Source organism: Anolis carolinensis, chromosome 5 (assembly GCF_035594765.1).
Source record: "Anolis carolinensis isolate JA03-04 chromosome 5, rAnoCar3.1.pri, whole genome shotgun sequence".
Taxonomy (NCBI): Eukaryota; Metazoa; Chordata; class Lepidosauria; order Squamata; family Dactyloidae; genus Anolis; species Anolis carolinensis.
This window is the reverse complement of record NC_085845.1, coordinates 17,696,898-18,185,972: the sequence shown is the minus strand read 5'-3', so window position 1 is coordinate 18,185,972 and position 489,075 is coordinate 17,696,898. Positions and strand designations below refer to the sequence as shown.

The 489,075-nt window shown below is 39.3% G+C and overlaps 10 protein-coding genes across 26 annotated transcripts; 5 read left to right on the top strand and 5 right to left on the bottom strand.

Moving 5' to 3' along the window:
* Positions 1-5,799: 5,799 nt before the first annotated feature.
* Positions 5,800-18,811, bottom strand: dspp (dentin sialophosphoprotein). Of its 2 annotated transcripts, XM_062981885.1 has the most exons (5): positions 18,732-18,811; positions 14,126-14,215; positions 13,613-13,660; positions 9,029-9,898; positions 5,800-8,238 (listed from the first exon to the last, which is right to left on the bottom strand). In XM_062981885.1, exons 2-5 carry the CDS (start codon positions 14,183-14,185, stop codon positions 6,757-6,759), a joined length of 2,460 nt encoding a protein of 819 aa, XP_062837955.1. In that variant the 5' UTR covers positions 14,186-14,215; positions 18,732-18,811; the 3' UTR covers positions 5,800-6,756. The 2 variants fall into 2 exon arrangements, with proteins under 2 accessions (XP_062837955.1, XP_062837956.1); XM_062981886.1 differs by lacking the exon at positions 13,613-13,660.
* A 22,111-nt stretch (positions 18,812-40,922) lies between these two features.
* On the top strand, positions 40,923-54,748 carry scpppq1 (secretory calcium-binding phosphoprotein proline-glutamine rich 1). Of its 3 annotated transcripts, XM_062980847.1 has the most exons (12): positions 40,923-43,143; positions 44,373-44,446; positions 45,511-45,534; positions 47,369-47,479; positions 48,842-48,877; positions 50,154-50,180; positions 50,450-50,485; positions 50,745-50,771; positions 51,731-51,757; positions 52,493-52,513; positions 53,723-53,752; positions 54,236-54,748. In XM_062980847.1, the coding sequence occupies exons 2-11, from the start codon at positions 44,387-44,389 to the stop codon at positions 53,726-53,728; spliced, it is 375 nt and encodes a 124-aa protein (XP_062836917.1). In that variant the 5' UTR covers positions 40,923-43,143; positions 44,373-44,386; the 3' UTR covers positions 53,729-53,752; positions 54,236-54,748.
* A 7,518-nt stretch (positions 54,749-62,266) lies between these two features.
* Positions 62,267-79,367, top strand: LOC100561640 (estradiol 17-beta-dehydrogenase 11). The gene is made up of 7 exons (XM_003221292.4): positions 62,267-62,552; positions 68,090-68,197; positions 68,914-69,045; positions 71,597-71,703; positions 73,639-73,776; positions 77,089-77,205; positions 79,113-79,367. The coding sequence occupies exons 1-7, from the start codon at positions 62,343-62,345 to the stop codon at positions 79,201-79,203; spliced, it is 903 nt and encodes a 300-aa protein (XP_003221340.1). The 5' UTR covers positions 62,267-62,342; the 3' UTR covers positions 79,204-79,367.
* Positions 79,368-82,088: 2,721 nt separating this feature from the next.
* LOC100561305 (estradiol 17-beta-dehydrogenase 11) lies at positions 82,089-95,240 on the bottom strand. The gene is made up of 7 exons (XM_003221290.4): positions 94,989-95,240; positions 90,846-90,953; positions 89,264-89,395; positions 87,799-87,905; positions 87,503-87,640; positions 84,205-84,321; positions 82,089-84,058 (listed from the first exon to the last, which is right to left on the bottom strand). Exons 1-7 carry the CDS (start codon positions 95,196-95,198, stop codon positions 83,968-83,970), a joined length of 903 nt encoding a protein of 300 aa, XP_003221338.1. The 5' UTR covers positions 95,199-95,240; the 3' UTR covers positions 82,089-83,967.
* Positions 95,241-95,387: 147 nt separating this feature from the next.
* Positions 95,388-111,946, bottom strand: LOC100567136 (estradiol 17-beta-dehydrogenase 11). 2 transcript variants are annotated; one of them, XM_016993787.2, is made up of 8 exons: positions 110,658-111,946; positions 108,761-108,912; positions 107,328-107,435; positions 105,631-105,762; positions 102,929-103,035; positions 102,084-102,221; positions 100,632-100,748; positions 95,388-100,488 (listed from the first exon to the last, which is right to left on the bottom strand). In XM_016993787.2, the coding sequence occupies exons 1-8, from the start codon at positions 110,659-110,661 to the stop codon at positions 100,398-100,400; spliced, it is 849 nt and encodes a 282-aa protein (XP_016849276.1). In that variant the 5' UTR covers positions 110,662-111,946; the 3' UTR covers positions 95,388-100,397. The 2 variants fall into 2 exon arrangements, with proteins under 2 accessions (XP_016849276.1, XP_003221289.1); XM_003221241.4 differs by lacking the exon at positions 110,658-111,946 and having other exon boundaries at positions 108,761-109,509.
* A 1,337-nt stretch (positions 111,947-113,283) lies between these two features.
* On the top strand, positions 113,284-124,072 carry LOC100561108 (17-beta-hydroxysteroid dehydrogenase 13). Its single transcript, XM_003221289.4, has 7 exons — positions 113,284-113,841; positions 119,047-119,154; positions 119,343-119,474; positions 120,115-120,221; positions 121,138-121,275; positions 122,092-122,208; positions 123,234-124,072. The coding sequence occupies exons 1-7, from the start codon at positions 113,596-113,598 to the stop codon at positions 123,304-123,306; spliced, it is 921 nt and encodes a 306-aa protein (XP_003221337.3). The 5' UTR covers positions 113,284-113,595; the 3' UTR covers positions 123,307-124,072.
* A 6,554-nt stretch (positions 124,073-130,626) lies between these two features.
* Positions 130,627-161,754, top strand: klhl8 (kelch like family member 8). 2 transcript variants are annotated; one of them, XM_003221288.4, is made up of 10 exons: positions 130,627-130,852; positions 142,136-142,457; positions 144,634-145,182; positions 149,047-149,233; positions 152,671-152,814; positions 154,905-155,016; positions 156,141-156,309; positions 156,962-157,121; positions 158,453-158,657; positions 159,599-161,754. In XM_003221288.4, the coding sequence occupies exons 2-10, from the start codon at positions 142,254-142,256 to the stop codon at positions 159,720-159,722; spliced, it is 1,854 nt and encodes a 617-aa protein (XP_003221336.2). In that variant the 5' UTR covers positions 130,627-130,852; positions 142,136-142,253; the 3' UTR covers positions 159,723-161,754. The 2 variants fall into 2 exon arrangements, with proteins under 2 accessions (XP_003221336.2, XP_062837925.1); XM_062981855.1 differs by having other exon boundaries at positions 130,628-130,852; positions 144,862-145,182.
* A 5,848-nt stretch (positions 161,755-167,602) lies between these two features.
* aff1 (ALF transcription elongation factor 1) lies at positions 167,603-339,664 on the bottom strand. 6 transcript variants are annotated; one of them, XM_062981848.1, is made up of 23 exons: positions 339,473-339,664; positions 323,792-323,930; positions 317,127-317,189; positions 258,988-259,108; positions 256,257-257,165; positions 216,573-216,617; positions 215,189-215,275; positions 213,351-213,387; positions 210,279-210,330; positions 198,885-198,945; positions 198,721-198,758; positions 196,015-196,174; positions 189,703-190,635; positions 187,467-187,564; positions 185,043-185,301; positions 183,000-183,091; positions 181,572-181,635; positions 179,013-179,149; positions 177,781-177,852; positions 176,724-176,817; positions 174,452-174,495; positions 173,276-173,505; positions 167,603-171,883 (listed from the first exon to the last, which is right to left on the bottom strand). In XM_062981848.1, exons 3-23 carry the CDS (start codon positions 317,159-317,161, stop codon positions 171,762-171,764), a joined length of 3,690 nt encoding a protein of 1,229 aa, XP_062837918.1. In that variant the 5' UTR covers positions 317,162-317,189; positions 323,792-323,930; positions 339,473-339,664; the 3' UTR covers positions 167,603-171,761. The 6 variants fall into 6 exon arrangements, with proteins under 6 accessions (XP_062837918.1, XP_062837920.1, XP_062837921.1 ...); XM_062981850.1 differs by having other exon boundaries at positions 187,467-187,561; XM_062981851.1 differs by having other exon boundaries at positions 198,891-198,945.
* LOC103278894 (uncharacterized protein C4orf36 homolog) lies at positions 302,570-345,136 on the top strand. 2 transcript variants are annotated; one of them, XM_062981857.1, is made up of 4 exons: positions 302,570-302,703; positions 341,043-341,147; positions 342,818-342,975; positions 344,452-345,136. In XM_062981857.1, the coding sequence occupies exons 2-4, from the start codon at positions 341,083-341,085 to the stop codon at positions 344,592-344,594; spliced, it is 366 nt and encodes a 121-aa protein (XP_062837927.1). In that variant the 5' UTR covers positions 302,570-302,703; positions 341,043-341,082; the 3' UTR covers positions 344,595-345,136. The 2 variants fall into 2 exon arrangements, with proteins under 2 accessions (XP_062837927.1, XP_008109225.1); XM_008111018.3 differs by lacking the exon at positions 302,570-302,703 and adding an exon at positions 339,765-339,923.
* Positions 345,137-346,959: 1,823 nt separating this feature from the next.
* On the bottom strand, positions 346,960-487,929 carry ptpn13 (protein tyrosine phosphatase non-receptor type 13). 6 transcript variants are annotated; one of them, XM_016993784.2, is made up of 47 exons: positions 487,390-487,929; positions 447,769-447,888; positions 426,698-426,867; positions 425,365-425,430; positions 422,284-422,469; positions 415,996-416,089; positions 409,418-409,978; positions 402,983-403,078; positions 402,017-402,113; positions 393,115-393,334; positions 390,719-390,829; positions 388,132-388,306; positions 387,116-387,269; positions 385,749-385,887; positions 384,670-384,822; positions 384,013-384,195; positions 382,799-382,961; positions 378,850-379,273; positions 375,752-375,849; positions 374,965-375,054; positions 374,059-374,166; positions 373,656-373,787; positions 372,550-373,016; positions 371,524-371,667; positions 367,319-367,412; positions 366,944-367,029; positions 366,245-366,407; positions 365,213-365,427; positions 364,825-364,923; positions 363,841-364,205; positions 362,946-363,120; positions 361,756-361,914; positions 360,802-360,976; positions 360,476-360,686; positions 359,776-359,846; positions 359,204-359,265; positions 358,617-358,743; positions 357,893-358,027; positions 356,973-357,052; positions 355,435-355,490; positions 354,072-354,178; positions 352,798-352,934; positions 352,075-352,165; positions 351,203-351,540; positions 349,739-349,954; positions 349,042-349,104; positions 346,960-347,913 (listed from the first exon to the last, which is right to left on the bottom strand). In XM_016993784.2, exons 2-47 carry the CDS (start codon positions 447,881-447,883, stop codon positions 347,833-347,835), a joined length of 7,452 nt encoding a protein of 2,483 aa, XP_016849273.2. In that variant the 5' UTR covers positions 447,884-447,888; positions 487,390-487,929; the 3' UTR covers positions 346,960-347,832. The 6 variants fall into 6 exon arrangements, with proteins under 6 accessions (XP_016849273.2, XP_062837913.1, XP_062837914.1 ...); XM_062981843.1 differs by having other exon boundaries at positions 371,539-371,667; XM_062981844.1 differs by having other exon boundaries at positions 390,719-390,793.
* Positions 487,930-489,075: the final 1,146 nt, after the last annotated feature.

Here is a 489,075-nt window from a genome sequence, read left to right as displayed (position 1 = left end):
TTGTTTCAAGTATCAAGTTATTTCCTAGCCTCGCTCAAGTTTCATGGACTAAAGGACCTTGTCATCTCCCCTCACTTTGCTTGGCAAAGTGAGTGTTTCGGTTATTGGATTACAACTTTGGACCTTAATATTTCTTATTGGACATTGCTTTTTTGGACTAATTCTGACCTTTCCTGAAAGGTCTAATTCTGGACTATTTTCTACACTTGTTTTTATTAACTTTATATATTCCTACAATAAAGATATTAGATAGATTCTGGCCTCTGTGTATGGTTATTGGTGCTCTGCAGCCTGGGTCGTGACACCATCCTGCTGGGAGGCTTCTCCCATAATCCTACATGGGAAGCTAGGGCTGACAGACAGGAGCTCACTCTCTCTCGCAGATTCGAACCTTCAACCTTCAGGTCAACAGTTCAGCCGGCACAAGGGTTTAATCCATTGTGCCACCGTGGCTCCTACACTGCTAAACAATGCAGTTCCAGAATGCCATTTAACTGCATTAAACTGGATTATATGAGTCTACATTGTTCAATACAGTTAAATTGCATTCTGATAGCCCTTCCACACAGCCATATAACCCAGAATACCAAGTCCAAAAATCCCACAATATCTACTTTGAACTGGGTTTTCTGAGTCTACATTGCCATATATTCCGATTCAAAGCAGAAAATGTGGGATTTTATTCAGCTGTGTGGAAGAGGCCTGAAACTGCATTATATGGCAGTGTAGATGGGGCCTGCGACTCTGGAGATCAGGGTTCAATTCTCCAACCATTGGATGACTTTGGGTGGGTCACACACTCTCAGCCCCTCTCAAAACCCCATGATATAGCCTTAGGGTCGCCATAAATCAGAAATGACTTGAAGCTAGAATTTTCCACCACAGACCATTTATGGGATGTTGCCATGGCAGCTAAAGTAGTCTAGTTTAAACAAGATAATACAATAACAATGAGTTGTACAGTGCCTTTTCAAAATCACATTGGCCTTCTACAAATCCAATTCCATGCTGATAAATCCACCATAAAATGCCAGGCCTTCTTGAGGAACTGGTGACCAGAATCGAACATCAGCTTTACTTGACTCAGTCCTTGACTCTCCTGTCCCAAACCCATCCACCTCAAACCTGATGCAAACATCACTCAACTATGCTCAGCAGAATAGACCTCTTTATCTCCATGCAGCTGGTATCTGATAAACAAAGTTTGGGAGCATTTCAAATGTGGCAATAACATCAAAATCATTTTAAGTAGTATGTGCGAATTTGACACTATTGCCACAAGTGTAATTCCCCTACCCCAATCTAATTTACCAGGCATCAGGTCAAAGCTATTGACATTAAGAGCATGGTTGAATGACTTTTCCATTAGGTTTGGGATGCAGGACTAGAAGAAGTTACTTAGTTAAGTCCTGCGTTAAGTATCAGTTTATGGGATTCAGTCCATATTAATTCAGTGTTTGTGTAACTGGAGTTCTGAAAGTGTAATTGGGGCATATCTCTATTCATAGGAATCTTGTACCATCTTTGGGGCTAACTGAGAGGAGGAATTTGGCAGCATATCACCTATCTCCAATCTCCCCTATTTGGGCAAGGTCTTGGAACATTTGGTTGTCTCACAGCTCCAGGGATTCTTGGTTGACACTGATTTTCTGGATCTGGCACAGTCTGGCTTCAGGCCGGGGCATGGTACCGAGACAGCCTTGGTCGCCTTAGTCGATGATCTGCGCCGGGAACTGGACAGGGGGAGTGTGTCCCTGCTGGTTCTGCTGGACCTCTCAGTGGTCTTTGATACTGTCGATCACGGTATCCTTCTGGGGCGCCTTGCCAGGATGGGGCTCGGGGGTACTGCTCTGCAGTGGCTCCACTCATTCCTGGAGGGTCGGTCCCAGATGGTGTCATTGGGGGACGCCTGCTCAGCTCCACAACCATTGACTTGTGGGGTCCCGCAGGGCTCTGTGTTGTCTCCCATGTTGTTTAACATCTACATGAAGCCCCTGGGAGAGATCATCAGGAGTTTCAGGATCCGGTGTCATCTGTACCCAGTTGATGTCCAGCTCTGTCACTCCTTCCCATCTGTCACCAAGGAGGCTGTTCAGGTCCTGAACTGGTGCTTGGCCGCTGTGTCGGACTGGATGAGGGCCAACAAATTGAAATTGAATCCAGACAAGACAGAGGTCCTCCTGGTCAGTCGGAAAGCCGAACAGGGTATAGGGTTACAGCCTGTGCTGGATGGGGTCACACTCCCCCTGAAGGCCCAGGTGAGCAGTCTGGGGGTGATCCTAGACTCATCGTTGAGCCTGGAGCCCCAGGTCTCAGTGGTGGCTAGGGGAGCCTTCGCACAGTTAAACTTGTGCGCCAGCTGCGACCGTACCTTGGGAAGCCGGACTTGACCACAGTGGTCCATGCAGCTTATCTGTCCGAACGTGTCTCCCGCTACAACCCACCTCGAAGCTTAAGATCATCAGATGAGGCCCTGCTCATGGTCCCGTCAGCCTCACCCTCCTATCCTTCCGTAGGAAGGTTAAAACTTGGTTGTGGGGCCAGGCCTTTGAATAAGAATCAGCATTAATTACTATTAACTCAATTAATTACTATTAACTCAATTGACAGACCCAGTCTTATAAACTTGAACATGCCTATCTGTATTTTAATGCGTTTTATGAATGTTTTATGTAAGTTAATTTTTAACTGATTTATAGTGTATTGTACAGGTTTTATATGTGTGTTTTATTGTAAGCCACCCTGAGTCCCCTGTTGGGTGAGAAGGGCGGGATATAAATATTGTAATAAATAAATAAATAAATAAATAAATAAGGTTTAGGTTAACTTCATCAGATGCACTCTGGTCCCACGGACTCTGTCTGACTTTTTATGTTAATCCTTGTATGTTGTTCTTTTATGTCTCAACCTGGGATCCCCAGATGTTTTTGGCCTTCAACTCTCAGAAATCCTAACAGCTGGTAAACTGGCTGGGATTTCTGGGAATTGTAGGCCAGAAACATCTGGGGATCCCAGGTTGAGAACCCCTGTTTTAAGTCATTTGGTGCTTTTTATTGATTTATTGATTTTGGCTAACTTTTGTTATATTGTATATGTTCTGTGTTGTACTATTGTTGCTTTGTAAGTTGCTCCAAGTCCCTTTAGGGAGATGGGATGGGATATAAATAAAGCTATTTTATTATTATTAAAATAAGAATCAACTTAACACAACATTTAATGTGAAATACACTCTTTTTGTGCAAAATACTGATGTGTGTGGAGGGGGGATCATTTTTACTAAAAAATGTATTCTGCACACATTAATGTTTTGCAAAAAATAATAATATGAAAAATGCCGAGAAGAACTCATATTCTATCTGAACAGGGTGGAAAGTTTTGAAATCATACAAAGAGCTTTATGCCCATAATTTTATAGGGATTTTTTGCAGTTTCATGTGGAAATGAAAATGATACAATTTATGAATTGACACATGCAGCAAGGTACATGGGTTGGAAATAGACGGATGCTTCCATCCCCACGAAGAGGCACTAAGAATCCTTCCACTGTCAGCTGCACCCAGTGTGGACTGAAATAAAACCTAGCCACATCCTGTTAGAGACACAAGGAGCTGGAGGCAGGGAGAGCTTATCCAAGCAGAAGAAGAGCCATGAGAGGAGCAAGTAACTTCCTCACTTTCCCCACACACAGCTCAGCCACTTCCTCATCACACCCACATAAATGTTAGGAATAGCTGCCAGGAAGGGCTTCTCCCAAGGTGGTTTGAAAAACCAAGTCTTATAGAACACTAAGAAGAAAAGTATTTATTTGTTTTTTAAACTCCTCCCAAACATCACTGTGACGGTTCTCAGCAGGGTTTCCGCTTTAGTGGCTTCTCTTAAGAGTTAATAGATGACCTGTGAGTCACTAGCTTGCAACATTACCCTTACATTCTCCCCATTTTGTTTTTAAGAGGTTTTTTTATTCATTAACCATTCTTGCATCAGGATAACTAGGAACCCCTGGTGATGCAGTGGGTTAAACCCTTGTGCCGGCAGGACTGATGACTTGAAGGTTGGGTTGCTGACCTGAAGGTTGCCGGTTCAAATCTAATCCGGGGAAAGCATGGATGAGCTCTCTCTATCAGCTTCAGCTCCATGCGGGGACATGAGAAGCCTCCCACAAGGATGGCAAAACATCAAAACACCTCGACGTCCCCTGGGCAACGTCCTTACAGATAGCCAATTCTCTCACACCAGAAGCAATTTGCAGTTTTTCAAGTCACTCCTGACACAAAAAATGGGATAACTGGTTCCTTACATCTTTGAGCATAACAATTCTTGTGGCTGTTGTCATATGTTGTAGCATGCTTCCAAATGTTCTTCCTAAATGGTCATTTAGCATTCCCAACCAAGAAAAACTGGGTTTCAAATTTAACCTTAACAATAGTTTCCAGTATAAAATATGTTACAGTTCAATATTTCAGGATCTTTTGGAAGACCACTGCATTTGATTAAATATCCCAACATTTCTTCCCTTACATGGTAACAAGGATGTTGTAGTTCCTGTTGATGCTCTCAGTCACTACCTGTGCCTTCCCCGGTTTTAGCCACAGTGTCTCAACCCTCTACGTAAACAAAGTACTGGTGACTTATGATTTTGGTGGGTTATTTTTAGAAGAACCAGATAGTGCTGGGCCTTCAGAAACCACACTGGGGCTGCATTTACCTAGCTTTCCTTATATGTAGTTTATCTCAAGCAAGCATTGCTCATTAGGTGGGTGGAAGCCTGGAGGTTTGATCAACTGTAGTCTTTCTGGCCAAAACTGCAGGCCACCTCTTGCTCTGACCAATAGGTACTATGCAGAAATCTCATTTTAGATGTAAAAACATCTGGTGGAAGTTGACAGTAGCGCTACCTAAGAAAATTAGGATTTGGAGATTCCTAGAGACATGTTCTGTCGGGTTTAAAAATGTGTTAATTCATGTTTTTTCTGCTCCCAAAGGGGTTCTCCATCCTTAACCCCTATGAAAGTAGAGCTGCTAAGAATACAGGGTTGTCTTTTTATCAAAATATTAGCCTTTGATAGAACTGTCAAGTTTGATAATAAAAACAAAAAATGAATTCCTAACATTGAATATATGTTATTTCCATACTTTATAAAACATGTCAAAGTTCAACAGACTGAAAGCCAAATTCATGTCTTCATTTTTAAAGAAAATCTGAAAACCAGTGATAAGTGATTGTCTCCATATTGCTGGATTGGTGAATTTGTTATAGATAGCACTCCAAACTTTAAAGACACTATTCAAGGTGCTGGGCATATATTTGGGGTGGAGTTCACTGTTGTTTTCTGCTAGTTCATTGTATACAAACTTTGTTTCATTCACAACATTATTAAAAATATATAGTACAAAATTACCTATAGGCTATTTATAAAAAGGTGTTTAGACTTGGGTCTTAATTGGGTCTTAATTCTAAGATATTTATTTTATTTATTTACAGCATTTATATCCCGCCCTTCTCACCCCGAAGGGGACTCAGGGCGGATCACATTACACATATAGGCAAACATTCAATGCCTTTTAACATAGAACAAAGACAGACAAACATAGGCTCCGAGCGGGCCTCGAACTCATGACCTCCTGGTCAGAGTGATTCATTGCAGTGATTCATTGCAGCTGCTCTCCAGCCTGTGCCACAGCCCGAGCCCGCGCCACAGCCCGAGATAGATTATTGTATACATATATTCCAAAATCCAAAGAAAATCTGATTTCCAAAACACTTCTCATCATAAGCATTTTGGATAAGAAATACTCAGCTTGTATCAAATGTTTGTTTTATTTTCAAGACAGAGTAGAAACCAAATCAACTTCTTTTTTAAAGGGAAAAAATCATATGACAAAGTGAAAAAATAATAATTTATTTTACAATTTACACATGGGGCACATTGATTTTAGGAGTATAATGTTGGGACCACAATGTTAAAGAAGGGTGCAAAGACGACAGAAGAATGCGATTTTACCAGGCATTTCACAATGGCTCATTCATACATGCAAGCCATCAAACAATCTTGATCTTTGGTGTATGAAATTGTATATTAAATATTGGGGTTGTGTGACCTCTGCTTATCAACAATCATGTATCCATTGCACAAAAATTTAATTTAATTTAATGCTAAAACAAATTATAGTACAGTGTTCCCTCACTACTTCGTGGTTCACTTTTCACGGATTTGCTGTTTCGCGATTTTTCAATAAACTATAAAAGAATATTATAAATCGTAAATAAATTACAATTTACAGCCTAAGGAAAGGAGGAAGGAGAAGCCGAAGGGAGAGAAAAGGAGCCCAAGCGACAAGAGGAAAAGGAGGCGATTTGTCAACACACAATTGGTTGATAAAGACTTAAAATAGTGTATAACTACTAAAATAATGTATAAATATTAAAATAAATATAGTGTCCCTACTTCGCGGATTTTCACTTATTGCGGGTGGGCCTGGAACGTAACCCCTGAGATAGGTGAGGGAACACTGTACTTGAAAATGTTACTGCTCATATGTTTTATTTATGTATTAAATTTATATTCCATCATTCAGGACAAAATGGGACTAAAATTGCACCTTTTCACCTAGTGTTTTTCTTAAACCACTTTGACCTTATTTTTGTGGAGTCATGTGCTTAAGAATATTATCTTTGCTCCTATATATTCACTTGTTCACCCATTCTCTGCCATCATTGCTGTAAGGTGGATTCATTTGGTCTTTCTTCCCTTTAGGTTAGTAATCACTGGTCAAGTCATTGCTCTCACTGCCTTCACTTATGGAATCATTTTCATTGTCCATGGCTTCAGACTGAACCCTGCTGTCACTCGCCTCACTTCCTGTGGATTCATCATCACTAGTATCAGCAGCACTGTTGCTGACAGTATCATTGGATTGATTTGCTGAACTATTTTCACTCTCGTTGCTTGCTGGCTCATCTTCCCCCTCACTTTCAGTCTCTGAATTGGTCTCATTTTCACTGCTACCAGCTTGGCTGTCATTTTCTTTGCCGTTCTCAGATTCACTTTCATTGCTGCTGTCGGATTCACTCTCACTTTCGCTGCTGCTGCTATCATTCTCACTCTCACTGCTGCTATCAGAATTGCTTTCGCTCTCACTACTGCTGCTTTCGCTGCTGCTGCTTTCACTCTCGCTGCTGCTGCTTTCGCTGCTGCTGCTTTCACTCTCACTGCTACTCTCAGATTCCCCATCACTCTCACTGCTACTGCTATTTTCACTCTCACTGCTGCTCTCAGAATCACTGTCACTCTCACTGCTGCTCTCAGAATCACTGTCACTCTCACTGCTGCTCTCAGAATCACTGTCACTCTCACTGCTGCTCTCAGAATCACTGTCACTCTCACTGCTGCTCTCAGAATCACTGTCACTCTCACTGCTGCTCTCAGAATCACTGTCACTCTCACTGCTGCTCTCAGAATCACTGTCACTCTCACTGCTGCTCTCAGAATCACTGTCACTCTCACTGCTGCTCTCAGAATCACTGTCACTCTCACTGCTGCTCTCAGAATCACTGTCACTCTCACTGCTGCTCTCAGAATTACTTTTGCTCTCACTGCTGCTCTCAGAATCACCGTCACTCTCACTGTTGCTCTCAGAATCACCGTCACTCTCACTGCTACTCTCAGAATCACTGTCACTCTCACTGCTGCTCTCAGAATTACTGTCACTCTCACTGCTGCTTCCAGATTGATCTGGGCTGCTGTCTGGTTGGCTGCCACTCTCACTGCTAACTGCCTGGCCACCAGACTCATTGCCATCCTCACCACTCTCTGGTTGACTGTTACTGTCTTGCCCATTGCTCTCAGACATCTCACTCTCATTTTCTTCAGTACTTTGGTTCCCCTCTCCCTGAGATGTGTCTTCTGAGTGTTCCTCATTGCTTGCATCAGCAGAGAGATCTTGCTGGCTGCTGTTCTCAGAGACTTGGCTTTCATTGGGTTCATCCCCTTGCATGAGCTCATCACTCACACTATAAACAGAGTTGCTTTCACTTTCACTGTTATCTTTAGCACCACTGCTGTTTGCTTGATCTTCCCTGACTTCAGTCCTCTGCCTGCTGGCCTCTTCAGAGCTGGTCGTATTATTAAGCCCATCTGTGGGCATTCTGTTGTCAGGGATTGTATTATTTCCAGTTTCATCCACATTGCCATTACCTACAGTGTCATTGTTTACAGCTGTACTGTTACTTTCCAGGCCCTGCAGAACCAAAGGAAAGACAAAAATTGTCAGTGCAAGGCAAACAATAGGTGTTTTGAAGCATCTGTGCATTTGTCAGAAAAAGCATCTAAAAGTCATGTTTCCCTGTGGCCTTTTCTCCTACTAACAAATAATTTATAAGTGGGAGAATTAAAATGATGTACTATGGAAATGGGTTTAGAATAAGGCAGTTCACCTCATTCAATATGGAATCTTTTCATCTGTTAAAGCTGGCCTTCAGCAAGCAGACTGAATGCCTTCAGTCATAATAATCATAGCGGTGTATGTGTACATGCCTTCAAGTTGCTTCCCAACCAATGGTGACTCCAAAAATTTAATAACCTTTCCTTTGCTAGGAATACTCAGAAATGGCTTTGCTATTGCCTTTCTCTGAAATGTAGCCTACAGCACCTGGTGTGCCTTGATAATCTCCCATCCAAGTCCTAAACAGGTCGGACCATGCTTAGGTTCCAAGATCAGGTGGGATCTTCTAATTTTTCAAGTTTCACAAAGTGATTTTAAGCAATATTCGTAATAAATGAGTCTCTTTGCTGCCTTCAGATAACTGTAAAAGGTGAAAAAGGTGATAAAAGTGGTTTTAGGAATAAATAAGTGCATTACTCTCCTTTGGCTGCAGACAACAGAGAATAGCATAAGAACATCAAAGAACTCCATATGACTTTCCCACCCTTGAACTGCAAAAATATATGTCTCTGCTACTGTTCAAAGAGATATTCAGTAGTGCCCTACTCCCTTGCCATACACAATAACAATTGCATGCCAAGCCTACCTCGTCTCTTTTCTTTTCAAGGCATAAATTTGCATTTCCTGTGCTCATGTTTTCATCATCTTGGGTATTGAGAGAATTATTCATGTTGCCTCTTTTGCCCTCTCTTCCCCCATTTGGAATGTTATCACAACTTGGACCACTGCTCCCATTACTATGTTTTTCACTCTCATTTTCTCCAAGAATCACTGTTCCTCCTGATTGTCCAGTTCCCAAGCCATCACTGGAGCCTTCTTCATCTGTGTTTCCATCAATACCACTGCCACCTTCGAGGATGTCTGTCCAGTTTGTACTTTCTTCTTGAACTGATCTTCCCTCAGAGATATTCTGAAGCCCCGTACTTATATGCCAATATCCATCTGTGCTGTTTAGACTCTGAACTTGACTGCTCTGATATCCTGTAACATCAATATATCCTTCCTCAACTGGTTTAATGATGTTTGCATTTTCTTCATGGTTGCTCACATCATTTTGAACAAGTCCAGAAATGTCTTCCTGGGCTGTGTTGTTGGTATTCCATTCATTGCCACCAACATCCCTGTTTTCTAAGTTGTCTTTCACAGTTTCCCTTCCAATAATACTTGTCTCAGCAGACAAGTCTTCTTTACCTTCTCTTGGTCTTACATTACTAGGGTTAGTCTCAGCTTCACCAAGCCCATTTCCAATAGAATTCACAGAATGAGCATCTCTGTTGGTTACATTGGCATTGGAGAGAGCTTCTGCTGGTTTACAGTCTTCAAGGCCAACAGTACTATCTCCTCTTGTGATGCAATTGGTATTTACAAGGTTCCTTCCATGATTTTCAGTTTCATAAAAGTTCCCATAGTTTTCTGTGCCAACATGCTCTCTGTTTTGACCTGTACTTGACGCAATCTATAAAGAGATGCAAAATTAGAAGGTAGAGATTAAAAGGAGGGAGTTAAAGAGGGGAGGTCCCAAAAATAGTCCAGTGAGGACTGAGCATACTCATTAGGCTCAAAATCCTGGGTAGTGGGAAGAAGAAACAAAAGCAAAACAAAACAGGAAAGGATAGAGGATGGCATGGCTGAGTGGAGCAATGTACAAGAATATGCATCCTGCTGTGTCTCAAATTGATTAGGTACCTGGTAAGATCCAGATTTTTGCTAAGATCCAGTGTGGGCTCAGTGTGGATTTTTGGAAAAATGTCATCCTGCACTGCCTAAGTCTCTATAGTTAGATAGAAAGCCTAGAAAAGAGTTAGGGACACCTTCCCCAGTCCTATGCATGCTTTGATTAGGCTTTACTATTGTTTCCTCCTCCCTGTCCTGTTCAGAACAACCCCATCCTTTGATGCTTTAAAAATGAGATCTCTCCTAGGGCTTTGACGTAACTTCCCCAATTTGGCCTTTGGAATGTTTATAGCCCTAGAGAAGAAGAGACCCACAAGGTTGGTCGCCTTTCGATCTTCCTGCTTTGTTCCAGAGAGGACTCACTTTGTCCCCTCTTCTAGTCAAGATGTAGCTATCTAGACCTTTGTTATTTTGATCCATCTATGTGTATTAGATCAGGTTAGATTAGCTAGTTAGCTCCAAACCTTTCTATCCATCAATGGATTTCTTTTTACCTCAATAAATGCTTTTAAACTTTAAAGCTAGCTTTGCGGTCCTTTGCCATCCTGAAGACACAGAGGCTTTCTTAAACTCACTGCATAAGTCTCACTGCTGCATTTACTCTGCTATTTTAATGGGAATTTACCTCATAAAGGGGGTGATTTGAGCTTAACAGCTCATCAATTCCCAACATGGATTGGGTCTGGGGACTGCGTCATGCGATCCCCAGGCCCAATCCACACAGCCCTCTTGGGTTTTCAGGGCTCCATGAGCCTGGAAAACCAAGAGAGCACAAGCCCCTCCCCCAAACCCCCAAAATAAGCCCTTAAAATTAAAACAACTTACCCAGAATCCATTAAAGTACTTATGGAGTCCTCCGGGCACATAGAATGATGTCCTCATAGAAAAGACGCACAGGAGGGTAAATTGTTTTAATTTTTAAGGGCTTATTTTGGGGGGCTTTTGGGTGTCTGGTACCAGAAGGGCATCTAGACACCCCCACCCCTGGAAAGTACAGGTTTTGGGGGGAGGTGTGGGGACTTGAACACACATTTAAGTGAAGTCTGGAAGCACCCTTTGTTATAAGTCTCACTGATGCTCATGTTGTAAAAATCCAACCATTGTACTATTCTCTACCTCCAGCCAAAGAGGTAACTAGAGGAAAGTTAACCTGCCTAACATTAAAAATCCAACAATATTCTACATCTGATACTTAGTATCAGTCCATCTTAAGAGCCAGCCACCAGATTGAGCAAATGAAGCCTATTCAGCTTCTGACTGAGGTGCAAGGACGAGGATGTTTCTACCCCCTTCCTACCAGTGTGCAAGACTGTATGGCAAGGAGTCCTGCTTCTAACTGTTACAGCCTCAGTGGCTGGCAGGAGAGGACTGGAAACATCTTTCTCCTTGTGCCCCAGTCAGAAGCTGACCTCTTTCGCCTGATCTGGCTACTGGGTCTTAAGATGAGCTGAGGTGGAATTTATATAAGTTTTACAATCAGAATGTATAGTACTACTGAATACAGACCAGTTGCACATTTATTACTTTAGATCCATAACTGTAATATTAATAGATCCATAACAGTCATTGTTAATAACAACAATAGTATAACAAATGATTCTGGTAAATAGGGTGTTTTGAGATGTTTTGCTGCATGAGGTGTGCTTTAATGCTACTTTGGGAAAACTAGACCTTTAAGAACCAGAGTCAATATAAATTTTTGGGTTGAGAATTTCCAGTCGTATCTCTTCTAGCCAACTGATATAATCCTAAAGGTCATTCCTTGGTGACTGATATAACAAGAAAGAGTTTTGACTCCTGAACAAAACTGTACTTGCTTGGCCTCCAGCGAAGGTGGCGACAATGACTGGTGGGAGGGCTGTTTTCAGGCTCAGGGCCATATGTTGGAACCTGTGACAAGAGCTAAAAATGGGAGCTCAATTTGGCACAGACAGGAAAACCACTGTTCTTTAAATATTAGTTTTTCAGGAAGTACCAAGTTAGGCCTGGACGGAATGTCAAAATTCAAAGAACTTTGGGATCAAAACGACACGGCAGGGTGTAAAGATAGCATCACCTCACCTTTCTGTTTACTTCATGAGGGACAAACGCCAGAAGGGATTATAGCATTAGCCTGCTGCCTTGGCACAGCACTCTCTTGCCTTTTTTGAGGCCTGTTAGAGGCTCACGGGCTTATTGTAACTTAAGAGATGTGTGTTAAGAGTCTGCTTCACCAGATGCCTTGCTTAGAAAGAAATAAAGTTATCCAGGACCAGCCCACAACATTGTGCTGCCGAGGTAAAGGACAAGGTGGAGCAGTCTTCCATCTCATGCACAGAAGTTGACTGGGCTGACAGTTCAACTTTATTTCAACAATGACAATGGTAGAAAGGACATATTCACACTACAGAATTACAGCGTGAATTATAACACCCATTGGTCCCAAATTAGATTTCTGCTTATAGGGCTTTTGGAGTTTGGGACCGATGGGGTCATACCAAGATGATAGTCAGGTGGCTCTGCCCCACTCTCATGTCTCAGTGGAAGTTAGTGTCTTTCTACTCACGTAGATTTCAACATATGCCATTCTGGATATATTCAACAAGTATCTGGATGAATTCATTAACTTAATATGTTGTCGAAGGCTTTCATGGCTGGGATCACAGGGTTGTTGTATGTTTTCCGGGCTGTATGGCCATGTTCCAGAAGTATTCTCTCCTGATGTTTTGCCTATATTTATGGCAGGCATACTCAGAGATTGTGAGGTATATACCTCACAATCTCTGAGGATGCCTGCCATAGATGTGGGCAAAACGTCAGGAGAGAATACTTCTGGAACATGGCCATACAGCCCAGAAAACATACAACAACCCTTCATTAACTTAATTTACTAGGTGAGTCAGCCAATACATTGATCTGGACACATGCAGGGGCAAAGACTAAGCTGTAATCAATAAGATTGTAGCTCTTTCCTTACCAACAAATGTTTAATATGATTTTACTAAGCATGCAACTAATAGTTGTTTGAGAAGTCACCACATTCTACTCAACTATAGGGCTGTCCCTAGGAGCAGATCCTTCAAATGAGTACAAAGCTGCCCTCTTAAGATCCAAGTCTTTTTTCAGGAAGAATAGTATTCCTAATCAGCTACGTGTGTGTGTGTGTGTGTGTGTGTGTGTGTGAGCCTTCAAGTCACCCGTTGATTTTGGGTGGCCCCATTAATTACATGAGGTTTTCTTTGGCAACACAATTAAATTCCTCTGAAATGTAGTTCACAGCACCTGGTATTAGTTGATGTTCTCTCACCCAAGTACTAAACAAAGCTTACCTGCTTAGCATCCAAGGTGAGATGAGAAATGAAATTCGAGAAGAATTGTACAGGAAACTTTAAGCAAAATATTCATTACAAGATAAATGTAAAACAGACAATTCTGCATTTATAATGCAGAAAATCTGATATTACAATTCAAAATCAAGTCACATGTGCACAAAGATATTTTGCAAAGACAGACTTACCTGATTTTGTCCAATAGTATTGTTAGTGTCTTGAGCATGCTGCAATAGCTTGCAAATTGGGGGAAAAATACAAACATAGGTGAAAAGGGAATGGATATAAATAATTAGCACAGAAGATACATTTCTGTTGGACACTACAAATTGAATTTGTATAACATGATATATTAATAATCTATAAAATGAATAAAAATATTTGAACTAAAGATATAAGAGACAATAATTTAATTTGGATATTTTTCTCCTAATTTTTTTAAAATGTGCAACTTGAGTAAAACTATAGCTGTTAGGGGGAAACTGGTGCAATTTTTGGAATCAGTAGGTCAAATATACCCAGAAGTAAGTTTAACATTTGAGGCACCAAAATGTGTGTTGCCAGTGTAATCCAAGTATTTACTCATAAGAGCCACATGATGGAAACTATATACCTTTACATCACTCTACACATCTGCTTCGTAATGTGTTAATGAATAGACCTGGCATTTGTTAAAGAACAGTGTTAGGAAAAAGACTTACTGGGGCTGCCGCAACAGTTGCAACAATGTAAAGGAACACAATTGTTCTCTTCATGTTCATTGGCAGGCACAGCCTGACCTTACAGATTGGCTGCAAATAATCAGATCAGATAATGAATTTTTAATCCAACCAAACAATATTACACTTACAAAGATATACACAGGGCTGAAGGAGGGGAGGAAAATTACTGGGGTCAAGATCTCTGGAGGGTCCAAACTTTGGAGGTCCCAGACAATGAATGAAACAAACAAACAAACAAACAGTACATAATGAAATACCTTAACCTCCCATATTTTAAGATTAGATAAAGGTGAAGGTTTTACCTTGACATTAAGTCTAGTCATGTCCGACTCTGGGGGTTGGTGCTCATCTCCATTTCTAAGCCAAAGAGCAGGCATTGCCCATAGACACCTCCAAGGTCATGTGACCGGCTTGACTGCATGGAGCGCCGTTACCTTCCTACCGGAGCGGTACCTATTGATCTACTCACATTTGCATGTTTTCGAACTGCTAGGTTGACAGAAGCTGGGGCTAAGAGCAGGGGCTCACCCCACTGCCCGGATTCGAACCACTGATCTTTCAGTCTGCAAGTTCAGCAGCTCAGCGGTTCAATCTGTTGCACCACCGGGGGCTAAGATTAAGGTGTTTTATAATATCCAACAATGTGTGGCTGAGTAACATCAAAGTTTGGTTAGAAGGGTATGGTCAGGCAATAAGAAGGCAAATGTTATTAAGGAGGAAAAATGCTGCAATAAAACTACTATTTTACGCAGATAAACCTTTAAATCTATGAACTGAGTTCCAGAGAGTCTGAACCCTCCCTTCAAAACAATTAAAATACAACAATTGGGGTGTGTTTGTGTGCAGATGCATAGCTTGATTCACAGTAAATACTACATAATAGTTAATTATAAATTCAAATTGTTCTTATCAGATCTTGCTGAAAAACACAGCTTTCTCTTCTGAAGTCATCAATAAAGCTGTCTTTCAAGTACGTTGGAAATGAAATCACTTGCAGCCAGGCGTTTAGGGGTAAAAGAGAAATCTGGGGCTTTTAAAGAAAAGTTTAGAAACCAAATGTGTTGCTACTGAAGGGTATGAACAAAAGGTCAATATCTCCACAATCTAGATTTAGGGAGGACTTTCCAATCATGTATCTTGGTTCAGGCTCAGTGCCAGCTCTTAACGGCTTTGGATGTATGCTACATTTTAATGGGAATTAGAATATTAAACAAGAGTGAATTGTAGCAAAATGATGAGGAGTGGAATCATCATGTTCAGGGATCCCGGAAACAGGTCAGAATGAATGATCTTCTAGAATATTTCATTCTGTCCTCACTCTGCTGAATCTTCCATCCCCTCCAAGTTAGAAACATATAGTAGGCCCTTGTTAATTTCTGGGGTTGGGTTCCAGGATCCACATGGATATCAAATTCATGGATGCTGAAGCTCCATTATATACAGTGGTATTACAGTAGAGACTCACTTATCCAAGACTTGCTTATCCAAGCTTCTGGATTATCCAAACCATTTTTGTAGTCAATGTTTTCAATATATCGTGATATTTTGGTGCTAAGTTTGTAAATACAATAATTACAACATAACATTACTGCGTATTGAACTACTTTTTCTGTCAAATTTGTTGTATAACATGATGTTTTGGTGCTTAATTTGTAAAATCATAACCTAATTTGATGTTTAATCGGCTTTTCCTGAATCCCTCTTTATTATCCAAGATATTCGCTTATCCAAGCTTCTGACGGCCCGTTTAGCTTGGATAAGTGAGACTCTACTGTATATAAAATAGCAAAATCAAAGCTGGCTTTTTTGTATTTTTAAATATATGTATTTTCAAGTTGTTGATTAGAAGGCGTGGATACAGAAGGCTGACTGTATATGTTTTTGTAATGTTTATTTAATTAAAATTAAAGGCAGATAACAATATAACAAAGCATTAGATTACAGATGATCTGCAGCAGAAAATGAAAATGTTAAAATTCCTCCAGATGTTTCTGGACTGCAACCAGGGGCGGCCTTAGGTATAAGCGAGGGAAGCTTCTGGGTGTGGCACCAATCCCCTAGGGGGCACTATTGAGGCATGCCCGGTTCAGTGCACACAGAGAGAGAGAAAGAGAGAGAAAGAGAGAGACGGGCAAACAAAAGTTTACCTCTCTGCCTCAGAGCCGTCTTTGCCTCTGACTAAATCCCCAGCCAGCTGCTCAAGAGCTAGAGCAGCACCCAACCTGGGAGAGAGTCTCTTGCTTCTCCAGCGGCACCCAGTTCCGCTTCCCTCTTTTGACTCCCTCCAGTGAGTCTCCCTGTCTCCCTCTTCCCCTGGCCAAGGTCCGCGGGCTCCTAATGTCTGCTCTCCTCCTCTTATTCCCAGTTTTTTTTAAAACTAGCTTGGGTACCTGGCAATTCCTGGGTTATTTGAAAGGGGCATTGTTTGTTTTTTGGAAGTTAGGGTTTAAATCAGATAATCTGGAATCAGATCCTAGAATATAAGGCAGTGTAGATTCATCATGAAGCCCCTTCCATATTGCCCCTATATCCCAGGATTTGATTCCCTACACTGCCAGATAATCTGGGATAAGAAGATAATCTGGGACCAGATCCTGGAAATTAGAGCAGTGTAGATCCAGCCTGAGTCTCCTTCCTCACTGCTGCTATATCCCAAGATCCAATCCCAGATTATTTGCTCTGAAATGGATTCTATGAGTCCACACTGCCAGATAATCTAGGATAAGAAGATAATCTGGAATCAGATCCTGGGATATAGGGCAGTGTAGATCCAGCCTGAGTCCCCTTCCTCACTGCTGCTATATCCCAAGATCTGATCCCAGATTATCTGCTCTGAATTGGATTATATTAGTCTATACTGCCAGATAATTTGGGATAAGAAAATAATCTAGAATCAGATCCTGGGAATTAGGGCATAGATTCAGCCTGAGGCCCCTTTCACACTGTCCTTATATCACAGGATCTTATCCTAGATTATCTGCTCTGAACTGGATTATATGAGTCTATATTGCCAGATAATCCAGGATAAAATAATCTGGGATCAGATCCTAGGATATAGGGCAGTGTAGTTCCAGCCTGAGTCCCCTTCCACACTGTCCCTATATCCCAGAATCTTATCTCAGATAATCTTCTTACCCCAGCTTATATAGCAGTGGAGACTCATATATTCCAGTTTTAATCAGATCATCTGGAATCAGATCCTGAGACATAAGGCAACGTAGAAGGGGCCTGATTTTCATTATTAATTCCAATGGGTTTAACATGGGGGGAAACAAACCTCAATTAAAGTATCAGTTTGTAAGCTTTTTTGGGACACCCTGTTTAGAGCAAGTTCAGATGGCTTTTAATACAGGAGGATTAAAGGCATAGAAATATCCACACTGACATTTCTATGCAGGTTCAAACCAGTATTGTAAGGGGAAAAATACAGAAAATCTGGAACAAATTGGAAGCCTAGAAGAGGAGGAAATCGCACCAATTGCAGAACCTTGTTCCAAGTTAAGGAGTTTGCTGGAGTTCTCAAGAGTTTTTAGGAAGCTGCATGTAAAGGATCAGTGTAGATTGGGAGGAGGGAAGGGGACTTGATCTCTCCTCCATGCAATCGGGATAGAGGGGTCCTGATTATCCCTGTTTGCAACTAACTTGGATTCCTGGCTGTATGCGGCTGATTGCTGTAGGTTTTTTGGGCTGTATGGCCATGTTCCAGAGGCATTCACTCCTTACGTTTCGCCCACATCTATGGCAGGCATCCTCAGAGGTTGAGGTCTGTTGGAGACTGGAGAAGAACTTACAGCCCGAAAAACCTACAGTTTAGGACCTGATTGGTTTGGGGGGAGGGGCAAAATACTGTTTGCTTACACTTGAAAATTACCTAGGGCCGGCCCTGACTGCAACCTCCAACATCCTTCACCATTTTAATGACGCCCAACCTTTGTTGGCTGAGGCAATAGTTTGACTTTGGCCCCTTCCACACAGCTGTATAAAATCCACATTGAACTAGATTATATGGCAGTCTGGACTCAGACAACCCATTTCAAAGTAGATATTGTGGATTATCTGCCTTGATGTTCTGGGTTCTATGGCTGTGTGGAAGGGCCCACTATCAAATGAGAAAAGCAGCCCTGCATCACTGACGAATGAAAATAATATAATATTCCTCATTATTAATGATTCAAGTCTTTTTCAGTGCAAAGCCTCACTTGCTGAAAGTAGCAACCCACTTAATATTTCATATTTCCCATTTCTAAGATGTTAATTGATGGGAAAGGACTGAAGTTAAAGAATGTTTTGTCAGGAGAGTGGAGAAAAGAAATATTAACATAAATGCTTATTTTACATTAAAAGCTAAATTCAGTTCTTACAATTGCTTGTCTAATGGATATTTTAACTGAACTGAATGGGAGGAAAAACTGGTCACATTTCAACCTTGCAGTGATCCAAGTAATGACATGCAAAGCACTTTACTTTTAAATTGGACTCAAAATTAGTCCACAAAAGCTTATGCCACAATAAATCTCTTTTATTGACATTTCTCTTGTTTTAAGAAAAATAAAGCAGCTCACGGTCAAGTTTGGAGATTGCTTACCTTGATATCCGAGCAAGCAACTATCTTTGAGATCTCGAATCACTGCAGCGAAACCAGTGGGCGCTTTGCTTGCCACCTTTGGACTTGCTGAAATTTAAACTCTGCTTCAGTAAAATACTAACCAATCATTGCTCTTGGGGTACTTGCAAGACGTCTCTTTGGTGGTGAAGTACATATTAACCACCCACGTTTTCTTAACAGAACAACTGGCTCTCATAGCCCCCAAAATCACCTTGGTTCCAGCATGACTAGACTGCTTTCTTTCGGCTTAATTAAAAAGCTCACATGAAGCTAGTTTAGCCGCTCTTAAATATATAGAATCAGATGGCTAAAGTTATCAGCAGTGCTTTCAGACACGGTGACCCAGACACTTCTTTCCCTATTGTGGCCTTCAACGTTGCAATCTCCCACTATTTCCACTGAATATTCTTTCTTTATGAAAATCATGACGTACTTGGGATGGGCATTAGTTGGACAAATAGTTAGGATCAAGAATTGCCTTGTTGATGTGTCATGATGTATTCAAATCTTTCTTATGCAAATTGTTTGAAAAGTCATTAAAGTGCAAGAGCAGGTGGATTTTTTCAGTTGATCAATGAAACCTATTTGTACAGGAATTTTTTTTTCCGTGTCAGAAGCAACTGCTTCTGGAGTGAAAGAATTGGCCATCTGCAAGGACGTTGCCCAGAGGATGCCCAGATGTTTTGATGTTTTGGCCATCCTTGTGGAAGGCTTCTCTCATGTCCCCGCATGGAGCTGGAGCTGATAGAGGGAGCTCATCCGCGCTCTCCCCGGGTGGGATTCAAACCTGGCAGCCTTCAGGTCAGCAACCTAACCTTCAAGTCACAAGGCTTTTATCCCCTAGGCCACCAGAGGCTCCACTGTACAGGAAATAAGGTGCCTACATTCCCAGACCAGCCTTTCTAACCATCTCTCAGATATGTTGTCTGTAACTTCCATCAGCCACAGCCAATAATTATGCTTCACATTACACTATGTAACAAAATTCGAAATAAAAATTCCTTTCCTGGTTTGAAAGTGTTATTCCTGTTTAATTGTATGGTACTTACTTGGAAAGTAGTTGTAATACTCCAGAAACATTGTTTTTATGGCTGCCACAAACTGTGTTGAATTGGTTGAGACTCAATGAGATATTCATTGAAAAACTATAGCAAAATGTGCTACAGGTTGTCCTGCAAAAGCAAAGTTTTTGCAGCTTAATAAACTTTTTAAATGTTTTTTATGATAGAACCAATTAGAAAATGACATTTATAATCCAGGAACAAAAATCATGTTATAGTTGGGAAGGGCCATGCAGAGGGCAGGGCATCTATCGGGGACAGCCTATGGTCTGGGGTAATAAAACCCCTTGTCATACTATGAGTAGTGCTCCTACTCTTTTGTTTTTTCCCCACCCCTTTCTCATTGATCCTTCTCTTCCTGCAAAAAAAGAAAAAAGAAAACCAGGGAATATCCAATAGAACCCTAGACTGAATAAGATTTTTCTCTAGATAGGAAAACCTGTTTGATGAGAAATTTCAAGCAACTGTTTTTTGAGTACTCTTCAATGTACAATAATTTGACATCTTGTGTTACTTTCTGATGTTTAAACATGTCTCTTTACATGTTGTTCTTTGCATTTTGTACTACCCTGAAGAACGCATTAAAATACAATGACTGAGATTGAGCATCAGAGGGTACGATGTGTAATTTTATGATGGTAGAGCTTTGTCGCTAGTGAGATACGCAATTGTGTTTTGCAGCAATATCTCACATATCTTACTGTGCAGCCAGAGCTTCCATATCACAACGTTCCCTGGTGGAAACATGCTCTATTGTTCATTGTGATCTATTGTGATCAGATGTGATCAAATGTGATCTATTGTGATCAAGCATGACCTATTGTGCATCCTATTGACCCTTGTGCAACAGTCACACTGGTCATATAATTTGTTCAATGGTCTCAGAGACATGGTGATACCTCCCCTACCCACTGAGAATACAAATGTTGTGCAACATTTTGATTCACAGTCATACAATTATTAAGTCATTTTACGGTGACATAAAGAATACCTAACAGGATTCAAAGTGCTATTTATAGGCTCAAACCCATTAGGTTTTTAAATAATTAAACTTCACTTCATATTATCTTGAGAAGTTTCTTCATCATTCATGTTTCCTTTCTTGGCAACCTGGCAATCATTCAGCATTTCCTTTTGCTCATTTTCCTTTTCTTTGTACTTTAAAAAAAATCTCTTTTATCCTTTATCTTTATATGATCTGGATACATTCTTCACTTCAAAACCTGCCATTTTCCAGTGCAGTTCTTGTGAAGAAACCGAGATGTTAGAGATAAAACCTGAATGAGGGCATTGGTATAGATGTCACAGAAATAGACCAGGCAGCTGGCTGTAAAAACAGACATGATGGGTAAAAACTGGCTAACTAGGAGGCATCATAAAATAATAACATCATGATTTCATTTTAACTGCTATGATCCCATCCTGTGGTATCCAGTTTAGAGAGTGGTATTTAGAAGTCTCCGCCAGACAGCTCTGCTTCCTCACTAAAAAAACAGTGTGTCCTTCATTTCCACAGGTTCTGCATCCACAGCTTTAACTGACCATAGCTCAAAAATATTCCAAGTAAATTCTAAAAAGCAAACCTTGGTTTTGTCATGTGCTGTCCACAACACTGGGCTACACTCTGCTGTAGTCTCCCACCATTTCACATATTCTCAGGTTTCCTATGTGGCGGAATGAAAATCACGCGTAGTTCACATTTGGCCAGTTCACACACTGTCTTGCCAGAGAAATGATATGCCACACAGATGATCAGTAAAGAACAAGAAGTTTACTCCTCAAAATGCAGAGCAACATATATACAGCCATATGAACAGTTGCATTGACTTACACAATGCCCTTTGAGAGATTCAAATGGTCCTTAGATGTCCATGTAAAATGTCTTCTCTTTAGCAGCCCAGGAGCAAAACTCTCTCTCGCTGAGCTCCTCCACAGAAAACCAAAAATTGTTGCCAAAAATCCCAGGCTCAGTTAGCTCCCTGGGTGTGACCCAACCAATCAGCTTTGTGCTTTCATTTTCAGTTAACACACACACCAATTGCTTTTTACATGTTCCAACATACTGTTGCCATTTTATATGAGGGATGCAATTTTACTATACTATGAGCATCCACAGATTTTGGTATCCGGTTTGGCTTAGAACCAGATTCCAGCAGATACAAGGGTAGCACCCCAGGCCTGAAGCCACCTATGACTATAGCAGCACACAAGAGTCCAGAGAAAAGGCAAACAATTTATTGCAAAAATACACAAAAGATATTTGGCAAACAAGCAAGGATAAGGAAATAAGGTGTAAAATCCAAAAAAGTGAGCACTCAATTGTCTCTGGTGAATCTATAAGCAAGACAGTCCAAAGATCGTCCCAAAATACAAAGGCAGCTTTGTATATCAAGCAAAATTTGAACAAGAATACAAAACAATAACATGAAGAACTTTGAATCCCAAAACGAAGACTTGAAACAGGAACTAGAGAATCCAGGCCTAGCCATACTTGAAAGCCATGTTGCCTAAACTGAAATCAGAGTGTCTGTTAGCTCCTAATAAACAGACATGAAAACATTATGTCTGCCCTGAAATTTCTACTTCCCACTACATTCCTTATTTAGAGAGGATGATTCAAATGCCTGTGCCTAGCCTTGAGGTTCAGAAGCAATTACATTATCGGGCCCTGCATCTTTGCCTGCATCTCTATCTGACATGGTTTCACTTTCTTGGACTACATCAGAAGGAATCCTAGGAAAGCCCACAATCCGGTATGACTCTAAATCATCCGGGAACCCATCATCCCCTGGCTGTTGTGATGCTAATGAGCTACAACAATTAAGAGCACATTGTACAGACTGCATGATCCCAAAAGATGTTGTCATGGCAGTTGAAGTGGTATTGTAGTGCTATAATTCTGTAGTGTGGAATAGTCTTATGTAAGATGGTCATGAGAACTAGGAAAACTTTTTTTAAAAAAATTAGCAGGCAGATAATATGCACCCAGTAGCTGCATCACTTGCCATTGTTCCCACTAGGTCTCATGTGTAGTGTGGTTGTACCCATAGGAGACATGCTTTTTGAGGAATTTTTTCAGACTACCTGATGTCCAGTGAAAGGCCCCAAATACCTGAAGAGTTCTCTTTATCTAACCCTATTTACACCTCTGCCATGGTTTGTACAAGAGGCTCAGAAGATGTGACAACAATCAAATATATATATATATATATATATATATATATATATATATATATATATATAGAGAGAGAGAGAGAGAGAGAGAGAGAGAGAGAGAGAGAGAGAGAGAGAGCGAGAGCATATGGTCCAGACATGAGGAAACTTGTCAGAAATGTAATGCTGACCTTGGAGCATAACATGAGAAACAACCCTCAATGATATCCTGATTATATGTCAACTGCACAGTCATATAAGTTGGATAATATTTTGTGGAATACTGGGAAGGTGGGAAAATGTGCCATTCATCTCCAAATGGTTCTAACCAGGATATTTCTTTGGAAGAGGCCTAAATAAATAAAAAAAATCAATGCAGTTGAATTTTAAGTATAAAACATCTGCTTGTCATCCAGACTATGGGCAGAGTGTGGTCAAGTCCATAACAATTACTGGACCACACAATTCTTTTGCTGGAAACCAAGATATCGAGTAGCAAAATGGTACCTAAGAGAATCCTTGTGGTTGTGTTTTGTTCCCATGAGATACAGTGAAGAAGGAATGCATGCTTCCCTTGCTATAGGGTGAGCTTTCAAGGAGTAAAAAATATTATTAATCAAGAATTTTATTAGAAGGCTATCCTCTGACAATATCTATAAGCAAATACCAAATAGGTAAATGAAGCAGAAAAAGAATCACCTTATACATAATTTTTTAAAAAATTCTCAGGTTAGGCAACCTGGATAATAATTTTCAATTCTCTTGTGGTTTCAAACTCATTCAGTTCAGAGCTAATCAAGCATTATTTTGATGGGATCTCAGCCTTCAGTCTGTTTCAGTAATTCATTTATTTATAATTTCTCCCCGGCAAGTGCCTTATTCCTGAATCATCTCACAGTAACTGAAATGAGGTAAAGCCAACACCAGACACAATAAGAAAAATGAGTCGACTAACAAAAATGGGGGGGAAAGGAAACATCAGTGCCCACAAGCTCTTTGTTAATCTGTAATAACCCATATAAATGCGATAGTAAATCCACATGAAGTCACATATCATTAATAGCATGACTAACTATGATTTCTAAAGATGATAACCGTCCAACTGGATAATCTTACTTACATCACTTCTAAGCTATTTCTCACTTAAATAAAGGCTTGTCTATATGAACTTTAAAAAGTTGGTATCGACCCATAGGCACAACAATCCAGACACACAGCATTCTTGGTGATTTGCCTGCAATGCAGAGAACTGGCTGTCTGCAAGGATGTTGCCCAGGGGAAGCCTGGATGTTTTACCATCCTGTGGGAGGCTTCTCTCATGTCCCTGCATGAGAAGCTGGAGCTGATAGACAGGAGCTCACCCTGCTCCCCGGATTCAAACCACCGACCTTTTGGTCAGTAGTCCTGCTGGCACAGGGATTTAATTCATTGCGCCACTGGGGGCTTCTTTTAACCCAGTTACTTCCAGTCTTTTAGCCATGTACTAAAGGGCCCTAGGTGAACATTAACCCAGGACTCATCACTTTGATACGTTAATTTATTTTTTACAGAGTACTTTTTCTTTCTTTTTTTTTGTGAATGTCTTTATTAGTGCTTTTCTCCCGTTGTGATACGTAGACATAGTGACAATGAGATGGACAAGACTACATATTGTATGACGACCAAACAGAAGTTGTGCTGACCCAAGTGAAATAAAAAGTAAACATAAAAATACAAATAAAAATAAAAAATAAAAGGAAAGGAGAAGAGAGAGGGGAGGAGATAGTATTATTATAAAGATATAATAATAATAATAATAATAATAATAATAATAATAATAATAATAATAATAATAATAATGCCTCAAGTACCACCTCCCAGCAGCAAAGAACTGGTGGGATCACAAACCTGCAAAAGTATTGGAAAATGAACATGCAAAGATACTGTGGGACTTCCGAATCCAGACTGACAAAGTTCTGGAACACAACACACCAGACATCACAGTTGTGGAAAAGAACAAGGTTTGGATCATTGATGTTGCCATCCCAGGTGACAGTCGCATAGATGAAAAACAACAGGAAAAACTCAGCCGCTATCAGGACCTCAAGATTGAACTTCAAAGACTCTGGCAGAAACCAGTACAGGTGGTCCCGGTGGTGATGGGCACACTGGGTGCTGTGCCAAAAGATCTCAGCCGGCATTTGGAAACAATAGACATTGACAAAATCACCATCTGCCAACTGCAAAAGGCCACCCTACTGGGATCTGCACACATCATCAGAAAATACATCACACAGTCCTAGACACTTGGGAAGTGTTCGACTTGTGGTTTTGCGAAACGAAATCCAGCATATCTATCTTGTTTGCTGTGCCATACAACGTCGTTGTGATGATAATAATAATAATAATCAGAAGAGAGAGAAAGAGAGAGAGAGAGAGAGAGAGAGAGAGAGAGAGATAATATATATGTGTGTGTGTGTATAGATAGATATCTGTATATATAAAAATATATATTAAAAAAAATAAGAGCGGGTTACCTAAGATGTCCTATGAATGGATACATAAGGACGTTAATATATATATACATTTCTATATATAAACATGGGTATATATATATATATATATCACATTATACAGAGTACTTTTTCTTCACATTTACCATCTGAAATCTAAAATCGTCTTGCCCAGCAACAATTATGTATCATGCAATCCACTGTTTGTATACCTAGGAGAAATAAGCCACCATACTAAATAAACGCAATGGATAAATTGCAACAGATGGAAACGTTAATTCAAGGCAGGTGTCTAAACAGAAGAGTAAGGTAGAAATCCAGGGAACACTCCTATAGGATACTTTAAAGCTGTGTCATAAGCAGAAGTCAACATCTTTTGGGGTTTGTTTGCTATAATTATATTCTCGTTTGTCTAAATATATTAGTCTGTGTGTAGTGGGTCAGGAAATGATACCACACACTGATTCAAAGCTTGGAAAGTGGTACGCCTAATGTCAATAACACTCCAAGCCATAATTTGTGTTTTGAATTATACCATTACATTAACATTCATATGGGAGAGAATGCCAACGTAAAGCCCCAGAAGGGGAAATGTAGCATGGAAAGGGTTGTATTTTACTGGCTAATAAGGTAAAACTATCTTTGATTTGATGAAATAATCTGCTGAGCTGTTTTTGACTTACAAAATATTTGTATGCCTTTTTGGTTAATATTGGTTTATGTATAGCATTGATATTTGTGGCAATTTATGTCAAGCCATTCCTTTGTAAAATGCATGTCACTGTCACCTAGGAGTGCAGGGCCCACCATAAAAGTGATGAAAACACCAAAAAAAAAACAAAAAACGTTTTCTATTAGGAGAGCTTTCTAGGAATCTTCCAACACAATTCTGTAGTCAAAAGAAGATACCACATTGAAAATGCATGCATGATTGTTAGATAACCCAACATGGCCAATCTGTAGTACCTTTCCAATATCAGCCTACAACAAGGTCCAGCTTAGACATTTTGTCTAAGCTGGACCTTGTTGTAGGCTGATATTGGAAAGGTACTACAGATTGGCCATGTTGGGTTATCTAGCAATCATGCATGCATTTTCAATGTGGGATGGTTTATGTAGTTAGTTTTGTTTGTTGCTTTGTAACCTGAGCCAAAGCTGCATTCCAAAGTTGATGGCACCATTTTAGGGGTTTTGCATGTTAAGTGGGAAATGGAAGTATACTTCCTGGAGACATACAGGAAGTTACATACACCTTTAGAATTTGGGGTATAAAAGGGGACACTTTCTTTTGTTCTCTCTCTCTTGATCCTGCCATGCAGCCAGCTGTTACTTCTTGCTAAGACATATGTGGTATCCTGATGGAGATAGGCCCTGCATGATCCTGGCCTACTATATTTTGTATCCTGAACTATATTCTTTGAAACTAATATGTTTTATCTGTATGACCATCATCATACAAGATTGTGAGTAAACATACTTTTACTATTTTACTTTTAGTGTCTCTGATGTTTTTTTATGTGCATGACTCTTTAAAGAGAAAGGGAGGCTGGCTATTTTGTTTTCCTCACCTCTGCTCACATAAACCCCTAGTCTTCTGTGTTTTTTGCTACTCTGCACCAATATCTAACCATATTGGTATCATAATCTTAACAGGTTATGATCATATTTTCTAAGACTTCCTATGTTCTTTGACATATTTGTCATTGATGCTTTTGCCTTAATAAAATCTCATGAGCTTATTGCCTCTAAATCCAAAAGGAATCTTTGCCTTTGGCAAAAATCTGTGCCACTTTGGTCAGACTTCACCTGGGAGACTGTGTCCCATTCTGGACACCACAGTCAGAAGAATGTTCAAAAGCTGGAATATATCAGTGAAAGATGACAATGGTGGTAAAGAGCCTGGAAATCAAGTTCTGCAAGGAACAGTTGAAAAAGCTGGGTTTATTTAGCCCAGTGGTTCTCAATCTTCCTCATACCGTGACCCTTTAATAAAGTTCCTCATGTTGTGGTGACTCCCAGCCATAAAATTACTTTCATTCCTACTTCATAACTGTAATATTGTTACTGTTATGAATCGTAATGTAAATATCTGATATGCAGGATGTATTTTCATTCACTGGACTAAATTTGACACAAATACCGATATGTATTTGAACACTGGTGGGGTTGGGGGGGGGGGTTGACTATTATTTGGGAGTTATAGTTGCTGGGATTTATAGTTAACCTACAATCAAAGATCATTCTGAACTCCACCAATGATGGAATTGAACCAATCTTGGCACACACAACTCCCATAACCAACAGAAAATACTGGAAGCTTTGGGTGGGCATTGACCTTGAGTTTTCAAGTTGTAGTTCACCTATATCCAGAGAGCACTGTGAATTCCAATGAATGATGGATCTGGACCAAAATTGGTATAAATACTCAATATGCCCAAATGTGAACACTGGCGGAGCTTGGGGAAAATAGACCTTGACATTTGGGGTTGTAGTTACTGGGATGTATAGTTCACCTACAATCAAAGAGCCCCTTGAACCTCATCAATGATAGAATTGGGCCAAACTTCCCACACATAACCCCCATGACCAACAGAAAATACTGGAGGGATTTGGGTTTTCTGATGATCTTTGGTGACCCCTCTGAACCCCCCCTCACAACCACTTCAAGGGTCCCCACCCCCAGGTTGAGAAACTCTGATTTAGCCTGTAGAAGAAAAATCTGTGAAGTGATATGATAGCCATCTTCAAAAAACCAGCTGTTCCATGGAATTTGGTCATGTTTCCTTTCTGCTTTCCAGTGACCAGAGTCCAAACTAATGAATGCAAATGAAAAGAATGGTGATTCTAGCTTACACACTAGGAGGACATTTCTGATGATAATGGATTGCCTCAGGGGACATTTACATTATGGAATTAACTCAATTCGACACCACTTTAATCACCATTGCTTAATGTTGTGGGATCATGGGAGTTGTAGTTTTAAGTCCTTAGACTACTTTGCCAAAGAATGCTGGTGTCTCACCAAACTATAAATTCCAGGATTCCATAGCATTTAGCTATGTTAGTATAAATGATTTCAAGCTGCATACATTTCACAGTGCAGATGCACCCTTAGAAGATGGGGGACTATTCTTGGCTGGAGGTTTCCACTCAGTGGTTTGATGGTTATCTATAAGAAATACTTCAGCTATGAATTTCTGCATTGTCAGTGGGTTGAATTAGGTGGACCTTAGTGTCCTTTTCAACTCTATAGTTCTATGATGGGACTTGGAGTCCAACACATCTGGAAAAAGACTGAGAAAGCTGCTTTAACTGCTGCATTACATTGTTTATCATCTGCGTCTTACGGAAACTGGGCCTAGATAGAGAAGCAGAAAACGAATAGCTAGTGGAAGAGGTGATGAGTTGTTTTATAAAGTTACCTTTTTAGTGCTTCACAGGGTCAAAGAAGGTGTTCAGTCTAAATAACTGCACTCATCCCCGTCATTATCTGTCTGGCAAAACAATACTCTTGTGGGAAGTGACTGGCTTTAAATAGATAAACCGCAATGGATTAAACACAAAGGGGGACGTTTCTACTGCAGGTTGTTTTGGAAATGAGACATAACAGTTCCAGCCACACACACAAACACACGCACAAACACACAGAATATATATACATATGTTTGTTTGAAAAGGAACCTATCAGAAGACTAAGACAACTGTTTAACAGTTTTATTCATTTTTAAATGTGATTTCAACTGATTTGTTTCAATAATTGTATGTTTAATTCAATTTTTATTTTTATATTTTTTAGGTTTTAAACTGTATTGTTTTTAAGGTTGTGGACCATTTTGGGTCTTGATCAAGAGAGAAAAGCAAGATACAAATAATAATGTGAAGGGGGAAGAGGAAATGAAGCAGTTTTTTTCCCCCAAGAATAAGATGAAAAAACTGGAGTCACTTATTTTCCTCTTAAAGCTAGTGGCCACTTCACTAATGTACGTACATTGCTTAAAGGTTCAGTTTATCAAAAACATGTTCTCAAACATTTTCAGCTGCAGAGCCCTTTTCAAATCAAAGGTTTCCCGTGGAAATCCAGGACACTGAAACAGATCATGATTTACCAGAATCGTACAATCCTACAAAGCACCCCTAACAGATGGCCATTCAGCCTTTGTAGTAGTGATGATGATGATGATGATGATGATGATGATGATAGGAACAACCACAGGGGCCATCTAGTCCAACTTCCTTTTGCCATGCAGGAAAAGCACAATCAAAGCACCCCCTGAGTGGTGGGAGAGAAATAGGATTTAGGAAGCAAGCAAGGCTAGGGGAAAAGTAGTGAGGAAGGTGAGAAAAAAGGCTTTCGGGGGCTAGAGAGGTGAGGCAGTAAGGTTTTGGGCAGCAAGGGAGGCAGGTTGAAAAGATTTTTGGTGGTGAGGGTGGTTGGGGGGAGAGGGAAGAGAAAGAAAGAGGAGGCAAAGTTTGGAGGAGGAGGAAGAGAGAGGAGGGAACCACGGAGCCCCGTAGTATGCTTCATGGAGCCCCAAGGGCTTCCTGGAGCACATTTTGAGCACCACTGATCTATAGGATTGCCACCTCCTGTATAATCTGTAGCATACATTTATGTTAATTCGAGGATGTTTACACCAGCCAACCAGAACTCGACTGACAATTGTTACCTAGAGGACCTTTTCATTGACTGCCCCAAGTTTGTGGAATGACCTGTCAGAGGAGCTCTGACAATAAATGAGCTAAATGAGAATTCAAGACACAATCTTTTCTGGCAGGCCTTAACTTTACATTATATTTGTATTGTATTTTAATCCTTGTATTATGTATTTTAATATGCTATATGTATTTTGTGGTAATGTATTTTAATATATGTGTTTTATAGTAATTTGTTTTAATTATGTTATACCCTGTCTCAAACCAAGTGGAGAGGCATGGAAGAAATAAGAATGATTTTTAGTTGAAATAGTAGTATTAACTATTACATTAATATGATATAAATACTTATATTATCAGCTATAACAAGTGTGGAAATCATAGAGGCCTACAAATGCTTTGCACTGGAGTGCCTAGGTCCCTTTTACACCGATCAAAATGCAACAGAAATTGGCATTTAAGTCTCCATACCTGTAAATGTCCAAATCTTTGCAAATATTCATTAAACCTAGAATAAACATGGATAATCAGATTTATTCCTGGTTGAAACAGATTAGCCTGGAGCATCATTTGGATGCCCCAGGCTAATCTGTTTCCTATGCCACATTACGTGACAGTGTAGATGGAGCCCTAGATATTCCTATGGAGTTTTCCCAGGCTAAAGAATTAATGTGTGTGTGTGTGTGTGTGTGTGTGTGTGTGTGTGTGTTTATTTTCCTAATTCATGTGAGTTCTGTGATCCCAACCCGAGGGAATGTGGAGAGCTGGCTACATTACTAAATATGCCCATCCATTGCTTCCATGCCCCAAACCTGGCCTAGGCTCTGCTCTGATAGAAAAGGCAGGTCTTCCAAGCTTCATCAATTTTGGGGTGATCATGTGAATATTTCTTCACTGTTTCATTGTCGCTGCTTGAGAATATACATCCCTTATCTATCTCTTATCTGCCTTGTCCCTGCAAGTTTCATCCAGTTCAAACTTTGTTGATCACCTATGTAAAAATACCACACACCTTTTACTCTCCTTGCATGAGTATGTATGCCACCATTTACAAGCTGTTGGGGTTGTCTGTGCTGGCCTTGAAAATAATGACACAATAGTCGTTGTGGTCGTCTTTAAGGAAATTGAGTAAATACCACTTTCTTTCTAAAGATATTCCCTAGGGAACAGCATCAGTAGGGAAAGAAGTACCATATAAGGATTTCCTTGTTGTGCATTGAGTCACCACTAGAGGAAAAGCCAAGATCAATGGGGCGATTATAGTGTAGCAACTCCCACATCTAGGATTCAGGAAGCAGCATCAGCAGTCTCTCTGAGTTTGTCCAAGCTTATAAAATTTATTTATTTATCATGTCAAAAGCAAAGTACAAGTTGTAATATATTTGAAAACACAAAGTTAAAAAAACACAACAACAACAACTTGGCATTATGTTAAATGTCCTTTGACCAGTCGCTGGCCACTTGGAGTGTCTCTGGTGCTGCCGTAAGAAGATCCTCCATAGTGCATATTGCAGGGCTCAAGCAGCATTGTAATAGGTGGTCTGTGGTTTGGCTTATAAAATATATACTATATATTTACTTATACTAGTAAATATTTTCAGACATGACAGCTCAATAGCATGTGCTGTTCTAAAATGTATATATTTGTTTAAATATTTCTGCCTTTGAAAGAAGTATATAGCAGGAGGGAGGGGCAGAAAGACAGATATCAGTCTGTATAAAAAGGATTTTTTTTTTTGGTACCACATTATTTTGATTCATTTATCTAAGAACAGGGGAAAGTCCTAAATATAGAGTAAAGTCTAGTTAACAGGTGGGCGGGCTTAGTGTGGCTTCGGACCAAGCCCTGAACATTTTGCACAGCACAGACATCCTGTTGACACAACGGAGAGATTCTCTCTCAAAGCACATAGTATTTATAATAAGTTGGGATTCTCAGGCAGTAAACTCTAAACATCTAATTTTCTGAGAAAAGGAAAATAACGTGCATGCTGTTCTCTTCAGTGTGGTGCATATGCACCATGTCCTTTTTTAGTTGCAGTCTTCCGTCGGGGAATAAAGATATGGAAAGTTCTACTGAGAAACAAAATAGAAAGTGTCCTCTGTGTAGGTGTGCTTTTCCATAGCCTTGTTCCACTTCCTAGTGTCATATTCTGTAGTAAAACTATAACTGAGCCAGAGAGCCTTTCCTTTTTCTACAACAATTGTTAAGGAAATGCATTTCTTAAAAATCAAATTTCTTCTGGGTCCTACTGTGAGGTATAAATTTAAGATCCCATTTATCCCTAATGTGTGCCTCTCTTCTAATCCCAAGGTTGGACCTACCTTTGTTTGTTTGTTTGTTTATTGATAGTACTTTCCTGCCAGAATTTACTGCATTATTTCTACAGTATAGATCAGGCATGGACAAACTTTGGGCCTCCAGGTATTTTGGACTTAGGCTCCCACAATTCCTAACAGCCGGTAAGCTGGCTGTGATTTCTGGTAGCTGAAGTCCAAAACACCTGGAGGGCCGAAGTTTGCCCACGCCTTGGATAGATGCATTTTGGGACATTTTAAAAGTAGCTGAAAAAGCAGATGGGAGAGGATTAAATTAGGATTAAACAAAACTATCTCTGTCAAATTGGGACAGTTGGGGCATGTGTTTTAATTCTATTTAACCTTTGTTCTAAGATGCCTTAGGTCCCTTTTTGGAAGCAAGGTGGACTATAATCAGATGGACAATGTTGGGATTGTGATAAGGCTTCTCCATTATGGAGGATCTTAAGGCTTGGACAAATTCATACTGAGAAAGCATAACATATAGGTTCGTACAGGGGGACATTACACAGCCCAACCAAAAAAAACCTTTTGTTGGTGTCTTGGTTTTTAGGCCTGTTCCTAAAGTTATTTGGGATACTGATTCAGAAAACTAAATCGAATAGACTGCAACAGCTCTAGTTTCTTAGAAATAGATATCATGATTTTCTGTGGGCATATGTTCTGGATCTCAAATACTAGAGCTGGTAGGGGGAAATTGGTGCCACTTGCAGATGGAATACACCCAAAATCAGGTCTAACATTTGAGGCAAGAAAATGTGTGTTGGCCAGTGTTATCATACAGTTTTATGGGAGTCAAAGTGGTGAAAAGGAATTCCATCCAAATAAGTGAGTATGGTTTCTGTACCTTTGACGATTGTGTTGAAGATAGAAATTGAGCAAGTGTTACTTCTTATCTAGTTGCACAACACCTGGTGAAATGTCTCTTTCTAAAACAACTGTTAAGGCTATATTAACCACCTGCAATTTTCAGCTCTTGCTACCCTAATAGATGAGCAACACCAGAGAAGGAACATGCATAGCCTTCCTTGGCAGAGAGTTTCAGAGACTAGGAGTGGCCACCAAGAAAACCTCACTTGTTTAGCCACTCAGCATATCTCTAAGGGCAGGGGAACCAAATAAAGAACAGACAGTAAAGCTTTTAATACCCATTCAACCTCGAATGAGAGAATATAGTGTTTCGAGAACAATTTCAGTTGATACCGAAAATTGAACAGTGGAGTCAGCAAAGATGTCCTACCCATCGTCCAGAACCAGCAATGACAATAGTACCACTATAGACCAGTAGATACAGTGAAGATGTCCTAAAAGCTAGCCCCAACTATCAAGATGTTATCCATGCAGTCCCACCCTCCCCCACCCTAATTTCTTAACACTTATAAAACAGTTCCCTAACGAAGCATCACGGAGCCCAGACTTCTGCCTGTTAGTCCCTGATCGTGAACTGTTTTAGAAGTGTTAAGAAACAGGAGGGGGGACAGTGAGAAATAGTCATCTGAGCTCATTATTCATGTTAAGACAGTAGAAAGTGGGGAAAACACATGGGATGTGATATGTCAAACTTTCCCGTGTTGAATCACTTCAGTGACATAGAATAATGGGCGTTTCTATGGGTGAGCTCCTAACAAGCATTTTTCTCCCACTATCCTGCTTCATGAGCCTGTCATGGTGATATTTTTAAATTAATAATACTGAAATTTTGAGATATCACCACTTTGTTTTACCTGTTATTTCTCTTTCATTGTAATTTTGGCTTTCAAAATTGTGCTACTGCTAGATTTTAAGATTTAAGCTTCCGTCATTGAGAGTGGTGGTGGCGCAGTGTGTTAAAGCTGTTCTAAAATGTATATATGATTCCCCCACTTTCGCCAGATCCGTCTGATGAAGTCCAGAGTCGACTTGTTAAATTTTGAATATGTTGAATTTCCTAACCGTTTCCACAGGCTAAAAAACATATAGATCAGATATGTAACACTACAGTTAGATTCAGAAACTTCAGACATAGGCATAGTTGGTGTGTTACTCTTAACTGGCCCAACAAACTTCTGGCCACCATCCAAACCTAGACACCCATGTTCTAAAGGCTGAAAACAGGGAGTTTGTCATCCATCATCTCATACAACACAGACTGAATCCATGTTGCCTGATCTGCCATTCACTTGATCAGAGCTAACTCTTTCCTGTTGCAATTAATTTCTCATCTTTTCACTCTCATCCAGCCCATTATCCATACCAGACACCGGTCCAGAATCAGAATGGCCTACTTGTATGTATGTAGCTGGGAAAGAAAGATAAAAAGAAAAAGAAGGGTTTGAATTACATGAGTGCCTCAATACTTCTGTATTTGGGTGCCATTAAAGGGCAGTGAATCAGTAGCCAGTGTGATGTCATAATTTGAGTGTTGGACCATGACTCTGGAAACCTGGGTTCAGATCCCCACTCCACCATGGGTGACTTTAGGCAAGTCACGTTACATACTTACATGCTGTCTCCTCCCCAGACACAAACGTGTACACAAACAAGCACAACAGGCAAGCATTGTAACAAACATTCCCCTGAGATACATAGATAGGCACACACATGCTGAAGATATACAATCTCTCTCACAGATCAGTTATACTAATCACACCACTCCTCATAGGCACTATCCATGCTATTTTCTTGTACAAGTAAAAATAGTTTCCTCTGAATGAGAAGAAGCAATTTTCCAAGCCACCCCTCCCCTAATGTGTTAGTTCTCAAATGGGTAGCATGATGTAGAATCATAGGGTTGGAAGAGACCTCATGGGCCATCCAGTCCAACCCCTTGCCAAGAAGCAGGAAAATCGCATTCAAAGCACCCCTGACAGATGGCCATCCAGCCTTTGCTTAAAAGCCTCCAAAGAAGAAGCCTCCACCACACTCTGGGGCAGAGAGTTCCACTGCTGAACAGCTCTCACAGTGAGGAAATTCTTCCTAATGTTCAGATGGAATCTCCTTTCCTGCAGTTTGAAGCCATGGTTCCACGTCACAGTCTCCAGGGCAGTCATCTCTGTATCCAACTCACCATTTTTTTCTTTTTTGCTGGAACAAATTTCCCATTTCTTACTAAATGGATGGAATTTGCCCTTTCCCTTTTATAAGGAGGCTCAGAGCTTCCTTGGAGCAAGTGAAGGAAGCAGATTCAGTTCTGATCTAATGCTGTATCCACACTGCATATTTAAAGCAGTTTGATGCTACATTGACTGCAATGGTTCAATGTTAATGAATTCTACGATTTGTAGTTTTGTGATATATTTAGCCTTCTCTGACAGAAAGCTCTGCTGGCACAACAATCTACAAATCCCAGGATACTATAGGATTATTATTATTATTTACAGCATTTATATTCCGCTCTTCTCACCCCGAAGGGGACTCAGGGTGGATCACATTGCACACATAAAGGCAAACATTCAATGCCATAACATAGAACAGAGACAGAGACAAGACGCAGGCACGGGCTGGCCTCGAACGCATGAACTCTTGGACAGAGTGATTTGTTGCAGCTGGCTTGCTTTCCAGCCTGTGCCACAGCCCGGCTGTGGATGGAGTTATGGCAGTTAATGTGTCAAACTGCTACAGTTCTGAAGCGTAGTCTCTCAGTTATTTCCAAAAGCATTCACTTCCTGAAGCCCAGGAAAGAAGAAATTATCAAATCAAATGTTCTTGTCTACCCATCTTATTTCTGAACTGGTGGTAATTTCTATCTTTGCTACTTGTACTTGTTAGTTTCGGATGTTCCCAAGTATGATATAATATAATTTCTCAAATTATAACCTGCAAGTACATTTTATGGTTAAAGTATTTTTTCAAGAGTTGTTTGAAGGAAAATAAGAACTAAATTAAGGTGCATCCACATGTACATACGCCTCTATCCAAAAAAACATCAGTCTTGATTAGGATACCATGCAATCTATTGAAATAAAAATATAGCAATAAAAATGGATGTGCAACAAAGAAAAGACATGTTGAGACAGTTGGAATAAAAAGTGTTTTTTAAACGTTATAATGCAAATCACAAACCAATACATCTATATAATCAGGAGATAAGATGTATTTTAGTTGGCACACGAGTTCTGTTTCTCTGTAAACAGTATATCGATCTGGTTTCTAATGCCCTCTTCTGGTCTCACGATGTATAACACTCAATAGGAGAATTTGGCCAGTTCCTCATGTGTGACAGTTCGATCCTTTTTTCTCAGACACTTACAGAATATATGAGTGTGATTATAGGGCTCTGTGGATTAACATCATCCTACAAGAGCAAGGAAGAGCATATGTCAGGTGAAATTGTGGGATGGTTGATTGGTTGATCAAGCATTAGTATACTTAAAAGGAAAAGAGGAATCCTGCCGCCATCTGACCAAATCAGAGTCTGGCCAAAGATCAGGGAGCAATGAAACTTTTGGTTCTCATGGATGCCTCAGTTTTTTAAACATTTTTTAAAAAGTAATACAAATGTACCAAGAAATGCAGTGCTGGGAGAGAGTTCTAGAAATGTCATGGGCCACCATAAGACCAAATTACTTGCAGTGAAAAGTAATGTGCCCAACTTTTAGTGAAGTGTCGCATTTTGCCCTGAGCAAGGAACACTCTTCTTTGCATGACTTCATATGGCATCATACCCTTGTTTGTATGACATACCTATCTCTTGTGGATATTTCAGGTATTGGTGCTATGTAATGAATGAGAGAAATTATAGAATCATAGAATCTTAGAGCTGGAAGAGACCCCAAGGGAAATGCAGGAAAACACAATAAAACACCCCTGACAGATGGCCAACCAGACTCTGCTTAAAACCTCCAAAGGAGGAGACTCTACTACGCTGCTAAATAGCTCTTATTGGATTTTTCCTAATGTTTATGCGGAATCTCTTTTCTGGATCAATTTCTCTATGTCCTAGTCTCTAGAGCAGCAGAAAACAAGCTTGCCCTCTCCTCAATGCATCATCCTTTCCAATATTTAAACATGGTTATCCTATCTGCTCTCAGCCTTCTTTTCTCCAAGCCAACCCAGCTACTGAAGCCATTCTTCATTGGACTTGGCTTCCAAAACTTTGATCAATTTGGTTGCCCTTCTCTGGATGCATTTTAGCTCGTCAACATCCTTCTTGAATTGTGGTGCTCAGAACTGGACACAGTAGTCCAAATGAAGTCTGACCAAAGCAGAATAAAGTGAGACTATGACTTCTCTCGATCTCAGCACTAGACTTCTATTGATGAAGCCTAGAATCACATTGGCTTTTTTTAGCTGCTCCATCATACTGTTGACTCATGTTCACATTACAAAGGCTGCCATCTTATAGTCATCTGTTCACCAAAGACTATGCCCCAATGAACTCAAAAGAGGCTGACTTTGACGTAACAGAATGACCACTAGATCTCAAATTTTATATGGTCCAGATGTGGACCAAACAAAACTTTTGGACACTGCTCAGATCCTACATTTTTGAAATATCAGTGGTAGTGATCATGATTTCAGATGAAAAAGAGAACAATGTGTCAGTGTTTTGTTACACCACAGTCCCCATGCCATAAATTGGACTGCAAATTCCAAGATATTCTCTAAATTATTTTGAAAGAATACTACTGAGCCCTCTGAGAAAACAGCTTAACCAACTGTTGATATCAGATGGCTAACAATGTGATGAGCTGTTAGGTATTTTTGTGGAATTGGGAAATTACTGCCTAAGCCAGAGGATAGTGGTGCAATGCAAACCCTCCCAGTACTTTTAATGGGTTTCACATGCTGTCCTAAGGGATAAGTTAGAATTTTCTTTAGGTAGGTGTTTGTGCTCTCCATCAAGAATATCTAAATCCTAAAAAACCTGCAAATCCCAGGGTTTCATTTAACGAGTCCATTGGCATTAAAGATGACACAATGATCTCTGGGGATTGGTTCCCGAACCCCCTGTGGATACCCAAATAGTGGGTGATCAAATCCCGTTACTTGCTATCACGTAGTAAAATTGCATCTTTTATATAAAATGGCAAACAAGTCATATGAATGATGGAGTAAGTCTCAGGATTTGTGAAATGGCAGGAAGCTAAACATCAGTGGAGCATATGGGAAAAGGCAAAATCAAGGATTTTTTCTGATATTTTTTCCCCCTGAATATTTTTGAGCTGCCATTGGATGACTGGATAGATGTAAAACCCATGTATATGGAGGGTTGTATAGTGTATTGTGTGGGTGCATGTTACAGCATGTTAAAATGGGAAGACGAGTTGAAAGGATCATGGCATGTCTATTTTGGAGTCAGAATTTAGAAGCACCAGTTTTGTTTACTACAAATCTCAAAATCACTTAGCCAGTATGGCCACTGGTGATGAAGATTGGGGGTGGAGAGAACTGTAACTTTCTCATGCTCTACTTGGGATGTGGTTGGGAATATAGTCAAATGAATGTTGAAAGTAGGTGGAGGTTTGAGGAGATTATCAGAATGAGGATGATTTTGCTAGTTCTAATCTCATTCACTCCAGACAACTGTGTATTGTTTCGATTGTTCCTCAGAGAAACACGGCATCTATTGTTATTTATGGGAAGTTGTCAGTGCAACCCATGCTGAAAAGATTTGAATTCTACCCATCCCATCTAATCTCTTGAGCTTAGTTATTAGTTGTAAATGCTGCAGTAGTAATTTTTGAAACCACTGCCAGCTAGTGGTTTCCATTTTGGTGGAATGACAACCCCTTTTTTGAATTTTAGTCTGAACTTTAAAGGAGCTATCTAAATCAGCTCCACCTGAACTTCAGGAAGAACTTCCTCGCTGTGAGAGCTGTTCGGCAGTGAAACTCTCTGTCCCGGACTGTGGTGGAGGCTCCTTCTTTGGAGGCTTTTAGGATGGCCATCTGTCGGGGGTGCTTTGAATGTGATTTTCCTGCTTCTTGGCAGGAGTTGGACTGGATGGCCAATGAGGTCTCTTTCAGCTCTATGATTCTATGTCTATTCTATCACTGGCCCCTATCTTCAAAAGTAATTTTATACCATGGACAGCTCTTAAAAAGTTCAAATTGAAATGCAGAGTAGATTTCCCAGACCCACTAACATGGGAACCATGGATTACCACTATCAGAAACCCATCAAGTGCTTTCTCCCAGTTTTTTTTTTATCACCAGGAGTTCCTTGAATAGAAGACATGGTGGAACTCAAAATATATTTTGAGGTGATGAATATAATTGAATCGTTAAAACCAATGACATTATTAACAGATAATGTTAATGTCAAAAACAATGACATTATTAACAGATAGAGAATCATTTTGGAGAAAGCTGTCTTTTACCATTCTGATATGTGTACTAGTTTCATCCTAATTTAAAAAAAACAAAGGTAACAATTCTCATTCATGTGTCAAAATAAAAATAAAAATAAAGGTATTGTATAGTTGTGGATTCCATTTTCACTGCTAACTACGCATAGCAGAATCCAATGCTGGTAACTAATGTCCATGGAGCCTGGAAAATTAGGATAAAAAAGGCTTTGCCTCCTTGCCCCAAAATCAAACAACTCCTCCTTCCATGCAATCTACCTTTGCCTGTCACCTAACTTATAACCACTGCATTGCATGCTTCCTTCTCCATCAGTTACCTAAATTCTATTGGCTAGTCTCATGTAAACAGCCCCAAATGCCCAAAAGGCACCAGATCTTTTTTGATTTTGGAAACTAAGCAGGACCGGCCTTGGTTAGAACTTGGGTGGGAGGAGGCCAGTAAATATCAGGTACTGTAGGCTATATTTCAAACCTGGCAAAATCACCTTTGGTATTCATTGCCTAAGAAAACCCTATGAAATTTGTGGGCTCATTATAATTCAACAAGTGACCTGAAGACTTAGGATCTGGGAAATGGAGTAAGGCTACAGCAGGGCATACTTACAAGTCAGTGTACTGTTAAAATGTGGCAGAATGTTTGAATTTTTAGATATTTATAAAGTATTTTCAAGCTGTGGCTAATTAAATCCATAGATGCAGAAGCCATGGATACAGAAAATTGCTTGCAATCTTCTTTGAAGTTTGCAAACAGCTTGAGACCTATTTTCTGCACAAAAATCCTAAACAGCAAGCAGAAAATGCTGCAGTTGGCAGTTTATTCAAAACCCACACTTTTTGCCTAAAAATAACATTTTTTTTACAGGAAACAGCATTTTCTGCATTTCCTGATATATTAGTTTCTGTGTCCAAACATGCTGTTTTCTGTACAAAAATAAATGTACAATTTTGCACATAATAATTTCCAAATTTCAAAGATTCACATCAGTTAGAATTCTTGTCACCAGGTTCCCAATAGTCAAGAAATGCATTTTATGACATTTTACAAAAAAATGGAAAATTCTTTCCTGAACCTTTTTAGCCCCATAACCCTGAGAAACATCAAGAGAACATTATTTGCATCACCACCTTTTTGGGACTCTTACCCAAACCCATTAATCCATGCTAGGATTCACTAAGAGTGATCCTGTCAATATTAGGAAAGTTGACTTTTTTGTCAGGTTACCAGATATGGTCAGGATAACTCATAGTGATAACCTCCGTCATAAAAATTGAATTGTAAGAAACCCACAACAATTGGGCTCTATTGGATTCACTAAGAGTTACCTGCTAATCTTAGAAGATTCACTACACTGAAGTGGTTTGAACTCTTTTGAAACTGATCTTTAAAAAATGAAGAAATTTCAGAAAAGCTTTTAGGAGCATGTGGAAGGACCAGTTCTTGAATCCTACATAAATATAATAAATCTCATAGGTGCATTAAACATGTCAAAATATGACACCTGAGTTAAAAGTTTATGGGGAGGAGTAGCAAAAGGATCAGCCATGTGGTAGAGTCTCCTTCTCTGGCTGGATGACCATCAGTTGGGAGGGCTTCCTGCCAGCAGAAGAGGATCAGACTGGATGGACCTTGTGGTCTCTTCCAACCCTATGATTATCAACCTAGCACAGTCAATCAATCAAATAGTTTATTGTACTATCCCAAGACCATGTCAAAAGGGTACAGGTGCAGGATGCACAGAATAGTACCCTCAAAGCAAACAAGAAGCAGAAGATAACAAACATAGGCGAGCTTCATGCTCACACAAAGAGCAAAAAAATATCGTGAATTATCAATAGTTATTAGGGGCAGGTCAAATTAACCCCTTGAGTCTCTGTAGCAGTTGATGGCAATTTTATCTAGCTCTCTCTTTCTGATCTTTTTTGCATAGCTAATTTATATGTTACATAGTCATTTGAGTCACTTAGCAAAAACTGAACTGTTTCTCCAAGAGAGTTGCCATTGTCTTTTATCAACAGAGGTTTCAAATATATTTTGCTTGAGATCCAACCCTATGATTTTATGAAACCAACTGGAAGATTTGCTTGGGTTCACTGTAATGCTGAAGTTCTTGTCATGGCAGTTAAAGTACATGCATTTTTAATTTGGATGTGCCCAAGGCCTTTTCAACTCCACAAAATAATGTAATAATTCCACTTTAACTGCTAATTTTGCTGTTTAGAGAGGACTACTGCATTTCATATTCGGCCCTTGGTCATAAATGAAGACCAAGTGGAGCGAGTGGTCAGTTTTAAGTTCCTGGGTGTCATTGTTAAGGAGAATCTGACCTGGGGCACTCATATGGCATCGTAGGTTAAGAGAGCCCAGCAGAGATTGTACTATCTGAGACAACAACTGAATGAAAAAATGCTGGTGACTTTCTACCACTGTGCTATAGAGAGTGTCCTAACCTACTGTATCTGTGCATGGTTAGGTAACTGCACAGCGGCAGATAAGAAGGTGCTCCAAAGGGTTACCACTACTGCAGAAAATCATTGGTTGCCCTCTCCCCTCTTTGGAAGAACCTTATAAGTCCCTGAAACCTTAGGAAAACTCAGAGCATTTTTAAGGATCCATCTCACCCAGCATATTATTTTTTAGAATTATTACCATCTGGCAAACCATACAGGTGACAAAGACAAGGACAAACAGACTGAGTGATAGCATTTATCCTACAGCTGTTACTATATTGAACTCCATGGTTTTGCATTGATGTGGCATTGAGGGCTGTGTGGTGGTGGTTGGAGTATGGAGGGATGGGTGTGTTGTTTTGTGATGTGTGTTGGGGAAAGCATTTAATTTTGTTGTAAAATTTACAATGACAATATAGTTATTATATTCTATTCCACTGGCTCATCAAATTACTGACCACAGAATTCCATAGAATGCAGCCATGATAGTTAAAATAGACCGATATTTCTATAATTGTGTAGCATGAATGTGATCCTGGTTATTCCAACTAGCAGAATAAATAATTTTGGAAACACTTCCACTTTCAGAGGGTACTGATGGTGAATTCAGCTTTAAACACTATAATGGGAAGATATTCCTAATTTTTAAAAGTAACTTTTAAAACTTTTAAAATGTTTTGTGGTCTTGTTTAGAAATTCTCACATCAGCTGTTTCATGCTGCCAGCAAACATATTGTTATAACAAAAGTTTAGCCCAAGGAATTCTCCTGGTAAACCACTCAAAACCCTTAATCCAGCAGGAATTAAAAAGGTTGTGAATCACTAGATCTGTGGGTGTTGCTCTTTTCTTCTCTTCTGAATATATTAAGCCCTTTCCCTTATCAAGATGGTATATAAACACTAGCTACTCTCATAGAGTTCATTGGATCAAATTGATTTGTTGAGTCTTCTTCAGCTGGTTGTGACACAAAGCCAAGGTAAGAAAAGGACACGAGTACAATTTCAAGTACGTGCCTAAGGGAAGGCACAGGAAAAGTTGAACTATCACTCATTTTCAGAATTCTCTACTAGATTTTATGTTGTTGGGGTATTTTGGTTAATAAATGGTGTTACTTTAACCATATTCTGCTTTGTTACACATGTCCAGGTTTTCATCTGTGAAATGTTGGAGGGAATGAATTGGTTTCATTCGGTTGCTTTGCAAGTGTTTTCAAAGGCATTCTCTTTGCAGAGGGAGTCAAGAGTATTGTGTGTGCCTATTCCTTTAGTTATGAAACAGGGCTTCCCAGATTTAAAAAATGTCATTAGATGGATTCAAATTGATAATTTTTTATGTGTATATGTGTATGTGCATGGGTGTTCTTGTACAAACATGCCTGCCAGTGTTTCACTGACTTCTCTAATAGATTCCTGGGTGTTTTGTGATTGCTCTCCTATACTTTGCCCGTTTCTTTTCTCAAAACCTCTCCTCAGAATTATGTTATAATCTCCTATGGTAGGTCCACAGATCCAAAAGGAGTTCTCATGCAGGTATTCTGGATTTCCACATTTCCATGATCTGAAAATAATGCTGGTCCGTATAATCTTAGGATTAAAGGTTCCCATCAGCATCCTCTTTCTACAGTTTTGTGATTAGACTTCTGATATTTGTACTAGAAAAGATAACTAAGATTGGTTTTTTTTGGTTACCAAATGGTTACTGCACATGTTATTATTTTTAGAAGATTGTAGAACATTCCCTGCCCTGGGATTGTTCTACAATGAAATAAAAGACATAAGTTTTACAAATAAATTAATGCTTATTTATAGGTAAACAATATATGCATGTGAAATGAACAACCAAGTCAGTTTAGACTTGCATAGGTAAAGATAAAGACATTTTGAACTTTCCAGAGACCACTTCTTCTAAGAGGCATCAAGGATTACCTTTTCTTTCACCAACTGCCACTTTAAGTGAGGAATTGCTATACTTCACCATAGTTTGCAAATGTTACAATTTAGACTATAATTTCCAGGATTTCCCAACTGATGTTATGTTGGTTGGATGATTCTGGGTGTTGCCATCTAGAAAAGTAACTTTTATGAGATTTGGAAAAAATAATCTATGTATCCATGGAATATACAGAGGGAATCTACTGTAGCAATGAGACCAGCTTTTGGAGGCTGGAAAAACTATCTGAACTGTTTCTCAATAATATTGTTCTAGGTTTCTCTACCACCATGAAGCTGCTTGTTCTTCTTTCCTGCATTCTGGCTGTGGCAGTTGCTGGCCCAGTTCGAGTAAGTATAGTAAAGAGGAATATGGGCAAAAGTGTCAGACCAACACTTACTAATCTCACAGTGACAACAACTTCATAATATAATTTTCCCCTGCACAATTAACCTATGAAGAAATAATTTTTAAATGACATAGAGAGATATGCAAGAGAGGTAGCCACAACAATTTAGATTTCTGTATACAGTATCTGGTGTTTTTTCTGAATTAACTACCAAAATATCAGCTCTGCACTGAAATTTATAAATAGACATATGCACTTCTCCCTGAAACCCAGGTTAACAGGTGAGGGCTAGTCCCACCATTAGGTGAAGTGAGATTTGGGATGTAATGAGATGACACCAAATTATCCACTATAGTAGTTATTGTTATTCATTTTCTTGGGGAGGGTCCAACTTCTCAAAACATCTGAGCAAGCCTCTCTGTAATTCTTCTTATTGCATTTATTGCAAAACCACAAAGATCCAGGGCAGAAGACAACAACAAGGAAGGCAGAAACTTCAGTGGCTTCAGTAATGAGAAAAGGACTAATGTCTATTACAGTTGGTTCCCCTGCCTTTTGTTCTAACTCTGGTTCATCTTCCTAACTATGCCTCAGTTAGGCCCATGCCTAAGCCAAGTTCCCTATATTGAACTAATCTATTTATCTAAAGTGATCCCAGAGCATAAGGTCCACAGAGTTGGTGTCAAAGATGTAAACAGCTTCTCTCAGACAGCCAACACTAATGTTATTGCTTCAGTGTTGCATAAGTCAAGGCAGGTTTTACTATTGCCTTGACTCTCCCAATGTTTCACACAACTCTCCCAGTTTTGACTCCAATTTAGCTTTATATTAATTTGGAGAGGCCCAAATTATTGAACCCTAGCCCTCAAATGGGTTCAACTCCTTTAAAGCTTATATTAAAGCAAGGAGCAGATTCACTATCCTACTCATATAGTGGCCCAGTTGTTCTGTTGAGAAGTGAGCTGAAGATCAAGAGTTAATACTAGAAATAACAAGAGTAACAGGGAGGGAATGAGGAATCAAATAGAAAGAAACATGCCTAACCCTATTTTCTCTGTTTGACAGAGGTCAGCAAGCTCCAGTGAAGAGGTAAGCCATCTCTGTATTTGAAATGTAGTATGGTAGAAGAAATTTGATAACCATACATTTCTTCTTCTGTCAGGAAAGGTCTTCAGTTTCAGTAAAATGTTTCCAGGAAATTGTAAATATATGAGAATTCTGTTTTTTAAGTCACGGGAGGGGGAAAATTGCACAGCCTTATGTGTTGACGAATAGCAGGTCTAGCATTCCTCATCATTGGTTATGTTGGCTAGTACTGCTGAGACTCGCAGTCCAACAACAACGCCTTGAGGACTACATAGTTCCCATCTGTACCATAAAGTATAAGTCTCCCAAGAAAGCTTGTACAAGGAAATAAAATGCATATATCAAACAGTACAAAATTAAAACTAACAGTTTACAAATTAGCTTAAAAGCATGATAAAATCAAGCACAACATACACATTTGAAAAATCAGGTTATAGAGGGTGGTAATATTTTTTTCCTGATAGAGGAAATCCCAGAGATGTGAAGAAGTATTATCTCTCGCACCTTCCAAAGATGGGGCTACACATGGGAGACTACAAAGTAAAGGATATAAAGCTGTCTCCAGGAGCCACCCATATGAGTTAAGGTGATTTAAAGATCTAAACTATAACTTTAAACTTAGATTAGAAACAAGAAGGCAACTTGTGTATAATTACCAAAATTCAAATAAAAATTATGATAATGACAACATCAACTGTGTAGTGGATTTTAGAAAAGGAAGTGAAGTGCTGAAGTTTATATATAGTTTTTAAAATAGATATTTTCGTGTGAGGGTCAAAATATTTTCCAGGACCTCTGTGGACAGGCCTGTAGCGAGGGGGCGGTTTTAGGGGTTCAACCCCCCCCCCCGAAATTTTTCAGGTTTTAAAAAAAACCCTGGTTTACTCATGAATTTTAACTGGTTAACCAAATCCCCATGCTAAGTCTATGAGACGCAAAACATTAAGAGTCCCTCCAGGCACTATTTCAAGCAGATATTGACAGGTTTGTAGCGGGGAGAGGTGTGTGCTAGGGGTTCAACCCCCCCCCCCCCCGAAATTTTCAAAACCCGTCCCGAAATTTTTTTCTGGCTACTGCCCTGTCTGTGGATACCAACATTTGTGGTATATAATGGCACAAGTCCCATTATATACAATGTTGGAGTAAAATATTCTTCCCTAGATAAAATGGCAAACACATCAAATAAATGCCACAGAAAGCATGAAGGTTTGTGAAATAATGAGAGACTATTGCAGGCTATTTCGTTTCAATGAAGTGCACAGCAAATGGCAAAATCAATATTTGTTTTTCAAGTTATGTTTAGTTGAATCTATGGATGTAGGACCCATCAATACAGTTGGGTAAACACAATAAATCCTCAGGAAAGGCAGTTCCGCCTTTGAGAATGGAGTGGAGGACCAGAAAGACATTGGGAAACCATCCAACAATGGGTTGTTGTATGTCTTTCGGGTTGTGTGGCCATGTTCCAAAAGTATTCTCTCCTGACGTTTCGCCCACATCTATGGCAGGCATCCTCAGAGGTTGTGAGACATCCAACAATGACCTATTGGGGAAATGGATGGTGCCATTTGGGGAAGCCCTGAGGGCCAAATGGGGATCTGCATTAGTCTAAGGATACATAGTCACTATTCTTTCTTTAAGGCAAGCCTTATATCAAAAGCATTGTGTTACTCTAATCTGAATGTAAGAAATGTGCAGTCAACCTTATTCCTTTATGCTTCAGAGGTTTATGTCTGTCTTAATCTTTCAAGTCTCTGGTTTGTGAGAATTCTCAAACTGCTTTACGATAATGGTTGATTTGGAAGTGTAAGAATAACATTCCTCTCTGTTTCCATAGCGTCGTCGAGGTCCTCAGCCTATGATTCCCCCTATGTACCCACAGTTTCCACCTCAGTTTCCAGCTCAGTTTCCACCTCAGTTTCCAGCTCAACCAAACGTTCCTCCACAGGTAAGGCTATTAAGAGAGAGAAGTAACATGAAGGTCTGTATTTCTAACAAGTACTTACTTCTTTCCCTGTGCCATACAGTTGGTCCCACCTACTGAAACTGGTAATTGTGCCACTGCTCATATCACCCTTTGATAAAACACAAGAAAAAACATAGGATCTGAATCACAGAGCTAACAATGCACACATCATACAGAGTCAGTAAGGAAGGAAGAAAAAGAGAGAGACATAATAAATCAAGATAAATTCGTAACAAACTCGGGCTGGATCCACACTACCATATAATCCAGATTATCCCATCTGATAAAACTGATTATCTGCTTTGAACTGGATTATATGAGTCTACACTGCCATAGAATCTAGTTCAAAGGAGATAATTTGCATTTTATATGGCCTCACAAAAAAGTCGATGTTGTATAACCAATATTTTAGCCATACAAGTTTTGTAATAATACGAATGGTACAATAATATATCTGTGAAGTTGACTTTGTCATAAATTGGTTGACAATTGGTATAAACAAGGCTACACTTACTGCGTTTTTGGCTAACACCTGAATCCGCGAATGTACTGTAGTATTAAAGTAGAAATTACATAGTTGCTGGTCCTTCAGGTAAAAAACGAAACCTTAGATGCACAAGTTTGGGTTAGATGAACTCTTGCCATATTTACCATATTATTACCATTAGATGAGATTCAGAGAACAAACAACTTCAAGGCTTTGAGGAATGTACAGCTTCAGATGTTTTTGACCTATAAAACCCACCCGCTGAAGGGGAACTATGGGAAGAAAAGACAAAAAACATCTGTAAACACACAATTGCCTAATTCTATCTTAATTTAATAATCTAAGTTTGAATTTATAATTATTTAAGCATATTGGTGTATGATGAAGTTTTTTTCTGAGAGATTCTTCATTTTTAACATTTATGCGATCATATATGTAATCCTCCCGATGGAAGCAACAACTTAGATTGTTCAAATAGGAAAGAAAATTTCACTTGTTTTTCTTTTTGATGAGTTTACTAGAATCCACAAAAACCTGGGGTTTAAAAAATGGAATGTGGAAGAAAGTTAAATTGACACATTTCCCCATCCATACACAAAATAAGAACTTTTCTGCATCAATCTATATTGCAACCACCCTCCCTCAAAAACCCCCCCAAAAAACCCCCAAAAAATCAAAAAACAAAACCCAAGTAATTTTAATGAAACTGACAGTTGGCAAAAATGTTGCTTTTTTACAGCTTCCATCGATTTCCCATCTGAGCTGAGCAAAGCATCAAATTTCAGGAATATGGATAATATTGAAAATATTAATTGGAAATAATTAGTATCATGGTTTCACTTTTTTTTCTTTTACAGATGATACCTATTCCCATTCCCTATGATCCAGCTCAGGTAATTTCTAAATCTCTTTGTAAGAAGTACTTTGCGAAAAACCTGCAAATGGGGCAGGTCAACATTATGACCTCTGTTATGTCCCAACATATAAACTCCCATCACATAAACTTATCCTCTCCACCATCACTCCAAGATTTACAGGACCTCCCTGTCTATTGTCACTTGGTTAGAGCAATAGAGTGGTCTACTGTGCCATTCCAGGTCTTTTTGGCTAGCTCCCACCAGCATGTACCAGCATAGTTAAGCTTGCAACTGGATTAATGAGTGGCTGCCTCTTTCCACCCCTTACAATTGAATTAGGTTCCAAAAATCACCTGCAATGGTTGATGTGAAGTAATCTAACCTGATATAAGTTGGCTGCTCTTGTTTTGGTCGCACGTCTTAGATGCTCAATAATGTAACTTGATATTGACAAGCTGGAATGCAATTAGAGAAGGACAACCAAAATGGTCAAAGGTCTGGAAGCTAAGCCCTATGACGAGCGGCTTAAGGCGTTGGGTACATTTAGCTTGGATAGGAGGGGACATACCAACCATGTTTAAATATTTGAAAAGATGTCATATTGAAGAGGGGGCAAGCTTGCTTTTTTATTTTTTATTTTATATTATTTATACATTTTGCTGCTCCAAAGACCAAGACACAGAGCAGTGGATTCAAACTACAGGAAAAAGAGATTCCACCTAAATATTAGGAAAAACTTCCTGACAGTAAAGGTTGTAAGAGCTGTTCAACACTGGAATACGCTGCCTTGAACTGTGGCAGAGTTTCATTCCACCACATTTTGCTTGTGGATTTCTGCATGGTAAAACAGGGTTGGACTGAGTGACCATTGAGGTCTCCTCCAATTCTATGATTTATGGTGCACTTTGTCCTGGTATACACAACATTTAGTTTGCTTTCCATGTCAGCTGTTCGCTCCTTGTTTGTTCAGTTCAAACTTTCAATTATATTTGGGTTGAACCATTAAGAAAAGATAAGCTTAACTGAGAAAAAAAGGTGAAACCTAGAGAGGAATCCAGAAAAACTAAGCACTTCTAAATTTGAAGAAATCCTGCTGAAAATTTCAAAAGGCCAATTTGTGTTGAATAATGTGATTCAAGGAGCCCCAAGGGTAAACAAAATAATACACACATAAACACAACCCTAGTAGGGCTGGCACAATGTTTTATTTTTAAAGTCTCTTGTAAAAAGAAAGCCAAAGAATGACTTTAACAACATTGAACCCATATTGGGAAGCATGTATGATTGATTAAATATTGTCCCTTCTATTTAGAATGCTACTGGTGGTATCCCACTCCCGGTAAGCTAATTCATCTAAGTTATCTTCTTGGTGTTTTTAGGTTTTAGTAAGTGTAGTGTAGTAGTTTGAGCATGACTCTGGTGTCCAGGCTTTTAATGAAGATAAATATTCATTGATTAAATTAAAAGTGTATATGCCACTTTTCCACATATAAAATTCAAAGCAGTTAAAAATGTCCTTAATCAAACAAGCCCATTTCACTACATGTGAAAATTGTGTACATCATCAGTTTTATCACATATTTTTCCTTTCTTCTTTTCTCTTTCCAGGGACCATTTCCTGTAAATCCTGCAGTTCCTTTCCCGGTAAGATTACTATTCTCTGCTAAGAAACATTTTTATCACATTAAGTCTAAATGCAAATTCAGGATCTATGGAATTTATCTGAGCACCTGAGTTGTAAATTTGTGGATTAAATTAAAACTGTGTATGATACTTTTCCAAAGAGAAATCAGTATTCAAGGTAATTCAAAAACTGGCTTAACCAAATGAGTCCTCAAAGCATTGTAGGAAAGTTGTGTGCGCTATCAATTTAACCATACATTTTCTCCTTTTCTCTTTCCAGGGACCATTTCCTGGATATCCTTTTCCGGTAAGATTGCTGTTTTCTACTGACCAACATTTTTATCATCTGAAGTTTGAAGCAAACCTAGGTCCTATAAACTTTACCTAAACACCTCAGTTATAATTTTATATTTGGGGAAGGAAAGCCCTCTTCAAGAGTAAGATTCAATTACCGGTTTAGTCAGCTATTCTGTGTAGAACTTGGATAATTTAATCTTTTCTTTTGTCATGACTGAGTCTTGAGCCAGTCATGGAAAAGGATCTTATTGCACATAGCTGATAAAGCACAATTACTGCAAGATCAAAGCACCTTTTGATAAGGTTTACTGCATGACATCATGTACCGTATTTCCCAGAGGTGCATTACATTTGAAGGGTGATCAGATCACCTCTTTTCATTAATGCTAAAACCCATCAGTGAATCCAGCATTGTTTTTGTTCTGGCACTCATTTTTCTGGGATTATTTACTTTTACTGTAGCCCCAAGTGAAAGAAATGGAGAAAGGTCTTGCAAAAATGCTGAAACTGTGCAACTGTGCAATTGCGGAAAAAGAAAACAAAACCCACAATGTACATGTCCTGGGTAGGGCAAAACAAAGCTATGCAATTGCAATGAAAGGCATTGCTCCAATAATTAAATGTTTTCATTTGTTTAAACAACACATATGCCAAAAGACAATAGCTGATGTGATGATGCCCAAAGATCATTTATTTCTTTTTGCTACTTGGCAAAATATAATTATGAAGACTCACAAATAGCCTTTCAGACAAGACTCAGTAAATACAGCACAAATTGTACTTTCAGTACAAATTATCTGTTACTTCATGGGTAGAGAGGAAAGGTTCACAATCACCGTTTGTACAGACAGGTGACTCACTGTAGTGTTGTGATCTGCCTCTTTTGTTCATCATATTGTACTGTTGATTGACCTATACTTTGAGACTTCAGAATATTAATTATTTTTTCCTTATCCTTCCCCTTTTTAGGGCGCTTATCCTGGATATCCTTTTCCGGTAAAACATTGCTCTGTATCATCTTTAGCCTGAAGGAAAACTTAGGCCCTAGAGTATTTATCTGCCTGTCTCAGTAGAGTTGGACAATTAATATTTCTGGGATGAAATATATGTATTGAGGAAAGGAGCAAAACTAGGGAGAGATTCCCAAAAGGGAGTTTGTCATGGAGTCAATATGATATGGTTTCTTCCCACATGAATGCCGTCAGGATAATATGGGTTGGTAATGTTCAGTTGAGTAGCACACATGTCTTTTTGAACACATTCACTCTAAATCACTGGTCTGGAGCAAAAAAATAGCTACAAAATGTGAAAAACCAACAGAAATGCTACTGCTCCTGCCTCTGGTAACTGTAGATTGGTTAAAAAGTGGGAACAATAGAAGAACCCTATTAAATCAGAGCCTCCAAGTCCATGTGTCCGGCTGTGACTCAGTGGAAAAACACAGGTCCCAATTTCAATTGCTGATAGGAATGAGTGAGACTCTTGAATGAAAATTTTGAAAGCCACTGACACTATGATGGAGTAAGAGTCAATGTTGGGCAACCTTTATGTTCTCTAATGGATAACAAGGATTAGCAAAGCCTTTCACCTAATAGTCTCTTTTGGCTCATATGTGTCCTTTCCAGCTGGAGACACTCCACTTGTCCATTACCCACATGACTTGAATTAGTTGAATTGAATTAGTTAAAGGTTTCCTTTAATGATCTGAATGTAATGTTTTGTGCATTTCAGGGCTTCCCACCAGTTTTAGGGGTAAGTATTTTATTTATCTGTAAGTACCAATACCATTTGCTATAACAAGTACAATGGCATTTTGAGCCAAACCATTTTCTGGACAGACCACTAGTATGACACTCTGCTGGTTGAGAATGATGGGGATTGTAGTTCCACACATCTTAATTAGGAAAGGCTGGTATATGAAACAGAAGGAAGCTCAAATTTGAGCTTCCACAGTATGTCTCAAATCTTTGGAAACATGGAAGTTGTAGTTTGACAAGTTCTTTAGCCTTCTCTGCCAAAGAGTGCTGCTGCCTCACCAAACTACAGTTTCCACGTTTCCAGAATATGTCCATTGAAGTTGTATCAAACTACATTAATTCTATGGTGTAGAGTAGATGCACTTTTAGTAGATGGAAGGAGTCAATGCTGGCAAATTATTTTCTAGTGTAATCTGGTGTTGTATTTTTGTAATTAATTTTATTCTGAAGAAACTGAAGTCATTGACAATATCAAAACTAATTCAACCGAAATCATGAATTGTATAGCTTTTCTTACAGTTTGTCCAACTAAACAGGAGCCACCTCAAAGGCTATGAGCTGAATTTTTCCCTTGAAGAGAGTGCTCTTTAACAATTTCTAAAGACCATGAATTGTTTATATTTGTTTCTGAAATGTCATGCCATGCAGTGGTCTTTGAAGTCAAGCATTTTAGCAAGCTGGTTGCAATTGTCCCTGGTTAAATATAAGAATATTCTTAGCTTTAAAAAAGCTATGTTTTTTTTTCACTGATCAAAAAGTGGGATTGTTGAACTGTGTAGAAAAGCTATTTACTGGTCCTTGTAGTTTAGAAACTGGGATAATCAGCTGCTTCCATAAAAGAAACATGATTCACAGTGGGCTAATGTTCTCCCAAATAGATATTCTCCCAAATTGATTTTAATGATTGTTTTTATTGATGTTGATGTTTTTTACTGGGATAATTGTTTTATTGCTTTGTTACTGTTATTTGTTTGTTTTATCGGGCCTGGCCCCATGTAAGCCGCCCCGAGTCCCTTCGGGGAGATGGGGCGGGGTATAAAAATAAAGTTATTATTATTATTATTATTATTATTATTATTATTATTATTATTATTATTATTATAACCCACTAATCAGACACCTTTGGCAATTGAAGCAGGTAATGCTGTGTATGTATTCATAAATGAAGAACACTCGATTAAAATAACATTACTTTTCTTCACAGAAGTAACATCCCAGCAGATACACCCTCTTGGTATGTACTATATTTTTTTTTTGAAAATTCTTTATTAGCACTGTTCACAAATTCTGTACACTTTTACTATTGCCTTATAAAATGTAAATGCATTTTGGCTAAATTATGATCTTATTTAGAAACAATAAAGGTGAATCACACAGAAGCCAAAAATTATGGATTTATAAGTCTAACAGAAGCTTATAGCACCCTATTGGAGAAGTCTATGATGAAAGAACAAATTTATGAGAACAATACATGATACTGCTATGTACTGTTCAGGTCACTGGTTCATCCTGTTAAGCAGTGTCTAACTTGATTGACAGTGGCTTCCAAATGTGTGCATTTTTTGCATCCCTTGGAAATGTCAGGAACTGAACCTGCACTTTTTGCATGCAAAGTGCCCATTCTACTGCTGAACTAAAGTCTCCTTCCTGAAAACACCATGCCATACTGTTTAAATAGGAAATTGCTTATTGTCACATCTGATTTTATCTTCTCAAGGTAATTGGGACCAAATGTGAAAGATGTCTTTCAAGCCAGCCTGCCTCCCTTTAACTCTTCTGATGCAGTCTTCAAGACCCATGTGAAAGTATCTTGAATGGCCCTTTAGGAAACTCCATATGACTAAAAAGAATTGTGATTCATTTTTGACAATATAATACATCTGTAATTGCTGATACATATTTCACCTAAAGCTATGTAAAAGCATCAATTTCCCAGCTACATCATATTGGGAACATTAAGCATAGACGACTTTAGAGAATCCTGTTTGCCTTATGGAGTTACCTTTTATTAACATCAGCATGGAATATTTTATAATCTTCTATCACTTAACCTCCTGCCACATGATTTCCTAACACAGGAAATATAGACATAAATGCATAGGTTCCAAGCTTACTGATCATAGATTAATTGCCTCACTAATAAATTTAGAATCTAACAACTGTTTTATTGCTTACTGAAAAGTGCTATTTTTTCCTTTTAACAATTGCATAAATAAATAATATAAATCAACTTATGTGTATGTCACTTTGAAACTGAAGTTAGCCATAGTAATAATCTATTTGAATAAAAATGTACTGTTCATTAATGAGGGACCTCATATCTTCCAAACTACTGCACCGATTACTATGAAATTTGAACACAACATAGCATTCAAACTTCCATGTGTTTTAGGTCTACTCGCACAAACCTGACCCACCTGAGAAAGGTAAAATCATACCCCTAAGCAACGGCCAATCAGTCTCCTCCTCCCTTAGCTACCGTCCTAACAGACAGATTTCTCCTTAGCAATGGCCAAACACTCCCCTCCTCCCTTAACAACTGCCATAACAGACAACTCCTCCCTTAGCAATGGCGCAAGCAATGGCCAAGCAGTCTCCACCCTTTAGTAACCGGTGTGGGCGGGGCCACAAGGGAAAGCTAGGCCCGCCTCCTTGCCACTCATGAGGAGTTATGTGAGGCTGAGGCTCTGAAGCCTAGCCATAGAAAGGGTGTCAGGAGCAACTTCAGAAACTGCAAGCAGCAAGGATGCTACTCAGAGGACACCCGGATGTTTGATCATACTGTGGGAGGTTTCTCTTTATATATCTGTGGAAGGTCCAGGATGGGAGAAATAACTCTTTTCTGCTACAGGCAAGTGTGAATGTTCCAAATGGCCAACTTGATTAGCATTGCATAGCCTTGCTGCTTCAAAACCTGGCTACTTCCTGCCTAGGGGAATCCTTTGCTGGGAGGTGTTAGCTGGCCCTCATTGTTTCATTTCTGGTATTCCACTGTTTTCTGAGTGGTGCTCTTTATTTGCTGCAAGAAATGTTGCAATTGACCAACTTGATTAGCATTGAATAGCCTTGCTGCTTCTGGTGTGAGAACTGACCATCAGGAAGGATGTTGCCCAGAGAACATCCACATGTTTACCATCCTGTGGGAGGCTTCTCTTTATATATTTGTGGAAGGTCCAGGGTGGGATAAAGAACTCTTTTCTGGGTTTTTTCATTGAACCAGGCTGGGCCACAGCAACGTGTGGCCGGGTACAGCTAGTTTCCAGCTAAATTTCCCAAGTTCTTTCTGCAATGACATAACATTAGAAGTATATTTTGCAGTCAAAAAGATCTAAATGAGGCTGCATAATAGGCAGAAATGCTCCCAACAACTATAGGTTTGATTGTTTCATATAGTTTCTAGCATTCTTCCTTTATATTTATCCACTAAGTCAGGATTCAAGATGGACTATCCCTTCTAGGCAACGGTACTCTTTGGATTTCCCTATGCCTCTAAGAGCAACCCAAAGCTAGCTGAAACATGGAGAAAACAAGATATGATGGCAACAATGATCTGTGCCATTTATACCACAAAGAAATAACTGGAGAATGAAATCATCTAATCTGCATATACCTGCAGATTAACTTAGTAAGCAGCAGTCTCCATAATGACCACCAGCACCACCTTTAAACATACATTTATTAGCCCCACAGTGAATTAATCATGGAACACTTACTGGTGAAACATGTTTGTATTTTAGTTGTTTTCCATTAAATCTTCCCAGTCTGTGATGCTTCCAGGTTGACTCAATGTCATATTACCTACAGGCTTTTCATACCACAATGACATCCAAAGAGTGACAAAGTTAACAATCAGTTTTGTATTACAATCATAGAAGCTTGGGAACAGGTTTTTAAAATGCTGGTGATATCAACTAAAGTCATCTTATGGAATCCAAAGAACAGCACGACTTTCTGTGCTGTTTTCTGATCACTTCAGGACTTTATCACATGGAGGTGATAAACAATCCTAGAAGCAGGTCCATCACATTTGATCCCTATTCCATGATGCTGCATTCAACCCACTACTGGCTTGCCATCGTCCTGCAACAAACCTGTTCCCTACTATAGATGGGTGAAACCTGTGAACTTCCTTGGTATAATGATTTCCAGTCACATGTCAGTACAGAAATACCACCAAAGGATGGGGTTGTCCCCCTCTCCCACTCTCCCCTCACAGCAATGAATGACAAAGTTTTTAATTTTTTACCATACTTTGCTGACATTGCAAATTTGTTCTAATCTAGGAGATATGGCATAGCTTGTATATTGCCCTTCTCCAAAAATCCAACTCAGAATTACCAGCAGAGCAGAGAATGCATTCTCTAGATTAAGCAGTCAGAGATCCGCACAAAAGTGATCAATCAAAGGAGTCCACCTGGAGAAGTCTGAGAAAATCATCTATGATGAAGCAAAGGTCAGCTCACATGGGAAACATCAGCCAAAGATTCAGAACCATAAAGATCCCTGAAGATCGAGTTTTAATGAATCAGATATAAAGTGAGAAACTTATATGCCAAAGTATGATACATAAAAGAAGACTATACTTAGGGAAAAGAGAAAATTTGAAGGAAGATCTTCAACAATTTAAGATATTCAGATGACACTGTACTACTGCCTGAAAATAACAATGACTTCAAATGATTGCCGAAGAAAGTCAAGGAAGAAAATGCAAGGAAAATTTACAGTTAAACATTAAGAAAGTCAAAATAATAACGACAAATGATTTACATAACTTTAAGTTTGACAATGAAGACATTGAAATAGTTACATATTTTCCCATACCTTGGCTCAATAATTAATCAGATTGGACGCTCCAGTCAAGAAATCAGAAGAAGGCTAGGACTATGAAGCTATGAAAGAACTAGACAAGATCCTGAAGTGTAAAGATATATCATTTAATAATGAAGTTAGGACAATTTAATAAGTTTAATAATGAAGTTTAATAATGAAGTTAGGACAAGTATAGTGAGAGATGAGGATCATGTGATAAGGTTGTAAGGAACTTAGCATATGCTGATAAATCTGTGCCCAGAAGTGGGATATTTGGGGGTGGCCTGCAGTGCATCACATGAGATACTAGTTAGAAAAATCCTATATTACTAGGAAAAGCACCCTAACCGTTTAGTATAGTTTTCAGAATTGCCCAGCCCAAAAATTCACTTTTCCAACTTCTGAGAATTAATTATCCCATTATTCCATCTACACAAAAACAATTTCAAGAACATTGAGAAAAAAGATTGCTCCAGTAAGAGAACGTAACTGGCACAAAAAAATTTATTGCAATACATTATCAAGCTAGGATATGAACTTCAGTCTTCTCACTTGAAACTATATCTCACAGGTTCTCTGCATGTATCCAAAGACACATCTTTTCCTCATTAGTCTAGAGCAGTGGTTCTCAACCTATGGGTCCCCAGATGTTTTGGCCTACAACTCCCAGAAATTGCAGCCATTTACCAGCTGTTAAGATTTCTGGGAGTTGAAGGGCCAAAATATCTGTGGACCCACAGGTTGTGAACCACTGATCTAAAGCAGTGTTTCTCAAACTCTGCTCCTCCAGGTGTTTTGGACTTCACCTTCCACAATTCCTAACAGCTGGTAAGCTGTCTGGGAAGTCTGGGGTATGAAGTCCAAAACAATTGGAAGAGCACAGTTTGAGAAACACTGGTCTAGAAGATACATTTATTTTGTCCTTCTGCAATAATAGTAAATGACACATAGGTGTTCTATAGTTTGTTTGTTTGTTTGTTTTAAATTAAGATACACACACATTATGGTAGAAACCCCCTAGATGCAATTTATCTGAATCAATTCATGTGATAAGGAGGTTAAAGTACATGAATACGATCAATAATTTGCTAAAAAGTGCTACAGGAAATAATGTTGCAATCATTGAAACAAAGTTGATAAAGAGTGTTTTCAAAACTGTTAATACATTAGAGTCTCACTTATCCAAGACTTGCTTATCCAAGGTTCTGGATTATCCAATGCATTTTTGTAGTCAGTGTTTTCAATATATCATGATATTTTGGTGCTAAATTTGTAAATACAGTAATTTCAACATAACATTACTGCGTATTGAACTACTATTTCTGTCAAATTTGTAGTATAACATGATGTTTTTGTGCTTAATTTGTAAAATCATAGCCTAATTTGATGTTTAATAGGCTTTTCCTTAATCCCTCCTTATTATCCAAGATATTTGCTTATCCAAGGTTCTGCCGGCCTGTTTAGCTTGGATAAGTGAGACTTTATTGTATGTACTATGGTCATAAATGAGTGCAAGTTAGATATATAGAAAGCACATTTCTGCCCTTTAAGGAGAATCTCTGTAAAATTTAGCAGCACCAGATATGCAAATATCACTTGCTTTTAAAAATATACATATAGAAGTCACATGTCTGCTAATTTATGAAAATGTCCTGCTTCAGGAGATTTTGTTGTTGAATTTAGAGCCATGGACCGTGGATAAGAGGATCCATGCCTGGTGAGCAATATGCTAAAAACCAGATAGACCAGGACAGAGAAATTAACTCACCAGTTGAAGAAAAGCACATAAGTTTATTCAATTTGGACAGAAGAAATGCATGTACAGCAATTTTGCCTCAAAATATAGAAGCATAAGCATACAGAGAAATACATGGTATCTAATACATTTCAATTCTGATAGCTATTCAGACTTCCCATTTCCTACCCTGATTGGCCAGAAAAAAGGCTGGGTAGGATATATGCCAGGATTGATTGGCAGGAGAGAAGGGCAGCCAGGGATTGGAGTTAAGGACCGGTCAGCTACAGAGCTGCTCCTCTGGGATGGCACAGTCTAGGAAACACAAAGTAAAATATGTTAATAGCTTTTGATGAGCTCAAATGTCTAGTTCCATGCCAAACAAAGATAGGAGCTTCAGAAAACAAAGGTGTAAGATGTTGATCTTGGGTACTCAAATCCTTGGCTGTCAACAAAGTAGGTTTAACACATGCACATTATAAATCCCTCTTTTTAGGCAGCAGCCTCTCAGCTTTAAGTGAACCATATAGCTAGACAAACAGGTTTGGTTTTACCTAGTCTGGTAGCATATCACCTATCTCTGAATATACATGAACAAAGTGCCTGGTTAGTTGTTTTGACTTGGAAAAAGGCCCAGAAGTGTTTGTTTAGCCTTCCTGTTCCCAAGGAATCATTTTGCAGGGTCATGTAGAGTTGGCTATCTTGATACATTCTATAAAACAGTCTATACATTTCAGATTTATTAAATAGATACAGTATATAAAAAGATAAGATATATAGAAAGTCATGAAGAATAGCAATTTATTAAACACTTAGATATGATAGCTGTTGCTGTTTTGGTCTTGACCTGATGCTTTGAACCTGCTCAAGTCTGGAAAGGGTCTTAAAAAAGGAAACAATAATATATTTAGTACTGAGCCCTTGTGAACTATAAATCTCTGGGGGGGGGGCAGTTACTGTGGTTCGATAACCATTTTTGTAAGCAGGGGTTGCTTAGAAAAGGATCCAAGAATGCTCTCTTCTCTGAGGCTGCCATGATCTTACAATGATCTTGGATATCACGTTGACACAAAAATGGGCCAAAGTTGTTGGGATTATCTTGATAGCTTGATGCATCCCTGCTGAGGAAACACAGACTGCAGAACTGGAAAGGGATGTTTTAAAGCTTTGGAGAAGGGACTGGATCCATACACAATATTATTGCCAAAATAGCATGCTAGGGCAAAGGAAGACACTTACATTGTCATTTCAATGCCAGACAAGAAGATTGTGGCCTGTAGTTGAGGTGTCATTCTGGTTATACAAGGATGAGCCTTATTTCTGTCTTTTGAGCAACAAGATGATTGCCCATCACCTGCCATGATTTAATGCAACATTTCCTATGATGTCTATTGTGAAGGATTTGTGCTCATTGGCTACAACTGATTTCTTATTTGCTGGAAACTTTGTGCAACAAGTAGTCTATAGCTTGGGTAATGGCTCTGATTCAGGGGCCACCACTGTCATTAGCACTTCAAAGCCTGATGGATCCTCTCTTTTGCTTTGTAGGATCCAACCTGAGCAGAATAATTGTTTGCATAAGAAATTGGAACAATTCCATCAGGCGTCAACCCAGAAGCTAATGAAAGGCCTTCTCTCCATTGCAACTACCACTGACCTGTCCATGGAAATAGAGAAGAGGCAGTATCTGTTGGATTTAATCCCCTCCCACCACTTTCCCTTGCAACTTATGTTCTAATTACATTTTTTTAACCTGGAAGCAGGAACTGTTCTTTTATTGTTCTTTATTGTTCTTTTAACTGCAAAGTGTCATCTTTCTCTCTCTCAGTCACATAGTAGTTTCCAACTCTTTGTGACCTCATGGACCACTCCACACCAGAGCTTCCCAAAGGCCGTCGCAGCCCCCAGTTCCTTCAAGGTCAAGCCAGTCACTTCAAGGATACCGTCCATCCATTTCGCTCTTGGTCAGCCTCTCTTCCTTTTTCCTTCCATTTTCCCCAGCATCATGATCTTTTCCAAGCTTTCCTGTCTTCTCATGATGTGGCCAAAATACTTCAGCTTTGCCTCTAGTATCCTTCCCTCCAGTGAGCAGCCGGGTATTATTTCCTGGATGATGGACTAGTTGGATCTTTTTGCAGTCCAAGGCACTCTCAGGATTTTTCTCCAGCACCAGAGTTCAAAAGCGTCTTTTTTCCTTCGCTCAGCCTTCCTTATGGTCCAGCTCTCGCATCCATAGGTTACTATGGGGAATACCATTGCTTTGACTATGCGGACCTTTGCTGCCAGTATGATGTCTCTGCTCTTCACTGTTTTATCAAGGTTGGCCATTGCTCTCCTCCCAAGAAGTAAACGTCTTCTGATTTCCTGGCTGCAGTCTGCAGTGATCTTTGTGCCTAGAAATATAAAGTCTGTCACTGCCTCCACGTTTTCTCCCTCTATTTGCCATTTATCAATAGGTGTAGTTGCCATGATCTTTGTTTTCCTGATGTTTAACTGCAACCCAACTTTTGCACTTTCTTCTTTAACTTTGGTGATAAGGCTCCTCAGCTCTTCCTCATTTTTGGCCATCATCTGCATACCTAAGGTTGTTAATGTTTCGTCCAGCAATTTTAACTCAGGCCTTAGAATTGTCAAACCCCACACGTCGCATGATGTGTTCTGTGTTCAAGTTGAATAGGGAGGGTGAGAGTATGCAGCCCTGCTGAACTCCTTTCCCAATCTTGAATCAGTCTGTTGTTCCGTGATCTGTTCTTACTGTGGCTACTTGGTCTTTATACAGATTTCTCAGAAGACAGACAAGGTGACTTGGTATCCCCATACCACCAAGAACATGTCACAGTCATATATATTAATAAATAATAAGGAACTGTAGTGCACATTCATCCTAGAGAATTATTTTCGTCTAATAAAGGCATTTGATTCCTAAGAAAAAAAAGATGGGTTGTAAAACAGGCAAATCTACATTTTTTCTGTTTCACAATGTTCTGAAGCTCAGTGCCTTCCAGATGTGTTGGATTTCAACTCCCATCATCCCCAGCCAGCTGGGAGTGGTAGATTTGGACAAAAGGGGCAGGGAGTCCTGGGGGACACAGCATGGAGATCTTAATGAAACATGTCTTTCATGTGAAGCAAAAGCCTGCCTTGGTTGCTTTTTGTTTCTAAATATAGGCAACAAGGAAATAGGCGTTTCATTTCTCATGTAAATCAATAGCTGGATATGGTACAAAGTCTTTCCAACTAGAAGCAGAGTTGCAGAGCGGAGCGTGCAGCTGGAAGAAAAATGAATATCATATTTGATCTCCTCCAGGTTGTAGTCATCATAATCTACTCCTATTTGGAGGCCTTAGTAAAGCTTTTCATCCCCGTGAAGAGAAAGTCTGTGAGTGGCGAGACTGTGCTTATTACAGGAGCTGGACACGGCATCGGGAGAGTCACGGCCTACGAGTTTGCCAAGCGTCAAAGCAAACTGATTCTCTGGGATATCAACAAGGTATAAATCATTCCACTTGCAGAAGGAGAGAGGGAACAACAGGAGAAAGAGAGGCCACTATAGGGGTGGCGAACATAGCAACAAGAAGAATTTTTTTTAAAAACAAAACACCCCAAACAGTCTTAGATGATTAGAAAGATTTACACTGAGCTGTTGAACAGCACATGATTTTAGTAGGGTTTATTTCAAAGTAAATATGCTTAGGATTGTCCCCTGTGTCTGGTTTTAGTAAAACTATAGCTTCTGTTTTCAGTGGGGAAAAGAAAAGAGGCAAGGTTGCCTGCATGCAGTTTGAACTTATACTTCTTTACCCTGTTTTTAATGTGAGATTAACCTATTATATAAGGTCTATTTTATGGATTTTATGTGTGAGGTGGCAGTCATCACATATTATTTTGTAGGACTGAGTAAATATTTATTTGCCTGCAAATTGTGTTTTGCAAAGTTGCCTTTATTAAATGTGTGTGATGGGGGTGGAGAAACTGCTAATAAAAGCCAGGACATTGTGGAGTCCCAACAGCTTAGAGAAAAGCCTTAAAATAGTTTGGATTTATGTCTTCCATAAAGTTTCTAAAGCTTACAGATGCAGTTCTGCTGAACTGAGAGAAGCTTTGTTTTTTTTAATGTAAATGATTCAGGAATTTTTTAAAATGTGTTTTGACATGGATACAGTAACTTATGTTTGTGGATAACATTATGTAACAACATTTTTTTTAACTTTCTGGTTTGAAAGTGTTATTTCCCGTTGAATTGTGTGGTTCTTACTTTGAAAGTAGTTATATTCAAGAAACTTCATTTTTGTGGCTGCCACAAAGTATGTTGAATTGGTTGAGACTCTACAAGATATTAATTTTAAAAAACCATAGCAAAATATGTTGCAGGATGTACTTCAAAAACAAAAAATTTTTCAATTTAATAAACTTTTTCCATGTTTTTATAATAGAACCAATAAGGAAATGACATTAGTAATCCAGGAACACACATCATGTTACATATGACCTGGACATGTTAAGCAGATCATTGGAGACTGAATGATATTTCCTTAGTGAGAGCGAATTGTTAGATTTTTTTCCTCTTATTTCTTTCATGGCAATTTAATTACAAGATATTGCTTTAAACCATGTCTGAGTAAAATTGCATATCTCCTGTGATAAACAGAGCTTTGTGCAGTAGAAGAGAAACAGTGCAGTCTAAAATTAGTTTGGAATGTAGCCTTGAAAGTCTACTGCCTCAGTAGATAGGGCTCAATACGCAGGCAAAATTAACTAATGAATATTCACTTTCATGCCCCAGGAGGGGCTTATCACATTAGTCAGGTAAAATGTCCCACTTTGCCTGGTTTTGCTAGCCCTGGGGCAAATCTGTGGCTCCATACGCCACTCCATTGTTGTACTGGTGGGAAGTGTCCTAGGATGCTAAAAAAGCCCTGTGTGATGAGTCATAAGTAGCCATTTTCTGTACATGGGTCGTATGAAGTGGGTGGAAGGACACATGAAAGGGAAACATACAATAGGCATGTCTTAAGAAAGTGGCCTCATAATACCTAACCAATGGGGAAGAGAGGGAGAGGTCTTGTGGCCAGGAATAGGGAATACATATTTTTGTTATAGAACTGTATGGTGTGCCTCTGTGTTCAAGGGACAGCAGTTTTGTAATTACAAGTTAAAGAGAGATTATTTTACTTTGTTCTTAATAATTGTTTACCAAATTGATATTTCTAACATTCCCCAAAATTTCACATCTGCAAACCAGGTCACACGAGGCCAAATAACATTTGAGTATATTCAAGTTGCAAACATTATTAATGTGGAAGAATATACCAACTGGGAGAGGCTGCAGCAGCTTGATTTTGCCTGAGCTTAGTGGGAAGGGCAAGACTGCATCGCTTCTCCCCTCTTTCCCCTACTGAGTCAGTTAGTTTTGAACTTTGGATTGAGTTGAAGACAATTGAAGCAAATTGAAAACAAAGGGAGGAAGTGGAAAGAAAGGTTGATCATAGAATTTGGCTGGAGGGCCCAAACAGAGCATCTCTCTGAGAATCCTTAGGTCTTCTAGAACAATTCTGGAGAACATGGAGCGAACACCTCTCTGGAACCCTGTAGGTCTTTCAATGTGATTCTGTGGTCAATTTCTGGTGGACATTATCATGAAGAACTACGGATGATGAAGCAAGCATGAAAGTGGCTGGAACATCGGTGGCGACAGAAACCCGACGAGGTGTTACTGTCCGCTTTCAAGGCTTTTTGCAGGTCCTACGAATCAGCCGTCAAGGATGCTAAAAAATCTTACAATTCCTCCTTAATAGCCTCTGCTAGATCACGCCCAGCTCAAGTATTCAATATCGTTCGTGCTTTGACCAGTCCGGCTCCCTTAGTCCAAAACCCAGCAACCACGGCTCTTACAGCAGAGGCATTCCAGAAGTTTTTCACTGATAAAATCACCGTGCTTCGGCAGGAACTGCCCCCTACAGCTGATACCTTAAGTGAGCTTGAGACTTTGTGGCCGCTTAGTGGGCCTATCTTTGACCGATTTACTCCGCTTGACAAGGAAGATGTCGCTAGAATCCTGGCTGTTGCAAAACCAACCACCTGTTCCCTTGATCCGTGTCCCTCCTGGCTGGTGAAGAGCTGCCTGGAAGGTCTACTCGATCCGTTGAGTAATATCATCAATGGCTCTCTTGAACAGGGGGTCTTCCCGGACAACCTAAAAGAGGCAAGGGTTCATCCCTTGCTAAAGAAGCCTAGCTTGGATCCCATGACCCTTGCCAACTATCGTCCTGTCTCCAACCTCCCATTCTTGGGTAAGATGATAGAGCGGGCTGTACTGGGACAATTGCAACAATTTCTGGATGATACAGCCGGCCTGGACCCTTTCCAGTCAGGCTTCCGCCCTGGCCATGGGACAGAGACAGTCCTGGTTGCCATTACAGATGAACTTCGTCGCCAGTCTGACAGCGGCGGATCAGCGCTACTGGTACTTCTTGACCTTACCGCAGCGTTTGACACCGTTGACTACGATCTAATGATTCACCGTCTCGCCATGTCCGGAATTCGCGGTCAGGCCCTCAATTGGTTCAACTCATTTCTGCGAAACCGGAGCCAATGCGTGGAGTATATGGGTCAAGTCTCTGACAGATCTCCCCTCCTATGTGGGGTACCCCAAGGTGCCATTCTCTCCCCTCTTCTCTTCAACATCTACGTTAGACCCCTTGCTAGTTTGGCTCGGAGTTTTGGCCTAGACTGCTATCTATATGCGGACGACACCCAACTCCTTCTGCGCTTGGAGCCTGGAGCAACGTCAATACCAGACAATCTCACCTTATGTCTGGAGGCTCTGTCGAACTGGCTACATGCTAGTAGACTGAAGGTGAACCCGGCGAAGACTGAGATTCTCTGGCATGGCCGCTCAACTGGTCTGACCCACTTGCTACCCACCTTCGATGGTGCTGCCCTATCTCCTTCGCCTTCCGTTAAGAGCTTGGGTGTCATTTTAGATTCGCAGCTGACAATGGAAGCTCAGGTCGCTGCTGCCAGCAAACAGGCCTTTTTCTACCTATGACAAGCAAGGCAATTGGCACCCTATCTATCTGATGAGGCTCTGGCAACAGTCATCCATGCCACGGTCACATCTAGGCTGGACTATTTCAACACCCTGTATGTTGGCCTTCCGATGTCCACGACCCGGAAGCTCCGTATTGTTCAGAATGCGGCAGCCAGGCTACTCACAATAACACCCATGAAATGCCACATAACACCAGTGCTGCAGCATCTGCATTGGCTTCCAACTGATTACCGTGGTCTATATAAAATGCTAGTCCTGACTTTTAAAACTCTTTACGGCCAGGGCCCATCGTATCTTAGGGACCGTCTCTCCTTCTCCCATCATCGGAGGTCGCAATGACCATCCCAACGAGACTTACTCTATGTACCGGGTCCTAGAGAAGTGCACTTGGAGAGGACCAAGCGCAGAGCTTTTTCTGTTTCTGCCCCTGCCTTATGGAATGCCTTGCCGCCCTATATGAGAGCCATGCGTGAGTTGGGGCCTTTTACCCTAGCACTCAAGACATGGCTCTTTACTAGAACTTTTATTCTATTTTAATTTTTATCAATATTTGTATGTATGTATTTTTATCCTTTACAATTTTATCTTGTAAATCGCCTAGAGCATCGTGGATGGAGGGCGATTAATAAGTAATTTAAATGATGATGATGATGAACTAAAGATTTCCAAAAAGGTGTTTTCTTAGTTTTTTGTGATTTTCCCTCTTTCAGAAGGGGAAAGGGGCTGCATCCCCAACCCCAGTAAATGTTGAAGGCTTACTATATTAACATTTTTGTCACAAATAGATTTTTGCAACAATATTCTCTTCTCTTTTTGCCATCACTATTGGCAAAAAGAGGGAAGGAAGTTAAAGTGTTGTCTTCCCCAATAAGCTCAGGCAAAGTTCTCCAATCTTGACCACAATCTGATGTTGCTTGTCCACGTTGTTCACATTTTCATCGATGAAATGTAGGGTGCTATATCATTCATCATTATCCTTTGCTGCTAAGCAACCATTTGTTTGATGGCAAAGTACACCACAGCTGGACAACCCTAGATAAGATCAAAAATGCTATACTGGTCCTGTACTGTCCCTCAAGCTAACTCTCCGGTGCCTAATTCTTGGTGAGAACAGAGTTGGAAACTTACAACAAAAGGTGTAACAGTAAACAAAAAACGAATTTAATTGTATTGAAGATCAATACCCTAACTCCTCCTTGGGTCTGATTTACAAACAAATATTTGAAATAACAGATGGAAATTCAGAACTTAACTGGGTTTTTCTTGATTGCTTCCTAATATATCTTCTTTTTAGCCTCTTCTCTGTGTGCTTTATTTGGCTTTGTCTTCTGTTAACACCTCTTGTTAAATCTCTCTTCTAAAAACTGTAGACTGGGGCCCCTTCCACACAGCTGAATAAAATCACACATTTTCAGCTCTGAACTGGAATATATGGCAGTGTGGACTCAGATAAACCAGTTCAAAGCAGATACTGTGGGATTTTCTGCCTTGATATTCTGGATTATAAGGCTGTGTGGCAGGGCCTTTGGTTCCTTAATACTTAAAGCTTGTTTCTCCAAGTCTCAAACTTAATTTCTTCAGTCTTTGACCTCTTAGCTTTCACTGAGTTTCCTCACCCTTAGAAGTGGAAGATATTGCAGCCTCTAGCTTCCTAGGCACCCTTAGACTAACTAACTGGCTGCAAGAAGTTGTAGAGGAGGACTGTAATCTCCACCTGTGGGGGGAGTTCTTAAAGAGACAGGGTCTAATTAAGATTCCCTGCAACAGAAACTATTAAAAAGGGAACTGAACCCCTTCTAACTAAGAGGATAACTGAGGCTCAATTTAAAAAAAGTTAAAAGCCTCTATGGGGGCATGACAAATAGATTTTGGGCCAAGTGCCTTGCTCCTGTTAAAACCTTCATATTTATATAAAATTATATATTGCTAAGTGCTGGCAAAAGAAATGAGCAGTGTTTCTCCTTTCCCACAAGTAGCATGGTGTTGAGGAAACTGCTGAAGGATGCAAAAAGTTGGGAGCCAAAGCCTATTCTTTTGTGGTAGACTGCAGTGTGAAGGAGGAAATTTATGCAGCTGCAGAAAAGGTGAGCATTATGCAAATATACCTGAAAATGTACCCTTACTGTGGATGGAAAGAATATTCAAAAATATTTTTAATGGAAAGGAAGTTTCTTGAATGTCTGGAATTTCAGATGGTTCCAGATTACATCTATAGCAGGGATGGGGAAAGTGTCCTATGGACATATATGTGGCCTCCAGAGATCAATACAAATTCCTATACCCAAAATATATTTAATCATGTAGAACACCAAATTCCTGCAAAACCAGCATCTTTAAAGAAATTTATGACCCTCAGTTTTACTGGCCTGTGATTTAGTTCGCTTTAAAAGAAATGCCACAAATCCTATTATCTTAATACATAGCCTATACTCTGGATAAGATGCCACTGTTTGGACACGATATAGAGAAAGAGATTGGCTTCCCACTGCCAAGGGGATCAAACAAGCCTGTACCATTGATTTATATGTAAACATATCACACAGAAAGCAAGATTAGACTTAAAATCTTACAGGGAATTCTTACTCACATGCTATTGTTTTGTTTTAAGGTTGGATATGGACAAATATAGAGTCAATAAGTACATGTATTTGTGTGTGCTTTCAATTTTTGCCCCATCTTTCAGTCTGGGTAAGGTTCACAAGATAACAAGTCAAAACCAAATGTATAACTGAAAGACTAGTCAATACATATTTAATAATTGATAAATGTTTGTAACATATGTTTTTTTTTAATTGTAAAGGTTAAAAGAGAAATAGGAGATGTTACTATCTTGGTGAATAATGCTGGAGTGGTGGCAACAGCAGATCTCCTTTCCACCAAGGACGAGCAGATACAAAAAATATTTGAGGTCAACATTCTTGCTCATCATTGGGTAAATATTAGGCTTGTCTGATCGATGGAAAAAATGTTTCAATTCTCGTTTCTAAAGTAGGGGGTGCCGGCTCTTCGATATAGAAATTATTTCTTAATTTTTCACCCAAAATTTTTGGATATTTCCGAAAATTCGTAATGTTTCTAAAATGGCGGACGCGCTTGCGCAATCGCCAAAAAACAGGAAACCGGGGGGGACTTTTCTGGGGGTCTCCCGCCCTCATTTCTTGAGCTATTCTCATCAAATTTGGTACAGTGGGAGAACACATTCCACACTCTTTGCTCAACAAATTGCAGAATGTTTCCTGTCTCCTATGATTTTTGGCGAATTTTCATAACTTTTTATAATACACTATTTTTCAATATTTAAGGAAACCTGTTCCTGGTTTGAAAGTCTTATTTCCTGTTCAATTGGGTTCTTATCACTGTAAAAGTCCCTCTTCTACTTGTGTAGACTTTGGATTAGAAATGCAGCACACGCCAAGCAATGCCTTGACAGGATTGGCAACGTCCTTTGGAAACTATAAATTACTGTGGACCCTCTATTGAATCAAATCAATGTCTGACTTTGTGATTGCAGAACTAAAACTCAGCCCAAGGCTTGGGAATAGAAATGGAGTGTGAGGGAAGCAATGCCTTGGCGGGTGCCCCACGTCCTTTGGAAACTATTTCTTCCAATGTACCCTTTAGGTTTGAAAACAATGTGTGTCTTTGTGATTGCTGCAATAACACTCAGCCCGGGGGCTTGGGATTACAAATGGAGCGGGAGGGAAGCAATGCACTTGCAGGAACGCAGACGTCCTTTGGAAACTATTATTTTCAAGTCCCCCCCCCTTTCAGGATTGCAAAGAAGGGCTGATGTGGTGATTGCTAAATTCCAAAAAAGAAAACAGAAAGGCAAAGGGACTCCCTCTGGAGTAGAAAAGTAAAGCACCCCAAGCTCTGCACTTGCAGGAACGCAGACGTCCTTTGGAAAATAAAAGTTCCCGAAAGCCACAGCAAGGACTCTGCCACAAGCCCCAAGCCAATTTCCCCCCAAAAAACACACAATATCAAACCAGCAACAACAGACAGACACTCTACCCCCTATAGCCAGAACAGTCACTTAGCCCTCTCTCCCCCAAGCAAGCAAGCAGCTTCCCAGCGCGCGCAAACCATCCTCTCTGCTCGGTATCCTAGCCCAGAATGGCTTGGCTCAGTTGGGGAGGGGATTTTTATAGAGATCCTCCACGTGGAGGCGGAGGACGCTAGCCCCCACCTTTTTCAGCCATCGTGGAAGTCTCTGATTGGCCAGGGAGCGGTAGCCATGTTAGGCTGCGCTAGGCTCCCATTCATGTTAGGTTGCAGAAACAAAAAAAAAAATTTAAAAATCTTTTTTTAAAAAAAATATTAAAAAAAAATTTTGGAAGGAAAAAAATTAACGAAAATTTTAAGAAACAATTAGAGAATGGGCCAACGATGGTTCGAATTACCATTGCCAGTTGTGCCCAGGGAAAACGTTTCAATACTCATTTCAAAAATCGAGAACAATCCGAAATAATTACGAAACGAGAAACATAACGAAAATTTGGACAACCCTAGTAAATATCACTCGAGTATTTTAATGCTTTAACTACAACATAAAAATATGAATACAAGGATGTGTCCAGCTAATCATATTGCAGATTAACAAACTGAGAAAAATAAACCAGAAAACAAACCACAACATTTTAATATAGGGCTCATCCAGACTGAGATTTGATGAGTGTTATTCCAATGTTGATTGTTGTTGTTTTTCTAGTCGACATATCTTGTGTTTATTATGGGTGAATTCCGAGAGCAACTTTTAAAATCCAGGGCAGGAGGTAGAATTTTTCTGATTCCTGAGAAACTCCAGAATTGGCAGAGGTTAATTTTATGCAAAAAGCAAAGTTTATTTTCACCATAGCTATGAGAAGGCAGAACAGCCATACACACCCGTACTATGCAAATGGCTGCCGCAAAAGCATGTCGCAGCAAACAAAGAATAGCTTATCTAAAATTGACCAATGGCTGAGGGTCTTCCTCACCTTCCACACCTACTTTGGCACAAGTGATACTAGTGACTTAACTCGTTTACTCTGAGCTTTCTTCTCTCCTTAGAACTTTCTCGAGAAAGGCACCAGCTCACAGGAAGGGAGGGGCACAGGCCCTGTGCTACAGTACTACTTTGGTTCATGCAAAATGTTTACATGGTCTATATAAAAGGCTAATATGATATATGCAGAGGCAAAGCCATATATGCAAAAGTTTACCATTTTCTGGCTTATGTTCCCTTCACTTTTGGGGTAAACACCTCACAGAAAACCCTGGACAGAATGGTTATTATTAGTGTCTGGAGGACTTTGCAATTTGTAGCCCCAAATCCCAAACTCTAATATTACAGTTGCATAATATAAAACTAATAAATGATCTAGAATTAATGATAAACAAACTACTTAGGAAACTGCGAATGTACACATTTTAAGAAAAAATACCAGATATTATGGCATCTAAAGGCAGTTTTCCCTCTTTCTTTTATTATGTTTTCCAAGACAATAAAAGCATTCCTGCCAGCAATGATGGAAAGTAACCACGGCCATATTGTCACAGTTGCATCTGCTGGTGGGCATGTCACAGTCCCTTTCCTGGTGTCTTATTGGTATGTATGAAAGAAAGCTCCCTAACAGGAAAGGATGCTTTAGTCCTTGGCCCTTTGACTAAGAACGCAGATTGAAATATTAATTTGTTAAATAATGATATAGAAATAGACACAACTAACCCCTGTTGCAAAGATGGCAATAGAGCGTTGGTTTTATCTGATATTGGGTACTACCACTTACCATTAAAATAAATTATACATTTGTTATGTCACTTTTCCATAATGGATTTTCTCCCATAAGAAATGACATGAGAGAAACAATTGCAAAGCACAGCAGTGCTACACATTTAAAATAACCAGGGTGGAATATAAAATAACCAGGGTGGAATAAAATAACCTTGTCCTGGGTGGAAAGGAGATCTGCCATTGCCACCACTCCAGCATTATTCACCAAAATAGTAACATCTCCTATTTCTCTTTTAACCTTTAGAATAGCCCGTACTCTTTCTTCTACATCGATATGACTGCGTAATAAAATCTTATGTCAGAAAACATTATTATTAAAGGGAAACATAATTGATCCTTCGCCTCTTATTAGTAATGCTGTCCCTTCATGAATAAAAGGATTATACAATGGAATGATGTTCCTGTTGCTATTTTAATTAATTAATTAATTAATTAATTAATATACCGCTCTTTTCCCCCAGGAAAATTGTTGCATGACTAAACTTTGTTTCTGGCTTACAGAGCCCTAAAGAAACCAATCATGTTTTTGAACAAGATTTTTGTCCAGAGTATGTAACATCGTGGGTTTTTTTTTTCTGCCAGAGGTTGAGTACACAGTTATGCTGCCCTGGAGACTAGGGCCCACACTAGGGTTCAAATTGCAGGAAAAGAGATTTCACCATAACATTAGGAAGAACTTCCTGACCATAAGAGCTGTTCAACAGTGGAACTCTCTGCCTCAGAGTGTAATGAAAGCTCCTTCCTTAGAGGTCTTTAAACAAAGGCTGGGCAACCATTTTTCAGGGGTGCTTTGATTGTGCTTTTCCTGCATGGCAAGGGATTGGATTAAATGGTCCATGTGGTCTCCTCCAACTCTACTATTCTATGATTATATGATTCTATGACCTAGGACCTCATCACATGGGCAGCGGGGCAAATGTGTCACCCAGCGCCCTGCATCACACATCTGTGCACCACACGCCAGAAAGCATACCTTTCTGGTATGTTCTTGTGCTGTTCCCATGATTTTTAATCTTAACATAGGTAGTCTCCTGTGTTCAGAATTCCGTATCATAGAACACTTTGCTGATGCAGCCCTGCCAGAAGGAGCTGCTTCCAGCAAAGGTTAATTATAGAGTTTCACTGAAGATTCCTCAAGTTTAAAAAATCTAAGGAAAAAGATAGCTTTTTAATGCACGATTTTACCACTTTAACTATAGTCATGTAGTGCTAACTCTTACAAAAGTGAAGAGCCTATCATAATAAACAGTTTTCTGCTGTAAGTAATATGTATGTTAATGACAGCTCTCTTCAATTTTGTTATCTGTCTTATCTACCGTAGCAATGTATTAATCAAGTTTCTAGTACAGTAGAGTCTCACTTATCCAACACTCGCTTATCCAACGTTCTGGATTATCCAATGCATTTTTGTAGTTAATGTTTTCAATAAATCGTGATATTTTGGTGCTAAATTCGTAAATATAGTAATTACTACATAGCATTATTTCGTATTGAACTACTTTTCCTGTCAAATTTGTTGGATAACATGATGTTTTGGTGCTTAATTTGTAAAATCATAACCTAATTTGATGTTTAATAGGCTTTTCCTTAATCTCTCCTTATTATCCAACATATCCGCTTATCCAACGTTCTGCCGGCCCGTTTATGTTAGATAAGTGAGACTCTACTGTATTAAAACTATACATTTCGCATATATATTAATCAAGGATTAACTTTAATTTACACCGAACGTATTTCCCACCCCCTTAGTTCAAGCAAGTTTGCTGCTGTTGGATTCCATAAAGCCTTGACTCAAGAACTGGCTGCACTAGGAAAAGATGGCATCAAAACCTCATGCCTTTGTCCTGTTTTTATAAACACTGGGTTTGTAAAACAGCCAAGATCAAGGTAAGCTACAATGGTAACAGCGCCACTCACCTTATGGTTAAACTTCTCTACTACAGGAGTGAATAAAATGCAAGCCCAAAGCCTCCTAAAATGTTGTAAAGAATAAGGAAGATGTTCTAAAGATTAAATAATGAATGTGGATAATTTTTCAACCCTAAACCAGCTCAAAACCACTGAAAAATGCAGCAGTTTTGCTTACCCCTCCAGCCTCCCCATATATTTTAGAAATGTACCAGATTACAGATCCTCTGAAGATACCAGCCACTGGTGCAGGCGAAACATCAGGGGAAAATGCTGCTAGAACATGGTCATACAACCTAGAAACCACACAAAACTGCACTGCTAGATTACATGTGGGCCACAAATTGACCATTATGTGTCAGAATTGAAACTGGATCTGATATCGATAATTTTTCTCCCAGTGTTTTTTCAAGTGTTTGGCCCATGTGGATGGATGGCCAAAAAAATCTGGATAATAATAATAATAATAATAATTATTATTATTATTATTATTATTATTATTATTATTATTTAATGGGAGGATTGATTAATTGGCATAGTCTGCTAGTAACGCAAAGGTGAAAATTGACCCCCTCGCCTCTGCAATTGCCCACCCCTGCTCTAATACATGAAGTTTTTGGAAAAACAGCTTCTGGAGATCATAACTTTTAGAAAAGCAAGATCTTTCAAAGAGCCAAAAACCCTTTAGAGTAGAATCTTCTCTTGTGGTATACAACCAAATATAATTATGCAAGGCAATGGTTTCATTTGTTAGACTGAATAACTGTTTACCTCTGATCTATTAGAAAAACAGAGATTTTGCCAGTGCATAAAAAACAACAGTATTTCAAAAGTGCTTTTAAGTGCCATATATGTGTATGTGTGTGTGTGTGTGTGTGTGTGTGTGTGTGTGTGTGTGTGTTCTCCCATAAAACAACTTGTTTTATATCATGGACTTGGATAAAAATAACATATTTGGTTTACTCACAACCTTTATGTGTTCAGCATACACAGGTACAAACCTTATCAGTCCAGTTTCATATATGTTTGAGATAATTCTCTGTGCCATCTGGCCAAAGCATCTCTCTTGTTACTAAACAGCTATCAATAGGTCACATAACCAAAAGGAGAGAAAGCATATGTAGCGCCTTCTATAATTTCTCAGGAACGGTAGAGTAAAGAAACCTGCATACTAGACCATAATACAGAAAACAGTAAGCAACAGGGGCAGAAATAAACATTACTAGAGAAGGCTTGAAGGGGGTTGTAATTTCCAACAGAAGTACTGTTTAGATTTTACCTTTCCTTTGTATAGGCCATGTCTTCTGCCAAATTAATACTGGCGAAAAGAAAATCGTCAACAGCTTAGTTGTAATGCAGCTAAAATGGTGATGTCTGTTATGCAACTGCCAAAACCACTGGATGTCACCCTTTGTTGTGGCTCAGCCTGTCAATGACTTTGACGATGAGGAACGGGGAGTTCAGCTGTTTGCAGAGGGGGCTGTTGATTCAGGAGAAAGCCAGGTGGATGATTCACAGGCTGACATGAGAACCTAAGGGAGGATGGAAGATTCTCAGTCAAGTAATGATAAGGCTGACCTTCCTCTGGCCTCGGAAGAAAGTAGAAGTGAGGGAGAGGGCTCGTTAGACAGAAATGCTCGTTTGGAATTAAGATCAAGATTACATTGTAGTGTGAGTGCACAGGAATGCGTTTATGTTTTGTCAAGAAGGTTAAAGGGAATGCAATTGGGGAAAGCCTTCATTCAGGAAAACTTTGTTTATGGAAAGGAAGCTGCAGCCAAGAAACCGTGTTTGGGAAGTTCATGTATTCAAGCCGTGTTTGGGTTTCTTTTGATATTTTTGTATTCAAGCTCCTTTGGACTTAGTGTATTCTTTTGGATTTTACCTATTATAGGTGACTGCTTGGACTATATTATAGGATCACACTTGCTAGTGACCTTTGCTTATTGTTTCTACATTTAACTGCATTTTGCTACCTTTCTTCAATAAACAGAAAAGACTTAAGCCTGTTGTGGTGCAGTTTGTGTGCTAGAGTAAGGTGATTCAGTCCTAGGGTGCGACACCCTTGTGCAAGTTCTGAAAAATATGAAATTGTTTCAGGAACACAAGTTCTACAGATTTAATGGTTCTATTAGATCCATATTAAAATAGAAAGCAATTGCTGGAATCCGTTTGGGTAGTCCCAACTAGACTACTTCCACTGAATACATTGTTGCATGGTGAGATAAGAGATAGGTAAATATAATTGACTGAACTGCTCTGCTCTAAGGACTAACAGTAAGATTCAAATGCATAAGGATACAAGTTGGTACTCAGTTAGCTTGTTAGACTTAAGCTTCTTAAAAGGTCAACTCAATGAATGTTATCCTTTGAATAGCTGATTCCCTTCTCATATCATCAACTACATTTGAAACTCTTAAAGGTGGTCCTATAAAGTGGGTTACCATTTTTTGCACTACAATTCTCAGGATCCCTTGGACAGTGCAGCCAGTTACAGTTCGAAACAGTAATATTGATTGATGAGTATCCCTTATCCAAAATGCTTAGGACCAGAAGCGCTTTAGATTTCATACGTGTCCATAATTGGGGGTCCCTGTATTTGCATCTATGTACATAATGAGGTGTCTAGAACCTTATACGCATTGCATGGAGATGATTTTATGCAGTATTTTTAAATGATATTGTGCACGCAACACAATACATTCAACCCAAAGCAGAGATGTCACTATTTCAACCACTCATGTGAATCATTTCAAGCTTGCAGTATTTTAGATTCGGAATTCCAGGTAAGGAATGCTCAAACTGTATTTCCAAACTCTGAAAGTGGATAGCAGCAGGAAAGGAATGAAGGCTTCTGCTGTCCTTGTGAAATTTTTCAGTCAATCCCCATTCCACTATGTTTCCATCACCTCCACTTCTTTTATATTTTACCTGTCAATAGCTAGAGATGGAAGAATAATTTGGGGTGAGGGGTGGGTTGGAGTGAAATAGTAGTGGCCTGAACATAGTGTCATATGATAGGAACTGTCACCAAAAGTAACAGTCCTGATGCAATGTCATTTTGCCTTAAATTTCTGTGGCCTCAGTCTCATAGTTTACTGCAGTCCTTCTAAACTGAAATCTTATTCCTCAAAAATGTGGAACTAATCATTATAATAATATAAAATGTGAGCTAATAATTAGAATAAATATTCTGGTAATTAAATGTAATTATGTTCTCAGCACCAATCTAAATCTACCACTTTCCTATGGAGCACAATTTTGTCAAGAGCGTTTTTTGCTTAATTCCAGATTGGTGCCTATCCTAGAGCCCGAGAAAGTTGCAAATGCACTCATGGATGGAATACTTTGCAACCAAAAGATGATTTTTGTTCCACCATTTGTGAAATTTAATCTGCTGTTGGAAAGGTATGTGTAGTAGGCCAAATATGAGACCTGAAAATTTGTACTGTTAATTGTGTGTGGGATTCTTTTTAGAGATATAAAGAGATGTAGAAATAATCATAATCATAAATGAAAATATGTGCCATCTATACACCTAATAAAAGTGAAAATTGGTATGAGTGTGGCTGGGATGTCCACTTACACAGACAAGCTCTTGCCTCCACAAACACTCAGGACACAACAAAGGTCATCCCTCAAATGACATTGCAAGTTATAGTGAATACCACAAACATGTCTAAGAGCCCTGCAAATGTCCTCCACAAACACCATACTGTCCACCACCCAAGTGAAGGCTTTCATATGGGGACAATTTCATCCTAGATTTTATGGGATGTGGTTTCCTTCACCACAGGCATCCCAGTGTTTCTTACTCTCTCCATTGGTGTGGAATTTGCATGATCCCATCCACTGCCTCTCCCTTAACCCTTTGCTATTCTTTTCTATGGCACACAGCAAACAGAGCAATTGATCAGCAACTGAACATTCTAGAGAGGTTTGGGGAGAATTCATCATGATTTATAGGAGTTGTAGATACTGGGATCACCTGCAATTTAAGAGTACTTTGAACTCCACCAACAATGGACCTGGAACTAACTTGGCACACAGAACCCCCATGACCAAGAAAAAACACTGATGTCTTCGGGGAAAATTCACCCTGATTTGTGGAAGTTGTAGTCCACCTACATCCAGAGCACACTATGAACCCGAACAATGATGAATCTGGATCAAACTTGGCATGCATACCTGATATGCCCAAATTTGAATACTGGTGGGTTTTGAGGGTAATTGGCCTGGACATTTTGGAGTTGCAGGTACTGAGATTTATTGTTCACCTGCAATCAATGAGCACTCTGAACTCCACCAGAGATGACATTGGACCAAACTGGGCACACAGAGCCCCAAACTTGATTTGGGGGAGTTGTAGTTCACCTATATCCAGAGAGCACTGTGAACTCAAATGCTGATGGATCTGGACCAAACTTGGCAAACATACCTAAAGAAAACTTACCTTCCTTTCTGGGAGTTGTAGTTCGCCAACAACCAGAAACTGTGACCTCCACCAATGATGGACCTAGACTAAACTTGGCACACAGAACCCCCATGACTAACACAACCTACTGGAGGGGGTTCAGGAGACTGACTCACCATAGTTGGACTTGTAGTTTACCCTACAGCCAGAGAGCACACTGACACCTACCAATGATGCATCTAGAGCAAACTCTTAACATTTAAGAGTAATTTGCAAAAGCAGAACTGAGCAACTATTAGTTGCTGTGGGAAAACACAGGAAAAATACGATGGAAGGTTTGTGTTTATGTATTCATCTTTCCAGTCTGGGTAGGAAATGCAGGTAGTTCCATAATAGTACTGTCATCATAACGGTGTAATTGTGTAGCCACACAATTGTAACCTTTTCTTTTAAAGAACAATTAAGGAGCAGCAGGAAGAACTAAAATATTGGGGTAATGGTACTGTTGTGTTTTAAATGCAAGAAGCAAACAAAGGAACAAACACCACTGAAGCCTAAAGGTAGTGATAGTGCAAAACAGTGTATTGCCATGCCACTACTTTACTTAGTATGGGAGGAGTGGTTTCAAGTGGAAGGACCCAAAATGACTGACTAGTGTAAGAGCCTCAAAACAAATTGCCAAATCATGTATGTGTAACTATGCCAAGGATGAGGAATCTGTGGTCCTCCATATGTTATTTGTCTTTAACTTCCATAAGCTTTAGCCATCCTAGCCAATGGTCAGGCATGATTAAAGCAACCTTCAGCAATATCTGGAAGAACACAGGTTCCTCTTCCACAATCTAAGCCAATCTTGATGGTTTCATATTGTTATAATTTGATGTTCATGTATTTCTTACAGAATTCTACCTGAGCGTGCCTTGGTGGCTTTAAACAAGATGCTAAGAATAGACTTTGATGCAGTTGTTCAGGGTGAGAAAAAAAAGGATTAAGTTCATCAGCGCCTTCTGGGGATATCGAGAAGATCAAGAGTCAGCTCATCAGAAATTTGATTAATTCCAGGCTATCTGCAATGACACTCCTTGGCACACTTTCTGTGATTTGCAAAAGGAATCCCATGCACTTATTTTAATATATATTAAAAGTCCCAACGCAATATTGTGAGAAGCATATTTCTTCCTTGGTACATAAAAAGTGGGCTCTTCCAAACAGGGAAAACAAGTGAAAGTTTTCACAAGAGAGCTCCTTGCCTGGTGCAGATTTGAACTTTCCCCACATCCAGAAACAACCTTCATAATATTTATCTTTTTCCCAGTCCCTGTAAAAGGCAATGGGCAGGAGGACTGGAAAAATAAATCACCATTCAGATTTCAAAAGACTGCAAGTAACTTGGCCAATCATAATTCTGATCTCCTTGGTGTCTTTGCTCATTTATTAGTCTGATGTGGTCATGTTATTCATAAAGGAACACAATTCTAAAAGTCCTCTGTGTACACCATATGGGAATGTCTGTGCTCCCTCCTTAAGAAGAAGGAATGGCCAAGAAATCCAATATTGAATGATACAAGCCAATTAGATGTTTTTGTTGTTGTAATATATTTTGAATTAAAAAAAAATAGATGGGCATAAAATGTTGCTACTGGTGCCAGGAATTTGAATAGTCACCTGGGACAAACTGAGACTGTTGTACTTTGATCATATCATGCGAAGACATGACTCATTAGAAAAGACCAGAATGTTAAGTAAGATAGAAGGCAATAGGAAAGGGAGGATTGAAATCCAGATGGAGTAACTTGGGTCTAGAAGAGCTGGGCAAGGGTGTTGATCTTAGTGTGTCTTAAAATTGAAGTTGACTTGATGGCAGTTAACAATTCATGTGGCTGTTATTTTTTAAAAAAAAACAACTAAAGAACAAATACAACAGCCATAAACAAAACTAAATGTGTCTGGTAGAGCCCGCAATCATGTAGTAAAGGCCATTGATAGTACTGTAGTTTTCCCAGGTGCCTGGTCCCTAAATGTCAGCAGTCTAAAGAAGAAGCAAATACATCTTGAATATTGACTCTTGAGATTATGCATCTAAACATGCCAAAACATAATGCTTGTTCCTGCCTTCCTCTTCACCCCTGCTGCTTCATATTTGCCTCAATACATAGTAATTATTTCTGAATGAGTTGCAATCATTCTGTAAGTGCAATCCCTGCTGAGAGGTTTTTTAAAACTTAAGCTATTTTTGGCAGTGTACTAAAAATGCAGTACATTTGTAGCCAGTGTAGAACAGTCTTTTGTGGAACAAATGAATGCAGCATACAGGGGGTTAGACAAGGGCAGAAGGAAAAAGGTTACCAAACAAATACGACAAGATGCTACCAAAGCAAAATATGTATATATTCATCGAATTATGCACAGGCCAGACAAGTAATGCACCTATGCTTTCTTTTAAAGAAACATGTCAGAAATAATAAGAGGAATATCCAAGGTAGTCCAAAGATGATCCCTACCATTAGACAGAGTTCTGAACAGGAATTATGTTCTCAGATGTAGTGAAGGATACTCTCTTATTTCCAATACTGAACCAAGATGGCAGTCTAGTGAGCTTTTATATAAAAATGACCATGGAATATATCAATGGCCCATCTGGCCCAGCATTCTGTTTGCACAGAGGCCAAACTGTTGCTAATGGGAAGCAATAATATGCTCCTGCTTATGCTGCCCAGTATATAGAAGAGTTCTAATATCTATCACATTACATGGTTACAGCTCTATCATTCAACTTAACTGCTATACCTGCACACTTGGCATTCTTGGATTTGTAGTTTTGTAAGGCCTAATACCAGAGAATTTTAAATACTTTCTAAACTGCAAATCCCAGCACTCTATACAATGTCATGACAGTTAAAGTGGAATAAGAGCATTATAAAGTGTGTTGAGAGATGACTATGAATAGCCTCAACCTCCATGAGTTTGTCCATTCCCCTTGTCCAAGCTGGAAGCCACTCCGACAGTCTGAGGAAACAAAATACACCTTCTATTGATGTTCTCTGTATATTTTTTATTAGTCATCAGTCTCTTACCTTTCAACTTCACTGGATGACCATATGTTCACGCAAAGAGAGGGGTTCTTCTTCTGCACTCATTGTGCATACAAGTTATACACTGCAATCTTTTTTATAGGTGAATTGTACATGTGATGGAAAGCGGTGCCATCTTCTTCCTCACTTCAGTCAACAAATGTTTGAACTAGCATTGAGTTGTGCAGTGCAACACAGAAATGTTACTGTCAAAGGCTGGTTCTATATACAGTAGAGTCTCACTTATCCAACACTCGCTTATCCAACGTTCTGGATTATCCAACGCATTTTTGTAGTCAATGTTTTCAATATATCGTGATATTTTGGTGCTAAATTCATAAATACAGTAATTACTACATAGCATTACTGCCTATTGAACTACTTTTTCTGCCAAATTTGTTGTTTAACATGATGTTTTGGTGCTTAATTTGTAAAATCATAACCTAATTTGATGTTTAATAGGTTTTTCCTTAATGCCTCCTTATTATCCAACATATTCGCTTATCCAACATTCTGCCGGCCCGTTTATGTTGGATAAGTGAGACTCTACTGTATATAGATTTGTGGGAATAAGTTTTGAAGAGTTTCTTGCATATGATATTTCTAATTGTTTTGATCATTCTCAAATGTGGTGTCCTCCAGTAGTTAAGCTATTCCCAAACAATGTGGGTGGAAATGATGGGATTTGTTGTCCAGGAGAATCTGGTTTGGGAAAGGCTGTGTAGTGGACTGTGGTTAAGAAGGTCCATGCCCGGTGAGCTTTTGCTTAACCAGATCAGCCAGGACAGAGAACAAAGCACTCCAGGTTTGAAGGCAAACTTCCAAGGTTTATTACAATCTGGCCAAAAGAGATCTAAGTAGTGGGCCACTGCTTGAAAATGTACAAGCACCTCTTCACAGTAAAATACAAGATATTTTATACACGTTTGACAGCCATTCAAACTACCTGGGCCTCCTCCTGATTAGCTGAGAAATGGACCGGCTAGGATCCACACAGGAATTGCCTGGGCATTTCTTTTTCATCACAGACAGGATCTCCATGGTGGGAAGAAAACATTTGATTACTGGTTAGTTTAAAGGTCCAATCCATTGCAGAGATGCCTCCATGGAGGGCATGAAACTGAAGAGAACGATGATGTGGATATGCAGATGATTCCTTGATTGATTTAAGTGTCCAGTTCCAAAAAGGCAAAGGTGCAAGGCACTGAAGACAAAATGTGGTAATCCTGGGTAGCCAGAGGCTTGGCTGTCCTGTTGAAAGGCTAGTTTATTCATCTTCTCTTCCGTGGAAACTATCAGTTTCTAGTCACATTTAATCAAATGAACAATATCTCATATATACACAGAGGAAATTGTAGTATCACATCTAGATGATGAAAGGGACCCTTTTCATAGCTCAATGACCTCTGTTATCATAAGCTTATGCAAATAGGGAGGATTTGGGAAATGGATGCTTTCATAGTACATTTGATGTAGTTTTATACATTTAGGAATTGATACAGTACACAATTATATCATTTAGTACATTTATTAAGGGGATTAAATATGATATAGTTCGGGATACAGTTGCTGCTGGGTCCTCCTAGAGCAGGGGTCCCCAAACTAAGGCCCGGGGGCCGGATGCAGCCCATCGAAGCCATTTATCCGGCCCCCATGGCACAAGGGCAGAAGGGGGTTGGGCTAAATGACCCAAAAGGTCTCTTCTTCTCTTAAAGCCCTTTATTATTATTATTATTATTATTATTATTATTATTATTATTATTATTATTAATTAGAAACACAACAAGATGAGTCCACAGCAGACACTCTGCTGGTTGTTGTATTGGATCATACGTCGGACACTTCCCAAGTGTCTAGGACTGTGTGATGTATTGGCAAATAATGTGTGCAGATCCCAGTAAGGTGGCCTTCTGCAGCTGGCAGGTGGTAATTTTGTCAGCGCCAATTGTGTTTAAGTACAGGCCAAGGTCTTTAGGAACTGCACCCAGTGTGCCGATCACCACTGGGACCACCTTGACTGGCTTGTGCCAGAGTCTTTGCAGTTCGATCTTTAAATCCTCATATCGTGTCAGCTTTTCCAGTTGTTTCTCCTCAATACTTCTGTCACCTGGGATTGCAACATCGACAATCCATACTTTGCTTTTTAACACAATTGTGAGGTCAGGAGTATTGTGTTCCAAAACCTATTATTATTATTATTATTATTATTATTATTATTATTATTATTATTATCATCATCATCATCATTAACTTTGAGGCTGGGTGGCCATTTGTCAGGGGTGCTGTGCTTGTGCTTTCGGTGCACAAAGGCAGAAGGGGGTTGGACTAAATGGCCCAAGGGGTCTCTTCCAACCCTCTTTATTGTTGTTGTTGTTGTTGTTGTTATTTATTATTGCTTGGTGGCCAACTATAGTCTGACCCTCCAATGGTCCGAAGGATCGTGAACTGGCCCCCTGTTTAAAAAGTTTGGGGACCCCTGTCCTAGAGTCTCTAGAGGCTTTGGAAAGGTAAAACTTTAAAAAAATTAAAACATATATCTTGTTTGAAGTCTGAAATGTCTAGATTACTTTGGGGTGGAAGCAGGGGTTATGGTGGCTCGACAACAGCTGGCTTCAATTTTATCCATAATTAAAATTTGACAACATTAAAAGCGAAAATAGAAACTGAATAGACAAATCAATTTCCTTAGTTTTCCGCATCCTTATAGGTAACAACATGATCAAATTTAAGATTAATTAGCTTCCAGAGAAATGCAACTGCCCGGTCTGGAAGCAACCTAGGAGGGTAAGGAAGAGAAAGTATTAACATGGCTCTTCTAAACTGAATTACAAAAAAGGTAAATTAAGGCAATATTTCATTAGTTCTGAATTATTAAATAGGAGGACATAGCAAATTATTGTTTTTGGTCACACTACTACTTACCTATCCAGCATTAAAGTGAACTTGAGAAATGGTGGAATGAAAATCATCCTCTCATTGGTTAGTACGCCCTTCATTACTTGTTTTGCAACATCTTCTGGCTCCATAGGTGGCATTAACCTGTATTTAAACAAGGCCATTGCATATAGTATTGCTAGGATTTCATATTATTATATTGACACAACGACATTGTATGACACAGCAAACAAGATAGATATGCTGGATTTTGTATGACAAAATCACAAGTCGAACACTTCCCAAGTGTTTAGGATTGTGTGATGTATTTTTGGATGATGCACGCATATCCCAGTAGGGTGGCCTTTTGCAGTTGGCAGATCGTAATTTTGTCAATGTCTGTTGTTTCCAAATGCTGGCTGAGATCTTTTGGCATGGCACCCAATGTGCCCATCACCACTGGGACCACCTGTACTGGTTTCTGCCAGAGTCTTTGAAGTTCAATCTTGAGGTCCAGATAGCGGCTGAGTTTTTCCTGTTGTTTTTCATCAATGCGACTGTCACCTGGGATGGCAACATCAATGATCCAAACCTTTTTCTTTTCCACAACTGTGATATCTGGTATGTTGTGTTCCAGAACTTTGTCAGTCTGGATTCGGAAGTCCCACAGTATCTTTGCGTGTTCATTTTCCATTACTTTTGCAGGTTTGTGATCCCACCAGTTCTTTACTGCTGGGAGGTGGTACTTGAGGCATAAGTTCCAATGAATCATTTGGGCCACATAGTTGTGCCTCTGTTTGTAGTCTGTCTGTGCAATTTTCTTACAGCAGCTGAGGATATGATCAATGGCAGGGGCGGCCCTAGGTAATTTCGCTTTGTAAGCGAACCTAGTGGCTGCGCCCCTCCCGAAATTGCGCCCCCACCCCCAAGAACCCGCACATACCTCCAGCGGCGGTGGCAGCGGGGAGGACCATCACCTCCCTCTCAGGCGAAGGCCTTCTGCGTTCGCTGAGGAGGAAGGCAATGGTCCCCACTGCCTCCCTCCTTGGCGAACGCGGAAGGCCTATCTGAGACTTGGCTTTTCTCATGAGTCCTCACGAGACCTCGCGAGAATACCTAGGCCTCAGTAGCCCTTTCCCTTTTGTTGAGGGCGGAGGCAGCAGCGGGACCAACGAGAGAATAGCTAGGCCCCAGATAGGCCTTCTGCATTCTCCGAGGAGGGAGGCAGCGGCGGTGGCGGTGGGGACCATCGCCTCCCTCCTCGGCGAAGGCCTCATCTGAGGCCTAGCTCTTCACCAAGAAGGGAGGCGATGGTCCCCGCCGCCACCTCCTTCCTCAGTAAATTTACACAGGGGCGCTATCGAGGCCACGACAGCACCACCCCCCCCCCGACGTGCGCCCGAGGCGGCTGCTTCAATGGCCTCCACGTTGCACCGGGCCTGATCAATGGTTTCATCAGCTTCCTTGCACAGTCTGAATTTTGGGTCATCAGCTGATTTTTCGTTCTTGGCTTTAATTGCATTTGTTCAGATGGCTTGCTTCTGGACTGCAAGGATCAGGCCTTCTGTCTCCTTCTTCAGTGTCCCATTCATGAGCCATAGCCAGGTCTTCTCCTTATCAGTTTTTCCTTCAATTTTGTCAAGGAACTTTCCATGCAAACTACAAACTAGAGCTGTCAGCTCTAGTTTGTAGTGCGGTTTTCTTGTACTGGTTTTTTGTCTGTTGTGCTTTGAGGAGTTTCTGATTTTTGACTTCAATCAAAGCAGGTTCTTCACGTTGCTACATATTCTGCCAGGGCATGTTCTTCTTTGACTGCTTGTTTTACTTGTAAGAGTCCTCTGCCATCAGATCTTCTTGGCAGATATAGCCAGTCAACATCACTGCGAGGGTGCAGTGAATGATGAATGGTCATGAGTTTTCCTGTTTTTCTGTCCAAATTGTCCAGTTCCAACTGTGTCCAATTTATAATGCCAGCAGTATATCTTATGACAGGTATGGCCTAGGTATATTATTATTATTATTATTATTATTATTATTATTATTATTATTATTATTATCATCATCATCCTTATTGATATCCCACCTTTCTCCCCATGGGGAATCAAGGTGGCTAACATCTATCCACACTAAACACCCTTTTGTGAGTTTGTTTGGATTGGGGTTGGGAATTGTTGGAAGCTGCCTGTGGAGTCCGTTAATTCTGAGGTTTTGGTCCAAGCCAAGTTATAAGGGGACGAATATCTGGGTCTACAAAAACCCTTCTGCTTTTGATTCCCCACTTTTATAGGACAGGCCTTAGCACATACAGTCTCCTAACAGAGGTTAAATCTCCGAATGTAATCAGGGTATGGGTGGAATAAATATCCCTCCGGAGCCATTTTAGGGAAGTGATGCTAATCTCCTCCAGATTCATATGTAGGAACTGGCTTACTGATATCAAGGAACCCCATCTCCCTCTATTCCATTTGGACTCTAGGATTTCCACTGCTAGCATCTTTAGTTGTAGAAACCTCTTTTTTGAGCTATTTTCCCAATGGCGAGATATAAACACTGTGTAAGAGCAAGAGCCAGAATTCAAAGCAATACAAGAAAAACTTAAAAGAAATGAGGAGTTGAAGACCTTTAGTTCTCCAGATGGCTTCAAATCAAAGACCTTAACTTACAGAAGTACCAGTCAGCATGAGGAGTTATGTTAAGAGTTATGAAGCTATCATCCAAAGCATACCGAGGCAAGTTCCCCAATATATGGGATTGTTTGAGTTGTGTGCCTTCAAGGCCTTTTTGACTAATGGCAACTAACACTAAAGTTGAAGAAGGCTTATTTTACTACATCTTCCACAATCCCCTAGCTCACACGATCCAATAAAATAGGTTTTCCAGGCTTTTATCATAACAAAGACATGAGAAGAAGATAAATAAAGATATTGGGTACACTATAAAACTAATGCTAATGACACAACTTTAACTACCATGGCTTTATGCTACAGAATCATGAGAGTTGCATTTTAGTGAGTCCTTCAGGTTTCCATACAGTTTCATCTTAACGACATAACATATCCTAACATCAGGAGTGTTATTCTAAAAATGTTAGAATAGGTTTATTTGAGGCAGGAAATAAAATTGCAAACTGGGCATCAATTTATATAAAATTTGGGACCTTATGTCCCAGCCATCTTGGTTAAAGAGAATAGTTGATTCATAGCATCTAAAATACTGCAGGTTGTCATTCTCTGAACTATATGACAAAAAAACAAAACAAAACAAAACAGGAAAATACAGGAACTACAGAGAAATACTTATATAGCTGTGGGTTTTTTTTTCAACGCTAGTGTCCCACTAACCTTACCTCGAAGATGGATTTTTGACAAAGTCACTGTTTATAAACATAGGACAAACACATGATGTTTTAACTCCATGCTTCCCCAATGCAGCCAACTCAGCTGTCAAAGCTCTGTGAAAACCGACAGCAGCAAATTTAGATGAGCTAAAAGAAAAATAATTGAAACGTGATTAGGTAGTGTGAGTAATAATGTATACATAATGTGTGGTTGAAGTGGTGTCTTGAAAATGTAGCTGGACTGCTTTGACTGGACTGAAAAAGACATCCTTTTGGGTGACTGGGGATATTCTTGTCACACTTACCAATAAGCCACAAGAAAAGGTGCCACTGTATGGCCTCCAGCAGAAGCCACTGTGACAACATGACCATGGTTATTTCTCATCATGGTTGGCACAAATGCTTTTGTTGTCTGAAAATAAAAAGATTGGGAAATTAACTATCCATAGAAAGTAACTGTTTCTTATATTTCACTAAAATAAGAATTACAACCATATTATGACCGGAAAGCAATATATAAACATTATAAAATAAAACAATATTCTTTGGGTATTTTATACCATTATGGCACTATGATGCCACTTTGCCTATCCTATGGAATTTTGGGAATTTATGAGATATTCAGAATTCTAATTCTGTACTATACTACAGAATTCTAAGTTTCCCATGCATTCTGGGATTTGTAATTTTATGAGATGCTTAGATGTTGCTAATGTTTTTGCTTGAGCTAGAGCACCAGAGCACAAGGCCAAGATTGAAAAATCAGCTGATGACCCAAAATGCAGACTGTGCAAGGAAACTGACAAAACCATTGATCATATCCTCAGCTGCTGTAAGAAAATTGCACAGACAGACTACAAACAGAGGCACAACTATGTGGCCCAAATGATTCATTGGAACGTATGCCTCAAGTACCACCTCCCAGCAGTAAAGAACTGGTCGGATCACAAACCTGCAAAAGTATTGGAAAATGAACACACAGAGATACTGTAGGATTTCCAAATCCAGACTGACAAAGTTCTGGAACACAACACACCAGACCTCACAGTTGTGGAAAAGAAAAAGGTTTGGATCATTGATGTTGCCATCCCAGGTGACATTCGCATTGATGAAAAACGAAAGGAAAAACTCAGCCGCTATCAGGACCTCAAGATTGAACTTCAAAGACTCTGGCAGAAACCAGTACAGGTGGTCCCAGTGGTGATCGGCACATTGGGTGCCATGCCAAAAGATCTCAGCCGGCATTTGGAAACAATAGACATTGACAAAATTACGATCTGCCAACTGCAAAAGGCCACCCTACTAGGATCTGCGCGCATCATCCAAAAATACATCACACAGTCCAAGACGCTTGGGAAGTGTTCGAAGAGTTTTCAGGCCATCTTCAAGGGAAGCCTTCCTTTCTGTCTTCCTACTAGTCAGCTATAAATCCAGGAAGCTCCCACTTATCTGACATGTTAGGAACTGGACCAATGTGAGAAAATGGAATCAGCTGAAACAAGACTAAAATTAGATGATGCTGAGATAAAAATAAAATTTGCTTGACTTTCTGAGCTGTAATGTTACAGCTACTGACCACAATCAATTCCATAAAATCAACACACTCTGTAGTGCTTGTGGGAATTGCAGCTCAACCTGAGCCATGCAGTAAATCTGAGTACAACTGCATCCATTGATGGTCAGTTTAGTTTATTACACGTTCATTTGCTCACCAATTTGGTCTTACAACAGGGCTGGACTAACAACACAAAACCTTTTAACAGTTATTACCCAATAATGAGCAAGAATGTTGACTTCAAATGTTTTTTGAATGTCACGGTCATCAGTGGACATCACATCTGTTGGAGATACCACACCGGCATTATTCATCAAAATGCTCACGTCACCAATCTCTTCTTTGACCTTTAAAATGAATTTAAAAAATAGATTAAGGAAGGGTCTATCATACTTGGAACAGGGTCTATAAGCAGTTGGCTGTAAAACAGCCCAAGGAGACAGAGCTATCAGGGAGGGCTAGCTGTGCTGGAATCTGTTGCATAAATTGCAGACAATTGCAAAAAGCCACTTGACAGGGCTTTTTTCAGTCAGCATCTATATTGCCTTATAATCCAGTTTCTGAATGCCGATTAACTGCATTGAACTGGATTATACAGCAATGTAGACTCATATAATCCAATTCAATGCAGTTAATTGGCATTCAGAAAGTGGATTATATGGTACAGTGTAGATCCAGCCTCAGGTGAGCATCCTCTTGTTGCTTACTTTACTGAGAGTGAGGACAACATCAATCTAAGCCAACATATGGGAACCCAAGATGCATAATTATACATTAAGACTTCTGGTCTTTCTTAGAAGGGCAAACTTGAAGGTGTGGGAGGGTGCTAGAGCATTCTTATTTGACACTCTAGCTCAGTTCTGTCTCCTATACAGTTCAATTGCTTGGAGAGGTTATTTGGGATTTGGTGTCACTCACTGATGTTGAGGATGTCCAGAAATGTTAATATTTAGGTATTACAAAATTTCATATAATGTAGAAAATATAATACAATTCATATTGACTTCAGAACTCGTGTTGGGTTTATATTTTCGAAGGGGGGGGTCTATTTTTGACAATATTTTCTCATATCCAAAATATAGCAGCCCCTCTCTCTCTCTGTATGTGCGTGTGTGTGTATGCATGCATGTAAGTATTATTGAGATATCTAGTTATAACTTATATTTCCAGAAAATGATTGAAAGACTGTGATATGAGCCTGATTTGGGTTTACAATCCAACAGGAAGAGTTTTGACCACTATCACTGGTAAGTTTAGTGAGTACATGTGGGACATCCTTTTTGGAGCCTTTCTCTAAGCTGTAGAATTTCCCCTAATACAATGGTACTCAACCTGTGTGTCCCCAGGTGTTTTGGTCTACAACTCCCAGAAATCCCAGCCAGTTTACCAGCTGTTAGGGTTTCTGGGAGTTGAAGGCCAAAACATCTGGGGACCCACAGGTTGAGAACCACTGCTGTAATAGGAGGCAACCCCTCCACCCCGTCCCAGGTGATTTTCTCGTTCTGCTGAGAGACCTTTAAACATCATCATCAAAAACAACAAGTATTTGTAACCATATAGGAATCTATTAATGGTAGGATTGTTCTTAAATATTTATTTTTTAATCAATAGGATACTCTGTTTTAATTCATGGTATGCGATACCTTGGTTCCCAGGTTGGGAGAAAGGCAGGTTAGATAGATGAATAGAAACAAAGAGATAAAAGGAGAGGGAGGAAAAGTGAGAAAGGTCAAAAGGTAGACACAGGGATAGATTTATTTTCAAGCTTTGGAAGGTTTTTCAGAATTTAAGTCTTACTTTCTCTGCAGTTTTGTAGATGTCCTCTTTTTTGCTACAGTCCACCACAAATGCATGTGCAGTGGCTCCCAGCCTCTTACACTCCTCAGCCGTTTCCTCAACACCATGCTGCAGTTGGAAAGAAATCACCATTGTCACCACCACAATCAGCATTACAACAACAATAATATCAATTTATTCTCTGCTTCCACAACATGAAACATAAATCTTATGTATTATTTATTTCAATTGCCTTTCCATTACCCAAACATTGGGGATGGGATACATGCTGACAACCTCAAAATGGACTTCTGCAATGCACTTTATATTTGTCTACCTCTGTACCAAGTTGGAAAACTCCAAAGTCCATCTTGCAAGCAAGGTTCTTGCCTTAAAGGTGCAAGTATAGAGAGCATGTAGTCTGCACAACAGTTTTATACAACCAGGTCAATTGTTCAGTTTGACCCATCTTTCTTGTTTCTGGTTGGCTGAGCTCCAATGATGTGGCTGGAAATCCTCTCCCAGCCAGCTGGGGAAAGCTCTGTGGATGGAGAGGAATCTGAAAAGAGTGCTGCCATTCAAGGCCAGCAAGGGTCCAGGAATTATTGATCCCAGGCCCTGGAGAACAATGGCTGGGCTGGGTAAACAAAGATGTCTATTGAGGAGCTATCACAATCTTTTGCCATAGTCTTTGCCTGGGGCTGAGAAGCATTCTTAGTTAATAGCTCTCTGCGGCCTGAACCAAGCAGTTTATACCGTTTCTTATATTTGGCACATTTAAGAATAAGGAAAAGTAAAGGTATAATTTATATATTCTAGATTTGAGAAATAAGATATATATATATATATATATATATATATATATATATATATATATATATATATATATATATAATGCAGAAATAAAATATAACAGTTGTTATCTTGGTTTTTCCTGGGCTGCCTGGAGATGATGAGACTATGACTTTCCCAGGCTACCCAGATGTTCGAATAGCATGGGAAGGGGATTCTTGCTGCTGTTAGTCCTGTTGTAAGGTGGCCAAGACTTAACCCCCTTTATACCATTTCAGCATGATGTCCTTGCCAAACATATTTATTTATTTATCATATCAGAAGCAAACCAAGGATACAGTTGTAATTTATTTAAAAATACAAAGTTTTAAAAACTTGGCATTATATTAAATGTCCTTTGACTAGTAGATGGGCACTTGGAGTGCCTTTGGTATAAGAAGGTCCTCCATAGTGCATGTGGCAGGGCTCAAACTGCATTGTAATAGGTGGTCTGTGGTTTGCTCTTCTCCACACTCGCTTGTCGTGGACTCCACTTTGTGGCCCCATTTCTTACGGTTGGGTCTGCATGCCAAACTATAAATCCCTAACTATAAATCCTCTTTTATGTAGGGGGAGGTGGATAGTGGTGTTCAATAACACATCTGTAGCTAGCATCTTCAGAAGTTCTGAAGATGCCAGCCACAGACTCAAGTGAAACTTTGGGAGAGAATGCTACTGGAACATGGCCAATCCAAAGTACAAAGCGTTGACCTTTAAAGCCCTCCATGGTTTCAGTCCAGATTATCTATAGGTTCGGCTTCTCCCATACAATCCGTCCTGCACACTTAGGTCATCTGAAGGGTGTCTAATCCATCCTGCCAGAACCCAACTGGTAACCATCACTCAGAAGACCTTTTCATCAGCAGCCACAAGAATGTGAAACCTGCCAGAAGAGGTTCAGCTGTTGGAATTTAAGACTCAGTTGAAGACCCATCTCTTCCAGCAGGGCTACCCGATCAATTTTAAGTTGTGAATTTTAACCTGCATTTCATCAGAGAGACTCTGCCCTTGTGACTCGGGTCAAATAGAAACAACTGAGCATGTGCTCCTCCTGTGCCTGTTTGACAGGGACATTCGATCTAGATTCATCCTGCCTTTGGTATAAATTATCCAGGCCGTTCAGGACAATTTTACACCAACCTGCTGCTCTCAGATACCAATCCAGTTATAACCCATAATGCTGCCAAGTTTTGTGCAGCAGCATTTAAAATCTGCCAGGTGATGACTGGTTCTAAAGGTTGACAATCTAACTATCAGCTAACTGAAATGTAAATCAGTTCCTCCCACCCCAGTCCCCTGTGCCCTGAATGTTCCTACCCGTACATCAATCTCCCTTCCTCTCCATTTCTTCCTAGTCCCTTCCCTTCTCTAAATGTTTTAGCTTTCAAAATATCACTGTTTTCTAGCCTTTTAATGTACAATGTTTTATGAGATTGTACCCCATTCTCCTTATGTTGATCTATCACCATAATAAAGATTTTTGTTTGTCAGTGTGGTTTAGGTAATATTTTAACTCTGTGTATTTTGTTGTATGCCTTTGAATAGCGTTTTATATCTTGTTTTAATTATGTTGTATACCGCCTCGAGCTGCAGAATCATAGAATCATAGAGAGAGGTGGGTAATTTGTAATTTTATTATTATTATTTTCATGGAATTCAAGGATCCATACTGGCCAATCCCATTTCCAGGAAGGAACGAAATGAGAACAAATTGTATATTTAGCTTATTTTCTTGTGGACATTTGGGGAAAGCTATTACTCTATCTATGCTTCTATTGTGATATCTTTGAGAAGTAGCAAGAGACTGAAATAAAGTACAGCCTAAACAGCCTATTTCTGGCCCCGATCCTTTCCTATGCAAAGAAGTGTATATCTTGACTACATGCAGCCCTCTACATTTTCTTGTTTAACTTCTGAGGATTTGACTAATCATGGATTTGATTAATGTGTTCTCTGTGTAAATTGAAGGTACTACAGGCCAACTCTTTGGTCAATTCCCATCAAATTCTAAGATCTGTAGTCCTCAAAAAGTAAATTTCTATCTTCTGGATATATGTTTTTGTAAGAAAATTGAGAAGCAGAAAAACAGAAAGTAAGAGAAAGTTTCAGCATTAAAATATTTTACTGAGGTCAAAGTCAAAAAAGCTTAAAGATTAACAGGTAGACATAGCTGGATAGCTCTTCAGGGGTTTGCCTTTTGAGAAGTAACAAATAATTATTAATATATTAACTTGTTTCCATAAATACTTAAAAAGGAGTCTGTTTGCCAAAGCATAGGATTTTCCTCAGCTGTTTATCTGATATCAGAGCTCTTTATTTTATGACTGGTCATTGGAAGGTGAACATGGGCTTAATTTGCAGGTATAATTGCTAGCTTATATGGGAAACTTGCAGACCGAAAGGTCCCAGGTTCAAATCCCGGGAGCGGAGTGAGCGCCCGCTGTTAGCTCCGGCTTCTGCCAACCTAGCAGTTCGAAAACATGCCAATGTGAGTAGATCAATAGGTACCGCTCCGACGGGAAGGTAACAGCGCTCCATGCAGTCATGCCGGCCACATGACCTTGGAGGTGTCTACAGACAACGCTGGCTCTTCGGCTTAGAAATGGAGATGAGCACCAACCCCCAGAGTCAGACATGACTGGACTTAACTTCAGGGGAAACCTTTACCTATGGGAAAATCTCACTGTGAGAGTGCAACTGAGTTGATTGTAGGGAATAGGAATTTTCAGATGAATTTTCATTAAGTTTAAATTCGAATGAGGTATTCATCTTGATGCTTTGCTTGTGAATTGCAACTTTTGGAGAGCACAATCTAATTTACACCCAGCCATGGAAACCTGCTAGGTGACCTTGGGCAAGTCCCACTCTCTTGGCCTCAGGAGAAAGCAATGGCAAACCATCTCTGAATAATTCTTTTCAAGAAAACCGTTTGGTCAAGGACACATTTGCATTATAAAATTAATGCAATTTGACACCACATTAACATCCGTGAGTCAATGCCATGGGATCATGAGAGTTGTAGTTTTAAAGAAAGTCTTTAGCCTTGTTTGTCAAAGTGTATTTGGTGTCTCAGTAAACTTCAACTTCCATGATTCCACTGCATTGAATCATGGCAGCTAAAGTGATGTCAAATGACATGAATTTTACAATGCAAATGCAGTCCAAGTCACTATAACTCAGAGCTAATTGGAAGTATCATAACAAGAACAGCAAGCAATGCAGGATTCCAGAAATACTATTTTTTAATTTACAGTGTTAATTCTCAAGTAGAATTACTATATGACTCTTTAAGGAACAAATGTCAAACTGCATCTGCCGTTGTGCTTCTCCTACCTTATTGATATCCCACAGAACTAAGTTGCATTGACGCTTCGCAAATTCATAAGCGGTGGCTCTTCCAAGTCCATGGCCGGATCCAGTGATGAGGACAAGTTCTCCACTGATAGATTTTTTCTTTGCAGGGATGAAGAGTTTGACAAAGGCCTCTAAATAGGAGTAGAGGGTGACAAGGAGAAACAACGGGATCTCAAACAAAAGATACATTTTCGTCTATTGCTTTTTGGCACTGTGAGCAATCTTCAGCTCCTGTATTTGGATACTGTTATTCATTTATCAGACATCGAAGCTTACAGGTTGTCTCTCCACCACATGGTTTTTAAGCTTGGATCAAGCTCAAATTACTTGGTTTGTAAGGGATACGTTGGTTTTCTACACAAGGTGTGGAACATTTCAAGGGAATGCTATTGTGGTTTGGCAGCCTGTTGGAACTTCATCAGGCAATATTGCTTAACAGTATTTTTTTTCCTTTTGCATTTATCAGTTGGATTCAAGGAAGAGGTAGATGTTGTGATGTTAAATGGGTGGGGAGCAGTGATTAAATTTTGCCTGCAAAGCTCTAGCCAAAACTGAATACAAAGCCAGAATACAAAGCCAATTAACATTAGAATATGCTGAAAATAATAAAAGTTATTGAACTGAAGAACAGCCAAGCTGGGAGAGGTTACAGCAGTTTGCTTTACCCTGAACCTACAAGAAAGGGCAAGATTCTGCCCCATTCCCTGCTCTCACAGAATGAAATGAGTGCAAAATATTTTTTCACTTTACACTTAGCTTGAAGCAATTGAAGTAATCTGAGGACAGAAAGGGGAAGAAGAGAAAATGTGCATTCGAAAAGCAGTTTAAAGAGGCAATGAGAGAGAGAAGATTACTTGAGATTACACTGCCAAATTGGAACAGTTGGAAAGTACAAAATTAGGAGCATGCTGTAGCAATGAAGCCCATTTATGACATTACTATTAAAACTGGCAGAGCTCTGTGTTCTCTATTGTTTGTAGTAACTGAGAGAAACAACAATGGTAAATGTTTGCTTTTCCTTTATGTAATTATTTGCCTCCCCGACAAATGCCCATTGAGGTGGCACAATGGGTTAAACCCTTGTGCCGGCTGGACTGCTGAACTAAAGGTTGATTTGCTGACCTGAAGGTTGCCGGTTCGAATCCTCGAGATGGAATGAGCTCCCATCTGTCAGCTCTAGCTTGCAGGTACATGAGAGAAGCCTCCCAGCAGGATGGTAACTCATCCAGTCGTCCCCTAGGCAACGTCTCCATAGACGGCCAATTCCCTCACACTAGAAGCAACTTGCAGTATGTTCTCAAGTCGCTTCTGACACAATAAAAAAATGTAATTATTGCTTGGCTTTCATTTTGGAGATCAAATAGGAGCATAGAGAAAAATAATTCCAGTTGGAGAATCTTTTTTAATATTCTCTATGAGGTATTTAACGTGACAATCTGGAGAATGTCTGATTTATAGAAAATGGAGAAATTTGCAGTTAAGTCATTAAACAACTAGTGAATGCTTGTTGTCTTGAATATTTATGGGCCAGAACTGTGTATAGCTCCAGGCCTTCAGTGCCCATTACTGATACATCACTGCTGTGTTTTATTTGTGGTAAATTATGCAGCAGATGATAAATGACAAAGATGCATCCAGTATTTTCACTGAAGGGTCCAACATCTCTTCATAGCTAATGGTAGACCTAGATCCCCAAACTACTTCTACTTAAAACTACCAAATTCAGTCAGCATGGGTGTCTAAATAGGAATTGAATTGGTCTGGTCTGCACACCTTCCAGGGTAAGATCAGTGGAAGATGGATTTCCAAGTGTTATATAAGGAAGAAGCAAATAAAGAAGACCTATTACCAAAATCAAATTGCCAAGCTAATGCAAAAATATCTAACATCAGGTGTATCTACAAAGTACAAATAATTCAGTTTGACGCCACTTTAACTGCTATGACTAAATGTGAAATTATGGGGGTTGTAGTTTTGTAAGGTTTTTAGCCTTCTCTGCCAAATGAAAATCGCTTCTAGCTTCACCAAAATAAATAGTCTGTTGTACTTTGAACCTTAAAAAAATCTGCTTATTCATGCTTCATTGGTAAGAATATTCTCTCCCTCCTCCCAGTCTCTTCATTCATGCAATATATATTCAAAGTACATTTTAGAGGCTGTATTCAGAAAGCTAATAAGTCTATATAGTACAGAAGATTTTAACTATTGTCATCTCCAAAAATAACCAACCTGAAAATAAGAATCCAGTTTCATTCATAAGTACATAAAGTTTGAAATGTTTACAGGTCTATTATTCAAAATCACTTTTAAAATCTCAGAGGTTAATCACATTTATTTTAGCTATCATCACATCATTTGGGGGTGTTCTTTGCTATTATGGTGAAACCTGTTTTGAAAGATGATGAATCATAAAGCTTTGTTTGAAGATTTGCCAAAATCATGCTTAAATTCAACACCTAATCTCTGGGAGGGATTAAAACCACCCTAGCAATTTAATTCCTATATACTTTCAACTGCTATAAGTTTCCAAAACATGGCTTTGTTCTGTTCTGCCATTGACTAATCCCAGAAACTTCTACTTTCTGCTTTCTTTTGCTTCTGAGAATCTTTATGTATTTTCCAGGAATGCCGAATAAACTCATTTCTTCAAACAGAGTGAACTTCTCTGCCCTGATCGATCTGCTTTTAGGCTGCACTCTCAGTGGCAAGGGCGTTATAAAATTCCATATCTTCTGAACAATTCTGATGTATTTTTTTTGTAAAACTTGCAAATTTTATCCTTGAGATTAATAATTTTTAAGTATGTTTTCTTCTTATCTGTGATATCGTCTTGTTGTATATACCTGGGTTGTGATTCTGTTGTTGTATGCCAATAAAGGCCGTGTTTGTGTGTAGGTTTCACTCCAACATCCCTCCCAGTGTACTTTAAATATCAATGCAGTATAAATAAGCTGGCTTTGGGAGAAAGGTGAGATAGAAATTCAATAAATAATCAACAATCTACATTTGGAGAGATATTTGGGTGGCTCCAAAGCTTTGGAACGCACTCCCAGAAGAAATCAGATCAGTTCCTACCCTTCTGTCATTTAGAAAAGGAGTAAAGACCTTCCTGTTTGAAACAGCCTTTAATTGAATTTTAACTGAGTCCTAGCACTTTATGGGCACGTGGGAATCTTAGCGGGATTTTAATGTAATTTTATTTAAGTGTTTACAAGATGGATGATTCTATGGAGCATTACACAACTTTGTGGTCTGTTTTAGCTTATGGTTTTATGGTTTTATGTTACTTTGCATATTTTATTTCTGTTGTGAGCCGCCTTGGATCCATTGCGAGAAAGGCGATATAAAAATTCCCTAAATAAATAAATATGCAAGTGTGACAACACAGGCAGGATGATATGCAAAAGAATAGCCAGGATCCAGAAGCATGGCAGAGTTTCTGAGTGGGTCTGAATGTTTTTTTCCACAGCGTGGGAGATAAACCTTGCTTCCAGTGGCTGAGAAGAGTTTGCTGCTGCCTGCTTTATGGAGACAGAATGGTTGTTCATTGAGACTGGCTAAAAACAGCACCATCTAAGCTGAAACAGTCAACATTATATCCAGCTAGGTTCATTGAGGGCCCTTTCACATTGCCTTTTATCCCAGGATCTGATCCTAGATTATCTGCTTTAAACTGGAATATATGAGTCCCCACTGCCACATAACTTGGGATAAACACATAATCTGGGATCAGATTCTGGGATAAAGGGACAATGTGGAAGGGCTCTAAGATAATTAATCTTGGCTATCCCCAGGACTCCAATATTTACATATTATCACTACGCGACTGCTTAAAATGTCAGTGATGATGAACAGGAAAGTGTGGTTTCTGTACAAAACTTCTGCATGTATGCCATCTCCATGCCAACATCATATCTGTGGTTTCCATGCATTTTCCTTCACAGCAATGTGTGGAAAAGGCAGCTGAGGAATGCAGGAAGCTAGGTATCGTTGCATGCATTTTTGTCATGACATTACTGCCACAATGTACAACATAAACATTTATTTTACAGTTGTGTTTATTTACTGGACTTTACTACATCATTCAATACATTGATGAAAAAGCTGCAAGAAATCTTTCTAGGGCATCTAAGCTCTCATCTAGAACAGGGCATCTTAAACTTTTTCCATTCATTACCCTTTTCTGGCCAAGTAATTTTTACACAACCCCAGTTATATAGGTATATAAAATAAGTATAAAATCAAATATTTACTGATAATAAATCAGCATTTGCAAGGTTTGCTAAATAGGCTGATTTTTCCTCTTATAATAAAGTATAAATGGAGCATTTTCGGCAGAGTCAATTGTAAACACTGCATGTTGTTCTTATCAGATTTTTTGGTGACTCCAACATTGAGCTAAGAGGACTGCACATGAGGTTGGGACCCACAATTTAAGAAGGCTTGGTATAGCACTCTGGAATACCTTACATTTTTTTCCCTAAAACACAGGTGGGAATCAAGTGGCCTTCTGGATCTTTTTGGATTCAGCAGTTTTAACAAGCATAACCAATGATGGGAAATGGTGGGAGTTGCAATTCATAGAATCATAGAATTGGAAGAGACCACAGTCTACAATGCCATATAATCCAGCTCAATACAGTTAAATGGGACCCTAGCCTCTGGAGCAGCAGAAAGCAAGCCAGTTGCATCGTCAGCATGACATTGTTTCCAATGTTTAAGCATGGTAATCACGTCATCGCTTAACCTTCTCTTTGACAGACTAAATTACTTAGCTTCCTAAGCCGTTTCTCATAAGGACATGGTTTCCAGACCTTTAACCATTTTGGACACTCTCCTCTAGACATGTTCCAGTTTGTCCCTGAATTGTGGTATTTGAACTAGGCAAAGTATTCTAGACAATAGTGAGAATATTACTTTCCTTGATCTCTAGACAATAACATCAATAACAATGGATCACAAAATTTCCAACTCTGCTCTAAAGCGATTGAATTAGAGGTTTTCTTTGAAAAAGAGAAAAAAGAAACTCATAATGTCTCTGTTAAGAGAGAAAAACAATATGTGGATCACAATTATTAAAGTAAGAGATAGGGCATTATCACAGTTTTAAGAAAAACTGAAATTTCCATTCTACAAATATATACAGTGTGTGGGAGGTTATTTTCTAAGAGTTTCATGGATAGGACATTTCTTAATTGTTTTGATTATTCTCAAATTTGGTGCCCTCCAGTTTTTTCAGACCTGAGAAATCATACAACTGCCCATTGAGAGGGGGGGGCAATGGGAATTGTAATCCAGTACAACCTGCTTTGGGTTCAATTTTATCCTTATTTAAAATATGAACATATTGAAGGCTAAAATAAAAACTGTATAGACAAATCCATTTCCTTAGTTTTCCTCATCCTTGTAGCCGATAACATAATCAAATTTAATTTCATGTAGTCCCCAGAGAGCTGCAGCTGCCCGATCTGGAAGCAATCTGAGGTGGAAGAAAGCGAAAGTGTTAACATAGTTTTTCTAAACTGAATTACCAAAAAGGTCAATGAAGATAATATTTTATGAGGTTTGGGTTGTTAAATGGCAAGACATAGCAAATGGTTATTTTTTGTTCACAGTACTCACCTATCCAGCATTAAAATGAATTTCAGAAGTGGTGGAATGAAAATCATTCTCTCATTGGTTAATATACCCTTCATTACTTGTTTTGCAACATACTCTGGCTCCATAGGTGGCATGATCCTGAATGTTTAAAAAAGTCATTGCATTTAGCACTGCATATAGTATTGCTGGAGTTTCAAATTAGCAATGGGGACACTTAAAATTCATGAACATGCAAAGATGACAATTGAGAAGTAGCTACGAACAAATTTGTGTTCTATACCAAATACAAGTATCCCTTTCAATCAACTTAGTATACTGTACACATCCATATAAATTACATAAAGTCCACACAGAAAAATATTTTTCCAACTCTCAAATATGTCATAACTCTTCTAACAAGGGGCACCTAACAGCCCTACAAGGAACAAGCCTTTTAGCTCTGAAATAAAGGACATCACTTATAACAGCGGTTCTCAACCTATGGGTCCCCAGGTGTTTTGGCCTACAACTCCCGGAAATCCCAGCCAGTTTACTAGCTATTAGGGTTTCGGAGAGTTGAAGGCCAAAACATCTGGGGACCCACAGACTGAGAACCACTGCCTTATAATAAGGGGCATTTGACAATAACCAGCTGCAATTAATGTGGGGTAGTAGAGATCATGACATTCTGCAAAATCAGGAATCAAAACTCAAATTCCTACAAGAAAAACTTTACAGAAATGAGGAGAGATGATAGGATTTGCAAATCTTTAGCTTTCCAGATGTCTTCAAATCAAAGACCTCAATTTCCAGAAGTCCCTGCCACCATGACGAATGACAAGGAATGATTAAGCTATAGCTTAAAGCATACGGAGAACTATATGTTTCCCAACACATGAGATTGTTCTTATGTGTCTTCAAGGCATTTCTGTCTAATGGCAATTGACCTGAAAGTCAGGGAAGTTAATTTTTGACTGCATTTTTCCAAAATCCCCTAGCTAACGCAGTCCAGTAAAACAACTTTTCCAAGCTTCCTTCCTAACAACCAAGACATCAAAACAAGACAAATGAAGACCTCAGAAGTTACAATAATGGATCTTATGTATCACAAGCAAGTTTAATTAGCCCTCCTGACTTCCATGATGTTTCATCTTCATCACATAGTATATCCTAACATCAAGGACATTATTTTTAAAACTTTAAAATAGATTTATTGGAAGGAAGGGGGGATAACACTGTAAACTGGACATCAATTCCAATAAAGCCTGGGGCTACTTGACTCTCCAGTTGTTGTTGGACTCCAGTTCTTCTCAGACCCAGCCATTCTGTAGGTTGAGAACTAAAGGGAATATTGATTTTCTAAAATCAAAAGGAATGCAGGTTTGTCCTTCCCTGAGCTATAGGACCAAAGGGACAGAGGAAAGGACAGGAGCTGCTGGGAAGACTCATAAAGTTAGGATTTTTTAAAAAAATGCTGGTGTCCCACTTCCTTACCGTGAAGATGGATTTTTGACAAAACCGCTTTTTATAAACATAGGACAGACGCATGATGTTTTAACTCCATGCTTCCCCAATGCAGTCAGCTCAGCTGTCAAAGCTCTGTGAAACCCGACAGCAGCAAATTTAGATGAGCTGAAGAAGAGGAGGAGGAGGAAGGAGAAGAATTCAGATATTATTAAGTAGCATGCAACAATTGTACATAAAATGAGGGCAATGGGGGATCTTGAACATATGGGCACAGTGTTTTACACCATCAGCTCTGCTAACAGAAATGGAGTGGAGTTACAGTCTTATTAATGCTTTTAAAAATAATAAATTTAGACCATCTGTAATCATGTGGAGATAAGTCTAACATAGAATCATAGAGTTGGAAGTGACCACATGGGCCATCTAGTCCAATCCATTGCCTTGCAGGAAAAGCACAATCAAAGCCCCCTGACTGATGGTGATTTAGATGAGAGCTGTGGACCAACAATATCTGGCAGTTTGACCAATCTTGTTGAACATGGTACATTTCACATTTACTCCCCAATATTTTCCAAATGAAAACCAGGCACATGTGGCTAAGCAACATCAGTGTGTGGTCAAAATAGCAAACGTGATTTGTCAGTAAGAACAAACAAGACAGGAATGAAAGGAGTGAAGATGCCGTGTATACCAAAATATACTGCTCATACATAGATACATACATGGGATTTTCTGAATCATGTGTGAACATAGAGAGTATCTAGGCTCATTATGAGAAGACAACAGGCATACAAAATCTCAGAAATATTTCCTATGGTTGCACTGGAAAAAGCATCCCTTTGGGTTTCTATTAATACTCTTGTCATACATACCAATAAGGCACAACAAAAGGTATCACTATATGGCCTCCAGTAGAGGCCACTGTGATAACGTGACCATGGTTATTTCTCATCATGGTCGGCACAAAGGCTTTTGTTGTCTGAAAGTAAACAAAAAGTGGGGGGGAAATAACTGTCAGTAAGAAGCAACTGTTCCTTATATTTGACTGAAACAGTAATTAAAACCATATTATGACCGAAGAGCAATATATAAAGTAGTAAAGGTTTCCCCTGATGTTAAGTCCAGTCGTGACCGACTCTGGGGATTGGTGCTCATCTCCATTTCTAAGCCAAAGAGCCGGCGTTGTCCATAGGCATCTCCGGGTCATGTGACTGGCATGACTACATGGAGCGCTGTTACCTTCTTGCCAGAGCGGTACCTATTGATCTACTCACATTTGCATGTTTTCAAACTGCTACGTTGGCAGGAGCTGGGGCAAACAGCGGGCGCTCATTCTGCTCCCGGGATTTGAACCTGGGATCTTTTGGTCCGCAAGTTCAGCAGCTCAGCGCTTTAATACACTGTGCCACCAGCCCCCCCCCCCCCAAACAATATATACATGCTGCATTATAAAATAAAATAGAATATTCTGAGGATGTATCCAGTTAACATGATTATAGCACTTTGATATCACTTTGACCATCCGATGGAATTTGTGGAATGTATGGGATGTTCCAAATTCTTTGCAAGTAAACTGTAATTCTCATGAAATCTTAGAATTCCTTAGGGTGGAACTAATGTGAGAAGTTATAGTTGTATTATCTGCTATAAGTATGCAGCATGGATACATCCTAACTCAACTTGCCATATGTGTTGTCGAAGACTTTCATTGCTGGAATCAAAGGGTTGTAGTGTTTTCCGGGCTGTATGGCCATGTTCCAGAATTATTCTCTCCTGATGTTTTGCCCACATCTATGGCAGGCATCTTCAGAGGTTGTAAGATATATATATATAAGGAAGGCTGAGCGAAGGAAGATAGATGCTTTTGAACTTTGGTCCTGTGGAAAATCCTGAGAGTGCCTTGGACCGCAAGAAGATTCAACCAGTCCATCCTCCAGGAAATAATGCCCGGCTGCTCACTGGAGGGAAATATATTAGAGGCAAATACAGGGCCGGCCGGAGATATTTTTAAATGTTAAGCGGGGGTGCTAAAAAGCGCCCCCGCCACCGGCCCCGCCTCCCACGCCCTGGCCCCGCCCAGCATGCCCTGGCCCCGCCTCCCACGCTGTGTGGGAGGTGGGGCCAGGGCGAATAGTGCTGGGGGCGGGGCCAGAGTTGGCCCCGCCCCCCGTCCAGCGTGCCCTGGCCGCGACCAGAAAGTAAGGGCAAAATGGCCTATCTGTGCTGTGCACCGGGCGATCGGCGGCCGCGACCAGGAAGTAAGGGCCAAATGGCCTATCTGTGCTGTGCGCACGGGCACAGCACAGATAGCCCATTTGGCCCTTACTTCCTGGTCGCGGCCGCCGATCGCCCGGCGGCCGCGACCAGGAAGTAAGGGCCAAATGGCCTTTCTGTGCTGTGCGCATGCGCACAGCACAGATAGGCCATTTTGCCCTTAGTCGACAAACTAAGGGCAAAATGGCCTATCTGCCAGTGCGCATGCGCACAGCACAGATAGGCCATTTTGCCCTTAGTTTGTCGACTAAGGGCAAAATGGCATATCTGGTTTCAGCGGGATTGAAGCCCCGCGCGGCCGCGCCAACACCGGAGGCGTCGGTGGCGCTACGGGCCGCTGTCGACGCCTCGACAGCGCCCCTAGCGGCCAGCGCCCAAGGCGGCCGCGTCAGCGGCCTCTTATAATCAACCGGCCCTGGGCAAATATGAAGTATCATGAGGAGACAGGAAAGTTTGTGAAAGATCATGATGCTGGGGAAAATGGAAGGAAAAAGGAAGAGAGGCCAACCAATGGCAAGATGAATGGATGGTATCTTTGAAGTGACTGGCTTGACCTTGAAGGAACTGGGGGTGGCGACGGCCGACAGGGAGCTCTGGCGTGGACTGGTCCATGAGGTCACGAAGAGTCGGAAACGACTGTGCGATTGAAGAAGAAGAAGAATATATACCGCACAACCTCTGAGGATGCCTGCCATAGATGTGGGTGAAACGTCAGGAGAGAATACTTCTGGAACATGGCCATACAGCCCGGAAAAACACACAACAACCCTCAACTTGCCATATTTTGTCACTCAATTTAAATGCACATACAATAAGTATTCACATATTTAGAAGAGTGCATGAGGACTCAGGCTAGGAATGAGGCTATACGTGGTGGCCCGGGCACAATGCAGACATAGATTGGTTATGGAACCTGGTCTTAAGGATCTCTGGCAGCATTTAGGGTATGGCTTGATCTGCCTTCCTGTCTTCCTAGGACGTAGCCAGCTGTAAATGCAGGAAGCCCCTCTTATCTCAAGGGTTAAGGACTTGACTGCTGTCAGAAAATAGAATCCATTTAGAAGTAGAACCCAGTTTTTTTTTACTTGCAAATACAATACTAAAATGAGACAATGATGAAATAAAATTAGTTTGATATTGACCATAACCAATTCCATAAATTCAAAACACCTTGTAGTATTTTGCGGGAACATTCTTGTTCAACCTGAGCCATGCAACAATATCACATGTTCACATGCTTGCAGACTTGATCTTACAACAGGGAGGAACTAGCAACACAAGACATTTTATCAATTATTACCCAGTGATGAGCTATAATGTTGACTTCAAATATTTTTTGAATATCATGGTCATCGGTGGACACCACATCTATCGGAGCTACCACACCAGCGTTATTCATCAAAATGCTCACATCACCAATCTCTTCTTTGACCTTTCAAATGAAGTGAAGAATATATATTAGGGAAGTGTTTATCATGCCTGTAAAAGGATTTTTTCTTCTGTAAAACCAAGGAGACAGAGCTATCAGAAAGGGTTAGATACAATGGAATCTGTGGCATAAGTTTTAGGACTATGGAAGAAAGCCATCTGGCAGGGCTCTTCTCAGAAAAACATGAACATGCTATGCTGATTGTCAGGATGTCAGTAGCAGCTTGGAACGAGCTGCTCTGTCCACCCCATGACATGGTTGTTGATGGGGGATGCTGGGAGAATGGATAGGAGCACATATGAGATAAGGCTGTCTGGACTGGGGGAAATTGAAACTGTAAGTTAGTGCCGGTGGGAATGGAATGTAGTTGGTGGGAGTGGGCATGGCTTAGCAGAATGATATACACTGAAATTAGTGGGAACTATTGAGAGCTGTCTTTCTATTGCCTATGGTAAGATGGAAAATAAAGCTGTATCGAGGATTTGTCTTTGTGAGCGTGCTTTTATTCCAAGAGTTTCCAGGTTCTGACACTGAACGCTATCTACATGTTCTCTTGGCGACTGCTCTACTGAGAATGGGAACAACATCAACATAAACCCACATGTGGGGTCCCAAAATGCAGAATTGTACATTGTCCTTCTTGAGGGACAAACTCAAAGTGGATGCATTCATTTAAGGAAGCCACCACATTCATTTTCAAGACTTGAGTGGAAGAGTTAATGCCTGAGAACTTTTGGTGACCCCATGAATTTCATGGTTTTGCCGGTTCCTGCCCACAGCACCTGATATTCTTTGGTGGTCTCCCAAGAACTAATCAGCTTGCTTAGCCTCCAATATCAGACACGTTCTGGTGCCTTTAGGGCAGGGGTCCTCAAACTTTTTAAGTGGAGGGCTGGTTCACGGTGCCTCAGACTGTTGGGGGGCTGGACTGTGATGAAATAGTTAAAATTAGGATTGTTGTTGTTGTGTGCCTTCAAGTCGTTTCAGACTTAGGTCAACCCTAAGTCTAAAGATAAGGACAGGGGCTAGGTAAATGACCTTGGAGAGCTGCATCTGGCCCACGGGCCTTAGTTTGGGGACCCTTGCTTTAAGGTATTTAGGTCCTACCTATAATGTAGACTCTCTCTTCTACTACTACATTCTACTTAAGTAGAACTACTTAAGCTTAAGTTACCACCTCAGTTTATACTGTTTAAGTCCAGACTAAATGAAAAACTGTATCTTCTAATATAATGCAGTGCATTATATGCCTTAAATTGGACTTTCCTGGAATCGTTCTAGTGCACTGATTTCAATTTTAAAATGCTGTAGTGCGCATTGGCAGCATGCATTTTTGGCCCACCACGATCTCAGGTTAGTTTGGAGCTAAATTATATGGTTAGCCTTCTGATAGAGATAAAGAGAAAGAGGTTGATAAAGAGATAGAGGTTGATAAAGAGATAGAGCTAGAAACAAATACAGAGCAAAAGACAGAGATAGAAACAGATGCAGACAGAGACCAAAAAAGAGCTAGACAGATAGATATCCTTTTTCAAGATTTGGGAAATCGTTCAGAACTTAAGTCTCGCCTTCTCAGCAGTTTTGTAGATATCTTTCCTCTTGCTACAGTCCACCACAAATGCATGTGCCGTGGCTCCCAGTCTCCTGCATTCTTCAGCTGTTTCCTCAACACCATCCTGCACATGGAAAGCAATTACCATTGTCAATAACAACAGTTCAATCATATATATCCTGCCTTTTCATGATGCTGGTGGACATTCCATGATCTTGGTGGAAAGCTATTGCCCTTTGTCTAGGATGCTATTGTCCAAACCTTATGAGACCTTCTAGAAACAGAATTTGAGCAAAATAAGGTACTAAACAGCTTGTTGCTGGCCCAAGTCATTTCCTAGGACACAGAGTGTATATCTTGACTATGCACGACCCTCTACATTTGCCAGCTTAGCTTTTGAGGATTTGACTAATCATGGATTTGATTATTATATTATTTCTAGAAATCTCGAGGTTCTTCAGAGCAACTCTATGGTCAACTTCAATTGGATTTTAGGATCTGTAGTCCCAAAAAATAACTTTCTGCCTTCTGGATATATGCTTTTGTTAAGGAATTGAGTAGCAGAAAAGGAGAAAGTAGAATAATTCTTAACCACAAAATACTATATGTAATGAACACATCTATAGTATGAAACGCTTGAAGATTAACAAATAGACATAGCTGATCCATCAGAAATATATAGTACTTCAAATGTATATGTCAGCAGTATTAAGCTGTGAAATTACAATTAAGAAAGCCTCAGAAACAAATCAGAGTACTGAAGAGCATAAAATTCATTCCCCTGGTGACAGCAATAGGAATGTAGACCAAATGATACATTGACATTGAGTATATGTGTGCAATTGATGCAAGAATTCCCTACTTTATATCGAGTTGGCATCATCTCCCTACTTTTTTGAAAAACATTTCAGCATAAAGTTTGAGAAAACACATAAGAAACTTTCTGATGGCCACAAGCCATCAGAAGTGAAAAATGTCAAAAAAACAAAAAAAAACAAAAACCCAGCACCTGGGTACCTATAGAGCATAGAATTAATGCAGTTTAACAACACTTTAATTGTTATGCCCCAATTCAATAAAATCCTGGGATTTGTTTGTTGCTGAGACCCCAGCATTCTCTGGCAGAGAAGGCTAAAGACCTTGCAAAACTACACCTCCCATGATTCCACAGCATTGAGCCAACGCCAGTTAATTGGTGTCAAATTACATTAACTCTACAGTGTAGATGCATCCAAGGGCACCATATGTCAGAGTCAACGAAAGAGCAACTACTCATAACAAGAACAAGCAGTACATGTTTGCAATAATATTTTTAATGAGAATATTAGTTCTCATATAAATACTGTATATTGAAAATAGTATGTGGTGCTTTTCAAGACAAAGCCCTTCCAAAGGGGATCATAATACAGAACAAATTTTGAACTGCATTCATAGATGTGTTTCTCCTACCTTATTAATATCCCACAGAACTAAGTTGCACTGATGCTTTGCAAATTCATAAGCGGTGGCTCTCCCAAGTCCATGGCCGGATCCAGTGATGAGGACAAGTTCTCCACGGATAGATTTTTTCTTTGCAGAAATGAAAAGCTTGACCAAGGCCTCTAAATAGGAGAAGAAGGTAATAAGGAGAAACAACGGGATCTCAAACAAAAGATGCATTCTCTTCTACTCCTTCTTGGCACTGTGAGCAATCCTCGACTGTTTGGACATTGCTGTTCATTTATCAAACATTGCATGTCCACCCCAAGGTTGTCAAGCTTGGACAAAGTTCTAAATACTTGACTAATGTGTCATTTCCCATCACAAGATTTTACATGTTCCAAGGGACTGCTGCTGTGGTTTGGCAATACATTTGAACTTTACAGACCATGTTGCATAATGGTATTTTTCATCTTCTGTTTATCAATTTCATCTAAGGAAGAGGCAAGTTTTGTCATGTTAATTGGATGGAGAGGTGTCATTATTTTTTTCTCTGCAAAGCTCTTGCCAAATTTCATTGATTTGTGGCAAATTGATGATAGTTAATTGATCTTCCTATGTGTTTTGTACATTTAAATCAGAAATACTAAGTATGATATCTTTTTTTTTCTAGAACTTGGTTATGTTAGGTTAGGTTTCGGAGTTGGAACATATCATCAAGATGACCTTTTCATCGGCCACCCTAAACTATAGAATGACTTGCTGGAAGAGATTTGACAGCTAAATGAGCGGTTAGAATTTAAAACAAAATTAAAGAACTATCTCTTCCAGCAAGGTTCTTCAGGAAAATTTCACCTATGAATTTAAAATTAGATTTTATTGGAACGAATGATTTTAATTTGTTTTTATCTAATGTCTATGTCTTTTAATATAAGTATTTTAATTATTTATGTTTTATCTATGTATTCTAACTGTGTTGTACTGTCAAAGGTCATTCACAACATGCACCCCTTGCGAGTCATGAAGAGAGACAGGTAAAAAATATTTCTATTATTATTACTATTGTTGTTTTTGTTAAAGCTGACTATCTCAAAGTTTGGAGCGACTACTAGACCCACCCCGCCACTCCCAGATCAACTTGGTAATGTGGAGCAGTTTTGCCACCTTCACCTAGTTTGCCACTGCTAGCTATTCTTAGGATTTGATCACATGAGGCAAGTGGATGGCATCTCTAGTAGGGTATCAGTGGAAGGTCTCTGAGTCATCCAACTCCCTGCCTTTATCTGTCCTTGGAAGCACCTCAAGGTTTCAGCACCCATTGTTTCCTCAGCCAGGACCGATTGTGAAATTCCAGCTGAGAGGTTTAAACCTATCAAACCCTGAACCTTGCCCAAATTCATTTCTATTAGAGAACATAACATTTTAGAGAAGAGACAAAAACCCCTTTAGAGTAGAATCTCCTCCTGTGGTATAAAACCAAATATAATTATGCTAGGCAATGGTTTCAGTTGTTAAACTGAATAACCAGCAATATCCAAAGGTACTCTCCCATAAAACAACTTGTTTATATCATGCACTTAACCCCCAGTGGTGCAGTGGATTAAACCGCTGAGCTACTGAACTTGCACCTCTGGAAGCGGGGTATGCTCCTGCTGCTAGCCCCAGCTTCTGCCAAACTAGCAGTTTGAAAAATGCACATGTGAACAGATCAGTAGGTACTGTTCCAGTGGAAAGACAGGAGTGCTCCATGCAGTCATGTGGGCCACATGGCCTTGGAGGTGTCTACGGATAACGCTGGCACTTCAGCTTAGAATTAGAGATGAGCATCAACCCCCAGAGTTGGACTTAATGTCTGGGGAAAACCTTTACCCTTACCTAAAAGACAAAAATGAAGTAGACTTTGATAGAAATATCATATTTGGCTTACTCATAACTTTAATGTGTTCAGCATACACAGGTACAGTTTCAAATATCTTTGAGATGGTTCAATGTGTCAGATAGCCAGGGCATCTCTCTTGTAACAAAACAGCCTTCAACAGGTCACATAGTCAAAAGAAGAGAGAGAAAAACATAACTTCCAAGAAACCATAGCGTAAAGGAAGCTGCACACCAGAACATGCATACAGGAAACAGTAAGCAACAAGATAATAGACAAACATTGCTAGAGAAGGTGTAATGAAGGTTGCCATTTCCAAAACTTTCCCTATGCACACAAAGAAGGCAGACACGGAAAATAGCCACAAGCTTCAAACTGAGAAATGACGATTTATTACATTTCCTGCCAGGCCAGGGAATCAATCACCTGCAACAGCAGTCGCCATGTCTCCACCAATTAGGGTGCAAATCATAAGAAATCAACGCCTGGAGCAGCAAAGGTCCTTTTTAAAAAATTCCTGTCAGTTCTTTATAATTTCTCTGTATGAATCCGTTACTTTATGTCTGATTTAAGAGTGCTATCTTTCCAAAAGACCCTTTTGGCCGTTGAATAAACCTCTGATCCTTCATGCCTCTTGTGTCTAAATTTGATCCTTCAGAGCCTAAGCATGCTGGGACCCTGAACCCACGATTCTGCAGAGCTGAAATCACGTATCACAAATGCACCACTTTTTCCTTTTCACAACCAGCAGACCCATTCCTCTGCTTTCTCCAAATGCTTTTTTGGGGGGGAAACTTCACAATTCCAACTACTCACTTATGTGACCCCAACTTTAAGAAGCTTTGATCCAGAGGGCTACAAAGTTGGTCGAGAAGAAACCTTACTTAAGGACTTGCCAGACAGCTTCTTGTGAATGATGTTGTGGCATGAATGTCATGTTTGGGGTTTAACACAGCACACTTTGGGATTATCAAGAATTAACAAGCATTGGTTCCCTTATTTGGGGAGCACATTTATGAATGGCTTGGCCATTCCTTTCTATTGTAAATTTATTTTCTAGCTAGTGTTGAGGATGCACTGCAACTTTGGATTCCATTGTTGTACACATTACTCAGATGCATTTGTGATGTGCCACTCCTACCTTATTGATATCCCAAAGAAATTAACTGCAGGATGCATTCTTTTCTACTGCTTTTTGTCACTGGGAGCAATCTTCAACCTTTTGGAAACTGTTTGGAAACTGTTATTGATAGAGCTTACAAGTTGTATCTCCACCACAAGGATGTTAAGGTCAGACAAAGCTAAAAATATTTGACTAATGGGGAATGAACTGACTTTCTACACAAGATTCTGCATGTTTCAAGGGACTGCTGCTGTGATTTGACAATATGTTGAAAACTCACAATGTTGCTTGACAGCATTTTTCCTCTTCTGTTTATCGGTTTTGATCTAAAGAGGAGGCTGGTTTTATAATGTTAACTGGGTGGGGAACTGTGTTTAATTTTTGTCTGTAAAATTTCCATTGCCATATAGCAAACTGATATTGATCTTCATATGTGTTTTGTACATTTAATCAGAATAAATAAATTATATATATTTTTCACAGCTGGATATGGTTACGTTTTGGAGCTGGAATATACCCATTGGTGAGCCATCCTGATTCTGCTAAAAAGGTGGGATATAGGGAGAAAGAGAAGGTGAGAGCAATATTCCAGTTGGATGACTTCAGCCAGACTTGGATGACAGGGGTTTCAAGGGCAAACCATTATCCCAAGAGGGCAGTTTACCATTCGGTAAGTTTAATTTTTCACCCCAAAAGATTTACTTGGTGAAGGTTAATAGGCTTTGGGGGAAATCATCAGAATCAGGAAGCTTGAGGTTTGCAAAAAACAGCTGAGACCACATGTGCCTACACATCACAGTTTCTCCACCTCTGTTTTTGAAATAATTAAACCAATCAGTCTATATGCAATCTAACTGGGAACTGCAAATGATGCCACCAGATCAGTTCACTTTACACCAGTTTTAGAAAGACTCATGAGTGGCTGGTTATTTGCTTTTGATTCTGGACTAGAAGAATACAAAGTGTTTGTTTCATTCTTGGTTAATTCTCAAATTTTGTGAACCAGTACTCCTGTTAAATTCCTTCTTAGATTGTAATCCTTTTTTTCCTTTTGCCATTTCTCTTTTACTAAACTAGCAATGAGAAATATGTGCCCCTCCAAAATATTGTTGAATTACAAGTTATAGTATTCCAAGGCAACATAGTCAATTGTGAGACATGCCAAAAGTTACAGACCAACAACACCTAGAGGACTTCAAAGCTGGCCCAGAAGAAGTCTTGCTCAAGGGGTGCATATACAATGTAGAATTAATGCAGTCTGACATTACTTTAACTGGCATTGCTCAATGCAATGGAATCCTATAAGTCTTTAGACCTTTCCCTCCATGAGTACCCATGCCTCGCCAAAATACAACTGAAAAATTCCATAACATTGAGCCATTATGGCAAATTGCATAAATTCTACATTGTCAATGCACCCAAGGCGTTGCTAGGGAGCTTCCTATTAATGAAGTTGTGAGGCCTACCTATATATAAGTGACATTAATTCTCAAGAATTAGCAGGTGTTAGTAGCCCTGTTTGGGAAGCACATTTACAAATGGTGTGGCTGTTCGTTTATGTGGAAAACCTATTCTCTAGCTAATGCTGAGGATGTGCTGCAACTTTATATTTCATTGATGTTTGTATGACTCATGTACATTTTCATAATATTGCATAATTATTGCAACATACTTTTATCTTATAAAATTTTCTCACACTGAAAGCAACAGTACCACCCATCCCATGTGGGCAGCAGCATCTCATTTGACTATTATTTTATTGTGTACTATTGTTTTCACACAGAAGGTTATAAGCGGCATTTGGGTCCCTCTGACAAGCCAAGAGCTTCTGCTGCCAGGACATATAACAGACCCTCGCAGTACAGAATGTTTCAGTGTAGAATACCTCAGGAAGGAACAGTATTACCTGTCCTATTGACACTCCTCAAAAATGCCATCATCTGTATGTATTCATGTTTGGAGGCTCTGGTAAAACTTTTTATTCCAAAGAACAGGAAGTCTGTCTATGGAGAAATTGTTCTCATCACTGGTGCTGGACATGGACTCGGCAGAGCAACAGCTTATGAGTTTGCCAAACGCCAAAGTGTGCTGGTCCTTTGGGATATCAATAAGGTTAGTAATTTTTACTGTTTACCTTCTAAATGTTGTGGGCAAGAGATCTGCAGTGATGCCTGTCCGTAGTCCACTGGGGATTCAGGAAAGTATTTCTTGCAAGCACGGATTCTGTATGTTGGAAATAGCTATCATTTTGCATGTATAAAAGGGTGTGATTTCTTAATGGGGATAATGTTCCTTGTGAAAAAGATAAACAATATTGTCCCTTTAAATTAGAAAAGGTGTCCTCCTTTCAAGTTGTTGATTTCTACATTTTGAATTAATGGTGTACATTTCTCCCCTTGTTTCCTGGTGCTGTGGAGAGCAAGATATTTAAACTGGGCCACCTGTCAAAAGAAACCTAACCATTGCTGAAAATTCCCAATGAACAAGGGCAAAACACATTCAGCTGCCTTTATTTCCTCAATTCTTTTTGCAGTTAGCACTGTGAATCATAAAACCCAGTTTGTAGTGTTTAACAAGAAAGGGTGCCCCTTTTTAAATGGATTTCCCTTCCCTCCTGCAACCCAGTGGAGTATTTAAAATTGTCTTGTACTGATTCATGCAATTAAAACGAATGGCTGGGGCACTGTTATTTATATTACTTAGGCAGTGGTTCTCAAACTGTGCTCCTCCAGATTTCATATCCCACAGTTCCTAACAGCTGATAAACTGGCTGAGATTTCTGGGAGCTGAAGTCCAAAACACCTGGAGGAGCACAGTTTGAGAAACACTGACTTAAAGCAATAAGAATGCCATGAACATTTCTCACTGAGTTGTCAATCTTGTCTCCTTTTGTAAATGAAGAGTCCTCAAATCAGCCAGCAATTCCATAACTCAATAAATATTTGACTAAAGTATTGAAAATCACATATCCCCTGTGTTTTATGAACGGTACCATTTTTGTCACATCCCTACTTTGAAGTAATTGAAGGAATGGGTATAATATCAAAAGAGATGGGAAGGAGGTGAGAAATTCAGATTAAAAAGCACCCCAAAGCACCACTGGCTGAATAAATCTTGTTACAGTGGCAATTTTGTGATACAATTTCTTTCATGAATAGGAATTTTGTTGCTTTTCCCATACTATCTGGAAGGTTGGCCATTTATGTACTATCAAAAGAGGCTACAGAATTGCATGTGCTTGTTTATATAGCTTAGTTATAGATACAAGGAGCCCCTGGTGGTGCAGCGGATTAAACCACTGAGCTCATCTTGAACTTCTTCCAAAAGTATAAATGCAGCATCATTAGCCTATAGACAATAAATAACTGCTCTAGCTCATGTAGTATCTTATGTAGTATTTAAGGGTGATTCTCGCCTTCAATTTATGTAGCATTTTAATGATTTATATAGTACTAGCTGTGCCCTGCCACACGTTGCTGTGGCCCATTGGAATTGTACTGAATAGCTCCAGTTTTGGGGTTTTTTTTAGGCCCTGTGGAGGTTTGTGACGTGATATTTTGTGGTTTCAACCTCGAGGCGTGGATGATGGACTGTGTTGTGAAATTTCGAGGTTGAGGGGTGTTTAGTTTTGTTGTTTTGCTTGGTGCCAGGATTCCATCACTCTTTTATATATATAGATTTTAATGCTGTTTTTCGTATTGTATTTAATAATCTGGTTTTTATGTATTTATTGGTTTGTCCTATATGTGAAAGACCTGTGGTCTTCTCATTGAATAAACTCTATTAATAACTGTTCAACAAGATTCTGAATAGTATCTGTTTTATTGTTCAGATGTATATCCCAATATTGAAAGGAGCTGCATCGCAGTATTGTATAACAATCCGCAGTCCACATGTGCCTTCCTGAACCTTTCCCAAAGACCACTATAGTGAGTCCTTGGTATCTGCTGGGGTTTGATTCCAGGACCCTCCCATGGATACCAATGGCAAAATCCCAAATCTAAATCTTCTTTTTGAAATAAAAACATAATATTTTCAAGCCATGGATAGTTGAATCCATGAATGCAAAATCCATTGACTTGGAGAGCTGACTGTATCTTGGTTTTTGACTAGTGATATTAATGCACTTATTAGTGTGAAATAACGGCGCTCGCTCCATGCAGTCATACCGGCCACATGACTAAGGAGGTGTCTATGGACAATGCTGGCTCTTTGACTTAGAAATGGAGATGAGCACCAACCCCGAGAGTCGGATACGACTAGACTTAATGTCAGGGGAAACCTTTTACCTTTACCTTTACCTTAGTGTGAAAACTTGAATATAAATGTGTTATATATGTATTCAGCCGATCTGGATAAGGAATAGTAGAACAAAATCATCTACATGTATCAGAACATTACTTGATTCCAGGGTGAGAAGAAGAAAGAAAGGAATATCATTTCTTGCATTAAAGCATACACACACAATAGTTAAATAAAAAAGACAAAATCTCATTGCATTTCTTGAGAGACTCCATCATGTTCTGTGAGTTGTCCATTAAATCCCACCCAATTGGCATTGTTAAAATATAGCAATCTTTTATCAGTGTTAGATTATCTTCATCCAAAGGTGGGCTCTGTTTACTGAATCCAAGGCTGAAATCAAGTCTATAAAAACACAAACAAATATTTAACGATCCGAGTGTTTGTGTCTATGTTTATTTTAACATTCAGTAAATCCCTGTGTGTATTTCTGTGTCTGTGTGTATTTTAATCAAATGATAAAGACTAAATAGTCTGCTGTACTTTGAACTCTACAAAAATCTGTTTCATTGGTATGAATAATCTCTTCCCTGCAGCCTCTTGATTTATGCAATATATGTTCAAAGTACAGTTTAGAGGCTGCATTCTGAAAGCAAATTAGTCTAAAGTTCCTAGGATTTTAACAACTGACTTTAAAAAAAATCACCAATCTGAAAATAAGGATTCTAATTCATTAATAAGTTTGGAAATTTAAAGGACCTAGGAGTCAAATTCACATTAAAAGTATCAGGCTAACAGCTCACTGTTTCGCCTTTGGCAAATGTCATTCAGCCCATCAATTGCAATTGCTCATTGCTATTCAGATAAAGCCTTTTGGAATATGATCAGAAAGAGAAATTTGTTTGAAGATTTGCCAAAATCTTGGAAATGTGTAACACCCAATCTCTGAGAAAGATTAAAGACACCCGAGCAGTTTAAATCTTCTATATTTTCAGCTGCTAATAACTCTCCAAAACCTGGCTTCATTCTTTTCTGCCATTGCCTTCTCCCAGAATCTTCTATTTTCTACTTTCTTTTGCTTCTGAAAATCTTTATGTATTTGCCAAAATCCTTCTCAGTGTAACTTAAATATCACTGCAGGATAGATAAGCTATCTTGGATCTCACGTTCATAGAATGGCGGGATATAAACTCAATAAGTCATCATCATCAAGTTTTATTCCATGCTTAGACCAAAGGTCTATCACATATAAGGCAAACAAATAAATACATGAAATTATTAAATACAATAGAAAATACACCATTAAAATCCTATATAAATTATTAAAATGCTTCATAAATCAATGGTGAGATATGTCCTTAAATTACTACGTAAGATACTACATGGACTAGTACCTGCATATTTATAAACCAGGAAAAACCAAGTATATATAGCATTATTAAAACTTAAGCAGGGAACACCTTGGATATAAACAGTCATTATTAAATAAAAGCATCCACAGCATAGTCAACTGCAATATCAGGAATTAGTCTTGCCCGTATTTTCTGTGCTGCCAGGGCAAAATGAGACACCTTGTAAGTAGCCATAGGGTTAGTGTCAGCCAAAAGGTAGAAAATCTTTTCTGACACAGTATAGGTTTGAAGGGGATAAAGAATAGGCCCCAGGATTTTAGTTCTTGGCTCAGAATACAGAGGGCAGGAAAACAAATAGTGAGACAAATCCTCAATTTCCGGGGGCCCACAAACACATAAATGAAGAGCCAAAGGAGTGCCCATGTATCTACAACCAATCACCGCTGTGAGCAAACTTTGAAAATGAAGGGCCATGAAGGGTTGCCTAAGTTTGGGAAATGTGATCCTAGTCAGGTATGTCATGGTTTGTAAAGGCACTGTGCTGTGTGTGTTAACTGGAAAATGAAGTGCATGAAGCCGATTGGCTGAGCCTGCAAAGATCTGGGGATTGATTTGATACTGTTTCTGTTCTGCTCCTGCAGAACCAATTTGGACAACTTTTCAGTGCTGATTGAGTACTGCTGGTGGGAGAGCAGTGTATTCAGAGGTCTTGCTGTTTTGGAGGCCTGTTTGTTGCTGAGAAAAGAGGGAGAAGAACCAGGACTGTATTCTTCTCTGAAGCAGATTTGTAGACTGAGAAAGTGCTATTTATGACTATAGACTTCTGTAAGTGATAAGAGGGATCATTGTAAATACTACTGTTTTTTGATCTCTTGGAATCAGTAAAGTTCCTGTATTTTTGTTCTGCAAACCTGAGTGGCATGCTATTGTTCTATGCGTGACTCTGGATCGTGGGCAAACATTAAGAGCTTCCATTTATTATCATCACTCCGCTACAAGGTAGATAATAATAAGTTTGTAAAGCCTGAAACAGTGGGAAAATTTGTAGTTATAAATAGTCTGCCTAACCTGGTGATCACTGTGATTAAAAATATATTCATGGTGCTTCTCCCTTGAGTTCAAGATAGAGAGCTTATCAGACAGAGTGGGGTGAAATTCAAGCAGCTTCTGACATCTTGTATTTCAGACTTTGAAGTTTGCTAGCTGTTTAAAACATCCCTTGGGGAGAATGCTGAAGAATCTTTTAGACTTCTCCAATAATTAAATCGGGTGAAGTGAACACATGATCTAATGAGGGGGAGACCAATCTCTGCCCGGACCAAGTCAGCTAGGGTGCCTGGTGGGATTCTCAGTAGTTTCTTAAAAAATGTGTTCAGGTGGGCTTCCAGTTTCACTGTCTGAGACTCAAGGACCCAGAAAGCAAAGCAGAGTTTCTGGGTGGACTTGAGTGTTTTTCCCACAGAGTGGGAGATAGACATTGCCTTATGGAGACAGAATGACTTTTCATTGATATTTGCCTAAGCTACAGCAGTCATCATTATATCTGGCTGGACTCTATAACTAATCTTGGCTATCATCAAGATTCCAATACTTACATTCTATCACTATGTGGCTGCTTAAAATTTCAGTGGCGGTGACCAGGAAAGTGTGGATTGTGTGCAAAACCTTTGCATGTTTCTATCTACTTGCCAACATCATGGTTTCTATGCCTTTTCCTTCATAGCAAGGTGTGGAAGAGACAGCTGAGGAATGCAGAAAGTTGGGTGCTATTGCACATGCATTGGTGGTGAACTGCAAGAACAGGGAGGAAATCTATACAGTTGCAGACAAGGTAAAACATCAATAGAACGAATACATGCTTTTCCCCAAGCCTGTCAATGGGACAGACCTCAGGCAGCATGGTGAGATGGCAGGAGGGGCTCTGTCACCTCTTTGCAGCTTGCTGTGAGATGTCCAAATATAACTTAATTTCTTTTAAACATCCCTAATTTGTAATCGCCCTCTCTCTCCATTTCATAGGTGAAAAAAGATATTGGAGATGTTAGCATCTTGGTGAATAATGCTGGAGTGATAACCACAGCTAAACTACTTTCAACAAAAGATGAGCAGATTCAAGAAATGTTTGATGTCAATGTTCTTGCACATTACTGGGTAACTCACTAATACCTGAAGTCTGAATTTGAATATAAAAACTATAAATGCAATCTTATAAATACAGATGTTAAGCAAAGATAAGCATCAGACTTTTTCAATTCAAGATGTTTGACAACAACTCCTGCCAGCTCTATCCAGCATTGTGGAATCATAGTACATGTGTACTAAATATAACCTTGTTATTTAATGGCAGCTCCATATTACTGCAGTGAAAAATTTGAGGATTACTTAATGAAAAATAGATATCATGGGGATTAGGAGGCTGACAGCCAGTAATATGTAGCTGGGTTCAAGTGAACTCAAGCAAAACACCAGTAGAGTAGCCTTAGAATTTGGAAAAGTAACTTAAAAATAATTAAACTTTCCAGAATCCTTCAATCAGTAGACCAGTAGATGGGGAATTCTAGTAGTCATGTTGAAAAAATATTCCCCCCAAACTCTGAAGTATCCAACCAGTTTGATGTAGCATACATCCCAGTGCCCACACTTCTTCCAGATCACCCCACTCACTGTCATATCTTTCTTTTGCAATCTGAACATTTGTATCATGACCTAAATAAGAATGGGCATATTTTTGATCAAGCATTTTAGATACTGACTTCTGACTTTGTTCTTTTTGTTTTTATCTGTATTTAAGACAACCAAAGCATTTCTACCAGCAATGATTAAAAATAATCACGGCCATATTGTCACAGTTGCTTCTATTTCTGGACATATTGGTATTCCATTCACAGTGACTTACACGTACGTATCATGTCATTTTTTTCTCTATTAAGAATATGCTGAAACTCAGATGTGACAGCTATTGACTTCCATGTCAGAAGGACGAGGATTCAGTACCTTGGATAGCTCAATTAAATTTGGATAAAAACCTCGAGATGATTCATTGCCTAACTGATATGACAGCTACCAATTGCCATTGAGATCCACCACATTAATAGGTCCTGGATTTGCTCATGGAATAAGGATAAGCAACTAGAGGCTCAGAGACTAAATCCTGATCTTGTAGGTCAGTTGCTCATTTAGTCAGCAAAGTAACTTCTGATCCCAAAGACATACTGCCACAGATAAGATAGAAAAGCTCATTTCTTTGAATGTTAGAGTGTACCTGCATGATACAGTTATATGGCTCAGTCCTACAGAATCCTGGGATTTGTAATCTGGTGAAGTACATAAAATAGTCATCTGTAGATTTTTCATGGTTCCCAAGCTTTTTTTGATTATGGAAACCTTACTAAGACATTTTTCTCATGATGGGGACAGCAAAGTCAGTTCCAGAAAATCTCAGCCTTAGGGTTGCCATAAGTCAGAAACCTCTTGAAAGCAAACAACAGCAACCACCAGGGATACAATAGCTGAAATATTACGTTTTCTGATAATTCTCCAGTTGCCGCACTATTGGGTCTGATCCCTGAGTTCATGCATGTGTCTCCCTCTCAGTTTCACTGCCTTTCTAGAGCAAAACTGCTCTCTCTGCAGTAATTAAGGAATGGAATAAAAACTTGAGGATGACTGGGGAGTGTGAAGCGTGGAAGGAGCCTAGATAGGAGGAGTTGGGAATTGGGGGTGAGGCGTGCAAAGGGAAAAAATTTAGTCTGGGTAGAGGGTTCTGAAGTAACTTTTCTCTTGATAATGGATATCGTTTTCTTTCTTTTTTTAGGTCAAGCAAGTTTGCTGCTGTTGGGTTCCACAATGGTCTGAAAGAAGAGCTACGGTTTTTGAGAAAAGATGGGATCCAGATGACATGCCTGTGTCCCTCTATTATCAATACTGGGTTTTTAAAGATTAGCAAAACACTGTAAGTAAGGAGTGAGTGGGCAAATTTCACATTTAAAAAAACTATGAGATTCTCTGATTGAAGAAATTTCTTGGAGTTACAGTTTTAAGAATCCCCCAAGAGTAATTAATCACTATTATACGTACAATCTGAGTATTTTCTTTGAAAATCCAAAATCTGAAATGTTCCAAAATCCAAAATTGCCTACATGGATAGATGAGATGGTGACACCTTTCCTTTGTGATGGTTCAATGTATGCAATCATTATTTAAAAATATTGTACATAAAGTTATCCTCAGGTTGTGCATATGCAAGGTGTATATGAAACTCAAAATGTCATATGTAGATTTGGGTCTCCTCTCCAAAATATTTCATTATGTATATACAAATATTCCAAATTTTTTTTAAAAAATCCAGTATCCACAGCACTTCTGATCCCAAGCATTTTGGACAAGGCATAGTCAAATTGTACTTTTACAAAAACGTTATTTTCAGCTTCTCTTTACCAAAAGTATCCAAAGTAGTTACTTTTTAATTATGGTACTTTCTGAAACATTTCTTAAGAAAAAACTAAACACTGTTACAACTACATTGTACTAGGATTGGAATCATCTTTTATTATGTTACCATCAAAGTGTAAAGTTAATACATTCCCTTGTCTTTCGGTACTAGCCATAACTAGCTATAACTTTACTGATTGACTGGAATCTCTATGATATCCAATGCCAAAGCAATATTTGTGTGCGCTAACCGTGCATTACATTCATAGTAATAGTTAGCTGAAGTTTCTGAATAAGGCATAATAATTTCATATATTTCTCCTCTATATATCTTCAGAATACTTCCTGTGTTAAAGGCTGAGGACACAGCCAAAGATTTGATGGAAGGAATACTTACGAATCAGAAAATTGTTTTCTCTCCACCTTGGGCAAAGATAATTGTAGTTTCTTCAAAGTAAGTATGCGCCATAGAAAATCAGTTATGTTTATTTGACTATAAGCTCAGGATTCATATTTGTGATACAAATGAATTACTAGGCATGAATGGTGGGAGTCTAACCCATCATGTCAAAGAAGGATGCATAATACTGCAGTCTCTACCAGTTGTGCATAGGTTGAAGTTCTAGATCCCCTTAATCAAGAGCCAGAAACAACTACGGGTAATATGTTGTTTCCAACTGCTAGGATTAAATCAATAGATATGCAGATGTTTAGATGCATAATTGAATGTTTTGCCCCAGGTTGCTTTGTACAATGCAAAAGAAAAAAAGGGTTCTAATTAAAGTCACAATAGCTTTGGTGGTTTTCAGCACTATTGTGACTTTAATTACATCCTTTCTCTTTTGGAAATAATAGTTTTTTGTCCAAGTTAGCAAGATATTACTTATCAATTGTTTGTCACTGTCCCTTACACACTGTGGAATTGCTTCCCTCAAAATGCATATTTGAATGACTGGTTTCTTCTCATTGGTTTATTTAATGGGAAAATAATGTTATTGTGTTATAAAAAGAAACAATAAAAGCAATGAGATGAAAAAGCAATTAGACTCCAACTGTGCCACCCTCCTCTCCAAAGTAAGGAAGATGAATTGAATAATTACAGTTTAAATACATTTCATCGGCAATGCTTAAACATGTTGAACAAAAACAATAAGAGGGAGAGACAAAAAAGAGAGAAGCTTTCAATTAACATTACATGGGATAGCTGCTGAACAGAACCTACTTGTAAATAAACATTATAAAAGTACCAGCTCTGGTGAAAGTCATGACCAGATAATACAGCACTTTATCAAATGTCACATAGAACCATTGCTTTAATACCACTTTTCAAATGATTGTGGGAAAGGAATTCTCCAGTAATATTAATTGGTCCTGGTATGGAAGCAATTCAAGATGAATATTACAGGGTTTTGTAATGTAATCTTGACAAATTTTAAATACTTTTCATTACATTATAATTTTAAAAATGATTTCTTCTAGGTTTCTGCCGGAACGTGCTTGCAATGCCATTCTGGATACGGAAAAAAGCAACTATCATAAGCTGTTACAATGAACAAAATACTAGTTAATTCCACACATTACTTGACAACAACATACAGTATATGATTTTCCAATTTCACCTTTTCTTTCTATGAACTAATTCATTTTTATTTCAAAGTTACAATTTTTCAGTGAACAAGATGACAATCTCATGGGTTTGCTGTTTCTGTATTAAAACAGTATTATATGGACAGAATTGAAAGAATTTAAAGATTTCTACAAGAGAAGAATGGTTCTTGAAACTAAATGACCTAGCAGAAATGGTTTTTAGTTAGATGAAAGAAAAATCATTGTGTTTTTAAATATATTCTAACCTGTTAATAAGAAAGAAGAAAATGATTTAACAACTGTAGATTTTGAGAATTAATATCAGTTGTCTATCAGAAGAATTGTAGCATGTAATTTGCTAGAGAGTAGGGGTGAAGTGTTCAGAGTCAGCAATATATACAGATGAGAAGATTGGCAGACATGCTTAAGAAAAGAATGGCCTTTTAGGGATCATAACCCTTTTAAGGAGAGCCAAAAAACCTGTTTGAGTAAAATCTTCTCAAGTGGTATACAATCAAATGTAAATATGCAAGGCAATTGGCTTCAGGTGTTAGACTGAATAATCTTTTGCCTCTGATCTGTTAGGAAACAGAGAATATGCCAGTGCATAAAAAATAGCAGTTCTTCAGAAGTGTTTTTTAGTGTCCAAAAATATATCTACTCTCCCATAAAACAACTTGCTTATATTATGCACTCATGAAACAAAATAAAGTAGACTTTGGTAAAAAATATCATACTTGGTTTACTCACGGCTTTCATGTGGTCAGCATACACAGGTACATAACTTATCAGTCAGTTATAGATATGTTTCAGATAGTTTCTGTGCCATCTAGTCAGAACATTTCTCTACAATAAACAGCAGGCAAGTGTTTGCAAGTCTGCAATCTGAGCAGTCCCAAAGTCTAAATAAGTCTGCTCTGTGCTCATCTCAGAGCGGATCACATGGTCTGTAGCCCCTCGCACAACTTCTCAGGAAAACATAGAGGAAGGAAATAAAGCTGCACAACAGAACATACATACATACAATAAGTAAGCAACAGGATTATAGATAAACAAATCACTAGAAGAGGCTTGAAGAAGGTTGTAATTTCCAAGTTTATCTACCATATATCTCTTATGTAAATCAACCTCATGTCTAAGGACTTCATCAGATGGAGCTGGGAAAAGCAGGAGAAATCATCTCCTTTATGTGAAATTCCATCCTTAAAGAAGACTGAGAATTTAATTATCCCCATCACACAGGATCGCCTTCTCCTGCTTCAACTATCCGCTTCAAGGAGACCCAAGGCACTGTTCTTAAGACAAGATACTACTTCTGGGTTCCTTTACTTTCCCTCTCAATACTGTTACTCTAAAGGAGACCTAGGGCACTGCTCTAACTTCCTATACTTTGTTTTTTAAAGGAACAAATAAGTTTAAAAGCTAGCAGTTGTGAAATTTTGAAAGCCTAGATTGTGGTATTATAAAGGAGAAAATGCAGTGAAAGTAAAGTCGTGATATCGTACAATTGCGCTATTCCTTAGGATTACATTCTTTTTTAAAAAAAATTACTGCTACAGGCTCATGGGGAAGGATTTTCTAAAAGTAGTGGAGCATAGGAAAGGAGACTACCTGTAGGGATGCCATTCCTCCATGTCACTGAATCAATCCAACAGGGGCAAGTCTGGCAGATCCCATGACAAATGTTTTAAGCACTTTCTCCCGTTTCTATGCGCATCAGGAGCTCAGAAGATGGTTTCTCCCCGTTTCTCCAAACTTCTGACACAGTTCACTGAAGAAATGTCACAGATGACAGCCAGAAGTCTGTCTGCATCATATGATGGGCTCCATGGTACTTCGTCTATTAACTGGTTTAGAAGTGTATAGAAACAGGGGGGAGGAGTCACTTGCATGTGATGAAATCCCCAGTTAAGGGAAGGTTTGAGAGCCAAAATTATGGATTTTGATATGATTCATGGATAAGTCAAGGGTCATTCTATAGAGAGGAAATGCCATCTCAGAGGACCATGTGTCCTGTCACTGCCATCATCTTCCCACACTGCCACAGCAGAGAGAGGAGAGGGGAAAATCTCTTTTTTAGGTTATTCCAGGATGGACTAAACCCTTGCCTTTTACCAGTCTACTCAGAGAAAAGGATGGTTCCTTTTTTGGTAAGAGTTAAGATACAATACTCACATTGATCCATGAAAAAGTTGTCATAGTTTTTTGGAGTTGATTTTTTTAAAATCTAAAAACCAGGCTCTTAGTTTAGAAGTGCTTGTACAGTAGAGTCTCACTTATCCAACATAAACGGGCCGGCAGAACATTGGATAAGCGAATATTTTGGATAATAAGGAGAGATTAAGGAGAAGCCTATTAAACATCAAATTAGGTTATGATTTTACAATTAAGCACCAATACATCATGTTATACAACAAATTTGACAGAAAAGGTAGTTCAATATGCAGTAATGCTATGTAGTAATTACTGTATTTACGAATTTAGCACCAAAATATTATGATTTATTGAAAACATTGACTACAAAAAAGTTGGATAATCCAGAATGTTGGATAAGCGAATGTTGGATAAGTGAGACTCTACTGTACTATTTTTCTTTGTTTCTGGGTTTTATGTACAGTTTCCAATTATACATCTCTTTTTTAAATAAAGAGTTTGACATCTGAAAATGCAGCTTTGGAAATGATTTTCTGAGCATAAAACATTTAAAAAGAAAGGGGCAAGGGGGAAAGTACTAAAATAACAGTGTTGTGATGCAGGAAAACACTTGGGCCTTCCACAATCCTATACAATGGAGTAGGCAATAAATCCTTCCAGATGTTGTTGGACTACAACTTCCAGCATTCCTAGACATAGATAGGCTGGAGTAGGGAAGTGTAAGCATTCAATTAACACATGGAAAGGAGGGAAAATGCTATGCAAGAAAAACAAAAAATAAAGATTAATAAAGTTTCTGTTTCCATGCCAGTTTCATACAAATAAGGCAGAGAAAGGACATACACAAGAAATACATTTTTTCCCCAGCAGAGTGCATATGAGGATTTTCACACTGTCAGCCAAACTCAGTATCAAATAGGTTGTTTACGCTGGGTGAGTTCATTGCAATGCTGCACACGTTAAAGGCACTGGTATTTAATTCAAACAAGCCACATTCAAAGACAAAACTATCCTCAAAACGACTTTAGTATATGCAGCTGTGATTCTGAAGAAAATGTTTCCAGTTAATAAAGAAACTTCAGTGCTGGACATTGCCAAAATGGGATACCCCTGATACTTCATATTTTATTACAAAAGCAAGAACACTATGGCTTAGAACCATATTAGATCAAAAAATAACGCTCGGTTTTGTGGATCCTCATCAATTGTCCAACATCTGCACTGATTTCATCTCAGAAGTTGCGGCTATCACCTTAAAGGGTCATGACAAACTGATCAGAGGTGCATCTACACTGCAGACTTAATGCAGCTTGACACCACTTTAGCTGCCAGGGCTCAGTGCCATGGAATCATGGAAGTTGTAATTCTGCAAGGCCTTGAGCCTTCTTTGCTAAAGAGTGCTGCTGGCACACCAGCCTACGTTTCCCAGGAGTCTATAGCATTGAGCCATGGCTGTTAAAATGTTGTTATACTGCATTAATTGTAGAGTGCTGAAAATCCCTTAAAGAAACCTTACAAGGCAAGGACTTGCTGTCTTTGTGCTTCACTGTTTTGACAAGGGGAAAGAATTTAGATGCAAAAATGCAACATTATTCTTTGAACAGACTGTATAAGGCTTTCCAAGCCATAGCAGATGTCACATACAAAAGTATGTTTATGAGCTAGATCAATAGCTGTGCATTCTGTTCAGTCTGGAAGGCAAAGGGAATTTAAATCATTCTAACCATATGGGAAGAAGTCTAGGTTTTAGGACAGACCAAATGTTTTGAAGCAAACAAATGAGAATATCTCTTTCAACGTGGGGAGATTTCTGAAATTAAATCTGGGATGGGGAAAGGAGTATGATTGACAAATGGGGTTGCAAACAGTCAGAATAATAACATTTAATTTCATGTACACTGCAGAGCAGATTTGTCCCAACACCAGCACTAAGGCAAAATAATAAAAAAAAAAAGAGAGGAGTTACTTTAGAAAATCAAGCTTTTCCTGTATGCTCCACTTCAGGAAGATGATCAGGGTCTATTCAATTTTTCACAGTCTCTAAGCACACTTGTGGGCATTGCACTGTGATGGATAGACTTAATGTTTCCAACACATTTCTTCTTACATCAGTTTCTATTCTTCTGTGAATTAAATAGATAAAGGCAAAGCTATGTCATAATAAACAGAGAGAGACAATAGAAAAGGTTGAGATGCATGCCATCTGTGTTTAGCCTGGAACAAGAAGCTATTCAAACAGAAATGTGGATTGTTCCAGTGTGATTTGAGTGATCTGAGTGTCAAATCGTCACTCAACTATAGATGAACCTGAGTCAGTCACACTCTCTCAACCTCAGAGGAAGGCAATGACAAACCTCTTCTGAACACATTTTTGACAAGAAAATCCTGGACACGATCATCATAGGGTTACCAACTATCAGAAATGATCTACAGATCTACAATAAACTAGAACTTCTTAGAATAACCCTTTGATGTTAACTGAAGCTATTGTTCTTTTCAAAATCATACTGTTATGGGATTTCAGCTCCACTGAAACTGTGGGTTCGGGGCCCAGTGACAAGTTTCCAGAGAATCAGATAAGACACAGACGGATTGAAGGCAAAATCAGAGGCTTTATTATTAATGGTTAGAGAGGATGTCAGCGGAGACAGCACTCCAAATAACTAATATGTTAGGTAAGGTAAAAAGGTTTTCCCCTGATGTTAAGTCCAGTCGTGACCGACTCTAGGGGTTGATGCTCATCTCCATTTCTAAGCTGAAGAGCCGGCGTTGTCCGTAGACACCTCCAAGGTCATGTGGCCGGCATGACTGCATGGAGCGCCGTTACCTTCCCGCCGGAGTGGTACCTGTTGATCTACTCACATTGGCATGTTTTTGAACTACTAGGTTGGCAGGAGCTGGGGCTAACAGCGGGCGCTCATTCCGCTCCCGGGATTTGAACCTGGGACCTTTTGGTCTGCAAGTTCAGCAGCTCAGCCCTTTAACACACTGCGCCACCACCAGGGGCCCAATAACTGATATACCCCAATGCAAATATGCTTGGGTGTTTGTGAAACTGCCTAAAAGTCATCTGTGGACGTTAGCTCAAAACTCGTCTTGACTATTGAGACCTTATGCAGAAAGGATGGGGGAGGAAGGCATACAGCAGCTGAGAACCCTCTGGAGTAATCTCAGCCACCACATGTCTTGTCCTCTTCCCGGCATAAGGATGGTGTGAGCAGCTCTGTCTTTATGCTGAGGAAATGGCTTCAGGAGGGCATGCACTGGTTGAGAGCCCTCTGGGGTGCTCTCGGACGTCGTCAGCCTCACTCTCCTTCTGGCATGATGCCAAAAGGATTGCCCAAATATAGAGGGAGGAATATTGGGAAGGAGGATCGGGGCAGTCGCAAACATGTCTCATTTTCTTCCCGGCATAAAGATGGGATGAGCAGCTCTGTCTTTATGCTGAGGAAATGGCTTCAGGAGGACATGCACTGGTCGAGAGCCCTCCGGGGTGCTCTCGGACGTCACCAGCCTCACTCTCTTCTCGGCATGATGCCGAATGGATTGCAAAATATAGAGGGAGGAATATTGGGAAGGAGGATTGGGGAAGTCGCAAACATGTCTCATTTTCTTCCCGGCATAAGGATGGGGTGAGCAGCCCCGTCCTTATGCAAGGAGAACAACCTGAGAATGACCCCTCCCCCCTCCTGGCCCCATCCTCTCCCAGCCGGGCCCACAATACGGCCACAAGGCAAGAAAATTTGCCCATGCTTGGTGTAACCCATTGAGCCATCGGGGGCTCCTTTTTGGAATAGTAAAAACACACAACAAGAACTCTATTAAGACCTCAAATTCCAAGTAAACATATGACTTTCACTCAGAAGAAACAGAGAAAACTGGGAGTTTTCCATCAAAAGGAGCTTCAAATTACAGTTAATGCATCACTTGCAGAAAACTGTGGATGATTCCTGGAAAGAACAGTTCCAATAAAAATAGCTGCCAGAAGTTATAAGCGCCTGGGGAAACAGTGGAGTATGTGAGAACACTCTTAAGGCACGGAGGAGTTGTTATTCCATTTAGTAATAAATACAAGGATATAATTACACCACGTAACACAATTTTTGCTCCTGGGTTATAAAGGTCAATTCTAATTGGGTGTATCACAAAAACTTGGAAAAAGTTTACTACCCAACAGCACTGGCAAAGAAATTGAGGGTGCATGGGTTGTTGGGAATTGCGGGAGTTGAAGTCCAAAACACCTGGAGGGCCTCAGTTTGCCCATGCCTGGTATACACTGCAGAATTAATGCAGTTTGACTCCACTTTAACAGCCATGGCTCAATACTATGGAATCCTGGGATTTGTAGTTTGGTGAGGCACCAACTCCCTTTGGAAGAGAAAGAGAAAGAAATTTGTAAAGCTACATCTCCCAGGATTGAGGGTGCATCTACACGGTAGAATTAATGCAGTTTGACTCCACTTGAACAGCCATGCCTCGATGCTATGGAATCCTGGGATTTGTAGTTTGGTGAAGCACTAGCTCCCTCTGGAGGAGAAAGAGAAAAAACCTTGTAAAACTACATCTCCCACGATTGAGGGTGCATCTACACTGTAGAATTAATGCAGTTTGACTCCACTTGAACAGCCATGCCTCGATGCTATGGAATCCTGAGATTTGTAGTTTGGTGAGGCACCAGCTCCCTTTGGAAGAGAAGGCAAAAAACCTTGTAAAACTACATATCCCAGGATTCCATAATACTGGTGTGTAATAATATATTATTCCTAATAAGAAAAATACAACTTCAATCATTTAGTATTATTTCTACACATCCATTGGAGAGGAAAGAAGCATGTATCTTATTCTCACCGCCATCTCCAGCTCATGCCTTACCATCATCCTTGATACTGACAAGTTGCACCCAAATGCACTACTGTGGCTTCCTTGGCTAAGGAGGCAATAAACTACAGTTCCCGAGATGCTCTGCCCGCAGTCCACTTCCACTTTCAAACTGCGCATGCGCTTTGTTACAGTCGCCTCTCAGAAACGCTCGAAAATACGCATGCGCAGTTCATTCGTTTAGCGGCCTTTTAAACCCCCTCCCCTTTCCTTCGCATCGCCTCAATTTTTCTCACGCTTTCCAGCTTCCATTCGGTTTTGTACTTCAACTCCCAGAAAGCTCCGCCAGTGTAGCCAACGGTGTGGCATTCTGGGAGCTGAAGTTCGGAAATTATCCGAACGCGTTCTATTTAACGCGAGTGCGCCTGCGCGGCGAGGTTGCTCGCGCTCTGAGCGTTTATCAGCAGCTCCTCGGCAGTCGCGGCTCGGCGGATGCAGGGGAAGTAACGGCTGGTGATGAGAAGGAAAGGCGGGGCTGGGTAAGATTGCCAAAGCATGTTTTATTCGGAAAGCTTCAGTTTCCTGTCACCTCAGAGCTCTGGGGCTTTTCTGTGTGTGAGAGAAAGGCGGGAAAGCACTCTGTACATGCTCAGAGTCTCTGCCATTTGACACTATCGCGCGCTGTATGTATCCTGTACACATTTCCCCACATATTAGGATTGATGTTCCTCATCTTCAGTACAGCTTTCCAAAGCATAGCCATTTAATTTGGGTTGGTGTTATGGGGAAGAGTATGTCTTTATTTTCGTTACTTTGTATCCTTTCCAAAAATGGCATTTGACTAATAATGGCAATTAACAATATGCAGCTAAAAAACATTAATTCACAAAAAGGCATTAAATACCATGATTAAAGACCCGTTGGGTTAAAACATATTGAAAGAAGAGTTTCAATAAAAAGGTTATACACAGTATGTCTTCATGATTGCAGTTTAAGCCTTGAAGAGAGATATAATAATAATTATTATTTTATTTTTATATCCCTCCATCTCCCCGAAGGGACTCGGGGCATACGATTTGTTGTCGTCATTGCCGTTGTGGTTGTTGTAGTTGTAGTTGTTGTTGTTGTTGTTGTTAAAAGCCTGCCTAAATGAAAATGTTATAAAACAGGATTACTGGTTCTTATGAAGGGTGAAAGCCCTTTCCAGCCTTTGTGCCCCTGGTTTATTATTATCGTGTTGAGAACATACTGCAAGTCGTCTCTGGTGTGAGAGAATTGGCCATCTACAGAGACGTTGCCCAGGGGACACCCGGACGTGTTACCATCCTGCTGGGAGGCTTTTCTTGTGTCCCTACAAGCTAAAGCTGACATGCGGGAGCTCACCCTGTCTTGTGGATTCGAACCGGCAACCTTCAGGTCAGCAGCCCAACTGGAGACCTAGGTGGTGCAGTGGGTTAAACCCTTCTGCTGGCAGGACTGATGACTTGAAGGTTGGGTTGCTGACCTGAAGGTTGCTGGTTCGAATCCAACTCGAGGAGAGTGTGGATGAGCTCCCTCTATCATCTCCAGCTTCATGCGAGGACATGAGATAGGCCTCCCACAAGGATGGTAAAAACATAAAAACATCCAGGCATTCCCTGGGTAATGTCCTTGCAGATAGCCAATTCTCTCACACGAAAAGTGACTTGCAGTTTCTCAAGTCACTTCTGACACGAAAAAAAGCAACTCAACCTTCAGGTTAGCAGTCCAGTTGGCACAAGGGTTTAACCCATTGTGCCACTGCAGGTCCTGATGACATTGGACAGTAACTCCCATCTTTGGCATCACTGTCTGGGAGTATTTTAATGGGATTTTTTAAAATACTGTTTATATTTAATCCTGTTCTGATGTTTATATATTTGTATGTTTTAAATTGTATTCTGATGCTTTTATCTTAAGCCAATTTGAGTCTCCTGCAGGAGAGATAAAGCAGGGGAATAAATATAAATAATAATAATAATAATAATGCCTTACTTTGAACTGCTTCAAGGCTTACTTTGAACTGTTTCACCTCACCAGGCAAATTAGAGATGCAAGGCTCACCTTGTGTTGTCAAAGGCTTTCATGGCTGGAATCACTCTGTTGCTGTGAGTTTTCCGGGCTGTATGGCCATGTTCCAGAAGCATTCTCTCCTGACGTTTCACCCACATCTATAGCAGGCATCCTCACAACCTCTGTAACTGCCATAGATGTGGGAGAAACGTCAGAAGAGAATGCTTCTGGAACATGGCCATACAGCCTGGAAAACTTATATCAACACATAGCTCACCTTTATATATGTTCCATAATAATAATAATAATAATAATAATAATAATAATAATAATAATTTATTTGTAAACTGCCCTATTTTCCCAGAGGGACTTAAGGCGGTTTCCAGAAAAAACTGGCAAATATTCAGTGCCAAAGTGAGCAACAAAACAGATCAAAACAACAAATAAATAGCATCAATATAAACTTAAAAACTTAAGTGACAACCAAAGAATAATTGAAAACACATAAACCTCATCATACCCATTTTCATAATAAAGAACTAAATTAAGGTGCAATTAAATGTATAAAATGATGAATGATGCTATATAAAATAACTAGCTGTGCCCGGCCACACGTTGCTGTGGCGTTGTCTGGTGGTGTCTGTATTTTGTAGGCAGTGTGGAAGAGGCCTAAGTGAGCCCTGGGCTGAGTGAGTTGCTAGGAGACCAAGTGGGCAGAGCTTAGCCTTCTAACTGGCAGCAATTGGATAAAAGCAATTATTCCTCTCCCTCTAATTAGGACTTTATTTTTCTTTTCTTTTTGTTGTATCAACCTAGAGGCATGAATGAGGGGTTGTGCTGTCAATTTTCAAGGTTGTGGTGTGTTTAGTTTTGTTGTTTTGTCGGTAGATTGCAAGGAAGAAGTTAGGGTTTTGCCCCTCTTGGGTCTTCCTTATTCTCCCTGCAGGTTAATCTTTTTGTTGTTTATTCTTCAGAATGAAATAGTTCAGGAGACAAGAGGAGGGCCAAATGGAAGCTATGGGTCTGAGAAAGAAAGCAAAACAAAACAAGATGCTATATGAAATGAGCCAAATCAGGCATGGGCAAACTTCGCCCCTCCAGGTGTTTTGGACTTCAACTTCCACAATTCCTAACAGCCAGTAGAGTTTGGAATTGTGTGAGTTGAGGTCCAAAACACTTGGAGGGCCAAAGTTTGCCCATGACTGAGCCAGAGTTTATATTTTATGGAATGAAGCAGAAATGGAGGGAGGGTATTAAACCGAAGGGCAGATGTCTTCATGGGAGAGTGGGATTAATGTGGAATATTTTGTTAAAGGGAGGAGGGGGTAACAACTGCTCTGAGTTCACATTTATAATATTATTTGATTTCCTACTAATAGTTTGTAGTGATGTCCAAAGTTTTTTCCTGTACAATTCAATTCTTTCCTCTTTTCTAGTTGCAGTGAAGAGTTATTTACAGTTAGTTGCATCTAAAACCATGACGAAAAGCTAGGCATTCTTTTTCCATGAGAAAGGGCTGGTGGCATTTAAGCTTCTCAGGGACAACTTATTTAGGATTCATGATGCTTTTGTATTCACTGTCTGGATTTGCGCTGTGGTGTTCACTCTCTGAACACTAAACAGGAATTTTAAAAATGCTGCTTGGATAAATTATATGCAGAGGGCATTGGTGCTTAAAACAAACATTCTCACAGCTCGGCAAAGGCATCCAAGTGTGAATACATAATGTCAGTACCATCAGTTTCAACACAAATAGTTCTGACTTCAAGCTGCAGTGAAATATCATGTGGCTAAGTAAAAGCCTTTTTTTCCTTCAAAAATCCCATTTCTATGTCAGATTGCTGGCCAAAATGCAGTTGCTGATATCCCATGTTCCACCAGTTTTGTGTCCATTGCTTGAGGTCCCCATGTGTTCCCTTTTAAGGCCATGAACATTTTGGAGCCAAGGTATTTGGAAAATAGCCTACAGTCATTCATTTGGATCATTCTGAGTGTTTTATGGACTCTGCTACTATACTACAATCTTATAATTTGTATGATGCTGGGAGGTCTGGTCAAGAGCTAATTTTACACCATTCTTTTGTAATTTGTAGAATTGATAGTTGAGAGAGAGGGATAATTGGGGGAAAGGAATGTTGTTACTTTTGTTATGGTGCTGTGGTTGAAAATGTAAGTTAATAATTTTTTTAATTAGTTACATTCCTGTGAGTTGGGCTTTGAGATTGGCCTAGCCTTTTTGACCTTCTATTAGAATTGATCCGTACCTGAAACAGACTTTCAGTTGTGGCTCCTCATATGTGGAATTTGCTTCCCCTTAGAAACACTTGGCTGCCTGTTTTGTCATTCTCTGAATCAGTCCCACAACAGACTATTGATATTTTTTGCAGCCATCTGTATATGATTATAATAATCACTGTTTTTATTTTGCAGGTTTTGGAGGTTTTTAAACAGAGGCTGGATGGCCATCTGTCGGGGGTGCTTTGAATGCGATTTCCTGCTTCTTGGCAGGGGGTTGGACTGGATGGCCCATGAGGTCTCTTCCAACTCTACTATTCTATGATTCTATGCATGTTCCCGGTCAATGGTTTTGTTTTGTAAATTGCCTTGTGAGGTTTGTGCTGAGAGTTAAAGATTTATTAAATAACATAATGTTCAACTTCTTTGGCAGCTGTTCTACATGCCAAGTTCAGGATGTGAGCAAATGTCATTTGATGGTGACACTTGTGCACACACTTGCTATTCTTTGGTATGCTGCTGCTGCTCAGTTGTTTAGTCTTCTCCGACTCTTCGTGACTGCATGGACCAGTCCACGCCAGAGCTAATATAAATATCTGTTCTAATGAGGTGGATATCAAGCAGCAGTATAGAGCTAGAGAGGCAGAAGATCTGATTCTCTGCCTAGAGACATTGGGATTGTTCTGTGCTTCTGCCATGCTATATTCCTCTCCTCTGTCTTTTGTACATACCAGTGCATAAGTAATGGATATAGACACTGCAGCAAAGGAGGACTGTGTTTTTGTAACTGCACTAGTTTGTACTCATATAAACTGTATGCATTTATTTCCCTTCTTTAAAGCTGTCTGTATGGCTCGTAGTATGTATAGTTCATGGTAAGGAGAGAGGAGGATTTCAGCACTTGACCATGTTCGCTGTTTTGCATACATACACAACGCTTTTTACATGCAGTTAGGACCCATTCACTAACTGGGATTTCCAGCTGCATGAAGAAATGTAGGGAACCTAATCTGATCAACATAAGTTGCAGGACAGAGTTTGCTTCTGTTTTTCTCCTCACCTGCACAAGCATAAGTTGTTTCAACAGCAATTGTTTCCTGCTTTCATGAAACATTAGATTGTAAGCTTCTTAATGCATACATCTGTTTAGTGTATTTGGGGTTTCTGTGGTGCTCCATATATACTGATGATTTCTTTAAAAAACATGTTACTGTTGTGTGCTTTCAAATCAGTTCAGTTCCAGCTTGTGATGGACAACCACAGGGTTTTCTTGGCTATATTTGTTTGGGGAGGGGGAGCACTGCTTTTCTCTGAGCCTGAGAGAATGTGAAGGTTGGGTTGCTGTGGACAGTCCCCATCCAATGCTCAAATCACTATACCATGCTGTCTCTATATAATCTGAAAATTCCTCTGGAAGCCTCCTTTAAAAGTACTTTGACCCATTCAATTCCTCAGGGATTCTTTCAATACCAATACAGTAGAGTCTCACTTATCCAACATAAATGGGCCAGCAGAACGTTGGATAAGCGAAAATGTTGGATAATAAGGAGGGATTAAGGAAAAGCCTATTAAATGTCAAATTACATTATGATTTTACAAATTAGGCACCAATTTGTTGTTTTACAACAAATTGACAGAAAAAGCAGTTCAATACACAGTAATGTATTTATGAATTTAGCACCAAAACATCGCAATGTATTTTTTTTTACTTTAAACTTTATTACGGTCCATGGACTCACAGCTATTAAGTGAATAACATACAAGAGTTTACAAAATAGTCAAACCAGGGAAATTGCTAAACAAACACAAACTACACTATCGCTTCTCGGCCTTTTGACTAAAAACATTGACTACAAAAACATTGACTACAAAAAGGCAAACTGGGTTGGATAATACAGAACATTGGATAAGTGAAGGTTGAATAAGCGAGACTACTGTAGTTTCATAATGTAGAGTATAGTTGCTTATCCATTTTTGTTGGTCTGACTTTTGCAGATTTGATTAAAATGTTCTCTTTTGGAATCTCCAGTGTTCTCCAGTGTGACTTCTATGGTTACCTTCTACCATACGGAAAGAACTAGAGAAAACACTTCTCTAGGAATCTGTAGGTTCTCTAGTGTTATTCTGATGTCACCTTCTGGCATGGTAGAAGATCCAGGGATTCCTAGACAGATGGTCTTTCATGTAAAAAAAAAATGCAGTTTTTATTTGCTATTTTTACAATCCTGCACCCCCAACCCCAGATGGTACAACGTATCCTTATAGTATCCCCTCCCTCCAATGGATACCAAAATCCATGGATGCTCAAGTCTCATTATAATCAATAATATAATATGGTTTTGGTTATATAAAATTGCCATATCTGAGTTTGCTTTTTGGAATTGGAGGGGGGGGGGGGGATGAGAATATTTTCAAGCCCTGGATGGTGGAAACCGTGGCTGTAGAATCCATAGGTACAAAAGGCCAACTAGATGCCCTCCCCCTCCCCCAATGAGCTTTCTCAAAATACAGCAGAGTCTCACTTATCCAAGCCTCGCTTATCCAAGACTCTGGATTATCCAATGCATTTTTGTGGTCAATGTTTTCAATATATCGTGATATTTTGGTGCTAAATTCGTAAATACAGTAATTACAACATAACATGACTGCGTATTGAACTACTTTTTCTGTCAAATTTGTTGTATAACATGATGTTTTGGTGCTTAATTTGTAAAATCATAACCTAATTTGATGTTTAATAGGCTTTTCCTTAATCCCTCCTCATTATCCAAGATATTTGCTTATCTAAGCTTTTACCTGCCCATTTAGCTTGGATAAGTGAGACTCTACTGTAGTCACAAACTGGATCTCACAGTATAAATGCCAGGGTATTTTGGCTAGATCCTCTGTGACTAGATTTATCTGTGGGTTTTTTTTAATTTACTATTGTTAAACTGAGAGACTACAAGACTAGGCAGTTGGTATAGCAATGGGAACGAACACCTATGAATTTAGTAATTGACTCCTTACTTAGTGATGAAAAGAATGCCATTTTTAGTTGACAAAGAAAAGGGATTGTACTCTGTTTGAGAAAGGAATGGAACACTGCTGCATTGTTGAAAAACAGCTTGAACTTTTTAGTCTTAGCATCTTGGAGAAGTTTCAAGTGGCTAAAGATCATTATTCTAATGTGCAGAGATCAGATTAGAGGAGAATGGGCAACTTTCCAATTCCAGATTGGTGGAAGAAGTGTTCAGCTGCCTTTTGAAAGGAGAATACACAGATCATAAGATGCTGAATGGTGTATTTAAAATATATTTGAAATGATCTGACTGCATGCTACTAACATAAATATTTATAGGACAATAATGACCTACAGGTCTCATGACATGGAACCTGACAGTTTCCTAAAATGCTTTTAGGTGAGATAATAAGTAAAGTGAGATATTCTTAAGTCATTTTGAATGACTTGTTAAATATCTAGTTGGCAGGTTTTAGTTTATTTTTAGAAGAATATAAAATGGTCTCTCTATCATAGAAAAGTCTGTCTGAAAATAAAATGTAGAAAGTGTTCTCATTTTAATGTTGTTCGGAGCCCCGGTGGTGAAGTGTATTAAAGCACTGAGCTGCTGAACTTGCAGACCGAAAGGTCCCAGGTTCAAATCCCAGGAGCGGAGTGAGCGCCCACTGTTAGCTCCTGCTTCTGCCAACCTAGCAGTTCGAAAACATGCCAATGTGAGTAGATCAATAGGTACCGCTCTGGTGGGAAGGTAATGGCACTCCATGCAGTCATGCCGGCCACATGACTTTGGAGGTGTCTACTGACAATGCCGGCTCTTCGGCTTAGAAATGGATATGAGCACCAACCCCCAGAGTCAGACATACTGGACTTAACATCAGGGAAAACCTGTTATGGTTGAGCCTTCTGGCTCCGATACTAGGAGACGAGGTCGTAAGACTCCTCGAGAATCAGACTCTTTTGAGGAGCGTGAAAGGAAACGGCTCCGGGACTTATTTGCAGAACCAACAGACGAAGACTCCTTTGAGGGTTTTACCGAGGGAATGGAGGAAGAGATGGTTAGCTCAGAGGAGGATGACATGGAATGGACTCGTGTGAGGGAGGATTTGGGTGTCACTGGCAATGATAGTATGGGAGGCGACTGGCGGGTTGCAGGATCGGACCCGTGGACGGGCTGGAGGGATGGAACGGGATCCACAGCTGGGGATGCTGTGGGGCATAGTCAAAGGTGTTTTAGTTCTGATGAGGATGATGATGAGGAGGCACCTGGAATTAGGATAGCAGCTGACAGCGATGAGGAGTTATGAACTGGCATAAAATGGGGTCTAGAATCAATGACTAATTGCGTTGGGCAAGGTAATCTGGACGAATGCTTGGGCTCTTGTTGGGCAACTTCCTGAAGACGGATGTGGTTCGTTTGCTGGATACGTAAGTTACCAAGGACACTGGGCATAGACGGCGGGAGGAACTGTGTGGGCTTTTTCTGTGCAACTTGTGTTTAATCTTGATAGCTTGGACCTCCGTCGTCTTTTTGACGGACATTATTGCCAACTCTGGATTGACGCTGGACTGACTGACTGACTACGACTCTGGACTAACCCTTCTGTGGCTATCGGTGGAACTTGTGGAACCTTAGACGTCTGCGTTTGGCTTTCGACCTCGGACCGGATTGGGACCCTGCTGACCGTCGTTACCCTGATTGATGTGCCTGGACCTGGTTTTCGCCCGTTGCACGGAGGAGCAACAGCCCAAGTTACTTCTGTAGCTCTTGAGTAGCAGAGGGGAATCTGCTGCTGGGTTTTGTGTTCATTTTGACCTTTTGTTAACCAGTTTTTGTTTGTTTAATTGCCAGGCTGAAGTAAGCACCATTTATTTAATCCGGTTTATTCTTTTGAACTGTTTAAACTCAAACGAAGTTATTTTTGTTACTTTTCACACTGAAGACAAGTGTTTGCTTAGTCCTTTGTTTCCTACGGGCAATTTTTAGTTCTGTAACCTCAATAAACTGTGTTGTATTCTATTTGGAGCGTTCTGTCTTTGACAAAACCTTTACCTTTACTAATGTTGTTCAGGGTGTGTTTAATTTTTCATGTCAATCATTTTACAAGTATTCAGAATATACAGATACAGGGTTTTTAATTGTTTGGGGTCAGTGTTCATTTTCTTTTGTTTTCTTGTATGTCTTAACATACTTGTTATATGGAAAGAGAGGATGGATATAACAACTTACTACTATTAGTACTGCTAGTACTATTTATCGTATTTAAAGTGTCCAAAACGCTAAATACTAACTGGAAGTTGGGAATTGAATTGTGGTTTGTTTGATAATGTTTGATACTTCACTTATAGTGAAGAATTAGTATAACTGAGACACGAAGAGGAGGAAAGAAGGCAGTTTTCATTTTAAGTGAATCTTAATGTGAAGTGTCAAGACTAAATGTTGGGCCTTCCAAGATGGTGAAAGAGATAAGATTATTCTTTATATGTATAGGTCAGTACAATTGCCATTCTGATCTTCAGTCCTTAAAGGGTCTTCATATGTTTTCTTACTACAGTTGATTTATAGAGAAGTAGTTAGGCCAAAAAAAATGACAGAATAATGCACTTTGGGTTAAAAGCACTAACCTTGTAATGGGCATATACTGGTAATCCTTAAGCTTTTCCTGTTAGTCATCCTCTCCCTTTTGGACTCCTGTTTTAAAATAAATGGGTTGCTCTTGTTATGCTTTTTGCCTATATATGAAGAGATATGCCAATTTTAGGACACATCCCTGAAAGTTTGGATATAATTTTGGGATGGCTTAAAGAGTTTTGTAGAGTAAATTAATCTTTACATATTTTTTGTACACTTTTGGTTTGGAGTGGTCTGGGCAAGATTAATATAAATATTAATTTCCATATAACCACATGATTGCTACATCCTATTCTGTTTCTTGGGCTGTATTTTCACTGTGGAATTCAGTTTCACATCACTTTAGCTGTCATATCTCAGTGCTATAAAATCATGGGATTTGTAATTTGGTCAGGCACTAGCACTCTTTGGAAGAGAAGGCTACTGATTTTGTAAAAACGATAACTCCCATAATTGTATTGTATAGAGACATGGCAATTAAATTTGTGGCTGAGTTGTGTTTGTGTGCTGATACATTAATGGTTTTATTCACCCCAGGAAAGAAATGTTTTGCAGCTTAAGTATTGACTGTAAAAATACTAACAAGAATCTTGAGTTATTTAAGATACTCGTTTATAGCATTTTGATTTAAATCCAAAAGTTTACTAGACAGAGAGACAGCATTCATACAAAGAAGGACACTGCTTTTTAATGACCTTTTTCCTGAAGTAATTGTAATAAGACTAGAGAGAGATTCAAGATTTGTGTTACTTGCCAATAGATCGAGAACTCTGATTATTTACCACAACTTTTCCTTCCGTTTATTTCATTATCCATTTCTTCTAGCATCTATTTACTTAAGCCAGGGGTCCCCAAACTAAGGCCCGGGGGCCGGATGCGGCCCATCGAAGCCATTTATCCGGCCCCCACAGCACAAGGGCAAAAGAAGGTTGGGCTAAATGATCCAAGGGGTCTCTTCCAACCCTCTTTTATTATTATTATTATTTTATTATGACACAGCAAACAAGATAGATATGCTGGATTTCATATCACAAAATCACAAGTCGAACACTTCCCAAGTGTCTAGGACTGTGTGATGTATTTTTGGATGATGTGCGCAGATCCCAGTAGGGTGGCCTTTTGCAGCTGGCAGATCGTAATTTTGTCAATGTCTGTTGTTTCCAAATGCCGGCTGAGATCTTTTGGCACGGCACCCAGTGTGCCCATCACCACCGGGACCACCTGCATTGGTTTCTGCCAGAGTCTTTGAAGTTCAATCTTGAGGTTCTGATAGCGGCTGAGTTTTTCCTGTTGTTTTTTGTCAATGCGACTGTCACCTGGGATGGCGACATCAATTATCAATTATTATTATTATTATTATTATTATTATTATTATTATTATTATTATTAACATTGAAGCTGGGTGGCCATCTGCCAGGGATGCTTTGCTTGTGCTTTCGGTGCACAAAGGCAGAAGGGGATTGGACTCAATGGTCCAAAGGGTCTCTTCCAACCCTCTTTTATTATTATTATTATTATTAATAATAATAATAATAATAATAATAATAATAATTGCTCAGTGGCCAACTATAGTTCGGCCCTCCAACAGTCCGAAGTATCGTGAACTGGCCCCCTGCTTAAAAAGTTTGGGGACCCCTGACTTAAGCTGTTTGTGGTAGAAGTACTGGAAGACATTCTTTTGATCCAAAAGTATTGAGTGATTTAATGTAAACTATTTGCTGTAGCATTGGGCAAATCTTCTAGTTGTCTGATCCAACCTATTGTAAGACACGGCAATGTTTTTTGTCATATTTTAAGCATCTGGGCTACAATTTACTGGGCTTGTACATTAGTTTCTACAAAGGGGCAAACTAAAAATGAGTAAAGTATTTCAGACAATATGTAATGAAGACTTCTACCGAAGAATCATTTTTTTCTTCCCTACAGTAAATCAGAAAGTGACGATTACACTCAGGACTGGATATTTAATCTGATTTGCTTGGCAAAATGTCTGCCTTGGCTCCTTATAGAGATTGACAACAGATTTGGAAGGAGATAGCAGCTAATGGCTTCTGACTGTATGGTCCCAGAGCAAGCAAAACATCGTGTGGTTAAAGGGAAAAGGCAGCAGCAGTATGAAAGGTCGCCTCTGAACAGTGATGCGGAAGAAGAGACATTTGTGTTTGAAGCAAATGAAGCCTGGAAGGATTTCCACAGTTCTCTCCTTCACTTCTATGAAGCTGGGGAACTTTGTGATGTTACACTAAAGGTGATTATACATATTTCATATTTATTTGTTTGCAAATTATGAATTTTTACATCAATTTTCTCTGTGTCAGAACGTGTTTTTGCTTTTTTACCAGGTACTGTTGGCATTTGGGAATTGGCATTGTGCCATGATTCTTCACTTTTAAAAAAATTGCTAAAGAGTTCTGCAAGTTTTGCAGAACAGTTGGTATGTGTGGGAAGCTGTGACTGTTATGTAATTATGGTCATGAGCTCAAATGAGAAGTCATTTCCCTTAGTTCAGAGTTGCATACTTGTATAGCCCACGGTGCCAAATTTAACCCACTCAACTGGCATAACTGATGTTGTCTTGAATGACTGTTTTGATATTGTGACTTAGAAAAGTTCCTTTGGGAGCTACTGCTGCCAGATCTGTCCAGTCAACATAGCCAGTGGGCATAACTTTTCTGAGTTCAGGCTGTGACATGTGAAAGCCTGGTTCTAGTATTCTAGCTGTATGACTAATATGGAAAAAGAATGTGGGGTTGTGATTATTGAATGATCCAATGTTCCTGGGTGGGATCATGGGCTCCAAAAAGGCTTGGGAGGTATGTATGTATGCCACATGTGCCACTGTTCATTCATACTTGCATTATCAAATTACCTTAATTTTTAACTTTTTTTCATCCAGGGTGGCTATGCAATAGAAAGCAAACCATTATTGTCTTTATCTGATGAAATATCAGTCTGTTTAGTTTATGTATATGTATCGGCCACTTGTCACTCATTGATAGATAATCAACCTGTGTACATTCAGACCTTTCTGTGGGTCATACTGTACAGCCAAATCTACCCATTTTATAATTTAGAGATCTTGACTGGATATAATAACTTCTGTGTGTTTCATGGCAGTACATTTTTTAAAATAATATGCTGCTCAATTCCTTCCTTTAGCTTATTTTAGGAAGCAACTCTCTTGGATAACTGTGGCTATAAATAATTAAGATTATCTGATTGAGATGATGGGCTAAAACGTCTAGTAATAAATTGCAAACAGGAAATAATAATTTTAGTGACAGCAACTTCATGATGTAGGTTGTGAAACAATCACTAAATATTTCATGCAGGCAATAAAAGTAGCCCAATTGGAAACTTATCTCAACAAGAATTTTATGGTTGTGATAGATCTAATGATGCTGTTTCCTTACACACCATGACTTTACAATCTGCTTATCCTCAGGAGAGTATTTCTCATCTCTGATTTTCAAAGAAGTTTTATGCTACTGTCAGGCTTTTTAGTCTTAGCCATAATTTTAAATTGTTATATGTCATTCTTCAAATCCTATATCATTTCAAATCAAAGATTAGTTTATTGGCACAATACATTAAATATTGTAAAGGGAAACTATGGTTTAAAACTATTTGCAAAACATTTTAAGGAAAACACACTGCTGTGACTTTAATGCATGTTATATGACAGTACACATCTAATGGAAAACCGTAATTTTCTTGAAAATGGCAGATTCATGTACTCAGTGTAACATATTTAATTTGCAAACTGTATCAATGGCAGTTTGTAATAGAAAATCCAGAATAGACATTGACGATACCTTTATCTGAAGTTCATTGGCAAAGATGGTGAAGAAATATTCTGCAGAGGGAAATGAAAGTGATGTTGTTTACAAAAGATTGCAAGTCTGCATCTGATGGTTTTAAGTGTTACATTCAGAATGTTTTTCATATAAGCACAAAGCAATGTCCCCACGTCCACTTCTCAAGAGAGAGCAAGGAATTAGCATTGTTTACAAATGTGAAATATAATCTGATTACATAAAATAAAAATATACCAATGTTAGTGTCCTGTTAACTTGGCAATCTTGGATTTTAAAACTCCTCTGTGTCTCTGGCATCTTGTTCTAAAACTTTTAAAAATTCTTCTAGGATCCTAGATTAAAGATCTCAACATTTGTTGTTAATCTTTTTGAAGAGAGGGGACATTGGCTACTTTGAGAATCTGTTTAAAGTTATGGTCTCCCTTCCTAGAAAAATCTACTTAAAACACAATTTTGACAATAACAGGAAGGAAAGTGGAAGAAAATATTTTTATATTTGTGCCTCCTCGTGAACTCCTATAAGCCCAAGAAGGACAGGTTGGTAACCTTTGGATTAAGCAAAAATAGCTCAGCTTCCACTAAGACAAATGTGTGTTTTCTCAATAGGTGGGGTCGAAACTGATTTCCTGTCACAAGCTTGTGCTTGCTTGTGTTATTCCTTACTTCCGAGCCATGTTTCTTTCCGAAATGGCAGAAGCCAAGCAGTCATTAATTGAGATCAAAGACTTTGATGGTGATGCCATAGAAGATTTAGTCAAGTTTGTGTACTCATCTCGACTGACTTTGACAGTAGACAATGTCCAGCCTCTCTTATATGCTGCCTGCATTCTCCAGGTGGAAGTGGTGGCCAAAGCTTGCTGTGAGTACATGAAACTGCATTTCCATCCTTCAAATTGCCTGGCAGTGAGGGCTTTTGCAGAGAGTCACAACCGGGTTGACTTGATGGACATGGCGGATCGCTATGCTTGTGAACATTTTGCTGAAGTCGTGGAGTGTGAAGACTTTGTGAGTGTGTCACCTCAACATCTACATAAACTGTTGTCTTCAAATGATCTGAGCATTGAGAGTGAAAAGCAGGTTTATCGTGCTGCAATTAAATGGCTCCTTGCCAATCCACAGCATCATACTACGTGGTTAGATGAAATAATTGCACAGGTAAGAACTAGATGAGTATTTGGGGGTAAAGGATGAATCCATGGACATTTCGTTTTTGTATTCTCTGTCCAGTTGAAGTTAGAAGTACTAGCAGTAATGGCATTTTGAATACAAGAAATCCAGTAATTTCTCAAACACTAAAATAGACTAACTTGCACACATCCGCTTCTTGTCATCAGTACTTGAAAATTGACAGCAGAATGCAAGAATTGTGTCTCTTGAATGAAATTGTACTTGTGACAATGCATCTCAATTGAAGTCTTTGTTTTGGAGCAGTCCTCAGTTATCATTGTGCATTTATACTGTAAATGGGCCATTAGTTTAATGTAAATGAATAAAAGCTGTAACACTCAGAGCAGGGGTCCCCAAACCTTTTAAACAGGGGGCCAATTCACGTTTTTTATTTTGAACTATGAACAAATTCCTATGCACACTGCACATACCTTATTATGAAGTAAAAAAACAAACAAAAAGGGAACAAATACAGCCTCAATGTTAATAATAATAATCATCATCATAAAAATAATAAAGAGGGTTGGAAGAGACCCCTTGGGCCATCTAGTCCAAACCCCTTTTGCTTTTGTGCAACAAAACATAATCAAAGCACCCCTGACAGATAGTCACTCAATAATAATAATAATAATAATAATAATAATGGGATCTGCACACATCATCCGAAAATACATCACACAGTCCTAGACACTTGGGAAGTGTTCGACTTGTGATTTTGTGATACGAAATCCAGCATATCTATCTTGTTTGCTGTGTCATACAATGATAGTAATAATCCATCATATATATCTCGTTTGTTGTGCCATACTCTGTCTTTGTGTCAACAACAACAATAATAATAATAATAATAATAATAATAATAATACCATAATTAAAATGGTTGGAAAAGACCCCTTGGGCCATCTAATCCAACCCCCTTCTGCCTTTGTGCACCAAAACAATCAAAGCATCCCTGACCAACATAATTCAACCACCTACTAACACAGTTAACCTATTTCTATAAGATGTGCCTCTGTATTCATTTTGGAAACTGCCACTGGATACATTCTGTGCAATACAAAACGAAGTGTGCCATTTTCCCCAATGTACATTTAATGTGGTACCTCAAGCAAGGTCTTAAGTTCCTCTGTGGCAGCGGTGGCTGGAAAGGAGCGCACGGGGCGGGCAAGGAGGCAGGAAAGGTGAGTGCCTTTCTCTTCTTGTTTGCCCAGTGCTTATGTTCCTTGGCAACAGCGGCAGCGGGAAAGGAGCGCGCAGGGCGAGCGAGGAGGCAGGTAAGGCGAGTGGCTTTCTCTCCTTGCCCCGTGCACTCCTTCCTCGACAGCGGCGGTAGGAAAGGAGCGCGCGGGGCGAGCGAGGCGAGAAAGCCACTCACCTTCCCTGCCTCCTCGCTCGCCCTGCGCACTCCTTCTTCGGCAGCAGCGGCGGGAAAGGAGCGCGCAGGGCGAGCGAGGAGGCAGGGAAGGTGAGTGGCTTTCTCTCCATGCTCGCCCCGTGCACTCCTTCCTCGACAGCAGCGGCGGGAAAGGAGCGCGCGGGGCGAGCGAGGCGAGAAAGCCACTCACCTTCCCTGCCTCCTCGCTCGCCCTGCGCGCTCCTTCTTCAGCGGCAGCGGCGGGAAAGGAGCGCGCGGGGCGAGCGAGGAGGCAGGGAAGGTGAGTGGCTTTCTCTCCATGCTCGCCCCGTGCACTCCTTCCTCGACAGCAGCGGCGGGAAAGGAGCGCGCGGGGCGAGCGAGGCGAGAAAGCCACTCACCTTCCCTGCCTCCTCGCTCGCCCTGCGTGCTCCTTCTTCGGCGGCAGCGGCAGCGAGGCGAGAAAGCCACTCACCTTCCCTGCCTCCTCGCTCGCCCTGCGTGCTCCTTCTTCGGCGGCAGCGGCAGCAGAAAAGGTGCGCGCGGGGCGAGGGAGAAGGGAAAGGCCGTTTCCTCTTTCTCTTTGCCACACACATCTTTCTTGGCAGAGGAGGAGGGAGCTACTGCCCCGCGGGCCGTATAAATAGCTCCGACGGGCCGCATGTGGCCCGCGGGCCGTAGTTTGGGGACCCCTGACTCAGAGTAATGTCACTTTATTATGGCACCTGTTGGAGTATTTCTGCAACCTGACAACTATTTGTTTGTATGGTTCTCAAGAAAATACTCTCTTCTAATGGACACGGGATATAAATTTATCTTATGTGTGCATGGCTGGATTTTTCATCCACAGATAAAGATAAGGGCATTTGACTGGTTATGGTTGTTGTTGATAATGATGATGTTTATTTATAATCTGTTTTCTCTCCACAAGGAGGCTTTTACAGCTTCATTAATTTGACTTTAATTTGACTACATTAGTACGTAAGTACAGTAGAGTCTCACTTATCCAAGCTAAACGGGCCAGCAGAAGCTTGGATAAGCGAATATCTTGGATAATAAGGAGGGATTAAGGAAAAGCCTATTAAACATCAAATTAGGTTATGATTTTACAAATTAAGCACCAAAACATCATGTTATACAACAAATTTGACAGAAAAAGTAGTTCAATACGCAGTAATGTTATGTTGTAATTACTGTATTTACGAATTTAGCACCAAAATATCACGATATATTGAAAACATTGACTACAAAAATGGCTTGGATAATCCAGAGTCTTGGATAAGCGAGGCTTGGATAAGTGAGTCTCTACTGTACTAGTACTGCCTTCTATCAAGGTCTGCAACAGGAATATAGCTCTAGTGTTCATGTTTGGTATGTGATGGCACAAGTCCCAAACTGCTTCATTAACATAACTGGCCTTTACAAAAGAGGGCCTTCAACCAGAAATGGTTGAATACCTGGTGTAGTCAATTTCCTCTAGGATTTCCATGTGCTGTTCTTATGATTCAGGTTGTCCAGTGCCTCTTAACCCTTTTGACATGTCCTGAGCCTGCTCTTGTAACCTCATGAAATATTTTCAGCTTTGCAATATTCCAATCATCTGGCTATTGAACAAAGCAGAAGAGGCAATAATAATAATAATAATAAAACTTTATTTATACCCCGCCACCATCTCCCCAGCAGGGACTCGGGGCGGCTAACATGGGGCCATGCCCAAAGCAATACAATATAATAAAATATAAAACAGCATATAATAACATAATTAAAATTAATACAATACATAATAATAAACATCACATCAAGAAATCAAGAAACAGTCAAACAAGAGCAGGCCGCATGAACACAAAGATAAAACCCGGAGTGTGAGGGACAGAGGGGTACTCCAATGTGTACAGGGACATATGAGAGTGGGGCAGTTTAGAGGATAGATGTTTGGGGGGAGTAACACCGAAATATATAACAGAAGTTACTCACCAAAAGCACAGCGGAAGAGCCATGTTTTCAGGTCTTTCCTAAAAGCTAACAAAGTGGGAGCTTGCCTGATTTCAGTAGGCAGTGAGTTCCATAGTCGGGGGGCCACAGCAGAAAAGGCCCTCTCCCTTGTACTCACAAGGCGGGCCTGGGATAACGACAGTGGTGATAAAAGGGCCTCCCCGGATGATCGTAAAGATCGGGCAGGTTTATGGAGGGAGAGACGGTCACGGAGGCAAGATTTCTTTCAAATAGAATGAAAATGATTAAAAAGAAACCTACACTCTGTCACATGGCTAATTCTTCCCTTTTAATTTCTGCAGCCATTTTGAATGGATAAACCAATACGTCCCCCAGTTGATCAAGTTGCAAGGCGTATTGCTAGTGAAGCCATGTACCTTTAGTATGAGACAGTTAGAGAGGCATTATCGTTTCTTTTAGTAGCTTTGAATATCCTGCATTGCACCTACACATTAGTGTAGGACTTAATAATTTCCACTTCATTTAAATACATTATCTGTCTCTAGGTACGCCTGCCTCTGTTGCCCATTTGCTTTCTTATGGGAGTGGTGGCAAAAGAAGAGATTGTCAAACAGAATCTAAAATGTAGGGACTTGTTGGATGAAGCAAGAAACTACCACCTTCACTTGAGCAGTCATACAGTACCAGATTTTGAATATTCTGTCAGGACTACACCGAGGAAGCACACAGCCGGTAATACTTTAACTCATATTTTTTTGAAATCTGTATGTTCAACAGTGGGACCGGTGTGTGCCTAGTAGATTAATTTCAGTTAACCATTTGTTTCCACCTCTCTATTCATGCCCCCTCCCCCAGTGCTGCTTGGTGTATGCCTGTGATAACTGGATTTTGGGGGGGAAATGACTTGTTCTGAAAACAAGGAATGGTGATAAAGTTTCAGTGGAGACACCTTTTTCCCAGGATAACTCTTTCAGGAATGAATTTCCCTTCTGAGTGGTAGATTTCTCACACTTCCTGTTGTCTCACCCCTGTTCTTAACTATGAATCATTTGTAAGTCAGATGTTTGTAACTCGGGGACTCCCTGTACTCAGAAAGGTGGGCATGAAAGTGTCAGAGTTTGATACTTTGATAAGCAGGAATAGCTGAGCTATTATGAGTTTTCTTGTGTGAACCAAGCTATCAGATTTCTTTTTGTCTAATTGAAATATACATCTAAAAGACAGTCATTATGGCACCACACATCTGCATTTGCATTTGATTGACCTTATACAGGGTGGACAACTATTGGGTGTTGTGAGCTTTGTTGGCCCATAAAGAGACCTTAGTAGTCTCCCCTCTTGTCAGTTCAAGCCTTTTCTCATAATGTTCCCAACATATCCTGAATGCGTGGAAGTAAATTGCCATGTTTGCTGAGAGACTCTGGCTATTTTAGGCTCAGGTAAATGACTAGGTATGTGTGAAGAAGCCAAGAAATTGCCCAGGCATGTCCCCTAGAGTACATTATGGAGCCAAATTTTTCATAACCTCTAGGGGGCATTGAGGAGGTATTGTCGTTGGTATGCATGAATAGATAGGGTTAGTAACATTTAAAAGTGATATTATCTTTTACAATTCTACATTCAAAGCTGAACTGGATATTTTTTGTCAACTTTTAAATCTGTGTTATAAAAACATTGGCTTAATTTGAACAAAGTTTGTTTGGGTAGAATTATTCACATTGTACTCTTAGTGTTAAATGGCTATAAGGAAAATAAGTCAGCCAAACAGACTAGTTTCTGCTACCTATTTATTTGTCAGAACATGTTCATTCAGGAAGGGTGAAAGTATTTTTATTTGCTTATGTTGATTTTTTGTTTGTCTTTGCTTGACTCATAAACCAAATATGTTGCTTACAGTTCATGTGCAGTTCAGGACCTTGTATTTGTAACACAAAATAAAATGTAAACTAAATTCCATTTCTATTTATAATCTGAATAAACTGTAATATCCCCAATGTGATATTTTTTATGCTAGATGAAATTAAATATAATATGCTTTATATTTCCCAAAGTAACAAAGTGATTTTCAGTCTGTAAAAGATACTAATCCTGCTATTTTTCTACCCAATTTTCCATATGTTAACAAGCAGTTTAGAGCAGCATTGGATAGTGAGATCCAAGTTGAGGGTCAAGCCTGGTGAGAAAAGAATCCAATAATTTCCAGAATATAACTTTCAAGTTGAAGCAGAAGCCACCAAGGACTTTTATTTAATTTCGGTTGAAAGTTATGCCAGCTGGCGATAGTTTGCCAAAAATAAACTGAGATACGTAACATAGCAAAGCATGCACTTTTATACAGTTTTCAGGTTCAAAATTCCCACTGCCCCTGGCTGGACTCAGCCTTGCTGTGATGAGGGAGATGGAGGTGTGGCAGCAGGAGAAACAAAGGCAAACATATGTTGATGACAGGATTATTGAGTGACCCTATGTTGGGTCCTTTGTCAAGCGGTCTGGCGAGAGCCTCAGGGCCCTGCAAGCTGGACCTGGATATTGATATATTGATTGAAATAACAAGTCTCTTGAATGAGAGTCTGACACCTGAATGCCAGTCCCATTGTCAAAAGAGCAGCAGTATCGGAAATCTTGATTAAGATTTAGATTAAGATGATTCAGAGTCCAAGGAGGGAGATGGCTTTGCCTGGACAGCTGTGGCTTACCCTTGTCTCCCCGCGGAAGGGGTAAGCCTTTTTTGGTGAATGATTAGAGTGTCCAGAGGTTTCTTCATTCTCAAATGGTTTGCCCTTGCCCTCTGAGGTTTGAGAAGAAATTCATTGTTTTATTTTCCAGAGAGTGATCATGGTAATCCATACTTGTAGTACATGGCCTGAGGCATCCTGATAGTGCTCAGGTCTGAATGGTGTGCTGGTCAAAAGTTCACATCAGGGTCGTAGTGCTTCTTTTATAAGGGGCAAGGTATCATAAAAATAAAATAAATTTTATAGGAGACACATGTGGGATTCACAGTGGGGAAGAAACACTAGACCCAGCATCCCCATGTGTTGGGAGTGAGACGCAGGTAGTCCCATGTGGCGTTCAAAGGGCTCCGATCTCCTTTGTGTTTCTCATGGGGGGAAAGAGAGGAATCCCAGAGGTTCTCCAGGAGCCGAGTAGGCAAAAGGGCTTTTTTGGGGTTCCCCTAGAACTGGGAGATGGCGCAAGGGATACAAAGGGGTTCATGCAGGAGGGGGAAATTAATGGCAAGGGAAAGCTTATAAAGCATAATGTTTGCTTGGCTAACCTTTAGCCTAGATATGTAAATGTTTCTCAGCTGAAAAGGGAGTCCCTTTTGTTTGTGAGTCGTTGACTGACTGAGATGGGAAACAACTAGAAGTATGTTAATTCTTTGGCCGAGGTGTGGCTCAGATGGAAAAAGTCAAATAACATTTGTGATATGTCTTCCAGTAATAAATTTGTTACGTTCTGCTATAAATATATGAAATATAGGACATAAAGCCTTGATTAAATGTACACACTATCTAACATGGGAAGGGTCCTTGTTGTTGTTGTTAGTGCCTTTGCAAATTGACCAAGAGTTAACCCTTATTATCCAGCCTGATGTCCTTGTCCTTAGCAAAACTATAAATTACTTTCTTTTATTGAGGGGGGGGGGGTCACCTTCGACTTCACATACTGTATATACTCGAGTATAAGCCTAGTTTTTCAGCCCTTTTTTAAAGCTGAAAAAGTTCCCCTTGGCTTATACTCGAGTGAGGGTCCTAGCCAGCCTCTATTCAGGTCAGCTTATACTTGAGTATATAGGTATTCAGCATTGGACAGTCTTATCTTATTAAAGTCTTATTATTATCTTAAATTACAGTTTTATATAAATATTCAAAAACATTTAACCTACGGATGTCTCAAATAATGCAATTTTATTAATATCTATTTTTATTTTTGAATGTGACACGTAGTTGCTGCATTTGCCACCTTTATCTTATACTCGCATCAATAAGTTTTCCCAGTTTTTATGGTAAAATTAGGTGCCTCGGGTTATATTCGGATCGGCTTATACTCGAGTATATACGGTATATTCTGCTTTGTTGAAGAAACAAGGAAATAATGTTCTTCCGGATTCAAAATTTACAGGAATTTCATGTCACTACCTTGAACCACTGCATCTTTCTTATTAGGTGTCCTTTTCTGTGTTGGTGGTCGAGGTGGATCTGGTGACCCTTTTCGCAGCATTGAATGCTACTCAGTAAACAATAACAGTTGGTTTTTTGGTCCTGAGATGAACAGTAGACGGAGACATGTGGGTGTCATCTCTGTGGGAGGTTGGTAAAAAAGACAACTTTGGTTTAAGATGTATATTTCCGAGTTGATGCTTCAGCTGTTCTGTCAATTGGAATTCTAGCCTTTATATATAAAATGACCCAAAAATAATTCATTTCTTGAAATGAAAACATATAACATTTTGTTTTCCTCTCAAATATAAGTTTGGTATTCTGTTATTAGAGATCAGCCTTCTCCAGTGCTAAAAATAATGACTAATCTAATAACCATAGTAACTCACAATGAATTTGTATTATGAAGGATTTACTCCCCAAAAATAGGATGACATATTTATTTAATATTCAGTGTATAAATATCAAAGATTACTTTTTTGTGAAGTTGCTTTTGGCTCCCAGAACTTTGAAGCATTACCTGTAGCTGAAATTTGATAATAAGCATTTTGGCTAATGTTTTGAAAATACTTGAACTGGTGAATCTTACTGGTTAGGTATCCATCATTTCACCCCTTTTAGCACTAATTTCACATAGTTTTCTTGGTCTCTCCCTACCATCATCCTGAATGTGTATCTTCACACACTGCTGGTTTAATATTAATTTTGTAAAAATATACAGAAATCTTTAATTGCAATTGAGTTTTCTTGCTTCCTTTTTAGCCCTGTAGATTTTTTCTGTGCCTAATTTTCTAATGGAAAACCAACATCTTTGCTAGTGACCTACTTTACAACATTTCATACCATGACTTTCCAATTAAAGAGAATACCCGTGGCACCTCACTGTGAAATTAAATGCATTAAGGCTAATCTGTAAAAACTATATGGAATAATGTGTAGGCAGTTGTTTTATAAAGAGAACTAAGACCTCAGGAGAACCAAAACCTGAACACTTTAAGAGGTCAAATGCCTACAAATTAGAGAAGTCATTAAATGATGGGGTGGGGGATATCAGAGAGGGAACCAAATTCATTTCTGCTCACAGAAAATAGCAAGTGTGGACCCCACAATTGAGAAGGTTCTCCACAATGTCATAATCAGTCTCCCTTTAAATTCTAGGTATAGTGGTATGCATGTGAAATTCAAAATTAGTCTGTAAATGACAGAGACATAGACATGATTTCTGTAATTGTAACAGTCTTGTTTAGATCAGAAAGTAATTGGAAATTGTGTTCTTTTAATTTAATGGTTCTCAACCTGTGGGTCCCCAGGTGTTTTGGCCTGCAACTCCCAGAAATTCCAGCCAGTTTACTAGCCGTTAGGATTTCTGGGAGTTGAAGGCCAAAACATCTGGGGACCCACAGGTTGAGAACCACTGATTTAATTGAAGGAAATAATCAGTAGGATACAACATATGCCATTAGATATACCTGGTAAGGTTTTATAGCCTGAAATATTTTTTATTTATTTATTTTATTTATTTTTCAAACTTATATGCCGCCACTCTCCTAGGGCTCGGGGTGGCTTACAAGAACCGGCTAAAATCAACAATTTAAAAGCATCTTAAAACATCTTTAAAAATATCTTAAAAACATCCTAAAAGCACCTTTTAAAACATCTAACAGAACTCAAAGGCCTGCCGAAACAGGTGTGTCTTACATGCCCTGCGGAAAGCCGACAAGTCCCGCAAGGCACGGACTTCAGGTGGCAAGGTGTTCCAGAGAGATGGTGCCACTGCTGAAAAGGCTCTGCGTCTAGTTGCTGTTAGACGCAAGGCCTTAAAACTGGGGACTTCCAACAGGTCTTGGTCCTCAGAACGGAGGGATCTCTGGGGTTTGTAGGGAGTGAGGCGGTCCCTCAGGTACATCGGCCCTAGACCATGTAAGGCCTTAAATATGTGTGTGACCCTCCAGATAAAGCTGAATTGCAACTGCTAGCAGCCCTAGGTATTATAGATAGTGGTGGAGAATGCTGGGAAATACAGTCTTTAACAATATCTACATGATTCCCACCCCTGACAACAGGCTGTAATATTCCCACCCCTGACAACAGGTTGTTTGTACTTACACTATCCAGACTACTTAACTACTTAAGTGATACCAGCAATGTAGACAATTGTATAACTCCGAGCAATAGGCAGATGTATTCTATATTGATAGGTATACTAGTTTGTGTGATGACTACATCATTCTGTTTTTCAGGTAAAGTGTATGCAGTAGGCGGGCATGATGGAAATGAACACTTAGGCAGTATGGAAATGTTTGATCCTCTGTCAAATAAATGGATGATGAAAGCATCAATGAATACTAAAAGGTTAGCTAAATCTGGATTGGACCTTACCTATAAAAAATAAAGAAGTCAATGTGGATTACTGAACACCCAGCAAGTAATTAGACTTGCTCATTTTTCTTCCAGTTTAAAATAAAATGGAAAACACCAGAAAAGAATTGGAAACTGAAACTAGGACATAATAGTAAAAAAGAAATGAAGAACAAAAAAAGATCAACTAGGAAGAAAAGCAAGAGCTGTCAAGTTGTTGCCTGAAGAAAAATAGATATATCATCTCTGCTATAAAGCTGAAAGCTTCAAAAATCTAAAAACTATTAACATTTTCAAGAATCAAAGCTATTCTGGAGTTTTTTTTAGCAAAAATTACTCCACAGATTACATACGGAATAAAGATATGGAACTTGCTAGAAAAAAATTACTTGCGTCAATGTAAAGTCTGTTTTTTGAAATTCTGTTGTCTGAACAATACCAATAATATATTCTGATTTTTTCTTGGTATTTTGACACATCTTTGAAGAAGTTTATGATCTAAAATTTTACTGAATGGATTGATATCTTATGAATGATTTTTCCTTTTTCCCCTTTTTTCCTTTTGTGTTTGTCTTTGTCATTCCCTCTCCCATTCCCCTTACCAATTACTTTTTTATATCTTGTTTTAATGTTAAATTTTAATGATAGTTTATAAGCATAGTCAACCCTCCACATTAGCTGGGATTAAGGGTTCCAGGCCCTTGCAAAATGGGGGGAAATGTATTTTTTTTTTAAAAAAAAATTACCTTTGAAAACATCTCTAGTTGCTGTAGTGTGTCCCTGTTGTCAGTATCTGCCAGAAGTTAACCACAGGTTTGTGCCGGAAGACCTACAATGGCTAGAGAAGAATTCTATGGTCAACCTCTGGCAGAGTTAATTATAGGTTTGCAGTGGAACACCTAGAGACTTGAAGGAGAGGACATATTACTTAAACCCATGGATAATCAAATCTGCAGATGTCAAACCTGAAAATGTGGACTGACTGTAGTCTGGTTTAATAAGATGCTCGAAATCCTCAGTATAAGATGGGATAGTGTACTAGCTTATAAGTGTTATGGATAGATTGGTTGTCGCATAATGAATGATATAGTCCATTAACCCAGCTTTGTTTCTAATAGGAGAGGAATTGCTCTTGCCTCGCTTGGAGGCCCCATCTATGCCATAGGAGGCTTGGATGATAATACTTGCTTCAGTGAAGTGGAGAGGTACGACATCGAATCAGATCAGTGGAGTGGAGTTGCACCTATGAATACACCTCGAGGAGGAGTTGGCTCTGTGGCTCTGATGGTAAGCAGTTATTTTTCTTAGTTGGGTTAGAAGTCCAGCACTGTAAGAAGGTGTGAGGTGCTCCTTTTTCCCCCCAGGCATATTCAAGCAGGGTAAGGGTGTGTGAAAGCCAGCATTTCTGGATGGGTTGTCACAGTCTTTGCTTCAGATGATGTCTCAATTCTGGGTAATTACCACAGGCAAAATACAAAATTAAATTCTGTGATAAATTTATTAGATTTTCACCTGTTTGTAAATTTCATCAGGTAACAATATGGGTATATATATTAGTAAAGTTCAAATTTGGATTATGTGAAACAAGCAGCCCATTGGCAATTCATTTCAAAAACTGTGACAAGCTTGTCAATGAATCTGAGTGAAAGTTTTCCTTTTTTAGGTTTTTGATATTTGTGTATGATTGTGGGTATGTGTCTTCAAGTCGCTTGTTGAGTTTTAGCAACTCCATGAATTTGATGGTGGTAATTAGGCTTTGCCAAAGTCTTAACTGGGGACAGACATTTGCTATATAACAAAGGAGTTGTACAACAATAACTTCTGTTGGGGGATTAAAAGGGACGGGAGGAATTGTTTTTGTTTCGATAATGGTTTCTAATTCACTTTCTTAGGCCCTGCTTTCAGATGTAAAGTTCTTTTCACCCTTTCCTCCTTTCAGAACTATGTATATGCTGTCGGTGGGAATGATGGTGTTGCTTCCCTTTCCAGTGTGGAAAAGTATGATCCTTACCTGGATAAATGGATAGAAGTAAAAGAAATGGGCCAGCGAAGAGCTGGCAATGGAGTTAGTGAGCTCCATGGCTGTTTATATGTAGTAGGTAAGTAACCCATGGAGATGACAGTATTTTCCAGAAGCTCTGGTATAACCTGAGCATTCGAAGAAGTCACATCTAATTGTAATGACTGATTTAAGGTTTTATTTCTTTAGTATTGGGATATGGCTGTAGACAGTCATTTTCCTTCTTGTATATGTGTGGTGAAGCTGTTATGAAAAGCAAAGAGAGCACCACTAGATTTGAGTAATCTTATTAACCTTGATGTACCTTCTCCCAAATCATCTGAGTTGCAGATTAGGCTTAACTCTATAAACCTTGGGTGGTTTACCAGATCTCAGAATGCAGATGTTGCTTTTTCTCCAAGAGAGACATTGTTTGCTGTAATAAAAAGTTTATGGATGATTTATAAAGCTTCAGAGTACCAACATTGAAAATTTTAATAATTTCAGCCAAGTATGTAGGGTAGCAGTATGTAATGCAGGCATGGGCAACCTTTGGCCCTCCAGGTGTTTTGGACTTCAATTCCCACAATTGTGAGAGTTGAAGTCCAAAACACCTGGAAGTCCAAAATTTGCTCATGCCTGATGCTGTGCCTCAGAAATATATGAAGTGCCTTTATAAGCTAAGGACAAGATTGACTTGCTGGAAACAAGTCCAGAGTAAATGTATATGCAGATTGTTAGCAAATTCATTAATCAGCATAATTGTCCATAGCTAAAGAAAAGAATAGACCAACATTGAATTAAAGAAGAGGCACTTGAGTTAACAGTGCTATGGAGACTGGGTGTTAGAGGCCTTTGTAGACATCATTTTTGGTATAGAAATTGAATATTCATTCTAAAAGCATTTCTAAAATGGCCTTCTTAGCTACTCTCGGTTGTGAAGATCTAGAGGAAAGATGCTACAATTTGAAAAGACGTTTCATCTCCAAATAATGTATCCCCTGTGAAAGTCATACCTACCTTAATGGGTAGAGCCGATTCAGATCATTCTATATTTTGAACAGCTGGTGCAACAATAGCAAAATATTGTTTGTTTACAAGCTCAATTAAATGTTCTATGCCTTGTAAACTTTTTCTAGGAAATGCACATACATATCCTAAGAAGTACAAACGTCTGTTTATGAACTATGATAGTAGTGGAAGATCTATGCTATTTATTAATGAATTTTCAGTTGAATATTGAGATATAATTTAAATATAGCCTGCCATTTCTGATAAGAGGGGGAAACCAGTTCATGATAAACTGGTATACTGTTCTGAGTTCAGAGTCCTTTACCAATAGAGTGAATAGGTTCATACGCACATGCACATACACATTTACCTAATCTACCATACTGCAACTGCTTTTTTCCTATGTATGTCTTTATGTAGGTGGCTTTGATGACAATTCTCCACTTAGCTCTGTTGAACGATTTGACCCTCGCAGTGGAAGCAAGTGGGAATATGTAGCAGAGCTCACAACTCCTCGAGGTGGAGTTGGCATAGCAACTTTAATGGGGAAAATTTTTGCAGTGGGAGGACATAATGGAAACGCTTACCTGAATACAGTGGAAGCCTATGATCCTGTGGCGAACAGGTAATTTGAGATTTTTGCTCGTTCTATGCTAGATCAGTACATAGAGAACTGACAGTATCTGACAATAGCTCAAGGATGTTCCAGGGAATTACAGAATTGGCTCATGTTAGCTGTCTCTGCTAAATATAAAATCATTCTGTAACTGTCACATCTAGCCCAGGGGAGAGAAGAGAATGTGCCTTCCACAGCAGTCAATTTCCTTGTTTTTTTATTTTTAACAATTGCTCTGAAATGGTCCCAAATGTCATTTAGGGAGCTCGTTGGGATTTTCACCACATTTTGAAGCCACTTTATGTCCCATAAAAGGCCTTTTAAAAACTTCAATTTATAGACTGTGACCCCTTACAGAAAATATATTATGTGATGAATGATAATGAAATCCTAATAGTTGGAAAATATTGCACTGTATGCAACAAACACATAGAAATGTATGACTATTTGAATAAATAAATAAATATAATAATACTTCCATTTGTGTCCTCTTTTTCAAAAATGTTTCTCATGGACATAACATTTTGTGGGAGGGGATAAAACATGGCAAAAATGTTTCCCATGGCAAAAATGTTTCCCAGAGAAAGTCCTCTCACTTTCTCTTCAGACAAATGATAAGCAATCCTGATTTAAAATGCATCTTGCTTTTGCACAATCCCAGCTATTGTATGTATAAACAAAATGCCAATTTCTGCATATTTTTGTCTTTCAGTATGAATGTTTATCATTCAAGTCTGTACTGATCTAGACTGTTCTAAATGAGTGGTGCTGCAGAACCCTTAAAAAGCCATGAAATTGAATAAAAGTGATTTTCAAAATTACATTTGTTATAGAAGAGTAAATTTATGCATCTCTCTTACATGCTAAGCTTTTTTCACTTATGATATCAGATACATTTGATGAATGGTGGTTTGCCATTGTTTGACATTCTTCCTTGTTTTTCCTTTTAGATGGGAGCTTGTGGGTTCTGTGTCTCACTGCAGAGCTGGAGCCGGAGTAGCTGTCTGTGCTTGTCTTAGCAGCCAAATCCGTGACATGGGTCATGGGTCCAGCAATGTTGTGGATTGCATGTGAATTGGGGAAAGCCAGAAATCACTGCGAAATGTTACAGGACTTGCCGACTATAATAAGACACTTTGAACTCTTGTACATGTATGTATAAATAAATAGTCCAAAACATTTTTATATGACAAGTTAGGGTTGAGTGGCAGCTTTTTCCGAAGCAGGAAAGGTTTAGGAAAAAATTGAAGAAAATGTCAGCATTTGTTTAAAATATGCTGCCTTCTGTGTTCATTGCTGAGAACTTTTGATCTTCAACATCTTGTAACTTTAAAGGATATTGGAAAAATAACCAACTGCTTTTTTCATGTGACTGTACTTTTCCTCAGGTAAGCTCTCAAAAAATGCTTATATTTAAAAACAACATTTAAAAACAGTCCTCTGAAGAACAGCTTAAGGCTTGTATATGTTCAGTTCAGAACTTTTTCCTCCATGGTTGCACTATGCAGACCTAAAGTAACCCATTGTCGATTCTTGAAAAGAAAACTGATTTTTGGAGAATGCTTAGGAGATTTGATTGTTGGACAGAAATAGCAGCTGTCAGCTTGGCTGATCTTTGGTTTTTCCAAAACTATGTTATTTTGGTTCATTTGCTCACTTGAATTAATATGGCATGAGAGTACCACCATATGCTTCTTTATAAAAGCAAACAAAGTGTAACAGAAAATTACTGATTGCTGAGGAAATAATTTCATCCTAATTATGTATAAATATAACAAGTAATGCCAGAGAGATTTCAACTGCATATTGTCATCTTTGTGTTTTTATTGTGTTTATTGGTGAGCAGTGCAGCTGTTAGACTTGCAAAGTTTGTGTTTTGTGCTGCTCTATTGTCAGAATTCTCATGTTTCTTTCCCCTATGGGCATTTGCCCCAGCCTTGGCCAGAAGGCTTTCTTCTTTGTAGCATGAAAACCAAGCCTGTGACAATCATTCAGCAAATCACTTGAAAGGTAGTAATATGTGAAGTGTACCAGCCCTAAAATGTCCGTGGAATATCTACGTTATTGGCTTTAGAAAAAAACTATCACAAGTCCTTCCTGAAATTGTTAACCACCTTTGCTCCCACTGCTGTAGTGCCAGGCTATTGCTGGTGCTTATTGGTAGGATGGGGTACTTTTGTGATATCCCTGTAAGATGCCAACTGTGTCCCCTATGTAAATATCTTCCAAGTTCTGGGTGGAAGACTATTGTAGGTTGAAGCTGTGGCCATATGCTCAAGACTTCTGCAGAAGGAACTGTGTATGCAGAAGCTTATTCCTCACCAGCCGAGGCCAGTTGGCCCTCTTTCTGTTTGGACCATTAAGGGTTTGGAGTGTTGCCACCACAGGAGAAGAAGGGATGACTTCTGTCAGTGTTTTATGTGTCATTATTACTTGGAGAAATCACTGCACAGATTCTGTGCAGATTTGATGAGAATGTTCTTAATAGGAAGTTAAATATTTTGTTTCTGTTTTCAAAACTAATATGCTTACTTTGATGTAGCAAATCCTTCCTTGTTACTCTCATTCAAAACATTTTTTGTCAAAACTACTCTGTATTTCATTTGTTCTTAATGCGCAACCCATCCAGCTGTGTATGGGAGAATGTGTATCACTTTGTTTTACAAACAAGCAAGATAGGCCCTTTAGGACAGGAGAAACCTCTAGTGGCAAAAGCTCACAGGCCAAGAAATACGGTAGAACATACACAACTTATAAAGGAAACCATGCAGATAGATTTGGGTGGTGCAGAGTTGTGCAAGAAGATCATTATTTCACATCTCTCAAAATGTTCATCAAGGCCCGGGGAAAGATTTACCTGACCAAAGCTTTATGTCCAGAGAATTTTGGATGAATAAGAAAGAACTGGAGCACAATAGGAGCGTACAAACATTGTGCTTCTTGGAGAAGAGTAGGGTTTTTTTCTGTGTGTATTACTGTCACAAAGCCCACAGATGGCTACCTTACATTTGCACTTCTATTTGTGTGAGGCTGATATCCAGTGGACAAAATGAAATATTGTGTTGTATAGAAAGGGGGAAATTTGTAATAAAATGTGTTAATTGTTTGACCTTGTGTCTTTTATTTCTCTGTTGAGTGGAAATTCAGTGTAAATAGATTAAAGATGTTGGGGGGGGGGGTCAGATTTACATTTCCAAATAAACTACACATCATCTGTGAAAAATAAATATTTATCTTCAAAGTTTTTGTTTTGGAAAATCATTGGCCCTTTTCCAGTTTCAAATTTTATTTCTTTAACCAAAATGCATTTGTTTAAACCAACTAGAATAAACCCACTGAATCACATTTTGCGTGATAAATTGACACTATAATGGAGCCCCCAGATGGCGTAGTGGACTAAGTGACTTGAAGGTTGGGTTGCTGACCTGAAAGCTGCCAGGTTCGAATCCCACCTGGGAAGAGTGTGGATGAGCTCCCTCTATCAGCTCCAGCTCCATGAGAGAAGCCTCCCACAAGGATGGTAAAAACATCAAAACATCCGGGCGTCCCCTGGGCAACGTCCTTGCAGACGGCCAATTCTCTCACTCCAGAAGCAACTCCGGTTGCTCCTGACACGAAAAGAAAAAAAAAACTAATGGCTAGTTCCAAGAAAAATTATGATTTGTTTTTGCTAAGGTTTTCCCTTTACCAAAATATATTGGTGAGTATTTAAGGTATAGGGTTAGCTACTGAGAGAGAGAAACTAATTTTTCCCTCGGATCCTGTAGGATTCATTCATCAGCATGGGCTATGCTTCATTTGCAGCACAGTAGTAGTGGCAAGGCTATGTAGCCTTGTAGTTGCCCCCTGGCTCTTCCCTCTTGCTATGCTTAGCAGCACTTCGTTCAGAGCTCTAGCTCTTCAGGAATGTATCCCTTATTTCCTTAGTCTCTGCTTTCATTGAGCTTATATTAGCTCTTTTCAGCTCCTCACAATGCCTTAAACATGTTGGATTTCTTCTTCCACTGTCATTGTTGTTAGTCCACGGAGTGAAGAAAGCTACATACAAATAACAAAAGGCATCTTCAGTATAAATGGATGAACCTCAGAGTTGCATAGTCAATCTATTTGAGCACACTTGTGATTTTGAGCCTGGTGCCAATTTTAAAAATCTGCCAAACTTAGTGGAGGCAGACCGTTTCCCTCAACCTTGTTGCTGCGGGATACTGTTGCCTATATCATCAGATGATGGGTTTCCTTTAGGCATTTGCATGGCCACTGTATACATCTTTGCTTTAATCCAGCATGGTTCTTATGTTTTTAGGTGCCCCTGTTCTTTGTGTTTGTCATAAGTTCGGAATCTGGTAAACATCTGTTCATACAACTAAGAATTTGAAATGATTGTGTAATTGCAATTTCCATTTTTGCTTCACAGGTAAATTGCTTTGGGTTAGTTTTCTCATAGCCCTAACTGTGCTGGGCACACCCACAAAAATAACATCAAACAGCTACAGAGTTAGGTGTGTTCAAAGTTTACGCTTGGCATGCTCTGTGGACTTGCTTCCAAGGAGTTGCATAGCTGAATCTTGCAGTCTTTGAAGCCTCTGATTTAAAAAAATCCAATGCTTGTCCTTTTTGGATATAGACTGCAAGATTAGGTGGATCCCTAAGCTGACACACTTTGTTCTCGCATTCCCCAGGTTTTGTAACAGATATAATTGCAGTACCTGTTTATCTAATTACAATGCACTTATTCTTCCCCATATCATAAGATCTCTGGGCAGTTGCTGATTGAACTCATTTGGAACAGTTTTAAAATATAGGACAAATTTAAATAATTTAAACATTTATGTATACACTGAAGTTAAAAGATGGTTGGACAAATCTGAAAGGCTTTTATTTGAAAAAAAATTATAGCACAAGGCAGCACTTTTATGTCTGCTTAATAATTAAACTTTCTCCTATATCTGAATCATATTTAAGTGTTGTCCTTACACTGTTTTTGGGGGGAGATTTCCAGATGTTGATACTGTTGGTACCCTTATCATTGGCACAATTTTGCCCACTCCATTTAGGAATCAAATTTGCATCTCTAGCAAGCTGTACTATGCAGTTTCTTCCAGCAGAAGGCAGGAAAGAGCCACAGCCTGTCATTTTCCTCTTAAGCAAAATGCTACATTCTGGTTCTGAATCAGGAGTGGCTTATAACAGGGGAAGCTCCTTTTGGCCTGAATCCCAGCTTGGTCTAGCTACAAAACTGCTGCTCATCATCAACTGGAAAGTCCTGTGGCTCCAGTGGGGACTCATAAATTTATTCAAACATAATCTTCAGTAGGCTAGAAGTTTCTGATGCAGGATAAAGCCTTGGAGGGTTTCTAATGTGTTGCAGGCTGTCAGTATTTGTCCTTTTCAGCTGCCAGAAAATAGGACTAGTTTTCTGGAATGTAGTAAAGATTTGGAGTTTAAAGGGTGTGAATCTGCTTTGATATATTCATTCACATGTAAACCCACTTTTACAAGATGAATCTATAAGGTCACCTACAGAAGCAGTTCTAATTCAGAGTGCCTCTGTAGGTTTTCACTTCTAGGGCATGGGTGCAGAGCGACCTGTACTCGTAAGTACCTTACCAGAAATGAGAGATAGCAAAAGCATAATACAGTGTTCCCTCGCTACTTCGCGGTTCGCTTTTCGTGCCCTCGCTGTTTTGCGGGTTTTTAATAAACACTAAAATAATAGTATAAATCATAAAATAATATTATAAATCCCTCTTTCTACTTCCTTTCTAAGGAGAAGCCTAAGGAAGGGAGAAAAAAGGAGGATGAAGAAGCTTTGATTTTGCCTCACAAGGCAGTGGTAGGAGCACACATGCACGTGCTTGAGCGGTGAGGAGGGGACAGAGACGCCACTTGCAAACAACACAAATATGTGGTCCCTACTTAGCAGATTTTCACTTTTCACGGATTGTCCTGGAACATAACCTCCACGATAAGTGAGAGAGTACTGTAGTGTGTGGTAAGAGGAAATGTCTAAATATTTCAGAAAAGCCATTCATGCATAAGGCACTAAAGTAATCTTGTAAGCCTTCTTTTTATTCCAGCGTCTCCAGTTACCTCTGCATTGTGTATGTATAGGACAAGCTTTTTCAGTTGATATGCAACGGATACTTGAGTGCAGATATTTTACCCTTCCCTGGCTTATGTGCAGGGCTGATTTCATATGGAAGGCACGTGGAAGTAGGGTTTTGGACTTCGCAGTCAATTTCATACTCGGTTATAATGCTCTTGTCTTGAGAGAGCGAGTCAGTCTTTGTATGGAATGGGTGTAATATCTTGTCATCTTCCTTTGCCAGGATAAATAGATTAGAAACAGTTGCTGGCCAGTTACTCTACAATCTATATTCACGTTTTGGCATTTGGTAGAAATGAGGCTATTGAGGAAAGTGTTCTACTGCACATTATGTTTTCAGCTGTAGCTTTTGAATTACTCCAGAGGGCTGCCTGGGATTCTTTTTTCAGCCAAGATTACTAACATATGGGCTGGAGTGATAGATTACATGCAGTATGGATTGTGGTTGAGAAAGAGGCGAGCCTGGGCTAGTACACAGCGACTCTTAAATGTACGCTATTCAATGATGGCTTGTTTTCCATGGAATAGTTTATTGCTTTTAAACAGATGAACTTAAAATTATTGTAATAAAAGACTATGAAGTTGGAGCACAAGGTGTAGAGGATGGAAATAGCAAATTGCTTATTCCAGGAGTCAACAGGAACTATATATATATATTTTAATTTTATTGGATAATAGTGTGTGGTGCATTGTAAAATCAGAAGAAAGTAGTTGTTTTTGGATATGGTGACTCTAGACACTGTTGTTGTGCCCCTTTGGGACTTATGGTGACCTTAAAGTGAACTTATCATGGGGTCTTCTTGGCAAGGTTTGTTCAGTCATGTCAATATCTAAAACAAGCCCTATAGAACAAAATCATGTGTCTGTTCAACCTTTGGAAGCCCTGATGAGATATCAATCATTGGCCAATGTGTAGCACTTTGCTGGTCCTTTCAGGGTATGTCCACAGGTATTATATTGGATATTTATTTATTTCAATTACTTATACCCGCCCTTCTCACCCGAGGGGAATCAGGGCGGCTTACAAGTGGCAATTGATGCCGATAAAGCTCCATTTCTCTATCACTCTTGCAATCTATTGGACACATGTATCTAGTAACTCACACCTAATTTTACTAGACAGTTTCCAATGAGTTAATTAATGGGAACTATTCCAATCATCAAGTTATTGTGTTTAACTGGACAAGGATGAATTGCAGGAAATAACTGGTACTAATGCCTCCCTTATTTCCAAGGGTGCAGTACATAGAAATATTTTTAAATCAAAAATTACTCAAGGTTAGTATTTGCCTAGATCAATTCTGTGCAAGCTTCTGGGAGAAAATAGCTAAAGTGGGCAGTATGATGGAACTGGCACATCCTGATTGTACAGTTATTCCTGTGTATTTCCACAAACAAAAATATTCTAATGTTAGCACACATGTATCTCATACTTTTGTAAACCATGCTCAACTGCACTGCTTTATTATTATTGAAATTATTGGAAAACACACGTAGACCATTACTACCCTAGAGGGCCAAGATCCTATATTGGCTACTAAATTAAGAATACTTTAGTGCCTTCCCAACCCCTCAAAATCTTGCTGTACCAAGCAGCTGCTGCAAAAAAAGTTGGTTTGTTCTCCTGTCCATAGGGGTGTAGTTTCCAACCTCTTTTTCTCCAGTGATCTCTAGTGTATCAGTCAGAAGCAGAATCCCTATTGTAGTTTCACACATCAGAGATTACAGGCAGATGGGAATGTACCAGTCCCTAGAACTGATCTCCATCACTCGCAGCAGCTGCTGCATGATCATAAATACAGTGCCTGAGTTACAAACATCTGCCGTACAAACTACTCATAGTTAAGAATGGGGGTGAGACAACAGGAAGTGAGAGAAATCTACCTCTCAGAAGGGAAACTCACACCTGAAAGTAATCCTGGGAAAAGGATGCCTCCACTGAAGCTCTCACCAATCCTTGTTTCCACAAAAGCCAATTTTTTCAAAATCCAATTATCACAGGGACAGAATGTGAGGTGAAATCTTCTGAACGGACACAGACAGCAAGACAAACACCACAGGGGTATTAACCCTTCCCTATGCTATCCAAGGCTTAAAACATATGTTTGGCTGGAGCTACACTTTAAAAATGTACTTATTCCAACTGACATACAAATTCAACTTAAGAAACCTACTGAACATATCTTGTTCGTAACTTGGGGGCTGCCTGCGCCATGAAAATGAATTGGCTATAGATGTCTTAACTGTAGAATATGCATCCGTAACTGCAATAGTGAAACCTCTTGTAGAGGCATATTTCACACTGATCTCCAGATGCTGGGCAGAGGCGCTGCATTACTCTGTTGCTTGCTTGGCATTGTCTTGGTTAACTATTCCAAGGGGTCATTTCCTGCAGTGAAATTCAATTATTTATAACTTTCCTGTGGAAATTTGGGTTGATTTATTTCCATCGAGGAGTTGTAACATTTCCATACCTGCCTTGTTAATCTTTGTCAGAAACAGTACTACTCAACCAAAGCGGTATCGCGTGATTTGTCATTGCCATATATGCTTGTAATGAGTACAAACTTGGAGGCATGGAGAAGCAGCAATAGTATATTTTTGTGACTTGGCCTGGAGCACTAGCCATTGAAGATTTCCTCAGCCAGTTGTAGTTTCACTAGTTATGTTGGATATGCTATGTTGTTTTGAAGCCCCGCAGAGCTGATGGCGTCCTTCACTACCCTGCCAATATTTTTTTCTTCCTTTTCTTTTTGTGCATTTTGTTCTTGTACAGGAAAACCAATATGGGCACTGCTTCCACTATTAATAAAAGAGTTTTAAAAATCAAGCAACTTGCAAAAAAAAGGCCATTTCATTTAATATTTTATTACCCCACATGAATTAAACAAATCAACCTGGAAATACCACCAATATACAGGGAAGAAAAAAATGTTATTTACAAGATGGAGACACAACACCCCATAATAAATTTAAATGTACAGATTTTTTAATAAAGAAACCAAGGAAATAGCAAGGGGAAGGGTGAGGGAGAAAGGGGAATTGCCCTTTTAAAATTAAATTGTCAAATTAATTTAGCTTTCAGTCCACATCTCCAGTGACAATGGAACTTGAAAATCATTAAATAATAGCATCTGAGACATATAGAACATTGACAATTTAAATACATTAATTATTATAATTCTAAATAAATATCGGGCGAAGGAGGCTGCTTTGAGTGTTCAGCTCCATTGACCTGTGTTTAAAATGGCAGAACAATTCATTTCTTGCTCCTTAGATAGAAAGCTCCAAATTCCTGCACAAAATTAGTGGAAGTTCCATCAGTGATGAAGTTCTCTTTTTCTCAGATCATTCATTCAGTTGGTCTTTTGTTATATAAACTCAAAGAGGAAGAAAAGCCAGGTACAGGCTTTCTAAATATGATCCCTATCGACCAACTGCTTAGTTGTAATTGCACATACAATAAAAAGAAATTGCAGAATGTATAGGAGAGTAGGGTTTTCATAGAAGGGTCATTGTAACACCTGTAAAAATTAAAAGTGATCCTGTGCTCCCACTGGGGATTTTTTATTTATTTGGCCATCCTGGTCATCAACCAAATCTGATTTTTTTTGTTTTTGTTTTTGTTTCAGGAGAAACCCATGGGCATTGCTCATTTTGGCATCACTCAATAGGGATATAAAACCAGCAGCACTGAGACAAAGGCTGCTATCTGAATCTCAATCACCATTCAGGAACCAGATGACTGGTTAGAACAGGGAGCATCACAGATCATTATCTCTTGGATAAAGTGCTCAACAGGCAGACTAAAGTGGGTCCCTTGCCAACTGGAGATTGCTAATTTCAAGATATATTTTAACAGAGCAAAAGCAGCAGCAATAAGGTGCGTGGGGTGAAGAGAGGGAAAGTCCTGAGACTACAGAGGTCAGTTGGCTGGGAGAAGCAGCGAACCTGATTAGCAAGGTAAAGAAATGTAAAGTATGTTTAGTGTTTGGTGGCTACTTTGCCAGACCAAGGAGTTTGAAAACGTAAGACTTGGAAAAATGGCTTCCCCTCCCATCTTGAGAAAGAAAAGGCAGACAAAAATTTAACCATGTAGAAGGCATAGCATCCCAATTTGTTCTTTTCTCCAGTTCGTGACTAATAAATGTTGACAGTTATTCCGATTTCATTTCCTGTTTACAACTGCAAGATGCATTATACCTCTGTTTTACATATGGACATACAAGAAAAGCTTTGGGATGGAGAGGGGAGATCCATCTATCTATCCAATGGGTGTAAAAGAACTACGGTTCCCAATGCAAATGAACTGCAGCACAAGAGGAAAGCAAAATGAAAGCAATATTTTGAATGCGTGCCACTTCAAATTGTGTCCTCTGATTTTTAAAAAGATTTTCACAGCAGTTATATCAAAGAGAGAGATGACATTATGGACCCTACTTAAGGTTTAATGTTCCCCAAGACCATCTGTAAGACCTGCTTGCTTAATGCTACGCTCAGAATACATTCCAGGAAAATTTCATCTTGAGATGAGGAAAATAACCTTTCGGAATTGCATTTAAGCAATTCCCAGAGGTACAGAACAGATCCTGCTAAACAGGAGCACAGCTTCAATTCCATACAATGGGCAACTTTGTTCTTAAATGGGATGAACACACAATGACTAGATATAGACCTTGGGAGTTAGGAAAAAAATAAAAAAAAACCCGGTACCATACTTGAGAACAATTTATTTGGAAGATATTCCCATTGTTCTGTCTTGACTGGTCAGTTGACAACAGAAACTGATGGGAGGGTTTAAGGCACCACTGAGGAGGGAACAAATAAGTTCTTTAATCATTATTACTCTAAATTAGGGAAAGAAGACAGCTTTGGAGTGGAGCAGTCTTCAAGGCACACTCTTCTGTTGGAAATGCTATAACCTATAGAAGGAAGAGAATTTGCTTGTGTAAACCAACGACAATTGCTGGTTTCTTACTCTAGATCGGGAGATGAGGTGGTTCAAAACAGTTTGGGGAAATGGAAATGTTTTAAAAGGGAAGATATATTGGATCTTCCACCTGCCAGCATAAATTGAAAGTAGTGCAGCAATAGACAAAGGAAAGCACTGCTATCTATGAGGGCTATCCAGAAAGTAGGCTACGTTTTGGATTTTAAAAAGATCAAAGTATAGGATAAATAATTTACCATATGCAGCTGAAAGACACATCCCAAAACTACAATCTCATGTAATCCCCATTTAAATTTAGCCACGTTTCTTATAGATAAATGAGTTTGAAAAGTACTGCACCAGTAAATTCCCCGCTTGTGTCGTCAGCTCTTCCCCCTTCTCCCTTCCTGCAGCGTAGCCAAAACGCTGCACTGCCAGCCACGCCCCCATTGTTGGAAACAGAGGAGAGAGGCGGCAAATTTACTGGTGCAGTACTTTTCAAACTTATTTATCTATAAGAAACGTGGCTAAATTTAAATGGGGATTACATGAGATTGTAGTTTTGGGATGTGTCTTTCAGCTGCATATGGTAATTTATTTATCCTATACTTTGATCTTTTTAAAATCCAAAACATAGCCTACTTTCTGGATAGCCCTCGTATCATTTCAGAGAAAGTGGATTGCAATGACAAGCTGCAATGTTTCTCCTTTTTTTAAAGGATCCAAATCGGAAACATGTAGTTGTACACCTAGTATTGACCTTTCTGGTAGTCCAGTCCTGCTTCTTCCAAATATAAAGGTGCAAGGGAGCCTTAGAGACTTCCTCCTTCAGCAACCTTGCAACTCTAAACTGTGCTTGCTTGACAAGGCCTGGTCTAAGACTCTTTCACTGAAACACTTTGTGATGCCTCCACTGTATGGACCAAGAATAGGGAATATGAAAAAAACAGCATTTTTATGAAGTACTTCATGCTGGTGGGTTGCAAGCAATTCCAGTTCAGTTCTTTAGTGCAGTATTGCTCAATTCATTTGCAGGGTGAACTAGCCCACACGGCAACTTGCCGGCCCATTTGGGGGGGGGGGGGATGAACATCACCTACACTGCATCCTCTGCTCACTGTGGCTTCTGGTAGGCAGCCCAGCATTCCTGTTTCTTTTGTGAAATCTGCCCATGCTCCCCAAGAACATGCAATATCACAAGAAAACATGACAACTGAAACTGCTGTGCTGTGGCTGCCACACAGAGTAAGAAAGATGGAGGGAAGGAAGAGAGAGAGAGAACCCTGGGAATTACAGCTAGGGAAGCCTGTGTAGGCCTACTATGGGCCACACACCAACCAGCAAAGAAAGGGGGCATTATTAGTGCAACAAACAGCTACGGGTAGTAAGTGAAGAGCCATTTTATATTTAAAAAGCCAAGAAAAGAGGGGGAGAGGGAGTTTGCATTCAAGCAGAAGGCAAAGTTGTGCTGATGAAGGTCTCCCCTTTCCTCCTTTCTGTTCCCTCTGTTCATCCCACCCTTCTGGAACCAGAAGGCATTATGACAAACTTCATTTTGGTTTTCCCTTAAAACAAAAAAGCAGTGTACGGCGGTGGGGAATTAATCTTACACTGGGCCCACAAACATCTTTACATCAATTGAGGTGTTGTGGAAAATTCTTTGGGAGGCGGATTTCCTTCTCACCGGCACTTCTTCATGTAGATTGATTACGTAGTTGGTTTGGTTTTCTTTTTGTCTTGCTGGTTATTTATTTGTAGAAATGTTCATAGACCATTGACACAATGAAACCATGATGAGGGGAAAAAGAAAACAAAAAATAAGAAGAGAAAATTGCACTTTGTCCATTGAAAGAAAGAAAGGAAGGCATCCTCCACTTTGAGGCCTCTTCTCCACTTGGCACCAGAAAAATGTAGTCTTTTTAAAAATGTTTTCCAGTGGTACCAGATCTCTACCATCATGCTTCATTCTACCTTGTTCCAGGTGCTTTTTTTGTACTCAACCAGTCCGCCAATAAGGCTGTTTCTGAGGCATTCAAAGTGCAAAAGAATCCAAGGCAAGGTTGTCACGAAGCACCGATTAAGGCTTATTTGGTTCCAGTCTCAGCCACTGCAAACCCTGGCGGGTGTAGTGTACCAGTTCGATCATACTGCTGTTCAATGAGAGGTTGCAGGCGGCAGCGTTGAGATCAGAAAAAAATTCTGAAAGAGAGGAGGTGGAAATGAAATGTTTGCTTCACACCTGACTTCATAACAGTTGATACTCATTTACCAATACTCAAAGAGTTGGTTGTTGGGGGGTTAACTCACTAATAAATAAATCAACAGAGATTTCCCCATTGCTGTGTGTAAGGTTACCAAAGGGAAAGAATGACTACACATTGAGTACTGGGGAGGTAAATGGGAGGGAGGAAGATGCTGCTGGTCTGGGCCTCTAGCAAGGAAATGAGACTGCATTCCCAGATGTAGGGCACATACATTTCTTTCCCTTTGGAACAAAGACCGTCCACTTCCTCTTCTGATTTGGTTCCCTTTCCCTACCCACCAGTAAGGAGTTCAAGCAGGGACTAGATGGTGCCCGAAGAGTTAGAAAATAGTTCCCTATGCCCTTTGGCCAAAAAGAATCATGCACTAGACATAAGGTGTATCCACACTGCTGAACTATAGCAATTTGACACCACATTAACTTCCATGGCGGAGTGCTATGGAATTCTGGGATTTGTAGATTTCTAACATATTTATTCTTCTCTGATAGAAAATTCTGACAAACAAACAACGAACTACAAGTACCAAGATTCCATAAGATGGAGCTATGGCAGTTAACAAGGTGTCAAACTACAATAATTCTGCAGTGCAGAAGGTCTAAACATCTCAAATCAAGTGCTGGTTAGGGCTGAATCAAATTTACGTAGGAAAAAACGTTTACTACAGGTGCAATAGCAGCAACAGTAAAACAGAGCAAAGAGTGAAAGCAGCCAAGCATTGATAAATATGCAGGGGGTGTGCTCTAGCAATTTTTTGCCAATCAGCACTGGTTATTCTGGTGGCCTAGGAGATAAAAGCCTTGTGACTTGAAGGTTGGGTTGCTGACCTGAAAGCTGCCAGTTTCGAATCCCACCCGGGGAAGAGTGCGGATGAGCTCCCTCTATTAGTTCCAGCTCCATGTGGGGACATGAGAGAAGCCTCCCACAAGGATGGTAAAAACATCAAAACATCCGGGCGTCCCCTGGGCAACGTCCTTGCAGACGGCCAATTCTCTCACTCCAGAAGCAACTCTGGTTGCTCCTGACATGAAAAAAAAAATATTCCAATGCTACCTTGCATTTACACAAATGTATGCTCATGCCCTCTTTGCATTGCAACAATATCTGCTGCTTATACTGATGTGAAAATGTGCTTCTATCTTGTCTTGAATCTGTCAGCACTTATTCATCTAGCTCAGTTTACAATCTACTTTGCTTGGCAGCAGCTCTCCATAGTATCATACCAGTCTTCCTTCTCAGTTCTGCTATGGAGTTATGGGGCCTTTCCAAATGGAAAAACAAAGTTTCAACATGCTGCATGCACAACTGACACATGGGAGCCAATGCTTACTCTTATTCCTCCTGGCCAAAACATCAGCTTGTTCCCAGAGATCATAGGCATAGAGAATATAGGAAGTGATGTTGACAAAGGAAGAGGTGATGTTTGGGATATAAGGAGGAACGTTGATGGAAGAGCCAATGCCACCACTCCCGCAGCTGCTGGCAGTTGAGCCCGTCTGGGAGCTTACAGAGCCGGCTGGAGAAGGCATCGGGGAAAGAGGAGAAGGTGTGCCCGTACTCCTGGAGGACAAAACACACAAAAGTAATGTTATCATCACTTCTAACTGACTGAATTCTAATGCAGAGATAGAAGAGGAGGGTATCAAAGCAGGTCTACTGAGACAGAAAGCAAGAAGGGGCCTCACGTGCTGCAGAAATAAATGTCTGTTTAGGGAAGGGGAAAACTGGAAATCCGGGGATGAAGTAGAAAACCAATACCATTTCCTGTAAGAAGGTATTCTGTATGAGGAGCATCATATGCAGCAAAGTTGTATCCTATTTATCTGAGGAAACATCTACTGTGCTTTATTCATAAGATGCAGTTAGCATTCTGTTATTCAGACACACAGACTGTCCTCTGTCTGCTGGCTTTTTCAGTGAAGACACTTTATGAACAATTATCACTTGAGAATCTGGGCAATAAAATGTCCTCTCTTAACCAGTCAGCATGCAGCCCTAACAATGTGGAACACAGTCCTTTTACCCCCACCAAATAAAGTGTGGCAATATCCAGACATTATTTCCCCAGTAGGTTCACACAACTCTAAATGGGAACTTGAAATAGTTACTTTTCGGAACTACTATTTCCAGAAGTACTGCCCAGTCTCATGGATTTGGGGAATTCCCTCCTGAGAAAGTAACTTTTCCAAACTCTCCTCAAAGGCATATGGTGTTCTCATTTATGAAGATGGAAGGTAAGAGTTTTAATGGAAGATTGCAATTAATCTTCTGTAAGAAGAATTCATTGGAAATAATTCATTGGAAATCAGAATCCACTTTAATGGAGTAAAGGACTGCCAGTTGAAAGTACAGTTATGAGTTTCAAGTCTAAAGAGCATCAGAAACTCCTGGTACAGTGTTCATTAAATCAGTTAAAAACTCATTTAAACTCAGAAGATAGAGCTTGAATCTTCCAATTGAAAACCCAAATTTCCCTTTTTTAAATAATGTGTGCATTAAGTCCTACCTTGCGACACACGGGGAAGGTGCTTGAGTGATTTTTGAAGAACTCTGCAACAAGAAATGAAATTCTAGTTATTTCATAATTAACATCAGCATAATTAACATCAATTAATTACTGACCAGTTTGAAGCCATCTTAGAAAATGCCAAATGTAAATCAAATATGTATCCAAGATACAAGGAAGTGAAAACATAAAACTTCTAAGGCAGAACAAGCTTGTCTGTTAAATTCAGGTGCCAGATTTACATCTTATTCCATGACAATCATTGCCATAGTCATTGCCACTTCTTTATTTATTTCTACCCTGCTGTCCTCCCAATAATAAACTTTAAAGCCATAAAAAATAAACCGTTAAAAAGAACAACAAATAACATAGAACATGAAAGGCCCTTTCCCTCTGAGCATTCAGCCGTCCAAGGTCTGCCAAAGTAGAAAGATTTTTACATGGCTACATTCAGGAGAAACAACCTTGGTCTGATAAAACTCCAGCTTATCAAACCTTGGCTAAAATCCTACATCAGAGAGGCACCTGCAAAGTTTCCTGCTCTCCCCACTCTAACAGATGTCAACCCTCAAAAAAGAGAGGAAAATGAGCCAATTCAGATGACTAAAAAGTAGCTGAATTTTGAAGAACTCTGCAACAAGAAATGAAATTCTAGTTATTTCATAATTAACACCAGCTTGACCAGTTTGCATGTTGAAAGCTTTGAAGCCATCTTAGAAGATGCCAAATGTTAATCAAACATGTATCAAAGATACAAGGAAGTGGAAACATAACGTAATGAACTTCTAAGGCAGATTAAGCTTGTCTTTTAAATTCAGGTGCCAGATTTTATTCCATCTTATTCCACGATGGAGAGCAGCTTCAATTTCAAAGATTGAAGTGCATCCCCCTTCACATCTCCACTTCTAAGCATCAACACCAGATCCTCCCAGGGCTTGACATCTTCCAGAAGGAAGTTTTGGACAGAGTGCCCTGTCCAGAAAGAGATATATACTGGGCCCTTGGTATCCATTGGGGTTCGGTTTCAAAACCCTCTGTGGATACCAAAATCTGTGGGCGTTAAAGCCCTATTATATGCCATGGCACAGTAAATGGTGTCTCTTATATAAAACTGCAACATCAAGATTCTCTTGAAGGAATTGCTGTGGACTATTGAATCTGTGGTTACAGAAACCATAGGTACAGAGGGCCAACTATATGTGCATTTAAGCCATGAATATATATGCACACGTCACTAAAATTACACCTCCTATGTGTTGTGCCTGTGCACGCTCCATTTTTCTTTTGTATGCCTTAATGCAAGAGTTCTGTCATGTGCCTTAATTCAAGTCCTCTTATGTATGCCTTAATAACACAGTTTCTTAAGTACAAACTTGGAAATTATAACTTAAAGTCTATCTACATGTTCAAACCAGGATCAGTTCTGCAATCTTGGTTTGTATTTAGAATTTAAATAATGGTATTCTAGTTTGAGTGGAGCCCTGGTGGCAAAGTGTGTTAAAGCACTGAGCTGCTGAACTTGCAGACCAAAAGGTCCCTGGTTTAAACCCCGGGAGTGGTGTGAGCGGCCGCTGTTAGCTCCAGCTTCTGCCAACCTAGCAGTTCGAAAACATGGCAATGTGAGTAGATCAATAGGTACCGCTCCGGCGGGAAGGTAAAGGTGCTCCATGCAGTCATGCCGGCCACATGACCTTGGAGGTGTCTACGGACAACGCCGGCTCTTCGGCTTAGAAATGGAGATGAGCAGCAACCCCCCAGAGTCAGACATGACTGGACTTAATGTCAGGGGAATCCTTTACCTTTACTATTCTAGTTTAAATGGAACTGAAAAGCAATTTTCTGTTACCACTAGCCCTGAAACACCGCTTAAGGCTCATGAAAGAAGACAGGACGAAACGAGAGAGGAAAGCATGCACATTCTAATAAATCAAGGTGGGTTTGATGAAATTAGACTATGATTATTATGTCTGAACCAGAATATACTCAGCCTGATGTGACTTAGAGTAGCCACACAGGAGAAGCCACACATTCATGTAAGATTGCTGCTATCCTGCAAAAAGAAACCATTTACTTTCCACAGATGGGAAGCTTTGATTTTGCATCAATTTGCAGCTCCCAGGATTGCAACTCCACTGCTTATGAGCACAAGCCACTCGACCACAACAAATCACAAGAACCCATTCAAAGGCCAATTTCCTTTTTTAAAAGGTTTGAACTTGTATGAGCACTAGCTTCCCCTCACCACTTCGAAATTAATGCTTTTATCCTGTACCTTGAAGTGTTCATTAAGGGTCCGGGAATACTTTATTGCTGTGTCCTTTTTGTAGCGAAACATGGCCATGTACAGAATGGCTTGGCAGCGCATGCTGTGGAAACACAATGAACACAAAAGACATGAGGTTGCCTTACAATGATTCAGACGATTGGTCTATTCAGTTTGGCACTGCCTACGCTTGAATGCGAAAGGTATCTCCTTCTGCCACTGCAACTGGAGAATCATTTAAACAGAGGTGTTGCTGGTGGGAAATGTGAGACCAGCAAAGCAAGAAGTCTGCCATATATTCAAGGGTCCTTCTCTTAAGAGTCTTTTTCCAACCATACTATCTGAAATTCATCCAATTCAAAACAGTTCATGTAAAGAAATCATGAACAATCCCATTCTATCATTGGAACGCTTGGGAAGAGCATGTTTTCTTAGTTCCATAGGTGGATTGAGCTCAAAGTTCTACATGATGCATTCACAGAGCTTGGAAATGTTACCTTTTTGAGCTACCAGAAATCTCCAATGTGTGTGATAAGAGATTCTGGGAGTGATAATCCCGAGAAATAACTTTACCAAGTTCTATCAGAACCTAGAGCTTATTTAAGCCAACTCAGTGGAAAAGTCTGCATCACCTTCACACAAAGAGAAAAAAGAGTACAATTATGTACTAAGCTTTTCATAATGAGTTTCACATATGTTTTTACACTTTTTTTTAGAAAAGGAATACAATAAGATAGGGCATGCCAGTATCTTTGTACCTGTGCCATTCTAGTACCCACCAACCAGCCAAATGCCATGTTGGAAGGAGATTATGAGAGTTGCAGTCTAGGTCATTTTGTTAGCATAAATTTGGTGAAGTCACAGTACAAAAGGAAAGGAGGAGGACAGAACCTTTCCATGGCTAGGCTAAAGGCTTTGCCCATTCATATTTTATTTTAAATCACCATATACAAGTGTGTGTGTTCATTAAATGTGAATGAAAGAAAGCTCCCTACAGCTACCAACCATTCTCTTGCATGCTTCTCAAATTAAAATTAGGTTCAAAACAGAACAGTGTCCCACTCACCAAAACACAATGAAGATTTTTTCTGGCGTGGTTGTTGAAGAATCAGCAAAGGATTTTAATGTCATTACGAATCTGTAAGAAAACAAAATTAGTGCTGTTTTTAATAATAACAACAAGTTCTTATTTACGTAACCAGTAACCAAAACAGCCCCTTTCTTCTACAGCCACGTCGATGTAGAGGAAATAACTATTGGTTTGGATCTCCAGAACATGTTATTGGCATCTACATTTCACATCTTGTACTTTTTAAAATTTCTCCTCATTTAGATAATTCACATTTAGCTGTTACAGGTGGGTGGAGGGAAAGTTCCTAACTGTGACTCCTCCAAGAGTAGAAAGAAAAAAAAAACATCTCAGGGCCTTTTGGGGGAAGACTTTGTTCCTCTAAAGCAAAAAATGAATAAAAATGTGGCCTATGGCTTTTATGCACACTTCAGGACCCATAAGTTCAGCTCTAGAACTTTAGCAAAGTAGCCTAAAGCCTTGTTAAACCACAACTCCTATGATTCCATAACACTGAGCCATGACAGTTAGAGTGGTATCAAACTACATTAATTCTACAGTGTAGATACACCCTAATAACAAATTAAGCATTTCACATAATTTGTATAGATGTATTTTCAAAATTTGTATCACACCACTTGGTACTAAACCTCTCAAGATACAAGACTTGAAACATAAAATGTGAACCATGGAAAACAGCCATGACCTGATAAAATCTTCAACCGAAGCCAGCTCTTTATATGAACGGCCAAAATATGTAACAGATTTTTCCTGCTTTATGGAACCTTCAATACAAATTAACTGGAAAAAAGAATAGCCAAATTTCGCTGGAGTGAACAAAAGTATTTTGGCTCCTCATAACATGAATTGGCGAGCTGCTTCTTGGAGCAGCACACGGTGTAGATCCAAATTACTGGCACCAAGAGAGCTGAACTCAGCCTCAAAGTCAATATAACTGGGATTGGTTCTACTCGGCATATCATTTCACTCAGTACTACTGGCTATGGGTGGCAAATGCTATCATGGGTTGAGTGCAAGAATTTTTCCAAGAATCCATAACATGATCCTTATGATTGGCAATAACAGGTAATGAACCTGGACCTTTTCTATGCTCTTAGCTCAAGTAACAAACCCCATGTGCTAGGAGACTGGAGGACAGGCTACAAATGAAATAACAGTAAGGCTTCACTAGTCCCCAGGAAGTTTCACAGAAAGTGATGCCCACTTACTTGATGAGTTCTATGGTATCTGCAAATATGCTGTAGGCTGACTTTGGTAAGACAGGATCAGATTCCAATGAAATGCCACATTCAATGAAGGACAAGGCAGCATCCAAGTACTTGAAGGCCTTTCCAACTTTCTCTGTCTGCAAAGGAGAAGTGCTGGTCAGTTAAGAGGCACCCAGAAGCTTTTCTGTGTAGTTTATCACTTAGCTGGAGTTCCAAAATCCTCCAAAAGCTGAAATTGGCCACAGGGGTGGCTGGGACAGTGATAGCTTTGCTTTTGAATGGTTCAATGTAAACAAATTTATTTAAAACATTGCATAAAATGACTTCAGGCTGTGTATTTAAGGTGTATATAAAACAAATGAATTTCGTATTTAGACTTGGGTCCAATCTCATTAGGTACAGTAGAGTCTCACTTATCCAACATTCTGGATTATCCAACGCATTTTTGTAGTCAATGTTTCCATTACATCATGATATTTTGGTGCTAAATTTGTAAATACAGTAATTACTACATAGCATTACTGCATATTGAACTACTTTTTCTGTCAAATTTGTTGTATAACATGATGTTTTGGTGCTTAATTTGTAAACTCATAACATATTTTGATGTTTAATAGGCTTTTTCTTAATCTCTCCTTATTATCCAACATATTTGCTTATCCAACATTCTGCCGGTCCGTTTATGTTGGATAAGTGAGACTCTACTGTATATGCAAATACAGGTATTCCAAAATCTGGAAAAAAGAATCCAAGATACAAAAAATTCCTGGACCCAAGAATTTTGGATAACAGATATTAAACATGTACTTCTTCTAATCATGAGAAATCTTATTTGCATTTTAAAAGGAAAATAAGGGCCCAGGAGCTCTTAAAAGAGACTCTACTTTCACAAGTGAATGAGCAAAGCCTGGGTACAATGCTGTTATAACCTTCCACTGCATCCAAAATACACAGGGATTAGCACATGCAGAGAGCATTTCCTTTGGCAAAAAATGGACTTCAATCAGTCCCACACTTGTGAGTGTCATTGTACTGTGCAGTCCTTAACAAAAGGACAGCTGATTGGTTCCATTCCAAGAGGAAATAACAGTTGTAGTACACAATGGAATAAATATTATCCAGTGCTTTCTCTATCAAAAAGCCGGATCCCAATATTTTGCCCCACTGCAGAACAAATAGAAAACAGAAAACAGGGGGGAAACTACAGCTTAATTTACACTTGCTCCAAAATATGAAGGGTTTAAAATGGACTCTATCAATTCAGAGGCAAGGAGAAGGAACACTTCTGAATGTTTCTTGGAAGTTTTTAGACAACCCTTACAAATTAAACAAAACTGGAACACCAAAGGGAAATATTCTAGGACAGTCTACTGCCAACTGTGTTAACTTCCTCTTTGCAGCATTTTTAAAAATAATAACTGGTTTGATTTCTACCTACCTGCTATTTGAAATGACAAAGTCCACTGAACTATCTCATAGCTTTCCTATTATTTTAAATATTTGGATCCTTTCACCAAACAGTTCTCAAAGCAGTCTACGCAGTGATATTATGCAATAGTAAACTTTGCTCTGCTGTTTTCAATCTATGTATTACTACTTGTTTTTTTTGCTACTTTAAAATTTTTTAAAATGTGTATCCCAACTTTTTGCTAGTACTCAAAGTACTAGCAATGTACTAGAAATGCAATTAAAATGAAACAAAATACAGTGAAAAGTTAAACATTATAAAGACCAGACCGTGCAAAGTTGTTAGGCTGAAAATAAAATGTTGTTTACAGAACATCATCACGTTTCTGTTTTGCATTTGAAACAACCTTGAGAATTATATTACACTGCCTCCCTATTTTTTCCACATATAAGATCTGTGATTGGGAGATAGTATGTTTTTGATCAGGGCCATCCAGGGTTGTTCTTGTTATTAGTATTGCCATATAAAAACCTGCAGCAACAGTATGATTTCATTTCAGGTGCATTCTCTCCATACTGCTTGCTTTTCTGGGTTGTCTCATGGTGACACCTGGTTTGACTACTGTATGTGTGAAAAGGATCTAGGAGTCTCAGTAGACAACAAGCTGAACATAAGTCAATAGCGTGATGCAGCAACTAATAAAGCCAATACGATTCTAAGTTGCATCAATAAAGGTATTGCGTCTAGATCAGTAGTTCTCAACCTGTGGGTCCCCAGGTGTTTTGGCCTACAACGCCCAGAAATCCCAGCCAGTTTACTAGCTGTTAGGATTTCTGGGAGTCAAAGCCCAAAACATCTGGAGACCCACAGGTTGAGAACCACTGGTCTTGATCAAGGGAACAAATATCTGCTATGAATGCTTTGACTGTGTTTTCCTGCATAGCAAAATGGTTTTGCACTGAATGGCCCTTGCAGCCTCTTCCAACTTTATGGTTCTACAATACTCACATTCATTTTAATTAATAGTATCACTATACCCTTAATACACTTACGTCATTATATTTACCAGCAAACTTTCTGGTAATCCCAAGCCAATTTCCTTCTTAAACAACTGCTATTTTTTGAATCCAGCATGAAGACAAGAAACTTACCATTGCATCAGCTTTGTGCTTCAACCTTTTGGCCTCATTTAAGTGAAATTCTGCTGGATTTTGTCTAGAAAAAAAACCATGGGCATGATTTTTTAAAAATAATTAATAAATAAAGGACTAATGAGTGTACAAAGGCATGCACACTGCAAAGGCTGAATTTTTAGTCTGATATTCAGTTCATATGCAGTAATGACATGGATTCACACATACTTAAAAACATACATTTTCTTTTCATAAAAGTGTGGATGTGGTGTATGGTTTTAAAAAGTTCCCCTGTATACTATAAACTATGTGCAAGTGATAGGGCTATGTGCAGTTTCTCCCTTCAGTGGAATAAATGTCAATTTTTGAAATAAATGTGGGGCATTAAAAAGCAGCCTTCCAACTTGGCACAATCATAAAAATGTGTGGTGAAGAAATCAGAAGATGACTACGACTTGGAAGGGTAGCTATGAAAGAACGGGATAAGATCCTGAAGTGTGATGATACATCATTGAATACTAAAGTTAGGATGGTTCATGCCATTATATTTCTCATCTTGATGTATTGTGCTAACAGCTGGATAGTGAAGAAAGCTGATAGGAAGAAAATAAACTCAACCCTTCAAACTGGATTCAGTAGAAAGGTCTTCTCCTAGATAAGCTTGTGAAGAGGAAAAGTCAGAAAGTGGCCATGCCATATGATTTGAGATACATGCTGAAGAAAGCACATTGTTTAGAAACACACAATGTTTTAAGTTCCTTGTTATTTTAAGTTACATGAAACATGTACAAAACATTCAGAGCCATGTTCCAAAACATCCTGATATGTCCTGTTTTGTAACAGCCATAAAAACAGAATAAGATTCAAAGAACAAATGTGATATACAGAGTCTGGAAATAGTGTACTATATTGGTTGGTTTGTAACATATTGTTATTTTTTTATATATCATATCCTTTTGATAACTGCTGACACTGTGTTTTTAACAATTATATAGTTGGAATACTTGCTTGTTTATGGTAGAAGTTCATATGATGCTTATAGCTAAAAAGTCTCAGTTCAATCCATTCATGAACCTTGAAAGCTTTTAAAAATCTTTTCACTTCTCATTTATTTTAAATTAGATAATTTTAAATTATCTAATTTAGCTTGATTAGAATTGCTACTAAAAATATAAGCAGCCTTTTAACAAATTGTCATATGATTAATAACCACAAAAGTGTAATGATGTATAATTAAGAATCTGGTAAATATGAATATGTGAAAAATAGCGGTTATATTAAAGAGACAATAAGGGACAAAAAGGTTTAAAATTAATTCTGGATAACTGCTTATCAAATAATATTAATGCAGGATGGTTTGGACAGAGAGTTATTTACAAGAGAAGGGGAAAAAGGTAAGTAAGAACTCAAAAAGATGACACATTCAAGTCAGAAAGTTTATCTTACTTGTATGGCTTGCATTGAGGTTTTGTTGGCTTGGAGGTACCATTTGGCAAAGAAGGCACTGGGAAAGGGTTTGGAACATCCTCTGCAGATCCCTGGGAAATCAGAGAGGAATGATGTCAGATCATTATGCTCAAAAAATGAGATATAGATGGAGAAAAAACACTTTCCAAAACACACATGCATTTTATACATCCATCCTTCCCATTATCCCTTTAAACAATAGAGACTAAAGGAAACTTAGTTTACAATTATGCAGCATATGAGTACTTTTCTAGATTCACGAAAATATTAAGTTGTGTTTTTCTTGACAGAAATGTCCAGAGTGAATAAAACAGCTCAATTTTGTTGGAAATTAGGCAAGTGGGGTTTATATATCTATGGAATGTCCAGGGTGGGAGACAGAACTCTTTGTTTGTCTGTTTGAGGCAAGTGTGAATGTTGCAATTGGCCACCTTGATTAGCCTTGCAGCTTCAAAGCCTGGCTGCTTCCTGCCTGGGGGAATCCTTTGCTGGGAGGTATTAGCTGGCCCTGATTGTTTCTTGCCTGGAATCTCCTACAATCCTTCAAGCAATCCAGGCCACATTTAAGTGCAGGGTTTATTTCTTCCTTCCATTTGACATTGTTCCAAGGAACTGGGTTAAAAATAGTTTTGAATATATACATCTGTACTTTTTTCATGTTAGGAACATATTGAGAAACTGTAAGCCACTTCTGGTGTGAGAGAATTGGCCGCCTGCAAGGACTTTGTCCAGATGTTTGATGTTTTACCATCCTTGTGGGAGTCTTCTCTCATGTCCCTGCATGGGGAGCTGGAGCTGACAGAGAGAGCTCACCCGCTCTCCCCAGATTTGAACCACTGACCTGTTGGTCAGCAGTGTGCCGGCACAAAGTTTTAACCCCCTGTGCTACCAGGAGCTCCTACATCTGTACTAATCTGCGCTCTACTTACCAATGTGTGTCTTTCAACAAAAATATAGAACTGTATCAAATATCAGTTCTACCTAGTTACCTTGTGTAACTAACAAAGTTCATTTCAAAAGATCTAATCTAAGTTATATGTGTGTTGGATTAAACCCATTACTTCATTATCAGGCTAATCTTAATAGTCATGATTTTGCAGGTAAAGCTAGAGCTTCTAATAAAAAAGTTAAACACTGTTTCATCCTACTAAATAATCCCTAGAAGAAGCAAAGAGATGCTCCCAGGGCTTGAAGGTCTGCTCTAGCTACTATTGCCCGGTCCTCAAAGCATGACTACTCTGGAAAATGGAAGCTCTGATTTAGTGGTCTATCATGGTCAATAGCTACAGCAGTCTTTATGAATTCATATAAATAAGCCATCTAAACCATCACCATATCTTGTGGCAATTAATTCTGGAAGTGGGTTATGTACTATTTAAATGTTATGGAACTATGTATCTTGTGCCACATAATGAAGACATTTCGCACAGCTCTCTACTATCACTTTCCCCTCCATATCACATCAGCAATGTTGAGTAGTGGTTGCCAGGTGAGCAGCATGCTGAACTTATTCTGTGCTTTAGTCTGATGTTTTAAAAATCTATCCAAGGTGCAGAATCATATTGCCAAAACTAGCCATTCACCAAAAGGGAAAAGATCACAGATAGACCTGATTTTTATATGTCATTTGACTTAAAAAGAATGACCCACAGGATAACTACACTGAAGAATGAATGTACCACTAACTGCCATAGCTCAATATTATGGCATCACGGGAGTCACAGTTTATAAGGTCTTTAGCCTTCTCTGCCAAAGAGTGCTGGTGCCTCACCAAACTACAGTTCCCAGGATTCCATTACATCGAGCCATGGCAGTTGAAGTGTTGTCAAACTGTATTAATTCTACAGTGCAGATGCACCCTAAGAGTTACTGATTTGGATGGAAATGCACATACAGCAAAGGCAGTTCTCAGACCAATTCAGAAACAGGTATTTTCAAGCTCTGCCACCGCTTCACCTCTGCGGCTGAAAAGTTGCTTGGTCACTACGACGCATAATGAGGAAATGTGTTTCTATAACTTACTTTGTTGCTTTTTGAGCTTTCGGAAGGCTTCCCCTCCAGTCTCCTGTGCTTGGAGGAGGATGACAAATCTTTGCGGCTTTCCTTGCTCTTGGCAGTGCTGAGAATGAGATTGGAAGGCTGGCTGCAGGCACTGCTCTCTCCCTTTGGCCTCTTGTGAGCCGTCTTGGCTGGCTTTTGGGCAGGCTGAATGGGAGACAAGGGTGGAGGCGGAGGCAGTGGCATCTCTTTTCTTTGTGTCTCTGCAGATGGCTTCAAAATCCTAGAGAGGAGGAATCAAATCACTTTTGAGCCACCCAGAGTAGTGTAAAGTGTGTGTCCACGTTTAAATGCACAACACGCACTGTTCAGGCTTCATCTTGAGTAATGGGGGCTTGAAGTGGGGACTTGGGGACTTTCTGCTGATTCATTAACAAGATGCAGAAGTAAAAGCTTTTCAACAAGATGCAGAAGTAAAAGCAGGCAAACACATATACACACAGAGCATTGCACATTTAAGTTTGCTTTTAAGGGAAAACTGAAGCTAAATGATTTCAGAATCTATAGGCTTATTAAGGGTGTGATTAGTTTCAGGCTGCTGGAAGCCATAACCATTTGTTCCCTATTGTGGCTGAGATCCAGAGAGCTACTTTAAGTGCAGCTATAAATTTAGACAATTTGCCGAGTTTTCAAAGCATTTGCTCTGAAAAGCAGCTACCTTTCCAATGCACTTGCAACAACTAGAGCTCCGTGCATAAAGGTAAAGGTTTCCCCTGACGTTAAGTCCAGTCATGTCTGACTCTAAGCCGAAGAACCAGCGTTGTCCGTAGACACCTCCAAGGTCATGTGGCTGGCATGACTGCATGGAGCACCGTTACCTTCCCAACGGAGTGGTACCTATTGATCTACTCACATTGGCATGTTTTTGAACTGCTAGGTTGGCAGAAGCTGGAGCTAACAGCAGGCGCTCACTCTGTTCCCGGGATTTGAACCTGGGACCTTTCGGTCTGCAAGTTCAGTAGCTCAGTGCTTTAACACACTTTGCCACTGGGGCTCCATGCATACAGGGCTGTTAATCAGCATTTGCAGAGGAAGAGAGCAATGGATGAGAAATGTGTTGAGTCTCCAAACTTACAAAGTTTATCCAATTTGTGTGTATCACTAAACAAAAACTGCAGTCAGAAAGCTCTCCATTTATGAATTTCACAGGTAAAAAGTGTGCATGAACACATGTGCATGACAATGTGTATCTTTTTCTCTTTCTTTGAAAATGTGCACAACTTTTGTTGGGGGGAGGAATTATAAGTTCACATAGACTGAAACTGGCATGAGCTCTAGGATAAAAAATAGAGGACTGATAAACTTTTGTTTGATTGATTTGCATCTCTTTTTGAAGGAGCAGAAGCAGGAGTGAGGGAAGGTTGCTATACTTAACATTTCAGTGGTGCTGTTTGACCTACCTAAGTGCATGCACACACATGCTCTCTTTGTGGAATGGGCAGGAGCTGCCAATGAAGCAGCTGTTTGGCATATTTTCCTCTTCTGGCTGGAGTTGTTGGCATGTGCCTCTAAGTCAACCCTACCCTAGAGTTCTCTTGCAAGAGTTATGCAGAGGAGGCTACCACTGCCTTCCTTTGAAACTGGGAGAGTACAACTTGTGCAAGGCCAGTGGTTTTCAAGGGCTGATAAGACATTTGAGCCCTGGAGTCCAAATCCAGTGCCCAAACCACACTAGATGTATCTGACTGTGCGAAAGAACATAAATGCCCACTCCAAAAATGTAGGGTTACCTCTCCGGGTCAGGTTTGAGTTAGGGTTAGAAAACAACAAGAAGCACCCTTTACTGCAGGTCTTGGAAGCTACAAAGTACTTCTGGAGGAATCTGGGGGAAAGAGTTGTCTGAACAAATACAATGTTACTAGCAAGGCAAATATTGGGCAATTCTTTTGCAATGCATATATTTAACAGAAGTGTTTGGGAATTCTGGAAGCAACAGCATTATGACCACCAGCAGTTTTTAAACATTCAGAGAAGTCAGATTGCATCAACAGTTGAAGCACTCAGAGATGCCAAACCTGAGACACTATCACAATGCCTATGTTTTACACCAGCTTCTCCTGGATCCTCCAGTACAGTCCCCCACACCCAACAAAGTATGATCTCTCTAGGATGTTTCCACCAAAAGTTACCATAGAGTCTTATTGCAGGACAGAGAAAATTCCCAGAAATATATAGGTCCAACAGCAAAACTCTATGTATGGGTTTTGAAAAAAGTAATTGTTTTCAATAGTGCTTGCTATTCATAGTTTCCTGTTTGCACTTTAAGTTCAGGGATCTATACCCTGTGGATAAGAGGAATCAGGAAAAAAAAGCCAAAGTACAAAAACAGACCATGTTGCACCAAACTGATTTTTAAAAGCCTTATGTTACCAACAGCATCAAACTCACTTGATTTTACTGGAATCTTTGTGACCTGATGATGAGAATGATTTGGTTTCTTTATCCAGCCTGGCTTTTTTCTGATCATTTCTCTGATGATCTTCCTGCTGATGAAAAGACAAAACACAAAGCTTGGTACTGAGGAATGAAGTTCCCATCCATCTCAATCAACACACAGCAGAAGAACTGCACAGGACAAGGCTTGTGAAATGTTGTCCAATGCTGCCATTATAAAAAGCAAAAGGAGTAATGGACTGTGGAGAGGAAAAGGAGGACCACCAGTCCCTCCTGCCTTTGCAGGCAAAAGTGCCAAGTGGCAACAAAGATCTCTTTTAGTGCCATTGTCCTCTCTTCATTCTTAAGAAGGACAACAACATTGAAGGAGATTTTTGTAGCAGCAGCTGGAAAATGTAATCTGTAGAATAGAAGGGAGCATTAGAAATATCTGTGTTTTTTGCATTTTCATAGATGTCCCACATTCTTAAACCTGACTGTGGAGGACTGACTGTACAAAACAAATTTTCCCTTTCCTTCCCTTGACCCCCCACTTTCCTAGTAAATGTTTTAATAACATTTATTTGGAAAAGAAAAAGACATATGGACTAAAACATAAATCAGGAAGAACTTCCTCATGAAAAAGTTGTTCAAAAGTTTACTATGGAAGATGTTGGTCTCTCCGAAGCTGAAAATTTTAAAATAGAGGTCAGATATCCATCTGTCATGAATGCTTCACCTAGAGATTCTTAAACCCAACTTACAACACTCAAATTCTGTGATGGGAAGCCAGAGTCCAACACATCTGAGGCCACCACCTTATAGAAGGCTTTACTAATCACTGTCCTACATGATTTCACAACAATGATAATGTTATAATAGAATACAATATTATACTACTAATAATACAATATAATAATATTAATTATATATTAAATGTAATATTACTAATAATATTACCATGGAATTATGTAGTACAATATAGTAATTTAATTGCTTATATTGTGCTATGCTAATAATATATTGTATGTACATTTGATTTGTAAGCCGCTCTGAGTCCCCTTCGGGGTGAGAAGAGCGGGATATAAATGTAGATAAATAAATAAATAAATAAAATGATAACTTCTCAGGGATATAAATAGAGATTCTTGCACTAGCAGAGGGTGGGACTGGATTGCCTCTGGGTTACCTTCCAAGTCTGATTCTATGAAATGTCTGTAAATAATTTATTTTGGGATCCACAGGAAAGAGAAAATCACTACCTCTGCTAAAACCACACGTGGCAACATTTTCTGATCCATCACAGTTCAAATAAGCCTGTCACTAAATGTATGTTTGGATATAAAGTCGATGGTGAGTATGAATTATACAAAGGGAGCAGAGAAAGGGAGTGAGGGCAGGAGAAGGAAAGAAGCTACAATGCATCAAGTTCCTTCTGGCCAAGCCATTAATGCTTTTGCCAAAAGAAAACAGCACACCAGGGATTTAAACCCACATGGATTCCCCAAACACACTTCAACAGGAATCAGATATGAGGGGAGGGAGAGAAAGAAAAATAGATCGAGATGGATTTTATGCATACACTCCCAGTAGAAAAATGCCAATATCTGAGCCAGGACTGGCTCAAGAGTACTTGAGAATATCCTGTAAAAATTCAAGGAATCAACTCTCATAAAATTCATAAAGCCAAGTAGCAATCACTAAAGGGATGGTTAGATTTTACTACTAAAGTGACAACTCTGTTTACTTGTTGTTAAAACCAGCACATTAACAGATGATACTGGTTGTACTTCAAAATATTTGCTCAACAGCTGCACATTTTCAACCGCTCAAATTCAATATATGTTCTTGTAAAGCAAGACAATATTTTTGACACAACACTCTTCTTGTTTGTGCTTTATACCTTAAATCCGAAACAACGCCACTATGAATTGTGTCCAGTTCCCACTTCCTTGACACCTTAACACTAGGAATAACTCTGAAAACTTCCTATGTCCTCTCCAATTTGTAACCTACGGAGTCAAATGAACCCCAGCAATCATTGGATCTTTGCATGTTTTAACATTATTTGATTTCAGCACAATTAAGAAGTTGAGAAGTGACATGACAGCTATGCTTAAATATTTGAAAAATGTAGTATTGAAGGTAGTAGCTAACTAATGGAAAAGATATTCTACTTTAAGTTTAGGTTTTGATTCCAATTCTATAAAAATGTATAAAAAATATGAAATCTTCTGGAGGGAATAATCACCTTCCTCTTTTTGAGACACTTGCTTGGCATATCCACACTCCTTTTGTTTGCATCCTGCTTGCTCATAGTGCTGTGGCTCCCTCTGCTTTGCAGTCTTTCGGGGCCAGTCCCCTTCCCAGGAGGTTGTGGGATCCGTGAGAGAAGAGCAAGTTCAATTTTGACCATAAGCGAGGGAGGGAGCGAGCTATCCCTCAAGGGCGAGAGCAACTTCTTATCCCTGATAGGCAAGAGAAACTTGTCTCTGTGACTGTCCTCTCTTACCACAACAGAGCCTTTAGTGCCACTGCTACTTCTGCTGGCGGTAGTAACTCTGGGGCTTTCGCTTAAGGGGCTGAGGGGCAACTGACCCTGAGTGCTGACAACCACATTGTCTTTTGCAGCATCACGGTTTGAAAATGATTTAACAGTAGCCTGGTGCAAACTTTTGTGCTTCTTTTTTTCCGAGGCCTCCGGCACAGTCGGTTTGAGCTCCTTCTTCTCCCCTGACTTAGGCCTCCCTTTTGTTTTCACCTTGGGCTTGTCTTTGGAAGACTGGTCCTTGGCCCCGTATGGGCCAGGGGGCTCACTTTCTACCGTCAAGCTTCTCTTTGGCTCCTCTGATACCGTAGTTTTGATGGATTTCCGGGGCTGTTTGCTTCCCACAGTCTGGTGGAAAGGCTCCTTTGTGTGGACCGGAGACTTTGGGCAGCTTGACTTGGTAGGGAGGTGTACCTCTGCGCCAGGCCGGGGAGGTTTGTTGCCAGTTTTGGAGTGACTGTCTTCTGGCGGAGGACATTCCCTTTTGCTACTGCTGCTGCAATTCCCAGTGCTGAAAGTTTTCTCTTGTCCTTTGCCCTCCGGGAGGCTGCTCCTGCTATGTTCATCCTCAAGCACACTTTCATTGGGTCTTAGCCAGTTTTTCAGCTGCCATCGGTTGGATGCTTGTGGATCGGGCTGTGGAGGAAAAAGCAAAATCAATTTTGTGCCCAAAGAAAGATTCAATGAAACGTTCTACCATTTCTATTCTTCCACAGGTCTTAAGTTCTTGTTTTATGCTACATGAGAGCCAAAGAACCAGTAAAGGCAATCCCCACTCAAAAACGTCCCTGTAATCCTAGGCTCAGGCAGAACATTTCATTTCCCCAGTTTCTCTGCTCTTTGCTATCTTTAAGTCTCTTGTTTTTCCAAATGACATCTACTGTACTCTTTCCTCCCTGGCTGCACTGTATGAAGATCTCGTGCAATGCAACTTCTTTTACAGCCTTCAAGTCTTCCTTGTTTCCATGCTCAGCTGTAACACGATTTGTAAACAAAACCTAAAATGAAACCTTCTATGGTAGGTTATCTACATTCACAGGGATGAGAGGCACAGGACCTCCACAAAAATGGAAAGTACACTAATAAAAACCCATCTTTTAAATACCTAAGAAAACAGCTCTCTAGGAATATCTAGGTTTTACAGCATGACTATTGCCAGCTTCTGGAAGATGACCATGCAATCATGCAGGACGACATACAAATGCCTAGCGAAACATATTAATCAAATCCACAAAAAAGTCAAAGCTGTACATTTTTCTTTTCAGATTGCCCATTGTCTTGCCTTCTCTCCCCTTCCCCTGTAGGTTCCTCTGTGCTCAATTTTAGTACTGCATGCTACTTATACTCTGAAAAGAACCATACACTTCAGTTGTATTAAATAATCTACTTCTTAAAAATAATATTTGAACTCCTTCTTCGTCAGTTAAAACATCAAGCAAGCCTGACTGCGTTCAAAAAGCTTCCTCTTGTTGATATGGTTTGCACATACAACTACTATATCTCTAACTGATGTGACTAGTATTTCTGTTTCTGAATGTGGGAGAATAACTCCTCCCAGCTTGCCTCTATCCTTAAAGATTAAATGGCCCTGCAAGGAAGCCTATAATTTTTCAGAATAAAGACACACAACATAGTCTGCTGGATCCCACAACTGAGCAACCAACAGAGGAATAGGTGCCATGGCCTTCAGATTGCTTGTTGTTTAGTCCTTACTTTGCTCTCTTATCCACCATGTTGAAAGTGACACATAAGACTAGGCATATGCTTGCTAAACACTTGGCTTCACTAAGGACCCCACTTACTCAGCCCCAGAGAAAGTGTAAGCCCTTGCACAACTTTTAATGGTAATGTAGTGCCCACAACAGGGTAACAACTTCATGGCATTATTACATGATTTTCTAGAAACAAAGGTCTTGATGTGAGCAGGTGACATAATCATTTGATAAAAGCATGATTTATAGCAGAAACTTTTTGCTGTTCTCAACAGAACAGCAAAAAGAAAAAGAAAAAAACCTGAAGAACCAGATATCTTTGTGTTTTCTCTTCCATGGAAAAAAGTAAAGATAAATTATATGGGGAGGGCAAGGGAGTGCTTCTGACATGAAACATACTGTTATACATGGTAGTTGTGTTCCTGGGAATTGCTTTTATAACACAAAATAGGGTATCAGGGGAAAAATAATAGGGGGTAATTCTTATACCATAAAAAATGGAAACCAGCCAAACATGTTTCAGCAAACGTTTCTTCAAAGCTAACAATATGCACATATGACCAGGCAAATCTTGCATAACCAGACAAAAACATTTTCAATAGTCTAGAGACTTGAAGGTTTCTTCCAAAATGCATCCAGGGTTGACTTTTTTCTATAACCAGCATTCACTTTTCTAACATTTTGTTAGCCAGACTTACAGATCTATGCTTGCTCGCTCACCTGCCGCTCATCTCCCTCCCATCCCCAATCTCTAAAAGGTTCGCCACCACAACAACTATGCATTTCAACGACATTGGCTTATCTGTCCTTCCCTCTTCTATTTTTTTGTTGGTGTACATGCATCATTAATAAGAAATGCTGGAGGCAGCTCCTGTTTGTTTTTCTGTTGTAGGTAGGCACATATGGAAGCAGTAGGGTCAGCTAAAACTGAGTCTTGGAACAAGCAGGTTATCCAGGTCAAAACATCACACCAGAACATATTACATTCTGTCTCACTTAAAAGGTAAGCAATACAAAACAAACAGGTCAGGAAGAGGATTATGTTAAAAGACTTGCCCTGGCACAACAAATTTTCTATATACACGGATGATACCGCATGGGCAAGATTTCAGACATATGAGCCCAAGTCCAAACAAGTTTTGGTGTACCAAAAAACCCATTGTTATGTGGCTGCACACATGTCTTTTAAAGGTCATACTGCATTGATTATAATTTGAAATATATAAGCTAAATGTTCTAGAGGTGATTAATTAAAACCATTTCAAAAAGAGATTTTCTCCATTCCATGGTTCCTTTTCTTAACATGCCACCAAGCCTAACACTGTCATGAATGACGTAGAAAACATTTTTGTTCCTAAAGCAATCTCTAAAATGCCTGCTCTTGATTATGAAACACTCAGTGTTTTCTCCTATTTTGCCTTTTCAAGTAGGTCAGCGGAGTCCTCCAAAACCCATGAAGCCAAGCCAAGTGAAACCACAGGGAGTCCAGCCACGTCTCAGAAGAAAGAAAGAAAGAAAGAAAGAAAGAGAGAGAGAGAGAGAGAGAGAGAGAGAGAGAGAAAGAAAGAAAGAACGAAAGAAAGAAAGAAAGAAAGAAAGATGAAACAGGAAGGAAGAGCCCTTCCTATAGGCTAAATGCTTCAAGCAGATTCTTGGCAAAGCTCTATATTGTCTTTCCAGAATTAAAAATCACAATGCACAACTCATATGTATGTGTGTGCGTGCCTTTCAAGTCACCTATCAAATTATACTAACCCCATGAATGGTTTTGTAAGGCAAGGAATACTCACTCAGGAGTAGCTTTGCAGTTCCTTCTTCTGAAATATATCCTATAGCACCTGGCATTTTGGGTGGTTTTCCATCCAAATATTAACCAAGGCTGACTCTACTTCCAAGATCAGACAGAGTCTGATGCCTTTAGGGTACTTAGGCTGTCTTTTAGGCACAAAATAAGAGAGGACAAAGATGCTCCATTCATTCATCAAAACAGAATTTAGATGGGGAACCTCTGAATTTCTTACCAAAATATGTAATAGAAATTTTGATTTTATCAGTGTTAAATTTTCTGTCTTTGGTTTGCATCTAAATAACAATGGGATTTCCCAAAGTTTACAGTTCATGAGCAGCAGCTCATCATGTGCCAGAAAAGACTGTTTTATTTTACCCTGCAAAAAATGACACTGAGAAAAATGGAGCAATCTTTCTGGTGAACTGTAACCAACTTACTACCTCAAATGGAAATGAATATAATGGAAATGGAGCATGCTTATTTCTCTGCCTAGTTGGGAGGTGGTTTTTTTATTTTAAAAAAATAACACCAGCAATGTGGGGATGATTAAAGAAGGCTGGAAAAAACACAATGTTTTCATATTATGGTGCAGCAATTTGACTGGAATAACCAATGCAATAATGTATTAGCTGGAAAATAGCAAGATTCTGTGCAACCAACCTAGTGTACCTGTGTGTACCTGCCTACAACAGGCAAAATACACAGCAGCAGCCTCCAGAATCCCCTATTGAGCACATGCAAACAGTAAAACAGAAATAAAAGGGTCAAATAACCAGCTATTCCCAATGAGTTTTTTTTTAAAAAAACAAAAACAACGATCTATAAATTTGACGCGAATGGGAATGATAGGAAAAATGAAGATCAAAAAAAGCCATCCCTGATGTATTCTGGAAGAAGACTTCAGATGGTATCTAGAAGATTTATCATGCCGTCTATGAAAAGGCCTGACCAGCACCTGGGTATTTTCTCCAGAAATTGTATTACAATTGTTAGAATGAATTGAATGCACTCTGGACATAACAACATTTTTTGATTTACAGGGAGAAAGGTGGGATAAAAATAAAGTAAAAAAAATAAGTAAGTGTATTTGAATCAGGGTGCTTTTAATGCAGTTTTCCTGCTTCTTGGCAGGGGGTTGGACTGGATGGCCCATTAGTTCTCTTCCAACTCTATGATTCTATGAATGGCTATACTGCAGCCTTGTCTGCACATTTCCCACCATGAGACCTGATGGAACTGGCTGAGAGAGGCTTTCATGAGTTGGTTGTAATTACATGTGCTGAGCGTGTTATGTGCATAGCAGAAAGAATGTCACACGTAAAATGCCCAAGCTCAAAATGCACTGTGCAGAGCAGTGCAAAAGGGTTGACAGCACAGTAGGACAGAGTGACAACATCCACTTCAAAGAATGGTTATCTCAAGCAGAACGTCTTAAACTTTTTCCACAAATGGCTTCTTTCCACCGGATAATCTTTTACGTGATCCCAAGTATATAGGTATATAGTAAAGGTAAAGGTTTCCCCTGATGTTAAGTCCAGTCATGTCTGACTCTGGGGGTTGGTGCTCATCTCCATTTCTAAGCCGAAGAGCCGGCGTTGTCTGTAGACACCTCCAAGGTTATGTGGCCAGCATGACTGCATGGAGCACCGTTACCTTCCTGCCGGAGCAGTACCTATTGATCTACTCACATTGGCATGTTTTCGAACTGCTAGGTTGGCAGAAGCTGGAGCAACAGCGGGCGCTCACTCCGCTCCCGGGATTTGAACCTGAGACCTTTCAGTCTGCAAGTTCAGCAACTCAGTGCTTTAACACACTTTGCCACCGGGGCTCCCTCTATAGGTATATAAAATAGGTTAAAAGATCAAACATTTACTGATAATAAATCAGCATTTGCAAGGCTTGCTAAATACAGTAGAGTCTCACTTATCCAACACTCGCTTATCCAACATTCTGGATTATCCAATGCATTTTTGTAGTCAATGTTTTCAATATATCATGATATTTTGGTGCTAAATTCGTAAATACAGTAATTACTACATAGCATTACTGCATATTGAACTACCTTTTCTGCAAAATTTGTTGTCTAACATGATGTTTGGGGGCTTCATTTGTAAAATCATAACCTAATTTGATGTTTAATAGGCTTTTCCTTAATGCCTCCTTATTATCCAACATATTCGCTTATCCAACATTCTGCCGGCCCATTTATGTTGGATAAGCGAGACTCTACTGTAAGCTGATTTCCCCATTTTATGAAGTACAGCTGAAGCATTTTCCTCAGAGTCCACTATAAACACTGAACCTTGTTATTGATAGTTTTGTTTAAATGGGTGCTGTTTACTATTGCCAAATGTTTCATGACCCTGACCCCAACATTGAGCTAAGAGGACCCCATTTGGGTATGGGACCCACAGTTTAAGAAGCAGTGCCTTAGCTGACTGCAAATGCTAAGATGAGCTCTGCATTGGCAATGCACTTTGAACAACTCACATACTCAGAACATGGACACCGTACCTCAGGTGTGGAGGTTCTTGTTGGGGGACCATTTGCTTCACTGTCACTGGAGCTGCTCTCGCTCTCAGAGTCAGAGGAACTGTCCGAATCGCTCGTGCTCGCAGACTCTGGGCTGCTGGAATGTGCCAATGCCACGCTCTCCGGCTGCGATGGTGGGGCACTGCAAGCCAATACCATGAGACAAAATTAGAAACAGGGAAGGATCATCTTTCCGCACTCCCCCGCTCCACCTGACACAGCACTGCTAAGAACTATTCAGCCAGTATCATTTAAAATAGCCTGTCATTGTTCATTGAAAGACAAAATGGTTGGGAGGTAGAGACAGATGGACGGAAGCACACTTAGCAACAGATAAGGGGGCTTTTCTAAAAAACCTGGAGAGACAAACTAAGAAAACTTGGAATTTTATATGAAATTAATTTAGCCATACTTGATTTTTTGTCTTTTCTCCCTTTCCAGGCATATTGTAGCAGCACAATTCAAGCAACATTACAAGTATAAGTTTTCGATCTCTACTACATTAAATTAGCCAAATGAACATTCCCAAGTTCAACCAAACTCTATTGCAGTCTAGTTATTGCCTCAATGACAAAAGTTTATGATTCTTCTTGTTTGCAGAGATGTGAGAAACCCACTACACACTGCTATTGGTCACCCAATCAAAATTTTCCATGGATAGCTATGATTTAGAGCATCTAACACATGATTTAAAACAGCAAACACACAATAGCAGTTACATGCCATTTAGAGATTTCTGGTAAAGAGTAGAACAGTATGTAGTTCTTCTCGCAATTATAAAAGTTAAACATTTGCTTTCGCTGTGCACTGCAGTTTCTTTTTTAAAGTTGCAGTCTTCCTTGACTGAGTTCAGGTAAACATACACCCGATTACAGTCTTATTCCATTCCCTCCCTCCTTCCCGGTTCTCTTGATGGGCTTTCCTTGTGTTTCTCGTTCACTGTTTGAAACATTTCAACTGGACAGATTAAACAAGGCAGCATTTCACAGTATTTATTTTAAACAATCTGCAATGTTATTAAAGTTAATGAGACCAGATAAGGAACAGCACCAGAAAAGAAGAAAACTTTGTGTTTAGGTACACAGTGCTCAACACAACAAAATCACAGGCTGAATACCTTGGTTTTCTCTCCCCCCACCCCACATATTTTACTATCTATACTCAATCCAAAATCAGTTTTAATACTCAGATTGAAATGACTTAGATCAAGGTTACTTGAAGGAGCTTTTAATCATTATTTTACTGTCCATCTTTTATAGTTTTGATGCACTGCCCAAAGAATTCTGGTTTCTGGATGCAGTCAATCAAATCAAGCCAGCCAGATTTATGAAAAATCACTTTTTCATAAAGGACCAATACTGAAATATTAACTGTGAATTTTATTCCATGGTAAGTTAAGCCCCATGAATATAAACAGAAGTAGACAAGAATTAATGTATCTGTGAATTGGGATTTCAAAAAAGCATAACTCGCTGGTGTCAGGGTGGAAAGGGTGCAAGTTAAAAGTCCCACAGCTGTGAAGTTCATTTTGTGGCATTGGGCCAGACTCTTAACTTTCAGCTTAACCTATCTCATGGCAGTAGTTTGCAAGGTTACCTCTAGGGCAATCCAAGTGGGCAGGCTGCCCTGATTTCTTTGCAAGATGGGCAGGAGAGAAATGGGAGAGGTGAATAGTAATGACCCCATTCTAAAATTCTCAGCAATAATAAAGAACTACTATACCACTTCAGACCACACTGAAAAACATGACAAGATTTTGGCTGATGTCTCACTAATAATTTGTACTAAGAAGACTGTACGGTGACTATTCTTTTCCTGCCAGGACTTGTGCTTTAAAGAGACACAGGAAAGGAACAAATTCAACTACAGAGGTTTTCAAGACAAACAGGGCCAATGACAGAGAAAGGTTAGTCTGGTTGTTTTCCTGCGTAATAAGTCTGAAGGTGTTGAGACCCTTGTCATAAAGCAGATGACAACATTAGAAGTTAAATGGCAAAGCCAACTACGCTATGGTTTCTATGTTGAGAATTGGGCTGGAGGACACAGCCTGTTGTCCTTCTTCAGCTTAACTCAGAATTTCAACATTGTGCATGCTTCTGAATATAAATGATCGGTGGGACACATACAAAGGTAGCCTGTTACTTTCACAGAAGCCATACTGAAGGAAACCAATAATTCTTGGTCAATATTTTCTCTTCTTAGTCTTTTTATTAACATATGAAGGGCAAGCAGTGCAATGAAACACCATCCCACATTTGACAATGTATGCCAACAGGAAATCAGCCCATCTAATCTGCAAAATGTTTAGCTAGTCTGATTGTCCTGCCATTTTAACTACCCACTCTGAGTTTTTTCCACAAAAATTTCTGTTTATGTACATCAGAGATGGGCAAAGGTTAGGTTCATAAATTGCATATAGCCCCAAAATTATCACCTCCCTGACATTTTAGGCTCCCTGAATCCCAGTTTTGCTCAAAAGTTGGCCAATTACACTCGTCATAAGTCTCCAGCAGGCTCTCCACTATGTTTCAAAATCACAAGTGATTTGGGGGGGGGGGGGAACACCTCCCAGAAATGGCCAATTATCTCTCCTGGAAGTGCAGCCATCCAACTGCATCAGTATGAAAAACATCAGTATGAACCCACCACCCCGGTTATTAGTGGCATTTCTTGCCAAAGAAACTGTACCTTGGAGGGGTTGATGAGGAAGATGGCTTGTCGGAAACCTAATAGTGAAGAAAACAGAAAATTGAAGAAGTTATTTGACTTAGATTAGAAAATAATACAGAGCAGAAAGAAATTAAAATGGGTATTTTGTGCATTTTGTACGATATGAAGTTTTGTATACACACACTGACTTGGTCATCATCACCATCTTCACTGTCACTGATCTCAAGATCCTCACGCAATGTTCTGAAAGAGAAAGATGTGATCAATGCAGTATTCAAACTTGAAACTGGAATATCGTAATCTCTCTTTCAAGATCCCAGAATCATCTGTAAACATGTTTTTTTAAATTTTAGATCTGGTACTCAATCTCACCTCCAAAGTTTAAGTACGTATACATTCAAAATACACTCTGCTTGGAAACTATTCCCTACTCAGGCTCAGCTTGGTCTGCACATGGTACGTTTTGCTGGAAAAAGTTGTGTGTTGAATATCAGTTGCACTTTTGCAGCAAAAAGGCCAGGCTGAACCAGCTTGTCTCTTTAAAAAATGAGTCTCCAACTGTCACGACCCAGGCTACAGAGCACCAATAACCATACGCAGAGGCCAGATTCTATCTAATATCTTTATTAAGGAAATATATAAAGTTAATAAAAGCAAATGTAAAAGTTAGTCCAGAAGCAGACCTTTCAGGAAAGGTCAAAATTAGTCCAAAGAAACAATGTCCAATATGAAATATTAAGGTCCAAAGTTGTAATCCAATAACCGAAACACTCACTTTGCCAGGCAAAGTGAGGGGAGATGACAAGGTCCTTTAGTCCATGAACTTGAGCAAGGCTAGGAATTAACTTGATACTTGAAAACAAGGCTTGAATCGTGGCACAAGGTAACAAGGAACAAGAACAAGATCCGTGGAATTACTTGGTAAAATCCGTGAAACAAGGCAAGGTTTAGTCCTGAAAGGCGAGGCAAGGTCCGTAGGTAAACAAGGCTGGGAAACAGGAGCGAAGGCTTGAAAACAAGAACAAGGCTTGAACAGGAACGAGGCTTGGATCGGAGCGCGCTGTCCAGACACAACTCGCTCCGGAGGCTGACGAATTGACTCCGCAAAGTTACTCCGCGGGTAAAACACCTATATAGAGTCTAACTTTCCCGCCGAGAGCAGTTCTCTGGGAACCAGAAACGAAAGCTAATCTCTGAGACCAGATGTTTGACTCCTTAAAGATTCTCATGGAAAGCAGGCTTAATTGGCTAAATTCTTAGCAATTATTCTAGCACTCCTGCGCGAGGCCGCTTCCAAACCTCTCTGTTGTTTACAAAACTCATGGCGAGAAAACACAGGAGATGTAGCCTCAGTGTTTGTTTGACATACTTCTGGAACATAACCCTCTTGCAGGTGCAAGGTTCCCAGATCTGGCTGGGAAGAATCTGTCTGGGAAGAATCCAGTTCTGACTGGGAAGGTAAAAAACCCAAGTTTTCTTCTTCATCAGGCATCACAATGTCATGAGCAGGACTACAAGGCCCATGGGTCATCACACCAACTTACAGAAGCCAATATGGATTATCTGGGATGGTGCTGGGGATATAAGTGTTGGAGGGAAGTTTGGAATGTGCAGTAAGAAGAAAGGAGAAAGATTAGGAAAGAAAGTAAAGAGGGGCAGGTAGAAAGCATTTGGTTGTGAGGAGTAGAGGGAGAAGAATGGGACAAGGATCAGGAAGAGGCGGAGGAAGCCTAGAAAGAAGAAAAGGAAGCAGAAGCAAGGGGGTCTTCATCGAAGGGTCTCTCTCTCTCTCTCTCTCTCTCTCTCTCTGCTCAGCAACTTCTGCAGTTATTGCTCCATGTGATTGATATTAGGACTTTTCCTCAGACCTGAACACACACACAATGCAACCATACTAGGAAACCCAACACCAATTACTGTCTCTCAAGTCAGGACAAGCTCCCCTTCCTCATGCACACACACACATATTCTTATCACAAACCTCAGTACCTAATATTATAACTTTATTTATACCCCACCACCATCTCCCGCGGGGACTCAGGGCGGCTTACAATGAGAATATGACAACAACATAGCATACAATACACACGATCCACTAAAACAATGAGATTTAAAAACAGTGTACCTAAAGATTAGAAGGGCTCCTATAACATGGATGCAAATAGAAAAAAGTTCTAAAAACAAAATTGGGCTAAGTGGAAAAGGATATAAAGATGACTGAAAATATTGCCATACAAGAATAAAATTAATGCTGGTTCTGTTCTTGTTTTGATAACAGTAAAATAGGAGGTTTTTAATCCTAACAGTTATCCTGCTTAGGCTCAAATGAATTTGCAATGGCAAATATTTATTTTTCCAGTTACACACCACAAATTTTGTTCAGAAAGTACATCCAGCCACTTCTGAAGGCACTGACGTATGACTGCTTTGGGGAGGGATTCTGGCAGCTGCTTGATGCCAAACAAACAGTGCTTTCGAGAGCCAAATGTAAGTGATGGATAACCAAGTCCACGTGAAACCTCTAGAATAACTAGTTTCTAAACCAGTTAAGAATTTGTCTAACCTACCTTCCTTCCTCCCTCCTTCCTGTTACTTCCCCAATTTGCACTCCAGGTTGAACAAAAATCATCCACTATTTATCTCTGTGTGCATGTTTACAATTTCTAGGCCCCAATTTCCAGCCGAAACCTACCATACAGTCAATCTGGAGGACCTAGAAAATGTCTAGATGACACCTTTCTAGCATTTCTAGATCCTCTAGCAAAACTCCATAGTCAACCTATAGACCAGTGGTTCTCAACCTGTGAGTCCCCATGTGTTTTGGCCTACAACTCTCAGAAATCCCACCCAGTTTACCAGCTGTTAGGACTTCTGGGAGTTGAAGGCCAAAACATCTGGGGACCTACAGGTTGAGAACCACTGCTCTAGACTGATGCGTACAACAGAATTGTCCTGGAGGGCCTAGAAATGCTAGAGAGGTGTTCTAAAAATTCCTGGAGAGAACACATTTTCTCTGGACATGGGTAAGTGTCACATCATTTATCAGTCCTGGAGATATGGGAGGCTGTAATTACTCCTCCCTATTTACTACATTTGTTTTCCCCTTTCATGGAAACTCATCAGTGATGCAACCAAGAGCTCAGGAACAGCATTAGTCCACTATCTAATAGCCTGTACTCTTTTCCTGCTCTGCCTGGAAATACCACAGAGTTAATCAGAAACCTTTTTTTCATGCAATGTCTGAGTTATGGCCTCCATTATTTTAAGCCACCCAACTGGAATCCAAGGCTGAAGCTGGGATCTGAATTGGGGACTTTGGCCTCACAGCTTTGTCTCTTAGCCTTGGAGCTACCTTCGGATGCTCTCCAATTGTTACACCTCCCATCCTAGGAGGACTCAGTTTCCCTCCAACCATATGAGCCAACCCAGTTCTGTGGGATAGGCAGGGTGCCTGGCACAGTTGCTGGCAATGCAATCAGCCCCTTGTTAAGCCCCAGTTAATGTAAACACAAGCTAATGAAGTCTGGACCTTTGGCATTTGTGGTGTACAATGGATTCTCTTATGTAGAAAGGAGGAGCTCTATCAAGGGATTATTATCAGCATAACCACAAACCCCAGAGGGCAATCCTATATATATTTACAGAAGTCTAATAATAAGGTTCTCAAAATGAATGTCTCCTTTCGCCCTGGATCTACAATGTTGGTTCATACAGTATTATGCAACAGCAAGCACACAGTTGCCAAAAAATAATAAGCACACCGGACAAATTTGGAAAGCTACAAAGAAAGACAAAAAGCAAATTATAGTTATTTGATTTCAGAACCAACATGGATAGCAAATACATGGATGCAGGAGTCCCAATTAATAAAATGGTGGAAACAAGTCTCAGTTGCCAGGCACTAATTCTTTAAACACCCAGAGATGTGTTCTCTTTAAGCTTTTTCTACATCCTCCAGAGCAACTCTATGGTATGCTCTGGCAAGAAGCTCAAGACACCGTTTTCAGGCAAGGAAAACATGGTTCAAAATCACACAAAAATCATATTACATGAAAAGACCAACTGTATTATGAAACATGAAACCAAATCTACTACTAAAAAAGAAATCAAAGCATAGTTTTACGTTTCAGGAAGACGTCTGAGCCTAAAATAAACTGCTATTCAAAAGAAAATGACATTATGTGGGAAGACTACATCTATTATCCAAAGATGAGACCATTTATTTTTCCATTATCTTATGAAGAGTTTCTCTCAGAATAATAGACAGATACACACTGCCTCTATTGGCATATTATTAATAGCTTCCGGATAGACTATTAATAATACAGAATGAAAGTGATGTTACCAAGTAGGAAAGAAAGATAGACAGTTAAAGCTCCACAGACAAGACACGTCTTTTACTGGATACACAAGAAGAACACTTCCCGAGCAAAAGATTTTAATAAACTTTAAAGTGACATTCTGTATTCTTTAACAGCTACTTACCTAACTATATAGTGAACCATTGATATTTGCCGAGGATTGGTTCCAGGATTTCCTGTGCATACCAAAATCCATTGATGCTCAAATACCATTATATATAATGGTGCAGTAAAATAGTATACCTTATGGCAAAATCAAGTTTGCTTTTTGAAAATTTGTAAAAAACATTTTCATGTTATGGATGGTTGAATTCATGGAAACAGAATCTGTGGATATGGAAGGACAGTTGTACTGAACTAACCAATCTCTCTTGACTCAATTTGCCACAACACCCCAAGCCTGATATTCACACATACACATCTTGTGGTCACCAGCAGAATGGATGGACCTTCTTCCCACACAATAAAGTATGTTGGGAGAAAGTTACGATTGTGGCAATAATGGCACAATTGTGCCTGAGTAGCAATCCTGAATACAAAACAGTAACTGCGTACTTAAGCATTTGATGTAGAATACTGGCTCATCATTCATTTATGGGAAAAGGAGAGATTTAATTTAAAAACCCATACTGCCACTTCCATTTTTTTTTAAATCCTTTTCTTTTATTTAAACATACTGTTCAATAAATGCCACTCAAGCTACTTATTCAACTCTGCCGTCAAATTCGGCTCAGTTCTGGGCGCTGATAGCAGTTTGCATTTTAGATGTTTGGATTCTGGACTATATTGGAAGTGACTTTTTAAAAAGAACAATGGCAACACTGCAAGGGGGAAAGCATGTAGTTATCTCCGGAAATAAAGTTGTTTAAAAGGAAGAGGGATTTATTCACAGAATAGCCCCTAAAATATTATACAAGGTGTTTGAAAAAGAACTCCCTATTCACCACTGAAATTAAATGGTGAATAGGGAGTTCTTTTTCAAACACTTATTTTAGGAGCACCCTAATTGAATGAAGAAGTGTGTTTTCCAAGCAAGCCTAGCCAAAGAGAATGAACTCACCACCTGCCCTTTTGAACAACAAGACGTACTTCCATTCCAGCAAAGCCAGGCGCTAAGCTCAAGGACCAAACTCCAGAATGAAAAACCCTCTGGGAACCCCACATTTGCTCTGCGAAGCTTCCTGCTTAATTTGAGCACACAGATGCAGAGGGATTTCAGCTTCTAATTAAGCCACACAAGTGCTGCTTGTTTTCAGTCTGCTACGCTTTGTAATGTGAACAACTCAAGGTGGCTGGGCTTTCAGACGGTCACGTGCATGTGAAAAGAAAGAGCCGGAGCTAAAGAAAGAGTACCATTGTAAGGAGCAACAAACACACACGCACATCCATTAGAGCTAAATTCTCATTAATTAAAAAACAAACAAACAAACACAAGACCCAGACATAACTCAGTTTATAGTCCAAAAGAGATTTATACTCTTTAATACACAAGTCTTTGGGAAACTGACACTACTTCAATGTTTTTTTGCAGCCTAATAGGACATTTTTTATTAATTGCTAATGAAAAAAAATCTTTAGTGCTAATTGCAAAAAGACTTTTTAAAAAACTGGATCTGTTATATACTAGGAAAGAACCCACCAGCCAGACTGATCTTTTTTTCCCCTAGCCTGATTTGAGCAGCTAACAAAGGCTAATGATTCATAGAAAGATGCAAGCAATCTGGGCTTGAATGGATGTGGAAGAATTTACCTTCAGCCAACAATTACAGTGTGTCCTCCAGAACCATGGAATTTGCATCCACAATTTACACTGCCCACAGCATCACATCCTATACATAAAATATTGGGGATGTGAACACGGACACACTGAGACATCCAAATGCACATCACCAACACTTAATATTATGGGATGCAATTTTTTTCTGGCATCTGCACCGCATCCTGGAACTGAACGCCCATCGAAAAACATAGAAGACAAAATCAAGTTCACAAATAGCCACAATTCCACATTTTCTTGAAAGATATTTTTTACAGCTATGTTTTTATGCTGCCACCAATTTTGGCAGTATTCTACAGAGCAGCAAGTAAAGGTTGCAACACCTGCTATGGGGTTCCATGGGATATCACCTCATTTTACCTACTTTATGTTTTTTTCTACAAGAATGCATGAAAAGATAAAGCTCATTCACACTATACTATGATTCCACTGTACCTGGCATGACTCCATTCTATGGAAGAGAATAATAGAATCACAGAATCTTCCGAGACCTTGTGGGCCTTCTAGTCCAACCCCCTGCCAAGATGCAGGAAAAGCACAATCAAAAGGACCCCAAACAGATGGCCATCCAGCCTCTGTTTAAAAGCCTCCAAAGAAGGAGCTTCCACCACACACCAGGGCAGAGAATTCCACTGTTGAACAGCTCATATGATCAGGAAGTTCTTCCTAATGTTCAGGTGGAATCTCCTTTCCTGTAGTTGGAAGCCATTGTTCCATTGTGTCCTAGTCTGCAGGGCAGCAGAAAACAAGCTTGCTCCCTCCTCCCTATGACTTCCCCTCACATATTTATTCATGGCTCCTCTCAGCCTTCTCTTCTGCAGGCTAAACATGTCTAGTTCTTTAAGCCGCTCCTCATAGGGCTTGTTCTCCAGACCCTTGATCATTTTAGTCACCCTGCTCTGGATACATTCCAGCTTGTCAACATCTCATTTCAATTGCAGTGCCCAGAACTGGACACAGAATTCCAGGTGTGGTCTGACCAAGGCAGAATTGGGGGGTAGGAAGACTTTCCTGGATCTAGACACTATACTCCTATTTATGCAGGCCAAAATATGATATTGTTGGCTCATGTTTAACCTGTCCATGAGGACTTCACGATCTTTTTCACATATACTGCTATCGAGCCAGGCATCCCCCATTCTGTACCTTTGCATATCATAAGGGGTTTGTTGCTTGCTTGAATATTCCAAGTACCCTTCCTTAAACTACAAATCCCTGGATTCCATAGGATGGAGCTACGGTAGTTAAAGTGGAATAATAATGCTATAATTCTCTAACGTGTATGGGTTCCTGGTGTAGTACATGGTATAACTGGAAAGACCTCATTTCAGTCATAAATTACAATCTACAGCTTCAGTACTTTAGCTATTTGCAACCACCTTCTGCCTTCCCAGAATGTTAGCTGCAAACATTCAAAAATGCTATGTAAAATTCTGTGGCCAAGATACAAACACAGTTGATGAGATGGATGCAAAAAAGACAAAATATATGGTTATGCCTTTTTCTTTTTACCACATGAGGATGCATTTATAAAAAGTTGTTAATTACAGAAAAATGTGGAAATTTCAAGTTTCCTCCTGCGTGCACACACACACTCCAAATGTGCAATCATACAGCACAGGGTAAATTCCAGAATCCTAAGTATAGACCCTGAAAAATCTTGCAAGTCAATACTTTAAAAAACCTGCAGGTTTTTAGTTCTATGCTAACAGAACTCTGAAGGATTAGAGGAGACCTGGAAGGGTTCAGAATTCAATGACTCATAAAATAAATACTGTCCTAAATATCTCACTTCAGCCTCCAAAGTAGCTTCAGTCTTTACTTTATCTTCCAATAATCCGCTTCCAAGCTTTTATGGCAGAATAAACCATCTGGTAGCTTTTCAAATGATCTAGACAATAAATTTCACAATCCATGACTACTTGCTATTTTGGCTGGGAGTTATAGGAGTTGCAGTTCAAAAGTATTTTTTACTGCCAAGAAGTAACTAAAATGTACTCTCCTGTACCTTAAAGCTATTAGACCTGGTCCTATCCTTTAGGTCCACCGGCATCACAGATACAACTGGGAAGGATATGGGAAAGTGTCTCTCAGTAGCTTCCTCTAGACTAGAGTTTTAAGAGCTCAAATTCTTTGTCTAATCTAGATAATTTATTATATTATATTTATTTTTTCATTCAATCCATAATCATGGAACCCTTGTATATTACTGTAGAGTTGCACTGGAAGACCTAGAAAGTTCCTAAAAAGGATTCCTCTCTGGAAATCTCTAAATCCTCCAATGCATTTCTATGATATGCTGTGACCAGAAGTGAAATCATTCAATGATATTCTGTCATATCCACAGTTTCATGGAAATATGGTTCAAGCTGGGGGTCTTACTGTATATCTTGCTTTTCTCATTATGTAGGACCCCATGCGGCCTACAATGTTTTGAAAACATGATATAGTATACAGGCAGTTCCTAAGTTATGAACAAGATAGATTCTGTAGGTTTGTTCTTAAGCTGAATTTGATTGTAAATCAGAACAGGTTTCTTACACGTGGTTATGATTTTCTATGCGTGAGCAGATTGTGAATTGTAGATGGCATATGTTCTGTGTCTCAAAACTAGAAATAACAGGGAAAAACTGATGCCATTCTTGGAATCAGCAGGTCAAACATACCCAGAAACAGATCTAATGTTTGAGGCACCAAGATGTGTGTTGGATTATGGTATTTACACAAAGGTTTCAAAACAATTAAAGATTAATACAATTAAAAGCAAGATTTTTTTTTTTAAAAAAAATAAACACTGATAATGATTAAAGGTAACACTGCCACAACCCTTTCCTGCTACATAGGGGGGCAACCAAATCCCCATTGAAAGGGAATTCTACAATCTGTGATGTTGGTGGGACTAAGAGAAAGCCTGAAGATCTTAAAACTGGGCAGGCTCATACAGGGCAATACAATCTTCCACACATTTGTATGCATCAGTCATACACATTCTTAAAACCAATTTATGAATAGTGCTTGTTTACACAGAGTCAGAATTACTGCTTTTAAAGACCATTACAGCTCAAAAAATCAGTGATAGTGTACTGAAAAGAAGCAGAAAGTATTTACAAACAGAAGCATGGCAAAAGACAGCACGATATGCATCATGAATGAGTAAGCTTGTGATATGAATGAAAAGGCTATAAATGCTTCAGTTAAGAGAAAAGAATGAATTCAAATAGCATCAGTGACATGTTAGCCATGGAATATAAATACTGTAAATAAATAAATAATTCGAATCTGGAACAAGCTAAACTATATTAAAAGCTACCCTAAAGGTACTAGATCATAACTGATCTTGGAAGCTAAGTGGAGTCATTTTTGGTTAGTAAGTACTTGGATAGAAGACCCCCCATTGAATATCAGGTACTGTAGACTATATTTCAAAACAAGGAATCAAAAAACCACTTCTGAGTATTCCTGGCCTACGAAAACCTAATGAAATTCATAGTGTCACTATAAATTAACAGGCAACCTGAAGGGATGACAAAATATGTACGAATCAGTCAAGACGTATGGTTTGCAAATGTAATAGCTGTTTTCCTGTTGGTTGAAGACTTGTTTGATCGGGTCTATTGTTGAAAATATATAAAGAGGATTACCTGGATTAACACAGAGGTATGAATTTCTAATAACTGTGGTAGGTAAACAGAGCATCTATATTCATATGCAGTGAACCGCTAAAAGCTAGCATAATGGGCTAAAATAGAGTGTTTTAAAAATAGGAATACTTGGTTTTACATCTATGCATATTTGTCTGAACAGCCCTTGAAACATAAACAATATTAGTCATGAAAGTACAGTTGGCTCTCCACATTTACAGGTTTGACATTTTCTGATTTGGTTAGTATTTACTGATAGTTATTGATTACAAAACCAAAATATCTAGACATCCTAGTCCATCTCTCCATCTCTCTCAGTGCATCACAATTGAACTTGGAGTTTTCTATCAATTCTTTGGTGTTCTTGGCAATCAAAAAGATTCTACAAAGGACAATAGTTAAGGATTGGATCATTTCAGGGAGTTAAAAGAAGAAATAATCATTTTTGGTTTTGTGGGCAACCCATCAGATGTACCTTAATCTATTCTCACTAGTTTCGAGCATCACTAGCTCTAACGCAATGATGATACCTAGAAAGAGCGTAGCAACTCATGTAAAACACTTAACCACAGAGATAAATTATGAGGATTTGCTGACCAGCGAAGTCAAGCTGCATGCACCTCTTACAGCAACCAGGCAAGATGAAGCCTGCATCTTTGCTTAACACAAGCCTTGCCAAAGATTTTAATCTTTAAGAAGAAGAAAAAAACCTTTTTGGAACTACAAAATGAAACAGAAAATATCAGATGGCATTCTATGGAGAAAGAGCAATCTAGCAAAGTTTGGTAAGAAGAGTAGCAAGCTGAGGCTTTGCATCAGTCCAATTTTTAGTCATTTTTGTGAGATTTGTTGGATGTCTGTGAACTGTAAATTCAGCACATGTATCCAACTTTGCCAGGGCAGGATTCTCATTTATTTGGGGGTTTTTTTTCAATTTGAGAAGCACGTGTACATTCTCATGAGAAAGGGTGACACCATCTGGGGAAAAAGCCCTAGGCCACACTGGCCATGTGCAGCTGGATGCATATTTCTTGAGTTGTGGCCAAGTTCACTATGGAGACCAGTTAGCAAAGCATCTAGATCTCAGAAACATCTGTGTAATTCTCTCAGCAGGAACCTTCATCTAGAAAAAATCATGATGATGTCTCATAAACTCAGGACAACTTTGATAGAGCAGATCTTAAATTCTATTTGCCACTATTGGCTAGCCCCTGACTTGCTAGTCAAAATCATAATCTCAAATCCTGCAATTCCAAGACCCTCAGCAACTGATGCCAACCACTACCTCCTCTTTCTCTTTTTTGCTTACAAATGAAGACATGCAAACATACTTAGTTCTTTTGGTGTCAGTCTAAGCAAACACAAGTGAAGATCTATCTAATCCAACAATATAATCCAAGGTAACCCATATCAGATCTGCCTAACCAAATATTCTAATGCCATCTAATTTATACCAGATTTATCTAATCCAAAGTAATCCACAACAGAACTCTTTAAATTCAACATTCTACCATGATCTAACCCAGTGTTTCTCAAACTCTGCTCCTCCAGGTGTTTTGGACCTCAGCTCCCACAATTCCTAACAGCCAGTAAACTGGTTGGGATTTCTAGAAGCAAAAGTCCAAAACACCTGGAGGAGCAGAGTTTGAGAAACATTGATCTAACCAATACAGATCTATGTATTGTTTAGTTTCTCCTCTGGCCCTAGCTCTTGAAAGCCTTATGCCAGATGTCTTCACCTGTTACCAGATCTATTTATAGCACAAAAAAGTTGTCAAAATTAGTGTATTGACTTACGATGGTGTTTGCTGAGAAGTAGAAACACTCTTGGAAGGTGCATCATATTGCTCTGTTAAAAAAAAAAGAAACATGTTTTAGGCCCCATGAACAGTGAGGGATTACAATTGTACCATAATCAACTGAATAATATTGAATATCAACAATATTTAGAAGGCCATAGGTTCCATAAACATGTCATGAAGTAATTTTAGGATGCAGATGAACTGCTTGAAGCTACATTCAAGCAAGACTTAGATGCTTTACTAATTCTATTGGTTACTTTCCAAATATAGTAGAGCCACTGAATTAATAGCTGAATGCAGAATCAACATGAGACACAATCCCATTGATTTAATAGTTCTAGTCGAGTTGGGATTAACAGGAGAATCCATATACATTGAGTGTGTGCCTCTCAAATTGGAAGGAGTACCTACTAATCATGGGCCCAGTTACGGTCTCATCAGTTTATTTCGTGTTTTCGTACCATTTTGTTCATTCGGAATCCACGAAATAGTACAACCCCCTCCGGAATGGAAATATCAGCAAAACGGAAAAAAGTGGAAACAGTAGAAATTTGGTTGGCTGATTTTCAGCACTTCTAGGCCCTGGCAGGCCCTGGCTGACAGGGCCTAGTGCAGGCCCTGGCAGGGCCTACAGCCAAGTGCTCGATGCTTGTAGGCGTGGCAGGTAGGTCCTGGCTTGCAGGGCCTACAGCTGAGTGCCAGGCACATTGCATACTCTGATGTAGGCTCTGGCAGGCCCTGGAACTTTGCCACCCGTGAGCCAAACATCTTCATTTTTTTCAGACCTTGGATGGAAAAGCTCATTTGGATAAATGCTCCTTTTCAGCGGACGGAAACAGAAACGAGGCCATATGAATGGGGCAAACTGAAACGGATAGCGATTCCATACAAATGCACGTGACTAGTACCTACTATCTCATAGGATTGATGGATAGTGTAGTGTAATGGTAAGAGTGTTAGATTTAGGAGATCAGGATTCTCCATTTATCAAACTGCCCAAATCTGGACCAGTAATTTTTTCTCTCTGCCTGACTTATCCTACAAAGTTGCTGTGAGAATAAATGAAGTTGGGAAGAGTCATGTATGCTACTGGGAGAAAGGTGAGGATATAAAAGCCACTACATAAACAAGAAGGGAATAAAATGCAAAATGACCTTGAAAGAATGGAGAACTGGGCCAAAACTAACATGTAAAACTACAAAGAAAGAGAGCTACACTTCAGCCAGAAGATATCCAGTTTTCTTCTGTGCTGTTTTTGTGGATGTATTTATTCACAAATAGGGGCTCAAGGATATCGATTCATAGGGTGATGCAGTTGGGGAGCAGGGAGATTAATGTGATTTCAGGCTTTGCTGAAAGAACCACACAGATTCTCCACAGGAAGCAATAGCTCCACATTATTCTTCACCAGCCAGCTCTCATCTGGAGTACTTTGCACTGCACTTCAAGAAGAATGTGGACAAACAGGAATGGAAAATACATTCTGTGAGGAGTGTTTGAAGGAACTGGTTATTTTTAGTTTGGATGAGGGGAAACTCAAGAAGGAAATGAAAGCAAATACTTCAAGAGCCATCACAGAGAAGAAGGCAAAGACATGTTCTAAATCCTGAGGAGATAATATATTTAATGGGCTTGAGACGTAGCAGGACAGATAATTCTATGACAGGAGCAACCTCTAGAAAATAAGTGTTGTTTGGTGATGGAAATCATTGGGTGCATCTATACTGAAAAATTTATGAGGTTGACTCCACTTTAATGGCCATGGTTCAATGTTATGGAATATTGTGTTCTGTAGGTTGAGGCACCAGCACTCTTTTGCAGAAAAGCCTAAAGAGGGATGTCAATTGCTGAATTGGAGGAGGAGGAGAAGGAGCTCAGATATGGGAGAGGGAGGAAATGGGGCAGGGCCCTCACTGGTTGAGGCCTTGGCATGTCCCAGCCAGGTCAGTGACCCCTTGGGATGCAGAACATTTTCCCAAAATAAGGGGCTGTCCCTTAAAATCCAGGACACTGGCAAGCCTGCTCAGACTAGACCTTTCCACTCTCTTCCTGTCTGATCTTTGATGGGGAGAACATGTTACAACACGACTCCTTTCTATCCTAATCTCTTTTATATTAGTTTAGAAAGAACCAGATTATTCGTATGCAATAGCAATAGCATCCTCAATCAGTGTTCTTTCTGTCGAGGATTCTCAAGTTATTTTTCTGCCCACAATTTGGTTCTTCCAAAACTCACCACCCTAAGATTCTACCAAAACATTTGGAAAAATGTCCTGGCAGTGGAAAATGCTGCTCCGGATTATGGTGGGGTCTCCATCTCTGGAGGTTTTAATCAGAGGTTGGATGGTCATCTGTTGGGAGTGCTTTGATTGTATTTTCCTGCATGGTAGGAGGTTGGACTGGATGGTCCTTGGGGTCTCTTCCAACGGTGATTCTAAGATGGGTGCCTAAAATGGGCTGTCTTTCATGAGCCTTCCCAAGAGAAACAAGCTCATTCCATCTTCTATACGGCATCCCCTCAGATATTTAAAGACGGCTATCATGTCGCCTCTCAGTTATCTCTTCTCCAAGCTAAACATGCAAAGCTCCCTAAATCATTCATCGTAAGGTTTGGTTTCCAGACATTTGATTCCATACTACTGGCTAAGGCTGCTAGGAGATACCACATAGCAGTATATACAGAACTATACAATTCCCATCTCTATTCTGGAGAGATGGGTAGCTTTGCTTCACTGCATGGTGGCTGTCTGCTGTTTGGTATTTCCTGCATTGAACTGAAACTGGACTAGGCAGTCTGCAAGGAACTTTTTCCAATTCCATGAATAATCCCATTTGATGGATTTACAAATTCCCTATCTGTAAATTAATGAATAAATGATTTCAGAAAGCGCTACAGCTATTCTCTCACATGCTGGACTGAAACCACTAGGTACTGCTACTGCATTGCCAGCTTCACTTGGGTGTAACTTGAATGGGAATTTATGTGCAGTTTCTGCTTAAATGAATGCACACTGTGAAGAAGCATAAAACAACATCTGAGTAGTTAGGCATTTTTCTTCTTACTTACTCTGGCTCTGTGTTACTGATCCACCATGCTGGGTTTCCTAGAAATAAGGGAAAAATGAAGATTTATGTGTTTTGTATTACCAACTGAAACTCCACCAAGAATTCACCAGATGTACTTTATTAGCTCAGTACTTTTCAGTTGCAGGATCTCTATCTCCAATACAGGTTTAATAATGACAGCTTGCCTTAAGATGGTTGTTGCAAGCATTTTACCATTATTTATACAGATTGGGCACCCTATACTCAGAATGCTAAAATCTGAAATTGTTTATGTAGTTGGCTGAGACAGTAGCTTCTTGGTTTTCTAATGGTTCATGTAAACAAACTTCATTTCATGTACAAATTATTAAAAAATATTGTATAAAATTACCCTCAGGCTCAGTGTATAAAGTAGATACTAAACAGAAATCAGTCTTGTGTTTAGACTTGAGTCCCATCTCTAAGATATTTCATTATGCATGTGTATACAGATATATGAAAATCCAAAACATTTCTGGTCCCAAATATTTTGGAAAGGGGATATTCAATCTGTACTAGATTGTCACATTTTAAGACAAAATACAGAAGTCCCTGCTCCAAGGAGCATGAAATCTAAAATCTCATACAAAAGAATCACTAGAAGAAGGCAAAGGGGATGGAAACATGAGTGAACAGACATTATTTTGACTACACACAGTTCTGCTTATTTATTTTATTTGAAGGATTTATAACACTCACCCTTTAGTGGTGTTTCTGCAGAAATAGTAGTTAATATGGACTAACAGGTTTGTTAACGGCTCTAATACAGAGATGGGCAAAGTGCAGCCCGTGGGGCTCCAAAGTAAGATATCTAAAACCCTCGTATCAGATTACCCTTCAAAAATTCAAGAAATATTTTTCTTGATAATATTTTATCTCAATACTCAATACTTCATTAACCCTTTGCCTCCATTTTAGCCAATAAAATGGCTTGACTGGATGGTCCTGGGTTGGTTTGGATGTACTTGTGGTCTATTCAAACTTTGTATTGTCATTCTATGATTCAATATTCCGCCAATTTTGGACAAATGGTTGAAAATTGGCCCTACACCTTCTATTGAGATGCCCATTGCAACTGAAATAGAAAAGCAGATTTTGAAAAGGAATTTCAAGGTTTGATAGTTCCTTCCTCTGAAATATAGATCCTTACCCCATACATTTCAGAGGTTTTTTGAAAGCAACCCCTCTGGGGTTATTCCTTGCTTTCAAAAAACCTCTGAAATGTATGGGGTCACCATAAGTTGACTGCACATACACACAAGGAAAAAGAGGTAAAGCAAAATTCTGACAAGCCATTCTAGGCATAAAAGCTAGCAAAGGGGATGGACAGAATGATTCTGGGTGGTAATAGAGCTGAGATAATGAAATAAAGTGGTGTAATGGAGTTATTGTTGAAGATCACTGAACATTATACAGAAATGTAGGCTTCCTGCTAAATTATTATTATATGCATCTACCTGAGGACAGTATGAAATCTACTTTCATGGTGTAAAGGGAAAATCTTTCTGCTCTGAGGAAATTCTCTTTTCACACCTTCTAACCATAAACTGCATGCTTTTATACTGCAACCTAAGTTGTATGCAAATTGAACAGAAACATGAAGAGTAGAAGATAAGAGACACATGCATCTAGAGACTGAAACATATCAAGTCAGAACTAACAGGCGCTCCCAATTCCCATGGAAACAATACTCTTCACAGTCATAATGGTATGGATTTTTTGGTTAAACTTTTTTTCCATTCTGAAAATTGAAATATCAGAAAAGCATATATCTCAATTGAGTGGTCCTAAGCAAAGAAGGCGCAAATAAAACAAGATTACCTTTGCAGGAAAGGGAAACTTTGACGGCTCAGCTGTGCTAGGTGTATGGATGGCTGTCAACAGAGGTGGCCATGAATGGGTCATTTCCTAGGGAAGGAAAATATACGGTCAGGTCCTGATCTGTGCTTCCTGTCCCACTTGCCACTGAGGCTCCAAAGGAGATTACACATAGTGGGAAAACTGTGACCTGGTTTTGCTCCCTGATGATTCTTGTAACTATCACTGGAATACAGTAAGATCCCTACATCTGTCAAGGATATGTTCCTAACAAGACCATGGTTGCCTCAAACAGCAGATACAACTCATTAAACTTCTGGTCCCAGAATATCATCAAAAGTTGCCCTGCAAGTCCTCCAAATTCCTGGAAAGGTATGACATGCTTTGGGTCACCCAGTAGATTTCCATGGCTTAGTGGGAATTCAAACTTTGGTCTCCAGAATCCAAGTCCAGCACTCAAACTACTATACCATTCTGTCCTCTAATACTGAAATATTCCTTGGGTAGTACTGGCACTGTCTCTATATTTGCATAAAACAACATAACAGAATTTCTGAGAATTGTGGTTAATTAGTAATGAGTAAGTTTGCTGCTGCTCGCCTCCTGGTTACTCTCTTTCTTGACATCTTCTGAAAGCAGCTAGTAACCATGGAATATAGTAGCAACAGAAATTTAGTGTTACATTGTGACCTGGCTTGTGTCATCTTCAATAAACTAGGTTTGGTAACTATCAAAAGCTTGACAAGACAAGCCAACACTAAGTTTTCTACTGTCAGTATATTTCTGTATATATTTATACCTCTGACCCCCTTAGGGGCTGAATACTGTTGTCTGCTTCCAATTCTGCTAATGTTTTACTGCTTCCATTTGCAAAATGCATCCTTGTTGTCGATAGGACAGAAATATAGCTTAATTTTTCCTATGGATGGCTAGCAAGCCTTCTAAAAACAACAATCTACGAATCTTGTGGAATATGTTTCTGGTCAGACCATGACTACCTGAAACCAAGTATACAACTAAATGCCCACTAAATAACCTGATTTCTGTACCAAGCATACTCGTGTTGAAGGACATAGAGATTTTCTAGGTCTTCTAACACAACTTTTTAGTAACTTCTGAGGAAAGCATACCTTAGAACCATGGAAGGAAATTCTTAGAGATGTCATTTCGTCCAAATGTGGGTATGTAAAATCACAATTATGCATTTAACAGTTACAGGGATCTTACTGTATCCAGTATGATTAGCACATACTTTGAACATTTGGGGGAATAATAAAATAACCTCTGCATTCACGCTCAGGAGATCACAGTGGAACTTGAAAAAAGTAATTCTTCTATGTTTAACATGCTTCTATGTTTAACATATCCTCACCAGTGGTATACTCACCTTTAAAATTTCTTCAACACAATGGACTTCATTGGAGAAAGATTGCTGAAAAACACCAGGAAAAAAGGAATTATTTCATGTGATCTGGAGAAACTGCATGAAAAGAAATCTACACTTTGATTCAAATACTGGCTTTATTTAAATCATGTAATACAGTAGAAAATGTGGGCTTTGTGGATACTGATAAAACCGGCTTCATCGAGGGACTGGATTTCCTTGTGTTCTCAAGAGACAGTCTAAGCACACACCCAAAGCATGGAAGACGATCCATTTCCCAACAACTGATCGGGCTGTTGGCCAGATGGACTTGTTGAAACTAACTTGTTCTAATAGGAATTCCCAACCATCAGGGAGACAAAAAGAACCACAATGCCTCTTAAGATAGTAGCTCTGTAACTACCTTTCTCCTCTAGATGGGAAGTGTAAAAAAATCATCCCAAGAGACTTCTCCTCTAAGGAATAAAACCAATGTGAGCGAAACACATTTTCTCTTTTCTCTTCTCTGTCAAGACTTTATGCCACACCCATACCCATTGCTTTGTTAGAAAAGCACTTAGAAATTCAACCTTTGTCCAACACACCCACACGAAGCTTAAATGCTGTGGTTTTCTGCAGAGTAATTTTCGCTCACAGTCAAGAAGAAGGCAAGCCTCGGCTAGACTTGAGCATTTTGATCCAACATTTAGCTAGCAATTTCAACACTAAGAAATAAGATACAGTGAGATAGATCCACAATTGGGAAAGAACTAATAAACAGCTTCTTTGTAAAAACAAACAAAACACTGATGGTAGCCTCCAATGTAACAGTAGAGATCTTAAATTAAAATCTGGTGAGCCATCTTTCCATCAGTGTGCAAACAGAAGAATGAACCCAATGGGTTGCTGTGCATTTTCTGGGCTGTATGGCCATGTTCCAGATGCATTTTCCCCTGACGTTTCATCCAACATCTATGGCAGGCATCCTCAGAGGTTGTGAGGTACCTCGTGACCTCTGAGGATGCCTACCATAGATGTGGGCAAAACGTCAGGAGAGAATGCTTCTGGAAGATGGCCATACAGCCCGGAAAATGCAAAACAACCCAGTGATTCTGGCCATGAAAGCCTTCAACAACACAATGAACCCAATGTCAGTAGGAATGATAATTAGCTTCTTATATCTCTATTCCCCAGTATCTTCCTTTGGAAGCACTATAGAGACCCCAATTTTTCTAGATTTTATGCAGTCCATCTCCCCTTAAATATCTGACTCTTTCTCTCAATCCCCACCATTCCCTGCTGACACTTTTCTTCAACTTCAGCTGACCTTTACAAAACAGCTAATGGGGGAAATCCTTGCAAAACCAGTGCTGCTACATCAGAGTAGCATCTGAACTTTACTTGTGTTTGCAACTTATTTTGTTCTATGTCATATAGAAGCTCAAAACAAGTGTTTCCTAAACATACTTCTATCTATAAATTAAACTGGAGATAACAGAAAATACTTCAATATACTGTTCTGTCTACAAAACTGACAACAGCAAACATAAAGTTTTTTTTAAAAAAATTGCAAAAACAAGTTGGAATGAATGCAAAAATAGAAATATGCATGATAACAATTTGCACAAAATAGTACATTCAGGAGCCTTCTAATGTTGACAGCTACATGATCTGTTGGGCTCAACTAAGTGTACTCAACAACTGTTTGAAATATTCATTTAAAACAAAAACAAGACAGATTCAAAATATACTACCAGATCACAGTGCTTTTATTAAAAATAGCCACTAAGATGAGTACAACTTGTAATGAAGTTCTGCATATTTGAATGCATCCATCCTCTTCTAGAATTCATGATTTTAAGTGGTTTAAGAAACTTCAAAAGAGGAAGAATATACCTGGCTAGAATAGGAAATGTCAAAAGAAGCTGTCTGATAATAATCAGATTAGCAAAAAACTTATTTTCCCCTCCTCTGCGTTCTTCCTCAACAGAACATAATTTATTTTGGACAGGTGATATTTTCCCTTTTTATCATCAAAACTCTGCCTTTGTTTCTGTTACTGTCTGCTTGTAAAAAAAGAAAGGCAAAGATTGGCCAGCAGCACTTCAATAGTACATGGGGTCTCTGAACTTTTGCTAAAGATCCCCATCTACTGCTTTCATAAGTATATACAGTAAACTTTCAACTGGAACTCCAATAACTGGAACTCTTGAGCAACCGGCAAGAAAATCAAAGAAATTATAGTTTAAATTTTAAAAATCTGTTTTTATAAAATAATAAACCAGTGTTGAGTTAAGTTTGCCTTTATTTGTCTTCATTTGCTTTAAATTATTTATTTGCCACTTTTATATTCCGCCCTTCTCATCCCGAACAGGACTCAGAGTAGCCCTACAATAGCCAACAATCAATGCTGCACAAATACATACAAATAAAATAAGCAAATACATTAAAATCCAAACAGTTTAAAGCATCAAACATTAAAAGCAGTCAATAAAACCACACTGTCCAAAATCATAATCCAGAGCCATTCCATTCGTAATTGCACTATTTCGTATTCACTTACTGCACTGATTGAAAGTTACTGACCAAAGGCTTGGTCCCATAGCCACATTTTTAGTTTTTTCCTGAAGGTCAGGAGGGTGGGAACTGATCTAATTTCACTGAGGAGGGAGTTTTACAGCCAAGGGGCCACCACTGAAAAGGCCCTGTCTCTCGTCCCCACCAACCACACCTGTGACAGAGGTGGGACTGAGAGCAGGGCCTCCCCAGACGATCTTAATCTCTGAGGTGGATCATAGAGGGAGATACGTTCGGGCAGGTAAGCTGGGCTAGAACCGGTTAGGGCTTTATAGGCTAAAGCCAGCACTTTGAATTGTGCCCGGTAGCAGGCTGGCAGCCAGTGGAGCTGACGTAACAGAGGGTTTGTATTGCTGCATTTCAATATTAATATCAAGTGAATGCAGAGTTTATTGTATGGTATATATACAATGGGGCATAGTATTAGTTAGGCCTATTTTTAATAGTAACTCTCAAGCAGCCAGAAACAACATTTATCCAGCATCTACCAATCCCTCTGGATACCAATTATCTGAGAATCTACTCTATGTAGATTTTATGGTTTAGCTAAAAGAAGACGGGGTAGGGAAGAAATCTATGTATTTAATTATGGATCACCCTATATTTTGATTGGAAGAACTAACAATTCTACAACATGGACAAGGAAAGCTGACAATCTGTTTTTCAGTATATAACATAGTGCTTATCAGAAACTCAGAATCATCTTCCTGCTTATCAGCTCATATTACAAGGAAGGCTATTTTTAACCTTTTGGGCACAAGCACTACTATTACTTCTCTTTCTTTACTTACCCAGATTTCTTGAATGAGGCTTGCCTAAGACCACCCAGTCAGTTGCCAACTAAGCTGGGACTTGAACTCGGGGCTTCTTGGCTGCCCTCTCTTTCCCTTAACTGCTTGGTGATACTAGGTCTTTCGAGTCTATGAATAGCCCTTAAACAAACAGGAGCCCTCTCTTGCTACAGAGCAATGCCTACGACAAATAGACTGTCCTGTTTACAACATGCCCTAAACCGATAAAATTGCCTGGATTCAAAACAATTTGCATTTCACCGCAGAAAGAAGGTGGAGGCGAGTTTCTTCACTATGGAACCATTCTCAGTTAAAGCCTCCTGATTTCTTATTTATTTATTTTTATCAACTTGCAGAACCAGTCTATAAAGGTAGAAGACCTGCTCAGAGGACATGCCTTAAAGCAGGTTAGATAAAAAAGAGGAGATAAAGCGGCACCTTTTACGGGATAAACAATTTAGGATGAATGCAGACATACAGAAAGGCAGAATAGAGGGATCGTATTTTAAAAGATCTGAAAAAATGTACAAAGCAGTATTTGCCGAAATGTGTTTGCAACTGGTCTCGATTTAAATCATTGCAATGCTGGAAAAAGTTTCCTCTTTCTGCCTTTCTCAATAAGAGAATTTTAATTTTCATAATGCCCCCTTTTAAAAAGAGTTAAATGCTACGGTGCTGCAAGATAGTGGTGGTGTGTGTTATCACATCACATTAACCCATAATTTTGTTGCTAAAAAAGGCAGTCTGGAAGAATTAAGGACCACAAAATTGTTTGGGGTGGAGGGACTACAAACAGGTTCAGTGCTGCACTTTTGCCCATCCATGGTTTAACATAACATTGCCAAGCAGGAATGAGCCACAATGAGCCCCAAGTTTGTGCACTCCCTTTCCTCCTAAAAACATGAGAGAGAGGAGCAGCTGAAGAGCTTTCACCTTGGCTACTGATTACTCGGGCCTTGCTGGGACAATAGTTAAAAGTTAACTGTGCTTAACAATTATTGCTAAAACAAACCAGCTTCAATAACTACAGCTTGGAGCTGACCTGTTTGACCCTAACTAGAGTTTGTTCATCAGGGCAATGCAGTAAGACTTCGAGATTCATGGAGGAAAGGTTCCCAGCTAGACTGTGGTTATCTGAAATCACAGAAACGACTGAATACTAATAAATAATATAACCTCAAGCATACCATAGAGTGTTGTTGGAGGACATAAAAGTTCCTGGAGAGATAATCTCCAAAGGATGTATATTACAGAATCCCCAGAAATACCATTTCCCACCAGAAGTGGATAAATGAAACTGTATGTTTGGATTCTGCAGATAATATGGGTTATTTATTTATTTATTTATCGTGTCAGAAGTAAACTGAGGATATAATTATTAAAAAAGGTAAGGTTTCCCCTGACGTTAAGTCCAGTCGTGTCCAACTCTAGGGGTTGGGGCTCATCTCCATTTCTAAGCCGAAGAGCCGGCCTTGTCCATAAACACCTCCAAAGTCATGGAGCCGGCATGATTGCATGGAGTGCCGTTACCTTCCTGCCAGAGCGGTACCTATTGATCTACTCACATTTGCATGTTTTCTAACTGCTAGGATGGCAGAAGCTGGGGCTAACAGTGGGTGCTCATTCTGCTCCCTGGATTCGAACCTGCAACCTTTTGGTCCGCAAGTTCAGCACTCAGCGCTTTAACACACTGTGCCACCGGGGGCCCTTGTCGGATATAGTTATAATGTATTTAAAATGTGTTTTTAATTTTAATGTGTTTTAAATGGATATAGTTATAATGTATTTAAAAACACAAGCAAAGTTTAAAACTTGGCATTATACTAGATTTCCTTTGACCAGAAGCCGGCCACTTGGAGTGCAGGTAACAAACCATGGATAAGCAAAAACAGTAGCACCTCCTAATCACACAGCAGAAGGGAAGAGGAACTTGCTCCTTCTCATTCTCAATGTGTAAATGTGGCAAAAACAACTAAATTAAAATGATACAATCATAAAAAAAATAAATACCATACTATTCCTACATATAAAATTGAACTGTATTGTCACGTCTTAGACAGTTCAGTTAGCAAATCTAACCATCTGCTGTGGTTAATGGGATTCAAAGAAGGGAGAGAGCCTGCATGACAAAGTAGGAGAACAAGTTGAGAAACAAATATGATCTCAAGAGTTTAGACTGAAATTCTAGATGAGATTAAATTTCTGTACATATGCTTCCCCACAAAGCTTTGTTACTTTAAAGCAGCTCACAACCAAATGCATACAGACCAAAGAATCTGGATATTTTATGTCAATATGTACAGCCAAATGTAGCTCATCCAAAAAGGAAGGCAACCCATTTCAACCTTCAGTTTGTTAAGACATCCATGACAGGGATGCACAATCTTTTCAGACCCAAAAGCCACATTTGATACATCTTGTTTACAAAAAGATACTACTTATAATAGGATCAGGAAATAGTTTAGAAACAAGAAATAGAAACAGTATGTTCATTCTCTTTTTCCAAGAATATGAAAAGGCTTCCACTAGCAATTGAAAGTTTCCATTTTTGGGGGTTAACTGTTATATTATTCTGAATACTACATAAAACAGTATTCAGGTCTGACATAGAATCATAGAGTTGGAAGAGGCCATCCAGTCCAACGGGCTATCCAGTCCAACCTCCTGCCAAGAAGCATGAAAATCAAAGCACCCCGACAGATGGCCATCCAGCCTCTACTTATAAGCCTCCAAAGAAGGAGCCTCCATCACACTCTGGGGCAGAGAGTTCCACTGCTGAACAGAAGTTCTCATAGTTAGGAAGTTTTTCCTAATGTTCAGGTGGAATCTCCTTTCCTGTAGTTTGAAGCCATTGTTCCACATCCAAGTCTCCAGGACAGCAGAAAACATGTGTTACCTGGTTTGTTTTCTTGTTTGCCATGTGAGGAAGATTACTGCCACTCTCATTTTACAAACAAGAATTGAAGTCCAAACAGACTAAGGCCACCCAGCCAGTTCACACTGAGATGCCATCTCCCAGGGCCAACTCTGAGGTTACACTCCAGTGGACCACACACAGACCTAAAATATCCTCCAGCCTGTAACGTACTTCCTATGTGGGTCTTGATGCTGTGCAATGTGCCCACAACTACTATGGGTGGGCTGTGGCATCTCACTGTGAGGATGTCGGAGCATATAATTTTGTCCACTCTGAGGTCTAAGGAAGCAAAGGAAATGATGGCATGTGGAGTTGTTCATTAAATGACCAGGAATATGAAGGTACATAATAGACTAAAAGAGAAACTAGTGTTCTTCTCCAATAACATCATGTGTGTATACACATATTGTGGAAAAGGTGGCTTAAAGGTAAAACCTGAACCAAGTTTAGCATCAAGTCAGGAGAGTGGGGAGAGCACAATCTGGCTTGGGAGGAATACCAGAAAAATGTTGGGAGAAGAAAGGCTGGAATTCCACTTTGAGTCTCCTTTGTGGAGAGAAAAATTGGGGTATTCATAATAATGACCTCAGACGGCATTTGGAAACAATAAACATTGAAAAAATTACGATCTGTCAACTGCAAAAGGCCACCTTACTGGAATCGGCATGCATCATCCGAAAATACATCACACAGTTCTAAACACTTGGGGAGTGTTCGACTTGTGATTATGTGATACGAAATCTAGCATATATATCTTGTTTGCTGTGTCATACGATGTCTTTGTGTCAATAATAATAATAATAATAATAATAATAATAATAATAATAATAATAATAATGTGGTGATTGTAAATACGCAAATCTGTTGACACTGTCATGGAGCTGTTGTAGCACCTTCTAAACATGAGCGGAAGATGGGAGGAAGGAAAGACAGAGTCAGCCCTGGTTAGTACTTGGATGGGAGGCTGCCAGTGAATACCAGATACAGCAGGTTACATTTGAAAGGTAGGAACTGGCTAACCACCTCTTGACTAGTCCTTGCCTAAGAAAAACAAACAACATTTATACTCAAGTGGTGAATTGCCATTGGCTTCTTCTGAAATACAGCCTATGGTCTTCATTGATCATATTCCATCTACTTCAGTGGTTCTCAACCTGTGGGTCCCCTGGTTTTTTGACCTACAACTCCCAGAAATCCCAGTCAGTTTACCAGCTGTCAGGATTTCTCAGAGTTGAAGGCCAAAACATCTGGGGACCCACAGGTTGAAAACCACTGATCTACTTGGTCATGTTCAGCTTCTGAGATCTGGTACCTAAATAGCCAAGTGTTTGCACACTGCTTCATGTACATTTTGCTTTCTTAATCCTTGGAGATAATTTGTAGTTAAGGACTTTTAGAAGACTCTTGTCTTCTGTCTATATTTCTTTAATAGCTTTCATGGGGCTGTTTTCAATGCAGAGAATTTAACTACCTTGGAGACCAATATTCTGTTGAGAGAATAGATATAAATCTTTTATATAAAATAAATCCAGTATCCTGTAAAGGGATATTATTTCTATATTTCAGGTGGGAGCATGAAGCAGAAAGAACTAGCTTATCTAAATGCAAAGGGATATTGTGTAGCACCTTTGAGATTGACTGAGAGGGAAAGGTTTGTAGCATAAGCTTTCATGTACTGAACCTACTTCACTAGATGCACAGAGTGAAGTGCTTATGGGCAAAGATTTACACCCATACATGAACAGGTGTGCTCACAAACAGTAATAGAGATGCAAAACTTGTGGGTATGTTGATGAGGAAAACAAGTTCAGTTTTACCGTTGGGGGACAAAACCGGAAGAAAAGACATTGCCTAAAGCCAAGATGAATAGATAACCAACCATATGCTACAATAGCCTTTTGCGCTCTGATCCAGATTAACGTGGCTACAGTTTTGAATTCTAATTTATCTAAAGTGACCAAATTAGACAGACAGAAAACCTTTATGGGGTGCTTCTCATTCATAGTTTATTCTCTTTGTTTCTATACTCCCTAAACACACTTCCAAGGTTAAATTCACTAGATGCATTATTCAAAAAGGAAACACTTCTAGGATTCTGAGATAAACAACTGTGTTTTTTTTTCTGATTTAAGGTCAAACCAGAAGTGATGCTGCTCCATCTTCCAGCCTTTGCAATTTATCTCCTTCACTTGACAATGATAGCAATGAGGAATATTTAATCATTTTCCTTTCACATTTCATTTACTCAGGGTCAAGTTCTACACACACACACACACACACACACACACACACACACACACACTCATATGCATGTATATACCTGAAATTAGCCTCAGATATCACAAGATTCATTTCCAAGTTATCTTGATTAGAATAGCACTAAGTAATATGATTTTTGTTCCTGGGTTATAAATGTCATTTTCTAATTGGTTCTATCATAAAACATGGAAAAAAACATGGAACATTCTGCAATACATTTTGCTATAATTTTGCAATGAACATCTCACTGAGTCTGAACCAATTCAGTATAGTTTATGACAGCCACAGAAACAAAATTTGTGGAGTATAACAACTATTTTCTAAGTAAGGACTGCACAATTAAACAGGAATAACACTTTCAAACCAGGAAGAGTTTTTTAATTTTTTTGTTACAATAGTGTAATCTTTCAATTAACTAGATTGACTCAAGACACCGGATGTTCATTTCAAATGTCCAAAGTCATCGGAATAGCTAAGAAACCATAGTAATTTCAAACATCACTCATTTTAGATAGACCTTATATTTATTCCTAACCTTTATGAGAAAAAGCTATTGTTATGTTTAGACTGTCATGCAAGGACTTGAATGCTAAGAGTGAAAGCTTTTCATTTTCATGGATTGACACAGACAGAGACAACATCTGCATATACAATATAGGTTAAAATCCATGCTTGTCTGTTTTTATAAAAAATTCAGGCCACCCATGAGATAATGTATTCAATACTAAAACTAAAACCAAAAAACACATGAAGTGACACCTCACTGTCAAAACTATTGAGATGCTAAGGCTGTGAAAAGTAAAAATTCCATGCAGGACACTCTTGCTGCAAAATGCTACCAGTCAAAATGAAGCTAAAGCAAGCACATGTACACCAACAAACAAATGTAAATTAATTTGCTGCAAAGAGGCTTAATGGGAAATACCACTTTAATTGCATTGGGTGCTTTAACTTATTATTTTACCACTATAGCTAAATGAAAATTTAGCTGAAGACTGTTCCAACTTGATTGGTGTTAACTATGAAATGTTTAGTTCTGGTTGTGTTTAATTCTGTTTTAGTTTTTGCATATTTATATATTTAAATTGTATCCTAATGTCTTTATGTCAAGATGTTTTGAGTCCCTTTTGGGGAGATAAAGTGGGGTATAAATAAATTTAGTAACAACAACAACAACATTTAAAAAACTTTTGGTCTAAAACTCAAGAGTGTACTGATCCACACAAAGCCTGAATTTGACAAATTATTCTTTTCGATCCAGCCTGAAGATAGATTCCAGAAATTACTGTTATCCACCATGCAGATTGGAGATAATGGGAATTGCAACCCAACAGTATTTGTAGTTCCAAGGTGGGGGAAATGTTAGAGGATATTTTAAAGTCAGACATCATATCCACAAACTTTGGTATCTAAATTCAAGTCCCACATTCCTGACTAAATAGAACAAACTGCAGCCTTCCAGATGTTACTGTATTGCAACTCCCACCTGTTCTAGTAATGATGTCTAATGATAAAAGAATTGAAGTCCAGCATCTGAAGGGCCACAGAAAATGATACGGCAGGTGCATTCAGCCTGTGCGCCTTTGAGTTCGACATATGTGTCTTTCTAAGTCTGAAAGCAGAATTTGTGAAATGATCTGTTTCAAAACTAGCATATTTCCTGAAATAATAGTCACCATGACATAATAGTCACACCCACATTTTTGGGGTGGCAAAATTAGTATTTTGCTGTTCCTTAAATAATAGTCACACCACACACCTGCTCTTTTGGAGCTACTGAATTTTTTCACCATGTAATAGTTGCCACAGTGAAATAGTCACACTCCTTTTTTCAGTCCAAAAGAAGGGGAGTGCTACTATTATGCAGTGAAATATGGTACTTTGGGAAGCTTTTTGATGGGGCATAATGCATTTATCAGAAATAAATATCACGTAAAACTAATGTCTGGATATTTTCCCCATTTTAATTCAGCACAGGGGAGGGAAGGTCAGCCACCACTGATGGTATCGCTGCCTGTGGAAATTCATTCCTGCTTCACCCACTTGAAGCAGCCCTAAATTGGGTAAAGGAAGACTTTGCAAGCTGAATTTCCTCCATAGCTTGAGTAAGAACGCAATCATCCTCCTTGCCCCTCTCTAACTATTTCGGTTGCCTGGGAAGGAAGAAAACAACCTCCACAACACTTGCACATAATTATTTCAATCCAAGAATGCAAGTTGTGGGAGGGAAACAAAAATATGATCAGATTTTCAGGGGATAAAACAGACACGGAACCACCAGTGAAAAGAGAGGAAAGTAATTTTAGGGCTCAAACGACAAGAACACAGGATTCAAAGCCAGTTGGCTCTGCCTCTGAGTGCAAAGGGGTTATGGGACCTACAATGCAATTAATAGAACAGTACAGCCCTCGGGCATCTCCTTGTGGAATTCTGATTTGAGCAGATTTCAAAGTGTGTGGCTATATTTATCAGTACCCTGCCAGATCACTGAGTAACAAGGACTTCTGCTTAGTTGAGAATTTCAGCACCGAGAGGTTCTGAGATAAAAGATTATAGAAGAAGGGCCATAATATATCATAGCAGATACAGTGATGAAATGAGACTTGAGAGATTGAGTCTTATTCCTGTCATTCTGCACTGAGCCATGAAACATTGCTTAAGCCTGTCTGTCTGTCTATCTATCTGAGCCTTTGCTCCTTTACAGGTTTGCTGTGAGGATAATGTAGGGAAGAGGATAACCACGCATGCCACTTTTAGTGTACTGGTATCCTCCAACTGTCCCCATTTGCAAGGGACAGTTCTCATTCATCCTCTGTTGTCCTCCCACTTCTCAACTGCTTTTAAAATGCAGTTCCAAGTGCAAAATAAGTTTTCATTCAGTTAACTCAGCAGAACTGAGAAGAGGGTTTTAATATTGTGCTTCCCAGTAAGTTCAGGCAAAAGCAAACTGTTACAAACTCTCTTAGCTTGTATGTTCTTCCTTACTAATAACTAATTTTCCCATTCTAATTCAAACATTCCTTGGCCACATGTGTCCCAGCTTCCATTCACAAAATGTTGGAGGATATGGAAGTGCAGAATATAAACATAATTAAATACAGACTACGTATGAATAAAAAGGGCCCCTGGTGGCACAGTGTGTTAAAGTGCTGAGCTGCTGAACTTGCAGACCGAAGGTGCCAGGTTCAAATCCCAGGAGCGGAGTGAGCACCCGCTGTTAGCCCTAGCTCCTGCCAACCTAGCAGTTCGAAAACATGCCAATGTGAGTAGATCAATAGGTACCGCTCCGGCGGGAAGATAATGGCGCTCCATGCAGTCATGCCGGCCACATGATCTTGGAGGTGTCTACAGACAACGCCAGCTCTTCGGCTTAGAAATGGAGATGAGCACCATCCCCCAGAGTCAGACATGACTGGACTTAACGTCAGGGAAAAGCTTTACCTTTACCTATGTAAGAATAAACACGAATATAGATCCAATAGCTCATATCCTACAATTCCTTATTTCGGTATGCTCTTCTCCTCACCTGGCAGGTCAGTTAGCATATAAAATGCTTCCTAACCAGATACTAAACAAGCACACATTTACCACAACTCTCCGACATGAATGCTTCATTATGATAGCTATCATCCAAGATAACTTTCACTCGTGAGCTTGTTTTTGCAGTTTCCCACATATGGAGAGTCTAAAGTGGCTCTGGGTACATCAACACTGTAGAATTTAGAAAGTGTGATAGCACTTTAACTGTTAGGGCTCACTGCTATGGAATCACAGGAGTTGTAATTTTACAAGCTTTTAAAGCAGTGGTTCTCAACCAGATGTTTTGTCCTTCAACTCCAGAAATCATAACAGCTGGTAAACTGGCTGGGATTTCTGGGAGTTGTAAGCCAAAACACCTGGGGACCCACAGGTTGAGAACCACTGTTTTAAAGCCTTTTCTGCCAAAGAGTACTGATGCTTCACCAAACTACAATTCCCAGGATTCCATAGCAGTGAGCCATTGCACTTAAGTGGTGTCAGACTGCAATGATTCTGCAGTGTAGATGCATCCTGGGTCACACAGTGGGTTCCATGGCTGAGTGGGGTTGGCTAAGTTGTAGTCTTAATACTCAAACCACCGTGCCAGCTAAATAAATAGGGAGCCTTTGGGCATGGGCAGAGTACTAAGTTGCAACAAGATTCCTTCCCATGCTGTGGATTAAGAAAACTGGGCTTATTGGGTTTACTGGCAAACATGAGCCCTTTGCACCTTCTTTTAAGGATTTATGTCTCTGCCTAGGACCACCCAGGACTCCCCTGAACTCAAGTCTCTCCAACAAGGAAGTAATAATACTGACAGATTACCTCCCAAAGCAGCCGAGGGGATTAACAAAGCTAATGATTATACATCGCTCTCCAGTTTATGTCTGGCATGAACTAATGCAAGCTCAGCACACTCCATTTCTCCAACAGAAGGGGAGGACTGTTTCCTACCTCCCCCTCCCAACATCACCCAGAAAGATAATTCAGGCCAGAGAGACAAAGATTTCCAGGGAATTCTTCCCTCCCTTTCTTCCAATGACACTGGATGACCCCCCACTCACCACCCAAGTATTTTACATGAAAATGCTTTTTAAAACAATGTCTGCATTGTATACTTGAAGGGTAAAATGCTTGAAGGAAACCAAACATGCTTTTTCTTTTCAAGATTTTAAGCGCTTTTCTAAGCCACTGATAGAAGACTGAGACCAATCTATACTACTGGACCATCTTTCTCCCTCGTCTATTTTTCTTGTCTTCTCCTTTTGCTTGTTTGGAGAACTAAGAAATATGTGGAAATCAGTCAACTTCACGGCAGAATGGCTATTCTATTCTATAGATTTACATAGAAAGGTGATTTAGGGAAGACTCTGGAGATGTTTTGAACAACAACCTCATTTCTATTTAAGAGCCAGATAAAATTTCTGGAGCAAAATTTCTGCAAATTTTCAGTATACATTTAAGAAAGAATTCAGTTCCCGAGTTTCTATGTTTTCAAAACACTGGAAATGTGTGCTTTCATTCAAGAAGCTGGTTTATAAATATCTGTAACGAAAACATCATTCTGGATAAAAGGAATTATTCATAATACATCCTTTGCATGAAGTTCATTGTGCCACTTGCATAATTTCCACACCTACGGTTTTTCTCTTTGACTTTCAGAACAGATATTTATTTATTTACAGTACATTGCTTTTGGAAAGAAAGCAAAAATCTAAGACTATCTGCTTCGTGCTTTAACAAAAGGTACAACTTCACATGTATTTCCAGACCAAAAAAATAAGACATTTATCTGTACATTTCTCTACTATTTTTATACAGGCAGTCCATGAGTTACAAACATCAGCATACAAACAACACATAGTTAAGAATGGGGGTGAGACAACACGAAGTGAGAGAAATCTGCCCCTTGGAAGGGAAATTCACTCCTTGAAGAAAAATCATGGGGAAAAGCTTTATCATCAATCCTTGTTTCTACAGCAAGCCAATTTTTTCAAAATCCAATTATAACAGGGACAGAAAGTGAGGATAATACTTCTGGTACAGGGGCTCAGACAGCAAAACAAATACCACAGGGCTGTTAAATCTTCCTTGTGCTATCCAAAGCTATCTATCTATCTTTAGCTGGAGTTATACTTTTAAAATGTACATGTTCCAACTTACAAACAAATTCAACTTAAGAAGAGAACTACTGAACCTATCTTGTTCATAATTTGGGGACTTCGTTTATACAAATTCCATCTGCCCAATTCTACAATTGTATTTACCAACTAAAATTTTCTTTAAGTACTTTGTGGCAGGTAACTGTCAAGAATCTGGAACAATGGCATTCGGCCAATTAATAAATGCCCATCCCTTGCTGATTATTACAGTATTAGTGGTGACATACAAAGCAAATTGCAACTTCCTAAAAACCGAAACTAAGTTTCAGAATGGAACTCATTCTGAAAATCAGACAGCTTCAAGAAGTCAAGAGCCACAAGGTTTGACATTTCAACTCATATCTGAGAAACAGTTTTGTTTTAAGCCATAAACTGAGCTTGGAAGGAACTGGGTGTAAAAAGCTAATTATTTGCAATCAATTCCTTTTTTTTTTTGTTCTCACAATGCTACACCTTTCTCAAAACTCATGAATTAAATGACAACTGACAACATTCCCAGTCTTTCTGGCTGCTGCAGTGAGAGAGAGAAATTGAAACATTTAATGAATTAGAAAATGTTACAGGTTAACAAACTGTATTAATATGAATATAAACATCATATTAATTCTTTTATGTGTGGCACAGACTGTATCCAACCGACAAACTGATTCATTTTAAAAGCCCCAACAGTTTGCTCTGTTCCTTTTTCCAGTTATCAATTAAGTGCAGAATTACTGGCAAACACTACAGAGAAAGTTAATTATGATATGAAACCCTTAATCAAAGTTTCCCAGACATTTAATAAAAAAAAGTCTTCAGAGTGAATCAACCTGATTCGACTTTGTCTGAACCCACAAATTATCCAGTCGCAAGAAGCCAGCTAGATACTCCATTTTAAAAAAGGTTCATTCTATTCTGTTTTACTGTTAACAGCCATCAGCCAATAAACATTTTCAAAATAATATATATCAGTAAATTCTGCTGCTTTCCTTCTCCAATCACCATAAATGCAGACTGTTCCCTTGAAATGTCTTTTCAAAAACTCCATTCGATTATCAGAGATAGAGCAGCATATAAATAAAGTTTTGTTGTTGTTGTTAATCAGTTTCCTTGATTTTCCTTGACCAATTTCCACTCTCCTAACTTTACAAGGATACAATCCTGAGAAAAGGATTTCTTAAAGGAACCGTCATTTACCATACCACTTAACAATCAAAAGAAAATATTAACTAGATTTAAACTAAGCGAATGCATGATAGTGTGACCCATTTCCAACAGTGATGCCACATTATTATCATTTGTGCCCACAGTGGAGCAAAGTAGCTGTTTTCGACATCCATGGTCTCAAGTGGTTCTTGCAAATATCGGAAGATAATTGCTTTAACTACTGAAGGTCCCAGACATTCCCTCTTTTTGCAGGTGAATAACATTTTACTGCACTACAGTAGTTTAATAACATGGAAGCTCTAAGTATGACTTGGACTAAAACCATTTTAATGAATGTGAAATTTTTAGTGCACACAATCCAAACAACTGTGCATCTAATCCTAACTGCTTGAAAAAGCTCTGAATGGGTGTTACCCATGCAACAGTCATCCACTGGTAGACTGATGAACAGATTTGTGTATGACTCGATATCCATGGATTTGGTATCCAATATTCATTTATTTATATACACACACCTCAAAAATGTCATCTCTAGGTATTTATAGGTATTGCACTACAATTCTATGGTCAACCTCTGACCCAAGCATACGATATCACACTGGAGGACCTAAAAGTGTCCTGGAAAAGTGTTTTCCCTATGAGTTTTTAGATCCTCCAGTACTAAACTATGGTATACTTAGGACATAAATCATGCAACTCATTGAAAATAACAGGGTTCCCTAATATCAACAGTTTCAGTCCTCTAGAAGGACCATATTATCAAGGGATTTGGAGGCCCTACTGTATAACTATAGGAGCCCTTAGTGGCGCAGCAGATTAAACTGCTGAGCTGCTCAACTTGCTAACCGAAAGGTTGGCAATTCGAATCCGGGGAGTGGGGTGAGCTTCTACTGTTAGCCCTAGCTTCTGTCAACCTAGCAGTTCAAAAACATGCAAAAGTGAGTAGATCAATAGGCACTGCCTCGGTGGGAAGGTAATGGTGCTCCATGCAGTCATGCCAGCCACATGACCTTGGAGGCATCTATGGACAACGCCAGCTCTTTGTCTTGGAAATGGAAATAAGCACCAACCTCCAGAGTCAGACACAACTAGACTTAATGTCAAGGGGAAACCTCTACTTCTATCTACTGTATAACACAGAATGATGATCTGCTGTTTAGAAGTGCATTTCTATATATATAAAAGAGTGATGGCATCACGGCAATTCACAAAACAACAAAAGTACAGGCCCCCCAACCTCAAAATTTGACAACACAACCCATCATCCACGCCTCAAGGTTGATACAACAAAAAGAAAAGAAAAATAAAGTCCTAATTAGAGGGAGAGCAATAATTTTTTTATCCAATTGCTGCCAGTTTAGAGGGCTAATCTCTGCCCACTTGGTTGCCTAGCAACCAAGGGACAGCCAGGTTTCAGTTAGGGGACAGGCTGATTGAGGCCTCACTTAGGCTTCTTCCACAGATTATCTAATTTGCACTGGATTATATGGCAGTGTAGACTCAAGGCCCTTCCGCACAGCTATATAACCCATTTATAATCTTATATTATCTGCTTTGCACTGGATTATCTTGACTCCACACTACCATATAATCCACTTCAGTGTGCCTTTTATACAGCTGTGAAGAAGCAGCCTCATATAATCCAGTTCTGAGCAGATAATATAAGATTATCAATATACAGTAGAGTCTCACTTATCCAACGTAAACAGGCCGGCAGGATAAGTGAATATGTTGGATAATAAGAAGGGATTCAGGAAAAGCCAATTAAACATCAAATTAGGTAATTGTTATACAAATTAAGCACCAAAACATCATATTATACAACAAATTTGACAGAAAAAGTAGTTCCATGCGCAGTAATGCTATGTAGTATTTACAGTAGAGTCTCACTTATCCAACACTCGCTTATCCAACATTCTGTTTTATCCAACGCATTTTTGTAGTCAATGCTTTCAATATATCATGATATTTTGGTGCTAAATTCATAAATACAGTAATTACTATATAGCATTACTGTGTACTGAACTACTTTTTCTGACAAATTTGTCGTCTAACATGATGTTTTGGTGCTTAATTTGTAAAATCATAACTTAATTTGAGGTTTAATAGGGTTATCCTTAATTCCTCATTATCCAACATATTCGCTTATCCAATGTTCTGCCGGCCCGTTTATGTTGGATAAGTGAGACTCTACTGTACTGTATTTACAAATTTACCACTAAAATATCACAATGAATTTAAAACACTGACTACAAAAACATTGATTATGAAAAGGCAGACTGCGTTGGATAATCCAGAACATTGTATAAGCGAATGTTGGATAAGTGAGATTCTTCTTTAATATGAAATAATTACTGGGATAGAATAATGCAGAACAATATAATCTCTAAAACCAGGACAGTAAATAAACAGGGGAATTCCACACAGGAAACAATCAGGGCCAGCTAACACCTCCCAACAAAGTATTCCCATCATCAAAGTCTGGAAAATCCTCTGTTTTCTCAGGGCCACAGACAGTAGAAGCACATAAAATATCGCAAACAACACCACTCTGAAAACAAGGGAATTCCAGACAGGAAACAATCAGGGCCAGCTAACACCTCCCAACAAAAAATTCACTCAGGGAGGAAACAGCCAGGCTTTAAAGCTGCAAGGCCATTACATCCTAATCATTTTTCCTAATTGCAGCATTCATACTTGCCTCCAACAAACAAAAAAAACCAATCAGAAATATTGTATATTCACAACCTTTAGGAAATAATATCCCCTGATGGCGCAGTGTGTTAAAGCACTGAGCTGCTGAACTTCTGGACCGAAAGGCCACAGGTTTGAATTGGGGGAGCGGAGAGAGCCCCCACTGTTAGCCCCAGCTTCTGCCAACCAGAAGTTCAAAAACATGCAAATGTGAGTGCATCAATAGGTACTACTCCGGCGGGAAGGTAACGCCGCTCCATGCAGTCATCCCACATGACTTTGGAGGAGTCTACGGACAACGCTGGCTCTTCGACTTAGAAATGGAGATGAGCACCAACCTCCAGAGTAAGACACGACTGGACTTAATGTCTGGGGAAAACCTTTACCCTTTACCTTAACTACCACCAATTCCTCAATACTTTATTTCCCATACCACCAGACTTCGCCACAGCAACGCGTGGCCGGGCACAGCTAGTTTTTATATAAAAAAGCTCACTAAATCATAGTCTTTTTATTGACTGAAAATGTTCTTTTTAACCAAGTTGAGAAAATAAATTGTCAAGAGACCTTTGTAAACATTAGTACCTCTTTCAACGGAACATCCAGCAAAAGTCAAGAATCTCACTTAACAATTTCATGCTCTTCAGAACACTTTAGCTAGAAATCTCTTTACTGAACCTATTCCATTTATTGCACAGAAGGGACCCTGGGGCTAAGTGGCAGGGTTGGGAGGCTTAAAGAAAGGGTATGGAAGCTGCGGGGAGAGGATATGTAACATGATTTTTGTTCCTGGGTTATAAATGTCATTTCCTAATTGATTTTATCATTAAAATATGGAAAAAGTTTATTAAACTGCAAAAGCATCAAGCAGAAGATTTTGCTATAGTTTTTCAATGAATATCTAATAGACTTCAAGACACTCAACAAAAGGGGTGTAAGATCTATGGTCAGCCCAACACTAACATTCCTAGAAAAGGGAAATTTTCTTCCCATGAAGATGTATCAGCAAAGAAAATAAGGAGGTGGGCCATCCAATGACTAGGAAGGCAGCTAACTCAGAGCTTTAGCTTTAGGCAAAATGATTCTTCTGTACTGGACTGATGTAACTACTCTGCCCACCAGTATAACAGCCAATAAAGAGTAAATGTTTCTTTGTTTAGTTTAGGTGTTAGTCAAAGTGGTGGTCCATGGACCACTGCTGGAGCACAAGCCCATCAGCTGGTGGTTCCTGGAGCATTCCCAGGAAGGAAAGAAACAAGCACAGCCAATGGGCACACATACAGTATCATGGTTATAAAAACATTGCAGTATAAAAAGGTAAATGGAAAAGGTTTCCCCTGACGTTAAGTCCAGTCGTCTCTGACTCTGGGGGTTGGTGCTCATCTCCATTTCTAAGCCTAAGAGCTGGCGTTGTCCGCAGACACCTCCAAGGTCATGTGGCCGGCATGACTGCATGGAATGCCGTTACCTTCCCACCGGAGTGGTACCTATTGATCTACTCACATTTGCATGTTTTTGAACTGCTAGGTTGCCAGAAGCTGCAGCTTACAGCGGGCGCTCACTCCGCTCCCTGGATTTGAACCTGAACCTTTCAGTCTGCAAGTTCAGCAGCTCAGCGCTTTAACACACAGAGCCACCGGAGGCTCCATATAGCATCATGGTTATAAAAACATTGCAGTATTATTACATTTTAAAATACAGGCCAGAATTCCCTTAGGGATTTATGTATTTGTAACTGAACCTAACACACCTGTAGAAAATAGAATTGTGCAATTCTGCAGCATCCGTAATTCAGCAAGGGGTTGCTATTACATTACTATAAAGTGTCTGTTGCACAAGACTCCGTGTCCCATGTGAATGGTGCACATTTGAATCTGGTGTATACTGGGACCCAATGAACAATAGGACACTTTTGCCGGAGTCCCATTATGCATCTTCACAACTCACTAACTGGGTTCCTTAGCAACTCTGCTACATAGCTGTATGCATGCACATATGCAATGGAGACTACAATAGAGAATCCCAACAATGGTTTATTCTGTGAGTTGGCAAAGTGTGGCATTCCCTGCTCCCCACTTTTCTTCTCCTCTCTATACCCCTCGCGTTTACATCTCTGAAAAGCTGGATAGTTATATAACTGCCTTGCTGAATCAGACCCATTTAGTCAAGCATTGTTTTCAGAGGTTACTGGCTAGAGGTTTCTAGAAATATGCAAGCAAAGGCCAGCGATGCTTTTCTATTTGGCCTGCAATTTGCCTTCATAGGCACATGTATGCAATGACATCAATACACAGCAATGAAATGAATACACAGGAGAGCTGGTAATCTCTGATTTATTTATTTTAAATGACTAGGGAGCCAAAATTTAGGAGGGAGTTTACAGATTAGGTGTAGAAAAGGGCACTAAATCATATAGATTTGATGTATTAATATAGATCCAGCACACAGAGCATTCATACTGGTTGATCAGTTTCAAAGAATCTCAGAGCAGACTATTATGTATACAAATTCACTGGTGACTGCAGGGAGTTTGGAGGGATCTATACTCTGAGGAAATGATCTGAGCAAAATAGAGTCAGCAAAAGATCTCTGGGATTACTGCTACCGTAAGGTAGAGACATTAGGACAATAAACCATCCTGCATTCATTATTGATATGGCTTCCTTTCCTATTAACAGGAAACCACTTTTGTCAATATTTAACTGTCCCTTTTACAGATAACTTGCTTCTTTGCAGTGAAGGAGGAAACAAGAGGCATAAATAGCTAAATGGGATAAGTCTCAGCATTCTTGCAAAGGCAACTTTTTCCAACCCAGCCAGCCCCCTGACTCAATGTATACACAGTGGGACCTGGACTAACATTCAGTGGAACCGGCAAAGTCAGCCAGTTTTTACATAGAATCATAAAGTGTGTCTTTTGCGGTCTGAAAGGTAGCACAGCAAATCAGGATTTATAGCTTTAAACCTACAGCCACAGATGTTTGCTTTAAAATCCAAAGAGAACCTGGGAGGCTTATACCTGGATTTGTTTTGCTTTCCTACAAGCTAAATTTGCAACAGCTTCATTTGTTTAATTATGCACATATAAACATGAGATGAAAACGGATTGGTACAACTAACATAAATCCAGACACAATTCAAAGTGCTGGCTATGACCTATGAAGTCCTATATGGCTTAAGTGAAGCATACTTGAACGACTGTGATCTCCTAAAATGTACCACAACCCACCTTTTTAAAAAAGATCTTTAGGAAAGGGCTCTGTCTTATCCCAACACCTTCACAGACAGATTTGGGGAAAGAGCAATTTTAGTAAATGCCCCCAGTCTATGGAATTCCCTTCCATGGAAGGCAAGATTGCCTTTGCCCTTTTTTTGTGGCAAAGATCTTAAGTTAGAAACAACAACAACAACAACAACAACAACAACAACAACAGACCTTCTTATTTTAACCAAGTCTTTAACCACCAACTGTCCAATTCAGCACATCTTTTTGTTGTTGTTGTCGCCATTATCATCATCATCATCATCATCATCATCATCATCATCATGCCTTAACTACCTTTTAAATATTTTTAAATTAGTGTTTTTAATATGGCTATTTAACTGCTTTTTAAATTCTTGTATAATCTGTGTGTTGTCGGAGGCTTTCATGGTCAGGATCACAGGGTTGTTGTATGTTTTCCGGGCTGTATGGCCAAGTTCTAGAAGTTGTGATCCTCACAACCTTTGAGGATGCCTGCCATAGATATGGGTGAAACGTCAGGAGAGAATATTTCTAGAACATGGCCATACAGCCTGGAAAACATACAACAACCCTCTTGTATGATCCATTGTCTTAACGACCTGAGTTGTGACTCATTTTGTGAGCTGCCCGGGCAAAGAGATATCTCCTCTTTCTCAAACTCCACCACAATTGGGGTAGAGGGTTATAGGAGAATTTGCAGATTAAGGGATGCAATTTAGTCACTGGCTCAACTCTCAGTACAGTATTTCTTATTGAATTTCTCTACAAGGCAAATGAAGGAGCAGCCACCAAGAAGACTCCTTCTCATATCCTCACCAAATGCTGATTGCACCAAGAGAAAGTCCTCACCCAAAGGGTAGACTCATTTAGGGAAATGTGATATTTCAAATAGCCTGAACCTAGACAGTCTGTGGGACAACCTAACAGCCTCTAGTCAACAAGACCATGTGGGCTGTTTCTTCCCCACCCTAATAAAAAGCCCTGAGACCTTTGGGGGCAAAGTTTCAAACCTATCCCAGTCCAGTTGTTTCCCTCAGTGTAACCAGTATAAATGTTTGTTATAGAGATAGCTGCACTTTGGCTGGGTTAAGCATCCAAAGAAGAAAAGCATGGAAATGCTACTAGTTCCAAGCAGCCAGTCCAGGGAATATTAGTTTTGAAAACTGCAAGTGCCACAAAACAAGTGATTTTTCTAAGCCTGGCCTCCCAGGACACCTTTGCTTCAAGAAGGCACCCAAAAGCCAGACACTTCAGAGCTGAAATCCTTCCTGAGGACAATGACTTCCTCTGACCTCTCCCCTACCTCCAAGCCACTGTCTACCTGAGCACTTTATACACAGTAACAACAAGATTTCAGCTCTGATTTGATCAAGATAAAAACACAAGTGTTGTGCAATATCAGATCTTTCTAGTCTGGCACAGTGCTCCCATGTGGCGAATTTGATGCCTAGGAAGTCACCAAGCTAAACATGAATGCAACAGCATCCTCCTCACACAACCACAGGTATTCAGTGGTATACTGCCTCTCAGCAGGTTTCAGTGGAATGATACCGCTCATTCAGGAAGGAAGGTGTGTGCACGTGTAGTTCAGTGGGTCTTAATTTTTTGGGGATCATAAGCCTCTTTGAGAATTTGATGAAAGCGATGGGACCAACTCCTCACAAAAATGCATGTGAATACGATTTCCAAAGAAACAAAACACAAAGCTAAATGGGTTGGGGGAGATTTTTTCTTTCTTTCTTTGAACCTGATTCACAACAGTTTAAGCAACCCTGGTATAGCCCATTATGACTAGTAGGATGAAGAACTCTTGCAACAAACTTTAATAACTAGCAATATCAATTCTTAGTTTTGGGAGAAGGAGAAGGTGTAGTTGTTACTTTTTTCTTCCACAGGGAGATCTACCCAATGCCATCCTTCTTTTCATTAAGATGCCAAGCAAACTACAAATACCTTCAGTCTTCACTTTATTTTTTAAAAAAGGTAAAGGTTTTTCCCTAACATTAATTCTAGTCGTATCCGACTCAGGGGGTTGGTGCTCATCTCCATTTCTAAGCCGAAGAGCCGGCGTTGTCTGTAGACACCTCCAAAGTCATGTGGCTGGCATGACTGTATGGAGCGCCGTTACCTTCCCACCGGAGCGGTACCTATTTTTCTACTCACATTTGCATGTTTTTGAACTGCTAGGTTGGCAGAAGCTAGGGCTAACAGCAGGAGTTCACTCCGCTTCCTGGATTCGAACCAGCGACCTTTCGGTCTGCAAGTTCAGCAACTCAGCGGTTTAGCTCACTGCACCATCAGGGGCTTCTTTTGTTTATTGACCAGTTGATTAAAATCTATTTTTATAGGCCTTTCCCTCTCTCTCTCAGCAAAATGCTATTTTGCTATGGCAGAGATTGACTACTGTGATCAAATACTTCTGATCAATTTTAGTTGTACTCTTTTTAAAATCTATGTTGTGAGCTACTTGAATTCCATAATGTGGGATATAAATAAATGAAAATAATCACAAACATTAAAAATGAACAAATGCTTGCCACCACTTTCCAAGCAGTTTTAATTGGGTATTCAAACTGATATATTACAAGTGGTACATTTCCAACCAAGAGAGATTCAGAGCAGCCACTACACTTAAAAAGAACGTTATTTCATGTTTCTTGCCAGTCATTCACTCCAAGAAGGCATTTCAGCTCCAATTCACTTCATGCTACTAAATTCTCATTAGAAAGTGGTTTGGGGCGGGGTATTTTTGACTCAAAGAAAGGCAAAGACAACACCTTTCTCTACAAGTCTTGCCAAGAAAACCTGATGTTACCTTTGCCTCTTTTAAAATGGTCTAGGAGTCTAGAAATTACTAAAAGCTGCAAGAACACTGAAAGGCAAACATCTACTTTTATGTTTCAAGTCATACTAAAACCTTCACCACACAACAAGATGTAATAATAGCCCAAGAACCAATGACTGATCTACCCGATAACAACGTAGGTCCCTGTAAACCTACTCTGCTCTGGCCATCACTGGTTTTGATGCAGCCTTAGACTAGTCACAGTTGGGCACTAAGTAAAATCTGAAAGAAATTAAACTACATAATACACTACTAATAAACCATGGGCCTTGAATGATATGTAGCATGCACAGATCAGCTGCATGTGTTTTGGAGACAGATAGCACTTGTCACTTACAGTATGTGATTAAGTGAGAAATAATCCGCATGACCTTTGAATGTAGAGTAATCTCAGACCTTATTCCAGGGATGATGATTTGCATTTTTAAAGCTTGGCATGCCTCTAAAAAGAATTGGAACAAAATTATTCTCTAACTCCTCACAAGCAGCTCATGAAAATACAGAAATGTATTTCTCTAGTGCAGCATTCAGAGGGGTCGCCAAAGAGCATCAGAAAACACATATTTCTGATTGTCTTAAGAACTCAAATTCCTCCAGTATTTTCTGTTGGTCATGTGGGTTCTGTGTGGGAAGTTTGGCCCAATTCTGTCGGTGGGGTTCAAGGGGCTCTTTGATTGTAGGTGAACTATAAATCCCAGCAACTACCACTCCCAAAGGTCAAAGTCTATTTTCGTCAAACTCCACCAGTGTTCACATTTGGGCATATTAAGTATTCTTGCCACGTTTGGTCCAGATTCATCATTGTTTGGAGTCCACAGTGCTCTCTGGATGTAGGTGAACTATAACTCCAAAACTCAAGGTCAATACCCACCAAACCCTTCCAGTATTTTCTGTTGGTCATGGGAGTTCTGTGTGCCAAGTCTGGTTTAATTCCATTGTTGGTGGAGTTCAGAATGATCTTTGATTGTAGGTTAATTATAAATTCCAGCAATTACATCTCCCGAATGACAAAATCAATCCCCTGCCAACCCCACTAGTATTCAAATTTTGGCATATCGGGTATTTGTGCCAAAATTTGGTCCAGTGAATAAAAATACATCCTGCATATCAGATATTTACATTACAATTCATAACAGTAGCAAAATTACAATTATGAAGTAGCAACGAAAATAATTTTATGGTTGGGGGTCACCACAACATGAAGTATATTAAGGAATCGCGGCATTGGTAAGGTTGAGAACCACTGCTCTTACGCTTTACAGTAATACATATGTATGTTCAACAGCATATACAAAGATTCAAATGATGACCTGAGCTATATCAACACTGTAGAAATAATGCATTTTTATTCCATTTTAACTGCCATGGTTCAATGTTAAAGAACCCTTGGGTTTGTAATTAGTGAGGCACCAGCAAGAGAAGACTAAAGACTTTGTAAAACTACAGTTCCCAGTATTCCACAGCAGTGAGTCATGGGAGTTACAATGGTGTCAAACTGCATTAATTCTGCAGTGTAGATGAACCCTTACTGTCAGTGTCATATGCCAGAATTCCTAGCAGACCCAGATGAAAAGAAATTAGGATGAGGCATGACTGTAAACCTCTGCATTCTGACAGTAGTGGTAAAATCCATGCAATAAGGTGAAAAACAACCAGTCCTTTTCAACTGTCACAACTTTTAAATACATGCTTTCAAAGCCATCAGTTATTCACACAGTAAATCTGAAAAAAAGCAGGGAGGGGTATGGTTCAATCAAATGGATAGACAAAACGGCTCCCAGAGCACAAAATCAAATAAACCTGCATGCATTTTATTTAACTACCAGTGGAAGACAAAAGTCCTTAGAGATAGGAAGCTTGTGAATAATTGATAAAGCAACCATTTATTTATCTGGTAAAAGACAGCCCTGTCAGTGGGAAAAATAAAAACAAAGTAAGCATGATCACGTAAGTCCCAGGGCACAGGTAACTTTGGTATATGAAGATTGAATATTTTCAAAATATCATCTGAAGTTGGAAAAAAAGGAAAACATATAATGGGCAGTAATTCAGGTTTAAATAAACACATTAACTGTATGTAGCTCATCCGCTGGGTAGCCAGGCAATTTCAGAATCTATCTAATGAAGCTGTTTTTAAACTTTGCACCTTTCCTCAGGCCCAATAAAATAATTATCCTGTAGTAACATTGCAGGAAACGAAAATGTAGAGAACTGGCATGTACTAGAAAACTGGTGTTAAGTACATCTGCACTATAAATTAATGCAATCCTGGGATTTATAGTTTGGAGAGTCCTGGGATTTATAGTTTGGGGAAGCAGCAGCAGTCTCTGGCAGAGAAGTTTAAAGACCCGATAAAATACAACATCCATGATTCCACAGGAAGCGGCAACCAATGATCAACTTGCCAAAGCTCTTCTCAAATCTAGAACTGGCCCTATGGTCTTCCACACCAATGCCTCCCCAGGAAGTTTTACGAATTTTGGGAACACCGACAGGTGCATCATTTCTATCAGCTTTTCACCCTACAGATTCCAAAACACTGTCAGCAAGTATCAAGAAGGGGGCACACACGAGAGCAGCCCAAAAAAAGAAAATTGTCTACTATTATTCAACCTATTGGTCCTAGGTGAGAAGATACAAATGGAAGGAAGTCCACACTGGTCAGACCAAAGGCCTATCTTGCCCAGCATCTGGTTTACCAAACTCACCAACAATATGCTTTTGGGAAGCTGCAAGCAAGAGATAAGCCAAGGGCAAGCCACACAGACTGCAAAGAGTGCATGGTGGGGAACACATAAAAGTGGCAGGAAATCCACTTTTCATTTTGAGAAACTGGTATTTTATAAAATGTTGAAAGAGTGCATAACAGCCCTGCAACTTATTTCAAAGGTGAAATGCTACACCAAGTGGTTTCCATGAAAGGCAATCTTGGGTGGGAAAAAAAGGCAGTCTATGGAACTGAGGGTAAAAAAAAACAGTCATGGGAACGACATGTGTCAATGGAACCAATTGCCTAGAGATGTGAAGGAAGCTTCTTCTTGGACTTCTTCAAAAAAGAGACTGGACATCTATGTGTTGTGGATGCTTTACATCAAGATCCTACATTGAGCATGAGGTTGGACTCAATGGAAGTTCCTTCCCATTAAGGCTTGGAAAGAAAATTCTTTATTCAAGGCCTCTGTTTGCTGAAGGAGAAAGCTTTGCTATCATCTTCTAATCCAGAGGATGAGTCACTAGCAGAACCTCCCATTTTCTCACCTCAAAGGTTTTAAAAAGTCAAGTGGGAGCCAATTAATAATACAGTCATCTTCTGGGTTTGGGAACTAACCAAATACAGGTAGTCACATTCTTTATGAACTGGCTTTGGGTTCTTGTTCCAAAGTTGTCCAACAGCTTTCCTAGGGCCCCTCCACTCAGCCATATAAGCCAGAATATCAAGGCAGAATAAACCACAATATCTGCTTTGAACTGGGTTATCTGAGTCCACACTGCCATATATCCCAGTTCAAATCAGATAATGTGGGATTTTATTTAGCTGTGTGGATGGGGCCCTAGTAAGAGTGATTTTCAGCCAATAGGACTCACTTGGAGCTATCCAAGGATTTGTTTTTTTCCTATACTCTGAATAAGGGGGTTTCTGTCACAATAATTTTAGGTATGACCTAGCTTTACCTATCTTAACTAGAACTCAGCTGCGACTTGACTTCCAGTTCGAACCTTAGGTATCATACAATGAAAGCAACCACCATAATCTGCCACCAATTTGGTGCTATTACATTTTCTGAAATTGGATAATATTATAGTTTACCCCCCCAATGTATTTATTTATTTACTATATTTATACCCTTTCTCTAACCCGAAAGGGACTCAATGCCTTAAACACATAAAATTCCAAAAATTACAGTTAAAATTAAATTAAAACAAATTAAATATTTTAAAACGTTACACTCCATAATTAAAATCACGCCATCCATAATCGTAGTCCAAGCAATTCCTGAGTCATTTCACATATTCCCAAATCTGTTATTGCACTTCACTATTCACCAAAAGCCTTATCCCACAGCCAAGTTTTTAACCTTTCTTTGAAGGCTTCGGGGGGGGGGGGGGAGCTGATCTAATATTTCTCGGGAGAGAGTTCCACAGCCATGGGGCCACCACTGAGAAGGCCCTGTCTCTTGTTCCCACCAATCGCACCTGTGAAGATGGTGGGACCAAGAGCAGGGCCTCCTCAGATGATCTTTATCTCTGAGATGGTTCATAGAGAGAGATACATTCGGACAGGCAAGCTGGGCTGGAACCGTTTAGGGGTTTATAGGCTAAAGCCAGCATTTTGAATTGTGCTCAGTAGCAGACTGGCCGCCAATGGAACTGATATAAGCAGGAGGTTGTATGCTCCCTGTACGCCTCTCCAGTGAGCAATCTGGGTGCTGCCCGTTGGACCATTTGAAGCTTCCGAATAGTCTTCAAGGGCAACCCCATGTAGAGTGAGTTGCAGTAATCTATTCAGGATGTAACCAGAGTGTGGACCACCATGGCCAAGTCCGACCTCCAAAATCTTCCCCTAAAATGATAACTTGGAAACTAAAACTAGTTATCTCTGTCTCATCAGATATCCCAAGATGGGCATTCTTTTTCAAAAGAAAGTTATACTAAAATTATTTCAGGGACCACAACTACTTTGTATGCACATTACATATTTATTGTACACACCTGGCATTTTTTTTTTAAAAAAAATCTTCTTTCCCTTATGCTGTGATTTTCCTACTCTCAAACCATTATGTTCAGGAGCTAAGAATCTTGCTGCCAAGTTAAGCTTAGCACTAAAAGTTCTCCAGAAATGAAAGATTTCCACAGTTTGTTGTTGCTGTTGTTATTTATTTTACTTGCTTTTATACCTAGTTTGTCTTCCTGGCAGATATAGTACTTTCTGCCACAACAGCCAGAAGCTCACACATTTTTCTGGAGTTTGGTGCCAATGGAGTTTGGAGAAGTGCATATGCTTCAATTTGTCAATTATCTGTCAATGTCTTGGGAAGGTAAGAAGAGGAAGGAAGGAAGGAACGAAGGAAGGAAGGAAGGAAGGAAGGAAGGAGGGGCATGGCTCAGCCCATCCTTGTTTACCAGCCAGGTAACTTCTCTTCTACCTGTTTGTTTAAGCGAGACAGTCCCTTGAAGCAGTCTATTGGCTATTTATAAACAACAGCACAGAAATTCAACATCTGGCTGTAGACCTCTTAAGTAACCTTCCTTACTTTCCCCAGCCCATCCCTGAATTACTACTCCCTTTCAGAAAATCCTCAGAGCCAAACCATATTTGTGCAGGGACCAGGACAACTTACCTCCGTGAACATGTCTTGCCGCCTCCCTACATGGCAGGAGAGGTTTCCTGTTTTCATACATTCCCTTGTCAGCTGTGCTCAGTGTCAATAAGGTTAGTGCCTTTTGTGCGGGCGGGCGGCTGGAGAGGGAGCCCTGACAGGAAAGAACTTTTTAATCTCCTTCCTCACACTGAGCCATGCGAAGGCAGCAGCAAGCAAGCGCTCCCAGGCACAAGTCCCTTGGCTGCTCTCCTAAAAAAACGCTCCCTCAAGTACAGGGTTGCTAAGCAATCTGCGCCGTGGTGTGTGCCCCCACGCAAAACACTCTCCACTGCGCCTTGTGCGTTCGCAATTGGCAACATCCTTCCCTTTGGCAGGTTTGACTTGTGCAAAAGACCGTACAGAGAGTTGTTCAAATTAGAATAAAATATACACCGGTGGAGAGGTTTCATCTGTGCTGTTTCAAACTTCTAGTTTGATACAACAGGGAAAAGAAGCATTAGCCACAAAGGAAGAATAAGGAAGAAAAATGCAACCCAAAGTCCAATGGGAATTACATACAAAAGCAAATACATCAAAGCAGTGGGTTTTTCTCTCTCTAGGCACTTAGGTATGTCAAACCTGCAGTTTGGTAGGGTTTCTAAAGATTAATTTGTACAGCCTTCCTCACTTTTTGTAATACTATTCCATAAAAGTAATGCACTATTTCATAATGGACCGGTTGTAATAAATCCATTAATAACAGCTTTCCTCTGCAATATTGAAATTATAGTAATTTCCATTAGAACTGTTCCCTCTCTATTTTTTAAAAAATATTATTTTCGATTTGCACATACACATAGATGTTTCTATTTGTGCAAACACAAGAATGCAAACAAAGTTTTTGCTGCTGTTTTTATTTACAAGTACTGGAGTTCACACATCATGTATTGATCAATAATAATGTTCAAAAGATGCTTCATAATTTAGGCAATTACACATCAGAAATTAGCATTTATTAACAAAGCAAAGCAGCCACGTTGCTGAGTTGTACACTTAATATGGTAGAATACACTGGCTTGAATCCAGTTGAGAGTAAAACATACCTAAGACCATTAATTCTTTCTATAGGCTTAAGCTGTGTCTGTGCTGAATTAAGGATAATGCCTGTTACAATACTAAAAGGAGGCAAAAACAGGTCCCTTATGGCATATTTAAAATCTTGTTCAGAACCATTTTCCCCACCAGATGTTCAAGAGCTGGAGTCACATACACACACCAAGTTTACACAGAGAGTTCTGTGGCACCTTACCAATGAACATAGTTTAGTCTTTAAGCTGCCACAGAAATGTACAAACTTGTGGCTGGTTGGTACAAGCAGTTCTTGTTCTCTGTGCGAACCATCTCTTCACAGGCAGACAGACAGGGAAACTTCTGAAAACTAGCATTCAATCATCTCTATGGAAAGCCCTGTAGATAACACCAGCTCTCATGGTATTTTTCTCTCTAGGATCACAGGCACTTAATATTGACCTGCTCAAATTTGGTTAACAATTTTGTTGTGCGCCTTCAAGTCATTTCTGAACTCCACCAACCATAAGGTGGATTTATTCTAGGAGTTCTTGCTAAGACTGTTCAGAGGGCATTTGCTTTTTCCTTCTTCTGAGGCTGAAAAAGTGTGAACTGACCATGGTCACTCAGTGAGTTTCATGGCCAAGTTCTTCTGCAAGAATATTTGAAAAACGATTTCTGCAGTGCTTCAAAATATAGAAAAGTTACAAAGAACTAGGAAAGTACTTCAAAAACATATGCTTTTCAAAGAGAGACTTTCATACCACTCTGTAAACTATGAGATGGCCTAAAACCAAAGATTGTGGTGTATACAGGCAGTCCCCAAGTTACAAACATCTGACTTACAAATGATTAATAGTTAATAACAGGAAAGGAGAGAAATCTACCCCCTGGAAGGGAAATTCACTTTTGAAAGCGTTATCATGGGGGAAAAGGTGTCTCCACTAAAGCTTTATCACTAATCCTTGTTTCCACAACATGCCAAATTTTTCAAAATCTGATTATTATAGGGACAGAATCTTCTGAACAGGTGTGTGTGTGTGTGTGTGTGTGTTGCAGTTACACTTTAAATATGTGCCTGTTCCAACTTACATCCAGATTCAACTTAAAAACAAACCTACAGAACCTATCTTGTTCATAACTTGGGAATCAAAGTTATGAAGCCAAAACTGTCATCTTACCTTCACAGACCGGGAAGTGGTATTGAATTCCTGATTCCTCTTTAAAATTGGTACTTTGAATTTTGCTAAAACTTTGCTTTTCAATGGTCAATGTTTTGCTATAATCCCCTCAGGAGCCAGTTGAGATGGCTATTATGTATTATCTAGCACTACCTGTAAAACCGATACTTTTCTTGGTTTTCCAGGCAATTGTCTGGAAAGTTACCCCAGCATCTCAGCAAATTACTAGAAAAGATACCACTCCAATAAATTTTCTAGGTCTTCCAGGGCGACTCTATGATAACTTCCAGAAGTTATTTATTTCCACACTGTTTGCTAGAGCACCAGCTCTGGACCTCTGAGTCTGCACCAGGATAGTATTGTGCAATATCCTTCCGTATGTCCGATGAGAGGAAATTAATGGAGCAGAATGGGAAAACTGGCAAAACATAACAGTGCCATTGCTCAAGGAAAGCTCTGGATGCCAAAATAACTTGGCACTTCTACTGGCCAATTTCTCTGGGCTCAGTCCTGCCTGACTTGTCCATCAGGAGCCAGGCTGAGGTCGGTTTCACTGGAAGAACAGATATGCTAACAATTATTAGTTTCTACGCTGTTGTTTCAACAAAGACTTTCAAAGAAGTTGACAAAGAGTTTTAAAGTGCAAGCACCACTCCCAAACACACACACACACACTCAATCTACAGATAGGACTCTTTTTTCCTATCTTCCAGAAAATGTAGTGACATATAGCGGTTCACAATGCACCAAAATTGCTTGCCTGTGGCATTTATTCTCTTATGTTTGTTCCAATATTGAACTTCTGTTGTTGCATCTAACATTCATACTCTGTAAGACTCAGGGCCCTTCCACACAGCTGAATAAAACCACACATTATCTGCTTTGAACTGGAATATATGGCAGTGTGGACTCAGATATCCCCATTCAAAGCTCATTGTGGGATTTTCTGCCTTAATATTCTGGGTTATATGGCTGTGTGGAACGGTTCTGAGTTTCTTCTCTCTTGACGCTCTTAACTGCAACTGATAATATTCAGAAACTCTTGTTTTTTAAAAAAATGCTGAGCTTCTGGCATTAGCAGGATGAGGAGGTAACAAGCTAAGGAAAAGACTTAATAGTGGGGTGAATTCAACAATCTGGCTTATGCTGTTTTACAGTGGAGTTTGTCTCTTAAAAGCTTTTTCACAATACACACTTGTAGAACTATGATTCTATTTTAGCTGTGATGATGGTGCCCGATGAAATCCAGGAATTTGTATTTGTGGTGGTAGAGCTCTCTGCCTGTGAAATATAAGCACCTCTCACTAAACTATGGCTCCCAGTATTCCATAGGATGAAACCATAGCAGTAATAACGGAACCATATTACTATAATCATATATAGTGTTCCCTCCCTACTTTGTGGTTCGCTTTTCGCTCCCTCACTGCTTCATGCCTTTTTTCTGACAGGTGCGCATGCGCAATTGGTGCCAGTTTCCCTTTTGCGCATGTGCCCTCCCTCTCGTCGGTATCCAGCTGGATTGCGGGCACCGGAGAGGAAGAAGTGCAGGAAGAAGGCTTGCAAAGGGAGAAAGGCTACCTAACTACTAATATAATGTGTAAATATTGAAATAAATATAGTGCCCCTACTTTGTGGAATTTCACTTATTGCGGGTGGTCCTGGAATGTAACCCCCGCGATAAGTAAGGGAACACTGTAGTGTGGAAGAGCCCTTGCTCTCCGTGCAAGATTTAAGCAGGAATAAATCCCTTTCCAGACACCACTCAGCCATTTCCCACTAAATGCCAGGCACTACTTGAAATATTAAAAGGGGCATTTAAAATGTCTCAGATTATCCTTATTTCAGGTGTCTTCCTCTCTCCTCCTGCTCTACAGGAACACTATCTCTTGTTCAGCTGAAACACAGACTTAAAACAACACCAACCTCAACACTTGGAAAGAGAAAGATAAAGACAGACCAGCATCACTGAATCTTTATCTCACTGAAGGTTGTGGCATTTCACGTCATTGTTCTTTGCTCATTGACATGCACAGCACCATTCCCTGCCACCCCAATTTTCACAATCTCTATTGTTCACCACATTACTGCCTCCTTGGAAACATTTGCCCATCATCTGCTCTGGAGTATTGCTCAAGGTTTTCCTGCTGGTTCTTGCTGGCCTTTCATGTCAGTGCAAATTCCACTAATGCACGGAATGATCCAACAGCTTCCTATTAGGAATTCTAGCCTGCATCAAACTGTGCTCAATAAAACCAAAAGCCAAGTAAAAGAACAGGAGATCTTTTAATTTTTTTTTCATTTTTATGCCTGGGGTTGCAAGATGTTCCTAATTTAAAGGAATCATTATTATTTTAAAAAAGGCCTTCTACATCTCAGAGCAGTCACTATTTCTGCTGTGTCACAGAACCAGCTTAAATGTCAGTGTGTCCACAGAGATCAGATTTCTCATGGCAGTTCGTTACAATTTCCCCAACTGACATATTCAACTTGCTATACTATTCAATAGTGACTGTACCATCTGATACAATTTCCAGGTTAGTTTTTCCCAATTTTGCCAGTTAATGCCTTGGGTAGATCACAATGTTGCAAGCTTCAACTTGTATTGAAAAGCAAACCCAAAGCAAAGGAAGCAGCTGGCTTATGTTTATCAAACCTAAAGACAAGTATAACAGAAACTGGAATGTGTGGCCCTGCAGATACTGTTGGACTACACTTCCCATCATCCCTTATTATTGGAAACAATGGCTATGGGTGATGGGTGCAGCAGTCTAACAACATCTGAAGGATGACGTGTTTCCCCAAATTGAGAGGAACATCTCATCCATATTATTGAGGACATTCTATAACAAGTGCCAGATACACCTGCTATAGTAAACATAATTAATATACCATAATCAGAGTTGGACATTCTTATCTTAAATTACAGTTTTATGTAAATATTCAAAAGCATTTAACTTACTGATACCTCAATTAATGTAATTGTATTGGTATATTTTTTGAAATTTACCAGTAGCTGCTGCATTTTCCACCCTTGTTAGTTTTTTTGTGGTAATATTAGGTGCCTCGGCTTATATTCAGGTCGGCTTACACTTGAGTATATACGGCACTCTATGTAACACAAAAGTCCATGCTTTGCTAAGTGTGTCAACCTCTATTATGTTAGACTCAATTTTGTAAAAACATGCTATGGATTCAGATTTTTTGGGGGGAAAAAAAACAAGGCTGGGCTGTAGGATTCTGGAGTTTTGGATCCCAAAAAGTGACTTTCCCAAAATTTCTGGAAACAATTAATTGCTGTCCAAAAACATGTGGAAATTCCAAAGTCATTGATCCTCTGATTGATAGGTAACAATCATGGTAGAAAAAAAACCTAATACAAATATTTTATTTTAAAAAATGTTGCACCCATCACTCTTAACCATTTTTTTAAAAAAACCTGCAATCCAGTGGATGCAATGCAATTGAAACTCAGCACTCTAAGTCCAAGCATGGATTTAAATATTGGGACTGTATACTGCTTAGCCTTTTTTTGTTTGTCTTTTTCTCCAAAAGGAATGATATCATCCCAGATTTTCCTCCATGCCACATTTGGAGCATTTTATCAAGATATTCAGTCGGTAGAGAAATAGCCGCAAAAAAAGCAACACAATTGCGAAAACCTTTTGGCACCATACCGGTAGAATACTGCCAACAAACATAGGATGTATAACATAGAAAAATATTGTTTAAGTTTGTCTTCCTTCTTCCTGCATTTTACCAATTAAATGACTCTGATTTAAAATTCAACACGCTCTGTTCACGATCAATGCCACTTACACTGAAGCTTCTAGCCACAGCTTTGGATTGTCATCCATCACAACAGGAAATTAATTACAAAATGTGTCATTCAAAAAGCAGATAAGCCAAAAACTTGGTAAAAAGCTGAGCTGACTGTAAAAATAGTCAATTCTAGATGTGTGGGAATATGGTGGGGAAGCTTAATAAAAGCCTCATTATTCAATATTCTTCCCTTTTATTTTACTCTATCATGAATCTGTCATGATCTATGGAAGTACTTTTCACACTGTTATTCCACTTGACACAGGGCACACCTACACTAACTATTTAATGCAGTTTGGAAGTGATATTGAAGAAAGTGGTTTCACTGTGCAGAGGATTACACAGGAAATCCTGGCACCAGTATGAGGCCTGGATGGGGATTACACAAACCACAGAGCACTGGTGTGCATTCTTTCATGAGATTTTGTGGAAGTTTGTTGTCTGACTGCCACAGTTTTAAGTTTGCATTACATGGTCAGTGTCGATGGGGTCACAGACTTCTGTGATGGTCTGGCCTTTTTATGTGTACTTATTATGTCCTTATTATGAGCAAAAGTACATAATTACACCAAAAAGAAAGCAATTACTACTCTGCTATGATTCATTTGATACCTATGGGCACTCAACTCCTCTGTGCTTTGTTCACCCATCTTAAAAATGGAAATAATTATTGGGACATGATTGTGGACATACCCAAACAGGCATAGGGGATTTTCACCTGGGAGAGTGCTACCCAAAAACCACACACCCTAATTAAAAAAGAAGCAAGGAAAACCCCTTCTGCTGTGCTAAAGAGTGTTATGACATATGTAGCAAAATAGATCAATAGAACTTCTCCACCCTTTTCAATTTAAATTTCAATTCCTGTCAAGTATATTTTCTTTTTTTCTCTTCCTCTCCATATCCCATATCACTACTACCCATATTTTTATGTATCTACTTTGGCAAAATCTTTAATGAATATATATTTTCAAAAGTATAACAATTTCTGATGGTGGATTTCAAACGTCATCACTCCCTGATGGGCATTTCCATAGTTTAAAACAATAGTTCCCAATCTTTGATCTTCCAAATGTTTTGGACTTCAGCTCCCACAATTCCTCATGTTGGTCAAAGTGTTTGGAGCTTCTGGAAGCTGAAGTCCTAAATACCTAGTGGACCAAAGATTGTTAAGCACTGATTTGGAATAATTCCAAAACGAGAAGCAAAGAGTATATCTTCTAGGAATGTGTGGTCCATTAAAAATGGTTCAAAAGTTATTACAAAACTGGGGGGTGTTGGTGCTTCATTTCTAAAGTGTTTCTAAAGTATAGTTAGTGAAAAATTCACTACTATAACGAGAATAATGAAATTCTGTTACTATTTTGTTATAGTAATTGCGCATAATAACTATAAATGGGGAAATTCCAGGGGCTCCTTTTTCCCTCATTTTTACCACTATTGGGGTGAAACTCACTACAATGGTAGAACACATTTACCACTCTTAGCCCACCAAATTTCAGAACATTTCACTTATCCATGGATTTTTGGAGAATTTTCAAAGTTTTCATAAACAACATAATAAAGAATATATGTTTTTTGTTTGAAAGTATTATTTCCAGTTTAATTACATAATCCTTACTTTGAAAGTAGTGGTTTTACACTACTTTGTTTTTCCACCAAAAACTTTGTTAAATGGGTCAATGATGATGTTAAATTGATGGACTGGATAGCAAAATGTGCTATAACATGATGCCCCTCATGCAAATACAAGATTTTTGTAGTTTAATAACCTTTCACCATGTTGTTATGGTACAACTAATTAGGAAATAACATTTATAACCCAGGAACAAAAACCATATTGTAGAAACCATCAACATACCCCCAACAGATAGCCACCCAGCCTCAGAATAAGGTGGTGGACTGGAAACTATAGCAAAATGTGCTATAACTCAATGTTCCTCGCACAAAGACAAAGTTTTTGCAGTTTAATAAACTTTCACCATGTTTTTATGATAGAACCAATTAGGAAATGACATTTATAACACAGGAACAAAAATCATAATTTATTGGAACTCTGGCTGGCTAGGGAGAGGCAAATCCCTCTGATGTTGAACAGTGCACTGCATTCAGGGAAATGTAGTTTATGGCAGGACATTTTGAATTCTCTGGCATAGGACTCTTCCCTTCCCAAACTACAATTCCCAGAGTTCTGTAATCTTCCTAGAAAACACTGTTCCCTCTTTTCCCCACTCCTAATGCCATTAATTTACAGAAGAAAGGCAAGACACTAAAGCAGTCTTTGGCTTTGCTTCTGGCTTTGCTTCCAGCTTGGCTTCCTTGCACTGAATATAAAACTGACTTTGGAGCTTTCAGAGATTTACAAAACTAAATCGAAAAAGTAAGGGGTAAGTTTCATTTCTTAATTTTTTGGTGTGGGCCATGCCCACGTATTGTATATCACTTTGTAAGAACTAATTTAACAAATTTGATCCGAATTACGAGGACTAATGAAAAATGCACACTTCTAATATCTACTTCTAAATATGGGATGGCCTGAGAATGTGGTTGTGCAGTGCTGTGTGATCATAACGGTAGACACAGCAAACTGCATACCCATATTTTACAAACGAAGTTATTTATTGTAACTGGATTTCACATGGATCAGTTTTGCTGTCTGGCCACTTGAATGCTTGATGCTGAAAATGGCAATCTGCAACAGCAGAAATACTTGTATAGGTTTAGTTTCAGTGCAAAGTGAGTCATAGCGCAATCATCCATGGTGGATTAATTGACTCCACAGTAAAGCCGACTCCTCTGTTCAGATGGAGAGGCTTAACTTGTCAGTGCTGCCGTGAGCAGAAGCCGTCAACAATTAATTCACAGCTGCAGGTGACACACAAGCCTCAAACAGTTAAATGAGCCAATCAGCATTTGACGAAAGATGTGATGTCAACGGAGATCACTAGAGGGGAAAAGTGCTTCTTTTTCTTCTCCCTGGCTTTCATGAAGAGTGGAGAGAGAAATCTCAATGGTTTTGAGATCCAAAGGGCCTTACATTCCCTTCCAGGCACTGGCATCATTCCTAGCCTAATACCTTGACTGCAAAACTAGGGAATTTTTAAGCTGCAGACTGAATCCACTCTCTTCCTGATGGAGTTCCATCACATACTGAAAACAATTCTGTTTTGGCAGCATTCGAGCCTTACTGCAGCTTGTATTTATCTACCACTTCCTTTTGTTTTTCTTGCTATTTTGTAGCTTGCCCTGCTGCTTTGTTTGCTTGATTATTTTACAATTACAGTTTTGACTTACAAATAAGCAAGAATAGAAATATCTGAGCTAATGGCAAAATTTATCCATGCCAAACCTCCATTCTGTGTGTTTAGCTCACTCTTAATTAATTTGGATTAATCAATACAGAAGAACTACAGCTGCATGGACATGATATTCTGAAATGATTGATTCTATACAACATAGAGAAAACTGCCAAACATTGCACACCAAAACAAACAAAACCCAATAATGAAATGTCTATTGAGTAAAACACAAATCTATACTGGGATACATTGGAAAACCACATCTGGCTATCTTGAATAATAGATGATAGGCGCCTAAAGAATATGGAAAAAAGGTACTTGCCAGAAGTGATCAGATCTTTTCAAATTCTGGAGAGAAAAACTATGCCTACTGCCATTCTGCTCAGACCCTTCTGCCATCAACTTCTCTTTCCACCCCAATTTTTTTTAATCTTTCAGTAGGTAGTGTTTTTTCCTAGCAGGAGACTTAACTATTAGGCAAGGAGACTGCTGTATGTTTTTCACCCAAACTTTTGGGATTTATGGTTCCAATTCCACATGGAAAAAGGTGCTTCTTGCCAGGACTTGAAGCCCACAGTATTGCTACTCTCAGGGAAATCTGTGGGTCCTAGGAGTGGGAGGAATGAAGCCTCAATGCCCTTGGACTGAAAGGAAGGGTGATTATCCATCCCTTGCATTGGGTAGCAATTGATTCTCAGCCTGCAGTACTCTATTAAAAGCCAGCTTTCATGCAACATATTCAAACTGGATGATCATTGATTAACAACCCATCCTCCAAGTTGTTGATATAAAGAGACCTCAATAAAAAAGGAAAAACTTAACATTTAAACCAACATTTTTGGGGGCAGTATAACAAAAGGATAACCAAAACAAGCCATTTCACTAACCTCAATTGGTTCAGCAGGTATTTTCAGTTTGGGTAAATTGGTCTTGGCGTTTGCTTTTAAAGTGGTTATCTTCCCATAGGAAGGTTCATGGTATTCCTTGGGAAGAGGCTTCAGCTCTGGAGACTCATCCGGCGCCTGATCTTGACCATCCATTGGCCGGACGTAGGCAGTCGGTTTCTGCTGTATTATTGCACTGGTTTTGGAGGACAAGGATGAGGGAAATGTCTGGGAGGAAGACTGGGTAGCAACAGTCACAGCAGCACTCACGCTGTCCTGGGTTTCAGTATCACACGTTCTAGCCACCGGCTTCTGAGGAGGAGAGCTTTTCTGCCCAGGTTTTTTGCTGCTGTTGCTGCTGCTACTACTCTGAGGCCTGGAATTGAGACGCTGGCCGGAATGTAGAGGCGACAAAGGTGCAATAGGGGAAGACAACGTGGACAACAGGGGAGAAAGATGCAAAAGGGAAGCTTGCACCTCCCGTGTGATATCTTCATCCATGCATCTTTCGCTCTTCTGCTGGCGCCTGCTACTTGGGATTTCTTGAGTCTTGTAGCTCAGCTGTTGGCTTTGCCTCTGTTGGCTGGGCATCCCCCCACTTTGTGAGGCTGGTTCAGTCCTTGAGCGGGCTTTTTGGTAGTGCACAGAGTTTCCTGCTGTGGGAGCACTGGAAGGAAGGGGCCCCAAGGGCTTGTGGTGATAGCTGTTGTTCTGGAATGAGGGGGGCAGGACGCTGGTGGTCTTTTCAGGGAAGAGCGAGCGGTCTGGCTTGTGCGGAGGGATCAGAGACATGACACTCTCCGGGATCCCTATGTAATTCTGCGGGGACTTGGCGGCAATGAGCTCCTTCATCTCTTCATAATCGCCAAACATTTTTTGAATTCGATTGGATAGCTCGTCTGCTTTGTGTATCTGAAATGGTAAAGCAGTCAAGAACAGGAGGGTTGGAAACAATGCAATAGAGGAAGCCCTTGCAAACATCATGAGCAGAGGAATGACAAAAATACCATAACATTACTGGTCCATCTGACTAATAAAGGAGTCTGATCTAACAGCCACAAAGACGCCCACTGAGTTGTTTTAGGAAGCTGCCAATTGTTGTAATTCGCAGTAAATATTTTTGAAAAGCTGAAATGGAATGAGGTGAAAATTACTCCATTTCCTCCCACAGTCCAGAAGGCCACCTTCTCCTTGAAAGATTGCACTGCTTAGGGAAATGAAACAAGGGTCATAGGCAAATATTTACTGTATATACTTGAGTATAAGCCTAGTTTTTCAGCCCTTTTTTAAGACTGAAAAAGCCCCCCTCGGCTTATACTCGGGTGAGGGTCCTGGTTGGCTTATATTTGGGTCAGCTTATACTCGGGAATATATGGTACATTTATTATTTTCCCCTATTATTATCGGTATTATTACATTTATTATTTTTCTCTATTATTGTTGCTACTATTACATTTATTTTACTCTATTTTTTATTATTATTAATACATGTATCATTTCACTCTGATCTTAGTATTATTATTGCATTTATTATTTTACTCTATTTATTATTAAATGTATTATTTTCCTGTATTTATTATTATTATTACATGTATTATTTTACTGTATTATTATTAAAATGATATATAAGCACATTTACATTGAAGAAGATGAGAATAATGATTTAATCAGAGTTGGACAGTCTTATCTTAAATTTGAGCTTTATGTAAATATTCAAAAACATTTAACCTACTGATGCCTCAATTAATGTAAATTTATTTCTGAAATTTACCACTCTCGGCTTATACTTGAGTCAACGTTTTCCCAGTTTTTTGGTGGTAAAAGTGGTGCCTCGGCTTATATTCAGGTCGGATTATACTCAAGTATATACAGTATATATATTGGCCTATTCATAAAGGAGGATGATATCATAAGTTGAAATAAACTTAAATATGTGTACAGTGCTTACATTATTTTTAATGAGAATTTAAAAAGATTATCATGACTATTACTACAGTATGATTTCTGGGGAGTATATTCCAAGATTTTGCACGGACATGCAAACCCTAAAGAAATGAAGGACATCTGGTCAAAGAATAACAGAGAGTTGTACTGGAGAACGTAGAAAGAAGAGAAGTTGGATGTAGATAAATGAAACTGTGGATACCGGACCCATGAACTTGGGCATCAGTTATTTATATCCTGCCCCTTTCCCTGTTTGAGACCAAAGGTAGCTTACTACCATTGAAACCAATATAGTTAATATTACCAGCATACAGAAGTTAAAAGGCAATCAAACTATCATAAAATCCAAAACCAATTAAAACCAACAACAACAACACAACAACACCACATTATACAAGGCCTGAAAAATCAATTAAAGATCAAGGCTGCCCTACAAGACCTCAAAAATGGTCAGGTTCAACAGAGGAGCATGGTCAATTGAAAATGATTAAACTGCTAGAAAGCAGGAGCAGATCCTCTTTTTTGCAACTACTACTCACATACCACTGTGGAGCAGCAATAGTTGAAATGGAAATCTGTCTAAGCCTCACTACTATGCTTTGGAATAATTCTGATTAGCCCCAGCCATCATGGCCACTGCTCAGCAGTGATGAAAAATGAAGTGTGAAACATGCAGAAACGTACAAGGATGAGGGCTTGCTCTAACTCTAGAAAGAACGTAATTGATGGTATAAGGACCCTGCTGTGGCCTACCCTTCAAATTGTAATGCAATAAGATATGCCTAGATACCTTGTAAGGTTTTTCAAAGAGGGGAATGGCCGCAGGGAACGTCTCTCTTTCTTGGTGAGCTTCCTGATTCCTTCTCTCTTTTGCTTGGATGCGGAGCAAATTCCTCTGTTCATTGTACAAGCTGTTGGAGAAAAGAAGAGCGGAAAAAATTACTGTCTGGCACCTCTATCTCTTATATAGTGGAAGTTCCACATTTTCAACAGAAACACTTTTTAAAACTGGAAAATAAAGCAATTAAAGAAAGAAAGCAGGAGATTTGACACAAAACACAGTGCCTAGACTTGTGCCTACAGGCATGCAGTAATGCCACATATAAAGCAATTAACCTACTTGCAGACAGAGAAACGTTTTAAGTAGAAAAAAATGCATGTATGTATGTGTTTAATGTATACCCCTCCAATCTTTCACCTGCCACAAAATTTCAGATTATACCTGCTGGCGACTATGAAATTACTAATACAAAAGTCAAACCACAATTAAACCACTGATCTATTTTGAAAAACACATTTAAAAGAAACTCAACACCCGCTATAGAAAGCTCCATCTGCCACAACGTATTAGAAACCAAATGCCTCTTTAAATAAAATAAATAAATAAATAAATACAAACACCACCAAGCCTTTTTTTCCAAGATCCTCAGTGCAACTGTTTAAAAGCAGAAGTGGTGGCTCATCTACTCTCGCCATCACATTCTTCATTTCTGTTACCAGATGGATCCGAGAGATTAGGGAGAGACAACTCCCTCTTCTGTTTTGGAGCTTCCAAAAGGGAAAACAGGGGATGTGGAGGCACTTTCCCCCTTTAGACACTGCTTTATAGAAGACGCATAGTGCTTGGGGAAAAATTGCTCACAAGAAGTCTCTACAATTTTCCTGGTTCAAATAGCCATAGGGTAGGGAGAAGGACAGCAATGCCAGTTCCTAGCCTCCGCGAATAAGTGCCCTCTACATCATGGGTGTCAAACTCATTTTCATTGAGGGCCACATCAGCCTTATGGTTGCCGTCAAAGGGCCATTGAATCCATGGACAGAGAATCCAACTATAATTGTTTTACATAGTGGTCGGTACTCTTTCGTTTGTAATTGAATGACAACTACCATAACTTTTGATTATGAGTCAGGTGGACTGGGATAATGGGAATTGTAATCCAACAGCACTAGTGGCTCTGAGGTTGGGGAAAGGTTAGAAAACATTTTAAAGTCTGGAATCATATATCCAAAAGCGTTGTATCTAAATTGAAACCCTACTATCCTGACTAAACAGAAGAAATTGCAGCCTCCAAGAAGTTACTGTATCACATCTCTCATCAGCTCTAGTCATGAAGTCTAATGCTGAGTAATACAGGAGTTGTAGTCCAGCATCTGAAGGGCCACATAAAATGACATGAAAGGCTGGAATCGGCTGGTGGGCCATGAGTTTGAGACATGTGCTCTAAATATATTTGACTACAATTCTCAACTGCATCATCATGGGTAACCTGGCATACAGCATAGTACAGTATGCTGTAGTCCAGGCATGGGAAAACTTCAGCCCTCCAGGTGTTTTGGACTTCATCTCCCACAATTCTTAACAGCCTAACCAGGAAGACACCAATGGAAGAATGATTATGGTCGGGTTGTTCCTGTCCAGGAAAGCCCACAGCTGTCTGAACAGAAAAGTTCAGATGCATCTAGGACAGTGGTTCTCAACCTGTAGGTCCCCAGATGTTTTGGCCTTCAACTCCCAGAAATCCTAACAGCTGGTAAACTGGCTGGGATTTCTGGGAGTTGTAGGCCAAAACACCGGGGAACCCATAGGCTGAGAACCACTGATCTAGGAGTATTCCCAAATTATGCACCATCTGCCTCAAAAAGTTGTTATTGTGAAGCCAGCTTTTTAAAATCCCCAGGTTTTTAAATCTGATATCAAGATTTCATGGCATAGGGATACAGCATCCTAGTGGAAGTGCGGATAAGTAAATTTTAAAAACACCTTTTAACTTGAGAAAACACCAGTCTTAGGAATCTCTAGGTCCTCTGTAGCCATCTTCCACCAGAATTGCATTGGTGGATCTACAAATGCCTAAAAAAGTGTTCTTTCTAGGACCCCAGGTCTTCTAGTTCAAGTCCATAGTCAATATCAATCAGATGTTTACCACAGAATTATGCTTAGGGAACAAAAGAGAACATATTAATCAAAATTGCAAATAGTCTAATCTGAAAAAGTTTAATCCACAAATGTGGATGGTCAACTGTAATACTGATCAGCTCCATTTTGGCCGTATGTTTCTCTGTGTGTTATTGCTGACCTGACTGTGTTTTTCCAAATTTTGTTTTTACCTTTGTATTAAACCACCATGTTACAGATGGCTCAGAAGTGCTAAAATTTTAAAAAATACAAATGAGTCATAGTAATCGCCCCTAGGAGCAACAATAAGGGCATCTAAGAGAGATGTTCCCTGAAAATGTCTGTGGAAATGACACTGGCTTCCCCACAGCTCAAACCCCTTCTATCTTGTCCTTCCCTGACTCGCTCCACACCCTGCCAGTTCGCATCTTGCTGAGACCATGAAAACTGGAGCAAATCCATTTTCCCAAGGAACAGCGACTTTGGGGGTTTCATGCTTGGATTGAATTTGGAGCATTATTACCCACAGTCACGCACCAGGAACAGGGGAAATAAACTACTGTCTTTCCAATGATTTTCTATGCAAGCAAGCTCCTAAAAAGCCTCCAAATGTTGATTTGTTCAAAAACAACTGCTGTGTGAGAACCAGAGCCTTTAAACCAACCATTATTATTCTCTTATCAATACAAAGCAGAAAAGACAGATGTGCACGGCCAGAGGACAACAGTGTTATGTAAGAAACCTGGCTGCTCTCAAATTGATCTGTATCCTTCTTCCAACTCATACAAACCAACTTAATATAACAAGGAAATAATCCAGCACCAGCCCCATTCGTTTCACTCGGTCTGAATCAGATGATGTTACTAGAGCCGATGGGTGCATCTACACTGAAGAATTAATGAAGTTGGACACCACTTTAACTTCCAAGGCTCAATGCCATGGAAGGCTAAAGACTTAGACCATAGCATTGAGCCATGGCAGTTAAAGTGGTATCAAGTTGCATTAATTCTACAGTATAGATGCACCCAGTCTCTCCTAATTCTCAGATATGTCAGCAGGATGAGGGGTAAACCAAATATTTTACACAATACAACACTAGTGCTTCATACTGACTGAAAACTGGAAAACATTTTATGACTGTGTAGATTGTGTTTGAAGGAAGTGTTGGTTGTCACACAAGCAAGTAGCAATCAATACCTGTTAAATATTTTCCCTTCTAGATTGCCAGCAGGGTCATTAATGGTTCGAGAGTTGGAGACTATGCTTCTGGAGATAAGGGTTCAATTCCCTGCAATGCCAGGGAAATCCAGTGAGTGACATGTGAATAACACAATTTCAGCTCCAGAAAATCCAGTGAAAGGGTTACCATAAGTCAGAAACAACTTGTGGGCTCACAACAACAGCAACAACAATCCTTAAAGGAACAGGCAATATCTCTAATTTTCACATTGGCCAACTAATATGGTACAATATTCAGGCAATGCGCTCAAGTTCTGACCAGTTCAGCGAGAAATATCCCTAAGTGGATTAAAGATTGTAAATAATTCACAAAACAGGGGAAACCTCACTATGTCATTTCATTCCAGCATCACCTAACAAAATGTGTTATTGCTTTTGTCAGATGGCTTACACTCAATCAGCTTATTATGCCAATTTGTTTGTGCCACTGACAGCTCCCTTTACCTGTTCAGAGCATTACACTACACCAAAATGATAAACACTACACCAAAAGATAAACAGGATTGCAAGATAAGGCACCGTCCATTGGCTCTGTCATCCACATATCAGCAGTACACACTTGTTACAGCTACAATGAATTTAAAACAAGAGACATTTGGGAGTGGATGGGAAAGAAGAGCAGGAAACACCAAAACGCTTCTATGTGGGGTGTAGCTTTGATTTAATTATCCATTGTGTTTGCATTATTGCTGTTCATAAGGTTTCTAATCCAGAATTCCTTTCTTGTAAATGAGACAGATAAATAAAAAAAACACCAATCCAAGTGGCAACATTAATTCTGAAACTTTCCTAAATGGAAGTGCAAACTCAGAACCATCTTACTGGGACAAGCATTAAGCTTAAAATAAGCTATCTGTGCAACAATACCATAGACCATTCCAATCAAAGTAACTACCATCCCAAGCCAACTGGAGATGTCAACATTTTGAAAAAAATTTGAAGCCATGAGGGAGGAAATTCCTGGGAAAAAAACAATTTTGGGGGGAAATGGAAAAAAATGTTGTATTAGCACCCATTAACGGTTGAAAGTCACTTTGTTACTTCAGGAATATAAAGTGCACTCTCTAGAGTGATACAACATAGAGACCAGGCATTTCCAAAGTGATGCAATGCAGTGGTCACCATTCATTGTTGTAACAGACTCAAATTAAGTATTTGAGTCTGACATAAACCATAACCTTCTATGCCTGGCACTGGCTATTGAGTGTCTTTGGTGCCGGAGAGCTAAAGCATCACTCCATGGACTGATTCTTGGTTTCTGGGTCACATAGGTACTTCAGGTATATAAAGTCTGGTCTGCTTTGCAGCCCAGATCTGGTCACCTCAGGCTTTCACATCTTTGGTTCAATGAAGAAAAGCTTTTGGGGACAGCATTTCAATATTGTACATAAGGTGGAAGGTGTTCTCAGATACTGGATCAGGGAGTGCCCAAAAGAGTTTTCCCAATGTGAATGTGACAAATGGGTTCAAAAGTGGCATAAATGCATCACTACTGGTTGTGGCTATCGTAAATAGAACCATGTTGCAGACAAAAGAGGTACCTTTCACACATATGTAGCTGCATCATGTTAAAAAAGGAGTTATAACCCCATAAACATTACTTTCCACATGACTCTATTCACATCAGGAACATCAAAGGTTTTACCCATTTATGAGGAGCATGCCAAAAAATCTATTAAACACAGATGAAATAATCAACTTTACTCCAAAGTGCCAAGGTGATGTAAAACATCATTTCATAAAAAAGAAAAACAATTCAAAGACCAGGAATTACAATGATGTTAGATACTGTATGCAAGTGCCTGTAAAATGTTTAATTCCTAAATATTGCCATGTTCTGCTGTACTCCTTCAGGAAATGGAAAACATAATGCCTGTCAAATCTGGCAGTTTAAAAACTGAAATTATGCCTTAGACACATTAACATATTAAATGGATTTGAAGACAAGCAAGTGAGGGGGAAGTGATAAATAAAAGAGGAATAATAAAATCAAAATTAGGCATAACCAACATGCAAGGTAGAACAAAGGATGAGAGATATTTTCATTCCAAATCAAATCAAATTCATTTGTGTTTCTTGTAGGTATGTGGAATGATGTAAATAGCCCTGAGGGATCATATCCAAGAACTCTTCCAGCACTTCACTAACTTGTTTTTGGGTTTATATTAAAAATCTAAGGTTGTTATTCCATGTCATAACACCAACAGTGACATTAAAATTCAAACTAACAGCTGCAATTGCATGAGTCTTAGTCAAGTGCATTTCAAGAAAACTAAAAAAAAAACCAGTTTAACATTGCAGAAAATTAAATAAATGCGTGCTGAATTGGAACTTGGGAAAGCTAAATTAAGTTCTCATTCAGCCTGCTGCCACCAGTGGATTACCCTGATTTGTTAAATCTGTTCATATTTAAAGGTAAAGGTAAAGGTTTTCCCCTGACATTAAATCCAGTTGTGTCCAACTCTGGGGGATGGTGCTCATCTCCATTTCTAAGGCAAAGAGCCACTGTTGTCCGTAGACACCTCCAAGGTCATGTGGCTGGCATTACTGCATGGAGCACTGTTACCTTCCCACTGAAGCAGTATCTATTGATCTACTCATATTTGCATGTTTTCAAACTGCTAGGTTGGCAGAAGCTGGGGCTAACAACAGGAGCTCAGCCCATCTGCGGATTTGAACCACCAACCTTCTGGTCAGCAAGTTCTACAGCTTAGCAGTTTAACCCACTGCGCCACCACAGCCCCACTCATATTTACAAGAACCTTAAAATCTCTCTGGTTTTTAAATGCTTTTAAGGTTTAGTTTTTTTTAAAAATGAGGAAACGTTTTATTCCAATCACGTCATACATTATCTGCAGTAAAGAAGAGGGTGGATAATATATTCATCTGTGATGTATTTCCGTTCTAGAACGCTCAGTAATTCTTGCTACTAAAAATTAAAGTGAACACAACTGCAGGAAATCATGAGCCTTAATCAGACTCTTTCCTCATTAATGCTACAATCTCCTTGCTGTGAGAAGCCTCCAATTCAACTTTTTCAAAACCAAGAGTGGAGCTTTCCTTGCAACGTTTTCCAAAAGGTCAGGATGGTTTGTTTTTTTTTTCTGTAAAGAGCAGTAAAAATTGCCTCCTGATATTCATCAGAAGATTAGTCACACAGAATCCAGTTCTGCTTCTCACTAAAATCTTGATGGGGAAATGTATCACAAAAGGCAACCCATCCTGCCATGTGCCAGCTCAGTATTTGACGCTGATGTGAAATGAAGCACATGTCCCTGTCCTACCATTTTTTTAACCTTTCTACATCTCTTGCCTTTCCATAGGCCTTATTTAGACAACAGCCTTTCGTGCTCTTGACCCTGTAACAGAATGTCTTTCTAGCAAAATAACGGTCTTCTCTTACACAGCAGATGTGCTGATTGTCAATATCCTCTGACTGGGAAATGCCATGATTATTTCTTGCCCTTGCTACATTTTTTTTAAAACCCTGCTCTCCTGATTCTTCTTTATATACAAGAAATGTTTTAACCTGGATCTTGAAATATACTTGAAAGTTCACATTTTAAAACCTCTACATTGAAAAGGCTCAGCATTTCACTAAGCCTTGGGATCTCTGTTGCATGCCTTCAAGTTGCTTCCGACCTATGGTTGCCCTAAGGAAAATGTGTTTCCTTGATAAGATTTGTTCAGAAGAAGTGTTTTATTGCCTTCCTTTGCAGCTGAGAGTGTATGACTTGCCCAAGGTCATCACGGGGCTTCACGGCCAAATGGGGATCTGAACCTTGGTCTACAGGAACGTAATCCAATTTTCAGACCACTACACCATGTTGACTCTTCTTTTTGGGAACTAGGATAGTGTACATAACAATAACAAATAAATATTAAGTTACAGTAAGAAAGGGAATGGAGAATATGTGGTTCTACTTAAGTTGTCTGGCTGCAACTGCCATCAACATCATTATTGGTTATGCCAGTTAGAGATAATGTGAGCTGCAGTTCGTCATCACATGAAGGACCATATATCCTACACAGAATCACAGGGTTGGAAGGAGCCATAAAGACTATTAATTTGAGCCACCTTTTTTTGAATCTAGAAACTCCAGCTAAAGCATCCTTAGCAATTAGCTCTCTCTAGCCTCTGTCTGAAGATCTCCATAGGAAACCACATCTCTAGGTAAATTGTTTCTTTCCCAAAACTGTTCTTACTATCAAGAAGTTATTTTATTTATTTATTATTTATTTACAGCATTTATATTCTGCCCTTCTCACCCCGAAGGGGACTCAAGGCGGATCACATTGCATACATAAAGGCAAACATTCAATGCCATGACATAGAACAGAGACAGAGACAAGACGCAGGCACCGTGCTGGCCTCGAACTCATGACCTCTTGGTCAGAGTGATTTGTTGATTTGTTGCAGCTGGCTTGCTTTCCAGCCTGCGCCACAGCCCGGTCCTATTTCTTATCTACTCTCCTGCAACTAAAACCCTAAGACCTAATCCTAAGTCTTAGCACAGCGGGGCCCTGGAGCCGGGCTTAGCCTGGGTAAGAGTGAGCAGCTGCCTTCAGCCCCAGCTCCCTGCCCACCTAGCAGATCAAAAATAGAAATGTGAGTAGATAAACAGGTACCACTTTAAGCAGGGAGGTAATAAAAGGTGCCCATATGGACATGCCGGCAATTCGATCGGGAGGACATCTAAGGATGACAAAACTCCTCGGCATGGAAGATGGAGCCACAGCATCCCCTGGAAACACAGCCTCCAGATGCCACAAATGAAAAAGATGGGGAAAGCCTTCACCTCTGTTTATGTATTGTCTGTTCTTGTTAATTGTATAATAGCACTGACTGTTTGCTGTATATATGTTCTGTAATCTGCCTTGAGTCTCCTCAGGAAGATAGAGCAGAATATAAATAAGGTATATTATTATTAGTATTGTTATTACACCCTCTTCTTGGTGACAGCCCTTTAGATGTTTAAATAGTGTAATCATCTCTCTTCATATGTTATATTCTGCATACTTCTTTTTATCCTTGTTGTCTTTCTTTGAACCCACCACAACTTCTCTATAACTTTCTTAAAATTAAGTGCTGCAACTGAACACAGCACTCTAGATGAGGACAAAATAGAGAGAAGCTATTACTTCCTTCATCACGGCCACCTTGATACTATGAATGCAGATTAAAATCCCCATCTCCCCTTACTCTCCTCTAAAGAACACTGACCTGCAAGGCCGTTTCAGGAGAGTTTGCAAAATGTATTTTAAACTACTCAAAGTCTTCCAGCTAGAAGACTGCAACCAGAGAAGACAAAATCAAAACATTCACTAACATCCAGACCCTTAAACCTATTCCTGATACAAAACCTGCTGAAAAGGTGTGAATGACATGTTGTGCAGGAGTCAGGTACCATTTATCACCCCCAGACCACAAGCATGTTCCAGAGGAAGGCACTGTGTGTGGAGGAAAGGAACACTTAATTTCCTTTGGCTTCTTTCACATGTGCTAAATGGTTAGAATTAGGAATGGTTGATGGGGAGTTTTGCAAGAAGAGAAAGACACCTTCTAGATACTAGTTCATTGTTTTGTCCCCCAAATGAGAGGCACATCAAGCAGGCTTCCAACTAAGATCTTTCAGTCGGATTGGTACAATGGGTTAAAGAGTAGGAGCAACCTGATATTATATCTCAGCAGGGCTGTTCAAAAACAAAACAGAGCGAGACAGAGAGCGAGATTGAGAGAGAGCGCTAGCACAGAATACAAAGGAAGGAATGTGCTTACACACAGCCAAATTGGGAGGGTTAATTAGCACATCAAAGGTAGGAGACAACAAAGGAGAAAAATCTGCAGCAAGCCTTCAGCTTGATAAGAGAGTTGCAAAGATCAAACATTTACCAGACTGTTGCCTTTTTATTTTGTATTCTTTTTTCCTGGCAGGCTCCCTGACCAGCAGAAAGATGAAGTTTCCTTTTTCTACCGTCCCCATTTCTGATTCTAACTTCATCTGCCAAATCTCTGATTGTCTGGCAGCCATTAGGAACATTGGAAGGAGAAATGGGGGACAGAAGCAGGCAGATTGTGCAATGCAGGTTGAGTATCCTATCTGAAATGCTTGGGACCAGGTGCTTTGAATTTGTTTTTCAAATTTTGTAATACGTATATGAGGTACCTTAAAGAGGAAATCCAAGTAGAAACATGACATTCATTTACGTTTCATATACACCTCATATACATAATTGATAGGTAAGTTTATTCAATATTTTAATGCTTTTGTACATGAAACAAGGGATGTGTACCCAGAACCATTCGAAAACAAAGCCACACATGCGAGGTACCTTATTTTGAAATTTCAGATAAGTGATGTTCAGCCTGTATCACTTTTAAGGATCAAGCTAGACTTGATTGAAGCAACATTTGCATGGCATTCTATGCATCAGATGGAAATGAGAGTGAAACTCATCTCTTTGCCCAATATCTTGCTGGGTTGCTTTAGGCACTCTTCTTTAAAGAATCACTCCAGTATCACAATTGAAAATTCAAGATGGAAATTGCTCAGATGAGTAGATTTCCATTCTTGGGCACTCTAGAGATTTTTTAATTACCACTACCATTCTTATGGGATTATCATGTTCATCATTGATGGCTAAGTATGATTGTCTTCCAGAGGTAGAGTCTTGGTGGTAATTCTATAAATGACTGTGTAGACCTATTCTGGATCTGCATGGTCTTTGGCATGAAGGATATAGATTTCCAGATGGAAGGCAGTCACAAGTATTTGCTTGATGCGCCTTTTGCTTAGCACATTTCTCCCTTTTGCCCTGAATTTGCACCAATGGGATGGCAATCTCAACGAAAAATGCCCCACAGATCTGGAAGAAACCACCTTGGCTGAGACTGACCTGAAGCAATTGAGGACACTGGGGGCAGATTTGATGCCCCATTGCGTGCATCATGGCTTTATATAGACACGTGAAACTTCATATGGATAAATGGCAGTGCCACGTGTTGAGTGTAGCCTTCAATATTCCATGGACAGCACACACTGCTCTTGAAGACAGCACAAGAAATGTAACATCTGGATAGTTATTATTACTATTGACTACATTATGAGGGTTAGGCTGGTGTAGTAACATGAGTTGGACTACACCTCTGGAGATCAGAGTTAATTCTCTAACCAACATGGTTAATTTAGCACTTTCTCAAGGAATCCTACAGAGAATTTTGGAATTTGTGATGGGGCAAGAATGGGAGAAACAGCATGTTTTAAGCACTGCATGATATTCTGGAGACTACAGATTTACCTTTGCCTTCTTTTGAGAAAATATGACTTGCCCAAGTTCACTCAATGAGTTTCCATGGCTGAGTAGGGATTCAAACCCAGGTCTCCAGAGTCATTTTCCAATGGTCAAACCACTACACCAACTCATTTTAGTGGGTTCTCCACTAAAAACCTATTGAGCAACCCCATCACATTGGTAGATTAACTATAACATGGAAGGAGTTTTCACTGTGTTGACATTATCAAAAGTTTTTCTTATCAGCGTTTAGTTTAGTTTTTTTCCTCCCTCACATCTCTATTTAACAGCCATGATCATTTTCCATTTTCTGATTTGCTATAATCTATTCCTCATAAACATTTATCTGAAAACCTTTTTGAAAAGGACAGACAAGTAGGCATGTTGTTAGACCTGCTGGCTGCGTATTAATAAGTAGGTTCAGCTCCTCTGAAAGTGAAAAGGTTACATCTTTTAAATATCAAACTGATAAAAAAGCTGCCCTGCACTCTCATGAAAAACATTAAGGTCAATTCAGATAAAAGCAATAAAAATGGGAATACTGTGGGGCTTTTTAAAAATGTGCATAACATCTTAGTGTCAAGCAACTAGTTGGATTTTCTTTTCACATGTATCTGAAAGATAACTACTTATTTTTTGTATTATCCAATGCGTAGAGAGATTGAGAAGAATGTCCTTGTCCCATTAACTTAAAAATAGTTTATGTAAGTGAAAGCCTTCTAATCAGAGGAACATCCAGTGAAAGTGAAGTCAATAAATTCTGCTGTGTGAATACTAATTATTTAAATTTCAAGAAGTTTGTTGTGGCAATCTAAAAATCCCATATTTAGTTTAATGGATCATATACTACTCCTCTTACAGTTGTTTGGATACGAAGAGCCATTTTGAGAGGCACCACACAATTTAATATATACTTGAACACACACGCACACACCAATTGCTCCAAGAAAAATACTGTCATGTAGTAGAGTCCTCCTGAATATTCCTTATGTAGAACTACATAATGTACTCCTGGAAACTGTTTATGCAACTGATGTTCCAGTACAAAAAAACTGGACATTGGACCTACAATAAGGTCAATTACATAAGCATAGCCCTTTGCTGTTTTGACACCTGTTAAAAATGCAAGTTAACCAACAGTTTAAAAACCATGGATGCACAACAATATCATTTTTCCTTCTCTGAGAGAACATGCCGTCCTGCCAAGCAAGTATTTGCAGAGAGGAGTGGAGGAAAAGGCAGACAAGCAGATCAGGTTCCTTGATGTTAAAATTTAATACACGTATATCAGATGCATAAAAAGTCAACACTCAGGTTATATCACTTTGGCACAATCTAGCATAAATAAACAGACAAAACCCAGAAGCCTAGGCTCATTTGATAAATGTATGCAGATACGGAGAAGACAGATCCTGGCATTAACACCACCACCTTGATGTATGGGAATTTAAAAGCCCTCTTTGGCCTCTCTTTCCAGCAGCAGGCCAATACTTTCCTATTTAAACATGCCTTTAACCTTTAACTGGCTGTGGTACAAGGATATGCAATGGATGCACTGTTTTTTTAATATAGTAATATGTAGTTAATGTATTTTTAAATTAATGGGTGATTTTAATTTTATTGTTTGTTTAATGCTTTAAAAATATTTTGGCCACATTTTGTTTATTTTGTTTTAATTTATACTGCAGAGCCCGTGATGGTGCAATGGATTAAACCCTTGTGCCGGTTGGGTTGCTGGCCTGAAGGTTTCCAGTTCGAATCCGGGGAGAGTGTGGATGAGCTCCCTCTATCAGCTCCAGCTCCCCGAGAGGGGACACGATAGAAGCCTCCCACAAGGATGATAGAACATCAAACATCCAGGCATCCCCTGGGCAACATCCTTGCAGACAGCCAATTCTCTCACACCAGAAGCTATATGTAGTTTTTCAAGTCACTCCTGGCATGAAAAAAAATCTTATACTGCAAACCACTTTTGCAATTTTGAGGGAAAGTGGGGATAAAAAGTGAAGCAAAATGTGCAGTCTATCCCCGTCTCCTGTACGGGTTTATCACTGTTGCCACAAAGAGGCCAAATTTGTATCTCCTACACAAGGAAATAATTCACATTCATGGGTACTTGAAAAAGTACAACAATGCTGTCATGTTTACCATTACAGTACAGTAGAGTCTCACTTACCCAACATAAACGGGCCAGCAGAAAGTTGGATAAGCGAATATGTTGGATAATAAGGAGGGATTAAGGAAAAGCCTATTAAACATCAAATTAGGTTATGATTTTACAAATTAAGCACCAAAACATCATGTTATACAACAAATTTGACAGAAAAGGTAGTTCAATATGCAGTAATGCTATGTAGTAATTGCTGTATTTACGAATTTAGCACCAAAATATCACGAAAACATTGACTACAAAAATGTGTTGGATAATCCAGAATGTTGGATAAGTGAGACTCTACTGTAAATGCAAAAGCTACACCTTCCAACTGATGTTGAGTAGCTCACTATCAAACCATTAGGAAAACAGAAGTGGGGTTGTAATTTTTGTCTTACTGAGACAAGCTGTAAATTGCCTTATGGTGGGGTTTAAATGGTAGATTCAGACTAGGAAGGCATATTTTCAAAACCCAACTTGACCATAAAACTCACTGGCTGATCTTGGACAAATCATTCTTTTCCAACCCTGCCTGCTTTACAGGGAATGGGAAGAAGGGCCATGGAGACAGTCCTGCCTTCCTTGAAAGAGTGGTGTGATATAAACAGAACAAGAATCAATAATAATTGACAGCCTTCAGCCTCTTTATCTCAAGCTACCCAAAACAGCTGATCTTTCAAACCCAGCCCTTGACATACTTACATTTTTATTTGATCAGAGATAACAAGTTCCGGTTTTATTTTATTTTTTTACCTGCCAAAACAGCACACAACTATTCTTTGTCTTGCAGCTGTTGATCTGTCAAACTTCACTGCCAATACAATGACGGACACATTGCTAATTGCTAGAAACGATCCGTGAGAGCAAGAAAAGTATGCTGCTAACATACATTAGGACATCCTCATGTTTGCATACACCATGCAGAGAACAGTGGCTTCCTGCCATTGCTCTTCTCCGAAATCAGATTCTAAACTTCGTTAACACCTCTGAAGTTGTTAGCCACTGGAAATTGTGCATTTCCTTTCCTTCTGCGAGATGTCAACAAGAGTATCAGCTGCAACTATTGCATGCATTTACAACTGTATAACCACATAATTTTCTCACTTTTCATAATCAGGGTTTTTTGGGGGTTTTTTTCATGTCAGGAGCAACCAGAGTTGCATTCTGGAGTGAGAGAATTGGCCGTCTGCAAGGACGTTGCCCAGGGGACGCCCGGATGTTTTGATGTTTTACCATCCTTGTGGGAGGCTTCTCCCATGTCTCATGGAGCTGAAAGAGGGAGCTCATCCACGCTCTCCCTGGGTGGGATTCGAACCTGGCAGCTTTCAGGTCAGCAACCCAACCTTCAAGTCACGAGGCTTTTATCCCCTAGGCCACCGGAGGCTCCAGAATCAGGGTGGTAAAGTGGTTTGGGTGCTTTTTTTCTTGACTTAGTAGAGAATGAGATACAAATACTGGCCTCTCAAAGTCATAGTTCAGCATCCAAACCACAGAATCAGGGTGGTAAAGTGCAGTCTGGCAGTGCAGACTCATATAATCCAGTTTAAAGCAGAAAACCTGGGATCAGATCCTGGAATATAGGGCCTATCTGGAAAGGTCCTGAGAGTTCAAAATTTGCTTCTTATGAGACTCATAATGATTTCCATCTTTAGACACTGATTGAAGACATTTATTTCAAAGACTGAATTGCTGTGAATTTTCTGGGCTGTATGGCCATGTTCCAGAAGCATTCCCTCCTGACGTTTCACCCACATCTATAAAAGGGAGCATAAGGAGAGAATGCCTCTGGAACATGGCCATACAGCCCAGAAAACTCACATCAACTTAGTAATTCAAGACATGGAAGCCTTCCACAAGACATATTTCAAAGACCTTCTAAAGTCATAACAAATCTGTTTGCTTTTTCTAAAACTGCTGTAGTATTTGTTGCACTTTTGTTTTTTAATTATTTTAATCTTATTATAGTATACTTTTATGATACAGTAAAGTTATATATGGGTCAAAATACAATAGAAATAAATATCCTGCCTCCATCCAAAATGTATATTTTTGGATATACGGGTTTATGTGTCACCCTCTTGATCAAGGATAGAATCCTTCTCACCAGGATATTTTTGTGTGCAAACTGCAAATGTAATGAATGAAATCCATTCCAAATGTACAGATCCCATTTGTTGTGTTTTTCTCTATGGCAGAAACTGTAGTTGTGACTTACTGATAGCAAAAAAAACTGCAAGACACGAGTTTCTAAGGTACAGACACAGATAACCACAAATGCTTCAGAGATAAATATCTGCTTCACAAGGTACAGTAAATGGTTTTATCTGATAAGCACTTCTTCTTTCCAAAAAGTACTGTTGCATTCAGGGGGAGTTATATCACCCTTATGCCTACAAAAACTGTTATGAAATAATTTGGATAAATCACTTACATTTTTGCTGCTATAAACAGATGACTTTGCAGATTAACACAGGTCAACCTATTGCTCTGCATTTAATTTAACACTCAAAAAGGTTTCAAAACATTTAATAGGACTATTTTCTATAGTTCATGCTGACTGTACTATGTACTTTATTTCACTGTAATCACTTAAAAGATATGACACAAAATGGAGGGTGACACAAAAAGCAGGATGCACCTGATTTAGCAATGAGAAAACACTACCTTAAAGGAAATTATCTAGCCAACACAATCTGCTCTCTCTAGGAGCAATGACTTTCTTAGTTCTTCCTTTTATATAGAACTAGTTTTTCTGTCAAATTTGTTGTATAACACGATGTATTGGTGTTTAATTTGTATAATGATTACCTAATTTGATGTTTAATCGGCTTTTCCTGAATCCCTTCTTATTATCCAACATATTCACTTATCCAACGTTCTGCCGGCCTGTTTATGTTGGATAAGTGAGACTCTACTGTATATTTATAATCTTATATTATCTGCTTAGAACTGGATTATATGAGGCCCCTTCCCTTCTATACAGCTAGATAAAATGCACACTGAAGTGGATTATATGGCAGCGTGGAGTCAAGATAATGCAGTTCAAAGCAGATAATATAAGATTATAAATGGGTTATATAGCTGTGTGGAAGGGCCTTGAGTCTACACTGTCTATCTGTATTTTATAGACAGTGCGGAAGAGGCCTAAGTGAGGCCTAACTCTGCCTGTCCCCTGGGCTGAGTGGGTTGCTAGGAGACCAAATGGGCGGAGCTTAGCCTTCTAACTGGCAGCAATTGGATAAAAACAATTATTCCTCTCCCTCTAATTAGGACTTTAATTTTCTTTTCTTTTTGTGTTATCAACCTAGAGGCGTGGATGAGGGGTTGTGCTGTCAATTTTCGAGGTTGTGGGGTGTTTAGTTTTGTTGTTTTGTCTGCTGTCTTTTATAGATAGATAGATAGATAGATAGATAGATAGATAGAAAGAAGATGGAATCATCTGCATGCAGAATTTGTCTCTTGTTGAGTGTCTTCAATTAATTTCCAATTTATGGCCACCCTAAAGAGAACCTATCAAGGGAATTTCAGTGACTTCCCAAGGGCTTTTCAGGTCAAGGAAGGATCTGAACCCTGATCTCCAAAACCTACCAATCAGCTACAGCCCATTCCTCACAAACTGAAGAAAGGAGACATTTTCTGGGGTCCTCACATTGTTTGTACCCTATGGGAACACAGGAATATATCAGTAGCCTGTGTGATTGGGACCCTATTTCACATGCCTGGATGCACCCTCAAAAGTAAAAACCATATGGCCACAGCAATGCATACAAGCCAAATTAGCTCCAGATTCATTACTCTGCTCATTTCATACACTTCCATTTTCTCCCTCAGATACTCCAGAATATTTCCTTACAGAGTTCTAGTAACACTGATGCTACTATATTCTCTAAGAATTAGAAGTGTCTTTCCATACATAACGCACACAAATGTCCTATCAGTTGCTTCTTCAAAGGCCTAGGCTCAAGTTCCACTGGCAAGCTCTCACCACATTGGGACCTTGCTTCTCAGTTCCTTTCTAATTACAGCTGGTCTTCCATGTGCAAAGGGGGTTAAGGGAGCAGGGTTCCAGCGAAAGTAGAAAAACAATACACTTGAACCTGCTGTGGCAGCTGCCAGCTATTTTACAAAGCAGAAGTAAGAGCTAGCTGAGCTTGCAGCCTCCTATATTGCAATCTCGTGCCATTTTTAATAGGGACTTACAAGCCTCACCACAAATCTTTTGAGGCTTGCAAAAAAAGACTACAAATACAAGTCCCTATTAAAAACAGAGCAGCTGTAGTGGCAGTGGCAACTAATCAGTTAACAAACTGATCTGCAAAAGTGAAATAGGCAAATGTGGAGGGGTGATTGTAGTGGCAAGCCAGTAGCAAGTCTCATCCACTAGAAGCAATTCTGCTTCTTATTTTGAACTATCAAATACAACTTAAAAGTCAAGACATGCAAATACAGTAGAGTCTCACTTATCCAAGCCTCGCTTATCCAAGCTTCTGGATAATCCAAGCCATTTTTGTAGTCAATGTTTTCAATATATCGTGATATTTTGGTGCTAAATTCGTAAATACAGTAATTACAACATAACATTACTGCGTATTGAACTACTTTTTCTGTCAAATTTGTTGTATAACATGATGTTTTGGTGCTTAATTTGTAAAATCATAACCTATTTTGATGTTTAATAGGCTTTTCCTTAATGCCTCCTTACTATCCAAGATATTCGCTTATCCAAGCTTCTGCCGGCCCGTTTAGCTTGGATAAGTGAGACTCTACTGTAATGTTATTTGTTTGTTTGTTATCCGAGGCTTCTCCCAGCACAGGATTCAAGGCAGCTAGCAACTCTAAAGAGTTACCCTGGAGCAGAAAATCCATCTAGCATGTGGTGCCTAGGATCATATCTATGCTCTCCCCAATCCAGATATAGTAGAGTCTCACTTATTCAACACTCGCTTATTCAACGTTCTGGATTATCCAACGCTTTTTTGTAGTCAATACATCATGATATTTTGGTGCCAAGTTCGTAAATACAGTAATTTCTACATAGCATTACTGCGTATTGAACTGCTTTTTCTGTCAAATTTGTTGTATAACATGATGTTTTGGTGCTTAATTTGTAAAAGCATAGCCTAATTTGATGTTTAATAACCTTTTCCTTAATCCCTCCTTATTACCCAACATATTCACTTATCCAACGTTCTGCCGGCCTGTTTATGTTGGATTAATGAGACTTTACTGTATTCTCAGCATTACCTCCCAAGGCATCATACATAAATTCTAAATCAAACATTCAGGTCTTTTCTTTAGCATAGATTTAATCTAAATACATCCACAGAATCACTTTAATATTTATGCTGACTTTTGTTGTCATATCACATACCCACTTTAAAGCATCTAAAGTATCCCCCTAATTCCTTGTAACTTCTGATAGGAGAGTTCTTCTCTCTTGAAACACAATCATTTTGACATAAGACAATAGATGATACTGAATGATAAAAGAATGCAGTTGGGTCACTATTCTGGCATTGTATGAGATCCAGTATATCCTGTATTTAAAAATTACAAATGTGACATGGTATTTCGCAAGCGATAACATCCAATCTAGATAATGCACTCCTTTTAGAAGAAAGATGAATTTCTATTCATGCCTCAGTTGGAAATAAATTCCCTGAATAAAGCAGCATTGCCTGCATTAGTTCACCAGGGATTCACAGAGAAAATCGTTTCCATGCACTGCATACTCTGCCAAAGCAGTTAACATAGAATTATGTCTCATTTTAGAAATCCACAAAGCAAATCTTTACATTTCAAGGTTATAACAGCACAGCCTTTCTTTTCCAGAACATTAAAAAAAATCACAATTGTAAGAATTCAACATACATTAGCCAAGATGCAAAATCCAGTTCCCAGAAATATAGATTTCTACTAGCAGAAGAACTGTATTATTCTCGTACAGAAACTTTGTGAGAACTGCCATAACCATTAAGAACAACATTATAGGGAATGTACCCTTCTCTTAAATTGGCTCCATAAGGCACAGTGATTCAGGAATAGCAATAAATCTTACCTAATAGAAAGCCTCAAGGGAAAAGAAAAGATGATGTCTGGAGTCTACCAATGGAAACTAAACCACTTTTCAGGATGGGAAGGAACACAATTCTAATTAATAAGTGTCTCCCAAGTTTTAATTGCAGAAAAATATTTAACTTTCTTTTAATATACATACAATTTTCAACATGAAAGCAACTGCTCTCTAGGATTTCAAGGAGGGTTTTTCCTAGCTTCAACTGGAGTTCTCTCATACAGACTGGTGGTCAAGTATTAACCAGGACCAAACTTGTTTAGCTTAAAAAATCCCAGATAAGATCAGCGTATTCAAGGTGGGATGGCAGTTATTTCTATCCCTTTTTCATCTATTTCTACTAGGTGATCCATGCATTCATTTATGCAGCTTAACCCTGACAATCAGAGAAGATTAAATACCTCTTTTCTGCTCTTTCACACATAGTAGGCGTGACATTCCTAACGCCAGCCCACAGCTGTTTCCTTGCTGCTCTGCAAAGCTCTCAACTAAGCTGGCGACAATGGGAGAGCGGAGGGAAGAAGGCGATTTCTACATCTAAACATGTTCATGCCTGCATGTGGAGATGTGCACGTCCTAGGAATAAAGTTTGCATGCAACCTGCGGTCAAAGGCTTGAGGCTTATGGAACTCAGTCTGACACAATCTGACACAACTGAAGGAGTCCTGTCATTTATCACGTACACAGGCACAGGGGATGAGCAACAACCTTGTGCTTTTCTCTTATCTACACTTTAAGATCCCCAAAGACAGAGTAGTGGATTAGGACTCTGGGAGACTGGGGTTTAAACTCCGTGGCCATGGAAATCCACTGGGTGTCCTTGGGCATTAGAATGAATGCCGCTTGGCACCACTTTAACTGCCATAGTTCAATGCAATGGTCTTGCAATCCTGGGAGTTGTAGTTTCACAAGGTCCCTAGCATTATGTTCCAAAGAATGCTGATGACTCAACAAACTACAAATCCCAGCATTCCATACCATTGTACCATGGCAGTTAGTGATGTCAAACTGCATTAATTCTACAGTGGAGATGTACTCACAACCTCTCAGCCACAGAGGAAAGCAAGATCAAACTCCCTCTACAGAGATCTTGCCACAAAAAGAAAAAGAATAACATGATAGGTTTGCCTGAGGGTCACCATAAGTTGGAAACAACTTGGAAGACACACAGCAACAAAACCTAAGAACCCACGCAAGCCATAGTAGGCAGGAGGAGGAAGAGATAAAAACTCTTCTTGGTAGCAAAACACAGTAAATATAGTAAGCTTTCCAAATGCCAGCCATTACATAAACTAAGTGTACTTCCTTAGTTTATCCCAATTATTGCTCAGAATCTACCCTGCATGGCATTTTCTCCACCATACATTGTTTATCCAGTTTTATATATGTATGCTGTTTAGAGCTTGATCCCATCACTGGTGTTTTGCTTATAAGATAAGATAATGTTTTTGGTTTGGATCCGAGATCAATTTCAACAAAAATGATATGAACTTTATCTTAAAAGAAGTCCACCAAATGCAATGACATTTACTTTCAAGCAAACATAGAAGACACTGTGTTGTTGAAGGCTTTCATGGTCAGAATCATATGGATAGATACCTTCATAAAAACTACAACCATCACACAAGCCAAAAAAGAAGCACAATCAAAGCCTTGGCAGACTGTGCAAAAAGAATATGTGAAGCCAACCTCCTCCAAGGTGAACTAAACCACCTAAATTGGGCATTACAGGCCAATGACTCCACCACAGACATCTGAAGAGCTGCAAGGCCAAGAACAAGCTGTGAGAGTAAAAACAAAGATCCACCCAGAGGCAAGGTGTTCTTACCATACTGACTGCATAGGAAAGCTGATGAAGAAAGACCCAATAAGAAAATCCAACAAGTGCTATGTTCAGCAAAGGACAAGAGGGATCCTCTCACCTCTGCAGGAGTCTTCCATATGCCACGCAACTGTGGACAAGTCTACATAGGGACCAACAAATGCAGCATTGCCCAACATGAATCAAGGAACATGAAAGGCACTGCAGACTCATTCAACCAGAGAAGTCACCATACCAGAGCACTTGATGAACCAACCTGGACACAGCATATTATTTGAGAACAAAGAAATGCTGGACCACTCTAACAACTATCATGTCAGACTACACAGAAATCCACAAGCACATGGACAATTTCAACAGAAAGGAGGAAACCGTGAAAATGAACAAAATCTGGCTACCAGTATTTAAAAAAACCTCCAAAATCCGAACAGTAAATAAAGAACAACACTCTGAAAACAGAGGAATTCCAGACATGAATCCATCAGGGCCAACTAACACCTCCAAACAATTGATTCCCCCAGGCAAGAAGAAGTCAGGCCTTGAAGCTGGCAAGGCCATTAATGCTAATCAGGGTGATTAATTACAACATTCACACCGGCCTCCAACAGACAAGAGTTCTTTCCCACCCTGGACCTTCCACAGATATATAAACCTCCCTTGCTTAGTTTCCAATATACCTCACAACCTCTGAGGATGCCTGCCATAAATGTGGGTGAAACGTCAGGAGAGAATGCTTCTGGAACATGGCTTACAGCCCAGAAAACTCACAGCAACCCATAGAAGACTGTTCTGTAAGAAATATACATTCTCTGTATATGTATCATGTAATGTAGTTCCTCCCTACAGTAAAGTGAACCATCAGAACAATCTTTAATTGGGGGAGGGGAAAACAGAAAGGAAAGGGTATAAAAACAGAAAAACACCAACAATAGCATGAAAAGAGATACAGTGTTTCCTTACTTATTGCGCGGGTTAAGTTCCAGGACCACCCGCAATAAGTGAAAATCCGCAAAGTAGGGACACTATATTTATTTTAATATTTATACATTATTTTAGTAGCTATACACTATTTTAAGTCGTGTATTGATAAATCTCCTCCTCCTCCCATTGCTACTTGGGCTCCTTTTCTTTCCCTTTGGCTTCTCCTTCCTCCCTTCCTTAGGTTGTAAATTGTAATTTTTTATGATTTATAATAGTCTTTTAGAGTTTATTGAAAAACAGCAAATCCGCAACAAATGAACCGCGAAGTAGTGAGGGAACACTATACTCCAAAATCAAAAGCACTTTCTGAAGACTAGGACTGGTCCGAAAAGCAGAAGGTTACTGTGCTAAATTAGATTTAGCCTTCCTTTTTGTTATGGAGATAAGATGCACCAATTTTTGCATCTACCTCTCTCCCTTATTCAAAATAACATGAGTACAAACAATTTCTACTGGTTGGTTGTCTTCACAGCAGCATTTAATGACTGTGTCTCATCAAGGCACTTTTTCTCCCTGAATTTAAACATTAAAAGGGTAATTACCTTTAAATGCTTTTAAAACAGAAATTACAGAGGCAAAAAAAAAGGATACGTGTTCGTTTTCAACATGAAAGCAAAAATAATCACGCTATCACGCATAAGCACTTTCTAATTATTTCGATTGCATGTTCTTGAACCTCATTTTCCAGCAATGATTTGTGGAGATCATTTAGCCTAGCTAGAAATCTCCCTGGAAAGGAATCACCTTTCTTAACTTGCTGCTGTGTTCGGTAAATCAGTATTATCAAAACCAGGAGAGAAATATCCTACAGACATCAAATCCCATCTGATATTGGAAGCTAAGGAGGATAAACCTTAGTTTGCCCTTAGATGGGAGATCCAACAAGCACAAGGTGCTGTAAGCTATATTTCAGAGGAAGGCACTGGCAAAACCACCCCCGAGTATCCTTTGTCTAGACAACCCTATGGGGGTCATAGAATCATAAAGTTGGAAGAGACCTCGTGGGCCATCCAGTCCAACTATGTCAAGAAGCAGCCAAATCGCATTCAAAGCACCCCAACAGATAGCCATCCAGCCAAAGGAGGAGCCTCCACCACACTTCAGAGCAGAGAGTTCCACTGCTGAACAGCTCTCACAGCTAGGAAGTTTTTCCTAATGTTCAGGTGGAATCTCCTTTCCTTTAGTTTGAATCCATTGTTCCGCATCCTAGTCTCCAGGGCAACAGAAAACAAGCCTGCTCCCTCCTCCCTATGATTTTCGCTCACATATTGATACATGGTTATCAGGTCTCCTCTCAGCCTTCTCTTCTGCAGACTAAACATGCCCAGCTCTTTAAGCCACTCCTCATAGGGCTTGTTCTCCAGACGTTCATTTTAGTTGCCCTCATCTGGACACATTCCAGCTTGTCAACAACTCCCTTCAATTGTGATGCCCAGAATTGGACTCAGTATTCTAGGTGTGGTCTTACCAAGGCAGAGTAAGGGGGTAGCATCACTTCCCTGGATCTAGAAACTATACTCCGATTTATGTAAACCAAAATCCTATTATGGGTCGCCATAAGACAGCAGGCAACTTAAAGGTGCACTCACATATAGCCATTACCAAGTTAAAACAGCATTGGATGTAAAATGAAAACCGTAAGTTTAATGTCCAAAGTCGGGAGATGGCAAAGTATTACCACCCAGAGGTTGCATGAAGCCTCCATACAGTTTTCTGTAGTCACTCAAAAATATTTGTGGGTACAATGTTTTTAAAAAAATATAATCCTTTATATGTATCATCACAAATCATTATCTTATATATTAATGCCTCTCCCTAAAATGAAAACATTAGAACCAGAAATAATAGTGTGGTATTACGTTTCTTTTAAGAAAAATATGGAAATTGCATCAGAGGATTTTTAGGACAGTAAAATTATGCATTTTATCCTTAGCATAGTTATGTGCAACATCTAAGCTAAACATGATCCACTAATAAGTCCACTGTAATCACTAAGTGAGTTATCCAGAAAATAGGGTCCACACAGACCTAGGAAGCCACAGTACACATAACTACAAGGTAGAATAATACTTGGCTGGGTATAAAATGCTAAAAATGTCTGCCTTATCCTAATACCTATGTCCAAAAGCTTCACTTTAGTGCCAATAAGCAATATCTCACCCTCAAACAAGGGGAAGGGGAGAGAAAGAACAGCTTTCAGTTACTTCCCCCCTTGCCTAAAGGGCATATAAGAACAAATTTATCTCTCTACACTAGTTTCTGTTCTCCATCTGAGCAATTATGTTCTGATCAATTTAGCTACCTTCCTCCTGGCTATGGCTGCTTTCTAGCTTTTTCGTCAGCTATAAATATAAAGAACATCAGCATTCATTTCCTGTCCGAAAGGCATCTGGGCTGCACAATGTTTATACAATGGCAGTTTCCTGAGTAGGTAGCATTTCAAAACTTTTAAAACTGCTCTGGTATGAAACGCGTTCTGAAATTCTACCACAATAACATTGCTCCATCCCATTCTTAGTTCAGCTTATTCTGCACAGTTCTGCCTGATGCTCAGCAACTATCCAGCACATCCCCAACTGTATACAGAGACATTCAAATTCAATCGCAAAAAACAGTGTCATTTTACACAGGTTAATAGAAATAACTTTTGAAAATGGATTGCGTTTATAGACATTTGCACATTTGTTCCCACATAAATTGACACCATGGTAAACAAAAGCTTTGTCTCAAAAACTGAGAAATGCTTCTTGCTGCAACAAAGTTGCTGTGCCAGTTTCCTTTAATTAGGTGCAAACCAAAAAACCATCTCAAGTTAGGTCACACTGACACATGTCACATGTATGTTAATTTTATCAATATTTGTATGTATGTATTTTTATCCTTTACAATTTAGCTTGTAAATCGCCTAGAGCATCTTGGATGGAGGGCGATTAATAAGTAATTAGATGATGATGATGATGATGATGATGATGATGATGATGTAAGCCTCTGGCAAAGGCCTTGTTGTTATCACAGACCAGAGACAACACAAATAAAGCCAGAACATGTAGGCTGCATTGCTTTGGGCACAGTTGGTTAACTCCAGACACACTTTTGCCTGCAGCAAAAGAAGCATGGATTACTTTCATCGTTAGTCAAAACTTCTCCTGGTCTATTATGAGCTTGCAAGGCACATACCACATGGCTTTGCAAATTACTCCACTTAAGTTATCAGCCAATACACACTTATATGACTCGTAGTGGTCTTACGGAGCAGAGAATGGGGCTGAGACGACAAGAAATGAGAGAAACCTACCCTTAGGAAGGGAAATTCACTCCTGGAAGAGATATCATGGGGAAAGGTGTCTCAGCTGAAGCCTTATCACCAATCCTTGTTTCCACAACAAGCCAAATTTTTCAAAATACAATTATCACAGGGACAGAAAGTGAGGTGAAATCTTCTAAAAAGGGCCACAGACAGCAAAACAAACACCACAGGGGTGTTAACCTTTCCCTATGCTATCCAAAGCTAGCTAGCTCTTTCTCTCTCTCTCTCTCTATCTCTCTCTCTCTCTCTATATATATATATATATATATGTATGTGTGTGTGTGTGTGTGTGTGTGTGTGTGTCTGACTCTGGGGGTTGGTGCTCATCTCCATTTCTAAGCCGAAGAGCCGGCGTTGTCGGTAGACACCTCCAATGTCATGTGGCCATTACCTTCTTGCTGGAGCGGTACCTATTGATCTACTCACATTGGCATGTTTTTGAACTGCTAGGTTGGCAGAAGATATATAGTAGAGTCTCACTTATCCAAGCCTTGCTTATCCAAACTTCTGGATTATCCAAGCCATTTTTGTAGTCAATGTTTTCAATATATCGTGATATTTTGGTGCTAAATTCATAAATATAGTAATTACAATATACTGCTTATTACTGCTTATTGAACTACTTTTTCTGTCAAACTTGTTGTATAACATGTTTTGGTGCTTAATTTGTAAAATCATAACCTAATTTGATGTTTAATAGGCTTTTCCTTAATCCCTCCTTATTATCCAAGATATTCGCTTATCCAAGCTTCTTCTGGCCCGTTTAGCTTGGATAAGTGAGACTCTACTGTGTGTGTGTGTGTATATACACACACACACACACACACACACACATACACACACACACATATATATACACACACATACACATACACACACACACATGGTTGGAGTTACAGTTTAAAATGCAGCTGTTCCAACTAAGATACAAATTAAACTTAAGAACAAACCTACAGAACCTATCTTGATCGTAACTTGGGGACTGCTTGTATTCTGAAATGCAATTCTCATAACCCCTGAACTGGAGTTTATGTGAACCACACTTGAAAACAACTAGAGGGCACCAGGTTGAGAAAGGCCATTATATGGTGCGAACATAGGCTCTGATGTACAGGATGTTCCTTTGGACTTTGAGATCAGATTAAGCTACCCCTTTGGATCTTGTCCAATTCAACCATTTCCTATTTGACTTGTTCACAGACCTTTTGCATCACAACAAAGCATCTATTTGGCTACAGATTGAAACCAAAGAGCAATAGCCCAGTCCGGAAATATTTACAGTTCCAAGAATGTGCCTCTGTCTGTCATGTTACACATTAACTTTTTGTTTATGAAGGAGGGAAGAAACTGGACCAAATTAAGTGTTCTATTAACGCCGATGACTCAAACAGACGGCAAAATGTTAAATCGATTATACAGTATATTCCCCAACATTTCAGATTTAGAATGATTTAGATATCTTATCACATTCACCAAAGAGGATTTGAAAAAAAGTGTTGGGAAATATAATAGGAATTGCTTGATTAGGGGTAGCCCTTGAGCTATTGTTGGACTACAGCTCCCATTGACAATGAGAACAGCATTTTTAGCAGAGCTGGATATCAGAAAGGAAGAACATACATGCCTCCCACATCCAAAACTTGCCAATATTCAAGTATCACAACTGATCCAACAAGACCCAGCTGCAGTCTACGTTGGAAGATAGTTTCCAGGAAAAGAGGTTGAGTCACTGATGATCAGAGCCTCTTTCTCTCTCTGCCTACCAGTGACGGCAATCTGGCCTGGATGAGGTCAGAGGAAAAAGCAAATGCTTCTCTCTCTCCTGAAGCAGCAGGACATGTCTTGGAAGAGAGAAGGCGGGGCTGGCTGAAATGCAAGCACAGCCAAGGAAGCAAAGCAGCCGTCTCTACCCTGGTGCCCTCTGGCTGTGTGGGATTGCAACTTCCATCATCCCCAACCAACACGATGGGAGATGTAGTTCAATGCAGCTAGAAAATGTTTAATGGCTGGCTGCTGGTTGCTGAAACAGAAGAGGCCAAGAAGCCCTTGCACCTCTGAAAACAAAGGTTTGCTCTTCAAAAACAGTCAAAACAAGTAATTCAGCCATTTAGGAACTCCTTGTTCTGGGAGATCCATATCAGCTCAATAAGAAAACATTGCACCTGATTAGTTGACTCAAACAATATTTACTTTAATGCAATTTTGATGTATTTTCCTTGTCCAGAGTATAGTAATTCCACTCAATATCGTCGAATCTCTCTATGATGCTCTGCTTTTGGGGTTTTTAGAACATGTTTGTACAGTTGGTCAACAGTAACCACTGGTTCTCCATTCACACATTCAACCAATAATAATAATAATAATAATTTATTTTACTATCCCACCACCATCTCCTCAAAGGGAGTCGGGGCGGCTAACATGGGGCCAAGCCCAAAACAAAGACAAAACATAACAAGTTAAAACAAGTATCAATAACTAAAACAGTGTCAACACATCAAATAAAATAAATCATTAAATATTCAATTACAATTAAAACACAGAATACAACCAATCCTTGCTCAAAAAATATTTTCCTTTAATTCTAAAAAGCAAACCATGATTTTCCAACACATAAATATATAGGCACACTCTGCTGTTGCCTTCCACAATTTTACACATTCTCAGACTGTCTCCAGTATTCATTTGAGTTGTTCACCATTTTATATACGTCAAGGTAAAGGTTTTTCCCTGATATTAAGTCTAGTCATGTCCAACACTGGGGGTTGGTGCTCATCTCTATTTTTAAGCCGAAGAGCCAGCGTTGTCCGTAGACACCTCCAAGGTCATGTGGCCGGCATGACTGCATGGAACACTGTTATCTCCCTGCCAGAGAAGTACCTATTGATCTACTCACATTAGCATGTTTTCGAACTGCTAAGTTGGCAGAAGCTGGGGCTAACAGCTGGAGCTCCCCCCACTCACCAGATTTGAACCCCCGATATTTCAGTCAGCAAGTTCAGCAGCTCAGCAGTTTAACCCGCTGCGTCATCGGGTGCACCACACCATTTTATATAAGGAATGCTATTTTACTATACCACTGTATATAATGAGGCAGTAAAACCAAACACCAACAGATGCCAAAGACCTACTGCACTACTCTTTGATTCTGCAGTTTCCAGCTTATATTTTGGTGTACTTTTAATTTGTTTTACATTTTAGTTACACTTAGGATGTTATTGAAGAGCACATTATAAGCTTTTTGTTATAATTACATGAAAACAAAGAGTTTCCTTTATTTACAACATACAATACAATAACATGCCTGGCCAAGATACTCCACAGTTCCACTGAAAGCAGAACAAAACAATATACAGGCAGTCCTCGAGTTACAAACATCCCACATACAAATGACACATAGTTACGAATAGGGGTGAGACAACAGGAAATGAGAGAAATCTAGTCCTTGGAAGGGAAATCCACTCTTGAAAGTGCTGTCATGGAGAAAGGGATCTCCACTGAAGCTTTATTTCCAATCCTTTTTCCATAACAAGCCAAAATTTTCAAAATCCAACAGGGACAGAAAGTGCCAGGAAATCTTCTGAATGAGGGCACAGACAGCAAAAGAAACACTACAGGGATGTTAACAATTTCCCATGCTTTTTTTGAGGACCTGATAGAAAATGCCTTAGCTGAACAAGAAACCTTCATCTGATATTTCTTCTGCACCAAAACCAGGATTCTGTACTTGCAGTCATTTCAGATCATGTTTGTTGCAAAGCTGTAATATATTATACTGCATTACCTGGCTGGCTACAGACAATGTCACTGCAATAGAAGACTCTTCTCCATTTTGCAGCCTATTGTTTTAAATGAGTGCAGTATGTTAATAGCACTCTGGAGAACTACTGTACTACTACTTCCTTTTTGAGAACATATTTTACAGCTAATAATGAGAGTCTATCCTTAGCCATTATGCAGCCACATTAAATCTGAGTGGGAGAGAGGTGAGAAGAGAAAAGCCATCTGCATTTGTTAAATCTCAGTTTCCCTTTCCTTTGTACTAGGTCTGACATTCATCCAAGCAGGTGTTCTCCCTCTACCAAACTCTTTTAACAGCTCTGGAAAATAATCTCCAACCATGAACAAAAGAAAGGGGGGTAAATGTCCAGACCCAAAGCACTGAAAGCAATTTGAAAAGAGTACCTGAATTTTTTAATTCATTAAAATGTTTCTCAGTACAGTACCTGTATCAGTGCTGTGATATTCTAAAGGCACTGAATTCTGTATATTCTTGGGAGGTAAGCAGATTCAGCCCTGTATACTACTTGGATGGGAGACCACCAATGAATACTAGGTGTTGTGATCTACAACGTGGAGGAAGGAACTGACATCAACTGACAAAAATCACTTCTGATTATTTGTTGCTTAAGAAAACTATAAAATACACAGGCTTGCCATAGGTTGACAGACAACTTGAAGACACATATAAACATAGAACAGTGGGTCCTGTGTATCTGCTGTGGTTTGATGCCAGAACCACCACCAACATCCCATGGATACTAAAATGTGTGGGTGCTCAGGTCCCATGATATTCAGTGGCATAGTAAAATGGTGCTCCTCTTTCATGCTGTGGACAGTTGAATCCATGGATACAGGGGGCTGACTGTTCTTCTCTCAGCCAAAATGTTCAGACCAGGCCTACAGCACATTTAACTGGGAATAAAAGGTAAGGTTGAAAAGCCATACTGGGAGGACTCCAAAGCTCTTTCCCTGCATTTTTTAGTCCACTAATAAATGTATTGTGTTTTCTACACGACGTCAGTTTCTTCCTAGATTACTATTAAGTCCATAAACGAGGCAAAGAACAAACATTCACTAATTAAAAGCCTCATCATTTCAGACTCAAGAAATGTATTTCTTCAAATCTTCCCCAACCTGGTATCTTACTGACACTGGAGGTCCTGCAAGACCAGCCAATGTGGACAATAGCCGGGAAGGATGGATAGTGTAATCCAAAATATCTAGTTGGAGAAGGCAAGCTTTAGCCACTTAGAGACAGACGTTGCATAAAACTCTATGTCCACCTCATCCAAAGAAGAGCCCTGGATGCAAAGCAGGTTTTGTGTTTTGCAAATGCTACAATCTTCCAGGGTTACAGAGATAAATACCAGCCTGTCTAGACTTTTAGCCCAATTAGACAACAAAACCATGATTAATCTACTACAGTGATTTAAAAAATAGACTGACTAAATACCCTAAAGGCACCAGATTCTGTCTTATCCTGAAAGCTAAGCAAGGTCAACTCTAGCTAGTACTTGGATAGGAGACCACCAACAAATACCAGGTGCTGTAGGCTGTATTTCAGAGGAATTAACCTTCAAAATCACCTGTGAGCTTTATTGAGCAAACTCCATGAATTTCACATGTTCGCCATTAAGTGGATAGGCAACTTGAAAGCACATTCACACAAATGATTTTAGAAGTAGTTGCACAGTAAAAGAAAACCTGTATCCTAACATTTCTTTTGGATTTCCATCCCCACCCAATGCAGCTACAAGGCTGCCTGGAGCTTTTGCTTCATAATCTAGCTTCTGGAGAATGTCCCAATGATCTCAGGAAGGAGAGGGTGGAACCTGAGGTGCCGTGACACAACCTCTCCTGCCCAGTTCTCACCACAAAAACCGGTTTAGCAACACGTTTTTGCCCCAGAGACAGTAGTCAATAAAAGCCTAACAATACATGAAAAGGAATACACAAAAACAACTACAGTAAAATGAAACAATGAGGAGACCAATAAAAGGTGATGCTTCCATGCCTCAGCATTTCCACGGACATAAACAAATAGTCTCTTTTTAAAAATGTATTGTTGGAGCTGTTTTGAGGTGACTAAGAGAATGGAAGGACACATGCTTCTCCAAGCTGCTGCCCATTCTAATCCTCACAGAGATGTAGGTGGAAATTTTCCAACATTTTTGGTTGCATTTTCCTGTGGAAAACATTTATTGCATTTTTTAAAAACAAAAACAAACATTCCACACGATGTACAGTATAAGTTTACCCATGGTCATCTGAATTGTACGATTACTTAAATAAAGGACATGGACATCTGTCTATTCTTCTGAGGAGACCCAAGCTCTGACCAATCTAGAGGTCAGAGGAAAAAACTAATAAATTAATCCAGTTGTTCCTGATTTGTAAATTCTCTTGCTTCTCAATGAGTCACAAGTACAAGTAGTCAAAACAAAATGTGATATGTTGCATGTGCCCACAGACTCAAATATATCCCTTAGTAAAACAGAACGTCCAGCCAGTTGTACTGAATCTGATTCTTCTCTACTTGAAATGGGACTGATAACTAGTACAGAGTGAATGGAGCAGAAAGTACAATCAGCTCTCTGCATCCATTGATTAAACCATCCACAGCTTTAAAAAATTCCACCCTAAAATTTCCAAACACCAAACCTTTATTTTGCCATTTGATATAAGAAACACTATTTTACTATGCCACTGTGTATAATGGAACTTGAGTATCCACAGATTTTGATATCTACGAATTATCCTGGAACCAAACTTCAGAAGATATCAAGGGCCCACTGTACCTAAAGTAATACCTAGCAAAAAGAAAGTTCAACTGATATTATCAGTTACATATCTTTAGCTGTCTTCCTTAAAAAGTGGTCTTTCAAGTGCTTAAATGTAAAGGAAATACAATATCACACACACACATCCATTATCTGCAGAACCAGTACCCATGGTTTCATGTATCCACACACAACAAAATACGGCACCGCGTAGCATTTTTAGGTCTCCCAGCACAATCTATGAATGGATTCTAATCTTGGACATGCTTAAAATTGTATATAATGTGATTTTATTTTGTAATTGTATCTGTTTTATATGAATTGTTTTTACATTGTTTTAGGCATTTAATTTTTGCCTAGTTATTGTAAGCCACTTTTGAGTCCCCTCGGGGAGAAAGGTGGGGTAAAAGTGATGTAAATAAATAAATAAATAAATAAATAAATCTATTTCATTCCTAGCCCAGAAATATTTCATTCAGATATACAATTATCTGCAGTTCTGCATATCCACATGAAGTATGGGAAGATAGCCCCTGTAGACAATGGGACTGTACTGTATATGTTATGCTATTCAATTTATTCCAAATAATCCAATCAAATAATTTCCACATAAAGCTTTTAATGTGTTTAAATAATATTAATAATAATATAATAATAAAACTTTATTTATACCCCACAACCATCTCCCCGTGAGGACTCGGGGCGGCTCACATTGTTACAAGAGTAACAACACAAATACATTAGCACAATATACACAGGTTAAAACACAATAAGGTAATAAAACAAAAGTTAAAACAAAGTTAATACAACAGTAATAATATCAAACCACCACCAATACAATTCAGTCAAACTTCATAGGTGGGGGGACTGCAGCAGCAATATAAAGATAGAATCATTAGATTAAAATACCCAGATAAGAGGGACCTAGTAAAATTCAGAATAGAATTATAATAATGAGGCTGGTCATCGAATGGCTGTCTCATGTACATCATTTACAGCAAACATTCTAATTCAGATAACTCTCATTCAGAGCTTACAGTTCTTGTTCCAGAAAACTCACATTGCTGGATAGGCCCATCCCACATTGATCTGAACTTTTACAAATACAAAGGCAACCTGACAGCATGGGAGTGGGTTGGGGGAAGTCAGAGAAAGGCAGAAATCTTTTTTCTTGACTGTCACTTTCCCTTTCAATACATTATTAGGAAAATAAAGGGTGCTTTCTGACTAGACTTTCATTGTCAAGTTGTCTCCCTCCTTCATTGAAATGTAAGAAGCATGGGGAAGAGAGAAAGAGAAGCAGACAATCTTATAACAACTCTATCTTTACTCATAACATTTTCAGTCTTCCTTATCACAGAAAATCTGCAAAACATCCAATGATGGAGTAGCTGCACACTGTTGTTTGGCTAGAAGTCTTCCACCTTTCTGGATTTAAAGCATTCCTCAGAGTTTGAATATGGGTTTAGGGAAAATCTCTGATGCCTGATCCAGGAGAAATGTGGTACAAGGAAATGAAATATGTTCCATCTTCAGAAGAGAGCTAGATGCACTGCAGTTTAGTCTCTCAGGAATAAAAATTAACGTAGTTTCTGCATTTTTTACAATGAGGGTACAAACTGTGCCATCAGAACAATGCAAATTAGGAATAATTATTCATGCAGAATAAAATGGCCTGTTGCTGTTCACAAGACTCAGAGAAAGGAGAAAAAGGTAAGCAGAGAAATAGCAGTAAATATATAAATTTATACTGCAAATGCCCAATTCCAGAAACTGGTAATGAGGCAAAACACAAAATCTTTAAAAGGCAATGCCTGGTAAAATCTCAGGGTCAATTTCCAATAAGAAGAGAGCTTGACTATGCATAGTCTATACAGGGGACAAAGTCTAGATACGATTACATATTGTACACCTTCTAAAATCTTAGAGAAGTTATGATGGAGGTAATGCTCACTTAATTTTTACCTTAAGAGGCTGAGAAACTTAATTAAATTTGGCTAGTTTATCAGGCACAAAGATTATAATCTTATGTTCACATACGCAAGAATAGGATCCACGGAATACCATGACACTTTTGGATTGCACTGGAAATTCCAGTTTTCCTCAATGCAAATGATTTATGAAATATATACCTGGTCCTTTATGAGCAATCAGTATTCCCAGATTAAGGTAAAGGTAAAAGTTTCCCCTGACGTTAAGTCCAGTCATGTCTGACTCTGGGGGTTGGTGCTCATCTCCATTTCTAAGCCAAAGAGCCGGCATTGTCCGTAGACACCTCCAAGGTCATGTGGCCGTCATGACTGCATGGAGCGCCCTTACCTTCCTGCCGAAGTGGTACCTATTGATCTACTCACATTGGCATGTTTTCGAACTGCTAGGTTGGCAGGAGCTGGAGCTAACAGCGGCCGCTCACTCCGCTCCCGGGGTTTGAACCTGGGACCATTCAGTCTGCAAGTTCAGCAGCTCAGTGCTTTAACACACTTTGCCACCTATTCCCAGATTACCTTGGTACATATTTTAATTAAAGTAATGTGATTTATATAAATTGCCTTGCAAGCTTTCATCATAGGAGAGAACGGAGGCACTTTGTAGCCTCTAAATGTATTCCCTGACCACCAGAGATTATCTGAATGTAGATGAATGCCTTGACAGCATTTTCTGCGCTTGTACAGCAGTCAACGGATCTAAATATACAGAGCTCGGCAGAGGACTGTACTCAAGACCCTGTCAGCATTTGGCACTCAGAATCCAAAGCCTGTCCGTGCTAACTTTATTCATGCTGCCACTTTCCGAGAAGGTAATGAGAAGGGCCCAAATGGCTGCTGATCTAATGTCTGTGCTTTGCACACAGAAGCTCCCAGGTACAATCCCCAGCATTTTCTAAGTATGGCTGGAGAAACTGGCCTAAATCCTATCTTAGTCCTGACTAGAGGAAGACCATGAAAATTCACCGGGTGACTCTGGATATGTTACACACTCTTTTAAGTCTCAGAAAACCCCATGAGTCAGAAAGTCGCAGCAACAACAACAATAACAACAACAGTAAGCCCACTGAATCAATATTTACTTACATGTTGACTCAACAATCAACAAAGGATCCCTTGGGTCTAATCCAGCTGGGAGTTTGTAATGTGCCTTCAAGTCATTCCTGATTTATGGTGACCCTAAAGTGAACCTATCATGGAATTTTCTTGGCAAAATATATAGAGTGATTCGCCAGTGTCCTTCTCTTAAGGCTGAGGGAATGTGACTTGCTTAAGGTCATGAAGGGGGAGGGGTTCAATCCTGGTCTTCTTAAGTCTAAATCAAGAGCTAATCTACAGGATTCCAGCCAATGTCTACTGATATTCTAGAAAGCCACTCCCAGCTACTGGGCTAACTGGATAAGCACCTGGCATAACACAAGCTTCCTGTGATTTATGTATTTTTAAAAGCTAGGATGGGAAGCCTGAGGCAGTTCAGATATTGCTGAACTCCCGTCAGACCCAGCTATCATTAGTCGATTATAGAGCATGTAAATCACACCATATATGAGCACCAATCTTGGAAACAGTGGGTACAAGGGCTGAAAAAATGAAGTGAAACTATGAGAAGCCCCCTCGATTTCCTAAAGTTGCATAAAATGAAGAGAAATAAATTATTCCCAATATATAAACAGTCAAATTTATACAGGTCGTTCAGCATGGGAGGTGCATTAGCATTTGGTTGTTAACTCTGACAGCCCCTTTAATAGGAATCCATACATGTGCAACACAACTGATTCTGCTTTTGTATATCAGTCACATGTATCCCCCAGACCCCCCTCCCCAAAAAGAGCAGACATGACTACAGAGGAAAGGGTATAGAAACCAAGCAGAGAGCAATAATATGCTGGTGTATTTTAAAATTCAGGTTACATAGCCTATAGCCACATCCCACAATTTAATTCCCCAAAATGGAAACTGTGTTGATCCATATCAACAAGCCAGTTCTAGCAATCTTCATCTGCACTGAGAGCAGGTCTAGGGCCTAAATACCCTAAAGACACCAGATCTGATATAATCCTGGAAGTTTAGCAAGCTCAGCCCTGGTGAATACTTAGATGGGAGGCCATCTACGAATACCAGGTGCTTTAGGTTATATTTCAGAGGAAGGAGCTGGCAAAAGCATTCTGAGTATTTCTTGCCTAATAGGACTTTATGTGAAATTCTCGAGTTGCCTTAAGTCAACAAACAACTTGAAGGAACATATGCACACACAAGTGGAGGTTTTCAATAAAGCAAATTACCAGTAATTTTAAAAGCCAATTCCAGACCAAGCTGCTTCTAAATAATGGTATCACTCACGATAATATACTAATGCTTAGGAAATGCAGCTCCCCCTCCCCCCCCAGTTAATACAAAGAATTGCAGCTACATTGAAAGGCAACGGAGAAAGGATAGCTTCTGCTTTCTGGATAGTTCTGGCATTCCAATCTTGTGAGCCCATGATCCATTGCATAACTGGCAGGGGGATGGGCAAAACCTGAGAATGCTAGGCTTTTTTAGGAGCCTTTAGGTATGGGGAAAGTATCATAGTATCATAGCCGGTGATCTTTAAAGACCAGATATTCCAATGTCCTGTATAGTCTGTTGCATAAAGCCAATGTACACAACAGCAATTTGAGCCCATTTTCTCTTGCTCTAAAACATAATATCCTAGTGCTTAATCACTTGAACCCAGTACCAAATACAAGTATCTTATTGATCAGTCAAGGTGCTGAATCAGTCCTGCAATTCTCCTCAAATTAAGTAAAGACAGCAGTTTCTATTTTAGACTGTTTAGCTCTAGAGGCAGAAATTAAAAAGCAGGAGAACATAAACAATACACCAATCCTTGATTTGGAAAATACCAGGAAAGAACACTATCTAGAAAACCAGGATGCATTTTCAGCTCAAAAAATACAACCACTGCAATGATTAAGCACTGGATCATTTAATGCCTGTGCCTACAAGGTGTACCATCAGAAACCTAGGGTGCAGGCCTGTAGCAAGGGGGCGGTTTTAGGGGTTCAAACCCCCCCCCCCCGAAATTTTTCAGGTTATAAAAAAAACCTGGTTTACTCATGAATTTTAACTGGTTAACCAAATCCCCATGCTAAGTCTATGAGACACAAAACATTAAGAGTCCCTCCAGGCACTATCTCAAGCAGATATTGACAGGTTTGTAGCAGGGAGGGGTGTGTGCAAGGGGTTAAACCCCCCCCTCCCCCGAATTTTTTTTCTGGCTACGGCCCTGCTAGGGTGTATCTAGGAATTGTGGGAGTTGAAGTCCAAAACACCTGGAGGGCTGAACTTTGCCCATGTCTGATCTATACTGTAAAATTAAAGCCATTTGGTAACACTTTAGCTGCCAAGGCTCAATGCTATGGAAATCTATTGTTTCCCAAGGGTTTGAGCCTTCTCTGACAAGGAGTGCTGGTGCTTCACCAAACTAGTAATCTCAGATTCCATAGCCTTGAGCCATGACAGTTAAAGTGGAATTAAACTGTATGAATTCTACAGTATAGATGCACCCTAGAAACACTTCTTCTAAATATCACATTGAAGGAGTTGTAGTTATTCAATTTATCGAAGTCTGCATGTGTTCAAAGCATTTCACCTGTTATACGTGATTTACACCAAGGTGGAAAACTACAGTCCTTCTGATGATGTTGGATTTCAAATCCCAACATACTTCACCATTACCTAGGCTTGCTGGGGATGCTGGCAATAAATTCCATCTGATCTTGGAAACTAAGCAGTGTCAGACTTGGGTAATACTTGGAAAGGTACTCACTAATAAATACGAAGTGCTGTAAGCTATATTTCAAAGGAACAAACTGGCAAAATCACATTTAAATTTTCCTTTCCAAAGAAAACCCTATAAAATTACTAGGATTGCCATAAGTTCATTTCAAGGAACACCACACAACACTTGGAGGGCCACACATTCACCATGTGTACTTTATGTATCAAAAAGGTTGCTTTAAAGGGTGCCTTGGAAACTGAGAATAAACAAAGCATTTTATTGGTTTTGTTACATTGCAATCAATACTAGGATGGGTAGGAATTTACTTTCGGAAATATATCTCATCATATTATTAATAGTGTTATTTTCTCACAGATAGGAACCAATTACAGGCAGTCCCTAAGTTATGAACAAAATAGGTTCTGTAAGTTTGTTCCTATGCTGAATCTGGATGTAACTTGGAACATGTGCATTTTAAATTTGGCTTGTTGTAGAAACAAGGTTTCAGTTGAGACAGCTTTTCCCCATAATAACACTTTCAGGAGTGAATTTTCCTTCCAAGGAGTAGGTTTCTCTCACTTCCTGTTCTCACACCCCCATTTTTAACAGTAGAGTCTCACTTATCCAACATAAATGGGCCGGCAGAACGTTGGATAAGCGAATATGTTGGATAATAAGGAGGAATTAAGGAAAAGCCTATTACACATCAAATTAGGTTATGATTTTACAAATTAAGCACCAAAACATCATGTTTATCAACAAACTTGACAGAAAAAGTAGTTCAATATGCAGTAATGCTATGTAGTAATTACTGTATTTACGAATTTAGCACCAAAATATCACGATGTATTGAAAACATTGACTACAAAAATGCGTTGGATAATCCAGAACGTTGGATAAGTGAGACTCTACTGTATGAGCCATTTGTACGTCAGATGTTTATAACTCTGAGACTGTTTGTAGTTAAAAGCAATTAAGTTGGAAATGTGCTAATTAAGAAGGTCAACAATTTTATTTTAATTAAAGTTAAAAATGAATTGAAATATGAGCATTAACTTAATTATAGAAGTTGTTTAGTTAGTGAAAATGGAAAATAAAATGAAGCAGCAGGGTTATGGAATTCAGGTAATGTTGGGGTGCCATTTCTCCCCCATGTTCCCTCACAAAATAATTAACACCATGTTAATAGAAATCTACCACAAAAAGAAATGTGGGGAACTTGTGCTCAAAAACAGTGCAAGGCTTGAGTTGGCCTTTGAAAGAGTTTCCACAGCTAGGTCACTGCTCAGCAATACAGAGTCAATAGTTATTTTCCCTTCCCCACAATTGTTATGTATCCAAGCAATGCAACACCTGATATCAATGTTAGGCATTGCATTTGGAAAATGTAACATGGGGGCAGTTTAGTACCTATCCTGGAAATCCCATAGGACAATGCATGAACAAATGCAATTTCAGTGTTTTCAATGGGTTTAGTGGTGCAGAAAGGCAAGCCAAGTGGGGGTCTTGGTATGATAGGATCCACTCATTCTAGTGGAAACCTTGGGGCTGTTCAATTCTTGTTCCTTACTCCCTCCTTGAAAGTCCTGCTTTCTGGTTACTATGAACACATAATAAAACATGTGTAGTCAAGGTTCATACCACTGTATGATGTCACACATGTAAACCAAGCCAAATCAAGCTCATTTCCCTCTTAGGCCATTGATGTGCAACTATACTATACTCATATCTATGTATATGCAGGTGTGCAAGCTAGTGGTGCATACTTCCATGTTTATTGAAGACAAGACTGCAAGGGCCATCCAATCCAACTCGACTCCGCAATATATGACTACATAACCAAAACATTTCTGGCAGATGGCCATCCAGACTCAGTTTTAAAACCCTTGAGAAGGAGATTCTGAAGTTGAGTATATTTTGTGCATTTACTGTCCAAGGCTGCACAGAATGATGCTGATTATGATGACAATATATTATTTATATCTGCCCAGGTCTAGAACTCAAGATGGTTTTGCAACAGTTAAAACAAACATAGCTGAAAATTCTCAATATACAAACAAAACACAACACATGTTAAAATGGAAATTATTAAAAAATATCTAATAGAAAATCCAGCACATTGTGCAAAGCCCATTCCCCAATGCTCAAAGGCCTGCCAAAACAAAAGTCAGAGAAAAGATAGCAAAGAAAGTGGCAGTCTAAACACTTTAGAAAAAGCATTTCAGAACCTGGGGCCAGCTCCCATGTTTCCTCTAGATCAGGCATGGGCAAACTTTGGGCAAATAAATGTGGGAGTTGAAGTCCAAAACACCTGGAGGGCCAAAATTTGCCCATGCCTGCACTATAGATGCACCTCTGTAAATGATAGAACACAAAGAAGGACTTTTCCAGAAGATCTCAAAACATGACCACGTTCATAAGAGATTATGATCTTTCAGATAAACTAAGCCTGGGTGCACAGGGCCTTTACAGATCATCATCAGCACTTTAAATTATCCCAGGTAACAGATCAGCAGCTCCCTGTGTGCTCTCTGTGACAGTCCCCAGTTTAAAATCTGGCTGAGGTTCCTTGGATCGGTTTCTAAACACTCTTCAAAGGGAGTTTGAGAGCTTATTAAGAGTAGTCCAAACTTCATGGAACCAAGGTGTATGCGTGACATACCATATATAGGGAAGAGCATAGTTAGTGCCCACGCTTTGAGTGTGCAAATGCACATCTGGCTGCCACTGAAGTTGGCGTTTCTGGGCTCATGTCTGAATTCAGCAGCACATTTAAGCTGTACACCAGCATCTTAAGGGGAGTGTAACCCCACCCAGAACATTCTGAACAACGGACAGACCACAAAAACCACAGAACCAGGAGAACAAGAGTGGACTGTGAAACAGCAAAACATAGTCAACCTGATGTCAAATTCTACATGTACATTTACTCCCACAATCTTTTATAAGAGTTGCCCACGGCATGTGGAAATACCACTGCAGCACTTAAGTCTCTCTGGGCAGTACACTTTGAGGGAAGGAAACACAGGCCTATCATTCCTATCATTCATGCCCACCAAAGAGAGGCTTGTGATAATCACAGTTGGCCATGCCTTGGAGGTGCAAAATTATAATCTAATCCAGTATGGAGAAAATATACACTTCATGAAGATCACTCTTGCTGAATCCAATAATATATTAGTAGGTAAAGGTTTCCCCTGACGTTAAGTCCAGTCGTGACCGACTCTGGGGGTTGGTGCTCATCTCCATTTCCAAGCTGAAGAGCTGGCGTTGTCCATAGACACCTCCAAGGTCATGTGACCGGCACGACTGCATGGAGTGCCGTTACCTTCCCACCAGAACAGTACCTATTGATTTACTCACATTGGCATGTTTTCAAACTGCTAGGTTGGCAGGAGCTGGGGCTAACAGCGGGCGCTCATTCCACTCCCGGGATTTGAACCTAGGACTTTTTGGTCCGCAAGTTCAGCAGCTCAGCGCTTTAACACACTGTGCCACCAGGGGCCCCAATAATATATTACAATATCTTTAAACTCAGCTTTTTCCAAATCTGGTTTCCCAGTTTTGCTGAGGGGCAAATTATAGTTCAACATATCTGAAAGGCACGAAAAGTTGGGGAGGAGGGAAGTATTTTAGCATATATCAAACAGACTTTTGATAGGTGGAGGTGAATCAGACAGCACAAAATATATAATTATGTCTTTACTGTATTATATCAGTTTAAGAAAGTTTTCCTTTCTGTGCAAGAAAGATTAGTGCAACCCAATGCTTTTCCTCCCCCTTCCTCAGTTTCTGCTGCCAAACTTCTTCCACTTCACCTCCAGGGCAAACAGAAGCCGGTCTGGCTTGGATTACAAAAATGGCCTCTCTAAACTCAGAAAACAACTCTGTTTCTGGGGTTTCTTGTCACTGAACAATCTGTAATGTGACAAGGTCTTCGACAGGGGGCTGCTGTAAAAAAAAGTGTATTTTACTGTTCTCCAAGGACACAGTTGAAAACATATGCCAACAGACAGACAACATTCTCCTTTTTTTGTTTTGTTTTTTAATACATACAAAACTTTTTTCTACCCACAAAGAACAGGATAAATTGGGAAAATCGTAAACAGTGCTCCCAATGTCTGCAGACCAGTAAAATACAGGAATAGTAACAAACGTAAGAACAAACCAAGTTCAATCCTATTACTTCCTAATCATCAAAAATAAATCTGATGAAGTAGAATTAGTCCATGGAAGCTTATGCTACCAACTTCTTTCTCGCAGTCTCAAAGGTGCTACAAGATCTCTTTCTAAGCCAAAAATAAAGTTAGCTAGAACGCTCTGCTCCACTCCAACTCATGCCAGATTTTCCAAACACTCCGTATGTGCTGCTCACTGCATGCTGAGTAGGCAAATAATGGCTTTGCCAAATCTACCAGAGAGTCTTCTAGAAGATTAGGGAAGAAGGCCAGTTAATTATATAGAGGCTATCTCCATAAGCTGGTGACAAATAAAGAAATGAAAGTGTTTTAATACTTCCAAATTATGCCACGGACTATTATCTTAACCTTTCGTAATTAATCTATTAGCATTATTCTCTCTACTGTACACTATCCTCCAAACTTGTGAAGTTGGACTTGTCTACACCATGAAGACATCCTTGGCTTATTCACCAGCCCCAAGCAGCGGTGACCAGTCATTTTTACCCGACATGCCACTCGCCCTATTTCCACCTCCTGGTTTCCAACTAGGAGCAGAAATACAGGAACCGACATGACTACACCCAGAGCCAAACCTCATCTGGAAATAGCTTGCCTGGGCTGGGAGGGTGGTGGCTATGAATCCTAGAAAAGGCTTCCAAACACAGTGGCCAGACTCTCTGAAATAAAGCCAGCCAGATAAGCCACATTTGGTTAGAGAATTTCTTAAAGTAGACCTTTTTTTTCTACTCCGAAGGAAAGGAGCATTTTATCACTAGTAAATTTCATACTTCCTTTCCAAGGAGTATTTAAGCAAGCCTTTGGGGATTAATATGTCCCATCCATAAATACGATAGAACCTGTATAAGAAAGGCAAAAGGAATTGGTTTTAATGTTTATCAAGGCTCAGCTGGTGCTAGACTTATGATATGTTTTAATCATCTGAAAGATTATTTATAATTGATACAGTTTTATAATATTGTGTTAATTGTCTGAACATGGCATTGAATCATTGCCATTGTTTGTAATCCACCCTGAGTCCCCCTTTGGGGGTGAGAAAGGCCTGGTAGAAGTATAGTAAATAAATAAATAGATGGATAGATAGATAAAACCCACTGTGATTAAGGGCAACCATTAAAAAAATGGAGCCTTGGATCACCTCCTCTTAAGTGAAGAGTAAGAAGAGAACATTCTGCTTCCCTTTATGGTCGTAGGAAGGGAATCCTTTATGGATCCCCTTCCTAGATCCATAAAGCATTCCCATGACATTGCCTACTCAGTAGATTCCTCTTCACCCTCTGACACCCAGCCAGTTCCCATTTCAATCTGATCTACAACCATTTTAACCTGAGCGACAACCCAAAGGAAACTGAAAACACACACACACAAAAATAATCCTAATTGTACGCATTTGCTGCCACACAGAGATTCATACAAAGATAGAAACAGAAATACAGATAAGCGCAAGATCAGCATTAATTCTCACTCATTTTGTTCCCCTAGCAGGGGCCCCAGTAAGAAAAGGAAAACACTACCAGAAGAGTTCAGCCTTCAGCTTTCAGAGCAGTTTTCACAGGAAGTTCGAAAAGGGTTATGTTTTTTTGCCTTTCTCAAACGTTTGGGGGAAGAAAGAAAGAAATAAAGAGAAGGTTGGATGGAATTACCCTGTTTCCAAATGATGGGGGTGCCTTTTTCTTTCCTAATGTAAAGAGATGGGGAAGCCCAAACTTTTGGAGCCTGGCCAGAGCAAGGCTGGGAAGGAAGCCTTAAAGGAGAGCAGCTGAGAGAAGGCAACAAGAATGCGCAAATCGAAGGGAAAGGGAGGGGAGGAGAGGGGGCTGATTCCCAGTATTTCCCCACTTGCTGTCTTGCCTGAAGGCTTACCTTGACTGGGCGGCCATCGTGAAGTTAGCAAAGTGGGCGCCTCTGGTCCATCAGCAGACTTGGGGCGCCCTTGCCCTACCCGCCGCCCAGACCCCAAAACTTCTCCTCCATTTGCGGCAAGAGGGCCCGCTTCTTCCCCGGGGAAGCGAGGCTTGCTTTCGGAGGCTTCGCCCTCCTCGCCTGCCTTCCTTCCTTCCTTCCTTGCTGGCTTCCTCTCCCAAAGGCAACAGTAGCACTGGCTTCCTGAGCTCAGCCTCTCTGCCGAACTCTTTGACAGACATCCGGGCAACGCAGAGCCTCCTCCAGACCAGGGCGAGGCATTGCAAGCCCAAAAGCCAGGCAAAGGGGGGGCTGGGATGCTGCTCCTCCGCAGGTAAAGTCATTTACTTGGGAGTGGGGGTGGGGATGCCGCTTTTATTTGCATTTTTTCCCAAAGATCCCCTTCCCCATCCCAACCAATCTTAAAAGAGGAGATTTCAGCTTCACACAATAAGTACTGTATTAGTTATATTTCCTCTTGCCTAAGGTAAAGGCTTTCCCCTGATATTAAGTCTGGGGGTTGGTGCTTATCTCCATTTCTAAGCCGAAGAACCGGCATTGCCCACAGACACCTCCATGGTCATGTGGCCGGCATGACTACATGGAGCATAAAAGAAAATGGGTTCCCTAGAACTACAAAGACAAGTACCCAATGTTAATAATAATAATACCCTGTTTCCCTGAAAATAAGACATCCCCAAAAAATAAGACCTACTAGAAATTGCTGAATTGCTAAATATAAGGCCTCCCCCGAAAGTAAGACCTAGCAAAGTTTTTGTTTGGAAGCATGCCCGGCGCCTGCCAAACAAAGCACCATAGCATGCAGGATTGGTAAATGTACATAATAATAATAATAATAATAATAATAATAATAATAATAATAATTTTATTTGTATACCCCGCCTCCATCTCCCCAGAGGGACTCGGGGCGGCTTACATACCAGTGGTATATGGAAATAATGGTAGTAACAAGAAATTCTTGACAGGAGTCACAGTTTGTCTGGTTTAGTTATATTGGTTTGTGATGACAACTACTGTACAGTATAGAATCAATGTTCATTTTTTTGTTCAACAATGAATATGAATAATTCTTCATGGAAAAATAAGACATCCCCTGAAAATAAGACCTAGCGCATCTTTGGGAGTAAAAAATAATATAAGACACTGTCTTATTTTTGGGGAAACACGGTAATAATAATTTTATTTTTATACCCCGCCTCTATCTCCCCAAAGGGGACTCAGGATGGCTTACATGGGGCCAAGCCCGAATAAAAACAATAGCAATATAAAACACAACAATAGTCAAGAGACATGCACAATTATAAAAATTTAAACATTAGCCAATAAAAACAAATGACAAGAACTAATAAAAACATGGATTAAAATGGAGAGGTTGTAAAATAAATTAAAACGGAGAGGTTTTATGTTATAAAAATACATATTTTTTTCAATGTCATTAGATCTCTATTTAGTTCAATGCATCAATATGAATACAAATACAAAACAACCATTGCTATACAGTAAAACAATGGGCTGTTACATTCACAGTAATAATAATTATAATCATAACTTTATTTTTGTACTCCGCCTCCATCTCCTCGAAGGGACTCGGGGCGGCTTACATGAGTCCAAGCCCAAACAACACAGTTTAAAATGTCATTACATAAAAATGCAATTCAACAATGTAAGACAGAATAAAACAACAACATTATAACCATATATAAAAAGGCATCAACCAGCAACACAAATCAGTTTCTCTTATCGTCATGGGGGGGGGGGGGGGGTTGGACTAGTGCAGCAATGATTTAGGATTGGCTAATAAGTAAAGTGCATGGTCATATGGCAGCAATGAGAATAAGAGCAGTAATAATATGCCAGGACAGGTTTTTGCACCCATCTATGAATAGTAGATTCTAAAACCACTACTATTAATAGTAAAGAAATAAGAACAATTATTATATATAAGAAAAGGAGTTAATTCGTGCATTTGGAGTCTACTGCTTCCCAGTAAAGAACAATTATTGTTTACGAGAAGAGGAGTCGATTCAACTTTTGAGAGAAAAATATTATTTTTACTGTGAATGCCACAGTCCTTTGTTTTACTGTATAGCAATGCTTTTTTGTATTTGTATTCATATTGATGTATTGAACTAAATATAAGTTTAATGACATTCAAAAAAATTCTGTATAACTGCATGGAGTGCCATTACCTTCCCGCTGGAGCAGTACCTATTGATCTACCCACATTTGCATGTTCCTCTTGCCTAGTAATACTAAAATTAGGGGCATCGGTTGCCTCCCCCCCCCCCCCAAATAAACTTTGGTATAATCCTCCTCTTGATGGAAGCCTTGTTCTGTCAAAGGGGACTGGGCTGCTTTAAAGAGCTTTCACAAAACTTTTGAAATTGCATGTTTATTCTTTTGCTCCTATTGTAAACACAGGATGACCCAAAAGTCTCCATACATAGGAGAAATTAACAAACCTATTATATATACCACACATTTTCAAGTACAGATATAGTATGTTGCATATATCTTGTAATGCATATTTTGTAAATATTTATTTATTGTATTTATATGCCACTTTTCTCACCCCTGGGGGGACTCAAAGCGGTTTACAACATATTAATGGCAAAATTCAGTGCCGAACATATATCTGAAAACCAAATCATAATATCAAACAAGAACATATAAGTTAAATTCACTAAAACCATTAAGCATAAAACATAAGCAACATTTAAACATTAGGATATAGCATTAAAACACTGTAGTATAAACATTAAAATCACATGATCCGAAATCATAAAACAAAGCCATTCCAGATTGTCCTCCTCCTCCTCCTCCTTCTTCTTATTATTATTTTAACAGTTTCCATTTGTTTTAAGTGTTTGTTTTAATATTGGATTTTAATTTGCACTGCTTAATACTGTGAGCTACTTTGCATCTCATTGCAGATAAAGGTAAAGGTTTCCCCTGACGTTAAGTCCAGTTTTGTCTGACTCTGGGGTTGGTGCTCATCTCCATTTCTAAGCCAAAGAGCTGGCATTGTCCGTAGACACCTCCAAGGTCATGTGGCTGGCATGACTACATGGAATGCTGTTAACTTTCCACCAGAGCAGTACCTATTGATCTACTCACATTTGCATGTTTTCAAACTGCTAGGTTGGCAGAAGCTGGAGATTACAGCGGGCGCTCACTCCGCTCCCCGGATTTGAAGCAGGGTAATAACAACAACAACAAATAATGTTGTGCATGAAGCAAAGTTTGTATACAGTGAACCATTGCAAAGCAAGGGTGTCACTATCTCAGCCATCCACGTGGAAAATTTTGGACTTCGGAGCATTTCAGATTTCTGGATACCTAACTAGTAGTAGCACTAGTAGTAATACAATAAGAATAAAAGCAAAGAAAAAGTGGTGGGATGTGGGGACTGACCACAGAGGAGGAAAGGCAAATCCAGGGAGATCCCTGGCTTGACACCCTGCCCTGCAGATTTAAAGAGAGCAGGAGTGGGGAGGGAGGGGAAAGGGCCAGTGCCAAAAGCCTTAACAATGTACAAACATGCTCCGGCCGGTACAAAGAGTTCCCAATCGTCTGGCACTGTGCTGGCATGCCAGCCAAAGGCTCCGTTCCATGGGGCAGAGAGAAAGACAGGCAGCAGGGAGGAAAGATACTGGAGCCTTCGCACAGAAGGAGCATGCTCAGCTGGTGTTTCGGGCTGCAGGGACACTTTGGAATGGACACAGTTTGGTCGCACTTTAATTCCTATGGTTCAATGCTATGGGATACTGGGATTCTTTGGCAAAAAAGGCTAAAGATCTTGCAAAACTACAACCCCCATAATTCTACAGCATTGAACCATGGTGGTTAAATTGAACTGCATTAATTCTTCAATGTAGATGAACCCCAAGTCTACCTCAAAGGTGTGAAAAACTAACCTGTACCGCTAATTATTCAAACAAACAAATATTACATTGGAGTATTGCTTTCCTCCAAGAAATTCAGGTAGTATATATCACTTTCCTACTCTTACCTGAACAACAGCCCTATGTGGTCAGTTAAGCCAAAGAATAACAACTTGCTGAAGAACACCAATGAAACTTCATGACTTAGCAACATTCAGAGCAATGTCCTAGACCAAGCACTGACTTTGCAGTATTATATATTTATTTCTACAATTGTTAATTTCCATAGAGATGTGAATTGTCAGAAAACAGCACTCCAAACTAGAAAACACTGCTTAAATTGCTCATGTGTGCTGACCCTTTTTAGTTACTCAGTGGTGATGCCTTTGTACTTTGAACCTACTCCTCTCTCATAGAAAAAGCTGTGATCTTATCCAAAGTTGTATTGTTGTTGCTGTGTGCCTCCATGTCATTTATGACTTGTAGTAACCCTAAGGCAAACCTGTCATGGGGTTTACTTGGAAAGATTGATTCAGATAGCATTTGTCATTGTCTACCTCTGTGGATAAAAGAATGTGGCTTGACCAAGAGCTCACAGTCGCTTTTCATGGCTGAGTAAGGATTAGAAACCTGGTTTTCTAAATACTCATGTACTCAAACCACTATATCTCAGTAATGTTGTATACCACCTGCTTATCTGCATCAGCGTTCAGACCATGCACTCAGAAATTATTGGGCATTTCCCTTAGGATTAAGAGCATCTACTATATATGTCCAGGATATGCTCAAATTCCAGAGGAAGGAACCGACAAAACCACCTCTGAGTACTCCTAACCCACAAAACCCTATGAAATTCACAGGGTTGCCATATGTCAAGAAGTGACTTGAAGGCACATGTTCCAATTGTGAGACTCAAAGAGTTAAGAAAATAGGCATAAAAGATTAATAGCAAGCCCCTAATTAAGATTAAAGTCCTGGGGTTTCATATGTTCCAGTTGAGAGCTTGGAAGATCGTAAAGTGGATCTACACTGCAGTTTGATCCCACTTTAGCTGTCAAGGCTCAATGCCTGGGAATTGTAGTTTTACAAGGTCTTTAGTCTTCACTGCCAAAATACAACTCCCTATGATTCCATAGGATTTAGCCATGACAGTTAAAGTGGGGGGTCAAACTGCATCATACCTAGAGTGTAGATTGTACTACGGCAACTGGTTTAGTGGAGTATTGTCACACAGCTATTTTATATTCTTACGTTTTATTGAATTTGTGTTTTTTAACTGTTTTGTTATTTTTAACGATGTTTTTGCTTAATGGATTGTTTGTATTTGTGTCTATGGGCATTTTGTCCCATATGTAAGCCGCCCTGAGTCCCGTTTGGGAAATAAGGTTATTATTATAAATAAAGAATAAAGTTATTATATTATATAAATGCACATTTAGGCAGAATAGCTAACCACTTATATATGCAGTCCCTGAGTTAGAAACATCCAACTTATAAACAACTCATAGTTAAGAATGGGGGTGAGACAACAGAAAATGAAAGGAATCTACCCTTTGGAAGGAAAATTCATTCCTGAAAGAGTTGTCCTGTGGGAAAGGTGTCTCCATTGAAGCTTTCTCACCAACAAGCCAAATTCTGCAAAATCCAATTATCACAGGGACTGAAAGTGAGGGCACAGACAGCAAAACAAACACAACACAGGTTTTAACCCTTCCCTATGCAAATCTACAGAACCTATCTTATAGTAACCTGGGGACTGCCAGTAATATTTTGCAAGAATGAAACAACTACATTTCAGTTGCAGCTCAGCAAGGGATAACCTCACCACCCTTCTAGGTTGTTAATTAAACTTCTGAGCACTTCCCTGGGGGAGGGGGTCTGGTAAGCTCACTGAATGGCGGAAGAGGAATCTCTCACAGTTCCAAGTGTTAGCTCATACTGCTGGCCTAGACTCCATTGTGGGTGTTGAAATGTCAATGAAGTAAGTGAGAAGAAGAATGTTTTGTACCACAAGCCTGCAACTTGTATCATTGGATTTATTTATTTATTTATTTATTTATTTTAAAAATAACTTTTAAATGCCTCAGAGTCTGGTTGAGTCTCCTTGTCTGGAGGTTTTTAAGCAAAGGCTGGATGGCTATCTGTCAGGAGTGCTTTGTGTGTTTCCACATGGGAGAATGGGGTTGGGACTGGGTGGCTCTTGCGGTCTCCAACAATATTACAGTAGAGTCTTGCTTATCCAACCTTTGCTTATCCAACATTCTGTATTATCCAACGCAATCTGCCTTTTAGTAGTCAATGTTTTTATAATAAATGTTTTCAATACATTGCAATGTTTTGGTGCTAAATTTGTAAATACAGTAATTGCTACATAACGTTACTGTGTATTGAACTGCTTTTTCTGTCGATTTGTTGTAAAACATGATGTTTTGGTGCTTAATTTGTAAAATCATAATGTCATTTGACGTTTAATAGGCTTTTCCTTAACCTCTCCTTATTATCCAACATTTTTGCTTATCCAATGTTCTGCCGGCCCATTTATGCTGGATAAGTGACACTCTACTGTATTCTGTTTTTGAAAAACAGGAAAAGGACCACTTTTATAAAAAGTAAAACTGTAACAGTTTTTACCTATGGGGAGTTTATAATTTCAAACAATTACTTTTTAGAAAGTAACTTACCAAGTCTTATTTTGCAGATATTGGTTGCCTCATCACACAAGAGCATGAATCCACTTTAAATCTGATTTCTGCCTCCTGCAGGATTCTGGGGTTTGCAATTTGGTGAGGCCCAGGACCTGTGTGGCTGAGCTGTTTAAAGCCCCCTCCCTAAAGTGGATTTAAAGTGGATTCAAACTCTAGTGTGATGAGGTCCCTGGTCAACTTTTTTTTGAATAAAGGCTTCTACAGTTTATAAAGGGTGGGGGAGAAATAAATACCCCAAAAGAAACCAGAGCCTGCTGTCGTTGGAAGGTAAGCAGGAACAGCCCTGGTTAGTACTTGAATGGGAGGCCCCCAACAAATACCAGGTGCTGCAGGCTATGTTTCAGAGGAAGGAACTGGCCAAACCAGTTCTGAGTGTTGATACACTGAAATTTGGAAAAACCTTCCCAATCAGTTGCAGATCAAATTGCAGGCTATTTTTTTATCTTGTTTTTTAAAAGGCACTATCAGGGCAATTTCCATGTTGCTGCTTCACTGAGTGAGTCACCACTGGAAGCTCATCTTTGAATCATTATTAGAATCAAAAGAAATGCGCATATATACACATACAGTAAAGTTTAATATATAAACCTTTCAAACTAAAAAAATATAAAAGCCAACTTATTACAATCATGTACCATTTTTTTCCATGTCAGGAGCATCTTGAGAAACTGCAAGTCACTTTTGGTGTGAGAGAATTGGCTATATGCAAAGACATTGCCCAGGGGACCTCCAGATGTTTGATGTTTTACCATCCTTGTGGGAGGCTTCTCTCATGTCCCCACATAGGGAGCTGTAGCTGACAGAAGGAGCTCACCCACTCTCCCCAGATTCTAACAGCCAACCTGTTGATCAGCAGTCCTGCCGGCACAAGCATTTAACCCATTGCACCACTGGGGGCTCCATATGTATCAAAATGTAGGATTGGGATGTCATATTGCTATAAGTTTTTGTCTTATGGATATGGAAATATATAGGCTAAGCATCCCTTATCTGGAATTCCAACACTGAAATACTCCAAAACCCAAAACTGTATCGATGTGTAGCTGAAATAGTGACACTTTTACAAGTATTAGCTTGGGTCCCATATGCAAGATCTCATTATCTATTAATATGGAAATACATATGTGGAGAAGCCATAGTTATTGTGTTTAATTTTGACTGTTGGAGTATGTAATTGTGTTTGTTTGACACAGTGGCTGAAACAGAAGCCATTTTGTTTCAATCCACAGTAGTGCTGTTACCAAGGAGACGAAGCTGGCTAGCTCATCAGAGGGAGAAGTGGGCGGAGCCAAGAAAAGGAAAAAAGGGGGAGTTTTAAAAAGAGAAAGAGTGAGTGAGTGTGTGTGCGTGGCTGGAGGCTTTTCAGTCAGGAAGGGCTGAGGAGACAGGCCTGGCCAAAAGCCTCACATTGGTGGCAGTTACCTTAATAAATCACCTAATTGGGGAAGAGTAATAGACACAGTTACCTCAGAAAGGGAACCACAACACAGAAATCTCTAACTACAGAGACAGAGGCTGGGATCTTGAAATAAAGATCACCCCCTGTAATCCTTCCCCTCATATAAAGGTGATATATATATAATCTAGAGGGATTAAAAAATTCAAAAATCCTCTCAGCAGTGGAAACAGCATTTACAATTGGCTCTCACACCAGCATCTATCACATCATCCATTACATTTTGGTGGCAGCGGTGGGATCAAAAAGGATTCCATCCCTGCCTCATGTCTTCCATTACAACATATATTCCAAAATCCAAATAAAAAAATGTCTGGTGCCAGGTATTTTGCATAAGAGATACTTGACCTATAGATGAACCATGACAGCAATACATGCTGAAATTCCAGAAGATGGAAGTGGTAGGAAAACAAGATGTCAACAGTTAGGAGTTTGTGTCATCAACCTAAAATTCATGCACAACAGTAACAAAAATGCTAAGAAAATACTACTAACGTGTTCATTTTTCATAACTGACTCCTAACAGAATACATCTATTTTAACACCAACTTACATTGACTTGGCAGTGTAATTTAATTTACTAAACTAAGAATTGTCATTTTTTGCTTCTGTGCCAAACTGGTGGAGAAGATGAAGGAATTTTGTAACCATTGTCAGGTATTTTTCTAATAAGAACTTGTGGGTTCCACTCACTGTTTTTTCTTGCAGTGAGATATGGATTTCATCTATCCATTTTTCAGCATCCATCAAAATGATGAATTTCCAAAGGGATTGCTGTGTTAATGTGTTGCAGCAAACACAACAGAGTTCTATGGCATCTTAAAGACTAATGTCAGCTATAGCACGAACCTTTGTAGATTAAGGATCTGTAACAAATTGTCAATGGAAAAAGGGAAGTTGGTCAGTCCATTGTACAAAGGCCAACTGCACAGACCTTTTCCTCATTTCATACCGTAGTAGCCTGGGGAGGAAAACTACCAACTGCATGAATGGGCAACAAAAATCAGAGAAAGTGAAATGAACAGAACTTGGTAATACATTTCGTTTGAAAAGGGGAAATAAGGGAGTGAAAAACTGTATATGGTGGTGTGTGTGTGTGTATTTGGAAAAGCAGCTCTTGGATTGCTAGTAAGGGTCACAAGAAGTCTAAAGTCTTAAACCATGTTGACAGTGTTTTTAAGAAGCATGTACATTTTCCCAATCCCTTCCCCTCCTCAAAAGAAATTTACTACCAAGTTCTGGTCATTCCACATCTTTACTAGAGTTTACTTTAAACGTGCAAACACACACAACTCTCCAAAACGCCCCACAATACCAAGCCTGACACTGCCAAGAAAAATCAGCAATGGGAAGATCCACCAAAACCCAAGGAGCACAAAACATTATTGATCTGCGACAGATGGCCCCCTTTGAGAACTCTCCATTACTCCCCTTCCCACCAAAATAAACCTGAAGCACTGTGTAAGAGTGTGTCTCTGGGTGTATACAAGTGTCTCAGTATGGGCTTTGAAGCTAATGTTGTTAAAACACACATATTGGGCATGCATGTGGAGCTGCAGTAAATTTGGAGGCAGGTCTGAAAAGAAGCAGAGAGAAGGCCTATTAATTAACGTGATGTGTCTTAACAGCCTCCATTTACATCCCATACAGATTCCTTTGCAGGGGGAGGTCAAGGGTCAGCTGTCTATTGTGATTCCAAGTACATCAAGCACTAAAATGATGGGCTTTTCATTCGCAAACAGACCTTTGGCTGGAGTCCATGAATTGGCCTACTGAGGACAGTTTCAGTAACTGGCTGTCCACAATTTCTCTACTGTACTGCACAACCAAAATAACCAGTTTCCTAGCCAAGACTGCAGATTACCCTTTTATCCATCTCCTCAATAATAATACACAAAGAATCTTCCGTGGAAAACTGTATCATTAAAGCCAGAATTATCCATGTCACAGTATTTCCAATTTCTATGTATGGGTATAAAAACCTAGACAGTGAAGGAAGCTGAGTGAAAGAAAATCAACTCATTTGTGCAAGAGGGGGGTTTTTTTGCAGATACCATGGCTTGGATACAAAAACAAATAAATGAATCCTATACCAATTTGAGCCTGAACTCTTACTAGAAACCAAGATGATGAAACTGAGTCTGGACATATCGTGAGTTGCTGGAAATGACAATAAACAAAGTGACAAAGTGAAAGACAGTAGGAAAAGGGAGGAGAATGCCTTAAAGTTGGATCAATCCACCACACTACAGGTGAACTGAAGAAAGCCAAAGTCTGGAGTCTGCAAGACTTGAGCAAAGCAGCTCATGACCAGGCCTCTTAGAGGTCTTCCATTCATAGAGACAACAAATCAAAATAAGAAAATATTTGTTATGTCTTCTCTCTTTCCCACAATCCATTCACAAATTGATTCCCAGCAAGTACAAAATATCCAATATACCTAATCTCACCCACCACCTTAGTAAATAGAGTCAACTGAAAAACATGTCAGTGGGAGAGAGAACTTTCCAACATTCTCATGTTTGCCTGACCCCCAACCCCTGCCTGATCTCACCACTCCAAACAGTGAAGTCTGAATGGCTTTTCTGCTTGCATTCAATTATTTTATCAAGGTCCCCATCAACTGAAAGCAGGTAGGAACGTTGCTCAACACAGGAAGCTTGGAGAATGAAGGACGATTGGGAATGTGGTCAGTGTGCAAAGCCTTATCTCTATCCTGAGACATAGAAATTGTGAATTCTTTGGAACTTATGTGTCCCATTCAGGCAACCTTACCTTGCAGGGCCATTGTGTGGATTACGTAGGACAGGAGAGTAATAAACATCCATTGGAAGAAAGGTAGCTATTGTGGCTAAATATAAAATCTGAACCATACAACTTTAAGCATCAGAACTAGGACTTTTTTTCTTGCCTTTTCAACTTATATTGTACTCACTGAAGTCCAAAATCATACTGTATCCATTGAAGTCTCTAAAGCGTGCATGCATCCACCTCTACTGAGGTCTAAAGCAGACTGATAACACTTTTTTTTTCGTGTCAGGAGCAACCGGAGTTGCTTCTGGAGTGAGATAATTGGCCGTCTGCAAGGACGTTGCCCAGGGGACGCCCGGATGTTTTGATGTTTTACCATCCTTTTGGGAGGCTTCTTTCATGTCCCCGCATGGAGCTGGAGCTGATAGAGGGAGCTCATCCATGCTCTCCCCAGGTGGGATTCGAACCTGGCAGCTTTTAGGTCAGCAACCCAACCTTCAAGTCACAAGGCTTTTATCCCCTAGGCCACCGGAGGCTCCTAACTGATAGCACTGAAGTCCATAAACAACTTGTTCCATTGAAGTCCAAACACATACTGATAACAAAATGGAGTCTTGAGTCTGAATATGCTCAGTACAGTCACATGTCTATAGTCCCACCCACACCAAAGAGGTACAGTCAAATTGGCAAGGGTTTTTTTTCATGTCAGGTTGCTCCTGACACACAAAAAAACTTATATTGCAACACACCGATTCCCAATTTTTTTTGGACAGGTTTGGGCATTATATAGGAGTAGTAAGTCTGCATCAATATAGTGCTGTTACTATAAGATACCTGTGAACTACCTTTGTCCCCATGCAAACAGTGTCCTCAAACTCCCCACATCACCTTATGGGATACTGGATGCTATTTCCATTTGTTTGGAGAGTTGACTATGAGGAACCACAACCGATGCCCTTGAATAGCGTTTTCCCAGGAGACTGTTGCTTAGTCTGTCTGGACAGTTGAGCCAGATTTGGGCTGGATGAACTCTAACTGCAAGGGATTCATGCCAAGGGCTACATGAAAGAATCTAGAAGACTTTACAAACTCCCCTTCCTTAGCTAAACTTCCCTGAACATAATGTCTCTGTGCTGACTTGTGGCCAGACATTACCCCATTGCCATTTGGGATAGTTTGTTCATTTTGTTTTAATTGTTCTGCGAGGGAGGCATCCTTTTGCAAATGGCTTGATTTAGCATTTGCACTGCAGAGGCTTATATGTTCCTGCTAGACTTGGAGGGCAATTCAGTGAGAGAGCAAGCTATGAAGGGTGTTAAATGTCTTGATTTATATTCCAGCTGAACAAAGACGGCATGGACAGGCAGACTGCAATTCAGATTCACTACAGCTGTCAGATTCATTTTGTTGAGATATGTGATCTGGGAGGAGAAACAGAGGATAGCACTCAAATTAAATCCAGGGATGATTTGTCTGTTCCTTTCTTTAGCATTTTAGATGAAGGAGTGTTACCCTCTTGCAAATGGCTGTGTGAGTTTGGGGATGTTTACTGACCCAATGAGGATTTCAGCATACCGTGGATGCAAACATTATTACATTTCCAAAGGAAGACTGTGCCTATGCAGAATTAATGGTGTTTCACCCAAACACTCAGATCTGAATACCATCAAGAAGAATACAAGTGAAATTATATAAGACAAAACTGAGGATCAATCTACACTATACATTTAATGCAGTTGGACACCACCTTAATTGCTATGCTCAATGCTATGGAATCATGGGAGTTATCGTTTGATGGAATACTGAGAGTTGTAGCCTCTAATGTACCACATGGTTTCTTCTTTCTCTAAATTAACCATACAATCTAAAATGTGAGATCATAGTACAGTATCAGTGATATGCTGATGTTAGCCCAGTTCTACTTTTCTTTTATAATCAGACACCAGGTGCAGCAATACATTCCTTGAGTAAGTGCCCAGACAACATTGTGGGATGTAGAAGGATTAACTGAAATGAAATACTAATCGTTTTTATGTAAGTTGCTTAGAGCACTTTTTATTTGGGAGAGGTGCCTCAAAAGTAGCTCCATTTATGTTTTTGTGGAAAAGGAATGATACTATGCAGGAGCCAGAACAGTGTAGTGGTTTAGACTATAATACAGGAGATTAAGGTTCAAATCCACATTAGGTCATGGAAATCCTCTGGATAACCTTGGGCATGTCACACTTTTTCAGCCTCAGAAGAAGCCAAAGGCAAGCCCCCTCTGAACAAATCTTGCCAATAAAACCCTAAGATAGGATCACAGAATCATGGAGTTGAAAGAGACCTTGTGGATCATCCAGTCCAACCCCTGCCAAGAAGCAGAAAAATCGCAATCAAAGCACACCCAACAGATGGCCATCCAGCCTCTGTTTAAAAGCCTCCAAAGGACTCCAAAGTAGGACTCATTTAACTGTCATCGTAAATTGAAAACAATTTGAATACAAACAACAACAACAACAACAACAACATCATACTACTGACAGGTAGTTCCCCTTTTCCATTCTATGTGACTGGTTTAGCCCTGTATTTCAAGATTGCTTTACCAAAAAAAATCAAAGCCATTTACACAAACAAAGCCAATTGTTCTAAGTCCAAACTCAACATTTGCAGGTTTAACTTTTGAAGATTTGATAATTAATGGATTTGATTACAGTAGAGTCTCACTTATCCAAGCTAAATGGGCCGGCAGAACCTTGGATATAAGCAAATGTCTTAGATAATAAGGAGGGATTAAGGGAAAGCCTATTAAACATCAAATTAGGTTATGATTTTACAAATTAAGCACCAAAACATAATGTTTACAATAAATTTGACAGAAAAAGCAGTTCAATATGCAGTAATGTTATGTTGTAATTACTGTATTTACAAATTTAGCACCAAAATATCACGATATATTGAAAACATTGACTACAAAAATGGCTTGGATAATCCAGAAACTTGGATAAGCGAGGCTTGGATAAGTGAGACTCTATTGTATTTATTTATTTATTTATTTATTGCAATATTTCTACCCCGCCCTTCTTACCCAATAAGGGGACTCAGGGCGGTTTACAATGTAAAAGGCATATATAAATAATCACAGTAGCATTCCAATTCAATTTAAAATTAGATTACATTAAAACATTCATACACATAAAAATATACATTTAGGTGCAATTACATCTCTCTAGGATTTTCTACATCCCCCTATGGTCAAGTTTCAATGTAGAACCAAATGAGTCCTAGGGAGAGCATACCTTAAGGTCCTCTAGCACAATGCTATGGTCTACCTCCTAGAGCAGTGGTTCTCAGCCTGTGGGCCCCCAGATGTTTTGGCCAATAACTCCAAGAAATCCCAGCCAGTTTACCAGTTGTAAGGATTTCTGGGAGTTGAAGGCCAAAACATCTGGGGACTCACAGGTTGAGAACCACTGTCCTAGAGACACCTCATCTCAATTAAAAAATGTTTTCATTAATGTTTTATTTTCCAATAGGGGGGTCATACTGCACAGTAGAAGTCAGTTTAGAAACCATATACATGTGTATGTGCAAATACACAAAAAGAAAAGAAGCAGGTGAATTATATACAATGTCAAAAGGGTAGATGGGACACAGAAACCAGGTTTAACCAAATGCAAAACTAAAGTGAAAGATGAATTACAGTCATAGTTGGACTGTCTATCTGTCACTTCTAGTATGCACTTCTTCAACCTATTAAATGGGTTCCAACTACTGTGTTTAAAACTAAGAAGCAGAAATACAGTTTAGCTCTTGCTAATACTATAAAATCTATGGCGGCTCTCCAGTACATGCTTTAAAAGGTACTTGTGTGTTTAAAAGAAAAGGAAAGATTGCAAAAGTGACATTTAGTCAGTGAATACATACAAGGGGTTGTCGTCACTCGATATTAAAGTATTACCTGTTTTTTTGAGTTGATATATTTGTGGAAGTCATCTTGACACTCCTGTGAGACTCAGCTTATCTGTAAAAGAAGAGTTAGCCGTCAACTGAAGATATTGCTTGAAAAGAAATCACACTCCATGAAGAATTTTGTTTCAAAGCCTTTTCTAATACTCATCTTGTACCTTACACCAGTGAATCATGAAATGGTAGAATTGGAAGGGAACCAGAGGGTCATTTAGTCCAATCCCTCGGCAGTGCAAGAAACAACAGCTAAACCACCCCTGGCAGATGGCCATTCAATGTGTACGTTGCTATCATATCACCTACCAGTCTTCTCTTGCATCTAAGTGCAGATTCTTTGTTGTCCTGGTTGCCCTCATCAGTACAATTTTTACATTAAACTGATACGATATTCCAGGTGAAGCCTGAAAAATATTGCTTCTGAGCCCCATTCACATTATAGAATTACAGTTGGTCCTCTATATTTGCAGGTTCAGCTTGGCAAAATGGATAAACAGTGTTATAACAGTGTAGTGTGGTAGGTTCCTAAAAGCAGCATGGAACCATCACAGTTAAAGTGGAATAATTTTGCAAATTGAATAGGCCCTTGGACACTATACTGCTGTTTATTCAGCCTAGAATTGCTTTACCTTTTCTTGCTATCTTATTTGGTTTATGGTCAACCTCAATTGTTACCAAACCTCCTGGTGTTCTGGCTTCAATTCCCAGAAGCCCCAGCCAGCTTGCCCAATGGTCAGGAATTTTAGAAAATGAAGTCCTAAATATTTGGAGGACAAACGTCTGGGATCCACTGGGAAGACCTCGCCAAGCCATGTGTCACACATCCTGTTGCTATGCATATTTTTTTCCTGCTGAATTGGACTACCTTTATCCCTCCTGAAGTTCATTTTATCAATTTGGTCAAGTTCTCCAATCTACAGAAGTCATCTTGAATCCAGATTTCTCAGGAGAAAATAGCTACCACTTCGAGTTTGATTTGACAAGCTTCCCCTCTATTCCAAGCCATTTATGAAGATTTTGGACCAATTAGAACCCCATGGCTTTTCATTTATTATTTAGCTCCATGATACCAAAGAAGTAGAACTAGTGGAGAGAACTCTTCAGGTTCAATCCATCAACCAGTTACAAAACTATCTAACAGTAGCAACAGTGTAAGAATAACTCTATTAGAACAGTTACTTTGTAAAAAGTTACAAAGTAATGAGCAGACTCTTGAATTCAATGAAAAGTGAGACATTTTTTAAAATAATACAAATTTGCAGGTATGAATGATAATGCTCAGCAAAATAAGACCTACCTCATGCCTCTGAAACTAGCCTTGAACCTTTGTCCCTTAGCGAAAGGGCGACTCCAACCACTAGTCAATACAACTGTTTGATAGGCCTTATTAGTAACTCCTAACTGGAGGTCACCATCAATAGTCACACAGGGGCTTACATGCCTTTATGGGTGTGCTCAAATCCCTACGTCATCACAAAGCTTATAGGTCAAAGGATAACCTTAAGCCAATGAATATCTCTCAAACTAACCCAAGTAACAAGGTACTTGTTGTGAAGATAGTTTAAGAGCATGGAGAGAGAAAATAAAACAAGAAAATAAATACAACCAGCCCTGCACATTTGATTAGTAAGTTGTCCCTAGAAATCTCTAGGTCCCTCAGTGTGACTCCATAGTCAGTTTCAGTAGGATTTTGACCATGACTAATGATTGAGATTACTGTACATGTTTTAAGTTACTTTAACTTATGTAAGATGTGTTATGATACTGTGATTTTATTGTGTTACTGTTTTTATTGATGTAATACTGTTTTGGGCTTGTCCCAGTGTAAGCCACCCCGAGTCCTTTGGGAAATGGAGCAGGGTATAAATAAATTATTATTGTTATTATTATCATCATCACCATCATCACCATCATCATCATCATCATCATCATCATCATCATCATCATCATCATCATCATGATGTGCTGGAGAATCCAGAGAGAACCTAGAGAGAATATTTATTATTTAGGCATTTGTAGGTTCTCCAACATTATTCTAGCTAAAAACAATGGGATTTTAATTCACATTTTTGCACTTTTATAGTGGATCTGTGCCACTAGTCCTCCCAAATATGATGGGCATGCTGTCATAAACACAAAGAAACATTCAAAGCTTCAGACATATTGTCCTTTCCTTATTTTTACCTCCCTTCCCTTTATTGGCACACACATACACACAAAGACAGCGTTCTTCAACATTTTTTAAAAGTCTAAGACGCCAAAAGGCTTCCTTCAAAGCAAGACAGAGGAAGTTTTGCTCTCTTTCAAGTGGTTTTCTGAAACCCAGCATTTACTTTCAACAGTAGGCTTCAAGCCTCCAGCTCACACGTAATGCTGCTAGAAATGCTTATAAACACAAACAGACACATATAATATGGACAGCTTCCTTGAGACATCCCAAGAGAGGCTATTATAACTTAGTACTTACATAAAGACATACAATGGGTTTTGTCTACAATGTCAAGAAATAGGGGGTTGGAGCAGGAGAAATATCCTTGATGGGATTTAGAAATGACCGTGTGGACAAATGTAAACAACAGGGATTAAAATAACTTCTAATTGTGAAAGTTTTTTTTCCATACAATGAGTTACAGCCAAAACACAACAGTCTTCCAGTGTCGACCCAGCTACATCAGAAGCCCAAACCATTGCTAAAACTATAATATTAATTCTGCAAAATAACTCTGGACTTCAATCTAGTATTTGGGATTAGAATTTAGAGTTTGAAATCCTGAATGTGGAATGGTCAAGAGTTTGGAAGCTGCAACTTAAAAGCAGATATACAGTAGAGTCTCACTTATCCAAGCCTCACTTATCCAAGTCTCTGGATTATCCAAGCCATTTTTGTAGTCAATGTTTTCAATATATCGTGATATTTTGGTGCTAAATTCGTAAATACAGCAATTACAACATAACATTACTGCATATTGAACTACTTTTTCTGTCAAATTTGTTTTATAACATGATGTTTTGGTGCTTAATTTATAAAATCATAACCTAATTTGATGTTTAATAGGCTTTTCCTTAATCCCTCCTTATTATCCAATATATTCGCTTATCCAAGCTTCTGCCAGCCTGTTTAGCTTGGATAAGTGAGACTCTACTGTACACTCGAAATTTACTGTACAACTACTGTCATTTTACTCCAGGCAGAGTGGAAGGAACAGCTCTTCCAATTTTTAAAAAGCATGCAAAGCTATGCGTTCTCTTATACAGATGTGAAAAAAGGCCTTCAAATTCAGTTCTTATGAAACAGAGTCCAGATATGGTTCTTCGTATCCACAGATCCTACACTCACAGACCCAACCATCCACTTAGCCACTTTGAATCTCCTTGTGGAGAAAAAAGCAGCACATAAATACACATAATAATAATGCATGGCTTGAAAATATTCAATTTTTTCCCAAAAAGCAAACTTTGATATTCTCATTTTATATAGAGGACACCATTGCAAGAATAATTTTTAAAGGCCAGCCCCAAGTTTCCCTGACCAGATGATACAAGCAAACAGTCTTGGCTGAGATGCCTACAGACAGTTCTAGAAAATACTGAATCTTGGGGATGGAGGGACCTCCAGCCTTCTAAACTCTGCTATGGAGTCAGACATAATAATAATAATAACAACAACAACAACAACTTTATTTTTATATGCTGCCTCCATCTCCCCGAGGGAACTCGGAGCGACTCACATAGGGAGAAGCCCAACCCAAAGAGCACCACCATCTAAAGCAAGAATGGCAATTATAGGCCTCCAGATATTGATAAACTGCAGTTCCCATAAATCCAATCCAAGGTTGGATTTCTATAGTCCGGGCTTCTGATGTTCTCCTGAGCTACCTTTCCATCATCCACAGTCAAGCTATCCTTGTCTGTTTAGGGTAGAGGTTTATAATCCTGAGTTATTAGAGTCTACCCAACTGCAAGTCACTGAATATGCTCAAATGGTCCTACTAACAAAGACCTTTACTCATGAGAAGTCTTTCCTTGTGGATGGTCACGCTTTCATGTGGTTTGTGCCTTTAAATTAGGAATTCATAACCCAGGAGCTGTAACTATCATGAAATGGTTTTTCAAGATGCTTTTCTCATTGGCTTCAGATCACTGTCATGTGAACCAGAGTCAAAAACCTTCAACCCAAACTCTTTCAAACAAATAGTCTGTAGATTCAACAGCAAGCAACATGTTATACAGTCACAAGAACAGCAGCTCCCAAATAGACCCTCTCCTCTTCTGCAAACCTTTGAAGATGTGCATGTATCTGCCTCTATAACCTCAAAGCTCGAAACATAACAATTATCTAATTATTTTGGGGATTTGGCCAGAGGTTAATGAGCCACCTCTAGTGGAGAAATCGCTATGCAGCTTTCTCAAGCTGACTTTTAAAATAATGACAGGACAAACCATATGTTACAATAACAAAGCAAGAAACTTTACTCTAGTTTTACAAAACTCTTTGATTTTATAATTCAGTGGAGTATTTAGTGCCCACACTGACATTCAGGATTCATTTTACAAAGCCAATTTTGCAATATTATCACACCTATAGATTACTTTTAAGGCCAATTCAAACATTTCCTTTTAAAAGGTGTAAGTGAACACCTTCTTTACACATACACAACAGTTTCAACATTAGGCTGCCTTGGGAAAGGTTCCCAATTCTTTCTCCTCTCTGGATGGATCTACACTGCCATATAACGCAATACAGAATCCAGATTAACTGTACTGAATTGTATTATATGAGTCGCAATGCCTTACAATCCAGTTCAATGCAGTTAATCTGGATTCTGAAACTGCATTATATGGTAATGTTGATGGGGTCTCTATTAGTTTTAGAAACGCACACATTCAGAAAGGCCATCTCTTTTTTAGGCAGGCAACATATGGAGAAGTAGAGGTTGCATTCACATTGTAGAGTTAATGAAGTTTTGACACTACTTGAATAGTCATGGCTCAATGGTATGGAATTATGAGAATGTAGTTTTACCAAGTCATTGGTCTTCTCTGCCAAAGACTGCTGGTGCCTCACCAAACTACAATTTCCAGGATTCCATAGCATTGAGACAGGGCATTTAACGTGGTGTCAAACTGCATTCATTCCACAGTGTAGATACACCCAAAATATATGTCTGAGGGTGTCTTCAGTTGTCCTGACAACTTATGAATTTTGAATTTTCTTAGGCAAGGAATACTCAGTGGTGGTTTGGCCAGTTCCTTCCTCTGAAATAGAGCCTACAGAACAGGTGAAAGCATTTACAACATACAATTAAATACAGTTGTACATTATTTTAATAACTATAAAAAGTATTAAGACATCTCAAAACTATTGTAATGATGTATGTGTGTGGTTGTAATTCTGTGGTTTTTATCATTTCAGATTTATGTATTACTTTGCTATATTTTGTTGGCCGCCCTGGGGAGATGGTAGCGGCGGGGTAAAAATTATATATATATATATATATATATATATATATATATATATATATATACACACACACACACACACACACACACACACACACACACACACACACATACACACACATACACACACACACACACACAATATTTTGAACCCTGACAAGACCAAGCACAATGTCACTCTCATTATAAAACTGGTGCAAAACAAATGTTAGTTTACCCGATCCCATGCATTAGAAAACTGAACTGACCACCTAAAGGTCAGCATGGCTCCTGATGTGCATGTTTTCCCCATCAATATATATATATATGCACTTGATGTCATTAAAGGAAGAATAAAATAAATCTGCTCTATTCCATTTTGAAGGACTATAGACATGTAATTTCTAAAAAAAAAAAAACCCTTAAGTGGACAGTGCATATTATTATGCCCACATAGAAATAGGAAACAGCAGGTGCTAGATTTGAATTTAGAACTGTTCGTAATCCCAAGAAAATATAAAAGGCAAATGAGAAAAAAAGAAAGCTTTGGCATAGGTCGTTCAACTCTTAACAAAACTTGCCACCAGCCAATGCATATTTTCCTGCATCAAGCCAGTGTGCAGTTCCTAAAGGCAAACACTGATTAAATGATAATGAATTTTTAAAAAGCAGCACCCATCATCCCCCCAACTCCGCTAATACACAACCTGCTGTGTCATCCTGCTGAAATTGTCACTCTCCTCATTGTCACTTGCTTAAACACTTTCTCTATTTGCTGCCTTTGCTATCTTGTCATCTGATGACTTTGAAGAGCAATTGGGGCAGATCTACACCGTAGAATTAATGCAGTTTGACAGAACATTACCAAGTCTCAATGCTATGGAATTCCAGGATTTTTAGTTGGGTCTGGCACCAGCACTCTTTGGCAGAGAAGGCTACAGACCTTGTCAAACTACAACTCCCAGAACCTCATAGCATGGAGATATGGCAGCTAAAGTGGTATCGAACTGCATCAGTTCTACAGTGTAGATGCACCCCAAGTCTATCAGAATAGGATTACCCCTTGGGGGGACCCTTCAGTACAATTTTTAAAACTTGTTTTGGAGCACCATCTGGTTCAAATAAAAAGGGCTGGACATTCTCTGCAAGGCAGAAAACAACAGAAGAGTATTTTGCAAGTTGTTTTAATACGATCTATATATTAAAGAAATAGACTCTCACCTTCGTCCAGACCTGGCAAATCCCCATCGGGAGACAAGATGAATTAGGGGGAAAGCAAGCTCCTTTTGCCAAGGTTTTGCTTACTTGCTTTCCCCCTTTAACCTGTTGCTGCTGCAGCTCCTGCTGCAATCCCTTTGCACTGGGGAAAGAATAGGGACAGGATTAGGCTGGGACAGGATTGGCTGATCGACAGGCACTGGCCCCGCCTCCTCGGCCATCGACCCGCCCCCTGAAGCAGATTATTCCTCCTCCCCTCCCCCCCTCCCCTTCTGTATAGAAGCCAGGAAAACAAGTTGTTCCCTATGTTGAGACCCAATGCTTCTACACTGTAAAGCAGGGGTCCCCAAACTAAGGCCCGGGGGCCGGATGCGGCCCTCCAAGGTCATTTACCTGGCCCCCCTCCCTCAGTTTTATAATATAATATTTTTATATCATTTTAAATAATATAATATATTGTATTTACATATAATATTGATAATAATACTATAATGTTATACAATATAATACTAATAATAATACCATATAATAATAATAATTACATATAATATTACAGTATAGTGGTATAGTTCAATATAGTAATATATAATGCTAATATTGTGGTATGCTAATAATACAGTGTATGTACATACAGCTGCTCTGAGTCCCCTTCGGGGTGAGAAGGGCGGGATATAAATGTAGTAAATAAATGTAGTAAATGAATAAATAAATAATTTTAGACTTAGGCTCACAAAAAGTCTGAAATGACTTGAAGGCACACAACAACAACAATAATCCTAATTAACTTGACTATCTCATTGGCTAGAAACAGGCCCACACTTCCCATTGAAATCCTGATAGGTTTATGTTGGTTACAGTTGTTTTCATTTTTAAATATTATATTGTTCTTTCATTGTTGTTGCTGTTTTGCTATACAAATAAGACATGTGCAGTGTGCATAGGAATTTGTTCGGTTTTTTTTTCAATTGATAATTCGGCCCCTCAACAGTCTGAAGGATTGTGGACTGGCCCTCTGCTTTAAAAGTTTGAGGACCCCTGCTGTAAAGTAATGCAGTCTGACACCACTTTAACTGCCCTGGCTCAATGCTATGGGATCCTGGAAGTTGTAGTTTGATGAGACATCACCACTTTTTTTCTGCAGGGAAAGCTAAAGACCTTGCCAAGCTACAAGTCCCATGATTCCATAGCATTGAGCCCTGACAGTTATACTGGTGTCAAACTGTATTCCTTCTACAGTGTAGATCAGGCATGGGCAAACTTTGGCACTCCCATGTGTTTTGGACATCAACTCCCAAATTGTGGGAGTTGGAGTCCAAAACACCTGGAGGGCCGAAGCTTACCCATGCCTGGTGTAGATCCACTATTGGAAATGTTCAGTTCGTAAATAAATGCATTAAGTGAGATTTTTCTCAGCCCTGGAAACCTACTAGGCGAGTCACTGTCAGCCTAAAGGGAAGGCAATGGCAAAACTTTTCTGAACAAATCTAGCAAAAAACACACACATGATTGGTTGGTGTAGTGCAGGCATGGGCAAGCTTGGGATCTCCAGGTGTTTTGGACTTCAACTCCCGCAATTCCTAACAGCCGGTAGGCTGTTAGGAATTGTGGGAGTTGAAGTCCAAAACACCTGGAGGGCCGAAGTTTGCCCATGCCTGGTGTAGTGACTTGAGTGCTGGACAGCAGAGACCAGGGTTCGAATTCAAAAATGCCAAGGGAGCAAAAGTTTCCCTAGAATATTTAATTTTTAATATGCAAAAATTAATATACGTTCTTACCATGTGCATTGATTAGCTATATGCAGGGCATCTTCCAGGAATGTAGTATTGTTATAAGAGGGAGGGAGAAAACAATATTTTATCCTCATAATTTCTAAAATTGATATGAAAACACACTGAAAACCAGAGTGTCATGTATAGCAGATCTCTACACCATCACAACATACTGAATTTGGACTCTTTCAGCATGCCATATGAGAATATATTAATCTGGAGCCCTGGAGTGAGCGCCCGCTGTTAGCTCCAGCTTCTGCCAACCTAGCAGTTCGAAAACATGCCAATGTGAGTAGATCAATAGGTACCACTCTGGTGGGAAGGTAAGGGCGCTCCATGCAGTCATGCCAGCCACATGACCTTGGAGGTGTCTACGGACAACGCCGGCTCTTTGGCTTAGTAATGGAGATGAGCACCAACCCCCAGTCAGACATGACTGGACTTAATGACAGGGGAAACCTTTACCTTTACTTAGCCGTGTGAAATGTTTTTTATTACATTATTATTACACTATGTAACCATTTAAAAAATATATATGTTCTTGTTTTGAAAGTGTTATTTCCTGTTTAATTGTGTGGTACTTAGTTTGAATGTAGTTGTTATACTCCAGAAATGTTGTTTTTGTGGCTGCCACAAACTACCGGTAGGTTGAATTGGTGAGATATTCACTGAAAAACTATAGTAAAATGTCTCTCAGGATGTCCTGCAAAAACAAAGTTTTTGCAGTTTAATAAACGTATTCTATGTTTTTATGATAGAATCAAATAGGAAATGGCATTTATAACCGAGGAACTAAAATTGTGTTACGTTGTTGTTGTTGTCATTGTTATATCTCACTTTTCCCTCCTAAAGGAGACTCAAAGTCGGGTCACAAGTAATAACTGGATGGGCTTCAGGTAGGAGTAGTCCTAAAATAAAAGTTTTCAAAGTTTTATAACTAGCATCCTTCACTGCTGGATGCTAAGACTTGTCATAGACCTGTCAGTAGCATACTGTAAATCATCATCTTCTCCTGAGGAAAAAAAATTATAATATCACAAAGAACTACCATCTTACTTCATAGGAAATCTGCTACAAAACAGGAGCTTTTTTGTTGAATTCCAGGTTCAGAGAAGCAGATGGCGAAAACAGAAGAACAGCCTGCCTCAGGGGAGTGTGCTTGCTCCATCAATGTTTAATATTTACACAAATGACCATCCACTGCCAGAAGCATAATTTCATTTATGCTGACGATTGTGCCATCACCGCTCATGCAGGGAGCTTTGAATGGTTGAACAGAAGCTCTCTGAACCTTTAGGTGCTCTTACAGCCTATTAAAGGGAAACCCAGCTGATTCCTAATCCACCTAAAACTTGGAAGTGTGCTTTTCATCTTAAGAACAGACAGGCATCTTGAGCTCTGAGGATTACCTAGGAAGAATCCCATTGGAGCATTACAGCACATCAAAAATACTTGGGAGTTACCCTGGACCCTGCTCTGACTTACAAGAAGTACTGCTTGACTATCAAGCAGAAAGTGGATGCTAGAAATATCATCATACAAAAGTTGACTGGGGATCACAACCAGATACAATGAAGATATCTGCCCTTGTGCTTTGCTACTCTGCTGCTGAATATGCATGTCCAGGGTGGAATACATCTCACATGTTAAAACAATGGATGTGGCTCTTAATGAGACATGCTGCATTATCACAGGATGTCTACGCCCTACACCGCTGGTGAAATTATACTGTTTAGTCCGTATTGTACCACCTGACATATGTTGGGAAGTAGCAGCCAATAATGAAAGGACTAAGGCAGTGACATCTCCAGCCCATCCCGTTTGGATATCAGCCAGCATGCCAATGCCTTAAATCAAGAAAAAGCTTTCTAAGATCCACAGGGATACTCGCAGGAACACCTCAGCAAGCAAGAGTCCAAAAGTGGCAGGCTAAAACCCGGAACCTTAATCAGTGACTGAGATCAGATGAAAAACTCCCTCCTGGGCATACAGAAGACTGGGCGACCTGGAAGGCACTGAATAGACTGCGCTCTAGCACCACGAGATTTATTTATTTATTTATTTACAGCACTTATATTCCGCCCTTCTCGCCCCGAAGGGGACTCAGGGCAGATCACATTGCACACATAAAGGCAAACATTCAATGCCATAACATAGAACAGAGACAGAGACAAGACGCAGGCATGGGCTGGCCTCGAACTCATGATCTCTTGGTCAGAGTGATTTGTTGCAGCTGGCTTGCTATGCAGCCTGCGCCACAGCCCCATTAAGAAATGGGGTTACAAAGAAGAAAAAAGAGAAAAGCAAACCACAGCCCACTTATTACAATGCAGCCTGAGCCATGCCACATGCACAATGGAGGACTTTCTCGCAGCAACACCAGAGGCACTCCAAGTGGCCAGTTTCTGGTCAAAGGAAGTCTAGGACAATGTCAAGTTTTCTAACTTTGTTTATGTTTTTTAAAATACATTATAACCGTACCCACAATTTGTTTCTGACACAATAAATAAATAAATAAGCTGATGGCATTTTATCAATTGGAGATAAAGATCAGTTGGAGATACAGATGCTATGATTCTATGATTTAAAATACCAGATTTTTTTAAATCAATAAAATCATCATTTATTATATCGAAGGAATTCAATATCATTGGTTCCATACAAGGGTTGATTTTTGTATGCTCTTTTACCTTGTGGAAGCTTCCAGGTCTAACAACATAGAAGAATGATGTGGGGAAGATGTGAGAGGGGACCATCTGTTGGTCAGGGCCGAGCTTTTACAACCGTATCACTCTACTAACCTTGATAGAGAAAAAAACAGCTTTAATCTGTTTTCCACCTAAAGGTGCTGAGCGCAGGCAAGAGAGATTAGGTTTCATGTCTCCTTCTGCACAAACTCCCACTTTTTGTTAACACAACTAAAAACAAAAAAACAAAACCAAGCTTTTCTTTATCAGCACCACTCCGGAAATGTTGCAGATTTCACAGGAGAGCCAGGGAGAGGGAAAGATAAGAAGAACAAAATAATCACAGCAGGAAATGAGATTATAAGAATGTGGTGTCTTAGGCAAGAGGGTGTAAAGTAGAAAACAAGTAGCCTCAAATACAAAGCCTTCTGGGGATGATGGGAATAGTAATACAACATACTTGGAGAGCTTTAGGATGGGGAATATAGTTCTTAAGTTAACCATAAAAGGTGCAGAAGCTGTGGACTTTGTATTGAACACTTTCAATATCACGTCGCTCTTCATTCACACAATTGAGCTGATTTGCCATTCTAAGTCCTGTGATCATACTTCTGCACTTTTTGCAATATTGCCTTCCAGCACTTCTGCTGTTCCTTAATTATTCATCATCATCATCATCATCATCATCATCATCATCATCATCATCATCATCATCACAATTGTCCAATTTTATTTTAAAAGCAAAAGAGGCAAAGATTGGTATGAAATAAAAGGAAATCAGGGACCCTGGGAATAGCATGGGAGAAGAATTTATTTTTGGTTACATTTTTAACTATATTTTGCTAACGTGAAGCGAGGCTTTGAGCTGGTCTTCCGCAGCCTTGGAAATACAGAGTCAGGTGATAAATAAAAATAGACAAAAAGATAGACGGATAGAGATAGACAGGTAAAGAGATGAAGAGTTTTATATAGAAAGTTAGATGTATTTTAATGATATTGATAGATGATAGATATTAATAGATACAGTAAAGTCTCACTTATCCAAGCCTCGCTTATCCAAGCCTCTGGATTATCCAAGCCATTTTTGTAGTCAATGTTTTCAATATATCATGATATTTTGATGCTAAATTTGTAAATACAGTAATTACAACATAACATTACTGCGTATTGAACTACGTTTTCTGTCAAATTTGTTGTATAACATGATGTTTTGGTTCTTAATTTGTAAAATCATAACCTAAGTGGATGTTTAATAGGCTTTTCCTTAATCCCTCCTTATTATCCAAGATATTCGCTTATCCAAGCTTCTGCCTGCCCATTTAACTTGGATAAGTGAGACTCTACTGTATTTTATAAATATTTGAAATACTTGATAAATTGACCAAATATTCAGTTGCTCCTATATCGAATATATGCAGTCCAAGGTAAGAAACAGTAGTAAGGAGTTGTTGTGAGTTTCAGAAGCATTCTCTCCTGATGTTTCGCCCACAGCTATGGCAGGCACCCTCAGAGGTTGAGGGGTCTGTTGGAAACCAAGTAAGTGAGGTTTATATATCTGTGGAATGTCCACAGATTGAAAATGAAACAAAATCTGGCTACCAGTATTAAAAACTCTAAAATCAGAACAATATATAAAGAGCAAGACTCATAAAGCTGGGGAATTCCAGACAAGAATCAATCAAGGCCAGATAACACCTTTCAACAAAAGATTCCCCCTTCCAACAAAAGATCCCCCCAGGCGGCTACTAACCAGCCTTGAAACTGTGGGCCATTAAAATGCTAATCAAGGTGGCTAATTGCAATATTCACACCTACCTCAAGCAGACAAGAGTTCTTTCCCCCACCCTGGACATTCCACAGATATATAAACTTCACTTACTTAGTTTCCAACAGACCCCTCAATCTCTGAGGATGCCTGCTACAGATGTGGGCGAAACATCAGGAGAGAATGCTTCTGAAACATGGCCATACAGCCCGAAATACACAACAATCCAGTGATTCCGGCCACGAAAGCCTTCGACTACACCAGGGGTCCCCAAACTAAGGCCCAGGGGCCGGATGCGGCCCTTCGAAACAATTTATCTGGCCCCCACAGCACAAGGGCAGAAGGGGGTTGGGCTAAATGACCCAAGGGGTCTCTTCTTCTCTTAAAACCATTATTATTATTATTATTATTATTATTATTATTATTATTATTATTATTATTTTATTGTATGACACAGCAAACAAGATAGACATGCTGGATTTCATATCACAAAATCACAAGTCGAACACTTCCCAAGTGTCTAGGACTGTGTGATGTATTTTTGGATGATGCGTGCAGATCCCAGTAGGGTGGCCTTTTGAAGTTGGCAGATCGTAATTTATTATTATTATTATTATTATTATTATTATTATTATTATTATCATCATCATCATCATCATCATTGAGGCTGGGTGGCCATCTGTCAGGGGTGCTTTGCTTGTGCTTTTGGTGCACAGAGGCAGAAGGAGATTGGACTAAATGGCCCAAAGGGTCTCTTCCAACCCTCTATTATTATTATTATTATTATTATTATTATTATTATTATTATTAACATTGAGGCTGGGTAGCCATCTGTCAGGGGTGCTTTGCTTGTGCCTTCGGTGCACAGAGGCAGAAGAGGTTTGGACTCAATGGCCCAAGGGGTCTCTTCCAATCCTCTTTTATTATTATTATTATTAACATTGAGACTGGGAGGCCATCTGTCAAGGGTGCTTTGCTTGTTCTTTTTGTGCACAAAGGCAGAAGTGGGTTGGATTCAATGGCCCAAGGGTCTATTATTATTTTTATTATTATTATTATTATTATTATTATTATTATTATTATTAACAACATTGAGACTGGGGGGCCGTCTGTCAGAGGTGCTTTGCTTGTGCTTACGGTGCACAAAGGCAGAAGGGGAATGTACTCAATGGTCCAAGGGGTCTCTTCCAACCCTCTTTTTTAATTATTATTATTATTATTATTATTATTATTATTATTATTATTATTATTATTGCTCGGTGGCCATCTATAGTCCGGCCCTCCAACGGTCCAAAGGATTGTGAACTGGCCCCCTGTTTAAAAAGTTTGGGGACCCCTGGACTACACAGTAGTAAAGAGACCAGGATTTGAAGGATCTGAACCTCTGCTCAGCTGTGGAAGCCCACTGGGTGATCTTGGTCATATCATACGCTTTCAGCCACAGAAAAAAACAAAACAAAGACAAATCTCCTCCAAACAAATCGTGCCAGGAAAACATCATAACAAGTTCACTTTAGGGTTTGCATAAGTTGAAAACAATGTGAATGCATATGCAGCAACAACAATGAGGAAGGTCCATAGGAAATCTGTTACTGAGGGAAAGTAGAAAGCCAAAGTCTTCCATAAAATAGAGGCCAGACACATTTTGATAAATGGCCCTCCTCTGCGGCCAATAAAAAGTTCTTGCTTTATTCCAGGTTTTCTTCCAGACTGAGTCTAACACATCCGTATAAAATCCTTATAGTGTAAAAAACATGTCTCTTCTTTACTGCTCACAAAAATGTCCCATCCTTAATGGCCAAACTTGGTTCCATGCATCATCTTTTTAAAGTTTAATTCCCCAAAGTTATATTGGTAGCTTTAAATAGTCCCATCTTTAACACAAGCACTTGTGGAAAGGTTACCTCCAAGGCATGAGGAACATTTTTTTATATTAGGCTGAAGTAAATCTAAGCAAGTAAGAAATTTTACCTACAGCACATCCTGAAGTTGATAAGGAAATGATTGTTGGCAGTGGATGATTGGCCTGATAGTGTTCCCTTCATTTTGTTGTTGCATACCTTCAAGGTGTTTGTGAATAGGGTGTAAAGTGACCATATCATAGGGTTATATTGGCAAGATCTGTTCAGAAAAGCTTAGCCATCCTCTGAGGCTGAGAGAGTGTGACTTGCCCCAAATCACCCAATAGCTTTCCATGGCTGAGTGTAAATTTCAACCCTAGTTTCATGGATACACTACTCCATTCTTATGTACTTTTTAATGCAGAAATAACAGTAGTGCCATTCACAGTAATTCTCTAGTATACAGGATGTCCACAGAAATACGTACATTATTTAACAGCAAATACTAGTCATGATAATTGTTTGAAGACTAAGCAAATATTTTTACACTGAAAAATAATTGTTGTAATAAGGATTTCACTGAACTTACAAATTTCATCCTAAATTACAATTTTATGTAAGGTGTTCAAATTGCCATCCCTGCTCTACATTGTCAAACCACAACATTACAAACCCTGTTCAAAGTTTCTCTTATAATTTTGTGACACTTCTCTACTATTGTAATCTTGAATTCTGTAAAGAGTTATACATCTGGGAGGAGAATTATGATTTTTTGTAGAATTTTAAACTTTTGAAGGTATACACATTTTTAGGACACCCTATAAATGAGTTATCATAATGCTGAAAAATTATATTTCAGGTTTAGTGGTATTTGGTATACACACACAGATCAATAATTTTGGAAAGACATCAGAAAATAACATGTTCCATACTAATATTATCACCTTTAATATAGAAATAACACATGTAACATTCACAGTAACTATGCAGTACATATGGTATGTATGTATGTGTGTATGTACACATAGAATCATAGAGTTGGAGGAGACCTTGTGGGCCATCTAGTCCAACCCCCTGCCAAGAAGCAGGAAAATCACATTCAAAGCACCCCCGACAGATGGCCATCCAGTTTCTGTTTAAAAGCCCCCAAAGAAGGAACCTCCACCACACTTCGGGGCAGAGAGTTCCACTGCTGAACAGCTCTCACAGTGAGGAAGTTCTTCCTGATGTTCAGGTGGAATCTCCTTTCCTGTAGTTTGAAGCCATTGTTCCACATCCTAGTCTCCAAGGCACCAGAAAACAAGCCTGCTCCCTCCTCCCTATGACTTCCCTCCACATATTTATACATGGCCATCATGTCTTCTCTCAGCCTTCTCTTCTGCAGGCTAAACATGCTCAATTCTTAAGTCACTCCTCATACTAAGATGAAGAAGAAGAAGAAGATATCTCCAGAACTTCTGATCTGTTAATGTACATTCAGACTCTTGAAAGGACAATAATTGTTGGTTGTCTCACTAGCAATCTTCTCTTCTCAAGAAAGGAGATATTTTTTCCATCTCCTAGGAAACTGATTTTGTGTGACAGGAAAGGGCACTAGAATGTTTAATTTTCATTATTGTATTTTTTTCCCAAGGACAGGGAAAAATATTCAAAGCTTCTATAATTAAATCAGTCACCGCCTCCTTCAAGAGGGAGTTATTGACAGACTCACAGTACCCTAAAAGTTTTCAGAAATCTATATATATCTATATCTATATATATAATAAAAGTGAAATCGGAGTATGTATCAGCGTTTTGATTGGCCTGGCGGAATATGTGCTCGCGTTTTGATTGGCCGCCACTATCCCAGGCCACTGAGACCAACAGGAATGACGGATCTGCACCAAACTTGGCACACTTCATCCCCACGATGCACTTTATGACCTGCTGCCATTTGGGGGAGGATGGACCACAGATGATGGGATTTGCAGTACTTTCAAACACTTTAACTCCCACAGACTACTGCAATGCCCACCAATGATAGAAATGGACCAAACTTGGCACACAGAACTCCTGTCAACCCCTTTATATCCTGATGTATATTGGGGCAGGATGGACCAAGGATGATGGAATTTGCAGTACCTTCCCTCACTTCTTGAGACCACAGCAACTGCCACAAATCACACAACTGAACCAAACCAGGCACACATATCCCAAATGACACACTTCACATGCTGCAGCAGTTTGACGGAGGGTGGACCAAGGATTATGGGATTTGCAGTACATTCATCCAATTCACCTCCCACAAACCACTGTGATGCCCATGAATGACAAAACTGTATCAAACTTGACACGCAGGTGTAGGGTAGCCCACTTTACATCCTGGTGCAGTTTGGGGGAAGAGGGACCGTGGATGAGGGGACTTACAATATCTTCAGTCACTTCCTGGGACTACTGTGACCCCCACCAATGACTGATCAAGACCAAACTTGGCACATAGAGCCACCATGGCCCACTCTACATCTTGGTGAGATTTGAAAGAGCTTGGACCTTGGATGATGGGACTTGCAGTATATTCATTCACTTCCTGAGACCACTGTCACCCCCATCAATGTCTCATCAAGACCAAACTTCAAACAGAGAACACCCATGACTCACTCTACACCCAGGTGCAGTTTGGAGGACGATGGACCATGGACGATGGGACTTCCAATACCTTCACTCACTTCCTGAGAGCACCGCGACCCACACAAATGACTGATCAAGACCAAACATGGTACATGGAGCCCTCATGACCTATTCTACATACTGGCTCTGTTTGGAGGGGGATGGACACTGGACGATGGGACTTGCATATGGGAGTTGGAGCTCACCCGCACCCACTGAACCCAGCTGACATTGGATATAGGCTACACTTGGAACACAGGCAAACAATGCCTTTCTCAAATGACCCGGGCATCGCCGGGTCTCCAAGCTAGTAGATAATAAAAGAGGAAATAAAAGGAGAGAGCCATCACATGACTCAGGACCATGAACCACTATTAGCACAATACGAGAGCCAACGTTAGGAGATTGCTTTGTAATATTTGATCTAATGAAGAGATTTCTACCCAGCCAATGAACTTTGATGAGCTCCACATCACTATGATGTTATGGGATAGGAATCCCACCATATATACCACCCTGAGTTTCTTGGAGAATGCCAAATAAAAATGTAATAAATAAATACACCTTGAAGATCCATAATCATCAATGGCAACAGTATCTTCACCAAAGCAAACTGCAGCTATTGCACATATTGTTTGTTATTGTGATTGCTTAATTATTTGGCGATTAATCTTTTGCCAACAAGACACTCTTCATTAAGTAGACTGGTGCATGGGTGCAGACATGAAGTCTGTTAGTAAGGCTCTTCTCAAAGTCTTATCAGCTTGAGTGGAGTCTACTAGAGTCATTAGAACTGTCTTCACGAAACCAGGGTCACTTAAAGTCATTACAAAGTGGTAGAGGAGGACTTTGGTGTCTGATTTATATATTCTCTAGAGGTTTTTAAGCAGAGGCTAGATGGTCATCTGTAGAGGGTTGGACTGGCTAGCCCTTGTGGTCTCTTCCAACACTATAATTCTTTTCTTATCTATATCTATATACTTATACCTCTATCTATCTCTCTACCTCTCTGTCTATCATTAAAGTAAATGCATGTATGTACAGTAGAATCTCAATTATCCGACATAATGGGCAGGCACAATCTCAGATACACGAAACGGTTGGATAATAGGGAGGGATAGGCCTCCACTTGCTCACCTGCCCTCCCTTCCTCACTTGCTCGCTCACCGGCTGGGTCCTGGTTCTGCCGCTGCTGCCACCACCACCTTTGCCACTAAGACGTGGCCTGGTGATGAGCAAGTGAGCGAGGGAGGGAGGGAGGGCAGAAAAGGCAGCAGCAGCAGCAGAAGCAGGAGCCTGGCCACCTCTTCCAGGCTCCTGCTTCTGCTGCTGCTGTCGTCTTTGCAGCCTACCCTCCCTCCCGCTCTCACTCACCAGCCGGGTCTTAGAGAGGAGGGATAGGGGAAAAGAAGACAGGAGAATAAGTGGGAGAGGGAGGAAGGGCAGGCTGCAAAGGTGACAGCGGTGGCAGAAAGAGGAGCCTGGAAGAGGCAGCCCGGCTCCTGCTTCTAATACCGCTGTTGTCTTTGCAGCCTTCCCTCCCTCCCTCCCTCACTCACCGGCCGGGTCTTAGTGAGGAGGAAGGAGAGGGAAAAAGAGGGAAGGTGTGTGAGTGAGAATGGGAGGGGGGGCAGGCTGCAAAGGCAACAGTGGTGGCAAAAAGAGGAGCCTGGAAGAGACAGCCGGGTTCCTGCTTCTACCACCACTGTCGCCTTTGCAGCCTGCCTCCCTCCCTCCCTCCCTCCCTCCCACTCACTCACTCACCCTCTTTTTCCCTCTCCCTCCTCCTCACTAAGACCCATCAGATAATCTGGAGTGTCAGATGTGCAGAAGTTGGATAACCGGGACTCTTCTGTATGTGGGCGGTGGTGTAGGTTCGCGGAAGCTTTCCTACTGGCTCCCACTTACAGAGACCACTGCGCTCCACATGAATGACTGGACCAATCTTAGCACACAGATCCCCCCCCCCCCCCCATCGACCCTCTTTATGTTGTGTTTTGTGAGAGGATAGACTATGGATAATGGTATTTGTAATACCTTCATCTGATTCAGCTTCCACAGACCATTGAGACCCTCACAAATGATAAACCTGGGGCAAACCTGGGACACAGATCCACCATGACCCACTTTACATCCTGGTGAAGTTTGGCAGAGGATGGATCATGTGCAATGGGATTTGGAGTACATTCACCTGCTTCCACAGACCATTGCAATCTACATGAATGACAAACCTGCACCAAACGTGGCACACAGACCCCTCATGACCCACTTTATGACCTGGTGAGGTTTGGGGGAGAATGGATCACAGATGATGGGATTTGCAGTTCTTTCAACTGCTTCCACAGACCACTGCAACCCCCACTAATGACAGACCTGCACTAAACTTGGCGCAGTGAAACCCCATGACCCACTTTACATTCTGTTGAGGTTTGGGGGAGGATGGGCCATGGACGATGGGATTTTCAGTACTTTAATGCACCTACAGAGAAACTGTGACCCTCACTGGCAACTGACCTGGACCACATTTGGCACAAAAAACCTCCACTGTATGTCCTGGTGAGGTTAGAGGGAGGATGAAGCACAGACGATGAGATATACCTTCACTCACTTCCAGAGATCACTGCAACTCCCACCAATGATGGACCTGGACCAAACTTGGCACATAGAAGCCCCCATGACCAACTAGAAAGGTTTGTTGGAGGACTGACACATGTGGGTGGGAGTTGTAGTTTACCCTGCATCCAGAGAGCACTCTGAAGCCCACAAATGACAGGTTTGGACCAAACTTGGCACAAAGAACCCTGATGACCAACAGAACATACTGGAGGGTTTTTTTTTGGGGGGGGGGGGCTGACCCAGCTGGGTGTGAGTTGTAGTTCACCCTACATCCAGAGAGCCATCTGAACCCCACCAATAATGGATCTGGACCAAACTTGGCACAGACCTAACATGTCCATCTTCGAATATTGGCAGGGTTTGTGGGTGATTGACCTGTGATTTTTGGGAATTGTAGTTCACTCACATTCTTATGCATTTTGTAATGGGAACATTGATCAAAAACAAAAGCATAGACTGTCTTTTTTCTAATAAATAGCATTACAAGTTACCAAACTGATATTGCCTAATATCCAAAAACAAACAACGGCTTCTTCAAATAATCTGCCAGATACCCAAGCTAGTTCTGTTTGTTGGATGGTTGGTTTGTCTCTCTGTTCATACCACAAAGGCTGTTGTAGGGGAAGTGTCCCTCTGTGATGTCACCGAAATGGCTGTTGCTAGGTGAAGTGACCCTCTGTGATGTGTCATTTGTATGAAGAGGAGGGAAGAAACACCTGGGCAACACTGAGTACATATGCCAGATATATCTAACAACCAATTTAAGAATTTCTAGACACATCCCTTTTTAGCTTCAAGTATAGACTCAGGGCCTTGCGGTCATAGAATCACAGAATAGTAGAGTTGGAAGAGACCACATGGGCCATCCAGTCCAACCCCCTGCTAAGAAGCAGGAAATCGCATTCAAAGCACCCCCGACAGATGGCCATCCAGCCTCTGCTTAAAAGCCTCCAAAGAAGGAGCCTCCACCACGGCCCCGGGGAGAGAGTCACCATAGGTTATTAACAACTTGGAGACACACAATGCAGCAACAACAAATAAATGTGAAGACATGAAAGAAGACAGTTCTATATAGCTGCTTCCCAGTTTTACCTCCTGCTTTTCATTTTCTTTTTTACACAGAGCCTGCTAGGAAGAGTTGCTGAAAGCAGCAATATTTGGGGAAATGTCAACAGGAGAATGCATAATTGAATCATGTGTGCTTGCTCCGCTCAGCAAAGTTCCGCAAATATGTCTTCTCTCAGGAATTTCTGCCTTCCTTTCCAGCTGGGATGAGGCGCCACTTTGGACAGCGGTATTCCTTTTGCTGGAACAACACCGAAAACAAAACAAATCCAGTCCTTGGCATGCTCAAAGACCTGGCTGGCAGAACTGGAACCAACACATATGTTGAACATTGTGTTCCTTTAAGATGACAGTCTCTCCCCAAATACACCCCTCGCAAACCCCATGAAGAAAAGTATTGGGTGGTGGACATAACTGGCTACCTTGCTATCCAAAAAACTGGGCCTCAAGCAGCTAAAAGACATCAATTTATCTATTTCCACAGTTCAAAGGCATACTTTTCCAACTGTCCCAGTTTGGTAGCGACAGCCCTCGTTACTTCTCTGCTGTTCCACTTTCTCATCTGCCTTTAAAATGTCCTAGTTTTCTCTCTTCCTCCCATTTACCCTCTTTATCCTCACCTTACTTCAATTGCTACCTTCAAAAGTAGTTTAGACTCAGTTGGCTCGGAAGGAGAGAAGAGGGATGCATAAGTAAAGAATAAAGTTGTTAAGAGCAACTCATATAGTATACAGTCTTTATAGTATACTATATAGTATATAGTATTTAAATATTAATATAGCATTTAAATATTGCAACTATTTTCAATGTTCTAAGTGATTTCAACTGATTTGTGTGTTTAATTGTATTTTAATATTTAGATTCTGGAGATTTTAAATTGTATTTAAATTGTTGTAAGCCGCTTTGTGTCTCAATCGCATAATTAAAAGCAGAATACAAATAAAATGATGATGATATACTATAAAATTAATGCAGTTTTTCATGACTTTAAATGCCATGGCTCAATGCTTTGGAATCATGGGAGTTGTAGTTTTATAAGGTCTTTAGCCTTCTTTGCCAAAGAATGCTACTGCCTCACCAAACTACAACTTCCACAGTTCCATAGCATTGAGCCATGGCATTTAAAGTGGTATCAAATTGCATTCATTCTACAGTGTAGATGCACATGGGGACTAGCAGAGTCTTGCTTCTCCTATACTCATGACATTAATGCCAAGATTTAACTCCTTAAAATAATAGTTTTTGTGTGTACTATTGCCACTGCCTTCTTCTGAGGAAGAGAGAGTGTGACTTACCTAAAGTCACCCTGTGGATTTCCATGGCTGAGCAGGGATTTGAACCCAAGTTTCCAGAGTCATACTTCAATGCTCAAACCACTACACTGTGCTAGCTCTCTCCTTGTGCCATCACAAATCCCAGTTTTTCATGGTATTCCTTGAGAAAGTGATAAGTTAATAATGTAGGCTGATGAGTAAGAAACATCCTCCATCTTACTGATGCTAAATAGACTTGCACTCATAAATGCTAATGATGTTGCACGGTACTCTTTATTGCATCACTACTTAGTCTGTAAGAGATGTCAGTGACAACAGGGAACAATAGAGGTGACCATGAAGGGTCAGGCAAAATCATTAAAAGCTGCATAACAAATGGACCTCCTGTAGGAGTTGTAAGTGCAATTACGCCAGCAAACTTTGATTATGAAATAATTAAGTAACAAATACCATCCTTGCGAACAAGTACAAGGTAAGCAGCAAGCAAAGTCTGTGACCAAACATGAATGCCAGTTAAGCAAGATACAACAAAGCTAATGGGGGGAATTTTGTTTTCGGGATCTTTCTAGCCAGGTTCTGCATGTTATGGGGAAATCTACTAAGAGCCTGGATGTAATACAACACATGCCATAATGTTACCTGTAATGCATTACAGATGGAACTCTGTATCCAAAGATACAAAAAGGAGCTCCCACAATAAGACTCTGCAATTAGAAAACCTTTTTCAATATAAAATAGATGTATACAAAAACAATCATTATTTACACCTGATGATGAAATTTTGTTTAATTTTTATTTTTTTGAATTTTATTGGTTATTATCATTTATATTTTGAATTAGATACATATGGGGCACTAAAACATTTTAAGTGCAAAGGGCCTCTAAAGGTCTTAATCCTGGTCATGACACAAAGGAAAATGTAAATGTTTATCTCTTGCTTTAAATATCTAAAAGGGAAACAGTTATTCTATTTTAAATTAAATTAATTTCCATTCTTTAAAAATCTCTATTAAGATTTCAGCATCTCTATTAATATACTTAATATCCTTGCTACAAGTACAGGCAGTCCCTGGGTTATGGACAAGATGGGTTCTATACGTTGTTCTTAAGATGAATTTGTATGTAAGTTACAACAGGTACATTTTTAAAGTGTGACTCCATATACACACACACACACACACACACACACACACACACACACATATATATATATATATATAATACACACGCATGCATACGCACATTGGATGGCATTAGGAAAGGATAACACAACTGTAATGTTTGTTTTGCTGCTTGTGGCTCTTCTCAGAAAATTTCACCTCACTTTCTGTCCCTGTGACAATTGGATTTTGAAAAATTTGGCTTGTTGTGGAAACAAGGATTGGTGAGAAAGCTTCAGAGGAGGCATCATTTCCCCATGATAACAACTTTTTCAGGGGCGGATTTCCCTTCCAAGGGGTAGATATCTCTCACTTCCTGCCTCACCTGTTCTTAACTAGTTGTAAATCGGATGTTTATAACTCAGGGACTGCCTGTATATGATGGTGAACTCAATGACATGGCTAAATGTTTATATGCATTTCTGTCCTAGGTGCACATAAGAAGACAACCAGCAACACAATTCATCCAATATGGAATACAACTTGTACAGGAAGAAAAAAATTACAACTGTTTTCAAGGACAGCCCTTATAAATTGTATGTATTTCTTACCACATTGTACAAACAATGTGATATACACAGATATAATAACCTATGTACTGTATCTATCTGTCTTAGCAGGGAAAACATGCCCTGCAGCCTAGCATCAAAAGTCATCTTTAAAGGATCAGTTTAAACATTTAGGAAGAGTATCTTTCTATTACTTGGCAGTTTGGTGGTTCAGGACAAAGAAGGAAAGAAACAGGGTGGCATCAAAAGAGGGGCAAAGGTGCTGACTCCATCAATCTTTTTTCCTGGGTTCTGCACCATCACCACCAGACCTCAGAGTATAACAGGTTATTCACCAAGGGAAAATGACCCTCAACTTACCTTCCCCCCAGACCAAGTTTAGATTCATATAACTTTATCAATACTGGGCATGATTCTCAGTATAAGACAAACATACGGCATTCTTGTGCAGAACAAGATCTTTCAAAGTAACAAAACCAAGGTATCTAGAAAACAACTAAATTTAGATCATGATGCAAGCTTAGTCCAAAACCGACAGTAGGAAACTATCTTTTATTAGATCATCTTTCAAAAAATAAATATGAAATTTCGTGTAATTCTCTGAAACAGATTGCTTCATCTGGCAGGAGGCTGGAAAAGTTAAGGGAGAAAAAGCCAGTGGATCAAATGTGGAAAAGGAAAACTCTCAAATAAAACACAGGCAGTATGTTAAAGTCCTTGTGTTCCCATTACGGTTTGAGTTGAGATGGAAGTGGAAGAATGAGCAGATAATTCAGGTGTGTGTGTGTCCTGTCCAGTGATCTACTGACATTGAACTAAAACATCTGGAGGACACAAGTATCCCATCTATGTCTAAGGAAAAAACAGAGACAAATAATGGCATTATCAACAGCAGGCAAGAGCTCAGGTGCAAAAATACAGTATAGTGAAGGAAAAGAAGAAAGGTTTCCACTTTGACTTACTCAGATGGAATAATCTAAAGGCCTTACATCTTTATAGGTCTTACAGCAGCAGGATTAGTCCTCATCTCAGCTGACTGAGTGCTCTGTTAAAAGAGCAGACTTATACTATCTTGTTGTCTGTGTTTGCCCAATTTGTGGCTCTCTAAATATTGGCAGATTGTGATTTCCATGCATTCTAGCTACTGTGTCCTGTAACAATACAAAGTAGATGATGTAGAAGATAGGCCAGAACACATAAAAATAATGGCATCCTCTCTGTTGTTAAACTGGGAAGATATGGAAGTCCCCAGAGACAAGAACAAATGAGTAAGAGCCTTATGATACCAATGTACATTTGAATACAAACATAATTTTCTACATATTGCTTTGGATTCCTTTGGGATAAAAGTATATCAGTAGATGTGATATCCCCACTCACCACTGTCCCCCCCCTCTCAAAATAGATATTGGAAAAATATAACCTAATAAAATTCAATAGACTACAATAACATTTGCAGACTATCAGCATTCCTTAATAAAACACATAATAAACCTGTTTCATAGCTTTTATGTTAAGACATCATTCCAAAATCCAATATGAAAACCAGGTGGATCTAGATTACCTCTATTTCTATTGATAATATAAATAATGGAAACCAATTCATAATAAATGAGATTATGTGTTGAGTTATGAACCTTTTGTGTCAGTTTTTCCATAAGAGCAAGAGATCAGTAATTGTGGTATCAACATTTTAGGCATGACCGTCTAGCATTTGCAGCACTTACAAGACGTTTGTTATTTGCCACCGAAGAACCAATAGCCAACCCCCTCCATTTTGAGATCTGTTGGGGTTCTCCGTTCAAACTGCGACCTGTAACAACAGTTTTGAAAACACATTTCCCTTCCATGCAAAGTAAGTTTATGGGGCTTGGGGTGGGAAGTAAAGTGATTCAACTCACACTGTTTCTTCTCTGATGGCTCTCCTAATGTATAATTTTATTTGTGAAAGTTATCAATTTATTTACAAATTTTTACAAAAACTATTCAAATCAAAAGATTTCAATTTGACACAATAACAGAACATGCATTTTACAAAATTAACACAGAATACCATAACACCCATACAACCCTTGGCAGGTTGGATTGCAGAATTTCCAGGTTATCATCACAAAATTCACCACAATTTACTCCCACAGGACATAGGCTACACGTATATGTACTCAGATTTTCTGGAGAAAACTGCTCCAGAGCTGTCCTGGATGCCATATGGGAATTCTGTTGTACCTGCTGTCATTGGAGAGCATTAAAGTCCTTTAGAAGTCCAAATGACCAGCTGGAGCAACAGTGCATTAGCACCAATGTCCTCCATTCTTGCAACTCCAAGCAGCTCCCTGCCAAAGTTTTTCTGGTGAAGCCATATTTTGGTGAGACCACAACAAAGCCATTCAGCCATGTGATCTCCAAAAGTGTAATTGCCAGGAAAGTGAGAGAGTGACTTGCTCTTGAAAGAGTAACCCCATCATTTTCAGAAGAAATAGCTAATGCACAAGATGCTGGGAGTTGTGATGGACCATGGATTCCACCCCTCCAGATTTACAGTATGTATGTACATCCTGGTTGAGCATCCATTATGTGGAATTCGAAAAGCTGAAATATTCTGAAATCCAAAACTGTCCACATGAGTGGCTGGGATAGTAACACCTTTGCTTTCCGATGGTCCAACACAAACTCTGTTGCATGGAGATATTGTACAAAATTATTTTCAAACTATGTGTACAAGCTTTATATGAAATATTATTGAATGTCATGCCGATTTCCAAGATAGCTTACTGTGCATGTATATCTAAATACAGGTACAGTAGAGTCTCACTTATCCAACACTCACTTATCCAACATTCTGGATTATCCAACGCATTTTTGTAGTTAATGTTTTCAATGCATTGTGATATTTTGGTGCTAAATTCGTAAATACAGTAATTACTACATAACATTAATGTGTAATGAACTACTTTTTCTGTCAAATTTGTTGTATAACATGATGTTTTGGTGCTTAATTTGTAAAATCATAACCTATTTTGATGTTTAATAGGCTTTTTCTTAATCTCTCCTTATTATCCAACGTTCTGCCAGCCCATTTATGTTGGATAAGTGAGACTCTACTGTATGTCAAAATCCAAAAAATGTGAAATTCAAAACTTTTCTGGCCAACAGAATTTTGGATATTCAACCTGTATTTCCATCCTGTAGTGTCTGAGCACTCATGAAGACTTGCACATTCAAAATAAATTTGTCTAGCTGTCCTACCTACAATTTCATCATTTTTGTTCTTAATTATGTTGCTTTATTAAAATCCTACTGTTTTTTTTCTATTTTGCTTACTTCTTTGTAGTGATACAGGAAGCAAAGTTGTTAGAAATCCAAAGACTTGAAAACATTCAACGCCGGAAGAAGCTCGCAAAGCAAGTGGAGTCAGAATTTAGATGCAGGCTACTTTTGGAAAGAAGACCACTGCCCCCAAGTGGTCCCAACTAGACCTCCTTCAAATTGATGATTGTTTCGATCTTCCAACAATAATGGTTCAGTCATTTGTAAAATCAATAAGCAAATTACTAGAGTGTCCTGAAATTGTATCTGGTAACATCTAGTAAGATCATGATCTAGTAAGATCATCATAACATCACTTTGATGATGAAATACAGAGCTGGAGAAAGATTAAAAAATCCTTATGGTCATTATTATGGGAAAAATGACATTTACCTTTGTGTAGATATAAAGACAAAATGACTTCAGAATATTCCTAGTGATAGTTGTAGGTTCCGGGGGCAGATAGTTAAAAATGAACTTTTCCAAACTCTGATCATCAGGCAATTCCACATGGTAAACCAGAACTCTTCCAGATTATTGGGCTTGTTCTGTTCCCCACCTCCTGTTCTTCACATCTTTGGCTATAAAGAGTTTTTACATTGTATTTCAATTAACCATAATTTAGCATTATATCTCAATCATAAACTGTGAGTAATCTTGATTTTGGTTAGTGAAATGCAAACAGTTTCATAAAATATGTGTTGAAGGTGGTTCGTTTCAGTTGGTAGTCTTGAGCATTTGTATAGAATCGCTATCTGTTTCAGTTTGTTTCATTTTTAAGACCCCATTTTTGTTTATGAGCACCTCTCCTGAAGACGGGCACCTTTCTGAACTTTTTGGTCCAAGATCCGAAAAAACAAAGATTTTCAGCCCATTGGCGGCAAAGTGCCAGGGCCTACATCCAAGTGCGTCAAGCATAGACTAAGAGGCACTTGATGCTCAGTGTGCTGAAAAATTTGATCAAATGGCTATCATTCCCACTTTTTTTGTTTCACTTTTGTACACCCTGCCCCATTTTGTGCCATCTGAATAGAAGGAACGATACAAAAACATGAAATAAATGGATGAAATGGTAACTGGGTCCATGACTATCAGTTGGACATAATTAAAGAATGGCTAATCTAAAATGGAAGCAAAGGTTTCTAACTCTGCCTCCTGAACACAGTGAAGGAAGGGAGGAGTGTGGAGCATGTGAATACAAAGTTCTTATATAGAAAAAAACATTCTTAGGGCTTGTTTGTTTCAAAAGCATATAAGCTGTTGTTTTTAGTCTCTTCCAGAATTGCACATTTTTTAAGAACGTGATGCTAGCCGTATTCCAATATTCACAGTTGGGCAGTTTTGGCTGATCCTAAAAAAGAAATTGCTCAACTGTGGGTATATATATTTTGAACTGAAGTCATGATTGATTGTAGTTTGCATATACTCTGGCTCACCTCCACAGGTGGCAAACACCAATTTTATTTCTAAACGAAAATTAGTCACAGCAATAAAAATACAATGGCTCGCTCAGTACACAATAAACACTGGATATATCTTCCCAGTCTAGCAAGGAGCTATCTCTGCATGGAGGCAGCCTTGTATTACTGATTAGCAGCAGCTCTCTTTCTTTGTCCTAACTCAACTAGGAAGGATGGAAACAGAAAGATAAGTCACACTGCCACCAAAACATATAGCTCAATGTTTCTGCAAACTGCTCCAGCTTGTTCTCAAAATTTGAATGCTTTAAGATTACCTTTGAAAAGGTCCTTCCAGTGCTAAGCTGTGTTTGCCTGCAAAAATTTACATTCTACTGGCCAACACACATTTGGTGCCTCAAATGTTAGCCCTGATTCTGCATGTATCTGATCTGCTGATTCCAAAATGGCACTAATTTTCCCCCATCAGCTTTAGTTTTTGAGATACAGCTTTAGTTTTTGAGATGTCATCTTCTCGCTCATAAAAAACCTTTCTAACCATTATCTAAGAAACCAGAGCCGATGTGGTCTATCAAATGCAATTTTCTAAATCAGCACCCCAAATAACCCCCGGAACAGGCCTAAAAACCAAGGTGACAATAATTTTTTGTGTCATGCTCTTAGACTATGTTATTGGTGTCCTTGTAGCATCAGCACAAGTGGTGAAATATGGAATATATTTTATGACAACATCCCAATCTGAGCAAACATCAGGATGTGTCTGGGAAAACCAAGAGAAACCTAATCTCTCTGAGAATGTGATAAAGCATTGATTGGGAACAATACATTTCTGGACTGATTCAGAGATAATCATAGACACAATTAACTTTGTGGTACTAGAAATTTTCAGGCCCCTTCCACACTGCTGAATAAAATCCCACATTATCTGCTTTGAACTGGAACATATAGCAGTGTGGACTCAGATAACCAAGTTCAAAGCAGATATTGTGGGTTATTCTGTCTTGATATGCTGGGTTATAAGTCTGTGTGGAAGAGCACTTAGTCCAATCCTGAAATCTGTTCTGATCATCAGAAGAAAACAGATCAAATGGACGTCAGACCAAGTAGTCACTTCATATTTTAAAAGTGTCCTTTTATTTACATTGTGGAGATGCCTTAGCAGTTACAAGCTCAGACATCTGATAATTCAACATTTTTGGTAAAAGTATATAAATATATACACAAGACTCTATATAAAGTAAACATAGTAACTTGCGATACAGTAAACATTTGCTATTTTTCCTTACACTAATAAGACGTCCCGTAAAGCTTAAATACTGATTTCAAGTATTTTCTATAAAAAGCTCTATTGCATTAAAAATATTGTGAAAAGACAGCTCTGCTATAAACAAACTTTAAAAACAGACTAATAAAAACGTACCTGTAAGAAAGTTCAGCAGAAAAAAAAATACTGTTCTTATTTCCCAGCCAACCCCCAGCATTAAAAGTACACTATAAAGGAGGTGAGGAAAGAACCTGCAAAAGGCATTAATACTTCTTTAAAAATAATTAAAAAGCCTTTTTAAAAAAATTCCCAATGGCTTATCAGAGCCTGAAACAGCTGCAAAAATGCAGCACTATTAAATATAAATGGTGAATAAGGATCCCATTGTTTCAAAGGGAGAAGGGGTTATAGTGGTATTTGATCCTTTATAGAACTGGAACTATATTGGCAACATGAACCAAAGGAAAAACTACACTACATATTTAGTGTTGGGTTATACCAGTCTAATTGCCATGGCTTCCCATAAAGAAATGTGGGAGTTGTAGTTTGACAACTGTGCTGAACATCTTTTCTCAGTATGACTGATCATTCATTTATAGAACCAGCTGCCCAAGGAGGCAGCATTAATGTTAAACCAGTTGACATCTTGTGTGAAAACATGCCAAATGTATTCAAGAACCTCTTCTCTCATTGCCCCCTTTAATGCACAGGCAGTTTTAAAATTCTAGTTAATCATTTGCTGTTCTTCTGCTTGCAGACGTTTTAGGATATATAGAATAACTTGATAGCAGAAAATGTACTGGTCCTGTAAAAAAAGGAGAAAATAGATATGAATTCCTTGGAATAGAAATTTGTAAGGACATTAAAACAGCTGTAGCCGAACACACATGCTGCCCTGTGCAATTTTGTGTCATTTAAACCTTATCTAGCTTCAGGGCATGTCTGCAGTATGGTTTTATGGAAAGCTGAATGTCAATGCAACATGCATCCAGAACCCATAGTCTAGAAATACTGATATTTTTGTCCATGATTATCACCTTTCTGACATTCCGGATCTGCCCTTCCATTGATATTCCACTAATATAGCATATGGGAGATAACAAGTGGTACAAGAAAAATGCAGCAGCAAAAATGGACAGGAACCATATGTAGCAAATGACAGAAATAGGTTTTCAAAGTGCATTGAGTTTATCAAAATCCAATACATTTCAGGGATGTATACTCGTTCATCAAGAGCAATCTGAGCAAGATTGCTTCGTAACTCTGGAATATTTAGTGGCGTTTCATTCAGAAATGCCTGAGAGTTAGTAAGTATACTTATGTAGGATCCCCCCTAGAAAAGGAGCTGTATTTTTGAATTACACTAAGCTCCAGAAAACTCAGGTTTCTTTTTGGATCTCAAAAATAAAAAGGAAGCATGTTTCATATGTTCAAGTATACTATACAGCTGGGTTTGTGCCAAATCAAAAGCACAAGGAACTGCAGCAAAAGAAAGCTGATTTTTCTACATGGTTAGACTATATATTTGTCTGTCTAGGCGAGTACTATCTGAATACTTTAAAACTGGCAATAACTCTTCAAGGTTTCAGGCTGTGGTCAGCTGAGGTCTCTATTACTGGAGAAACTGGGATTGACTCTGGGATCTTCTGCAATCAAAACACAGATACTACCACTGTGTTGTGTGTCACCTGGACGGCAGAGGAACCATCCCTAAGGCATTTCCTGTGCAGATGGCTATATTAACAAGCTAGCTGGATTAAGACCAGCCTGGGACTATCTCTTCCAACCAGAAACACAGCAGCTATCCAAATAAATCTGTTACATTTTTCTCCCAAAGACCCTTGTTCCCAGCACAGCAAAGGAGATAATCCTGATGAAAAGGGCCCTAGGAACTAGAAGATGGCATTTATGTTTCAAGTCAAGGTATACATACCGCGGTTTGCACCATGCCAGGCCTTTGCAGGCGCATTGTGCGCACCACGTCGGAGATGTCAAACTAAAAAAATGCAAACAGAATACAACAGTCTTGAATACACCTAAAGAGAGAGCGCACCAATATAAAGGCGAGTTGGCACTGCAGGCTTTGCAGCAAGTGGGTTTGGGCCACCATTAGAAGACTTAGAGTTGTAATGAGGGGTGAGATTTAACTATCTCCTTTCCTATTTCCAGGTCTTCATGACAAATCACCCCAATATTATCTACAAATATTCAAACAAGATCAAGGTTCATAGATCTGGGCCCAGTGTTGAACATTTAGTTCCAGCCTCAGAGAAAACCTGCTCAAGTTTAAGACGAGCATTGATAGATGTATGCAGTTGGTCTTGTTCAGAGGCACTTGGTCTTTTTTCATATGCAAAAGGATTATAGCCTGTGTTTATGTCACAAACATTTCTAAAATGGCAAACTGACTTGCATATTAGTAGTGTAATGGGAATATTATAAGTTAGTTCTATGATAGCTAATCACACATTTCTGAGCATCTTCTCATTAATATGTACCAAAGGAGTACTGGGTCTATCACACCTGTAAAGGGAACGTTCTAAATAAAATAGAACATACACATGAGTATGTTAATTCAAAGAACTATGCAAAGAAGAATGAAGAGAGTGCCTTCCTTAACGTTCACTCACCTCGAGATCTTGGCTGATTAGTCCCAAGACTACGTCTATGCATATAAGTGTCCCTGATCGTCCAATCCCAGCACTGCAATGAGTGATGATGGGCCCTGATTTGTGGATGTGCCTCATGTAGGATATAAAGGTGAGCAAATCATCTGGTTGGGAGGGCGTGTCATGATCTGGCCAGGCAGTGAAGTTTAAATGGGAAATATGCCGGAGTTCACCTGTCTAGATTTTAAATTAAAAACAACACACACAGAGAAAGAGAAAGTGTTGAAGCTTGTAAGAAGAATATGCTATCTCTAAGCAAAACACAATAGGATCCCGATAGCCATTTCTAATGCCTTTTTCAAATGCAACCCATGGCTAATTTGTATATACAATAGACCCGTTATTTTTGCACAGTACCCCTTCAAAAGTAGAAAAATTGCAAATTTTTATAAGCATTTTTAATCTCTCTACGAATCTCCAGGTCCTTCAGCATGACTCTATAGTCAAAATTTCCACTCAAAACTGATCATACAATTCCACTGAAGGATCTAGAAATGCTGAAAGATATGTTCCCTCCAGTTTGTCCTGGATAAGTTCACCACATCAAATTCACAAAAGGTAAACCTGAATATGTGAAAGGAACACTTTCCCTCTCTTGCATGAAGTTGATATGACGTCACCTTCAGAAAGGGCTCACAACACATTACTTCTTGGGATGACAGTTCTGTGAATTCCCAACCACTATGGTACAAGTCAAGTTCTGTCCCATCTTTAGCTGTTTTTCCATTTAATTACAGGAAGAATTAAAAAGGTTCTTATACAGGTGTGCAAAGTGTGGCTTGAGGGGCATATGTTTTGGTTATCAAAAATGTCAGGCCCTGCTTGCACCAGATAATGGAAATTCGAAACTATGGTCACTCACCAGCAAGCTATAGTGAAATACTAAAAGTAAACCACTAAATTGAACAGCCAAGACTAGGACCAGTTTTGGCAAGGAACTCAACATGGCTTTCCATTGCTGCTGTCTCCAGCTCATTCAATATGACCACCCATTCCTCTTTAATTTCTAGAGTTCATGTAGCAGAGAAGAAGCAGAAAAGCTTTCAAGCAGGCAAGCTCTGCTTCCTTTATTTCATTACAGTGCTTCCATATTCCTGATACAGCTCTGCTGCACAAGATGTTTATGCTAGGGCCCTCAGAAACATGATGAGAAAATTAAAACAGCAGGCACCAACAGTGGTCCCCTGGGCTCCATAACTATCCGAAAGATTGCTGAAAAGACCACTGTCACTGGCATAGACTTGACTATAGGCTTTTCCGATAGCTTTGATATTTAACAACTGCAACCCAAGTGCCAAGCCAGTATATTTAGATTCAGTATAAAGCCACATCCTAGAAGAACAAAACTGCCACTTGGCATCTTGGCTTCAAAGTAAGGCTTGCCCAGGAATCTATTACATGCTATGCTGCACCTGGCTCACTTACCTGAATGTCCTCTAGCTCCATGTCTCTAATGACGAAGCCTTTCTGCTCCTGCAGCTTGACAAGAGAGAGTCGTAGTCTATCGCTGATCATGGTGGTTTTGCCAAGGGCTTCAGGCCAATACCGCTGACATTTGACCTTTTCTCCTTCTACTTCCTGGGTCATCATGGCTATGATGGTGCAGTTTTGTTCCCAAGTCATCTGCCAAAAGTCTGCTACAGTTGTCGGAAGGGGTCCTTGGCATGCGATGTAAACATACTCCTTGCTTCCCACTGGCATCTGGATAAAGCTGGCATTGATGTAGCCACCTTCAGCTCCAAGAGGGACCCTTGTGGTGTCATCTGAGCCACACATTTAAATGCATTCATTAGAAAAGATATCTGAAACTATTCACCCAAGAAACAGTTAATTTCCCAGCAGGTTATTACTAGTTGTGTTCTTTTCTTTACACAATGAGTTCTAATTAAATTAAAATAAAGGTTGTATCACAAATCCTTTCCAGGTTTCAGCCCAAACTTTAAAGGAGCTGTCCAAGTACTGAGCCCCAATCCTCCCTATAGGTTTGCCACCTCAGATAGCTCCCACAAAGTGCATACAAAAGCCAGGAGCAGAATTACCTGGAAGCTACTAACTGCCCATGGATCTGCCACAAAAGATGCTGTCCTCGCCCTCCAATTTTCATCCTGAGCCCACAAAATCCCTACCAGAGATCCATTGCACTTTTGTTGACCATGAATGCAGCTAGCTCCTGGTACCAAGAGCCAAGTGAAAGAAATTTATGTGCAAAACTGAGAGTCCTTTAAAAATATTTAATGAAATTATTATAAATATAAAGAGATAAAAATACAGGTTTGATTGGGGAAATCAGGACTTACAGGGTAATATGTTCTTATATCTGTTTTTCTTCCGGTTTTCCTTTGTTTGGCCTACTAGACACTGATCCAAAGGCTTTAAGTCATGAAGATTCTATAATAAAAGCAAACTAAATAATCAGATAATTGGAAGCAAAGGATATTACTCAATAGAATGACCAATAGTACATTTGATTTGAACAGTTTTATCACTCTTGAATCATGTTCAGAAATGCACAAAATAGAAAAAAATGCTTAACTATCTACTCCAAAAATAGTTGTATTTGTCAAAAGAGTATTACTAGTTGTGTTTTGCTAAAAAAAACAACCAGGTAATCTGCATCTGAACCAATCCCAATTAAATTGAAATTGGGATTGGTTCAGATGCAGCACTATACTGATACCTATTCTGTAACTTTCACATACCTCTACTGAAGTGACCAGCTTCTGATGAAAGTAAATTTAGCATAATGCCAAGTTTTTAACTTTGTTTGTGGTTTTTATACATTATAGCTGTATTCTCAATTTGCTTGCAGTACTAAATAATTTTGTGTGTCTTCAAATCATTTCTGACTTGGCAACTCTAGCATGAGGTTTCTAAGGTTGACACTGTTTAACCAGCCCAAGGTGATTTAGTGGGTTTCCATGGCCTCCAGAGTCATAGTTCAATGCTCTAACCAGGACAACACACAGGCTCTCTAAACTGAGGCATACAGGACTGCAGCCACTGGGAGACTGTTCACTCACCTCAATCTCCTTAGAAGGGACTCCTTGTTCCAATAAACCTCGAAGCATCCGGATAGTTGACTTTAATTTGGACCCTGTGTATTTGCCGGAAGGAAGCACTTGAACGATGGGGAGAGTAGGAAACTCCTCACTTGTGACTAAAAAGCAATATGGCATAAGAAGGAGATTGATTTATTCCTGTCTATAAAGTTCAACACAAATAGAGAAGCCCACATGGCAATGTCAGTCCATGAAATATAGCAGCAGTTGCCTGCAATGTTGAGTGCCAGCAGCTAATTTTGATCATAGCTTTTATAAATGCTCCCATAAATAATCCATGTGCTAAATATTTCTCCCCATTATTCCTCTACCTTGAATTTTTGCATTTTCTGCTAACAGCAGTTCATTCAGTTTTTCATGAACATTGGTTCATATTTAACATGAAAAAAACTTGCTAGATGACAGTTTTCAAAAAACTGGAAATTGAAAGACAACATGCAGTACATGAAATGAATAAGCACCATGATGGGTTACTTTTTTACCATAGCTATGAGCAACTGATTACTTTACATATATAAAAAAGAATATCTTCAGTTTCTGAGTGTATACATTACATATGGCGGAAAGTGATGGTCCTCATGCAATTCCCCGACCCCTATGACATCACTGAGCTTTACAGGTCATACTCCACCAAGTGCCCCAAATCACATCAAATATCCAAATAATTGGAGCCCCAGGTGGCGCAATGGGTTAAACCCTTGTGCCTCCCACCCAAAAAACCCCCCAAAAGCTGTACATCTACTACAAAACTCTGGTATAGGTTTGGAGGCAAATACCACTTACAGGGTTTGTGGCTGATATAGCCACATCTAGGGACGAGTGACATAACTTTTGGAGTAGGTATGGACAAACTCTAGGTGTTTGGACTTTAACTCCTAAAATTCCTAACAGACGGTAGGCTGTTAGGAATTATGTGAGTTGAAATCCAAAACACCTGGAGGACCAAAGTTTGTCCATGCCTGTTCTGGAGTCTGATAAAATAGCTGTTTATTTATTTACAGCATTTATATTCCGCCCTTCTCACCCCAAAGGGGACTCAGGGCGGATCACATTACACATATAGGCAAACATTAAATGCCTTTTAACATAGAACAAAGACAAGAAAACATGGCTCTGAGCGGGCCTCGAACTCATGACCTCCTGGTGAGAGTGATTCATTGCAGTGATTCATTGCAGCTGCTCTCCAGCCTGCACCACAGCCCGAGCCTAGGCAGAACATTTCAATGGCTGTTTACCTTCTACAGAGGATTCCTGGTGTATTGATTCAATTGGCAATTCATCACTTCCCCACGTAATCTCATCATCATCTCCCTGACCCATCAGAGGCTGCTGGTGAGGTAACCTTAAAAAAAACAAACACATTAGTAAATGACAAAAACAGACTCAGTTTCTACCCACAGTAAAACAAACAAACAAAAGGAATCTTAATAGACAAAAATTGCATAGGTTTTCAATGACAGAAGTTACAAATTAAACTGATGTCCCTATATAATACACAATATGATTTATATGTGAAATTTATTTGATATACTGTCTCAAAGGTAAGAATAATCTGTGAGTAATAAATGAAATTTGATCTCCATTGCAGGCTACATGAAAACAAATGGTGTAAATCCAATACATCAGTTATTGATTCTATATCATCAGAGCAATACAATATCTCACCTTCGACATAAAAAGCAATATATATTTCTAAGAATATGAAAAGGAAAAATTGCTTTTTGTAGAAGAAAGAAAAATAAACCTGTATCTTTCTATAGAAAGAGGAATAAATTCAACTCTTAGCCCAAGCTAATAGAGACAGCTATCAAAGGAATGTATGCAGATGTTGACTTATAATATTCTCAGTTAGCCATAGACATGCTTATGGCTTCAATTGTGTTTAAATAGATTATTTCCATTTTGGATTGTGGCTATTAGGGTAAACTCTGATCAGCAAAGTCAACAGAGCTTCTTTTTGAACTTAGTGAATTATTGGAGTCAGTTATAAAAAACTCTGGAAATTATTTGTCCATGATGGTATTTGAATACGATGCAACTGGCTAGATGTCTTGAATGGTAAAATAAGTAACTATGATCAAAAGTGGGCAAGCCTGGTCTGGGATATCTTCTCAGCCAACAGTGTTTGTATTTGGATCTTTAAAAGGGTTTGCAGTTTGTCATGAAGGGTATAATATTCCACTCCTAAAATGAATACACCTTACAGCTAGCTCACTATTTTATCTCACTGTTGCCATTGTCACACATGATAGTAGGAATCATGAACCCATCCAGGTGTTGCTGGACTACATCTTCTAGCTTTTCTCACCATTGCTTGTGCTGGCTCAGACTGACGAGCACTAAAGATGGGTTGCTTACCTGTAACCATGTTTCTTCGAGTGGTTATCTGTGGAATCCACACATCTGGTATTGATTATGCCATATGTGCTGATTCCACAGACACCACAAAGGAGAAAGCCCAACACTATCTGAAGGTTCACATTTTGCCCATTGTGTCCTAGGCTCATATTAAGGCGTGTGCTCTGAGTCACTAAATGGACACAGAATGTCAAAGCCAGAATTACAAATGCTTGTTCACAGCTCCATGAATGATCTCACCTTTCAGAAGCCTTTCTGTCATTGCTATGATCTTCACAGCCATTCAGCTGGGGCGGCTAAGGGGAAAAACAGGTTAAAGAATTTGCAATGAATGCTATAGAATACTAGTAAATAACAACAACAACTACTACTACTACTACTACTACTTTATTTTTGTATCCCGCCTCCATCTCCCCAAAGGGACTCGGGGCGGCTCACATGGGGACAAGCCCAGACAACAACAGAGTAAAATACAGACCAATAAAAATTTAAAACATAATAAATACATACAAACGTAAACAACATCAACAACCAATTAAAGCTAAGCAACAATAATAACTGGACATGCAGAGGATAAAATGTATAGACTCTGAAGGGGGTTCCTGAGATATATGAGGACGATCAGAGCAGGGGACAGGGGGTGATTTCAATAACCACTGAGCCTTAAAGTGAGGAAAAGTGTTAAAGTGCAATATCTCATACCATTGTAAATGGGAGTGACTGATGGGACCACTTACTCAAATGCACATCGGAACATCCACATTTCTAAGGATTTGTGGAAGGTGGACAGGGAAGGTGCCAGTCTGATCTCCCTGGGGAGGGAGTTCCAGAGCCGGGGGGGGGGGGTCACCACCGAGTAGGCCCTCTCCCTCATCCCCACCAGCCGCGTTTGAGTAAAGGTGAAGGCTGATACTGGGGTGGGTGAGAGAACAAATTCCCTGCCTTTCAATAATGGACCACTTCTAGCAAAAGAGAAGCAACTGGAAGGCTGGCAACAGTTCATCACTACTAGTTTTGTTTCAGGACATATTTGTATAACTGCAGACAGGCAAGACTGGTTTAGGATGGCAAATTCTGGGTACGACCATTCAAGAAAGATATAGACAAGCTGGAACTCGTTCAGAGGAGAGCAACTAAAATGATCAAAGATCTGGAAAGCATGCCCTATGAGGAGCAACTTAAAGAGCTTGGTATGTTTAGTTTGGAGAAAAGAAGGCTGAGAGGGGGCATGTGGAGATAGTAGCCTTGCTTTTTGCTGCTCTAGAGACATGGAACAGTGGATTCAAAATGCAGGAAAGGAGATTCCACTTGGATACTGGAAAGGATGTCCTAATGGTTGTAGCTATTCAACAGTGTGGTGGAGTCTTCATCTCTGGAGGCTTTTAAACAGAGGCTGAATGGCCATCTGCATGGAGTGCTTTGACCGTGTATTCCTACACAGCGGAATGGAGTTGGATTGGATGGTTCTTGTGGTCTCATCCAACGCTATGATTTTAATTAATGCATGTCCCATTTCATTTGTATGTAGTTATTCGCTTTTGAACACATAGCTTTTTTCAAGTGACAGTTAAGGTGGCAGGATAAAAGTGGAAGATAGCTTTGATACAGACTTACACCACTCATCTCAAAGAAGAGAAGAAAAGAAAAATAGACAGGGATAAAATGCAGATCTTTCCAAGAAGAAGTCACTTCATACGAGAGTTATAACATCTGAGACAACGGATACTAATCTGCTTGGAAATAACAACAATGCATGGTAATAATCGCATTTGTTTTACCTCTGGGAAGTCTTCAGGCAATGAAGACCCATCACAATCAGTATCTTCTGATTTCTCTTCTGAAACTTTCCCATTTGTCTCTGTAGGGAGGAAAAAAACAATGCAGCTGCAGGAAAAGACCAGTTCCCAAAGGAAAAACTACTTTAATTTCATGCACTAAATTAATGCTATTAGAGGAACATAACCAAGCACTATTTTTCTGGGTTCAAGCCAAAGTATGTTAGTCATTGTTCATCTCTTCAATTATTCAAGTTATTCATGAATAGCATGTCTCATTGATTTTGGTGGAACTAAAGTGTACTTCATAAATTTATAGCCTACTTTTCTGTTATTTATATTCAAAGGTGCTAGCCATCTAGTTAAAAACTTGTTCATAAAAATGAGATCTCTCTCAAACAAATGAATACACCATTATTAAATCCCCCCAATCAAAATGTGTATGAAGCACACATATTAATAACAGCTTCAAAATAATCTTAAATAAATCAGCCGTGAGATAAGGAAAACATCTATCAAGATTCAAAGGACTGTTACAATATATGAATCAAATGCCCAGCTGAAAAAAAAATCAGGAAGAACTTTTTGCATTATTTTCCAAGATATTTTTAAATATAGTTCGGAGCCAAAAGTTATACAATTGAAGGAATGGTAGAGTTAACTGACCAAAACCCAATGGCAAATATATTACTTGAAGAATATATGTCAGCAATTTCAGAGAGAGAGAGAAACATTCCATTAAATTAATGAATATGCAAATGAAACCAACAACAAGAAGGCCTCTGCATGACAGATAACATTGGACCAATTAAAAAATGCACCTCGTAAAAATTAATGGTGCAAAACCACATCAATTCTGAAGTTGTTTTAGTTTAGTACTTTATAATACTGCTTATTTGCATGTAGTATTTTCTTGACTGTACCTGGCAGGTGGTTCCCAGATGTGGCATTGCTACGATTCAGCAAGTTTTGGGCTTCTTCATCTACTACATCTAAAAGATACTGAATGACTTCATTGTGATCATCCTCATCATAGGAATCTTCATCTTGTAGCTCAACTTAAAATAAAATGATTATAGATTACATTTACTTCCTGATAAAAAGGAAATAGAGCATTTGCGCACTTCAGCACAATTAAGTTTTCAGATTTTCGATTGACTGTTTTATATGTTTAGATCAGTCTTTTTCAAGGATAGTTTCCTTGGATTTGTATTGGCTATGCATTAAAACAATTAATATGTTGCATGATTACCCCAATAACATGATGAATAGATGAACCTGCTGACTTTTCAATAGAAAGCCTTTGCTAAAAGGACAGCAGCAGGCTACCTGTGCCAAGTCTAATCTAATAACTGGACGTGAAGCTACACTTGGTCATTATTTAATTTCCTGCTTTCTTCATCTCCATGCTTTAATTCAATTTCTGGGCTATCTCTGCAATACAGAGTACTATATAATTATTAAGATTTTAATTTAATTATATAGTCATTACAGTGAGACATACAATACGATCTGAATACATAATACATGAGAATAACAAAGTGAAGAATAACAACAGCAACTTCTTCACTCAATATATTATTCCTGTGAATTTCAAAATCTGTATTAAAAGAAAGATGCCAAGTTATCACACTCAGTTCCTCTTACCTGAGTTATTATTGTACTTGGAAAAGTCAGGGATCTGACTGGTAGCATTGCATAAGGATGTCTCTTGAGATACTGTGACATGTTCTGGGCTTTTTGCCTGGTGACTATTGTTCATTTCACCATTCATCTAACAAAAACCAAGAAGTCTGAATCAGTTTTCATAAATAACTTACTTATTCCAAAACCTGGAGTAGTTTGATTTTGGGGCTATAATTCCCAGAATTCCCCAACCAAGTACGGCACAAAAACCATGATGGCTAGGAGATTTTGGAAGTCAAAGCCCCTAAATGTAAATTTTCCAAGATCTCATTCATTTATTAATCTAGAGTTTGCCTTTTTAAAACAAACTGACTTCAAATAAGTCTGAACTGTCTCAGAATACTAAAGGGGCCATACAGCATATAAAATATCAGATCTTATGAGTGGATCCCAAGTTGCCAAGGTTGAAACTTCAGATGGATTCCTATCAGCTGTTGATAAGTTGATGACCACCATAACATGTAAACTCACAGATGCACTATCCATGTAAATGTGTCATATGCCAAAGCTGCAAGTGTGGATCTAGCCCAACTGTTCCAGTTACTTACCTTGGGTACATATGCATCATGTCCTATTTCTGATTTGCCATATGTTTCTCCAAGAAAATGACCTGAAAAACAGCATCATGAGGTCGGGATAGAAGAACATATCATTTGCAAGTTATATTATTTTTGTATATTATATTTTCATATTATTACAGATTTGCAATGAAGATCTTATTCATCAGTTCATTCTCAAGTCTTTTGTATATTATCACCACCCCATAGTTGTATTCACAATACAGTTTGAAGTATTATTTTCTTAGAGTACACCTTCTTCAATCCCTCTGGCAACTTATCTACTTGCAGTGCAGTAATAATTAATTTTTTTTCCAGGGACTGATTTGAGTTCAATCATCAGGACATTTTTTTAAAGAAATCTTTTGTAGCTATAGGATGTTAGCATCTAAATTGAACTTTACGACCCACTAAACCAATGGAATGTATAGAACTATTAGCTTATCACATTCAGCATTTGATTCTAGCTAGAACAAGCAATTGAACAAGTCTAAATCACTACTGATCCAGTGTCTGACCATTATCGGACAATGATCAGAGCCAAAGGTACTGTATATGCTTACCATTATGTTTGATTGCTCTCATGCTAGAGTTATTAGGATCTTTAGTTCTTGGAAACACTGGATGGCCATCTCTGAAAAAAGAAGAAATGCTTTGTTCAGTGTTTCCAGAATGTATATGATATATACGCATATACATACACACAGAATCCCATCAGATAGATAGAAAGATAAACCCATGTAGTTATGGCACTGCCTTGATCAAAGGTTTTAAAACAACAGAGAAATAATTAAAACAGTTCTTAGTAGATAATCACTGAAGGACTACTTTATTTCAAAAAACATTTGTGAACATTAGAATCTGATCCGGTTGTTTAGTCAAGATGAAGACTGAATGTCATTGTCAGCTGTACTGTGAAATTAAAAAATGCAGGGATAATTCCTATATATTTAGCAGTATTTTTTTGATGTCGTTAATTGTTATCAAGTCAATGTTGATTTAAAGTGAGCTCATGAATGTGGGACTCAAGGTTGTGGCTACATTTGTATGCCACTTTACTCTGAGAAGATCTTGGCAGCATATGCAGCTCTCCCATTTCTCACTTTAGAAGAGGCTGAGAGAAAGCAGCTGGCCTAATAGCACCCCGGAGGTTTCCTGGCTCATTAAAAATTGGAAACTGTTTCCCAAGTTCCAGCCCAACACTCGAACTTTTACACCATGCTGGGTTTCTGCAAGTCATTGCCCAAATTTCCTAGAAAATACCTGGTTGCTTTCAGTATCACCGTTGGAAGGGACATCTCCAGTGTTCTCTTTGCTTCCTTCAAAGTCATTCCCAGAGTGCTGAACCCATTAATATAATAGATGACATCCAAGGTATGAAGAGATCCCTCCAAGTCTGCCGCAGATTTGGTACTGATATCACTAATGTATACCACCTGATAAATGCTGTCATGACCACCTGCAAGGGAGATGCCTGGAGAAAAGAAAAGAAAAAGCTGTGTTGCATGACCATTTCATTATTTACTGTTACAAAACAGTGCAGTGGTTTTCCCTCCATGCAGTGGAGCAGGTCTGAAATTTTGCATTACCCAGTTGTTGTTCTTTATGGCAAGTTAAGTCAATGTCAGGTAACAGGTGTGGCATCATGGGTATTTTGGGTAACTCCAGAACTCGTCCAAGTACCAGCCTGACCATCTTTGGGGCAGCTCGGAGGAAACTGACAGCATCTGTGTGGCTCATGTTAGTGACATCTGTATCATTAACCTATGGAAGTAAACGGCAAAAAGAAAGAAAATGAATGATTTTGAATGTGATACTGATTCAGACAAGCTGACAAACATTTTCAGAAAGCTAAACATAGCTTGTCACTGATATCTACCAGTGTTAATGCCTTCTAGGCATGCTGGACCACAGCTCCCACCATTCCACCAGAGATACTGAAGTTCAAAGAAGTGGCCCTTGAATCCCTAAAACATTTAAGCTGGTGGATGGATAACAGATTTAGAGACACTATGGGCCATAATAGTTCCAAATCCTCCTAGAAAGAATCAGTTCATTTATATTAATCTATATCTCATGATTTTTCATATAATATAGTAAGAGCCCCTTATTACAAGGAATATATTTCAAAGCCTATAGATATTTCACCATACACAATACCAAACCCTGTATTTTCTGACTTAAGTTGACAACTTAAACATAACCCACTAAGTTAAAGTAGTCAACTGCAGTTTGAAAATATAGGATTTGGGACAAAGTTAAAATAGATTTGGAAACAATGTTTTTCATGTCCAGGGTGGGGGTGTCCCCCACTTTCTCACCTGTTGCTGATCTACTCCCAACTTCCTCAGATACTTGTACATATGCTTAAAAGCAGGAAGTCAACTTCTGGCCCAATCATACCAAAGAGTCACACAGGACTAAGCCCACAAAAGCCTCTGGGAGTGGAGACTTTGTGTTAAGTGATACCACAGAAAATGAATCTTTTGACTTTCTGCAACACGAAAAAAGACAAGCAGTTCCATAATTGAATTTTGCCTCACCTTGATCAGGCGGTCTCCAGGTCGTAACCTCCCATCACTTTTGGCAGGGTCTTGAAGGACATCATGAATGAAGCAGCCCACACTGTCACTGCCTTTTGTCACTGTGAAACCAAGGCTGCCCTTTTCGGACTTAGTCAGGACCACATGGAGCTCCACCTCCTGTAGGAAAAATGAGAGAATTCACTATAGGACGAGTAAAACCCAACTGCATTCTCCAGCTGTGACTCTTCAGGACATGCAAAGCGGAATTCAAGACAGCATGATTATGTAAAGAAGGAAACAATTTAGAATATGAACACAGATGTACTAAAATATTTGTATTAATTAAAAACTAATTCATTTCCATTCCTGTGGAAGAAGTGAAAGTATTCTTCCCCACAATGGCTGTTGAATGCACAGAGGGGTAGCCAATTCCTGAGTCTCATTCTCGGGAAATGGAGTCGGGTGGTGCAGTGATGCCATGGTGTAAATCACACTAGCTATTCCTTAAACCTGCCACAAGCAAACCCATGCTTGCAAACTCATCCTCTTGAATGCTGTCAAATTACATTAATCTCTTTCTTCATACCCATCCTTCTCAAAGCGTCTTCTCATATCTACTGTGAACCAAATACTTTTCTACTCTAGCTTCCCTTCCTTTAAACTTTGCTTTCCAACTGACGAACTATTTGGCATGAGCAAATGAGAAAGTGCACTCCCACACAAAACCATTTCAAAAATGATCAATACAAAAGTCCTTTATGGCTTGCAGTTAATCAAATACTGAAAGATGTGCAGGTTATGCTAAATTTGTTTCTTTGAGGTGTTGCTCTTTCATCTAGATCTATTTTGGGGGAAGGTGTGCATCTTAACCATGGAGCCAACCCTTACAAGATAGGGTCGAGGGGAAAAACATGAAAAACTGGAAATCTTCTACCAGTTATGTTAATAACACTGTGCTTAGATGGATTAGTGGCCATACTCAGTATAAGGCAGACTGATAAATTACTGCGAAAGGAAGAAATTGATCATCTCTTTTCTACGTAATATCTCTATCACCTCTTTTCTATGAAAATTAACTGAGACATAACACAAATTTCTGCAGTGCTCAGCAGCTAAATAATTTCTGTGATGTGCTGAATTTGTGGAATTTCAGAAACACACACAAAACATGCACTCTATTAAAATCAAGAAGAAACATGGAAAATTACTGGTTCATATTCATCAACGTGTTTTTCAAGCTGGTTGAAAAGCGATGCCAGGCCTCTCTGTGGTGCTGTGAGCTCAGAAACAGAACAACTGTATTTCTCCTCTGTTGAACCAGATGTGATGGTTCTACAGTTTGCAATTGGTGGCAAATCCATCAGCAAGGGAGAAGGAGGATTACTAATGGAGTAAAAAGAAGAAAGCTTAGGTTAGCTACAAAGGGTCCAAAGGTAGATTTGGGGAATAATGTACAACTCCCTAATTCACTGGACTGTGTTTTTATTTATTCATTCATTGCATTTGCATGCCATCTCTCTTCCAGAGTGGTCCCTAAATTTGACAAAATATATCTCTCTAGGCATTTTCTAGGTCAAGCAGCATAACTCTTTAGTATTCTTGGATCAGAAGTTTTTCATTTCAATAAGGTTCGCTATTATCTATGGTTTCACATAGCCACACAATGTCAGAAACGTAAGTCCCTTGGATACATGGAGGTGCACTTCACAACCTTTTGGACTACAGCCCCCAGAATTCCCACAACCCATCTAGTCATGTTTTACATATTAAAGGTCCCAGGAAAACCCAACAAATATCACATAAATTAGAAAATCTAGTTGTTTTTTTCATGTCAGGAGTAACCGGAGTTGCTTCTGGTGTGAGAGAATTGGCCATCTGCAAGGACGTTGCCCAGGGGACGCCCAGATGTTTTGATGTTTTACCATTCTTGTGGGAGGCTTCTCTCATGTCCCCGCATGGAGCTGGAGCTGATAGAGGGAGCTCATCCGCGCTCTCCCCAGGTGGGATTCGAACCTGGCAGCCTTCAGGTCAGCAACCCAACCTTCAAGTCACAAGGCTTTTATCCCCTAGGCCACTGGAGTAAAATATGCCAAGTAAACATGCCTGTTCTCTGTTTCTGGTTTCCCAGGTGGCTCATGAGAAGAATGATATAATGTGCGAAGGGCTTCATCCTGGTCGCAGGGCATTTCGTAAGGGCTATGTGCTTGAGCTGCTGGCTTGATTGGAGTTTGGTACAAAGCAGAGCTCCATTTGTCACTTGTTATGTCGGTTGTGTTTGCAGAAAGCTCTTCCCCTCCGCTCCCACTGCTGTCACTGTAGCTGTCTCTCCGGGAGAGAGACTTGTTATGCTTTTTGTTTTTATCTGTGGCTTCATTATCATCGGAGCTCTCATCATGATCGCCATGAGATGATTGAGCATTTCCTTTGCAGATGTCAGGGAAAATCTGGGATGGGGAATGGATCGGGGTCTGGAAATTAAAGAAATCAAAATTAATATTTCTCCCAACAGATCAATGAAACTTTATTCTAGTTTTATCTTACAGGCTGAGTATCCTATCCAAAAATGCATGGGATTAGAAGTATTTTGGTTTTTTATTTTGGAATATATTACTGTATTTGTATATATATACATACATAATGAGATAAGTTTGAGATGGGGCTCAAGTCCAAGCATGAAATTCATTTGTTTTATATACATGTAGACCTCACACACATAGCCTGAAGATAATTTTATACAACATTTTAAGGAACTGTGTGCATGAGACAAAATTTACATACACTGATTCAGCAGAAAGCAGAGATGTCACCATTTCAGTCACCAATGTAGACAGTTTTGAATTTTGGAATATTTTTGATTTCAATATTCCAGATAAAGGATGCTCAATCTGTATTTACTAAAGGGATATTTTTGACCTTGCAGATGTTGTCACACATAATGCAACCACAAACATGTGCATTTTTTAAATTTTGGGATGCGAATTAGGATTGTATCAAGTGTATATTTTGCTTCATCAAAAACCTGACAAGCTTTTTTAAAAACATTGTATCAGAAAGAAGGTTTCCTACAAACCTTGCTATAATTCTTACCAATAAAGAAGGGTCAATTTCTGGCAATATTCCCGGGAGTGGTCTACAGAGGAGAAGAGTGACTTCTGGAGATGTTCCCCTGAGAGCCGAGATGACTTCCTGTAAATGTCAAGAGATTGAAAATCATGTTCGGATCTCATGAATTTCAACACAATGACTTCACAGAGCCATAAAGCTAGAAAGGCCTGTATGGACCATCAAGTCCAACTCCTAGCCCAGTGTGTGATCTCCAGCTACTGCAACCCAAATATTTATTATTTATTTATTTATTACATGCATTTATACCCTGCCCTTCTCCCCGAGGGGACTCAGAGCGGCTTACATTCTGCCACGAGGGCCAGCAACAAATATACTATAAAACAAAACAAATACACCGAGAGATGCTCACCTGCTGAGATAGTCCTTTTAAAGAAGAGCCATTGACTTTCAGGATGACATCTCCAACCTCGATCTGTCCGCTTTCTGCAGCAGGTTGCCCTGGGAAGAGCTTTTTGACTCTGACTATGCTAGAACCTGGCTGTTCTGGAGAAACACTGTCTTCACGGCAGAAACTGAAACCCAGACCTGAACTGTTCTTCACCAGCTTCACCTCAAATGTGTTATCTACAAAAGAAGAATTCAAACATATATCAACATGAACCGCATAAAGGTAATATGTTCTAACTGTGTTGTGCACTGCCTCGAGCTATGAGGAGCGGTGGGTAATAAATAACAACAAAAATAACAATATTTAAAGTTGTTTGTGATGGCAGCCAGAGGTTTCCACATCATGAAGCCAGCCAAGGTGTTGGACCTTTTTGAAGGATGCCCAATACACATATGCACAAACACATTACTCATAATTTAATGTCTACATTTTCTACAAAAATATGGGGAAAAGACAAGGAGCTAAATGAGTTTACAGATAAGCCTTCACCTAATGGGGAGCTGATCCCATGGCTAATAAGCTGTGAGCTTCAAATGTATGAAATGTCATGTGAGGAAAATCAAACAACTAGAAAGAGCATTTTTTCAAGACAAAATGGAGATGAAAAAGTGAAAACGGGGGAACAGGATGTGATGCACATTTAAAAGAGGAAGCCAGATAAGCAACTAAGACATAATTGTGAGCAAATACAGAGAAGTACAAGTGATTCTACAGAAAGGCTTCAACAAATGTCATGCTGAGCTTCCAATCGAAGTATTAGGAGCATTAGGTTTGGTTCCAGGATTTCCTTGGATACGACAATCCAGACATTCAAATACCATTATATACAGTAAAATAGTTAAATGGTGTCCCTTACAGAAAATATTTTTAAAAATCAAGGTATGCTTTTGGGATACTATCTATCTATCTTGTGCATAGTTGAATCTGTGCAGAGGATCAATTGTTCTGTATTTCATCTAATCAAGCACATTTTGCATTCTGACAAGTTCTTACCAACTGTGACAAAGCTGTACTCTCTGGCACTTAACGTCTTCTTGACAGGTCTCTCTGGGGTTCCTCCATGGATGGTTGGGTTCAGAGGTGTGCACTGAGGTGTAACTGGAACATGGACTCTGGCTGCCGCGTGCTGCCCCTTTTCTAACACCAAATGAACTTCCTGCATAAAGGACAGTGAATTCATTAGCATAAAATCACAAGACTGTAAGCCATGAAGATAAAGAAATGGTCCATAAATAGGACTGAAGAGTCATATGGAACCACTCTAGAAGGACATTCATGTGTTTGAGTCCCATTCTGTCTGTTTCAGAATCCCAAACAAGGAAGCAGTCTCCGTTATATCAAGAGCAGCCAAAACAGGCAGAAAGGGGAATCCAAATTACCTAGGAGTTCAATTAATTGGTTCACCAGAGTTCTAGAGAAGTTACTACACAGGCATTTACATGCAAGATGACAACACCACCATCACCATTTAGCTTTCTAAAAGCCATGCATGAGCTTACTAGTAGCAACTACTTTTGCCTAATGGGGAAAGCAGCCATTAATGGAGCAAGCACGTTGTTGAAGCCACAATCGAGAATGGTGACAGTAAATGGCCACTCTTCTTCTACTACTACTTCAAGATATTTCTTAGGATTTAAGTAAATAACATGAAATATTTCCCCAAAGAAAGGAAGATCAGATACCATCTCCTACCTGGCCAGTGTTCCTCAGGATTTCCACAGCCTCTTTATGGGTGGCACCTTCCAAAGTAATCCCATTGACAGAGAGTACACGGTCACCTAGGAATCAACTATGAATTGTTAGAAGAAGAAAGGGAAAGACGTATACAGAGGATTGGTATAATACACTGAAATACCGGGCTCGGGCTGTGGCGCAGGCTGGAGAGCAGCTGTAATCAATCACTGCAATGAATCACTCTGACCAGGAGGTCATGAGTTCGAGGCCCGGCTCGGAGCCTATGTTTGTTTGTCTTTGTTCTATGTTAAAAGGCATTGAATGTTTGCCTATATGTGTAATGTGATCCGCCCTGAGTTATAAAATTCTGTAATGCTTCAGTGTTATACATACCTTTTTGAATTCTGCCATCAGCTTCAGCAGCTCCTTTTGGAATAATAGCCTTGACATAAAGACCTCCATGTCTCACGTTGGTGTTCACACCACCCTGCAGATTAATATAAAAAATACAAACATTTTAACACTGTGGGATCTCTAGAGTTCCAAAATATAAAGGCAATCCCGTAACACCCATGCAAGCTATCAGCAAGTTCAAGCAACAGGCAAAAATGAAACTCGTGGCATTACAAAACAATTCATTTCAAGCCCCGTGTAACCAAGTGCCAATGGAGAGATGAACAGAAAGGCAGCTATGAGAAATAAAAGATCAAGAATGTAACAAAAGCTTGAGCCTCTGCCTGTTTCAAGACATCATGCATCTGAAGCCATTCAGAAACAAGATATAAACAAAGAGGGAAGCTGACATGCATTTCTTCCTCTTGAATAATGGAAAGCCAAGTGGACAAACCAGAATCTTTAGGAGATGGCTTTGAGTGCATCCAGACTGACTGAAAAGTTCCAGATTTTGTTCCTGTTCTTTCCAATTTTATATGACATTAAAAAATAATCAGGTGGGGGGGGGGGTTAGTATTATACAAACTCACAGATTATAACAAGAATTGTCAAGAAATATTCTGGGATATGTAAAATCCATATGGATCTCCAAAATCATACCAGAAAGAACACAAAGAAAAAGTGGGATCTTCTGGCCTTTTAATTCAGTCTCGGTGCATCCTTCTTTTCATTTCTGAAGATCTAATCAAGTGTGCCATCTTTTTTTTTCTGGCAGGGTCCTTGGACTGTTAGCTATGGGAGGCTACCCTTTTGCCTGCAGGCTTAAATCTGATGTTAGGAGGGTCCCAATTCCCTACAATTTTCAAAGCCCAATGGTTCAGGATGAACTCCCACAGTTATCTTTAGAAGTGACTTGTGGTTTCTCAAGTCACTCCTGACATGAAAAAAGTGAATAGGGATTTGAGGATTCCAGCTGGAAGAGAGTAGAGTTCCTGAAGGTTCAAACAATGCCCATATGAGTTGTCTTGGAGTTCCTTCTCTTATCTCCTGCATAATGAAAGGGAAAGCTTCATTCAAGGGACTTAAAGATATCAGGGATACAGGGGGTACCTAACATTCTTAAAGTTTTCATACTCTGTTTTCCACAAAAATTACAAGTTTTCAACTCATTGCCTTCAAATACGGTATTCAAAACAACATTTCAACAGATAAAGCATTTCTTACAATGACATCTCTGTTGAAAATGGCTTTGTTGTTGTTGTTGTTGTTTTTCTTCTTGCAGAATATTGTAAAAAAAAGAAATACCGTCAGGGAAATCTGGGCAGGTTAAAACAACCTGTGGTCCTTGGACAGTATCTTTGCCTAAGGCCAAGAAGAATCAGGAATAGGTCTGGAAATATCCTGAGAAGAAACCTAATATTTATCTTAAGAGTTCACTTCCTATGGTTGTTTGTTTTTGCTTTAGACTAACAGTCTAATCTGACACTGTTTGGAAGAAAAAGACCTGATGTATTCAGTAAGCTCACTTCCAGGAAGCTAGGTATAGCAACCTTCCCTCAATCTAGTTCCCTGTAGATGTGCTGGACTATAGTTCCTATAAATCTCAGTCCTCGTGATCACTGGGGATCATGAGAGCTAGACTTCAGCCCATCTCAACTAGAGATGTTTGCTGTGCATGACTGAAGAAGAGCTTTTGGCACTGTGTCAGCAGAATGCCCTTTAAGATTCAGGATGGAAATACCAATTCACATATGTAAAATGAAGCACAGCTACAAAGTGTGCTGCAGGGAAGTAGGGCATTTGTTTTCTATGACCTACTTTTCACTGCAAACCATTTCATTTTCAAAAGGATGAAACTTTTAATAACCTGAACAAATCCCTCAAGGAAGATCCGAAGCTTCCCTTTCTTGAATGAACCTGCATTTGTTCAAAAGACTTTCCAACATTCAGAGATGCAGTCCCTCAGTTTAATCTTTGTGTTGTGAACAAAAGATTGAGGTAAAAAGGCAATAACAGGCAAAAACAGCAATAAAGCACAAGGCATCATATACCCATTCCTGAAGTTTGTCTTTAAAGAGACACTGTCAAGTAGCTACATAGCATAAAGATCTTATACAGTTATTAGATTTTTCCAAAACTGGAAGTACATGCAAATGATTGGGTTTAGGATTGCCAGGCTTTCAACTCATAAATGCCATATGTAAGTTTCAGAAAACAAAGAGTAGACACATCTGTAAATTCTTCTACTCCATTCCTCTTCCAACTATCTTTACACCACTTCAATTCCTCCTAGAGTTGAAACTAAAAAAGATTGGGATGAATCAAGAGATGGAAGAGAAATGGAGATAGAGAAATCATTGTTGTGCCTTCTATTTTCTTGGCATTCAGAGCAATGGCAGCAGTCTATGGTTGCAATACAGCAATTAAATTAAATTATGTATAAGGAGAAATATTTGGTAGCATTCTGCTTTGTAAGCAGCAGAGGGAGCTCAGTGGATGTATCACAAAAGCATATTGACTATTTTAGCATAAACTAACAACAAAACCATTGTTGACCCTAACAGGGAATTCACTGATTCAGTGGATTCAGGGTATTTGACATGGATCATAAGTCTTCCTTATGTCTTCTCCTAGTTGATCATACCATTTCAATTGATACTTTGTGCCTTATTAATTATTATATTTGTTCTGTATCTTCACAACTTGTTCCATCTCTAATGTCTTTTTATAAGCAAATTAGTGGTTTGTTCCTGCTGTTTTGTTATAGGTTTTAACTTTATTTACTATTCTATGGAAATTTCCCCCCCTTCTTTTTGTAGGAAGATTTTTTTTTTGCATAGAAAAAAAACAGTGTTTGTAGTTTGTATTTTCTGGATGGGGGCAACACTTCATGTACTTTATATATATGTTTTCCTAGCATACTCCTCACACTGTCCTATTTAAAGCTTTGATCAGCCTAGTGTTATATACAGTATAATCAGAAGTGATGGTAGCTGTTCAATAACATCTGAGGACCCAAACTGGGTAAAAAGTAGAACACTGACCTCTATGTAAAAAATATGATTGGCCCTCAGTATCCATAAATTCTCCATCTATGGGTTCAACTGCCCTTTGAAGATAACCATAAGGCTGATGTGGCACTCAACGAAAATTAGTTTGACACCCCTATAGCGGATGAAAACATACTAGTCCTTTAATTAAGGTACTTAAGTGAGCAGATGTGATCCATCTCCCATCCTCCTAAGAGAACAGTATAAACTGTTTTCCAAAAGCAGCATTTACTGACAGGTCTGTTATACATTAACTCTTTCATGCCAGTGGACAGCTGTTAATGTTTGATCATGATGTCTTATGCCAGTGTATCTACTGCTCTGTATTTTGCTTCTCTCCACCTTCAGTTTCTCAAATCTTGGTTATCTGCCATGTGGATTAGAATAAAGGGAATGTCAACCCAACAGCATTTGTGGCTCTGAGGTTGAGGGAAGGTTAAAGGATGTTTTAAAGGCAGACATCATACTCACAAGCCTTGTATCTAAATTCAAATCCCACTCTCCCAACTAAACAGAATAAACTGCAGCCTTTCCAGATCTAGCCATGATGTCTAATGATGAGGAATACAGAAGTTGTAGTCCAGCACTTGAAGGGCCACATAAAATGACATGGTGAGTCAGATTTGGTCAGTGCGCCTTCAACTTGACACATGTGTGATCTACAACTTATCTTACAACAGTAATGTGCCAGCTATCAGTATCAAATTAATTCTTGGGGTTACCTTAAATTAGTGGCTAGTATTAGCTCAAAACAAGTAGCCAGTTGGATGCTGACATAAGGAAACTGGCCATGGAGTATATATATTTATAAGAGATGGGACTGGCAACTGTTGTACTACCTAGAAAAAGAGGTGCTGGATACCTTCTCATGCAATGTCAGGAAACGTAATTTCTGTAACCAAAAGCATTCCAATTTATGTATAAAGGTCTATGATATGTAGAACATTCTTGATGTGTGGAACAGCCCTACATAACACACATTTACAAGTATGTAACTTCAAGGGTGTTTGCAGCCTTGAGGGCTGTTGAAAGAAGTTAAAGATTAGCAGCCAGCAACTACTTGACAGTACCTCTTTAAGGTCCACTGCTTCCCTGTAAACCAGACATTTTTAACAGGTCGCTTGGAGTGGAGAAAATGAGAAAACATCTAAAAACCTTGTCAAACAGTACCGTGACACTTATTCCCAAGCCGTTATCATTTTTGACCAGTTCGACTTCAAAGATATCTCCGGGTTTAAGAGGAGGTGTAGAAAACTTTTTAGAATGCATTGAGTTGGCCAAATTCAGGAAGGAAGGCTCCTTTATAAAAACAAACAAAGAAATAAATTGGGGTGGGGCCAAGATAAAAAGAGGTAGAGGCTGTTAAGAGTAACAATTTGTTATGAGGACAGAACATTTGTCCCTCCACATTTGTGGTTTTGACTTTTTATGGATTTGGTTGTTCAGAGATTTGATTAAAACTGTTATCTCTAGAAATCTTTAGGTTTTCCAGTATAATTCTATAGTCAACTTCCTCATGTTGGAGGACCTAGAGATTTCTAGAGATAACATATTTCTAGGAATATCTAGGTCAGCCATTGCAATTCAGCTTCTAGTGGAAGTTGACCATAGAGTTGTGCTGGAAGACCTCCAAATCTCTCAGGTTAAAAAAGGTGATTTTTAATTCATGATTTTTCACTTTCATGAGGGTCCTCTGCCTTCAATCCCAGTGAATGTGGTCAACTAACAGTAGCGGGGAACCAGAGGATTAAACCAGAAAAAATAGATTATATGTACATAAATATTTACATTTCAGAAACATTAACCTATTATAAAGGGCATTCTAAGGTTTATCAAAGCATTGTCTGATTTACTGCAGTGAAATAATGTAATCCAACTTTTTCCTAATATCTTCCAGATAAGGTTGGATGATAACCCCATTAATCTCCAGATGTGTTGGATGACAGCCATTGTTACTTCTATCAAGTCTTGCCAATTAATGCAACTCTCCAACACATCTGGAGGGCATCAGAAGGAGAAAATATTAGTTCATGGTGCACATGCAATTAAACCATAGATGTGGTATTATGAAACAAAATCCATATCTACCATCCCTCACCCCATCCAAACAAATATTCTATATTTAATAAATGACATCTCTTTTGGGGTGGGAAGGAAACATATTATAGAAATGGACTGTGCCTTTTTGGCGGCGGCTGCTGCTTGCTCCTGGCTGCCGGAGTATGTGGCTTCGTCCATGTCTGAATCCCCTCGGTCAGAATACTCGGTGGTTTCCTGTATCCCATTTTTTTTTGCCTTTATCAAATTCACCTCCAAAGAGGAGCCATTTCTCTCCTTGCATTTGAGAAGGGAAAGCTGAGAATTGTTGCAATGCTGAAACTCCTGCTGGGCTTGAACATTGATATGGTTGCCAAGAAATCCACCATTGGTTTGGCTCTGGGACAGGCTGGCACTTTCAGTCCTGGAGTCCTGGGAACTCAGACTGCCATCCCATTTGCTTGAGCAGAGGCCAGATACATTCCCAGAAGTAGACTTTTGATGGCTAAGTAGCTGGTTGTGCTCCTCTGAAGATGACTCTGTCTCATGGTCTGGTATGAGCGAAGGCCTCTTTAAATACCCTTTCATGCCATTTAGGAGATTTGGTGACACTAGGAATAAAGAAAAGTAAGCAATAATGCACATTACTGAACTCTCTCTTCAGATACACTGATTTAGTTCCTTAGTGATGCCAGGATATGCACAAGCTTTGCACCTGTGTGCTCTACCCTTATGCTATCTCTTCACGCTTTCCATTTTGGCATCCTTCAATTTAGTACTTTCTGGGCTCTTTAAGAACAGCTTCCTATAAATTTCATCATGCTAAAAGCTGGTCATAATTCAACACTGACTTTGAATTTTGGTTTGGAAACTTCCAAGTTCTGCCCTTCCCACAGCAACATTCCAAAATCCCAAGCAGTGAATTGGAGAGCTCAACTGAATGGGTAAGGATGAAGTGGATTTATCTCCTGTGAATGGAAATACACTCAAACCAGGTGCCTCCACCTGACTGAAGGCAATTCTTCAATCCACAGACAGAAACTACATCTGGATCCAAACTACTATCAACTATTTAACTAAGAAGGATGAGCCACTTGTGATTTTCCAGATGTTGTCAGATCACAATTATCAGAGCTGGCCACAGTTTCCATGGAAAACGGAGAGGGATGATCCAACTACATCTGGAAAGCCTTCAATGGCTGATCCTCGATTACTTTAAAAACAATTATGATCATTCTTAGGGGAAATACCTTTGGTAAGTCCTTCCTTAGGTTGTGAAATGACAAGAGTCACATCTTCTGGAGCATGTTCCATAATTTCTAACGCTGTGTGATGGCTCACCCCTTCCAAGCTTACATTGTTCACTGATATCAGGCGATCTCCTACACAAAGAGAATGATTCAGATGTAAGCAATCCAGTATGTAGATTTCAAGGCAACACAGTTGGGCCTCCAAAGAATCTAGCAAGAGTTGATGATCTGCAAGCTTCACTCACATGATCCTCAAAGGCAATATTTATGGTACCCACATCAAATATTCTTCTATTACATTGTTTTCTTTTGTTTTAGAAAATGACTAAATAGTTAATGTTGACACATAATTAAATGCATATGTTCTATTTCTCTCATTGTACATTGTAATCCCAACATTTACCTGGTTTTAACGAACCCTCCAAATCAGCGGGTCCTCCAGGTGTTATGGAATGAATAAAAATGCCAAGATCCAGTTTTCCAGTCTTCTCCCCACCAGTGATTTGAAATCCTGTAAAAAGCAGCTCTTTAGGAACATTGACAAGTGCTTAGCAGAAATGTGAGTATCACATATTGCTCATGACTAACCAGGAGCTTTCCTTTGCAAAGCAGAAAAGTCAAAAATAGGTATTCTGAATGATATCTGAAACATCAGCTTCAAACATGTTCTTGGAGACAGAATACTTTTGAGTCCCTGCTATTTCCATTTTGATAATGGGTCCAGTACATCTGCATAGGTAAGGCTAATCTTGGCTTTTCAAGCAAAATGTAGCTTTACATTCAGACACCTCCTCAGGGTATTTCTGAGTAGCTGTCAGTGATGATAATGAACCCAACATGGGCACTTCCATGACAGTACACGTCTACATATCAAATTCTAGGGACAAGTAGAGGGTTTCCTTATTTATGAATTCTGGAAGAAACTGTGGCAACTCAAGACAAACCTTCTCCACAATTCCCATTCTATCATCTAAAAGACCATCAAGAAACTAAAGCATTATCCAGCTTGGATCTATCTACAACTTGCATCAATCATTAATGGCTTGGCCAGCTGGGGAAAAAATCCAATTTAGGGAGGAAACTAAAGGGACCACTGGCTTTACATTCTAATGAATGAGAAAGGATAGAGGACGACTTTGAATGAATGAAGGGAAAGGATAGGAACACAGGAAGCTGTCCTAAATAGAATCAGCATACTGGTTCATCTAATTTGACCCATCTAGGAACACACACATAAAATTTTCCTTATGGGACAACAATCCCCCCCCCCTAAAGTATTTCTGGAACATTCAAAGAAACATCAACATACCTAAACCATATTTTTCATCTTTTTTCAAGTTTACTAAGTTGATTTCTCTTTCTGGCAACAACATTGCATTCTGTTTTATTTGTGGAGTATCTGTGGACCAAAGAAACACACACACACTATTAAAATCAGCACTGACATACACTGAGGTATATTTACTTTTGGGAGCATGATGTAACATGATTCAAATCAAGATTTCGCTTAAACTCAATACAGGTATATAATTAAAACTGACTCTTTTTGCAATTCCAGGTGCATTAATGATGGCCTACATTAGTATGCCATTTTGGGAGAAGCAGAACAGTGACAGATTTTTTTTTTGTTTCCTGTATAAAATATTAGGATATGAGATGTGGTGATCATGGAGAAAATTATGAACTCACACCCAGCACAAAACACTGAATGGAGCAATGTGTGCACACTTATTCATTTGAAGGCTTTCAACAAATTTAAGTCGGAAGGGATTCACAAGACTGGTTTTTTTTGTCCTCCTGGCTCCCCAAATTGCCTCTTTTCTGGTCAAAAATGGGGAGAGGAAATTGATTTCTTCTGAAATCCCAAGGATTGTTTTAAGATTAAAAAATACCAAATTTTCAGATCCAGAAGTATAATTCTGGACACCTCTGGTTTCACATCTTCTCTTCATTTTGGGGCATTTTTGACCATCCATGCAACCCCGAGAGAGTCCTAAGGGCAGAAAACCAGCTTCCAGGCTCATTGAAATGACCCAACCTTGCTTTAAGTACTTCTATATTAATAGCAGAAAAGTGCTGAATCAAACAGTGCTGACCTACAACATAGACTTGGCCAGTATCTTCAGCAGATGAAGAGTCTGATTCATTTTTCCTCCTTTCTAGGCTGGCACTTAAACCTGCATGACAGTATGAACTAAAAGATGGTGGAAGGAGCAGCAAAGGAGAAAAGAGGTAAAGAGGAAGCACAAGGGGACCAAAGGAAAATGGAATTAAATGATATAAATCAACATGACATGCAAAACACCTGCGGTAAAGATGAACATTTCTTTGCATTAATGAATACACTGGCAAAAATATAAGACATGTGAAGATGTATACATGTGTGGGAGCAAAGCACATGAAACTATAGATGAAAACAGCAGCTCACAGGAATGATGGGATGAAAAAAAATTCTATAATTTTACAGACTTACACTATTTTCTTATTGTCAGTAGCCCAGTGATGGAAGGGCTGTTGTCCCCCGAAGTGTGAAGAGTTCAGAGTGACAGAATTACTCAGAACCTCTCTGTTTGAAAAAAGGAGTAGAACCAAAATGGGGTTTTGATTTTGGCCTAACCATCTTGTTGCTGATATTTTTTGTGTCAGGAGTGACTTGAGAAACTGCAAGTCGCTTCTGGTGTGAGAATTGGCCGTCTGCAATGACGTTGCCTATGGGACGCCTAGATGTTTGATGTTTTACTATCATTGTGGGAGGCTTCTCTCATGTCCCCGAACGGGGAGCTGGACCTGATGGAGGGAGCTCACCCACTCTCCCCGGAGTCGGTCAGCAGTCCTGCCGGCACAAGGGCTTAATCCATTGTGCCAATGGGTGCTCTGTTGTTGTTGATGATGGCGGTAGTGTGTGCTTTCAAGTCTTTTCTGATTTATGACTAAACCATATCAGTCACTTTAATCTAATAAATGCAGACACTGGCCACAGGCACAATTAATTTAAATATGGGAGAGCTGAAAAACGTAGTGACCTTTACTTTTAACCTCTGTGGCTATGGCAATTACTTTTCTAAAAAAATATATAACTCAACTTGAGTTTGCCATAAACAAAGTAGAATGTCCACCTCCATGGCCAATGGAAAATGCCTATTATTCATGATGGCATACTATGCAGTGGGTCCAAGAACACTCCTCCACACTAGTGGTAAGAAGGCACTGACTGTGTTTAACACTCTGTGCAAGAAAGGCTTTAAATCAGGGCTAAGCAACCTGCCAATCTTCAGATGTTATGGACTACAACTTTGTAGTGGAAGGACAGTCAAAAGTCACAAGAGTTGTAGCTCAAAAGAAGTTTAGAGAGCGTTAGTCTGCCTAATCCTGTTTTAAGCATTACAATAAGATCCCTGAAGTTGCAGAATCCATCCTTCAGCTGTGACCAGGGGAAAATCATCTCTCTAGAAAATTGTTAGGTCCTTCAGGTGACACAATGGTATGCTTCCCCTGGAAGTTACCACAGAGTCACCTAAGTAGAGCTAGTACATTTTTAGAGAAGATACATTTTAAGGAATTTCTAGGTCTTCCAAGGGAATGTTATGGTATGCTGGGATCAGAGATTTTAAATGGTGTTCAGCTGGTTCCACAATGTTGGTTCCAGCCAAGAATATATCCACCTGAATACATGGGTCTTACCATACTGTCCAATTAACGGAATAGCCTTACATGTCTTAGTTACATCCCATCTGAATTACTGTAACATACCCTATGTGGGGCTGCCTTTGAAGAGTGCTCAGAAACTTCAGCTGGTTCAAAGAGCTGCAACCAGGTTGCTAAGTAGCGCTGGCTGCAGGGAGCGGATCCTCACCCCTCCCACTGGCTGGCAGTTTGTTTCTGGGCACAATTCAAAGTACTGGTAATGACATTTAAAGCCCTAGATGACTCAGGTCTAGGCTATTTAGCTGATCACATTTCATTGAATAAGCCTGCCTGAGACCTGTGGTCTTCAAGAGAGAACCTTCTCAAGCTTGGTTGGTGGGAATGAAAGAGCAGGCCTTTCTCTGCCCCTCAACTCTAGAACTCCCTTTTTCCCAGGGAAGCCAGAATGGCCCCTTCCCTGCTGTCCTTCAGGTGGCAGGCTAAAACACTTTTATTCAGACATGTGTTTTAAAGAGGACAGCTTTTAAGATCAAGTCAGGGGGTGCTGTGGCTTTTAGCTTTGATTATGTTTTAATGGATTTTAACTGTGAATTTTAATGCCATTTATATTTAGTAAAGGTAAAGGTTTTCCCCTGGCATTAAATCTAGTCATGACCGACTCTGTGGGTTGGTGCTCATCTCCATTTCTAAGTCGAAGAGCTGGCGTTGTCCATAGACACCTCTAGGTCATGTGGCTGGCATGACTGCATGGAGCGCCGTTACCTTCCCGCCAGAGTGGTACCTATTGATCTACTCACATTTGCATGTTTTCGAACTGCTAGGTTGGCAGGAGCTGGGGCTAACAGCAGGTGCTCATTCCGCTCCCGGGATTTGAATCTGGGACCTTTTGGTCTGCAAGTTCAGAAGCTCAGCACTTTAACACACTGTGCCACCAGGGGCCCACCTGTTTATATTTAATTATGTTTTAATGTTTGTATATTTTTAGATTTGAAATTGTATTGAAATGCTTTTAATGGAAAATGCTTTGAGTCTCTTTGTGGAGAGAAAAAGTGGTGTATAAATAATAATAATAATAATAATAATAATAATAATAATAATAATAATAGGTTTGGATCATTGATGTTGCCATCCCAGGTGACAGTCGCATTGACGAAAAACAACAGGAAAAACTCAGCCGCTATCAGGACCTCAAGATTGAACTGCAAAGACTCTGGCAGAAACCAGTACAGGTGGTCCCGGTGGTGATCGGCACATTGGGTGCCGTGCCAAAAGATCTCAGCCAGCATTTGGAAACAATAGACATTGACAAAATTACGATCTGCCAACTGCAAAAGGCCACCCTACTGGGATCTGCACGCATCATCCGAAAATACTTCACACAGTCCTACACTTGGAAAGTGTTCGACTTGTGATTTTGTGATACAAAATCCAGCATATCTATCTTGTTTGCTGTGTCATAATAAAATAATAATAATAATACAAGGGAGAAACGTTCACCTGGTTAATCCAAGAGGGATTGTAATACTCAGCCCACAAGAGAGGTTCTTACTTGTTAAGCTTTGCTCCCCCAGTCACTGATTCTGTATCCGATTTTGGCACCTGTTGGAAGATCTTCCCCATCAGTTCCTCCACTCTCCGCGAAGTGGAATCTCTGGGGCTGGCAATGTTCTTCCGAAACGGGCTGGCCGACACCTGAGTTTGTGTCAGGTCATGGAAGGATTTGCTCATTATTTTGGGTTTTTCCTCCCATGGTGACTTCTCGCTTTGGTCTCTGGGACATCCTTGGCCAGGCTGAAGGAGGGACAGTTCAGAGTAGGAGAGTCTCTTGAGGATCTCAGCTTGCACCGACAGCGGCCGCACTGCTAGTCTGTTCAATGTGCTGCTGGCGAGACTGCCTGTGCTGATGGCACGGCCCATGTTAAACCCCTTAACAGAATCCGTGTGGAGGTTCAGGCTCCTGAACGATGCTCTCTCTGCAAGGAGACGGAACTGATTTATGCACATCAATGAGAGAAAACAATGAATGATACGTAAAGATGGCAGCTTTGGCCTGAAGCTCTATAAAACTCAGAGAATGGTTCACAGTGCCAAAGATATTCAGCACTATCAACCATTCAATGGACGCAATCCAAAAAAGAGTTTATTTCAAATGAATGCTAATTTATAGTGTGATTACACTTGGCCACCCTTGCCTTTTTTCACCAGACTCAGACAACCTAGAAAAATGAAAGTTGCCTTCAAAAGCTGTTTGGAAAGCTCAAATGATGCACGTACTCATAAACAATTTAAAAAACTGTATTGACTCACAATTTGTATTGTGGCACAATTCAATGTGTCCTTTCACGCAAGGCAGGCACAGTACTATGATTCCACTTGAATTATCATTCCAAAATCCTAAAGAATCCTGGTTTCGAGAGGAGTAACTTAGATTTCTCAACTAGAATGCTCTAGTGCCTCACCAAACCTACAACCCAGGAATCCATAGGATGCTGCCATTGTAGTTAAAGTGTAAGTCTAGTACTATAAATTGTACAGTGTGAAAAAACTCCCCAGTATCTTTACAATCTTTATATGTTGCGTAGAGAGAATCTGAAGGGTCCATCAATGTTCACATGTAACAGTCTGACTTTTAAGGTGGATCTTTGGAGTTCTAGTTTTGGCCACTTCTAACTTCTGAAATGAGATGGGAAAAAAGAACTCAATGTTTTAGGTTCTGCCATCCCATCTGGTGTTCTCTCCCTCCATCTGTTAACCAAGTTTTTTCTTGACATAATTTCCCATAGAATGTCATTATTTTTCTTCTTTTGCTGGTTTTTAGTAAGTTGCTATTCTGAATTTTGAACTGAATTTAACTCTCTTACCACTGATGTTTTGTGATCTTATTGCAATTGTCTGCCTTCATATTATTTCAGTAACTTTGAAAACTGACATTATTAAGAGGTGGAATAAAAATATTTTAAATTAAAGCATTAACCAAGGACTAAAGGAAATGCTCTATCTCTCTGTATTTCCATTCCTGGACCATATAGCAGAGTGACAAGACAATTTCCATTATAACAGGGAGCTAATTTGGCAAACATAGGGTGGAAAAAGTGCCTGAGGCTCTGAAGATTGCAGGCTAACATTTTAGCATTCCCAAAATACACACACCATTCTGAGGGCATGAGAGGGTATCACAAAAAAGCAGTGCCTACTTTCTCCACAAATTTCTCATAAGAAGATATATTGTAATGCCTAAAATTACAATATTTATTTCAAAAGTCTCAAAGAAGTCCAATAAGATTCAATATCCTCACCCCAAAATAAATGTGAAGGTCCTTCAAAATACATAAAAAGAGAGGCAGCCTGTTTCCTCTGCTTGTCAAATTGGGATTCAATTCTCAAATAAAATCTACAGGATGTCATGTTGGTTTAGGACGAAAAGGACCTTTAGACGTATCCCAAACATCTATGGCAGCCATGAGACCAAGATCTGAAGTTCTTCAAATACTCACACTTTTTATTACACTCTCTTTTATCTACTCTCAGTTTTCTGAAGCCTCTCTGTGTGATATTTAATCTTCAGATGATCTTGGTGAGTCATACTTTGCACTCTTTCAAGAATCTGAATCTATGTTCTTTTTGCTTGCTACCAAGCACTATACACAGGGCTCTTCTTACAAAAGTTTTACATGAAAGAAACTATTATCCCCCTTTGTAACTAATCCCCTTCTTCCTCATGCACTATAAGATATTTTTTGCTAGGTTTTTAGAAGATACCATCTGCTTTCTGCTTTGAGTTTCTGGATCCATATTAAAATATCCCCTGGAACCTTTCTCTCATATGTATCATTCCTGAAGATTTTAGGAACTGTGGTCTCAAAAAAAGCAAAATTTCCAAACTCAATTAGATATGGCATACACATATATTCTAACTACAGTAGAGTCTCACTTATCCAACATAAATGGGCTGGCAGAACGTTGGATAAGCAAATATGTTGCATAATAAGGAGAGATTAAGGAAAAACCTATTAAACATTAAATTAGGTTATGATTTTACAAATTAAGCACCAAAACATCATGTTATACAACAAATTTGACAGAAAAAGTAGTTCAATACACAGTAATGCTATGTAGTAATTACTGTATTTACGAATTTAGCACCAAAATATCACGATGTATTGAAAACATTGACTACAAAAATGCTCTGGATAATCCAGAATGTTGGATAAGCAAGTGTTGGACAAGTGAGACTCTGTATATGAAGTAGCACTGGATGGCAAGATTCATGCTCATTTTACATTCATGTGCACCTTATTACTCTTTGCATTGTTAACACTGAACATTCATATGATGAATTTTCAAAGAGGTTGCTGAACATTTGTTCTTGTGATCTGAAACAATTGACATTGATTCAGCCTATGATTGGTGCTATCTTAACCAGCCAAAGTCCTGGGTTAGGAAGACATGCCAAATATATACCACTAGACAGAGTTTCAAGTCCTATGTCATAGGCATCCTATACATTCCAGGACAATTACATGCCTGTTTGAGAGTATGCAAGGCAACAGAGACAACGCTGGGGAATGCTGAGAGTAGCAGAAGGGCCTCTCTGTTTTGTCACCCCAGATATGAAATATCCTCCCTGAAAGGCCTGATGGACAACACACTGGCTTCAGCATCTAGTTGAAACACATCTTTGTACTGAAACCTTTCAAGTCTAAGATTTTATCCAGTTTGTATCTGAACATGGTTTTAACTGTTATAAATCCTTTTGGATTGTTAGACAGTTTATTAACAGGCTGCACACTAATGCTTTTAGACTGCAGACTGTTTTGCTGTTCCGTGTTTTATTAAATGTTTTAAATTGATATTATTGTCCATAGCCCTGCAACTCTAGTTGCAGGTCAAGATAGAAATAAGTAATAAAGTTAAGAACTCAGAAAAATGCATGATACCTTTCTCTTGCATCCAGTTTCCTTGCCCTTCTTTTACTTTCATTTATAAAAGAACGGAAAACTCAGTGTGATATTATATTACGTGACATGTTTTCACTTGTTAGGACAATGGATGGGAGAGGGGGTGATGCACACATTTGGACAGCTTAAAAAACGAATGTTAGGATATCAGAAGCTAGTGGTCATGGATCACTCAGGCTCAGTACTGTCATACTGAATCCTTTTTCCTAGAAGTGACAAATGAAGGGTATTATTTCTGTAAAACATCCCATTGTCTACTATGGGAAACAGGATACTAAACTTGATAGAACTTGATAGATCTTTGGTCTGATGCACCAGAGATCTCAGGTTCTTGCCGATGTGAGCTTTCTGTGACAGCCATGGATTCATAAGAGAATTTAACTCTGACCTAATCCAGTTTCCGATGGAAGCAACCCAGCCCTTGCTCTCTTTGAGGGGGCCAGTATCTTAATGTTGCAAAAGGCAACACAATGAACCCTCCGATATTAAAATCTGCAAAAACATTAGTGGGCGGAGCAGCTGCTGTCAATTAGTGCTTACCAATTTCCTGAGCATCCTGGTTACTTTGCCTGGCTCTCATCTGGAGCTGGAATTTATGTTGTGAAGAGCAGAGCTGTAGCAAGTACTGACAGGTCTTGCTTGTGTCTGTTTGGAATGCGTGTTTTATACCATCAGATGTGTTCTGCAGAGTTATCTTCCGCTTCTGGAAAGTGAGAGACACACAGGGAAAATGAAACACAAATAACATCAAAACAGGTTTGCTTTCTAGGCAGGAAATGGTAACAATAAAGACTAACAATTAATTGAAAACTTGTGAAGGTACAGAAGCTAAAAGTGATTCAACTTAAGAACAAACCTACAGAACGTATCTTGTTAATAACTTGGGGACTGCCTGTAATGTGTTGCCCATTTACCTCTTAACATTAAAGCTATTGGAAAGGGCAAATATTGTTCGTGCAGTTTTGCAATGATTTGCACTACCTTAAAGTTGACTACAATTTTTGACTTGACTAGCTTGTAGCAATGATCGTTGAGCACTTTGTATATACTAAATACTCTGCAAGTGAAAGGGGCTGGGCTGTGGCGCAGGCTGGTGAGCAGCCTGCTGCAATAAATCACTCTGACCATGAGCAGGGTGAGCACCCGTCAATTAAAAAAAAACCTGAAAGATAGCAACCTGAAAGATAGTTGCATCTATCAAGTAGGAAATAAAGTACCACTTATAAAAGTGGGGAGGCAAATTTAACTAATTTACGATGTTGGAATGAGGAAGTGTGGTCAGAGTGGATGATGAAGCAGCTGCTCCCCCCGTGGCCAGAATCTAACATCCCCTCAGGAGAAGGTTAAATTGCCTCTGCATCTGTCTGTTTCTGTCTCGGTTCTATGTGTATATGGGCATTGAATTTTTGCCCTATACGTATATAATGTGATCCGCCCTGAGTCCCCTTCGGGGTGATAAGGGCGGAATAGAAATACTGTAAATAAAATAAATAAATAAGTGCCTGCATTAACAAAATCAGGAAAAAATGTTTTGATTGTATTTTCCTACATGACAACAGGTTGGACAGGATGTTCCTTGTGCTTGGTACCAAGCATTATACACAGGGCTCTTAGAAAAGTTTTATTGTTTTATGGCCTAAAAACTTGGCTCTTCCAGCAGGCCTTGGATGATGGATTTGGATGATGCAATAAGTGGGGATAGGAGGTATTATGCTGCCTAGTCTGTGGTTCCATGAAAAATGTTACCCACATACACTAAAAGATATTTTCTTTGTTTCTCTCCATGGGAAACGCAGGACAGGTGTACGGGTTCCATTCTGAACCTCAAAAATGAGGACTCCTTTGGGGCAAATGCCCAGGAGAATTCCCGTCTGAGATTTTTTTTCTGGCAACACACGATGAAAATGAACGCCATATTCTGTCAGTCTCTGGCAAATCTAAAGAGAGATGGAGAGGGAAAGAATGAAAGAGGAACAAGAGACATTTGTGAGAAAACTGATTTGAGAATACTATGAGAACAAAGCAATATTTTAAATCTTAAGATGCCCCCTCTCCACCAGATAGTGTACTGCAATTTTTTTTTAGCATTTCTAACCATTGGCAATACTTGTTAAAACTGATGAGAGCTGAAAACCCAACTTTTATTCCCCTTCTGATTAAAAAAATCCATTTCTACTATCAGATCCTCTCTTCATTCACATGCCGCCTCTATGCAGATTAAGTTAAGGTGCATGCACATTTAATTTCTCGATGTTTGGGTAGATAACTCTCACAGTCACATTTTATCTTTAAACAGCTGCAACAAACAACCCACTAGAAATCAGTAGTAATCAAATAAAGGCTACAATAACATTTGTAACAGAAGCCTCCCTTTATTTTCCCTCCCCTCCCATGTAACCATTGGTATGAACCTTAAGAAATTCCAATTCAGCCTCTTTTTCAGAAGCTCCAGCATAAGTGCTATGAAGTTTTGGCAACTCTTCTTTGACATTAGATAGGTCCACATTTTCTATCACTCTTGCTGGCAAATAGTGTTCCATTCTGAAATAAGACAGGCCATGCACCTGCAAGAAGAAGGAGGAGGACAAGATCAAAGCCCGTGCATAGGCAAGAGTCAGTGTGGCTGTAGCTGAATGCTAAGTTGGTCAGTCCTCATTATCTATGGGTCTGCAACCACAGATTCAACCTTTTTTTGGCCAGCTGAATGAATAACCACTTTAAGAACAGATATATCTGAAATATCTTGTTATGTCATGCTTCCTCAGAGTGTGGTTGTGTCCTCTTCTCTGGGGGGTTTTAAGTGGAGGCCATCTGTCGAGAGTGCTTTGATTCTGTGTTCCTACATAGCAGAAAGGGGTTGGACTAGATGGCCCTTGTGGTCTCTTCCAACTCTAGGATTCCATGAAAGATCTTTTCTTATCTGAACATGATTCTTCATCAGCAGAACTATTCATTTCTATCCTGCAGCTCTGTCTTAAAAGTGATCAGCTTATTCGAGCCATGATCACATGGGAAGTGCTCACATCTAACATAAAAGCCTTTTCTGTTTCTGCAGATGCATTCCTGTCCTCATCATGCCATGCAAAACATATGAAAAGAAAACTCTTTTTGCCCATTAGAATAAAGCATGCCTTTGATTCGAGTTTAGAGCATGCACCAGGTACTTGATGCTTATGAAACTTTATATGTGACAAAAAGATTTTGCGTCTTTTGTGAAGTTTCCCACATTTTTGGCTTTTCTTAAACTACTGGAATTGGATCACTGGCTTCAAGACTCTAAATGAAAAAGACGTTCTAGTTTCCAGATCCCATAGCTGAAAACCAACTCTTTGGAAAGGCTATGTTTATTTTGTCTCTTTTCCCTCATCAAGTCAACCTAATCAGGGGGCTCATCAGTGTCCAAAACAACCAAGATCTACTAAGCTACACAGCAGACACAGAACTGGAAAACAGAATTAGAAGGTTGTCCACAGATAACCAATATCCTTACTTCAGGCTGGTAATCGCCATATTCTGCTTGCAGGGCCAGAGAGGCAAGCAATAAGGCTGTTTCATCATCACAATGAATCTTCTCCTCCAAGAGATCTTTCCTTAACTGCAGGTAATACTGATGACATGTCAGAGTATGCCTGTTTTTTTTTAATTTGAAAAGAGATGGAAAGGGGTATAAATAAGATTAGATCTAGACATTGCAAAGATGATACAGTGCTGTTGTGCAGAAAATGTCAGGACTTTTATTGTATATTCAAGTAGGTAAGGTATGACATGAGGAGAAACGTGCCCTGATATTTTGGTTGGGCACAGTGAACAACAGCAACAACTATTATTTTAAGACATGCATAAAATTTCCAACCTTGAGAAATGTTCATAAAAATATTAAAACCTTGCTGCAATGAAAAAACAAAGCCCCAATTTAAGAAGCCAGGATAAAAGAAAGCCAGCTCTAGGAAGGAATTTAATGAGCCCCTTAAGGCCAATCTTTGGGAGAAATGTGGGGAATGGATCAGGCAGACAAATACAATTAAAATGTACTAAAATGCTTGTCAGAAAAGTGTGTCCCTTCCCACCTAAAAAAAAATTACAAAATGGGCTACAATGTGGATAGAACTGGGAAGAAGTCTAATAAATAGATGCCACTCCAGGAAAAGCCCATTTCATTTTCACGGTGGCTGTGGACAAACATACTTTTATTTTATGCAGCTATCATGAAAATGAAGATGGTTATTAAAGAAAGGATGGTGTAACCTGTCTCTTCCTCCATCAGCCTATTCACTCACTTACATGGAATTATATGAAGTCTGAATTGTATAGGGTAAAGGTTTTCCCTGACATTAAGTCTAGTCGTGTCCGACTCTGGGGGTTGTTGCTCATCTCCATTTCTAAGCTGAAGAGCCAGCGTTGTCCGTAGACACCTCCAAGGTCATGTGGCCAGCATGACTGCATGGAGCACCGTTATCTTCCTGCAAGAACTGTACCTATTGATCTACTCACATTTGCACGTTTTCAAATTGCTAGGTTGTCAGAAACTGGGGCTAACAATGGGAGCTCACCCATCTCTCCGTATTCCAACCACTGACCTTTTAGTCAGCAATTTCAGCAGTTCAGCAGTTTAACCCACTGTGCCACCAGGGGCGAAGGCAAGGAATTCCTGGTTGTCTGTGGATATCAAACTAATACCGGGCTGCCATCCCACCTACCATTATTCTCCTTCTATCATGCAGTCAGGCAAAGATTTAGTAGAGGATATCACAAAGTATGTATGACTTGTGAGGAACAAATGCATTAAGGGGAAGCATTGAATTATCCTGTGGAATCCACACACTATAGAAAGAATTAAAACATTATGCATGCACTCACTGTATCAAGCTAATATCATCCACAAAGAACTTAATGCGGAAGAACAAGGTGAAATTTATTGCGTTTTTGCTCTTTTTCTTTGGTTCTTCTTTCCATCCCTCAGGAGCTACTTTAGTCAATTTCAGCTCCGGATCAATGAAGAAAAATTCATTGTCTGTCCAAAAACAAAGAAAAAAGAAAGGGGGATTGATGATAAATACAATATTCTAGCAATTAAGTTTTTCCACTTTACTATATTCCGGTAATTTTTGTTTAATCATTAGCTGTCTCTGATATTGACAATCCTTAGGTTATAATCTTACACTTCTTTTCCTTGAAGCAAGTAAGACCCAGAAACTCAACACATCTGAACTAGTGTAGAAGACACATCTACATCATTAACTGTTTTATTTAAAAGAGGAAGACCTAGTACTATAAAGTACTGCAAACTGGAAGTCAGAGAAGCATTGTTTTTGAGAATCAAAGTCCATAATATCATGTTGTCTAAACACATTTATCCATGATTACTTGAAGGATGGACGAGTGATTGGCAAGAATTTCAGAAAGCAAGATGAATTTTTGTCCCTCTGCTGTCATGTGTGGTTTTGCTATGGAAACGCTAGTTTTATGATACAGTAGAATCTCACTTATCCAACACTCACTTATCCAACGTTCTGGATTATCCAACACATTTTTGTAGTCAATGTTTTCAATGCATTGTGATATTTTGGTGCTAAATTTGTAAATACAGTAATTACTACATAGCATTAATGTGTAATGAACTACTTTTTCTGTCAAATTTGTTGTATAACATGATGTTTTGGTGCTTAATTTGTAAAATCATAACCTATTTTGATGTTTAATAGGCTTTTTCTTAATCCCTCCTTATTATCCAACATATTCACTTATCCAACATTCTGCCGGCCTGTTTATGTTGGATAAGTGAGACTCTACTGTAGCTAATTTACACATACAAGTCACCATTTGTATTGGAAAGTATATGCACATAGCAGCTCATGGTAAAATAGTGGTCTTACCTTTAAAAGTGGCCAAACCAAACAAGTGATGCTCCACTAAGCCAATATGGGCCACTACCATATCAAACACATCTTTGCACACAGTCTTGGTATCACAGGTGAGTTCTAGCCTCTGCCCACTTAAAAACATGACATTCACTTTCCGGCGAGTGTCTTCGTTCTTTCCTTTCTTGTTCTGCATTGCATCAAACAAAATACTGTCTGCCATCAAACTGCTGAAAGATCAGGTATCATGAGCAGCAAATGCTATCTTATTTCTTAATGGAAAACACATTTCTATCATAACAGGGCTTATACCAAGTTATAGTGCTTCAAAATAAAGTAAAAGAGTGACATGTTAATTTTGCAATAAAATATCTCATACAGTTAGCTTCAGCAAAAACCCAAAGACCAGGCCCCTATGCCATGATATTCTTCCCATTTCAGAGATAGAAGGTCACTTTAATGTCATGAATTTTAGCGTGTTATAAAGGACTTTGGGATATCTACTACTACTAATAGCAGGGTGTAGGAATGAAGAAGGTGAATAAGTGAAGAAAACATTCGGTACAATTCAGGTACTATATGCTATGATAAAGGTATAAAATGCAGCAAAGTTGGGTTGATGTGAGTTTTCTGGGTTGTACGGCCATGTGCCAGAAGCATTTTCTCCTGACGTTTCTCCTGCATCTATGGCAGGCATCCTCAGAGGTTGTGAGGTATGTTGGAAACTATGCATACCTCACAACCTCTGAGGATGCTTGCCATAGATGCAGGCGAAACATCAGGAGAAAATGCTTCAGGAACATGACCATGCAGCCTGGAAAACTCACAGTAACCCAGTGATTCTGGCCATGAAAGCCCTAGACAGCACATTGCAGCAAAGTTTTTTTTTTAATCACTCTGAAATCAGTGGGATTTTGCAGTATTTAAACTCTGGCTAATTTTTTCCCACTTCATACTAAAGAAACCTAGATCCCCAAATATATAAACTCTGGCTAGATTCCCGAAGCCTTGCAGTATCTAGAAAGCTAGAATGTCAAGGAGACAACTAGTCCAGATGCCAGTCAAGCATAAAGAACTGCTGATCCTTGGAAGAGGGAGCAACATCGTACATGAAATGAGAGATCAAGCAGCCAACAAACTGTAACAAATTACATACCCACCAATGCATAAAAGTCAGCAAACATTAAAATCCTGCCAAACAATTTAAGGACTGTATTTTTTAAAAGATAGAGATGGTTTAGCCTAGCTCTTTGATCTCAGGACAAAAAGAAATGGAAAGAACAAGAAAACAAAAATAAGGCAGTAGTGAGAGTTTTGCAGCCTTCCTGATGTTGGGCTGCAACTTCTATCAGTCCTGCCAATGGGAGCTACAATCCAATATATTTTAACCTGTACTCTAAGCCAGAACAAATCATTTCCCTATAGAAAATTTACAATTCCACCTTCTCCACTTCCAGTTGAAAGAATCCTAAGCAAATAAGTGAGGAAAAATAGGAATGGAGGAGAAAGTTGCTCATTTTAATCTACCATTAATTAGCCAATATATGATTTTTACAAGGCCAATCTTTAGTCAAAAATGCATTGAGAAATATGTTAAAATGTGCACAAAAATGCATGAATTGAGTATATTATGTGTATCATGTATATTATGAAAAAACTACTTAAAATGTATCTTAGGCAAAACTACACGCATATACAGTAGAGTCTTACTTATCCAACATGCTTATCCAACATTCTGGATTATCCAATGCATTTTTGTACTCAATGTTTTCAATACATCATGATATTTTGGTGCTAAATTCATAAATACAGTAATTACTACATAGCATCACTGTGTATTGAACTACTTTCTCTGTCAAATTTGTTGTATAACATGATGTTTTGGTGCTTAATTTTGAAATCATAACCTAATTAAATGTTTAATAGGCTTTTCCTTAATCTCTCCTTATTATCCAACATATTTGCTTATCCAACATTCTGCCGGCCCGTTTACGTTGGACAAGAGAGAGACTACTGAAATGTAAACAGAAATGTGCACTTAGGAAAAAAATAAAACTGATACAGAAATGCTTAAGATTGGGAAAATGTGATCAGGAAGAAATCAAATTTGTTCTACCCTTATACAAAATTAGTCCTTTAGAACATCCACCATTTAGGGCATAAAGTACTGGCCTAGATAAGGGAAATATCCTTAAGTTTTATATTTTCATCTACAGATGTGGTGGCATTCCTTCTGAATTCATAAAGCGACGTTCAGCTGATCCGTATCAAAAGACACCAAAAGCACATTACATCTGAGCAATTCTTATAGGGTTCACTTGATAAAAGTTGCTTAGGGATATGAAAAGTCAAATCTTAAAGCTTAATTCAGAACTCAGACGCCTGGCTTAACTCAATCACATCCTGATTCTCTCAGAGAAATTAAGCCAGAGAAAGCTATCAGAGCTCTGCCTGGGAAAAGGGCACAAAAGGAAGGATGCAGGGTACACAGAAAAGATAAAGAGAAGGAGATGTTGAGGGAGAAAAAAAATACTACAATTACACTACTGATCCACTAGTTATATCATTACTATTGATGTTAGATGAACAGATGAAATCTTACCAAAATTGACTTTGGCAGGTCCAAGGAAGTAAATGGCTCAATGGTTGTTTTCACAAATTCAGGGCCAAAGAAATTCTGCAAATCACAGAATTCCGTATCAGAATTACAGTGCTGAAGCAACAAGACATAAGTAATTACAAGCCGTGATATGAGTCATTGGAAAGCACAAAGGGATTGAATGTGAGGAAAACACTTCATGCATGTGATAAAGCTGGTCCTAGTTCACAAAAGTTTATGTCACTGTAAATCTCGTTAAATGCCAGAAGATGCTTGGTGTGTGATTGCCATCAGACTGACATGTCAGCTTCCCCAACTGCCATCTTCTACCATGCTGTAGTTCAAGAGTTCAATAGTTCAAGATGAGGCAAAGGAAGGAACACTATTTGGATGCATTGACTGGGCCAACATGATATTGTATGCTTTGTGATGATCTGAATTTTGAAACACACTGGATGTACATACCCAAACAGTTCAATTGTAATTGTAATCGGGCTTGGGCTGTGGCGCAGGCTGGAGAGCAGCTGCAATGAATCACTGCAATGAATCACTCTGACCAGGAGGTCATGAGTTCGAGGCCCGCTCGGAGCCTATGTTTGTCTTGTCTTTGTTCTATGTTAAAAGGCATTGAATGTTTGCCTATATGTGTAATGTGATCCGCCCTGAGTCCCCTTCGGGGTGAGAAGGGCGGGATATAAATGCTGTAAATAAATAAATAAATAAATATTTTGTGAAAAACTGTAAAGGAAATGAGAATGGTATCTTCAGCAACTGGAACATAGGGAGAAAATTATTCTGTTATCTAACCCTCATGGGAGACAATGGCATTGTAGCTATCTCAAAAAATGGTTGGTACAAACAAGGTTTGAGAAGAATATTTGTAATCATTTGTCCCCAGGCTGAAAAATGTGTTTCCTAACTGTATGCAAACTCTATTGGGAAGAATAATAAACCAGAGAGAATTCTTTGCAATCTTCCTCCTGGTATTCAAATGTCCTGAAGTGTTACGGAGAAATTGTTCTACAGAGAATAATATATGGCTGTTTCATTCACAAACATACATTCACAAATCCAGGCAAATTAATTCTCCCACAGCACAGAAAACATACTGTGGAGGAATATTTGATTTCCCTTGGGCCAATGTGAAAACTACTATCATTATCTGTCTGTGCAGGTGATGACAAAATAGTTGAGGGTTTACATCCCAACAATATAAACGATACATTCCCTTTGAAAAACAGCTACATGGTAAGAGCTGTCTGACAGTGTAAAACACTGCCTCAGCGTTTGACGGAATATCCTTCTTTGAAGGTTTTTAAACAGAGTTTGGATGACTATTGTCAGGAGTGCTTTGGTTGTATATTCCTGCATGGTAGGAACTTGGATTAGATGGCCCTTGGGGTCTCCTCCAATACTATAATTCTACATGCCAGTAGTTTCTATTTCAGGGAAATACAGCCATGTGGAGTTGACCATCACGGTGTTCTCAAATACCACATACATTTTAGAATGGGAGAAAAATACTTTAGAACTATAATTTTTGGAATCTCTCAGCCAGAACTATAGTCGAAATAACAAATAAGTTTCCCAAACTCTGCTTCTAAGCATAGCATTACCCAGGACTCTTATGTGCATCTCTCAGGAGTATTTTAATTGTGATTTTTCTGCATGGAAAAGGGTTGGACTAGATGGCCCATGTGGTCTCTTCCAACTCTATTATTGTATGATCACCATCTTCATAAGATCTGATAGTACCTTCAACATTTCCCAATGATGGAAGATTAGTAGTAACTGTATTTTATGGAACTTTCCTAACCTTTGTTACTAACTTTCTAATACAGAATTTATGACAAATTTCCCAAACTACCCCAGATTTTCTTGGAAAAGAGATGACAAATCGTTGTTCATTTTGTAATATCATACATGTACCAGACATCTCTTTAGACAGGGAGATTCCTGTATTTGTCCCATGGACATGTTGGAAAGGCTTGGGGGTCAACAGTAGCAACCGCTAGTAGCCTGGAGGCATTCTAAGAAAACTGAATAAATGTCTCTGCATTTCTCAACATCTTGGTGTCAAAATCTGGTATTTGCTTAGTCAACACTGTTGCTGTTGGGACATGCCTGCTTCCTGTAAATACCTAAGGAATGTCCATAAGAATGACATTTTAAAACAAAAACAGGATATAGGGGCACATAAGGGTACATATCATAGAGTACACACTAAACACTCATGAAAACTATTAAAATTATAATTTTCCAAAGCATGAACACAGGTTATATATGTTAAAATACCACAAACTGGAAAAAGTCAACAGTGTTTAACAAGAACAAGAAGCAAAAGCAAATGATGTTATAACTCAACATCTTAAAGTGTGCAGAAAGGCATACACTATTACCCTTAGTTTCCTTTGGGTCATGGCTGTTTCCAATGCGATTTCTCTGAGAGGATCCCTTGTCCTATCGAGTACTGATGGCCTCAGTGTTTCTCCCGGATAGAGGCTTAGTCGAGACTGCCGGAGGGCCATTTTAGCCTGCAGCTGCATCATCTCCTCTTCCTGGCGCTTCAGCATCACTTCTTGGCTTAAGTGGTTGCCTTCCAGTGGGGCTTCATATTGCCTATTATTGAGAAAGTGGGAAGAAAATTTGGGTTGTCATTTAAAGGTTAACCATGGCTGAGCGAGGAATCCAACCCTGGTCTCCAGAGTTGCAGTCTAATGCACAAACCATTATGCCACACTGACTCTCATCAGCATTATAATAGACTATAATAAATGAGTGAGCATATTAATATATGTTTTTGGTAAAAGAAAAATGCTTTGGACAATTTAATGTAGGAACACAGGAATACTGAATTATACTACTAGCCCATGGTAGCACACTTCCAGGGTTGAAAGCAAGATTATTTCCTAGTTTTACGAAGACTGGTTTCCTGCCCAAGGTTTCCTTCAAACAAGGATCAGGAAAAGTGCCAACATTCCTAACTTGATGCCATCCCTGTGCAGACTGTTAAGTCTCATTAATACATGGGCTAATTCTAGGTTGATATTTCCTAGAGTACAGCCATTGAGATCGATAGTAACTAAATATGCTGTAACTTATACATTCCATTAATTTCAATGGGTATAACTCTAGGAAAGATTTAGACAGCTTTTTCAACAAAAAGTGACCATGGCAACTTACAAAAATTAGAAGATAGATAAAAAATAAAATCCCGATAAATACATAACACAAAAACCAATAAAATATGGGATAATATTTTATTTTGTACGCCGCCCTGAGTCCCTTCGGGTGAGAAGGGCGGGATATAAATGTTGGAAATAAATAAATAAATAAATAAATAAATAAATAATACAAGAATTATCCCCTGTCCAACGACAAACTTATATCCCAAAAGCCTGTTTGAATAAAAATAAGTTTTCCGCTTGCTACAAGAGAAAGCCAAATCAAATTCCTCTAAGCATGAAATTCCAGGGACAAATGATAACCACACTCAGATGTAAAAGTGCAGTTGTTCCAAAATCTGTATCTACAGCACATGTATACATATCTTAAAACTAGAGCACAAAACTATCGCATGTGAAAGCCAACATCCAGGATGCATACTCTTATAATAAAGTGCCTTCTTTATATAAATTTTCTAACAAGCAAAGCTGCCTTTGAATAACTGCAAAGACATAAAAGTCAAGAATCCCTTAATTCTATATCATGTAAGTCCTCAAGGTCAGCCAAAATTAGTAACTCTACTTTCAAACTTCTTGGCTTGTGTTCTTAAGTCAGACCACTGGAATTACTTATTAACTTCAGGATAGTAGGATTACCAGTCAGCTGGAAAATGGGATTGTGGTAAAGGCAAGAAAGCTATAATAATGGGATCATCTGCTATACTTACCGAGGTATGGTTGCACACTGGGGTCTAGAGGAAGAAGCCAGAGTTAAGGTATGAGTTAGGGAGTGTAGCTGAAGAGAGAAGCAGAAGGTTCAGGAACAGAACGGATAGGAAAAGAAGGAGCAGACACTGTGAAGGCAAGAGGGGAAATTTAACCTGCTAGAATAGAACTAAGGTGGCTAAATCCCTAAACGCATGGCTGTAGACTAGTCCTTCAAAAGGTCAAGAAAACAGAAGTTGCAAATGTTTAACTTCCCTTGCCACAGAATTACAGCCATGGAATCTGTCCCACTTCTGAGTCATACTGCTTTTGAAATAAGTTTCCCATGAAAAAACTGGTGAAGCTGCTGTTTGGATCACAAATCCCATACCGTCCCATTCTGCCAATAATCATATTGGCAAAGATACTCTGAAAGTTGTAATCCAAAAGACAATTCTTCCAAGCTCTGATTCTAAGCAGAAGCCCCTTTATCATACTGACCTCCACTGATCAACAATACTCCTCCCAGTATCCATTCATTCTTTCCCTCACTTGTAGGCTTCATAATGTACCATTACTTTCTAAATAGCGCTTTTCCCCCTGAACTTCTGTTAAAACAGATGTGTTGAATGTTTGCTCAGCCATACAGATAACACTTTTCTCTGACTGAAAAGAAGTCAAAACATCGGCTGCTTCCTTTAGAACAGTGGTTCTTAACCTGTGGGTCCCCAGATGTTTTGGCCTTCAACTCCTAGAAATCCTAACAGCTGATAACCTGGCTGGGATTTCTGGGAGTTGTAGGCCAAAACCCACAAGTTGAAAACCACTGCTTTAGAAACATGACACGTGTTACCGATGACTATGCATAATGACATTCAAACTTATTTTTTTAAAATAAAAAATAAGTAGCATTGGTTTTAAATGGAGAAGTGGCAACAAAGAAGTGCCTAATCCTTTCCCCTGGTGGTGCAGCGGATTAAACCGCTGAGCTGCTGAACTTGCTGACTGAAAGGTCTGCGGTTCAAATCCAGAGAGAGGGGTGAGTTACCGCAGTTAGTCCCAGCTTCTGCCAATCTAGCAATTTGAAAACATGCAATTGTGAGTAGATCAATAGATACTGCTCTGGCAGGAAGGTAACGGTTCTCTATGCAGTCATGCTGGCCACATGACTTTGGAGGTGTCTACAGACAATGCCAGCTCTTTGGTTAGGAAATTGAGATGAACACCAATCCCCAGAGGTGATCTAGATGTACAGTAAGTTACAGGAATAAACATTTATCATATAGGGTGGGGAAAAGAGGTGAGCTGGGAAAATCATATATGGTGTAGAATTATAGCACTCCTTCCACTCAAAACTGAGTACATCCCTATCTCTATTTTTACTTTTCTTTTGTAAATGTGCATGCAATATGAAACCTCAAGAATATTTACTGGAGCAAGGGAGGAAATTGAACAAAACAGAAGGCATAAAAGAGCATGCAGTGGAAGAATCTTAACATCCATGTGGCTGTGTGTGTTCAGTGTTTCTGACTTATGGTGAAACTAATATGAACTTATAATGAGGGTTTCTTAGCAAGATTTGTTGGGGGTGGGCTTCTCATTGCCTTCTTCTGCAGCTGACAGTGTGTGGCCCAGTGGATTCCCATGACCAAGTGAGGATTTGAACTTTGGTCTCCTAGTCCAATATTCAGACAACTACACTGCTATGGTGCCCCCCATTGCTTAATAGCAATTCATCAATATTATTAGGGAGCTGCGGTGGTGAAATGGGTTAAACTCTTGTGCCATCTGAACTGCTGACCTGAAGGTTGCCGGTTTGAAACTGTGAGATGTAGTGAGCTCCTATCTGTCGGTTCTAGTTTGAAGGGATGTGAGAGAAGCCTCCCAGCTAACACATCCCAATATCCCCTGGGCAACGTCTCTGTAGATGGCCAATTCTCTCACTCCAGAAGCGACTTGTAGCATATTCTCAAGTCGCTTCTGACATGATAAAAAATCACTATTATTGATCATCATGTTGACTTCAATTTATGGTAAGCCTATGAATGAAAGACTTCCAACCGCAGTAATCAACTGCCTTGCTTAGGTCTCCAAAATGTAGGGCTGTGATACCTATGCTATAAGATATCAATCTGTATTCCTCTATTTTAGGCCCACCAGGGCTTCAACTCCCAGCATTCCTGACAGATGGCCCAGCTGGCTGGGATTTCTGGGAGTTGAAGTTCCAACATATCTCGTAGATCAAAGTCTGGGGACAACTGCTCTAATGTAAAGACAGTGCTGGATTAGTAGAATAGTCAGAGTGATGTTTGTGTGGGGTATGAATTAGAATCGATAACATTTACCTGGTGCTCGGAAAAGTTTTTCTGGGGGGTGGGGGTGGGGGAAACCACAACTCTTAGAAATCCAGTCCTATTCCCCAGCTCTGCATTTGCTTATTCCAGAAAGAATAAAAGGCCAGAATTTCATGAGGCAGAGGAAAAACTCTTAAATAAAGGAAGAAAGTGACAAGTCCCTTAGAGATGACCTAAAACTGTATATGAAGCAGAAGGAACCTATTAGAACAGGGGCGCTGAAGCAATTAATTGAGCTGGCAAAGCAGGTAAACAATCCCCAAAAAGAGCCAGCCAATGATGCTCAATGGCAGAATAACCAGCTTCCACATAGTGGAGTGGGAAATCCCCTCTGAGTTTTACCCAGAGCTATCAAAAGTGTCAGACACCTGCAGGATAGGTTTCAGTAACTTTAAAAGTTTCTTTGAAATTTCAGACTGAAACACAGAGTGAATCCACAAACCTACTGACACCAGAGCCAACAATGCTCAATAAGGTTTTTAATTTGGAGAGCATTGGATAAATACAGCTGCCTTGATAAGCCAAGAAAAGAAGCACAACTTGTGGCTGCCATGATAAAGATTTCAAAATGAAGACATAAGAATGTTGGATTTTCTCAGTCTTACTGTTATATCCGCTTCCTCTGTAGAAGAAGGAACTGCTTCAAAATGTTATAAGCCAAGGGACTGCAGCTAATCCAAATATTTTATTTGCAATTAATTAACACAATTACTCAATCACTGGGGCTCACTTCCTCTGGAGGTCTGACAAATCTGGAGCTTGGAATGAACAAAACACTTGAATGATGTACCAGGGGAGGGAAAGATGAAGAGCTTTCACTAATTATTCCTACAATGAAAACATTACAAAACAAAGACCTTTAAATATATACAGAATATGTGATTTGAGAACCACCTTCATAAACTTGACAGATGCCAATTAGTTGGTGGATATGTTCCATATAATTACAAACCTGCTGAATACTTTGTGCTATTTTTTCTAGCCAGGGTTGAATAACTTTTTAAATATTACCTTTTAAAGCATTATTAAGTAGCTCAAGCCCAAGGGCATGATACCAAGAGAAGTGGGTTTTATGAAGGAAAAAAAAGCAGAATGCAGTGCTTGTATCTGAGTTACTGATCTTATCTCAAAGGGTTGTGAACTGGAAGATGGAGCATCTTTTTTTTCAGATTATTGATGCCATTATCAAGGCAGAATAAGCTCTCTCACTGTAGTCATACTAGAATGGCAAATAAATAATTAAGAACTAGAGGAAAGGTTGCAGCCAATGAGGCATTTTTCTGTGGGTGGATCAAGATGGGAAGGGCTGGTTTACAACAGAACGGGGCGCAGCATCTTCAAAACAAAACAAAACAAAATGTAGTCTTGTAGTCTACTCTGCTTCAAGCTATTTTGTTTGGCACTCAAATTCAAACAGTTCAGAACTTAACCACGCTGGGATTCTTCCTACGATATATATGAAAAAATAAGTTTCTTTTTTGAACAGTGATCACCCTACCAGAAAACAACAAAACATGTTCCTACAGACTGCTTCTTTCATGGCTTCAAGAGAAACATGTACTACACCAATATGCCCTCAACTGCAGTTATTGATGGCATGTTCCTCCTTGCCCTTCATGGCTTCCTGTCTTAACTGGAGGTCTTTCTTGCCTCATTTAGGATTGTCAATTTTATTGCCCGCACCCAATCAGTGTCCCTGCTAGCGTAGCTATTGCCCCTCCTCTTAAATCACTTGATATGGAATGATGTCAGCTCTGCCAGCAGTGTTGGATTTCAACTTCCAGCAGCATAATCAATTGCAAGGAATGCTGGGAGCTGCAGTCCAACCACATCTGATGGTTGCATGATTCCCAAGCCTGTCCCAGCTGAGTCACTGCTGTACTTTGTGATGAGGAAATTTACTCATGGGGACAGTAAAGTTGTTCACCATTTGAATGACAAGAGAAGCACATATTAAAGGGTGTGTGACCACTGACATATTTGTCAAGACATGGAAAGACATGAAGCAGAATAGCAGGTTTCTTTCCAAATGAAGACACCTAGAAATTGAACCCAAATTGGAAGGGAAACTCAGAAACAGGTACTGACTACATCAGGTATTAACAAGAAACTCATACATGCACACACACACCCCTAAGATCTTACAGCCATTTAATCTTCCAGATACCAGAACAAGGCCCTGACAATGCAGTGTCTTTATAAAGGATCTAAAGAACATTCACAACTTTTCTCATCCTGTGGAAGAAAAGATGTTTCAATCCACTGAGACAGGCCATTGAAAATGGACAATTGCTGCAAGATTTTCATCCCCATAGAAGTGCAAAAATGCTCATTTCTTTTCATCACAGTCTCAGAAGTTTCCATAAATTACATCTTTGCAAGAACTACTCTCCGTCTCCTTTTGGTAGGCAAAATTCATAGACATATAGCATCCATGGGACAAAATAACAGATCTCAAAGTTGCAACAATCCATCCAAAGTTGTTTAAAAATCCACACAAGGCACCAATAATAGTGATTTGTCAAAAAAAAAATTGCAATTATTTTGTACTCTGCTGGTTTTTGATTTAGATTTGAAGAGCTATCTTCAGTCCAAGATATTTCTAAATACAGTAGTCTCTCACTTATCCAACACTTGCTTATCCAACGTTCTGGATTATCCAACGCATTTTTGTAGTCAAAGTTTTCAATACATTGTGATATTTTGGTGCTAAATTCATAAATACAGTCATTACTACATAGCATTACTGTGTATTGAACTACTTTTACTGTCAAATTTGTTGTATAACATGATGTTTCGGTGCTTAATTTGTAAAATCATAACCTAATTTGATATTTAATAGGCTTTTCCTTAATCTCTCCTTATTATTCAACATATTTGCTTATCCAACGTTCTGCCAGCCCATTTACGTTGGATAAGCGAGACTCTACTGTAAGTAGTAATAGCTTTTCTCCTTTCATAAAACTTGTATAAAAAGAAGGCAAAAAAAATTCTGGGAAAATGTGCAATAACTCATCAGCTTGCTTGGTGGAAGAAAGGTTAGGAAATTTTTATTTTTGTTCATAAAAATAAATTGTGCAAAGTTTATAACTCCTGTCCTGACCAGAACTTGGAAATGCAACTTTTTTTTTAACAATACATCCCAGAATTCTTCAGTCATGTTCCAATCATGTTGATTAGGGAATTTGGGGATTTGCTGTCCAAAAAGCATTTCTTAAAAAAATCTGTTCCTGGCCACTGTCTGTATCCTGGCAGATTCCTAAAAACACATCATGACAGTCGTTCATCATCAGCCCAGCTGAACACCTGAACTGGACATTCATCTGAAATGTCATCCCGATTTCTCTCTCTCTTTGTGGCTGATGGTAGAAGGTCACACATACATGCCTCAAATTTCCAGACACATTTCATTTCTACATGTGGCAACACATATATTTTTTAAGCAATGCACAAAAAATCCCCCTTATCTGAGGCCATGTACACCCACATATTTCTTAAGGAATGAGTCAGAAATAGTTCTGCTTCAGACTTCACCTCAATCTGATGAAATCTTGAGCCGTTCAAGTTTGAGCAAGGCACATTTAGGTGGGATATCTGGAAACCTTTCCTAGCTATAAAACAATTGAGTGATGCAATGCATGTGACAATGAAATTGTAGAATCTTACATCTGGAGGTTTTTTAAATAAAATTCATGAGGTTACAGGAGGACTGATTTAAATTAACACTAATTGAGAACGTTACATAATAATGCAATATGGAACTGACACAAATACGACACCATGAAGCACAACCATGGTAATGTTTTTATCAGTTTTAATGATTTATTATATTTATATGTTTTATCTGCTTTTTGTTTAATGATGTATTTATACACTGTGTTTTTACAATGTGGCACTGAAGTGTCCAATTTGTAAGTTGCTCTGAGTCCCCTTCAGGGTGAGAAGGGCAGGTTAGAAGTATAGTAAATAATAATAAATAATAATAATTTCAGAACAAGCAGAACACAAACCATATGCTTCTTGTTCCCTGGACATTTCTTCTCCTAGGAGGAGATGCAAAAACTAACTTCTTGCTGATGCAGAATATTGTATTGTGGACAGTACAAGAAAGATATTCAACCAGATTTATCTGCAATTCCTATCCCTCCCACAGCTCTGAAGCCACTTTCATAGTACAGTCAGTCCTCCACATTTGTGGGTTTAACCTTTTAGAATTTGACTGCTCACAAATTAATGAATAAAGTCTCTCTAAGAATTTCTGAGTCCTCCAATAAAACTCTATGTTCAACTTTCAGCAGCGGACCTAGAGATTCCTATAGACGTGTCCTCTCAGGTAAAAACAGTAGTGAGTTTTTTTTATTCACCATTTTCACTTTTGTGGTGGTTCTGTGACCCTAACCCCAGTGAAAATGGAGGGTTGGCTGTATAGGAGTATTTCACTATAGAACAATGATTCTCAACCTGTGGGTCCCCAGATGTTTTGGCCTTCAACTCCCAGAAATCCTAACAGCTAGTAAACTGACTGGGATTTCTGGGAGTTGTAGGCCAAAACACCTGGGGACCCACAGGTTGAGAACCACTGCTATAGAATGACCTCATTTGTTTCCATATAATACTCAAATTATTCTCCTCATCTGCTTCCTGAAATGAGCTGCAGATGGGGCACCAGGGGGAAAAAGAAGGCAGATGCATATGATTTGGATCCAGTCCTAGTTTAGATCTAAAAGGGCTAGCTCAAAAAGACAGCAGTCTGAATGTTACCAAGCTTGATGTTTCCATTTAGCATCCCTTCCTTTCCCCCCTTTTCCTTCCCTCCTATCATCTCCTAAGACCAGAATCAGAGGTGGCTTTCCAATTTCTTAAATCACTTTATTTTAATATCTAAAATGGGCAAATGAGATTTAAAAGTCCCCTGCAAAGCAGGATCAGAATAAGGAACCAGGTAGTTCTCTGCAGCAGATCACATGAAAGTAGGTTCATTAGTCATTCATACTGGAACAAATTGTGCTTGCAGCTGAACTGTGCCTTACGAGTCTGTAAGATAGTTGCTACGTTGAAGGTTCCTCTTTTTCCGTTACCTTGATCTTTGTCCCTGAAGTCGACCTAAAGGAGAGGCATCATCTGCTGCTTGGAGACGACTGCTGGAGTCATCCCTCAGTGCTTCAAATCTCCTCCCTGGCATATGAAAAGAAACCCAAAATCATATTTTAGGATGTGTAAAGGACAATTTACTACATTATTTGTGTTTTCGCTGGATGTAGCAGCCTACATGCAAGTTACCTTCTAGCCCACCTTTGGAGTAATAGTACACAAACTGATAAATCCACAAGGACATGACGAGAGATATGGAATGCAAAACAAAAATGTCAGGCTTGTCTTGATTTTTGTCCAGACAAGTTGTCTCAAAATGGCAAAACAGCCTATTGAAGTTTCTCCAGTTTATGCATTTCTACCATCATACTTTCTTCAATTTATGAAAAGTCTCTCATACTGAATTAGTGACTTTTTCAGCTTTATGATCAGACACACATATCTGGCAGACAAAAAGACAAGTTGACTGAACTAAAAGACACAAATATCCCATTTGACACTATTTCTTTTTAAAAGTCCATGAAGCAAGGCAATGTTTACCTAGGGTTTGTGTCTACCAAAATGAACAAGCATGTCACAGCATGGACAAAATTCCTTCATTTTCAATATCATTAGTTGTAATAATGCAGAATTGTATCTGCTGAGGGCACAGCTAATCAAGTAAAGACCAGAACTGTAGAAAATTCAGCCACAGTACATACAATGCCCTGCTTTAAAAAGACCAGTCTTCAAGCTGTCTGTCAATTTATGGTGACTCCATGAATAGCATATGATTTTCTTAAGCAAGGAATACTCAGAAGTGGTTTTGCCAGTCCCTTTCTCTGAAATATAACCTGCAGCATTCATTTGTGGTCTCCCATCAGAATAACAACCAGGGTTGCCCATGCTTAGCACCCAAGACCAGAAAGGATCTGGTGTCTTTAGGATATTCAGGCCTCCTTCTGAAATCTTACCTTGCCGGAAATCAGCCTCAGAAGACATAAAAGATGGACTTTCACTGTCTGTACTGTACATGTCACTGTGGTAAGATTTATATCTGCGAACATGCTCTGAAAGTTTTAAGAAAGCAATGTAAATACTCAATATAGATTTAATATTGTTCCAGTGCACACACTTTTGAATACTTCGTTCTATTATCCCACTAGCCATTTCGCCTAAAGAAAACAAATAAGAGTGCACCAATAATTTTGCAAGTCAGGCTTCTTTTCACTTTATTTAATAAAGGAAAAGGTCACCACACAGCTATCAAAGTAGTAATCTGGCACTTGAAATTAACATGCTACAGCCAATGATACTATCTATAATACATTTTCCCTGAAACAAAATAAACAACATACAATTGATAGAGCTAAACATGGAGAACTTTGTGTAATGTTCCGTCATAGTTTATCACTGCTTTTGTGAATAATTTTGGGTAGTGGATTACTTTTGTGTTTTAAAGCAATTTTTTAAAAAGCAGTATTAAGGTAACAGGAAAAAAAATAATGCTTTAGCTATTACATTTACCAATGTTTCGATCTCTGGATTCGCAATAGCAAATTGGGATGTTTTCCACTAGTTTTATAGAACGGAGGCCAGTATTCCAATCTGTTTCTGCAGAATTCTGGGAAATGTAGTTTAAGGAAGTCGAGGACTTCTCTATCTAAGAATTCCAAAGGCTCTGCATTGAACTCCATTTACCAGAATTCTGTATTAGCAACTGGGATGATTGGCAGATGATCGTCTCCATTCTATAACAGTAGTGGGAACATGTCCCAAACCCTAAGATGTTTTATCTTCCATAATCCCTTAGCATCACCTTTAACCGAGACTTGGTGTCACATCTGATCATTCCTAATCATGGATAAGGATGCCTTTAAACATTAGGTCAGATCTAAAACAATGATTTAGAGAGCAACAATGAGATGGAAACATACTATCTTTCAAATGGATCTTGATCCCAATGTTATGGTAATTATTAACCTGAAGGGGTAACCATTCTAATTAATATTGATTTATTGACTGAAGTAGATATCAATCAATTGGTTAAAAACAAACTTCTGGTTTTGGCAGTTTGGTTTTTTGTCATTTATCTTTGTGGCATATATATGATTGGGAAAATGTCACATGTGAACAAGAGATGAGCTGTGACCCATCTCCATTTATGCTTTTAAAAAAGTACCAAAATGACTGGAAGTTCGCCACTGCTTTTGATGTTAAAGTGCAGGATGATCCTGGAAAATGTTTAATATCTGGACAAAAAGGAAAAAAAATACTGGTGACTTGTGTCTCCTGGAAACTTATAAGAGAGGCAATTCACATCAGAAAAAAGTGGTCTAGAGGATGGAGTGGTTTTGGTCAAGGTGGCAAAAACATTGTCCTATTCTTGATGTAAACTCAGGTGGGCAACTGTGGGACTCAGGAGCTTGCATTAATACCTAGAATATCTTGGAGGTCTCTACTTATCCTCAACAATCCAATTATTTTGTTCACAAATGCCTCCTAAACATCCTTCAAGTGATGTGGGCCATTTTGGGGGCATAGACGCTTGGCAAGTTTTAGCTACAAAAAGTCAACATAATTTACTTTTTAGAAAAAGCCTCTCCCTACCCCAGGAAGGCCTAAAATGGATAATAAAAACTGAAAATTTATCACAAACGCTCTTCACACTCCCTTCAGGACATTTTGAGGGATATTTGACCCTCCAAGGATTACATGGAGTCTGTACTTTGTCCACGCCTGATGTAAATAAATAATGGGATAAAATTATCCCAACCTTTTTTTTTTAAGTTTTCAATTGACAATAATTTTTAAAATGATGTAAATTTAAACAACAGGATGGAAGAAATGGGGTAACTTGGAAAGGGAGAGTAAGAAGAAAGGAATTGGGTATAATGAACTGCACATATAATCTCATGAAGAAGGAAAATAATATACATGAACACAACTAAAAAGGCCAGGAAAACAACATATCATAAAGGAAGCTCATTAACAAACCCAGTGATTCCAGCCATGAAAGCCTTTGACAAGATATTAAAAACAGTAGAGTTGTTTTTTTGAGTAAACAAGTATATTAATTTTCATACTAACAACATTCGTAGAATCAACAAAGCTGGTGGAGTAGGGGGATCAATTGTTGAACAAACTGTAAAACCAACCATGAATGTATGAGGAGTTTGTTTTAGGTAAAATTTCTACCAGTTACCACTATTTTCTGATCATTTTCCAACAGACCCAAAATGAGAACTGCATTTTTGTCCTTTCCTTTGCAAGATGTCTGAAATTTAGTACTGGTTAACAGAAGCACATGCCTGGCCACACTTTGTGTTAGGAATTAAATCACAACTGATACATTTTTCAAAGCGGCATTTTAACTTCAAAATACCTGCTCACTGAATTTTGATATTCAGAATGAGTAAAAGTGTGGTATTTCAAATATTAAGACGTGTGTGTGTGTGTGGGTTTAAACTGACAAAGAAAAGCTTGGCAGAAAGCTGATACTATTTACAAGGTGACAATAGCATCCAGATGAAATTATTTTCGAGCTGCTGGCAAAAAAGAGAGATGGGGATAATTATAGGTTGTTAACACAGAGAGGTTTCATCCAGGTGTGAATGCATGCGTGCTGGCATGCAAAGGTGTGAAAGACTATAAAGATGTTTCTACAGACATTAAATACATCAACTCAACAGACTGCAGACATTTGCAATTGTAATGCTACAACCTCATCTAGGTATAGATTTTTGGCAACTGACTGGTTAATAAGGAAGGCTTTTGCTACCAGCTTGGTGATGTATTTTTTAATGATGTGTTTCTAAACTGCATTGTACTCTAAATCATGTTAAAAGACACTGGTAGTCCAAACTCTGTGGGAATGCATGTAAACTATGGTCAGTCATTATGTGCCACAGGAGATGGAATTTTGACCTGATCTAAGCAGAGCTGTTTTTGTATACAAATAAACCTAGAAATGAAATAAGAGATTAAACTTGTTGTATATCAACAGATAATAAATAACACAAATCATTATATCAATTGTTGCATTTTACACACTGAAGCTCACTGCTCTAGTTATTCTTTGATGTCACAACTAGTATTGGGTTCAGTAACACTTAGAACATTTCTACCCCCTTAAAGTGGACAGAGAGATTTAGCCTAAATGATAATGTTTTAGGGTCCTTTAAACCTGATAAATGGCTACTGAATTTGGGAAAGAATATATATATATATATAGACGGTTAGCCTGTCAGTACTGACAAAGACCAATCAATGTGGCTGGCAAATCAATTTCTGTGCTGGTCCGTGACAAATTTATGCTGCTTATGGCTAGTGATAAACAACAGGAAGGTACAGATTCACAGGAAAGCCAAGCCCCAGCTCCAAACTAAAAGCACATGATATGTGTTGAAGGCATGGACTGTAAGAACCATGAGGGTAGAAAACAGAAAGAGATTAAAAAGCAAGACAGAATTGGTTATCATATATACCAGATTCAAATTAGAGATTTAGAATTCCTAAAATATAAAATCACATAAATTACCACTCTTTAGATCAGTGTTTCTCAACCTGTGGGTCCCCAGATGTTTTGGCCTTCAACCTCCAGAAATCCTAATAGCTATAGGTAAACTGGCTGGAATTTCTGGAAGTTGTAGGCCAAAACACCTGGAGACTCACTGGTTGAGAACCACTGTTTTAGATGAAGGGAAAGTAGAAAACCAGACAAGGATTATGGGAAAGGTTTGTAGGAAAATTAGAATAACCAGGGTAGACATTATTGGAAATAAGGTAAAGGTAAAGGTTTCCCCTGACATTAAGTAAAGTCATGTCCATCTCTGTGGGTTGGTGCTCATCTCCATTTCTAAGCCAAAGAGCTGGCGTTGTCCGTAGACACCTCTAAGGTCATGTGGCCAGCATGACTGAATGGAGCACTGTTACCTTCCCGCCAGACCAGTACCTATTGATCTACTCACATTTACATGTTTTCGAACTGCTAGGTTGGCAGAAGTTGGAGCTCACCCCGCTCCCTGGATTCAAACCACCAACCTTTCAGTCAGCAAGTTCAGCAGCTCAGTGGTTTAACATGTTGTGCCACCAGGAGTAATTAAATAGTCCCATATTTGTTCATCATTGATAAAGATTCAGGGACTTTCATCCCCTTTCAAGAAAACTGCTGTCAAATATTTTAGGGTATATCCAACAGTGCCTTTGAATCAACAGAACACACTCACACTTGTGCAAAGAGAGTTTTCCATCAATCTCCTAACCTATTGTAGGATTCTCAGTCAGGGAATGGGAATGGGAGAACAAAGCCAAAAAACCTATGTCTAGGACTCAAGAGATGTCCATTCTAGGAACTTGCTAGGTCTTCCATGGTGACTATACCATAACTTCCAGGGAAGCATATCATGGAGGACTTAGTGCATTCTTACCATTTTCCCCTGGGCATGAGTAAGTGAAACCACGGATATGTGTTCCACAGTTACAAGTTACTGTATCAGCTTAATTTTTTTGTGGCACAATAATTTAGAAATAGTAAACTAGATCTGGTTTAAGAACATCAGCCAATCCAAGACTATACAAGAATCCCGAGTCCTAGACATATGAGAAACATGTCCTAAAAAATAGTATTTTCCATCAAGCTCATTCTTTCCCAAAGAACAGAAACAACTGTTCTCTGCCTCTTTCTTCAGTCAGCAAAATACAATATTTAATAACCCAAGTCAAAACACCACACTAACCACACTAGGACTCGATCCAACCACACTGGATTCAAACTTGTATTTAAAAGGAGAGAGACCGTGTAGGCACAAACATGCACTGTCTCCAGTGCCATACTTGTTCATGCATGAAAACCACATGTTGACTTCATGAAACGAGAGCTTCCTTCACCAAACTGAACGGAAAGTTGTAACATGGTGGGAGGAAACACTATTGCTCCAATTCATGCAAAAATAACCAGAACTTTAAAAAGTTACTTTTTGAACTTCTGTTACCAGCTACCGGCTATGGCACTTAGGGTCAAAGTATTTGTTATACTTCTACAAGTTTAATCATGTACCTTTTTATATGAAGAAAAGGAAATTATAAGTGGCGATCAGACATCACAAACAATACATGAAAGACAAAGGAGTCGCAACATTTTCTGGAGTCAACACTGAGCTTCAACACACTTGATTGTTAAACGCTTGATCTAACAAAATTAGGATTTAGCATCTCTCAGAAGATGAAAACCACTCTCATGAGACAGGGGAAACTGCCTCTTGCTCAAGCTCTGTGGACATCAAACTCTGAAATAAAATGATATTGAAAAAGGACATATGATGACTGATGCCAAGTGATTTTCACCAGGCTCCAATAAAGAGAGAAAACCATTGGCTTTAGAATTATTGTCAGGCCCAGAAGAATGTCAAAACTGGCAAAGCTAATTTCACTTAGGTCACTTAGTAGCTTCATTTAGTAGGTTTCCATGGCCCTGCCAGCATTTTAAAAAACAGAACTTATTACTTTGTAAGATTGTCTGCTAGAATGTATGGAGTTCAGATTATGGAACAGCTTTGAGTGAGACAGCTAATCACAATTTTAACTGTACAGAAAAATTATTTCAGGGTAACATATATATCTGTGTGATTTCGGCATTCCAAATATTTCTGTTGGTGGCCAGTTTTAACTGTTCCGGTCATCATCAGAACATACTAAACTTTTGGCTATCTTCTTCTGAATATGGAGATGCACTGGACCATAAGAGAGCTGAAAAATTAAGACCTTGACTCATCTTAAATATAGGTAGAGACTGTCTTCTTAGTTTCATAAACTGGATATGTACAATGGATGGAGTAGGCTGAGAAAGGGTACTTCTAAACCACCAGAGTTTACCTGTTCTTGCCAAAGTTATAAAATAAGCAGTACAGAGAGACTGTGGAACAGAAAGTTGTATCTTATCTTCCTTGCCAAGTCCCTTGTTATGCTGTTTCCAAACTCAAGCAAAGAGACGACACATAAAACCAGGAAGAAAACCATTACAGTAGAGTCTCACTAATCCAAGCCTCACTTATCCAAGCCTCTGGATAATCCAAGCAATTTTTGTAGTCAATGTTTTCAATATATCATGATACTTTGGTGCTAAATTCGTAAATACAGTAATTACAACATAACATTTCTGTGTATTGAACTACTTTTTCTGTCAAATTTGTTGTATAACATGAAGTTTTGGTGCTTAATTTGTAAAATCATAACCTAATTTGATGTTTAATAGGCTTTTCCTTAATCCCTCCTTATTATCCAAGATATTCGCTTATCCAAGCTTCTGCCGGCCCGTTTAGCTTGGATAAGTGAGACTCTACTGTATTTCTAAAATATGTGTAATATACAGTTGTCAGGTGGAACACAAATGGGTAAGAAAAGTCACTGACCTTCTGCATTCATGGCTTCCCTCAGCAACTGCAGCTTCCTCTGCCGCTCTTTGATCCTGTCGAAAGCATTTGACAAAGCTGCAGCCACAGAGGCCTCTGGTCCATGGCGCATCTGATCTAGCTTTTGAGGGCCAAATATATCAAGGGCTATGCTCCCATCTGAGTATCTGCCCTCCTTGTTTCTAGCAGTTGCTGAAGTCCGTACTGAAACCGTCCCTGCATGATGATAGTGCTTGCAGGAATCCCCAGGACAGTCTGTCTCTGTGACTTTGTTGGCTGTGGAGAGCAGATCTGAAGAGGAGGCCCAGACCTTCCGCTTGGGGCCAACATCAGCTTTCCTTTCCAAGTCATCAGCTCTACACCGGTATGAGCAGCAAGTATTTGTGTCATCTTCATGGCCGGAGTTGTAATTAGAAGAAATGCCCTGGTAGAATTCTTCTTCACATTGTGAACCTCTAACAGACAAGAATCCCATCGATTTACTAAGCCCTTTGTTGAGCATGGCCAGTTGAGAGACTGGGTCCTTGTGACCATCTCGGGCATCAGCCATTAAAGTTCTCCCTGGAATGATAAAAACCCTTCTTGGGTATGTGTAGCTTACAGACAGCAAACTTTTTCTCCCCATGCCCCACAGTGCAAATTACAGAAAAACAAATGTTTCTCTTGTGATTTTCCAGATGTTGGAGTAGAAAGCATGACCAGAAAGCAAGTTTAGCATTTGTCTTTATGGTGTCTTTGAATAGACAACATTGTTGATGTTGTGTGATGAGCTTTCAGAAGAACTCTGACTTCCAGCAACAACGTGTTTTCTCAACATCATTAATTTAGGGGAGTTTCCCACTGTCTTCCTCTGAGAGAATGTGGCTTTTTCCACAGTCACCCGATGGATTTACATGCATGAGCATGAATTCAAATCCTCTTGCAGCTCAAGTGCTACTTTCAAACCACTACAACACACAAGCTTAAAGCCTCTTTACTTCCTTTCAAAAATGGGTTTCTAGACATCCCAGTAAGGCAGGAGTGGGGAACACGTGGTGAGACTGCAGCTCTAACCAGTTTAGCCAATAATCAAGGGAAATGCAATCTAACAACAGCTAAAAAGCCAAATGCTCCACAGCAGAATGCAGAGAAATATAAACCCTTCAAAGACATGAACCATAAGGTGATACTAAGTCAATCCATTCCTCCGTCACTGACACTGGGGAGGAACAATTCCCAAGTGCAAAGGATTCCACAGGAAACTATGATGGCTGCTGGTTTCTGATCAGTAGGGTAGAGAATATATTTTGGGTTTCAGTCTGAATTTTAAAGGAGTGATCCAAGAAGCCTAACCTATTTTGAGGCTAGGATTCAGCACCTTGGATAGATCCTTATGTATTTAGATAGGAGTACTAAACAGATTAGAGAAACCAGCATGGTTTGAGTGTTGGACTATGATTCTGGAGATCAGGATTTGATTTCCCACTCCACTATGGAAACCCATTAGGTGATCTTGAGTGAGTCATATTGTCAGGGCCCAAAAATTTACAGTTGCCATATGTCAGAAATAATCTGAGGGCACACAACAGCAGAGCAAATTCCAGTGCCTTGGAGTCCATTAGCTAACACTGAGAGGAATTCCTGCAGAAAATAAAATTTCTTCCTGTTATAACAACAGCCATTTTGTGAGGCTGTACAGATAATGTAAGCTGTCAATTTTTATAAAAAGAAAAGAAAAAAGGAATTACAGTGCTTCTCATTAACTTGAGCACTCAACACAATATCTCTATTACCTCATATTTATTCTCTACTGGGAAATATAAGCAAAGGTTTTTGAAAAACTCTAACTTTCAGTTAAATTTGCTGCTCAAATATATGCAAGAATGAATTCAGTTACAGACAATAATCCATAATTCACATTTGTTGTCATGTCTTAGCTTTTCCTCTCCTGGAATTAAAAAAAAAAATAGCAACATCTCCATGAAATCATGCCCAGGCTCTTTACAAAGTGACCAAACAGACTTGTCTATAGTGAATGTTTTTATAATTTAATCAAGTAATACTAGAAGCATCCAGCATTTTTGAACTTCATTCTGACACAGCCTCCTAGTTACTGCCATTGGCTCACAGAGATGGAAATTTCAATGGAAAGCTGAGCATGAGAGAAAACTATACCTCATTTATTTCCCCATGGAAACAAAAAAGCAAGGGTCAGAGGGTGCATTAGAAGGACGGACCTTCATGCAGCCCAAGAGATAAATATAGCCTTTATCCACAAGCTGTCAAATATCAAGAACATCAACAGCATGCACAGTTATATAACACCTAATCAATTGTCATCACTGAGATCATTGCATTGTTAATGACAAAAGACAGCCCCAAAGCTACCAATTTCATCAGAGTAGTCACAAGGAAGTAAATGGATTTACACTCTAGTATGTTTTACTCCTTGTTTGGATAGTCCCAGTGTTTTTGTTCCTTTGACTCATGCAGTTGTCGCAATTTGTTTCCTCCTATGTTTAAATATGATACCCACTCTGCTTGTGATAGCACAAGGGGTCTGTGATTTTACAATCAACTTGAATGATCTTTTTCAAATTGCTTCTAAATATAATTGAATGCATGTTTACTCCCTTCTTCCTGAATATCCTACTGCTAAATCACTTTTGTACTTTTGAATCTGGCTTCTCCCAATCCTTTTCATTACACCGCAACACTTCTCTGCAATCTGTTAATGATCTTCTCTCAAGGAAAAAAAGGTATTCTGTTTTTAGAACAGCTGCTTTTAATACCTGCCAGCCCATCTCTTCCCGTTTCTACTTTTTTGGCCTGAATTTTTGGAGTTTGGTTCTTGATTTGTTCACAGAGAGTCTTTCCAGATGTTAAATTTATCAAGCAGCTATACTCCAGATGCTGCTCAACAACCAGACACCTTCCTCACCATCACTGCCTGCCACCCAGGACATCGTATTTTAATAACGTTATCCCAGCTAGTGGGACAATACAATAGCTCTATCTTCTCAGTCCTTCTTTTTTCCTACAGTAAAACAAATCAAAAAATTCTCTTCCTTGTGAATGTCTCTACAGACACGATATTTCTATCTTTTTCTTCTTACCAATTTCCTATATTTTTGTCAGAGGTTGAGAAAATTACTTTTTAAGATACACCTCCCAGATGGCCCCAGCCAATCTTTTTTTAAATTCAAAATACAACTTTCCTGAGCTCTGCATTGTATACCTAATCACAAAATACATGATCCCGAGTTAAATAACTTTAGGAGTCCCTTGAGTTTTGTGGTATAGCATACAGAAAACGTAAATGTATTACATTCGCCCTCTGCATTCCCCACTCATCATACCCTTCTGTTACTCAAGTAAAGTTTAGTCATGTTTTCAGAATTACAGCAGCTTCATAACTTTAGTTTGCCAATCAACCATAGTCTGTTTCTGGGCATCCTCTCTAGGATGGTAACTGAGAGCACTGTTTTACAGTGGATTTAGTCCTTTTTTGCTGGAATGCACTTAGGAAGTGGTTCTAGGGGACTCCTGTTTGACAAGCTGGCCTACAATGTCCTTTGGGGTTCAGTTCTGTACCCCATAATGTTTGACATCCATGTGAAACCACTAAGCAGTTGTCCAGCAATTTGGGGTTCAGTGCTACCAATGCGCTGATACCCAACTCTATTGATCATTTCCATCTAACTCCCAGGAATCCTTTTGAGGAGCAACCCAGTGTCTGCTGCCATTAATGTAATGGCTGAAGGGAAAGAAATTTAAGCTGGATCCAGACAAGAGAAAGGTGTTTCTAATCACTTGGAAGGAAAATCAAGGAATAGAAATTCAAGGTGTGCTGGACGAGGTTACACTCCCTTTGAAATCTTGAATTCACTTTGGTCATACTCTTGGATTCAGTCCTAAACTTGTATGCCCTGGTTTTGGCCGTGGCCAGGATGCATTTGCACAACTTAAACTGATAGATCGATTGTGTTCCTTCTTTAAGATGTCAGATCTGGCCTCAGTGACACAGTTATTTTATAAAGGTGATGCAGCATTTTTGAGGTATGTTTGAAGCTTAATGCTTTGCGCATACGAAATTTGAAGACTGACATTTTCTCCCCAGCAAAGAAGTGAAAGAAAGTAGTAAGGAAGTAATAAGCAACATAACTGATTGCAATAATCAGCTAAACAACATCACAAGCAACTGAAACAGAAGTATGAAAGTGGGGCATGAGGGATGGGAAGATGGAGTGGAGATGAAGAGTAGAAGTTGGGAAACAAGCAACAGTGGTAGACGGAGGTCTGTGGCACAGGCTGGTAAGCAGCTGCTGCAATAAATCACTCTGACCATGAGGTCATGAGTTCGAGGCCAGCCCGTGGCGGGATGAGCACCCGTCAATTAAAAATAAAATATGGTCCCTGCTCGTTGCTGACCTAGCAACCCAAAAGATAGTTGCATCTATCAAGTAGGAAATAAGGTACCACTTATAAAAAGTGGGGAGGCAAGTTTAAACTAATTTACAACGTTGGAATGAGAAAGTGAGGAAGTGCCGTCAGAGTGGATGATGAAGCAGCTGCTCCCCCCTGTGGCCAGAATAGAACATCCCCTCAGGAGAAGGTTAAATTGCCTCTGCGTCTGTCTGTCTGTCTGTCTGTCTCTGTCTCGGTTCAATGTGTTTATGGGCATTGAATGTTTGCCCTATATGTACATAATGTGATCTGCCCTGAGTCCCCTTCGGGGTGAGAAGGGCGGAATATAAATACTGTAAATAAATAAATACTGTAAATAAAAACCTCACAACTTTTGTGCCATTTTTCATTCCATCCATTCTCTATAATAAATTGCACGTTTCATTTTTCTCCAAAGGAAATTATCACCAGATTTCAGGATTTTGTTCTGAAACAATTCATTTAAAGAATCCCCTCATAATATTTTTGGCTATACATTATGAAATAGAAATTACATTATGAAGTAGGATGTATGTTATTACAATAACTGTAACAATAGTGTCACTTTAATAGTGACAGCCTACTATAATTTCAGTAATTGAAACACAAGTGTAGCATTGAGGTTAATGCACTATAAATGATTATAAAATATCCTAGCATGTTTCACTCTGGAAGAAAAAAGGGACATATTGAACTTATCAATGTTATGTTCAATTCACAAATATTAGGTTTAATTTGATGTTAGTTTTTTTAATGCTGTTTTCATATGTGAGGTCTTGTTGGGATATTATGCCAATATCTCTCTGTTTTATGAAGGCATTGAATGTATGCTGTTGTTCATTGGAATCCACCCTGAATCCTCCTTGTTCTTATCACCATTAGAAAGAAGAAAACTATTCCAGGTTTACACATTTATTTGAAAGCTGTATCTCTTTGACAACTTTATGGAAAATACTCAATCTGCCAAAGGTATGTGTGCATATGTTTTTGAGAGAGAATGAAAGAAATTATATATGCATGTCAGAGAGAAAATATATTCTCTCATATATATATATATATATATATATATATATATATATATATATATGAATGAATGTGGTATGGCCTGGAGCATTTTTCTTCTTCCTGCACTAAGAATGTAGGATGGAGCATGTAAAAACCTGTTATTACTATGTAGGTCAAATTAGATAAAATATTGCATGATATTAACCACATATAAGAAATTTAGATGTATGTTCTTTATAGCATAGAAGTAAGTACCATGTCACTAGGAAGGACAGGGTTTTCTCCCACTGTATTTCCACCCAAGGCTATTGTTGCAGATCAAGAATAGGTCTCTTCAGCCATCTATGGATCCATCCCCAAGACAACAGAAACGGAGGACCATCATTTTATTTATTACATCATTTCTACCCCGCTCTTCTCACCCATCAGGGGACTCTCGAACTATGAGGGATCGCCTAAGTAAAGTAAGTATTGTTAGCCCCAAGAAAGAAGGTTTCACAGGGGTCAATAGTTGCTTCTCATCTGAAGCTAACAACAGTTGTTTGGGGATATTTTAAAGAGATCACAGAACTAGGAAAAGGAATGACTTTTCCATCTTGGTTCACCAAAGTGCTGGCTGGTGGCTTCTCAGTGAGCAGTACATGTTTTACACGAAACTTGAATTAAGCTATTCAAGGTGCTGAACTGCTTCCCCAAATAGCTTCATCACCCTGGACCTTCTTCAAAGTTTAGACTAGAACCATCATCGGTTTTGATGCCACATCAACAGCTACTATGACTACAATCCCAGTTCTGTTGAGACCCACCTCAGAAGGAATCTTCATATTAGTTTGGAAACTAGTGAATCCAAACAGTTACCACCAGGTTAAGTTTAGCCTCAAGATGCCTCTCTTTAAAAAGCCTTGCATTGAACTAGTCACACAATTATTTCTCCAACTACGTTTTTGTTATACAGTCATCCAGTCATTTACTAGCAGTATCTGGCTACAAGGAGACCAATCTACTTTCTGCGGCAAAACCTGTCAGGCTGGTCATAACCACCAGGAATAACACTTACCTCCTTCATATTACTTATCTGGAAGGCAAAAGATTAAAAAGAAGTCTAGGTTTCCATAATACAGACACTCCCTTCATTGCTTAACATTTACCTGTGGGAAGCCCTTTCCCTCTCAGCCTCTCCCGAATGGCCTGGCTCCTGTCAGTCTGAAGGCTTCTATCCCCGATGCAGGAAAGTTGATCTACCTGTTACAAAAGTAGATCATGCAGATCTTGAAACAAAAATCATGTTGGCAGGTAGACTGGAAGCTACATTAAAAGTTGGGTTAGTCAGGAGAGAAACACACATGGTTACTTCCCGTTCTCTGAGCTTGGAAGTTACTTCTTTGGATTATAACTTTGAAAATTTGTCAACCACAATAGCCAATGGCTATGGTGGATGCGGGATTTTCAGGGTTGCAGTGCTTTGAGCACTGAAATGTTATCTAGAATCCCTGTACATATGTAGAACACATCTTTGCAGGTAGGATTTTAGATAGTGGGTTCAGAGAGAAAATCAGTGCCATTTTTATGTGTGGCGATGTGGGGTATGTAGTAGTTTGAGAGTTGGACTCTGATTCTGGAAACTAGGGCTTGATTAAGGAAACTCAATGGGGGTACTTGGAAAACTCATATTTTCTCAACCTAATACAAAGACAATGGAAAACCTCTTCTGAACAAATCTTGCACAGAAAACCATGTGGTAGGTTGGCTTTAGGATTGCCATAGGTCAGAAATAATTTGAAGGCACACAATAGCAACATCAACAATAATGTCCCAGGTTGGGGATAGAGGAAAATTTCCAAGTTCTGTCATTTGCAGGACTCAGTCCATTATCATTGCATGTCTGCCTCTGAGCTATCATATTTCTCACATCAACATATAATTGTTTCAATTGACTTAACAGTTGCTATATAGTTATGCCACACAGCTACTGCAATACTGATTTCTTTGGTGAGTATTTAGCTTGACTCACAATCTTTGCCAAGGGTGATGAAAATAAATGCACAGCCCTTCTTAATCAATACACGCTTAAATGAATATAAACAAAGCAATTAGCGGTTGTTTTCTGTAGCAAGGAGGCATCTAAATGACTGTTTGAGCCACTCTCTCACAAACTTCAATTGTAATACCACAATTACTGACACCCTAAACAGAAATGTTTACCTGAACAATTTCAGGGACTTTAGAATCAACAACAAAACCCAGAAATATTTTTGTACATATTAAAGGGATACTATGGTCACAACATGGTTGATGTCTCATGGTGATAATATGCATACTAACTGTGCTTACCTTTCACTATACCTTCATACACACACATACACATACACATATGCACACGCACACACTATGTGTTGTTAATTCCAGAAGTCACAGTCAACATGGACACTGGTAAGAGCTTAAGGTAACTGTAACCCAATGTTCTTTAAATTCACTTTTTCTCTAGACAAGTCAAACCCCATAATCTAATTTATCCTAACTCCAACTCTCATTAAAGAAGACATTAGTAACACAATAAAAATTCCTCAAATCAACTGAACAGCCTCATCTGGATCATTATAATGCTTGAGAAAAACCAATCTGTCAAGTATTTTTTAATTAAATATGCAGATATAGACATTTTGATTTAACATATGTGTGGCTTTGTTGGTTTTGGAAAAAGCTATTCTATAAATTATAAACATTTATTGCTTCTCAGACTTTTGGCTGAGTTCAGGTGTAGCATACCATAAAAATGCAAACCCTGGTTTCCACCAGATGTTACAGTTAAAAGAATGAGCTGGAAGTTATGAAGTGCCTGGATTAAGTCTCACTTAAATCATAAAGCAAGTGGATTGCCTTAGATAAGACACTGACTGCATAAACCCAGGGATCTTTTTTTATCTTCTAAACCAGGGAATTCTGCTTGCATATTGACCACATGGGCCTTTTTTTCAGCCTTCAACAACACACCACCATAAACTTTATTATGAAGAAAATCAGGGAATTGCTCACCCTACATAGCTGAACTCCAATAGCCCCTCAGTGTAACATTATTATCTGCAGGCAGCCATACGGCATAATGATGGTAATCATCGTCATCATCATAACAATAATAACAACAATAACCCGCCTCTACCCAAGGCTTGAGATAGAGTACAACATGTAATTATGGATGAATAGACTCAGTGATGCTAATAGGGTGAGCTCTTAAGAGGAAACTCATTCCTAAACGACCATCAAAATTCTGCAGCAGGACAAGAGTGAAAGACCTCATGTTTCAGTGGCAGGGGATGGACATCTAATGTAAGATATCTATGTGATACCATAGACTTTTTGTAGAATATTTTTATATTAATGTAGTTTGATTTTACTTGTATTGAATAATGGAGATAACCAAGTAAGGAGCTGAGTGAATGAATGCTGAGATTGACTGGTGACTAGTTGAGTGTTTGGAGTGATGTTGACTGACAATCTGGCAGTTGAGGGATTGACATGGAATGTGAGGCAGATGAGTGACAATGAGGATTAAACCAATAAGGTTTACAAATTAATGAGTCGGGCTTAAGGGTCTGAGTTAGTAATTTTAAAAGAGAGTATGAGTGTGGTTAAAATATTTAGTGTATTAAATTATTAATCTTTTGTTTATTTATTATTTATTTACTGTATTTATATTCCGCCCTTCTCACCCCGAAGGGGACTCTGGGTGGATCACATTACACATACAAGGCAAACATTCAATGCCTTTAACATAGAACAAAGACAAGACAAACATAGGCTCTGAGCTGGCCTCGAACTCATGACCTCTTGGTCAGAGTGATTTGTTGCAGCTGGCTGGCTGCTCACCAGCCTGCACCACAGCCCGGGCTGTTGATAAAGCATCACTTTTCTGTATCATGTGATTTTGGCTGCAGGAACACTATGCACAGTAAAAACCCTTTATCCATAGGAAAATATATTCCTGGTCATGATGTGAAATTGTGGATATGCCTGAATGCTGATAAATTACCTCACTTCCAGTCCCTGCATGCCATAAGATTTGTGTTGGAGGACCTAGAGATTACTAGAAAGGAATTCCCCCTAGGAATTTGTGAGGTCCTCCAATACAATTCAATAGTAACTTTCAGGGGATGTACACCACATCTTCTGGGACCTAGCAAATTCTCAGAGAAAACGTTTGTTCCTGAGTGCCAGTGAAACCACAGATATAGCTTCACAGAGATGGGACTATCATACAAAACACCCATATATATAAGATTGGGTTCAGACATGATGTCTGTGGTGGAAGCAAGGAGAATCGGTGTCCAGTGGGAATAGAAGTTGTAGAATGCTCTGCAAGAGGGCCTTGATGACTTTTAGTAGTTTTTCACGTAGTGGCCATAGCAAGAGGGCAGGAGGTCTTTATACTGGAAGTGGTGGTAGTGAGGGGAAGATAAAGGAAAGCCCTCATTCTTGGTGATAGAGTTTTGTGGTAGCAGTGACATTGCATCTGTTGAGAAAAGTGATGGAATAAGGGTAAAGATCCTTACAATTCCATGCTTAATCCTGACATTTATAGGAGTCTGGAGGAAAGCCCCTTCATGGAAACACTAGGGAGACACAGCCAACCAGTGCAAAAAACTGTGAACTTGGCGGACCAATAATTTGACTAGATAGAAGGTCTAGAATATCCAAGTTGTAAGGCCAAGCAGGTAAAGCTCTTAACCAAGAGGAAATGAGCAAAGTCTTCAATATGTGACATTATTTGGTCAACAGAAGTTCAGGCATGCTCTCCTGAAGCCATGGAAGCTAAGTACTGAGGTGACTCACTCTTCTGTCAACACTCTTCATGACATGTAAAGGTATTTTCCTGCTACCAAGATCTGTGGCCCTGATTGCTCTTGGGAGTCTGTCAATCTCTCATTCAAACAAACAGAAGAGTAAGGAGTGCAATTACTTGATTATATCATGGTAGCATGTCTCCAGTGTAAATTAAAAGCAAGATGCTGCAGGTCAAATTTCACCCCAGCTTTTTTCTGTGCGTTTTTCAATATAAATCTAACGGCAACATAAGGAGAAGGCTATGAGATCCAATGAATTATTTAAATAGACCTGTTGGAAAGAATTTACAGGAAAAGAAGAATGTGCGCCAATGAAGTTCAGCATCATTAAACTGTCAGAAAGATCTATATCATAAACTTGCCAAAGTGTGCACAACCATAAAGTTCAGGCTCTTGACCAGGGTCACCTAGATTTTGTTCAGAGATTAAACTGAACTGAAAACACACATAGGGAAAAACAGGCATAAAAATGATCACTTGTCACTATAACCAGAGTCATGAAAGTTACTTTAAAAATAAATTTCCTGTTGCTCATTAGAATGTTTACCAAACAATTCATTGTTGTTACTCATTATCGTGCTGAAAATAACGTAATACTGTTTGTTACTTTTACTATCATGTCAACATTTTTGCAAAACCTCTGTCACAAGTGCCTCTACGTTTACCTAAAACACCCCATTAAAGCAATCATTAAAAGTACCTAAAAAGTATTATTAATTATACCAAAGAAGTTGTTGTTGTATGCCTTCAAGATATTTCCAACTCAAGACAATGCTAAGACAAACCCATCACAGAGTATTTTTTAGAAAGCTTTGTTAAGATGGAATTTGTCATAGCGTTTCCCTGAAGCTGAGATAGTATTGCTTGCTCAAGGTTACTAGCAGATTTCCATGGTCAAACAGGGATTAAAATTCTGGTCTTTCAGAGTCATTAGCTTCACATACAAACTACTACACCATGCTGGCTTTTCCAAAGGAGTGTGCCCTTTTACATTATTTTTTAAATGCAATTTTGCACACCATTGAACTTTATAACAGGAGGTAACTTGTTACTTGCAACTGGTGACTTCCAAACTGAGTTCTCAAGTCAATGCAAAAGGTTATATAACCATAGCTTCTGTGAATTAATAAGAGGAGTTAAAAATTCTAAGTATGGTCACACAAAGCAATCATGGCAAGTTCTAAGCAGAGTGAAGGCATGAGAAGCCAATTATAACCTCTATAAAACCTCTAAGCATCTGGCTCTTCAATGACGAATCTTTCATTGGGGCTAGATTTTCAAGTAACTAAACAAACTATAATATTAAACAAAAGGGAGAGGCAGACAGTAAAAAAAAAAAGGAAAATAGCATATACAGGGTAAACATCTGTAGTTTTTATAAAAGATCTACTGGATTGCTTCCAAATCGGTGTGTCCATTTTTTCATGTCAGGAGCAACTTGAGAAACTGCAAGTCACTTCTGGTGTGAGAAAATTGGCCATCTGCAAGGACGTTGCCCAGGAGACGCCTGGATGTTTGAAGTTTTATCATCCTGTGGGAGGCTTCTCTCATGTCCCCGCACAGGGAGCTGGAACTGACAGAAGGAGCTCATCACTGCTCTCCTCGAATTCGAACCGGAAGCCTTCGGGTCAGCAACCCAACCTTCAGGTCAGCAGTCCACCAGGGGCTCCTGTATGTCCATAAATGTCATTGGACCATAACTCCCTAAATATCCCATCCCTAGGGATGCTGGCTGAATTTTCTGGGAGTTGAAGTGCAAAAGCATTTGTGGAACCATTAAACTACCTGATTGCCACAGAGTCATCTTGGGGGACTGGAAAGTTCTAGAGATGTATCCAAGGTGACTCAATGGTAACCTGTAGGGCAGTGGTTCTCAATCTGTGGATCTGCAGATGTTTTGGCCTTCAACTCCCAGAAATCCTAACAGCTGGGAAACAGGCTGGGATTTCTGGGAGTTGTAGGCCAAAACACCTGGGGACCCTCAGTTTGAGACCCACTGCTCTAGGGGAAGAATGCCATAGAATTGCCTGGAAGATTCCCTTGGAGCAGGTAAGCAAAATTGTGGATAAGAGTTCCTCAATTGGGGTAGGGGTGGGTCTCTCAAATATACAGCCTTACTGGATCAGAGCACAGGTCTGTCTATATATTGTTGTTATTATTTATACTCCACTTTTTCTCTGCCAACTCAAAGTGGCTAACATTAAAAACCATAACAATACCTATTTCTATTTTTTCCAAACAGTTGGACCAAGAGAGACAACGTGAACAAGGTTTGAAAGCAAAAGACCTCCAACACTCCATGCTCCCCACAGAGATTGCAAATACATAAAAATTGATTCATCACTCCAAATTTGTCAAATATTTAACAACTTTAGAATCAGTTATTTCAATCAATAACATCCTTTTTGGAATTTCTTATTACTTTAATTCCTTATTAAAGGAATTAATTATAACAAAAGCATTTTGTTATAATATGAGCTATGCTATTTAAAAATTAACAAATTAATTTTCTCAGGAAGCCAAAAGAAAGAGCTAAGATTTCTTCTCAGCAGTCTTGCCAGCTTTCAATGATTACCCAACTTGCTTGTAAATACTTACCCCAGAGACATTCCCCAGAACGAGTTTCACCAACTGTTTCACATACGAGAAGGAGGGTGCACAGTTACTGTTTCGTACATGAGCGCTGCAGGCATCCAGAACCGTCCGCACGGACACACGAGCATAAACAATGTCTTCACACATTCCAAGCAGTATGCTGTTTAAATGATCCCCAAGTCTGATGGGCTAATTTTAAATACAAGTGCAAAAAGGTAATGTTAAAGCTTGTGTATGTGCCTCTATCCCACAATAAATACTCGAGTCTAATGCGTCACTGAATATAATGCATACCTCAATTTTCAAAACCCTGAAACAAAAAAAAGGATTTGCTGCTGATTGTGATGCACAGCAGCAAAAAAAAAAAAAGTAATGTGACAATTACTGTTGCTTCCTGCTTATAATTCCTTCATTAAAAGCAAAAGGATTAGAGCACCAAAGCTTCCAGCGATGGTACATCTATGCTGCAGAATGAATCCACTTTAACTGTCTTGGTTCAATGCTACAGAATCATGGTGGCTTTACTTTTACAAGGTATTGAGCCTTCTTTGCCAAAGAATATGCATGCCTCACCAAACTATAAGTCCCAGGATTGCATAGCATTGAGCCATGACAATTAAATCAGAGATTACATCCCTTAAATAGGAATTTCAGCTGCAGCTCCTGAAGCACCTTCTCCTTTTGTTTTGGCTTAGCACTAAATGTACTATATTATGCGAATCTAAAGCGCACCTTAATTTTGGCAGGGTGGTTTAGCCAAAAAAGGTGAGTATTAGATTCAGGTAAATACAGTAGGCACATAATTAAGAAGAAATGAATACCTCATCAGAGCAGAACAGTAGGCTGTTAGGAATTGTGGGAGTTGGAAGTCCAAAACACCTGAAGGGCCAAAGTTTGCCCATGCCTGGTTTAACCAATGAAGAATTCCTTCAAGAGAATAGCTGTCTCCACTCTATTAGATTAAGAGATTTTTTTGCAATTCGAAACACAATCACCATGGAATAGGCCCTACCAAAATATTGCTACTAACTTATAAGTAAGTGTAGACAAAGTATTTTGGTTCTGGATCACATAATCTAATCCTCCTTTTGGACTGCATCTTCCAGAATCTCTGGGAACTGCTAGCATTGAAAAGGTGTCCTTTACTTACAATGTAACACTAGATAAATGCTATGAGGGACAGGAATTGTGCAGCCCTTGTTATGTGGGAATGCAACAGTAATTGACCTTCATCATTGATTTATTCTGATCAGGCCTCTTGAGACTTTCAGTGCAGCAACATGTGAAGGGCAACATGGTTCCCATCCTTAATCTAGGGGTATTCATAACATGTATTTACTGCTTTCCCAGTTGAAGAATGCTCAAGGTGGCACACTAAAATGATTTCGAATGAACCATAAAAATAGAGACATTAAAATGATTTGGTGGCACATTAAAAGCTTAAGAAATGTGTTGTAGCAAAAATTTTTGCAGGGACACATGAAAAATCCATTAAAAATATTATGAGCAAAAATAGAAAATAAAACATATTAGCAGAATTGCAGAACCACATTTTGAAAAACTGTGGTTAATGGACACCAACAGAAACAACTTGTATTTTAAGCACTGCTAATATTCATAATACAAAGACATATGGAGACTAATCATAGAAGTATCATTTGCATGTATTGGTTTCTTTTTTTGCAAGAAAAATATATACATTTATCAAACTAGTGGGATAATTATTTTAAAAGGGGAAGTATTTAAAAAGAGATGGAGTAACTACAGGGAGATCTGGATGGAGAATAAACAGCCAATTGGCAAGATGTGGCATGGACTGTCACTTCTAGCCCCATCCAGGGTTGTTTTTAGAATCAATTTTTATTTTAAAATAAATTTTGCCCTCAAATGCTTTCTAGGGGCCCTAGTGACAATTTTGTCACTTTTATGGCATTTGCAGCCATTCTAGGGCCAAGAGTGGCCCTTTTCTAAAAGAGAAAGTGAAGACCTGTATTACTTGTAGCTAATTAGCCTCCCATGGTTTCCTATCTTTGATTTATACTAAATTGTGCTACATTCTTTGAATAGCAAGGACACATACAGAGGTGCTTCATAACATCTGCTAATAAATGCTTTCTAAATGAAATGTTACGAATTCTATCTGGAATGAATACGACCAATTCTCAAATTCCAGAAATGTTCTTACTTTGCTCTTTCCAACAATACTCAGTTGTTTTTTTACATGCTTTACTGACAAAGTGCTGGATTTGAACTGACTTCAGGCTACATAGAACCCTTAATTATTTAATTTATCACTGGTAAATATGTGGGAATCTGGACCTGTTACCACAATACACTGTTCCATAATGCAGAATATTACTGGAAGAGAGCCAAACTTTTTTGGAGAAATTAGGTTGATGACACACAATTTGAAGCACAGTGAAATCAGTTATTAGATTGACAGATGTGAGAATGCTAGTTTCCTTCCCAGAACTTTATTGTTAGCGGGTGAACTAATAAAGCTAATTTACTGGACAATTGGAGCAACACTTTCAATTACATGACAACACCCATGCAACTCAAAACTACTTAATTATTTTCCTGTATTACTTGTTATTCATCTTATGTCTTGTGCTAGAATATACACACAATTTTGAAGGTGTACAACCTCCGCTGATATAACTTCCCAGTTACCACAAGTATTTGGATTTCACTGCCAATGTTCATACTGGATGGTTATCTCATAATGACAAGCCCTATCGTGCAGTTCTAATCTTTTAGCACTATTACATTTTTTTGCTTGATTTGTTCATCAGCAAGAGTGTAAACTTTCTTAAAATACAATTTTTTATTGTTGTCTTTCTTTTAACCCTGCCACTGTTGTCTAAACCATACTTATTTGTGTTCCATTTGTGGTCAGGAGTTGCAGGAGTGGAAGAAATGTTAAGCACTGTTGCTTCTATTTCCTAATCTCTCCCAGTGATTTCCTCATTCCCAATAGTGTTTTGCAGCAAAGAAGCAGAAACAAATGCAAGCTGGCTGGTAACATGTGACTACATCTCAAAGTACTACAATATGAGCTAGTGGTATGTTTTCACCACTTACTTGGCTTTGAGGAACATCATAGTCAGCTCCCCAATATAGCGTCATTCCAAGGGAATAAATGTGGATCTGCAACAAAAGATGAGACATTGATGGAGTTAACGGTGCAGCAAATATTTAGGATATAATTCTGTTTGTGATGTAAATAGGAGGAAGAGGATGCAGTGATACAAATAGACCCTGGAAGCACCCCCCAGAAATAAAATCACATGATCTCTTAGGGTCATATTAAAAACTGAGAATTGAGAACTGGAACAGCCATGGCAGAAGCTTACTTATTATGTAAATATTTCCATGTCTAGACAATTAGATGGGAATCTCTTCTTCAGCTTGAGCACACAGGATTCAGAATATGACTCTTCTTAAATGTGTTTATTAAAACATTTCATTTTGCAAGAAATTAGCTCATGTCTAAATTCATTCATTATCAAATGAGTGAAAAACTGATTATTTCTGGCAACGCTAGAGTTAATACAGTTGCCTTTTTTAAAGCTTGAATTTTAGCAAGTGACCAACAAGGCATTCTTTTGTCTATCCAGCAGTCTGCCAGAAATGTATCACTGAGTACATCATTTCTTTGGTTTAGGAATGAAGTCATAACCCAGTGGCTCAAGCAACCCTGTCATTGTGTTTCAGGAGGTGATTATAAATGGGAATTTGTTTTGGTTTCCAGCACTTCTATGGGACATGCTCAGATTTCAGAACAAGAGCTCAAAATAAAAAAAGATTCTCTCTCAGAAGATTCTTGATGAACCGTGGCTGAAGCAAAACAAAAAACAAAACAAAAAAACCTTGTTCGGAAATAATTAGCAAACTCAGAGTAAAATTAGCTGCAAAGTAATAACAGAGCTGGTTCTTTTAAATTAAAATAATAATCTCTATCTTCATCTTAATTTAGAATAAATTATAATTTACACAAGTGGCAGTTCCTTTAGTCCAAATGAGGAAAAAAATTAAAAGGCAGATTGGATGATCGTTCTCAGATAATGGCTTAATTCAGTTTTAATAATGAAATTATGTTTTGGACAAAGGCCCCAGACTTATACATCTCTCTCATTTCCCTCCTAGCTTTCTACCTTTCTACAGCTTGCTGTTAAGTCCAATTCAGCAAAACTATGATTCATGTGAACTACAGTTTCCTTCCTAATTCAGATTCTCATTATTTCATACTAAATTACTGTCCGTGCAATATAAGAAGTGTGAAAAGTAATTTGCTTATGAAAGAAGAGGGAGACAGCAAATGAGTCTGACTTCTTCAAAAATGTGACATGCATATCTTCTAATTTTAATTCTAGTCGTAACCTAAGGAAATGCAACAGAAATCAGAATCCTGTACCTTTTCAACATCCGAAAGAGATGACAGTGATTGGTTTTGGAGCACCTCTGGCGCTGTGAAAGCTCGCAGGTCTTGGTTGGAAACATTTTCATCTGTAAACGATACACTGCCTGATGGAAGCAGCAGAAGAGACCACGGAGAAATGATGAACCCCAGGGCAGTTGGATCAGCTGTATTTGGAATTGGGGGGAAAAGAACAATCAATTAATATAGGTATGTTTGCAAAGTATATTCAGGAAAGAAAGTAGAGAGTACAGCCTTCTTCTTTCTCATCATATGAGTTCAGTGAATCAATTATTTTCTAATTATCAAATAACCAAATAAAGTAAAAGAACAAAAATTGAACAAATTGAAAAAATTAAACAACTTCCATTAAGCCGGAAAAAAGAATGATCTGTTTCTCTCTGAGATGTCATTTTTACAGTAATTTCAATTGAGAAAAAAAGTTAACTCCATGACTTTGGATGCCTGGCTCAGACATAATATGCCATTTTATTAAATTACTGCTTGCTACTACTTTATTGATCATGTCCCCATTGCAGTTGCAAAGGAGAAGTTTCTTAATGCCCTACAGCACTTTCATCTGAGATTTGAATTGATATTTTTGATAGAGTTATATAAAAATCAAACGCAGAGCTTTTTTACAAATTGGAACATTCTTCCTTCCTTGGGTTCAGTACTTGAAAATGATTACCAAAAGGTTTGGCAGGTGTTTGCCATCAGAATGAATTATTGCAGGAAAAGCTCCAATGTAGTGGTGGGAATATGTTTGGAGGAGGAGGAGGAACACAAAATGTCATCCTCTCCACAAGAAGTTCCATTCATGGTTGGTAAATAATATTGCCATAAAAGAAAGCAAACACTGAAGCAATTCAGCCTACACTTGACCTTTTGAGAGGAAACCTACCATGAGAAACTACAGATCTCACAACAATAAAGCTTCTGTAATGAACAAGAGAAAGCCACCATAAACTCTAGGATGAGGCATTTTCACGGCCCCTGGGCTTATCCTCAGTCAAGGACTGAGGGCTGTCCATCCCCACCAGACAAATCCATCAAAGCCATTGACAAGGCACACAAATAAGACTTTGTAGCTTTTATTATTTACAAACCATGAAAAACACTGCAATATAAGAAGCCAATGCCTATAAACACAGATTAAAGAAAACAGGATGCTGTGGTTGACATCATCCTGAAAAATTATAATCAGAAATACTTAATAACACATGCAAAAAAAATCATTGGGGAATATGTATGTTGTATCTATGCTATGCCTTTGTGTTATTCATGCAGTCAGGCTGCATTTGATTAAAATGTTCCCTCTAGGAATAACTGCAACCGTTTCAGTGCAAGTGGAGGACCTAGACACTCCCAGAACATCTTAATCAAATCTGCAAGTAAGTCATATCCTTCTTCCATAGTCAGATGTTTCCTGTATGTTTTACCTCCCTCCCACCTGAACCCACCAGCGCATGTCCACATATTCTAGTTCTTCAAATCAGACATCACTAAATTTTATAAGTTGTAATGCCAATGAGAAGCGGGAGGTCTTCCTGGTTCATCTCAACAACATCAGGGTCCCATATAAAACACTCAGCCCACAAATTCACTGCCGAGAGGTTTTCAGCAGACTGAATGCAAAAAATAAACTTCAGGAAAAGGACGGACACATAGAAAGGAGGCTTTTGCAAAAGTCTTGCCCAACAGGATGCCAGTTTAATGATAAAAATCACGTAATGTTGCTGAGGTATGCACAAAAGTTCTACTGCCTGTTAGCAAAATACATTTTTGTTGTTCTGGGCAGAGAGCCCATAAACCAATTTCCAGCAGTACACCAAAACACTGAAAAGGAAGAAACAAACAAACAAAAACATTTTTAAAAAGAAGTATCTTTTCATGTAAAAAGGCTTGCTAAACCCTTTGTACACTTCCAATACCGAATGGAAGTGTAGAATACACATCTGGTATAAAAATGACAGCAGATCAGTCCTACTACAACTCTGTTTGTCTTTTGTCAAACTGACAGCTGTTTATACGATTTACTAGATTGTGTTCCTGGTTATCGGTTTAGGATGCTTTTGGAAACACAAGGAAATCTGTACTTATAGACATCTTTGCTACTCAGGGGCCTTATTTAAGTTTTACATTATTCTTCTTTTATTCCATGCTACAAATCAAGACACCACACTTATAGTTCCCAAGGGATAACTCAGCCCAACATAGCTGAGCTTTGACAAACTTGCTTCAGCTTATACTAGAGGTGAGGGAACATTTAGCTTTCCAGATGCTTGAGCCTCCAGATGTCTTCTTTTGGCCCACTACCCAGAATGGTCAATCACAAGAGATTGCAGGAATTGTAGTGCAAAACATTTAGAGGACCAACGTTTGTGATGTTTGTTCACAATCACATACCATAACACATAGATTGTGTGTCGAGAGTCAACTCTAAAAGTTGTGACCGTCAAGTGCCAACTGTAGTAATAGAAACAAACCCTGACATTTCAAGCTTAATGAGAAATGGTGTGGAGTGTCATACAGCAATGAAGAGTCAGGAAAGAGCACACCTAATTCTATGCCATTTAAGGCTGGTCTTACTACAATGCTTGTCTCACCCCCATTCTTAGCTATGAGTCATTTGTAAGTCGGATGTTTGTAACTTGGGGACTGCCTGTACTGACAGCAGATGGTCTTGTCTTTTGCCTCAGGCAGCAAAATGTTTTGGTTGCATGTTGAGGCTGGAATTATGGACCTTTTTACTTTTTATATGAATACACCACAATAGACTTGTGAACATTCATTGGTGCAACTGGAACTAAGGCCCTTCCCATGTCTCATACTCTCCCTTTCTTTAGAACAATGGTTCCCAAACGTTGGTCCTCAACCCCAAGAAGCCCCAGTCAGTTGGCCAATAGTTGGGAATTCTGGGAGCTGAAGACCCAAACATCCAGAGAATTAATGTTCACTGGTCTAGAAGGTATACAAAGGCAGCACCTGGAAAATATATTAGAAGACCACATTCTGTAGAATTTGACCTAATTTAAAACCATCACAGGAGGAAAAGATGTGGATGAAGAGAACTCTATTCTTCCTCCTCCCACCCTCCCTCCTCTTTTAAGCTGGGTACAGAGATATAAAAGCAGTACTGTGAAGTATGTTAAATTTGCCAAACTGAAATCAGCCAACCAAGCAGACAAACACAAATGTGTGCCAAACTCCTTGAGAAACAAGCACAAAGAATTATAATAGGAAAAATGTGGGAGGGAAGGCAGGGAAAAGGCTACGAAAACTTCTCCTGTCTCTCACACTCACTCATAGTTTCTGAGGAGGACTGTATGAATCAGATGTTCACAAAAACTGGTCAATGGGAGACAATGCCAATATTAAGAAAATGTAAAGAAGGAAGTATAAACCTCTCTGCACATTGAAAAGTTTTGGTAAAAGGGAAGAATAGGACCAGAATTTTGAGTTCTTGCATGCCTATTTCTCCATGCAGAAAGATTTGAGAAACGTACGTAAAGGCAATGTTCATCCAATCACATAGAAGTTTATAGATGAGATGCTGCAGTAAACATTGCCACAAGAAAAGTGTGTGAAATAACAACCAACAAAACAAAAAAAGTAAACACTTAAATTTCTGGTAAGAAACACTAATTTCATCCAAATACTAATAGGAGAATATTCTGTTGCACCGACTGAAGCTTCAATTATAGACTAATCAATTAAACGAATGGCACATTTTCAACCAAGAGGATTTGATCACATGGTCAGATACTGCGAACGATACATTTTTCAGCTGTCCTAAAGATAGCATGGACTAAACACAGAATCTTCTCCATACAAAACATGTGCTTTAGTACTGAGCTACTGCCCTCCTGATCACCAAGCCTATCAACCCATTTGCTATTACATTAAACACAATTAAATTAATGGTGTGGCAAACCCATATCATCAGCCAGTCACCTGCAACCTGAATGCTTCCTGGATTCCTCAAAATGATGAGAAATTCCAGAGTCACCTTTGCTGAACAGGATATGGTTTCCTTCATAGGAGAGCATGCTGGAGGTTTACAACACTTTTGTAACTTCTGCTTTATTAACAATACAAATGAGAAGTTTCACGCTGTAAGAAGCAATCCAGCCCTCCAAGGAACTGAAGCTTGCACCCAAAGGTTTCACAGATGGTCACCTCCTAGGATTACCTGGTTAAAAAAAATGACAGAGCTCCTGCATCTATAATGACTGGGTAGAAGAGGAAATTTCAGCAGTTGTTGCTTATCATGAAAACTTCACTTGCTGCAAATATCTATTTCATTCAACCATTGAAGGTACAGGAGCTTTGTCCTCTGTTTCACCCTCACAATTCTGCCATAACCATGACACATCTCTGACATTTGTCTAAGATTTCCCTTCATTTCAAAAAGTTGCAATACTTCTCCTAAGGTTTGGATACCGGGTAGTAAAACCTTTAAGCAAAAACAATCAATATTGCCTTTGGCCCTGTCCACCACATGGGGAATTTTTCAGAAATTGTATTTAGGTCTGTGGGAGAAGTTCCCCAACTCTGATTTAAGTGTCAAAACAACCAGAAGATAGAAACATCTACTAATCTGCATCAAGATTCCCATATTTATTTTCTGGCAGTATTTGTATCTCAGTCTCTGATATACGTTCTCTGCCCTTAGTGAACTCTTTCTCTATGTCAATCAATTTTTCTCTGGCTAATGGTTATGTTAGATATAGTTATCACTTCATGAATTGTCCTCTAAATGATAACTACAGCTTGTTTTCCCTGATTTGTATCCTATTCATTCCTTCCCTTTTAAAGTTCCTATTTCAGAAAGGAAAGATGGGGAAAATAAAATATGATTCTGGATTCAGAAGTAATGGGCTAAAGTAGTTAGACGTCATAAGCAAACAATGAATAATGGCTCATCATTGACTCCAGTAATAAACCATGGTTAGTTTGTAGGGATGAGTTAGGATGCAATCTATATATATAAAAGGGTAATGAAATTTTGGCCTAGGACAAAACAACAAAATTACACATCCAAGAAACACTAAACTTGGCAGCACAGCCCCTCATCCATGCCTCTGCGTTCATACAACAAACAGCTCCAGCTACTCCAGAAAACGGCCAGGCTTTGAGACTGCAAGGCTATTCACTGCTATTCCACCTGGCCAACAAAGGATTCCCATAAGCCACAGCAATGCGTGGCCGGGCAAAGCTAGTAACTAATAAAAGTTTTCAACCTAATTTACAGTTATGTGCAAACCTGGCTACTATATGGTTCAAAGCTATACGGCATGAGTCACAGGTACAAACTGCTTCACAGTGTGTGTGTATATTCGTGTGTGAATGTGTCCTTTCTGAAGTTCAAATGCTAAAGAAAGATCTTCTTGTATCACAAAACCACTTATCAACAATTAGCTATTCTAGTTTTTAAAGAAGCATTTCTAACAAAGGCACAATTGGCCAGGAGTCAACGACAGTACATGTGCCTGGTCCCAGCATCCATGTGAGTACTGTATCCGGCTAATCCCTCCTACATTTGTTGGCTTCTTATTCTGGACAGAATTTTGTCTCAAACTCATCCCTGTCAAAACCACCCACTGCTCTGTCCCTTATTAGAGCTGTGGGCAAGACCATTCGGCTGAACTCTGCTCAATGTAATTAAACAATTGATGTTCTTCTATAATATGCCCCAAGAGCTATCTGGATTTCCTGCTGTACCTGGCACTGCTGCATTCTCAAAAGCAGTAAAGGAATAGCAAATGGGTTTCCTATTTGAAACTTACCACTCGGAAGCCTTATGAGGTTTAAAACCCATAGCTTCCATAAATGAGGAGACTCTTTTTAGTAGGAATGGTGGAAGGAAACAACACAACAACAAAACCATATGTCTCAACACTGAACTACATGAAAGGAACAACTGATTCCCAGAAGAAAATACAGCCCATTCGCAACCTTCCAGACAACATAATCTTAACCGCTATGGAGGTGGAATCCAGATATACCAACATCTCACGCCAGAATAACATCCCTAATGAAGCTAAAACTCACTTAGCCACCAAACTCTGTCAACTTTTACTGGACACATAAATATTTCACTTTTGACAATAATATGTGTTTCCAAGTCAGTGGAATAGCTATGAGTATTCAAATGGAACACAATATCAAACTAATTCATGGCTGATTTGAAACGATGTTCTTTTAGCACATGCATCCAGAAATTTCTTTGCTATCCAAAATATCTTCATGACATGTTTATTAGTTGAACACATGGAAAGCAATCACTTGAAAAGTTTAACCATGATTTCAACAATTTCTATTCTGAAATCAACATGATTCTAAAATGATCCTTACAACAAATTCACATTTTGACACTATGCAACTACACAATGGATCTCTAAGCATTATGCTCTATTGAAAACTCACTGATTCTTACACATACTTAGATGCCCCCTGATTCCACCTAGAATACACTACGAAATCCATTGTCTACAGTCAAGTCCTCTGATACAACCACATCTCCTCAGACTACAATTCAAAATTCTTGGATTTCTAACAGATATTTTGCAAACTACAAAAAGACAAAGAAATAAATCAACAAGGCAAGATTAGTTCCTAGGAATAATTTACTATGAGAAAGACTAACAATGCCATATAACAGAATGCTCCCAGAAGTCATTCAACTGCATCATTAACAAACTACAGTCAGTTCAGAGAATAATACAGCTCTATTACAAGCTTTAGGGAAAGGCCTTTATTGGCCTATAGACAACCTCCAAATCTTAACTACCCTAACTACTCATTTACAACAGGATGCATAAGATGGGTAATAATGGAAGAACAGGACTTACACATCCTGATGCAAGCTCTGTCCCCAAATCAACTCTGGAAATGATATTTGCTGACGACACTAACCAATAATAACACCTACAATATCAGGTCCATCATTTGTTCTTTTTCCAACATGACATATGACATCAAATGTCAGTGATCTCTCTCTACACTCTATATTGGTGCAAGAGCATACATTGACACAAACTGGAGATTAGAAGTAGCAATGCACAGCATTTCAACTCCCTGGACATTCAATACAAAATTTAAAGGCCACAATCCTTGAATATGGAAATTACAAAGAAAACTTAAGAGAGGAAAAAAGCTGAATTGAATTACAGTAGAGTCTCACTTATCCAGCACTCACTTATCCAACATTCTGGATTATCCAACACATTTTTGTAGTAAATGTTTTCAATGCATTGTGATATTTTGGTGTTAAATTCGTAAGTACAGTAATTACTACATAGCATGAATGTGTAATGAACTACTTTTTCTGTCAAATTTGTTGTATAACATGATGTTTTGGTGCTTAATTTGTAAAATCATAACCTATTTTGATGTTTAATAGGCTTTTTCTTAATCTCTCCTTATTATCCAACATGTTCGCTTATCCAACGTTCTGCCGGCCCGTTTATTTTGGGTAAGTGAGACTCTACTGTATATTCACAAATTCATTTCCATTAGCAGAGGTACGGGAAAACAATAGCTTCATGGCACACTACGTGTATAAATGCAAGGCTCCTTCTTATTCCACATGCAACAAAAATAATGTTCACAGACATGGTTTGAATTTAGAAAAGTGACTTTTGGTAAGCAGTTTTATTGATTTTACATATCAACACTAAAGTATGAATTATCTGTATTTCAGATATACAAGCCAGGTTTAGAAAAGGCAGAGAAATGAGAGACCAAATTATCAATATCCACTAGATAATGGAGGAAGGTAGGGAGCTTCAGAAAAACATTTATTTCTGTTTTATTGACTAGTCTAAAGCTTTCGACTGTGTGGATCATAATAAATTGTGGCAAGCCACCTTGTCTGTCTCCTGAGGAATCTGTATAAAGACCAAGTAGCAACAGTAAGAACAGACCACGGAACAACAGACTGGTTCAAGATTGAGAAAGAAGTAAGACAGGGCTGTATACGTTCAGCTATTCAACTTGTATGCAGAACCCATCATGCGACATGCGGGGCTTGATGTATCCAAAACTAGAATTAAAATTGCTGGAAGAAACATCAACAGCCTTAGTTATGCAGATGATACCGCTTTGATAGCTGAAAGCAAGGAGGAGCTGAGGAGCCTTATCACCAAGGTGAAAGAAGAAAGTGCAAAAGCTGGGTTGCAGTTAAACATCAAGAAAACCAAGATTATGGCAACCAGACTGATTGATAACTGGCAAATAGAGGGAGAAAACGTGGAGGCAGTGATAGACTTTGTAATTCTAGGCACAAAGATTACTGCAGACACAGACTGCAGCCAGGAAATCAGAAGACTTTTACTTCTTGGGAGGAGAGCAATGACCAATCTCGATAAAATAGTGAAGTGTAGAGACAGCACACTGGCAACGAAGGTCCCTATAGTTAAAGCAATGGTATTCCACGTAGTAACCTATGAATGTGAGAGCTGGACCATAAGGAAGGCTGAGTGAAGGAAGATAGATGCTTTGAACTGTGGTGTTGGAGGAAAATTCTGAGAGTGCCTTGGACCACAAGAAGATCCAATCAGTCCATACTCCAGGAAATATCCTTGAAGTGACTGGCTTGTCCTTGAAGGATCTGGGGGTGGCGATGGCCGACAGGGAGCTCTGGTGTGGGCTGGTCCATGAGGTCATGAAGAGTTGGAAGCGACTGAACGAATAAATAACAACTGTATCTCCTTATGCAATATACAAAAAAAATTAAAGGAGTCATGGGTTGCATCTTTCTGGATCCTTAAATCATTCCACCCCACCCTACAACTGTGTAAATATGCTTTACACCCCGAGGCCTGGACATCTTTCTGTAATGCATGGAAAAAAATGGATTCATAGTTACAAAATCTTGTGCTAAAATTAAAAAACAATTACTCTTAAAAATACACCTACATTCCTGCTCTCGCTCCCTTTCCTCCTTTTTATGCTGTAAGCTTCTCAACTAACCCCCCTTTTGTTTCTCTCTGGAGCACTTTTTAATGCAGCTTAGAGCATTGCTTTTTGAAATGCAACTTCCAGAATCCCCTAGACTGAGAGATTTGGAGAATTATACTCTAATAAGGAGACTTTCCGGGTTCTGAAACTTAGTACTTGTTCATTAGAATATGGTAAGTTTTCCCTTCTTCTTCCCCAAAATGCTGACATTCTTCTACTGGAACTGTTCTCTCCCCAAAATACAGAAGTCTTTCCAGCAAAACAGAATTTTAATCTTGTTTCCACAACCACTGGTATTTTGGATATGGCCCCTGGTCAGTTTGTGTGTCATTTTCACCAATTAGCTACCATCAGATTGGTGAGCTCATTCCCAAACTATGCAGCCTGGTCAAATAAACCACAGGAGCATAGTAAGTATCACCAGAAGACTGGCAGCTAAATAGTGTGGTTTGCTTTGGTTTTTAAATAACATGTTCTCTTAAAGGCAGGACAGCATCATTAAACTGCCAAACACTGTACAACACCAAGGAAATATAGTACAGTAGAGCCTCACTTATCCAAGCCTCACTTATCCAAGTTTCTGAATTATCCAAGCCATTTTTGTAGTCAATGTTTTCAATATATCATGATATTTTGGTGCTAAATTCATAAATACAGTAATTACAACATAACATTACTGCATATTGAACTGCTTTTTCTGTCAAATTTGTTGTATAACATGATGTTTTGGTGCTTAATTTGTAAAATCATAACCTAATTTGATGTTTAATAGGCTTTTCCTTAATCCCTCCTTATTATCCAAGATATTCACTTATCCAAGCTTCTGCTGGCCCATTTAGCTTGGATAACTGAGACTCTACTGTACTTGTGGAGGGGGAAGTTCTGCAATTGTTTTAAGAGGGTAGAGAAATGAACAAATATTTAGAGTAAAGAAATGGCATAACTATTTTGAACTTCTCAGAAATCAAAAGCAGTATCATGCAGGTTTACCCATTTCCCCTGCTGCCGTCCAATCTTACAAAATTTCACAATTCCTAAAAAAGGAAGCCAATGAAAGTGTTAAAGTGTTGCTCAGAACTGAGGAAGAACATAACCGCAGTTCAAATGCCTGCTCAGCAACAAAGGCTATAGGAAAAACAATAATGAATCCTGAAGATCAACACAATTTATTATTTCTAGAGAGGCAGCCATATTAAGCCCAAAGTGTCATGCAATATCACAAAAGCCAACAAATGTATTGTGGCATTAGCTATAGTTCAAATGTAGTAAGAGCTAGCCAGACTCAGCAGGCTTAATATATTTGGGTGCAAATGGACAAAAATATAGAAACAAATGGAAAAAAATTACTGGGTGTTTTAAAGCCAGTCACTCTTTTTAAGACTAACCTGTCTTGGATATTTGTTGTGCTAAATAAGAGTTGTTTGGAAGAAAATTAAAATTAAAATGTAAAACATTTTATCATTACTGGATATTGGAAGAAGTCCAAAACCCTTAAGTCATTGCTGTGAGTAAAGTATTTTTTTCCACCATGAACAGGAACTGTGGCGGCACAATGGGCTAAACCTTGTGCCGGCTGGATTGCTGATCTGAAGGTTGGTTTGCTGACCTGAAGGTTTCCAGTTTGAATCTGCGAGACAGCGTGAGCTCCCGTCAGTCAGCTCTCGCTTGCGGAGACAAGAGAGAAGCTTCCCAGAAGGATGGTAACACATCCAGGAATCCTCTGGGCAATATCTCTGTAGATGGCCAATTCTCTCACACCAGAAGCTACTTGCAGTATGTTTTCAAGTCGCTTCTGACACAATAAAAAAAATCATGGACAAATCTTACAATAATGGATATACACAAACAACTCAGCCCTGTAGATTGGACAAGATAGGTAGGATTAACACGTGGTCTGTTTCTAAGCTATGCTAGCCTTCTTGCAAAAAGATGAAGCATAATTGAAATTTATTTGAGCAAAACGGAAAGATCACATGTGTGCATGTGGATTATAGATTGTATTCCTAAATATTCTTTAACTACAGGAAGAGGAGTAAGAAACTGGATTGAACCCACTGACTTAAATAAACTTGTGTCCCAGTTAACAGAATGTAAGAATCATCAAGACAACTCAGTCCAGCCTTTACAATATCAGGCTTAGTCTTCAGCAAAACCTACCTAGCAACTTAATCTTTGAAACATTTGGCAATTAACCTCTTCTATGGAGACCAATAATCCAGATGCTTTAAGTATATGTATGTGAGTATATAAGAAAGGCAAATGAGATTTAGCAATCCAAGCATAAAAAACACATGTGTTTACACAAACCTCTATATTCCATCAGATGAGCAGTGGGCATTGGACGAGAAAGAGCACTCCCTTAGGGCTGGCAACGATTAATATATAGTCATGCCAAAACTACATAATCCTAGCACATCATCAGCCTAAGGTTTTATGTAATTCACTGGCACTTGCATATTTAGGATGGCTGACTGTATAATTATGGCTACCAAATCTGTGTGTATGTTATGTGCCTTCAAGCCACCTGTCAATTTAATAGCAACCCCATTAATTATAAGGGTTTTTCTTAGGCAAGGAATATTCAATATGGTTTTGTGAGTCCTCCTTCTGAAATATAGCACAGGGCATCTTATACTCAATGCTGGCCTCCCTTCAAAATACTAACAAGGACTGATCCTGCTTGACTTCCAAGATTAGACAGGATCTGATACCTTTAGTATTTCGGCCAAACTACCACATCTACAACAAGTTAAATGAACAGTGAGCAGGTCACCGTGTAGAGTCTGGTACCTATGCCTATCGCATTTTTGGTCCTTAGACTACTGAAAGCCACAGACCACACTTTCCTCAAAATTAGAAGTGATGTTCCTACCTCCAGCAGGATCACTCTATGTTTAATTGTTTTTCAGTATGATCTGTATCTGAAAGAGGCCTGACATGGAAAAAAATAGAATCTGACCTCTTTACATGCACATTGAAAAACAAGTGATAATGGTAGAAATAGGATTCTCTAATTTTTGGGGGAAAAAATATTTTTTACAATTAGAGAGCATCAGGGAATCCATACAATTCCCACCCCAGAAATGCAATTTTTTTACACCCCCCCCCCCCCAATATATATGAGTTATTCTTCAAACTTCAGTTTCAGCAAAATACTATTCAGTTTCCATTTTTGAAATCTGGATTTGATTTCCTTTATTGCACCAAAGATGAGATTTGAGATCAAGTTGTTGTTTGGCAGATGACATTGCCAATTGGCAAATGAGTTAGCTAAATACAAACAATCAAAGTAAACCTTGCAGAGAATATGTTATAATACTAACAGCAGTCCCTCTTGAAATTAAGACAAGCAAGACTATGAGTAAATACTCTAGGAGCTCCTAGTGTCTTTAGCAATGTAGAGTTTAGCCTTATCAATCCCTTGGAGGATAGCTTTAAATATACTTTGCAAATGCCAAGATATATTATATTTTAAAGCTGTCCTCCAAGAGATTGATAAGGCTAAAATCTACATTGCTAAAGACACTAGGAGCCCCTGGAGTATTTACTCATAGTCTTGCTTGTCTTAATTTTATTGTATTGGCTTATTTCTTCTTTATTCTTCATCATTTATGGATCAAACTGATCTTCTTGCTTTGGCTATCATTATATTAGTAAGTTATCAATTTCAGAAATGTTCAGGTAGAATGAAAAAATAAGACCTTCCCTTCTGTAGGCACAGAAACCTGTAACATAACATGAACATCACTGGAAAGACCTGTTGACTCTGACCTCATCAGGACCAGAAGGCAAGATCCAGCATGCAACCTCGTTCATGGCAAGAATACAAGATACAACTTACACCCTCCAAATGACAAGTGTTAATGCAAGTAATTAAACAGGTGGAATAATAAGTAGGACTGGCTTGGGATAGACATTTTCAGACCTGCATAATCTTCGTGCAGATTAACCTAAGATCTCACACTCTACTGTGATGCTGAGTGAAGGCGGACAAAAATCACAAACTGTAGCTTCCACATTCAGATTTAACATCCTATGCAGTGTATAGACAGTTCCTTGAAGAATGTTTTTACTATTAGTTTTTACTAACTTCATCTTAGTATACTGCCTTAATATTACATGGCATACTAATATGAATTAATATGAATTGATTCATAAATCTGTCATTTGGTAACTGCGGTGGTGCAATAACCCTTGTGCTGGCTGAACTGATGACCCGAAGATTGAGTTGCTGACCTGAATCTGTTTGAATCTGTGAGATGGGGTGAGCTCCTATCTATCAGCTCCAGCTTCTGGGGACATGAGAGAAGCCTCCCAGCAGGATGGTAATACATCCGGGCATCCCTTAGGCAATGTCTCTGTAGACAGCCAATTCTCCCACACCAGAAGCAACTTGCAGTATGTTCTCGACTTGCTTCTGACATGATAAAAAAAATTGATAGCCAAAATAGGGCTATCAATGCATCACAGAGTAGAGACTGAGGCATTCTGGATTTGATGATGCTTTGGATTAATTTGACAAATCAATTCAGCAAAGGAAAATGCTCTTCTAAATGAGGAATGTTTATCAATACATATATCCTACCTGGAATTACCAACTGGATTGGGTGGGGGGGGGGCATTTCTTTGTCACTATTGCAGCATGCTCTCCTAGGGCCTTTTCATTTTAAAGTTTTGAAATTAGACAATGCTAGGCTTATGGTTGTTTCTGAAGAATAGTTCTGTCAGAGACAACATATTAAAATACAGATGTGGATAACGTCCATGGGGACAGAACCAAATTTCTAATTGGGCAAATACACAAGAGATGCACATCTGAGAAGTTTTTGTGTAAACGCAGAGGTAGGTAGACTTTTTATATGAAAAAGAAATACATTAAATGAATCAAAATAGATTACTTTTCCATTCATAATTCATTTTCATTGTATTTCATTCTTAAATCAATTTCTCCATTTTCCCTGTAGCACAAGAATCATCTAAAAATTACAAACAAAAATTCTACCAAAGACCAAATTATGGAGCCTACTCTGTTTTCCCTTCTTTCCACAAAGTTCAAAGATAGTTCCCATGTTTGTTGTCTAATGCTTCAATATATATGAACTTTGTTTCATGCACAAAATTATTTAAATATTGTTTATAAAATTACCTTCAGGCTATGTATATAAGGTGCATATCAAACATAAATTAATTTCATGTTTACATTGGGGTCCTATCATTAGACTATGTAATTATGTATATGAAAATATTCAAAATCCTCACAAAAACCCAGAAATCTAAAGAACATGTGGTCCCAAGCATTTCGGATAAGGAATACTCAAACTGTATGTTAACTATGATATTGGCTATTTAATTCAGATTATGATATTAGCTGTCCCACTGATTATAGTGAATTTCTGTAACAAAAACGTAATGTTAGTAAGAGAAATGGTTCAGGGACTCACTAAAGAGGACTGTAAAATAGTACCAGGGTTCTGCATACAACCTCTAGATCTCACTAATCATAGAATCATAGAGTTGGAAAAGAGCTCGTGGGCCATCCAGTCCAACCCCCTGCCAAGAAGCAGGAAAACTGCATTCAAAGAAATTAATTGTTGCATTACTTATTCCAATTTACAGATGAAAGATGGAGAATGACAGATCAAGATGACAAAAGGAATTCATGGTTCAATAACAAGCAGTAGCAACTCCTTCCAAGTATCAAAATGGGAGTATATGGGCACGTGCCTCCTAACTTAACTAGAACAAAGAAGTTGAACTTGAACTTTTGGAAATATATAGCTCCCTAGTTTTTATATACCTGCTTCAATGTACATTACAGCAATCTTATGGAAGTTTCTCATATGAAACTGGATGTTAGGAAGAAGTTCATAATATTCTGTTTCTTGCCTAAGTAGTGGGGGGAAAGGCTTAACACAACTTGGTGTAAACCATCAATACTGGCCTAGGAGTCATGTTATAACCCTGAACGTTGGATATATCTAATCTGGTTATCTGAAAGTTGCTGCTTGGGAACTTCAGCAAAAAGTGACTTTGTTCTCATCTCTTAGATCTTTGACTTGATATTAAGTAAGTGTTCTTGTAGCTCAAGGGCACTCTCACATAAACTTCTGAAGTACTACTAGCGCCATCCTCTTATTATTATTACTATTCTGCTATGAATAATGAAACTTGCTAGAAAGTTTAGAATGGAGACATCCCAATTAGGGTAATAGGAGCTTCTCTTGGGGCTACTGCAAGCTTTACAAACTACTTAAATCTAAAACTGCATGGAAGTCCTAGTAACTGCATTTGCATTCCATCATAGTTTGGAAAAACTGTTTTTGAACCACAAAAACCAAAAAATGTCTCAATTAGCACTGGAAACATACAGGGGAAAAGTTATGGATTCACAAGCGGGGGGAGAATTAGGATTCAATGAATCGCCTGCAGGGACAGCAGGCACGTGCTTTTTCATTATGAATCGACATTCTGCCAAGCACAACAAATCAAGCCCCACATAATCACAAACACTTGCTGGTTAGGTGAATAACTTATCATCTTTATATGTGTAGTGGAAAGAGGTGAACAGACACCCAGATGGTTTTTAAACTTTTCAGATGTTATTTGAAAAGTAGACTGCCCACCAAAATTGCACTGAGTTGATTGAGAAGAGATGTTTAGCTTAGGACAACCTTCCTCAATCTAGTTCTCTCCTGGTGTACTGGACTACAACTCCCACAAACCCCACCTATATCAGCCTTCCATTCAAGCTTTCCATCTGACACGTTTGGGGGGCATGAAGTTGGGGAAAGCTGGCCTAACTCCTAGGGTTCCCTTTCTAACCTGGGAGTGAAAACAATGACATGGAATTACAACAACATTTGCAGATTTCAATTGTTGTGGATTTGATTGTTTGATTAATAAGGTCTCTCTAGCAATCTTAGGTCTTCTATCTATCGTCACTTCCTATCATACTAGATGACCTAGAAATTTCTATGTTCTTTCACACTTAATATGTTTCTTAATATGCGTTTTTCCTCACTTTCATGGAGGCCTTGCACCCCTATCTCAGTGAATGTGGAGGGCTGATTGTAATAAGTAATCACACAATGGAACTAATCTCTGATCTCAGAAGCATCTACAAATATCCCCATTAAAGAATGAAATTGGAGATCCTACACATCACTGTCATAAGTGTACAAAACAAAATGGACCAAATGTGGTCTCTCGGGGCTGTTTTTAAAATAATAATAATAATAATAATAATAATAATAATAATAATAATAATAATAATTGGGTGCTGTGCCAAAAGATCTCAGCCGGCATTTGGAAACAATAGACATTGACAAAATTACGATCTGCCAACTGCAAAAGGCCACCCTACTGGGATCTGCACGCATCAATCGAAAATACATCACATAGTCCTAGACACTTGGGAAGTGTTCGACTTGTGATTTTGTGAAACGAAATCCAGCATATCTATCTTGTTTGCTGTATACAATAATAATAATAATAATAACAACAAACAACAACAACAACAGCAACAATAATTTTATTTCTTACCCACCTCTCCTCATTTTTGTAGCCCTCAAGCCCTCCACAGACCACATGTTTTCTGGCCAACGTGTATGTATATGTGTGCACGTGTGAATGTTCTTTCTTAGACACCCCTAGAAGAGAGCAATTCATTTTTTAAACTGGGTGCTGTGACCAACTGCTGTGGTTAATTTACAAACAAACAAGTGCTTCCAATAAAAAAGTGGATTTTTTTTCCATTTTCTCCTCACCACTCAGTTTTTTGCATTTTGGAAATTCACTATGATTCACAGAACTATTTTGGGAAGAAAACCTTATCTATGGAAGATGAAAGGACCTAGAACTCTTACTACATCGGCAATACTCATCCATCAAAGTGCTGTGGAGACAATGCCAATAACTGAACATAAGAGCACCTCATATGATTACCTGGTCATGCTTGCCTTCCGAAACAAAATTGAACAATGAAGTGGGTGGTACTTCATTTTGTTGCTTATTTGAAGTTAAATTTCATGATCTAAAATTGGTATTTTATTGTGAACAAAATGAAGTGTCTGTATGGCAACAAAACCAATGTAAATGTTCCCACCAAGTGCCTCAACTTTCTCTACCTCTATCTGGACAAGCAGATCGGAAGACCTAGAAGATAAGGTCAGAACTAACATGGTATGTTAAGATGTATTATTGATGGGAGGTGGATGGATTTGTAACACATCCCACAATGTTTGTAAGCATTGCAATGTAGCTGGCAGCTTGCTCTTGATGTGGTTGAAAAAAATACCTTCCTTGGAGTGATTAGTCAATATCGGCAACATTGAATGCAACCTGTAATTCTGTTCCATCTTTCATTAAAAAACAGATCCAAAGAAAGTAGTTCTTCTGTGTTGTGTTTTAACAGTCTCCCCACTCCCAGCCCTGTTCAGTTTGGCTTTATGACTTAATAAAAACCTTATTTATGGAAGATGAAAGGACCAAGAACTCTTACCACATCGGCAGTGCTCATCCATCAAAGTGCGGTGGAGACAATGCCGATATTTGAACATAAGAGCATAATTCAGAAGTGTGAGCCTGTGAATTAATAAAGTGCTCTGTGTGTGTGTGTGTGTAAGAGGGAGAATATCACACTTGTTCTGAGATAATCGTGGGCTGCCAAAAAATGCAAAGCTCATGAACCTCAGGCAATTCCCAGGCTGTTATAGTGTGGATTCTTAGCAGTGTGAAGTCCTATGAACTGCAAGCCAACTGCAAATGAAAAAGTAAGGCTTTGTTTTTAGAAAACGTGCACTGGCTTGGGCTGTTGGTTATTTTCCTCTACTTGTTATATAAGGACCAGAAACACTTCTAAATAAAATAAACTTGGGGGAGGGGGGTCAAAATTCTCGAAAACGACCTTGTGAACATCTACCACTTATAAAATATTGAGGACAGAGATATAACAATATATTAAAACAATCTTAATGAATGCCAAAGACAGGAACTCCAACATTTACTGCCATTTCCAAGGGGAAGATGGGATAGGGTAGGGTGGAGTACAGTGAGGGGAGGGCACAGTTGCTGCCAAAAATCACTGGATTTTTATTTTGTTTACTGCTGCATAGAACAGACTGTATTTAGTAATTTTATAATTTAGTCATTTCAGCTTTACTTGCACTTGGCCTACTGCCATTAGCTGCCTTAAGCTTTTTTAAAAGGCAAGACTGGATTTTAATGTTTCAGATATACAATATCTGATCACAGACTTTCAGGAAGATGTGCCTTGAGATAATACGAGAAAACATTTAAAAACATTGATAGAAGCAGGCAAACTGGTATGCACCCTCGATATACCGGACCAAAAATCGCATATATTGAAGCCAGGATGGTAAAAACCATGGGCTATGGGATTTGTAGTCTGGGATTATGGAATTTGTAATTCAAAATAGTAAGATGGCACTAGATTGTCTAGTACAGTTCTAAAGTAGGAGGTGTCGGCTTCAGAAGATCCAGAGACCCTTCCTCACCACCCCAGACCATCATAACTGCACCAGCACCTTTTGATAAAACTGGGAGTTACTGGAAGATTATTTTAATTTTTCCTATAGTAGGGATTACTAAAATAAGGTGTATGCAAGGGCTTGTTTTAGAGAAGAACTGCACCCCTGGAAATTGAGACCTCAACGTTTTAAAAAATGGAGATGGATGGATGGAGACTACAGAAGAACAACCTTGGGGATCACATGTGCCTCACAATCCAACTCTTATAAGAAACTGTCATGCCTCCCACTGCAATGTGGGAATAACATGGGAATACGCTGACTTGACATTACAGGATTATTGTAAAGACAACTGCATATAGAGGGAGAGGTGAGGGAGGAAGGTAGGGATCATTAAATTACCAAAGTCAGGTTTATACATGTCATACTATTTCCAATTTCTATGTATGGTTGTGAAAGCTGGCCAGTAAAGAAAACTGACAGGAAGAGAAGAACTCATTTGAAATGTGGTGCTGGGAGAGAGTTCTATGGCTACCATGGACTGCCAAAAAGAAATAAACGGATCAGCAAGCAAATCAAGCCTGAACTCTCCCTAAAAACCGAAACGACTTAAATGAGGCTGTCATCCTGGGCATATTATGAGATGACATGCCTCATTAGAAAAAGATTATAATGCTTAGTAAAATGGAGGCAGCATAAATATAGTAAAACCACACTGCAGTTGGATAAGATTCAATCAAGGAAACTACAACCCAGAGTTTGCAAGACCTGAGAAGTACTCTCAATAACAGGATGCCATAGTGTTGTCTCATCCATATGGTCACTATAATCTGAAATTAATTTGACAGCAAATATCAAGAACAGCCCATCTCTGTCTCTGGAAATATTTTGTTCTTGTGTACCCTCAAGTTGTTTCCAACTTATGGTGACACTAAGGACCTCTCCCATGGTTTTCTGGGGATGAGAGTCTGTCACTTTATTAATACAGTATATTCAAAATGGATATATATTTATGGTGAGCTATCTGTTTGATTCTGCAATCATCCCTCCTTACTCTCTTTTATGGAATGTGCAAATAGGATCTTTCCAAAGCACAATGTCCATCGACCCTACTGATGTAATATACCAAATGTAGTGAATTGGGTTGTATAGAATTAACCCAACTGGAAAAGTTACAAAAAGTTCTACAGTTGTTGAAGAGAGCAAGGAAAAGGAGAAGGAGGACAAGTTTGCATTTCTTACAAATGTTCATTTCGTAAACCAAAACAGAATCAGAAACAAGATCACAACTGTGTTTCATTTCATAAACAAGAACATCCGTGCAGTAATTCCTTTATGCACTTACAGAAAAGGCAGTGTTTTTGTGGGTGCTTTGTGGAGGGGAAGGAGGGAGGAACACAGTATAGTCTGCCCTTTGAGACTCATTTTTTCTGTCAAGACATTTGGAGGAGGAGGAGAGACCGCTTCGGGCTTCTCTCCTTGACAAAACGCCAAGTGTATCTTCACAAATACCAGATTTCCAAGTACTTTGGATGGGAAGCATGGCTGTTTCTTCTACTCTATTCTTCATAATCCCAATAAACCAAAGCCAGTGACCCATATGCCTGCATTGCTATCCAGTGGCATTCACAGTACTACAACTGCACACGGCCACATCATGGGCTATGGGAACCTGCCATCTGGAAGATTTTAAGCCTCACCCTTGAATATTCAAGTGTCATTAAAAACAAAAACAAATCATGTTTCTAATCCAAATATGCCTCTCTTCCATGGCAAAGTCGGGTCCCAAGTGCTGACAAAAGGAGAGTACAAATAGTGAGTTCTGGTTGACAAAACACTTTTAAATTAAGATGAAGCTAACTAGGAATTTCCCCCACAAAACACAGCCCAACATGCTCAATAACCACAGAATGAACAGTATAAAAAGCAAAGAAAGCAAGAGAATTGACATGTATGTACAATGGAGTACAGCTTGAGCATCCCTGATGTGGAATTTCAAAATCTGATATACTCCAAAATCCTAAATTGGTCACATGTGAGACTGAGGTAGTGACACCTTTTGCTTTCTGATGGTTCAATGTATAAACGTTGTTTGGTGCACATTATTACAATATTGTATAAAATTATCTTCTGGTTGTTTTTGGAACATAATTGAATTTTGTGTTTAAACTTGGGCCCCATCTCCAAGATATATCTCATTATATGTGTTTATGCAAACACAGGTATTCCAAAATAAAAAAAAAATCCAAAATCCAAAACACGTCTGGTTCCAAGCATTTCAGATAAGGGATACTTTATTATGGAGAAGATCAAGGCTGAATAGCTGGCCAGTTCACACACTGGGCAAATGTTCTCCTGTTAAAAGGACAACACACTGCTACATTTGATTGCAGGTCCCATTTTCTTATAAATTCTCAAATCAGAAGAGAGGTTGTTCTCAGCTCCCATGATTCTGATCAATAAATCCCAGAATCTCCTAACCAGCATAGCAAGTGTCCATATCTGCCTTTTATTTTCCAAGCGCTGTCTTTGTTTAAATTCTTTCTCTACTGCATGAATTTCTTATCAAACTCATGGGAATTGACCTCCACACCTGCACACTCAGGACCTTACCTTTTCGGAACAACTCCTGAAGGCTTTCAGCACTCTGATTCAATACAGCCCATATCTCCTCCTCTTGCAACGGTCCGCCACGAACCTCTAGGGCTTCAGCTAGTGATACGTGCATGTTATCTGAGGAAAAGAAACAAGACAACACACATTGAAAAATGCACCCAGACCCCATTCATCCCACTGCTCCCATGTTGCATTTGTGGCAATCAAATCCACCTCTGTGGGTTTGATTTTTGAAGGTTTGATTATTCACCGATTTGATTAAAATGTTGTCTTTGGGAATGTCTAGGTCCTTCAGGGCAATTCTACAGTCAATTTCCACTGGAAGTTTACCATACAGTCATGCTGAAGGACCTAGAAATTCCTAAAGATGTGTTTTCTCTGGTAAAAAATAAACCTATAACTTTCACTGGGGTTCCTATGTTTCTTACCACAGTAAATGTGGAAGGCTGATTGTACTCATTTTTGTGCTTCTATTAATTGTACTGGGTTACCTATCAATACAAGAGGTTTGGACCAACCTTCTCAAATCTACCACTCCCAGATCTCTTAGACTACACCTCTCAGCATCTTTTAACCAGCATAGCAATTGGAGTTATAGCCCAACCCATCCAGAGGCCACCAGGCTGGAAAAAACTGGCCTAGAGGCAGGTAATTGGACAATCTAGCTAAACTGTGTCTATACTGATTGACATCGGTGCTTCAGACTTTTAAAACAAGAGTTAGTTCCCAAACCTACTTGGACAGCATACAAATTGACATTGAAACTTTTACATATGGCCATGCATCCTACCATTCCACTCCTCTAAGAAGGTCCATGAGCTATTTAACCTGCACTAAACTACATATTGCTCAGACTGACATCTTAAGAGGGAACCTGCTTCTAAGGGCTTCTTGAGACTCCAGTGACTGCGTTTCCCACCTAATCCCTGCTTGCTGAGCTGCCAGATGTAATAACTCTTTCCAACTATTTGCAATGGTGACATTGCAGCAGCGCTGAAGTGAGACAGGTAATTCCCGCTGGACTGTGCTATAAACCACACTAAAGTATAATTAGTGTAGCTGGTTTGAATAAATCTTAATGCCTAAGACAGAGACAAGACATTTTATGACCAAGAACATATGAAATATCCTCTCTAATGCACAGGTTTCAACAACTGCTTCATTTTATATCTAAGCCTATGACTGCTCGGGTAGAAGGAATAATCAGTCTCAAACCAAATTCTGACAACATTCAGCGTCTAGTATAAATTATTCTGGAAAACACTTCTACTTCAATTATGGCATCAATAAATAAGTGACACAATAAGCAAGAGACATTAAACCCAATGGACATCTACCCATCTTCACCTTGGCTGACACCCTGAAGAGCAGCACACCACATTGCAACAATTTGTTGTGGGTTCCCAGTAACATAATTAAAAACCAGTACAAACTATTGTTTTTATATGACCCCAACAGTAACAGCTCAAAAGTACTATAGGATGTGATATATGAGATCTGTCTGAATGGGGGTTTGGTCCTCCTGTGTTGGTATTTCCAGGTTAAAGTTGGAACTGATATGACAAAAGAGAAGTCTGTGCTCCAGTTTAAGAACATGAGTACAATTAAACGTTTGGAGCTATTTCATATTGCCTGCAATCCTGTAAATTTGCACTGCCAAAAATTGTGCAGATGTGTTCATAAAAAAGAACTGCAGTTGTACAGATATGTTAGCAAGCAAAGAACCAATGCTTCTATTTTTTAAAAAACAAACCTTTTATTTCAGCGATGCATAAATTCTGACAAAACTTGTTTCCTTTGATAATAAAAAGGGGGGATAGTCATTTGTCTAAACTTGATGCCCTCTACATCTCACCTTTACTCTGAATAATCTAGATTGATGGGAATAAAATTCTGGGGGATGTAAGCTAAAATAAATTTATTCTCAACAAGAGCACTAAGTGAAAGCTATGATATTTCATTAGGTATCTAGTTGAAATTAAAATTGGATTCAGCCCCAGGCCAGAAAGAACTTTTCTAATTTCTGAGTAAACATTATAAATAGTACCTACAACTTGGTGAAATATGAGTGTCTGTAAGTGTTTGCAGGAATTAGATTTTTTTGGAAGCACTGCTGTCCTCCATATCCTTTGTTTTTCTAGGTTTTTTTATATAATGTAAGCCATCTGGATCTGGGTGTGGGATTTACAACATGCCTAGAAACACAGAAAGATTTAAAGCGGCACAAGCTGCTCTTTACTTTCCCCATGCTTTCCATTTCAAAAAAATACATCAACAATCTTTCAAAACTGAACCAATTTTCCTTGAAGTTAGCAACTCTCAACATGCCTCCATCCTGCCCTCCAATTTCTTCTTTTTATCTAAATTACAAAGTTCCAACTCATTACAGAATGAGAACTTGATAGATAAATAGATGAGGATGAAAACTATTCTTCTTTGTGACTTCTGACATTGTTCAATTCCTGCTTTTCTAAATCATGGCTAGATCACTTAAAATTACAATTGTCCAGAGTTTTATCTCAAAGCCTTCCAGAAAGAAAAGTCCACTGTTCAAATATTTTTGTTTTGTCTCCCACTATTATATTCAACCTTTTGCAGCATAGAAATTCAAGTGTTGCTCATCTCCTACTAATATGTTTAACCTTTTGCAGCAAAACTGGCCTCATGTGTCTTACTCAGTCTTCTACTTTCAAAATAAAAATATTTTAAAATGTTGGATATGACCTGCATATGCAGAGAACCATTGGTCAGAGAACCACTGGTCAGATATTTGACCTACAACTCCCACCAGTATGTACCCTGCTAGTAGGAGAAATCCCAAACAACCGGAGATTAAAATATTCTGTATCCTGAACCAAGGAATACCTTTAAATCTCCTCTTGCCCTTCCACATATCAGATAAAAAACAATAAAGCAAGCTCATATTCCCAGCTGTATCCTTCAGAAGGATTTATTTTATAGAGTCATCCTTTAACACTCCAATTGGACATGGCATTCAAATTAATGCTTCACTAATGAGATCATCCTCAGCACTTGTAAAAAAAAACCCTTTCAGTTCCTTAAAGGCTAACTCCATAACTCTGTCATGACCAAGTATTTAACCCCTACATTTTTGCCTGAAAACTTGTCAGTGTTTATGTAGCTGAATTAAACAGAGTTTGGACTATCTCACTGATTGAAAATCTACACCCTCATTAAAATATGTAGTATATTTCTCTCCATTCCATATCAATTCAAACTAATATCATTTTATTAAGTTTGCAAACAAAATGAATTCTCCATCTGGACCTCAGAGAATATAAAAGCGGGCTGGTGTTTTTATATTCATTATATTTTATGAATCATTATGGTTGCTGCATATGTCATATTCTATCTGGTGCGAAGGTTTTGCAATTTTTACAAAATCAATCATATTATACTGAAGGGGTCACTGAACCAAAGTGACTCCATTTTGGAATGCCTGTCTGATTGGAACTTAGAAGACCAGTCTCCCCTCTGAATTAAAGATAAAAGTTTGCAACTGGCTGTCTTGCGACAGATAGCAGATGTTCTATGTTTAGCAATAATCAGTTGATTCTGAGAAATTTATGCAATGTATGCAATACATGTACTTTTTGCTGCACCTGTTGAAATATTCTACAGTTCATGATTGGGCAATATCCCGAAGTTGTTTACAACTCAGGAAGTGTTTGTGGTTTTTCCAGTAAAGCCCAGTTCAGAATGGGGAACTAGAAGTTCAGAAAGGGGAACTAGAAATGTAGTAAACAAGTAGGGTATATATTGTCCGGGGCTGATTAGCTCTGGACAGACAGTTTGGATCAGCAACAGCCCGTGTTGCCCTGTCTGTCGGTAGCTACCTAATAAAGGTGTTTTGTCCTCAACTATTTTGGGCTCTTGAATGGTCTCATAGCGGCTTGGCGAACTCGGGTAATGTATAAATGTCTGGGGGACGCCCAAATCACCCCTTACATTTCTGGGGGCTCGTCCGGGATGAAATTATGGGCTTTGTAGTGATGAAATTTTGGGCTTTGTAGTGTTTTTTAGTTGCCAAGGTTCCGTTGTAGCCCACTCGGAGCTGCTCTTGGGAGCAAGGCGTGTCCGCTTCCCCCTTCCGGGGTGCTGCGTACGGTCCGCGCCGAGACGTGCGCACGGCCTCTCAATAGAGGTAAAGACCGGTGGTTCCCTTCGCGGCACCCGAGCGAAGGAAAGGCGTGCTCTCCTCCAAAACAGAAGTTGTGAGACAACCACCGTTGGGAAAGTCGGCCGGCCGCCGCGGGACGGAACGAGAATTAGGCAAGTATACCTCTTAAAACCGCTTGTTGTTTAGCATTGCGGGGAGGGAGAGTTTTAAATTGTAGAAGCAGTTCTGGGTCCCGTAGGAATCCCTTGGGAACCAAGAGAACCCCAAAGGGAAGAGAGCTCTGGGAAAGACCTGCAAGGGGAATCCGACCAGGTCCGGAGGCAGGCCCTAGTAGCAAGACGTGCAAGGATGGTCCGACCACGGTCTGGGGACATACTCCACTAGGAAAATAATCTTTCACGTCCAGTGGGAAAGCGGAGGAAGACCATTGATCTTCCGGCTGTGCGGGCCAGGGTCAAATCCGCGTACCCCAATGGGTGGGAAAGAATCGAAAGGGACAGGAGGGCCAATGACCCCCCTCCGATGTATGTTGAATAACTTTGAGCAATTGAAGGAGTACACAGCCGAGGCAGGAATGGTGCCTTGTTTGGAGGTTTGGATGCTGTGTTTGGTTTGGATTTGTGTTTGGTGGTTTGGATGCTGTATTTGGTTTGTGTTTGTGCTCAGTGCACTGTTTGGAAGTTTGGATGTTGTGGATGTATACCAAGAGAAAGTGTTCCCAGTGAGAGTAGACCCTCAAGGGGATCTGAGTACAGCAAATGGTAGAAACTCATTGAGGCTGTATCAGAACCTGAATGTTTGTACCCTGGAAAAAGGGACTCCAAGAGTTCCAAATTTGAGAAAGATCTACCAGATGGAGCAGGAGCAGAATGAAAGTCCAGTAGCATTTCTAGAAAGGCTCAGGGAAGCATTTGAGGAGTTTTCTCCTTATGATATGGATGATCCTAGTGATCGAGCTGAAGGAAGGATAGTGCTGAAGAGTGTTTTTGCCAGCCAATGTTGGCCGGATATACGGAGAAGGTTACAAAAGGATGCTAGATTGACTCATTTGACTTTGGAGAGGATAATGGAAATAGCAAATCAGGTTTATTTGTCCCGGGAGGCCGTGCAAGCCAAACGGGAAGAGGCAGCGGTGTCTCGTAGGGCCAAGGTTATAGCCGCTGTGTTAGGGCATGAGCTTGGAAAGAATAAATGCGCACGGTGCCACAAGCAAAGGCACTGGGCGGCGGATTGTAAGGTGGATCTTGGAGGAGGACAGAATAGGAAAGTGCAAAATGGAAGTGGAAGTTGGAAAGGAAGGAGACAGAACCGTGGAGCTGTTAACCAGCCCAGTAGGGGTCCGGTTGCAATTGGATTGGTTGATCCTGCATTGGATGAAGCATGGGCTGGTTTTTCTGAGAGAAGATGATGAATTTGAGTTTCCAGGAATATCTATATAAAATGAACAGAAATGGGAGCTGAGGCATTGTGCCCTACAAGAGTGAAAATGCATGATTGTATGAAAATGTATATGGCTGTTATTTGTGTGTGTATGAGAAGAACATAAAGTGCATGACACTATAGCTTATTGGAAGCTTTGCAGGCGGATAATAGAAAGGAATAAAGGCATGCAAGTTGCGTGTGTCGCGTGAGATAGAGTGGCCCTCATTCCCCTTCACTCCCCAGTGACTTTCCGAAGGTTCACTTGATCCTGTTTACACTTTAAGAGGTTAAGAGTTTGTGTATCTGTGTGAGGTTGTGCGAAAGGATCCAGAATGGGTGGAAGAATGTTAGTGTATGGCAGAAAACAATGGGATGACTGGAAGGAATAGAGTTATAGTTACAGGTGGTTCCCAAATGGAAATTGGCATCCTAATGGAAAGGAAAAGGGGAAGGCAAGACCTCCCCTATCCAGACTCAAGGTGTGTTTTGTGAGTTTTGTGGGACCAGTGTGGTTTTGTGTCATTATAACCTAAGATGCTTTGTTTGTTGCGTGTTCTTTGAACAGATAGTAGAGAAGAATGTTTGAGAGGAACTAAGGCTTTGTTATAGCTTTGTTTTGTGATAAAGGTTACAAGGTTTTGGGAAAAAGGCTCAGCCAGTGTTAAGTGCATGGGATTTCGTTTGGAAAAAAAGGTCTCCGGAGGTTAGAGGTGGAATGCAAAGAAGCCATTTGCTCCATCCCTACCCCCGGACTAGGAAACAGGTTAGAGAATTCCTGGGAGAGGCAGGGTTTTGTCGTATATGGATTCCGAACTTCGGACTATATGCCAAACCCCTCCACGAGGCTACCAAAGGGAAGTCAGGAGACCCCTTGGTGTGGGGAACTGAACAGCAAGATGCGTTTGTGCAATTGAAGAAAGCTTTGATGTCTGCCCCAGCATTGTATGTATGTATGTAGGAGAACGCAAAGGAGTGGCTGTAGGAGTGTTGACTCAGCCGGTGGCTTATTTGTTTAAGCAATTAGACAATGTGGCCTGTGGATGGCCTTCATGCTTGAGAGCTGTAGCGGCTGCTGCGGTTCTTGTGGAAGAAGTAAACAAGCTGACCTTAGGGCAGCCTGTGATTTTAAAATGTCCCCATGCGGTAGTGACTTTAATGGAACAAAGGGGACACCATTGGCTCACCAATAGCCGAATGCTTAAGTATGAGAGCATGTTGGTAGACAGTCCACAGGTTAAATTGTCAGTGTGTGCCACTTTGAACCCAGCTACCTTGTTACCTGTGGAAGGAGAATTGATGCAGCATGATTGTTTAGAAATAGTGGACAAAGTATATTCAAGTAGGCCAGATCTCAAAGATCTGCCACTTTAGGCTCCGGAATGGGTGCTTTTCACAGATGGGTCAAGTCGTGTGGTTGGTTCCGAAAGGAAAGCGGGGTATGCAGTGGTGAATAGCAATGGGGAAACCCTAGAGGCAAAGGGGTTGCCTCCGGGGACTTCTACACAACGGGCCGAGCTGATTGCTCTGACTGGGGCCCTCCAATTGGCTAAAGGAAAAAGAGTTAATATTTATACTGACTCGAAATATGCCTTCACCACTTTGCATGCCCACGGTGCCATTTATAAGGAAAGGGGACTGCTGACCTCTGCAGGACAGCAGATCAAAAATGCAACAGAAATTTTGCAACTTTTAAATGCAGTATGGGAGCCAAAAGAGATAGCAGTCATGCATTGCAAAGGACATCAGTATGGTGAGGATCAGGTAACACGGGAATCGCCTGGCAGACCAACAAGCTAGGAAAGCAGCAGATGAAAGCACATCAGAAGAAGCAATTTTACAATTGGATGTTACGCCCGTAGTAGAGTCCATGACTTACTCCGCACAAGAGAAGGAGTGGGCCCTAGCAGAAGGGGAAAAATGGAAGGGTAAGGTTTTTATCTTACCCAATGAGAAAATTTATGTCCCAAAAGCTTTGGGATGGAAATTATCAAAGAAATTCGTAGATAAACCCATTTAGGTGCAATTGGAATAGCTTCACTCTTGGAGGGGCAGCTCTGGGTGGATGGCTTGCAGGCCTTGGCCGGAGCTGCTGCCCCAGGATGTGAAATTTGTAAACAACACCCTTTAAATCTTTTGAGTCCTTGGTAGTTGATTTCGCCGAAGATGCCAAGGGTCTGGAGTATTCAGGGTGGATTCCAACCACCGCTGAAAGAGTTGTAGAGGTCAGGCGTGCCTTGTCAAGGGATGCAATCCCTGGGCACGGGATGCTCTACACATTGGGGTGACAATGGCTCAGTCATTTGGTCACCAGGTGGCAGAGGCCCGCGGCCTTTGTTCACCAGGTCCTTGGGTGCCTAGCCCAGGTGGGAGGCACCGCTTGGAAATTGCATTGTAATTGACCCTAATCTTCGGGTAAAAGAATGAACAGGGCTCTGGGAAAAAGTCCAATCTTTGGACAGGTTGTTAACCAACATGTATGAAAGTACCAGGTTTTTGCCAACCTTATGAATTGTTGTATGGAAGACCCCCTCTGAGAATTAGACCTCTGCAATGAGACATACATGAATTGGGAAAACAGGAATTGATAAAAGAGGTCCAAATTCTGAATATGGTGTTAAACAAACTGTATAAACATACTGAAATGCTGCGTTATCCCTTTCCCTGTTACTGCGCTACATGTTTTTCTCACCAAGAGACTAGGTTTGCTTGAAAGATTGGAAGTGTGATCCCCTCGACCAAGGTGGAAGGAACCACTGGAGGTGTTCGACCACTGGAGGTGGTCCAAATAGCTCTTACTACTGTGAAGTTAAGAGATGTGAAGCCGGGGGTACCAAAAAAGGACTACACCACCAAAGACCCTGACATCTGGAAGGTAAACCTGCATAAGGACAATCCACTCAAATTCACACACCCTAAGGGTCAAGCTACCAAGAGCTGCCCTGAAGAGGAGGGGCCCGAAGCTACCTAGAGCTAGCCCCAGAGGTCAGGTTACCTAGAACCGCCTTGAAGAAGGAAGGAGGGTACACTTCCGAGAGTGTCCCAAAAGACCGAATGGACACTGGGTTTTGGGTGTTGGGATTCGTGGGTTGTATTGTATTCTGTTTTTGTGCTCTGTGCTGTAATATTGAGGACAAACACAAGTGTGAAAATGAGGACACAATTATGCTTTTTAATATTGATCATGATGCCGTTGGTGCGGGCACATATGGGTTGGGACAGAAACACGTTCCAACAACTAATTAAAGATATAGTAAAGAAGCAGAGGTTAAAGACTGCTGGATTTGTGCCCATAGCCCTCACTCCCAATATGAGGGTTGGGTCATGAAAGCAGGGCCACTGCTGGATGTATCTGGATGGAAATTGTTCACCCCTTGGACATATGCTGACCAAGAGGGGTTGACTGATTCGGCTCAATTTATGTTGGCCCATGATGATTCTGCACCAACTGCATCAGCTTGTTTGGCAAGATCCAAAGATGGGATCTCAGGAATTGATCATAAGAACTCTCCCCAAGCCACCCTCATAGAGGTAGGAGATTACCCCCATTGTAATCTCTCTCTCCCTGTATACTATGACAACATACACCATAGAGTTGAACAGCCACAACCACAAAGACTGAGAAGGCAAGCTTCCTCGCCAGAGGGTGATGACAAGAAACCACCCTCTCGTCCGGCACGTAATGGGAAAACAAATACGCCCCCTAAGATGTATGTGGTTACGCCCGGGTCGGAGCTGCCTCGTGCAGCAACTCAGCCACCTGCGGCGGGAGGCAAGCCTCCACCACGGCAAGATCTGGTCCGGACACGAGGAAACTTCCCAATGGAATATCAAATTCCTGGTAGGCCAAGGCCCGGTATTTTGCTTGATAACCATGTCATGGGAGGATTGCCTCCGGGGTATTTCTGGATATGCGGGAAGTGGGGAGGTAAAGTCTTGCCCCCACTTTGGGTTGGTACCTGCACCATTGGTACCCTAGTCCCCACTGACATTGAGATACACCCGAGGAAGCAGCCCCTGCAGACATTGGAAGCAACTGGCCGGTGAAACAGGCCTAAAAGAGCTTATGATGAAAAACGTGGCTATGATCCTGATATCTAACTGAGGGAGAAAGATTTAAAACAGGTTTGCTGATTACCTTGTGGATTGGGTGGCTGAGGGACCTCAGCAAAATATTATTTGTCATGTTACAAATCATGATTCTTGCTTTGTTACTTTTGACATGTATCATGTCATGCTTAAAGATAAAATAATGGCGAGACTGATCACTGCTACTTTCACTCAGCACAGAGAAGTTCAACATGTTACATACAGCTGAACACCCTGGAAAAGGGAACCACCCCACTATAATTGGATACCTGTGCAACCAAGAAATTGTCTTTCTTGGTTACATGAAAAAACGGGGGAATGAAGGGGTCACTGAACCAAAGTGACTCCATTTTGGAATGCCTGTCTGATTGGAACTTAGAAGACCAGTCTCCCCTCTGAATTAAAGATAAAAGTTTGCAACTGGCTGTCTTGCGACAGATAGCAGATGTTCTATGTTTAGCAATAATCAGTTGATTCTGAGAAATTTATGCAATGTATGCAATACATGTACTTTTTGCTGCACCTGTTGAAATATTCTACAGTTCATGATTGGGCAATATCCCGAAGTTGTTTACAACTCAGGAAGTGTTTGTGGTTTTTCCAGTAAAGCCCAGTTCAGAATGGGGAACTAGAAGTTCAGAAAGGGGAACTAGAAATGTAGTAAACAAGTAGGGTATATATTGTCCGGGGCTGATTAGCTCTGGACAGACAGTTTGGATCAGCAACAGCCCGTGTTGCCCTGTCTGTCGGTAGCTACCTAATAAAGGTGTTTTGTCCTCAACTATTTTGGGCTCTTGAATGGTCTCATAGCGGCTTGGCGAACTCGGGTAATGTATAAATGTCTGGGGGACGCCCAAATCACCCCTTACAATACATAAAATAAAACTTAATATGTAGCACATAATTGAGCATTGACATTTATGAGCTGTAGTCCATTGAAAGCATGTGAATGTGTGCATACGTGCTTTCAAGTCACCTATTGACTTATGGTGACCCAATAAATGAATTTCATGGAGCTTTCTTAGGCAAGGAATACTGAGGGGCGGTTTTGTCAGTTCCTTCCTCTGAAATATAGGCTACAGCAGCTAATGTTCATTGGGAGTCTCTATGCAAGGATTATCAAGGGTTGAACTTGTTTAGTGATCAAGGTAAATGGAGATCTGGTGTGTTTCTGGTATTTGGACGCCATTGAAAGCTTGTACAGTTGAATCATAAAACTGGAAGATATCACATGGGCTATGCAGGAATACGCCATCAAAACATCTCAACCATATAAAATATGGTGCAAAAAGACTCTTTTGTTGTTTTTGCTGCAGTTTAATCCTCCCAAATTTCCATCATTTCTATATACTGGTAAAAGAACTAAGAACACATGACCTTTTCTTGAAACTAATTACTCATCCCTCTGATTTTACAATGGAGATACCCTGTTTCCCCTAAAATAAGACATCCCCAGAAAATAAGACCTAGTAGAGGTTTGGCTGAATTGCTAAATATAAGGCCTCCCCAAAAGTAAGACCTAGCAAAGTTTTTGTTTGGAAGCATGCCCAACGAACAGAACACCAGAGCATGCAGGATCGGTAAATGTACGTACCATAGAGTGTTGTACATGGAAATAATGGTAGTAACAAGAAATTCTTGATAGGATTCACAGTTTGTCTGGTTATGCTGGTTTGTGATGACAACTACTGTACAGTATATAATAAATGTTCATATTTTTGTTCACCAATACATTTGAATTCTTCTTCATGGAAAAATAAGACATCCCCTGAAAATAAGACTTAGTGCATCTTTGGGAGCAAAACTTAATATAAGACACTGTCTTATTTTCAGGGAAACATGGTATGACAAGCATATCCCTCCAAAATGACCTCCTTTTTCTCATTGCTAAGATTCACCTTGGAAACAAGATCAACTTGTTTCTTTGATGTGCTCTGTGGCACCAAATGTCATCTTCCAATGCAAGCTTCATGACACATAGAATGATTCATCTCAACCTCTCTTTTTTTAAAAGGGAGGAAGAAGAGAAGAGTATTTTGGGGCATTCACTTTAGATAGCGATGATTTCATGATTTGAGCAATGCCAAGTTTGGTCCCAAACATCATGCCTCGATCTACAGAGCCCATCAACAAGATGGGTAAGTATAAGTGGAAAATAATCCTTGTAAATATGAATCACCTTTGTAATTAATTCTACAGTTCTTGAGTCACAGTTCTTCAAACTACAAGTAATAAATTCCACTTCTTTATTTTCCAAGTACAGTAGAGTCTCACTTATCCAACACTCGCTTATCCAACGTTCTGGATTATCCAACGCATTTTTGTAGTCAATGTTTTCAATATATCGTGATATTTTGGTGCTAAATTCATAAGTACAGTAATGACTACATAGCATTACTGCGTATTGAACTACTTTTTCTGCCAAATTTGTTGTCTAACATGATGTTTTGGTGCTTAATTTGTAAAATCATAACCTAATTTGATGTTTAATAGGCTTTTCCTTAATGCCTCCTTATTATCCAACATATTCGCTTATCCAACATTCTGCCGGCCCATTTATGTTGGATAAGTGAGACTCTACTGTAATGCTATATTTCAGCAGAGTCTGGTCCAAAATGGCACGTATTTTTCTAGGTGTGTTTTCTCCTTTCTACAACTTTCTTTTTTAATTGGCATTTCATGCAACTAAGGCTAATCCAATAAACGAAAGTGACTAGGAGTATTTCCAAGAGCTAGTTAGCGTTGGTAACCCTATTTAAACAGGCAGATGAATGCATTAGGTCTCCCTAGTTGCTACTTTTAATAGGAGATGTGATCTTTTTTCGAGGCCACAAATAAGAAAACAAGTGACATTTTAAAAAATGCTTCAATTCTGATTAAGGAGCAAAGATACATTCGCTTCTTATCTAATTGGTTTGGCACTGTGAAGCATAGAGAATAAATGAAAGAATTGCGCTGGTAACAGTAGAATTTTAAAATAAGAGTTCTCTCCCCCTTCCCATTAGTTTTTCCTTCTGTGTCTGAATTTCTAGCTTTCCAAAGATGGAAGACCTTGCAGATTGTCCACACCTAAAAGTCTTGCTATTTTCCTTGGTAACTTTTCCTGCCACTTTTCTTTGGATGCCGAAACTCTATTTCTAAATGCTCAGCTGAAGTTTTAAAGTTTCTGCAATTCCAGAAACTTGGGGACTGAAGAAATATTTTATAGGGACAGAGGTGGCAGAATTGAATTAGGGGGCATAACTTCACACAAACACACACACACACACTTTTTGGACTTAGCTGTACTCCTGAGCATCAGCAGTATTGCTGCCAAGCTTCAAATTATAGTAAAATAATGGTTAACTTTAATGGCAATTTAAAAATTCTGCTAGAGAATAGTCTTAGTGGCATAGGTCTGTGATGCCTCTTTTAAGAAGGCAAACATTGGAACCTCTGAGGCCCAGTTTTCCAATGAGATGCTAGGAAGTGAGGAGATGGAAGGTAAAATAGCCCTTTATTTGCAAATAAATATCCCTCTCAAGTGATATTAGGTCAGCCCCTTCCTTCCTGGCCTTCAGAAAAAGAGTTAAAACCTAGCTTTGAGGGCAGGTCTTTAAGAACTAGTATGTGCAACAATCTTACTTGAAATTGTGCAGTTGACTTTGGATCGGCCTTAGACCTTGCTTTTTGGATGATGTGTCTTAACACTGGACTGTATTTAATTATGTTTTATGTATGCTTAATTTTAATTTAATTTATTTCATGTTTTTATGCTTTAGGCACTTTGTAGTGTAAATAATAAATAAATAAATAAGATCTGCAGGTAACAGTAAAAAAAAAGAAGTGCCACCCTTAGACGCAGCTCAGTTGAGGTTTTTTTTAAAGATTTCCAAGCACATTTTCACACCTTCAAACATCACCTCCTAACATCCTCTTTCCCATGCTTCTTTCCCTTTCATCCTCCATATGGTACTTTGATCAGTTGTTTATCAAATTGTTCAAGTAAGCAATTTCCCTACAATTTCTCAATTACAATCATTCAATATATCAAATAACATCTGAACCTTTTCTCTTCCTTTGAGGACCCATTTGGTCCAATCCATCAAACACTATTTTTGTTGGAACTGTCTTACACCTAAGACTTGCCTGCCTTTTAACGGCAATTAAAAATTCTGCTAGTTAACAGTCAGTAGACTGTTAGTCGCACAGGTCCCCATGAAAGTGAAAACCCATTAATAAAGAAATTGCAAATTTTTAAAAATGTGGAATAACACCTTTCAAGGAATCTCTAGGTCTTCCAGCATAATCTTATGGTCAACTTCTGCTGCAATTGCATTGGAGAACCTTGAGACTCATAGAAAGGTATTCTCTCTAGAAATCTGCAGATCCACAAACATGACTGGAGGAAGCCGACTAGAGTCACACTGGAGAAACTAGAGACTCCTACAGAGAAGATTTTAAATCAAATCAACGAATAATTAAATCTTCTTTTATCATTCTATTCTCAACTGGATTGAAAGATGATTTCTTGTTGTTGGAAGTCTTCATGTCACTTCAAATTTATAGCAACCTCAAGCAACTCTATCACTGGATCTTCTGAGGCTATGAGTGTGAGACTTGCCTGTTGAACCATGAAAGACCAGCATTTGAATGTCAGCTCAACCATGACATTTGTGGGTGATCTTTAGCAAGTCACACCTTCTCAGCCTCAACAGAAGGCACTGGGAAACCTCTCCTGAACAAATCTTGTCCAAAGAAATCTGTTGCCAAAGGTTGTAAATTACTTGAAGCCACACAACAACAACAACAACAACAACAACACAAAAACACTCATATTTATATCAATATATAGATTTAAAAATCAAATGAAGGCCAGTTTATGAGAGTCTATTCTGTTTTAATAATCAGTTCCCTTGAATGATGCCAGTATTTTTTTTACAAAATATGTGAAATAATTTATTGTCATGAAATAGGAAAAACAGAAAATAGAAGCTGCAGAAATAATTACTCAACTTCCTCTCTGACCTATGACATTTATAATTCAGAGCTTAACAAAAAGAAATTGTGTCTAAAATACCAAAGGAAAGTGCCTCTACAAGGCACAGTGTCTCATGCTAGTGCAATAACCATTTTTCACTGAATGATTCAAGCACTGAATTGTTCAATTGATCCTGAGAAATAATACTATGGTATATATGAGTTTGGCAAAGTTACCGTTCTTGTTTTGGTGTACAATTCCCAGATTCTCCTAGCTATGGTGCCACTGAATTCTGATATTGCCTCAGTTAACACAATACATTTTAAATGTTAATGTTTTATAAGTGTTCATCCTTGCATTTTGCCACTGGACACTTTTGATTACCTAGTAATTGCTGAATTCTTTCTAGTATTGGTGGTCTACATCAGAGTAACACATTGCAATCTAGCATCCAGAGGTATCATTTAGACCAAGTTTGCCCAATCTAGGTCCTTCCAGATGTTTTAGAGAACTCCCAAGCAGCTTGCCCAATACTCACAGTTGATGGGACCTGTAATCCAAACCACCTAGCAGGGTTTGAGAAATCTGGTTTAGACCTTACATAAAGAAGGTGAATACTTTCCTAAAGGTACTGAATTTTCTCATGAATTATTTATGAGATGAATCAATGTTTCAGACAGGAACTCTGAATGCCTCCAGGAAAGATTAGGTGTGTAGCCTGGGTTTTTTTTTTGCTGACACAATGAAGGAGAACCACAGACAACGCACAAGATACCGAGTCTTATAATTTTCCTCCATTCTCCCCTTAGCTACAACCTTATTCATTCACCCTGTCAAAGCTAACTATACATGCCATGGGCTTGAGATCACCTACCCTTCAAATTCTTTCTCCCTTTGTCAAAAAGGCTTGACTTTCTTCAGATGAACAAAATCCGAGATTTCCTGAAGGACAGGTGGGATTTTAAGCTGCTGGGATTGTGCATCTATTTTAGGTCTGGTTAGGAAAGGGTTGCCACTGTCAATAGAGGGGATCCCTAGAAATCTGATTAAGGCTTTGGAGCAAAGACAGCTTTACAGCAGGAAACTGCATGCATTTTAAACTGACTTGGGGTTGTAGCACCAGATGGAATAAGGTTGTGGAATCAGCTTTCTCTTTATCCAAGGAGACTATCTTCCAACCACTCTTTTTCACACTACAGGTATAACCCTTTTCGGCAGACAACTTGCTTTGGCAAGTTGCAACTAGCTTTAACAGCTTAATCATACAGGCATTTCTGTAATATTTCTTGTCATGGCTGACTGTTTTCCTAAGAACATTATAAAGAAATCATAGTATCGGTGAACAGCCACGGGGCCCACCGAAAGAGACGCCTCACCATGAGTCTAATCACTTCTGACGTTTATCGCATGAGCCAGAAGAGGGGGAAAATTCCTGAGAGATAGCCATGTTATAACACACATGCGTATGTTTTCTGAAAGAATTGCTGAAGTGGACAGAAAGCATCATACCTGCTTAAAAAACAAGAAAATACACATGAATACACAAGGATACAAATGAAAAAGCAAAAGGTTAGAGCAATGCATGTGGATCCTTAGTAACCACTGGGGTTTGGTTCCAGGACCTTCTGTGGATACTAAAGTTTGTGGATGTTCAAATCCCATTATATGTAATGAAGTAATGTGGCATCAATTATGGAAAAGTAAAACAAAAGCTGCTTTTTGAATTTTCTTTTTTCTTTTCTTTTCTTGAGAATATTTTCAAGCAATGGATGCATGAATCCGCAGATACAGAATCCATGAATACAGAGGGCCAGCTGTACCAACTTTTAGGGCTTGCAGAGAAAACTTTAGTTTTTTTTTTTAAATGATATTAAAAATGTTTGTCCAACTAGTCCAAAATTGACTGCTTCAGCAGGTTTTTTTTTGTCAATAGCTTGTTTTATCATCGGATCCTGACAAAATGACTCAGCTCAGTGAAAGCAAGCCAACTTCAAGTCATGGTTTATGAAGCTGCCTTGTAGATAGAGCCATTTCTGTGAGCTTCCATTACATTTCTATACTTTAGATAAGGGTGTGAAATATGAAGGTCTTCAGATTTTGCTTATACTCCACTTCATAACTAAGAGTGTGATGTCTCAGCTGAACATCCACAGAAAAAGACCTTCACAATACAGTAATGTAATAGAATCTTCCAATGGCACTGTAGGCAGTTGCAAATGTTTGGGTCTTTGACATAACCTACTCTTGGACTAGAATATTTTCTATAAGCATTCTTCCTTGGCGGAGAGACAACCCCCTGTTTGAGAGGCTTATCTTGTCTAGCAGAAATCATGCAATTAGCAGGGTTTAACTCCAGATTAGCTAAAAGACCTGCTCAAGGATTTTGCATTTTTTTTCTCTGTTTCTGCTTCTTAAAGCAGCCATTAAAATTAATTATATTTTAATTGAAACAAAATGAAATGGCATCTTTTAAAAAACCCAACCTAGTCTGGATTTTCAATATAAACAAAACATGTTCTTTGAACTCTAATTTCTAAAATCTAAATTAATCACACTTCTATCAACACATTAAATTCAGGTATGGTTTTATTATGTACAAGATAAAACCTAAGTATTCGATTTCCAAGGCTACGCATTATTAAGTTAGTATCATACTATGGGTTAATCAATATAATGAATAATGAAAATTACTGATTACATGAATTTCTCAGCAACACACTTTAAAAGGGAGATAGACAATGCAAAGGGCGGAGAGACAAGGGCAATGAGATGGTGAAATACTTGAAATATTGTTCCTTAAAAATAAAGAGCTGAGATTTACCAGTCTACAAGATTTGGTGGATTTAAATGAAAGGAGGATAGATTTTACCAGAACATCAAGAGAAACTTTAATGACTCAATGGAGGGGCTCTGCTTCACTGGAGGACTTCAAGAAGAACAGTGGTTCCTAGCTTTTTTTTTTTTTTGACCAGGGACTACTCTCCAACATTTGTATCAAAGGGATTACAAATCAGTTTTTGGTCAACTTTAGATTCGGTTTGGTTATTTGGTGTGCTGATTCAGGAAATTGCATTGGATAGACCACATCCGCTCTAGTTTCTGATACAGAACATATGCCATCCAGTAATCGCCATCTGCTCACCCACAGAAAACCATTTTTAATCATCTAGAGCTGATGTGGTCTATCCAATGTAATTTTCTGAATCAACGCCCCAAATAACCCCAGGAACAGGCCTAAAAGCAAAGATACCAAGAATTTTTTTGGCTGGGCTGTTATTATCTGTAGTAATAACGGTGAGGCTGCAGACCAATTTTTTTTGGTGGACTACTCGGTGGTCCACAGACCACAGGTTAGGAACCACTGAAGTAGAAGTTCAACTGTCCTTCAACTCAACCAGGCTTGTTGTCTTGAGCAGGGTGCTTGACTAGACCAGTCCAGACAGCATGGAAATACAATGTTTTTCAAAACATTGATATTGCTCAGGAATTGTCAACAAAGTTTCTTGGAAGTTCTGAATACTAAAATAGCAACCCATCATATCTGTGTATCAGACTCTAGTTCATGTATTCGGGTAATTGACCTCACTTAGAGTCCATTAACGTACTTCTCATATAAACAGATATTACTCAGCAAATATAATGATGCAACGTCAATGATATGTCGACAGTATGGCTAGACTGTAAGGATGCTGTACCTTTATTTTCTTGCAAATCAATGTATACTGCTATACACATAAAACATAATTGATGCAATGATGACAAATGCAATGCTGATTTGTAGAACTTATGAAACTCAAAACAATCCTTGCCTTTAAAATATTTTTTTCAACAAGATATAAATCAATACTAATTTTAAAAATCCATTTGATCTGTAGGAACTCTTACTTGTCTTCTATAATTTGCTCAGGCATCCTTATGCCAGTTTATTATAGATGGCAGATCTGGATGCTTGACCCATTGAATACAATGGCAGACCTTATATAATGTCAAAATCAATGCTTACTTTTGTGATTTTTAAAAAAAATATTTCAAGCATGGACAGTTGAATCCATGCACACAGAATCCATGGATACCGAGGGCTAACTGTACTTCTGTTTTAGAAGTAATATTATTCTTTGTTCCTACTAGGAAACATGAAACTATTTAAGAGATTTTGTCCAAATGGATACCTTACAAGCATAGGAAATATGTCAATTTCAAATATATGAGAAAACAGGTATATCTTTTTCCAACTATGTGCGTGCACCAAAGATATTTTTATACTCCAAAAGATCCGAGTAATAGAATGCCCTTCAAACACTCAGAGAAGAAGGCCTATGCAGTGCCAGAAAGTGAGAGGAAAATAGGACCTCCTCTTATGAAGGAAGGCCAAGTGTGTTCTAGCCAGAAGCCAGAGTTCATGGAACTTTCACAATGTGCAGACCATAAAGCCTTTCATATTGTTAGAATTACTGGACAAAGGGACACATTATGTCTTCGGCAGCACAACAGGGACATAAAATAGCACAAACCCCTTTCTAAATGAACTTCCAAATTCTGGGCAATGGAAAAAACCTACCAGACTATTTTCCTATTAAATATTTTTTTCAGCCTAACCACTGGAAAGAAGTCCAATATCTGTGAAATGGATATATTAAGCAAAAGCAAAATAGATAAAGTGATGCCAAGGGTTAGATGCAAAAGCTATTGTTTTGACAGCACATAAACCATGAATAATCTATGAAAAATGCTACATGAAAAATTTCCTATAATTGTTCAGTATTTGTGAACTGGAACACTTTATTTGCATAGAGAAATGAAACAGCAAGAGACTACTATGCTTACCTAGGATTTCCTTTCCCATCCTAGTGTCATCAAAATATGCCAACATCCCCAGATGGCTATGCTGGTGAGGATAAGAGGTATTTTAGTCCAAAAGATCTCTAAGGCACTAGGTTGGGAACAAACTGAATTAGCACTAAATTGCAATGGTGCTTATTGCCAAGTAAGTATGCATGGCATAGTAAAGTATTTTCCATTGTATCTCTCTATTGCTACTTATTTCTTAATATAGTCTGAGTTGTTGTTGTCGTTTGCCTTCAAGTAGACATATAGTGACCCAATTATGGAGTTCTGAGGGGCTAAGAATACGTATTTTACCCAGTGGGTTTCCATGGCCAAGTGAAGAACTGAACCCTGGTCTTCAGAGCTGCAATTCAAAGCTCAAATAATTACACCATGCTAGTACTATTATAAACAATCTACCCCATGTGGCTTTCCCCCATATACAACAACAGAGAAAATTCAGTTGTGTGGCCCAATCAATTCAGGAGATCTGAGGCTCTTCGTTTTGCTTTTTTTTCTTTTTTCTTTGGCACCCGCTGGGAACTCCCATTTGCTAAAAGGCACCTAGACAACCAAAATAAAACATCCCTCTGATGTAGGTCAGGGGGAAAATACGATGCAGAAGAAGCCGATATGATATTAAAAGGGACCAATGTTATTAAGTTCAGTTAAGTAGACAAAGCCACAGCAATAGTCAAAAGAAGTTTGGTAACGGTGGGGTAACAAAAACATTCTAGTAATGGCTGAGTAACTATAAGATTTGCTTCTACAGTTAGTACCAAAATAGAATAGACCCATGAAGTCCAAACTATCTGAAGGACTGAATTTCCCAATAGATATGTCAAATCTGGAGATCTTTAAGAGAGATCTTTCTCTCATGGGCAAATTTAGTGAGGACAAGAGAGAGTACCTTTTTGGTGGGTACTTTTAGATTGCAGAATCCCATTCCAAGATAAATTATTCTGTCATCGTCCCTATTCTACTTCCACTGGCAGGCAAAAAAGTCTTTATTCAGACAGAGTTTTCACAAAGGAGTGACTTATGAGGAAGGGATTTTCATATGCGTATTTTTAAATGGATTTTTCTGCTTATCCTTTTAAAATTGCTTTTAATGCAGTGGCTGTGTTAATATAATAAACTGTTAAAATTCTGTTGAACATATTTTTAAGATGCTTCTTAAACTCCCATTTCTGGTGAGATATAAATTAATTAATCAAAGAAAATTGAAGATTCTTCAGATAGAATTTGATTTACTGTTTTGTTGAATTATATTGGCACAGAACAAACGAATCCTGACAGTACTCCATCAGACAATGCTTTTACTCGACCAGATAACAAATGACAGCTACAAAAATAAACTAAGGAATTAAACAAGGTATCATAATACAAAATTGATCATGTTGGTATTAACAGCATGGTACACCATTATTTCTTTTTAATTTTCCAGACTGTTTTGGCTACGAGTTCACGTAATACGCCAGCCACAAAGCTGCTCAATAGATGACAATGAGTCTTTGTCGTTGAGGAAGTGAACTTTTGGCATTGTCCATCAGTAAGTCTTTATAAGGAGATCATCTTCAAAATTCATCACGAAGGTCAATTGCAAAGTTGAGCACAGCAAGTGGTCAGCACACCATGTGGTTATCCAGAACACAGAGTTTTGGATGATTAAGTTGTTTACACCAACTTAAACTGTAGCAAAGAGAGATGACATGGCCTAAATACACTAAAGGCACCAGATCCTGTCTGATCTTGGAAGCTACACAGCACTGGCTCTGGTTAGTGCTTGGATGGGAGACCACCAAGGAAAACCAGATGCTATATAGGGCTCTGTAAGTCAAAACCAGCATTTTCAATTGTGCTGGAAACAGGCTGTCAGCCAATGGAGCTGTTGCAACAGGGAGGCGTGTGCTCCATTGGAGCCAGCTCCAGTTAATAACATAGAAACAACATGCAATGAATGGAGAGGTCAAAAGTCAGCAAGCAACTTGAAGGCATGCACATACACACAAAGATAGATGCAGAATGCCAACTGCTCATTTTCAGGACACTTTGGAAGGGAATAGTTTCCCCATAGTACTTTTCTACCAGGTTCTGAACACCTCTCAACTTCTTACAAAAACTTTATTAACTGCTATAAGTTAAATGCAAATTCTTAAGTGGATTATCCCAACGGATTCTCTAATCAAAACAAAACAGAATTCCACAAAGTTAAATAGCTCAGGCATGAGATAGGCTATGTGGGGAACATATACTAACATGCTGTGAGAAATCTCTTTCTTATGTGTACAATATGGGAACAGCATATAAACTTACACTCTCTGGTATAGTTTTGAGGCCTCTTGGGAGACATAAAAACAAGGAGGCTACTGAGAACTATAAGAAAAGAATGCTTGTTACAGACAGTACAGAAGCTGACAGAAATTAGGGAATACAAAGAAAGTAAGAGGTAGAAAAGGTGCTTGTGTTTTATAGTGGTTTGAGCGCTGGACTAGGACCCTGGAGACCATGATTCAAATCCCTGCTCAACCATGGAAACCCACTGGAAGTCCTTGAGAAAAGCACATTCTCTCAGATTCCTACAAAGGCAAAAGCAAAGACCTTCTGAATAAATCTTTCCCCCCCCCAAAAAACTGTAAGATATTTGCTTTAAACTTGTCATAAGTTGGAAACAATTTGAAGGTACACAACAAAAAGGAGATTCAGAGAAGCAGAAATGTCCAAGCAGACCTATAGGGTTTTGTTTTTGCATTTATTTATTTTCAGTATTAATATACCATCTGTTCTCTCATAATTTGCTAGGCATGGGCAAACTTTGGTCATCAAGGTATTTTGGGCTCCAAATCCCAAAATTCCTAACAACTGGTAAGCTGACTAGGATTTCTGGAAGTTGAGGTCCAAAACATCTGGACGGCCAAACTTTGTCCATGCCTGTCCAGTGGTAAATCACAACAGAAATAGAAAGAACCAATACACACAGAAGTTATAACATAATAAAATGGAAGAATCCCTAAATAAACTATGATACAATGGCTGGTACTAGAAGCTGCTATAAATTGAACTGAACAAAAAAAATCTGTGCTGATTTTGTGAAAGCATTGTCTTGCTAAAAGCCTAGAAAACATATTGAGCAATCCAATCAAAGTATTGGATTAATAGGAGCCTTTTGCAGCACACAGCTCAACATATGAGAAAGGCCCATGCTTTAGTGATAAAGCCTATGCTTGGCACATATATAGTTCTATGTTCAAACCCTGACAACTTCAGCTAAGATCATTCTCTGAGCACACATTCCCCGGAGAGCCAATGTCAGGTGTAGCTAGATGAGAAAGACTGAGTTTTAAATTAGATCAAGAAATTACGAAAAAGTGTGATAAAAAATATATATCTCGGTACGTTAGGATCTCTTGCATAGTTTAAACCGCTTTAGCAAAATCAAAATTCATTATTTTGGAGGCAGGGGCACCAGCTAATTATGAAATAGATTATTTATGGAACAGCTGAAATATTGTCAGTCCTCCACATGTACTGGAGTTACGGGCAAAATACCCTGATGAAAGTGAAAAACCACAAAGACATTAAAACCATAATTAGAAGATACCACAAGGGCCAACCAGGTCAACCCATCAGTCCAATGGTTAAAAATGCTACATTTTAGCCTGAGAGAACATCTTCCTAGGAATCGCTAGGTCTTCCAGCATGACTGTATGGCTTTATCCATGCAAGCTGATTTCTGACTCCTTCGACAGGAAGGACTACAAAGATTTCATGTTTATACGAAAACTCTATCCAGACAATAATTGCCTAGCTCTTGACTTGTTTCCTAGTGTGATGCTCACTGTTGCTCCAACTTACAGATCCCATTTAACAGTTGCGTATGCCACATCTCTGATAATATCACCTGAAGGTTTCTTATCATGTGGCAACGGTTCAGACATAATGCTTCCCACTAGAGGCTGTTCTCATAGTTTGCTGAGAGGTATTGACTGTTACCTCACTGAGAAATGAGATTTGAGGCATATATAGCCTGTAACGTAAGCAGGGGGAATTGCTCATACAGGTTGAATATCCTCTATCCAGAATTCCAAACGACTACTCCAACAACAAACATTGTTAACACAGGATGGCTGAGATAGTGACACCTTTGCCTTCTGATGGTTCAGTGTGCACAAACTTTGTTTCATGCACAAAATAATTAAATATTGTATAAAATTACCTTTAGGCTATGTGTATAAGGGATATATGAAACACAAATTAATTCCATGGTTAGACCTGGAGCCCCCGATGGCGCAGCATGGTAAATCGCTAAGCTGCTGAACTTACAGACCAAAAAGTCTCAGATTCAAATCCGGGAAGCAGAGTGAGCACTCACTGTTAGCACCAGCTTCTGCCAACCTAGCTGTTCGAAAACATGCAAATGTGAGTAGATGAGTAGGTACTGCTCCAGCGGGAGGATAATGGCGCTACATGCAGTCATGCCAGCTACATGACCTTGGAGGTGTCAACAGACAACACCAGCTCTTTGGCTTAGAAATGGAGATGAACACCAACCCCCAGAGTCGGACATGACTGGACTTAATGTCAGGGGAAAACCTTTACCTATCCTTTACCTTAGACTTGGGACTCATCTTCAATATATCTCATGATATGCATATACAAATATTTCAAAATCCAAAATGAACTGAAATCTCAAACACTTCTGGTTCAAGCATTTTGGAAGGGATATACTGAATCTATATGTCAAGGAATCCAAGGAAGGTAACCAGGAATACAAAAGGCTGCCATATACAGAGTCACGCTGTTAATCGAGCTTGCAGGTGAGGGTACAAAGGTTTTTGAAATGTCCCATTCAGGGGCCAAAATTTTCCTTAGACCCCTAAGCCTTCTTAGAATGGGACAGATTTATGGGCTCGGTTGTAATGACAGTGCAAAAAAAAAAAAAACCCCTTGAATATTCCTATTATCTCAAACTGAATGTTTCTAACTAATAATTAACTTGTCTTGAATAGTAGAAGTCATAACTACATCACGAATCAGGTTGGCTATTTTCATCATTACTATTTATTTTATTAATCATTAAATAATGACTGATGATTAAATAATAATTATTCATTTTTTGCCACAGGCTTAGCCAAACAATGCAAACCTACAAATCTTCTGTCATTTGAGCAGCAAATCATGGCACCATAACAAACTAGTCAGGCTGTATTTACCAAAAGCCTCCACTAATTAGCCAATTCCCCAGCAGTGTCAAGGTGTTGGGGGAATCATGGTTCATCATTTCCTTTTTCCATGCAGCAGTTATTGTTGTTCTGCTTGCCTCAATGCTCAGTGTTTATCCTTCCACAAATGGGAGAAACTCACTCATTAATTGCATTCAAATAGGGAAGAGAAAACCTGTGCTAGAGTTAAGAATTAATGGCCGGGAACGGGTTCTACTGCAAAAACAAGGAGTTGTAGATCAGCATAATTATGATCTTGATAATAATGAGATAAGTCACATCCTGTCTAGTGAAATGTAACAAAAGCCACATTTTCAAATGTCGCCCTTTCTCCCCTCATTCAAAATTGAGAGAGTTAACCAATCTTAACTGCAAATGTATTAGAAACAAGCAAATGTGGAAGCTCAATTCAACTCCCAAAGCCACCTCCAATCCAAACTATCTTCCAGCTCTCAATGTATCAGAGCAAGTCTATGCTTGTAGGAGAATGAGCTGATGCAACCGATTCCACCACTTCAAAATGGACTTGTGGTTTTGAATGATAAAAATACCCTTCCCCTGAAATGAGATAACCCATACACAGGATGATGAGAAAAGCATCTGAATTAGTTGCTTGCTGTCCTGCCTTTTTGTTTGCAAAGAGCTTTTAACATATGGGAGTTTTCAAATAAAATTAGAAATGATCATGCACCTGCAACTTAAAGAGGCATGGTCCACTCCCTTACTCCTTCTGCTACAAGTGTAAACAGATAAAGGATTCTTCAGGTCATCACAGTAGTGGCTTTGGTAGAACTTTCTCTTCATTATACATCACAACACCTTATTCCCAGACACAGTGTCACATAAGTTCCTGTGCGCAGGGCAAGATACAAGCCAATACGACCCCCCCCCAAAAAAAACCCCCAAAAAAGCCCAAAACAACCAAGATTATAGGATCATACTGAGTTGGAAGATAAACCAAGGGCCATTCAGTTCATCTGAGAAATACGTAATATCAAAGCGCTCTTGTCAAAAGGTTATCCAGAATCTATTTAAAAACTTCCAAAGGTGGATATTCCATCACACTTCAAGACAGTGTATTCCACACTCTAACAACCTTTACCATCAGGAATTTCTTCCTAACGTTAGGTGGAATCCCCTTTTCTGCAGTATAAATCTATTTCTATATGTCCTAGTCTCTGGAGAAGCAGAAAACAAGCTTGCTCCATCTTCAATATGCCATCCTTTCAAATATTCAAACACAGTTATCATGACTCTTCTTAATCTTCTGAGGCTAAACATATCCAGCTCCCTCAACTGCTCTTCACAGGACTTGAATTACAGACCTGTGGCCATTTTGGTCACCCTTCTCTGGACACATTCCAGCTGTTCAATATCCTTCTTGAATGCCCAGAACTGGACATTGACCAAAGTGGGATAGAGTACTACTCAATGGCCGATCAGGCTGGAATAACATGGTACATATTACAATGGCTATGAAGGCCGAAGATGCTTCAACAGATTGAGAAGCCACCATCATCGTGTTAACCATGCCACTAGTTGAGTTCCTCACTTTGTGAAGACTGTGTGTTGATTGGCTATGCACCGACCTCCACACAATAAAAAAAACCTCACACACAGGCATCTTCCAAGAATCTGGAAGGCCATCATACCCAGATGATGAGGGATCTCCTAAGTAAATAAGTAAGGAAGAATAGTACTATTACTTCTCTCAGTCTATACATCATTATCCTATTGATGCAGCCTAAAATCACATTGGCTTTTTGGTTGCTGCATCACATTTGTTTTCGCATGTTCAGTTTGTGGTCTACTATGGCTTCTCTGGTCTTGTATATAGGTTGACTGCCTTTCCCATGTGCTGTTGTAAAGCCAATTATCACCCTTTCTTTACTTCTGCGCTTCCTTTTAAGAATAGTATCTTACATTTCTCCCTGTTGAAATTGGTTTTTTAGTTTAGGCTCTGCTCTCTAACCTGTTAAGGTCACTCTTAATTCTGATCATATCCTCAGAAGTATTCACTACTCCTACTTTGGTGTCATCTGCAAATTTGGTGAGTGGGATGATATCCTGCTGGAACTTCTAGTCACAGAGATAGCTAGCACAAGTCAAGTGTCTGTCAAGGAGCTATTATGAGTTGAGCTGAAATTACAGGGAGGGTCTGGCTTGAATGATAAAAAGTATATGGACAGTGACAAAATAGCTCCCTAGAGACACCATCTCAGAGTCAACAAAAAGTGTCTAAGAAGATGGCCAATTTTGCAGAGAATGGAATACTCAGTCCGCGTTTTAGAAATTCCAGAGTCTAATGCCAAGCTAAATCTCTCTCTAAATTCAGCTCAGCTCATGATATCTCAACATCAGTGCCATACCAAGATCAGATTTCTTTCCTGTCAGTTTCCCCCTATCCAGTTCTAAAGTGATCATGTTCTAAAGGTGATGGGTTGGAAGGCGAAACAGCAGAAGAGATTAATATTGAAAACGGAATACTTATCCTCAATTGTCAGAGTATATTTCATTTACATTACAGTACGGCCCTCTGTATCCATGTGGGAGACATTTCAAGACTCCCTGTGAATATCTGAAACCATGGATAATGATGAACACTTTATTTAGACTATATCTGGGCTGGAAGCATGCTACAGAAAAGCACTGAAGGAATTAGAAAGGCCCACAAACACATCTGTGTGTGTGTGTGTGTGTGTGTGTGTGTATTTTTGGAGCGTGGGTACATGAAATCATAGATATTAAGTTTATTGATAAGGAGGCTGTACTAGGTTTATAGTAGAGGAGTTTCACTGAGCAGCTCATAGAATAAAAAACAAACCAATACAAACAGCAAAACAAACAAAACATTAAATGTTCCAAAAATATAAAAACTTGGTCAAAAAAATCAAAATAAACAGAACTAATGTTACAATGTAGCTTTGAAGGCATGAGGAATTAAGAAAAATGTGTTTCTCTCTGCTGCCACAAAGAAAGTACAGTAAATGGTTACCTGGAGAGCGTCTTTGAAGAGGATTTCCTGGAGCCAGAATGCCAGCAATAAAAGGCTGTATTCCCCATCATCCCCTAATGTACCTCACTTAGCACAGAACACTCAAAGTAAAGCTTGAGATGATCTCTCATTTCAAACAAATATCAATACCAACACCAATTATGGATTAAAGAAAAGTGAGATAGCACATCAGCTTATACTTTTTCTTCATGATCAAAAGAGAACAGTCAAGTTTTTATAGGAACCCCAAAATTTCAGGGCTAGAAAAAGGTGGCATAAATGCACCTTATTGTCCTTGGTGCCCAGCCCACCTTTTTAAGAGAGCTGGGAAAGCAACTCAACAAGGACAGAAACAGGTGTGTATTCTATTAAAACTGCTGCATCCATTTCCAGTTTATAGCATATCATCAGTTCACCTGTAATGCGTACAGTCAGGCTAGCCACCCAGCGTGTCTTTCAATCCCAGGGTGGTTTTATTCAAACGCCAGGCACGTTCAGGCATGCTGTTCTTTCTTTCCTCCTTTCCATCTCTCCCAGAAGGAGGTACGAAACAGCAGCTCCATGATTCAGTTTTCAAAGGCCACATCCTTAGTGATTCAAGGACAGATTTAGGTTATTGCTCAACACTCGTAATTGAAACTAAGGTTTTCCTCCTCTCACCCGAAGGAATGCATTTGCTTTGGACCCCTTGGCCAATTAAACAGGGCTTTTATTAATTGATAAGAACAAGATGCCTGCGCAAATTCCTTTCGGTAAGGAATCTGTCAAGTTTATTCTTGCCTTCAACTGACGGTTCCTGTTGAGATCTCGCTTCACAATGGAGTATCAAAGGAAGGATTTTGACAATGGGACCAAAGTTGCCTCACTTTTTGTGACATATAACACTTTTCAAACAGGGCAAGCTTGGTTGGACTTCTGTGACATTACAAAGGACTAGAGAGCAGTATTACCAGCAAGTTATTTTTGGACCACAACTCAGCAATTCCCCTAGCAGAGGATGGATTCTGGGAATCATAGTCCAAAACAATAACTTTTCCACATGTTTGTAAGAAAACATGTGAGGTCAAAATCTATTCCCTATGTCACCTCAGTGGCAGAATAACTTCATGAAAGGCTGACAGTTTCAGAGGACAAACAATCTCATCTCTCCTTTTTATTTTTACCTCTCTGTGATACAATAGTTAAAAACAGCAAAGCACTAAACATATGGTTCTCTACCAATGTAACTTTTACAAACAAAATAAACAGCAATTGTGTTTGTATCCATTGCCTCTGCACAGCAAATGAAGAAAACACACTTATGAAAGTTTCCACCTTATTTACCAGATGGTTGTGTTAATTATTAGTTCATGGATGACACACATGCATGTATCATTAACTTAATGATCATTAACTTAAGGAGGCCTGTGTAGAATGGCAAGGTGTTTCCCCTGCTCTTTACCTAAGTGGCAGAGGAGAAAAAGCAGCCTAGTTTATGCATGCTTCTAGGTCAATGGTTCCCAACATTTGATCCTCCAGGTGTTTTGGACTTCAGCTCCCAGAAATCCCAGCCAGCTTACCAGCTGTTAGGAACTGTGAGAGGTGAAGTCCAAAACACCCGGAGGCCCAAAGGTTGGGAACCACTGTTCTAGATCAACAGCTCCTACCAATAACATTCAAGAGACACTGAGCATTCTCTCTATTCCATCTTTCCTTATAATGAGATAAGAAAATTATCTCCAACTTCTCTTCTCCAAGCTAAACATACACAGTGCTTTCATTTCTCATACAGCATGGTGTCTAGAACTTGACCATTTTGGTCACTCTCCTCTAGAAATGGCTTGTCAAGATCCCCAATATTACAGGTGAGGTCTGATCAAAGGAGAACAGAATAATTATTACTTCCTTCAATCTGGCCAGGATAATAATAATAATAATAATAATAATAATAATAATAATAATAATAATAATAATAATAATAAAATCCAGCATATCATCTTGTTTGCTGTGTCATAATAAAATAATAAAGGATATTCCTATTGATGCATTGAGTTTGAAGGAATCCATGGGCCATCAGATCTAACCCTCTGCTCAATGCCTCCAGCTAAAGCATTTGCAGCATTGAAGATAAATAGCATGGCCTTTTTTTCTGGCCACCACAGCACACTGAATCGTATTTAGATTTGAGTATATTAAGAATGCCCTAACCTTTTCACTTCATTCAGAATAATTAGATATTCTGGTACTAACTATTTACCTGTTCTGGGATGCAGTCCCAATATTGCATTATTTATTCTATTTTCACTGCTAAACAGCTGTTTTCCTTTCAGAAAAAGACTGTGAGAAAGAAAATATTGGTCTCTAAATTATAGTTTAATACACTACATTAAAGTAGCCAGGGCCACTGTGTCAACAGTACTTCATTTCTTAACGTCTGTGTGTTCATGTCACTTTAGGACTCAAACAGAAAATAATGAAAACAGAAATAAGGAAGAAGGGAGGATTATTTATATAAAACTGTAAAACTATAACTATTCAAGGGATATCATGACACATAACATTCAAAAGATACACAATTAGGGTCTAATTTCTGACCATATGAATGGTTTTGGACAGAGAAGTTCTAGTTGAGTACAGCTCCCCAGACTTTTCATGAATATGGAAAACCATGGATGAAAGTGAATCTTATTGAAATGGTCTTCCAAAGAATCATGGTCTACTTTAAGTTATATTGAATGCTGTCTCAGATTACATCTTAGGAGTCAAGCAGGATATTAGATAAATACAATAAAGAATGAGCTTTGAAAAAAAAATCCTGCAGCCAGCAAATCCTGTCTCAAAGGTCTGTTTTTATTACTATAACAAACAAGGAACCAGTCCAATCGTCAAATAACCAGTGGCTAAAATCTTCATGCCAGTCCACAACCAGTCCTGAAAAATCTTCCTTAATCAGATGGAGTACTATATGTACTTCAAAAGGCATTGTATTTTATTTTTCATGAGACACTTGATTGCAACAAGTAAAAATAAATGGCCATTAATTAAAATGTTCAAAATAGTTCTTATCAATTATCTCAGAAATACTTAAACTGAGAGACAGAGGATTGTTTCACACAAGTTTCAGTTTAGGGAAAGCGAGATATTCAAACTTTCCTGGTTTTAAACACTTAGCCATTCTATCTGACTTTTGCAATGCATGATCTACTTTAATTTTCTTTCCTTCTTTTTCACTGCAACCCCAAATTTCGCACACTGAAGTTGGATGCAAAATTTGAGTCCATTCACTACTGCACACTTTAGAAACAGTAGACTCACATATTACGTAAGGGATCTGTTCCAGAACCCTTTGCATAATGTGTAATCTGGAACCCTCTTTTTTTTTTTTTTTTACATGAAACGGACAATGTCTTAAGCTCCTGACTGAAACTCAAGGCCATGGAATCATAGGAATTGTAGTTTTACAAGCCTTCTCTGCCAAATAGTGCAGGTGCTTCACCAAACTATGAATCCCAGGATCCCATAGCTTTGAGCCATGGCAGTTAAAGTGATTTCAAGCTACATTAATTCTATAGTGTAGATCAGGCATGGGAAAACTCTGGCCCTCCAGGTGTTTTGGACTTCAACTCTCACAATTCCTAACAGCTTACTGCCTATTAGGAATTGTGGGTGTTAAAGTTTAAAACACCTGCAGGGCCCAAGTTTGTCCATGCCTTGTGTAGATGCAACCCTTGTTTCTTTTAATGTGTGGAAAGGCTTGTACAAATCGACAACTCATGTCACTTGTTGCTTCTTTCACACAGTTTAGGCGAGCAAGTGTTTGTGTTTCTTATTCCTTGGGGCACTGTATCTTAATGTGTAGCTTATTAGTAAACAACCACAGACCGTACTAACTTATCAAGAGAAAAATGCAATCCCTTATTTTAAAAAGACCAAAAGATAACCATGGGTTCTCATGAAAGATAACATGGATTACCCAACACCATACAAGAAACTGCTAAAGCAGCTGCTAATATTAGCTTATCACTTTTTCTTAAATAAAATTGTCTGGATTTGGAAACACAAGAGGAGTTGCAAGATTGACTCATTAAAAATCAGAAGGGATGGTCAGTTCCCACATAACATTTGGATCCATGGCAGAAACTTTGAAGTTGTTCCCTGAAAGGAAGATAGGTAAAAACAGGAATATTTTTGAGAGCATATATTTCGGTATTTATCTTTTCCATTCCTTATGTGATGGAACTCTTGCCCCAACGTTAGCAAACTGTCACCTTTCTCTTTAGAAATTATTCTTTTCCATGAGATTTGTTCCTGATTGTTTCTTTATTTTTAAATTTAAACCCTCTTGAATTTTTGAATTTTCTGGAATGGAATTCTAAAATTCCAAATACCTTAAAATCATCCACATGAATGGCTGAGATTGTGACATCTTTGCCTTCTGGCTTCAATGTATTCAAACTTTTGTCTCATGCACAAAATTATTTAAAAGAATATGAGTAAAATTATCTGCAGGGTATGTGTAAAAGGTGCATATATTAAACATACATTAACTTCATGTTCAGCCTTGGGTCCCATTTCCAAGATGTTTCGTTATGTGCAAGTATTCCAAACTCTGAAAAAATCCAAAATAAGGGACATCTTTGGCTCTAAGCATTTCGGATTGGGGATATTCAATGTGTATTGGTTATATACCATTGTTTCCTGCTAGGAATGTCTCAAAGACCTAAATCAAAGACCTAAATCAGGGGCATATGTTAGAGCATTCTAATTTACTGCACTTTAATTTGGTGCCTATGCACTATATGTTTACAGAAACATCTGTATAATACTAGGGTGGCTACAGAATATGAAATTTGTGGTACCTTCGAAATTTAATGGATTTTTTGTGAAAAAGTTTTCAGAAATGAGAGCTCACTTCATCAGATTTATAAAGTATTATCTCATAGTAGTCTACATATATAGTTTATTGAGCTGGGGAGAAGTAACCAGCCAGCCAACATAGATGGGTTTATAGGAGGGAGAATGTAAATAATGGAGCCAAATGGTCATGAAATGTAAGAAGTACAGTCTGTGACAATTATACGCAAAGCTCAAATGTATACAAGATAAGCATAGTGAGTATTCATAGGAACAAGCCTAGGTGATAACATGATCGCCTTAGCTTTGTTGTGTCAGTTTAACACCTGCTACAGAAGAAAGTCATTGTCTAATTTCAACCCTAAACAAATAGAATTAAATTTCCTGATAAGTTCTCATTCAGCAATTTCACAGCCTATTCTCCCTCTGATTTTCCTCTTCTGAAGAATGGCAAGTTTTTTCCAGCGATAAAATATTTCATGAAATTTAAACACTCTCCCATTGGATTCTGAATGTTAATTCATCAAAGTAACTTGTAAACACATCTCTATGATGGAGACTGATTCTATACATTCCTAATTCACATTTTCATTCCTGAGAAAAGGGCCCAAGGTATAGTTTATGCTAGATACAGATTAACTAGATAAATATAGAGGTTGAAAAAAAAACTTTTCTGGATGCAACTCCCAGAGTTCTCCATCTAGCATGGTCTACAGTAGTTGTGAGATTCAGTGAGTTATCCTAAAAACGTTTCCAGGGTCAAAATAATTCCACAACCCAAACTTAACCTTTTCTGAGACAATGGGAATAATATAGAGATCAGATCCTGTTTGATCATGGAAACTAAGCAGAGACAGCCCTGATTAGGACCTGAAGACAGCCATCAAATACCAGGTGCTGTAGGCTATATATCAGAGGAAGGAACTGGCAAAACCAACTCAAAAATTCAACGTAATTCATGGGACTTGCCACAAATCAACAGGTGACCTGAAGGCAGATCCACAAACATAAAAGAAACCTTCACAACTACACTGTTGACTGCCAACCTTCTCATGAAAAATACATGAGGGTGTACAGTGCAATGGTAAAATCCATTTTCTTAGCATCCAAAGATCCTACATTCACATTCCACCATCTTCAATTACAACAATGCTAGCAAATCTTTGGACTTCTAGACTTCCACATCCAGAAGTCTCAGCAGAGCCAATGGCAAAGGATTCTAGGTATTGTAGTCAAAACATCTGGGTGGCCAAAAGATCTTCACCCTGATTTAAAAGGGTCAAATAGCAAGTGACGACTCCAAATTACTGTCCTAAAATTACTACCATCTATCCTAAAATTGCTACCGTCTGGAGTACATCCTGGTATGAGGCAGTTTCCTATGATCCTAGAGGCTCTGGGGACGACCTGTTCCAGGTCACTTAACCGGCTTTCCATTAGTGAGAAGAAGAGGTGAAGACTGAAGGGTGACATGATTGTATTTTTTAAACAACTAATGAGCCGTCACAGAATGAAAGGGGCAAGTTTGTTGTCTGCCACCCCAGAGCGAAGATCTGGAAGAGTGGTTTTAAATTACAAGAGGATAAATTTAAACTGAACATTAAAAAAACTTCTTGACAGCAAGAACCAATTACCTAAATTACCTAAATAGGTTGGGGGATCTTTCTAAAAAATAGTAAACTGGGGATCCTCTAGATCAGTGGTTCTCAACCTGGGCCCTCCAGATGTTTTTGGCCTACAACTCCCAGAAATCCCAACCAGCTTACCAGTTGTTAGGATTTCTGGGAGTTGAAGGCCAACAACATCTGGGGACCACAGGTTGAGAACCACTGCTCTAGATGGAGTTCTTGTATTGAGCCAGAGATAGATATGATGGTCTACAGCAGTGGTTCTCAGCCTGTCGGCCGCAGCCTAGCAATGGGCCATGAGAATGAAAATCTGGTCCACTAACCTTCCTCGTTATTTATTTTATTAATTTTATTTCTGCTCCTTTCCACAGAGCTGACCATTGCATTGGATAGACCACATCAGTTATAGATGACTAAATATGGTTTTCTGTGGGTGAGCAGATGGCGACTACTGGATGGCCTATGTCTGTATCAGAAACTAGAGCTTATGTGGTCTATCCAATGCAATTTTCTGAATCAGCACCCCAAATAATCAAACCAAATCTAAATTTGACCAAAAAATGACTCATAACCCTATTGGTACTAATGTTGGAGAGTGGTCCCTGGTAAAAGTGGTCCCTGGTCAAAAAAAGCTTGGAAACCACTGATCTACAGGTTCTCTTCCAAATCTATAATTGTGCAATTCTAAGAGCTATATTTGAATAGTTCAGGACATGATTTCTATAAAGTGCCAGATTCAATTTCTGGCATCTCCAGGAAACCGTGGAGAGTCTGTGTTGGTCAGTGCTGACAATACTGTGATTGATAGATCCATGGTCTGATAATGTCCTTTACTCATAAGAGAGAAATGGAGTTGCAATGTCATTATTGTCTTGTAACACTGAAACTGGTTCTGCTAAATGACATCACAAGCTTTGGGAGACAGAGGCAATACTTTGTGAACATGGCTATGGGTAGGAGACAAAATTGGTCTACATTTTCAGAGCATTGATAAAAGGACTTTCTGTGCCAGAAAAAAACCTCTTAGTACAGTAGATAGTTAGATAGTCATCTCATGACATGACCTTGGGTCAGAGAATTAGCATGGGAAAATGGTTTGGGCATTGGCTACAACTCTGGAGACCAAAGTTCAATTCCCTATTTGGCTGCTGAAATCCACTAGGTGACCTTGGGCAGGTCACACTTTCCTAGCCCCAGAAAATCCTGTGATAGGTTTGATAAGTCGATAACAACAACAACAAACTTTGGGCCAATCAATTTCTCCATCAGTCTGATCTACTTCACAGTATGGTTGTTATGACACAATAAGAAGGAAAAGAACCATTTACACCATCTTTATGACAAGAAGGGAAATGTAGGATATAAAACTGGTCATTTCCACTGGGGGAAATAAATGAATTATTGTACAAAAAGTAACTTTTAGAAGCTCTGCTGGAAACATAGATGAGATCAATGAGGGAGCTGGCTTGCTGCAGCTCAGACTAATGTGTATTTTGTTTAGGAGCAGTTCAACAGGATCAATGGGCGGGAGTAGCCTTTGGGATCAGATGCTGCTTGATCCTTTCAGTCAGAACGGCTGAGACTGAACCTGTAATCTTCTGAATACAAAGCATGCACTCGGCCACTCAGCTGAAATCCCTGCTACGCCAATACAATTGTGCAAGGTGTCTATATAAAGCAGTTTGCACAATACTAAATGTGGTTTATTATGGTAAGACTTGATAAGCAATCCAACACAAGCTGCCACCTGCATCAGTTTGTGTAGTTTGGTGAGGCACCTACACCATTTGGCAGAGAAGGCTAAAGATGTTGTAAAAACTACAACTTCTGTGATTCCACAACATTGAGCCATGGCAGTTAAAACAGCATTAATCTGCATTAATTCTACTGTGTAGGTGCACACTTGGTCTGAAAATCAGACCAGGCTGTCAGTAAATAGTGGCTGATACTTTCAGTAAGAAAACTCTAGGAAATTTGGATTTTGTTGGGCGACAGGAAACTAGAAGGCACAAACACATACATGCACACACTCCAAGAGAGACTGCCATTCTACTACCACAGTCTATACTGGAATTCCCCAAGTTACGAACAAGATACGTTGTGTAGGTGTTTGTTCTTAAGTTTAATTTGTGTAAGTTGGAACAGGTACATTTTAAGTGTAACTCCAGCCATATATATTTATACACACACACACACGTAAGTTCTGGGTAGCATAAAAAAGGTAAAGGTTTCCCCAGACATTAAGTCCAGTCTTCTCCGACTCTGGGGGTTGGTGCTCATCTCCATTTCTAAGCCGAAGAGCCGGCGTTGTCTGTAGACACCTCCAAGATCATGTGGCCGGCATGACTGCATGGAACGCCATTACCTTCCCGCCGGAGCAGTGCCTATTGATCTACTCACATTTGCATATTTTCGAACTGCTAGGTTGGCAGAAGCTGGAGCTAACAGCGGGTGCTCACTCTGCTCCCCGGATTTGAACCTGGGACCTTTCAGTCTGCAAGTTCAGCAGCTCAGCGCTTTAACACACTGAGCCACCGGAGGCATAGGGAAGGATTAATACCTCTGTGCTGATTGTTTAGCTATCTATGCTCCTCTTCTGAAGATTTCACCTCACTTTCTGTCCCTGTGATAATTGGATTTTGAAAAATTTGGCTTGTTGTGGAGCCAAGGATTGGTGATAAGGCTTCAATGGAGACTCCTTTTTTCATAACTTTTCCAGGAGTGAATTTCCCTTCTGATGGGTAAATTTCTCTCACTTCATGTTGAGTCATTTGTAAGTCAGATGTTTGTAACTCGGGGACTGTCTGAACTCTCTTTCCTGAGCAGGACGAATGCTTCAAAAAGGTATTAATTTTCCCATAAAGAAGGTGTTTCGCATTTGCTCATAATCAACACCCAGTAATGGCCACGTAATTTGGGGCGCCCTACATTTATTTGGTAGTGTGGGATCCACCCAGCACACAAAACCGGTTGTCCCATTTTCATTCCCAACAAACCAGAATACTACAGAGAGGAGCTCCTGGCGGCTCCCTGTGAAGTCACTACCTTTGTTGTTCTAAAACACGCAATTTAGTGAGAATGACACACTCACCAATAGGAGAGAGAGAGAGGGAGAGATTATGCTGTGGTTTTGCGAAGGTGTTGATTGCAGGCAGATAAATATCAAATGAAACCCATATTATTTCTCATGGTTTCCCCAGTTGAGTTCTCCTTTTATTCCCAGTTTCCCTCCACCATAGTTTCTTCGCTCCCAGATCTTAACTGATCTCAAACAGTGAGATATTTGAAAGACTGGAAGATGGCATGTCAAGATCTCTCAGAACAAAATTTCAGGAGAATCCATAGGAATCACTTTCTTGGGGAAAGTTTTGCACTGCTGTTCGGCACTTCTCAACTTTCCTAGTTCAACTCTTTATTTCCAACACCCCTGATGCTTTGTGAACGTCAGATGCTCAGCTCAGCTCTGAGGTTTTTGGACAGGAAGAAGGGAGAAAACCATAATAACAACAGTAAAACAGCTTGCATCAGATTCTCTTTCAACCCTTGCATTCTTCAGCAGAGACACCACATTTTCCACAATTATTTAAAAGTCATAGAAAAAGGAGAGAATAGAAAGAAAGAGGCAGGGAAACAGGCCTGTTAAGAAAACAGATACAAAAGGCAGCAGGAGAAAATAAGGGCCCTGAAATTTCACAGCCCCACTTCCAAAAAGTTTATATGAATGGCAGTCTCTTTACAATCTAGAAGACTTCCATGCAAAGCATAAATATAAATGATCATCCCAACCGCAGAAAAAGAACATCCATAGGTTTCTCACTAAGAGAGGAAAATGATAAATTGCAGACTAAAGCTTCACATGGAACAGATCAGCTTGGAATCCCATCCTTTACAACTAGAAAAAGAAGCATTTATACAGATTTTCACTTGCTTTCCCCCTTCCCCCAAATGTGGCTTTTAGGGCCCTTCCACACAGCCATATAACCCAGAATATCAAGGCAGAAAATCCTACCATATCTGCTTTGAATTGGGTTATCTGACTCCACACTGCCATATATTCCAGCAGAAAATGTGGGATTTTATTCAGCTGTGTGGAAGGGGTCTTAAAAGTGTGAGAGATAGTTGTGCCGTAAGCATCCTTCCTTAACACCATATTCACTGCAAGTGACCACAGGTGAACACCGCCCTTTCTAGAGGTGCACCTGCATGGTAGAATTAATGCAGTCTGAAACCGCTTTAATTGCCCTGGCCCAATGCTGTGGAATCCTGGGATGTGTAATTCAATGAGGCACTGGTACTTTTTGTCAAAGAAGGCTAAATAGTTACCTACAACCCAGGATTCCACAGCATTGAGCCATGGCAGTGAAAGTGGTGTCACACTGCATGAAATCTACAGTAGAGATGCACTCTAACAACACTCTCAAAAGTAAATACAGTGGAGTCTCACTTATCCAACATAAACAGGCCAGCAGAACATTGGATAAGTGAAAATGTTGGATAGTAAGGAGGGATTAAGGGAAAGCCTATTAAACATCAAATTACATTATGATTTTTACAAATTAAGCACCAAAACATCATGCTTTACAACAAATTGACAGAAAAAGCAGTTTAATACACCGTAATGTTATGTAGTAATTGCTATATTTACAAATTTAGCACCAAAACAATGCAATGTATTGAAAACATTGACTACAAAACATTCAAAAAAGGCAGACTGCGTTGGATAATCCAGAACATTGGATAAGTGAATGTTGGATAAGTGAGACTCTACTGTATATAAGAATGCGATTGGGTGAGGGGGCCATGGCAACTCTTAGAAGGCTGCATCTACAGGGTAGAAATGATGCAGTTTCACAGCCATGGTTCAATGCTATGGAATCATGGGAGTTGTGGTCGGGAGTCGCGGGGGTGCAATGCGTTAAACCCTTGTGCCGACTGAACTGCTGACCTGAAGATTGGGTTGCTGACCTGAAGATTGCCGGTCCAAATCTGCGAGATGGGGTGAGCTCCCATCTGTCAACTCTAGCTTGCTGGGACATGAGAGAAGCACCCCAGCTATCACATCCAGGCAAGATTCCTGTAGATGGCCAATTCTATCACACCAGTGTGCTCTCAAGTCGCATTTGACATGATTAAAAAAATGGGAGTTGCGGTTTTACTTTGGGGCCAAGGGATGCTGGTGCCTCAGCAAACTGCAATTCCAAAGATTCCATCGCCTTGAGCCTTGGCAGTTAAACTGGGGCCAAACTGCATTGATTTTACGGTGTAGAGATGCAGCCAAACGATATTAAAACCACTGGCATCCAGGAGCAACCAGCCAACCAACCATGGACCGTCGCTTCTGTGCTCCTTGGAGACGACACAAACACACACAGAAGCGACACGATGGGGTGTCTGGGGAGAAGCCCAGTGCGATCTCCACTCTGGTACCAAATCGACCCCCAAGAACGAAGCGATCGCTACAAAGGGAAGAAAAAGCCCCGCCAAAAGCTTGACTTTCTAGGACTCACCCGCTGTTGAGAGTTGCTAGAGTCGGTCCCGGCGAGGGAAAGGAGGGTCTTCTCTTGGCAGCCCCAGCAAAGGGGCTAAGCGGAGCAACGGGGACGTAGAAGCACCATCTCTTCCTCGTAGCTATTCGGCCTCCCCGGAGACCTCCATAGCAAGCAGACCCTCCTCCCCTCTTCGGGGTTGGGTAGAAGCGGCAGCCAAGGCTTCTTCCCTTCCTCCTCCTCTTCTTCCTCCTCCTCAGGCTCTCTCAGTTGGAGGCTCGGCAGGAGCACAAGCACGCCGCAGACCGGCTTCCCAAGAGGGAAAGTGGGCAGGGAAGAGGAATGCAGGGAGGGCTGGGGTTTGGGGTGGGATTCGGGGGTGGCTTCCCCTCCTTCTCTCCCGCACGCCTGCCTGCCTGCCTGCCTGCCTGCTCTCCTTCTTCCCTTTCTTTCTTTCTTTCCTTTCTTTCTCGGCAGCCTGGGCTCCGGCTCGGCCTCTCTCCCCGCCCCGTTTTGGGGCCCCGTCCGCCCCAGCGCAGCACAGCACAGCGAGCTCGGGTTACTCGGCCAACCCTCCAGCCGCCCAGGCCTGGCTGCTGCTCCTTCTGCTCCTCCTGCTGCTGCTGCTCCTGGCCCAGGAAGACGGAGGAGAGCTCTGGCAAAAACACACACAGCCACCAAGAGACCCCGCTTTCTCTCCGGGTGGATTGTCTGCTACAGAAAAGTGTTGCTTTTGCTTTGAGACTTTGTTTCATTTATTAGTTGCATCCATCCACGCTGTAGAATTGATACAGGGTTGTTGTATGTTTTCCGGGCCGTATGGCCATGTTCCAGAAGCACTCTCTCCTGACGTTTCGCCCACATCTATGGCAGGCATCCTCAGAGTTTGTGTGGTACAGTAGAGTCTCGCTTATCCAACGTTCTGGATTATCCAACGCATTTTTGTAGTCAATGTTTTCAATACGTTTTGGTGCTATATTTGTAAATACAGTAATTACTACATAGCATTACTGCATATTGAACTACTTTTTCTGTCAAATTTGTTGTATAACATGATGTTTTGGTGCTTAATTTGTAAAATCATAACCTAATTTGATGTGTAATAGGCTTTTCCTTAATCCCTCTTTATTATCCAACATATTCACTTATCCAACGTTCTGCCAGCCCGTTTATGTTGGATAAGTGAGTCTCTACTGTATATGGAGAAACTATGCAAGGAAGGTTTATATATCTGTGAAAGTTCCTGGGTGGGGGAAAAACTCTTGTCTGTTGGAGGCCAGTGTAACTGTTGTAATTAATCACATTTGTTAGCATTAAATGGCCTTCCCAGCCTCACATCCTGGCCTGGGGGAATCCTTTGTTCAGAGTCATTAGCTGCCCCTGATTGATTCCTTTCTGGAATTCTCCTGTTTTCAGAATGCTGCTCCTTATTTACTGTTCTGATTTTGGAGGGTTTTTTAAAATACTGGTAGCCAGATTTTGTTCCATAGATGTGGATGAAACGTCAGGAGAGAATACAGTAGAGTCTCACTTATCCAAGCTAAACAGGCCAGCAGAACCTTGGATAAGCGAATATTTTGGATAATAAGGAGGGATTAAGGAGAAGCCTATTAAACATCAAATTAGGTTATGATTTTACAAATTAAGCCCCAAAACATCATGTTATACTACAAATTTGACAGAAAAAGTAGTTCAATGCACAGTAAT

What these genes read in the sequence shown, in the direction of transcription:
- LOC100561305 (XM_003221290.4), bottom strand. Translation starts at nt 95,198, where the DNA reads ATGTATCTTTTGTTTGAGATCCCGTTGTTTCTCCTTGTCACCCTCTAC. An exon ending in TCTACAAAACTGCAGAGAAA is followed by an intron (nt 89,396 to 90,845) that starts GTAAGACTTAAA and finishes TTCATTTTAAAG; the next exon opens with GTCAAAGAAGAGATTGGTGA. An exon ending in TTCACTTTAATGCTGGATAG is followed by an intron (nt 84,059 to 84,204) that starts GTAAGTAGTAGT and finishes TTACCCTCCTAG; the next exon opens with GTTGCTTCCAGACCGGGCAG.
- LOC100561640 (XM_003221292.4), top strand. Translation starts at nt 62,343, where the DNA reads ATGAATATCATATTTGATCTCCTCCAGGTTGTAGTCATCATAATCTAC. An exon ending in ACATTCTTGCTCATCATTGG is followed by an intron (nt 69,046 to 71,596) that starts GTAAATATTAGG and finishes ATGTTTTCCAAG; the next exon opens with ACAATAAAAGCATTCCTGCC. An exon ending in TTTAATCTGCTGTTGGAAAG is followed by an intron (nt 77,206 to 79,112) that starts GTATGTGTAGTA and finishes TATTTCTTACAG; the next exon opens with AATTCTACCTGAGCGTGCCT.
- LOC100567136 (XM_003221241.4), bottom strand. Translation starts at nt 108,970, where the DNA reads ATGCATCTTTTGTTTGAGATCCCGTTGTTTCTCCTTATTACCTTCTTC. An exon ending in ACATTATAGCTCATCACTGG is followed by an intron (nt 103,036 to 105,630) that starts GTAATAATTGAT and finishes GTTTACTTTCAG; the next exon opens with ACAACAAAAGCCTTTGTGCC. An exon ending in CCTTTTGTTGTGCCTTATTG is followed by an intron (nt 102,222 to 102,928) that starts GTATGTATGACA and finishes CCTCTTCTTCAG; the next exon opens with CTCATCTAAATTTGCTGCTG.
- LOC103278894 (XM_062981857.1), top strand. Translation starts at nt 341,083, where the DNA reads ATGGAATACAACTTGTACAGGAAGAAAAAAATTACAACTGTTTTCAAG. An exon ending in AAGGACAGCCCTTATAAATT is followed by an intron (nt 341,148 to 342,817) that starts GTATGTATTTCT and finishes TCAACATTTTAG; the next exon opens with GCATGACCGTCTAGCATTTG. An exon ending in ACATTTCCCTTCCATGCAAA is followed by an intron (nt 342,976 to 344,451) that starts GTAAGTTTATGG and finishes ACTTCTTTGTAG; the next exon opens with TGATACAGGAAGCAAAGTTG.
- LOC100561108 (XM_003221289.4), top strand. Translation starts at nt 113,596, where the DNA reads ATGTTTCAGTGTAGAATACCTCAGGAAGGAACAGTATTACCTGTCCTA. An exon ending in TCCTTTGGGATATCAATAAG is followed by an intron (nt 113,842 to 119,046) that starts GTTAGTAATTTT and finishes TTTCCTTCATAG; the next exon opens with CAAGGTGTGGAAGAGACAGC. An exon ending in TTAAAGATTAGCAAAACACT is followed by an intron (nt 121,276 to 122,091) that starts GTAAGTAAGGAG and finishes ATATATCTTCAG; the next exon opens with AATACTTCCTGTGTTAAAGG.
- aff1 (XM_062981848.1), bottom strand. Translation starts at nt 317,161, where the DNA reads ATGACTTCCACAAATATATCAACTCAAAAAAACAG. An exon ending in GTGTTGAAGAAATTTTAAAG is followed by an intron (nt 215,276 to 216,572) that starts GTGAGTATACCA and finishes TTCCTTCCCTAG; the next exon opens with GAAATGACCCATTCATGGCC. An exon ending in AAAGATTCCAGTAAAATCAA is followed by an intron (nt 185,302 to 187,466) that starts GTGAGTTTGATG and finishes CCTCCTCTCTAG; the next exon opens with GATTTTGAAGCCATCTGCAG.
- klhl8 (XM_003221288.4), top strand. Translation starts at nt 142,254, where the DNA reads ATGGCTTCTGACTGTATGGTCCCAGAGCAAGCAAAACATCGTGTGGTT. An exon ending in TGGCTGTTTATATGTAGTAG is followed by an intron (nt 157,122 to 158,452) that starts GTAAGTAACCCA and finishes GTCTTTATGTAG; the next exon opens with GTGGCTTTGATGACAATTCT. An exon ending in TATGATCCTGTGGCGAACAG is followed by an intron (nt 158,658 to 159,598) that starts GTAATTTGAGAT and finishes TTTTCCTTTTAG; the next exon opens with ATGGGAGCTTGTGGGTTCTG.
- scpppq1 (XM_062980846.1), top strand. Translation starts at nt 44,387, where the DNA reads ATGAAGCTGCTTGTTCTTCTTTCCTGCATTCTGGCTGTGGCAGTTGCT. An exon ending in CAGTTGCTGGCCCAGTTCGA is followed by an intron (nt 44,447 to 45,510) that starts GTAAGTATAGTA and finishes TCTGTTTGACAG; the next exon opens with AGGTCAGCAAGCTCCAGTGA. An exon ending in AACCAAACGTTCCTCCACAG is followed by an intron (nt 47,480 to 48,841) that starts GTAAGGCTATTA and finishes TTTCTTTTACAG; the next exon opens with ATGATACCTATTCCCATTCC.
- ptpn13 (XM_016993784.2), bottom strand. Translation starts at nt 447,883, where the DNA reads ATGCACGTATCACTAGCTGAAGCCCTAGAGGTTCGTGGCGGACCGTTG. An exon ending in CTGGAGACCGCCTGATCAAG is followed by an intron (nt 360,977 to 361,755) that starts GTGAGGCAAAAT and finishes TTACTTCCATAG; the next exon opens with GTTAATGATACAGATGTCAC. An exon ending in CTGGCATGGTGCAAACCGCG is followed by an intron (nt 347,914 to 349,041) that starts GTATGTATACCT and finishes CTTTTTTTACAG; the next exon opens with GACCAGTACATTTTCTGCTA.
- dspp (XM_062981885.1), bottom strand. Translation starts at nt 14,185, where the DNA reads ATGAACATGAAGAGAACAATTGTGTTCCTTTACATTGTTGCAACTGTT. An exon ending in ATACTATTGGACAAAATCAG is followed by an intron (nt 9,899 to 13,612) that starts GTAAGTCTGTCT and finishes ATCTCTTTATAG; the next exon opens with ATTGCGTCAAGTACAGGTCA. An exon ending in TTGAAAAGAAAAGAGACGAG is followed by an intron (nt 8,239 to 9,028) that starts GTAGGCTTGGCA and finishes TTGGTTCTGCAG; the next exon opens with GGCCTGGAAAGTAACAGTAC.